This window comes from Bufo gargarizans, chromosome 4 (assembly GCF_014858855.1).
Source record: "Bufo gargarizans isolate SCDJY-AF-19 chromosome 4, ASM1485885v1, whole genome shotgun sequence".
Taxonomy (NCBI): Eukaryota; Metazoa; Chordata; class Amphibia; order Anura; family Bufonidae; genus Bufo; species Bufo gargarizans.
Window position 1 is genome coordinate 158,449,323 of NC_058083.1, and position 576,716 is coordinate 159,026,038.

The following is a 576,716-nucleotide window of genomic DNA, read 5'->3' on the forward strand; positions in this document are numbered from 1 at the left end:
TGGCTTCATGTCAGCAGAGAATCAGTCTTCATATCATAGCAGAGAATCAGGCTTCACTTCACCCACCACTGTAAGAGTCCATTTTCATAAATTTAGGCCCAGCACCCAGGCAGAGGAGAGAGGTCCCGTAACAGAGAATCTGTCTTCATGTCAGCAGAGAATCAGTCTGCATGTCATAGCAGAGAATCAGGCTTCACTTCACCCACCACTGTAAGAGTCCATTTTCATAAATTTAGGCCCAGCACCCAGGCAGAGGAGAGAGGTCCCGTAACAGAGAATCTGTCTTCATGTCAGCAGAGAATCAGTCTGCATGTCATAGCAGAGAATCAGGCTTCACGTCAGCCACCAATGCAACAGTCCATTGTCAGATATTTAGGCCCAGCACCCAGGCAGAGGAGAGAGGTCCCGTAACAGACAATCTGGCTTCATGTCAGCAGAGAATCAGTCTTCATATCATAGCAGAGAATCAGGCTTCACGTCAGCCACCAATGCAACAGTCCATTGTCAGATATTTAGGCCCAGCACCCAGGCAGAAGAGAGAGGTCCCGTAACAGACAATCAGGCTTCACGTCAGCCACCAGTGCAACAGTCCATTGGCATATATTTAGGCCCAGCACCCAGGCAGAGGAGAGAGGTCCCGTAACAGAGAATCTGGCTTCATGTCAGCAGAGAATCAGTCTGCATGTCATAGCAGAGAATCAGGCTTCACGTCAGCCACCACTGCAACAGTCCATTGTCATAAATTTAGGCCCAGCACCCAGGCAGAGGAGAGAGGTCCCGTAACAGACAATCTGGCTTCATGTCAGCAGAGAATCAGTCTTCATATCATAGCAGAGAATCAAGCTGCACGTCACCCACCACTGTAAGAGTCCATTTTCATAAATTTAGGCCCAGCACCCAGGCAGAGGAGAGAGGTCCCGTAACAGACAATCTGGCTTCATGTCAGCAGAGAATCAGTCTGCATGTCATAGCAGAGAAACAGGCTTCACGTCAGCCACCACTGCAACAGTCCATTGTCATAAATTTAGGCCCAGCACCCAGGCAGAGGAGAGAGGTCCCGTAACAGACAATCTGGCTTCATGTCAGCAGAGAATCAGTCTTCATATCATAGCAGAGAATCAGGCTTCACGTCACCCACCACTGTAAGAGTCCATTTTCATAAATTTAGGCCCAGCACCCAGGCAGAGGAGAGAGGTCCCGTAACAGACAATCTGGCTTCATGTCAGCAGAGAATCAGTCTGCATGTCATAGCAGAGAATCAGGCTTCACGTCAGCCACCACTGCAACAGTCCATTGTCATAAATTTAGGCCCAGCACCCAGGCAGAGGAGAGAGGTCCCGTAACAGACAATCTGGCTTCATGTCAGCAGAGAATCAGTCTTCATATCATAGCAGAGAATCAGGCTTCACGTCACCCACCACTGTAAGAGTCCATTTTCATAAAATTAGGCCCAGCACCCAGGCAGAGGAGAGAGGTCCCGTAACAGACAATCTGGCTTCATGTCAGCAGAGAATCAGTCTGCATGTCATAGCAGAGAATCAGGCTTCACGTCAGCCACCACTGCAACAGTCCATTGTCATAAATTTAGGCCCAGCACCCAGGCAGAGGAGAGAGGTCCCGTAACAGACAATCTGGCTTCATGTCAGCAGAGAATCAGTCTTCATATCATAGCAGAGAATCAGGCTTCACGTCACCCACCACTGTAAGAGTCCATTTTCATAAATTTAGGCCCAGCACCCAGGCAGAGGAGAGAGGTCCCGTAACAGACAATCTGGCTTCATGTCAGCAGAGAATCAGTCTGCATGTCATAGCAGAGAAACAGGCTTCACGTCAGCCACCACTGCAACAGTCCATTGTCATAAATTTAGGCCCAGCACCCAGGCAGAGGAGAGAGGTCCCGTAACAGACAATCTGGCTTCATGTCAGCAGAGAATCAGTCTTCATATCATAGCAGAGAATCAGGCTTCACGTCACCCACCACTGTAAGAGTCCATTTTCATAAATTTAGGCCCAGCACCCAGGCAGAGGAGAGAGGTCCTGTAACAGACAATCTGGCTTCATGTCAGCAGAGAATCAGTCTGCATGTCATAGCAGAGAATCAGGCTTCACGTCAGCCACCACTGCAACAGTCCATTGTCATAAATTTAGGCCCAGCACCCAGGCAGAGGAGAGAGGTCCCGTAACAGACAATCTGGCTTCATGTCAGCAGAGAATCAGTCTTCATATCATAGCAGAGAATCAGGCTTCACGTCACCCACCACTGTAAGAGTCCATTTTCATAAATTTAGGCCCAGAACCCAGGCAGAGGAGAGAGGTCCCGTAACAGACAATCTGGCTTCATGTCAGCAGAGAATCAGTCTGCATGTCATAGCAGAGAATCAGGCTTCACGTCAGCCACCACTGCAACAGTCCATTGTCATAAATTTAGGCCCAGCACCCAGGCAGAGGAGAGAGGTCCCGTAACAGACAATCTGGCTTCATGTCAGCAGAGAATCAGTCTTCATATCATAGCAGAGAATCAGGCTTCACGTCACCCACCACTGTAAGAGTCCATTTTCATAAATTTAGGCCCAGCACCCAGGCAGAGGAGAGTGGTCCCGTAACAGACAATCTGGCTTCATGTCAGCAGAGAATCAGTCTTCATGTCATAGCAGAGAATCAGGCTTCACGTCACCCACCACTGTAAGAGTCCATTTTCATAAATTTAGGCCCAGCACCCAGGCAGAGGAGAGAGGTCCCGTAACAGACAATCTGGCTTCATGTCAGCAGAGAATCAGTCTGCATGTCATAGCAGAGAAACAGGCTTCACGTCAGCCACCACTGCAACAGTCCATTGTCATAAATTTAGGCCCAGCACCCAGGCAGAGGAGAGAGGTCCCGTAACAGACAATCTGGCTTCATGTCAGCAGAGAATCAGTCTTCATATCATAGCAGAGAATCAGGCTTCACGTCACCCACCACTGTAAGAGTCCATTTTCATAAATTTAGGCCCAGCACCCAGGCAGAGGAGAGAGGTCCCGTAACAGACAATCTGGCTTCATGTCAGCAGAGAATCAGTCTGCATGTCATAGCAGAGAATCAGGCTTCACGTCAGCCACCACTGCAACAGTCCATTGTCATAAATTTAGGCCCAGCACCCAGGCAGAGGAGAGAGGTCCCGTAACAGACAATCTGGCTTCATGTCAGCAGAGAATCAGTCTTCATATCATAGCAGAGAATCAGGCTTCACGTCACCCACCACTGTAAGAGTCCATTTTCATAAATTTAGGCCCAGAACCCAGGCAGAGGAGAGAGGTCCCGTAACAGACAATCTGGCTTCATGTCAGCAGAGAATCAGTCTGCATGTCATAGCAGAGAATCAGGCTTCACGTCAGCCACCACTGCAACAGTCCATTGTCATAAATTTAGGCCCAGCACCCAGGCAGAGGAGAGAGGTCCCGTAACAGACAATCTGGCTTCATGTCAGCAGAGAATCAGTCTTCATATCATAGCAGAGAATCAGGCTTCACGTCACCCACCACTGTAAGAGTCCATTTTCATAAATTTAGGCCCAGCACCCAGGCAGAGGAGAGTGGTCCCGTAACAGACAATCTGGCTTCATGTCAGCAGAGAATCAGTCTTCATGTCATAGCAGAGAATCAGGCTTCACGTCACCCACCACTGTAAGAGTCCATTTTCATAAATTTAGGCCCAGCACCCAGGCAGAGGAGAGAGGTCCCGTAACAGACAATCTGGCTTCATGTCAGCAGAGAATCAGTCTTCATATCATAGCAGAGAATCAGGCTTCACATCAGCCACCAATGCAACAGTCCATTGTCAGATATTTAGGCCCAGCACCCAGGCAGAGGAGAGAGGTCCCGTAACAGACAATCAGGCTTCACGTCAGCCACCAGTGCAACAGTCCATTGGCATATATTTAGGCCCAGCACCCAGGCAGAGGAGAGAGGTCCCATAACAGAGAATCTGGCTTCATGTCAGCAGAGAATTAGTCTGCATGTCATAGCAGAGAATCAGGCTTCACATCACCCAACATTGGAACAGTCCATTGGCATATATTTAGGCCCCGGCACCCAGACAGAGGAGAAGTTCATTCAAATTTGGGTAGCCTCGCAATATAATGGTAAAATGAAAATAAAAATAGGATTGAATGAGGAAGTGCCCTGGAGTACAATAATATATGGTTAAGGGGAGGTAGTTAATGTCTAATCTGGACAAGGGACGGACAGGTCCTGTGGGATCCATGCCTGGTTCATTTTTATGAACGTCAGCTTGTCCACATTGGCTGTAGACAGGCGGCTGCGTTTGTCTGTAATGACACCCCCTGCCGTGCTGAATACACGTTCAGACAAAACGCTGGCCGCCGGGCAGGCCAGCACCTCCAAGGCATAAAAGGCTAGCTCTGGCCACATGGACAATTTAGAGACCCAGTAGTTGAATGGGGCCGAACCATCAGTCAGTACGTGGAGGGGTGTGCACACGTACTGTTCCACCATGTTAGTGAAATGTTGCCTCCTGCTAACACGTTGCGTATCAGGTGGTGGTGCAGTTAGCTGTGGCGTGTTGACAAAACTTTTCCACATCTCTGCCATGCTAACCCTGCCCTCAGAGGAGCTGGCCGTGACACAGCTGCCTTGGCGACCTCTTGCTCCTCCTCTGCCTTGGCCTTGGGCTTCCACTTGTTCCCCTGTGACATTTGGGAATTCTCTCAGTAGCGTGTCTACCAACGTGCGCTTGTACTCGCGCATCTTCCTATCACGCTCCAGTGCAGGAAGTAAGGTGGGCACATTGTCTTTGTAGCGTGGATCCAGCAGGGTGGCAACCCAGTAGTCCGCACACGTTAAAATGTGGGCAACTCTGCTGTCGTTGCGCAGGCACTGCAGCATGTAGTCGCTCATGTGTGCCAGGCTGCCCAAGGGTAAGGACAAGCTGTCCTCTGTGGGAGGCGTATCGTCATCGTCCTGCCTTTCCCCCCAGCCACGCACCAGTGATGGACCTGAGCTGCGTTGGGTGCCACCCCGCTGTGACCATGCTTCGTCCTCATCCTCCTCCACCTCCTCCTCATCCTCCAGTAGTGGGCCCTGGCTGGCCACATTTGTACCTGGCCTCTGCTGTTGCCAAAAACCTCCCTCTGAGTCACTTCGAAGAGACTGGCCTGAAAGTGCTAAAAATGACCCCTCTTCCTCCTCCTCCTCCTGGGCCACCTCCTCTTCCATCATCGCCCTAAGTGTTTTCTCAAGGAGACATAGAAGTGGTATTGTAACGCTGATAACGGCGTCATCGCCACTGGTCATGTTGGTGGAGTACTCGAAACAGCGCAACAGGGCACACAGGTCTCGCATGGAGGCCCAGTCATTGGTGGTGAAGTGGTGCTGTTCTGTAGTGCGACTGACCCGTGCGTGCTGCAGCTGAAACTCCACTATGGCCTGCTGCTGCTCGCACAGTCTGTCCAGCATGTGCAAGGTGGAGTTCCACCTGGTGGGCACGTCGCATATGAGGCGGTGAGCGGGAAGGCCGAAGTTACGCTGTAGCGCAGACAGGCGAGCAGCAGCAGGATGTGAACGCCGAAAGCGTGAACAGACGGCCCGCACTTTATGCAGCAGCTCTGACATGTCGGGGTAGTTGTGAATGAACTTCTGCACCACCAAATTCAGCACATGCGCCAAGCAAGGGATGTGCGTCAAACTGGCTAGTCCCAGAGCTGCAACGAGATTTCGCCCATTATCACACACCACCAGGCCGGGCTTGAGGCTCACCGGCAGCAACCACTCATCGGTCTGTTGTTCTATACCCCGCCACAACTACTGTGCGGTGTGGGGCCTGTCCCCCAAACATATGAGTTTCAGAATGGCCTGCTGACGTTTACCCCGGGCTGTGCTGAAGTTGGTGGTGAAGGTGTGTGGCTGACTAGATGAGCAGGTGGAAGAAGAGGAGGAGGAAGTCGAGTAGGAGGAGGTGGCAACAGGAGGCAAAGAATGTTGCCCTGCGATCCTTGGCGGCGGAAGGACGTGTGCCAAACAGCTCTCCGCCTGGGGCCCAGCTGCCACTACATTTACCCAGTGTGCAGTTAGGGAGATATAGCGTCCCTGGCCGTGCTTACTGGTCCACGTATCTGTGGTTAGGTGGACCTTGCCACAGATGGCGTTGCGCAGTGCACACTTGATTTTATCGGATACTTGGTTGTGCAGGGAAGGCACGGCTCTCTTGGAGAAGTAGTGCCGGCTGGGAACAACATACTGTGGGACAGCAAGCGACATGAGCTGTTTGAAGCTGTCTGTGTCCACCAGCCTAAATGACAGCATTTCATAGGCCAGTAGTTTAGAAATGCTGGCATTCAGGGCCAGGGATTGAGGGTGGTTAGGTGGGAATTTACGCTTTCTCTCAAATGTTTGTGAGATGGAGAGCTGAACGCTGCCGTGTGACATGGTTGAGATGCTTGGTGACGGAGGTGGTGGTGGTGTTGGTGGTACATCCCCTGTTTGCTGGGCGGCAGGTGCCAACGTTCCTCCAGAGGCGGAGGAAGAGGCCGAGGCGGCAGCAGCAGAAGAGGCCGAGGCGGCAGCAGCAGAAGAGGCCGAGGCGGCAGCAGCAGAAGAGGTAGCAGGGGGAGCCTGAGTGACTTCCTTGGTTTTAAGGTGTTTACTCCACTGCAGTTCATGCTTTGCATGCAGGTGCCTGGTCATGCAGGTTGTGCTAAGGTTCAGAACGTTAATGCCTCGCTTCAGGCTCTGATGGCACAGCGTGCAAACCACTCGGGTCTTGTCGTCAGCACATTGTTTGAAGAAGTGCCATGCCAGGGAACTCCTTGAAGCTGCCTTTGGGGTGCTCGGTCCAAGATGGCGGCGGTCAGTAGCAGGCGGAGTCTCTTGGCGACGGGTGTTCTGCTTTTGCCCACTGCTCCCTCTTTTGCTACGCTGTTGGCTCGGTCTCACCACTGCCTCTTCCTCCGAACTGTGAAAGTCAGTGGCACGACCTTCATTCCATGTGGGGTCTAGGACCTCATTGTCCCCTGCATCGTCTTCCACCCAGTCTTGATCCCTGACCTCCTGTTCAGTCTGCACACTGCAGAAAGACGCAGCAGTTGGCACCTGTGTTTCGTCATCATCAGAGACATGCTGAGGTGGTATTCCCATGTCCTCATCATCAGGAAACCTAAGTGGTTGTGCGTCAGTGCATTCTATGTCTTTCACCGCTGGGGAAGGGCTAGGTGGATGCCCTTGGGAAACCCTGCCAGCGGAGTCTTCAAACAGCATAAGAGACTGCTGCATAACTTGAGGCTCAGACAGTTTCCCTGGTATGCATGGGGGTGATGTGACAGACTGATGGGGTTGGTTTTCAGGCGCCATCTGTGTGCTTTCTGCAGAAGACTGGGTGGGAGATAATGTGAACGTGCTGGATCCACTGTCGGCCACCCAATTGACTAATGCCTGTACCTGCTCAGGCCTTACCATCCTTAGAACGGCATTGGGCCCCACCATATATCGCTGTAAATTCTGGCGGCTACTGGGACCTGAGGTAGTTGGTACACTAGGACGTGTGGATGTGGCAGAACGGCCACGTCCTCTCCCAGCACCAGAGGGTCCACTAACACCACCACGACCATGTTCACGTCCGCGTCCCTTACTAGATGTTTTCCTCATTGTTATCGTTCACCACAACAACAAAAATATTATTTGGCCCAATGTATTGTATTCAAATTCAGCTGAATATAAATTTGAGGCCTAGTATTTAGGCGCTGGGTGACCGGTATGGATTTACTGACAGAATTAGACTTGGAAATGCACAGTAGCGTGTGTGTGAAGTTATTCTGAATGACCCTATGTGCACCTTGAATATTATATACCCTTTTAGGGATAGATTTCAAATAGCTCTGATACAGCAGAAACCACTAAATTATGAAATTGCTAAATTGGGAATTGTATTTCAACCCAGAACAAAAAATGTGCTTTGACGGACACTAAATAACTTGCCCAGCCAGAACAGTACAGCGGTAACGACAGATTTAGCGGGATATAAATTTGAGGCCTAGTATTTAGGCGCTGGGTGACCGGTATGGATTTACTGACAGAATTAGACTGGGATATGGCCAAAAAATAACCACACTATTGCTGGTTAAATGCACTTGGTGTGACAGCTTGACCAACCACACTACTGAGGGTTAAATGCACTTGGTGACAGGCGCAGCTTGCCCCTGATGTAGTATATGGCCAAAAAATGAACAGACTATTGCTGGTTAAATGCACTTGGTGTGACAGCTTGACCAACCACACTACTGAGGGTTAAATGCACTTGGTGACGGGCGCAGCTTGCCCCTGATGTAGTATATGGCCAAAAAATAAACAGACTATTGCTGGTTAAATGCACTTGGTGTGACAGCTTCACCCTGATGTAGGCTTTAGCCAAAAAACAACCACACCATTGAGGGTTAAATGCACTTGGTCGCAGCTTGTGCTGGCGCACCACAAGACACAAAATGGCCGCCGATCACCCCAGAAAAAAGTGACTGACAAACGGTCTGGGCAGCCTAAAAACAGTGAGCAATTGAGTATCAGCAGCTCAATGACCCACAGCTGCAGATCGATCAATAATCAAGTCCTTTGGAGGAGTTAATCTGCCTAATCTCGCCCTACTGTCGCAGCCGCAACCTCTCCCTACGCTAATCAGAGCAGAGTGATGGGCGGCGCTATGTGACTCCAGCTTAAATAGAGGCTGGGTCACATGGTGCTCTGGCCAATCACAGCCATGCCAATAGTAGGCATGGCTGTGACGGCCTCTTGGGGCAAGTAGTATGACGCTTGTTGATTGGCTGCTTTGCAGACTTTCAAAAAGCGCCAAGAAAGCGTCACAAAAGCGCCAAGAAAGCGACGAACACCGAACCCGGACTTTTACGAAAATGTCCGGGTTCGGGTCCGTGTCACGGACACCCCAAAATTCGGTACGAACCCGAACTATACAGTTCGAGTTCGCTCATCCCTATTCATGGTACCTTGCACACGCTGAAGCTTTCCTTTACCTGTAGAAGCAAAACAGCCCCAAAGCATGATTGACCCCCCCACCATGCTTCACAGTAGGCAAGGTGTTCTTTTCTTCATAGGCCTTGTTCTTCCTCCTCCAAACATAGCGTTGATCCGTGGGCCCAAACAGTTCTAATTTTGTTTCATCAGTCCATAGAACACTATCCCAAAACTTTTGTGGTTTGTCCACATGACTTTTGGCATACTGCAGTCGACTCTTCTTATTCTTTGGAGACAGCAAGGGGGTGCGCCTGGGAGTTCTGGCATGGAGGCCTTCATTATGCAGTGTGCGCCTTATTGCCTGAGCTGAAACTTCAGTACCCACATCTGACAAATATTTTTTTCAGTTCCTCAGCAGTCACACAGGGACTTTTCACCACTTTTAGCTTCAGGTAGCGCACAGCAGTCGAAGTCAGCATCTTCTTTCTGCCACGACCAGGTAGCGTTTCAACAGTGCCCTTTGCCTTGAATTTGCGAATGATGCTTCCTATGGTGTCTCTTGGTATGTTTAACATCTTTGCAATCTTCTTATAGCCATTGCCCTTCCTGTGAAGAGAAATCACCTCTTCTCTTGTTTTCCTGGACCATTCTCTTGACTTCACCATGTTTGTAAACACACCAGTAAATGTCTAGAAGGAGCTGAGTATCACAGTCCTTTTAAATCTGCCTAATTGGTGCTTATTATGCTTGATTGCTGCTCCTTGACATCCACAGGTGTTTTCAATACCTGATCGAAAACACTTGAATGAACCTTTGTTCTTAAGAGTGGTAGTCTTTAAGGGGTTGAATAATTGTGTCAATGAAGAAATCACAAAAAAAACATTTAATACTGTATTACAAAAACAATTGATGTCATTTTAGTTGCATTTGGTTCTTTAAAAAGTCCTTGTAAGATTTCATTCTGAACACAATTACAAATGTACACTAAATTCCCTAAAACCCTTTACAGCATTGGGGGTTGAATAATTTTGAACACAACTGTAAGTAAATTGATAAAAGTCAATTTACTGTATTATTTTCCCTTATAACATGGTTATAAGGGAAATTAATAGCATTCCTAATACAGAATGCTTACTAAAATGTGGCTTTAAAAAGAAATAAAAAATTAACTCACCTCATCTTGTTCGGGCAGCCGGCATCATCTTTCTTCTTCTTTTAGGACCTGCAAAAGGACCTTTGATGACGTTATTATCATTCAGCAGGACCTGCGCTGACGTCACCACGCTCACCACGTGGTGAGCGCGGTGACGTCAGCGCAGGTCCTGCTGAATGAAGATAGAAGATTGTGGTGAGCACGATTACGTCATCAAAGGTCCTTTGGCAGATCCTGAAAGAAAAAGAAAGATGATGCCGGCTGCCCGAACAGGATGAGGTGAGTTCATTTTTAAAAAAATTTTAACCCCTAAAGCCACATTTTAGTAAGCATTCTGTATTAGGAATGCTATTAATTTCCCTTATAACCATGTTATAAGGGAAAATAATACAGTAAATTGACTTTTATCAATTTACTTACATCCTCTCCTAGCAACCATGCGTGAAAATCGTACCGCATCCACACTTGCTTGCGGATGCTTGCAATCTTCACGCAAACACATTCATTTCTATTTCTTTTCTCACATCCGTTTATTTATAAGTCATATAAAAAAAAATACACATAATTGATATCGCCGCGACCCTAACGAATTGATCTATAAAAGTATCATGTTACTAATCCTGCACGGTGAACGGCGTAAAAAATAATTTGAAATGACGGAATTGCTGTTTTTGTCCCCTACCTCCACAAAAAAAAATATGGCACCTGAAAACCATTCCAGTAAAATCTTCCCTCCATTAACAATATGGTGCTCCTTTCCCTCTGCCCCCTGTCGTGTGCCCATACAGCAAATTACGACCACATATCGGGTGTTTCTGTAAACTGTAGAATTAGGCCTCTTGCACACAACCGTATGGCTTTTTCAGTATTTTGCTGTCCGCCAAAAATGGATCCTCCAAAAATATGGATGATGTCCATGTGCATTCCGTTTTTTTATTTTTTAGGGATGTTAGAAGGCTTAGAAGTTCAGAAGCAAATATTAAAACATTTTAAAACATTTCAAAACCCAATTTTTTCAGGACCAGTTTAGTTAGGAAGTCACTTTCTGAGGCTTACATATTAGAAACCACCCATAAATGAAAATGGGAATACAATTTGAAAATTTTACTTTTTTTTTAGCAGATTTTAAATTTCTATTTAATTTTGCAACACATCAAAAGTTAACAGCCAAACAAAACCCCAAATCTATTACCCTGAATCTGGAGTTAACCGAAACGCTGTATGCTCAAAAACTGATGTATGGGCGCACAGCATGCTTCAGAGTGGAAGGAGCACCATATGGCTATTGGAGGGCGGATTTAACTGGAATGGTAATTGGGAGCTATGTCGGATATGAAGACACCCTGAGGTGGCCCTACAGTGAAAATCCCCAAAAAGTGACCCCATTTTGGAAACTACACCCCTCAAGGAATATTTCAAGATGTGTAGTGATAACTTTGTCCTCAGAGGGGATTCATGGAATTGGCTGTGAAAATGAAAAATGTAAATTTTTTCCAGACAAATTTACTTTAGGCCCAAATTTTTCACTTTCACAAGAGGGAACTGGAGAAAATGTACCTCCTAATTTATTTCCCATTTTCACCTGATTACAGTAATACTCCATATGTGCTTGCATACTGCTATATGGGCGTACCACAGGGGTCAGAAGGAAGGAAGCACCAAATGGCTTCTGGAAGGCAGATTTCACTGGAATAATTCACAGGAGCCATCTTGCAATTGAACACACCCTGAGGTACCCCTATAGTGGAAACCCCCAAAAAGTGACCCCTTTCCAGAAACTACACCCCTCAAGGAATATTTGACGGTGTGTAGTGAGCACTTAGACCCATCAGGCATTTCACAGAATTAGGAAACTCTTGGCTGTGAAAATGAAAAATTTTATTTTTTTTCCAAAATAAGTTTACACCCTTATTTTTCACTTTCACAAGGGGTAACAGGACAAAATGCACCCCACATTTTGTTCCCCAATTCCCCCCGAATATGCCTACACACCATATGTGCTAAAAAAAATTATGTATGGGCGCACAGCAGGCTTTAGAATGGAAGGAGCACCATATGGCGTTAGGAGAGAGGATTTAGCCGGAATGGTAATTGGAGCTATGTCGCATGTGAAGACACCCTGAGGTGGCCCTACAGTGGAAACCCCCCAAAAATGTGACCCTATTCCGGAAACAACACCCCTCAAGGAATATTTCAAGGTGTGTAGTGAGCACTTTGACCCATCAGGCGGTTCACAGAATTAGGAAACGCTTGGGTGTGAAAACAAAACATTTTCATTTTTTCCCGAAAAAGGTGCTTTACACCCACATTTTTCACTTTCCCCCCGAATACGCCAACACCCCATATGTGCTCAAAAAAAGATGTATGGGCGCACAGCAGGGCTCTAGAGTCAAACAGCTAAATAAGGATTTTGCCGGCCTGAATTGGCAGACATTTATTTTAGGTGCCAAGTCGCATTCAATAAATTCCTGAGGTCCCCAGAAATGAAAAACCCCAAGAAGTGACCCCATTTCGGAAAGAGCCACCCCCGTATGAACATTTTAAGTGTCAGAAAGGGTACTTTTCAGCAAACAGGTGACTCACAGAAGGCAGAAATACTAGCAAAAGCATTTCAAAGCACACATTTGTAAAAATGAAAAATTACTAGCAGACCACAATTTTTCACTTTCACAAGGGGTTAAAGGAGAAAATGCACCCCATTTTCTCCCCATTTTGCAAACACCCCATATGTGCTTGTAGCCAGTTTTATTGGCACACAGCAGGTCTCTAGAGGCAAAGTGCAAAAAAATATTTGTTGCAGGCCTGAAAAAACAGACGTATTTTAGGTGCCATGTCACATTAAATAAGGCTGCTTTCACACTAGCGTTCGGGTGTCCGCTCGTGAGCTCCGTTTGAAGGGGCTCACGAGCGGACCCGAACGCAGCCGTCCAGCCCTGATGCAGTCTGAATGGAGCGGATCCGCTCAGACTGCATCAGTCTGGCGGCGTTCAGCCTCCGCTCCGCTCGCCTCCGCACGGACAGGCGGACAGCTGAACGCTGCTTGCAGCGTTCGGGTGTCCGCCTGGCCGTGCGGATCCGTCCAGACTTACAGTGTAAGTCAATGGGGACGGATCCGTTTGAAGATGCCACAATGTGGCTCAATCTTCAAGCGGATCCGTCCCCCATTGACTTTACATTGAAAGTCTGGACGGATCCGTCCCAGGCTATTTTCACACTTAGCTTTTTTTTGCTAATATAATGCAGACGGATCCGTCTGCATTATTATGAGCGGATCCGTTCAGAACGGATCCGCCTGAACGCTAGTGTGAAAGTAGCCTAAATTTCCTGAGGTCCCCAGAAATGAAAACCCCCCAAAAGTGACCCCATTTCGGAAAGAGCACTTTTTAAGGGGTGGAAAGGGCACTTTTGACCTAACAGGCGGACTAAATTAGAGATATAAGGTGGTAAAACTACAGGGTACATCAAGGATGAAATTAAATTAATGCTCCATGGATGAATGGTAGATTCTGAAACAATCTTTGATGCAACAGGCCAGGTTTTTCTAGGCAGGTTTCGCAATGGTAAATGGTGTCTTTCCTTATCTCCCTTTTGGAACACACCCTGCACCTTTTTTGGGTCCTTCCCTTCCTCACTGTTTGGGGGACTTCACCAGGGAAATGTTGCCCTGATACAACTCGGGCACCGTAACTTGCAGAAGTACTGGGGCCCTCCATTGCTTGGTTTGGAAGATTTAGGGCTTTTATTACCACCTCCTGAAATGGAGGAATGTTCTTGTCTGGCCTCTAGATCTAAATAGTACGTATGCATTGTACAGCGCCATCTGTACGAGGTGCACTGCCAGCTTTTTGTACCACACTTTTGTTTTTCGTGTGGCATTGTAGGGCTTCAGAACTTGATCTGAAAGATCAACCCCACCCATCTGTCTGTTGTAGTCAAGAATGCAGTCTGGTTTGCGGACAGTCGAAGTGGTACCACGTACAGCTGCAGGGGAGCTGGTGTTACTGTGAATAGTGGTCAGTACAAGGACATCCCTCTTGTCCTTGTACTTAACCACCAACATGTTCTTATTGAGGAGAGCACGGCTGTCACCTTTTCTTAGTGGTTGCCCTACCAGGGATCTAGAGAGGCCTCTCTGATTTTGCGTACTGTGCCGCACGCCACAGTACCCTTGGAACTTAGTGACCGGAACAGTGGTAGCCTCGTGTAGTAATTATCCACGTATAGATGGTAATTCTTATCCAGCAGTGAGTGCAGTAAGTCCCACACTATCTTCCCACTAACTCCTAGGGGGGGGGGGGGGGGCATTCTGGGGGTTCAATCCGGGTGTCCCTCCCTTCATAAACCCGGAACTTGTTAGTGTACCCAGAGCTACTCTCACAGACTTTATACAGTTTTATGCCATACCTTGCCCGCTTGCTGGGGCTGTACTGGCGGAATCTTACCCTCCCTTTGAAAAGTAACAGGGATTTGTCTATGCAGACGGGGTTTGCACTTCTGAAAAACTTTGCGTAAATTGGAGTCTGGTACAAGACATCCGCACTCTAATACTGATTAATCTTAGTTTTTTTTACTACGCTCATATGCAGCAAGAGCCCCCAAAAGGTCATCATACCTGCTGCATTTACTGGGGTCCAACCTTGGGGTCTAGCATATGGTGATGTAGGGTGCTGGGAAATAAATTGCTGTGCGTTTACATTTGTTTGGTTTACCATCAAATTTATACAATCTTTAGAGAAAAAGATTTAAAAAAAATCTATTTCAGTGAAGCCCACACAGTCTATCTGAATTCCTGAGTTGCCCACAAACTAAAGGAATTGGGGGTTGATAATTCTGAGGGGGTGGGGTCCATGTGGGCTCACTCTGGGGGGCTGCCTCCTCTGCTACCCTGGGGCGCCTTCTAGAGGGTCCCTCATCAGTGGAAGATGATGATAATGAGAGGGTAGAGGAAAGTGGCATCTTCTTCTCCCTCGCAGACTCAGTATGGGAGGCAAGGATGGCGTATGCCTCTTCAGCTGAGTACACTCGTTGGGATGAATGGGGCATTTTTATTTTATTGGGGTATAACGTGTGAAATGTGTAAACCTTTATTTAGTGTGAGGGGTGTGTATGTAGTGTTTTCACACGTGAAAGGGCTTGTAATAAATTTGAAATTAAATTTAGAAGAAAAGTTGTAAAATAAAAAGTATTTTCTGCACAAAAAAGTCTTGTGCACAAAAAGTCTTTGCTGCACAAAAAAAAGTATTTTCTGCAACAACAAAAAAATTGCAGTGCAAACAGAGTAGACGTAATCAGTAAGGGACAGAGGGTGGTTTAGGGATCTGCAACAGCTGCAAATGAAAAAAGAAATCAGTCCAGCTATTCCAGATGTTCTTCTTTTGTTCTTTTCTTCTTTCAGCAGGAGCAGGAAAGGGTTAAATCGCAGTGGTGGTGCACCACAAGTCCCAGCAAGCCAACAGCAGCACAGACAGACACAGAACCTCTCTGCACGCAGTCACCAGCTAGAATGGCTGCATGCAGGGAAGTTCTGCCTCTTCCTGTGCAGCTATAGCGCTGCCATTGGCTGGAGCATTGTTCCAGCCAATAGCAGTGCTGGCAGGGGACCCAAAACACTGGTGTCCCCTGCCTGACCTAGGAAGACAGGTGCTGACTTGTTACCTCCACATGCAATGTGCATATCTGCGGAATCTAGCCATTAGCAGCGATCGGGGCTGCAGGGGGGCGGAAATACCTCCCTGTGCCCCTAGGAAACATGGCTACCTGTCATACAGAGAAGCCATCGTACGCCGGTCATCGAGCGATTTTGCTCAGGGACCGGGTGTACACAGCGCTGTAGCTCTACGGCGCTGGGATTTCAGACCCCGCTTCCAGCACCGTACATGTACGGCGCTGGTATCCTAAGGGTTAAGGTAGTCTATTATGGATTTTGAGGTTTGTTTGAGATCATTATCCTTTTGTAGAAGCCATCCTGTTTTCAACTTCAGCTTTTTGGTTTTATTACAGTTGGTGTTATGTTTGCTTCCAGAATTTGCTGGAATTTCATGAAATCCATTCTTTCCTCTACCTCTAACATTTTCTCAATGTGGCCCAAGAGTTCTATTTTAACCTCATCTGTCCACAGGACTTGTTTCCAAAATGCATCAGACTTGTTTAGATGTTTGTTTGCAAATTTATGACACTAAATTTTGTGGTGAGGACACAGCTGAACAGTAGAACAATGTACCACAACATAGTCTGCTAAATCTTCCCGAAGGTCTTTTGCAGACAAGCATGGCTTCTAATTTCCCTTTCCGGCAATCCTACGAGCAGCTGTCTCTGAAATTATTCTTAGCCTTCCATACGTTCTCTTTACCTCCACTGTTCCTGTTAACAGCCGTTTCTTAATTACATTTCAAAAATGGCAAATCCTTTGCTATGTTTTTATAGCCTTCTCCTGCTTTATGGGCCTCAACCATTTTCATTTTCAGAGTGTTAGGCAGCTGTTAGGAAGAATACATGGATGTTGTTTTTTGGGACAATGTTAGAGGAGTCTGGTTATTTCTAAAGCTTTGAAATTTGCATCAACTGGCCTTTCCTAACGATGATGGTGAACAAGCCTTAACCCTAACAGGCTATTTAAGGTCTGAGACCTCAGTAAACGGGTCTGAGTGTTCAAATCTTCTTGGGTTCCCCTACTTTTGCAAGGTACTCCTTTCCTTTTTTCCACTCTAAAATTGTACAAAACCAAAATAATAGACTCATAGGGGGTCATTTATCATTCTGAAAAACACCTAAATTAGGGGTATTTCAGGTGCAGATTGCAGTGCAACAGCTAGTTGCACCGCAATCAGCGACTTCTCCACTCTCACACCAGGTCTAAAATTGTGGGTGTGCTGTGGGCCCAGCCCGTCTCATTCACCATTTTCTAACCCTGTTTCAGGCGTAGAAAATTGTCTAAATGTGAGACTGCAAGGAAACTGTCTTACATTTAGAAATGGCGCTGGATGCACCAAAGTTATTGAGAGGCCTGTCCCTCTTCTTAACTTCAGAGGATCCACTGCTACCTTAGGGTTTTGTTAAGACCCCCATAGTGCCTAAAATGTTGAAAAATGTGTTTCATCTTTAACTTTGTATTTTGGAGATCATTTCATCTTCAACTTGCTTAACTAGTCACAGTAACAGTCATTTTAACCAGGTGTGCCTAAACTTTTGCACTGTTTAGGCCAATTACACATTCAGTTTAGGAAACGCACTCTGTGTGATGGCTCTATTTCCTAGACTGAACACTTCTCCTCTGACATGTATTCACAGTTTCATAATGCTTTATGATGCTGCGTGCTTCTGCCTGAAGTAGGTCTACTGAACTGTGCTGACATAATGCAGAGAGCATAGTTTAGTAGACCCATGATTATGAAATGAAATACGCATTTGTGTTTATCCTGTGACTGGTTAAAATACACTTCCTTTTGGCTGTGGATTCCTTCAAGCATAATTTACCCCTAGCAGCATTACTGCATCTCTTTATTAATGATGACCAGGACAACCTGGCCAGGCAAACTATACCAGGGTCAAGAAGCCTTTGCCCATAACACTAGGAAGCACTTTTGTCCCTAAGGGTCCATTCACATGTCCATAATTTGGGTCCGCATTTTGGGATCCACATCCGTTTTTTCGGGATCAGTTTTTTCGGAATCCGCAATTCTGTTCCTGAAAAAATAGAACATGTCCTATTCTTGTCCGCAATTGCGGACCAGAAAAGGCATTTTCTATTATAGTGTCTGATGTGCAGTACGCAAATAGCGGATCGCACATTGCAGGTGTCCGTGTTTTGCGGATCCGCAAAACACTTACTGACATGTGAATGGACCCTTAGGCCTCTTTCACACTACCTTTTTTTGTTTCCGTTTTGCAGGCCATTTTTTGCGTTCCGTATACGGTCCGTATACGGTCCGTATACGGAACCATTCATTTCAATGGGTCCGCAAAAAATGGAATGTACTCCGTATGCATTCCGTTTCCATATTTACGTTCCGTTGAAAGATAGAATATGTCCTATATTTGGCAGCAAATCACGTTCCGTGGCTCCATTAACCACCTCCCGACCGCCGTACGCGTATATGCATCCGGGAGGTGGTTGCTTTATTCCTCCTGGACGCATATACGCGTCTTCTCGCGAGACGCGAGATTTCCTGTGAACGCGCGCGCACAGGCGCGCGCGCTCACAGGAACAGAAGGTAAGTGAGTGGATCTCCAGCCTGCCAGCGGCGATCGTTCGCTGGCAGGCTGGAGATCCGAATTTTTTAACCCCTAACAGGTATATTAGACGCTGTTTTCATAACAGCGTCTAATATACCTCCTACCTGGTCCTCTGGTGGTCCCTTTTGTTAGGATCGACCACCAGAGGACTCAGGTAGGTCAGTACAGTCCCACCAAACACTACACTACACCCCCCCCCCCGTCACTTATTAACCCCTTATAAACCCCTGATGACCCCATATAAACTCCCTGATCACCGCCCTGTCATTGATCACCGCCCTGTCAGGCTCCGTTCAGACGTCCGCATGATTTTTACGGATCCGATCCATGTATCCATGGATCCGTAAAAATCATGCGGACGTCTGAATGGAGCCTTACAGGGGGGTGATCAATGACAGGCGGGTGATCACCCATATACACTCCCTGATCACCCCCTGTCATTGATCACCGCCCTGTCAGGCTCCATTCAGACGTCCGCATGATTTTTACGGATCCGATCCATGTATCCATGGATCCGTAAAAATCATGCGGACGTCTGAATGGAGCCTTACAGGGGGGTGATCGATGACAGGCGGGTGATCACCCATATACACTCCCTGATCACCCCCTGTCATTGATCACCGCCCTGTCAGGCTCCATTCAGACGTCCGCATGATTTTTACGGATCCGATCCATGTATCCATGGATCCGTAAAAATCATGCGGACGTCTGAATGGAGCCTTACAGGGGGGTGATCAATGACAGGCGGGTGATCACCCATATACACTCCCTGATCACCCCCTGTCATTGATCACCGCCCTGTCAGGCTCCATTCAGACGTCCGCATGATTTTTACGGATCCGATCCATGTATCCATGGATCCGTAAAAATCATGCGGACGTCTGAATGGAGCCTTACAGGGGGGTGATCAATGACAGGCGGGTGATCACCCATATACACTCCCTGATCACCCCCCTGTCATTGATCACCCCCCTGTCATTGATCACCCCCCTGTCAGGCTCCATTCAGACATCCGCATGATTTTTACGGATCCGATCCATGTATCCATGGATCCGTAAAAATCATGCGGACGTCTGAATGGAGCCTTACAGGGGGGGTGATCAGTGACAGGGGGGTGATCACCCTGATCACCCTCTGTCATTGATAACCCCCCTGTAAGGCTCCATTCAGACGTCCGCATGCGTTCTGTGGATCCGATCCATGTATCCATGGATCCGTAAAAAATCATGCGGATGTCTGAATGGAGGCTTACAGGGGGGGTGATCAGTGACAGGGGGGTGATCACCCTGATTACCCTGATCACCCCCTGTCATTGATAACCCCCCTGTAAGGCTCCATTCAGACGTCCGCATGCGTTCTGTGGATCCGATCCATGTATCCATGGATCCGTAAAAAATCATGCGGATGTCTGAATGGAGCCTTACAGGGGGGGTGATCAGTGACAGGGGGGTGATCACCCTGATTACCCTGATCACCCCCTGTCATTGATAACCCCCCTGTAAGGCTGAGTTCACACGAGCGTGACAGATTTGGTCCGGATGCGTTCAGGGTGCGTTCAGTTAAACTCGCACCATTTTGCAAGCAAGTTCAGTCAGTTTTGGCTGCAATTGCGTTTAGTTGTTCAGTTTTTTCCGCGCGGGTGCAATGCGTTTTGATGCGTTTTTCACGCGCGTGATAAAAAACTGAAGGTTTACAAACAACATCTCCTAGCAACCATCAGTGAAAAACGCATCGCACCCGCACTTGCTTGCAGATGCAATGCGTTATTCACGCAGCCCCATTCACTTCTATGGAGCCAGGGCTGCGTGAAAAACGCAGAATATAGAACATGCTGCGATTTTAAAGCATTGCAGAAGTGATGCATGAAAAAAAATGCTCATGTGCACAGCCCCATTGAAATGAATGGGTCAGGATTCAGTGCGGGTGCAATGTGTTCACCTACTGCATTGCACCCGCGCGGAAATCTCGCCCGTGTGAACTCAGCCTAAGGCTGGTTTCACACGGGCGTTGCGGAAAAATGTGCGGGTGCGTTGCGGAAACACCCGCGATTTTTCCGCGCGAGTGCAAAACATTGTAATGCGTTTTGCACTCGCGTGAGAAAAATCGCGCATGTTTGGTACCCAAACCCGAACTTCTTCACAGAAGTTCGGGCTTGGGATTGATGTTCTGAAGATTGTATTATTTTCCCTTATAACATGGTTATAAGGGAAAATAATAGCATTCTGAATACAGAATGCTTAGTATAATAGCGCTGGAAGGGTTAAAAAAAATAAAAAAGTTAACTCACCTTCTCCCCATGATCGTGTAGATCCCGGTCTGCTAGCTGTGTGCTTGGGCTGAATGACCTTTGGTGATGTCAGATCACATGCTCCAATCACATGGTCCATCACCATGGTGATGGAGCATGTGATCTGACATCACCACAGGTCCTTTAGCCACAGCTAAAGAACAGACCGACCGGGAACTAGGCGATCATGGGAATAAGGTGAGTTAACTTTTTTTATTTTTTTTAACCCTCCCAGCACTATTATACAAAGCATTCTGTAGTCAGAATGCTATTATTTTCCCTTATAACCATGTTATAAGGGAAAATAATACAGTGAATAGACTGTCACCTAGCAACCATGCGTGGAAATCGCACCGCATCCGCACTTGCTTGCGGATGCTTGCGATTTTCACGCAACCCCATTCATTTCTATGGGGCCTGCGTTACGTGAAAAACGCTGAATATAGAACATGCTGCGATTTTCACGCAACGCATAAGTGATGCGTGAAAATCACCGCTCATGTGAACAGCCCCATAGAAATGAATGGGTCAGGATTCAGTGCGGGTGCAATGCGTTCAACTCACGCATCGCACCCGCGCGGAAATCTCGCCCGTGTGAAAGGGGCCTAAGGCCTCTTTCACACGACAGTATGTCCATTTCAGTGTTTTGCGGTCCGTTTTTCACGGATCCGTTGTTCCGTTTTTTGCTTCCGTTGTGGTTCTGTTTCCGTTCCGTTGTTCCGTTCCGTTTTTCCGTATGGCAAATACAGTATACAGTAATTTCATATTAAAAATTGGGCTGGGCATAACATTTTCAATAGATGGTTCCGCAAAAAACGGAACGGATACGGAAGACATACGGATGCCTTTCCGTATGCATTCCGTTTTTTTGCGGACCCATAGACTTTAATGGAGCCACGGAACGTGATTTGCGGCCAAATATAGGACATGTTCTATCTTTAAGGCCTCTTTCACACGGGCGTCATTTTTTTGGCCCGGCTAAGAGCCGGGTGCGTTGCGGGAAAATGCGCGATTTTTTCTGCGCAAGTGCAAAACATTGTCATGCGTTGCACTCGCGTGAGAAAAATCGCGCATGTTTGGTACCCAAACCCGAACTTCTTCATAGAAGTTCGGGCTTGGGATTGATGTTCTGAAGATTGTATTATTTTCCCTTATAACATGGTTATAAGGGAAAATAATAGCATTCTGAATACAGAATGCATAGTAAACCAGCGCTAGAGGGGTTAAAATAAAATAAAAAATAATTTAACTCACCTTAGTCCACTTGTTCGCGAAGCCGGCATCTCCTTGTGTCTCCGCTGCTGATGAACAGGACCTGGGATGAGCTGCTCCATTAAATACCGGTTAAGGACCTTCGATGACGTCACTCCGGTCATCACATGGTACGTCACATGATCTTTTACCATGGTGATTCACCATGGTAAAAGATCATGTGATGACCGGAGTGACGTCATCGAAGGTCCTTAAGCTCTATTTAATGGAGCAGCTCATCCCAGGTCCTGTTCATCAGCAGCGGAGACACAAGGAGATGCCGGCTTCGCGAACAAGTGGACTAAGGTGAGTTAAATTATTTTTTATTTTATTTTAACCCCTCTAGCGCTGGTTTACTATGCATTCTGTATTCAGAATGCTATTATTTTCCCTTATAACCATGTTATAAGGGAAAATAATAATGATCGGGTCTCCATCCCGATGGTCTCCTAGCAACCATGCGTGCAAATCGCATGGCATCCGTACTTGCTTGCGGATGCCATCCGATTTTCACACACCCCATTCACTTCTATGGGGCCTGCGTCACGTCAAAATCGGACATTATAGAGCATGCTGCGATTTGCACTGAACGTACAAGTGATGCGTTAAAAACAACGCTCATGTGCACAGCCCCATAGAAATGAATGGGTCAGGATTCAGTGCGGGTGCCATACGTTCGCCGCACGGATCGCACCCGCACGGAAAAGTCGCCCGTGTGAAAGGGGCCTAAACGGAACGGAAAAACGGAAATACGGAAACGGAATGCACACGGAGTACATTCAGTTTTTTTTGCGGAACCATTGAAATGAATGGTTCCGTATACGGACCGTATACGGACCGCAAAAAACGGCCCGCAAAACGGAAAAAAAAACCGGTCGTGTGAAAGAGGCCTAAGGCTCCATTCAGACGTCCGCATGCGTTCTGTGGATCCGATCCATGTATCCATGGATCCGTAAAAAATCATGCGGACGTCTGAATGGAGCCTTACAGGGGGGGTGATCAATGACAGGGGGGTGATCAGGGAGTCTATATGGGTGATCACCCCCCTGTCATTGATCACCCCCCTGTCATTGATCACTCCCCCCCTGGTAAGGCTCCATTCAGCCATTTTTTTTGGCACAAGTTAGCGGACATTTTTTGTTTGTTTTTGTTTTTTCTTACAAAGTCTCATATTCCACTAACTTGTGTCAAAAAATAAAATCTCACATGGACGCACCATACCCCTCACGGAATCCAAATGCGTAAACATTTTTAGACATTTATATTCCAGACTTCTCACGCTTTAGGGCCCCTAAAAAGCCAGGGCAGTATAAATACCCCACATGTGACCCCATTTCGGAAAGAAGACACCCCAAGGTATTCCGTGAGGGGCATATTGAGTCCATGAAAGATTGAAATTTTTGTCCTAAGTTAGCGGAAAGTGAGACTTTGTGAGAAAAAAAACAAAAAAAATCAATATCCGCTAACTTATGCAAAAAAAAAAAAATTCTAGGAACTCGCCATGCCCCTCATTGAATACCTTGGGGTGTCTTCTTTCCAAAGTGGGGTCACATGTGGGGTATTTATACTGCCCTGGCTTTTTAGGGGCCCGAAAGTGTGAGAAGAAGTCTGGGATCCAAATGTCTAAAAATGCCCTCCTAAAAGGAATTTGGGCCCCTTTGCGCATCTAGGCTGCAAAAAAGTGTCACACATGTGGTATCGCCGTACTCAGGAGAAGTTGGGGAATGTGTTTTGGGGTGTCATTTTACATATACCCATGCTGGGTGAGAAAAATATCTTGGTCAAATGCCAACTTTGTATAAAAAAATGCGAAAAGTTGTCTTTTGCCAAGATATTTCTCTCACCCAGCATGGGTATATGTAAAATGACCCCCCAAAACACATTGCCCAACTTCTCCTGAGTACGGCGATACCAGATGTGTCACACTTTTTTGCAGCCAAGGTGGGCAAAGGGGCACCTTTCGGATTTCGCAGGCCATTTTTTACACATTTTGATTTCAAGGTACTTCTTACACATTTGGGCCCCTAAATTGCCAGGGCAGTATAACTACGCCACAAGTGACCCCATTTTGGAAAGAAGACACCCCAAGGTATTCCGTGGGGGGCACGGCGAGTTCCTAGAATTTTTTATTTTTTGTCACAATTTAGCGGAAAATGATGATTTTTCTTTTTTTTTCTTTTTTCCTTACAAAGTCTCATATTCCACTAACTTGCGACAAAAAAAAAAAAATTCTAGGAACTCGCCATGCCCCTCACGGAATACCTTGGGGTGTCTTCTTTCCAAAATGGGGTCACTTGTTGGGTAGTTATACTGCCCTGGCAATTTAGGGGCCCAAATGTGTGAGAAGAACTTTGCAATCAAAATGTGTAAAAAATGCCCTGCAAAATCCAAAAGGTGCACTTTGGAATATGTGCCCCTTTGCCCACCTTGGCAGCAAAAAAGTGTGACACATCTGGTATCGCCGTACTCAGGAGAAGTTGGGGAATGTGTTTTGGGGTGTCATTTTACATATACCCATGCTGGGTGAGAAAAATATCTTGGTCAAATGCCAACTTTGTATAAAAAAATGGGAAAAGTTGTCTTTTGCCAAGATATTTCTCTCACCCAGCATGGGTATATGTAAAATGACACCCCAAAACACATTCCCCAACTTCTCCTGAGTACGGCGATACCACATGTGTGACACTTTTTTGCTGCCAAGGTGGGCAAAGGGGCGCATATTCCAAAGTGCACCTTTTGGATTTCACCGGTCATTTCTTACACATTTTGATTGCAAAGTTCTTCTCACACATTTGGGCCCCTAAATTGCCAGGGCAGTATAACTACCCCACAAGTGACCCCATTTTGGAAAGAAGACACCCCAAGGTATTCTGTGAGGGGCATGGTGAGTTCCTAGAATTTTTTATTTTTTGTCGCAAGTTAGTGGAATATGAGACTTTGTAAGAAAAAAAATAAAAGAAAAAAATCATCATCATTTTCCGCTAACTTGTGACAAAAAATAAAAAGTTCTATGAACTCACTATGCCCATCAGCGAATACCTTAGGGTGTCTACTTTCCGAAATGGGGTCATTTGTGGGGTTTTTCTACTGTTTGGGCATTGTAGAACCTCAGGAAACATGACATGTGCTCAGAAAATCAGAGCCGTTTCAAAAAGCGGAAATTCACATTTTTGTACCATAGTTTGTAAATGCTATAACTTTTACCCAAACCATTTTATTTTTGCCCAAACATTTTTTTTTTATCGAAGACATGTAGAACTATAAATTTAGTGAAAAATTTATATATGGATGTCGGTTTTTTTGCAAAATTTCACAGCTGAAAGTGAAAAATGTCATTTTTTTGCAAAAAAATCGTTACATTTTGATTAATAACAAAAAAAGTAAAAATGTCAGCAGCAATAAAATACCACCAAATGAAAGCTCCATTAGTGAGAAGAAAAGGAGGTAAAATTCATTTGGGTGGTAAGTTGCATGACCGAGCGATAAACGGTGAAAGTAGTGTAGTGCCGAAGTGTAAAAAGTGGCCTGGTCATGAAGGGGGTTTCACCTAGCTGGGCTGAAGTGGTTAAAGTCAATGGGTCCGCAAAAAAACGGAATGCATCCGGAAATGCATCCGTATGTCTTCCGTATCCATTCAGTTTTTTGCGGAACCATCTATTGAAAATGTTATGCCCAGCCCAATTTGTTCTATGTAATTACTGTATACTGTATGTGCCATACAGAAAAACGGAACCGAAACAAAAAAAATAAAGAAACAACGGATCCGTGAAAAATGGACCCCAAAACACTGAAATAGCCATACGGTAGTGTGAAAGAGGCCTTATGGTGGATTAACTTGGAACTATTATTGGGTCTATTATCAGGAACAAACGAAGCCCATTCCCAATAATTGTCCCCATATAAGGTGTCCCCGATTATGAATGAGCAAACACTTCTAATAATCGTTGATGCAGCACATTAAATCATTATTTCTAGGCAGCAGATAGTACTGTGCTTCTGCTTCCCAGAAACCATGTATCGGTATGAGAAGGAGTGACAGCAGTGGCCATTCCTGGCCCCATAGACTGGATGTAAACGCAGCTGTTACCTTCACTGACAAACAGGCCATTATTGGGAAGCAATGGTTCCTTCCCGATCACTGCCTGCTCAGTCGGCTTCCCCGATTGTTCACTTGCTTGGTAATCAATGCATGGATCATATCTGAGGTTACAGTGTTTGGTTGCCAAATTTCAAAATGCCCCATCAGCTGAAGTATAGACAGAGCTATGCTATGCAGTTGATCCTAGAGAAACATGTAGAAACCTAATAACCCACTTGTGATAAAACACCAAAGTTTGTCATACATGTCCTGGAGTTTTTATTAGATGTCCATCATCCAATGTTTAAAATAGCAAAGTATAGAGTCTCCCTTTTTACAAGAAAACACCATAGAAGATATGGCAAACAGTTGAGCAGGTAAGCTTTAAATTGTTCTTCAAGACAAAGCAACTTATAGGTGACACCATTATTGTTGTACTACTACATCTTTACTACTGTTTCACAATGCTTGTCAGGACTCTTCCTGGATATACATTAGACAAATGGCTGTAAAAGTGAATACGTTCTTTATTCATATTCTGACCTCCACCCAAAAACAATGCCTTGAAGCCTCCTTAGAGGGTAACACTTTCCTTTAATACAGATAGTTGCTTGTTAAGAATGGAACAATGTTGGGTATAATATATACTTTCTGTGCGTTCATAAGTTACAGTCAATGGATACATTAGCTGCATGAGTCCATGTTAAAGTCTAGGACGTGGATATGGAGTCAAGGGGCAATCTTAATAATGTGTTCACATTTTTCTACTTAATTAAAATAAAATAGTTTGCCTGAAGTCCGTCTGTAAATAAGCAAATACCTTATTGTTCATCTGTTCTACTACTATTCCTGAACTTTACTACCATGACTGTTATGTTATCAGGACATCCTCTGTAGAAGGACTGTAACACAATGCTTTTGGCTCCAAAGTGAGGTTCATCCAGGCGTTCCTTAATGAAACGGACAGCTTCTTCATTGCTGAAGGCATCCCATAGCCCATCAGAGGCCAGGATCATGAATTCTGGCTGCAGCTTGTCGAGGTCAAAGCTCAAGATATCAGGGTCTGATATGATGACGTTCAGATTTTTCAAGGGATAATCTCCTAATGAACGGGACATTGCCAAAATTCCTTGAACTCTCCAAGACCCATTGAAACTGATGAAACCACCTGCAAAGCAAAAAGAATGGGACTGTTATTCACTAATAGCAAAACAATAGCAAGTCCATTCCAGTATGATTTACGTCACTCCTAATGTCGTATAGGTATGTGCTAGGAAGGCTTTCACCTGCATACAGTAATGAGCTAAAAGCTACATTCTGTGCTGGTTATTAGATTTATGTTCTAATATACTCACTAATGGAACAAAATATTGAAGGCATTCCTGCCATCACAATTACCTAACCTACCTAAGATGCTCTGTCACCCGGATCAACGCTACCCTACCAGGTATATACAGTCATGTGAAAAAATTAGGACACCCTTTGAAAGCATGTGGTTTTTTGTAACATTTTTAATAAAAGGTTATTTCATCTCCGTTTCAACAATACAGAGAGATTAAAGTAATCCAACTAAACAAAGAAAACTGAAGAAAAGTCTTTTCAAGATCTTCTGTAAATGTCATTCTACAAAAATGCCTATTCTAACTGAGGAAAAAGATAGGACACCCTCACATGTATTCCCTCTTAAATTGGCTCAGATCTCACACAGGTATATCACACCAGGTGCACATAATTAGTAGATCGTTACTCTGCATGTTGAATGAGGCTTGCCCTATTTAAACCTCAGACATTTAGTTTGGTGTGCTCCTGACTGTTGAAGTGAGAGTGAGCACCATGGTGAGAGCAAAAGAGCTGTCAGAGGACTTCAGAAAAAAGATTGTAGCAGCCTATGAGTCTGGGAAGGGATTTAAAAAGATCTCAAAAGATTTTGAAATCAGCCATTCCACTGTCCGGAAGATAGTCTACAAGTGGAGGGCTTTCAAAACAACTGCCAACATGCCCAGGACTGGTCGCCCCAGCAAGTTCACCCCAAGAGCAGACCGCAAGATGCTAAAAGAGGTCTCCAAAAACCCTAAAGTGTCATCTCGAGAACTACAGCAGGCTCTGGCTACTGTTGATGTAGAAGTACATGCCTCTACAATCAGAAAGAGACTGTACAAGTTTAACTTGCATGGGAGGTGTGCAAGGAGGAAACCTTTGCTTTCCAAGAGAAACATCGAGGCCAGACTGACATTTGCCAGAGATAAAGTTGACAAAGACCAGGACTTCTGGAATAATGTTCTTTGGACAGATGAGTCCAAAATTGAATTATTTGGACACAACAGCAGAGGACATGTTTGGCGTAAACCAAACACAGCATTCCAAGAAAAGAACCTCATACCAACTGTGAAGCATGGAGGTGGAAGTGTCATGGTTTGGGGCTGCTTTGCTGCAGCAGGACCTGGTCAGCTCACCATCATAGAATCCACGATGACTTCTACTGTGTATCAGAAGGTGCTTGAAGAACATGTGAGACCATCAGTTAGAAAATTAAAGCTGAAGCGGAACTGGACCATGCAACATGACAATGACCCAAAACATACTAGTAAATCAACCAAAGATTGGCTGAAAAAGAAGAAATGGAGAGTCCTGGAATGGCCAAGTCAAAGTCCAGATTTGAATCCCATTGAGATGCTGTGGGGTGACTTGAAAAGGGCTGTACGTGCAAGAAACCCCTCAAACATCTCACAGCTGAAAAAGTTCTGCATTGAGGAGTGGGGTAAAATTTCCTCAGACCGATGTCGAAGACTGGTAGATGGCTACAAGAACCGTCTCACTGCAGTTATTTCAGCCAAAGGAGGTAACACTCGCTATTAGGGGCAAGGGTGTCCTATCTTTTTCCTCAGTTAGAATAGGCATTTTTGTAGAATGACATTTACAGAAGATCTTGAAAAGACTTTTCTTCAGTTTTCTTTGTTTAGTCGGATTACTTTAATCTCTCTGTATTGTTGAAACGGAGATGAAATAACCTTTTATTAAAAATGTTACAAAAAACCACATGCTTTCAAAGGGTGTCCTAATTTTTTCACATGACTGTAGCCTGGTAGGGTTCAGGACGCTGGCAAAAACTATTCTTCTTTATGCTGTCAGTGGTGGAGAAAAATGAATTTTTAGAAATATGCAAATGAAGTATTCGAGCACCAGGAGACGGGCTTATGTGGTTCGAGAGCACTCCAGCAACGCCACTGGTGCTCCATAATGATGCCCCTCTGCTGTAGTGCACGCCCCCTGCCTTTAGATTGACAGCGCTAGATTCCGTGCCTGCGCATCTATGTGAAGATACATAGTGCGCACGCGCTTTCATGGAATGGGTGCGCAGGCGCGGGATCTCAAGGGGTCTATTGCTGTCATTTTAAAGGCAGTGGGCGTGGTCAACTGAAAAAAGGATTTATAGCCCAAAATGAGTATAATGCCCCGATAGGTGTCCCTAGCTTTTAAGACTAGGCCATTTAGGCTACTTTCACATCTACTCTTTTCCTTTCCGCTATTGAGATCCGTCAATAGTTTCGTCCCCATTCATTATCAATTGGACAAGACTGAACAGAAGGGAAAGGAGCGCACCAGAATGCATTCCATTCCGTTTCACTGCGTTCCCATGACGCACACAAAAGCGCAGATATAAAAGTAGCCTTATCTCCCCTTCCTCACAGGCACATTTTATTTTCGTTTTTGTCAGTATATGCAGCTTCAAAAATCCAACTTTTGTTTATTTAGATAATTTGTGTCTTTTTTCAGTGATACGTTTTTTTAATACCTGAGAAAATACCTTTCCCATTTTTAAAATCTTTTTAATAGCACAAAGTGCAACAAAAATATTTTTTTTTGTTTTCAAATTGTGTTGCCTTTCTGTTAGAGTTGTTTTGCTACAGGGATGTATAGTTTATGAAGGACAGTGGCGGTTTTCCTTTTTTAATTATTATTTTTCATCTTCTTTTGTGTTTATAAAGTCATACAAGACCTTTTGGGGGCATTTTAAAGAGGATCTGTCACCAAAAATGTGGAATCTGAAAGCACTATGTTGTAGAGCAGAAGCAGAGCAGATATATATATTTTTATTAGAAAAGATTCAGTAAAACTTGTCATTTTTACATTGAAATCAGCAGCCGTGTGAAGTGCTATTGGCACAAGGAGGCGGTGTTATCAGAGATTGACAGCTATTGCTCACACGTGCATGAGGCCTAAATGTCACACAGGCATTATGTGCCAGAAGTCCATTAGTAGGCGCAGATCTGGCAATATTCTCAAATAAACAACTATCAAAAAATACTTCTATGTCTATGAACTATGGATTATTTAACATGCCCTAAGGTCTGCTTAGCAGCTCCACAAAACAGACTGAGCTGTGGCTAAGTGTTATGCTGATCACAGCACATACCGGTAGAGAAATCTATGCGATGCTTCCTAATTCTCCGGGGAATAATCACGGAATAAATGAGAACATCACGCACACTTGACATCGTTGTGTGCAGGCTGCTTTTCTAAAAGTCGGTTTTCAAGTCATTACCAAATGCGTGTGAGGTTTGCAGAGTGAATCAGATATCAGGATTGTTTGCTCAGTTATTAGTTCTTTGAGCAATGAGTACATTTTATGTGCTTTCATTTATTGCAAGCCTCCAATAAAGCTGAATGCAGGACCCGAGGCCAATGAAGAGGCTGAGAATTATCTATAGAGTTGTATTCACATAGGAGTGACGTGTTATCTCTGTCTTTTCCTCTGAATTCGCTATTGTCTTTGTTCAGAATGCTCACATCTCTTCTTCAGTTACGGTATCATTTGTGCATTTTAACTTTTTTATCTTTATCAATCTATAATATTCATCTATCAATATCTATCTAGAACTCTCTCTCTAATATCTACTATTGCAGTACCTTCTGGGGGGGTGGCACCAGATACCAGGTCCCAACCCACCAGAGTCATCATCAATGCATCCAACTGTATCCTGTCCTACCATCACAGAGTTGCGTTTCTCAACATCTGGATGCTGCTCCCATTTTCAGCAGTGAAACCAATGACTGTAATTTCCAGTTAAATGGTGGCACGCTGTTAGGGGTGGTGTAATGAATGTGGCAGCATCCTGCGTGCTGGATTGGACTGCAGAGACACAGCTGATATGTGAAAGTAATGCAGTACTTATACAGGGAGTGCAGAATTATTAGGCAAGTTGTATTTTTGAGGATTAATTTTATTATTGAACAACAACCATGTTCTCAATGAACCCAAAAAACTAATTAATATCAAAGCTGAATATTTTTGGAAGTAGTTTTTAGTTTGTTTTTAGTTTTAGCTATTTTAGGGGGATATCTGTGTGTGCAGGTGACTATTACTGTGCATAATTATTAGGCAACTTAACAAAAACAAATATATACCCATTTCAATTATTTATTTTTACCAGTGAAACCAATATAACATCTCAACATTCACAAATATACATTTCTGACATTCAAAAACAAAACAAAAACAAATCAGTGACCAATATAGCCACCTTTCTTTGCAAGGACACTCAAAAGCCTGCCATCCATGGATTCTGTCAGTGTTTTGATCTGTTCACCATCAACATTGCGTGCCAGCAGCAACCACAGCCTCCCAGACACTGTTCAGAGACGTGTACTGTTTTCCCTCCTTGTAAATCTCACATTTGATGATGGACCACAGGTTCTCAATGGGGTTCAGATCAGGTGAACAAGGAGGCCAGGTCATTAGATTTTCTTCTTTTATACCCTTTCTTGCCAGCCACGCTGTGGAGTACTTGGACGCGTGTGATGGAGCATTGTCCTGCATGAAAATCATGTTTTTCTTGAAGGATGCAGACTTCTTCCTGTACCACTGCTTGAAGAAGGTGTCTTCCAGAAACTGGCAGTAGGACTGGGAGTTGAGCTTGACTCCATCCTCAACCCGAAAAGGCCCCACAAGCTCATCTTTGATGATACCAGCCCAAACCAGTACTCCACCTCCACCTTGCTGGCGTCTGAGTCGGACTGGAGCTCTCTGCCCTTTACCAATCCAGCCACGGGCCCATCCATCTGGCCCATCAAGACTCACTCTCATTTCATCAGTCCATAAAACCTTAGAAAAATCAGTCTTGAGATATTTCTTGGCCCAGTCTTGACGTTTCAGCTTGTGTGTCTTGTTCAGTGGTGGTCGTCTTTCAGCCTTTCTTACCTTGGCCATGTCTCTGAGTATTGCACACCTTGTGCTTTTGGGCACTCCAGTGATGTTGCAGCTCTGAAATATGGCCAAACTGGTGGCAAGTGGCATCTTGGCAGCTGCACGCTTGACTTTTCTCAGTTCATGGGCAGTTATTTTGCGCCTTGGTTTTTCCACACGCTTCTTGCGACCCTGTTGACTATTTTGAATGAAACGCTTGATTGTTCGATGATCACGCTTCAGAAGCTTTGCAATTTTAAGAGTGCTGCATCCCTCTGCAAGATATCTCACTATTTTTGACTTTTCTGAGCCTGTCAAGTCCTTCTTTTGACCCATTTTGCCAAAGGAAAGGAAGTTGCCTAATAATTATGCACACCTGATATAGGGTGTTGATGTCATTAGACCACACCCCTTCTCATTACAGAGATGCACATCACCTAATATGCTTAATTGGTAGTAGGCTTTCGAGCCTATACAGCTTGGAGTAAGACAACATGCATAAAGAGGATGATGTGGTCAAAATACTCATTTGCCTAATAATTCTGCACGTAGTGTACTGTCCTTGTTTTGATCTTCTCATGAGTCTTATGGCGGGTTTAGAAGGCCCGAGGAGTAGCCAAATATAGTGAAGGAAACGTTCCTTCCCGACAACTAGCTGCTTGTTCAGTGGGGTGAAGCACTGCATTTTCATGCCCTCATACAGCTGCATTGTTTTGGGGCAGAAGCTCACGGTTTAGACAGCACAATCTGCTGCCCAGAAACAATTTACTTGTCTGCACGAACGACTGTTTCACCCGATGAACAAGTCTTTCGCTCGTTCATCGGGTGATCGGCTGCTCCTTTAGATGGACATATTGTCGGGAACGAGCATTGGTAGGAACGTTCGCCCCCGATAATCTGTCTGACAGTCTGGCTGTGTAAACCCGCCATTAGATTTTATGTTGAAAAAGACCCCTCATGGGGGGTGCATATATAGTACATAGCTGATCTGTATACACTGTAGTGCCCTGTTTTATCTATAGCCCATTAGAAAAAATGCTCCCCTCTACTAACAACTTAATTGCTGTTACCCTCCTCCCCTTTATTAACCACTTAAGGACCACAGGTTTATACCCCCCTAGTGACCAGGCCCTTTTTTACAAATCGGCACTCCACAACTTTAGCGGTTTATTGCTCGGTCATGCAACTTACCACCCAAATGAATTTTACCTCCTTTTCTTCTCACTAATAGAGCTTTCATTTGGTGGTATTTCATTGCTGCTGACATTTTTACTTTTTTTGTTATTAATCGAAATTTAACGATTTTTTTGCAAAAAAATGAAATTTTTCACTTTCAGTTGTAAAATTTTGCAAAAAAAACAACATCCATATATCCATTTTTCACAAAATTTATTGTTCTACATGTCTTTGATAAAAAATAAATGTTTGGGTAAAAAAAAAAATGGTTTGGGTCAAAGTTATAGCGTTTACAAACTATGGTACAAAAATGTGAATTTCCGCTTTTTGAAGCAGCTCTGACTTTCTGAGCACCTGTCATGATTCCTGAGGTTCTACAATGCCCAAACAGTAGAAAAACCCCACAAATGACCCCATTTCGGAAAGTAGACACCCTAAGGTACTCGCTGATGGGCATAGTGAGTTCATAGAACTTTTTATTTTTTGTCACAAGTTAACAAAAAATTTATCATTTTATGCTAATTTTTTTTTTTCTTACTATGTCTCATATTCCACTAACTTGCGACAAAAAATAAAAAATTCTAGGAACTCGCCATGCCCCTCACGGAATACCTTGGGGTGTCTTATTTCCAAAATGGGGTCACTTGTGGGGTAGTTATACTGCCCTGGCAATTTAGGGGCCCAAATGTGTGAGAAGTACTTTGCAATCAAAAGCTGTAAAAAATGACCGGTGAAATCCGAAAGGTGCACTTTGGAATGTGGGTCCCTTTGCCCACCTAGGCTGCAAAAAAGTGTCACACATCTGGTATCGCCGTACTCAGGAGAAGTTGGGGAATGTGTTTTGGGGTGTCATTTTACATATACCCATGCTGGGTGAGAGAAATATCTTGGCAAAAGACAACTTTTCCCATTTTTCTATACAAAGTTGGCATTTGACCAAGATATTTCTCTCACCCAGCATGGGTATATGTAAAATGACACCCCAAAACACATTCCCCAACTTCTCCTGAGTACTGCGATACCAGATGTGTGACACTTTTTTGCAGCCAAGGTGGCCAAAGGGGCACATATTCCAAAGTGCATCTTTCGGATTTCACAGGCCATTTTTTACACATTTTGATTGCAAAGTTCTTCTCACACATTTGGGCCCCTAAATTGCCAGGGCAGTATAACTACGCCACAAGTGACCCCATTTTGGAAAGAAGACACCCCAAGGTATTCCGTGAGGGGCACGGCGAGTTCCTAGAATTTTTTATTTTTTGTCACAAGTTAGCGGAAAATGATGATTTTTTTTCTTTTTTTTTTTTTCTTTCAAAGTCTCATATTCCACTAACTTGCGACAAAAAATAAAACATTCTAGGAACTCACCATGCCCCTCACGGAATACCTTGGGGTGTCTTCTTTCCAAAATGGGGTCACTTGTGGCGTAGTTATACTGCCCTGGCAATTTAGGGGCCCAAATGTGTGAGAAGTACTTTGCAATCAAAATGTGTAAAAAATGGCCTGCGAAATCCGAAAGGTGCACTTTGGAATATGTGCCCCTTTGCCCACCTTGGCTGCAAAAAAGTGTCACACATCTGGTATCACCGTACTCAGGAGAAGTTGGGGAATGTGTTTTGGGGTGTCATTTTACATATAACCATGCTGGGTGAGAGAAATATCTTGGCAAAAGACAACTTTTCAATTTTTTTTATACAAAGTTGGCATTTGACCAAGATATTTCTCTCACCTAGCATGGGTATATGTAAAATGACACCCCAAAACACATTCCCCAACTTCCCCTGAGTACGGCAATACCAGATGTGTGACACTTTTTTGCAGCCAAGGTCGCGCGGTACCACAGCATTGAATTCCGACTATATGTAAGTGCCGAAAGAGGGCCACGCTTGAGTAAAAATTGTCCACGTATAAGTGGTACCCCTTGTGGAATAAGGGTGACACCAAGTCCCAGACAATCTTGCCACTGCTCCCCAGGTAGTCAGGACATCCGACCGGCTCCAGTTTTGAGTCTTTTCCCTCATAGACCCTAAAACGATATGTATAGCCTGTGGCCCTTTCACAGAGCTTATACAGTTTGACCCCATACCGGGCGCGCTTGCTGGGGATGTACTGTTTTATGCCAAGGCGCCCGGTAAAATGTACTAGGGACTCGTCTATGCAGATGTTTTGATTAGGGGTATACGCATCTGCAAATCTGGATGACAAATGGTCTATGAGGGGCCGAATTTTGTGGAGCCGGTCATAAGCAGGGTGGCCTCTTAGATGACAGGTGCTATTGTCCGCGAAATGCATAAAGCACATGATGACCTCAAAACGTGCCCTAGACATTGCAGCAGAGAACATGGGCATGAAATGTATTGGGTCTTTAGACCAATATGACCGCAATACATTTTTTTTTGTTAGACCCATGCTGAGGATAAGGCCCAAAAAAATTTTAAACTCGGAAACAGTGACTGGTTTCCACCGGAAAGGCTGGGCATAGTAGCTTTCCGGATTGGCGGTAATAAACTGTGTGGCGTAGCGGTTGGTTTCAGCCACAACTAGGTCATAGAGATCCGCGGTGAAGAACAGCTCAAAAAACTGAAGGGCCGATCCTAAATGAGCCGTCTCCACGCGAACTCCAGACTGGGCGGTGAAAGGGGGCAATACGGGTGCGGCGGAATCAGGGGATTGCCAATTAGGATTTGCCAGCACCTCTGGGAGACTAAGGGTTCTACGGACCTGTGAACGCGGTGGCTGTGACGGGGGAGTTATTGCACGTGCCACCGTACCAGCTGGAACTGCCCTTCTGGTGCTCGCCACTTCACCAGGGACTACGGCAGTGCTGGTAGAAGGTCCAGGCTGTGCTGCGCTGCTGGTGTATGCCGCACCATAAACAAGATCAGCGCTAGCACCACTCTGCTGCAAATGAGGATCATCATGCAGGGTAGGCAGAACCCTGACATGGGATCGGGTACGTCTGGCCGTAGCAGGGACCTCTACCTCGTCATCCTCACTAGCCGTTAGAGTGCCACTGCTGTCTACAGGTTCATATTCTGAACACCTGGATTCAGCGGATAAGGCGTCCCCATCGCTTTCATCCATCACGGTCAGAATCCTGTAGGCCTCTTCAGCGGAATACCCCTTGTTTGACATTTTGGGTTCACTAAATTTAGGGGGTATTCCTCTGAGACTACCCAGGAAAAAGAGCAAACCTGCTTAGTAAAAAGGAGTGCTTGCGAAGTAAAGCTGCGATCGCTAATAAAGATCCAAAAAGCTCAAAAGTGATCTTTTATAGCGGCGCAGCGATTTTACGGTTTTTGCAGTGATCAGAAAAAAATAAATTCTGTCACTGCGGTGGGGCGGACTGAACGCAAGTGTGCGCACAAGATCAGGCCTGATCGGGCGAACACTGCGTTTTTTGTAGAACTTAAGGTGACCCTAATGTACTTATATAGATCTGATTGTGATCAGTATTGATCACTTACAGATACTATATAGTACTAGTGCTGATTAGCGACAGCGATGACGCTAATCAGCGACTAATCGGTGACTGCGGTGCGGTGCGGAGGGCGCTAACTACCTAACAAGTAGCTAACTACCTGGCGGTGATAAGGGACCCTAACAGGGGGGGTGATCAATGACAGGGGGGTGGATAAGGGGGTGATCAGGGTGTCTAATATGGGTGATCAGGAGCTAAATAAGGGGTTAAATAAATGACAGGGTAATATCTAATGTGTAGTGTGGTGTTTGGTGCTACTTACTGAGCTGCCTGTATCCTCTGGTGGTCGATCCAAGCAAAAGGGACCACCAGAGAACCAGGCAGGAGTTATATCAGACGCTATTTTCAAAATAGCGTCTGACATAACCATTTCATTGGACGATTCAAAAATCTACAGCCTGCCAGCCAATGATCGCGGCCGGCAGGCTGCAGATGAACTTGTGAACTGCGCAATCCTGTGAGCGCGCGTTCACAGGAAATCTCGGCTCACGCGAGATGACGCCAATCGGCATTAGTGTGACCTGGGAGCGCCGCAGCATTGACGCCTTTCGGCGTTAGTGTGACGGGAGGAGGTTAACAACTTTTTTTTTTTTTTGCATTTTTGCATTACCATTCATAGAGCCATAACTTTTTTATTTTTCAGTTGATGTAGCCACATGGAAACTTGTTTTTGCAGGACGTGTTAACTGTATTCTGCGGGTTACACAATACTAGCACATTTCCTACAAAAAAATTGCTGTTAGGTTCCCACATACCAATAGCCATTACTGTTTTATTTTTCAGTGGACTTGTTTTCTGCAGAATGTGTCATATTTCTTAATAGAACCATTAGTGTTAGAGTGTTATTTAAAGGTTGGAAGTGGGGATATAGCTTAGTCATGAATAAGGACCCGGCTATAGAGGTCCAAAACGCATAGACACTGTATTGGGAGTATAGATTTTATCTGCGCATTCTTCATTTGAATAAAGAATATCACTTTTGGAGAAGCTGGACTTCACTATATATTTCTTTCCAACCATATTACAGTATATATAAATTATTGATTTACTTTTTTCTTGTGTGTGGGGGGGTGATAAAGCAATTCTGGTGTTCTTTTGCATGTTTTTTAATACTGTTCATCATGTGGTTTAACTAATGTGGCAACTTTATTACTTTATTATATGGATTGAATGTCACACGTCAATTTTTAAACACCTTTGCAATATAAAACCACTTTTTATGGAAACAATTTTTACTATATTGAAATACAGATATCTCTGCAACCAAACCAAATATTTTTTTATTTACAATTTCCTCCTTTTTACAGAAATACAAATGCATACGGCTCTTTTCATATCAGATTATCAGGCTATAATTGACACATGCCAGGGAAATAGGACTCTGTACACCGAATATGTAAACTGTACAGTATACTTTTTTCTGTTTTTGCAATGATGGACTGCACATAAAGCACAACAGACTACATTCCCCAATACAGTCAGATCTTCATGTCTTTTTTATGTTTACAGTAGAGAGTATCCAATGAAAGTAAACAGGAGCCTTAGGTATTGATGCTTAGGTACATTTATTGATGTTAGTTTTAGTTTCACATGCGACAATATGTATAACGTTTCAGCATACCAATGCCTTCGTCAGATACTATGCCGCAAGGTGAGGGAGCAGACAGATAGAAGGACGCTATGGAAAATAGCATGTGTATAACATGCTTAGGCTAGGGATGGCCCTCACGTGGTGACAGGCGCCTCTTTTAAATGTCTGGCCACCATTCACTCCCTCAGACGCCATCCCTAGCCTAAGCATAGGTAAGTGGCTATATAGCCTTTATCACATATGTGCATTTGCTCTGTTTTTGTGATGATCTTGTATTGATTTCCCTTAACGTTAAAATGACAGAATGTATTTCAATAGGCTCTATCCATGTAGCCTTAAAATGAGAGACCTCCTTGTTTATCTGGACCCGTTGCTTGGTTATATACGGCTTGCAGCACCGTATATATGAATTATTTAAACCTTTATTGTCTGTGGATGTTCTTGCAATGTCTGATGTACTTGCTATAATGAATTTGACTTTGTACAATTTTTTGTATGATCACTGGTCATGTATTATGTCTTTTATGTTTTCTTTTTCTTTTTTCTTTTGTTTAATATGACTTTCAATTCTCTTTCTATAGTATCTGACGAAGGCATTGGTATGCTGAAACGTTATACATATTGTCGCATGTGAAACTAAAACTAACATCAATAAATGTACCTAAGCATCAATACCTGCTGTTTACTTTCATTGGATCTATTGGGGTGGAACCCTACAGTCAGTCTCTATACAGAGTGCGCTGAATACAGATTCAAGATACAGTAGAGCGAAGTCTGTCTGATCTGTAGGTGTCTATGGACCCATTCAGTGTAAGAACCAAGACAGAACAAAACCAAAGACAGCATTCCTGATGGACTTGCAGGCCCCAGATACAGAACTGGAAGCCTTTACAGCCCTTCTAACCTCATTACAGGACTTTTCTCTCAAGGCTTATTTCATTTTAAATATACGTCTATTGATGTAAAAAAGCAGCATTGAGTGTAACACCACTTTACTAATTTATAAGATTGAATAACAAAACTAGAGGGACTGTACGAGGAATTGTATAGGATTAGAAAAAAAAGTTTGTTATGCAACCCCTATAATGCCCCCCAAAATATTCGGCACCTCATACAGTTCATACTTACCCCGCTCCCTGGCACCCGCGTTGCTCCTGATCCTTGCATGGCCGATGCTGGATCTCCCAGTCAGCTAATAGCAGGCCGTGACGGGGACGAGCCATCCTAGCATCGGGGGTGATGCCACCTTGGCGGCCGTGCAGGAATCAGGATTGATGCGGGTGCCGGTTAGCGGGGTAAGTATAACCTGTATGAGGTGCCTGGGCATTTTGAGTGGAATTATAGGGGTTGGATAACCCCTTTAACTCCATTTAAGTGAACAGAGCTGAACGGCAATATCACACACAAGCTGTGGTTAAAAGTCATTTTTTCTCCCAGTTTTTTAGCCATACTGATGTACTGTGAATTCAGAGTTTTGGAGTCGAAGTTGAAGCTACTTTTGGGGGGAGTCGGATTCGGTAGAAATGTACTAACTCCGACTCCAGCCTAAGACAAGTACTATCTGTACTTAATATTGTGTAATTAATGTATTAGCATTCAGATAAATTTAGAAATATAAATATATTTTAGGTCTATTAAAAAAGACAGCATTAAAGGTTTTGTCCAGGAATAAAGAGCCCACAGCTTGCCTCTGCTGTGGAAAGAATCAGACTTACCTACTCCCCACCACTCTGGCCAGCTCCTGTGTGTCTGACTTCTGGTGTGCAGCTTGTCAATTTGTCCCGAGAACGGGCATGATCATCCGCTCTGCTGCAGTAAATAACTGGCTTTAGCAGTGGTATCCAGTCATTGGCTGCAGCAGAGCAGATGATCATGTCCATGCTGTAGAGCAGTGGTGGCGAACTTATGGCACGGGTGCCATAGAAGGCATTTATAGCCCTCTCTGTGGGCACCCACGCCCTGCAAAAAGTCTAAGGCGTGCCAATATGCCTTAGACTTTTCCTGCCATTCATCAGCACCGGGCGCACTATGAACAGCACATTGACTGTAGGCAGGCTGGTATAGCTAAATGATAAAGTACATGGAAGATATAGTATACTGGACTGTAGTATTCAGGGTAAAGTGCTGTGTTGGCACTTTGCGATAAATAAGTGGGTTTTGGTTTGCAGTTTGGGCACTCGGTCTCTAAAAGGTTCGCCATCACTGCTGTAGAGGAAGTAAACAAGCTATGGACCGGAAGATAGACACATGGGACCTAGAACGCAAGACCAGAGCGACGGGGTGTAGATAGTATAATTCTTTCCATGGTGAAGGCAGGCTGCGGACACCTGCGAAAAGTTATTTATTCCTGGACAACCCTATTATGGCACGACTGAATAAAGTGCTGCACTTTTTACATGTTTTGTTTATTGCCATTTAGTAGTGGTAATTGTGATTTATCATTAGAACTGCATAAGGGTCATCTGACCCCGATATGTTATGGAGAGGTTCTGCATACTGGATAGATGAATTGGACCACAATATGCTGCAGAGAATGGAATCGAAGGTTCTTCAGGTTCCGGATACATGTTTTGATTGATCTCTTTCATTGAGTTGAGTAATCACCATGTGGAACGCACATGCGTTCCAGGGACCGGAACTGGAATCGTTTGAAATTCAGCTCGACAACGAGCAGTTGATACATTCTAAGAAACGGAACTGGCTTCCTTCAGACCGGAAACTGCTTCCTGGAATGCATGTGCGTTCCAGGGACCAGAACTGGAGATGCATATACACTGGCCGGAGGACCAACAGAACGATGCATTCCAGGATCCGGAACTGGCTCACTGTGGACCGAAAATTGTCTGCTGGAACGCAATTGCGTTCCAGCAACAGGAAGAGGGGCCGTTCTGGAAGTACTGTGAATCACCAATGAGGTCATTGGCGCCAATAGGTTACACTTTAAATACAACTGCATTAGGTTAGTAAATCGCCTACCAGGGGGAGCGGTGACTGAGGGGAGGCCTTCAGGACGTAAGTTGATTCTATGATAGCACCTGACTGATGTGGTGTAATTTTCTCTATGCAGTTGGGGTGACTCTGTTCCCTTAATTTTAGTATGGGTCTTATCAAGACTATTTTACAGCGAGAGAACAGGACCGCTGTTTGGTTGGGACATATCATATCTTCTAACTGTGAGTGTACATAGCACCATAATGAATTTAACACATAGTACTGCTGGACACTATACTGATCTGGGTACATGGTTGTTTTTTGTCCAACAGGATATGGAACACAACTTTCTCTGGCCTCCAAGACTTTGGACCATGGCATTATAGCCACATACGATATCAATTGTTGGTGACTAGCCTGGAACGGTGCCACATTTTATGTGGACTGATCTTAGAACGGCACCCCCCATATAAACTACATGTAGCGCGATGACCTATCTGACTATGTAACCTGGATATATGCCAGTACATATTATGTTACATCAGTAGTGTGTAGACTTTTAGTGTTTACTGTTATCATACCTCCTGATGATCCCATAGCACTGTCTAGGGGGAAACGCGTCAAGGTAATTCAGGTGTTTGACTACATGGTCAACCCTTACTATCTATATATATTTTATTTTTTACACTTTGTCTTCTTGCATCCTGTTAATTTTTGTACCATCGGTACTCTAGTATCCTCACCTCATACCTAGGGTAATCCAGAACATTTTCCCTTCTCATCCTTTTAGGGACGATATAGGGACAATAGTCTAGGAACGTGGACAGGGGGCCTCCACCACCAGGAGCCTTCCCTGGGCTGAGGTTTCAGGATAGGGGCAGACTTAGGGATAATTCATTCCCATACCCCAATTATTTCATCAAGACTCTGGATGCAATACATTAGTCACATATCCTGTATGTATTTTGTATCTTTTATTGAAGATTCATTTAGGATCTTTTTTAGCGTATACCATTAAAACTGTGCTTTTAGGGGTTATTTTTCTGCTGGAATTTAGATACATTTTGTTTAATACCCCACTATATTTATATTAATTGATTTTGCTGGAATTCAGCACTTTCTTTTATTGCCATTTAGACTTGCACATGATTCTCTGCACATGTAAGAAAAAGCCTGATGTCACCATTTTACTACAGTAAATTTGTTACTACAAAATTATTGTCCATTTATAAAGGAGTCAGAGTGCGATAAAATGTAGGAGTTGGAGTCAGAACTTAAAGGGAACCTGTCACTGGAATTTTGTGTATAGAGCTGAGGACATGGGTTGCTAGATGGCCGCTAGCACATCCGCAATACCCAGTCCTCATAGCTCTGTGTGCTTTTATTGTGTAAAAAAACTGATTAAATACATATGCAAATTAACCTGAGATGAGTCATGTATGTGAGATGAGTCAGGGACAGGACTCATCTCAGGTTAATTTGCATATGTATCAAATAGTTTTTTTTTTAACACAATAAAAGCACACAGAGCTATGGGGACTGGGTATTGCAGATGTGCTAGCAGCCATCTAGAAACCCATGTCCTCAGCTCTATACACAAAATACCCGTGACAGGTTCCCTTTAACGATTCCACAGCCCTGAACATAGGGCAAGTTTTTTTAAAAATTGGAACATACAGCAAGGACTGTCTGACATCTATTAGAGTGCTAAGATATTAGTGATATTAGTGATGAGGTATAGACTGTAGAGATAGCATGATTGGAGAGGAAAAGACGTAAGACAGGTTGGCGTTTTACCCGTCCCATCCGCCGTTTCCTCTGAGATAAGCTGCATCGTTCATTACATCCATTCTAATAATGGTCTGGATACTAAAAACCAAATCCAGATTCTACCTGTTGTGCACGGCACTGACTCTTGTGTGAGTGAATAGTACGGTTAAAGCTTGTAATGTGTATTCATGCAGGCAGGATCTTACCGGCTCTCTTAATCCTCTTTCTTTCCTTTAGCTGATATGGTTTGTGATCATGCGATAACGGAATAGCGTTTCCATCCTTGTCACACAAGACTCCGCGTGAGTCCCCAACATTTGCCACTGTGAGTTCTTTGTCAGATAACAAAGCAATTAAACATGTGGTACCTGCAAAGAGAAAACAGAGATGAGCTGGGTCTTTTGTAGTCAGAGACATAGGATCTTCCTGATAACATACACTGAGCTCTGCTGGCAGTTTAAATAATTCTCCTACTAGTAACTAAACAAGAGGCAGACAGCACGCGCTGATCAATTTACAAAGTCTTCTGCAGCCTTTTATTTCATTCCACTTTTCTGGATGACCCCTGCCTAATCTTACCCATGGTTGCCTCATGGTGACTTGGGCCACAGTACGACTGCAAAGTCTTGTGCAACATTGTGACTACTCAAGCCAATCCCTTTTTTTCATCTGCTGTGTGCCTACAATGTGGTGGTATAGTCACAGTTCACTTTAAACAATATAAACCATAGCCATATAAATTATTCAAACTAAAAGTGTCACAGAAACTAATCACATTAAAGATTTTACTTTTCAGCTTATTGTTAGATCTTTTTATGCATGAGATCCATTTTGTTTCATCAGAATACATTTGTAGTCTTTTCAGCATACATTAGGCGGTTTATTATGGTAATTACAGCGGAAGGGTCCCTGAGCTTTCACAAAGCGTTTGATATGTTAAAGTGACATATCAAAGGTTTTGATCAATGGGGGTCTGAGTGCTGAAACCCTCACCCATCACTAGAACTCACTCAAGAATTAAAACAGAAAGGTTCTTATACTTAGCAAATGGCTTGGTAAAAGTCAGTTTTCTGGTCCCAGGGGGGAGGGAGAATGCAGAACACACCTCAACATCGATCGGATCCCCAAATTGTGTTTTAAAAAAGTCCAAAATCCCTATTTTTTATCCCAATTCAGCAGAGGGTGGGGCTGAGAGTGGCCTCCCTCCCATTATTGGCCAAGCCTTCTGGGAAGGCATTCATTACACATACATACTCCACTTCTCTCACTCAGCTGGTAGACACGAATTATCATTACAGTACGTCTTCTCATCTGCTCTGACGGACATACGGGTGCCAACATGTTTTCATAATGAATGTTTCATCATACCGACCAAATATGACCGGTGTAAGGGGTCCCAGAATGTGAGAGCCTCATTAGGCGGAATCTATGAATATTGCTAAGGAAAATATTACACACAGGACATAGAAATCACTTGATATATTTATATGACAGATAATATATGCTACAGGAGCGGCCATGTGTTTACCACAGGGACATATTACATATTCCAAAATCACACAACAGATCATGTTTGCTACCAGAAAGGTCACCCATTATCACAAAAACCTGTTTTTATCAGCTCCACCTGCCACACTGTTCCCTCTGCAATAATGAAATCCATTACACCCCCCCCCCCCCCTCTTCCATTTTAGTTAGGTGGAAAACGTTTAATTACAAAACCCAGCAGGAAGGTGATGAAAACAGGAAGTTCTGCATGTAAACATCCTGCCAGGATGTTGCTGAGAACAGGGGAAAGAGTGCTGACATCATAAACTGGTATATAGGGGAAATATTTGCAGTGTTTGGGGTACTCTGGAGGAATAAAATAAAAAAATCATTAGGAACCTGAAGTATCCATTTAGCATGATATTATAAAATGATAAAGGGCTTTAAGTATCTAAGGTATGCAGGAAAAATAAAACTCTTTGTTCCTCTTGACAACTAGTGCACGGTCTACATTTTTCAAGTGCAGTTTAGAAAATGAAAGCTGGACTCTAATTGGTTGCACCACTTGGGTACATATGTCACAGGTTAAGGGGAAGGGAAAACACCAAATACACACCACAACGAATAGAGAACAATCTAGGCCTCAAAAGCTAAGGAAGAGGGATGGTGATCTCCTAGTAATCCCTAGGCCTTTCCCTAACTCCTGCCAGTATGAGCAGAGCCTGATGGTGGAAATAGTCATACACTGGATACCTAAAGCCCTGCTAAAACTGACGAGCCCTAGAATTGGTAGCAGGGGATGAGACAGCTGGTTCCTTCCAGAATGAAGGAACATGAGTCTCCCTGAGGCCTAGAAACAACACACACCAGATAATAAGAAACAGTGAAGGCAACAAGTACTTAGCGATGTATGGAGAAGCAGGAGATCCAAGACAAACCATCACTAGCAACTCCAAGCAGAAACTATCAACCGCATGGTCAGCAGTGTGAGGCGGATCTAAATAGAGCCTCATCACTGATAACGAGCGGCACCTGAGGAGAAGTGAGATCCTGCCAAACAACAACATACATAGAGGAAAATAGACCTGTCAGATAGCCTCACGTGCAGCAAGTCTATTCGATCTTCTCACCTCTCACACAGGAGGGACTGTGACAACATAGTTTCACCCTTCAGGACATGTAGAGTTCCATCAGCTGGAAAGATACTTCCCTGTTAGGCCTCATGGCAAAACACAGATGTATCTGGACATCTGGATGGTGTTTGGGTCCATCTGTTTTCAGTCCAGACCCATTCATATAAATGAGTTTCGGATGGAAATCAGACAAGAACACTGAGATTCTCTCTGCATTGACCAAAAATTGGATGTCTGAATTGCTTTAATGTGTCTATGTGCTGTCTAGGTGAAGTCAGTACAACATATGGACGTAAACTAGTGATATGTGAATTAGGCCTTAGGCTAGGTTTAAATCTGTGGCAAAGGTCCCAGCAAGAGTCTCTATCGCAGATACCAGCACAAAAGGACAAAATACCATTGCATGCAGAGAGATTCTTATCTGGCAAAATGCCAATATTCATGGCAGACACCTATCAGACCCCATTGTAGTGAATGTGATCCATCAGGCATTAGCAGTGTCATGCATATGCCGGATCCAGTGGTTCCAGTATTCTGTTCCTATGCTGTAAAAGAATACCGTAATCCCAGCTCTGAAGTGCACTTAGCCTTATCCTGAAATACAAAAACACTGAGAGATTACATAATTAAATGAAGTGGCTCACTGCTGATAGTGGGTGGTACGGTGCTACAAACTCAAATTTGAGGACGCCCCACCTCAATGCAATGGATAAATGTAAAAATGAGGAAGCGAGCACTCACTCTATGGCAAATACTCAGGTTTAATAATAAAATGTCAAAAATGTTCGAACATTTTTGACATTTTAATATTAAACCTGAGTATTTGCCATAGAGTGAGTGCTCGCTTCCTCATTTTTACACTGAGAGATTACAACCACGGTACACTACATTAACATTAAATGCCCCCCTATATATTAGTGTATTGTCGGCCAAAACTGCTGAGTACAGTGGGTTCAGCCGACAGTTTACTGTGTGTGGGGAGCTCACGACTCTCCACTAACAGATGATGTTGAGGAAAGAAGGATGGACCAGGAGATAAGCTACTGCCAGGGGTGTCAGACAGTAGCTTTCTCCTCTCTTCCCAATGTATACACATGCGTTTGTCTGAGGGTATCAGGAGAGATAGCAGCATCAGAAATATAATTCTACTAAATGTGTATGGCAGCCTTAATGGCGCATTTACAGCCCCTGACCCAGCAGGCAATTATCAGGGATAGTTCCTTCCCGATAACTGCCTGCTCATCAGTGGAAGAACGTTCCTCCACTGTATGGGGACAAGCTATGGCGACCACAACTGCCCATCTTCCCATCGGCCAGCAAATTGCTCCGTGTAAACCCACCATAACTTTCTAGAAAATTTATACACAGGCACTAATTTTTTTCATACTTACTACCAGTATTAAAGTTTTCTACCAGGATACTTTGTCACAACAGTTTTGAAAGTAAATAGCATATATGAAAAAATTTGACTTTTAAAAATACCTTTATTTATAATCAAGCGGGTATAGGTATGTATATACCAACAGTGGTGTACTACAATTACCAGGATTACTAGATGGGGGAGTAGTGGCCCCCAAAAAGAAAAACATTCATGGTGACGGGATAGACACTCAGGTTCAGGCGGAGGGATATAAGTCTAGCCCAAAAAAAAAAACTTACCCTAGAAGCCCTAAAGACTGCTAAGCCCAGGGCGACCCCCTAATGGTGGAGGTTCCCTGTCCCCGAACCTAATGCTATTCGGTCCCTAGTAAACCCTAATCAGGGAGAAAGATAATAACAATGGTAGGGTAGCGAGTGGCTGGTTGTCCTAAGAGGTGGACATCACTACCACTCTCTAAACCAAAACAAAGGCCCCGACGCGTTTCGCCTAACATTTGTCAAGCTCATCAGGGGGTAAATGAATCAGGATAGACACACAATGTGATGCAATTATGATACTTAGCTTAACAGCCAGATGTCAATCCACAGATTATTTTTATAGGTCACCAAGGGAGACAAGAGAGGAAAAAACTCTATCCCGCTACAGATGCAAGCGGGAAGATGGTGGATTTCCCACAAAAAACACCAGGTTGTTTGGGCCAAAAGCTGAGTTATTTTATACGTCTCAATGGTGAAGTGGTAGACACTTTATCGTATTCAGTATCTTATACTAGTAAACCTTAGCTCATAATGACCAGAGGAGTCTATCCATTTACTCTGTCCTGTGGGACATTACTGTTTATTTAAGGCCTTTTGCTGTAGTGAGTCTTTGGTGAACATCAATAGTTGTTGGTGCAGATAAGAGGTAAAGAGAAGATGCTTAGTGACTCAAAAGAAGCCCAAGGCTGTGGAGGACCTAAACGGTACAATGAAAATGAGAAGAAATAAGGCTTTTTAATGTAATAAAACACAAATGATTATATACTCCTGCTGGTTACAATACATAGATATATAACCCTGCAAAGTGCCAAAGGTAGCATGAAATGTGACTCCAAGACTATTAACCCTGTTTATTTTGGACATTAGGAGAACAAAGAGTCTCCTATGAATAATTTACACTCGGTCCCATTGTTGCGGTGGCCCAGCCTCTTGCAGCTGCTGATCCATATAATTTGGAAGCCATGCATTGTGTAACTAAATAATGCCCGCTGAGCATGGTCTTCTGGCAGCCCTAATCTCTGCCTTATGCTTTATTTAGCTTATAATCATCTATATAAAAGTGCCACATTTGTTGTTCAGCACCACACCATTTTTTGGGGACATTGTAAAGTTTTGCCCTCAAAAGAAAATCTGGCAACTACTCATATCAGAAGCATGAAAGAGGGCTTTTTAATTAGCCCCGGTAACATGTGGTACCTAATGAACGAACCATAGTCACCTGCAACCTGCTCCTCCGTTCCAGCTCCCTGGCTCTGTTCGCCAAGTCATGTGGGCACATCACTGAGCAGCAACGTGCTTGTTGGGGACACGTCACTGCTGAGGCCAGTCACTGGCTGCAGCAATTAATTCAGATGGCCCTGACCGTACCTCATACTGAAGTTAACAAGTTGGGGACTAAAACATCACTTAATGGAGTGAAAGCGGTGGGAAACAGGTTTGTATGATAGGTGGCGAGGGCGGGGAGGGGACTGGGCCACGTCCCCACTAAATTTATCTTCTTCTACGCCAGTTTATCTTCTATGCGCAGCACCTGTCATTTATCATAGCCTGCCGTGCTCTGCCGAGCTATGATAAATTTGCCCCTATGTGTAACGGAGCCAAACCATTTTGGTCACCTGATTAGATGATGTCTTAACAAAGAAGTGAGAGAAAGATAGCTGTTTCCTCCTGAGTCGAGAAACAAAACTACAGAACTTCCAATCTTGCTGATTTTTACTGGAATACCCCTGGACCTTTCATGTAATTTTATTTGTTTAATTAAGTACCTTTACTTGCAAGGTATGTTCCGCTGATGCTGCCATCATTGTTGTTTTTTTCAAATAGCCATCGCTTGTGCCGCTGTGCCACCCTCCAGTTTTCACGCCCAGTATATTAATTTAGAGTATTGGTAATGGGAGGAGGAGACGCCAGGGTTTCAAAGGAGGCATCTCCTTCTCCCTGGCTGTGCCGCGGTCCAATTGAAGCGGAGCACGTCATAGCTAGGGAGGATAGATCATCAGCTTCTGATCGTCGGGGGTCCGACACCTAGGACCCCCGCCGATCAGCTGTTTGAAAAGGCAGCGTCGCTCCAGCAGCCCAGTGACGTCACGACTAGTATCAACTAGCGTGGGCGGGGCTAAGCTCCATTCAAGTGAACAGAGCTTAGCCCCGCCCACGCTAGTTGATACTAGAAGTGATGTCACTGGGCCAGCGGTAAACAGTGAGAAGGCCGCGGCGCTGCTGGAGCGCCGCTGCCTTCTCAAACAGCTGATCGGCGGGGGTCCCGGGTGTCGGACCCCCGCCGATCAGAAGCTGATGATCTTTCCAGAGGATAGATCATCAGTTAAATGAAAGTGCAGAACCCCTTTAAGTAAGTAAAGTAAGGCCACTGCATGTTTGCATTTTTAACATGAGCACTCTCTTGATGTTTTGAAGGAACCTAAGGCCTCTTTCACACGAGCGAATGCTGTGCGAGTAATCCGCTGTGTGAAATAATGCCAAGCCACGCTCTGGACAGCAGAGACACGAAGCATTAACATGATTGATACTGCTCTTTGCCTCTCTGTGATCTTTTTACTACAAAATCATGGTGACAACTTTATCTCACAGTGATTTTGTAGTAAAAAGATCACAGAGAGGCACGGAGCATTATCATCCATGTTAATGCTCCGTGTCTCTGCTGTCCAGAGCGGGGGTTGGCACTCTTTCACGCAGCGGACTACCCGCACGGCATACACTCGTGTGAAAGAGACCTAACCCTCATTTTCACTCTAAATTTTTTTTCTAAAAACCTGACCCATGTTCCAGATAGGTGAAAATTCTGAAAATATATTGATTTGCGATACCATTTATACACAAAAACACGGGATGTTACCCCAGATGTAGCACCAGACAAGGTAACAGATTAGGGAAACACATTGGCAGAAATCAAGTTCACTATTCTATATTCTTCATATGGCATGAACTGCGCAAATTGTCATATTTTAAGCCACAAGCCTTTTCGGTAAGTCACGCCCCTTTGTCAGATGAGAGGAAAAAAGGCATCTAAACTACTATTGCGCCAGTTTTTTACACCAGAATTCTCATGCATTTGGGCTTCAATGCAAAGTTATTAACAGGACCCCAGCTTCCATACTTCATTTACAGTACTGGTCTTCACATGGGAAGAGAGACCTTATGGTACCCCTTAGGATACAAGGCGTCACTGTATATAACCTGTATCTATAAACTCCTTATCCCCCCCCCCCCCCCCCCCGATAAAAATACCAATGCACAGAAATATTGGCAAAGAAGCATAAAAATAAATAAAATATACTTTATGTGGAATAAAAGAAGTATCTGATTGGTTTCTATAATTGTCTTCCAACAGCTTTGAAACATAAAGCCCAACACCTCCCCATCCAAACCACAAGCTATGGTAATGAATACTGCCTTTAATACCGCTCAGTACTTATAATTACCACACTCATTCATATCAATTAGATCCTAGTTCACCACAGTTTCCACTGAAGAAAACACGTCAGCCACATTTTTTCTTAAGATCTCCACACCCTGACCTAGATTTGACATTTTTACTGTATAAAATGTATATACCCAATGGCAGGTTTGAGCAGATTATCATGGGTATTATGATGAGTAGAAATCATAGTATAGAAACAGCTGTGGCCCTTTAAACTAATTCTTCAAGCCGGTAATGTGCGCGCTGACCGTTAAGTGAACTATTAACGCCTGCTTGACCGGGAGGCATTCAGTGCAGCACCACTGAGCAAAAGTGTTTGCAATGTCAGAATATGGTGTCAACCTGCTTCTACTTGTCCACCAGAAGCTGATTATCCATTTGTGCCAGCCATTCTGAATTGTTGTCATAGGACCTCATTTATCAAAACAGGAAAACCAATCAAAGCTCACCTTTCATTTTTTCAGAGCACTTTGGGAAATGACAGGTGAGCTCTGATTGGCTTCTATGGACAACTAACACAGTTTTCCTGTTACACAGCTTTGATAAATGAGGCCCATAATGTCTCCTTTACGGTGACACACCTTCTTTATGGTGATAAATAGACCAGCGCTATAAAATATTGACAAGCTACTGGTAGAAGAGTGAGGCATGACCAATGCTCTTGGATGAAAAATAATGCATCTTCAGCCAAAACATTTTGGGGCAGGACAACCTAAAACAATAGTAAATTCTCCTGAGAACATCATGACTTGCCTATGTAACATTTCAGTACTGCCAAGATACCCCCAGCTATAGTGTATAGCAGAGTAAGCCCAGCTCATTGGAACATACATGGGTAGATGCAAACAGGAAAGTACATTATACAGTATATATACCGTAAAGACTGCGACTTCCAGACTGTATGATTGAGAACAAGCGTTCATAGGAACACTCCTTCCCAATAATTGGGCCATGTAATTGTGGAGCTGATCAGCCAATAAACAAGCTGCTCAAGGTGCTCAATTATCAGCATCACCTCGCCCTGTGTAATCAGGGATATGCTGCCGATAGAAGAAACTTCAGAGAACAAAAGAATCAGGCAGTGGAAGTTCACCTGCCTGCTCCTTATTTCCCCAACATCTTCCCACAGAGGGAGAGTCAGGAGGCCCCCATACACGTTAGAGGGTAGGTCGGTTCCCGCTAGAGGTGGTCTCTGCATTGAGCTGCTTCACAACCCCTCTCCTCTAAGTGATGGTTGTAGCTTCTGATGAGAAGATGACTACACCGGTCACTCAGAGCAGAGGGGGAGGTGTGGAGAAGCAGCGCAGATCACTTCAGAGTGAGGGACCATCTCTGGGGCTCTGGCAGGAGCAGTGTTTGGAGGCATAAACGTTACTATTCACCCTGCTGCTAATAAAAGCACCAATAAAAGTATGTTTACCTTATAATCATCTGAAGAAATAGGAAAAGGCAGCACTCACCATACTCGTGGAATCTACTTTTATTAATACAGGTAGGTCACATGCAAATGTGCAGCATAAAGGGCGGACTAGCGTACCTCACATCAGTGGACCATGGCGACGGCCGTTTCGCGCGAAACCGCACTTCCTCAGGCCACTGACGTCAGGACGCACATATGTCCTACCTTTATACTATCGACGCACTTCAAGAGCCACAAAACACTCAAAAAGTGAATCGAACATAAAATCATAAAGATACAAATATTAATGACACATATATAATACAGGAACCTTATAAAAACACGCTGAGGTAATTTTTTTCATTCAAGCCCAACGGGCCCAGAGCATCATAGCGCATGATACACTTAGCCTCTCTCCTTAATAAGGTGCGATGTCTATCGCCCCCTTGCAGTTGCCATGGGACTAACTCTAATCCCGCAAATCTCAACACTTTTGGATTCCCTGCATGTGCAGACCTAATATGTTCTATTAAAAGTATGTTTACCTTGCTCTCCATGGCCCCTGCCTAACACGGCCAACAGACTCCCTACCACTGTACAACTATATATGTTGATGGTAGGGTATTTAAAAATGGCGCCAGTGTGCTTGTTTTTTTACACAGCAAACACCCAGGGTCACCCATGGTTAATATCTCTGATCGGCAATAACCCTGATCGCAGATATTTAACCCTTCAGATGCCGTTATCAAATGTGACCACTGAATCTTAAAGGTAAGAAAAACCTGCAAGCGAGTGCTTCCCGTGCAAAAACACCTTCATCTCACTGAGATTTGGGAAGGCATTACTTAGTAGTAATAGATGAGAGCCTGTTCAATTCTAGACCTATTACAGGTATATTCCAATGCAGGCCTGCAGGTGGCAGCACTGCATTGGAATATACAGAATATTGTATTCCGTAATTAATAAAATTCCATTACTGAATAGAAATGGCAATATAATCACTGCATCTTGGAGTCCCCTTGGGGGCCTAAAAAAAAGTTAAAAAAAAGTTTTAAAAAAATCCCAAAATTAAAACAAAACAATAAAAAAAATTTCATCATAGGCCATCGCTGCATCCAAAATGGTCTGTACTGTTAAAATATAAAAATATTTGTGCCATTCGGTGAATGGCGTAACTTAAAAAATTTAAATGGCTGATTTGCCTTTTTTGTTGCTTTCACCTCCCCCAAATTTTATAAAAGGTTAGCAAAAGGTCATATACAACTCAAAATTGTATCAATAAAAACTACAGACCATCTTAAAAAAAAAATTGTCCTCACACAGCTCCAGAGATGTAATGATAAAAAAAGTTAACAAAGAAAAAAATATATAATTTATTTTTTCAGTTTTTTAATTTAGTTTTTTTTCAGTATTAAAACACAAGAAAACGGTATGAATGTGGTATCCCTGTAGTTGTACTGACTCGGACAATAAAGGTAACAGGTCAGTTTTACTGCATAGGGAATGCTGTAAAAACTGACCCATAAAATTGGGTCACATTTGGAATTTTCTTTTCAGCTTTCCACTACATCACATGCAATATTAGATGGTGCCACTACAAAGTACAACTTATCCTGCAAAAAACAAGCTACCATGTAGCTGTGAAAATGGAAAATTTAAAAAGTTATGGGTCAGGAAAGGCAGGGAGTGAAAAATGAAAATGCAAAAACAGAAAATCGCCAGGAAATGAAGTGGTTACAGTAAATTTGCATATACACTGGCGAAATCTCCCTACACATACTCAGACATGCCTATAGAGTTTAATGGGCAAACATGTATCAAAGGGGTCTCCTTTTGGCCAGAAAACATCAGGATCCCTAGTCTATGACCATACATATGCATACACCTAGCTATACAATTGAGACATTCCTACAGAACATAAAGCCCCAAAATGCTATGTGAATGTAGTCTTACTAACTTCTCAGACTTCTTTAGATTTGCTCTGAAGAACAGCTCTCCTTTTCCTGACAACCTATTTCAGTGAACTGCAGGGAATTTGCTCTGAAGTGAAATCCATTACGAGGCTTGTTGAGATGATAAAAGGTCTGTTTTTCCCACAAAACATTAACATACTTGTCCCTGGCCTGTGATTGGTATTGTAGCTCAGAGCCTAGGAAATAAATGTTATACAAGACAAAGCTGATACTAGAAAAAACAGCAGAGCCTATTTTTTTATCAAATACAACTCCTTTTTTTGTTAATTCTCCCACACATCTATGCAAAGTCATCTCGCTACATCTAGTGTGGCACCTGCTGATCCAAATTTTATTTCATTCCCAACTACTATTTTTGAACCACTAAGGAACACCATGGTTCCAAATCAAACAATATCTCAGTTATATGGAGTAGTTGTCTTAGGCCTCTTTCAGACGGGCATTGCGGAAAAATGTGAGGGTGCGTTGCGGGAACACGTTAGATTTTTCCGCGCGAGTGCAAAACATTGTAATGCGTTTTGCATTCGCGTGAGAAAAATCGCGCATGTTTGGTACCCAAACACGAACTTCTTCACAGAAGTTTGGGTCTGGGATCGGTGGTTATAGGGGAAAATAATAGCATTCTAAATACAGAATGCATAGTAAAATAGCGCTGGAGGGGTAAAAAAATAAATAAAAATTAGAATAATTTAACTCACCTTAGTCCACTTGATCGCAAAGCCGGCATCTCCTTCTGTCTTCATTTTAGCTGTGTGGAGGAACAGGACCTGTGGTGACGTGACTCCGGTCATCACATGATCCATCACCATGGTAAAAGATCATGTGACAGACCATGTGATGACCATGTGATGACCGAAGTGATGTCACCACGGGTCCTTTGACTGCAATCAGCAAAGAAAGAGACAGGAGAGATGTCGGCTACGCGAGCAAGTGGATTAAGGTGAGCTAAAATTATATATATTTTTTTTAACCCCTCCAGCGCTATTGTACTATGCATTCTGTATTCAGAATGCTATTATTTTTCCTTATAACCATGTTATAAGGGAAAATAATAATGATCGGGTCTCCGACTTGCTTGCGGATGCTTGCGATTTTCACGCAACCCCATTAATTTCTATGGGGCCTGCGTTACGTGAAAAACGCACAAAATAGAGCATGCTGCGATTTTCACGCAACGCATAAGTGATGCAGCCCCATAGAAATGAATGGGTCGGGATTCAGTGCGGGTGCAATGCAACGTTCAACTCACGCATCGCATCCGCGCGGAATACTCGCCCGTGTGAAAGGGGCCTTAAAGGGGTGTTCTGGGATTACTATGATTTTTAACATATATGCTCATGTACCTCATGAACATCTTCCCCATGTTTTTTTTATTTTTAGTTTGGACCTGTTAAATCGCTCTGGTTTGTTTCTATCCTGTATGTAGCAGTTCCTGTTGCTGTATCCAACCAAACCCATTTCTCTTATCTCTGCCACAGTTCCAGCACCGCCCCTAACAACACCCAGCTAAACTATAGCTCCTTCTACCCAGTTACATAGACACTCCCCTATCACCGCCCCTAACAACACCCAGCTAGACTATAGCTCCTCCCACCAGCTAGTTACATAGACATCCCCTATCACTGCCCCTAACAACACCCGTCGATACGGACGCGGTGATACCTAATATGTTTTTCCCTATTTAAAAAAAAAAAATTTTTACTTTTTTAACTTCTTTTTTCACTTTATTTTTTGTCCCACTGTGGGACTTCAACTTTTGGGGGTCTGATCCCCTTTACAATGCATTACAATACTTCTGTAATACACTTACAGCCTGCTTCCTGTGAGATCCTGGGGGCTGGATCTCACAGGCTGACATGGACGCAGCCATGATGCTTAAGGTAGGCATCGGGCTGCCTTCCCTGCCAGCGGGTTCCCATCACAGTTGCGCGGGGACCCGATGGCCAACTCGCACCAGCAGGATACTGCGCATGCCGTGGTAATTGCTGACCGCGGCAGTACAAGGGTAATGCGCCGGCGCATACAACAGGGGTCCGGCTATCTATGACTGCCGGACCCCTGCAGCTCAACGGGAGGGCTACGGTGCTGGGATCCTACAGGTAAAAAGGATGTTGATGCAAACCAGAAAACCCCTTTAAGACTGCCTGTACACAATGTGGTATGGCAATAGGATCCGCATGCGGTTCACCACTAATTGCTGGGCTGTGACTAATTGCTGGGCTGTGACTTTACATACTATTCAAAACAAATAGCTTGTAAGGGTGTGGATGGGAAATTAGCTGCGATCCGCAGGTGGATCCTGCTGCCAGATCGCATTGTGTACAGCGGCCCTAAAGGAAATGTGTCTTAAGAAAGTGACCTGCTGTTTAAAACACATTTTTATGTTTAACATTTTTTTCATGAATTTTTGTTATTTTACATTTTCCATGTCATTATCTACAATTAAACAAAAACTAAAATCCTGCAGTTGTCCACTGGTGACTAAGCCTAATAATAGGCAGTGGCGGAATATAATTAGGGCGTTCTGGTCTGTAGCCCCGAGCCTGGCATCACTTGGGGGCCCAACGCCGACCCAAACGCCCACAAACTACGGTGGGGCATGGAAGCGCATAGTTCCCTGCCCCCCGATCACCGCTATAGGCTTCAGGCCTAGTAGGCCTGAAGCCTATGCGGTAGTAAATTCCCGGCGCAGGTGGGCGTGATGACGTCATTGTGCGCCTGTGCCCGGAGGCAGCCTACTGACGTGTGTGCGCAGCGCGCCTGCCTACCGCCTACGAGTGAGCGCCGATTAGGACACAGGTAAGTATTAGTTTTTATTTTAATTTTATTTTTTTGTGCCAACTTTGGGGGACATTACTGGGGGGCACAGGAGAATATTACTGAAGGGACAATGGGGGGCAAACTACTACATCGGGGGCAAACTACTACGTGGGGGCAAATTACTATTATGGGGGAAATGAATACTGTGGGGGCAGTTGTGGGGGACAATTAATACTGTGGGGGCAGTGTGGGGAAAAATTACTACCATGGGGGGAATTGATACTGTGGGGGCAGTGTGGAGGATGTTGCTATTGGGTAGGAACTATAGGGGCATTTCTATTACAAGGCCATATTAGGGGACATTATTTTCCAGGGACACTATACAGGAATCTGATTAGTTGCTATGGGCAACTAAGCCAGTTGTACTTTACACCTATTAGATAAATTACCCCAATTATGAGAAATCTAACATGTCTGTGTAACAAACTCTGTAGAGACGAGATGCGGAGTAAAGAATTAGTCATGGTGTTCTGGGGCAAACGGAGGAGAAGAGGAAAGAGAAGATCTACATGACAGGAGATGTCATTGGAAGTAAGAGGTATGTGGTGCTGTATTCTATTATATGTAGAGCTGGCTCACTACTGTGAGCTGCGTCTCATCTTCTCCTCCAAGTCTTTTTTTTATTATAATTTACCGTATTTTTAAATTATAAGACACACTTTTTCTCAACAAAATGGGGAGGAGGAAGTCAGTGCGTCTTATAAAGCGAACTTCCCCAGAAATATGGCCGTCACATTGCAGGCCGTTATCTAGAGACGCACGTCCAATGTTAATAATGTGAGGCGATGCCCTCTAGTAGGAAGTGTGGGGCCGGCGGCGGTCATTGAAGCTAAATGCCGCCAGTGCACATGTTTAATAGGATGTAAGCTGTACAATTATTAGCCTAACGCTGGGTTCAGACCTGAGCGTTCGCGATGGAGCGCTCTGTATGCGCGATTATACGGGTGTTTTCAATCGCGCATACAGAGACAAGCGAACGCCCATAGTCGCGCGTTCCCGCTAAAGTCTATGTACAGGAACGCGCGATAAGACGCCCCAAGCTCACGTACTTCTTGGGGCATCGGGCGTTTTACAGCGCGATCGTACGTGCTGTAAAACGCTCAGGTGAGAACCATTCCCATAGGGAATCATTGGTTCTTGCCTGTTGAGCGTTTTACAGCGCGTAGGAACGCGCTGTAAAACGCTCAGGTCTGAACCCAGCCTCAGTGTTTGCATTAAATGTGACTATAACCCACCTCATTCATAGGAATACACCTATGTGCAGCAGTGCATGGGTGATTTTCTATGGATGAGGGGGGTTATAGTCACATTTGAAATTAACACTGTCCAGGGAATGTACTATAATTGACCTGTGTATATTAAATGTGACCATAAGCCCCCTCATCTATAGGAACACACCCATGTACTGCAGTACATGGGTGCATTCCTATGGATTAGGGGGGTTATGACACAGGTGAATTACGGTACACTGGACAGTGTTTATATTATATGACTATAACCCATTCATCCATAGGTATGCACCCATGTACTGCACATGTTTTAGCCCACCTTTTGGTTGAAAATATTTTTTTATTATTTTCCTCCTCTAAACCTGGGGTGCGTCTTACTTTCAGGTGCTTCTTATAAAGCGATAAAAACCTGTATGTATTTTAAATTTGGCAACCAAAAATTTTATTTGGCTCCTAAATTTTTCAGTTCAGTAGCCAATGGCTCCTGGGTATTTTTGCAGTCTTATGTAACACTACAGATAGCATAAAGTAAAAGGGTTCTCTGGGATTTAAATATTGATGGCCTATCCTCAGGATAGGTCATCAATAAGAGATTGGTGGGGGTCCGACTCCTGGCACCCTAGCCAATAAGCTGTTTGAGGAGACCGCGATGTTCTAGTAAGCGCCGCGGCCTCTTTGCTCAGCGCTGTCATTTGATAGCACTGTACTTAGTAATGCAGCTCAGCCCCAATCACTCAGATGGGACTGAGCTGCACCTAGGCCATTTAACGATGAATGTGATGTCATATGGCCTAGGAAGAGACTTTGGCGCTTACGAAGCACCACAGCCTCTTCATTTAGAAAAAAATAAATAAACTAAACTAAACTAAAATGGAGGGAGGGGCTCGAGTTGGGTAGACAGCCTTGGGCCCATCTGCCCCTAATAATAGGTGCCACTTGTGCAGATCACTTTACTGTAGTTACCTGCTTATCTGTCATTCCAATCCTGCCTGTAATGATATCACCTCTGTATAGATAAGACAGGATCCTCCATTCACAATAGGTGATTGTCAGAGCTTATCTATTCTTTCCTTGTAGAATGACCTCTGCACAGGTCACAGAGCATGCCTAGAAAACTCTCCCATAGTAGTCAATGAGGTCCGCTCCTGACCATTGTGTCTATGGCCCATGGGGCTGCCCTAAAGCAATTTTCTTAATGTTTTCTAAATGCTGTTAAGAACAGCTCAGGCAAGATGGCCGCCCCCAAAATCATGTTCAGGAAATAGAATAAAAACATTGGTGATACCTACTGCACATAAACGATATAGCGACTTTTGTGCACTTTTTTAATCTGCTTACCCGACGCTTTCAAGATTTTTTTATGACACTGGATTCTTTTCTTTTTTTGCTTTTCTAACTGATATGTGGTTTGATTTGGAAGCATGGTGTGTGGGCAGCCTTAGTCCATACAGAATCCAGTAGACCCACCTAGTCATCGTTCATAGCATACAAGTTCTTCTGACTCGTGCTACTTGCTCGCCGTTAAAAGATTCCCGTGAACAATTAAACTATGCTTCCAAGATCTGAAATCCTCACGGCTTTACACGTGAATAGAGCGCCTTTAAAAGCACTTAACTGGTTTTAACAATGTAAGCTATAAAGCCAATGAATTAAAAACAATACGAGTCACGGCAAAAAGAACGATTGTTGAAATGACGCAGAGATGACAAGGTTAAGTTACCGAATTCTGCGTCGGCAGAACTTCTCGATAATTATTTGTGAGGAACAAAGAAAGATGCTATAAAAATAAGGCAGCATAATCTGCGCCACAGATCATGACGAGACGGCGCTGTAAGTGTCTGCTAATTGCAAAGAGGGCAGGAATTTGTTTCAACTAATATGCAATGATGAACAGTTACATTCTGAGCCTATTTTAAGAAATCTCAGAAGACAAGTGGCTAACAATATCACGCTAATCAGTGGCATGAAAATGGAAATGACACTTCATTTAAAGACACCATTTTCCAACGTCTCGATGAGCTGCACATCTGTGATACTGAAGGACCAAACAGAATCTGGGCACAGCTCTACGTGTACAATTTCATAGAATTGCATCCAGTTATCACCAAATTCAGATTTAAAATAGGTTGGAAATGACACTAGATTTATGTATTTTAAGGGAAATTTATCATTGTAGCCGTGTTTGAGGCTAGACTGGAGTTGCTTTGCGCACCGGCCACAAATTTATGAAGATGACGCTCGGTTTTTATTAAATTTGGGGCAAATGTGATGTGGTTTCACCACAGTCCGTGAACGTATGCTAGCCGGTTACCTGGCATCGAGATACAAGTTTTTTTGTGACTTTGTGAACATCATAAAAGAGACATAAAAGTGCTCTAATCTGTAAACCCGGGCAACTTTTCACTCCATTTTTAAAAAGTGATGAAGCTTGTGAAAAGTCACCAAATTTCACAAATTTATACATTTGCAACATTTTTATGCCACGAAAATGGCATAGCAGATTTGATAACTGTTTCCCTTTACATTTTGGGCTTCTTACTGCAGAGCATATGGTGCCTCAGCAAGGTGCCATGTTATCCCCTAGAACCAATGATTTGTGAGCAGATACAACATGTAACTGATCATGCCGCAGTTTTTTGTCTCATATACTCATGGAATCAATGTGTACAGAAGTACAGTATAGGCTCAAATAATTTTATAAGCTCAGTATTCTGGACCCAAAGGGAACCTGTCACCGGGATTTTGGGTATAGAGCTGAGGACATGGGCTGCTAGATGGCTGCTAGCACATCCGCAATACCCAGTCCCTATAGCTCTGTGTGCTTTTATTGTGTAAAAAACCTGAATTGATACATATGCAAATTAACCTGAGAGGAGTCAGAGCTTGAAAATATGTCTCTTCTCTGGTCACAAAAGTAAGATATGACTCTTTTATGTTAATTTGCATAAAAGGTGGAAAGTACAAAAATGCATAATACTTATTGAATTCGCCTGCAATTGAAATTAAGTGTAATTTATATGTTTAGGGTAACACAATGATCATTTAGAAATGCTCAGTGAGGGTAGCATAGTAGAGGTGACAGGTTCCCTTTAAAGGGGTTGGCCAATTTCACTAGGATATGCCATCAATGTTGATGATGATGTGGGTCCCACCTCTGAGACCCGATAGAAATGAATGGAGAGTGAGCCTACTTGCACAGCCATCGTTAAGTTTGGGGGCCTCATTCTAGACAGATAAGTGCAGGTCCCAGAGGTTACCACACCTATCTAACATCGGTGGTATATCCTAGCTATATGCCACCAATGTGTGAGATGGACAAAGCCCTTTAAAAGGGTATTCCCATCTGGAACATTTATCACATATCGAAAAGACACTGTGCAAGTGTGTCTTTCTCCATTCACTGCAATGGGACTTCTAAAAAGAGCCAAGCACTGGCTCAGATATAATTGGAAGGGACACACCAATAAATAAAGCGAACATCTTACATGTGCAGCGTTCTCTCCATTGGATTTCTGAAAGTAACTGAGCGTGTAACTTTAGGTTTCTCATAGCATGAACATGTTTGGGGTGCTCTACATTCACAGTGCAGACACATTCTTGAGAGATGAGACCTGCACCTATTCTTGATAGGTAGTACCGGCACCTATGGGACACTTATGGCATATCCTATCGATATACCATAAATGTCCCAGATGGGAGAACCCCTCTAAGCATTCTATATATACAGTTGCAAGAAAAAGTATGTGAACCCTTTGGAATTATATGGATTTCTGCACAAATTGGTAATAAAATGTTATCTGATCTTCATCTAAGTAACAACAATAGACAATCACAGTCTGCTTAAACTAATAACACACAAAGAATTAAATGTTACCATGTTTTTATTGAACACACCATGTAAACATTCACAGTGCAGGTGGAAAAAGTATGTGAATCCTTGGATTTAATAACTGGTTGAACCTCCTTTGGCAGCAATAACTTCAACCAAACGTTTCCTGTAGTTGCAGATCAGACGTGCACAACGGTCAGGAGTAACTCTTGACCATTCCTCTTTACAGAACTGTTTCAGTTCTGCAATATTCTTGGGATGTCTGGTGTGAATCGCTTTCTTGAGGTCATGCCACAGCATCTCAATCGGGTTGAGGTCAGGACTCTGACTGGGCCACTCCAGAAGGTGTATTTTCTTCCGTTTAAGCCATACTGTTGTTAATTTACTTCTATGCCTTGGGTCGTTGTCCTGTTGCAACACCCATCTTCTGTTTAGCTTCAGCTGGTGGACAGATGGCCTTAAATTCTCCTGCAAAATGTCTTGATAAACTTGGGAATTCATTTTTCCTTCGATGATAGCAATCCGTCTTGGCCCTGACGCAGCAAAGGAGCCCCAAACCATGATGCCCCCACCACCATATTTTACAGTTGGGATGAGGTTTTGATGTTGGTGTGCTGTGCCTCTTTTTCTCCACACATAGTGTTGTGTGTTTCTTCCAAACAACTCAACTTTGGTTTCATCTGTCCACAGAATATTTTGCCAGTACTGCTGTGGAACATCCAGGTTCTCTTGTGCAAACTGTAAACATGTTTTTTTGGACAGCAGTGTCTTACTCGGTGGTATCTTCCCATGAAATCCATTCTTGTTTAGTGTTTTACGTATCGTAGATTCGCTAACAGGGATGTTAGCATATGCCAGAGACTTTTGTAAGTCTTTAGCTGACACTCTAGGATTCTTCTTCACCAAATTGAGCAGTCTGTGCTGTGCTCTTGCAGTCATCTTTACAGGACGGCAACTCGGAGGGAGAGTAGCAGCAGTGCTGAACTTTCTCCATTTGTAGACAATTTGTCTTACTGTGGACTGATGAACAGCAAGGCTTTTGGAGATACTTTTATAACCCTTTCCAGCTTTATGCAAGTCAACAATTCTTAATCGTAGGTCTTCTGAGAGCTCTTTTGTGTGAGGCATCATTTACATCAGGCAATGCTTCTTGTGAAAAGCAAACCCAGAACTGGTGTGTGTTTTTTATCGGGCAGGGCAGCTGTAACCAACACCTCCAATCTCATCTCATCGATTGGACTCCAGTTGGCTGACACCTCACTCCAATTAGCTCTTGGAGATGTCATTAGTCTAGAGGTTCACATACTTTTTCCACCTGCACTGTGAATGTTTACATGGTGTGTTCATTAAAAACATGGTAACATTTAATTCTTTGTGTGTTATTAGTTTAAGCAGACTGTGATTGTCTATTGTTGTGACTTAGATGAAGATCAGATCACATTTTATGACCAATTTGTGCAGAAATCCATATAATTCCAAAGGGTTCACATACTTTTTCTTGCAACTGTATACATAGAATAAAAAAAAATATATATATATATATATATATCACCTTGTCTGACTTCGACAGACAATAACAGGTGCACTGTGGATCTGGATACTGATCATTGTGTAATTAGATGGTGTTCAGTTTGCTAGGCTACCCTGGAAATAAATGCTGTTAATAGGTTTAAATATGATTGTACTGAACAACAATACATACAATAATTTAATAACCGTTTCATAAAAATTACATCTTAAATTGTAGCCACATTCTGTTTCTCTCTCCCTTTTCCTCCCTGGCCCTTTGAGTTGCCCATGTATTGCACGGCAATACACTAATACAATAATGTCTTTGGCCGTAACACAAAATAATTGCAGGGTATTTTAGTATTAGAAACAGGCATTGCTCCAGTTCTGCTTAAACAACATAATCCACAATTTTTTTTAATCAGTTTTAGGGCTCATGCACTCGACCATTCAGCTGTATAATCTGTACAACTTCTGAGTTGTGCATGAAGTAATACAGCGTCTACGGCAGACACTGTATACCTCTGAAATTAAGGAACACTAAACACAGAAAATGCACACAAAAATCCCAGCACTTCTTCAATTAACTGAATTATGATCAAAACCATGAAGTATATAAATAAATTGTCTGTGTCTGAGGGGCTCAGCTAAGTCCCTCCTGGAGCAGGAGCCTCCCTGCTGTGTCCTGTCTGCAGTAGGACTAAAAGATTAAGACCACACCCCTTTGCTAAGTCCCACCCCCGAGTCGATTCACAGATGAAGATGGAATACAGCAGCAGGAGGTTAACGCCTTTGTTCTCTGCAGGAATTTTACAAGTCCGTTTCAAGATCATGCAGAAAATGATGCAGACAATGAGGGTGATCATATACGTTGTTTAGTTTTATGATTCATTTATAGGTTTAGTGTTCCTTTAAGAACATTTAAACCCCTTTGGCAATGCTCAGAGATGTCTGTTACTATAAAGATGACATAATATTCTAAGTAAACAACCATTGAGCTGAACAGACCTTTGCTTTGAACGCTATATCAGCTTTCCAGACGTGTGACTACTAAGCTTTGCTCAGGGCGGGAATGTTTTAGAAAATCGTAGTTTAACAAGAACCATCATGGGATCTAAATATAAAAAATTAAATTTTAAAGGCTGGTCATCAGAGATCTCATACAGGGGTGTAACTCTGTGGTTACTGTGTGTTAATTATAGATTCAGATATCTATGCAGAGATGAGCTGCAGCCTCAGAGAACACCCTTTTAGCTTTTCTGACCTAAACTTCATCCGTCATGCAATTAACCTCGTGTATGCATTGGCAGACCTTCCCTTGAGGATAATTATAAAATCAATGTGGGTGAATCTTGGAATTCAGACCTAGATAATTAGTAACCCTCAACCTCAAGTAGCAGATCGACTGTTATCCTACACTATGCATTACAATCCACTGAAAAATCCACTGCCTGTCCCAAAAAAAAGGTCACACTCTAATATTTTGTTGGACTGCCTTTAGCTTTGATTACGGCACACTTTCACTGTGGCATTGTTTCGATAAGCTTCTGCAATGTCACAAGATTTATTTCTATCCAGTGTTGCATTAATTTTTCACCAAGATCTTGCATTGATGATGGTAGAGTCTGACTGCTGCGCAAAGCCTTCTCCAGCACATCCTAAAGATTCTCAATGCGGTTAAGGTCTGGACTCTGTGATGGCCAATCCATGTGTGAAAATGATGTCTCATGCTCCCTGAACAACACTTTCACAATTTGAGCCCGATGAATCCTACCATTGTCATCTTGGAATATGCCCGTGCCATCAGGGAATAACCTGGTCATTCAGTATGTTCAGGTAGTCAGCTGACCTCATTCTTGGAGAACATACTGTTGCTGAACCTAGAACAGACCAACTGCAGCAACCCCAGATCATAGCACTGCCCCCACAGGCTTGTACAGTAGGCACTAGGCATGATGGGCGCATTACTTCATCTGCCTCTCTTCTTACCCTGATGGTGCATCAGGGTAAGAAGAGAGGCAGATGAAGTAATGCGCCCATCATGCCTAGTGCCTACTGTACAAGCCTGTGGGGGCAGTGCTATGATCTGGGGTTGCTGCAGTTGGTCTGTTCTAGGTTCAGCAACAGTATGTTCTCCAAGAATGAGGTCAGCTGACTACCTGAACATACTGAATGACCAGGTTATTCCCTGATGGCACGGGCATATTCCAAGATGACAATGGTAGGATTCATCGGGCTCAAATTGTGAAAGTGTTGTTCAGGGAGCATGAGACATCATTTTCACACATGGATTGGCCATCACAGAGTCCAGAACTTAACCGCATTGAGAATCTTTAGGATGTGCTGGAGAAGGCTTTGCGCAGCAGTCAGACTCTACCATCATCAATGAAAGAACAGGGTAAATCTGGACTCATCAGACCACATGGCCTTCTTCCATTGCTCTAGAGTCCAATCTTTATACTCCCTAGCAAACTGAAGCCTTTTTTTCTGGTTTGCCTCAATGATTAGTGGTTTTCTTATGGCTACACAGCTGTTCAGTTCCAATCCCTTGAGTTCCTTTCGCATTTTGTGTGTGGAAATGCTCTTACTTTCACTATTAAACATAGCCCTGAGTTATACTGTTGTTTCTCTTTGATTTGATTTCACCAAACGTTTAAGTGATCAGTGAGGATTTTTTTCTCGCCACATTTCTTCCTCGAATATGATGGGTCTCCACTATCCTTCCAGTTTTTAATAATGCGTTGGACAGTTCTAACCTACTTTTAGTAATTTCTGCAATCTCCTTAGATGGTTTCTCTGCTTGATGATGCACCCTTCTCAAACAGACTAACATCTTTTCCATGACCACGAGATGTGTCTTTCCACATGGTTGTTTAAGAAATGAGAAGCAACTCACTGCACAAGTTGGGGTTAAATAACTTATTGCCAGCTGAAAGATCATCGCCCATGCAGCAATTATCCAATAGGCGGTTCATAACTATTTGCTTAGTTAAATCCAGGTGGCGACTTTTTTTTGGGGACAGGCAGAGTACATGAGACACGTAGTCTTAAAGGGGTTGTGCAGCCATTACATATTAATGACCTATCCCCAGGATAGGTCATCAATATCTGATCAGCAGGGGTCCGACTCCCGACAATCAGTTGTTTGAAGAAGCGGCGCTTAGGGGAACACTACTTCCTCGTCAAGATACACTGCGCGTTGAAGCGGCGGTGCAGTGTAATTACCAGTGCTTGTCCCATTCAAGTGAATGGAACAAGCACTTGCAATTACACTGCTCTGGTCGAGACTTCCCCAAACAACACGCAGTGTAACCTCGAAAAGGAAGTAGCGCTCATATGAGTGTCGCCTCCTTATTAAACAACTCATCGTTGGGGTGCTGGGAGTCAGACCCTGCCGATCAGATATTGATGACCTATCCTGAAGATAGGTCATCAATATGTAATTGTTGCACAACCCCTTTAAAGTTTCTATACACATGGGATTAACATTGGCTAAATCCACATATTTTAAAGAACCCACATATTTTAATCTAATGTGCATGGGGGTTGCCTGTCTCTTCCCTGGCAGCAGATTTTGAGGGAAAGAAGGATTGTGCGTGTTGGATTTCAACACAATGAACCCTCATTTTTTTCCAGAGATAAACTGCTGTCAAAGGTGCCCGTCAGTGGTTTATTACCTCTCCTTATTGAGCGCTAATGCACACTAAGGCTAAGGCTACTTTGAAACTAGGGTTTTTGCTGGATCTGGCAGGGTTCAGCAAAAACGCTTCTGTTACTGATAATAAAACCATCTGCATCCATTATGAATGGATCTGGTTGTATTATCTGTAACAAAATGATGGATCCGTCATGAACACCACTGAAAGTCAATGGGGGACGGATCAGTTTTCTGTTGTGTCAGATTGAGTCTGACTTGCATTGTGGGGCATGACGGATCCGTCTTGCTCCGCATCCCATGACGGAAAGAAAACCACAGCATGATGCGGTTTGCTCTCCAGTATGAGAATGCAACCAAACGCAATGGAATGTGATTTGGAGCGTTCTGTTTTGTTACGTTTTTTCCCCACTGACAATGATTGGGGACAAAACGGAAGCTTTTTTTTCTAGTATTGAGACCCTATGACGGATACTGTAAAATATCAACACTAGTGTGAAAGTGTGCATGTGTATAAGAGGGGAGGTGGGAATTGTTGTCGATCCATTGAGAATCTGTCTGACAGCTATTTAAAGTGTAAGACTTCAACTTTTCAGATTTCCTATATTTTGGCGGTTGCCTGTGTGCTGTTTATCTGTACTGGTTATCAACAATCTAATAGCAAATCTAAGATCAAAAAGTAGGAAGTACCGGTATTTTGTGGTAGTATTTAATACTTTTGTATATTGAGTGGAAAGGTTATATTTTATCCTATCAATGACACAATGACTCAATGACACTTCCACTTTTTTTTAGCAAGTAATTTCTGCTTATTCGTATCAGTAATGAGAAATCACAGTGGGCAGTACCTAAAACATAACTTTTAATTATCCATATATTACTAAAAACCTTTATTGGAGCCGCAATATAAAATATAAGTGCAACACCCTCTGACCGACAAAGTTATTTCAAAATATATAAAAAAGATAGGGCATCAGTGGAAACAGAACCAATATTAAGGGGGGAAAAAAAAGGACTGATAGGGAGAGGAAGGATACTGTCCCTAAAGCTTTCCCTTAAGTAACCTCAGCCCAGAGATGTGTCTTAGAGGTAGAGGCACTCTGTCCCCGTGCCTAATACTACTGTGCCCTTATCAAACCCTAATACGGATAGATAACAAGTAGTCTCAAGTCCCAGCGCGTTTCCCCTTCGAATATGCAGAAGGTTCATCAGGGGACTAAAACTGAAACAAAGAGATATTATGGATGTGGAGATCCCAATAATACATAAGCCCCCATGTGAGCTACAATGTCAGGCTTATAAAACACTCACCCAAAAGTCATCCCTTCTGTGAGGCCTCATATTAGAAATATATGTGGACAATGCCCAATGGGCTGAAGGGAGGAAGAAGACGACCCCCTACTAATCAGACCCAACAAACAAACTAGTCTCACAATATATAGACAGATAAAACAGGCAGCAAAGTCGTGATACCAGGCTAGATACACTCACGTATACCGCTCAGCAGGGGCTATAGCAACTCCAATGGTGGCGATGTCAGCAAGATTAGGAGGGAGATTCCTGGTTTAAATAAGAGAACCCCAATATGTCTATTGATTTCATTGGTTGTAGTTGCGGTATGAACCACCCATATCGCTTTTCATTGGTGCTCAATATCTAGTATGCACTCATCCCACGCGTTCGTCCAGCATGCGTTCCATAACTCAGTCAGAGGCAGTGCAGTGGGAGGCACTGTATATGCGCGCCAAACTAAATGGAAAGCAACTTCAGGTAATGTGATCAAATGCACTCCACCAGTGCGTTCCAGATCGGGAGCGGCTTCCGGTCTCATGAGTCATAGCCCGTGACCCGTGCATTCCACATTCGAGGTTAGTGGAGTTATGGCTACTGACACTGTGCATATTTATAAAGATATAACTCAATATATTTACAGTGGAGCCCTTTTCCAACCAGGTCCCCATTAGCCACAGTGAAGCCCAGGGGGTATGGGCATATATATGATATGGGACATGATGTCATCTAGTCCCTTACCTTTCTGATTAGTATCACAATATGTTGGAGCTAGTCTAAGTGTCACACTTCAATGTGGGAGGGATACACCACACTGAACATAGGAGGGAAGGAGGGAACATGGAATCAGGCTGAGAACTAGAGAAGGAAGATGAACACATCCTAGTGAAAACCCTAACCGATATCCTGACTGACTACCAGTATGAACAGACCCCAAAGGTAGGTGAGTTTATATGCAGGAATACGTAGAGTCCTATCTAGCCCCATGGGAGCCTGGTACTAATGGCAGGGATGAGACTACCTGTTCCCCCAAAAGGAAGGACGAACAGGAGTCTACTTCAGGCCTAATATAAACAATAGGGAAATATAAACCCAAACAAAATACAAAAGAGAAAAGGAAATACTTAACTTCGAAGAGGCTATGGAAGCACCAGGAACTCAGCTGAGATCCAACCACAAACAATCCACAGCAGCTATAAATAAGGAAGGTTAAATGACCATATAAACAACACCTAGAGGCAAGGGGTGTGGCCATTACCAGAAACAACACAGATGCCTATTGATCCACAAGGAAAACCTGTCAGATCAAACCATGTGTTGCCAGTCTCACAGATCTCCTGCCACTCACTGTCGCCGTGACAACCATATGTCTCAGTACATCTGTGATAGTACCCCCCCTTCTATGGGTGACCTCCAGGCACCCATGACCTACCTTATCCGGGTGAGACCTGTGAAAAGTTTTCACCAAACGACTGACATTTACGTCACATGCAAGTACTAATGGCAAGGACAAAAATAATGTCCGTGACACTAAGAGGGGTAACGGATACAATACCCCACTCCTATAATTACATATCACCAGTAAGGTTCATATTAAGACCCTTCCTTTATTGAGTTCCAATTGGCTAACCATGAAAACCAGGAATAACCCCCATAGTTTTTGCACCCTCATAGAAAGTTACCAATTGATGCAAATTTACTACACAAAGAAAAATGAGAAAAAATTTAGTAAAATTTAGACACTTTACACGTCGATATATGTATGGTTGGTCAAAAAAGGGGGAGGAACCAGCATATTAAAAGAAGAATTACGCCAGAGCTAAATGAAACATGGATTTCACTTACTGAGCTATTAAAATCACCACATCAGTCTCCACGATTTACATTAAAATATACTAGTATTACTGCCCTGTGTCTTGTAACTTGTCTATAAAATCGCTTTTATTAATATGCTAATTACCTCAATAAGGAGCCCAAGAGGCTGTCCCCCCGGCCGTTGGATCCCAGCCGTGGCCATTATCTTGGAGACCAGCACCACCCCACTGCTAATTTATTCACTTCTCATCGTCGACGGAATGTGTCATCATCGCCCGCGCCGTGTCCTGACATCGGCTTCACAGAACAAAGTGCGCATGCGCCAGCTTCGCTTGACCCGAAAATGCGCAAGATTTCGGGCGCCAAGATAATGGGCGCGATAATGGGGACAGCCCCTTGGGTTCCTTATTGAGGTAATTAGCATATTAATAAAAGCAATTTTATAGACAAATTACAAGACACAGGGCAGTAATACTAGTATATTTTAATGTAAATCGTGGAGACTGATGTGGTGATGTTAATAGCTCAGTAAGTGAAATCCAGGTGACAGTGTTCCTTTAAACCTCCAGGTAACTGGGAGTGAAATCGGTATATCCATTCGGACTCTTTTTGTAGAATCCGTCGATCCCAGTCACCTTTTCTGGGGGAAGGTCGAATCAATTCAAGTGCAGAAAACAACAATACATTTGGATCACCCCCATGATGATCAAGAACATGATTAGCCACAGGGGTATTATTTTTCTCTTTGATATCATTAATGTGCTCACCTACTCTCCGCCTTAGTTCCCTAGATGTTTTCCCAATATAATCAAGGGGAGAGGTACATTGGCAGAGGTAGACAACTCCTCTACTACAATTAATGAAGTCCCTGATGATATAACTTATTTTAGTTACAGAGCAGATATGTATCTTGGTATTTTTGACAAACTTACAGGCTATACATGCACCACATTTAAAAACACCTAAAAGGTTTGCAATCTAATGTGCCTAAGGGTCGTGGGCGGGAAAAGTGACTGTGTACTAACCGGTCTCCCAGACTCTTACCCCTCCTATATGTAATACTGGGATGGGGTTTGAGGATTTCTGGCATTTAAGAATCTATAAGAAGGATTGGCCAGTATTTTGTTAGGATATCCCTAATCCTCTTATTCTCCACATCATATGTGGAGAGGATTCTGATAATTTCCGTCCCACTTCCTTTCCTTGCTTTTGATACTAACAGATTACTTCTATAGCATGCTTCTGCCTGTTTGAACGCCTCCCTGAGGACATTTTGGGGATACTCTCTTGCTTTAAACCTCCCATAGAGCCATCTGGACTCAAGATAGAAACTCATTGTATCGGAGCTGTTTCTTTTCATCCTAAGATATTGGCCTTGGGGTATACCGTATTTTTTGCCCCATAAGACGCACTCCCCCCCCTCTAAAAGTGGGGGGAAAATGCCCCTGCGTCTTATGGGACGAATGCTGCCATTTTACATCGCAGACTGCAATGTATCAGCTGGACGGGGGAGGGAGGAGGGGCCGGTGTCATGCAAATGTGGCGGGGCCGGTGCGGTCACTGTACTCTAGCCCCGCCTCACTTCCATAATGCCTAAACCTTTTATAATAATAGCTTTCATTGAAGTTCCGATTCCCAGCCCCATCTGTACTACTTACTAAATGTCCTGTAGCAGGCAGAGCAGGGCGGGCGGCGTAACACACTGACATCACGTGCCTGCGCCGTCTACTTCATTCATAAAGTAGGCGGCGCAGGCAGGTGACATCAGTGAGTTTCGGCCACCCGCCCTGCTCTGCCTTCTACAGGACATTTAGTAAGTAGTACAGATGGGGCTGGGGATCGGAACTTCCATGAAAGCTATTATTATAAAATGTTTAGGCAATAAAGCAGTGAGTGAGCGGTGGGGCTGGAGTACAGTGACCGCACCGGCCCGCCGCATTTGCATGACACCGGCCCCCTCCCACAGGTTTCGCTATGGTATGTTCTGGCATCTATGGATGCCACTATTATGGGGTGGGGAATATGTGGATGGCACTGTTATTGGGGGGGGGGGGAGGTCTGTGGATGGCACCGTTATGGGGGGGTGATCTGTGGATGGCAATATTATGGGGAGGGGGGGTGATCTGTGGATGCCACTATTATGGGGTGGGGGATATGTGGATGGCACTGTTATGGGGTGGGGGATCTGTGGGTGACACATATATAGCAGTGCCATCCACAGATCCACCCCCCATAAAAGTGCCATCCACAGATCCCCCTCCATAACAGTGCCATCCACAGATCACCCCCCATAACAGTGCCATCCACAGATCACCCCCCCATAACAGTGCCATCCAGAGATCACCCCCCATAACAGTGCCATCCACAGATCACCCCCCATAACAGTGCCATCCACAAATCACCCCCCCATAACAGTGCCATCCACAGATCACCCACCATAACAGTGCCATCCACAGATCACCCACCATAACAGTGCCATCCACAGATCCCCTCATAACAGTGCCCCCCTCAGAGCCCCCCATAACAGTGCCATCCAAAGATCCCCCATAACAGTGCCATCCACAGATCCCCCATAACAGTGCCACCCACAGATCCCCCATAACAGTGCCACCCACAGATCCCCCCATAACAGTGCCATCCACAGATTTCCCCATAGTAGTGTCATGCACCGACCACCATTAGTTCAAAACCCACCAAAAGCACACCTTTTGGTTAAAAATATATTTTTTCTTATTTTCCTCCTCAAAAACCTAGGTGCGTCTTATGGGCTGGTGCCTCTTACAGGGGGCGAAAAATACGGTACCTCTTTTTAATGAAGTAGGATGGTAGCTCTCACAATGTAGATTTTCTGAAACTTGTTGTTACTAATTTGTCCCCCCGTTTCATGACTTTAACGTCTAAAAAAGTAAGTGTATCTGGATGGAGTTCAAATGTAAAAGATAGGCCAATATCATTGGTATTAAGTGTCTCCATAAAGACTTTAAATTCCTCCAAGGTACCATTCCAGATGAGAAAGACATCGTCAATAAAACATGTCTAGAAAATATTTTTATCCCCCCACCAAACCAATCAGGGTATACAATATTGTCCTCCCACCAGCCCAGGAGGAGATTAGCATACGTGGGGGGACAGGGGCTCCCCATTGCAGTCCCCCTGAGCTGGTGGAAGAACTGTGTGTCGAACAGAAAATACTTGTGTGTGAGCACAAATTGCAACAGGGCTAAAACAAATTGTGTTGTTTATAAAGGATGCCACGTGATCTAAGAAAATCTGCAACTAACCCATTTGAGTGAGGTATTAAACTATATAAAGATTTGACATCAATACTGGCAAGAAGACACGATGGTTCAATCGCCATGGTTTCGATTTTTCTAAGTAAATCCATCATGTCCCTTGAATATGATGGAAGAGCCAGGAAAAATTATCTTAGAACTTTGTCAATAGTGATGGACAAACATCGGCCGGGACCATTCGCGAACCCGCATTCGCGATCAAATGTTCGCGAACCACACGTTCACAGCGGGCCCCATTCACTTTAATGGCAGGCGAACCTGAAAAACCTTCAGGTCATATTTGCAGCCAGCAAACACTTACTAGAAGTACACAAATAGTCCCACAACATGGACAGTCATATACCAGAGGGGGATCATTGGCAAAAATTCCCACCCAAAAATATGTATTTTAATCATGGGCCATTTTTATGTGTCTTAAAGGGAAACTCTCAAAAATGTGCCCTGCTGCAACCTAGAAAAATTGTATTTCCTATCGGTTTGATGTATACAAATGTGCAGCACTCCACATTTTTGTATCCTGCAGAGTCCATAAAAAAAAAAGCATACGTTAACGTACATTTTTTTTCTACCATGGAACTGTATGGTGAATGGACGCCACCTTACGACATCAGTCTGAGGCATCTGTTAACGCATACATTTTTGGTATGCATTAAAAGGATGGCAAAAATAGGATGTGAACCGAGCCCTAGTGTCAGAATAAGCACCAATACACAGCGGAGCAGCGTGGCGGAGAGGGGAGGCCGCCATGTACTGACAGAGCGCTACCTGGTCCTGGGGGTCAGGGATGAGGAATGTGTTTCCCAAGGAACATTTTCTACTGGGAAATACAGGGCACAGTATAATACACTAGATTCTATATGATATAAAGGTATTAGCCCTACCCCCAAATAATAATACAATTAGGTGGTCATTTATTATATAGAAATAAGTCTATGTCAGGCGTATTTTTGACACCGATTGTAGCACAAAGTTCCTTAGCACTGCAATCTGCATATTTTTTTCCCGCTCATGCCAGGTCTAAAAAAGGATGATGTGGGCAGGAAAAGGGATACAGTTATGGCCATCCAGTTATTGGATACAACCTCCATACATTGACTGGATAACACCTCTGTACAGTGACCGGATAACACTGCCATTCCGTGACCGGATAAAAGTGTATAAGAGGGCACAGCACAGGGAATGACTAGGGGCACTGCACAGGGTGTGGTAAGAGGACACAATGCAGGGTATAGAGGGGCACAGTATGGGGTGGGGGACACAGTCACATGACCCTGTGACATTAGAAGGTCTTTATGGTGAATGCGGTTCATACGCCACCATAATGAGGGGCAGAGGAGTGAGACAAGGGCGTGATTATGTGGCTAGAGATAAAAAAATAAAGCACCAAATAAAAATTCGGATACCAATAACTGATGAAGTGAGGTATTAATTGCTAAATCACCATAATCGATACCAAGTAAACACAAACCTCCGTATAGAGATAATAAAATGTCTTTATTCAATATGACAAAAATACATAGAACGATGGTCAGCAAAATTAGCAGCAAATAGAACCCCCCCCCCAATAGAGAGGACAAAGAGGAAGCCACAGAGTTAGCGGGCCACACAGGCAGCAGCAAAAAACAAAATAAGGGAAATAACAGAGCATGCACCTGCCACTACCAGCACAGTGAGCATATCAAGGTAAAAAAAAAAAAAAAAAACTTTGAAAGTTAATCGCTGGAAAGGCAGGAGCAAGAGATAAGAAACAGAAAATTTGCTGTACTGCGGTGTGTGGCACGTCGACCCTGCAGCCTCCTCCACCCAACAGGCTTCTTCTGCTGCTAATTTTACTGACCATCGTTCTATGTATTTTTGTCAAATTGAATAAAGACATTTTATTATCTGTATAGGGAGGTTTGTGTTTACTTGGTATCGGTTATAGAGATAAAAAATGTATCTATTGGCCAGTACAGGCCCCAAAAATTAGCCAATAGGCATTCACCTGACAGCAAAGAACTTTGGATGCTGTGGCTGGAGGTACATTAGGTGGTCACAGGATAAATATGTAACTGTCGGCCAGTACAGGCCCCAAAAATTAGCCAATAGGCATTCATCTGACAGCAAACAACTTTGGATTCTGTGGCTGGAGGCACATTAGGTAGTCACAGGATAAATATGTAACTCTCGGCCAGAACAGGCCCCAAAACTTAGCCATTCACCTGACATAAAAGACCTTTTATGCCTCTGTATATACATAGGGCAAGGACCAGTCTTTGTTCTAGGTTGTGGCGGATATATGTGGGCTGGCATGAGGAAATTCAATTACACGTGGTCATCACAGGTGTTGAATTCCTCCGAGATCCATGCCTCATTAATTTTAAAAATGTGGGGTAGTCCACACTGTCGGGAGCTAGGCGAGTGTGCTTATCGTTTAAAGACACTTAACAAGATATCTATTGATAGGTTACACGTAGGAAATAGGTCAGAAGAAAATTGAGAATTGACGTGCTTAATTAAGAAACTTGATACCTTTATTAATAAGTGGGTATGAGCAAGAGTGGTCAATACACTCAGATGCTCTGATATAAAAAGGCAAACAACGAACCTCCTATTATAGATAGGTGGTACAATAATAAATCACTATAGGAGCGGGGATGATTGTGGGTAAGTCTGTGGGAAAAATTCTCTCCCTAGACGACCCTACGGAACTATGTCCTGAAGCACAGGGATGTCCCCTAATGGTGGAGACACCCTGCCCCCGTACCTAAGCCTAGATGTGGCCCTAGTGATGCCCTACTTAGCAAAGCTGGATCGGGAAATATTAATCCAGTGAAACAAAACAAAAATAATAAGTCTAATGTAAATGATAAAAAGACACAACTCCAACGCGTTTCGGCTGCATACAGCAGCTCATCAGGAGGTGATAACAGTGTAGTCAACGTAGGGAATAAAGTAAGCGGAAATTTTTTTTTTATAAAAAATTGTGCTTAGAAGGATGAGATGGTACTTAGCTCCTTAGCATACTTGATGGTGCTGTGTATACAGATATGTATCTCTTGTCCGTATGTATGATGAACTCTGAGGGTAAAAGAAGGGCTATATGTCAGACATTTATATACAGGTCCTTCTCAAAAAATTAGCATATTGTGATAAAGTTCTTTATTTTCTATAATATACTGATAAACATTAGACTTTCATATATTTTAGATTCATTACACACCAACTGAAGTAGTTCAAGCCTTTTATTGTTTTAATATTGATGATTTTGGCATACAGCTCATGAAAACCCAAAATTCCTATCTAAAAAAATTTGCATATCATGAAAAGGTTCTCTAAACGAGCTATTAACCTAATCATCTGAATCAACTAATTAACTCTAAACACCTGCAAAAGATTCCCGAGGCTTTTAAAAACTCCCAGCCTGGTTCATTACTCAAAACCGCAATCATGGGTAAGACTGCCGACCTGACTGCTGTCCAGAAGGCCATCATTGACACCCTCAAGCAAGAGGGTAAGACACAGAAAGAAATTTCTGAACGAATAGGCTGTTCCCAGAGTGCTGTATCAAGGCACCTCAGTGGGAAGTCTGTGGGAAGGAAAAAGTGTGGCAGAAAACGCTGCACAGCGAGAAGAGGTGACCGGACCCTGAGGAAGATTGTGGAGAAGGACCGATTCCAGACCTTGGGGGACCTGCGGAAGCAGAGGACTGAGCCTGGAGTAGAAACATCCAGAGCCACCGTGTACAGGCGTGTGCAGGAAATGGGCTACAGGTGCCGCATTCCCCAGGTCAAGCCACTTTTGAACCAGAAACAGCGGCAGAAGCGCCTGACCTGGGCTACAGAGAAGCAGCACTGGACTGTTGCTCAGTGGTCCAAAGTACTTTTTTCGGATGAAAGCAAATTTTGCATGTCATTCGGAAATCAAGGTGCCAGAGTCTGGAGGAAGACTGGGGAGAGGGAAATGCCAAAATGCCTGAAGTCCAGTGTCAAGTACCCACAGTCAGTGATTGTCTGGGGTGCCATGTCAGCTGCTGGTGTTGGTCCACTGTGTTTTATCAAGGGCTGGGTCAATGCAGCTAGCTATCAGGAGATTTTGGAGCACTTCATGCTTCCATCTGCTGAAAAGCTTTATGGAGATGAAGATTTCATTTTTCAGCACGACCTGGCACCTGCTCACAGTGCCAAAACCACTGGTAAATGGTTTACTGACCATGGTATTACTGTTCTCAATTGGCCTGCCAACTCTCCTGACCTGAACCCCATAGAGAATCTGTGGGATATTGGGAAGAGAAAGTTGAGAGACGCAAGACCCAACACTCTGGAAGAGCTTAAGGCCGCTATCGAAGCATCCTGGGCCTCCATAACACCTCAGCAGTGCCACAGGCTGATTGCCTCCATGCCACGCCGCATTGAAGCAGTCATTTCTGCAAAACGATTCCCGACCAAGTATTGAGTGCATAACTGAACATAATTATTTGAAGGTTGACTTTTTTTGTATTAAAAACACTTTTCTTTTATTGGTCGGATGAAATATGCAAATTTTTTTAGATAGGAAATTTGGGTTTTCATGAGCTGTATGCCAAAATCATCAATATTAAAACAATAAAAGGCTTGAACTACTTCAGTTGGTGTGTAATGAATCTAAAATATATGAAAGTCTAATGTTTATCAGTACATTACAGAAAATAATGAACTGTATCACAATATGCAAATTTTTTTAGAAGGACCTGTAGGTCTGAAGAACAAAGTACTCTGTATCTGACATTCATATGTGAGTCTGAAAGAATAAGGTACTTAGTATCAGGTATTCATATATTGCAATAGTATACTGATCAATAATCAAAGTATACTATATGCCAGTCAGTCATTAGCATAAAAGGGGACAAGTCAGTGGTGTAAACGATATAGTGTACTCACCAGACAGAGGGGGGCCCTGTAGAAAGCACAGCTGGTATGCTGGGAGGCTGGAGGGCTCATAACAGTGTATCAGCGCTTGCTATTTAAGCGCTGGTGCCGGCATGTGTTTCCGGACGCCGAAGAGAGGGCACTTCCGGTAGGTGGAACGCATCGTAGTGACGCGATGCGTCACTTCCGGTCTTTGGAACGCATATTGGAACGCATGAGCGGCCAATAATGCTGGAAGTTCCTGGTCTGTATGTGCTTCTCACTGACTGTTAATTTAACCACAGTAATTGGATCTAAATGGTTCTGTAGTCCCCTGCTCACATAAAATCAGTGATGGGAGGACTATATCCTATATTTTGAGCCCCAAAAATACCAGGTCTTAATCGGAGGGATTCTAATGGTAACACAATATAAAGCTCATCACGTGTTTATAGCAAAGATTACGGGGGCCATATAAACGTGAGAAGGAAGGATTGGAGTGACAATGATGTATGTAATTTTTCCTAAGATATGGTGCTTCACGCACCGGCATGGACAAAAGGGGGACGAGCAACTAGGGATATTGATATAGGATAGGACAGAGGAATAGTCTCTGATAAAGGAATTAAGGGGTTTGTGACGAAATATTTTAAATCAAATAAAACATGTATATGTGAGTCGCTCATTGAGACCGCTTGGTAACTGTGACCGGAATCGATAAATCCATTCGGATTCTTTTTGGAGTATCTTCCGGTCCCAGTCCCCCCCCCTCTTAGAGGTTTGGGAATAACCTCAAGTACTAAAAACTTAAGGGTGCTTAGGTCTCCCCCATGTTGATCGTTAATATGGTTGGCAACGGGGGTGTCTTTTTTCTTTGCTATGTCATTGATGTGTTCGCAGACTCTACGTCTAAATTCCCTGAAAGTCTTGCCGATGTAATCTTTCGGACAGGTACACTGACATATATAGACAACTCCCTGTGTTTTGCAGTTAGCGAAGGAGCCTAATGTTTGGACGATGTTGGTTGTGGAACGAGTGACCGTTTTAGAAATACGTATGTTTGCAAGCCTTACAGCTACCGCATCTGAATGTCCCTTTCGGTTGTCTGTCCAGCCATGTTCCCTCCTTTTTTATGCCGGTGTAGTGGCTATGCACGAGCCTGTCTCTGAGGCTCCTCCCCTTGCGATATGTTATTTGGGGGTAGTTAGAGATGGCTTTGGACAGATCTTTGTCCATCATTAGGATTGGCCAGTGGGTTTTTAAAATGGCAGTGACTTCGCTGTTAGCTGCGTCATATGTGGAAATTAGGCGAATGGTTGAGCTATCCTTGTTATCTTTTGTTTTTGGTATTAATAAATCGCCCCTATCCCTGTTCTCAGCTGCCTGAAAAGCTTTCCTTAAAGTGGACCTCGGGTACCCTTCTTTTACCCTCAGAGTTCATCATACATACGGACAAGAGATACATATCTGTATACACAGCACCATCAAGTATGCTAAGGAGCTAAGTACCATCTCATCCTTCTAAGCACAATTTTTTATAAAAAAAAAATTTCCGCTTACTTTATTCCCTACGTTGACTACACTGTTATCACCTCCTGATGAGCTGCTGTATGCAGCCGAAACGCGTTGGAGTTGTGTCTTTTTATCATTTACATTAGACTTATTATTTTTGTTTTGTTTCACTGGATTAATATTTCCCGATCCAGCTTTGCTAAGTAGGGCATCACTAGGGCCACATCTAGGCTTAGGTACGGGGGCAGGGTGTCTCCACCATTAGGGGACATCCCTGTGCTTCAGGACATAGTTCCGTAGGGTCGTCTAGGGAGAGAATTTTTCCCACAGACTTACCCACAATCATCCCCGCTATAGTGATTTATTATTGTACCACTTATCTATAATAGGAGGTTCGTTGTTTGCCTTTTTATATCAGAGCATCTGAGTGTATTGACCACTCTTGCTCATACCCACTTATTAATAAAGGTATCAAGTTTCTTAATTAAGCACGTCAATTCTCAATTTTCTTCTGAGTGTGCTTATCGGTCACGATCCCCCTGCTGCGCTGAACGTTCTTTTGGACAGGACACTTGACTAGGGGCAAGCCAAAAGTTCCATGGCAAGTTGTGCCAGCTCTGGCCACAGGTCAAGCCTGCATATCCAGTAGTCAAGGGGTTTCTCCCTTCTCAGAGCGTCCACATCGGCCATTAACCTGATGTAGTCGGACACCTGTCGGTCTAGGCGTTTGCATTAAATTGGAAGTGGTGGAGTTCCCTGGCTCCTGCTCATCGCCCAGGAGAATGTCATCCTCGGTCTCCTCCCCCCAGCCACGGACAACACCAGGGATCCCCGAAAAGTTTAAAGACTGCTCTTCTTGCTCCTCCTCCTCCCAGCCACCATCCTCCTCTGAATCCTCTTCAGACTCCTGCTGACTTGTCTCAGATGGAGTAGCCCCCCGTGGGAATTCATTCAACATTGTGACTTCCTCATCTTCCAGCTCCTGCTCCTGGACTGCTTGGTATTTGGCAAGGAATCGCTGCACGACTAAATTCAGGATGTGTGCCATGCACGACACGTGTGTCATTTTGCCCTGTTTCAGCGTGCTCATCAGATTGGCACCATTGTCTCACACCACTTTACCAACTGTCAAATTGAGCGGGGTTAGCCACTGATCGGCCTGTGACAGAGCTGAAAGTAGTGCAGGACGGGTGTGGCTTTTGGCTTGACGGCTGTTAGAAGTTTCACCCAATGGGCAGTAAAATTTATGTACCTTCCCTGCCCGTGTTTTCTAGACCACGTGTCTGTGGTCAGATGTATCTTGGCACCGACAATGTGTGCCAGAGATATATTAACTTGACGCTGAACATGGCTGTATAGTTCAGGGATGCCCTTCTGGGAGAAATATTTCCTTCCGGGGACCTTCCATTGCGGTGTGCCAATGGCCACAAATTTTCTAAAGGCCTCCGAGTTCACCAATTTATATGGCAGTAGTTGGCGGGCTAGCAGTTCCGACAAGCCAGCAGTCAGACGTTAAACAAGAGGATTATCCGGCGTCATCATTTTTTTACGCTCAAACATTTGGGGCATGGAAGCCTGCCTTGTGCCAGGTGAACGCGACAACGGCGCGGTGCAAGGTGGAGTGGAGGACAAATGGGAAGCGAGAGGAGAAGGAGAAGAGGCAGGACGTGGAGCGCCGTGAGTATGGCTTTCTGGGTTCTGACTGCGTTGCTCCTACTGGGTTCGGTCATGGAAGGCCAGATGCCTTCTTAAGGCTGTTGTCCCTAGGTGAGTGTTGGGCTTACCACGACTTATGCATTGACAGCATAGGCTGCAGATGGCAACACTATTGTCAGCAGCTGACACATTAAAAAAAGCCTACACTACAGAGCCATGTGCCAGCGTCTTGGGAGCATAAGATGTGACCGTGCATGGTGGATGGCTCGCTCCAGACACATTTGCTTTTTACCTCCTGTGCACTGCGAGTTCTGCCTGCTTCTCCTCCCTATCTGCTGCTCCGTCTCTCCCTCTGAACTCCCCTCCTCTTCCTCTTTTGTGGGCACCCACGTGACGTCCATCGACACGTCATCATCGTCACCTTCAACACCACTGACATTAGAGATCTCGGAGTAGGGAGCAACAGTGGGGACTACCCCACTTGGGCTGATCTGGGTACTATCGTCAAACCGCCTAGTGGCAGCCGTTGCTACATCCTCTTCCTCATCCAGTGCCAAGAATGGCAGCGCATCGGTAAGGTCTGGGAATGGATGGGAAAATAATATCTCTGACTCCAGTGGAGGGGCTATGGTGGTGGTGGTATCTTTAGGGGTGAACACAGCAGAGAGTGAGGAGGGTGCAGACACAGAGGATGAGGAGGGTGCAGAAGCTTAAGGCTGAGTGAGCCACTCAACCAACTCTGGTGCGTCCTTTGACATAAATCGCACGCACCTTCTCCAACTTTGCATTTAGGCTCCGGTCTGGTGCAGCTGCCTGACTTCTACCACCACTGCGGAACGGCCCGCCTCTTCCTATGCCTGTCATTTTTAAAATAACCCTTTGCCAAAGTCCCTAGAGAAGAGCAGTATATGTGGAAGCACATATATGGCAGGCCTCAATCAGTTGTTAGTTGAAGCTGGTATATCACCCTCAAGCAGTAATTTTGTGTCCGCAGGTATATGGAAAACCTCTATCACTATTTGGTGGAAGCTGATATATGGCAGGCCTCAATCAGTTGTTAGTAGAAGCAGGTATATCAAAACCCGCAATTTGTATTTTGTGGATGCAGATTTATGGAAAACCTCTATCACTATTCTGTGGAAGCTGCTTGTCACTGCTTGAGAAAGATCCCAGGAGGAGGATCGAAACGTTGCTGTCAGGTGAATAAAAGTTTTTCCTGATTTTACGCTTTGGATGTGCCGTGGAATTCTTCACACTAACTATTTGAAGGGGGATCGCCTTCACAGCTGCTGGCACTCCGCTGATACTGATTTACTGCAGTGCCGCCCCAACTGTCTTATTTTTGTCTATTCTGTGGAAGCTGATATATGGCAGGCCTCAATCAGTTGTTAGTTGAAGCTGGTATATCACTCTCAAGCAGTAATTTGGCATATGGAAAACCTCTATCACTATTTTGTGGAAGCTGATATATGGCAGGCCTCAATCAGTTGTTAGTAGAAGCAGGTATATAAAAACCTGCAATCTGTATTTTGTGGACGCAAGTATATAGAAAACCTCTATCACTATTTTGTGGAAACTGATATATGGCAGGACTCAATCAGTTGTTAGTTGAAGCTGGTATATCACCCTCAAGCTGTAATTTTGTGTACGCAGGTATATGGAAAACCTCTATCACTATTTTATGGAAGCTGATATATGGCAGGCCTTAATCAGTTGTTAGGTGAAGTTGGTATTTCGCCCTCAAGCAGTAATTTTGTGGTGGCAGGTATATGGAAAACGTCTATCACTATTTTGCGGAAGCTGATAGATGGAAGGCCTCAATCAGTTGTTAGTTGAAGCAGGTATCTCAAAACCTGCAATCTGTATTTTGTGAACGCAAGTATATAGAAAACCTCTATCACTATTTTGTGGAAGCTGATATATGGAAGGCCTCAATCAGTTGTTAGTTGAAGCTGGTATATCACCCTCAAGCAGTAATTTTGTGGACGCAGGTATATGGACCTCTATCACTATTTTGTGGAAGCAGATAGATCGCAGCCCTCAATCAGTATTTTCTGGAAGCATATAATATACTTTCTATGTTAGAAGGTAAATTATAAGTATATCACACCCCTCTGTGTATCACACCTATCGATAGCACAATGATTTCTGTGGCCCCATTAGCTAGCGTTTGGTGTCCCTAAGTTCCTAACAGCCTGTCCCTGCCCCAAAATGCAACCTCTCCCTACACTTGCAAAACACAAAATGTAAAATGGCTGCCAGATCGGGTTCTGTTATAGGGTTGGGGGTGTGTCCATGTGCTGAAACGTCTCAATTGGCTGTCCTGTCCCACCTAATGGATGTGTCATGGGTCAAAGTTCGGCACAATGCAAAAGTATATGGCGCGCGCGGACATCGCCATATATTTGCATGTTCGGCGCATCGCGAACGCGCAAAGTTCGCTGCAAACCGACCGCCGGGCGAACCGCGACGCCATTACTATTTGTCAATATAGATGCCTGAATTCTCTGTTATCGAGTTCACACCAGAAACAATAGGTCGACCCTTAAACTGAGACAATCCTTTATGGATTTCTGGTAACCCGTAAAAAGTTGCAATCTGTGGTGAATTCGGTTTAATAAAAGAAATACTCTGCTTTACTCAAAATACCCTCCTTCAAACCCCAATCAAGGTTAGATGTCAACTCTTTGAGGAAGGTATCAGTCGGGTCAGAGGATAAAATGCAATAGCAGTCATGGTCTTCCAGTAATTTCTCACATATTTGTCTATACTTATCCTGGCCCATAACAACCAGATTGCCTCCCTTATCAGATGGTTTTATGATTATTGAGGTATCTCTTTCAAGGGGTTTTAGAGCCTTCTCCAGGTTTCCAGGCACCCTCGTCCAACAGATCCATAAGTATTCTGAAATCAGCAAAATCACTCTCTATAATGCTCAACTGTTTGCACGTTTGTTTATACGTTCGTATCAGTAATGCCGGTTTCAATCTACTTTATATAAAATGTGAAAAAAAAACAACTGAAACTTGAAATTATGTGCCAGTGAATGGGATTTATACTAATGCATATGCATTATGGGTGAGCTAAGTTTCCTTGATGAACTGCAGTTTAAATGCCTTTGGTAGTACACCTATTTTAGCAGTAATGTCACTTGCTTTAGAAAGATCATTGTGCGAAGAGGAGTGAATAGAAATCATTATATCCTTTGTGTAAACCACTGAAAGACATAGCATGAAGAGCTTGAGTGGTAAAATGCCAAATTGAGTGTAATATACCTCTCTCTATGAAAGGAAATGAGATTACTTAAAGTTGAAATCAATGAAAAGGTTGTCTCCAGCAAAACAGCATTTCTGCCCAGCCAAATACCTGAAACTGTCATACAGAAAAGATGTACAATTTCTGCACTGCGTAAAGAGACAGACTAATTATAGGAGTAAGATTACTGAAGGACAGGTAGAAATATGGCATACAGGTCATGTAAGGCCTGATGACTCCAGTGATTGTAGAAATATCCATCAGGTAAAACAGTAACACCACCTGCCTATTGTGTAGGTTCTCCCTCAAAACTGCTCTGATCCTTTGAGGCATATACAGAAACTCTTGTTGTGAGGTGGGCCTCCATGGATCAAACTTGTTTTTATATCCCACAGATCCACGATCAGATTGAGATCTGGAGAAAATGGAGACCAAGTCAAAACCATGCATTGTCTTTTGAAAGAAGTCACTGCCATTAGAGAATACATTTACCATGAAGGGATGTTCTTAGTCTGCAAAAATATTTAGGTAGATAGTATATGTCAAAGGTACATGACGGTTAGGAACCAATGTTTCCCATCAGAGCACTGCATAAAGTATCATACTGCCTTTTTCTCATACTATATTCTGCTGCCATCTTTTCTCCAGGTAAGTGATGCACATGCACTCAGCCATCACACAAGTTGTAAACAAAAAAGAGATTCATCAGACTAGGCCACCAGGCTTTCACTGCTCCATGCCAATTGCAATCGTTATCTGTGGTGGAAGGGGTCAGCATGGTCACTCTGACTGGTCAGTGACTACACAGTGTACAAAGAGTCAGTTCATTGCATAGTGGGATCATGTTCCAGAGAGATAAGGATGGTGCAAGGAAAAAAGAAACTCTGCACTGGTAGTAGGCAAACAGACTTCTGAGGAAAAACTCCATTCTAGAATTTAACCAGTGAACTCATTAAAAACTTTGTTTGACTGAATCATATTAAAAGCAGCAACAGAGGCCTATGTCTTCTGAACCAACATGCTGGTTCTTAATCATAGTCAAAGCATGTAAATTTGGAATGCGTAAATATTGTCCTAAGATGTCTATAAGTTCCTTGGACGAGTGCTAGACTTATTTTTCTACAAAAACTTTTTAATCATAGCCAGCATTAACCTTTTCAGCAATTTGTGCTACAGTAGAACATCGATTCGCAGGTTGTCTTTTACTTTTGCTAGGTACTGTCACTGCATACAGGAACACCCCACAAGACCTACAGTTTTCTTAGATACTTTAACCAAGTCATCTAGCAACCACAATTTGGCCCTTGTTGGTCGAGCCTTATGGTTGCCCATTTTTCCTACAGATCAACTTACTGTTCATATGCTGCATAAAATATCCCACCCCTTTACAAATACCACTGTTCAAAAGTGTTAGGCAATTTTTTTATAATTGACAAAATATAAAGTGAATAAAGAGAAACCTAAACCCAATCAATATTTGAAGTGGCCAACCACCCTTTGACTTCAAAACAGCATCAGTTCTTCTACGTACACTTGCATATAATTCTTGAAGGAACCCAGCAGGAAGGTTGTTCAAAATATCTTGGAGAACTAACCACAAATCTTCTGTAGATGCAGGCTTGGTCAAATCCTTCTGTCTGTGCATGTAAACTCAGACAAACTTGATAATGTTGAGATCAGGGCACTGTGGGGCCATATCAAGTCCAGGACTCCTTGTTCTTCGTTATGCTGAAGATAGTTCTTAATGACCTATGAGTGTATGGTATCATTGTCCTACTGCAGAATAGATTTGGAGCCTAAGATGCCTCCCTGATAGTATTTCATGATAGATAAGTATCTGCCTGTATTTCTTTGCATTCAGGACACCATTAATCCTGACCAAATCACCAACTCCATTAGCTGAAATTCAGCCCAAAACTTGCCAGGAAACTCAACCTTGCTTCACTGTTGCCTGCAGGCACTCATTATTGAACTGTTCTCCATCCCTTTGGTGAACAAACCTCCTTATGTTACAGCCAAATATTTTTAATTTAGACTTATCAATCCAGAACACAAGCTACCATTTTTCTACACTTCAGTTTTCATACATAGTTGAGATGCCTGGCCTTGTTTTCAATCAACTATGCACAAAAACATAGGAACTTTCCAAAAACTGCAGGTATTTCATGTCAGTTAAGGTCAAATAAGAAAGACACTGAGTGAAAATGGCATGCATGGGAGAGTTGCTAGATGCAAACAACTACTCACCAAAAAGAACACAAAGGTTCATCTGGCATTTGCCAGAAAACATCTAGATCAGCCTCAAGACTTTTAGGATAATACTGTGTGAACTGATGAATCAAGGTTTACGTTTTGAAGACATGGGTCCTGTTACACTTTATCGAAAGCTAACACAGCATTCTACCATAGCAACATCATATCTAGACTAAAACATGGTAGTGCTTGTGTGATGGTCTTGGCTGCTTTGCTTCTGCAGGACTTGACAACTTGTCATAATTGATAGAGAGTAGAATTCTTGAGTCTATCTGAAAATCCTGAATAAGAATCTCTGCCTGTCAGGGAGTGATCTAAAGCTCAAGCGCAGTTGGGTTATGCAGCAAGACAATGACCTGAATCAAACAAGCAAGTTTACCTCTGTAGGGCTCAAAAGAAAAAGAAAATTAAGGTTTTGGAGTAGCCGGGTCAAAGTCCTAACTCTCACTGAGATGCTGTGGTAAGACCATAAACAGGAGTTCATGCTTGAAAACCCTGCACAGAGTGTTCCAATATTCCTTCCCAGTGATGTAACAGACTCATTGTACAATATTAGAAATCTTTAATTGCAGTTATTAAAGCCAAGGGTGGCATAACCAGTTCAAGAGGACCTTTGATCTGTTTTACCTATACAGTAGGAGCTAAATACCTGTAGTTGCGGGTTACCCCCTGCTGATGCTGCCACCCAGTTTTTGTTTTTTTAAACTTCGCCCCTAAACTGCACCCAACTGAAGTTCTCGAGCTCAGTATGCAAATACTGAGCATCGGAACAGGGAGGAGGAGAAACCAGGGTTTCTCAATGGGCGTTTCCTTCTCCCTGGCTGTGCCGCGATCCAATCACCTCCCTGGCTGTGACGCCCTCCGATGTGATTGGATCGCTGCACAGCCAGGGAGAAGGAGACACCCATTGAGAAACCCTGATATAACGGGGTGCTGAAGGCGCACTTGGTCTCCCATCAGCCGCAGACCTGCTGCTTAGCTTCGGGAGCGAGGATCTGTGTTTGACCTCGTTCCCAGGGCGGCTTTGCTAGCTGGGAGGCTCCCTGCATCTAGGTCTGCCTTGAGCGCCGAGCTGATCACTCGGTGCTCGACTGGTCTGTCATGTGACGCTGGCCATGTCACATGACCCTCACTCCCTACTATAAATACAGGCAGCCTGCTGGCCACAGGTTGCCTGTTAATTTAGGTTCCTGGCAGTTGTTGGATACCTGTGTACTTATCTGATCCTGTTCCCTGACGATCCTTTGCCTGCTCCTCCTGTACTGCGCATCCTTCCTGGTATTGGCTTCAACCTGACTATTCTTTGCGGACTCCTTTGGTACTTCTCGACTCTCCTGCGATTTATGACCCCGGCTTCTCTTGACCTTTCTTTGCTTATCCTCTTGGTTTTGACCCGGTCCGTTCACTATCCGTTATTTGTCTTGTCTGTCCTTCCTGCACGTATCCTAAGTTAGGGACTGCCGTCCAGTTTTCCCCTGTCATCAGGACTCGTGAGGCAAGTAGGCAGGGCCAGGGGTGAGGGTGGAGTGTAGTGGTCACTATCCTCCCCCCTGTGTGTGTGTGTACGTGACCGTTACACCTGACATCTCTTCCTCCCTGTTCCGATGCTAAGTATTAGCATACTGAGCGTGAAAACTTCAGAAGGGCGTAGCAGGAGGGTTGGGGTTAGGAACGATGTGTAAAAAAATAATAATGTGTGGCAGCATCAGCGTGGGGTACCCAAGTACAGGTATTTACCTCCTATAAGTAAAACAGATAAAAGGTCCTCTTCCATGAGTGATATAATGTATGAGTGATTTGAATAAATCTTTATAATTGTAATGATCATTTAAAAGCTATGCTTTGTGTTTATTGGTGTTATCTTTATGCTCTGTTAAACTTTGTTGAATAATTTGAAAGATTTATATGTGACAAATTAGAAAAAATAGAAGAAAATCAGGTGAGGGGCAAATACTTATAATAATAAAATAATACTATATAAAACTTGTTGGCACTACAAAAATAATGGTAAATATAAAAACTATATCATGACAATATAGCTTTATTTGTAGAACCCTTGTAGCAGAAACTGGTTTGAAACTTTGAAAAGGCATCATCATATTAATGTGAATAAGGGCTCATGCACACAAACGTATCTGTATTGAGGTCCAAACAACACAGAACCTCAAAATGTACACACCTTCCATGTGCATTCCCCAATTCTCTCACTCTCATCAATAGAACAGGTTATTCTTGTCAGCAACGTGGACTAGAACAGGACATGTTCTATAATTTGCTCTCCGTTTTATTTACATTCGTAAAGGCCCGTGTACTATCTGTATTTTTTAGGAATATATGGACGTGTGCATGAGCCCTTAACGTTTAGGGAATATAGTTCCACTTGTGACCCTGTTAGCAGGACAATATTAGGAGTGCTAGAATCTGTACAGAGCTCTGCGATAACCAGTACATTTCCCACTAGGAGAGCAATTAGGGAAACAGAATGAGTGAGTCCCACTACTTGGCAGGAGGTTTCCATTTTTCTAGAATTTAGGGATGCAGGGAGCTCAGAGAGTTCACAGAAGAAAAGGGGAAATATGTGACAAGCTACTTTCCAGCCTATTTCTTAGCAATTTAAGAAACTGTTTAGTTCAGTGCTATTAGGGCAATAAAGTGAGATGGTGTACAAGAAAGTAAGATGGGTGTGACTGGTGTTGCATCTATGTGCATTTTATGTTTACATTTTACATTATAATTATAAAAATATAGTTTATGATGCTTTATTGTTATCCAAAATCTTAAAATGTGACATCAACAAGATGCATCTTGAGAAGTAAACTTAGTTACTTGCAGTTGCACTCTTTATTTTATTAGTTTAACCTTGCACTGAGTTATAAAACATTTGTCTTTTGGTGGTTGCCAGTAATAGCACAGTGGAAAATGCACAATATAAAAAGAGCTAAATTGAGCACAAATGCTTTATTGGTCCCAAGACTCTGCTGGCTCAAGGAGAATGCCAAGAAATGTTAAGAGGAGTTCATGGGGAAATAGAAGGCCCTACTGATAACCAGGTGCTTCAAAAACAAATCACTGCCATAAATAAGGAGGCGTTGTAGACAAAGGGAAAGGGACAATGTTTCTTTTAGAGGACGTAGTGATAGCAGAAAGGAGAACTGTTCAGAGAAATGATCTCTCTCTTCTCCAGCACTGATAAAATCAAGTGTAAGATCTTTACAGTGTCATAATGATCCAGTATCACTACTGATCTGTAAAGTCACTGGGGAACATTTGTTAAGATTTTTTGTACACAGGTCTTATCTACCCCCATATGTCGACAGATGCGCCACAATTATTAGAGGCGCACGCCTCTTAATAGTCATAGAACATCTGTGCAGGTCCGTGCACCAAAACAGAAATCAATGCCAGCAAGGGAATAGGGGCCCGCACTGCCCAGTCCTCGCCCTGCTTGTATTTTGGAAAAGTGGTGTGTGAGGATCTAAGCACCCAAAAAGACACAACATTTTGCACAAGCATGGTGTGTGCTACACTTTTCAACTTTTTGACGCAAGTTTTCTGCCATACAGGGGTTGATAAATATCCCCCTTTCTGCATACTAAGCAGAATAAGCCGGAGGCGAAACCCAGGTGTGAAGGTTTGGTGTCCTATGTGTGAAGGTTTGGTATCATATGTGTTTTACTGACTCCCTTGAGAGCATATAGAATATACAGTATCTCACAAAAGTGAGTACACCCCTCGCATTTTTGTAAATATTTTTATTATTTGTATAACAGTGTAAATTTGGTGTGCCTTCAAAATAACTGAACACACAGCAATAATGTCTAAAATGCTGGCAACAAAAGTCAGTACACCCCTAAATGAAATTGGCCAAATTGTGCACAATTAGTCATTTTCCATCCCCGGTGTCACGTGACTTGTTAGTGTTACAAGGTCTCAGGTGTGAATTGGGGAACAGGTGTGTTAAACACTCTCTCATACTGGTAACTGGAAGTGCAACATGGAACCTCATGGCAAAGAACTCTCTGTGGATCATTAAAAAAAAGAATTGTTGCTGTACATAAAGATGGCCTAGGCTATAAGAACATTGCCAACGCCCTGAAACTGAGCTGCAGCACGGTGGCCAAGGCCATACAGCAGATTAACAAGACAGGTTCCACTCAGAACAGGCCTCGTCATGGTCGACCAAAGAAGTTGAGTACATATCCAGAGGTTGTCTTTTCAGAATAGACGTATAAGTGCTGCCAGCGTTGCTGCAGAGGTTAAAGGGGTGATACTGTCACGACTATGTTTATGGCCGTGACTCCTTGGGAGCCGCATACAGTTGCCCGCGGTTTGGGTTGTAGTGTCAATCGCATCTGGAGGCATATTGTTGTTAGCCTCAAGTGCGGTTACCGCGGACAACAGCTATGTGTGCGGTCCCCTTGGAGTTGTGTGTGTGTTTGTAAGCACTTTTGTATGTCTGTGTGCACTTTGTTTATGTTTGGTGTGCACTGACATCATCCCTTCAGTGTGGCTGTCAGTGGCAACGTTTGGTTGTATGGTGAACATGTGGTGGCAGTGTTCCGGCCTTCGGGCTGACTCCCAGGACACGGTTGCCACCCATGTCGTTGCCTGCGGCAACAGCCACAGTGTACTTTGTTGTTTGGACACTTCCCCTTTAAGTTGTGTTTTCCCTTCTGTGGTATTGGAAGGGTTAACTCCCTTTCTGTGTGTGTGAGTCACGGGGTGTGTCTGACTGTTGGGTGTGGCCTCTTGGCCCTATAAAGCCTCAGTTGTAGGCAGTAGCCAGTGAGGGTGCTTCAGCCATGCTCACTGGAGACATCCTCCTGGTTACTCACCAACTGCCAGTGGGGGCCATCCTTCTGGTCATAGCAAATATAATGTCGTTTGGTGTCTTGAAGATGTGTTTGGTTTTCTGCTTGTTTATTGCACCTATGGTCCTGGGTTCCCGTGTGATGTGTGTTATGTGCCGAGTCCTTGTGTTTGTAGATAGCAGTACTTCCACATGGGTTCCAGGCTTTGTGTCTGTGGCAGGTTAGTGTTATGTTTGTGGCAAGTACCTGCCATTGCCATAGGTTGTACTTCCTTGCAGCTTGGCCAGTGAGACTCCTGTTCCTCTGTATCCAGAAGGAACAGGTTGTCTTACCCTGACTCCTAGTCCAGGGAGCGGTCGGAGGGTGAGTTAGGGCTCCGAGGTTCCTGAGCATGGGTCCTCTACCTTAAAGGTCGGCCCATGCAGCTAGGAGTTAGAGTCAGGTTAGGGACGCGATAGGAGGTGACCTGCTCCCTAATCCTGTCGTCCTGGTCAAGCAGCGACCATCTTCCATCACCGCACGGCTGAGGGTTTTCCCCATCCTCAGCCGTGACAGATACTGTGGATCAATTTATCATTGCTGGATTGTTTTCACTAGGAAGTTTATGGGGGAGAGGAAGAGTTTATGACGGGAAAGATCTAAGGACACATTGATTCCAGCACAGATGGGGCAAGATCTATGTAAACAGAAGTATTCAGTCCAATAAGGGATGCTGACTAATAACCAAACTAAAACCATCAGAGCCATTCAAGAGCTTCAAAAATGAATTCTATTATGACTGTAGTAAGAAATGCACTTACTATGTACTGGAGGGAAGATGTGGCTGTCATATACAGAAAACAGCAATCAGACAGCCCTGGATGGGGAAAGGGCCTCTGCACTGAGCTCAGGAGACAGCCAGTGAAGAAAGAGACACCCACTTCCTTCAGACAGTTTATGCTACTAAGGACTGGATTCACCTTGTAAAAGTGAGTGGACAGCAAACTTTCTAGAAGGGAGACTCCTAGTGGCAGAGATTTCAGAAGTGTTTTTAGGGTGGATAACATGAACAGATTTGTTCAGGATCACTTAAAGAGATCTTTTAGAAGTTGTTTGAAACGTTAGTGCCCAGTTAAGGGCTCATGCAGACAATCATATATTTTTCAGTATGTTATGCTTTTGTTTTCATGGATAGCACACAGACACACTCCCTTCTAAGGGGCCATACCTTATTTGCAGATCCATGTGTCGGATCCACAAATTTCAGTGCAGGGCCTATTCTTGTCCATATTTGTGGAGAATAGCCCTTTCTATTGATTGGAGTGAGAAGAAGAAAATGAAATGGAAGCTATCTGTATTTTACGGATGCATTTTTTGTATACAGATATGGCTGTTTGCATGAGGTCTATTTTTTTAGGATGTTATGAAGGCAAATATTGCAAATACAGGAAAAGTATAATATACACACTGCTTTCCTCTAGAGATTGAGAATATTTACTGCTCTGAATAGCAACTGTCATGATAGTTGGTCTATGATGTTCTGTTTATCTTAGAGCTCTGACTAAAGCTAATTTCACACTCGCCTTTTGGCTTTCCGTTTGTGAGATCCGTCATGGGCTCTCGCAAGCATCCAAAACCGATCAGTTTTGCCCTAATGCATTCTGAATGGAAAAGGATTCGCTCAGAATGCATCAGTTTGCCTCTGATCAGTCACCATTCTGCTCTGGAGGCGGACACCAAAATGCTGCCTGCAGCGTTTTGCTGTCCGCTTGACGAAACTGAGCCAAACAGATCCGTCCTGGCGCACAATGTAAGTAAATGGGGACGGATCTGTTTTCTCTGACACAATCTGGCACAATAGAAAACGGATCCGTCTCTCATTCACTTTCAATGGAATTCATGACGGATCCGTCTTGGCTATGTTACAGATAATACAAACGAATCCTTTCATGGCGAATGCATGCGGTTGTATTATTGTAACGGATCTGTTTTTGCAAATCCATGACGGATCTGCCCAAAATACGAGTGTGAAAGTAGCCTAAGCTTTTTCCATACCTGACATTCTGTATACTGTAGGTGTACAAGTCGTTAGATAAGTGTATTGGAGTGTGTAAAGTAGAGTTTGTGTAACTATGTAAACTAGTATGTAGGTAACTAAGTATACAGGTGAAACTCGAAAAATTAGAATATCGTGCAAAGTTCATTTATTTCCGTAATGCCACTTAAAATGTGACACTAACATATGAGACAGACTCATTACATGTAAAGCGAGATATGTCAATCCTTTATTTGGTATAATTTGGATGATTATGGCTTACAGCTTATGAAAACCCAAAGTCACAATTTTGAGGTGCCCTTTGCTCAGGGGGTATGGGTTAATTAGCTGACTAGACTGTGACACTTTGAGTCTAGAATATTGAACCTTTTCACGAAATTCTAATTTTAAGCTGCATTAGTGCAATTCCTTTTAATTTGCATCACTGAAATAAATAAACTTTTGCACGATATTCTAATTTTTTCAAGTTTCACCTGTATATTATTATACTCACTGTGGCAAACTATTTAATAAATTAGAAGCTGTTGTGGGGGTAAACTTTCCATATAGCCCAGGGCCTATGGCCTACTTTTAATCTGCATCTGCTTCCAAGCTGGAATTTTCCTTTAAAAATTCCTCTTTTTTTTACAGACAGCTCATATTCAGCTCAGCCTCACGCACTTGAGTGGGATTCTGTTGATGACAGCTGCAGTACTAGGCACAGGAGCTGGAAAATACATGGCAGGGTTAAATAATGACAGAGCTCACTTCAAAGCGCTGTCATTCAGTCAGTTGATTGGTGTTGGTGATGGGAGTCGGACCCCACAATCTAATAAAGATTCATTATCAAGGTCCTAAAAACACATTTAAAGTGCAAGGGGTTGTCTAAGTTAAAAAAAAATTATTTGAAAAGGACAGTGAAGCTACTACAATAATATAAAAATGTATACTCTCCGTTAAACACCCTCTTTTCCACCGCCATCGCTCCTATCCTCCTTGTCGCTGCAGCTATGATGTCATGGTTTTGGCTGCAGCGATGACATATTGCATGTGACAGCTGCCGTCAATCACTGGCATCAACGATAAGCAGCACGAGATGGCTGAGGCAGTCATTTGCAATACACAGGATTGTCAATGCCGCATCCAGGAAAACGGAGTGGCGGTGCTGCAGCAAACAGGCTTGGGGATGGTGAGAAGACGTTTTTCTTTTAAAATTATTATTATATAAGTTTCCCTGCTGTTTTTTTTTTATAATAATATTAATAACTTGGACAACCAAGAGGTTAATTTACATTTTAATTCCAGAATTGGTAAATGTTACAAATGTTAATTTGTCTTATAGGCATAGACTGGCTCGGACTGGCCCACAGGGGTACAGGTGAATCCCCTGGTTGGCCCCTAGTCTCCCACCCCCTGCACAAGTGGCACATAACACAGTAGACTTACTGCACTACATACATACATTCAATGTACAGCACCTCAACCAGCCTATGTTCATATAAAAAAACTTGCTAAAATATTTATTATATTTGAATGTATCCGTATGGTGGGCCCCCAAAATAAATGTTACTGGTGGGCCCTAGGTACCCCAGTCCGACAATGGGCATAGATATTCAGTTCTGGTACTGTACATATGAGCATATTATTTGTATGCGCCTATCTTGAATTAATCTACAGTATACTGGGTGTAATCTTGTAAAATATGGCAACATGTCATCTCTAAAGGATAATGATTAGATGATATTGCTGCCTCAGTAGCTCTACACCAGGAATCAATGAACCATCTTCTCTTCTACGTCTAACTTTCCTGTTCTGCAGTTTCTTTTTAATGCTACACAGCATCTGTAATAGACCCGTATGATTCTCTGCTGCACATTACTATCTAAGTTTGATACTGAATTCATTGAAAAGCTGAAAGGGGAAAAGTGGAAAACAGGCCAGAGCTCAAATTAATGAAACGGATATGTCCCATAAGTCCTGAACGGAGAAATGCTACAAGACTATTAGGTGCGAAGCAATGGTTTATAGCCGCTATAAGAATTGCATTAGGGAAGTGCATTATGGGCATTTCCCCTAAAATAATTATATTTGCAACTTAATTACTCCTTTGCAAACAGGAGAGCTTCCAATAATAAGCCAAATGTCTTATGGTTGTATTACAACTGCATATAGCTTTATTCTGCAGAAACATAATGGTGCACCCATAGACTTCAGTGGGGCCCCACTGTTCCTCTGTATTCCTCCAAATTTGTTCAACAAAAATAAAAGGTCGAGGCATACTTAGGCTATGCTTACATTTGGGTTGCTGTTTCGGTCTAATACAGAAACCATAATGCTCTGCCCGATCTGTCATTGGATTGATACCATTGGCAAAGACAGATCCCAGTGGTAGTGGCGGCCAATGATGCATTGTCCTTCACGTTGATGGGGAAAACAATTTGCATGCAGCGAGGTTGTACAGGGCTGTAGAACCTTACTGAAAAGCTGATGTATGCTAAGAACCAGCAGCTCATGCAGACTGCTGGCGATCACATGACCACTGGGACCAGAGCAGTAAGCAGCATTGCCACTTCCTGAAGTCTATACACAGAGCTCGTTCAGTGCTTTGCACAGACTGATGGAGAAGGCAGGAACCGTAAAAAATCTGTCCCTGCCTTTTCTATGGGGAGCCCCTGCCCCCCGCCTCCCGCAGCTGCACGATTAGCACTCAGATGTGATCTCTAAAAGAGCGACCGCCTGGATGTATGTAATTGTCCGATAACTCCCGACTATAGTAGAGGAGGAAAGTAAAGTTTATGCAAGCAAAGGTCCATAAGCCGTTGTTTGAAACTTTGGCCTAGGTCTCACATCTCCTACATTGGCCAAGAAACAAACCCCCTCAGCTCTGGCCATACGGTCCAGCACATACACAATCGTTTATTGCCTTTTCTCCAGATATAAACCATTTACATTTAATATATTGTTGGTGACAGTGCCAGATTGGGCCATTGGCAACTTACCTACCGGATGTGTGTGTTTCATAGTAGTAAATACAGTTAAACAGGAAAAGAGGTACACATCCAGTTGGGACCCGGGTAGAAGAGCCCGCAGCCTGGGACACAAGCATCAGCAAAATGAGGGACGGCTGGGTTCACACCTGAGCGTTCTGAAAGGAGCGCTCTGTATGCGCGATTGTACCGGTGTAAAACGCCCAGGTGAGAACTATTCACATAGGGAAGCATTGGTTTCTGCTTGTTGAGCGTTTTACAGCGCGTAGGAACGCGCTGTAAAACGCTCAGGTGTGAACCCAGCGTGAGTATTAACCTATAAATGAAATTTTATCCATAGGTTAGAAGAAAAGACCGGAGAACTCCTTTAATCCAGAGGTTTAGAAAGCACGAATAAAGAATTTCTTACAAGAAAAGCCAGTAGTAAGGACGCTATAAGGGCTGTCATAATATTGTGGAGGCCTCTTTAAGACTGCTGACTTTGATTACCATCCAGTAATCCCTCCTCGGAGGCCAATAAATCAAGGTCATTTTAGAATCTATTTGGGGTGCTTTCCTTGTTATGATCAATAGAGCTGAAAATTAATAGTCTTAGCTTACAACCAGAGAGCGCCCCTGCCTGCTCTTTACATAAATAATTATGTGTATTAGCTGTACAGCACAGGGACTTTCCAAACAAAGTTGCCTGAAGGCTTTCAAAATGAAAAATGAATAGGTGTCCTAGTAGAAAAGTTGGCACAACTGTAATTGGTTCTAAAGCTTCGAATCCTAGCAATGCAATTAACCATGCTCAATGACTAATGCCAGCAAACAAATAATTAAACATTTCAGTAAGACCAGGGGAACATAAGTGAAACGCTTCTGATTATTTTCTCTGAAGCTCAGCAGGTTTTCTCGCTTTCGTATCAGGAGTGACTGTACGACATGAATGGATTATTTATTTATTTTCCCTTCCAAGCACAAAAGAACTGTCAGCACCAAAATCCCAGTGATGAGTGCAGCGTACACGGTCCGAATATTATCCAGTCGGGCGCAGGGGGCAAGGCATCCTTTCCATTTTAATGGCACCAAAAGGTCATTTAGAGTAGCACACTTACTCCAGAACTTCAAAAGTCAGACGTAACCAGCATAAGAACAACGTCGGGCTTCGTTCCTGACTCTTTCGTCTTTACAGACAGTCGTCACACTCATAAAGAGTACGGTAATATAATAAGCAGCTGAAAGCTTGATATTACATGAACTCTATGGGTGGGAAGCCAAAAATAAATGTGAGCGCCCAGGTGACCATACGATTTCAGGGCTTACAAAAACCCACACGATTACAATTTATATGCCACCAAAAAGGACTGTATATAGTCTGCCTCTAATAAATGAAATCATATGGAAAACTGCTCGGCGCAGACATGCTGCGCCTCCTACAGCTAATCTGGAGTTCGAAAAATAATGGTTCTGTGAACAAAACCAAATGACAGGGTTCATACCGATTGTGGTTTATTATCATGGCTTTTCACTTAGGGGGTTTTAAAAAGCTTAACACTGTTCTAGTCATATTCAACTCCCACAGAAATGTCCCCATTCAAACAGGTGATCCTGCCGAGTGCATTACTCACAATAAATATCCCTTCTGGTAACCTCACTTTAAAGGAGAAATACCGATATTAGACTGACAAGGTTTACGTGAATAATCATTAGAACTGCGCTCCTTATTTTTTTGCGTTCCGTATACGGTTTGTATACAGAACCATTAATTTCAATGGTTCCACAAAAAAAACGGAATGTACTCCATATGCATTTCGTTTCCGTATTTCCGTTCCTTTGAAAGATGTTCTATTATTGCCCGCAAATCACGTTCCGTGGCTCCATTCAAGTCAATAGGTCCGCAAAAAAAACTGAACACATACGGAATGTACTCCGTATGTCTTCCGTATCCGTTCCGTTTCTGCGGAACCATCTATTGAAAATAGCGTATATTCAAGACAACAATGTCATACATTCAAAAACATAGGGCCCATTGGGAACAATGTAGATGCATATGCCAAACTAGCGGCACCAATAAAGAACGCACTCTACATATATAATTAAAAAAATTAAGAAGATACTTTATTATGATGCATGATAAAAAATTGAATATAAGGTACTGACATACACCACAGATGAGGCACCAAATACGCGGTCAAAAATGACACAGCAATAAGAGGGCGACCTCATTTTTAACCTAATGAGGCACCAATGCAGACTATTGGGAATGCGGCCGGATTAAGTTGGTAACTATATTCAGTAGTTACCCCATGGGATCATCTTGAGCGTCTATCTCGGGGAGCGCAAGTACCACTGACATTTTAATAGGGTGTAATATCATTTATGCCCCACATTTCCCTAAGGCCTATGTGAACCTTATTCACTAACATGGATGTGGAGAGGCGCATCAGGGCCCATATGTTGGACTAGATATATGGTTTATTGTTATAATTGTTTGCTGAAAATGACAAATTCTTATCATTGCCAACAGTGAGACTTAATCTACATCTATACATGATGCCTATTGGGACACTGTATTAGGTGTCTCCTGAGGAGCCCAAATTATTGTTGTCGGCGAAACGCGTTGGCATTTAGGGGCCTAAAGCGTGGTGTTGCCAACTGTAATGGCTTAGGTACCCATATTATTGAATCTAAACTGGTGAACAGTGTACTTGGCATCCACTGGATGATAGTTTTATTTTCTATCGCACACTTCAATATTGTATTAATTAGTAGAATGATATTATGTACTCAGCATTTATTTAATATCTATAATGATAACCGTGTGTTACTGAGCATCATTATTTTTGTATCTAGAAGAACGACATTGTGTATTCAGCATTTATTTAATATCTATTATAACAACCGGGTGTACTGAGCATTTATTTATTTTTTTGTACCTAGAATAGGCCACATCATATAAATATTGGGCATACCGAATGGTTCTGCCTGTGTCACCTGTCTTCAGGGCCATCCTAGGGCATACAGGAGGTTCCTGAATACGGGATCGCCATTCCGTTCTTTAGGCAGGGATTATCAAGAAAAGGGTAAGCACTAGGGACAGGTCCCAAATCGAATACCATAACCCTACCTAAAGAACAGTCCCCTCCAGCACCTTGGAGGACTCAGGACCACCGTGTCCATAACGTATTTATTGCTATTTGTCCAAGCGCACTTGTTCTTTTTTTCTTTTTGTGAAGTTGTTTTTATATATAATACAATAAAGGCTACGTTTTAGAATAGGTGGTACTCTGCGAAAAACAATGACAGCAGCAAGATATAATCAAGTAAAGCAGGACATACATCTAAACTGATATACAAAACCGCACACACAAGTAATACAGACCCAGTATGTCGCCTCAAAACAACACGTGATTTGCGTTGTGCTTCCTCTATTCCCTTGTTTTGAGGCGCCATACTGGGTCTGTATTACTTGTGTGTGCAGTTTGTTTGGATGTATGTCCTGCTTTACTTGATTATATCTTGCTGCTATTATTGTGTCATTTTTGACTACGTATTTGGTGGTGTGTGTCGGTACCTTATATTCATTTTTTAATAGTGCATCATAATAAAGTATCTTAATTTGTAGAGTGCGTTCTTTATCAGTGTCGCTAATGTCATACATTCGTATAAACATAGTACATAACATAGTAACATAGTACATAAGGCCGAAAAAAGACATTTGTCCATCCAGTTCGGCCTGTTATCTCATGCAAGTTGATCCAGAGGAAGACCCCTCTCTAGTAGCTATAGCCTGTAATATTACACTCCAGAAATACATCCAGGCCCCTCTTGAATTATTTTATTGTACTCACCATCACCTCCTCAGGCAGAGAGTTCCATAGTCTCACTGCTCTTACCGTAAAGAATCCTTTTCTATGTTTGTGTACAAACCTTCTTTCCTCCAGACGCAGAGGATGTCCCCTCGTCACAGTCACAGTCCTGGGGATAAATAGCTGATGGAATAGATCTCTGTACTGACCCCTGATATATTTATACATATTAATTAGATCTCCCCTCAGTCGTCTTTTTTCTAAAGTGAATAACCCTAATTTTGATAATCTTTCAGGGTACTGTAGTTGCCCCATTCCAGTTATTACTTTAGATGCCCTCCTCTGGACCTTCTCCAGCTCTGCTATGTCTGCCTTGTTTACAGGAGCCCAGAACTGTACACAGTACTCCATGTGTGGTCTGACTAGCGATTTGTAAAGTGGTAGGACTATGTTCTTATCACGGGAATCTATGCCCCTTCTGATGCAACCCATTATCTTGTTGGCCTTGGCAGCAGCTGCCTGACACTGGTTTTTGCAGCTTAGTTTGCTGTTTATTAAAATTCCTAGATCCTTTTCCATGTCAGTGTTACCGAGTGTTTTACCATTTACTATGTACGGTTGACTTGCATTTTTCCTTCCCATGTGCATAACTTTACATTTATCAGTGTTAAACCCCATCTGCCACTTATCTGCCCAAGCCTCCAGTCTATCCAGATCCCTCTGTAGTAGTATACTGTCCTAGCAAAATACTTCCTTATGCAAGTGTTAGAGTTATGGAAGCCCACACGACACACACTTCAGCTACAAAAAGAACATGAAAGATTCCACAAAAAACAAAGCATAACCCCTCTAACCCCCAAGTTGTTTTTGGGGTGTGTCCCTGCACAGTCCGACAGTGTCCAATCAGTGCTGCCATTGGCAAACACCCCCAACTGGTAAGACCAGCGGCGGACTGGCCATACAGAGAAATTTACCCGTGGGCTGCCAAGCCCTCCTCATGGCCACCAGCTGGATACATAATGCTCTCACACTCTCAGTGGTAAGTAATGCTGGAAGCATCAGGTACTTATGCACTTGGCCGGCAGCCGCAGGTGCTCTCCTGAATTCAGCTGTATCGCTGACCTCAGGACTGTGATACAGTTGAATATTGAATACTGCAGCGGGGGGGGGGGGGGGGGTGTTGAGAGTATTTTGTGCTGTATTGTGTTATTGCTGGTCCCATCTACTTGTGTTGCCCTGCTGTCTATCAATTTGGACCTGTCAATAGCATGGGGGCCTCTTTTAGGTTTCTTCTAGGGCCACTTTAAGTTCTCGGTCCACCCCTTGGTAACACCCAGCTGTACCTATAATCATAAACTTCCAGCAGGAATAAATAGAGGAATGAACAACATATAGTCATATGAAAAGATGCTCCAGGAGAGAGTTTTCCTATGGAATACAATTATTTACTAAAAACAGACAAGAATAGTAACAGATCCTCTTTAAAATGGTATTCCCATTCAGTAATTCACAGCTGAGATTGGAACATCTGTCTTGTGTGGCAGCCAGGGTAGGCTGAGCTATGGAAACAGACAAGTGTGCTGCTTCTGTAGTTCCCATAGAAGCAATTGTGCGCTACGGAAACAGCATAGTACAGGGAGATAATATCCTGGCTACCTGCAGCAACCACTAGAGGGAGCTCACTATAATAAAACTCAGCAATAACACATCATGCAGCCTGCTGATCAGTTCCCACTAGTGGTGTCTAGGATTATGCAGGGGATTTGGAGCGCTTTATAAAAAAAAGTGCTCTGGCTACTATGAAGCTATATAAAAACAAGTATTCAGCGCAGACTTAAAATGACATTAAAATCGAACAAGCAAAACACAGCTAAAGTATAAAAAAATTTTTGTCTCCATTGTGTTATCTGGGACAGGCAAAACAGCATATAAAAAAGTTTTCATGAAATGACAATGACATCCCTACATACCTGCTGAAAGGTAGAAATAAATCAGGCAGAAACAATACCTAGAAATAGTAGAAGACGGTGGGGCGCAGGAAAGAAACGCTTCCATCTGCCCAATTCATCAAAGCCTGACAATAAGTGTGCAGGTGACTGGCATTGTTGTAATTTTCTCACTTCTGAAAAGTAATAATCCACAAAAGCCGACAGTGCTTGTGACATCCTCTGTGACATTTGAATGCATACACTTCCCATGTGTTCATTACTACCCTATCTCCATCCTCACCTTCTGAGGAATCTTGATCTTCTGTAAAGACGTTTCTTTTGGGCAATGGGTTTTCGCAACATCTTTTTTTTTCTTTCAAAGAACAAAGTTAATTACAAAAGATCATGAACCCCATTATTTTTGCTTCCCATAAACTGACAGTATTCTCCTTCTGTTCTCTCGGTTTAATATAACTCCAAGGACCTACAGATGCTGTGAATGCGCACAGACATTTATCAGCGGGTCTTCCACCACCTCAGTACTGGTGACATGTTTGTACAGTATCAGAAGGTCAAAAACTATTCATTAGTTCCGTGATAATTCCCTTGAACACATGAGTTCTCTTATCGGTCAAGATAAATCACATTACATAGCACTGACCTACTATTTAATGAATTAGAATTAGCTTCAACTGGATAAGGGTACTTTCACACTAGCGTTTTTGTTTCCGGTATCGAGTTCCTTCACAGGAGCTCAATACCAGAAAACACTGATCAGTTTTATCCTAATGCATTCTGAATGGAGAGCATTCCGTTCAGTATGCATCAGGATGCATCAGTTCAGTCCCTCTTACGTTTTTGGATGGAGAAAATACCGCAGCATGCTGCAGTTTTCTCTCCGGGCAAAAATCCTGAACACTTGCCGGAATGCCGGCATTATTTTCCATTGAAATGCATTAATGCCGGATCCGGCCCCAAGTGCATGCGCATACCTCTAAAAATGTGAAAAAGATAAATACCGGATCCGTTTTTCCGGAGGACAACCGGAAAGATGGATCCGGTATTGCAATGCATTTGTCGGACGGATCCGTCTGTCAAATGCATCCGCTTGCGTCCAGATTGCCGGATGGAGCTGCCTGCCGGAAACCTCTGCCGTAAGTGTGAAAGTACCCTAACTCAGGGAAAGGACTATGTCCTCTAGTCGCTAAACAAAATGAATTCAGAAAAAATACAATATATATGCTTTTCCTCTGTGAATCTAGTCCTCTCTTTTGATCCTATAATTGAGAGATTAATGAAAACATTGTTTGTATTTATTCCAGGAGATTAGCCATATTCCCCTTCTCACTATCCTATCTCTGGCTGTAAGACACCTGGCTGGAGAAGGGGCCTTCCTGTTCTCTATGGGATTCCTACAAGATAGTTTGCTTTGGAAACATGTAGAATATCCTGCAGAATAACAAACAATATGAGAAAGTTTATCTCCTGGTTACTTTTATCATTCATTTGTCTTTAATATTGAATATGTGCAAGCAAAGCTTTAGGTACCTGCACCTGACAGATCTCTGGTTTCCTGTAGTCGTGGACTGTCATGCACCTGTCAGCCTCCTGGGCGGAAAAGTAATACACCATTTGTGTGTACAAGAGAACACACATCAATGTCACTGCCAATGAAGCCCAACCAAAAAAACATTTTCAAGGCAAAGACATGTTTTATGTAGTTTCTGGCGCCTTTGGGTTGGCGGATTGATATTTCATTTGGCAGATGAAAAACCCTTTAAAGAGTTCTGAAACACCCCTCAAACTACAGTAAGAGTAACTAGAGTAAGCAGTGTATAGTGTAAGTGTAATTTTTATCTTCATACTCTGTGCTGCCAGAAACCAGCAGTAAAATGCATTGTGAGGACTCCTCTTTGAGTCCTCTCCATTATGTCCGTGAGCGCAGGAGTCCTCTCGGTGCGTTTTACTGCTGGTTTCTTGGAGCACAGCATCAGAATGCAAGTGAGTATGAAGATATAAATGACATAACCGGCCTCTGCACCACTTATGGGGCGGTGTTTCGGAGATGACAGATTCTCAACAAAAAAAACTCACATTGGCTTTTTTTATTATAAAAATGGAGTCCAAAATAATGTGGGTACTGCTGTTTTCCTCCCTAAGTCCATCTGCATTGCAAGGACCATTGGTGCCACGCCACCTGATCATCTCGATAAATATACTGAACACACGCAGTATATACGGTAAGTGTGAGTCTTCTTTGCTTTTTTCATAGAAGCAGAACAATCCTTGCTATGGCTCTGAAATTAAACAGATGAAAGACTGCCAGGAAAATGTGTCTAGGTGACATTTCACTGCCTCCATTCTACGATCTTCCATATGTCAATTTCAAATGCTGGGCAAAGCTGAGCTCATATAAGAGAGCAGGAAAGAAGTGCCGACTGTGTGCCAAGGATTGCTATTGCTCTAAATGATAAAAGCTGTGTAAAACCTTGAGAAAAATCTATTGCACATAAACTGCTTTTATGTTCCATCAATATTCACATAATTATACTGAGCTTTTTTTGATCCGCAATCCATTCTAATGGAGATTTGTGCGAAAAACAAATACTTCCCTGCACTTCTCTGCGTAGAACCGAGACTGGTACAAAAATAATTAGTGAAATGAATGACTCCACCGTAGTTGCTACTCTTCAGAACAAGTTCTTAACTTCAATTTTACTTACAAGCGGACACACTCCTTTAAAAATTCTAGTGGAGTAGGCTTCAAGGATCGTTTTATGACCACCAGTTCGCCAACACTATTCAGGCTGTTTATGTCTTCAATTGCTATTTATCGCAAAAAAACCTAAGACCGGTTAACAGCAGAAATATACAATAATATGCTGTTGACTGGTTTACTATATATAGATATATATATATATATATACACACACACACACTGTATATACACACACACACATATACTGTGTATATACAGTATATATATATATATATATGTATTGAATTACAGAAATCTTAGTTAATAGTTGGGGGTGTCTGAATGACATTGTTTTCATGGTACCTGTGTATTACTTCATTTTACCTGCGGTGGCGCTGCAGGAGAGCTAAATGCTTGCTGCTGGATTTTTCCCACATATTGCATCTGATCACCAGGAGTCCCAGATAGAGATGAGCGAATCGAAGTTGACAAAGAGGAATTTGATCCGAATTTTAGGAAAAATTCGATTTACACCAAATCCGAATTTCCTGACGCTTCATGGTAACAAATCGCATTTTTTCCTAAAATGGCTGCTGCATATGTTAGGACATGGAGCAAAGAACTCTGGGAATGAGGGATCACCCACAATGCCATGCATGCAGCCAATCAGCAGCCAGCCAGCCAGCCCCTGTGATGTCACAGCCCTATAAATAACCTCAGCCATCTTGGATTCAGCCATTTTCCAGTGTACTTAGTGCAGGGAGAGACGTTAACAGGAAAGACTTGAAAACTTTTATTTTGCTGAACAGAAGTTTAGGGAAAGATCATTAGAAGTGTAGGGAAAGGATAGGAAGGAATTATTCAACAGTATTGAAGCAAAACAGGATTCAGTAGGGGAGTTTACAGCCTGGGTAATAGAAACAATCCTATTACACCTTGTTGCACTGACTGCGGATCCAAATTGCCATTATACTGCTGCTCATTTCAGGTTTGCAATAGATGATACCTCTGTAATTCCAGTAAACTTAACAGTGTGTATTACTAGGAAATATTTATATGTCTTATTAGCCCTTGTGCGGTGCAGTTCTAAATCCTTTTTTGGCGTGTATATGTGGAAAAAAATAAGGGCTTATTTACAGTTCAGCGGTGCAGTTATATGTTCTATAGCCTTTTTTGGCGTGTATTAGTGCAAAAAAAATAGGGCTTATAAGCTTTTATGTGGTGAAGCGAGAAAATTACAGAATTTTTTGGGGTGTATTAGTAGATAAAAAAAAAAGAGTATTATTGGCCGTTCAGCGGTGCAGTTATATGCTCTAAAGCCTTTTTTGAGGTGTATTAGTGGAAAAGAAAAAAGTTTTTTTTTGCCGTTCAGCAGTGCAGTTATATGTTCTAAAGCCTTTTTTGGCATGTATAAGTGGTATAAAATAACAGATTATTTGCCGTTCAGCAGTGCAGTTATATGTTCTAAAACCTTTTTGGGGTGTATTAGAGGGGGGGAAAAGGGGCTTATTAGCCATTGTGGCGAAGTGAGAAAATTACAGCCTTTTTGGAGGGTGTATTAATTTCCTTTTTATTTATTTATTTATTTGATCTAACAGTATGTCAGACAGAGAAGTGCCAGGCCTTGCACAGGGGAGGGGCAGAGGCCTAAATTATTCTGGCGCAGGCACAGGTCACAGCAGAGTAAGGGGGCGTGGCAGCAGGGTTCACTTTGAGAGGCCTGAACTCCCGGTGTCATCTAGCGGTCTCATCGACCAGCAACCCAGTGGTTCTTGAATTGTTGACTCGGTCATCCACTTAGTCCCAAGTGACATCAGACATCCCCAGCCAAGAGTCAGTGGGTTCGTCAGACACAACCCTTAGGTGGCATGGCCTGGGAGCACGCCCTGTGCCCTCACCTGTCCTCAACCTGCCTCTGTTCTATTCTGTTCCCTCAGCCAGACAAGTATTATATGCTGTGGGCTCAGCTCCACTATACAGCGAGGACGAGCTACTAGATGACAGTCAGCAGCTACTGGCCAGCCAAGATGTGGAGGAGACATCCGCCGCTTCCTCCACTAGGCGGGCAAGTAGTTATGAGGAGAGTGGCATGGGAGCTGGTTTCGCGAGCGGTCAGGCTCCCGACCCAGAGACCATTGAGGAGGACATCAGTGACGTGCAGACAGTACTCAATGATGATGTAGCTGATCGCACTTGGGAGCCGGGTGAATTAGGGGCTTCACCATCATCGGGAGAAGAGGGTGGCAGCTTGCGATGAGGCAGCGGCCGAGATAGCAAGTCGGTAGCATGGCCGGGAGTCAGCAGGGTGGCAGCAGTGGGAGGTCAGGAGCCAAACGCACCTAGTGTAGAGCAACCACTTCACAGGAGCCTACCTGACCGGAAAGTAGCGGTGCATGGGTTCACAGAGGCAGCAGCGGTAGCAGTCAGTCAGTGCAGAGTGTTGGGGGTAAAATCTCCTACTTAGCTGTGTGGCAGTTTTGTGTTAAGCAGCTGGGGGAGGTGAACATGGCCATTTGAAGAATCTGTGGGCAGAAGGTGAAGTGTGGCCAGGGTGCCAATATTGGCACCATGGCCCTCGGTCAACATATGCAGTGTCACCATAAAGTGGCCTGGGAGAACCCTGGCTCCAATGTGGTGGTCCAGCCTGCTGCAGCAACCGCTGCATCACCTAGTGGCACGCACCCGATTTCATGCTGTCAAGGCTCCATCGCCTCAACTGAAGGGAGCTGTCTGTCCTTTCCATCATCTCCCGGTCCTGATGCTCCTGCTCCTCGCCCTCCTACTCCTCGTCAGTAATTCTGTCAGCAATCGATCACTGAATCGATTTCCAAGAGACAACAGTATGCGTGCACTCATCCAACAGCGCAGAAGCTGAATGTGCTCCTGGCCAAGTTGCTGGTGCTGCACCTTTCAGAGAACTGATGGCTTGTGCAGAGCCGAGGTGGAGAGTCCCAAGCCGTCATTTCTTTGCCAAAAAGGCAGTACCAGCCCTGCACAAATATGTACAGTAGAACAGAAAGTGGGCCAGTCCTTGAGCCTGTCAGTGTCTGCCAAAGTGCACGGCAGCGCCGACTCATGGAGCTGTAACTACAGTCAAGGACAATATGTCCTTTATGGCCCACTGGGTAAATATGATTCCTGCCCAGCCAAACCAGCAACTTGGCCAGGTGATGCTGCTTCCGCCTCCACGTTCTCACACCGTTGGTCCTGTAACAATGTCCGCCTCTGCCTCCTCATCCTCCACCGTGTCCTCAGCTTCCACTGCAGGGACAATTCACAGTGCCCCACCTGCATACCACATGTGCAGGGCATGGCAGTGGAACAGCTCAGAGTCCTTCATAAAGAAATCGAATCCTGGCTTTCTCCATGACAACTCAAAATCAGAACCATGGTGACCGACAACGGGAAGAACATGGTGTCGGCACTGCGTCAAGGAGGGATGAGCCATGCGCCCTGCATGGCACACGTGTTCAATCTGGTTGTGAAGCGTTTCCTGAAGTCTTCCACCCATCTGCAAGACATCCTAAAAATGGCCAGGAAACTTTACATGCACTTCAGCCACTCGTACACCGCAAAGCACACACTCCGTGAGCTGCAGCAGCAGAACGGCATAACCCAACATAGGCCGATATGCGAAGTTTCCACCCGTTGGAATTCCACCCTCCATATGTTAGACCGACTATACAAACAGAGAAATGCCATAAACGATTTCTTGACGATCCAAGTAGACAGGAGAACTCCCCTGTGTAACTTCGGTGTCTGTCAGTGGCAGCTCATGCGTGACACCTACCGCTTGCACAGGCCCTTTGAGGATGCCACGTTATTTGTCAGTCGCCAGGACTACGGGATGAACAACGTCATTCCACTGCTTTATATCCTGGAACAGATGCTGGTACATCTGGCTGGTCAGGGGATTGGAGACATGGCGCCTACATCTCACAGCTACATGATTGCTATGGGAGCTGAACTGGAGGAGGACATTGGAGCACAAGCAATGTGAAGCGAAATGGGTGGTTTTTCTACACAGGTGACAGGAGAGGAGGATCAGGAGCAGCCAGAGGAGCAAGAGGGAGATGAGAAAGACGAGGCAGATGACCCAGGCACACAGTGGCAGTATGCAGTGGAGATGGAGGCAGAGAGTCCCTCCCAGTCACTTGCACAAATGGCCCGCTGCATGTTCACTTAATTGGGTAGTGACAGCTAAATTGTCACCATTCGACATAGGGATGACTTCTGGCTCTTCACCTTGTTGGACCCTCGCTACCGGTCCAAAATGGGGGCCTTTTTCTTTACAACCGCTGAGAGGGAGGACAATCTGAACTACTATAGAGACATCCTATGTAGTCAGTTGGCCGCTGCCTATCTGCGCCATTGTCCATCCTCTCGCAGGTCTGACCGGGGGGCTCTGCGCTCTCGTTTCACTGCCACTGGGGTGGGGGTAGGAGCAGTACCACCTCCATCAGCAGCAGCTTGAGTCTAGAGTCGATGATGAGCAGCTTTCTTAACCCACCTGGAGCAGAACCTGAACCAGCAGGTGGTGGCATACTTGGACAGCATCCTGTCTAGAACATATAAAATACAATCAAATACGATAAAATTGTTAAAATATAAATACTAAAATATAGTCATCAATACAAATTAAATGTAAGTAAATGGATTCGGCTACGGCCGCAAATTTCCTTATATGATGGTAGCTTCAATACATGTCTTTGAAGATTACAATTCAATCCTATGATTAATTCCGATGCTGTTCAAAAAGTCACTTATATCTGTGTGTTTTAGCACTGAGTTGTGGCAATGCCGCAGAAAAAACGCTGCCCAGAAACAAGACTTCTACCGGAGTGGTTTTACTCACTATTTTAGATGATGCCGGTTTCCTTATCACTCGTGGCGTCCCACGTACAGTGAGAGTCTCTTATAGGCTGCGGCAGAAAAAGATGAAGTGTAGACTTGCGGGATCCTCGGTGATTGTAAATTGGCTGTATCGTCTCACAGGTCGCCTGGAAGTATATGCCCTCTGCGTTGTTTGTTCACAGTGTGCAGGGTTAACTTTCACCAGGAAATAAAGGACTCAGCATAAAGACGGATGTTCATTTTTTCTTTTCCATAAAGTACAACTTCACCGATCCCTTCTTTAAAGCGCTTGTTAGTCTTCAAATCTGTATATCATGGGATTCATTACCATACGCGTTTCGGAGGCTAAGGCTCCTTCTTCAGAAGGAGCCTTAGCCTCCGAAACGCGTATGGTAATGAATCCCATGATATACAGATTTGAAGACTAACAAGCGCTTTAAAGAAGGGATCGGTGAAGTTGTACTTTATGGAAAAGAAAAAATGAACATCCGTCTTTATGCTGAGTCCTTTATTTCCTGGTGAAAGTTAACCCTGCACACTGTGAACAAACAACGCAGAGGGCATATACTTCCAGGCGACCTGTGAGACGATACAGCCAATTTACAATCACCGAGGATCCCGCAAGTCTACACTTCATCTTTTTCTGCCGCAGCCTATAAGAGACTCTCACTGTACGTGGGACGCCACGAGTGATAAGGAAACCGGCATCATCTAAAATAGTGAGTAAAACCACTCCGGTAGAAGTCTTGTTTCTGGGCAGCGTTTTTTCTGCGGCATTGCCACAACTCAGTGCTAAAACACACAGATATAAGTGACTTTTTAAACAGCATCGGAATTAATCATAGGATTGAATTGTAATCTTCAAAGACATGTATTGAAGCTACCATCATATAAGGAAATTTGCGGCCGTAGCCGAATCCATTTACTTACATTTAATTTGTATTGATGACTATATTTTAGTATTTATATTTTAACAATTTTATCGTATTTGATTGTATTTTATATGTTCTAGACAGTATAAGTTATAATAAATATCCGTGTGACATCAAGTGGTGGTGTGCCCTACTATCTTTACCTCTTTTTGAAATTTTTCTAAAGGATTGGGTGAATCCTTTTTGTAGGTGCACCCTTTCATTGCCTGAGCAGTAGGTGAGCCCTCTCTAAGTACTTGAATTGGACAGCATCCTGCCACCCCACATCGAAGATCCGCTGGACTACTGGGCAGCCAAACTGAATTTGTGGCCGCAACTGGCCTAGTTTGCCCTGGAAAAGCTGTCCTGCCCTGCCAGTAGTGTGGCATCAGAGCGGGTGTTTAGTGCGGAGGGGGCGAGAGACTGACCTCTGTCAAGATGAATCAGGTGTGGATCAGCCAGGATTTACACCCACCAATGCCTGATGCATCATGTTAGATCATCCATGCTGCCTCACCCAAACCTTGACAAAAGAGACCGGTTTCTTCTGGCTACCTGCCTCAGCTACTATTCTGATGCTGCCATCTGCATGATGCCACATATCTGATGCCAAGTGCTCCTTCTTACACCCACCAACATCAGTGGGTACTGTTATTGCCACCCACATCCCCACTATGTCACGGGTCACTCTGTGGTCTCCTGATGCTGCTGCCAGCTCCACACTATGGCCCTCTGTGGCGTCCTCATGCTGCTGCCACCTCCACACTATGTCATCTTGCCAGTCTTTGGCCTCCTCATGCTGCTGCCACCTCCACACTGTTATTGTGCCACTCTTTGGTCTCTTCATGCTGCTGCCACCTCCACACTATGTCACCTTGCCACTCTGTGGTCTCCTCATGCTGCTGCTAACAAAACACTATGTCACTGGGTCACTCTTGGGACGTCTCATGCTGCTAACTTAACACTATGTCATTGGGCCACTCTGTGGTCTCCTTATGCTGCTGCTGCTGTGACCTCCCCACTATGTCACTGGGCCACTCTGTGGCCTCCTCATGCTGCTGCTAACTCAACACTATGTCACTGGGCCACTCTTGGGACGTCTCATGCTGCTAACTTAACACTGTCATTGGGCCACTCTGTGGTCTCCTCATGCTGCTTCTACCTCCATTGGGCCACTTTGTGGACTTCTTAAGCTGTTTTCCCACCCTCCCCACTCCATGAGTGGGCCACTATTTTGTCTTTTTGCCCTGGTTGACATAATCATTTATTTGACCCTTCTTCTGATCTGTCAGAAGGAAGGAAAAATGAGACACACAAAGGAGTCTGTGTAGCAGTTGTAAGGCCTGTATGGTCCCATCAGAATTGGCTTATGATTTGGTAGCCAAAAGCAGGAGTGGGTAGAAAACACAGAAGACATGCAAATATAGTTTTTTTTTTGGGCTTTAGCAATACTGATGGATTACTGACCAAATGCTGACCGAGTGAAGGCGGATGCTCAACAGACAGGATCCATTTTTTGGGAGGTTATTGTTCTGACGGATCAGGGGAAGGGCAAAAAAATCAGGGATATCAACACAAATTTACTGCTGACACCCTCTCCACTCTGTCAGGGGGTGCTCTACTTGTATAAGCGTTTTTCATAGAACAGGTTCTGTAGACATCTATGTGGAATCAGCTGACGACAGTGTAAAAGGAGTGCGCTCTTTCACCCTACAGTAGGATCTTGGGCCTCTGCATGGTTCTTTATACCTGGTGCTAACATCGACCTGTAAGGCTGAGTTGACACTTGAGTAACTTGGTCAATTTTAGCCCCATAACTGCCCAAATTAATGAAGGGTGCGGTGATTCTAAGAGCGATGCCTGTAATGTGCGTGTCATACTGACTCACAGTATTGTTTCACTACCACAGCAGACTCCCTATGATTGTTACTGCAAGGTAGTGTTCTACACCACTATACAGGCTCTCTGCAGCCAGGAAATATTTTTCTTTTAACGCGATTCTCCGCAAATAAATTTGGATCGAATGGAATCTTTTCTGAAAATACGGCGAACTGGCTGAATCAAATTTTTTCAAAATCCGCTCATCTCTAGTCCCAGCACAAGGTTTACATAAACTACACCCATTTTCATGCCAGGACAAGCCAACATTGCCAGGACTGTCTCTGAAAATTTGGAATAACCCTGGCAAATTCGGGGCTGTCAGCAACGATGAAAAAAGGTTGTTATGATGATGGCCATTCTTACTGCTTTTGTTCCCCCGAAAGACGGTAAACACCTATTTTCCATTTGTTTTCATGGGCGAATTTACAGTAGACACACTAGGCCTGTGCCTATAGGCATCCCGGGAGTGAGGGGCACATTATAAACAAAAAACTTTAATATAAATACACTGAACCAGGTAGTCATATGTAAACTGGGAGGAGCATTTACTGAGGTCTTTATGCCACAATAATGGCGTAAAAAGACACAAATTATGGCACATATACATAGGTAGACAGATGGCAAGAAAAGGAGTGGGGCTTAGTCGGAGGGGCAGGGCTTAGCACAGTCCACCAGATTCACTATGACTTACCATGTGTACCAGTTTTTCTCCGACTAAACCAGTGCCTCATGTCGGAAACCGGAAAGATTCCATTATAGTCAATGAGGTCTGTTGGTGCATGCCAGTATGCGGCTAAGCTGGATGCGGTGAAATCCGTCAGACTGTTCCTTTGCCGGAACAGCCTGTCGAATAGCCTAAGAGCAGGTGTGGAACTATCATAAAATGTGCAATATTTATTAAGAAGTGCATTTTAGCTATAATTTGTTATTTTTTTGGTGTAAATTATATAATAAATCTGTTAGGCTGGTGTCCCCACCCTCTTTTATGAAACTACACCCACTTGTGGGGCGTGTGCAGCATGAAATAAAAAGTCACAATTTTATGAACAAGTCAGACATTGGCCAAAATTGGCGATTTTTCTCACCACAAATAATTGAGGCCCCAAACCTGCATCGCCTGCAGAAGGATACATACATACCTGCTCCCGAGCCCTGTGCGCTGGCTCCTGTTCCTCCATCTTCAGGCTTATTTTTTTCCGGTCAGGTATGCACATGGTCTTGGGTGTGACTGGCTTCAACGGAGATGTGACCCCAAGTGACATACAACCACTGCAGCCAGTCATTGGCTGTGGCATGTAAGGGCAGAAGTTGACAGACGGGGTCCAGAAGTAGGAAGAAGATAGCCTGGGGCCACAGAGCCAGAAAAGAGCATCAGGGAGAAGGTAAGTATACATCTCTTCATACGGGTGAAACTAAAAAAATTAGAATCTCATGCAAAAGTCCATTTATTTCAGTAATGCAAATTAAAAACACTTGCATTAATGCAGCCTAAAATTTGAATTTTGTGAAAAGGTTAAATATTCTAGGCTCAAAGTGTCACACTCTAGTCAGCTAATCAATACCATACCCCCTGAGCAAAGGGTACCTCAAAATTGTGACTTTGGGGTTTCATAAGTTATGAGCCATAATCATCCAAATTATACCAAATAAAGGCTTGAAATATCTTGCTTTGCATGTAATGAGTCTATCTCATATGTCAGTTTCACCTTTTAAGTTGCATTACTGAAATAAATTAACTTTGCACAATATTCTAATTTTTAGAGTTTCACCTGTAGATACCACTGGGGGAGGGTTAAAAAAAATCCTGGGGTACCCTTTTAATGTTGATGCAGAAACTCAGTTCAGACATGAGAAGTCAGTGTGACATCTGGCATCTGAAATGATGTGTAAAGGGATGAATTTTCCCTAATAATCAGACATGGATAAGGAAAAAGCGATGGAATATTTACTGCTATTGATAGAGTTGGTCCCATTAGCCAGAGGAGGACATCTCAGAACAAAACAATAGAAGAAAGAGAAAGTAGGAGAGGCAAATGGAGAAGGGATGGGACGGTGCTAGTTTTGCCCGAAGAAAAGGATAAAACAAGAATGGGATGGAGAGAAGGAGTAGGTATATTTATGTCAAGCGGCTCAGACTTGAAGGACAAAGGGTCTGGTTAAAGAATAAATATGATATGGAGAAGAGTAGATGTTCCAGAATTGTTATTACATAGGGAGTGCATGTAGTTACTAAAACAGACATGTCAGGAGAGGAGACGGGTTCCTTTTAAGCAGTGACCCAAACATATTTGGGCCACTGCTATCAAAGAGCACAGGTCCGGTATCAGTGATGAAGCAGTTTTCTCTGTGAATAAGACAGATCCAAGTCTTCACCCTAATTTATATCCTACAAGATCAGAAGTTGAAAAGAAGGTGTTGTGTAGTCCAGTAGAGACTACAGTATGGAGGAACATATCTTATCATATTTATACAGTGGACAGGGTGGGTCCCCTAAGTGGCTTTCATCTGGATAAAGTAGGACAGCACAACAGATGTGTGTGAAGAGGCAGCTTAAGCCAGGCAAAAAATTACTTTAAAAAAAAAACTAATTTTTATATGTTCCTTTGCCTATGTGAACAATGTAATACTTTTCATCTCTACCAGTATGTAGTTAGCTGAGCTCCACAGTCATTTCGGTTCTGCCTTTAGAATTTCTACATTCTTTTAGAACGAGGGTGGCTACATCTCTGAAGAGGACCAGAAGCAGACATCACAGTAATCCTATCTCCATTCATCTAGCAAGTCTGTTCATCCCAGAACGCATAACTTACTAGTGTCTATCTATTTTATGTTGCTCTTGATTTCTATTAATCTCATTTGTCTGTTGTGACTCTGTACGTTTGTTGAATGTGGTATAGCATGCCTATGGGGATGTCTTCAATCTCCGAGCACTCGGCTACACTCTGCATCCAGACATTAAAAATGCAATATTCTTAAAATAAGAAAATCCAGAATAAAGCGGAGATTGTTGTTACGTGTTGATGCCTCTGTGGAATGGAACTTCACGAGTGAACTGCTGCCTCTAACTTCACTGGTTGCCATATAGTAACATTCAGTTCTTCGGCTAATGAGAAGCAACTTTCTGAAAATGGAAAACTGAAATCATATGTTTGCCCCATTTAAAGAACCACTCAAGTGCCAGTGGTTTTCTTTCTTTTCTTAACCAGCTTTGGTCGGACAAAATCAAGAAATAGCGTAAAGTTACTGAAACTTCTGCTCAAAAAATATTGTACCAATTATCAATAATTATAAACCCATACTCTAGAGGCCTTTTCACATTGGTCAATTATCGGGAACAAACGTTCATACAAACACTTATTCCTGATAACTGTCCAGTCTAAATGTGCAATTGATCATTACCAAGTGAAAGGGTCATTATGTGGTACCCAAAATATTAATTTCTGGGCAGCAGATCGTCCTGTGTAAACAGGGATCTTCTGCTCAAAACAATAAATCTCTATTGGGACAAGTGATCATGGTAGCGATTGCTCATCCTGATACGATGGGGATGATTGCTACATGTAAATGCAGCTCTCACCTCTGCTCACCAACAGGCAATTATTGCTAACGAATGGTTTGGCCTGGTCTGTCAGCCTGTGTAAAGGGACCTTAACCAACTGTAATGCTGACTATAATTGGTCAGACACTGCTAGTGGTTGTGCAGCATGCTGTTGGGTCATGTATGTACTCATGAACACTTAAAAACAGACAGGGGGTGTCAACAATTAGGGCTGTTTCACAGGAGAGGATGCCGTGCAGGTAATCCGCTGCGTGAAAGACAGCCAAGCCCCGTTCAGGATAGCAGAGACACGGAGCAGTAACATGATTGGTAATGCTCTTTGCCTCTCTGTGACCTTTTTACTACAAAATCACAGTGACAACTTTATCTCCCTGTGATTTTGTAGTAAAAAGATCACAGAGAGGCACGGAGCATTATCAATCATGTTAATGCTCCGTGTCTCTGCTGTCCTGAACGGGGCTAGGCTCTCTTTCACGCAGCGGATTACCTGTACGGCATCCGCTCGTGTATAAGAGCCCTTATTTTACAAATGTATTTAAGAAATGATACATATAAGGGTCCATTTACACGTCCGCAAGTGTTTTGCAGTCCGCAAATTGCGGATCCGCAAAACACGAACACCGGCGGACCGCACATACCAGGCACTTTAATAGAAATGTCTTTTCTTGTCCGTGTCTGCGGATAAGAATAGTACATGTTCTATTTTTGAACGGAAGTGCGGATGCGGAATGGAAGTGCGGATGCGGACAGCAAATTTGCGGAACAGATGCAGACCCATTCTTGCGGACGTGTGAATGGAGCCTTAGGTGTATTTCCAGTGATCCACCTCCATGTTTAAATTCAAGATTTTTTTCACTGCTTTACGATGTTTATTAGCTTCAATAACTTGAAGCCCTTTACTTCCTCCCTGCTGATGTTGAACTGTCTTCAAGTCTGTATCCCATGATGACTAACGTAAAAAATGAAAATCAGACATCATATAGTGCATGACAATCTCTTTCTAACAAAGCCTGAACCAGCCTGTACCTCACATGGATCCAGAGATCTCCCCATTCATTGCTCTGCTAGATTTATATCAAGCTGACATCTCATGGGGAGTGTCTTTTCTGCTGCAGCTAAGGGGGCGTGTCCATGCTCTCCCTATCACAGCACAGGAAGCAGTTGGGATGGAACTGAGCATGTGCGGTCATCTCCGGACAAAGAAGGGGAAAAAAAAAAAAACAGCAGGTGGCACTAAACAGATACATTTTATTGAATAACTCAGTGGCTATGATACATTTTTAATTACAAGCAATTATAAAAGTATTCAGATTCAGGTGCTGGTTTGAAAACTAGAATATTTTTCATGGGACAACTCCTTTAATAAAGTCCAGTGATTACAATAGTTTTGAGTGGGCCTTTTCTGCTGGTCAGGAGGTCTTCTGCGGGTTCTAATCATTGGAATGTACTAAAGGGGTTTGAGGAGAAAGAGGAATGGGAGAAGTAATATGTACTAGCAGTGACCAGTGACAGGGATACAGTTCCACTTTATCCGTGGCAGACGATTATAACAACTTCCGGTTAGTGAACGAGTGCAAACTCTGAACTTTGTAGGTAAAGGCTTCACAAATGTTCTGTACATAAGGATCTAGGAACACTGTGAAGTTAAAATGTTTCACTCTCATTTTCAGTGGTTTATTACTATGCAGTGAGATCTTCATGCTTATGCTTAGGCTACTTTCACACTAGCGTTCGGGCGGATCCGTTCTGAACGGATCCGCTCATAATAATGCAGACGGAGGCTCCGTTCAGAACGGATCCGTCTGCATTAAAATGGCAAAAAAAAAGCTAAGTGTGAAAATAGCCTCGGACGGATCCGTCCAGACTTTCAATGTAAAGTCAATGGGGGACGGATCCGCTTGAAGATTGAGCCACATTGTGGCATCTTCAAACGGATCCGTCCCCATTGACTTACATTGTAAGTCTGGACGGATCCGCACGCCTCCGCACGGCCAGGCGGACACCCGAACGCTGCAAGCAGCGTTCAGCTGTCCGCCTGTCCGTGCGGAGGCGAGCGGAGCGGAGGCTGAACGCCGCCAGACTGATGCAGTCTGAGCGGATCCGCTCCATTCAGACTGCATCAGGGCTGGACGGCTGCGTTCGGGTCCGCTCGTGAGCCCCTTCAAACGGAGCTCACGAGCGGACCGACGAACGCTAGTGTGAAAGTAGCCTTACTGTGGTATTGGGCAAATGATGTATAGCCACTGTTTTCCTATTGACATCACACTCAAGAATACTACCATAAAAAGAGTACTTCTTTATTTTGATGTAATTCACTTTTTATATACCATTACATAATGTATAATATCCGATGACAGCCTGTTCTACCAAAATCTACCGTATATGCAACTGTCAATAGTAGATGCAGCCACAGCCCCCAAGATCAGTGTTCTGGGGAAAAAACACGCTAAAGTATAATGGTGTTTGATGGTGGACATCTATTATAGTGATTAGAATGTAGTTGACAGCATTGGCAAAATTTTATTCAGCATACCAGTATCTGTACTGTATGTATGATGTGTGAAGACAACCGACTCTGCCACTTCAGGAGATGAACGGACATGCAGGGAACACCAGGATAGCGTTATTACAGAAGAGTCCAGCATCCATAAAAGAATATAGACTTTATTCAAAAGAATAAAAATCTATGACAGCATCAGGAGATACTGCTTATGCGTTTCAACCTTATACGGGTCTTAATCATAGCATCAACGCCAATTAAAAAGAGTGGACGCTCCAATCAGAAACATGGCTTCTTGCCATGTCATGTTTCATTGCATGTGTCACGATACTAAAATTTTGATTCGATTTCGATACCATAAAAAAGTATTGCGATACTCGACACCATTCAATACCACGCGGAAAAAATAAACCACCAAAAAAGCCATGCGCATTCCTCATTTTATGGAATGTCTGGCCCATAACAGTCCTATCCTATTTCTTGGTGGGAACAAGGTGACATAAATTGGCGAATTGCGCGGTTTTGATTTATTTTCTGTTACGGCGTTCATCACATAGGAAATGTTTTTTTTTTTATATATATATTAAGTTCACACTTTTTCAGGTGTGGCGATATGTAATATGTTTATATTTTTTTTGTTTATAAATTTTAAATGTAAGATTTGGAAAGGGGGTAATTTAAACTTTTAGTATATTGGTGTATTCTTTTTTTTACTTTTTTATTTACTACCTATTAGCACCCTTAGGGGCTAATAACCCTTGTCCTATTTACCCTAATAGATCTCTTCACACTATCCCTGCTGCCCTGTGCTTTGTGCACACAGCAGAAGGGAGCTTACCATGGCAGCCAGAGCTCCAGTAGCGTCCTAGCTGCCATGGTAACCGATCAGAGCCATGCGATTACATTGCTGGGGCTCCGATCGGAACTGCCAGTGCCACCAATGAAGAGGAGGGGAGGGGACCTGTGGCCACTGTGGCCAATTAATATAACAATAGTGGGGGGGTGGGCGCCTGTGGCCACTGAGCCACCAATGACTCTAATACTGGGGGGGTTGGGGCGCCACCAATGGTTATATTTATAATACTGGGGTGGGGGGGGAACTGTGCCACCAATGAATATGATTAACACATTAATTCAAGTGTAGGATACGCGTGCCGATGGCGGTATCACATACCCGGCCTCAATAACAGGGCATGCGATCTGCCGAACTGCAGCCATTAACCCCTCAGGTGCGACACTTGAATTAATGTGTTAATTACATTCATTGGTGGCGCAGTGGCCACAGTTCCCCCCCTCCTTCCCAGTGCTATCTCTTCATTGGTGGCAGCGGCAGCCGCGTCACAGTGGGGAGGGAGGCACAGACTACCTCCTTCTCCACTGTGCTGCTGAGAAGAACATGGCGCTGAGAGCGGTGCGTGCCATGTTCTCTAACTGATACTAGGCTATGATAGAGAACTGTATAAGGTTGAAACACGTAAGCAGTATCTCCTGTTCCAGTCATGGATTTTTATTATTTTGAATAAAGGCTTTTATGGACACTGGACTCTTCTTGCATTCACACTATATCTCTGTGACCTCCACTATTCTGTTGCTTTCTATATATATTTTATTTCGGTTATTACATACAAGTCATGTACAGATATGTCCTTCCTTACCATTCTTCTTGACTGCCCTGATATGTGTGTCATAAAATGGCCAGCTTTTCAAAACAACATGGTTACGTGATATTGTGTCACAAGATGCCTATCCTATATGTTTGGCCACCAAGTGGTTGTGTAGCACGTTGCTGGCTGTCAGGGGTTTTGCTAGCATGTTATGATATTGTATTGAAATTGTTTAATGAGAAATTGGAATTTTAACCACATTAGAGCTAATGTACGGGTGGACACATCTGCATACTTTATTATGCAAAATAGTTCTTCCATTATGTGACTGTCATTAACCCTCACCTAATGTATTGGTCCAAAAATGTACCTATCAGATTTATTAGATGTTTTAGAGACCAGTGGAAATAGTTCGGGAAGAATAGCACATACCTGCTTCATCGTAGGACCCTGAAAGCTTCTCCAGCAGTACACGGTCGATTGCTAGAATTTGCTGCTCCAAAATTGTCTGGTAGGAAAGTACGCTGTTCTCTTTATCCCTTTCAAAGTCCTGCAGATGTTGCTTTAGCACCTCGGGCAGATGAGTTTTCACATATTCCGCTGCTGACTGCACAACAAATAAACAAAGCAATCATTTGTCTAATCCGAGAACTCTTTAGCTTTTCCAAATGTGTTTTTCAAAACATTTTCAAAAAAGCCTCTAGCAAGAAGAACACCAAAATCTCATCACTCTGGGTAAATAACAAAGTTTTCATCAAGAAACTAGGGAATCATCACTTTATTATGATGCACAATGCAAAATGTATTAAACATACCTATGTCCTTTGAGGATCCAGCTATGCTGCATATGAACAACCTTCTGATCCAGAAATAATTGTTTTTAAAACCTTCCTCCACTATTATAGTCTATGGTGTCTTGTGACAGACATTACAAATTTATATATTCATAATTGCAGTACACACATATCACCAGGCATATCCCAATTCTCTAGTAACTGCTAAATGGATGATTTAAATAAAAAAATAAAAAAATATGTGACATCATAAACTCACAGGACATCATTAGATGCTTTACTTGACTATGCACCTGGAAAACAGATGGCACTGTATTGTAGGGAGCCGATAGCTGCATATAATCTTTCATAACGCCCTTATCTCACCTTAGCCATCACTCGTCAGATACTTAACTTTATGCTTCTCTTTGTACAGAGGCAAGATCATCATTCACTTGTAGGCTCATTTCTGCCAAGTGTGCATGTGTTTGGAATGGGGAGAAAGCAGTAAATCACTTATCTCCACAAAAACAAATGGATTAGGTACTCTTAAGTCCAACCTTTATGTCCCCAGAGTCAGTAAGTCACCCTACATATTAGATGGTCAGCCAGTCCCGTCAAAATTGGAAGGTGCAGTTGATGCTACTCTAATGTGCAGGACCAGTTTAGGGTACTTTCACACTAGCGACAAGGAACTCCGGCAGGCTGTTCCGGCGGGTGAACAGCCTGTCGGATCCGTGCTGCTGCTAGTGAATGCGTGCCCCCAGACCACCGCTTCGGCCCCATTGACTATAATGGGGGCGGGCTGGAGTTCCGGCCGCCTCTTGGCATGTTTGCCATGCTGCCGCCGGAACTCCGGCCTGCCCCATTATAGTCAATAAAGCCAGAGCGGTAGTCCAGGGGCAAGCAAGCACTAGCGGCAGCACGGATCCGACAGGCTGTTCACCCGCCAGAACAGCCTGCCGGAGTTCCTTGCCACTAGTGTGAAACTAGCCTTAAAGGGGTATTCCCATCTTCACTTTTTATACTTACCCTTGTTGAGCGCAACGTTCACTTCCTGGATTCTTCTCCCGGCCGGGACGCGCTTGCGCAGAAGACTTTCTCCTGGCCGGGCCGTGCAATGTCCTGAACGCATACGTCGCCGCCCATGCGCCATGGTGACTTGTTCCTGGCCTGTATAGTACAGAGCTGGCATGCAAGTTCGCGGTTCTGTACTATACTGGCCAGGAAGGAGTCATCATGGCGCATGCGCGGCGTTGTGCGCGTTCAGGACATTGCGCGGACCGGCCGGGAGAAAATCTTCAGTCTTCTGCTCAAGCGTGGCCCGGCGGGATTCGACAGGAGAGGTGGCCGTAACCATGGGAGACGAAAGACAGGTAAGGTAAGGAGGAGACTTATTTTCTCAAAAAGGGTGGGAATTATCCCTCCTTATCTGTTTTGTGAGCTCCAAGCTAAAAACAAAACACAGTGGGAAGTAAGGGAAAGGACGTCATAGCAGTACAGTACTGGCAGAAGAGAGATGCCCTGCTTCTGAATGAAATGCATCTAGCTGTGCAACTGAAACAGGGAATAATATGGTTGAAAAAAACATTAGGCAAGCCCAAACATAACTGCTGCTTCACATTTACATTAATATAGTTTGTAAGGCTGAAAAATGACATACGTCCATCCAGTTCAGCCTGTTATCCTGCAAGTTGATCAACAGGAAGGCAAAAACCCAGTGAGGTAGAAGCCAATTTTCCTAATTTTAGGGGGGAAAATAATTTCCAACTCCAATCAGGCAATCAGAATAACTGCCTGGATCAACAATCCATCTTTAGTAACTATTCCCTGTAATATTATTACACTCTAGAGTCCAGAAATACATCCAGGCCCTCTTGAACTCTTAGTGAATTCACCATCACCACCTCCTCAGGCAGAGAGTTCCATAGTTTCACTGCTCTTACCATAAAGAATCCTCTTCTATGTTTGTGCAGAAACCTACTTTCCTCCAGACGCAGAGGATGTCCCCTCGTCACAGTCATAGTCCTGGAGATAAATAGATGATGGGAGAGATCTCTGTACTGACCCCTCATATATGTATACATAGGTATTAGATCTCCCCTCAGTCGTCTTTTTTGTAAACTGAATGTCCCTAATTTTCAACTTCTTTCTGGGATCTGTAGTCCACCCATTCCAGTTATTACTTTAGTTACCCTCCTCTGAACCCTCTCCAGCTCTGTTATGTCTGCCTTGTTTACAGGAGCCCAGAACTGTACACAGTACTCCATGTGTGGAAACAATAGACAAATTTTCAGACTCCAGCACTCACTTTTTCTTGAAGTTTCAAGTTCTCCGGCTTTATTATCAAACGTGCACAGATAATACAAGGTTCGATTCTCATAGGTGTAGGCTGTTGACGCGTTTCGAAAGTTCTTATTCGTAACAGTAGAGGTACTCCATGTGTGGTCTGACTAGTGATCTGTAAAGTGGCAGGACTATGTTCTCATCACGGGCATCTATGCCCCTTTTGATGCAACCCATTTTCTTACCGGCCTTGGCAGCAGCTGCCTGAAACTGGTTTCTACAGCTTAGTTTACTGTCCACTAAAATTTCTAAGTCCTTTTCAATGTCAGTGTTACCCCGTGTTTTACCATTTAGTATGTACTGGTGACTTGCATTATTCCTTCCCATGTGCATAACCTTACATTTGTCAATGTTAAACCTCATCTGCCACTTCTCTGCCCAAGCCTCAAATTTATCCAGATCCATTTGTAGCAGTATTAGCAGTATACTATTCTTTTTTGTGCTGATTACGTTACATAGTTTAGTGTCATCTGCGAAAATTTATATTTTACTATGCAAGCCTTCTACAAGATCATTAATAAATATATTGAAGAGAATATTATCAGTTATCATTGTACAAAAAAGCACAGCAATTATGTAAACTTTTTTTGAAACTCAGGTACGCTTTAAGGCCAATCAGAGCCTTTACTCTAATTTATCTCCTAAAGGTTAGAAGTTTGGAGCTATACGGTTCAGCAAAGACATCAGTAAGAGAGGACATAGCCATTAACATATCCTAATTCCTAAAAGTTTCAATAGAAATCAACTCCATGAAAAGTAAGTTTAGACATGGGATGTTTAGCTGACATACATACTCTGAACATTGTTTTGTGCCTCTAGAGTAATCAAACATAAGTTTGCTGTTTCAATTCTAGTTTATTCCAACATACAGTTCATAACTGGTTTCATCCTATGTTGCAATTGAATAAAACATGCTACGTCTGTCCACTTGGGATCCATCAGTGGCTCCTCCAGCAAACTTAATGACCCATGGTGCACTGGCTGCATTATCTCTTCCGATCTGTGAAATCTCTTTATGGCATTAGCTACCCCTATAAGTATGCTAAGGAAATGCTATGTATAATCTCTTAAGAGGATGTAAGTAGTGCTCTCAAGATGTAGTGATCTATTTAGCCATTCATAGTGGAAAGGACTTTGGCGCCTTTGGCAAAGCCTGGTGCAGGTAGTAGAATAAAAAGTCAATAGTCTATGTCTGGGCCCAGGACATCCTAAGGTGACAATCTAATTTCTTACTTAGTAATTTATACTTCTCCCTCTTTACATCAATTTCCTTGCTATAATTCCAATTTGGGTCTAGCTCTAGAGAGGCTGAACAATGCACTTGTATTAATATCTGCACACAAACACTGAGCTTGTATAAATATGTCAGGAATGAAGAAATAGGGCAGATCATTCCCATCACTCATCCATGTCTGCAAACACCTGGATACCGTTTACTAGTATAGTACGTGCACACCATGATCTTCAAAGCAATTTGTTTATTTTAAATTTAAATTAAATAGACAGATTCAGGAGATAACATCTATTTTTTTTAATGAAATAAGATATATTTGAAGGTCTAAATGTCCCCTATTGTCATTGTAAGCATAGAAATCCTTACTGGGCTGTCTGTACAAACAGTGTGGGCCGCCAACTGAGCCCCCTAGTAGTAGCGCTGTTTTCAGCTGTGTTTGCATCCTCCGGATGCCGACACAGTTAAAAAGGGTAAGCAGCAGTCTCGTCTGAAGCAATGGGGAGAAAAGACTTGTCACTGGCCAGTTGACCACTTCTCACTGTTGGCACTGGAGAGAACAGCTGGCGAGTGGAGAACACTGATGGGAGAGGGCACCAATTCTCCCAGAACTGGATGGTGGAAAAAGAAGGGGACCAGACAGGAGAGAAGAGGAGAATAATGGTCAGAGCGTAGATGAGAAGACATGGATTGGGACAACATGTGAAAAAGGCAGTGGCAAAAGAGGCAGAGATTGAAGGAGATGAAAGTCATGAAGCCAAGCAGGCAAAGAACCAGGCTGCACAGAGAAGCCGGCAGAAAGAGGCTCCTGAGTACATAGTCGACCGGGGCACAAGGTAGAAGGAAAGATTCTCCTCTGTCATAGAATCCAGGTATCAGACAGGGTTCCCCAGATGATCTTTGAGATTGCCAGCTCAGAGGGGTCTCGCTGCAGAGGAAGAGCACTGCAGACTGCAAACTGCCAGACTTTGCTTGGTTCACCACCTACGGACTGAGCGGTGTATAGCGCATACCCTATACCTAGGAGCCATACCCCCAATGCAGATTCTCTCTGCTGAATAAAATATCCATTACTATAGTTCACACTAGGGACAATGAGAGGCACAGAGTTATCAAAGGAGGGCATTCTTACTGTGTGAAGCACTATACAGGCACCATTTACACACTATTACTGTACGGGGCACTAATTATGTCTGGCACACAATTTGGGGCATAATCATTGTCAAGGGCATTATATATTTGCTATTATTTTTGGGGTTCTTTGTGTCTGCAGTATAATTCCGTGAGAAAGATACGCAAAGCACTTGTTGGAGGGTGAGGTCAAGAAGCTGCGGCAGGAACTACATATGGACAATTCAGGTCAGTATATATCATTTATATATTCATTTTTTAAGCATAAGACTGTTTTTGTGAGATTAAGTACATATATTAGCTGTAATGTGGTGCTTCTCATAGCTTTGTCCACTTTGGCTTAAAGGGAGTCTGTCAGCAGATTTACCCCTTTTTAACAGTTGCCATACCGCTGTAGCCGCAAAACAGATGATTAACACAGTACCTTTATATGCTTTGGTGGACTTTTAAATATGCCAAAAACGAACTTTGATGAGGGCTCGCAAGTGCCCAGGGCGGAGTCCACCGGGTTGGAGCCCAGGCAGCTCTGCCTCTTCGGCTCTTATCCCCGCCCAGCCTCCTCCTCTGCCAGCCTATCTGTTGTCTCTCCCCCTCAGCGAGATCCCGCGCCGACGCGATGACTTCCTTGGTCGGGGCATGCGCATAAGCTACTGCGATGCCGTGTCAGCAATGGGCATGGCAGTGCGCATGCCCCGGCCAAGGAAGTTATCGCATCGGCGCGGGATCTCGCTGAGGGGGAGAGACAACAGATAGGCTGGCAGAGGAGGAGGCTGGGCGGGGATAAGAGCCGAAGAGGTAGAGCTGCCTGGGCTCCAACCCGGTGGACTCTGCCCTGGGCACTTGCGAGCCCTCATCAAAGTTCGTTTTTGGCATATTTAAAAGTCCACCAAAGCATATAATGGTACTGTGTTAATCATCTGTTTTGCGGCTACAGCGGTATGGCAACTGTTAAAAAGGGGTAAATCTGCTGACAGACTCCTTTTAAATATGGAACACCTGTTATTGCCTGCTGCATCTCTCCACCACTTATTATAGGTGCTATATTTTTAAATGTCCTTTGTGCGATGTGTATTTGTGGGGCTGGTACAGCCAGTGCTTTTAATATATTTTTCTAATTACATGTACCACGGTTGGCGTAATATATTGGGCGGAAGGCCCATGTAACCAGATATATATCGGTATGACATGGAGACAACTAAGGAGGCGGATTATGGAGCATGTCCTGTCCATTGAGGCAGCAAGGGATGCTGAGGATCTTCACAACTGCAAACTTTGGCGAGACCCTTCAGGGAGAGACATGGCTCCGAGGGATCCCTCCTGCGCTTCAGGGGGATAGATCAAGTCCTTGTCTCTTCCAGAGAAGGAAACTGGAAAAGGATACTTGGTCAAAAGGAGACGAAGTGGATTTTCACCCTCAATACAGTCACACCGTTTGGCCTCAACGAGGGCAATAGCTTTGCCCCATTCCTTTAGGCATCCAACTGTGCATGTGTATATTTTGAGGTGATCCTCTGACCTGGGTTGGAACCTGCGACTGGTATGTTTTAACAGTAGTATTGTTCGTGTTTATATATTATTTTTTAACAGTTACTGAAAGGTTGTGAGCCTCTATCTAACCATCTTGGTGTGTTTCAGATACCCATCTCTAGTCTGTCTCTGGGTGCCTCTGGCTTTGGATTATGATTATGGGTCATAGGCATTCTGACACTGAAGTTTCTCTTCCGTTCTCTCCTTGAAAAAAATCGGACATGTGCCAGTAATTAATGAGAAAAATCTGGACTAGTGTGAACACTGGGGCCACGGCCCTTATAAAAAACTGACATGGGGCATGACTATCCCATTGGTTGTTCTGCAATCTAGTTCTGATATATCACTTTTGGCACTTTGCACTGAGCAATTTTGTGTGTTTTCACAGTGTCTTGCTTTTTGTATTTTTGATTATTACGTTCATTTAATGTAATCCTTTCCCCTTTTTATATTTATAATAATCACATTATTTAGTTATAAGAAAATCATGCTAAGCATCCATTGTTAAGTAGTTTTTAATTGGAGTTATTCTCACTATAATAATTATGCATATTTATTTGTAATGGCACTATCAATCATGCTCACTGAAGTATATAAACCAATTGGTATGTTTTATGCTCTTATATAGTAAACTGATGGGATTATTTATAAAACATTTCCCCATATTTTAAATGTGTAATATGAGATGGGGTTAGTATGATCATGAACGAATAGATATTCTTTTATTATGTTGAGCCCCAAGTCATTAGGTTCATTTTACCTGGATCCCTCATTGGAATCAGATTGAGGGCAGGTTGCCCCCCCCTTTCCTAGATGGCGCCCTGGGTTTCTTGAGGTGACAGTTTTAGGCCATGGCTAGCGCACCTCATGTGACCGAGTGGTCATGTGACCGATACACACAGTTAAAATATTGCGATCTTTTAGATACGGCCGTGAGCCATGATGCGGAGGATCATGTGACCAGCTGGATCACGTGGGAGCCCTTCATCGCGAGACCCGGCAGAACGACGTGTGTAGACGGGATGAGGCAGCATTGCCTCACCTGCGGTTGTCTCAGATGTGACGGATTACCTGCAGGTGTAGCAAATTTAGACTCATGTGATGGGGTATAAATAGGAGGTGGAGAGGATGGTTGGTCACGCCCCCAGGAGGAAGAGTCAGCGAAACGCGCGTTTGGGTTCAGTGGTCTCTCCAAGTTCTCGGTCTGTATAGGAAACTCCTCTCAATGATCTGGTGCTATTTTCATGGCATTTTATCACATATGTAGCAGTAGCCCGGTGCCCAAGTGGGGTGTATTATGGTAATTTTTTTGCCTTAAATATTTGGGCTGCTTTCTGAATGTGTGTCCTAATGCCTTGTGGAGGATCAGGGTGGAGTATGTAAGTGTGGTACACTACCGATTATAGTGGTCACTATACATTGACTTTTGTCTATACTTGTGTGAGTTATAGTTAACATGTGACCATAACCTTGGGGAGAGTATCTTTGTCATGGCATCTCATGTATTGCTGCTATATGTGTTATAATGTCATTCATTGAGTTTTGTATTAAATTGCATCAATAAATTATCGTTATACATTATATGTATGTGTTTGAATATTTGGTGATTTTAGGTACAGTGTCGCACATATTGCACCAATTATGGTTTTGTAATATTGGAGATTCTAATATATTTTTCTATTCAATAAATATATTATTTCTTACAATTGAGCGGTGGTGTTTATGATTGGGTAATTTTTTCGGCTGAAGTATAATTTGGGGGGTCAATATCTGTGTGGCACTGTTATGTATTGGTAAAGTACAGTATTTGGGGACACTGTGCAATACAGCAGATATAGCAATGGGGCAGCAATTGGCACACTACTGAGGGTAGCAGTAGAATAGGAAGTTTCTGCCACATGTGGAGAATTAGTGGCAAGAGGGCTGGAAAACCAAGGAGCAAATATTTCTGGGTGACAAACTACAGAAACTAGTCATAACTGGAAGAAATAGTCATGGTGGTCTGGGTCGGATGTGGAAGAAATGGGAAATTAATAAATTTCAATCAGAGAAGACATCTTGACGGATAATGAGGGTGGCATACAAAAAACCCTTGCAATGGCATCACCAATGTGTTAAAATGGCCCTTTACGCAGTAAATCCTGGACAAATCTTCTGCCACTTGTGGTTAAAAACTCCAAATCTTTATTTCAAGTGCATGAAAACATCATCATGCAATGCTAAAAAAACATAAAAAAAGCTACGCGTTTTGGATGAAACACTTCATCCTTCCTCGTGAGTTTGGCTCTTTTTACACGTTCTCGCCATTTTTTCCAACAGGGGGCAGGAAAGGGGCATGGCCAACAGCTGAGGAAAATTTATATTAATTTAAACCAGTTATCTTCATTTACGCTGAGCTGTCATAGATTACTGTTTAGGTGCACAGACTGCCGGAGGATGTGCCTAATTTATGATGAGGTCTGCGCCTCATCATACTGTAAATGTGGTGCATCCTCCTGCAGTGCAGGGGGTATTAAAGTGCAGAAAGCGCCAGGCTTGATAAATCTCCCCCTTATCGCTTAACATTGATGCAACTGGGAGCAGACAAAGGTACTGTTTGACAGAGGTACTAAAGATATTGGGAGGTAGACAGAGGTATTGTACTGTATGGCCCAATAGATTTCTGTGGACGCTGAATATTATATTCATAAAAAAAAGAGCCGCATGGATGAAGATGGACGTCATTGAAAGGAATGGGTCTGCTTGCATATCAGATGCGGACTCAAAATATGGTCTTGTGCACGAGAAATTATCAACCCATGCTTAAGTATTTTAAACTATGCACTGATTTAGCTTTTATTAATACCCAGCACAAAGGATTTTCCAAAGATACAATACAATAATGCAAAAAAAGAAAGTGGAAATATATGAGTCTAATGCAAAAAAGTAGGGTCGAATGCCGCTTTTGTCATGTTTATGCAAGATGAGTATCTTTACCGCTCAATTAGACCTTTCTGGCCTCTACAAGAGTGCCATTTACTAGCGCACCATCTACACATTACTTGTTCCTTCCTCTAAATCTTAGAAACATTTATCAAAGCCCTAGTCCGAACACAGAACAACACTTTATCAAAGTCCTGACCTTATGGAAGAGAAATTTCAATTTGCCTTCTGTTCTGATAGCGTTGCCTTGGTCTACACCAAATGACGACTAGCTTCTTGAAATTGCTCACTAAAATATTAACAATGGAAGGAACTGGATTCCTCTTAACATGTTTACCAAGGACTTCACACTGTTTATAAACGCTTGACTTGAGATATTTTCTACTTACTTTTTTTTTACTTTTATTATCTGTCTATGGCCAGCTTGAGATTCTTCCTATATTCTTGTATCAGATTACAGTAGAATTCCTAGCATAAACATTACACTTCCCAGAATCCAAGTCATCAGATCAAACCCTGTGATGACACTGAACCAGCAAGGGGTGCTAAGATATTTTAGCTCAGAAGCCTGCAGAGCTGTAGAGATCTAGGCTACAATACAAACTGTAAGTTAGGATCAGTACTAGAAAAGTAAAGCAATGTACTTAGAAAGTGACCCAACTCTTTCTGTTACTTTTACTGGGAAAGGAGCAGCAGTCATCCACCAACACAATTTCTACACAGAACACAGCGTGCCCACTCTTGTCTTGCTATATATACCAATCTATCTCTACTTTAGATAAACTTGTGAACTGAGAGTCCCTCATATTTATATACAGAGAAAAACACAATGGAAAGAGATAATGTAAGGATAGAGTCACGGCACTCCACTAGCTTTTCTATTATCAAACTCTCAATTATATCTTCCTATGGTCCATGGTCAAGAGGCAACACTTCACAAATCTGAATGAGAGACCATGTCTATGGCACTTACGACTGGCTCTTGACAAATCAGCTTTTATTTCAACGAGTCATTATGTAAAACACAACTGAGAAGAATGTTTTATCTTATTTGTAAAGAGAATATTTTATAAGCATTTCCACACAAAGCTCTCCAGTTCAGACCCGACATCAATAGCCTTGTCTGTGCTGCATATGCTTTTATGAGTTGTACAAATGTGTGATCTTCCCAAGATCAATAAAAAAATTCAGAAGGAAATTCAGAATGTTGAGTATGTCTGGGGATTTATATTACGGCAGGGCAGACGTTTTATAGGCCCTGATCCATATTGTGTCTGTCACTTACAAAAAGAACAGAATCTAAATACTGTGCCATTTTTAAAGTTCTTCAAGAGATACTGGCCACAGCTGTCACACTGCTTTTCTTTGTCTATTTTTATATTAAAAAAAGGTCAATAATTGATAGCAGCCATGATATACTACATAAACTACAGTTCACTTGGCAGAATTTGCCGTTGGAATTTTGAAGCTAAATTCCACTAAAATTCTGCCAGCGGCTGAAGGGACATGTCCCTTCCTTGTGCAGTGTCCAGACATACGATGCTTGAAGCTGTTGTTTAGCTCCTTTCATTGGGGCTAATTGATGAGGGAGCCTGTGGCATTCAAAGTAAAAAAACACAGGAGCTCCTGTCGTGGAACACAGTGGTTTTTGACAGCGTGGCCATAGCCGCCATACACAATAGAAGTTTGGCAAAAAAGGTTGATCATCTATTGTGCATGGGGGCAAGAAGATCCTCAGAAGATCCTTTTGTTTTGATGAGCATACATGTGTATGGGGGAGAGGGCTGTCAGCCAAACAAGAGTTCTTCCAACCGTTATCTCATGTGCATGGCCAGCTTAAAGTAACCCTTACACATTACTGTTGCCAGCCAAACCCTCCGAGAACAGTTTAATGTGTAGGGGGAGCTGCCGACCCTCCCCGACAAATAATGTTGGGGGAGAGAAGGATTGGGCAAAATGAATATTTTCGCCCGATCCTTTTGTTCTCCTGAGCTTTCTCCGATCTCCCCATTAAATACACATTCTTCCGAGCTGAACGTGTATGTGTAAGAGGGCACTGTGAGGGAGTTGTGAGACATAGCTGCCTACTAAATGTATAAGGTGAGTCAAGGCTGTCCATGCACTAGAGACAGCTATTGCCTGATATCTATGTTCTCCGAACCCCCCATAATAAGGCATGCATGTTATTTCAGTAGAGACAGTGCCTGGACACTACTGGTTTTGTTTATCTCCTGGAAAAACAAGGGATCAGCCAGGTTTAAATCAAACATGCTCTTGATTCCTCCAATGAAGTCCTCCAATAAGGGCATCATACCAACAGTCAAACATGGAGGTGTAGGTCTATCTCTAAATCGTTCAAAAGAAACAAAATTACGATTTAGGAGTAGTCTAATCAAGGTCCTGAAACCCTCTGAAATGCCATGGTTGGGCCTTAAATTGTTCATGCTTGAATGTCATATAACATGACTGGTTTAATCAATTCTGCAATTAAACAGCGACGTGGAAGACAATCTCCTGTGAATATCAGAGTTTTATTGCAGATATTGCCACTCCTATTTAGTGACCACCCGTACGTGTTTTTACTGACGTAAACAAAGGGGGTTTTAGCTAAACGGCTGGCTTTAATCAATCATTACATGTACTTAAAATGAAGCATTAAAAACTGTAACTTGTCCTGCAAAAAATAAGACCTCATACAAGTACATTTTTGAAAAACCCAAAAAGTTCTAGCTCTTGGAATGCAATTTTAAAAAAAATGTGCTTGGTCACTAAGGGGTTAATATGTAGTTTCCATTCACTTGAATGGAAGCTGAGCTGCAGTAGCTCAGCTTGACAACTATAACAGGTGGACGGAGACTCCCGCTTCCGACTCCTTCTACTGTATAGCCTATAGTCTGAATCAGCTGATTACTGGTCTGATTTACCGCTCTAATAGTGATAATCCTGAGGACAGGGCATATCTAAGTACCAGAAAACCGCTTTAAAGAGAACCTATCATTTGCAGGAACAAAATAAATTAATTTATTCTTTAGGTTCTTCAGCTCCATTTCTTCAATACAAATCTCCAAAATCCACTGCTCCCCCTGCACAGTAGCTGCTACATAGAGAATACTGAAGATGGATTCACACTGCTTGAACTCAACGGGAGCCTTATGAATATCCTTTACCAAAAGAATAGCTCATCAGAAAATTTCCCTCTGTACAAAATAAATAAACACAAAATAAACGCTCATACTGTTTCTAAAGCTTGATCCACATGTCCGAATTAGAGCTCAATGCAGGAGTATTTAGTGCCACGGACAGAATCTGAAGTACGGTCCCATGCATTAGCCTGATGGTAAGTAACAGTGACATGCTTAAAGGGGTTCTTCAGTAATAATTCCATTTTAGGCCAGCAGTCGCCCTACTAAGCTAAGTATTCATATTTACCTGATCCACTGAGCTGCCTCAGGTATCTCCCTCTTCCGGTCCCTGCACTGCTTTCTTCCGCCGCAACATGGTCATGGTCACTTGTTCCACTGCAGCCAATGAGTGACTGCAGCGGTGACGTGTCCACAAGCAGTACATCACCGCAGAAGCAGTCATTGGCTGCAGCAGGTCATGTGACCATGCTCAGGCAGGGCCTGAAGAAAACAGACTAAGGACCAGAAGATGGAGACACCAGAGGTAGAGTGGAGGACTGGAGTGGTGGGAAACAGGTAGGTAGGAATGTTTAGCTTAGTTGGGCGCTGGCACTTTGTAAAATGACATTATTACTGGAGACCCCTTTAAAGGAAAATGCACTTCAAACATCTTACTCCCTTCCCACCGTACCCCTTGGCTCCGGTCCCCTCCTCTAATATTTGCTATCACAGGGTTTATGCCAGCACGGATGTTTATTTCACTATTCAAGCGCCAATCTAATGGTCTAGTGATAACTGCCATCCATACTGTAAGGCTAGCGACACTGGGTGAGCTGTTCTGCCTCTGTCTCTCAACGACTCTTATAAATGGCCGTAAATATGAAAGAAAGCATTTATCTGAACAGTCACATTTGTCATGGAGAGGAAACGTTGTTACTTTTAAATACAATTTTAAGGTATTAAGCCTCCCAAATGTTTGAGTTGATGGATTTAACTCATTTGGAAATAAAAAATACATAGGATAAGACGCAGAATAATCCTTCTGTGTGTTTGCGGAACGAAGAAAGGTTTTAATGCGCTTAGATTACTTTCTAATCTCAATGAGAGATTTCCTGTAGACAAATAGAAATGACAGCATGTTCCCTGCATACTCCAAAGCCACGCTCGGGTTTATATTTAGATTTATTAGGTCAGTGACTGATTAAATTACAATATTTTAATATCACCATAACTCTGTTCAAGAAAGCTAAATATCCAGCAGACATGGGAGGACTGCTCATAGAAACCTCTGGATATTGCTGATCCTTGCAGGGCATCTCCACGGGTAATATAGGCAATCGGTAAATCAGACCAGGCAGCAGATGCATTCACCACATGGCACTGTACAACATGGACCCACTCCTCACATACACAAACTATCGCTTCTTCAAACTATCGCTTCCGTCTGCGGCAGACTACTTGTCGTAGACGGCTCCTGGGCGGGAGAGCCGATTAGGCTCATCAACGTGTACGCCTCCCCTGACAAGGGTGAGCGACAGGAGCTCTTCCAGGCCCTCCGACTGCAACTTGCCACCACTAGGACCGTAGTGATGGCCGGGGATTTCAACTGCCCGATCGAGGAGGACGGACGCAGCTCCGGGACGTCAAGCAAGCTTGATGTCACTTCCAAACTGCTTATTGAGATGGTGACCGAGGCGCGTCTGCAGGACGTTGTGGGATCCATGGGGAAAGGCTCCATTAATTACACGTGGAGCCGACCCAATGGCTCACTTCGTTCTCGGATCGACTTTGTGTTTACCTCTCGGGCAGTCAGGCAGTGTGGACACTCTATGGTCCCTTGCTTCTTCTCCGATCACAGGGCCATTCGGGTCCAGTGCACCCTGGGCACGGGGTTCCCCCCCGGCCGAGGGTCCTGGAAACTGAACTGCGCCCTGCTGAATCGCGAGGATGTGCTTGCGGAACTTAGAGAGGTCTACATAGCCTGGCGGAGTGTCAAACGCTTGTTCAAACAGACTAGTGACTGGTGGGAGTATGTTAAAGTCCAGTTTCGTTGTTTCTTTCAGGACAAGCAACAACACCAGGCGTGTGAGAAGAAGAGGGCCTTCAGAGCGCTGCAGCGTGAGCTGCGGTCCCTGCAAGACCTTCACCGGTGCGGCTGGAGCGTTAGAGAGGAGCTGGAGGGGGCCAAAAAGAACCTGAAAAGGCACTTTGAGGAGGAATCCAAGCTAATCGTCTTCCGTTCCAAAGTAGAAAACCTGGATAAGGATGAGAAGTGCAACTCGTTCTTTTTCAGGAAACTCCACGCCGGCCACACGCCCCTGAACGAACTTCGAGACAAAGACGGCAACATGCGTTCGGGGAAGGAGGAAGTAATGGGAGTCGTCACAGACTACTACAGCGACCTCTACTCCCTGAGGAACACTGACCAGAAGGCCGCCGATAAATTCCTGTCAGGTATCACTAACCATCTTGATCCGGCAGGTGCGGAGGCCATGGATGACCCTCTGACGGTGGGTGAGGTGCTCTCTGCCGCTAGATCCTTTAGGTCCGGCAGGACCCCGGGCAGTGACGGCCTCCCAGCGGAGCTCTATGTAGCGCTGGGGGACCTGATTTGTCCGGACCTGTTGGAACTCTATGAGGAGATGGTGGTGGAGGGTACAATGCCCCCATCCTTGAGGGAAGGAATGATCACGATCCTGTATAAGCGGAAGGGGGAGAGATGTGACCTGAAAAACTGGCGTCCCATCTCTCTCCTGAACGTGGACTACAAGATCCTCGCCAAGGTACTTGCCAACCGGCTGAAGGTCGTCATCGGCGGAATCGTCCACCCGGACCAGACCTGCGGCATCCCCGGCCGCAGGATCGCAGACAGCCTCGCTCTTGTGAGAGACACGGTGCACTACATCCAGGACCGCCGTGTTCATGCCGCCCTGGTCAGCCTGGACCAGGAGAAGGCATTCGACCGGGTCTCTCATGAGTTTATGGGCAAGGCGCTGCGCAGGCTAGGTCTAGGCAGGAGGTTCTGTTCTTTTGTTGACCTGATGTATTTTGACATTTGCAGCACGGTGCTGGTGAACGGCTGGAAGACTGACCCCTTCTCGGTTCGCTCCGGGGTCAGACAAGGCTGCCCTCTCTCACTGTCATGGAACCACGAACCAGACGTACAACAAGAGATAAGTGGAAAATAAGAAGGTTTTATTGAAGAGCAAGCCGTAGCAAAGTCCGAACGGATGGCTAAACCGAAGCAGGGTTTTGCGGAGACAGAGGTCAGGAACCAGAAGGGTAGTCAGACGAAGCCAGGAACAGGAACCAACGGGGTAGTCAGACGAAGCCGGAATCAGGAACCAACGGGGTAGTCAGACGAAGCCGGAATCAGGAACCAACGGGGTAGTCAGACGAGGCCAGGATCAGGAACCAGAAGCAGCAGCAGTCTTGGAAGCATGTGAACACAGGAGGACCAAGCAAGGAACTGAAGCCACAGACCTCCTATATATATGAGCTAGGCATCCAGCTCCTCCCAGTGGGAAGGAGGAGCCGCAGGGTGGGAGGCTACAAGAAAACCCAGAAACCAAGATGGCCGCCAGCACATGTCAAACGAAGGGAACAGCAAGGAGGTAAGACCATGACAGTACCTCCCCCTCAAGGGCCCCTCCTCCGCGGAGTAAGGAACGGTTTCTGAGGGAAGCGTGCGTGGAAGGCTCGGAGCAAGACAGGAGCATGGACATCTGCGGAGGGAACCCAGGAACGCTCCTCTGGACCATAACCACGCCAATGGACCAAAAACTGCACCCGGCCGCGGACCAGGCGTGAGTCCAGGATATTGCTCACCTCATACTCCTCACGATTGCCCACTTGGACCGGACGAGGCCGAGGAATCGAGGAAGTGAAACGATTACACACCAGTGGCTTCAACAGGGAGACATGAAACACGTTGGAGATCCGCATGCCAGGAGGAAGCGCAAGGGCATAGGCTACCGGGTTTACCCTGCGAAGCACTCGGAAGGGACCAACAAAGCGAGGCGCCAGCTTGGGAGTGGGCACTCGAAGGTTGAGGTTGCGGGTGGACAACCATACGCGGTCTCCGACCTGGTAGGAAGGAGCGGGCGCTCGTCTGCGATCAGCCTGGAGTTTCTGGCGCTGCGCAGAGACCTCAAGGGACCTCTGGATCTGTACCCAAGAAGCATGTAGGACGGAAAGGTGATCCTCCACAGTCGGAATATCCTGGGGAGAGAATACCTCCGGTAACACGGCAGGTTGGAACCCATAATTGGCCATGAAGGGAGACGTCCCAGAGGAAGAGTTCACCGCCGTGTTCCTGGCAAACTCAGCCCAAGGCAGGAGGTCAACCCAATTGTCTTGGTGATCGGAGACATAGCAACGAAGGAATTGCTCCAAGGCCTGATTGGATCGTTCTGCGGCCCCATTGGACTGAGGGTGGTAGGCCGAGGAGAAAGAGAGATGAATCCCCAACTGGGAGCAAAAGGCGCGCCAGAACCTGGACACAAACTGACTCCCCCGATCCGACACAATCTCCTTGGGCAAACCGTGCAACCGGAAGACCTCCCTGGCAAAAATCGAGGCCAACTCTTGTGCAGAGGGTAACTTCTTGAGAGGAACACAGTGGCACATTTTGGAAAACCGATCCACAATCATGAGAATGACCGTATGGCCTCGGGATGCAGGGAGGTCCACAATGAAATCCATCCCCAGGTGTGACCATGGACGCTCCCCGGTGGCTATGGGTTGCAAAAGGCCCAACGGAAGGTGCCGAGGGGACTTACTCTGGGCACAAACGGAGCATGCCGCTACATATGCGGCGATGTCGGAACGTAGAGAAGGCCACCAGAACAGACGTGAAACCGCCCAGGACAGCTGATTCTTTCCAGGGTGCCCCGCGGCCTTGGAGTTATGGTAGGTTCGCAACAACCGAGTGCGCAACTCCTCAGGCACAAAACATCTGCCGTTGGGTCTCCCAGAGGGAGCACCAGATTGAGCCGCCAAAATCTGCTCACCCAGAGGAGAAGTCAGGCTGGTGCGAATAGCGGCCAGGATCTGATTCGGGGGTATGACCGTAGTCGGAATCGACTCCTCCCCGGACAGCTCGGAGTACTGCCGTGATAAGGCATCCGCTCTGATGTTCTTGGAGCCGGGTAGGTAGGAGACCACGTAATTAAAACGTGACAAGAACAGAGCCCATCTGGCCTGACGTGGTGTCAATCTCTTGGCCTCAGAGAGGTAGGTCAGATTCTTGTGGTCCGTCAGGATGAGAACCGGAACCACCGAGCCCTCGAGCAAGTGCCTCCATTCTTTAAGGGCCTGCACGATGGCCAATAACTCCCTGTCACCAATCTGATAGTTGCACTCCGCGGAAGACAGTTTCCGGGAGTAAAACCCACAAGGAAGCAGAGGACCCTCTGGTGTTCTACGCTGAGACAGGAGGGCGCCTACTCCCGTCTCAGACGCGTCCACCTCGAGGACAAAAGGCAACCCAGGGTTGGGATGCGACAGAATCGGAGCCGACACAAAGGCGGACTTTAGAGCCTCAAAAGCTCGGATGGCCTCGAGCGGCCAGACCTGAGGATTACTGCCCTTCCTGGTCAGATCCGTGAGAGGCTTGGCTAGCATGGAAAAGTCCCTGATGAACTTCCGATAATAATTGGCGAAGCCCAAAAAGCGCTGCAGGGCACGAAGCCCACTGGGCTGGGGCCACTGTAAGACAGCCGAAACCTTCTCAGGATCCATGGAGAACCCCTCAGCGGAAATGATGTAACCTAAGAAGGTTACCTGGGATCGGTGAAATTCGCATTTCTCAAGCTTACCGAACAGCTTGTTCTCTCGTAAGCGTTGCAACACTCGTCTGACATCCAGAATGTGGGCCTCCATGGATGCAGAATATACCAAGATGTCATCCAAATAGACCACCACACACTGCTGCAACAGGTCACGGAAAACATCGTTGATGAATTCCTGGAAGACTGCGGGCGCATTGCACAACCCAAAGGGCATAACCAAGGATTCATAATGACCGGTCCTGGTGTTAAACGCGGTCTTCCACTCATCGCCCGCCTTGATCCTTACCAGGTTATATGCCGCCCTCAGGTCGAGTTTGGTAAAGACCGTGGCCCCTTTGAGGCGATCGAACAGCTCGGAAATCAAGGGTATCGGGTAAGCGTTCTTGATCGTGATGCGATTGAGACCCCTGTAATCGATGCAAGGCCTCAACTCGCCGCCCTTCTTTTTCACAAAGAAAAATCCAGCCCCTGCCGGGGACGAGGATTTGCGAATGTGTCCGCGTGAAAGCGCCTCCCTCACGTACTCCTCCATGGCCTCATTCTCCGCTACCGACAGTGGATAGACTTTGCCACGAGGAGGAACGGCACCGGATTGTAACTCTATGGCACAATCGTATGGGCGGTGCGGAGGTAGGGCAACCGCGCGCACCTTATCGAATACATCCCGGTACTCTTCGTATTCAGGAGGCAACAGAGAGTCCGAGGAAGTACACAGCAACTTGACAGGCCCATGGATGCAACTAGCCCCACACTGCGGTGACCACGAGAGGATCTCGACCGATCTCCAATCGAAAGTCGGATTATGCTTCTGGAGCCAGGGGTACCCCAAGACCACCGAGTAGTGTGGAGACGAAATAACCTGGAGACAGACCGACTCTCTGTGAACGGCACCAATGGCCATCCCCACTGGAAGGGTCTCATGAGTCACGTGTGGCGGCAGAAGGGGTCTGCCGTCTATCGCCTCAAGAGCCAGTGGGGAACCTCGAGGCTGCAGAGGAATGGAATTGGCGGCAACGAACACTCTATCAATGAACAAACCACCAGCACCAGAGTCCACCAACGCCTGGGTCGTCACCGAGCCCCCGACCCAGGAGAGGACAACCGTGATCAGTGGTTTGTCAACACGGGAAACCGGGGACGAGGAGACTCCACCCAAGATCTGCCCCCGACAGGACCTCAGGTGCGAGCGTTCTCCCGGACGGTTCGGACATGCCAACCGAAAATGCCCACCGAGACCACAGTACATGCATCGGCCCTCGCGTCTCCGGAGTACCCTCTCCCCCTCAGACAGGCGAGCAAACCCCCGCTGCATGGGTTCACCCCCAGACAAGTCATCCCCAGGAGGCGTGGGAGGAGAGGGAGGCACGGGTGGGACAGCAAACGTAGGCGCCAATCTGTTAGGAGACCTCCGCAGGCTCTCCTTAAAGGAAGGTCTCTCCCTGAGTCTGGTGTCAATCAAAATCAGGAAAGAAATAAGAGACTCGAGCTCCACTGGTAGGTCCTTAGCTGCAACCTCATCCTTCAAGGCATCCGAGAGACCATGAGAGAAAGCAGCGACCAGAGCCTCATTATTCCAGCCCACCTCTGCTGCCAGGGTACGAAACTCAATGGCGTATTCAGCTACGGATCGTGAACCCTGTCTGATGGACATAAGGAGCTTCGCAGCAGAGGCAGCACGAGCCGGCACATCGAATACCTTCCGAAGAGAAGCAACAAAACCGGAAAACTCGGCAACCACCGGATTGTTGTTCTCCCATAAAGGGCTGGCCCAGGCCAAGGCCTTGTCCGAGAGCAGCGAGATCAAGAAGCCCACCCTTGATCTCTCAGTAGGAAAGGCATGTGGCAGCAACTCGAAGTAAATGCCCACCTGGTTAAGGAAACCTCGGCACTGAGTTGGCTCTCCCCCAAAGCGCTGTGGAAGGGGGGCAGAACCGGTCATACCCTGAAACACCACAGGCGCAGCAACAGGTGTCAGGGTAGACTCTGGCGCAACAACCGGAGCGGCAGTAGGAGCGGCCCCAGGAGCGACAACCGACCCATCGGCAACGGAAGCTAAATGAGCCGTGCGTTCAAGCAGGGTTTGCAACGCCACAGCGAACCGACCCAACAGGTGATCCTGCTGATCAAGTCTGGCAACCAGCGTAGGTAGCGAGGGTGGCCCTGTACCGTCAGAATTCATGGCTTGGTCCTAATGTCATGGAACCACGAACCAGACGTACAACAAGAGATAAGTGGAAAATAAGAAGGTTTTATTGAAGAGCAAGCCGTAGCAAAGTCCGAACGGATGGCTAAACCGAAGCAGGGTTTTGCGGAGACAGAGGTCAGGAACCAGAAGGGTAGTCAGACGAAGCCAGGAACAGGAACCAACGGGGTAGTCAGACGAAGCCGGAATCAGGAACCAACGGGGTAGTCAGACGAAGCCGGAATCAGGAACCAACGGGGTAGTCAGACGAGGCCAGGATCAGGAACCAGAAGCAGCAGCAGTCTTGGAAGCATGTGAACACAGGAGGACCAAGCAAGGAACTGAAGCCACAGACCTCCTATATATATGAGCTAGGCATCCAGCTCCTCCCAGTGGGAAGGAGGAGCCGCAGGGTGGGAGGCTACAAGAAAACCCAGAAACCAAGATGGCCGCCAGCACATGTCAAACGAAGGGAACAGCAAGGAGGTAAGACCATGACACTCACCTCTCCTTTTTGTTTGTGTTATAGAATCCTTCGCGGAGTCTATCCGGCAGAATGGAGAGATCAGAGGGATCACCGCACCAGGACCTGGACACTACGAGGTCAAGTGCTCGCTGTACATGGATGATGTGACCGTCTTCTGCGCTGACCGGCGTTCGGTGACTGCACTCGTCCAGACCTGCGAGGAGTTCGGACAAGCTTCAGGGGCCAAAGTCAACTGCGGCAAGTCAGAAGCCATGCTCTTCGGGGACTGGCAACTGGCCTCTTCTGCCCCCTTCCCATTTACCATCAAACCAAACTTCATCAAAATCCTTGGAGTCTGGTTCGGGAAGGAAGGCGCAGCCCTCAAGTCTTGGGATGAACGCTTGGCCAAAGTCAACCAAAGAATCGGACTGTGGAGCCTTAGACAACTCACGATTGAAGGGAAAGCACTCGTCCTGCGCAGCGAAGTTTTGCCTGTGCTCCAGTACACCGCACAGGCATGGCCCCCTCTTGCCACCGTTTCCAGGGCCATCACCAGGACAGTCTTTCGCTTCATCTGGGGATCTAAGATGGACAGAGTGAAACGAGCCATCATGTACAAAGAGCCCCGCAAGGGCGGAAAGGGCATACCGGACCTGCCCACTTTACTGCGGATCGCCTTTGTTTGTGACAGCGTTCGTCGGACTCTGAGAACAGCTAACGGCTCTGCGGGCAAGGCTATGTCCCGTTTTTTCCTCCTGCCTCTCTGGAGGGGCATGGGCTGGGACAAGTGGGACAGCTCCATCCCTTACAACTGGCACGCTCCCTGGTTCTACGGGGACGTCGTCAGGTTTGTGAGGGAACACCAACTGGAGGGCCTCAAACCCGACTTGTGGAAGCCAAAAACTATCCACAAGCTCATCAGAGCAAAGGACGTGGTGGAGTCAATTCCAGGGATCCAGGACGACACCGTAGAGACAGTTTGGACTAATGTGTCGTCAAACAGGTTGACCAACGGGCATAAGGACTTGTCATGGATGGCCATTCAGGGCGGACTGCCCATCCGGTCATTCATGCATGCCCGCAATCTGTGCAAAACTGGGTACTGCCCCAGGTGCCCTTTCGTGGAGGAAACATCTTACCACCTGTTTTGGGAGTGCCCCTTTGCACAGCGCCTGTTGGACGCCCTGGAACATGAACTCAAAGACTCTGTGCCCAGGAACAGCCTGCAATGCACTTCGGTGCTGTATGGACTATTTCCTGGGATTCATACTGTTGGAGCCATCCAGGAGGCCTGGCGCCTTATGAACTGTTTTAAGGACGCTATTTGGTTTGCTAGGAACCGGCTCATCCTCAGGAGGGAGAACAAGTCCGTCCTGGACTGCCGCAGACTTATCCATAGTCTGTTGCGGGACTACAACATCTCGGACGTTGACGAAGAAGAAGAGGACTAAACCCCTCTCCTTCTCCCCTCTCCCCCCCGTTTGTATTTGTCCTCTCAATAAAGCCTTGGGCATGTGATTCCCCCTCCCTACCCCCTCCTTCCCACTTCCTCTCCCCTCATCACTGTCTAAATGCTTCTGTTGGGAGGTTTTGTGATTGAATAGGTATGCTAGTGTAGCATTCATTGCGATGTATAGTATAGGGTAGCCTGTGCTTTACATAACAATGCCATGCTCGCAAAGACGAATACGTGTAATTTATTATGTACTGACTCGTGGCCTGTGCTGCGACACAGTACTAATGTATGTATGTATAACGACTGATTGTAATAAAGACGTTTCAATCAAAAAAACTATCGCTTCTTGGCCTTTTGGCTAAGATCAGGTGTAGTATCTGTTCTTATCAGTCCAGTCGAGCCTGACTCCTGGACTGTAAACTCCATCCGTACAGGGCATACCTGAGGGCTTGCAGTATGGTATGGAGGAGAGCAGTGAACCACACAGCATCCCTAGCGTGTACGGCTTGGGTTTCAAGGTACCCTTGGCTAGGTGACGAAGGGCTCTGCTGGATCGAAGCCAGGGGGCTGAGTTGTTTGGAAGCCCGAAGCGCAACAGTGCCCCAGGAGTAGTGACCCTGGGGTGCCGAAACTCACTGGGGGTGGGATCCCTCCGAGTGATGGCACATTTGCACGCACTTCCCTTTCACACATTTTAGCACACTCACTCTTCTTGGCTCGGCTTCGGCCTTGACAAGAGAGAAATTTTTATATTTCCGACCGAATGTCCGGGCCTTAACGGCACTCTTATTTATTTTTATGTTCACTGTGTGCACTTTTACACGTTTGTGTGTTTTGGGATTTTCAGGGTTGCGGCGCCCTTATGGGTACCCCCTCCTTGAGGTCTGGGGGGGGCGGTGTGGCCATATTGGTTCCTCACCCCCCCTGCCAAACCCCTTGGGCTCTCCCTCCAGGGAGAGTCCAGACCTTTGTTGAGCTCCTGGCTGACGCCCTGGGTGGCAGCCTAGGCGAAATCCGGGAGCATAGATGGGCGTACCGTTGGCTTTGGCTGAGGGTTGCCACTTGTCTCAGTCCCTTGCAGGAGCTTAACGGCCCCGGAGGGATTGGGAATGGTTTGTGGGGGGCTCTTCTCTTCGGAGAGGGCCTGCGATAGACCGCGACCTGGGCACGATTTTTGTGTGGCACGCTGCACGATTTTGTTGCACGGGTGTAGAAAGCACGCTCTTTAGGCTTCAAAAAAAAAAACTTCCTCGAAGGAGCTGACCAGGATGTTGATATTGTTGTCCCATCCCCGGAATACCTGACACCCTGTACTTTTGCTGATCAGCTATTTAGTTGCAGTTCTGGTGTCAAATCTATACAGCTCCTCACACAGTATAGTGAACAGAGCTGGCAGCTTCATGGACGTTCCCAGCTATGTCCACTACACAATGGACGGAGCTGCGACATTCTGGTGCCGACTTCTGGTGCCAGAGTTACAAGAAGGCAGCTCATCGGCAGGGGTACGGGATGTTGGAACTCTGCAGAACTATTTATGAGGATAGGCCATCAACATCCTGTAAATCTCTTCAAAGATGATAAAGTCTAAGCAAGCAACATCATTAATGTATCTATTTGTACCCATAGGAAAATGCAACTTTTTTTATGTATTTTTTTTTTTTAAAGAAGACCTGTCACCTCTTCTATCCTTTTTAGCAAATAATGATATGACCATTCCAGGGCATCTATTATTATGACCCCATGTTGTGTTATTATTAACATAGTAACATAGTTTATAAGGCCTAAAAAAGACATTTGTCCATCCAGTTCAGCCTGTTATCTGCAAGTTCATCCAGAGTTACGGAAAAAACTCTCTAGAGGTAGAAGCCACTTTTACTTATTTTAGGGGAACAATTCCTTCCCGACTCCAATCAGGCAATCAGAATAACTCCCTGGATCAATGACCCCTCTCTAGTAGCTATAGCCTGTAATATTATTACGCTCCAGAAATACATCCAGGCCCCTCTTGAATTCCTTTATTGTACTCACCATCACCACCTCCTCAGGCAGAGAGTTCCATAGTCTCACTGCTCTTACCGTAAAGAATCCTCTTCTAAGTGTAGAAGCCTTTTTTCCTGTAGACGTAGAGCAGGCATCCTCAAACTGCGGCCCTCCAGCTGTTGCAAAAATACAACTCCCAGCATGCCCGAATAGCCTACAGGTATCAGCCTACAGCAGGGCATTGTGGGAGTTGTAGTTTTACAACAGCTGGAGGGCCGCAGTTTGAGGATGCTTGACGTAGAGGATTCCTACTAGATGGCTATGTATTAACTGCCTATTGGGTGTTACCAGTTGGGGGGGTCCCTGCACAGTCTGACACTGTGCAATCAGTGCTATCAGTAGCCGACTATGCAGGGAGACACCCCAAACTGGTAACAACCATTTGACAATTCATGAAAAAACTTCTAGTAGGAGTAAGGAGTACTTAGGAGTAACAGAGGAATGACACAACATAGAATCATAAGAACAGAGGCTGCAGAATTGTCATTGTACGGGGAATGGACATAGTTACTAAAACAGACAAAATAAATATTTTACTGTCATTTTTATTTTAAAAATCGCAGTTGAAACCTTGATAAAGAGGGCACTTGTGAATATAGTCTTAGGGTACACTTACATGGAGCAGAATCAGCAGAGAGTCTCAATATTAGCACAACATGGGGGAAAAAGCATGTCATTAAATGTGGTTTTACTGCAGTAATGGCTTTTTCGATCCATGACTGCAATCACTGTAACATTGCAGAAAACTGCATCGGATGAGCCGGGCCCAGTAGTGGCGCAGGTCTTTGCCGCATTAGGTCAGTACACCATGAATCAATGTCAATATTGTAATTGTTCCCATTATATCCCTCCTGCTGGTCAGTCCCTTATGACTGGGGGTCTGGGCCAACAGGGAAAGAACCAAAGTGGTTTAAAGTGACAATTTCGTTATTAAGCTAATTGATCATTGATGTGACCACACTGGTAGAAATCTACTGTATGAATAGTGACGTACAGCCCAGCGTGCTGAACAGTCAAGTAGATTGCTGGGGCACATACAGCTTTTGCAACTAGGTGTCAAATCTTCAAAGTACACATTCCCGTTATAGCTATTACTACAGTACACGAGGCTCAGTATTGGCAGTGTCTACCGTGATTCAGTCACACTGCGCCAAAATCTGACAATTCTCTGTAATGATTATGAAATTAGAAATCTGTTTATTTTCAGTCCCTAAATTATACCCCCCTTAATTCCTGACATTTCATAACCTAATTTTGTATCTTCCCCTTTAATGACAGAACACAGGTCTCTGTGAGACATCAGTTTAGGGTACGGCCACACGGTCAGGTTTCTGCATTCAGTTTTGGAAGCCAAATTCAGGAGTGGATGGTAAAAGGAGAGAAAGAATAAAGAACAGATGTGACGTCGCCTCTTTTTTGAATTTGCTCCTGGTTTTGGCTTCCAAAATGCATATAGAAACCCGAGTGCGTGGTCGTACCCTAAAATTTCTACCTTTGCAAGGTGTAAAAGGGAATGTGTCATCAGAAAATGACCTATGGTTAAAATAATGTTTTTATGTTATACATGTTTTTTAAGACTTTTTGGTGATGTTCTTAACAGCATTAAGGCCCCTTTCACACGGGCGGGAATTTCGCGCGGGTGCAATGCGTGAAGTGAACGCATTGCACCCGCACTGAATCGGACCCATTCACTTCAATGGGGCTGTGCACATGAGCGGTGATTTTCACGCATCACTTGTGCGTTGCGTGAAAATCGCTGCATGTTCTATATTCTGCATTTTTTACGCAACGCAGGCACCATAGAAGTGAATAGGGATGCGTGAAAATCGCATAGCATCCGCAAGGAAGTTTTTCACGCATAGTTGCTAGGAGATCATGTTAGTAAATTGATAAAAGTCAACTTACTTATTATTTTCTATTATAACATGGTAATAAGGGAAAATAATAGCATTCTTAATACAGAATGCTAATTAAAATGTTGCTTGAGGGGTTAAAAAAAAAATATATGAACTCACCTCATCCACTTGTTCGCGCAGCTGGCATCGTCTTCTTTCTTCATCTTTCAGGACCTGCAAAAGGACCTTTGATGACGTAATCGCGCTCACGTGACGTCAGCGCAGGTCCTGCTGAATGAAGATAGAAGATCCGGATCCGGAGCAAATCCGGGACGCCCGTGTGAAAGATCCGGAGCAAATCCGGGACGCCCGTGTAAAAGAGGCCTAAGAGATCATAAAATAATATTGCTTTACTACAGCCCCATGGGCCATAGACACAATGGTCAGGAGGAGACCTCATTGACTTCTATGGGAGATTTCTAGGCGTGCTCTGTGACCTGTGTACAAGGAAAGAAAAGATAAGCTTTGACAATCACCTATTGTGAATGGAGGATCCTGTCTTATCTATACACAGAGGTGATATCATTACAGGTAGGATTAGAATGAGTTAACTGCAGTAAAATGATCTGTATAAACCAAGAGGTGGCGCTAATTATTAGACATAGTGGCCAGGGCGAAAACTGCAGGATTTTTGGTTTTAGTTTAAATATATGGAATACATGGAAAATTAAAAATAATATCATCAAAAATTATTTAAAAATATGCAGGTCATTTTCTGATGACACATTCCCTTTAAATAAAAAACATAAAATACAGCAGTTTTCCCACTGGCCTAATAATAGGTGCCACAGTCTGTACAGATCACTTTACTGCAGTTATCTGGTTAACATTGGAGTCTCCCTACATTACTTATGTGTACAGACAACACAGGGTCCACCATTCACAATGGGTGATATTACAGCTTGTCAGCTCCCTCCTGACCTCTGCCCAGGTCACAGAGCATGCCAAGAAAACTCTCCTATAGAAGTCAATGGGGTCCCCTCCTGTCCATTGTGGCTGCCGTAAAGCAATTTTTTTAATGCTCTCTAAATGCTGTTAAGAACAGTTCAGGCAAGATGGCCGGCCTCATAATCATATTCGGGAAATAGGATAAAAAAATCTGTAATCAGAAAATTAAAATAAATGATAAAAAAAAGGGATGTGCGTTACTACATGGTTTTAGCTGCCAGATAAAATTTTCACTGACACTTTGCCTTTAAAGGGGTATTCCCATCTCAGACAATGGGGGCATATCGACAGGATATGCCCCCATTGTCTGATAGGTGCGGGTCCCAGCACTATAACAAGAACAGAGCAGGGAGAGCTGTGGCTGGGGGACCCCAGATTTCCCAGGGTCTGTCCACCACCAAGCGCTACTCCCATGGCCCAGGCTCCCTTTCATTTCTACGGGGCCGACGGAAAAAGCCAAGCCAGCTTGGCTATTTTCGGCGGCCCCATAGAAATTAACGGAGGGCAGCTGCGCATGCGCAGTGCGCCCTCCTTCACTTGTGGGGCCCCGTTCTCCATATAGGTGTGGAGAACGCACCTATCAGACAATGGGGTGGGACACGCACCTATCAGACAATGGGGGCATATCCTAGCAATATGCCCTCATTGTCTGAGATGGGACAACCTCTTTAAGTAAAGTTTTAGATCTTTGAACTTTTACTGGGATTTTCCTCTCCATACACAAGAACAAGGCTTTAACACGTTGAAGAGAAATACAGGTGGCACCTTTTGGGTTTCTTTTTGATGTTGCTCAAACTAATAAAAATTTCACTCCCAGAAGTCTTTAGCTTTTGGCTAGAGATTGACTTTTAGGGCTATTTACACCTATGCGATTTTTTTGCTGCAAAGGAAAATAATAATGCAATGTTATTAGTCTTGTTTAAAAACAACTTACATATGTTTACAGTTCCAATCGATGTGTCTCCATGGTAACAGACTACAGTCCAGGTCAATGTAGTCTGAACAGGTAATAATCTCTTCCATCAGTTTGACCAGTAGTAGAGTACAGATGGAAGGAAGTATGACTGCAGGATCAGAGGCAGTATTAGAATGCCAGATGATCGTTCATAGGAACACTCGTTAGCGATCATCTGCCAGAAAAACCCTTTAGATAGGCTGTCTAGCCCTGCACCAGATTTATTAGGCTGGATGATAAATGTGTTGGAGGGACAGACACTTTTCACTTACTGCATACCAACTATTGGTTGGCCTATTTTTGGACAGATTATGACAGCAGAATTGCGCTGACATTTTAGTGAAAATGGCATATCTTAGGCCCCACCCCAGCTCAGTAAAAGCCTCACCCAATTTCCACTTTGCCCCACACTTTTTTTGAGCATGTCAGGAAAAAGTTTACAAAAGATAGATGCGCCAGATTGCACCACTTTTTTTAGACAGATGTTTGGCACGGATACATTAGCAAATCTGGTCCGTAGTCTGTAAAGATAATACTCCCATAAGCCAAATCGACATAGCCCAAAACTCCTGCTTCTAAGGCCACTTTCACACTAGCGTTTTTAATTCCGCTATTGAGATCCGTCATAGGATCTCAATAGCGGATGAAAACGCTTCAGTTTTGTCCCCAATGGGGACAAAACTGAACTGAAGGAAATGGAATGCACCAAAATGCATTCCGTTCAGTTTGGTTGCGCTCCCATCGAGGACTGCATTTCTCTGTCTGCAATGTGGTGTGGAGCAAGACGGATCCGTCCTAACACACAATGTAAGTCAATGGGGATGGATCCGTTTTCTCTGACACAATAGAAAACGGATCCGTCCTCCATTGACTTTCAATGGTGTTCAAGACGGATCCGTCATGGCTATAGAAGACATAATACAACCGGATCCGTTCATGACGGATGCATGCGGTTGTATTATTGTAACGGAAGCATTTTTGAAGATCCATGACAGATCCACAAAAGACGCTAGTGTGAGAGTAGCCTTATACACATTAGATTTATGGAGGCTTTACCCCCTATTTAACTAGAACAAGAAATGGTGGTGCCACACATTTGACAGGTGAAGCTGATGTTATCCCCAGGTTGTAAATGCCATGTTGTGCTGAGATCAGGAAGCAGCCTGTTATATTAATGAATGTATTAAAATGAACTGTAATGAAAAATGACTCATTCTGCACAATACACTGCGTCTAAACACCGGAGGCCAACACAACCAGGAATAGCGGCAAACAAGAGGCACATTCCTTTATTCCAGCAGTTATGTGGTATAATGCTGCTTGTTTAGGAGGCATAAAGGTTGACAGCTTACTATCATACATAGAAGCACGGCTCTAGCAGCTCAGTGTCAGCTAGTCATCTGATATTCACCCAATGGAGACAAGTAAGATCTAAACCAGATATTGCCTGCTAATGCTGAGGAACTGGTCTGCCATTCTGGCAATGTGGAAATTACTAACAACCACATCAGACTTTTAAAAGCTCTGGACACCTTTGGGGGCCTACAAATTTTGGGCTGAAAAATATAATAATTTTTTTCAATAGGTCTTTTTTTTAAATTTTCGGAGGTTTTTCTTCTACAGCTTTCACTTTTAGTACATATTCAGACTACTCTAAATGCGGCAGAGAACTGCTCTGACGACTCGATCTTTAGTCCTTATCTCTTTACTCCTGAAAGCTCCTAAACACTCATATAAGCTCAATTGTTATCAATTAGCTATAAAGAGTGTTTATGAGCGTTCAGGAGTAAAGTGATAAGGACTACAGCTCTAGCCGACAGAGAGATTTCTGTTCCCATTAACTTGAATAGGAAGGAGCAGCTGTAATTCCACTTTACTGTCTATAAAGGAGATGACGTGTAGGTAATTCTGAAGAGGAAGAAGCTCTCACACGAGTACTCTGCACTGTCAAACAGATGTCGGTGGTGGTGTCAGAAGTTGGACCCCTGCCGATCTGATATTGATGACCACTGCACAACCCCTTTAAAGGGACACTGACAGGTCGTTAGAGCATATAAAGTGACATATATTCTTCTACTGGCCTAAGGCTACTTTCACACTAGCGTTCGATCGGATCCGATCATAATAATGCAGACAGAGGCTCCGTTCAGAACGGATCCGTCTGCATTATATTAGCATATAAAAGCTAAGTGTGAAAATAGCCTCGTACGGATCCGTCCAGACTTTCAATGTAAAGTCAATGGGGGACGGATCCGCTTGAAGATTGAGCCATATTGTGGCATCTTCAAACGGATCCGTCCCCATTGACTTACATTGTAAGTCTGGACGGATCCGCACGCCTCCGCACGGCCAGGCGGACACCCGAACGCTGCAAGCAGCGTTCAGCTGTCCGCCTGTCCGTGCGGAGGCGAGCGGAGCGGAGGCTGAACGCCGCCAGACTGATGCAGTCTGAGCGGATCCGCATCCATTCAGACTGCATCAGGGCTGGACGGAAGCGTTCGGGTCCGCTCGTGAGCCCCTTCAAACGGAGCTCACGAGCGGACCGACGAACGCTAGTGTGAAAGTAGCCTTAATATGCTTAATTAAACTATACCATTATCACCCCTCGCTGGCTTTCCGTTACTTATAAAAAGTGTTTTTATCAATATGCAAATTACCTTACTTTGTGCCCAAGGGGCTGTCGCTCATTCAGTTCTGTGCCTAGCCGCGCCCCAACTGCCGTCTCCTAGTGCCGCCCAGCTCATTAGTATTCACTGCACTGGGCGACTTTCTTTTCCCCTGATGCAGTGAAATCCCGCGCATGCCCAGTACTATCTTCTACTGGAGCTGGAGGGTGCCGGGGACCTTATCCGGCGCAGGCACAGAGAGACAAGATGAAGCTGATGCCAGGAAGATAGTACTGGGCATGTGCGGGATTTCGCTGCGTCGGGAGAAAAAAAAAGCCACCCAGTGCAGTGAATATTAATGAGCTGGGCGGCACTAGGAGACGGCAGTTGGGGCGCGGCTGGGCACAGAACTGAATGAGGGACAGCCCCTTGGGCACAAATTATTGGAAGAAATTTATCAAACTGGTGTAAAAGCAGAACTGGCTTAGTTGGCCATAGCAAACAATCAGATTCCACTTTTCATTTTTCAAAGGAGCTGTGATAAATGAAAGGTTGTTTGTATTTAAATAGACAACGAAACAGCCTGTATACTGTATAATTAATGGCAAATAAAATTGAGAGAAGTTGACAGAAGAGTACAGTTCAATTTCTTAGATCTCAAGCACAACACAACAGTGCCCAGAGCCTATATGGCAGCACACAGTGTAACTGCCACTGTAGACACTCTATGTGTTGCCAAAACTGGTGTGAAGTAAAACTGGCTTAGTTGCCCATAGAAACCAATCAGATTCCGCCTTTCATTTTTCACACCTCCTTTGGAAAATGAAAGGTGGAATCTCATTAGTTGCTATTGGAGACTAAGCCAGTTCTATTTTACACCAGTTTTGATAAATCTTACCTATAATGTCTTTGCACAGCAGGGATGAGCTGGGAACTTAAAATGGCCTTGGAAAAAAAAATTATGTGGCAAAACAAGTAGGCAGGGCAAAGACAAGTAGGCAGGGCCAAGACAAGTAGACTAGAACAACAGAAATAGGTTGGGCCAACTAGAGTTGTTGCGATACCAAATTTGTGATTCGGTTTCGATACCATGAAAAAGTATTGCGATACTTGATACCATGCGGAAAAACCTAAAAAGCCACGTGCATTCCGCATTTAAAAATGGCGAATCGCGCAGATTTTATTTATTTTTTCTGTTTCGGTGTTCACCGCATAGATTTTTTTTATATTTTATTAGTTTGGACTTTTCTGAAGTGGCGATATGTAATATGTTTATTTATTATTTATACATTTTATATGTGAAATTGGGAAAGGGGGTGATTCATACTTAATATTTTGGTGTTGTTTTTTTTTTACACTTTTTATTTAATAACTATTTCCCCCCTTATGGGGCTAGAAACTGGTATTTTTTTCATCCCTTGTCCTATTCACCCTGATAGATCTCTATCAGGGTGAATAGGACTTCACACTGTCCCTGCTGCTCTGTGCACACAGCATCAGGGATGTTACCATGGCAGCCAGGGCTTCGGTAGCGTCCTGGCTGCCATGGTAACCGATCAGAGCCCCAGGCTTACACTGCTGGGGCTCCGATCAGAAGCTGCCACTGCCACCAATGAGGGGGAGGGGAGAGGACCATGTGGCCACTGCCACCAATGATTTTAATACTGGGGGGGTTGAGAGGGGCCGGTGCACTGTGCCATCAATGATTTTAATGGGGGGGGGAGTTTGAGGGGGGGACGTTGGCCTTGGAAAAGCTGTGAGAAGGCCGCTACTGCGATCAGCAGGGGGCCCCGGTATCAGACCCCCACCGATCAGATACTAATGACCTAGTCTCGGAAACCCCTTTAAATTTCACATGATTTCTGTGCACTAACTCTCTTAAATGAAACGAATAGACTGTCGGACCAAACTTAAAATCCACAAGAGAAATCCGGGCTCAGATACATGTTGGATTTGGCAATGAGTATTTTGTCATGTGACAACAACAAACGGATACCAATATCCTCCATTAGCTACACAAGATCATGTCGTATATTAGATAAAAGAACATTCTTTGAAAGTAAAAAGCGTCGCCTAGCGATGTCCCAGCACTTACCATTATTACTGGGCGCCGCTCCATTCACCCGATGTGCCCCATTACTGTCTCCTCTCCTGCTCCATATGCTAATTACTATCGGCGCAATGGGGAGGAGACATCAGCTTCTCTAGTGGGCGTTCCTTCTCCCTGGCTGTAGCGCTGACCAATCGCAGTGCAGGGAGAAGGAACGCCCACTAGAGAAGCTGATGTCTCCTCCCCATTGCTCCGATAGTAATTGGCATATGGAGCAGGAGAGGAGACAGTAATGCTGGCACAGCAGGCGAACGGCGCGGCGCCCAGGAATAATGATAAGTGCTGAGGCATCGCTGGGCGCCACTCTGTGTAGGAAAAGTGCTATCATTGGTGGCGCAGTCGCCCGCCACTCCTCCGCCCCTCTCTCCGTTCATTGGTGGCAGCGGCAGCACAGGGGGAAGGCAGAGACTGCGCCCCTCTCCCCTGTGCTGCTGAGGGAACATGAGCGCGGTCACAGCAGCGCACTCATGTTCAGAGATACTAGACTGCGCAGCAGTGCAGCCCAGTATCGAAAAAATTGAAATCCCGGTATTGTATCGATACCGGGACAAAAATATCGATCGGGTATCGAAATTTCGATACCCGCAACAACCCTAGGGCCAACAGTAGCACAAAATACAGCCCCAAAATACCAAAGTGCATGCAGCACAACATACTGCCGCCCCAGCATTCAACAGTATCACTATCCTCAGGACAACAATACAGTTGAATTCAGGAGGACCAGGTGCATAAATACCTGATGCTCCTAATGCTGAGAGCATCAGATTGATGTAAACCTGGCCGGTGGTCACCGGGAGGGCTCTTGCAGCTCCCTGGGCATTGGCACAGTAAGAAATTTTCCTTTATGGTCTATAGCCAGTCCTCCCCAGTTGTACAGCATAATATTATGGAGGTATTCTTTCTGGAAGCAATGTTTTTAGTGCATAATTCCTCCATTATATGGCATCCAGTACAGAATCTCTCTACTTTTAGAGCTCCACAGCCTGCTACGGGTAATACAGTATATTATAGGTCAGTGCAGCTCAGAATTTGTAAGAAGTCATACAATACACCTATATGCATGGACTATGTATGTTCACATTTACTTAAAGGGGAGACTAATACTGATGACCTATCCTCTGGATAGGTCATCAGTATCTGATCGTTGGGGGTCCGACACCTGGGACCTCTGCCGATCAGATGTTTGAGAAGGCACAGGTGGTCATGTGAGCACCACGGCCTTCTCGCAGACAGTGCTGTACATTGTATAGCGACTGTGCTTTGTATGGTGCTCAGCCCCATTCACTTCTATGGATCAGAACTATGTATAGAAACATAGAATGTGTCGGCAGATAAGAACCATTTGGCCCATCTAGTCTGCCCAACGTACTGAATACTATGAATAGCCCCTGGCCCTATCTTATATGAAGGATGGCCTTATGCCTATCCCATGTATGCTTAAACTCCTTCACTGTATTTGCAGCTACCACTTCTGCAGGAAGGCTATTCCATGCATCCACTACTCTCTCAGTAAAGTAATACTTTCTGATATATGTATGTTCATATTGAATTCACTTCTATGGGGCTGAGCTGCGCCTCGGCCGCGTGACCAATGAACTCATTGTCAATGGCCTTGGAAAAGCTGTGAGAAGGCCGCTACTGCGAGCGCCACTGCCTTTTTTCGAACAGTTGATCAGCAGGGGGCCCAGGTGTCACACCCCCACCGATCAGATACTAATGACCTAGCCTCCTATTAAAGTCTCGGAAACCCCTTTAAAGGGAACCTGTCACCGGGATTTTGGGTATAGAGCTGAGGACATGGGCTGCTAGATGGCCGCTAGCACATCCGCAATACCCAGTCCCCATAGCTCTGTGTGCTTTTATTGTGTAAAAAAAACTATTTGATACATATGCAAATTAACCTGAGATGAGTCCTGTCCCTGACTCATCTCACGTACAGGACTCATCTCAGGTTAATTTGCATATGTATCAAATAGTTTTTTTTTACACAATAAAAGCACACAGAGCTATGGGGACTGGGTATTGCGGATGTGCTAGCGGCCATCTAGCAACCTATGTCCTCAGCTCTATACACAAAATCCCGGTGACAGGTTCCCTTTAAATTTCACATGATTTCTGTGCACTAACTCTCTTAAATGAAACGAATAGACTGTTGGACCAAACTTAAAATCCATAAGAGAAATCCGGGGTCAGATAAATGTTGGATTTGGCAATGAGTATTTTGTCATGTGACAACAACAAACGGATACCAATATCCTCCATTAGCTACACAAGATCATGTCGTATATTAGATGAGAGAACATTCTTTGAAAGTAAAAAGCGTATGCCTTTGTCGCAGAACCATCACAGGCTCCAGTTTGCAGAGTGTGACCGAGAAAACCTCCTCGGCTTTCATATCAGTGATACACAGCACTGGCTGCCTGCAGTCTGCACAGGTAATCAGACGGGACACTTCGAGCTCTGCTTGACCAAACCTGGAGATGTGTTTAGCAAGGACAAATCTATATTGAACATTCCATTGTCGCAAGATTTAATGCTGTCATCCATGTGTACCGCTAAAGCAAGCTAAATTTCCACCGAGGTGTATTTGTCAAGATAGGTATGGCGGTACAAACATCAAAAATCATTTACATTCAGTTACGTCCATCCATCTATGGCTTGTGTGAGTTATGGTCACCACAGTCACCCAATGATGCCTATAATCCATAAATCTTGATCTCAGGGTTTTGTCCTAGATGGTCACAATATTATCTTCCACAGGTTCAAGCACTATCAACCAGCTACACTCAGTAATCTCCTCAGACATAGAGAGTCAAGTCAATTGTGCCCGAGACTGTGTAGGAAGGTGAAGAAGGCAGGACCTTGATGAAGGACATTGGAGAACTCAGTAGATACTGGATAAGACTACTTTCACACTGGCGTTTCTGGGTCCGCTTGTGAGATCAGTTTCAAGGCTCTCACAAGCGGCCCAAAATGGATCAGTTCAGCCCCAATGCATTCTGAATGGATAAGGATCTGTTCAGAATGCATCAATTTTGCTGCGTTTGGTCTCCGTTCCGCTTTTGAGGCGGACATTAAAACGCAGCTTGCAGCGTTTTGGTGTCCGCCTGATGATGCAGAGCCAAACGGACCCATCCTGACTTACATCCGTTTTCTCTGACACTACCTGACACAATAGAAAACGGATCCATCCTCCATTGACTTTTAATGGAGTTCATGACAGATCCGTCTTGGCAATGTTAAAGATAATACAACCGGATCCGTTCATAACGGATGCAGACGGTTTTATTATCAGTAACGGAGGTGTTTTTGCTGGACCCTGCCGAATCCAGCAAAAACGCTAGTGTGAAAGTAGCCTTAATGAGCATTTCCTTGCAGATAACATCTTCCTCCCACAGCAGGAGTAAACTGACAATGGATTACCTATCTATATAGGAGGTCTTATCAATTCTGTTGGCTGCTCCAAAAGGACAAAATAAAAATAATAATAATATTTTGTATTTCATTTTCAACTGCATATTATTGCTGAAATGAAAAAGAAAAAAAATGTTTTCTATGAATTCTGAGTTTAAGAAATCCCCTTTCTGATGACAGTATCCCTTTAAGGACTTGGTTATACCTTGGTTATTGAACGTGAACACTAATTTACAGTTTTGATGCAAAACAAGTATTAATATTCATCTTAAGTTCACAGAAACTGAGCTGAGCACAGAGTTGAGCATAATGCAACAAATATGTTTGCCTCTCTATTTGCCTTTCATGTCACTGGCATAATTAATTAACGTAATTATACTGCTAGCAATTATTTCTATAGCCAAGAAATTTTCCACTTGGGAAACATTTCACCTAACTGTCCCTCCCCCCATGCAAATCTGAAGTAAAGGGTCATTTTTTTATACTCTGCTATTCTTTCCATCAAAACGGACAACACTGCCTGCAATGGACCTGACAGACACCACTGTAAACCAATATAGTACTGCAGTCCCTGCCAGTGTCCACTGTGTAGCAGATCTGGCACTGTATTGGGATTTACATTATGTATACAATGAACATGTGAACAGAGTCTAGCTGTTATGGCCGGCAGTCTGTACCCTGCTGGCCGCCACCCTGTCCACCTGCTCCATAGTTCCGTCTGCGTTTGTCGCTCCCTGTCGGGTGATCCCAACTGCCAGAGTACCAATGTTCTCTCCGCGCAGGCTGTGGCCTGCTTCCTGCCAGCAATGCTTCTGTCAGTAGGGCGCATGCACTCTCTGGCACTTAACGTGCCAGCGCACGCATCCTAATCTTTTCCAGTTGGTGGTGGCTGGTTACCTTGAGGTATTTTACGCACCTTCCCCTGTGGGAGGGTGCCTGAGCAATAGGTTTAGTAGTTTCCTGCTAAAGTGTGCCTACTAGTTCACTTGCCTGTTTCATGTACCAACTTTTGCCTGACCCTTTGCCTCCCGACCTCTGACTGATCTCCATTCTGACCCTGAGCTGCCTGTCCTGACCTTGGAATATTTATTAGATTGCATGTACTCTACCTGCCCTGACCTCTCCCTGACTATGGTTTTGCCTGATCCCTTGGTGTTCTGCATCAGTGTCAGCATTTACTTGAACAGAGACTACACCAAGAGGCAAGTAGCCAAGTGGTTCCCCTGTTAAAGGCTGAAGCCCAGGGGGCACTTAGATAATGTTCTTGCGAGTAGCCCCAAGTCAAATTTGTTCAAGTGACACAAGTACTTTAAGAGATAATTCATTAATGAGTCCAGTGGATCTCCTCTCGAATTTGTATGGTTTGGTTTGTACGGTATGGAATAGTTTGTATGGTATTTCTAGGAATATTGTATAAAACATCATGGTGAATCCATACGGCTTCATTAACACTCAAACAAAAATGACTCTGCTCTGCATATAATTTTTTTTGCAGGTGCTAACATTTACCAAAAAAAGTATATGTTAAACGAATGTCTCAGACGGATGTCATATAGTGGCATCCGTCACCAAAGAGTTCCTTTGAAAAAAAAGTATACATGAACGAACGGGACTCTGTGGGATAAAAGAAAGCCTAGTGTACTGCACTTTTGCGTATACGGTAAACTTAGGACAAAAGCGTGACGTGAACCCAGCCTAAACAATAAATGCATTTTTTAATAGAGATGAATGATATTATCCAGTCCCTGGTGTCTGTCTCTAGCTCAGCCCACGCATCTCATCATATCCTGTGTAATCAGTTAAAATAACAGATCACTTACAAATCGCTCTTGATTTGCATTACAGAATCAGAGTATAAGGAGAGTCGAGACTCTGACTGGTAATTAAAAATGATTCATTCCACACATTAGTGGTGTGAACATACACACTCTTCTGTGACAACTGAGCCTTCTACCACAGCAAAAAAAAAGTCTGCCCTTATGTAATAATATAAGAAGAAACCAATAGTAAGGCTACTTCTCAACATATGACAAACTATTACTGTAAGAATAGGTTGGACCCCCAGCGATCAGCCTATGGACCGGCGATAACTTAGAAACAACTCCTTCAAAGACTGGCCTTCCAGCAAGACCACCGGGAATCAATACTTTCCGGCACCTTGAGGAGCATTGCTTTTCCACAAATGTTACGCCTCTGGCAGACTACAAAGCTGACCTTAGACAAGGGCTGTTGAGTTTTCCAGATCTTTATACAGTAGATATGCTAAAATGTCCAAAAGCGGCTTGCAGCCCCAACATCTCAGGTCTGCAGGAATACAGGTGAGTCAGTTTGCAATCTTTCTATCCGATTCCATTTCTGTGAAGATATGTGGTGCTAGATATGGCTACCAGCTCTGACCCTATAAAATACACAATAATCCACACATACAGTATAAAGGTTTGTTGCTCCAACAATCGATCGACACAGTTCCTTTATTCCAAACGTCTAAAGGGGCATTTAGCTTTACAGCGGCATATGGTGGCCCTCTCTATAGGAAAGCATAGCATGCTGCACTTTCCTGTACTGTTACCGCCCTGGTAATGGCTAAAAGAACACTCCTTTGGCCTCTGTCGGGTGAATGGAGGCATATGGTATGTTTAAAAGAGTTTTCCTAAAGTTTTTTTTACTTGTGACCTATCCTTTGGATGTCTCCCATTGTAACAAGGCTACATGCAGTGCGGTATATCAATGGCATGAGATTGCAGTAGAATATGTATATACAGAGGGCAGTATACTGTACACAGATGAGCGCACCACCAGTTTATGGTGGACACCAGGCTATGGAAAGTCTTGGTACTTAGTTTGGTTGGCATAATACAAATCAGTCAGCATTTAGTGTGCATGGGAGCATTAGGGTAAGTTCACACATTTTGGAATAGCCTATAGCATGTATTCTTCAAACATTTTGTGTCAGAATTCAAAGGGTGAGATACAATATGGCTGTGCCAGCAGATCCATATACGGATTAGCCCTACTGTGATCAGTGCCAAATCTGCACAAATGAGCATTCTCCAGATTTTTTATATCTGCAGAATGGGCATTATGATGCAATGATTTCTTTTTCTGTAATAGAAAATGCAATATCCAGAGATTCTGCCCCTCGATCCTCATCAAACTGAAGAAGTGAAGCTGTGAACAACACTAAGGAGGGCACTTATCGCTTGCAGTGCTTCTGGTGTCAGTTTCAAGTAAGTCTTTGCTTTGTGAGGTTGCGCCAAATTTATAAAATGGCACACAATAATAAGATATTTGGAGCAAATGCAATGTGGTGTACACTTATGTCTGAAAAAGTGCACCAGGGGTTACCTGGCGGGAGATGCAACTTTTTAAAATGTCACACATCATAAATGAGACTTAAAAGGGGTTATCCAAGACTATAAAATGCCCCTCCGCATGCCAGGCCCCTCACAATGGATATACTGCTCCCGGCGCTGCTGCTTTTCCCTGTGCACGGATGCAGCCAATAGCAGGCGGGGAGGGGCAAGACTCACCAAATGTCGCAGAATATGCCCCAAACGTTGCACTTGGACATGACTTTCTTACTCCCCATAGCTGGGGTAGCAGATGTGATAAATGATCACCCAAGTGTTGATGAATTTGAATATACTGATTATATTCAGGGCTTAAATATTGTGCATAGTAAGTACACTATTACTTTTGGAAGTTGGATTGAAAACAGATGCTGCATGCTCATATTTTTTTCCTGTACCATAAATTATATTTTTATTAATTAAATACATGTCTCATAATACAGTCAAATCAGCAAATTTAAATAAAAAAAAAACTAATAGCACCAGATTGTCTCCTTTGAGGTTTTTTTTTCCTGCTTTTTTAATAGAATCTGTGATGGAGACCCCTAAAACAGTCTCCAACGCAGACAAGAATGAAGCCTTACTATGTGCTACAAAATAACATGGCTTCCATTCGCCAAATTTCTATGCTTCCATCTAACAATGGGACCCATTACACATACTACTTTGGTGGGAAAATTGTATGAGTTATCGATGATTCCGGGAAGCGGGCTGGGGATGTGCCATGTATCATGCTATGGAGGAGTCAAATAGATCCTTCAGGAGTGATTTGGAAAGCTGCCAGAAAGCACATCACTGGAAAGGCCCACCAGAAAACACCACTTATGGTGCACCAGGGGACCTAAGTCTAGTAGGGTATGTGGATGCCCTCTTTCTGTAGTTGTACCGCAGTGTGGTTCTTGTTTTTTGCATTGTTAATTATGAAGGAAAGCATGATCTGGAAATATGGTAATTATGACATTTAAGCGAAAAGGCTATCTTACCTTAGGGTGACACTGAATAGCTGTCGGCTTAATTTTTACATTAACAAGCATGTACAGCTTGGCTAAATGTGCATATTATTTAACTAAAGCTGGGGGAAAGTGGCTATTAGGGCTGCACGATAAATCGAAAAAATAATCGAATCGCGATAATCGGCAAATGCGATATGGCGATTTGGCCGACCTGAAAATGCCGCGATTATATATATAAAGGGGCCCCGCGCACATAACTGCCTTTGCATGTAAAGTATTTTACTAGTGTGTGAAACAATCTCTCTCCTATTGATAACAGGTCCGGCCTCTGTACTCACTGTCACGATGAATGCAATGCACTGCAGCGAGCTGGCCGGCCGGCGCGTGACTGACGTCACTTAGTAACGCTCCTGCTTCCTGAAGTGGGAGGAGCGTTACTAAGTGACGTCAGTCACGCGCCGGCCGGCCAGCTCGCTGCAGTGCATTGCATTCATATTGACAGTGAGTACAGAGGCCGGACCTGTTATCAATAGGAGAGAGATTGTTTCACACACACACTAGCAAAATACTTTACACGCAAAGGCAGTTATGTGCGCAGTTTAGGACACATGAGGGGACACATAGGGCCATGAGGGGGACCAGCATAAGATGCTATATGTCTTATGCTGGCCCCCCTCATGGCCCTATGTGTCATAGCACACATCCCCTATAACAGTGCCATCCACAGGTCCCCCATAAGTGTCCTCCACAGATCCCCCATAACACTGTCCTCCACAGATCACCCATAACAGCGTCCTCCACAGATCCCCCATAACAGCGTCCTCCACAGATCCCCATAACAGCGTCCTCCACAGATCCCCCATAACAGCGTCCTCCACAGATCCCCCATAACAGCGTCCTCCACAGATCCCCCATATAACAGCATCCTCCACAGATCCCCCATAACACTGTCCTCCACAGATCCCCCATAACACTGTCCTCCACAGATTCCCCATAACAGCGTCCTCCACAGATCCCCCATAACAGCGTCCTCCACAGATCCCCCATAACAGCGTCCTCCACAGATCCCCCATAACAGCGTCCTCCACAGATCCCCCATATAACAGCATCCTCCACAGATCCCCCATAACACTGTCCTCCACAGATCCCCCATAACACTGTCCTCCACAGATTCCCCATAACACTGTCCTCCACAGATTCCCCATAACAGCGTCCTCCACAGATTCCCCATAACAGCGTCCTCCACAGATCCCCCATATAACAGCGTCCTCCACAGATCCCCCATATAACAGCGTCCTCCACAGATCCCCCACAACACAGCGTCCTCCACAGATCCCCCACAACACAGCGCCCTCCACAGATCCCTCACAACACAGCGCCCTCCACAGATCCCCCACAACACAGCGCCCTCCACAGATCCCCCACAACACAGCGCCCTCCACAGATCCCCCACAACACAGCGCCCTCCACAGATCCCCCACAACACAGCGCCCTCCACAGATCCCCCACAACACAGCGCCCTCCACAGATCCCCCACAACACAGCGCCCTCCACAGATCCCCCACAACACAGCGCCCTCCACAGATCCCCCACAACACAGTGTCCTCCACAGATCCCCCACAACACAGCGTCCTCTACAGATCCCCCACAACACAGCGCCCTCCACAGATCCCCCACAACACAGCGCCCTCCACAGATCCCCCACAACACAGCGCCATCCACAGATCCCCCACAACACAGCGCCATCCACAGATCCCCTACAACACAGCGCCATCCACAGATCCCCTACAACACAGCGCCATCCACAGATCCCCCACAACACAGCGCCCTGTTCAGAGGGGGTCCCCTGGCAGTGTAACCCATTTCAACTGCATCTACATCAAGACACAGATACAGTTGAAAACAATGGTAAAGCAGGGAGCTGTCAACTACCTGTCTCGCCACGCATCCTGTGATTGGTAGGGTGATGCTGGCAGGTGCAATGAATTGACGTTATTGTCAGAGGCAGATTAGCCATATATCTTACAGGGAAATTTCCTGGTAGGAAGATGCCCAGGGGGCCACTTGAGCCCTCCTCGCGGCCGACCAGCGGAAGTTTTTGGGGATGTATTTTGTGCTGTTTGCAGCAGTATTTTGTGATTTGGCTCCGTTGGGGTGGTATAATGTGCCCCAATATGGTATTGCTGGCCCTGCCTTCCATAAATTTGGACCTGACTACAAAGCGGGGCCACTTTTATTATTTTTTCTATGGCCACTTTAAGTTCCCAGTCCACCCCTGGTTATTTTACCTGCTGTGTCTAGCCGCCATACAGACCAAAGCACATCTGCAGTGAGAGATCTCCTCCAATCTTTGAGAGAAAGTGGGCTAGGTGAGTATTCACCCACTGACGTGGTACCATACTTTGTTGGGGACACATAAAGGGTCACCATAATAGGGGAATTATTCTATGTTAGAGGGCACATAAGAGACACCATATTGTGGGCATTATTCTGTGTTGGGGCACATAAGAGGCACAATGTTGTGTTGGGGGCACATAAGGGTGCATTATACTATTGGGAACACAGAAGTGGGCATAATACTGTGTGGGGGATACTTAAGAGGTCACCATATTAGGTTAGTGGAGTTACAGGGGCCCCACATATGGCACCTGATGATAATACACAGGCAAGGACTAACGTACACGTAAACTAGCTAAACAATCATTTTTACATGGGCTAAGCTTTTCAGTAATATCAATCATGTAAAAATGTGGAATAATGTGATTTTAGTGTTTTCCATCCTAATGTGTCCCACGAGAAAAGTGTGATTTAACATACATTCATAAAGCACTTTGTCTACTACTGAGGAGCTCCATATGTATGGAAGGTGAACTAAACATGTCTGCTTCACTCTTGCAATAGGATGGCACTAAAAAGTAAGAGTCCTTTTACATGGGCAAATTCTTTGCCCCAAACGAGCATCGGTCGGCAATACAGCATGTCGATTGGAGGTTGTTTAGCTACACTGTCGCCATCACATCCCTGTTTAGACCAGGCAATGTGCTGCTGATACATAAAATATGCAACTACCCAACACTTTAGTTTTTGCTTTGTTATGTGATCAGTGGTTATTCAACATATGGATGGAGCAGTGTATGACATCAGTCATAAAAGCCATTGAAAAAAGTCAATTCAAAGTTTATTGTCATTGTTTACTTAGCTTAACGAGCTTGTTAGCATTTATCTGGTGGTGTAAATGTACAGCCGATTACCCAATTAACGAGGGACACGACAATCCGATTGTTTGTGCGTACACAAAATTTGTCATTTGCTGGCAGCAGATCGTGCTGTGTAAACAAGATCTGCTGTCGGCAAACAACGATTCAGTATGGGGAAGAGCGATGGCATTGTCGGGAAGGAACGCTTCCATCCCGATCATCTGCTGCTCTGTTTTCCCATGTAGAGGGACCTTATGAATCAAGGTTTCATTCACTATGACCTCACTAAGGGCTCATCCACATGCCTCCAACATCATACCATCCAGAAGAGAAAATCTCTGTAATATAGAGGCAAAATACTGTGGCATGTGTCTATGGCTCTGTGGTACATGCACCAATATATATGCTCCATGCACATGAGGACTAATATCTATCTATCCTGTTTTTACTAAAATAAAGAGTCAAGAACTTAGACCAATTTATGATGATTACACATGACTCTAGACAGAGGTAATTTCCTATACACACTAATAAATAGTACTTTAACAATAGGTTATCAATGGTTGAATGAAAAAGAAAAAACTGTTCCGCTCAAGGTGGGCGCAGTCCATAGGGAAATCTTATATCTACTTCCATTTGTATTTTCTTTCCTTTTTTCCCTAAATATATTAGAATCTGTCTTTACAATGCAGGTTTAGACATTTGTTTCAATATTCTACAATGTCCTTTTTGCTGATTTAAAAATCCCAGCATGACAAGTATATAAAGCACAGTAAGCACATCATAAAGCGAAGAATAGGCTTTTCACAGAAAATGACATATTATAATAAACAGACCTTTAAGCCTTTAATTGTTCGTCTGGAGGTTTCAGAGAAAACGCTTTTAGCTTTAGGATCACATAATTAATATGTTGTTACTTTGCAGTAGTCATTGAAACACCAGTAGTTCACTGGTCGGCTACTGGAGATATGTTCCTGCTGTCGCTAGGAATTGAAATTTTTCAAGAACTATTAATAGTTAGGCCTGGACATCTGAGATTTTAAATGGCTTCCTGTTCAATAAAACATGATATGACCAGTTAGGTAAAGGACTTTTCGGCAAACAATGTATCACTACTGCGGAAGTCTTTTAGACTCCATGTTTGCAGAGCAGCCGGGACTACGCATGTTACACCCAGATTGTGCTGTGGTTTCACACTGGATTTACCCCTACACATTGATGGAGAGAAATCCATAAGTGAAAATCTATACACACACCTTTTTCTGATTCATGTGGATGGGATTTTGGAAACCCTCCTCTACACATACTGTAATTTGCTGAAAGATCTGCAAATTCACAGCAGCTTTACAGCATCTTAATCCGAACTTACTACTTAGTAACAGAGGTCACAACAGACGGGTGACACCACTGTAACTCGCCGATCCAGCCTGTCACTCACTAGACAACAGGAGGGTTAGTATCGAAACATCACCGAGACCATTCTTCTCTTTCTGTTAGCTGGAAATTAGTCCTTTATCATAGATTTTTCAAAATCTATTTTTGTGACTATTTGAAAAAACTTCTTGTACTGCCACTTTAAGGAAAGTTTGCGTACTGGCATGTATCGAAACGCGTTGTGCCATTTTCTTTACCAATCAATACTTTCCTGTGGAAGGAGATTCTGTTAAGTTGTATTCTCTGTCCTCCCATCCAGCTGTGCCCGGCATCAGCCAGGAGCACCTTTTTCCACTATATGCTTCAAACTTCAACCTCCGAGACAAAAATTGAAAAGCTACATGGACTGCGTTAGCTACTTGTGACATAAGCTTCCTGCCCTTTCTGTGGCTAGCTAGAGGCAACTAAGTCCTGGGGTCAGCTGAGTACCTTGACTGCAACTGAAGTATACCATATGTGAAATTGTGCTATCCTGTTGGTTCTTTACCCGGGCATTACAGGATTTAGACTTTTACATCTACTTGTTTTTGTTCTGTTGTGACTGGCAATTGTATTTGGGACTGCCCCCATTTTATAGCAGGGGTCAGTTACCATTAGTACCAGTTTGGTTTGTTATGTTTACTGGCACATGATTAATGGAGAAAATGAATGATCTTCTTAATTAACTAATAAACACACAAAAACCAAACCATTGGTCTCTCCTTAAATTAATGAATTAAAAAGAAATCAAATAATCATAAAAAATTTAAGACACTCTACAGGGACCTGTAAAGTCTGAATTAGCATGCACACAGAGCAGACGGAGATATATTAAACCATAATTACAATAATCCACAGCTGCTTTAGTGCTAGAAAATAATAAATTGCCCAGCGAGATCTGTTGTCGATATGAAATATACAGGAGAAGACATCTGTTGTGCGCTGAGGTGTGACACCAGTCTTGTCTATTTTATTTTTTATAAAACTACATTCAATATTGGGTCTGTTTTTAAAGCCCAACGTCTATAATGAATTGATGAGGAAACTGTGACTTTCCAAACTAATTTAAATCCTAACTATACTTGATAAACTATTTTTCTGGAACCTATTAACAAAAATCTATATGCAAATCCAGATGGAAAAGCTGCCGAATATTCACTGCGTGGGACTGCGCCAGAATTCTTCATCAGTTTGTGAAAAAAATAAAAATAAATGTCATACCTGTCTTAAGGCCTCATGCCATTGTTGACCTGTGCCCGTGCTGCATCTGCATCCGATGGTCCACACTGCAAAAAAGTAGTCCATGCACTACTTTTTTGCTGTGTGAAGGCACGGACAGAAAACCCACGGAAACACTCCCTAGTGCTTCAATGGGGTTCCGTGCCTCCGTTCCACACTGCACCTTCTGGATTGCAGACTCATTCTAGTGCACAAACAGCCGGTGCCCATATATTCCGGACCCACTGTTTGCGGGCCGCAATGTGGGCAACGCCCAACAACGGCCGTGTGCATGAGGCCTTGGAAACTTTTTGCAAATTGGCAGACAAGGAGGATGACTTAGAAGACAGAGGTGTGCTCTGACAACAAGGGCAGGGCTTCAGTGCATCAAATTCTGTCAAATGTGTCTGCAAAAATAGAATAAAGTAAGCCAACCAAGATGTGGCATAAAGTTAGAGAAAAATGTCTAAAGATACGTAGATCTTATCTAGTTCTGACTTGTCTGGATCTAAATGTAGATCTAATCTAGTTCTGACTAGGTCTGCCACATCATCTGTGGTCACCAATACTGGGCATTCTTTTTATTATTCAAAAACAAATCATTAGGTAGGCTCAATCACTCATTCAAAGGGGGGGTCCTAGATAATGGAACAGTAGTGAGTGTGTTGGTTTACTGAATGGGATCACGGGGGGACCCAGAGGTCGGACCCCCTGCAACTCAATATTTATTACCTATCCTCTGTATGGGTGATACATAATTTTCATGGGATAGCCCTTTTACAGAAATGTGATCTACTGAGGACAAGTAAGAGATCTACAAGAAGATTCTAATGTACAAGTTGCCTAAATAGGACTTATACATTATATAATCTATGGATTGAATGTAATCCTTAGTGCGTCAGGAATGGATCAATCTAAGAAGACAGGGGGTCTTTGAAATAATTGCTGGCTTGTCATCCAGACTTGCTTACAGTGAATGGGTCCACAATGGGTCACTTGAATGGGTCCGCAATTCCGGAGATGTGGAACGGAGTCACGAAATGGAACACCAGAAGCACTACAGAGTGCTTCCTTGGTGTTTCTTTCCATTGTTCCGCACCGCAAATAAATATGACATGTCATATTTTTGCGGTGCAGACAGACCACGGATCCATTCAAGTTGAATGGGTCCGGCACGCTGCACGAATGGTGGTCCCCAATGCACGGAACGGCCGCACAACAGCCGTGTGCATGCAGCCTAATTCAGATAACTTTCCACTATATGAATGGAGCTTAGCCGCGCCCAGGCCAGTTGATACTAGTCGTGATGTCACTGGGCCAGCGGTAAACAGTGAGAAGGCCGTGGTGCTGCTGGAGCGCCGCTGCCTTCTCAAACAGCTGATCAGCGAGGGTCCCGGGTGTCGGACCCCCGCCAATCAGAGGCTGATGATCTAACCAGAGGATAGATCATCAGTTTAAATAAACTGCAGAACCCCTTTAAATCTTCATTTTCTCTTATCTTGGATGACATTTTGGGGCTTTGGAACCGATTACTTAAGTTACAATGGTTTCAACATACAATAGTCACCCTGGAACCAATTAATATTGTAACTTGAGGGTCCATACTTATACCAATGTTTAGGTTGGTAAAATCGGGGCATCCAAAACCTCCCGACTTCGCCTGTAAACACCTACACCCATAGCTACGCCCATTTTCGGCCTGGGACAGCCTGAATTTTCCAGAACTGTCCCAGCAAATTCTGAACAGTTGGCATATAGAACCATATACTGTATATATTCAGGTTTTTAAAAGCAACTACACAGTCCTTATCTCTTCATTTATGTCTGGATGCAGGGGCTGTGACTCTCCAATGAACAGAGCGAAAACACAGCCAAGCAACATGGTTTCCTGTCACAGCATGCCGTGCAGCGTCTGCGGTCTTAGATGAAACAACTCCATCCTTATTAAAATTTACACTGTCACATATTTTAACATAAATCTTTAAAATGCCACATGTCACCCCGAGCAGACCTGAAGCACATAAATTAAACCAAAATAACATATAATTAACAATAGGGGAGATTCACGGAAAAGGGCAGCAGTTACATATACCGTAGCACCCAATTAAGACCCAACTCTCATTTTCCAGAGTTTCCTTGGTAAATAAAAGCAACAGCCTAAGGCCTAATGCACAAGAACGTGGATCCAGACCCAACTTGAATGGGTCTGTGATCCGTCCGCACACCAAAAAAATGTAGAACACGGCACTGGGAAAAACCCTATGGAAGCAATTCGTAGTGTTTCCGTGGGGTTCCATGCCTCCACTCTGCATCGCTCCTTCTGGATTGCGGACCTATTCATGTGAATGGGTCCGCATCTGTGGCACGGCGTGCACATGGCTGATGCTCATATATTGCGAACCCACTGTTTGTGGGCCGCAATACGGGCACGGCAGGGAAATGGCCTTGTGCATGAGGCCTAAAGGACAAGAATGCTCTAGACCAGCGGTCAGCAACCACCAACACTCCAGCTGTTGTGAAACTACAACTCCCAGAATGTTCCACTCATGTCTATAAGTGGTCTGAGAACAGCCGAGCAAGTGTGAATACTGGAATTTTTAGTATCACAGGGAGTGCCGGAGGAGGATTACCCCTGCTGTGGACTCTTTGTCCACTGTTTAAATATTGCTTTTTACATAGTACATGATATTTCAGCTAGGACTCCTTCACAAATGTTTTTTGTTCTAAGACGGCCAGCACCTCTACATAACCGTCTAAAGCGCCGGTCTTAATAAATGATCCTCAATAGTCTGAAGCTGCTTTACAATATTCATTAGAGACCAGTCAAAATAACAACTCCCCAGCACAATTTAGTAATTTCATACACTCTCGACAGTCATAGGGTTGTTCTAACAGGCAGGGCTACCAGAATGGCAACAAACATTATAGACAGTATGTTTTAGTAAGACAAGCTACAATAACATCACAACTAGTTACAGCCAGGTTAGCTTAGGGACGGGCAATAATTTAGCAATTGAAGGGGTTCTCCAGTCGCATAATACATTTTCTGCCCAGAGTACCCTAAACACTGCATATTTTTTCCCCGCATACCTGTTTTTCATGCTGCCACTTTTCTTCTCCTGTTGTCAGCATCACTGCATCCTGGCAGGATGTTTACATTCAGAACTTCCTGTTTTCATCAGCTTCCTGCTGGGTTTACAAACCAAACTCAGAATGCTTTGTTCTTTAACCCCTTAAGGACCATGCCATTTTTCACCTTAAGGACCAGGACACCCCCGTATGAACATTTTAAGGGGTGGAAAGGGTACTTTTGACCTAACAGTTGTCTCACAGAAAAAAATATGTATTGGTTGTTGGAAAGTGGATATGCAAGCGAGGTGGACTAAATCAGAGATATAAAGTGGAAATATTACAGGGAGCATAAAGGATGAAATTAAATTAATACTTCATGGATGTGTGGCAGATTCTAAAACACTCCTGCATGCACAGGCCAGGTTTTTCAGAGCAGGTTTCACAGTGGTAAATGGTGTCTTTCCTTATCCTCTTTTGGAACACCCCCTGCTTCCTTGCTGTCTGGGGGACTTGACCTGAAAAATGTTGCCCTGGTACAACACGGGCACCATAACTTTCAGAAGTACTGGTACCCTCCCTAGCCTGGGTTTGAAAAATTAGGGCCTTGATTACCACCTCTTGGAACTGAAGGAAAGGTCCTCTATGGCCAGCAGAATGAAATGGCAATGTGCAATGCGTACGCGCTATCTGTACAATGTGTACGGCCATCTTTTTGTACCACATTTTTGTTTTTCGTGTGGCACTGTAGGGCTTCATAAGTTGATCTGCAAGATCCACCTGTCCCATGTGCCTGTTGTAGCCCAGGATACAAACTGGTTTGGAGACTGTGGTAGTGGTACCACGTAAAGGGGAAGGGGAGCTGGCATTAGTGTGAATGGTGGTCAGTACAAGGACGTCCCTCTTTTCCTTGTACTTAAAGAGGACCTTTCACTAGAATAAAAAATCTAAAACTATACAGACATGGAGAGCGGCGCCCATAGATCTCCCTGCACTTACTGTTATACCTAGGAGCCGCGCCGTTCTCCCGGTATAGGCTCCGGTATCTTCATATGTTAGGCTCCACCCAGTTGAACCTGCTGGCATCTCATTCTCCCATGCTGTAGCACTGGCCAATCGCAGCGCTCAGCTCATAGCCTGAGAGGGAAAAAAAGCCTCTCAGGCTATGAGCTGAGCGCTGCGATTTGCCAGCGCTACAGCATGGGAGAAGGAGACGCCGGCAGGTTCCACTGGGTGGAGCCTAACATATGAAGATACCGGAGCCTATACCGGGAGAACGAAGCGGCGCCCAGGTATAACAGTAAGTGCAGGGAGATCCCTGGGCGCCGCTCTCCATGTCTGTATAGTTAGTTTAGATTTTTTATTCTAGTGAAAGGTCCTCTTTAACCACCAGCATGTTATCATTGAGGAGAGCCCTACTTTCACCCATTCTCAGTGGTTGCCCTACCAGGGATCTAGGGAGGCCTCTCAGATTTTTGCACACTGTGCCGCAAGCCACAGTACTTCTGGCAGTTAGGGACATGAATAGGGGTATGCTGGTATAATAGTTATCCACGTAGAGGTGGTAACCCTTATCCAGCAGTGGGTGCAGTAAGTCCTATATAAACAAATAAACTGAAAAAATGGAGTGGTGTTAAACAGGTAGGAAGTACTCAAAACCATATGCAGTCGCGCATGTATATACAGGGGAGCAAATCCTGCACTTGCGGCCCATTGCTAATGGCAATCCCCAGCAAAAATGCATACAGTGGAGGATGCCCGCAGCGAACCACAAGTACCAGTACCACAATAGACATCCTACACAAGATAGAAATTATATGCCATATGCCATCAGTTTTCATGCGTTTTGATGGATACGACAGGCAGGAACTGCCTGCCAGAATCCTCTGCCGCAAGTGTGAAAATACCCTAACTACCACTAACTGCAGGTCTTTTTTCACACCCCAAAAAATGTAACCCCCCCCCCCCCCCAAAAAAAAAAAAAAATAAATTCAGATGCTACTGAGCACACTGCTAATCAGTGCTCTGCAGCATGCACGCACGCAGATGGTGAGTTTGTGCAAAAACCTAAACTCACACTAACTGAAATTTACATATATATATATATATATATATGTAAAACTTACTACCACTAATCTTTTTTTTCACACCCAAAAAATTCAAAAAATACACCCAAAACCTCAAAAATGTGGAGATGCTACTGAGCACACTACACAATCTGTGTGCGTGCAAAAACTGCTGTATAAAAATTCACAGGCGGTCACAGCTCCCACTCAGAAAAAGTGGGGCTGAGCTCGAAAACGCCCCCAAAAAATAAAAAGACCAAAAAAAGTGCACGGACCAAATGGCATCAATAAAAAAAGACGGGGGAATGGGGGGGAGAGACACGGATCTGGGGGGGAGGGAGGGGGGGATGGGAAAGGACAGGGACGGATGGTGGTTTAGGGATCTGGAACAGCTGCAAATGAAAAAAAATATCCAGATGTTGTTCTTCTTTCTTCTTCTTTTCAGCAGGAAATAGGTAAAATCGCAGTGGTGTGCACCACAAGTCCCAGCAAGCCACAAGCAGCACAGAAAGGCACAGAACCTCTCTGCACGCAGTCACCAGCTAGAATGGCTGCATGCAGGGAAGTTCTGCCTCTTACTGTGCAGCTATAGCGCTGCCATTGGCTGGAGCGTTGTTCCAGCCAATAGCAGCGCTGGCAGGGGACCCAAAACACTGGTGTCCCCTGCCTCACCTCGGAGGTGACCGGTGCTGACTTGTTCAGCACCTGCTACCTCCACCTGACCTCCCGACCCTCACCGATGCCTCAGACAGCTTTCTGCGCTGCCTGGCGGTTAGAGCAGGCATGGTGCCCAACTTCCTCCCGATCGTTCCCCAGAGCCCCACGGACCTTGCGCCGTACATGTACGGTGATGGTCCTTAAGTCACGTCCTGTTGCACCGTACATGTATGACACGGGTCCTTAAGGGGTTAATGTTTCATAGGGCTTGCTTCACCTCACATAAAGAGTACAGGTGTAGGGGTGTGAGGGAACAGTTTGGAAGGCGGAGCAAGCACTGATAAACGTTACAAAGCATGCGGGATTTGGTTAGTAAACCCAGCAGGAAGCTGATGAAAACAGGAAGTTCTGCATGTAAACATCCTGCCAGGTTGCAGTGATGCTAAGAACAGGGGAAGGAAAGTGATGTCATGATAAAAAAATTATAGATGAGGCTAAAAAAACTGTTCTTTGGGCAAATAGAAAAAAATATTATAGTACCGGATAACCCATTTAAGGAGCCCATATACTGGACTTGCATAAGAGCTCCCTGTTCTTGGTGTCTGTGACATAGGCTTGTGATACTTGCATGGGCACCACAGTTAAAGTTCCCCTCAGCTCCATAAATTATTACATTTCTCACAATAACATTAGATCAGGAAAAGTTATAGCAGAATTTAAATAAGAACATATTCTTCAAAGTATCTCTAGAGCTTGAATGTCAGTTTATATAAGATATTACTAAATCACATTACTACTCAGTGACATTACTACTAAAGACAGATGACAATGCCTCATTCACTCATGTAAAACAGATTTTTATGTCACCATTAATAAACGAACAAGCTATTACTGTAGCATAAAGAATAAGGGTCTCATAAAAGTCTGACCAAAATGTAAAACTGCTGCAGTAATCCTCTCATGTCTGAATACTTGGGGAAGGAAACGGGAGACATTATGGATCATGTTCATTGTACATAGAGATGGTATACTATACTATTTATGATACACAGACCTAGCATCACTCCATTGTACAATCTTGAGCCATATGTGCAATGTAGGGTCATAGGTTGAGTTTTATCAACACCAGCCCTGACGGGCTTATGCGGTTTGAGCACCGCTGCGCTCCATTCTCTTTATGGGCAGGGTACTGTGGAAACTTGCACTCCTGGTGCTCCAAACACATCCCCTTCCCCTTAGATTGTCAGAGCCTGACTTCCATATCCAGTGCTGAGTTCTACCGGCTGCGCAATCGTTCGTAAACATGGCGCATGCACACTCTGTCTTCTGCTGCTTGCCAAGCGGCAAAGACGATTAGTGCACACGGGCTGTTGACTTCATTAGACAAAGGTGTCTAGCCATGCACCAAATTTATCATCCAACCTGAGCCACTGTGATAAATGTGGCGCATCTTTAGACAGTTTACATCTTAGACAGCATTAGTAAATCTGCACCATGATGTTTTTCATACATGCTGTACAGATTCTATGTTATCACATGTCCACCTCTGGCAGTTATACGCCTCTTACTGGTGTGTCACTGTGTCAGCCATGACATGTCAGGAGGCAGGGTGGATTGGAGTAGGACTACAGGGCTACTCACCTTACATTGCAGTCCAGAAGAAGCTAGTGTGGTAGTAGGAGACATGCAAGTCCTATGAAGTGAGGGGGAAAAAAACACACAGCGCTTCTTTACCATCTGCGTTCTTTGTTACCGAGGGTTCACGCTATAAGGCCAGCCCTACTGTGTAAATATGTTGCTCTGATTTATTGGTTTTCAGCTTAGTACTGACCTTTTCAGAGTTGACAATGAGATGCTTTGCCGAGATGATGCCAACTACACAACATACCTGCCTCTGCTGCATGTAATGGTGGATTGAGATTCATGGACTTTGGAGAAGATTTCAAGTTAATTCACCGTGAATCTATAAACAGGGTGTCAGACACCGCAAAGGTTATCCTAGAAAATGGCGGCAGAACATCTCCCTGGTATTTAGAAGAAAAACCCTTGCTTCTTGTAATTAAAAAAGTGCAACCTCATCCAGCAAATAATGGAACCGTGGCATTTTACCTGGGTGGGATATTAATGGCTGTACTTATTCACAGAACTTCTTTTCAAGCTTAATTACAGCTTCTTCAATGATACTCATTCTTCATTCCAGCTTGCTGCAAATGTGTGAGGACTAGAGGAGGGTGAGGGAGCAACATAACAACGTCAACTGCATGGAGAAAGGACTAGGACATGCCAACTGCCTCCTGACTTCAGAATATACGGATCTACTAATAAATCAGGTGACAATTCTCTGAACATTATGGTAGCCCTGCTGTAATTCATGCCACTGTATAGAGCATTTCCACCTAAGGACTCATCCACACCAGTACATTTCAGCTCGATACAAATTGGAGTTTGTAGTAGTCACCACCTATAGAAAAGTCTATGGGGCCATACTGTTTCTCTGCATGACACTCAATTGGATGACATATTAGGCGGTTTGCTGGCATTTTTCTGCACTATTGCATTTTTAGTGGCGTTATTTGCACCTGCTTTTGTGGTGCATTTTTAACAGTACAAACACCATCTCCAGGAAAAAAAAATGCACTGACATTTGTGTTCATTAGGTGTTTTTTTTTTTACATTCTGGCTTCTTTTGAAAAACTCCCTATCAGTACATCTTGCGGAAGGAAACAAGAGGAAACTCGGGCAAACACGGGGAGAACATACAAACTCCATACAGATGTTGTCCTTGGTTAGATTCAAAATCAGAATCATAATTTTGCTGCATTTTTTCTGTAATATATATACCTGTATATATATATTTAAAGTTATGTTGTCTTTGTTTAGTTTTTCCTATAATTTCCCTTATAAACGGTGAGGGTATTTTTCAGTGACCCTTCAGTCAGTGTAGTCTAAGTGCAGACACGATGCTGTCATGATTGCGTATTTGTGCATTTCACATTCATCTGAGAAGACACAAAGGTCTGGTTGGCCATGCTCTGTGGAATGTGAGATCGTGGGCCATGAGAAAGGGCACACTTTTTTCCCCAGTGACTGTTTCCACAGTCCAAACTAAAACAACTTAATGTCAACTCTTGATATCGCCACATTTGATCTGTGAGAACATTTCTATTATTACAGCGCTATTTCAATGCTGTCATCATGCCGGGATTACATTTAGGAGGTCCATGGCTGCTGTACTAAGTGGAAGTATCACATGTCAAGCTTGTTATCGCCCTGCTTCTGATGTCTGCAGGACATTTCTCTGTACTCTGGGTTAATATGTTCTGCTATGGGTCATCCGGGGCGTAATGTTAATGGCAGTGTGAGTAGTCATCAGAGGTGGCCTTCCTTAAAATTACAGAAATCACCAACAAATCTAAGCCCTTGGGCTTTCTCATATCACCCATGCATAACTAACCAGAGGGTCAGTTCAGGGGTCTAGAAAAGCTGGATAAGATCCACTTTCCAGAAGTAAAAGCCAGTTACATAGAATATTAAGGGGCATCTGTCAGCAGAGTTGTACCTATGAATCTGGCTGACCTGTTACATGTGCACTTGGCAGCTGAAGACGTCCGTTTTGGTCCCATGTTTAGAAAAATGATGTTTTAATATATGCAAATGAGCATCTAGGAGCAACAAGGGCATTGCCGTTACTTCTAGTGGCTCAGCTCTCTCTGCAGCTGCTGCGCCCTCTGCACTTTGATTGACAGGACCAGGCAGGCATGATCACATATACACTGCCTGGCTGTCACACCGGTGACAGGTTTTAGAAGGTCTGAAAGATTATCTGCACATTAGTGATCTGACAGCCTCTTTTGGTTTTGGTTTCACTTTGTCTGTGTGTTGCTGGTATGTCCACACCTCCTGTTCAGGTGTGGATCATGTGACCTTTACCTCCCCCTATTTAGTCTGAATTTACCCATCACTCCTTGCTCTGGATAGCTTCATTTGGTTTTTGGAAGAGCTGGAGTGTGGTTCTAGTTGAAGTCCTGTTTATCCATCATCCATCAGCCTCAGAAGTTAAGTGTTCCATTTGTTGCATTTTGTATTCCCCCCCACCTTTGTTGTTTACTAGGCCTCAGTGAGACGCTGGTTCCTTCACCAGGGAAGGAGCGGGTAGTCTCTGCCCTGTCATTATCATTAGGGCATCCGAGGGCCACCAGGGTTTTCTAGGTTCCTGTGTATGGGCATCTTTACCATCGAGAGGTGCCCATACGGATAGGAGTTAGGGCCAGGAACATGGTTTTATAGGTGGTGACCCTTTTCCTTCCCTAGCGGGGAGGCCTAGTGTCTTTTCCCTTACTTCTTGTTGTCTTTTGGTGTTCTCCCCTAATACATCCGTGACACTGGCCCCGTTAATGAAAGTGCAGAGGCCTTGGCAGTTGCAAAGAGAGCTGAGCCACAAGCAGTAAAAGCAATGCCCCCTCATTTACATATGTTAAAAGATAATTTCTCTCAGCAATGCGGGCACTTATGTATCTGGGATCAACACAAGTGTCTTCAGCTGCCAAGTGCACAGGTAACAGGTCAGCCAGTGTCATAGGTACAAATCTGCTGACAGATGTCCTTTAAAATGAGTTGGTCTAAAGTCACTAAAATGTCATCACAAAATAAAAATAGAAGATTAAAGACATAAAACTAAAATAACTATAAGAAGCTCTATATCACCTTCAATGTAGGCAACATGAGCATCTTCCTGTATATTACACACATCTAGTACCAGAAGAAAAAAAACATCCTCTTCTGGTGTCCAAAGGAGCAGCCAGGAACAGTCCTGACACAGGAAAGTACAGTACAGAGCATGTAGTACCACACTCTACAGTAGGAGTGCCCAACATGCGGCCCTCGATACCATTCTGTGCAGCCCACAACTGTCTGGTAAAAGACAGGTATGTCCATGTTTTGTCTATGCTCATCTGTATTCTCCCATTAGATGAGAGTCCTGGAAATGTAACTAGACACTTATGATATGTACTGTATGTTCAGTATGCCATAAATATAGTATTTCAATTAGTAATATCCCTTTAAGTTTTATTTTTGGCCCTTGGGATTGGTTTAGTCTGATAATGTGGCCCCCAACCAGAAAAGGCTGTGCACCCCTGCTCTACAGTATAGAGACGCTACAGGACAGCCAATCGGTGCAGTTAGTAATACAGCATTTCACCAGTATGATGATTGGCAGGATCTTACAGTCAATGACATTTACGATACTGCATGTCAGGACTCTGCGGTATTTTAAAGGGGGTTGTATCTGGTAAAACTGTATAATTGTAAACAAGCAAATACAGTAAAATATGCGGATCCGTCTTGTATCTGCACAGACGGATCCGTACCGATAATGCAAACGGTTGTATCCGTTCAGAACGGATCCGTTTGCATTATTCTTAAAAAAAAAGTCTAAGTCAAAACGGATCCATCCTGACTTACATTAAAAGTCAATGGGGGACGGATCCGTTTTCAATTGTCCCCATTGACTTACATTGTGTGTCAGGACGGATCAGTTTGGCTCTGCATCGTCAGGCGGACATCAAAACGCTGCAAGCAGCGTTTTGGTGTCAGCCTCCAGAGCGGAATGGAGGCGCAATGGAGCCAAACTGATGCATTTTGAACGGATCCTTATCCATTCAGAATGCATTGGGGCTGAACTTATCCGTTTTTGGCCGCTCGTGAGAGCCCTGAAACGGATCTCACAAATGGAAACCAAAACGCCAGTGTGAAAGTAGCCTTACCTGCCAAGAAACAATGAATCTGTATGAGGACGAGTGATCACAGTGGCAATTGCCTGTTCCCATACTGAGATGATTGCTGCATGTAAACACAGCTCTCAAGATCAGGCAATTATTGGGAACAAACAGGTCATTCCCAATAACTGCTTGTAATATTGTAACTTGAGGCTATGTAATCAGAAGGATTACTGTATACTGTTATCAATGCAGCCACTGGTAACTGGAAGGGTTAATAAAGCAGTGCAGATGAGGACATTTCCCATTCCCAGCAGACGTCCTGAGATCTCCTCAACGTGCAACAGAGCAAACTATATTTACTTCAGACTAAATTAAATCATAACTCCTGCTTTAGAAGCCGAGATGTGGACAATGATGCAGATAAAGCTTTAAATCATTACAGCATAGAGCCAGCGCTCGGGACAGGGAGTGTTGTCACTGCGATGCTGAGGACCTGATTTCTCTAAGTTAAAGAGGTTGTGTCACTTCAGCAAATAGCATTTATTATATAGAGGAAGTTCATACAAGGCAGTTACTAATGTGTTGTTGCTATCCATATTGCTACCTTTGCTGGCTTGATTCATTTTTCCACCACATAATATGCTGCTCGTTTCCATGGCTACGACTACCCTGCAATCCATCAGAGGTGGCCGTTCTTGCATACTATAAAAAAAAAAAATCACTATGTCTATGTGCGTTCCCAGGGTACCGGTCACCGGAGAGGCTGGCATTTTTTCCTATAGTGTGCACGTACGAGCACCACTGATGGATTACAGGGTGGTCGTAACCATGGAAACAAGCAGTTTATAATTTGATGGAAAAATTGATCCAGTCATACATTAGTAACTGCCTTGTAGTAACTTTCTCCACATGATAAATGCCACTTGCTGAAGGGAGACAACCCCTTTAGTGAAATATATGTTTCACATCTTCTTTACTCTACCTCTGATAGCTCCTCTTACAGATTGACAGTTCCTTGGACACCTAGAATGGTTTCCATTCTGATTCTTTCAACTAGTTCCCAAACATCTAGAATATCCAACAGTGTTGGACTGGAGAGCCTAGGGCCCATCAGTAAAATTCATTATTTGGGCCCACTGTATATCTACATGGAAACACTACTGCCCAGATAGCGGCAGGCAGCAATAGGATGTTCAAGATGACTGATTACGGGGGTCCCTGCCACATCTTTGGGAAGGCAGGGTCCAGAGAAGAGGATACAGCCCGGCCTGCCTCAATACCTAGAAGCCATCTCAGTCACCAGATGCATGTGTAATAATAAATTTGTTAGTTTGCTAAAGGGGTTTTCCAAGACTCTTATTCTCTGGATTGGTCATCAGTATCTGATTGGTGGAGGTCCAACACCCAGGACCCCCCCCCCCCCCCCCCCCCCCCTGCTGATCGGCAGGGGTCCCAGGTGTCGAAAATCTTGAAAAACCCTTTTAAAAAATCTACCCATTTTTTATATGGATATATGCTGAGTTGTTGTGCTGTGGTCCCACCTTTCTCAGGGGCCTACCAGGGGATTCACCTCTTCCCCTGTAGGCCAGTTTGAACTGAATGCCCAATTTCATCCATATTCAAATACTGAAAGAAATAAGATGATAATTTTAGATAAAACAACTTAAAGGGGTTTTCCGAGACTTTACCTGTCCCCAGCATAGTCATCAGTCTCTGATCGGTAGCGCAGCAGCCTTCTCTCAGCTTTCCCTAGGTCAGTGACATCATGTTCATCGGTCACGTGGACTGCAATGTACGGCGATGTGCTTGGTGAGCGCTGAAAAGGCCACAGGAGTGTCACTGCCTTCTCAAACTGCTGATCGATGGGTGTCCCAGGTGTCGGATCCCCACCGATCAGATACTGATGACCTATCCTGAGCATAGTCTTAGAAAACCCTTTTAACTTTGTGTATTCTGTGCTTTATATCTGACCCCTAATGTTGTGTGTGTGTGTGTGTGTATATGGGAATGTGTATCTCTTATATTATACTGACTGCATGACAAGCGGGTCATTGGTGGTAAGACATTCTTATTTCTCAATATATAGGGCTTTCTGGATCTTTACTGCCATCCAGGCAACTTTAGCTTGTGTCTGCTAAATACACAAACACTGTCAGTGACCAACACAAAAGACTACAAATCAAAAGCACGCCTGTTATCTCTGCTCAGCAGAAGCTCTTTTAGACGACTTCTAAAGGAAAGGCAGAATAATTTGCAGTCGTTGCTTTGAAGTTTACTGCGCAATGTTATGGACATTTAATGCATCCAGCCAGTCTTTAAAACAGTCCAAATGCAGAGCTGCCCGGAGACAACAACACAAAAGCTTATTTGAACTTTAAGTCAAACCACTTGTCTGATTCCCCGTGCCTGGCAATGAAATTAGAATTAATGGAGCCTTCCCGTTGGTTAATCCAATTCTAGTAGCTGTTGTTCTGTGCGACAATAATGGGTGGTAAGTTCATGCCACTTGCAATAACATAGTGAATAAATTATACCAATCCCGGGTTTTATAAGGTGTATGTGTTTATGGATTTGTGCTATGGGGACAATGTCTTATTAGTTTTTAGCAGTTTACTCTGTCGTGCCTTGACCTCACTGTGCCTGGCTGAATACATTCTGGCAAATCGCCAAGGACTTTTGAAACCTGCTATACTCATTTTTAAGTTTTTGCATCTGGAATCTGGAAGTACAGCTTTCAACGTAATGGACGCACTCACTGCAAATATTTTTGGGGAATAAAAATGCATGCATTGCCAATGCATGCTATTAACTGAATGTATTAACCCCTTCACTACCGAGCCACTTTTCACCTTAAATCCCAGGACGATTATTGCAAATCTGACATGTGTCACTTTATGTGGCAATAACTTTAAAACGCTTTTACTTATCCAGGCTATTTTCTCGTCACAAATTGTACTTCATGACAGTGGTAAAATTGTTATAACGGAAAGCCATAACGGAATCCCTAACGCTAGTGTCAACCCACCCTTCCCCAAAATTTGGAAAACTTAGCAATTTCTCTACTTTTATAATAGATAGTAATAACTCCAAATATAGTTATTACTTTACATTCCCCATATGTCTACTTCATGTTTGGATCATTTTGAAAATGACATTTTATTTTTTGGGGACGTTAGAAGGCTTAGAGGTTTAGAAGCAAATCTTAAAAAATTTTAAGAACATTTCAAAACACAATTTTTTTCAGGACCAGTTCAGTTATGAAGTAACTTTCTGGGGCTTACATATTAGGAACCACCTATAAATCACCCCATTTTAGAAACTACACCCCTCAAGCTATTCAAAACTGATTTTACAAACTTTGTTAACCCTTTAGGTGCCCCACAAGAATCATCAAACAGGTGACTCACAGAAGGCAGAAATACTAGAAAAAACATTTCAAAGCACACATTTGTAAAAATCAAAAATTACTAGCAGACCCCAATATTTCATTTTCACAAGGGGTTAAAGGAGAAAATGCACCCCAGTACATGTTACCCATTTTCTCCCCTTTTTGCAAACACCCCATATGTGCTTGTAGCCTGTTGTATTGGCGCACAGCAGGTCTCTAGAGGCGAAATGCAAAAAAATTTTTGCAGGTCTGAATTAACAGACATGTATTTTAGGGTACTTTCACACTAGCGGCAGGACAGATCCGACAGGCTGTTCACCCTGTCGGATCCGTCCTGCCGCTATTTCGCCGGACTGCTGCTTCGTCCCCTTTGACTATAATGGGGACGGGGGAGGAGCTCCGGTGCAGCACGGCAGTGCATGGCGAAAGGCCGCCGGACTAAAAGTACTGCATGCCGGTAGTGTGAAAGTAGCCTAAGGTGCCATTTCACATTAAATAAATTTCCTGAGGTCCCCAGAAATTAAAAACCCCAAGAAGTGACCCCATTTTGGAAAGAGCACCCCCATACGAACATTTGAAGGGGTTTAAAGGGCACTTTTGACCAAACGGGTGTATTTCAGAAATTGATATGTAGTGGTTGGTCAAAAGTGGATATGTAAGCTCTGTGGACAAAATCAGTTATAGGCCTCATGCACACGAAAGGTGTTTGTTTCAGTGTCCGTTCAGTTTTTTTTTCACACGACTGTATGTGTTTTGCGGTCCGCAAAAATAAACGTATGACATACGTTTGCCATCCATTTTATTTTGAGTATCCATTGTAACAATGCCTAAAACGGACAAGAATAGGACATGTTCTATTTTATTTTGCAGGGCTACGGAACAGACATACTGATGCGGACAGCACACGATGTGCTATCCGCATTTTGTGCGGACCCATTGAAATGAATTGGTCCGCATCCTATCCGCAAAAAAATAAAAACGGGATGGACACGGAAACAAACAACGTTCGTGTGCATGTAGCTATAATGTGGTAAAATTACAGGGTACATCAAGGATAAAATTATTCCATTGATGAGTGATAGATTCTGAAACAATCCTTGATGCACAGGCCAGGTTTTTCCGGGCAGGTTTCGCAATGGTGAATGGTGTCTTTCCTTATCCCCCTTTTGGAACACAACATGCATCTTTTTTGGGTCCTTCCTTTTATCGCTGTTTGGGGAACTTCATCAGGAAAATGTTGGGGCCCTTGATTGCTTGGTTAGAATAAATTAGGGCTTTTATCACCACCTCTTGAAACTGTAGGAATGTTCTTGGATGGCCTCTAGATTTAAAAAGCACAAACGCATTGTGCCGCGCCATCTGTACAAGGTGTACGGCCAGCTTTTTGTACCACACTTTTGTTTTTCGTGTGGCATTGTAGGGCTTCAGAACTGGATCTAAAAGATCAACCCCCCCCCCATGTGTTTATTGTAGTCCAGGATTCAGTCTGGATTGGGGACAGTGGTTGTGGTACCTCATACAGTGGCAGGGGAGCTGGTGTTAGTGTGAATGGTGGTCAGTAAAAGGACATCCCTCTTGTCCTTGTACTTAACCACCAGCATGTTCTCATTGAGGAGAGCACGGCTTTCTCCTTTTCTTAGTGGTTGCCATTCCAGGGATCTAGGGAGGCCTCTCTGATTTTTGCATACTGTGCAGCACGCCACAGTACCTCTGGAAGCTAGAGACTGAAACAGTGGTAGACTCATGTAAAAATAATCCACGTACAGATGGTAACGCGTATCCAGCAGTGGGTGCAGTAAGTCCCCCACTATTTTCTCACTAACTCCTAGGACGGGGAGCATTCTGGGGGTTCAATTCGGGTGTCACTCCCTTTGTAAATCCGTAACTTGTAAGTGTACCCAGAGCTACTCTCACAGATTTTATAAATTTTTATGCCAAACCTTGCCCGCTTGCTGAGCAGGTACTGGCAGAATCTTATCCTCCCTTTGAAAAGTAACAGGGATTCGTCTGCGCAGACATTTTTTTTTCTGGGGTGTACACTTCTGAAAACTTTGCGTTGAAGTGGTCAAGGATGGGCCTAATTTTGTACAGACGGCCAAATGCGGGGTCATTCTGGGGTGGGCACTGTGCATCATCGTTGTAATGCATAAATTTCAGGATTGCTTGGAATCGATTACGGGCCATGGCGCTACTCTCAATTGGAGTGTGGTACAAGACATCCACACTCCAATACTGAGTAATACTAAGGTTTTTTAACAACGCCCATATGCAGCAAGAGCCCCCAAAAGGTCATCATCTCTGCTGCATTTACTGGGGTCCAAACTAGGGGTCTAGCATAGGGCGATGTGGGGTTCTGGGAAATAAATTGCTGGGCGTATAAATTTGTTTGGGTTACCATCAAATTTATTAAATCTTCAGGGTAAAAGATTTAAAAAAAATTAAATTACAGTGAAGCCCGCACAATCTATCTGAATTCCTGAGCTGCCTACAAACTCAGGAATTTGGGCTGATAATCGTCAGGGGGTGGGGTCCATATGGGGTCATTCTGAGGGGCTGTCTCCGCTGCTACCCTGGGCGCCTTCTAGAGGGTCCCTCATCACCTGATGAGGATGATGAGGGGGTAGAGGAGTAGAGGAAAGTGGCATCCTCTTTCTCCCTCACTGGCCGACTCAGTATCAGAAGCAAGATAAGCGTATGCCTCTTCAGCTGAGTAAACTTGTTTGGACGCACGGGCCATTTTTATTTTATTGAGGTGTGATGTGTGAAATGTGTAAAACTTTAGTGTGGGGTGTGTATGAGGGTCTTTTTACACATGAAGGGGCTTGTAATAAATTGGAAAATTTAGGAGAAAAAAAAAAGGAGAACAAAAATTATTTTAAAAAAATGTATGATTTTTTTGCACACAAGTCTCTTCTACACAAAAAAAAAAATGAAAGCGGTGAAACTGAGCAGATGCGATCAGTAATGGACACTACTGATCGGTGCTCAGTGGTTGCAAAATGCACATACGCGGATGGTGCATTTGTGCAAAATCCTAAACTGACAATAACTGAAATTGATATATATATATTGTGACACAGTGAGGTGAATGGTCTGGGAAAACAGGTACCGTATTTTTCACCCTATAAGACGCACCGGCCCATAAGACGCACCTAGGTTTTTGGGGAGGAAAATAAGAAAAAAAAATGTTTTAACCAAAAGGTGTGCTTTTGGTGGGTTTGGAACTAATGGTGGCCTGTGGATGACGGGCACTGTTATGGGGGGATCTGTGGATGACGGACACTGTTATGGGGGGATCTGTGGATGACGGACACTGTTATGGGGGGATCTGTGGATGACGGACACTGTTATGGGGGATCTGTGGATGACGGACACTGTTATGGGGGGATCTGTGGACGACTGACACTGTTATGGGGGGATCTGTGGACGACGGACACTGTTATGGGGGGATCTGTGGATGACGGACACTTATGGGGGATCTGTGGATAACGGACACTTATGGGGGGATCTGTGGACGACGGACACCTTTGGGGGGGATCTGTGGATGACGGACACTGTTACAGGGGGGGAATCTGTGGATGACGGACACTGTTACAGGGGGGGAATCTGTGGCTGGCACTGTTATATGTGTGCCATCCACAGACCCCCCCACCCCATAACAGTGCCATCCACAGACCCCCCTCCCAGCCCATAACAGTGCCATCCACAGACCCCCACCCATTAACTGTGCCATCCACAGATTCCGTGTGTGTGTGTCCCCCCTCCGCCGCCGCCCCCCCCCCAGTATAAAAATATAAAATGTATTATTCAATTAAAAGTTATTAAACATGCCCCCCTCACTCCTAATAGTACCGTATATCCTAATTGCTTCTGTATAATGCCGGCAGGCGGGCCGGGCGGCCGGCGCGTCACTCACTGACGTCACTTGCCTGCGCCGACTACTTCATTCATAAAGTAGGCGGCACAGACACGTGACATCAGGGAGTTACGCTGCCGCCCGCCCGGCCTGCCTGCATTATACAGAAGCAATTAGGATATACGGTACTATTAGGAGTGAGGGGGGCATGTTTAATAACTTTTAATTAAATAATACATTTTATATTTGTGCAGCACTGGAGCGGCGGGGCTATAGTACAGTGACTTCACCGCCCCGCCGCAATTGCCGGCCCCCAGCTCCTCCTCCCAGTCCCTCCTCCACTCGCACATCGCAGCATTTTTGGGGAGGAAAAAGTGCGTCTTTTGGGGCGAAAAATACAGTATTTTCCTACCAGCGTGTGCTGCTGGGCAAATTTGCAGCCAATTGGGGTCAAATACCAGACTGTATTTTGGAGGGCTGAGACCCATGGGCCGAGGAAACAGGCCCCCTAAAGCCTGCCGTGGACTGCTGGAGGAAGAAGAACTGACATCAAGGTGACTTGTCTTATATGAACTTACCAATTTTTGTGAAGTAACACCAAGATGTACTTTCCATTGTGTGTGAAGTAAACACCAAGACTGCAAAGTAACGCATTGTTTTGTGGATTTGCCTCAAGTGTGAATAAACACTGAAGTTTTGAGTTAAGAACTTATCTTTTGCCTCTGTACTGCGTCCACTTACCCTATCTACCAGAGTGAAAAGTGCGTCTTTTGGGGCGAAAAATACTGTATTTTCCTACCAGCGTGTGCTGCTGGGCAAATTTGCAGCCAATTGGGGTCAAATACCAGACTGTATTTTGGAGGGCTGAGACCCATGGGCCGAGGAAACAGGCCCCCTAAAGCCTGCCGTGGACTGCTGGAGGAAGAAGAACTGACATCAAGGTGACTTGTCTTATATGAACTTACCAATTTTTGTGAAGTAACACCAAGATGTACTTTCCATTGTGTGTGAAGTAAACACCAAGACTGCAAAGTAACGCATTGTTTTGTGGATTTGCCTCAAGTGTGAATAAACACTGAAGTTTTGAGTTAAGAACTTATCTTTTGCCTCTGTACTGCGTCCACTTACCCTATCTACCAGAGTGAAACCCCACAATATATATAGAACTAACTACCTACCACTAACTGCAACTCTTTCCCCCCCACCAAAAAAAAAAAAAAAAAAAAAAAAAAAATGTGCACATGTAAATGAGCACACTAGTTATCAGTGTTCTGCAGCACGCACACAGATCGTGCATGCGTGCAAAAACTGTAGTATAAAAATTCACTACAGTGGTTAAAAAGTGAACACTGGCTAAAAATGTAACATATATATATATATATATATATAGCTCTATATATATTTATATAAACTACAGTTTCTTCTTTTTGACCAAAAAAATAGAAAAATTGGCAAAAAATTAACACAGATGTGGGGAAAAAAAAGTGCAATAATTAATCCCCAGGTGCTCTTCAGGCCGGTATGCACTGAACAGCACTTGGCAGTCACAGCTCGCACGCAGAAAAAGTTGTGCAGTGCTGAAAAATTGTAAAAATAAAAAAAAACACACGGACCAAATGGCGTCTGTAAAAAAAATAAAAGGCCGGGGAGGAGGGGGGACGGGAAGGGACAGGGACAGAGGGTGGTTTAGGAATCTAGAACTGCTGCAAATGGGGGGGGGGGGGGGGATCACTGCAGCAGTTCCAGATGTTGTTCTTTTCTTCTTTACAGGAACAGTTGAAGTCGCAGTGGTGGTGCACCGCAAGCCAACCAGCAGCACAGAGGGGCACAGAAACTCTCTGGCCGGTCTGCAGAAATCGGCTAATCGCAGCGATCGATGTTGCAGGGGGGTGCAAAAACCTCCCTGTACCCCTAGGGAAGATGGCTGCCTGCCATCCTGAGCAGCCATCGTCACCTGGTCACCAAGCGATTTCGCTCAGGGACCGGGTGAACACCGCGCCGTAGCTGTACTGTTATTTTGTACCTAGTTGGCAGCGCCATACAGCTATGGTGCTCTTAGCAAACAGGTTAATCTACAGCAAAAGATGTATAGAACAATACTTGATTGTGACGAAAAGCAATGTGCAGCGAAATGCCATTAATCTGGTGCCCAATAGTCCTGAAAGCCTACTAATCCAAAATGCTATTCAAATAGTCACATCCCAGGTTAGAGGGAGTCTATTAGATTAGATGTCAGCAGTGATAAAACATGAATAGCGGTTATGTGGCTTGTGGCGTTTCAGCGGCAGTGACGGTGTAGGAACAGTACCAGGGCACACAGGGCCTGAGATGGTGATAACAGGAGTCCTTTTCTCTTTGAAAGCCCTGTTTTGTTCAAAGAGCGATTTTGGGAATAGATTATCACTAGGCACCGAAGTTTTAGTTTTTCTGAGGACATAATTTTTCTAAGGAAATAAATCTGATTATTCAAGAAATAAGAATATAGTATAGAGTATAGGGTCCCTAAATTGGTCAAGTTTGTTTGGCTATCTGTGATTTTTGCAGAGTTTTTTTGTGGTGTTTATTTCGGGTGTTTTTAGCAAACAGTGGCCCATACTTACTAAACTTTTGGATGGCGTAAACTTAGACAGGGTGTCTAGACCTACAACAAATTTATCTCTGGCTGGATGATAAATTTGGTGCAGGGATAGACATTTTGGTCTGACTCTATATCCACTATTGGTTGACCTACTTTGAGACAGAATTTTATGTCAGAATTAGGCCTCATGCACACGACCGTTGTGTGCATCCGTGGCCGTTGTGCCGTTTTCCGTTTTTTTTCACGGACCCATTGACTTTCAATGGGTCCGTGGAAAAATCGGAAAATGCACCGTTTGGCAGCCGCATCCGTGATCCGTGTTTCCTGGCCGTGAAAAAAATATGACCTGTCCTATTTTTTTCACGGACCCATTCAAGTCAATGGGTCCGTGAAAAAACACGGATGCACACAAGATTGGCATCCGTGTCCGTGATCCGTATCCGTTTTTTCCTATCATTTCAATGGCAAACTTGACTTAGATTTTTTTTTCATTTTACATGTCCGTGGATCCTCCAAAAAACAAGGAAGACCCACGGACGAAAAAACGGTCACGGATCACGGACCTACGGACCCGGTTTTTGCGGACCTTAAAAAAAACCGGTCGTGTGCATGAGGCCTTAAGGTGCAAATTTGGTGCAAAACGGTGCATTGTAGGCCATGCCCTTTCCAATAAGCTGCATCCCTTCTTGCGGCGACAACCCCTCTTTCAGCAAGTTGGAATAAAGTGTAGAAACCGTAGATGCACCAAATTGAGCAGATTGTAGCAGCAGAACATTAATAAATCTGGGCCAGAGTGTCTGACCACTGGCATTTTCTTTATGGCATTCTTCCCCTATAGAGAAGGTGTTAGGAAAATGCCTAAAAAAACACCAAGAGCTACAGCACGCTACATTTTTATTAAGAAACCAGAAAGACAAAAAAAAGCCAACATCAAAAAAACGGCAGTAGCAAAAAAACGCTTGTGTGTCCAGTGTTTCATATTTTCCATAGACCTCCTACTAACATCTGGAGCTGGCGTTTTTAACTGCAAAAAATGACCAAAAACAGACAAAATAAATAACACCAGCGAAATCCTACGTGACCTTCTGTCATTGTGCTCCATTCCAGTCTCCAGAAATGCAGTCAGCATTATAAAGAATAGACAAGTTCTTTCTCGAGCCCTGGCTTCGCTCAGATATTTACATCTCTACTGGATATGTACTTGTCTCTAGAGGTAGCCCGGGCCTCTGCATTGCTACATCCCCATGCAGACTTGCCATTCAGGAGTCTGAGAAAGGGCCTCTAATACCAGCCATTTCACTTCCCAACAAAGCAGGCCATCCATCGGAATGGCTGGGTGACTTTGGCTACTTTCACACTAGCGTTTTGGCTTTCCGTTTGTGAGATCCATTAGTGTGAAGGTAGCCTAAGGTGTATCCACTGTCTCGAGGATCTGAATGCGTTCAGGAGGTCATTTTTAATCATGTTTTAATCATTTTAGTGGAAGTGGATGCTCTTAACAATTTTGATTTCTTTTTGGGGGGTGACGAGACTGATTAAATAAGTATATGATTTTTGTAACGATCATATCACATGACCTTTTTGCTCCTTCTGCGGCTGGTGGAGAAGCTGTTAGAATCCCCTGGTGAGTATATCATCAATCAATATGCGTTGCTGATATACCGCCTGTGACTGACATTACATCATGGCGATAATATCTCTACACTGCCTTGCACTTGTAATTTCAGTTATTCGGGGTAAAATATCATTTGGAGTTGGCACCATAACCCGCGGCACACTCTGGGTTTCAGTCTTCAGAGACAGATGAAGACTTACATAGTACTGCAGCTGCTTGTAGGCGATATAAACAGTTTAGCTTTATTATCTTATATAATGCATCATTGTGGTGGCTTCTGGCAGAAGACAAAAATGAGATTGTCATGAATGATACAAGTGGAAAGCTTTAAAGGAAGGTTTATGTTACATCAAACAAAAAAGATCCATTCTCCCTGCTGTGATATGCCTTGCATTAATACCATATAGGGTGTTTTGTGCTAGCGGTACATGCAACCAGAGATCAGTCTATGTCAGGGGTACTCAAGTACTTTTTGTAAAGGTCCACATACCTATCTGCTGTAGGATGAAGGTCAAACAAAACAAGGAGGGACAATACCATTGGCGTGTAGCGCTGCATTATTCTTATATATATATATATTTTTTTTTACAATAATCCACACCTCCAAACCCACCTAATCTCCTTTCTGCTGACCAAACAGTAAGAATGTTCTTTCAGTGCCCCCTAACAATATTGATGCCCCTTGAATGCCCCTCAGACAGTATGATACCCCTAAGTGCACCCTCACAGCAGGGTGATCCCACACATTATGATACTCCTTAGTGCCCCTGACACATTGCGATGCCTCCCTAGTTCCTCCCCACAGCGTATGAATACCCAAAGGGCCCCCTCCCAGTAGTAATGTCCTATCTGTGCCTTTTCATAGTACTTATGCCCTATCTGTGCCCACTTCCAGTTGTAATTCCCTCTTTGCGCCCCCTTTACAGTAATAATCCCTATTGTGCCCCCTTCACAGTAATAATCACCTTTGTGCCCCCTTTATAGTAATAATCCCCATTGTGCCTCCTTCACAGTAATAATGCCCCTAAATAGTAGTAATGCCCATTGTACCCCCTTCATAGTAATAATGCCCATTGTGCCCGCTTAATAGTAGTAATGCCCTCTGTGCCCCCTGCATACTAGAAATGCCCATTGTGCCCCCTTAATAGTAGTAATGCCCATTGTGCCCCCTTAATAGTAGTAATGCCCATTGTGCCCCCTTCACAGTAATAATGTCCTCTGTGCCCCCTTAATGGTAGTAATGCCCTCTGTGCACTGTGCCCCCTCCATAGTAGAAATGCCCATTGTGCCTCCTTCACATTAGCAATACCCATTGTGCCCCCTCCAGGATAGAAATGCCCATTGTTCCCCCTCTGTGTTAAAAAACCCCCACAGTAACTACACACCTTGTCCCGCTCCTGAAGCTCACAGTCCTCTCTCCCCCGCAGGCACAGATTGCGCTGCAGCACTGTATGGGCGGAGCTAATGCAGATTTCTGGGCTGCAGGCTCTGCCCACACAGGCTAGTAGTGCGATCACCATTCACAGCGCCGCCGGCCTGAAGGAGGGGAGGAGTGCGGGGAGCTGAGTGGTGAGTGACAGGACCCAGCTCCCTGCGCTCCTGTAATGAGCACTTCCATCTGTATTGATGGAAGCGCTCATTGCTTCTGGACTCTGGCACCCCCTGAGAACAGCACCCAGGGCGGACAGCCCCCCCACTTAGCACGCCACTGCACAGCGGTCTGCCAGTTGAGTACCCCGGTCTATGTCATGACTGTTCTTGAGTCATGTGAATTGTCCAGATGTCCAGCCTGCCGGATCTCAGAGCCTAAGGGCGTGTTCACATCTGCACTGACTTTTCTGTTATTGTGATCTGACAGAGGAACAAAAAAAAAAAAAAAGATAATTTAGAGGGACTGAACACCTTCCATTTCTATCCATCATCCATTGACTATAATGCAAAAAAAATAAAAAATAAATCCATTAAGGGTACTTTCACACTTGCGGCAGAGGATTCCGGCAGGCAGTTCCGGCAATCTGGACGCAAACGGATGCCATTTGCCAGTGAAATACCGGATCAGTCTCTCCGGTGTCATCTGGAAAAAAAAGGATCCAGTATTTATTTTTATCACAGATTTAAAGGTCTGTGCATGCGCGGACCGGAAGGACGGATCCGTCAATGTGGCAATTTTACAGCCGCATCCGGCACTAATACATTTCAATGATCCGGCATTCCAGCAAGTGTTCGGGATTTTTGGCCGGAGAGAAAACTGCAGCATGCTGCGGTATTTCTCCGGCCAAAAAACGTAAGAGGGACTGAACTGATGCATCCTGAACGGATTGCTCTCCATTCAGAATGCATTAGGATAAAATTGATCAGTTTTTTTCCGGTATAGAGCCCCTAGGACGGAACTCTATGCCGGAAAAGAATAACTCTAGTGTGAAAGTGCCCTACATCATGTATCCATTATGTCTAGAAGAAAGCAGGGTCATGAAGACAGAACATTTTCTTCCACAAAAAATAGTGGCAATCTAGCGAAGCAGATGCCAACTGAGCATAACTGATGCTGAAAAGCACTCACTGAGGCTATGTGCACAAGAACGTTGTTTGTTTCCGTGTCCGTTCCGTTTTTTTTGCGGATAGGATGCAGACCTATTCATTTCAATGGGTCCACACAAAATCCGTATGTCCGTTCCGTAGCCTCGCCCAAAAATATATAGCATGTCCTATTCTTGTCCGTTTTAGGCATTGTTACAATGGATCCACAAAAAAAACAAAAAAACAGATGGCATACGGATTTCATCTGTAGTTTTTTTTTTGCGGATCAGCAATTTGCGGACCGCAAAACACATACTATCGTCTGCATGTAACCTGAAACAAACTGGGATTAAAAAGGGACAGAATAACCGAAAAGTCAACGCAGATGTAAGGCTACTTTCACATTAGCATTTTTGCTGGATCGGGCAGGGTTTAGCAAAAACGCTTCCGTTACTGATTATAAAACCATCTGCATCCGTTATGAACGGATCCGGTTGTATTATCTTTAACATAGCAATGATGGATCCGTTATGAACTCCATTGAAAGTCCGTTTTCAATTGTGTCAGTGTCAGAGTTAAACGGATTGCTCTGCATTCGTGGACGGAAAGAAAACCACAGCATGCTGCGGTTTGCTCTCTGGTATGAGAACGCAACCAAACGGAACGGAATGCATTTTGGAGCATACTGTTCTGTTCAGTTACAGTTTGTCCCCATTGACGATGAATGGGGACAAAACGGAAGCCTTTTTTCCGGTATTGAGATCTGTCATAGGTTCTCAATACCGGAAAATAGAAACGCTAGTGTGAAAGTAGCCTTAACAAGACCTTGTTGGTATTTTTACTTTACCTTAAGAATATGCTTAGGAAGAGTATTCTTCATAAAAAAGACAGTTTAAAGAGGTTTTCCCATCTCAGACAATGGGGGCATATCGCTAGGATATGCCCCCATTGTCTGATAGGTGCAGGTCCCACCGCTGGGACCTGCACCTACAATGAGGACGGAGCCAGGAAATGAAAGGAGGGCGAACTGCGCATGCGCACCCGCCCTCCATTCATTTCTATGGGGCTGTCGAAAATAGCCGAGCGCTGGCTCGGCTATTGCCGTCTGCCCCATAGAAATGAATGGGAGCATGGGCCGCGCGCTCTCATTCACTTCTATGAGAGCAGCGCTTGGTGGTGGACGGACCGCGGGAAATCCAGGGTCCGCCAGCCACAGCGCTCCCTGCTTCGTTCTCGTTGTAGGTGGGACCTGCCCCTATCAGCCAATGGGGGCATACCTTAGCAATATGCCCCCATTGTCTGAGATGGGAATACCCCTTTAAGGGCAAATTTTTTTTATTTATTTTTTCTATATAGTTACAATGTGTTACTAAGCTACTGCCATACTGATATGTAATGAACAGATGTAGCTATTGAAACAAAACTGAAATCCGTATGATTTTGTCATAAAATATGCTATATACATATCAGCACAAAGAGCCTACTACCAGTTGCCCACACACGACAACGGAAACTATTTTCTATCACAATACAGCCATTCACAGGGACAAAGAAAATGGATTTTTGATGGAAATTTCCAATACGTGGTAAGCATTGCAGAACAGAAATGAGAGGAGGCAAGCATTATTCCCTACCCACAGCCTGCTATGGTACCATATTGTACCTTGTATGGCGTCTGACTGTAAACCTGTTATGTCACAGAGATATACACAGAAGTACCAGGTGACAACGCTACGGGCTCATGCACACGACAGCCCGTGTGACATCCGTATTGTATCTGTTTTCTTTTGCGGATCCATTGTAACAATGCCTATCCTTGCTCGCAAAACGGACAAGGACATGTTATTTTGCGGACCCGTTGAACTGAATGGTTCAGCATACGGGCTGCAAAAAAACTAGACTGGACACGGAGAAAAAAAAATCGTCTGCATGAGCCCCTAATCTGGAAACTGCCCGATTTAATATATAGTGGGGCACATTTTAAACGCCAGACTTAGTAAAAAGTCAACCAGAGTAAGATGCGGCAAACTGAATAAGGCCTCATGCACATGATTGTCATTTTGGTCCACGTCTGATACGCAATTTTTGCGGACCTCACGTGAACCTATTCATTTGTATGAGTCCGCACACAAATGTCATCCATGTGGCCGTTCGACAAAATATGTCCTACCATTTTGCCGCATCTCCTGTTCGTAGATTTCTGGAGTAAATTACTGTAAGCATCCATTCAGACGTCCATAAGGGTTTTGCGGTCAGCAAAACATGGATAATGGGCGCGTGTGTTGCGCATTTTGCAGACTGCACTTGGCCGGTGCTATATAGAAAATGCCTATTCTTGTCCGCGGACAAGAATAGGACATGCTCTATATTTTCCGCGGGGCCGCGGACCGGAACAACGGATGCGGACAGCACATGGTGTAATCAATGGGTCCGCACCCATTGCAGAACGAATGTGGACCCAGAATTACGGTCGTGTGAATGCACCCTAAATGTGGGGGGCTGGGGTGGCCCTTCCCCTTGTACTAAGCCCCGCCCACTCCATAAAACAAGTGGAGAAAGTGCTGGAGAATTGTAAATAAAGCTGAATAGTTATGTGCAAAGATTTGCAACCTCTGTACACCAGAAAACTGGCACACAACTTCTGTGAATGAGCCCCAATGTAATAATAAAGGGTACATATGTACTCTCCATTTTCTTAAAAATATGACTGGAAGAATTACATACAGGACGGAAACAAACCAAAGCGATTTGTTTACATGGGGAGAACGAGTCCAAATTGGAAAGAAAAGCATGGGGGAAAGATGTACATGAAGTAAGAAACTACATGAGCATATCTGTTAAAGACAGGCCTCATGCACTTTCTACAGTATAATACTTGTGTCTTCTCATGTGGCACAAGGGTCTTTGGGCCCCCTCAGGCTCCTGGTCCCAGTAGAGACTGCTACCTCTGCACCCCCTATATCTACGCCCCTCGTTAAAGACCATAGTAATCCTGGAAAAGCTATTTAAAGGGGTTTTCCAACACTAAACATTTAACAGACCTCTGCAGAGTGGCTGGAGCAGTGGTGGGGTTCATACCTGGTCCCCTCTGTTGGATTCTGGCTGCATCGCTCCACGGTAAGCAACATCCTGTGCCACATGACCTCTACAGCCAATCACTGGCCACAGTGGTGACTCGTCACCCATCCAGTAGGTCATTTGTCGCATGAGTGAGGGGCACGGCTGCAGCCAGTGATTGGCTGCAGAGGTCATGTGTCGACTGTCAACAGGATGTGGATTACCGTGGGGTGATGCAGCCAGAATCCAGCAGCAGAGACCAGGTAGGTATGAACCTCACTGCTGGTCCAGCCACTCTGAACAGTGTGTTAAAAAACTTTAGTGTTGGAAAACCCCTTCAAGCAAACAGTTCTAAACCGGGTTTAAATGTAAGTGAGCTTACAGGTACATCAGCTGGAGCAGTCATAAGGTTTCACGTGAAAAGGTGGCATTGTTGTGGCATCTGCCAGACATGACCATGTATCCGCCCGCTTTACCTGATGCATCCCGGTGCCATGGACAATGTTTTCACACTGTTTATGCCAGAGAAGAACTAGGACACGGTGTTACTTTCCAAGTGACAGCTGTCTGGAATAATTGACTCTCAATCCTATTTGGCCTAAGCCTGCGGCAGGTATACCGGGCACAGTCTTTCCAATCTTAATTATGCCAACATGCCTGTGTGAGGAATGTGGAGACGCGTTTAGTATAATGAAAGTGTGAAGACTGCTGGATGCGCTCTCCTTCTGCGGGTTTATCTTCATGATGTATTACGTGCTCGACAGCGCACTACTTACAAGCTTCAGAACAAGACTATATAACTTTTATTGCTGCAGTAACATCACTTATCAGATGGACTCAGGCTGGCATCACTGTGCAATTATACCGGTAACCAGGGAAGGCTAGGCCCTTTTCTAAATTCTCTATTAAGGCATTCTGAGGGAAAGAAGCACTCGTTTCGGCAAAAAAGAAAAAAAATAGTTATTTTGTGTATAATTTTTAATACCATGTTCATACAAAATGGCCTTGTCTGCCGCTGTGATTCAGTGGTGACCTTCAATGAAAATCTGTCCGGGTCACATAAAGGCTTGATATGAAATGCAGATCTGACATCTATATATCTATCGAGTGTGTCCATCACCTGGAGGGTCCTATTGAATGACTGCAAGCAGAGATTTTGAAAGTATATTGGAACCTTGAATAATTTTGCTTACATAGAAAAACTTTTATATAGTAAGGCTACTCTCACACTAGCGATTTTTGCGGATCTGTCATGGATCTGTAAAAACGCTTCCGTTACAATAATACAACCACATGCATCTGTCATTGCTAGTAGGGTTGACATAGTAGTCAAATGCCTATACTGCGGTATTGCGATTTACCCTTTAGATCTGCCCATTAATAGAGTGGCTGTATTAGTCCCATATTCTTCCTTTAAGATCTCTATTCGAGTCACTATTTTCAATGTCATCCTTTCTTTTCATCGTACCGCCTTTGTAGGTCTGTAACATCATTAAGGATATCATACTGATCCACGTAGGACCTCTACGCCAGATTGTACTAAGATGTTAGATTGCGACCCGTCTATAGCGGTCCATTCCACCCGGCCTTGAACGGTCTCCTTCCGTTCTGCCACTTCCCACCTCCTTAATAAATATAACAAGGACACCGTATCTATCTATTCACGTAGAGCTGCACTTGCCAGATGGAACTGTGAGGCTAGATTGTGGCGCACTTCTACGGCGGTTCATTCTGCCAGGGAGCGCGATACAACACTGAAGGCATAAAGTAAAGATAATGTTTCCACCGCCTCCATCAGATTTATCTTTATAGTTACTGTGTAGCGATGGTCTTACACAAAGGGACAGGTATACCAATAAGAATGTAACAAGCTGTCATACCATCGTCATTACTAGAGTTTTGAACTATACACTATCAGGCTGCAAGGTATTAAAAGGTACCTGATGTGTATATGGATTCCATAAATACCCATTGACAGTAATAAAACTGAGATTCTTAAGGTTACTCATCCTATACTACATGTAATATAATACGAATGCCGCTTGTTATGCAGAACACGCCTATGACCGCCCCCTCCCACTCCTCCGCTAGCGTGCCAAAAAGTGATTTTAGACTGCTGTCTGTGTATGTTATGTTTTATTGCCCTGATGAAGGGGGCGCTCCGCATTTGAAGCGCGTTGACCATGTATTTAAAAAAAAAAAAGAATTCTGAACACATCTACTGTCCCCCTTAAAATCTGTCACAGTTTTGGCTCAATTTGGGTAAGGTTTCTACACCTTTTTCCAACGTGCTTGAAAAGGGCATGGGGCTTAGCGGGAAGAGGATATGCCCCCATTGTCTTATAGGTGCAGGTCCCACAAATATGGAGAACGGTGGAGAGTGCACTGCGGTACGCTCCCATTCACTTATATGAGCAGTGCACTTGGTGGTGGCCGGACCCGGGGAAACCAGGGGTCCTTCAGCCACCACCTTGCAGGGCTCTATTCCTGATATAGGTGCGGGTCCCAGCGGGGCATAGCTAGACAGCCTGTCCAAACTTATTCCATCTTTAGGATTGGTAAATCTGGGCCAGATTCTCTTTGGAGCTGCTCCCGGCTATGCCTTATAGATGAGAGTCCCAGATAAGGGATTTCTATCTAAAAATGATTTTTCTAAACTCTTTTGAAGGGCCATTTCCCACATAAGGAAGTCATGTGTTGTGAGCTGACTTAGTGGGTATATAAGATAGACACCTGTCAGAGGTGCAAAAGGGTTTGTAGTGAAAGTGTATCGTGACTGGACAAATGGCAGCATTGTGAATAAGCGATGTGGGAACTGCGGAGCACCACATGCTATTGATGTGAGGTGAACGTCAGGTGTGTGAGGCCAGACTGACATGATACAGTGGAGCAGCTCACCATCCATGAACCAGGAGACTACCAGTAAGGACTTACCTCTGCATCGCCGGGCTTGGGAATAAAGATGGCAGATCGCATGTGTTCGTCGGCAAACACTGCGAACTGGCCATCACTGACTAGGCACACCTTTCCTCCTTACACTACCTTATTGCTGGTGTACTTCTATTCCAATGTATTGAATAAAAAAATTGACATGTGTTGCAACTTGTGGCCATACAGTATGCCACTTACTAAAACTGCTGTATTGGTTACAGGATATTACAATTTAGTGCATAAATTTAGCGCAAGAAACTTGTTTTTTCTGTTGCCTACTCTATAGCTTTTCTTCTGCTGGTCCTTTCAATGACACCAACCACTCTATCTGAGACTATTCAGCTAAAGGCAGAAGTTATACAGCACCTTTCTCTTCTACCCTGCTGCTGAATGAGTTATTTGGTTGTAAAAATTTAAGATAGGTGGAGCACCCCTTTAAATGATGCGGTTCATGAAAAAAAGTACGATTTACTAAGGTAATGCCATTTCTGACATATTGATCTGTTTCCAGGATGGTTTGCAATGTGAACACGGACAAGAGTTATTAAAGTTCTGTAAGCCTTAGATTAGAGGATATATGTGATAAATGGTGGGGCGGCCGCCGGCCGTCCAGTTAGTCCGGGGCACAATGTACTATGTGACTGAAATCTGATGGGATAAAACTGTGGCCTCTCATTCACTAGAAGGCTTCTGGACGCTTTCCAGGTCTATTCTGTGAATGCAGGGTTGAAGGGCCTCTGAGAGCGCTTAAAAAACCATTTCTAATTACTTGCAATTACAATATGAATGATTACTTTATACTGCAGAGCACAATGCACTTTTATTTTTTATATAATACAATATTACACTTGGTGTTTGTGGTGAAATATTCATCTGCATCAGCACTTAATACGTATGTGCTAGGTCAAAGGGAAGATCAGACCAAGACACCAGATTCATTAATCAACACTTATCCATCATCCACAGGATACAAGATAGCTGTACGATCGCTGCGAGCCCGGACTCCTCTGTTTACACGTCCCATGGCCCCCATTTGTATGGAGCAGTAGTCACGCATGCACCCCGCTCTTCCATCCAAACTCTGTGTGACAGGCCATCTCTGTCAGTCCCATAGGCTGTGAATAAAGCATATCAACCATTTAAAGGGATTTTCTAGGTGTTTAATACTGATAATGTGTCCTCAGTATAGGTCATCAGTATCTGATTATTGGGGGGGGGGGGGGGGTGAAGGCGACTTCCGGCATCCCCAGGATCAGCTGTTTGAAGGGCCATTGTGCTCTGAATGGGACAGAGCCGTGCCTAGGCCATGTGATAGATGAACTTGGCCTAGGAAAAGGCAGTGGTGCCCCAGTTCTTCAGACAGCCGATCGAGGGTGCCGAGAGAGACAGACCCCCACCAATCAGATACCAATGATCTATCCTAGGCCAGGCCATTAGTATTAAACACTAGGAGAATCCCTTTAAATTGAGGCCACATGACCCCGGTTCTCATGACAGGTGAGGGTCTCAGCTGTAGGACCCCCATTAATCATTTATCACCTGTTGGGTTTTTTATGTGACAACTCATAAGTGAAATGGAACATTTCCTTCCTCCCTTTTGTCATAATCTGACCCTCATTTCATCTAAAAGAACATTGATGATGTGCAGGGAGCCTGTTCCACCGCCCGGGGTTGTGTGCCAGTTCAAGGTCGGCAGGTAGGCTCCTCAGATGTTCTATCCTCTAGCTATAGGAAGGTAAAAGGCGCGGCTGTGCTGCACTTAAGATGTGGCTGCCTTGTGTTCAAGTACAGTGGGATGCGAAAGTTTGGGCAACCTTGTTAATCGTCATGATTTTCCTGTATAAATCGTTGGTTGTTACGATAAAAAAATGTCAGTTAAATGTATCATATAGGAGACACACACAGTGATATTTGAGAAGTGAAATGAAGTTTATTGGATTTACAGAAAGTGTGCTATAATTGTTTAAACAAAATTAGGCAGGTGCATAAATTTGGGCACTGTTGTCATTTTATTGATTCCAAAACCTTTAGAACTAATTATTGGAACTCAAATTGGCTTGGTAAGCTCAGTGACCCCTGACCTACATACACAGGTGAATCCAATTATGAGAAAGAGTATTTAAGGGGGTCAATTGTAAGTTTCCCTCCTCTTAATTTTCTCTGAAGAGTAGCAACATGGGGGTCTCAAAACAACTCTCAAATGACCTGAAGACAAAGATTGTTCACCATCATGGTTTAGGGGAAGGATACAGAAAGCTGTCTCAGAGATGTCAGCTGTCTGTTTCCACAGTTAGTGACATATTGAGGAAATGGAAGACCACAGGCTCAGTTCAAGTTAAGGCTCGAAGTGGCAGACCAAGAAAAATCTCAGATAGACAGAAGCGACGAATGGTGAGAACAGTCAGAGTCAACCCACAGACCAGCACCAAAGACCTACAACATCATCTTGCTGCAGATGGAGTCACTGTGCATCGTTTCAACCATTCGGGGCACTTTACACAAGGATTTGCTGTATGCGAGAGTGATGCAGAGGAGCCTTTTCTCCGCCCACAGCACAAAAAGTGCCGCTTGAGGTTTGCTAAAGCACATTGGGACAAGCCAGCTTCATTTTGGAATAAGGTGCTGTGGACTGATGAAATTAAAATTGAGTTATTTGGCCATAACAAGGAGCATTATGCATGGAGGAAAAAGAACACAGCATTCCAAGAAAAACACCTGCTACCTACAGTAAAATATGGTGGTGGTTCCATCATGCTGTGGGGCTGTGTGGCCAGTGCAGGGACTGGGAATCTTGTCAAAGTTGAGGGACGCATGAATTCCACTCAGTATCAGCAGATTCTGGAGACCAATGTCCAGGAATCAGTGACAAAGCTGAGCTGCGCCGGGGCTGGATCTTTCAACAGGACAACGACCCTAAACACTGCTCAAAATCCACTAAGGCATTTATGCAGAGGAACAAGTACAACGTTCTGGAATGGCCATCTCAGTCCCCAGACCTGAATATAATTTAAATTGTCCATGCTCGGAAGCCATCAAACCTGAATGAACTAAAGATGTTTTGTAAAGAGAAATAGTCCAAAATACCTTCAACCAGAATCCAGACTCTCATTGGAACCTACAGGAAGCATTTAGAGGCTATAATTTCTGCAAAAGGAGGATCTACTAAATCTTGATTTCATTTCTTTTTTGTGATGCCCAAATTTATGCACCTGCCTAATTTTGTTTAAACGATTATAGCACACTTTCTGTAAATCCAATAAACTTCATTTCACTTCTCAAATATCACTGTGTGTCTCCTATATGATATATTTAACTGACATTTTTTATCGTAAGAACCAATGATTTATACAGGAAAATCATGACGATTAACAAGGTTGCCCAAACTTTTGCATCCCACTGTACCTAAAAGCTGACTAAAATTCTGTCTAAGGGTACGGTCACATGTGGAGGAGGAAAAAAAGAGAAAAAAAATCTCAACCACAGGCTGCGGAGAGTCCACACCAGAATCCACACATAACTAGAACCACAGGGGAGATGTGTAAAGTAGCACTGGCTTAGTTGCCCATAGCCACCAATCAGATTCCACCTTTCATTTTTGACTGCTCCTATGGCAAATGAAAGGTGGAATCTGATTGGTTGCTATGGACAACTAAGCCAGTGCTACTTTAAACCCGTTTGATAAATGACCCTAATAGTACACACAGATATGTCTGTAATGTGCGTCCAATCTTCTGTGGGGCAGCGCTGTTAGTTATATTGGTCATGAGGTGACAGACTCCCCTTAAATGAGTTGGGTCACAGAGGTCCCGCCCAGGCCGCCTCCTCTAACTTTTTGCGGAACGGACATAGAAATGGATTATCTGTGTGCTTTCCGCATCCTTATATCAGTTCTGTGAAAGATAGAACATGTCCTATACTAACACAATCTTGCGGCAAAGTATGATGGGGACATTTGCAGGACAGATATATGGATGCGGAAAGAACACAAATCATCCATGTGCTTTCCGCATTTGTATGTCCCATACTTGGCCGCAAAATATGGTTCATGCACGGACTCATGGACGTCAAAGGGTCCACACAAAAAAACAGGCAACACAGAGGTCACATGGTCATCACCTGTTTTATGCAGAACGGCAAAATACATAACGGTCATGTGAATGCACCCTTACACGTGTCCTCCATCCATCATCTGGTCCTAGCTTAGGGTTCAAAAACGACATAAGAGGAAACTGAACGTGGAAACTCAGCTTTGATGTCAAGGGTTTTAGCTGTAATAAGGGGAACTGCTCCTATTCCAGCACTTCCAACTGGTAATAATCAGACCACGTACTGGAAAACTAGACCAGAGCAAAGGGACCTTTGTTAAACAAAGGCCAGACCTGTACAGGGCCGACTAATGCACATCCGACACTGGACCATCGTGCTCTCTAATGCTGAAGTTTTACTGTCAAAGAGCTTTTAGGAGCCTTCCCAACCTCCAAGACACTGAAATGTCTCCGCGCCTCCTGCTCCAGGCCATCTGTCAGGACTGACATTAGAGCACTAGAGGGAACGCTCGTCATTGCTGGGAAAGTTTGTTGATGCTGGAAGAAGATCCTTTCTCCTACCTCTGTAATTAAAAGGTAATGGATTTGTCACAGAAGAGCTGCTGCCAAGTGATGTATATTACTTATGACAGTGGTAAACAGAAAGCATCTGCAGCATCTTTACTACAAAGTCAGGAGGATCACCGTGTCTGGGGCGCGCTTCTCTGCTCGGATAAGACGGATATTAAGTGCCGCTGACCCAGTTGTCTTTGCCAAGCATGCCCGATGATAAAAGAAAATCCATACTTCAGCTTTTCAGATGTCATGTGCGGTAGAGGAAGGCAGGTGCGTGCACTTATTCTATGTGCAAAGAACAAAAAAGGAAAGAAGCAACAATACCTAGTCAGTATGCCGCCATCATTCTCAGCCTATTTTATATAGTACCGATCGGTTCGTTAATAACGGTAGTGGCTATGAAGGCTCGCAGGATACGAGTCAGTTATAACTGTGCAAATAATGCTTCTAACTAAAGCGGACATCTAAGCTTTCAGTTCAAATCATTCACATCCGAGGCCTGACCAGTGAGGGGAAAATGGTGAGAAATGATTTTTGGCAGCCTTCTAAACACGCAGGCTTAAAGGGCTTGCCCCACAAAAAAAAAATTCTACAAATTCAAACCAGCACCTGGATCTGAATACTTTGTAATTGCATGTAATTAAAGGCTATCAGGCAGTGCCCATGGATACAGCAACTGAGGGGTCAGACAATCCCATTGTCATGGACATGATGGGACCAGTTAGTGGACGCTCTTTGGCTAACTGGATTTCAACCTGCTCCCTTTACCATTGAGCTAGTATCTTATAATAGTAATAGTGTTGAAACCCTTGGGAATGTATAATTAATAATAATCAAGTTTTTACATTAAACAGATTTTTAAAGAATTCCTACATTACGCTTATTACACTAGGCCGCTACAGTTGTCTCACCGGCCACTAAGCCTATTCTGTACAGATCACTTCTCAGCAGTCGTCTCATTATCATCAGGCAGGATTACAATGACAGGCAGCACTTATGTATACATAACACAGAATCACATCATTCACAATAGATGATGATCACAGGTTATCTACTCACAGAGCATATCAAGTACATTCTCCTGTAAAAGTCAGAGTCACATCCTCTCCATTATGCCTACTGTCAATGTGGCTGCTGTAAAGCATATCTGTAAATCATGCAGCTCAGGCAAGATGGCCGTCTTCATCATCGTGTACAGAAAATAGAATAAAAACTTCTAAAACAGATTAGAAAAAATGAACATGTTTCACTTTCTGGTTTCAATTAGTAATAAAAATAAAGGTGGTACATTCCCTTTAACATGACAAGATGAACAAAGTTGTAATCCAATGACATCATACTAGGTGTACATCAATTACTGCTCTATAGTATATTAACAGAAGTATATTTTTGCAACTTTTTTTTAAATGAATTCTCCATGAATAATTTAAAATGGCAGCCGGCAACCTGTGCTAGATTGTGAACAGGGCTGGTTGCCTCCACTTGCAGAGCTGCCTAAGGGGGTGAAGGGACCTCACTATACACTACACTGCTCTATAATACTGTAGATGGTAATGATGTTTTCCTGCCTACCATCACGGCTGAGCAGCCTGACAGGAACCCTCACCAATATGTAGTACATGCAAGTGCCAGAGCGTAGCGTGTAGGCAACCCTGCAAGTGGAGGCAGCCAGTACTGCTCACAGTCTAGGGCAGGTTGCTGGCAGCCATTTTAAATCATTCTAAGAGAACTCCTTTAAGAAAGAACAGAAAACAATGTAATTTGCATTGCAGAAGTTCCCTCTTGTATCACCTGCTTCATTGTGAAAGCATGCCACATATTGTATATATCAAAGATTCAGAAGGCGAACTATACTTCAAAGAAGCCATTTACGACAGCGTTAATGAGGTATGACTCTGCCACATGTCCACCAGCTGTGCATAAAGCCGAGACTTCCACGTCGTGAACGTAGCCTCACAATATAGGAAGACATTTTCAGGATAGGATGTGAGAGAATATTCCAGTCATTTCAGCAAATGTAACGTAGCACACTGGAAAGCTGGGCCCACCCTCACATATACCCCAGGCTTTGGCCTCACGTCATTCTGGACCTGAGGTTGGTAACAAATCCAGAACTGGCAGGGCTGAAATGTTTCTGTTATTACGTTAGGCCGTCAGCTGTGAAGGCAATCGAGCCCTGAGACCAGTTCCAGCTCTATTTTAAGTGAATGTTTTTTGCATTAGGAAACCTCCATGCTACCATGTTTATTTCCTTATTAATGATAGAGTGATATATTTAGTCAATTAGACAGACATGTTCAGCCTCTCCATCACATCGACAGGCTGTTGGGTTTGGGTGACCTCATAGCAAACCAACCAGGTGATGAAACAAAATAATGGAGTTACCGGTCCCTGGATGATGGAGTGATGCGTTTCGCCACTGTGCTAGAGGCGCAGAGCACATTAAGCAGAGAAATGTGCCATTACAACACAACACGTTCACAACCAGCCTCATTTATCTTCAGCCACATCTACGCACCTATCTCTGTGTTGGAGGGCTTGCCTCCATTTTTCTTTAAAGTGACATTGCGGAAGAAAAACAGCGTACTGTGAATGTTGCCCCACAGATGCGCTCCATTGACAGAATATATTCCCTGCTGACCGCATCAAGCAATCCGGCTGGTGAATATGGGTAAATTATGGAATTTCAATATTTGCAATTTCCTAATATGTAACTGATGTTGGTGAGTCAGTGAAGCACAATTCTCTCCCACTTGCAGTATATTTCCCCATTTGCAGCATATCTCTCCTTTGTAACACATCCCCCTGCGGGCTCGGACTGGCCCACAGGGGTACAGGTGAATCCCCTGGTTGGCCCCTAGTCTCCCACCCCCTGCACAAGTGGCACATAACACAGTAGACTTACTGCACTACATACATATATTCAATGTGCAGCACCTCAACCAGCCTATGTTCATATAAAACACTTGTAGATTATTAAAGACACTACTCAGTTTATTATTATAGACACGATCAGAGCTGAGATGACTTCTAGGTATAGAGGAAAGCTACTAGTGTCCTCTTCTCCCAAGGACCTACTTTCTCAAAGCTGCTACAGGGACCCTCATATTCAATCATCTGGTAGCATCAGGTAATATTTGAATGTATGCATACGGTGGCACCCCAAAATAGATTTTACTGGTGGGCCTTGGCACCCCAGTCCGACACTGTCCCCCTGTAACGGTCATCTAGCCTTTCTAGCAAAAGCGCTACCACAAATGGATTTTGCGCTACCTACTTTGGTTTGTAAGAATCTAAATGACATGTCTTTGGCCTTTAAAACACATCAAAAAGCAAAAAAAAAAAAATCTACACACACTTATTCTGATGGTTTTAGGGATAAAAAATGATCTGAGCCAAATTCAAGTGCGTAAGGCCCCTTTAAAAGCTGTTTTGCTCCTTATGTCTAATGTGACATCTGTTTCTAAAATGCAGCATACTCCTTGTGTGGCACCTCAATACTAATACTAACTGCATCCAAAGCTGCTTTTGAGACGTGATGCAGTTTTTGGAATAGTTTTTGGTACATCTTTCCTAGCATGTGTGAAGGAGGCCATATTCCTCACCATACGGTATATACTTAAAGGGAACCTGTCATGGAGATATCTAATTTTTAGTTAATATAGTTAAAGGGGTTATCCTATGACTAATGTAAAAAAAAAAAAAAAATTAGGCATCATATAGGACATGACAATCTATTTCTACCAGTGAGGACCAGCCCTGTAACTCACATGGATCCAGAGATCTTCCCATTCACTGCTCTGCTATATCAAGCTGGCAGCTCAAGGGGAGTGTCTTCTCTGCTAAAGCTAAGGGGGCGTGTCCATGCTCTCCCTATCACAGCTCAGGAGGCAGTCGAATGTGCGACCTTGTCAGTGAGCAGGACAAATAAAAAAAGAACAAACAGCAGGTGGCGCTATAAAGATATATTTTATTGAATAACTCAGTGGCTATGCTAAATTATTAATTACATACAATTACAAAAGAATTCAGATGCAGGTCCTGGTTTGAAAACTGTAGAATATTTTTTACATATTTTTTATGGGACAACCATTTTAAGGTTAGAATCATGTAGCCCCCCCCCCCACCCCTCCCCACCCCTCCCCCCGTCAAGGGGGCGGGCATTGAGAAATCTCATTCTGTTCTTGCGCAGACACAATCGGATTCCTCTAGTGCACCTGCGCTTGGGAGCTTAGTGTCCTCCAGCTGATGTCATCGCTGGAATGACATGTGCACAACAAACAAGAGTGTGTGCGTTTCGCCTGGTTGTGCGCATCCCCACACTCTTGTTTGTTGTGAGCATGTCCATCCCAGCGATGACGTCAGCTGGAGGACACAAAGCTCCCAAGCTCAGGCACACTCCACTAAAGCCTGGCATAGATGGGCTATATCAGGCTTTAGCAGAGTAGGCACAGGCAGGAACGCAATGTCTTATGTGACCTCCGCTCTGCTAATGGCCTGTACTAATGTACACTTTATAGGGTGTTGGGCCACCTGGGACATTGATGGCATATCGCTAGCGATATGCCATCAATTTCAACACAGGTGCAGGTCCCATCTCTGGCACCCACTCCTATCTAGAGAATGGGGCCCCCAAAGTAAGGGGAGCACACAGTTCATGCACGGTGTGACAACATGGTGAAGAGTTATATGCGTATTGGTGTTGGGTGAAATTATGTTATGTTGTGTGACCTGGTTATGAAAAGACTATCAGCACCCCTCTCCTTCCCCTCCCCCCTCTCGTTATCTCACATTGTACTCTGATGGAGCTCAGAACAATACCATTATGGCCAGGCTCTTCTGCTGGGAAGGAAACTGCCAGTTAGGTGGCCTCGCAGAGAGTCTCCAGGGTCACTGATTGTTGTAGGCAAAGGCCTGTAGAGCTTTGCCCTGATGACAACTCTTCATTTGGGGATAGTAGTTTCTCGGCATCGGCCTGCGGTTGGGGAGAGGGGCTGCCTGTCCTGGCTCCCTGGAATTACAGAGGTGCATTTGGTGCTGGGCAGGGGTCAGCAGTACCCTGCCCTGATGCCAGCTCTTCAGCTGGGACTAGTAGTTCCATGACATCTGTGGTTGCTGGGGCATGCTGTTGAGCAGTGTCGAACAGTCTTTGGTATGCCTGTTCTAGCTCCCAATCCTGTGTAACTAAAAAGTCCAACTCAGTCCTCAATCCGAGCTCACTGGGGAGTTCCAACTCCATAGAATCACGTATGTCCTCCCTTCTCCACTCCTGTGCACTCCCAAATTGTGGATCCTCCTGGAGTGCCTTAAATATAAGTCCCAAGCCACCGAAGTCATAGCCCTCTGTGGGATCATTGTTCTCCAGCCATGGACACAATTGGGTGACATACCACTGCAGTGCCTGATACCCATCATCCAGCATCAGTTCCATTTGGAGCAGCCCATCCATCTCCGACAGCCATTCCTCCCGGGGCTGCTCTCCCAGGAAAGGAACACGCAAGTCCCATTGTTGCCAGTATCGTTCCTTAGATGTAGGGAGGACCTTGCCACAATAGTGCTGCTGCAATTGAAGAGTCTCCCTCCAGATCTCCCGGAGCAAAGCGTCTCTCCTTCTCAGCATGCCCTGGGCAGAATCAGGATTCTGGAGCTGGGCCAGCGCTTCTATGGCCGTAGGCAACTGTGGCTCTTCTCCTATGTCAGCAGAAAACTTGGTCCCGGTGGTGGTTTGAATGTCTCCCTAGGCAAGGAAGAGTATCCCACTGCTGCCACCAATATGACAGACCCCCAGTACTCAGAAAGAGTATGTCTACCTCTGTATTCTTCCTCACTCAGGAGATATTGCAAACCGCTGATCCGTAGCTCCCAGTTTCCCCAGTCACTGGTTGAGACTCAGTGTAGGTGAAACAAAACATACCAGTGTAGGTGCACAAAACTGAGCAACTGCACAAACTTATATACAGAAATTGAGACCAGATAAAACTAAAATCCCATCACATCCCTCTTGCCATCCCCAGACATTGTGTCGGCACCACACCACAGGGGTCCACCTGCTAATAGCTCCAGACAGCCCTAGCAAAAGCCTGGCCATAATGGCATTGCTCTGAGCTCCTTCAGAGTACAATGGGAGATAACGTTGGGGTGGGGGTGGGGGGAGGGTGCTCATAGTCTTTTCATAACCAGATCACACAACATAACATAATTACACCCAACACCAGTACACATATAACTCTTCACTATGTCATCACACGTGGTATGCTCTCTATTCATTGCTATGGGAGTTCTGAAAATAGTCGAGCCAACATGCTCAGTTATTTTCCAGAAGTGGAGAGTGCACTGTGCAAGTGTTGTAACCTCTCCATTCATCACTATGGGGCTGCCATAAATAGCCGTGCCAGCGCTCGATGGAGGGTGGCCGCTCACGTGTAGCTTCTATATGTTCATTTCGGGGGTTCGGTTCTACAGATAGGAGCAGGTGCCAGATGTGGGACTTGCACCTATCTGACATTGATGGCATATTGATAGATGTCCCAGATGGGATCCCTTTAAAATGCTCTGATCATCTTACTCTATATTCTCATCTTGGTTCTCCCCCTTTACCCCATCCAAAACCACCTGCTCCCGTGCAGCTTGAATAATCCTCTCAGCACAATCCAATAACCTGGATTAGATCGCCTGAAAGAAAGTGAGCGGAGGTCAAAGCAGACATCAACGCTCTCCCGAGTCAGAGAGAAGGATGAGTGGAGGTGCGAAGCTGATTACTAGACAGCTCTGTGATGGTGTCTCCAGGGCGCTCTTACACAGCAGAGATAGTAACACCAGCACAGCTCTGTATATGATTCCTCACTCCTAAACATAGATGGCTATGCTGGGCCAAATTCATCTGGGCATGTTACTGAAAAAAATGCTTATTACTTAGCCAGGATTCACAGTAGGAAATTTTTTCCAGTTTTTGGCAGAGAGAAAAGACAGAAATATCAAAACCTGGAGGAGTCATTTACAAAAATAATACTGCAGAATGAAATAGCAGAACACCGCCTGGTAACTCATTTCCACTCATGACTCATTTAAAAAGGTTTATCCAGTCAATTTTTTTTTTTTTAACCAAAATCTATAAAATAACAAATTGAAACCTTACTGATCCCCTCTGTTGCCATGCAGCACATTTCCTTATCCCCCGTAGGCCTCAGAATCCTGTCTTCCAGTAATGACATTTTTGCCTCTTGCACATGACTGTATTTTTGGTTCGCATCCGATCCGCTTTTTTTCCAGTTCAGACGTGGACCCGCACATTTCTATGGGATCACAAGTAAAATGGACAGCAAGCGGACAAGAACAGGCATTTCTACTACTGAGCCTGCAAGAAATGCAGCAAGCACATGGCCAGTATCCGTATTTTACAGATCACAGAATACATATGGTCATGGGCAAGAAGCCTTAAATATGGACATATGAACATCATTGAGGTCACCACTGCAGCCAGTAATTGACTAAAGTGGCCACTTGTCAGTGTCAAACATCATTGCTGGAGACCAGTAGGGGACAAGGAAAGCAGCGGCAGGGGCGATCGGTAAGGTATGTAGTACTCAGTTTATTTTACAGTTCTACAAAGACAACCCCATTAATGGAGGCAGCAAAAAAGAAGGCAATTTATCTATCTATCTGTGTCTATTATCTAGCTATCTATTATCTGTCTATCTCATATCTATGTATATATCTCATGCTTCGGCGAGGAAGGGAAACCCACACCGAACATAGGAAGATAGGGGGGGGGGGGGGAGGCCTGGAAACTAGGGAAAGGAGCAGGTCACCTCCTAGAGAAACCCTAATCAAAGTTCTGACTAACTACCTGTATGAACAGACCCCAGAGGTAGGTAAGTTCATACACAGGAATACCTAAAGTCCTAACTCACCCTGTAGGACCCTGGTACTAATGTCAGGACGAGACAACCTGTTCCTTCAAACGGTAGGACGAACAGGAGTTTCCCTCAGGCCTAAACACAAATGACAGGGAAAAGAGCAACTCAAGAAAACCCAAACAATAAACAAAAGGGGAAGAAAACACTTTTTCAGCACTAGGAACTCCGCTGAGATCCAAACACCAGCAATCCACAACAAGACTAAAGCTATAAACCACACAGCATGGTGGGAGAAGCCACAATAAATAGGGAAGGTCACATGACCACATAAGCAACACCTGAGGCAAGGGGTGTGGCCATTACCAGAAACAACACAGACACAAATTGATTCACAAGGAACCGGTCAGATCAAACCACGTGTTGCCAGTGTCACTGATCTCCTGGTACGTGCCACAGGAACATCCGTGACAATATATTATCTATCTGTCTATTATAGTAACATAGTATACAACATAGTAAAATAGTATATAAGGCAGAAAAAAGACATCTGTTCATCCAGTTCGGCCTGTTATCCTGAAAGTTGATCCAGAGAAAAGCAAAAAAAAAAAAACTGAGGTAGAAGCCAATTTTCCCCACTTTAGGGAAATAAAAAATTCCTTTCCAACTCCAATCAGGCCATCAGAATAACTCCCTGGATCAACGACCCCTCTCTAGTAGCTATAGCCTGTAATATTACACTCCAGAAATACATCCAGGCCCCTCTTGAATTCCTTTAATTGTACTCGCCATCACCACCTCCTCAGGCAGAGAGTTCCATAGTCTCACTGCTCTTACCGTAAAGAATCCTCTTCTATGTTTGTGTACAAACCTTCTTTCCTCCAGACGCAGAGGATGTCCCCTCGTCACAGTCCTGGGGATAAATAGATGATGGGATAGTTCTCTGTACTGACCCCTGATACATTTATACAAAGTTATTAGATCTCCCCTCAGTCGTCTTTATTCTAAAGTCAATAACCCTAATTTTGATCATCTTTCAGGGTACTGTAGTTGCCCCATTCCAGTTATTACTTTAGTTGCCCTCCTCTGGACCCTCTCCAGCCTGCTATGTCTGCCTTGTTCACAGAAGCCCAGAACTGTACACAGTACTCCATGTGTGGTCTGACTAGCTATCTATTATCTGTCTATCTCATATCTATCTATCGATCTATGTATATATTATCTATCTATCTCATATCTATGTAAATCTATTTAACATATATATATAAAAAATATGAACATATAATTTTTTCTTATATGACAAATTGTGGAAAGGCACTTGGCTTCATGCTGACTTGCATCTGAGTTTCCTTTGATTCAGAGATATGCCAATAATTACTGGTTTTCACAGTTCTGTTTGTTTCACAGCTATGCATTTTTTTCTTTTATTTTAAGTATAGGGCTTTCATTTTTTGCTCTTTATTTGGAAAATACAGCTTTTCATTTGCTCACATTGTTTTATGCCATTGTGTTGTTTTGAAAGGACATAAATGCATTTTTATTACAGCTTTCAGTCACTGCAATAATGGGGGGGGGGGGGGGGGGGAATAAACTGATAAGTAAAGCTTTTACCATCAAGAGATATATGGAATTAGCATACAGTACAGCAACCTCAAACTAAAGGGTATTTTCACCTTATAACACTAGCTTAGAATTATTGTACACCCAAGGTGGGGGGCCTTCTAAATACATGGCATTACTCGCCTTGTACCATCCGGAAGGTATGTCAATTTATTCCAGGCTGATGCTGCATGTGGACATCTGCCGGGACAATATCTGCAATGGTTTTGTTCTGACGATTTACATTCTGGGGAGTACGGACGGTAGTGTGATGAAGAAAAACCAACCAGCTTGCTGACAGTTTCCAGTAACCACCATTAATATTATTTTTCCTAATTACTAATGGACTTTCGGCAGACTTTCACTTTAGTTACCATAATGTGGATTGTGTAACTGTAGATGCAGGTTGCTTACATACTCTTGTTATGGCACACACCAGATTTACATCCACCTATCTATTTAAAGGAGTTGTCCAACCCTTTACAAGTGATGGCCATCCTCGGGAAAGGCCATAAATAACTCTTGCCGAGTTCTGGTCCCTGAGATACTGCAGAATTGCTGATTAGCGGGGGTGCAGGGTGCTCTGCAGTAGCTCCGGTGCTGGAAGTACAGTTCCATCCACTGTGTAGTCCCTGCAGCACAGCAAGCAATGCGGTGGGGGAGTGTGAAGTCAGGCGCCCGCCGGTCAGATAGTAATGGCCTATCCTGAGGCTAAGCCATCATTTGTAAAGGGCTAGACAACCCCTTTAACAAAGGAGACTCATGGCTGCCATTGTGTCAAATTTAAACAGCCTTTCTGTAGATTAGCAGCCAGTGCCAGGTAGATAAATATCATGTGCACTGATATATGTGCAGCAAACATTATTACTAGCCTCCGTATACAGTGTCCTTTTACAAGACATAACGGCGCAGCATAAAAACTATTCCCCTATCCTAAACTATCTTTGGAACAATAAATGGCCCTGGATTGTCCGGCCAGGAGAGCTGAACGATTGTATGGGCTGCATGTTATTTATTAAGGCTCCCATTACTAACTGGCTTCTCTTTATAGACGGCCTAAAATAAAAAGGGTCTGCCGGGAGCCAGGTGCCCCTTAGAGGTATCAATACACTGTTTCAAATGGTATCCACTAGGGATGAGCGAATTTCATATTTTGAAATTTGTTTTCGGTTTGTGTTGTGGTATTTACTGAACTGCGTTATGGATTCCGTTACCACGGACCATAACGCAATTCCTTTAGAGGCATTCCGTTATTCATTCCGTCATAATAGAAGTCTACGGATCCGTCTTGTTTACATTATGCTGGAGTCCTCTCCTGCATAATGGAAATGGGACGGACACATTATGCAGGCCACAGACTTCTATTATAATGGAATGCTTCTAAAGGCATACCGTTATGCATTCCGTCATAGAATTGCGTTATGGTCTGTGGTAACGGAATCCATAACACAAGTCAATAAATACCACAACACGAACCACAAACGAATTTTAAAATATGAAATTCGCTCATCCCTAGTATCCACCAATGTGAACCAGTAGTTTATGTTTCCAATTCCAACTATTCCTTTTATAATTCCTCTGTTTTAAGGTCTGTGTTTCAGAATGTATCTGTTATCAGCAGTACAATTTTTCAAGGGTCGTTGAATCAAAGCACTCCGCTGGTCTGCAATACAAAGCACAAATCTGGATGCTATCACCATTCTTCAATGCTTCAATGAACCTGCAAAACATATTGAAGGCACTGAGTGATGCATTGTGTGCGTACTGTAATATCCCTTTTGGCTCCCATGGAAGATAGAAGAGTTCCATCAATCTAAGTTCAATTTCTCAAACACCTTGTGACCTCATATTTTAATAGTCCTGCACGAGAAACCGAATACAACACGGTACGGGGTTCCCTTTTCTGGGACCCAGTATGCAGCTGGTGTCTGTAGGGTTTATCTTATGCAGACATGAGTATCTCCAGCCAAAAATATCATTTACATGGTCTAGCTACTTCTTCACCAGACTGCAGAAATCTCTCTAAAAAAGATATTCTTAACTCAACATTTATAGAAAAATAAATAAAAAATTTTGGGCTGTTTTTCGTTATCATTGCGGCTGTACTATTATCATTGAAAATGATGGTAAATACAAAATATTGTCCTTCTGTAGCAATCAGCACAGAAAAATCAAACTCCTATATAGATTGGTAACCTACTATCAGTTTACTGCTGCTGTGGATGGAAGATGCTATCTGCTACTATAATAGTATATGTAAAACCAGGAAAATAGACAGAGCTCTATTGTTGTCTTGATAGGCTTAGTTAAAGATGTCTACAGAAGAACATTTCACTTATCAGTGTAATGTGTGATGCTTTAAATGATCTCTCACCCCCTTCCCTCTCTGGCTGCAGTGAAAAGTCTGTCTTGAGGCCCTTTTACACGGGAAGATTATTGTTAAGATGATCGCTCAAGTTAGTGATCATCTGGCAGTAATACTGCCGCCCGATTACCCGATGAACGAGCAAATGCGTCCCAATTGACTATAATGGGGTGGGGGGGGGGGGGGCAGAGTTCAGGCGGCGGCACGGCGAGAGACAGCCGGACAAAAAGTCCAGCTGCCTCTCGCCGTGCGATGCCGTGCCGCCGCAACTCCGCCCCCTTCCCCAATTATAGTCAATTGGGCCGGAGCGGCAGTCCGGTGGCACACGTGAACTAGCAGCAGGACGGATTCGACAGGCTGTTCACCCGCCAGACTCCCCCGCCGCTAGTGTGAAACTAGCCTTAGAAATTTGCTAATTACACCATTCTCTATTAAATGAAACTATGTGAAAGTGCAGTGACTCTTTAAAAGTTGATTATGACAGAATCTGGAGAAATTAATATTTGGGTCCCAACATCCGCTGTTTTTTAACTACTTTTTGCGGGGGTTTTGTATGCTGAGAATATTAGTCCTGCCACAACTAGAGAACCGCAGGCTGCCTAAGGGCTCATTCACACGACCGTGGTTTGGTGTGGACCCATTCACTTCAATGGGGCTGCAAAAGATGCGGACAGCACTCTGTATGCTGTCCACATTTGTAGTTCCGTTTCGTGGCCCCGCAAAAATGATAAATCATGTCCTATTCTTCTCCGTTTTGCGGACAAGAATAGGCATTTCTACAATGGGCCAACCATTCCGTTCCGCAAATTGAGGAAGGCACATGGGCGGCATCCGTGTTTTGCGTATTCGCAATTTGCACGGCACAGCACGGTCGTGTGAATGAGCCCTAAGCATGATTTATAGTGCATGGCTTAATGGAATAGCAATCGTAGAGTGACTGCACAGCTTCTCAGCAAGTCCATTTGTATTTAAAACTTTACTTTAAAAATGAAAAATGAACCAAAAAGGAAAGGAAAAGTCATATGAAAGATTCAAAGTCCAAAAATCGATTAACATGCTAAAGAGTGTTGCAGCTGAGGTTAGGAAAGGGCATGAGAATATGCAAAATGTCCTCTGGCAAAGATTTATCACAAACCAGTAAAATGATGCAGCATGGAATTTGTGTTTTTATGGCATGCATCATATTTAAAACAGCAGGAACAAATCCATTTATTTGTAAATCATGGAGCAGTGAGAACGAGCCATTGTTAAAACTCCATTTTATGTCCCTTCCAAGGTGAAATAAGCACTTAAACCTCTGAAAAGAGGCCCGGTGCTTTGCAGTGCTTGCCATTATGTAAAGCAAGCATATTTATGTGCTCCAGGATTATCGGAAAATCAGAGCGGGGATTGTGCTTCTCCACATAAACCGCTATAGGGAAGGACCTTGCAAAGCAGTTTCAGAATGGCGGCAATTGGCAATTAATGGGGTTATACTATAAATTGTGTTACATCGCTAGAGGAAAGTCTGTAAGAAACACACAGCAAGGCTAGAATCTGTGATCACTCTTTGAAGGGAACCTGTCACCAGTTTTATGGTGTCCTAACTAAGGGCAACATAAATAAGTGACTGATTCTCTTAGCAAAATGCTGTCTCACTTTATTTAATTGACCCAGTCAATCTGCCAACATCTTGTATTGAAAAGCTCCAGCTGATAATGATGAGTCCTTAATATATTCATGAGCTCCTGACTCTTCCCGCCTACCTGCTGCTGAATGACAGTTTCCATATGAATCAGCAGCAGGTGGGCAGGGGAGTGGCTATAGCTCTGAATTAAATATACGCTGGACTCAATGACATCACGCTGGACTCGAATCAGCTCATTAGCATGCGGCATCTTTGTGTGTATATTATGAGGTAACCATCTGTCACACCAGTAAGTGAATACATCTAAGGTACTTTTTAGTAGTTAATGATTGTATATAATTAGTTAGATTATAATCAAATATCCACATGACAGGTTCCCTGTAAGTTTCCCATTGCAGCTCCATACCCTGAATACTACTCCAGGAGAGGCCTATATGAGTCCCTACCAGAGGTATAAGTTCCAATGCAAAATCTGCAAAAGGACTCCTTCTAGAGATTAGTGAACCAATTTGTCTCCTCAAGCAGCTGCGACGGGGTGTCCCCAAAACTGAGATGCTCCCCTCTTCGCTTGATTGAGAGGACCTTACATCTTGACCTGACACTCTCAAGCCTGCATCAATGCTCTGATTAGCGGGGCAGGTCATAGGCTCTCCTTCCACTACTGGTGCATCAACTGTGCACATGACACTTCCGGCTAGTGGCGCATGAACAGTTTCTGCCCTTGAAGCGGAAGCAGAGCCTCTGCACCTGTGCCACGGGTGACGCTAGGCAGGCTTGTCCCTGTACCCACCTGCCATTGGCTGCTCCCCCTTTCCCCCAACACTGAATATTTTCATCCGCGCATGGGTACCAGAAGCAGGGAGCAGAGTAAGTAAATTCCCTGCAAGGGGCCCGGCGTATAAGGGAAGGGGGGGCAGTTTTTAGTATTGGATAACCCCTTTAAAGTTATTTTAACTTTTTTTTCACATTTCTGGTAAAGATGAGGCTTTATTACACTATTTTTATGTAATAAAACCAATCGTAAGAGAGTGAGGAGTCAGCATGCCATGCAACCAGGCATTTATCCAAGTACATAAAGAAGGCACAGGGTATAATTATTGGAGTAACAGACTAATGCTAACATACATGGGGTAGAGGAAATGCTTGTGTATTGATGTGTATACTGGTTAGATAACTGGGTTACCAGAGCTTTCATTGCCTTGAAAATAATTGATTATAGTCCCAAATTCCTGGCTGATATAGGAAGATCCCTTCTCTACACATGCACATTCAACATGGAAAGAATAGCCGATGGCCGAAATCACCCCGATTTTGGACCATTACTGTAAAACATCAGTAGTAATGCAGATATGGAGCCTTGCTCACTACAGTATTTTTTATTTTCCAACTGCCCCAGAGCTGCAATGAAATACACTGTCAGGACTGTTCCTCTGCATTATGTTAGCATAGCACAGCAGTCCAGTATTTTAGTGCAGCTTCGAGTGCTGAAAGCGAGGGAACAGGGGGCAGTAGGAAAATAGAAAATACATCGGCAGTACTATACCTCAGGGAAAGTATTCACATTCACTTTGCAATTTTCAACTAGCTCTGTAGCAATGAAATTATCTGTTTATCATCCATCTTACTACTAATCATGAACCTATATTACAGTTCACAGGGGCAGACGCTACAGAGGACTCATCACATTCACGCTGCTTAAAGGGAACCTGTCATCAACTTTATGCTGATCTCACTGAGGGCAGTATGAAGTAGTGACAGAAATGCTGATGTCAGCGGTGTGTCACTCATCAGCTAAAAGTAAGTGGTCGCCGAGAACCAGCATCACAATCATTGTAGCCCAGGCCTGGAAAAGAGTAAAATCTACCTGAGAAGAGTCCTGGTTATTATAATCTCCTGCTCTCTCACCGATCTGCTGATGATTGGCAGTTCTCTCCTAGAGACAAAGGGAGAAAACTAGGTAGAAGTCAGGCATCAGTAGGTGGGCAGGGATTCATGAATAACCAGGACTCTTCTCAGGTGGCTGGGACTCTTTTCCAGGCCCAGTCTGCAATGATTGTGATGTTGGTTCTCGGCAACCACTTACTTTTAACTTATAAATGACAGACCGCTGAAATCAACTCACCTGTCTCTACTTTATTTTGCCGTTAGTATGGGCAGCATAAAGGTGATGACAGGTTCACTTTAATTACTGCTTATATTATCTGCACCTTTGGAGCTTCTACTTCTCCCGTGGATAGCAGCCCTAGTCAAAGATTAGTCTGCACTATGTTTTTAAGGGCAAATAACTGAGCACCTATACAAGTCTTATGTTGTCCATCTTTCTCCAGAACAGGCACACTGACCAATAGCTTGCAAACCTTTCATTTAGGCTTTCCCTGGCTGTACCTGTGAATCTTCTTTAAAAAGATGCCTTTGTTCCTTGGATCTCCTCTGGATTCCATAAGGGAAAATGTCAGTGATGGCAAAATGAAAAAAAGGCAAAATGATGGAAAACGATAGTTAACTACACTCGTCCCTCACCAAACATGACAATCACTGGATCGAAAGCAAGTCCAAATAGGTAATGTGTGCACCAGATACGGCTGATGAAAAAATAAGAAAGAACGCTGAAAAATGTATCTGGCAGTGCCTCAGACCCTTCTGTATATGTGATTATGTAAAGAAAAGAAAATTGGGGGTCAGTCAGCACATCCCAGGGCGCAGGTGCACGTTCCCATGGCTGAAAGCACAAAAGCAAAAAACAAGCAATGCAACAGCACTCTGCAAACATGCATAACAAGGTAAATACGTACAACAGTGCCATACTCACTATAGAAAATGTAAAATGCTAATACTGGGTTATAAATGTGAGATTCTTGGCAAATACATTTTGTACAAAATTATTTGTGCCCATCGGCATGCATGCCGAGCCCACACTATGTTGTACCTACCATGGTGCGTATGTGATTATGGATCTGATCACAATAGAAGCATTGCCTCACAAAAAATATTCTACATTTTTCAAACCAGCAACTGGATCGGAATACTTTTGTAATTGCACATTGTATTTTTTGCTTTATAAGATGCACCTTTTTCCCCCAAAAGTGGCGGAAAAGTCAGTGTGTCCTATATAGTGAATCCTAGTGAGCGCTTCAATTATGGAAGCACTCACTAGTATGCAGGAGGTGCGTGAGTGAAGCACTGCGTGGCTGTACTCCGCGCTCCCTGGTCTTCCTGGCGCTGCGCTGCACTGTCCTGACAGCGTACAGCACAAGTCTGGAGAAGACCAGACCGGCAAAGTGATGGTGGACCCAAACAGGTAAGTTAATTTACTTATTTTAAGATCTGAGGTCATCAGGATAACGACTACCGTCACACGCAAACAGGGATACTGCTGCCCTAAAACTGCCCAGACACACTATCCCTACCTACTTGCACGGTCACCCTAGGCAGTGACCTCATTACTGGACAACAGCCCCTATACGGCAATACGTAAAGGAACAACATACAAACAGGGACAAATAAATGGACAAGCGCTAAGAGAGTCGGCGCACGGAAAAAGACATGCCCCCATAGAAATGACCCACCCCCCTGAGAAAGGGCATGTCCCCAAACTGCCAGCTTCAAATAAATCTAGCAGAGCAATTGGAGCAGTCAATGGGGGGTCATCTCTGGGCCCACGTGAGGTACAGGGCTGTTCTAGCTTTGTTTGAATGACATCTACTATATGATGTTTGATTCTCATTTTTTACATTAATCGTGGCATAACGAGTGTCAAACATTACCTTGACCATAAAGAAATGTTGGATTGTATCCATACACGGTTTCTTTGTGCTATTTTTAAAGCTAATTGTTTGGTATGCTGGGAGGGTTGCTTCTTGTTTTGTATTCTGAATATGACTGCATGGAAAATGTGTAATTAAAATACAATAAAATTGTGTTGTGATCATGCCCAGCAATCATGTCATGCTGGGTGTTCATAACCTGCATAGAATTAAGTTCTACAGGCAATGTGACCATTGAGTCTAAGCTTAAATGTACATAATTCTTTTTCGTTTTTCAAGTTAATTAGTGTAGTTACAATTCTAAAAACGGAATGCTCTGCTATACCGTCTACACGAAAACATTTAGGGGAGACTTTATCATGTGGGGAATATCTGAAGTCAGTTTAGCAGCAGTCTGCATTGGCTGCTGGGTGTAGAAATTTTACTCTAGTTTATTTTACCCCCACCCCCTACTGGAGTTTGCAAATTTTTAACTTCTTAAGGACCTGGCCCATTTTCATTTTTTCATTCTTGATTTTTACTCCCCACATTCCAAGAGCCATAACATTTTCAATTTTCCATTCACATAGCCATGAGGGCTTATTTTTTGCAGGACAAGATGTATTTTTAATGACACTATTTAATTTGCTATGTCTTGCATTGGAAAACGGGAAAAAAAAAATTTGTGGGGTAAGACGGAAAAAAAAAAAAACTATTTCACCAAGGTTTTTTGGGTTTGGATATTACGACATTCCCTGTATCACGACTGGGATGCCGACCACATACGTGACGCAAAGGGAGGGAAAAGGAAGGCCCTGTCCAAGGGAGAGGGAAAGATGGTGACCCCTAACTCACCTAGAGGCTGGCACCTGACTGCCCTGACGTCCCTAGACGGGATTCTCACCCATAAGCCGATCACGTTCCTAAAACCCTGGCTTTCCCTAAAATGAGCCCTACGTAGTGAATAGGGCGGTGGGAAGACTAGTCCGCACCACTAACACTAAAGGGAAACACTAGGGAGAAGACAGACAATACTGACAAAACATATAATCCCAGGTGGACGACAAAAAACAACCAACAGGGATCCGGAGGGTAACGCTCTGGAACAACAACCAGGGATAACAGCAACTCAGCTCCAGTGGGTCAGTATAGAAGTCCAGGCAGGAAGCTCTATATCTGGCAACCAGAGAAGTGGGAGAGGGGAATATAAGGAGGTTGGGAGTGACAGACCAGAAACAGCTGAGGAGAAGAAGCTACGGATCCCTGAGTGAGACTAAAAGGATTACAAGGCAAACCCAAAAAGCTACCATTAAGAAACAGCACTATTTTTAGACATAGAGCGTGCAGCCACCCGCTGCGACTTCCTGACCCTGGGTATAACGGAGTCAGACATGGCTCTTGACACACTCGTGACACCCTGTGTGCGAAGAATGCAAAGACGTCCTTATTCAGTGGGTCAATACGATTATGGCAAATTTGTATAGTTTTTTATTTTGTCTTATTACCATATTCTTCGCTTTATAAGACACACTTTTTTCCCCCAAAAGAGGGGGGAAATGTCAGTGCATCTTATAAAGCAAATACTAGTGAGCGCTTCTATTATGGTATGCATTAGGTGAGAGGGGAATAGAGCACTGTCGGAACTCAACCCTCCTCCCTGGTCTTCTTCCCTGGGGCTGCGATGCACTGTCCTGACCTTGTATAGCGCATGCAGTCAGGTGCCAGTGCAGCATGGCCAGAGAAGACAAGGGAGCACAACTGGAGGAGTGATCACTGGACCTGTAGAGGAGCGGCAGAGCAGGAAAGGTAAGTAAAGTTATATATTTTATCTCTGGTCTGAGGTCTGACATGGAAAGCTCTACAGACCTGTGCGAGGGCTTGTTTTTTTTTGCGGGATAAACTATCGTTTCTATTTGAACCATTTTTGTGGTATGTACAACTTTTTGATCACTGACTTATCATGTTTTTTTATTTATTTTTTCCGTTACGGCATACACTGCGCAGCTCAGACATTTCTGGATGCGGAGATACCTGTTTATGTTTATTTTTTATTGTCTATTTTTTTTTTTATATATGTAAAACTGGGAAAAGGGGTGATTTGAATTTTTTATATTAAAAAAAATAATAATATTTTTTATTTATTTATTTACTTGTTACTCAATAACTTTTAGTCCCCCTATGGGGCCATAACTCGTGATCTTCTGATCTCTTGTTCCATAGACCATAACAGAGAACTATTATAGTCTATGACATTTTCATTGCCTTTCGAAGCTGTGCCTTTGCACATATCAAGCTGGCAGCTCAAGTGGAGTGTTTTGCTGGAGCTCAGGATGGCATGTCCTTTCTGCTGCAGCTCTCTCCCTATTACAGCAGGTGGCGCAATACAAAAACATTTTATTGAAAAACTTAGTGGCTTTGCTAAATGTTTTATTGTCATTTTTTATTACATGCAATTACAAAAGTATTCAGACCCACGTGCTGGTTTGAATTAAATTGTGGAAAAATGTATGTGAATATTTTTAGCGGGACAAACCCTTTAACCTTCAAAAAGAGAAATGAAATGAAAATGGCTTTTGAGATATAAGTTGTCAGAAGAGAAACAACATGAATAAAAGGGAACAGAGAAGATGCTTTACTTATTCAAGTTTACATATTATTGTATTGCCGAGAAAGATGGCGTGTTGACAAGCATGTACCAGCGCGTGTGCTTTTACCTTAACCTTCTAATAGTAAAGGAGCTCTTTTCTGGTATCAGGATGATGCAAATAAGTGTAAAAGATAAAGATCTATTGCTTCCAGTGAAGTAACATATCTTCTCTTGAAATGCATTCTACAGTCATTGACCTTGATGACTGTGACTATAAGAAGACCGTGGCTGCTCATAGAGGTTTACCTATGAATACTAATTTCTTCATGCTAAGACATATACGTATGTCCCCTTCAGCTCACAACAATATATTTTATGATAGAGATGGCTGGCCAGGCCACCCAAGGACCCGAGGCAGATTTCCCTTACTGTTACCGGCTTCACTTGTGTCTCTGTGCTAGAACTGGCAGCTCTGTACAGACTACACATGCATGGCTGGCCAGGAGACAAGCAGGGTAGGCAGTTGCCTGTGGACAACTAGGACCAAGAAGGATTTTTTTTTTTATATATATATATATAATTGTAAAATTTAAACTAACAAGTATTTGGTGGAGTAGTTTGAGAAATAATTGAAATAACAAGAAATAAAACCGATTAAATGCTCTCTTTGGATCTATAAAAACATCAGTACACAACTTTGTACATTCGGTCCCTTATACAGCACTTACCTAACAATCATGAGTTCATATTGTCATCGAACCATCACAATCACTCACGGAAATATGCCTTGGTCCATCAAGCAGTGCCTGAACTGACCGCTTGTTCCATTGTGATAGAGTCCCTTTAAAAGGGTTGTCAAAATTAGAAAAAAAAATAAAAAAATAAAAAAATTATATATATATATATATATATATATATATATATATATATATATATATACACACACACTGAATCCTATTTTCCTATAGAACATTCATTATAGCCAGGTTTTTCTACAACAGAGGAGACACCTTGTGATCAGCTTATTGTCAACGGACCCTTCTAACAAAATGGGATTGTCTAAAGTGGGAATCCCCTTTAAGTATACATACGCCATCGCACTTTTTGTGTAGGAATGAATGCACACCATTTGTAAGGATGGTCCTCTCAGGCCTAGTTCACACTTCAGTGGTTTCCATCAGTGATTTTTAAACCAGAACCAGGAATGGAGCCTCCATTGATAAGGCAGAATGGAAAGATCTGCACTTGTTCTGTGGTTTGAACCCACACCTTGTTTTGGATGGAAATCACTGACCAAACACTGAAGTGTGAACTAGGCCTCAGCTAAACTCAATTCACTTTGTACTGAAAAGGCTGGCTCAAGGTGATCTGCAGTTCTAGATGGGTTCTGCACAGTGGGAAACTAAACTCAATTATAAGGTGATGCTCTTGCCCCAGCAATACCATTAAACATTGGCCCACATTTACCACTGTGAATCTGCAATTAAACTTGCAACTTATTTTAGACATATTTATGAAGTAAGTAAATAAGCCAAAAAGAATAATTCACTGTGCTTCACCCGCAAACGGGGCTTGCCTTTGCAGGAAAGGGGCACGCCTTAAGAAAGTAAGTAGTACAGTAAGGCTACTTTCACACTCGTGGTCGGTGCGGATCCGTTCAGATAATACAACCGCCTGAATCCGTTCAGAACGGATCAGTTTGTATTATTTTTAACATAGCCAAGACGGATCTGTCTTGAACACACAATTGAAAGTCAATGGAGGACGGATCTGTTTTTTATTGTGCCAGATTGTGTCATAGAAAACGGATCCGTCCCCATTGAATTACATTGTGTGTCAGGACGGATCCGTTTGGCTCAGTTTGCTTCCAAAGCAGACAGAACGGAGGCAAACTGATGCATTCTGAGCGGATCCTTTTCCATTCGGAATGCATTAGAATCTGTTTTGGACCGCTTGTGAGAGCCCTGAACGGATCTCACAGACAGAACGCCAAAACGTCAGTGTGAAAGTCAAAAGTGTCTACCTGTGCCCCAAATAGGAAAAAAAAAACAATGTTATCTAATCTAAATAGGTATGTAGATATATTTCTGTTCTAATTTTTATGTCCTCTGATTCCCTTCACAGCCATAAAGATATGATAAAGATCTAAGAAGTTTAATTTTTATGTTAATGGGAGTTTTATCAACTTCTCTTTAGTAAGCCAGGCCGCCAGAGTTTTAGGCCCCAAAATAATGCCTCATTCACACCTCAGTGTTCGGTCAGTGATTTCCATCAGTGATTTTGAGCCAAAACCAGGTGCAGCTCTAAACACGGAACAGGTGCAGATACCTGACCTCTGTGGAGGCTTCACTCCCCATTTTGGCTCCCAATCACTGATGGAAATCACTGACCAAAACACTGACGTGTAAATAAGGCATAATACATGATTAACTCCTCTCTGACCACATACAGTAAATATACAGTAAATGTCAGGTCTTTAAATATCGTGCCCACTCACGAGCGCAGTGGGGGTCAAAGCAGCAGACCCCAAGGGCTAATATCTGCAATTGGCGATAACACAGATTGCAGACTTTTAAACCCTCTAGTGCAAGGAAATCGGGAAAGTCGTTCATTCTCTGTAATAGCCTAGGGCTAGGCCTCTATGAAAGAACCCAGGCTATTACAGCTGTAGTTCACATGTGTTCTTTCAGTGTAGCAGAAATGTTTTGTACCCTTCTCCAGATCTGTGCCTCCACACAATCTTCTCGGAACTCTGCAGGCATTTCTTTCATCCTCATAGCTTGGTTTTTGTTCTCATATGCAGTCAGCTGTGAGTCCTTATAAAGACAGGGCTATGTCTTTCCAAATCATGTAATTTACTACAAGTGGAGTCCAATTAAGGTGTAGAAACAGAAAGATGGTCAAGAGAAATGTTAGTCGTAGTAAAAGGCTGTAAATACTTATGTCCTTGCCAAATTTTTTCTTTTCCTTTTTAATAGATTTGCAAAACTTAGTAAAATTCGGTTTTCACTTTCTCATTATGGAATACTGAGTGCAGATTGATGAACAAACTTGTTATTTTTTAAATTTTTAGCTCAAGGACACAACAGAACAAAACATGACAAAAGAAATAGGGTCTGAAGACTTTCTGAAAGACTTGTGGATGATCCAAAATTGTTATTTCACAGGGAATGCAAGTGGTTACTAAAACAGAAATATCTGTGTGACAGGTCCTCTGTAAGCACTTAGCCCCAGATTTATCACAAATCGGTGTGTGATGGGCCCTGTCCTAATGAAGAAGGCATTTCATTTGTGATGAGATGCAGGCTGTGCATGGAACTGCTGCAACCAGGAAGATAACGTCACTAAAAGCGGCAGGGGACAAAAGAGGTATAATTTTTTTGCTATTTTATCACATTTACTGCTGCCGCCCCAGTTTTTATTTATCTCCGACAACTCATTTAAGGCTACTTTCACACTTGCGCTTGATCGGATCCGTTCTGAACGGATCCGATCATATTAATGCAGACAGAGGCTCCGTTCAGTACGGATCCGTCTGCATTAATAACTTAGAAAATTTTCTAAGTGCGCAAGATTCCTGAGCTGATCCGTTCAGACTTTCAATGTAAAGTCAATGGGGGACGGATCCGCTTGAAGATTGAGCCATATGGTGACCTCTTCAAGTGGATTCGTTCCCATTGACTTACATTGTAAGTCTGAACGGATCCGCTCGCCTCCGCACGGCCAGGCGGACAGCTGAACGCTGCAAGCAGCGTTCAGCTGTCCGCCTGTCCGTGCGGAGGCGAGCGGAGCGGAGGCTGAACGCCGCCAGACTGATGCAGTCTGAGCGTATCCGCATCCATTCAGACTGCATCAGGGCTGGACGGAGGCGTTCGGGTCCGCTCGTGAGCTCCTTCAAACGGAGCTCACGAACGGACCCATGAACGCTAATGTGAAAGTAGCCTAAGTCAAAGCCTCCTTGCAGGTGTCCCTGGTGAAAACTGGGAGGATCCCTTAAAGAGGGTTTTCTGAGAATACCATGGAGTTTAACAGATATGCTCAGTTACTTGCTTAGCTCATGTACACGCCATTAAAAAAAATAAAAAAAATTGGACTCTCCTGTCTCGTTTTCACCATATAAACAAATCACTCTGGTTTATTACATGAGGTATGTAGCACTTCCTGTTCCTGTATGCAGCCGATCCCACAATGTGCTTCTCCTTTCTCTGCCACACCCCCAACCCCGCCCCTAACACTCAGCTAGCCTATAGCTCCTCACACCAGCTAGTTACATAGACACTCCCCTATCACTGCCCCTAACAACACCCAGCTAGTTTATAGCTCCTCCCACCTTAGGTAGTTACATAGACACTCCCCTATCACTGCCCCGCCCTTGGACACAGCATCACAGGAAATAAGAAAGAGCTGCATGGACATGGTCATGTGACCACAGTCCAGAAACGGAAAATAGGAGCAATAAAGGTAAAAGAAATACATTACAAAATAACAGCGACTTTCCTAAATGATTATTTTAAAGGATGTGGATGCAAACTGGAAGACCCCTGTAAGCTCCAATCCTCAGTTGCACTCCACTGTTCCACCCAGTCCATCTGCCTAATGAAAAAAAATTGTGTCGAGGACATAAAGATAAACTTTCTGTACTTTTTTCTCTGTGATTTGTTTTTTAACCAGAATTTTGTCACATTATGTTTCTATATTTCTGATTGTCAATGGTTTCTATAATCTTACATGTTTATTGAACTGTATCTATATGTGTGTTCTGCCTTCAATTGTCAGGAAAATAAACATATCATTATAGTAGCAGTGCTTTACACTGTGGCCTCATCCGGCCCACAGACCCCAGAGATGCCATCTCATCTCCTTCTTAACCAAACTAATCAAGGCTTATCTAGACGCCCGCTCTTGGAACTGTTATTTAAAAACCTGGAAGCACAACACGCAGCGTCACTGGGATTAAAACCTTTCTTCTCAGCACGCTAAACTGCTGTCCCACAGTATACTGCAAATTAGCAGCAGTATCTGTATAGCCATGGGAAGGGCACAATCAGCGGCTGTAAGATGAATAATAACGTGCAAACAGTTTCAATAATTTTTCCTTTTATGTTGTGTGATTTTGATGAAATGTTCTTCTGTACAGTTATGTGGGATAGAGATTAATGGAATTAGACAAAATTAGTGATGGAGGAAGAGATCAGAAGAGTATAGATCAAAGAGTTCCTAGGGGTTTTCAAATGGATTACCATAGTAACTTTGCATCTCATACATACAATAAGTCCTGCTCCATGGCTGAGACCTTGTTGGAAAGAGAACATAAAGTACAGTAATGTCGTTTGTCATACTTCATGCACTGTAACACAGTGGAACAGATACAGAACACGAAGTGTCAATCAAAAATCATAGATGTTTTTTAAATTTATGCCATAAATATAATACATATTTATATACAGTGGCGATCAAAATTAGAGAACAACACACAATTTCCAAAATGTCAAGGTCATAGTGTAGCCCTATGTGAATATATCCTAACATGAGTAAAATAGCAGTATTTTAAGATTATTTCATAAATTGTCTTTATTCTAAAGCACAGAATAAAAATGTAAATGAGATCATTGAAAAAGAACACTGATCAAAATTAGAGAACACTTTCAGAAACCTGCAAGTTATCTGCCAACTGGTGCTAATTTCCATAATGATCTGACAAACCCTATATAACTAGCAGCCTAACTTTCCAGTTTTCACTGATTTTGCCAAAATGGTGTGCTGTTCCAAAGTGACTGAAACCCTCCGGCAGCAGGTTGTCCAGATGAAGGCCATAGGGGTGACCTTATCAGCCATAGCAAGAGAAGTTGGTCGTTCCAAGTCTGTGATTTCTAGAATATTGCATCTTTACAACATCACAAATTCATTCAAGTCCCCCAAGAAGGCTGGTCGCCCTCGAAAGACAAATACAAGAGAGGACAGGATAATGCGGAGAACCTCCATGGGTAATCGTTGGAATTGCTCGCTAGTTCAGCACTGAACAGGGTAAGGATCTGTCTCATCATACAGAGTCTCGACGTTTAGGAGCATTTGGACTTAAAGCCCACTCTGCAGTGACCAAACCTCTCATTAGCAGAAAGAATGAAAAGGCTAGACTCACCTTTGCTGAGGAGCATGTTGTGTGGACAGAGGAGAAGAGGTCCAGAGTTCATTTTAGTGATGAAAGCAAGTTTCATTTATTTGGGTCTGATGGGAAACATTATGTTCAATGTCAAATTGGGGAAAGACTGAACCCAAAGTGTGTAAAGAAGTCAGTGAAAGGTGGAGGAGGAAGTGTCATGGTTTGGGGAATGTTTTCTGCAGCAGGAGTTGGACCTCTCATACAACTACATGGCAGAGTGAGTGCAAGTGTGGATCAGAACCTTCTTCAACAACACATGGTTCTTTCCTTGCGTTCATCACTCAATCAGCCAGAAATTTTTATGCAGGACAATGCCCCGTCACACAGCAAAAGTTCTTTGAAACTGAAAACATTGAAACAATGAAATGGCCGGCCCAGAGTCCTGGTCTAAACCCAATAGAAAACCTCTGCAAAATCCTTGGTGACAAAGTTATGGTCAAGAAACCCACAACAGTCACAGAACTGTTGAAGAGACTGGAAAAAGAGTGGACCAAAATCCCACCAGAGCCGTGCGAGAGACTAGTGATTTCCTGTGGCCGCAGATGTGCTGAAGTCATTCAAAGCAAGGGCCTGTACACTTCTACTGATTGGTGACTGGTGTGACCGCCAGAAAATTTAGTTTAAATTTATCTGTGCTATAGTCATTGCTCTTCTCTAAAGATCATCAGGTTTTTTTGAAAAATAAAGGTTTTATGTTGAAATACTTTGGAAAACACTGTTCTAATGGCATGGTGTACCCCTACAAAAAATCCTAATTGTGCTCTAATTTTGATCGTCACTATAAAATTATATATATATATATATCTCCCTGCAATCCAGCTATAGAAAAAAAAACACCGGCCTCTCTGGTGGCAGGGTCTGCGCAGAGACAGTCGATTTCTCCTATAGCATGCAAGCACGTCCACCTCTGCTAGATTACAGGGTGGTCATAACCATGGACATGAGCAGTGTATAATGTGATGGAAAAATGAATCCAGCCAGCAAAGGAGGCAATATGGACAATCACAATACATTAGTAAGGGCCTTGTATTAACTTTATCTACATAATAAATGCCATTTGCTGAAGTTATACAACAACTTTATTAGGAGTTTTCATCTTAGGATGGAAAGAGCTGTGTCCTCTCCATGTACTGAACTCATCCTCCTCTCCCGCTTGCACTGATCACACAGATTGGTGTGGGACAGGGAGAGAGAGAAGTGTGCAGACGCATATCTCTCACTAATCGGGCTGAGCGCTGTATGAGTATTCTGCTGGATCATTAAGGAAACAGTCAAGAGTCTGGCATCACTGCCTAAAAGATGCAGACACTTTCTAGCAAGATTTTTTCTTGCTAAAAAGTGCGTTTAATAGTCCAAAATTATGGTAATTTAGCATAAAAAAAAGCTTATGCTCATTGCCCTGAACCGTCTCAGTTCCAGCACTGCCACTTGGATCATACCCACTGCTTCAGACTTGACTTCAAGTTTTTGGGCTTGGGCAATGATTCTCCCGTATACCACACGAGACAGCGGCAGGCAATCTCTGGCCTTAGCAGTATATGGCACAACAGCTCTGAGGTCAATGATTGGCTGTTTCGGTCACATGGGTTATACTGCTTGTCACTGCTGCAGTCAGGAAAAGAAAGCCAACAGAGAGGAATGGAGCGGCCGCACTTTTTATCACCCTGATACCTTCCCTGCCTTTTTTTGCGCAGACACATAGCTGTGGTTCACCTGATTAAAAAGCAGTTTTTCTTTTGTTGATCAGAAGCTCTGTTCCTTAAGGGGGCATAAGGCGAATCAATAATCATCCTAAAAATCATAATATCTTTTGCTATACACCGATTTTCGTAGTGTGTAATAGACACTAGCGATCGTGAAACCGTTCAATTCTCGTTCAACCACAACTTTCAATTTGTCAAAAAATTATTGTCTGTCGACATGAGATCTCAGCGTGTAATAAGTAGTTACCTTGGATCACAGTGGAACCTGATGCATTTACGAACGATTCTCAACTTTAAAACGATCGCATTAAGGCCTCTTTCATTTCTGCGCGGCTGCAATGCGTGACGTGAACGCATTGCACCCGCACTGAATCCGGACCCATTCATTTCTATGGGACTGTGCACATGAGCGGTGATTTTCACGCATCACTTGTGCATTGTGTGAAAATCACAGCATGTTCTATATTCTGCGTTTTTCAAGCAACGCAGGCCCCGAATGGGGCTGTGTGAAAATCGCAAGCATGATGTGTGGATGCGGTGCGATTTTCACGCATGGTTGCTAGGAGACGATCATTTTCCCTTATAACATGGTTATAAGGGAAAATAATAGCATTCCTATTACAGAATGCATAGTACAATAGGGCTGGAGGGGTTAAAAAAAAATAAAAAATAATATAACTCGCCTTAATCCACTTGATCGCGCAGCCCGGCTTCTCTTCTGTCTTCTTCTTTGCTGTGCACAGGAAAAGGACCTTTGATGACGTCACTTGTCTCATCACATGGTCCGTTACATGATCCATCACCATGGTAAAAGATCATGTGATGACCCATGTGATGAGCGCAGTGACGTCATCAAAGGTCCTATTCCTTGACAGAAGACAGAAGAGATGCCGGGCTGCGCGATCAAGTGGATTAAGGTGAGTAATTTTTTATTTTTTTTTAACCCCTCCAGCCCTATTGTACTATGCATTCTGTATTAAGAATGCTATTATTTTCCCTTATAACCATGTTATAAGGGAAAATAATAAAATCTACACAACACCTAAGGCTCCTTTCACACCTGCGTTCAGGTGTCCGCTCGTGAGCTTCGTTTGAAGGGGCTCACAAGCGGCCCTGAACGCAGCCGTCTGGCCCCAATGCATTCTCAGTGGAGGCGGATCCACTGAGAATGCATCCGTCTGCCAGCGCTCAGCCTCCGCTCCGCTCAGTGAGCGAACACCTGAACGCTGCAAGCAGCGTTCGGGTGTCCGCCTGGCCGTGCAGAGGCGAGCGGATCCGTTCCGACTTATAATGGAAGTCAATGGGGACGGATCCGCTTGAAGATGACACCATATGGCTCAATCTTCAAACGGATCCGTCCCCCATTGACTTTCAATGTAAAGTCTGAACGGATCCGCTCAGGCTACTTTCACACTTAGAACATTTTTCTAAGTTATAATGCAGACGTCTGCATTAATATGAGCGGATCCGTTCAGAACGGATCCGCTCGAACGCTAGTGTGAAAGTAGCCTAACCCAAACCTGAACTTCTGTGAAGAATTCCGGGTTCGGGTCTGGTTACCAAACATGACGATTTTTCTCACGCGAGCGGAAAAAACGCAAACATGGAACGTAATCGCAGTGAAAACTGACTTGTTTTACTGTCAAAATCGCTCCATTTTCCCTGAACGCATCCGGCCCCAATCCGCAACGCCCGTGTGAAAGGGGCCTAATCATTATTTCTATGATTATTGTCTTGTGTAATAATGACCAGCTACAAATAACAACACGTTAACGATCCGTCATCGGTACCAAATCTACCTGTCTATTACACCCTTTAAAGTTGTTCTTAATATGCAAATTAGGCATTTTGTGCAGTGATGGTGTCACTGCTTTTGTTGCACACAACCTCTACTCCTTTCTGTGGCCAGCCCTTCCCTTACGGCTTCGCCACCGATCATTAAAAGCAGGCAGAGAGGGGCTGGCTGAGAAAGGACTGAAGCTGAGGTGCAACTACAGCAATGGTGATGTACTCAGTCCACCAGATTCCCTTTAAGGCTACTTTCACATTAACGTTTTCAATTCTTCTATTAAGATCCGTCAATAACGGAAGAAAACGCTTCAGTTTTGTCCTCATTCATTGTCAATGGGGACAAAACTGAACTAAACAAAACAGAATGCACCAAAATGCATTCCGTTCCGTTTGGTTGCGCTCCCATTGTGCACAGAATAACGCTGCAAGCAGCGTTTTTCTGTCCGCGATGTGGTGCGGAACAAGAGGGATGCGTTTTCTCTGACACAATAGAAAACTGATCCGTCCCCCATTGACTTTCAATGGTGTTCAAGAGTTCAAGACGGATCCGTCATGGCTATATAAGACTTAATACAACCGGATCCGTTCATGACAGATGCATGCGGTTGTATTATATTACGGAACAGATTTTGCAGATCCATGACGGATCCGCAAAAAACCGCTAGTGTGAAAGCAGCCTAAGGCCCCTTTTCCTACGGGCGAGAATTCTGTGCGGGTGCAATGCGTGAGGTGAATGCATTGCACCCGCACTGAATCCGGACCCATTCACTCCAATGGGGCTGTGCACATGAGCAGTGATTTTCACGCATCACTGGTGCATTGCATGAAAATCGCAGCAAGCTCTATATTGTGTGTTTTTCCCCATAGAAGTGAATGTGGCTGCGTGAAAATCGCAAGCATCCGCAAGCAAGTGCGGATGCGGTGCGATTTTCACGCATGGTTGCTAGGAGACGATCAGGATGGGGACCCGAACTTTATTATTTTCCCTGTGATGAGTGCAGGGAAAGGTCCTTTTCCTCCCAGGTCCTCAAAGAAGAAGAAAGAAGACAAGCCGAGCTGCGCGAACAGATGGATGAGGTGAGTTAAATTTAAATTTTTTAACCCCTCCATCCCTAATTTACTTAGCATTCTGTATTAAGAATGCTATTATTTCCCCCTTATAACCATGTTATAAGTGAATAAAATCTACACAACACCTATCCCAAACCCGAACTTTGCACTCGTGCGGAAAAATCGCACATTTTCCCGCAACGCCCGTGTGAAAGTCAGGCAAACTCTTTAAAAAAAATAAAGGCCTAATACTGAATTCGAAATGCTATAAAATATCTTGCACAGCTAAATAGAGAGAAAAAAGATAAATTTGAGACCATTAGAGTAAATACAGTAAAAATGTAAAATACAGCGAAAATGTTCATAGTAGATTTTGTGGCGAATCCTCGACAGAAATCTCATGAATTACACGTGGTTTTAGAGGTGGAAATGGCTGAGAATCTCCCCCTCTCCATCCACGTTGCTGGCACTGCAAAACGCTGTGTATTCGCAGCATGTAAATCTGTGATGGCATATTGACGGCGTATCTGCCAAGTGTGAATGCGCCCTCATAAAGCTAAATCTAATTATGTGATTAAAATGAGTATCCTTAAATACGTGCTTCCTACAACGGACTTGTCACCAAATGTGCGCAAATGCTTTTTCTTATAAATCATTTGTAATGAAAAATTCTACTTGTGAATTCTAACCATCATGATTATAATGTTCCAGTCCTAACGAACGAACACCCGCCATATAACTCTGTATGCGCCTACTTGTGCTGCTTTCTTTTTCGCTCTGTCCGAGAACATCACACAGATATTTGGATCACTGACCCGAAACTAGAATGTTACCTCAAGAGGACTGGATGGATATAGCACCTAGTCCAAGTAAGGAGCCAATTACTATAATCAATTATCCTCCCGCTGCTAAATTTTCTGGTTTCAGATGGTTTTCAAATTTTAGCATCTGTGTTACGGCTGTAATACTGGGACCTCCTGCAATTCTACTGAACATCATTTATGGAGATCCAAGTTCAATTCAGTAGAGGGACAGCCTCCAATGAACAGTATATATGGTTGTTCTTTCCTAACTGGTTTTATAATACCAGACTCCGGGTCTCAAATATAATAGGATATTAAAACTATTTTTATTTTTACTTATTTTATTCATCAGTTCTGATGTTATTGCCTTCCTTTGGTGGACTGCATTCCGTCATCTACCACATCTACTTGCATTATTTGGTTCCTCTCTCAATATCATGGGCTCCATTTCCAAAATAGCGACTGCCAAAACACATGAATGTGTCGCCCGTGCTCGTTCTGTGGACCGCAAATTGCAGTCCGCAATGCACGGGCACCATCCGTGCGCACTTTAATGGGTCCGCGATTTGCAAGTGATGGTGCACACCACAAATAAATAGGACATGTTCTACTTTTTTTTGTGGTGCAGGGGCACAAAGCAAAATCCCACTGAAGCGCTCTGCAGTGCTACCGAGGGCATCCGATCTGAGCCTCCGCTCCATCTCTTGCGGATTGTGGACCCATTCATGATACGGAGTGCACAGGGCTGGTGGCCATATATTGTGGACCTGCACACTGATTATGTGCATGAGCCCTTACCCTGGGTACACACCTGAGCGTTCGCAATGGAGCGCTCAGTATGCGCGATTGTACCGGCGTTTGCAATCGCGCATACAGAGACAAGCGAACGCCCATTGTTGCGCGTTCCCGAAAGTCTATGTATGGGAACGCGCAACAAGACGCCCCAAAGAAGCTCATGTACTTCTTGGGGCGTCGGGCGTTTTACAGCGCGATCGTACGCGCTGTAAAACACCCAGGTGAGAACCATTCCCATAGGGAATCATTGGTTTCTCCTTGTTGAGTGTTTTACAGCGCGTAGGAACACGCTGTAAAATGCTCAGGTGTGAACCCAGAGTTAAAGGGTTTCTACCACTTCGGTTTCACATATTTAGCTGTCAGACACTAGCGATCCGCTAGTGTCTGCTCTGCCCAACCATCCTAATATAATTGCTTTTGGGGCAGCCGCTTTGCTAAAAAAAGAACTTTTATTAATATGCTAATGAGCCTCTAGGTGCTATGGGGGCGTCATTAGCACCTAGAGGCTCCGTCTACCTTCAGAAACTGCCGCCGCCCAGCGCGTCCCTCCAGCCCGCCCATCTCCTCCTGAATGCGATCCTCCTTGTGAGCGCCTGTATTCGGCGCATGCGCAGTGAATGTCTGACAGCTTCCCTGCTCAGACATCTCCACTGCGCCTGTTCCTCGGAGCACTATGGCGTCATCGCGCAGGCGCAGTGGAGATGTCTGAGCAAGGAAGCGGTCAGACATTCACTGTGCATGTGCAGAATACATACGCTCACAAGGAGGATCGCATTCAGGAGGAGATGGGCGGGCTGGAGGGACGTGCTGGGCGGCGGCAGTTTCTGAAGGTAGACGGAGCCTCTAGGTGCTAATGACGCCCCCATAGCACCTAGAGGCTCATTAGCATATTAATAAAAGTTCTTTTTTTAGCAAAGCGGCTGCCCCAAAAGCAATTATATTAGGATGGTTGGGCAGAGCAGACACTAGCGGATCGCTAGTGTCTGACAGCTAAATATGTGAAACCGAAGTGGTAGAAACCCTTTAAGGTCTGTTCACACTGAGGTTTTAACAGATGAATTTGGAGCAGATTGCATGCTAAAAAAACACCAGGTGGGAGAGTGGAAAACAGTTCCCAATGTCCCATTGTTTACAATGGGAGGCCATAGTTTACGACTGTGCCCGTGCCAAGAAAGGGCATGTCCTCTTTTAGTGCAATAGTGGCAACAAACTGTGGCAATATGAACGCCAGCGCAGCCACAAAACCACATGAACAGCAGGGCAACCTCACACTGGTTTCTGATCAACTGCATGGCGTTTTTTGGTGTGGAATCCACGCCAAATTTAGCTGTAAAAAACCTCTGTATGAACAGCCCCCCTAGGATACGTACACAAAAATGTTTACCATGCAGTTGGAGTTGCCACCTCTGCTCCACCCAACGCACAGTAAACTTCCAGAACTGGTAACCAGTATTTGCGCGCCGTTTTTTGCGTTCCGTATACGGTCCATATATGGAACCATTCATTTCAATGGGTCCGCAAAAAAACCAAAACGGAATGTACTCCGTATGCATTCCGTTTCTGTGTTTCGGTATCTCCGTTCCGTGCAAAGATAGAACATGTCCTATATTTGACCGCAAATCACGTTCCGTGGCCCCATTAAAGTCAACTGGTCCGCAAAAAAAAAATGGAATGCATATGGAAATGCTTCCGTATGTCTTCCGTTTCTGTTCCGTTTTTTGCGGAACCATCTATTGAAAATGTTATGCCCCGCCCAATTTGTTCTATGCAATTACTGTATACTGTATATGCCATACGGAAAAACGTAACGCAAAAACGGAACAACGAATCTGTGAAAAACGGAAAACACTGAAATAGCCATATGGTAGTGTGAAAGAGGCCTTAAAAGCAAGTGTGCATGTAGTTAAAATGTCACTGATAACAGATGTAACAAGCATTTATAGGCTAACAACAATGAAAGAATTTGATATTAGAGATTTTTTTTTTTATTACACTTGCAAAATTACTTACCATAACATAATGACATCTTGTAATTCTGGTACATTCAAATGTATTGACTTGCTTCTTTTAGACGGCACAAAGCGAGAAAAATACTTAAAATTAATGTTCCCTGCGCTGGGGCTGCAGTTCAATTTACAATGACATAAAGAGGGTGATTAAAGGGAAAAGATCTCTACTTGGATGCAAGCTGATAATTGCTGCCCATAGAGGTAATTTCACATAATTGTGCTGGTTGGAGAAGAAAATGGAAGCAGTTACATTGTGTAATATGTTGATGCGAGCTGCTGTGTTACATGTCCAGTTTAGACATTCTTCATTCCTAAACAGAATGTGTCATCAGAAAATGACCTATTGTTTAAAGGGAATCTGTCACTAGTGATTTACCTATTTTTTTCCCCATGAATCCATGTTTAACAGAGTACCTGTTTTCCATCTGTGTTGTTCTTTTGATTGTGAGTCTTGTCATTTCTTCAAAAAAGCGATTCTTCTGATATGTAAATGACGCTGTAAGGAGCCCAGAGGGGCGTTATTCTTTCTCTACGTTGCCCAGGAACGCCCCTCTGAAGTGCAGTGCCCGCCTAAGTTTGAAAACTAATAACGCCTCCCAGTTCATCTAAATCGCCTCCCAGAGGCAAGGCTAAGTGCTCAACACCCGCCCCACCCCCCCCCCCCAGCGCCGCGCTCTGCAGCAAACACCCCGATCCTCCTCTCGCCGGCATCCCAAATCCCGCGCAGGCGCAGTGCCGGCGATTGCCTGCGCTATGATAAGATGACTGACGGCGCAGGATTTGGGATGCCGGCGCGAGGAGGATCAGGGTGTTATTAGTTTTCAAACTTAGGCGGGCACGGCACTTCAGAGGGGTGTTCCTGGGCAACGTGGAGAAAGAATAACGCCCCTCTGGGCTCCTTACAGCGTCATTTACATATCAGAAGAATCGCTTTTTGAAGAAATGACAAGACTCACAATCAAAAGAAGAACACAGATGAAAAACAGGTACTCTGTTAAACATGGATTCATGGGGAAAAAAAAAATCGAAAAAAAAAATCGGTAAATCGCTAGTGACAGATTCCCTTTAAAGCATATTTTTATGTTTAATTTTCCATGTCAATATCTATATTTAAACAAAAAAATCCTGCTATTTTCACACTGGCTAGTAAGCCTAATACTAGGTGCCACCTCGTGGTCTGGATAGATCACTTTACTGCAGTTATCTGCTTATCTGTCATTCTAATCCTGCCTGTAATGATATCACCTCTATGTATAGATAAGACAGGATCCATCATTCACAATCAATTAATGTCAAAGCTTATCTATTCTTTCCTTGTACAATGGTCACAGAACATGTCTACAAAACTCTCCTATACAAGTCAATGAGGTCTCCTCCAGAACATTGTGTCTATGGCCCATGTGGCTGCCATAAAGCAATTTTCTTAATGCTTTCTAAATGCTGTTAAGAAAAGCTCAGGCAAGATGGATACCCCCATAATCATGTTCGGGAAAATAGAAGAAAAAAATCTGCAATCAGAAAAAAAAAAACATTTGAAAAAAGAATTTGTGTTGCTGTATACCTGTATTTAAAGGGGTATTCCCATCTTGCTACTTCATTCTGAATTGCTGCCAGCTAGCTGGTAACTTCCTGCTTTTCTGCAGATAAGGCTGGGCGGGCTTAGGCAGCTAGAGTGAAGGCGGCCACGCCTCCTTATGACATCACACTGAGAGCTGAGTCCTGCGTGCTAGTTCATGTGAAGAGTATGACTCATCAGTCTGCAGTGTCTCAGGGGAATGGTCACTCAGAGAGCCATGTGAAGTGAGCTCAGTGCACAGTTTTACACATAAAATATCTGTCTGATCTTTTACAAACCCATTCTGTGCATTAAAAACTATAATTCCATATTATACATTAGCCCAAAAGCTTGACCAACCCCCACCCACCAGCACTGATGCAGATTTGTTTCCATTACAGCTGCGCTCCAGTTGTGTATAAACCTCACACTATGTATCTTTATAGATGCATATACAGCTCAGCTACATGTGTCTTCTCCAGTGTCTGAAAAGCTTCATATACAGCTCTGCTACATCTGTCTGTTTATCTCTTCAACCAGCACTGTATCAGAACAGCCGCATATTCAGCTCTGCTACATCTGTTTCTCTCTTCAAACAGCACTGTATCAGAACAGCCGCATATTCAGCTCTACTACATCTGTTTCTCTCTTCAAACAGCACTGTATCAGAACAGCCGCATATTCAGCTCTACTACATCTGTTTCTCTTTCACCAGCATTGATGCTGACCTGCCACATATACAGCTCTGCTACATCTGTTTTTCTATTCAACCAGCACTGCGTCAGAACAGCCGCATATTCAGCTCTACTACATCTGTTTCTCTCTTCAAACAGCACTGTGTCAGAACAGCCGCATATTCAGCTCTGCTACATCTGTTTCTCTTTCACCAGCATTGATGCTGACCTGCGACATATACAGCTCTGCTTCATCTGTGTCTCTTTCACCAGCATTGATTCTAAACCGCCACATACACATCTCTGCTAATTCCGTCTATTTCCTTCACCATTAGTACTGTGGCTGAACAGCCGCTCATTCAGCTCTGCTACATCTGAATCTATCTTTCACATGCATTGATTCTAAACCGCCACATACACATCTCTGCTAATTCTGTCCATTTCCTTCACCATTAGTACTGTGGCTGAACAGCAGCTCATTCAGCTCTGCTACATCTGATTCTATCTTTCACATGCATTGATTCTAAACCGCCACATACACATCTCTGCTAATTCCGTCCATTTCCTTCACCATTAGTACTGTGGCTGAACAGCAGCTTATTGTTGCCGCAGTTTTTGTTCACATTTTTTTTATACTTTTCTTTTAGTCATTTTATTCCAGTAGGAAAGTTTATGGGAAAAGGCTTGAAAAAAATGGCATGGACTCAAAAAAACGCACCAAGAGTTATAAAAATGCCTCCCCCCCAACCCAAATAAAAAATAAAAAAAAACTGTTTCTGAGTAGTTGCCTCATAGAACATTATTATCAGAGTGGCCCCTTTACACGCAGGAATAATACCAGCACAGAACCGGGTGGCATCATTGTGCCCTTCACCGTCTAGCGAGTGCTGTTTAGGGCAGCCTGTATTCTGTAAATGGCCGGCAGGACGGCTCTGCCAGCTGCTCTGCTATTACTCCTCCACCCTTATTATACAAGGAAATTGCTTAGAATGCAATCCCCTAATCTGTAGTTGGATCCCATGGCAAGGATCCTGCGGCCTCCCCTATACACAGCGTTCAGCCTATAGCCGCACTGTTTGGCCCGATTAATTATTACTGGTTCTAGTCTTCCCTGGCGTGTGGGTGGTTAAAGGGTTTCTACCACCTCATTTGGACCTATGTCTGCTCTACCTAACCATGCTATTCTAAGACCTTTGTGTGCAGCCGTTACACAAAAAAAACAACTTTTATTGCTATGCAATTGAGCCTCTGGGTGCTATGGGGGCGTCTTTTCAGCACCTAGAGGCTCTGTCTACTCACCCTGTATTCCGCCCCGCTCGTCCGTCAAGCCGCCCATCTCCTTTAGATTGCCAGCCTCCATCTCATTCATTCGCCGAATTCTCGCGCCTGCGCCGTGTGCGTCTGTATTCAGCGCAGGCGCAGTGACTGTCTGAATGCTCCCTGCGCCGGCATCTCCACTGCGTCTGCGCCGTCTGTTCCTCTGAGCACTCGGACGTAATCGGCGCAGTGGAGATGTCGGCGCAGGGAGCGTTCAGACAGTCACTGCACCCGCGCTGAATACAGACGCAGGCGCGAGAATTCGGCGAATGAATGAGATGGAGGCTGGCAATCTAAAGGAGATGGACGGGCTTGACTGATGAGCGGGGCGGAATACAGAGGTCTTAGAATAGCATGGTTAGGTAGAGCAGACACTAGCAGGTCCAAATGAGGTGGTAGAAACCCTTTAAGGGGTTAAACTGCACTTTTATAATCCTTATGGGGGGGGGGGGGGTTTCTTGCTGCATTGACTGAGCTCGCTATCTGTACGGAGGTCTTATAAATATAAACAGTCCATTACTCACAGCCTCTCCTGCCCATTATCATGATTGTTTGTCACTGACACCTGTGTTTCGGGGTCAAAATCCTGGACTGTGGCAGCAGTGGCAGCAGCAGGACTTCTCTCCCCGGGATCTCCTCTCTGCACTACCCTCCCCCGCCTCTCCGGCTCAGCTGCCAGCTGCCCTCACCCGATACAAAGTTCCTAGTTATAAACAGGAGCGCACCTCCGATCTCTTCACTGCTCACAGAGGACATCAGGGCTGCGCTGGGAGCTGCCAATAGATCACAAAGCCCCTGCTCCTCCGCTAATTTTCTTCAATTCTCTCCCCTGAAGAAATATGGGGAGCGCATGCGTGGCTCTGTAGCAGACGTGCGCGCTCTCGTGGGAATGATCGGCTGCCTGGGTGAAAAGTAAGTGCGGTCTGCGCAAGCGCGGCACATAGATGCGGCCCTGGAGCGGTGGCCGTATCTATGGGTTGCCAAGTGTAAACAATGGATAGGTGGGAAGGCAATTTAGCTAAATGGGTGCATTAAAAATAATAGAAGCAATTTAGAAAAATGAAGTATGGGATCAGTGTAAACATTTGAAACCTGATCATGAAGATGGGAATACCCCTTTAACTGGCATCTGGTGACACATTTCCATTAAAGGGACTGGTCACTAAAACGAAGCCGCTCTAACTGCTGGCAGCATGAACTAGAGACAGGTCCCACAATCAGAATAAGTGATGTTTAAGGCTTTTTCTAACATTTTAGAGAAAACTGGGCAGCGGTGGCTGGAGAAGAGGTGTGCGCTGGTCTTTCCTGATTATAGCCATTAGAGCAGCATTATCTTGGTGACAGGCTCCTTACAGGTACTTAGCTGACCTGCTCGCCAAAGACATGGAAAGCAATACTGTTCTGTTTTGAATCGGGAATCTAAAAGTTTTATATATTTATGAGAGATTTTTCATATGTATGAGTGATCAGCTTTATCTGTATTATTTTGTAGATCATTTTTGATCTTTGCACATTTTGACCGTTGAGGATCATTTAGTATAGATATGGCAGTTACCTCTGTTTTTATCACTTGCATTTTTAACTTTTATATTTAGTTAGGTACTCAAGCTTATAAAAACCAATTGGGTATGTGGAAATGCCTATGGAACACCCAATACTGCAGAGTGTGAATGGGGGTCCAGCATCCGTAAAACAGACCCATCACAGACACAGGATCATACCACCACTGGCTCTTAGTCATGACTTTTTTATAGTCCTATTCTATCTTTACTGTAATAGAATTTGCTGCTCTGTGCATTGACTTCCCGGTGAGACTGTAGTGAGCTGATTTATACAAAGCATACAGTATGGGGAAGGACAGCGCTGCACCCGGAACCTCTGATACGGCGATCAGCATGTTAGAAATAGTGTTGAGCGAATCAAAGTGAAACGAATTGACTTCGATACGAATTTCAGAAAAAATTCAATTCTCCACAAAGCCGAGTTTCCTGCCGCTTTGTGGTAACAAATCAATTTTTCCTGAAATGGCAGGAAAACACTCAAATGAAAAACATACTCGCCTTATCCATTTGCTCGCGGAGAGGCCGTCGAAGCTATCTTGATTGAAGAAAACACGTCAAATCTCCCAGCCAGCATGATGACATGGTCATCACGTCAGAACACGCAAGATTTGGTGCGCTTCTTCAATCAAGATGGCCGCAATGGCCTCTTTGCGAGGAAATGGATGAAGTATGTATATTTTTGTTTTTAACCCCTGATAGGCCTCAATTCTACTGTCAGATGCCGCAATCAACGTTGAACGCAGCATCTGAGGGGTTCAATGACAGGGTGCGGCATGATTGCAGTTTCCCGTCATTGCACCCGCTACATACAATGGAATGTGATTCGTGATTAAGTGATTCCTAACAAATCACTTTTTTTTTTTTCGAACTTCGGCGAAGCAGCCAAATAGAATTTTTGATAATTTCACTCATCTCTAGTTAGGCTCCATTCACATGTCCGCAAGTGTTGTCCGCACCCGTTCCGCAATTGTGCGGAATGGGTGCAGCCCTGTTCATTCTCTATGAAGGACTGAATGGATGCGGAGAGCACACTATGTGTTCTCCACATCCGCATTTCTGGAGCGTGGCCCCGATATTCTGGTCCGCGGCTCCGGAAAAAAATAGAGCATGTCCTATTCTTGTCAGCAATTGCGGACAAGAATAGGCATTTCTATGGGGGTGCCGGCCGGGTGTATTGCGGATCCGCAATGAACTATGGACGTGTGAATGGACCCTTAAAAAGAAGAGGCCACATGCTTTCTTCTTTCACTACTCCAGTTAGTAAATCGAAGGATACTCCTAGGTGTTCACAAGAGCCCGTTGCTATGAACCCAGGTTATGCCTTGGGAGTACGGCGGCAGAAAACAGATGTGTGCTCACAGTTAGCCAATGGCAGGAGATTAGAACAAGCCAAAGTCAAAGCCAAAAGAGTCAGCAGAAGTCAAAACAGTGGACAAGGAGTTAGACCAGAAACAAACCAAGGTCAAGACTTAGGAAGGTCCAACAGTAATGCAGCAATGTTTTGAGCACAAAGAACAAACTAGATCTAAGTATTAAACACTCACAGGCACTGACAAGCAGTAAGTGCCTGAAATACATCTCTCCTCTAGCTCTGGGCCTGGGCACTGAGTCAGGGACCTTATCGGCCCGGTGTCCAGACTCAATGAAAGACCAACTAGCCAAACTTCGACTGGTTGGCATTGCAACTCTCTTGGAACAGATGTGCACTGAAACATAGCTGGGTAAGTTCTCAACACCCTTATTTTGGGATAGGGATTTTTTTTTTTAGGCAAAAATGTTTGTATCCTACAGCAAAATCAGTGTGTGAAACCCTCTCTATAGAACTCCCATTGTGTGATGGTATAGAGACGATTTTACCATTTTACTGATTTTTGAATAAATCGGAACAGAAAAGCTGCAGTTTATATTATGCATCACAATGATCTATGAATTATCTCGACAGAATGCAGGGTTATATATCTGAGAAGAAAAAGTATTTCTAGGTCTGTTCACATTTGTGCCTGCTAAATATAGGAAGCCTACAATTGCACAACATGTCAATCACAAAAGGTCGGTAAAATCAAGAGAACACTGACTCGTTACTGAATATGAACGTCTTCGCTAACAAGATATGTGTCTCATGAGATCAAATGTAAGATCGTTAATCAAGCAACCTCATTAACCAATCTGATTACGTAATAATTAAGCCGAAAAATGTTTTACTGCTTCAATATTTATTTCCCACATCTAAGTCTGACATTTTCATCATACTTCTAGGTGTCGAATACCTAATAAGAGAGATTACACATTGATAAAGTGGTATTCCTAACTTTCCAGATTTGGACCTATGAAACGGGCTGACCTCTGGTAGGTGCGCTTGGCAGCTGAAGACCTCTGTGTTGATCCCATGCCAGGGCCAAGCAGTGTAAAAGTGATCACGTTTATACTGCCTAGCGGAGCCTCTAGGTGTAACGGTAACGCCCCCATTGCTCCTAGAGGCTCATTTGCATATATTAAAACATAATTTTAAATGTATTAATGCCTGGTCCGGTACCAAGTGCTCCGGAAAACAGCAGACCTTTAAAAATGCAAAAATAAATAAATACCGGATCCGTTTTTCCAGATGACAACAGATAGACGGATCAGGAATTTCAATGCATTTGTCAGACGGATCCGCATCAGATCTGTCTACAAATGATATCCGTTTGCATACGGATTTCTGGATCCGGCAAGCAGTTCCATTAACGCAAGTGTGAAAGTACCATAATATTGATGACATATCCTCAGTATAGGTCATCAATATCAGATCGGTGGGGGTCCGACACCCTGCACCCCCACCAATCAGCTGTATGACATAGCGGCAGCAAGCAGGGAGAGGGCACGTGATCACTGCACGCGTCTTCCCTTCATACAGCTGATTGGTGGGGGTGTCCGGAGGATAGGTCATCAATATTACAAGCTTTTAGACCTCATGCACACGACTGTATCCGTTTTACAGTCCACAAAACATAGATCTACAAAAAACTGATGATATCCATGTGACGTCCGTATTTCATCCGTAGGTTTTTTTTTTTACCCATTGACTTCAATAGGTCCATGGACTGCATTTTGTGGCCAAGAATAGGACATTTCCACATCTTTTGTGGAACGGACATACAGATGCGGAAAGCACATAGATCATCTGTGTTCTTTCCATATGCAAAAAGATAGAATACATCTGCAAAATGTGCACTCATTGAAGTCAATGGGTGCAGAAAAATAAAAGAACAGCGCAAATATCGTATCCGTATTTTGCAGATTCACAATTTGCAGACCAAAAAACGGAAACTGTTGTGTGTATGAGGCCTTAACTGCATCCTATTATTTTACACTGTAAACTGAAAAAATGCAGGGCTATTAGGTGTACACTTCACACGGGAATCTCCACCCAAAACCATTATAATAATACCATAACCAACCATTACTCACTTCCTCCGCACCCTCCCATATAACCCATACTAGGTCTGTAGCTGAGCACGTATATAAAATGACTAATGGACTAAATAAACTAAAACTGCTATCTGACACTGCACAGTGCAAAGTCAGTGACTGGCCTAATGCAATTTCATCTTTTGGCTAATGAAATGAATACGTTTGACAATTGTAAGATGCTGTCTAGGTTTTGTGATGCTGTTAAAGGTCCTCAATCTTATTATGCCTTGTATACAGCGAGATCTCCTGGGCATACAGGTCTCTTCCAGCAGGCACTTACCATACAGAGATACCTAAAGGGAGTAGCCGCCTTGATACATGTTGGCCATAATGACTATTTTTTTACTTTTTTTTTGACCAGACGACTTTGTACTAGAGATTGTTCACAATGATAAATATGTTCTAAACAAGAAGAGGGACACGTTGGATATTCCATATCTATAGTTTGCTTCTACTGTGCATTAGTGCAACATTTTCTTTGCTTTTTCTTAGCCATTTGTCGTCTGTAATCACCGTATATTTGTTGTTGTGGCTCTAACATAAATTATGGTCCGTTCCGTGGTAGTGAAATCCATAACAGAATTCTTAGATAACCCTAACCCGAAACGTTAGCTCATCCCTAATTACCAGCTATCCATAGCCTGCTATATAACATGTATGGGTTGTTTAATACTAGCCTGACCATAGCTGTTGATCCTTTTATAAACTGTCTATTCATATGTGGGGGCGGGTGGATCACTGTTGGATTTTTGGTGCTGGTGATGTTTTTTTTGTCTTTTTTTAATTCTCATTGTATCCCATTATGACCCTGTACTATCCAGATGCAGGACCATCAAGAGGGAAACACAGACTGCTGTGAACATACTACCAGTAGGGTAGACATACTGCACACCTACAACATTTTATCTGATTCAGTGCAAGGCATTTGGAAGGAATACTTGTCTTAGGCCTCTTTCACACTTGCGTTGTCCGGATCCGGCCTGTACTCCACTTGCCGGAATTACACGCCGGATCCGGAAAAACGCAAGTGAACTGAAAGCATTTGAAGACGGATCCGTCTTCAAAATGCTTTCAGTGTTACTATGGCAGCCAGGACGCTATTAAAGTCCTGGTTGCCATAGTAGGAGCGGGGAGCGGGGGGGCGGTATACTTACCGTCCATGCGGCTCCTGGGGGCGCTCCAGAATGACGTCAGAGCGCACCATGCGCATGGATGACATGCCATGCGATCACGTCATTTTCTCCGGCCAAAAAAACGTTCCAGTCCGGAACTGAAGACATCCTGATGCATCCTGAACGGATTTCACTCCATTCAGAATGCATTAGGATAATCCTGATCAGGATTCTTCCGGCATAGAGCCCCGACGACGGAACTCTATGCCGGAAGAAAAGAACGCAAGTGTGAAAGAGCCCTTAGTACATCAGTAAAACTGCTTAAATTTTAATGTTCAACCAGAAAAAAAAAAAAAAAAAACGTACACCGATAAGGTAGAAAGAATGCCTTTCAGATCAGGTTTTAGATGTACAACATAAATTGTACATAACTTATTCATTTTAGGAGTGAGCAGATATAAATTCCAATAGTTTTCCAAGTCAACAGAATTCTAAGGAAATACACACACACATATATATATATATATATATATATATATATATATATATATATATATATATATATATTAGCAGAAGGACCCGGCTTCGCACGGGTATATTTCATCTATTTCATTCAATGTTTGTGTGTATAGTTAAAAGATATCGACAGTATCCCCCATAACAGTAATATCTACAGCACCCTGACCCCTTAACAGGGACCTCCACAGCCCCCACCCCTTAAAGGGGTTGTCTCACTTCAGTAAGAGGCATTTATCATGTAGAGAAAGTTAATACAAGACACTCAATAATGTATTGGGATTCTCCATATTGCCTCCTTTGCTAGCTGGATACATTTCTCCATCACATTATACACTGCTCATTTCCATGGTTACAGACCACCCTGTAATCCATTATGACCCTGTACTATCCAGATGCAGGACCATCAAGAGGGAAACACCGATTGCTGTGAACATACTACCACCCTGCAATCCATCAGTGGTGGTCGTGCATGCACAATATAGGAAAAAGCACCAGCCTATGTAAGTTCCCATGGTCCCAGCCACCAGAGAGGCTGACGCTTTTGCCTATAGTGTGCAAGCACGGATGGATTGCAGGGTGGTCTGTAACCATGGAAACGAGCAGCGTATTGTGTGATAGAAAAATGAATCCAGCCAGCAAAGGAAGCAATATCGACAATCACAATACATTAGTAAGTGCCTTGTAATAACTTTCTCTACATGAAAAATGCTATTTGCTGAAGTGAGACAACCCCTTTAACACTAACCCTCCCCACACTGCCCCACCTCATTCAAATGTGACCTCCACAGCAGCTCACCCCCTTAACTTTAAAGAGGACCTTTCATTGATCCTGACATTGTGAACTAAGTATACAGACATATAGAGCGGCGCCCAGGGATCTCACTGCACTTACTATTATCCCTGGGCGCCGCTCCGTTCTCCCGTTATGCCCTCCGGTATCTTTGGTCACTAAGTTATAGTAGGCGGAGTCTGCCCTTGTCCTGCTGTAGCTCTGGCCAATCGCATCGCAGAGCTCACAGCCTGGGAGAAAATAACCACCCAGGCTGTGAGCTCTGCGCTGCGATTGGCCAGCGCTAGAGCAGAACAAGGGCAGATCTCAATAGCGCATGAAAACGCTTCAGTTTTGTCCCCATTCATTGTCAATGGGGACAAAACTGAACTGAACGAAACTGAATTCACCAAAATGTATTCTGTTCCATTTGGTTGCATCCTCATCGCGGACAGAATAACGCTGCAAGCAGCATTTCTCTGTCCTTGATGTGGTGCGGAGCAAGACGGAGCCGTCCTGACACACAATGTAAGTCAATGGGGACAGATCCGTTTTCTCTGACACAATAGAGAAAACTATGGCTATAGAAGACATAATACAACCGGATCCGGATGCATGCGGTTGTATTATTGTAACGGAAGCGTTTTTGCAGATCCATAACGGATCCACAAAAAACGCTAGTGTGAAAGAAGCCTTAATTAAATGTGACGTCATGTGCTACTGCTTGACAGAAATCCACCCCAGAGTATCCGACATATTCACATGACTGTGAATTGCTGTCTGCAAACCATGGACAAAACCCAAAACCATGGACAAAACCCAAATACCTGCCATGTGCAAGACTCATCACGGTGCAGACATACTGACTTCAACGGGTCCGTGGTCTGCATTTTGCAGCGAAGGATAGCACATCCTATCTTTTGTGGAGCAGCCACACATGTGCAGAAGCACACAGAAGCCCTTCCATGTGCTTCCACAGTCCACACCGCAAAATACAGGACATGCCCTATACTTCACAACATGCAGACCATGGACCCATTGAAAGGGTTTCTACCACCAGAAATACTGCTATGTAGCTGACTGACATTAGCGATGCGCTAATGTCAGCACTACATAACAGTATGTTTCTAACAGTAGTTCCTGCAGCCGTTTTTTGTTAAAAACGTACTGTTATCGATATGCTAATGAGCCTCTAGGTGCTATGTGGGCGTCATTAGCACCTAGAGGGCTCCGTTCACTAACCATTTCAGCCGCCCATCGCGTCCCTCCAGCCCACCCCGTTCCTGTTGATTGATGTGAAACTTCTCAGTATCGAGTACCAATTCCCGGGCCTGCGCCGTACGCTTCTGTATTCTCCCGGTGCCGGCTTCCTCACTGCGCCTGCGCCAACTACGTTACAATGAGGAAGCCGGCACCAGGAGCGCGGCATTCATTCACTGCGCCTGCACCAAATACAGAAGCGAACGGCGCAGGCGCGGGAATTGGTACTCGATACTGAGAAGTTTCACATGAATCAACAGGAGCGGGGCGAGCTGGAGGGACGCGATGGGCGGCTGAAATGGTTAGTGGACGGAGCCCTCTAGGTGCTAATGACGCCCACATAGCACCTAGAGGCTCATTAGCATATCTATAACAGTACGTTTTTAACAAAAACGGCTGCAGGAACTACTGTTAGAAACATACTGTTATGTAGTGCTGACATTAGCGCATCGCTAATGTCAGTCAGCTACATAGCAGTATTTCTGGTGGTAGAAACCCTTTGAAGTCAATCGGTCCCTGATGTGGTGTGCACATGGCCGGCATCCATGTTTTGCGGAATGTAAAATACTTGAGGTGACGTGAATGCATTGTTATTGTTAATGCTTTCCCTATAGTTCGAAATTCGCTCATTCCAGACAATACAACACATTTAGAGAATGGGATGTCAAGTGCAATGTAACAGTGAATGGGATGTCAAGTGCAATGTAACAGTGAATGGGATGTCAAGTGCAATGTAACAGTGAATGGGATGGCACGTGCAATGTAACAGTGAATGGGATGTCAAGTGCAATGTGACAGTGAATGGGATGTCAAGTGCAATGTGACAGTGAATGGGATGTCAAGTGCAATGTGACAGTGAATGGGATGTCAAGTGCAATGTGACAGTGAATGAGATGTCAAGTGCAATGTACCAGTGAATGGGATGTCAAGTGCAATGTACCAGTGAATGGGATGTCAAGTGCAATGTACCAGTGAATGGGATGTCAAGTGCAATGTACCAGTGAATGGGATGTCAAGTGCAATGTACCAGTGAATGGGATGTCAAGTGCAATGTACCAGTGAATGGGATGTCAAGTGCAATGTGACAGTGAATGGGATGTCGTGCAATGTGGTGCCAATCATTTAAGACCTTTTTTATAAACAATCTCAGGCAGGAAGATACTGGAGAGATTTACTAAGGCCTCTTTCACACGGGCGTCATGTTTTTTGCCCGGATAAGAGGCGGGTGCGTTGCGGGAAAATGCACGATTTTTCCGCGCGAGTGCAAAACATTGTCATGCGTTTTGCACTCGCGTGAGAAAAGTCGCGCATGTTTGGTACCCAGACCCGAACTTCTTCACAGAAGTTCGGGCTTGGGATTGATGTTCTGTAGATTGTATTATTTTCCCTTATAACATGGTTATAAGGGAAAATAATAGCATTCTGACTACAGAATGCATAGTATAATAGTGCTGGAAGGGTTAAAAATAATAAAAAAGTTAACTCACCTTCTCCTCTTGTTAGCGTAGATCCCGGTCTGTTCTTTAGCTGTGGACTGAATGACCTGAGGTGACGTCAGATCACATGCTCCAATCACATGGTCCATCACCGTGGTGATGGAGCATGTGATCTGACGTCATCAAAGGTCCTTTAGCCACAGCTAAAGAACAGACCGGCATCTACGCTAACAAGAGGAGAAGGTGAGTTAACTTTTTTATTATTTTTAACCCTTCCAGCACTATTATACTATGCATTCTGTAGTCAGAATGCTATTATTTTCCCTTATAACCATGTTATAAGGGAAAATAATACAGTGAATAGACTGTCACCTAGAACCCATGCGTGAAAATCGCACCGCATCCGCACTTGCTTGCGGATGCATGCGATTTTCACGCAACCCCATTCATTTCTATAGGGCCTGCGTTACGTGAAAAACGCACAAAGAGGAGCATGCTGCGATTTTCACGCAACGCACAAGTGATGCGTGAAAATCACCGCTCGTGTGCACTGTCCCATAGAAATGAATGGGTCAGGATTCAGTGCGGGTGCAGTGCGTTCACCGCACGCATCGCACCCGCACGGAAAACTCGCCTGTGTGAAAGGGGCCTAAGACTGGTGTTGGAGTGAGATGCGACTTGTAGAGATGCCTCTTACCCTAAGTTCACACCTGAGCGTTTTACAGCGCGTTCTTACGCGCTGTAAAACGCTCAACAAGGAGAAACCAATGCTTCCCTATGGGAATGGTTTTCACCTGGGCGTTTTACAGCGCATACGATCGCGCTGTAAAACGCCCGACGCTCAAACAAGTTCTTGAGCTTTTTTGGGGCGTTTTGTCATAGATATTCGGGAACGCGCGACAATGTGTGTTCGCCTGTCTCTGTATGCGCGATTGTAAACGCATCCTTTCGGAACGCTCAGGTCTGAACCCAGGGTTAGGGTACTTTCACACTAGCGTTTTTCTTTTCCAGCACTAAGTTACGTCCTAGGGGCTCTATATCGGAACAGAACTGGTCAGTTTTATCCCCATGCATTCTGAATGGAGAGTAATCCGTTCAGGATGCATCAGGATGTCTTCAGTTCAGTCTTTTTGACTGATCAGGCAAAAGATAAAACCGCAGCATGCTACAGTTTTATCTCTGGCCCAAAAAACGGAAGACTTACCTGAATGCCGGATCCGGCATTTTTTTCCATAGGAATGTATTAGTGCCAGATCCGGCATTCAACATACCATAAAGCCAGATCCGTCCTCAGCGCAGATCGAAAAAAAGGTAAAAAAAATAAAGGCCGGGTCCATTTTCCCAGATGACACTGGAATAACAGACCTGGCATTTCAATGCATATTTCTGACTGATCAGGCATTTTTCAGACTGATCTGGTTCCTGATCAGTCTTACATATGCCATCAGTTGCCGGATCACTCTGGAACTGCTGACAAAAGGAACTGCTTGCCGGATCACTCTGCCGCAAGTGTGAAAATAGCCTTAGTACATAAGGCTTATCTCAATGACTGACCTCAGCAGTAACGTGTCCCCAAGCAGGCCATTCACTGGCTGTACACGAACCAAAGATAAACTGAGACTAAAACAGGTTTTTGTAACAAAATATAAATATACTTTATTGAATAATTGTCATAAAATATTAGCTGAATCCAAGTGGCGGGAAGCAGGCAAGGTTACGTTCCTATCACAGTTTCGGAGATCCGGCTGCCTCATCCAGCGCAAATGTTGGCTCTTGGCCAGACCAAAAACCATTGCATGCAACAGTTTTTGTCTGGCCAAAACCCGGCATTTATGCCAGAAAACGCCCGGTTCACCTCCGGACCTCGCTGCAATCCATGGCGATTCAGCGGGGAAGATCTGGGGCGCTGCTCTGTGCTGGAACAGCCTGCCGCATCTCAGAACGGAGATGTGAACGAAGCCTAGGTATGTCTTCCTTCCGTTTCTGGCGCACAGGGATTCAGAGGAGGAGGTGGCATTTAAAAAAAAAAAAAAAAAAAAAGCCAATTGTGGACGATTCCTTTAAGGAGTGCTATGCACTAAAATGATACACCGGCATGCTGCAATAATAACTGTTCAGATTTTTTTTCTATGCACAAGGTAATAATTTCCTTTCATATTTAATTTTCACCCAACCTTCAATTCCCAAAGCTTTGCTCCAGCTTTTCTCCTGGCACCCACCACTTGCATACATGTGATACTGGCTCACAATACATGAATATGAAGCAGAATGAGACTATGAGGCCGCTTCACCTCCAACAATGGAAACACATTCATGCGGAAAAGCAATGCAGTATTCATAGCGGTAGTTAAAGCAGACAGCTATAACTTATTCAGTCAACACTAATCTGAAAATCCTACCGGCTGGGTCATTTCAAATATTTATAACTTTACTCTTAAGGTAGATTTATGTAATCCTTGGCTGTAATTTGGCATTAGTCTTGGGTAAAAAAAATGCACATTGTCCTTTGCCTTTATAAAATATGAAAATAGCAAAAGTGATTTGGGCTCCGGTTGAAGTAAGATTGTCTACTTGGGGATAGGACTGCTGTGCATAATGTAATAAGAGAACGATGGGCTCCGTGACCTACCAGCTAAACCAATACCTAGTACCCCTCCCTCACCCTAAGGCCTCATGCACAGGCCCGTATGAATTTTGCGGTCCGCAAAAAACAGATCCGCAAAACATACGGATGACGTCCCTGGGCATTCCATATTTGGTGGAACGGAACAGCTGGCCCCTAATAGAACAGTCCTATCCTTGTCCATTATGTGGACAATAATAGGACAAATTTTTTTGCAGAACGGAAATACGGAAACGGAATGCACACGGAAATGAATTGTTCCGTATAAGGTCCTGAACATGGGCCACGTTAGTATGTGCTTACTTCCTAGCTGACAAGTACAGACAAACGGTGCCCTGTCATAGGCTTCAGAGGAAAATATGTAGGCCATTTTTTATATTTCAGTACATCCCAATGCAGCCTTTTATTTTTTACTGTGTAATGCAGGGATGCTCAACCTGCGGCCCTCCAGCTGTTGTAAAACTACCACTCCCACAATGCCCTGCTGTAGGCTGATACCTGTAGGCTGTTCAGGTATGCTGGGAGTTATAGTTTTGCAACAGCTGGAGGGCCGCAGTTTGAGGATGCCTGGTGTAATGGGTTTCATGTTTTTTTAGTTCTTTATTTCTATACACTTTAGCCATACACATTTAGGGCCTATGCACACGAACGTATTATCTTTCCGTGTCCGTTATGTTTTTTGTTTCTTTTTGCGAACCATATGCGGAACCATTCATTTCAATGGGTCTACAAAAAAAAAAAACAGAAGTTACTCCATGTGCATTCCATTTCTGTATGTCCGTAAAAAAAAATAGAACATGTCATTTTATTGTGCGCACTACGGACAAGTATAGTACTGTTCTATGAGGGGGCAGCTGTTCTGCTCCGCAAAATACAGAATGCACACGGACATCATCTGTATTTTTTGCAGATCGCATCATACATACGGTCGTGTGCATGAGCCCTTACAAGCAACCTTTCTGAAACATGTAAATGGCAATATAACTACACACCTACAGTTGTGTTCAAAATAATAGCAGTGTGTTTAAAAAAAGTGAATAAAGCTCAAAATCCTTCTAATAGCGTTTATTTCCATACACACAAATGCATTGGGAACACTACACATTCTATTCCAAATCAAAACATGAAGAAAAATATAATTCAAATGTGTTGTTCCTCTAAGAAATTTTAAGAAAAGTGAATATTAGACTGTTAAAAAAAATAGCAGTGTTTGTATTCTTCGTTTACAAACTCAAACATTCACTAACTGAAAAATGTTTGAAGATTTTGCTTTCCTTTGAATCACATAACTAATGTTTAGTTGTATAACCACTGATTCTGAGAACTGCTGGACATCTGTGTTGCATGGAGTCAACCAACTTCTGGCACCTGTGAGCAGGTATTCCAGCCCAGGATGATTGGACTACATTCCATAGTTCTTCTCTATTTTTTATGTCACCCCACAAGTTTTCTATTGGATTAAGATCCGGGGATTGGGCTGGCCACTCCATAACGTCAATCTTGTTGGTCTGGAACCAAGATGTTGCACGTCAACTGGTGTGTTTAGGGTCGTTGTCTTGTTGGAACACCCATTTCAAGGGCATTTCCTCTTCAGCATAAGGCAGCATGACCTCTTCAAGCATTCTGATGTATTCAAACCGATCCATGATCCCTGGTATGCGATAAATAGGCCCAACGTCCTAGTATGAGAAACATCCCCATATCATGATGCTTGCGCCACCATACTCCACTGTCTTCACAGTGTACTGTGGCTTGAATTCATCTGACAAGCTGTCCCCGGCCACTAGACCCAAAAAGAACAATCTTACTTTCATCAGTGCAAAATGTCTCTTTAGGCCAGTCAATGTGCTCTTTGGCAAATTGTATCCTCTTCAGCACATGTCTTTTTTTCAACAGTGGGACTTTGCGGGGGCTTCTTGCAGATAGCTTGGCTTCACATAGGTGTCTTCTAGTTGTAACAATACTCACAGGTAACTTTAGACCTTCTTTGATCTTCCTGGAGCTGATTGACCAATTTACGGGATGTCAGCAGAAGCAGAGAAATACAACTCGGAAGGCAGGTCACCTGCACATGAAACCTGCAATAGCAGAAGTAAATACTTAAGGGGAAATTCTACAGCTTAAGGGTCTATTCACACGTCTGCAAAATGGGTCCGCAATTTTGCGGAACAGGTGCGGACCCATTAAGTTTCAATGGGGCCGGAATGTGCTTTCCGCATCCGCATTTGCTGCCCGTTCAGCAAAAAAAATCGAACATGCCCTATTTTTGTCCGCAATTGCGGACTAGAAAAGGCATTTTCTATGAGAGTGTCGGTGATGTGTGGTCCACAAAATGCGGAACGCACATTGCCGGTGTCCATGTTTTGCAGATGCGCAAAACACATGCGGACGTGTGAATGGACCCTTAAGGGAATCTATCACCAGAGACCTCCCTCTGCATAGACACATAGCTGTGGTTCATCTGATTAAAATGCTGTCTTTCTTTTGCTGATCTGAGGCTCCGCTCTCGAGTTATGACACTTTTTCTTAATATGCAAATTAGGTCTTTGGTGCAATGAGGGTGTCACCATTGCTCTAGTTGCACCCAAGCTCCACTCCTTTTTGTGGCCAGCCCCTCTGGCTGCTTTGACGCTGCCTGGCCTGGTCAATCAAAGCAGTGAGGGAGGAGCTGGACACAGAAATGAGTGGACTCTGGGTGCAGCAAGAGCAATGGTGATGCCTTCATTGCACCAAAGGCCTAAGTTGCGTATTAAGAAAAAGTGTCATAACTCGAGAACAGAGCCTCAGATCAACAAGAGAAAAACAGCATTTTAATCCAGTGAACCACAGCTATGTGTCTATGCAGACAGGTGGATAGGGGGGTCTCTGGTGACAGATTCCCTTTAATATTCTATCTTCCAGGCAATTCCAGGAACTCCTATTCATATGTGGTCTGCCAGGCGTAGCTGGATCCAAGAAACAAAGTCAAACATTCACTTTGCACATGCTTTAGAACAAATCGCGCTTCATAGGACCTTGCCAAGTAAAACATTTCACCCTGTCTAGATCTGCACTATTGACTGATCACTAAGTAGATTTTCTACGTTGTGTATAGCAGTGAGATCCAATGTCTTGGGCTATTTTAAGAGTCCATTTGCAGGGGCAGATACATTGCCCATAAGAAGCACATGACAGTGTCAGTGGATCCATTACTTGTATCGTTTATGTAACAATAATCATAGTTTTTTTAATGCATTATGTACGATTGTTCGTGCGATCATTAATTCCCGCTCCAACAGTGTGGCAGGCAGACGCTTGTTTACACGAGAGGGTATGCTACTGACCAGCGATTTTAGGTCAGCATGCAGCTGGGTTTCCATGTTCAGGTTTTCGGATGCAGTCTTTGAAGCCAAAACCAGGAGTGGACCATAAAGGAACATCTAAGGGTACTTTCATACTTGCTCTCGTAGCCGGCATCTCCTGTCTTCATCTGAGCTCTGTGTAGCAACAAGGAACTTTGGTGACGTCACAGTCATCACATGATCTTTTACCATGGTGATGGATCATGTGATGACCGGAGTGACGTCACCACAGGTCCTGTTGCTACACAAAGCTAAGATGAAGACAGGAGATGCCGGTTATGCAAGCAAGTGGATTAAGGTGAGTTAAATTATTGTTATTATAATTTTTTTAACCCCTCCAGCGCTATTTTGCTATGCATTCTGTATTCAGAATGCTATTATTTTCCTTTATAACCATGTTATAAGGGAAAAAATTACAATCTACAGAACACCGATCACACCGGGTACCAGAACACCGGGTACCAAACATGCGCGATTTTTCTCACGCGCATGCAAAACGCATGACAATGTTTTGCACTCGCGCTGAAAAATCGCGGGTGTTCCCGCTACGCACCCGCACATGTTTCCGCAACGGCCGTGTGAAAGAGGCCTAAGGCTATTTTCACGCTTGCAATCCAGCAGAGGATCTCAATACCAGAAAAAAAAAAACGTTTCCATTTAGTCTTCATGCATTCTGAATGGAAGGAGATCAGTTCACCACGCATCACAATGTCTTCCGTTCTGTCAGCATTCCATTTTGTGACCGGGCACAAAAACCGCTGCAAGCTGTGGTTTTGTGTCTGGTCATAAAAACCTGAAATAACTGAAAACAATGTAAGTCAATGGTGACGGATCAGTTTTTTTTGGAGCCTTAAAAAAACGGTCCGTCACCCATTGACTTTCAATGTATTTTGTGACGTATCCGATTTTTTTCCCGTTTTGATTTCACACAACCGCCTCCTAACGGAACGGATGCATCCTAATGTGTAAAATCAAAACTGATCCATTTAATTCCGGGATTGAGATCTTCTGCCGGATCTCATTACTGGAATTAACAACGCAAGTGTGAAAGTAGCCTAATACCTCACATTAAATGCAGAAACCTTCCAGCTATGTGCTTCTCCACAGCGATAGTAACTGGAAAGGAGCTACAGAGTAAAAAGAGCACTTCCACCATGTGACACTACGCGAGTAGCCAGGAGGCAGCACGTTAGCTCCTAATTAATGGCTCCTCTCTTGATACACTTTCAGCTTGAGAAAACACATTCTTCAACTAAGAATAACACAAACACATTGGTTTTCTGATGCATGATTTCACATAATTAAACCACGCCGGCTGTAACAAGCTCAAACAAAGGCAGAAATAGAAAGTGTGCGGCGACATTCTGACAATTAATTCCCGTCTTTGTTTAACACAGCCGAAGATGCGTTTTTCTTCTTATAAAAGAGAATAATTATGATTAAATAAATAATGAGGCCAGCGTGCTCACAATAAAGAACACGCTCTATTCATATCGCATACAAGTAGAAATATTGGATAAGGGTACTTTCACACTAGCGGCACGGAGCTCCAACAGGTGAACAGCCGGTTGGATCCATCCTGCCGCTAGTGAACGCGTGCCCCTGGACATGTCGTACTTTTATTCCGGCGGCCTCTCGGCATGCGCTACCGTGCTGCCGCCGGAACTCAGCCCTGCCCCCAGTCAATGGGGCCTGAGTGGTAGTCTGGGGGCATGTGTTCACTAGCGGCAGGACGGATCCGACTGGCTGTTCACCCGCCGGAGGTCCGTGCCGCTAGTGTGAAACTAGCCTAACCCATTGTTTATACCAAGGCGGTAGAGTGAGCACATCAGTGGTGGCACTACTATATGTTCACAATAGCAATCTGTCTGCTCAAAGAAGAGACTCGGGCGCCATACTATCTGCGATATTATAGATCCATGTTGTAGAGGTGAATCTGCTGATACTACAAGAAAAAACTGAAAACCTAGAGAGATGTTTCCTCATGGATAAAGGGATCATTACATACTGTATTAGGCAGGTATTCTTACTAAGAGGCACTAAACAGTGGCAAACAGAGTGCCTACAGGTACGTGGTGAGGTTTTCTACAGACTATGGGCTCATGCACACGACCGTCTGGCTTTTTCAGTGTTTTGCGTCTGTTTTTTACGGATCCGTTGTTCCGTTTTTTGTTTCGGTTTCCTTTCCGTTTTTCCGTATGCCATATACAGTATACAGTAATTACATAATAAAAAATTGGGCTGGGCATGACATTTTCAATAGATGCATTTCCGAATGTGTTCCATTTTTTGTGTGGACCCATTGACTTGATTGGAGCCAAGCACCGTGATTTGCGGACAAGAATAGGACATGTTCTATCTTTTCACGGTACGGAAATACTGAAACGGAATGCACACAGAGACACTTCAGTTTTTTTTTGCTGAACCATTGAAATGAATAGTTCAGTATATGTACCGCATACTGAACAAAAAAAAACGGCCAGTATACTAGCAAAATACTGTCGTGTGCATGAGCCCTATGGGGGAGATTTATCAAAACTGATGCAAAGAAGAACTGGCTTAGTTGCCCATAGCAACCTATCAGATTCCACTTTTCATTTTTGACTTCTCCTTCGGAAAATGAAAGGTGAAACTGTAAAAGGCTTGTAGAAGGCTTGCACAGTACAATATCAATTTTTGCAGATGACACTAAACTGTGTAAAGTAATTGACACGGAAGAGGACAGTATACTGCTACCGAGCGATCTGGATAGATTGGAGGCATGGGCAGAGAAGTGGCAGATGAGGTTAAACACTGACAAATGTAAAGTTATGCACATGGGAAGGATTAATGCAAGTCACCAGTACATACTAAATGGTAAAACACTGGGTAAGGCCTCATGCACACGACCATTGTTTTATTCCGTGTCCGTTGCGCCGTTTTTCGTGATTTTCTGCGGACCCATTGATTTTCAATGGGTCCGTTGAAAACTCGGCTAATGCACTGTTTGCCATCCGCATCCGTGATCCGTGGTTCCAGTCCGTCAAAAAAATATAACCTGTCCTATTATTTTCGTGGAAAACGGTTCGCGGACCCATTCAAGTCATTGGGACCGCTAAAAAACGCAGAGGCACACAAGATTGTCATGCGCGCCCGTTTTTTCCTACCATTTGCATGGCAAACCTGTCTTAGACTTTTTTTTTATATTCTTTATGTCTGGTGGTCGTCCAAAAATAAAAGAAGACACACGGAAACAAAAACGGAAATGGATCACGGAATAACGGAACCCCATTATGCGGAATGGAACACAACAACGGTCGTATGCATGAGGCCTAAGGCTACATGCACACGACCATTGTGTGTTTTACAGTCCACAGAACGGAGCAACGGATGCGGACAGCACATGGAGTGCTGTCCACATCTTTTGCGGCCCAATTAAAGTGAATGGGTCCGCCACCAAGCCGCAAAAACTGCAGCTCGGATGAGGACCAAAACAACGGCCGTGTGCATGAGGCCTAACACTGACATGGAAAAGGACCTAGGAATTTTAATAAACAGCAAACTAAGCTGCAAAAAACAGTGTCAGGCAGCTGCTGCCAAGGCCAATAAGATAATGGCTTGCATCAAAAGGGGCATAGATGCCCGTGATGAGAACATAGTCCTACCAACTTTACAAATCGCTAGTCAAACCACACATGGAGTACTGTGTACAGTCTGGGCTCCTGTGAACAAAGCAGACATAGGAGAGCTGGAGAGGGTCCAGAGGAGGGCAACTAGAGTAATAACTGAATGGGGGGACTACAGAACCATGAAAGAGTATCAAAATTAGGGTTATTCACTTTAGAAAAAAGACGACTGAGGGGAGATCTAATTACTATGTATAAATATATCAGGGGTCAGTACAGAGAACTATCCCATCATCTATTTATCCCCAGGACTGTGACTGTGACGAGGGGACATCCCCTGCGTCTGGAGGAAAGAAGGTTTGTACAGAAACATAGAAAAGGATTCTTTATGGTAAGAGCAGTGAGACTATGGAACTCTCTGCCTGAGGAGGTGGTGATGGTGAGTACAATAAAGGAATTCAAGAGGGGCCTGGATATATTTCTGGAGTGTAATATTACAGGCTATAGCTACTAGAGAGGGGTCGTTGATCCAGGGAGTTATTCTGATTGCCTGATTGGAGTCGGGAAGATATGTTTCCCCCCTTAAGGCCTCATGCACACGACCGTTGTTGTGTTCCGTTCCGCAAAATGGGGTTCCGTTGTTCCATGATCCGTTTCCGTTTTTGTTTTCGTGTGTCTTCCTTTATTTTTGGAGGATCTCCAGACATGAAGGAAAGTAAAAAAAAGCCTAAGTCAAGTTTACCATGCAAATGATAGGAAAAAAACGGATGTGGACGCGGATGACGATCTTGTGTGCCTCCGCGTTTTTTCACGGACCCATTAACTTGAATGGGTCCGCGAACCGTTTTCCTTGAAAAAAATAGGACAGGTTATATTTTTTTGACGGACTGGAACCACGGATCATGGACGCGGATGACAAACGGTGCATTAGCCGAGTTTTCAACGGACCCATTAAAAGTCAATGGGTCCACAGAAAATCACGAAAAACGGAACAACGGACACGGAATAAAACAACGGTCGTGTGCATGAGGCCTAAGTGGGGAAAATTGGCTTCTACATGACAGTTTTTTTTTTGCCTTCCTCTGCATCAACTTGCAGGATAAAAGGCCGAACTGGATGGACAAATGTCTTTTTTTAGCCTTATATACTATGTTAGTATGAAATCTGATTGGTTGCTATGGGCAACTAAGCCTGTACTACTTTACACCAGTTTAAAACATCTCCTCCTATGTGTGACACCATACATGGCCCATGCATGTGGCAATACCATATAATGTACATGGAGCTTTAGGCCGGACATAGATATTAAAGGTAACCTACCATCCGGATTTTGCTGCTCAAACTACAGGCAGCATAAAATCCCAACCATAGGGGTAGATCTATCAAAGACCAGCGTTTTTTGACACTGGTCTTAGAAATCTTCTACGCTGCATGATGATGCGCCTTATTTAAGATGAAGCCCAGGGTTCGTCATAGCAGGCCGGAATGAGCTTGATGCCAGCTTGGAGCTGCCGTAGATTTCTGAAGATAAATGTATTGGATCCACTGTCCATTCCCCACCCTCACTACACCCCTTTTCAGAAAGTGGCGAGGTGATGCAGAAATGGCACTTGCCAAATTTTGTGGGAAGTGGTGTTTAAAAAGCCGCAAACTTTTTTACCTCACAAAAAGTGGCACAGGGAGAGGATAAATCTCCCCCAAAACAAAACAAGCCAGGAACGGGGAGATTCGTCAGTCTTGCTCAGCTTGATTGGCAGGAAGGAGACTTCACTTGCCCCTCAAGCCAAGCAATGCAGGTATAAGCTGTAATGGTTCTCCTTGTGCCCGGATTCTCTGGGCACAAGTCATGTGCAGGAGCGCCTCACAGTAAGGAACTACAGTTATTTTCTTCAGTGTGCTATCTGTTTTTAAAACGCATAGCATGGTGACCCATACATTTCAGTGGGGCCAGAGCCAGTTCTTTCTTGTAACCTTCATGTAAATTTAGGAAAATACACAGGGTTGGACTGGCCCACCAAAGTAGCAGAGGATCCTCCGGTGGGCCTAGGCTCTGATACCACAGATCCATGAGGGAAAAAAAACTGTTGACTGCCTTTGTAGCCAACCCTTTGTCATTAGGTCCCCTTTGATTAAAAACCTAATAGACTTTATTAGTGACATGAGGTTTGGGCCTTGAGAATAATTTCCTCTGGTGGGTCCAGCACTGAAAATACACAGGTCCTTGACCGACTGCACCCTGTGTGGCGCATCATGAAAGACCTCCACTACATCTGTAGAGCAAGGACAGGATGCAATGGCTGTAGTGCACCTCAATCTGAAAATCCATAGTCATGGGTGAGATACCCAATGCAATGGACGTTTTTCAGAAGCTGCGCCCATTCCCAATGTTGAAGCGGTGACGCTGCAGGCAATAAACTCACGCAGATACAGTGCTGCAGTGTTTGGCTGTAAATTGCTATAAAATATGTCATTAGCAATTAAGCGTCAGTATGGTCACTGCTAATGGCCTACTAGTGTCTTAACTGATTACAGACGAGTCCTTCACACTCCACAATATTGCTAGACCTGAGCAGCTTGACGCTAATGAAAAAGATCATTTAGGCAACGTAGGAGTCATACACATTACACGGTATACACATCAGCGCAGCTGGGCCAGCGCAAGCATGGGCAATCACTCATTAATTTATCATTTTTACACCAATCAAAGGAGAATCTTGATGTTGTTGATGAAATGGTTGAAGTAGAGCGACTATTAAGTATTTCTTTAATAATGAGATACTGGAAGAGTGAAAGCATGTACCAATGTCAGCAATAGACGCAAAGGTCCGGCAGGAAAACATAATCATTATAATGCTGTGAGTTCGTATCACAGGAGCAGTGTTCAGTCCGGGAAATGCTGTCACACACAGCGTATCTCTCAGAATGAATATGCTCGTGTAAAATTGCACACTGGAGTCGATTTATCAAGAATGGTGTTTCCTATGCCAATCCTGATCCCCTGTGCGCTGGAGTGAGATGCATCAAATTTATCACGAGGCCATGGACACCTACCTACTTGTTAATAAACTAGGCACATTTCTGGCCCTCTGTGCACCAGAAAGTCAGCTAGGGGCTGGCATATACTTGCGCTATAATTTCTGGCATAAATTATATAAAATGTCACCTCTTTTGAACCCCACACCCTTTCTCTGCACTGTAGAAAAGTGTTGAGAAATTTGTTTCGCTTGGGAGACACATGGGGGCAATGACACCATTTTCTTTTTTTTTTGTATATTGGTATGGCTTTGCTTCTCTCCCCACCCCTTTTTTGTTTTTTCCTGCTCTTTTATTCCAGATTTACCTCAAGTTAAAGTGATGTTCCAGTAACAGCTGGTTTTGACCGGTTTTACCTGAGAGTTGTATGTCAGCCAAGAATCATCGCTGATTGGTGCATGGTGTTATTGGGGGAGATTTCCGGGCCTCTGATTGGTTGTTATGTCAGCGGCGGGGGGGGGGAATGTTGGTCCTTAAATTCCCCCTTTTTATTTTGCTTTTATGTCGCTTTGCTTTATTAGAGGGGCTGTATCACTCAGCTATTGCTGAGTGGATTTCGGCAATTATTTGAGTTTCTAATGTTTAAAGTATGAAGCTATTTTAAGGTTGCCCTTAAAAAAGCATTGCGGCCATTTTATTCCAAAGTAAGGTGTTATGTCGTTATTTATTAGATGTTATGGGCTACATATTTTGAAGGGGTGTCATTTGCCTCCATGACTATATCATGGTGTCTGATGCAACAATTTGTCATAGTCATACTGATCCGTTCATGAAACTGGAGTCACAGTAGTAGAATAGAAGTGAGTGTTGTATTGCAGCTACAGTACACAGTAGGGCCCATTCACATGACCATATATTTCTGCCCACAATTTTTTTGGATCGGATGCGGACCCATTCATTTCAAGTAGACAGGCATGTCACTGCTACAACCAAGTAAATAGAGAGTGGTCGGAAGCACCGCAGCAACAGTATGGGTACAGCTTGGGATTTAACAGGTGAGAGAAAATGGTTCTTTTGTTATTTTACGGGACATCCCCACCCCCCCATGGCAATTTTTTTTTCATTAACGTAGAAAAACCCTTTAAGGCTTATTGAGATAAACAATATAAAAATCATCTGTGTTCCAGACGGCAAACAAAGATGAGTTCTTATTCTGACCGCAAATGGACGGTGTTCTGTGCTGTCTGTCTTTCTCACAGACCCATACATGTGAGTGAGTAAATTCTCTCGTCACTGATGGTCTGTGAAAAAAATTGCCCATGTGAATTGCTCTATTTAATGGGTCAGACATCCGTGTGGGACAGGGGCATAGCATGGGTGCAGAGGGGTGGGTGCCCTGGGTGCCAAACTGCAGGGGGCTTCCCACCATCACCATTCAGTGAGTCATTCACGCTGTTAGGATGAGTGCAGTGCTGACACCGCACTAGTTCAGGCCTGTGGCCTACCAAATCGCCGGGCAAGCGCACAATGATAAGTCACAGCACAGCACGCATACCTAGCTTTCTCGTAGGCCGCGTTGCCCCTTCCTTCTAGACCTTGAAAACAAGGCCGTACACCTCTCCAGTGTGTGGTAAGAAGAGCAGCGAGCTGAGGCTGAGCCATCAGGAATAATCTCACTTGCCAGTGAGCAGTAAGCAGAGCGGAGTGCACTAGTGCAGATAGGCAAGCCTGGCGTCCCGGCAGCGCTTCCCACAGGGAATGTTACTGAGGGAAGTGGGAGGCTCCAGCCAGTGCCCAAGCCAGGCCTCAGTCATGGCAATTTTATATGAAGTAACTATTAGTGGGGCATAAATAGGGACTGGCTTAATAATAGAGGGGGCCTAAGTGGAGTTTGCACAGCAAGAAGTACTAGTAAAATTCCCATAAGCCTGCTGTGCAGACTCCACTTAGGCCCCCTACAGTAATAATCCTCCACATTAAGCCATTCCCAATCCCAATTTAGGTCCCATGTGGCCCTCGGCCTGGTAGTCTACTTTGACTCTCAGTGGGGCTGGCTGGGGCCACAAAAGGGATTGGGAATGAATTAAAGGACTTCTGCCAAGTTTTGAATGTATCCTCTATCCAGGGGATAGGGGACAACTAACTGGTCAATGGGGGTCTAACTGCTAGGACCCCCACTGATCCTGAGAATGGGAGTCCCATTCTTCCGATCTGATGAAGTTGCAGATTGGGCAAGCAGCCAGTCATTCTTTATGGGACCACCAGAAATAGCTGGCCAAAGAATGAATGGAGTGTCCGCTCAATCAGATTGCAGTGTCTGGATTGCTGCCTACTCCGCTAGAAAAGTGCAAGATCAGACGTTTTCTACTTTATCCTGTAAAATGCATCATGCAGATTGCATTACTGTCACTGTTGCACTGTAAGCACTCACACAGAAGGTATAGGCGAGGAAGACAACAGTCTATACCAGTGTTGGCGAACCCATGGCATGGGTGCCAGATGCGGCACTCAGAGCCCTCTCTGTTTGCCCCCGGAACCTGGAAAAAGGTGTACCAAATATACCTTAGACTTCTCCTACCATTCATCAGCCAGGGCACACTATGTGCAGCATAGCAAGCGCACTAAATGCAGGCAGGATATTATAGCTAAATGATAAAGTACATGGAAGGTATACTATACTGGACCTTAGTATTCAGGGTAAATTGCTGTGTTGGCACTTTGAGATAAATAAGTGGGTTTTGGGTTGCGGTTTGGGCACTTGGTCTCTAAAAGGTTCACCATCACTGGTCTATACAATGCATAGCTGCCTCCAGTCATATGCACTCGGAATATGTACTATTACACTAGGAAACAATGGTTCTTTTCAAATCAAACATCAGCTCTATCACATGGAGAAAAGCTAACACGAGGCTCAACATCAGCAACCCCACAGCATTTCTCCGAGGTAATCCACAACGAAATTCAGGAAAATATTCTCGTCTCTGTTGGTTCATGTTGAACAGTGATGGTCAGTTCGCAGTGTTCGCCAGCCAACAACAAATGTGGGCTGCCATCTTTAGTAAGGTAGACTCACCCGTCTGGGGATGCACAGGTAAGCCCTTACCTGTGCCTGTGCCAGGAGACGGTCTGAAATCAAATGCAGTCACCGGGAGCAGGCAGTTCTGAGAACAGCCGCCGGGGGCCTTCATCGTGCTGTTCTCAGAACTGCCTGCTCCCGGTGACTGCATTTGATTTCAGACCAGCTCCCGACACAGGTAAGGGCTTACCTGTGCATCGTTGGACGGGTGAGTCTACCTTACTAAAGATGGCAGCCTGCATGTGCTGGCGAACACTGTGAACTAACCATCACTGATGTTGAACAAATAAATCTACAGACGATTGACTTAGGGCTCATTCAGGCGGCCGTATGCTGTCCGTAAAAATGCGGATTTGTTTTTTTGCGGATTAGATGCTGTCCCATTAACTTCTATGGGGCCCTTTTTTTTATCATTGCACGGCTCAGCAAAAAAATTAAACATGTCCTATACTTGTCCGTGAAAATCAGGACATGGCCCTATTAAAGTCTAGGGATCAGCAAAAAAAAACTGAATGCAATCATTTTTTTTGCGGACATGCTGAATTGTCCGCAAAAAAACTGATCCGCATTTTTGCGGACAGCATACGGCCGTCTGAATGAGCCTTTATTAGGATGTAAGATTCTTATGGCTACCTATAGTATGACCCCTTAACTACCCAGCCCAATAATACTCAGACTCCGTACATCTTGGTGAAGGGCCGTAGCAGCCAATTTATTAATAAATAAATTACAACAATATAAACCTCTTTAATTATAAAGCTTCAACACACATAATAAAATGCAATAACATTTGAATCCAACATAAGCCGACCTACCCATCCTTATAACCTCCCCAATCTTGAAGGATCCTAGAAGGAAACCCAAGCCAACTGAATACATAAATCATCACCTCCACTTGTATTGCAACCTTACCCTTGGCCGCACTCACCGACCCAAGGTCACCGAATCCTCCTATATATAAACATATATACCCATGTGAGCTTTTTAGCCAAAACTTACCAAAACTGATGAGATGCACGCTCCAACGTGTCGTGCACCTGTTAACCCTTGTTTTGCCTCCCAGGATCCCCCATTTACCAGCACCGCTACGACTACTAAAATTGCAACTCACAGGGCGGGACAACTATCCAGGTACCCACTGCACTGAATAGACACACCCCTGCCCACTAGTTTATATATAGCCCGCCAAACCCCGCAACTGACCCACCCCCCGTACAACAAATCAGACCCTGAACCTTAGCCTAAACATATTAACCCTTTTGTGCCTTCTAACTTCCCCCTAAGTCAAGCCGCACTTTGCTACGGCTGCGCCCGGCTCCATTGCTCTTCTTATAAGCAAAAATGAATGATCTGTTCACATAAGAGCACCAGGTGAAACCCCACATATAATCGGTGAAATGAAGAGTTAGGCCTCTTTCACACAAGTGAGTTTTCCGTCAGGGTGCGATGCGTGAAGTGAACGCGTAGCATCCAGACTAAATCCTGACCCTTTCATTTCAATGGGTCTGTTCACGCATCATTTCTGCGTTTAGTAAAAATCGCTGCATGTTCTATATTCTGCACTTTTCATGCAGCTCTGGTTCCATAGAAGTGAACGTGATGCAATCCGGATGCAATGCGTTTTTTAACTGAGGGTTGCTAAGAGATGTAGATTGTTATTCTTCCGAGTTTTTTCCATGTATGTGAAAAACACAAAAAACTGATTGCACCCCACATGGAAAAAACTGAACGCAAACGCAGACAAAAATGACTGAACTTGTTCGCAAAATCATAATTTTTTTCATAAACAGACCCTGAAGAATCCGTAACGCTCATGTGAAAGAGGCCTTAGGCTACTTTCACACTAGCGTTGTTTGAATCCGGCATGCAATTCTGTCGCCGGAACTGCCTGCCGGATCCGGAAAAACATGTGAAAAAACGGATTACATTTGAATCCTGATCAGGATTTTGATCACAATGAAAAAATGCATTGGAAAAAACTGATCCGCCATTTATGGACTTTTTTTCACATTTTTCGGGTTTAACATGCAAAAGCCGGAACACACGGCGCCGGATCTGGCATTAATGCAAGTCAATGGGAAAAAGGCCGGATCCGGCGTTCAAAAGGTACGCCTTTGAACTGAAGACATCCTGATGCATCCTGAACGGATTGCTCTCCATTCAGAATACATGGGGATAAAACTGATCAGTTCTTTTCCGGATTTGAGCCCCTAGGACGGAACTCAGTACCCTAAGGCTAGTTCCATATGAGTGTATTCAGTGTGGGAGCAGTATTTTTGGGTACACATAACTTTCTGATTAAGGGCTCATGCACACGACCGTATGTATTTTGCTGTCCGCAAAAAACGGATCCGCAAAAAATACAGATGACGTCCATGTGCATTCCGTATTTTGCGGAACGGAACAGCTGGCCTCTAATAGAACAGTACTATCCTTGTCCGTAATGCGGACAAAAATAGGACATGTTCTCTTTCTGGGAGGGAGATGGGAAAAACAGCAATACTGCCACTGCGTTTTTACGTTATACTGTATATTTTACGGCGTTATTTTTCGGTATAAATAACATAATATCTTTATTCTCTGGGTCAGTATGATTACAGTGATATGAAATACATATATTTTTTATTTTTTTTATGTTTCACAACTTTTTTGCAATAAAACACCCTTTTCTAAAGAAAAAAATGTTTTTGCAAGTGAAAACTCAGCTCTGAAAAAGCTTTTATGCAGACGGATCTTCGGATCCGTCTGTATGAAAGTAACCTACGGCCACGGATCACGGACACGGATGCCAATCTTGTGTGCATCCATGTTCTTTCACGGACCCATTGACTTGAATGGGTCCGTGAACCGTTGTCCGTCAAAAAAATAGGACAGGTCATTTTTTTTGACAGACAGGATACACGGATCACGGTCTCGGCTGCAAAACAGTGCATTTTACAATTTTTCCACAGACCCATTGAAAGTCAATGGGTCCGTGAAAAAAACCGGAAAACGGCACAACGGCCACGGATGCACACAACGGTCGTGTGCATGAGGCCTTAGAAATGGGAATGCTCTCCCATTCTTGTCTAATATAGGCCTCTAACTGTTCAATCGTCTTGGGCCTTCTTTGTTGCACCTTCCTCTTTATGATGCGCCAAAGGTTCTCTATAGGTGAAAGATCTGGACTGCAGACTGGCCATTTCAGTACCCGGATCCTTCTCCTACGCAGCCATGATGTTGTGATTGATGCAGAATGTGGTCTGGCATTATCTTGTTGAAAAATGCAGGGTCTTCCCTGAAAGAGATGACGTCTGGATGGGAGCATATGTTGTTCTAGAACCTGAATATATTTTTCTGCATTGATGGTGCCTTTCCAGACATGCAAGCTGCCCATGCCACACGCACTCATGCAACCCCATACCATCAGAGATGCAGGCTTCTGAACTGAGCGTTGATAACAACTTGGGTTGTCCTTGTCCTCTTTGGTCCGGATGACATAGCGTCCCAGATTTCCAAAAAGAACTTCGAATCGTGACTCGTCTGACAACAGAACAGTCTTCCATTTTGCCACACTCCATTTTAAATGATCCCTGGCCCAGTGAAAACGCCTGAGCTTGTGGATCTTGCTTAGAAATGGCTTCTTCTTTGCACTGTAGAGTTTCAGCTGGCAACTGGCGGATGGCACGGTGGATTGTAGTTCACTGACAATGGTTTCTGGAAGTATTCCTGAGCCCATTCTGTGATTTCCTTTACAGTAGCATTCCTGTTTGTGGTGCAGTGTCGTTTAAGGGCCCGGAGATCACGGGCATCCAGTATGGTTTTACGGCCTTGACCCTTACGCACAGAGATTGTTCCAGATTCTCTGAATCTTCGGATGATGTTATGCACAGTTGATGATGATAGATGCAAAGTCTTTGCAATTTTTCGCTGGGTAACACCTTTCTGATATTGCTCCACTATCTTTCTGCGCAACATTGTGGGAATTGGTGATCCTCTACCCATCTTGGCTTCTGAGAGACACTGCCACTCTGAGAAGCTCTTTTTATACCCAATCATGTTGCCCATTGACCTAATTAGTGTTAATTGGTCTTCCAGCTCTTCGTTATGCTCAAATTTACTTTTTCCAGCCTCTTATTGCTACTTGTCCCAACTTTTTGGGGATTTGTTGACACCGTGAAATTTTGAATCAACGTATTTTTCCTTTAAAATGATACATTTACTCGGATTAAACGTTTGATCTGTCATCTACGTTCTATTACAAATACAATATTGACATTTGCCATCTCCACATCATTGCATTCACTTTTTATTCACAATTTGTTTAGTGTCCCAACTTTTTTGGAATCCGGTTTGTATAACATAATAAAGTATTTAAATTTGGTATCGTCGTAACTGTACCGATCCGCAGGTTAAGGCTGCCATGTCAATTGTAACAAACGGTAAACCCCAAAAAGCCATAACGGAATTGCATTATTTTTCGAAGGTTACCTAAAGAAAAAATAATGTCTCCTTTTTTCTTAAGGGGTTGAACAAAAAAAAAGACAACTTGCCTCTCCTTTCCACTGACAATACACAGCTGAAGCTCTGGCGGTCCTCCCGGCCTACGTTTCCAAGCATAAATAAGTGACTGCAGGTGTCGTACTTTACTGGCATCAGTGTGAAGTGCTGCACTATGATGGCAACAGTACCACATACTATTTTTAACACACATATGATAGGGGGTGTGCCTGTAACCCCCACCAATCACTAGAAGAATGGGGGTCCCAGTTCTATTATATACTTAATCTGCCACTATGACTGCTAGAGGTTTTGGTGGGGGTGAGTCAGTATGCCAGACTGCATTGGCCAGGGTATTTTGATACGGGTCTAGGGTACTGACCTGAATCCTTGTCCTGGTTGATAAAAAGCTTAAAAAGTAGATATAACTAAGGGTCCATTCACACATCAGCAATATGGGTCCGCATCCGATCCACAATTTTGTGGAACAGGTGCGGACCCATTCATTTTCAATGGGGCCGGAATGTGCTGTCCGCATCCGCTTTTGCGGATCCGCACTTCGGTTCTGCAAAAAAATAGAACATGTCCTATTTTTGTCCGCAATTGCGGACAAGAAAAGGCATTTTCTATGACATTGCCGATGTCCGTCCGGATGTGTGAATGGACCCTAAGAGTGGACATTTGAGAATTCAATTACTAATATTTACTGCAGAATTTTTTTGGGGGTAATTTTAAATGGAAATGCTCTTTAGTAAACCTGAGTACTCAGATAAATCTTCCTTATTAGTTAACATTAACACATGGTCGCACATGTGAAAAAAAGATTCCATATTGCTTACGGTCTGCTAAAATGACGAAAGGTCATAACAATATATAACCTTTGTCCAAAGAAATCCTGGAGCAAGCAGTTCCTGGGAGCTTTTAAAGTATTTTATGCCCTGATTAACTATTAATATGGAAAAAAGGAAAGGAAATATGGAGCCATTTTACTGGTAAGTCAATATTACACTTTCCAATAATTTCCACACCGTGTGCTCTGAAATGCACAGTGCGGCGAATCTTACTTCTTGGAAGGATCTGAATTAAGAAACTGTCATTAGAATTTATTATTGCAGTCATTTTTACTCTATAATCGGTTTACCTATCACTGTAAGTTATCTTGTCTGTCCATAAGAACAAATCAATCACAGAAATAACCTGGGTTGCCTCTGGTGTGATCAATATGTGTGTGTATATAAATATATATATATATATATACACACGGATGTAGCAGGGTTAATACACATGCTTTATGAGACATGTTATCTAAACTAAATGCAACTAAATGCCTTAAGCAATTGCTTTTCAATGGCTTTTGTTTCAAGATAACGTGATGAGTTAAGAAATTTGAGTTAAAAGTGTGTGTGTTACCCCTGCTACATCTGTATATATACAGTGCCTTGCAAAAGTATTCACCCCTTGACATTTTTTCGTGTTTTGTTACATTACAGCCTTAAGTTCAGTGTTTTGTTAATCTGAATTTTATGTGATGGATCAGAACACAATAGTCTAAGTTGGTGAAGTGAAATGAGAAAAATATATAAATAAAACTTTTAAAATAAATTTTTTAGAAATAGAAAACAGAAAATTGGCATGTGCATATGTATTCACCCCCTTTGTTAGGAAGCCCATAAAAAGCTCTGGTGCAACCAATTACCTTCAGAAGTCACATAATTTGTAAAATGATGTCCACCTGTGTGCAATCTAAGTGTCACATGATCTGTCATTACATATACACACCTTTTTTGAAAGGCCCCAGAGGCTGCAACACCTAAGCAAGAGGCATCACTAACCAAACACTGCCATGAAGACCGAGGAACTCTCCAAACAAGTAAGGGACAATGTTGTTGAGAAGTACAAGTCAGGGTTAGGTTATAAAAAAATATCCAAATCTTTGATGATCCCCAGGAGCACCATCAAATCTATCATAACCAAATGGAAAGAACATGGCACAACAGCAAACCTGCCAAGAGACGGCCACCCACCAAAACTCACAGACTGGGCAAGGAGGGCATTAATCAGAGAGGCAGCACAGAGACCTAAGGTAACCCTGGAGGAGCTGCAGAGTTCCACAGCAGAGACTGGAGTATCTGTACATAGGACGACAATAAGCCGTACGCTCCATAGAGTTGGGCTTTATGGCAGAGTAGCCAGAAGAAAGACATTACTTTCAGCTAAAAACAAAAAGGCACGTTGCGAGGTTGCGGAAAGGCATTTGGGAGACTCCCAAAATGTATGGAGGAAGGTGCTCTGGTCTGATGAGACTAAATTTGAACTTTTCGCCCATCAAAGAAAACGCTATGTCTGGCGCAAACCCAACACATCATCCAAAGAACGCCATCCCAACAGTGAAACATGGTGGTGGCAGCATCATGCTGTGGGGATGTTTTTCAGCAGCCGGGACTGGGAAACTGGTCAGAGTTGAGGCAAAGATGGATGGTGCTAAATACAGGGATATTCTTGAGCAAAACCTATACTACTCTTTGTGTGATTTAAGGCTAGGACGGAGGTTCACCTTCCAGCAGGACAATGACCCCAAACACACTGCTAAAGCAACACTTGAGTGGTTTAAGGGGAAACATGTAAATGTGTGAGAATTGCCTAGTCAAAGCCCAGATCTCAATCCAATAGAAAATCTGTGGTCAGACTTAAAGATTGCTGTTCACAAGCGCAAACCATCCAACTTGAAGGAGCTGGAGCAGTCTTGCAAGGAGGAATGGGCAAAAATCCCAGTGGTAAGATGTGGCAAGCTCATAGAGACTTATCCAAAGCGACTTTGAGCTGTGATTGCCGCAAAAGGTGGTTCTACAAAGTATTGACTTTAGGGGGTGAATAGTTATGCACATTTACTTTTTCTGTTATTTTGTCCTATTTGTTGTTTGCTTCACAATAAATAAAAAAAATCAAAGTTGTGGGCATGTTCTGTAAATTAAATGATGAAAATCCTCAAACAATCCATGATAATTCCAAGTTGCGAGGCAACAAAATATGAAAAAGATCAAGGGGGGGGTTAATACATTTGCACGTTTAGGGGTGGATAAAGCAGGTCCACCACCCTTTCAACCTACCTTGGATTGCTGCCTCAGTCTTCTACTCTCACTCTCTCTTTCTTTATATATATATATATATATATATATATATATATATATATATATATACATACATATATATATATACATATACATATACACACACACAAAAACAAAATTAACACAATACTAAAAAGTACCACAACGTCATCATCAAGAGCTCATACACACGGACATTGCCCGGCCATGCCCGTATTGCGTCCAGCAAACAGCGGGCCCACAATATGCGGGCACCAGTCGTGTGCACCCCGCATCACAGATGTGGACCCATTTACTTGAAAGGGTCCGCAATCCGGAAGATCTGGTGCGTAGTGCGTAGTGCTTCCTTAGGGTTTCTCTCGGTGCCTCCACATCGCAAAAAAATAGAACATGTTTCATTTTTTGGGGGTTTCTCTCCGTGCCTCCACACTGCAAAAAAATAGAACATAGAACTATAGAATAGAACTATTTTTTTGCGGTGCGGACGGATCAAGAACCCATTCAAGTTGAATGGGTCTGGATCCGTCTTCAGAATCCACGCCGCAAATTGCGTTTGCCAATGCACGGAACAGCCGACCAACGTGCATTAGCCCTAAGTCTGTCACTCACCAAGCATATCCAGCCTTTCCTCCTGTGTGCATGCCACCCTCTTTGGCAAAGATATTACACTATGGGGCGGATTTATTAAGAATGGCGTTTTATACAAGAGAAAAGTTGGAGTAAATGAGACCAAATTTATTAAAAGGGTATTCTGGTTTCATTATCCTGATGACCTATCCTCAGGCTAGGTCATGAATTTTGGATTGGTGGAGGTCCAACTATTGCCACTCCCGTCAATCTCTGCTGTGCTCAGACGGGCTGTAGGATCTTCCGCTCTGGTCCTGACCAGATGAGTTCCTGAGTCTTCCTGTTCAGCTGCATCTACAGTATACCAACACATCTGGTCGGACCTGAGCAGAAGAGCCTACAGGAAGTTGCAGCAGAGACAGCGGCAGTGGAAGAGCCTGTATTCAGTCACTGGAGGTTTGGACATGAGCGGTAGAACCATACCCACAGTCAGTCTGAGCGAAGTGGAGATGACGGAAGGGTAAGTGGTCTTTCATCCACAAGTAAGAAATCTCTTGGAGAATTCCTTTATAATTTACAGTCTTTCCCCCTGCCACTCTATAGAAGCCAATAAACAAGATAACATTATGTAAAACCGATACCTCCCAGCCATCAATTATTCCTTTCCTGATAATTAGTGAATTGGCAATGTATGCCAGAAAACAAATGATTCCAATTCATGATCAGACTGAAAAGCCAAGTGGAAACAGACTAGAACGAACAATTACTGAGCAAGTGATATAAATTTATTAACTGACAAGGTGAAAATTGCTACAGTCGTTTTGCCTGGATCACATAATCAACTTAATTCAGCTGTCTTTGGCAATGAATTACATTTTCTCCCTAATTTGAATGACCCTTGTTGTACGTATTTCTCCATTTAATTGCAAATCCCATTTTGCCCTTGGCTGAGGCAGACCACATAAAAATCTATAATGGGGTCTGTAGTTATCACAGGGAACACTCGGCGGCCTGAAGCTCTTTTCTAACTTGCCGGGTAAAAAGTAAAGAAATTCATTAATCGGGAAAGTTTATTGGAGGAAACTACTTATCCGACACAATTTAGCTATATGAATTTATTCAAATTAAAAGGCTTAGGCTCTGGGGGGGTTTCTTTTTTTTTTTTTTTTGATGATTTGCTCCAATTCCGATGACTTACACCTTGCAAGGAAAAGGCAACATATCTCCATTCTACGTGCAAAAGCAAATACTGTAAAGCCCTCCAGAGGAGCGTTAAGGTTTGCCAGCGGACTGTTGTAAGGATAATTGCGACGAGGTTTAGCAGGGAAGACACGTACTTTGATTGTCTGGTTGGAGATGTCAGCTGCTCACACAGCTGTGAAGCAGACAAGGTCGGAGATGATGGCAGCGATTCTTCAGCAACATCATCAATTGCTACCTTCTGCCATGTGATTGGGCCTCAATGTTACCATACTGCGGTGAAGACAATATGCTTTCTGCATAAACATACATTCTACAGCTCAACTTTTTGAGGCAATTCAGATACTGCATACTTTAAAAAGCCATTCTGATTGAAACTATCCTTTCAAATATAGGTCCTCATTGTGTAATGCCCTTAAATATATGGACAAATGTATTGCGACACCCACACATTACACCTACAGGAGCTTTTATCACATCCCATTCTAGAGCCATACACAGTAATATGGAGTTGGTCCCAGAAGAGCATTGATGCTGGATGAGAGCGCTTGGCTCACAATCTCTGTTGTAGTTCATCCCAAAGCTGTTGGATAGAGTTGAGGTTAGGTCTCTGTGGGGGACAGTCAAGTTCTTCCACCCCAAACTCACCCAACCATGTCTTTATGGACCCTTGTTTTGTGCAATGGGGCACAGTCATCCTCGAACAGTAAAAGGTCTTCCCCAAACAGTTCCCACAAAGTTGGAATCATACAATTGTCCAAAATGTCTTAATATGCTGAAGCATTCAAATTTCCCTTTACTGGGAACCAAGGGGTCTAGGACAAACCCTGAAAAACAAACCCATAGCATTATCCATCCTTCACCCAATGTTACAGTTGGCACAATGCAGTAGGGCAGGTAATGTTATCCTGGCATTTGCCAAACCCAGACTTATCCACCAGATGGAGAAGAGTGATTCATCACTCTACAGAAGACGTTTCCACTGCTCCAGAGTCCAGTGGTAGCATGCTTTACACTGCTCCATCTGACATCTGGTATTGTAGGTGGCATCCTATTACAGTGCCATGCTCGAATTCAGTGAGCTCTTTAGAATGAGCCATTTTTTCACAAATGTTTATAAAAGTGGAAATGGGACGGAATGAAACATCTGAATTAAATGATTTCATGATTGTGTTCTCATACTTTTGTCCATATAGTGCAATTTGATCAAGCTATATAAACCCACTTGTCAACTTCACCGCGACCTACAAGTTTATGATACCAGGTGCGACACTGGATGGCGAGTAATACCACTACAGCACAGCACTAGCGAAGGGAGCGACCCAGTAGCCCCTCTGCCAAGCTAAGCCCCTTTGGCTTTGAACCATACCACCCCACAGGCACAGCATTACAGCCGCCATGCAGCACAGAAGCTCAGCTCCCTTTCCATATAAGAATGCATTCACCAAACTCACAACGCACCGCGCCAGTATGGATGGTTTCACTTTTTCTGTTTTGCTGTTCTGGATTTGGCTCTCCGGAGATGCCCTTATATTCTTAGAACCTGGCATCAATGTATAGCTGCTGGCTGTGAAAATGCTGAAAGCACCGTGTGGTAAAGTATATTGCAATGCTCATCAAGTCACAACCCGCTCACCTAAAATCTGAGTTTTATAATTAAGCCCTCTGGTTACGAGGCACAGCTAAAATGTAGGCAACAGCGAATGTCTCCAGCAACCTGCAGGCATGAAAAGAAACTCAAGCCAAGGTGTACCTCTGTATTGGTGTGGTTGCCATCTATCATCTCCTGTTGGGCATCGTGCTCTCTGGAATTGTAACAAAGGATTGATTTTTGAGGCGTGAGTGAAAAAAGCGTGTGAAGCAAAGTAAGAACTTGTCCTTTAATGGTAAGATTGGGGATTTAGCTGCTCTGTCACGAGGTGTGGAAAATGAGGTTAAACAAAACACCAGTGTGATAAATCCAAACCATTTCTGACATTGTTTTAACCCCTTTCTACCCAGTACATTGCAGAAAGTGGATCATTCCTGCGAGACGCCATACTATCATGATGTACTGATGGTGCAGACACAGGTATTGAATACCTCTCTAAGGGCTCATGCACACGACAGTATTTTGCGTTCAGTATACTGGCCGTTTTTTTTAGTTCAGTATGCGGTATATATACTGAACTATTCATTTCAATGGTTCAGCAAAAAAAAAATGAAGTGTCTCCGTGTGCATTCCGTTTCAGTATTTCCATACCGTGAAAAGATAGAACATGTCCTATTCTTGTCCGCAAATCACGGTGCTTGGCTCCATTGAAGTCAATGGGTCCGCAAAAAAATGAAACACATAGGGAAACGCATCTGTATGTCTTCCGTATCCGTTCCGTGTTTGCTGAACCATCTATTGAAAATGTTATGCCCAGCCCAATTATTTCTATGTAATTACTGTATACTGTATATTAGGGATCGACCGATATTGATTTTTTAGGGCCGATACCGATACCGATAATTTGTGAACTTTCAGGCCGATAGCCGATAATTTATACCGATATTCTGGGAATTTTCATTTTTGAAAAAAAAATTAAAATTCCCACAAATCTGCTGAAAATGTATGTTTATTGTTAATGTGTATTTTTATTTTTTTGTAAATCTTTCTTTTTCATTTATATTTAATATATTGGTGTTTTTATTACTTTTTTTTTTTTTAACTAACTTTTAGCCCCCTTAGGGACTAGAACCCTTGTCCTATTCACCCTGATAGAGATCTATCAGGGTGAATAGGAGCTCACACTGTCCCTGCTGCTGTGTGCTTTGTGCACACAGCAGCATGGAGCTTATCATGGCAGCCAGGGCTTCAATAGCGTCCTGGCTGCCATGGTAACCGATCGGAGCCCCAGCATTACACTGCTGGGGCTCCGATCGGAGGAGCAGGGGAGAGTGAATCCTGTGGGGGGCGCACTGCGACTGGGTTGAGGGGGGGGGGGGGGCGCACCACTGCTTAATACTGGGGGGGGGGGGGGCGCACTGCGCCACCAATGCTTAATACTGGGGGGGCTTGGGGGGGTGGGGCGCACTGCGCCACCAATGCCTAATATTGGGGGGGAGGGGGGGGCGCACTGCGCCACCAATGTCTGATACTGGGGGGCTTGGGGGGGCGCACTGCGCCACCAATGAATCTTAATTTAATATACAGGAGGCGGGAGCTGGCTGCAGGATCACATAGCCGGCTCCCGACCTCTATGAGCAGTAGCTGCGATCCGCGGCACCTGAGGAGTTAACTACCGCAGATCGCAGCTACAGCTCATAGAGGCCGGGAGCCGGCCATGTGATCCTGCAGCTCCCGCCTCCTGTATATGAATTAATGTGAGATTAAGCTTCATTGGTGGCGCAGTGGCCATAGCTCCTCCCCTCCTCTTGTCCCCTGTCCTCCCATTGGCTGGAGCGGCAGCAGCACAGGGGGAGGAGACACTGCTCCTTCTCCCCTGTGCTGCTGCTGAGGGAACACGGAGAGCGCTGTCAGCAGCGCGATCTGTGTTCCCAGGACGTTATCGGAATATCGGCAAAATAAATGCCGATACCGATAACGTTCAAAATCCTGAATATCGGCCGATAATATCGGTAAATCCGATAATCGGTCGATCCCTACTGTATATGGCATACGGAAAAACGGAAAGGAAACACAACGGAAACAAAAAACGGAACAACGGATCCCAAAAAAATGGACCGCAAAACACTGAAAAAGCCATACTGTCATGTGCATGAGCCCTAACAACCGGGATCAGAAATAATCTGATCACCAACAAATACCGTAACTGCTTAGATTCCAAGATGAACAGCGACCGTGGAACCTAAGTGACTTTAGAGAAGGAAGGGGTTCCCTTTATAAACCCACTGCAGTCCCTGCAAGGAGATTAAGGCCTCTTTCACACGGGTGTCATGTTTTTTGCCCGGATAAGAGGCGGGTGCGTTGCGGGATTGTAATGCGTTTTGCACTCGCGTGAGAAAAATCGGCATGTTTGGTACCAGTACCATATTTGAGTTAGGTGCTGGGTAGATTGTATTATTTTCCCTTATAACATGGTTATAAGGGAAAATAATAGCATTCCTAATACAGAATGCATAGTACAATACCGCTGGAGGGGTTAAAATAAATAAATACATTTAACTCACCTTAATCCACTTGCTCGCGCAGCCCGGCTTCTCTTCTGTCTTCTTTTTTGCTGTGTGCAGGAAAAAGACCTGTGGTGACGTCACTCCGGTCATCATATGATCCATCACCATTGTAATGACCGGAGTGACGTCACCACAGGTCCTTTTCCTGCACACAGCAAAAAAGAAGACAGAAGGAGATGCCGGCTGCCCGATAAAGTGGATTAAGGCGAGTTAAATTATTATTTTTATTTTTTTAACCCCTCCAGCACTATTGTACTATGCATTCTGTATTAAGAATGCTATTATTTTCCCTTATAACCATGTTATAAGGGAAAATAATAATGATCGGGTCTCCATCCCGATCATCTCCTAGCAACCGTGCGTGAAAATCGCACCGCATCCGCAATTGCTTGCGGATGCTTGCGATTTTCACGCAGCCCCATTCACTTCTATGGGGCCTGTGTTGCGGGAAAAACGCACAATATAGAGCATGCTGCGATTTTCACGCAACGCATAAGTGATGCGTGAAAATCACCGCTCATGTGAACAGCCCCATAGAAATGAATGGGTCCGGATTCAGTGCGGGTGCAATGCGTTCACCTCACGCATTGCACCTGCGCGGAAAACTCATGCGTGTGAAAGGGGCCTAACAAAAAAGTCCAAGGTCTGTGGAATTCCAGCTATTGTCCTCTGTTTCCTGCAGCACCACACAGCAGAGTCTATACTGGAGGTTAATAGAGCGTGGTTAAAGCTACCTGTGAAGTTTCCTCAAGCATGCGTGTAAACCCCTTCACCAAACTTAAATAACACAATCAATTAAGACATAAACAATCCATAAAATCAGATTATAATTTCAAAGGGATAAAAATGGTAGTAACAAAATATATTAATACTTACAGAATATACTAAGCATAAAACCATATATTTATACATACACAGTATGTATATATATATATATATATATATATATATATATAATCTTTATATTAAATGCTGTAGTTACAACGCTGCACAAAATAAATAAGACAGGGGTCCCTAAACTCGGCCCTGATCTTCAAAAGCTACTTTCACACTTGCATTGTTAGTTCCGGTATTGAGATCCGGCAGAGGATCCCTGCAGGATGACAGGCTGAACTGGATGGACAGATGTCTTTTTTCGGCCTTATGTACTATGTTACTATGTTACTAATATCGGAATTAAACAGGTCCGTTTTGATTTCACACATCAGGATGCATCCGTTCCGTAAGAGAAATACATTGAAAGTCAATCCGTCACCACTGACTTACATTGTTTTCAGTGCCGGATCCGCTTTTCTCCGTTATTATGCCGGGACACAAAACCGCAGAAGACATAACGGATCTCTTTCCTTTCAGAATGCATGAGGACTAAATAGTAAAGTTTTTTTGGGGGGGGTATTGAGATCCTATGTCAGATCTCAATACCGGAAAACAACAACGCAAGTGTGAAAGTAGCCTAAAGAGACTAAAGAAAAACACTAAAGCTGCAAAGTTAATTTCATTCATCGGGGCTTTCAGTAACTAATAATACAATCCAGTAAGTCTCTGAAGTCCTTTTTTTTTTTATTTGATGTACATTGGATGCCTCCATTTCCTCCAAAGCACACCATCTCAAATTTTAGACCTTATGTCCTAATATAATCAAGACATTTTTGGAAGAGGAACTACCACTATATTGACATCAATTTCCTTAAAGGGGTTGGCTGCCATTCTCCGATCACTGCTATGGAAGTGCCAAAAATGGAAGTTCCAAAAATGACCGTGAATGAACGATGGCGGTGCTTGCGTGGTGGCATTGTTGGCATATCCTAGCAGTATGTCTTCAATCTCTCAGTTGGGACAACCCCTTTAATTTATCTGAGTGTATCAGGGGCCATTATACAACCAATACTAGCCGCACATACATCACTCATCGTCTGATTCTGGATACTTTATACACAGCTGAAGCACAGGAGAGTCAAAGGGCATATTGGGGGAGATTTTCATCAGTGGCCTTAAAAAGCCGCAAGTTGTGTATTTGCCAGTGCCTTCTTTTTATACAACCTTCGGCACTTTCTTAAAAAGGGGCATGACAAGGTCGGGGAAGGGGTATGGCCAACAACAGAGACAAATGTATCTTTATTTATGCCAGTTTTCTGGTGCAAGCGAAGCCAGTAATATACAGCAGCTCCGAGCTGTTGTAGATTTCTGTTTAGGCGCGCGGACTGCCGGAGGATGCGCCTAATTTATGATGAGGCTTTTAACTCATCATAAATATTGGTGCATCCTATGTCAGTGCAGGGGATACCAAGACCGGTGTAGAAAGTGCCCTGTCTTGCTAAATCTCCCCCATAGTCTCCATACAGTTCCTGAAAGGAGCATAATGGTCTCTGTCAAGACGCCTTAAGGATGGAGGGGTATGTTGGAGACTAAGTCTGTGCCATGTACCATGGGCCTCATGTGATGGCATCGGGATTGCAAAATCCATTTGTAAGCAGTAAAATCAAGTCTGCAAAGATTTGGGGATGAAAGCAATCCAGTGCGTCCTCCGATATCTTTCATGAACCTGCCTCTGCTCCGCTCACCTCAGAATGCCCCCCCATGAGCCCTGTTTTTGGCAGGCGTCGTGCAGCTGGATTAAGAAGCTAAATCTTAAAGCAGTTTAATCAAGGGCAACAATTCTGGAGTTTATCTCGCAATCTGTCATTTACCATAGCAGTCCCACAGATCGCATCCCAATAGGCTTTCAGAGTCACGCATTTCCATGACACTTACTCCGCACTGTTCTTCTCAACCATCTTGTTTTAAATGAGAGAAACAGCCGCTAAATCCTACTCACAAGTAAAACCCCATAATGCCATCTGCACTCCTCCGAACACATCCCTCGCTGTTTGCATGCCTTCTGTGCGCTCGGGAACGTATGATCAATTGCCAGTTTACAAAGATGGAATCCATTTTTCTCGACCTGCCAGGCCCGACTCTTTTAGATGAGAAAGTCGAGCATTTCAAATGTAGGTTTCAAAAAGGTTTATAAAAATACATAGAAAAAAAAACATCTGAATGAAAATTGCTTGGACTTCTCAAGAACGAGAAGGGACTTTTTTTTCTATACACAAGGAATAGAGTGGGCGGCAATTAACATGATGTCTTTTGTGAATTTTGCTTCACTGGAGATTGCAAAATGGCTAAAATAATCATCAGTTTCAAGCTCGGCGGTAGAGTTGCTTTGAGAAGATGGCCTTCCATAGTCTCACGCAGTTATTTAGGATGACTAAGCCGTTTACAGCTGCTAAATAGCTTGTCAACAATGCAGAAGCCAGTAAATGACATCAATTCAAGCCAGTTGCCACCGATACCCAGCTGTCCCTACAGCCACCAAACACCATTAGTGAGAGAGCAGAACAGCAGCAGGAGTTGTAAAGGCCCAGGGGCCACATCACTTTGTAAAGTAGGCAGTATATGCTATAAATGGTACAATCCCATTTGCTATCTACTTGACAATTGTCGTCTGTTTAACCACTTACCGCTAAGCTAACGCCGAAAGGCGTCATCTCTGCGGCGCTCCCAGGCTACGCTAACGCCGATTGGCGTCATCTCGCGTGAGCCGAGATTTCCTGTGAACACGCGCACACAGGAGCGCGCGTTCACAGGAACGCATAGTGCACAAGTTCATCTGCAGCCTGCCGGCCGCGATCATTGGCTGGCAGGCTGTAGATTTTTTAATCGTCCAATGAAATGGTTATGTCAGACGCTATTTTGAAAATAGCGTCTGATATAACTGCTGCCTGGTCCTCTGGTGGTCCCTTTCGCTTGGATCGACCACCAAAGGACACAGGCAGCTCAGTAAGTAGCACCAAACACCACACTACACATTAGATATTACCCTGTCATTTATTAACCCCTTATTTAGCACCTGATCACCCATATTAGACTCCCTGATCACCCCCTTGTCCACCCCCCTGTCATTGATCACCCCCCCTGTAAGGGTCCCTCATCCCTGCCAGGTAGTTAGCTACTTGCTAGGTAGTTTAGCGCCCACCGCACCGCAGTCACTGATTAGTCGCTGATTAGCGTCATCGCTGTCGCTAATCAGCACTAGTACTATATAGTATCTGTAAGTGATCAATACTGATCGCAATCAGATCTATATAAGTACATTAGGGTCACCTTAGGTTCTACAAAAAACGCAGTGTTCGCCCAATCAGGCCTGATCTTGTGCGCACACTTGCGTTCAGTCCGCCCCGCCACAGTGACAGAATTTTTTTTTTTCTGATCACTGCAAAAACACCGTAAAATCGCTGCGGCGCTATAAAGATCACTTTTGAGCTTTTTGGATCTTTATTAGCGATCGCAGCTTTACTTCGCAAGCACTCCCTTTTACTAGGCAGGTTTGCACTTTTTCCCGGGTAGTCTCAGAGGAATACCCCCTAAATTTAGTGAACCCAAAATGTCAAACAAGGGGTATTCCGCTGAAGAGGCCTACAGGATTCTGGCCGTGATGGATGAAAGCGATGGGGACGCCTCATCCGCTGAATCCAGTGGTTCAGAATATGAACCTGTAGACAGCAGTGGCACTCTAACCGCTAGTGAGGATGACGAGGTAGAGGTCCCTGCTACGGCCAGACGTACCCGATCCCATGTAAGAGTTCTGCCTACCCTGCATGATGATCCTCATTTGCAGCAGAGTGGTGCTAGCGCTGATCTTGTTTATGGTGCGGCATACACCAGCAGCGCAGCACAGCCTGGACCTTCTACCAGCACTGCCGTATTCCCTGGTGAAGTGGCGAGCACCAGAAGGGCAGTTCCAGCTGGTACGGTGGCATGTGCAATAACTCCCCTGTCGCAGCCACCGCGTTCACAGGCCCGTAGAACCCTTAGTCTCCCAGAGGTGCTGGCAAATCCTAATTGGCAATCCCCTGATTCCGCCGCACCCGTATTGCCCCCTTTCACCGCCCAGTCTGGAGTTCGCGTGGAGACGGCTCATTTAGGATCGGCCCTTCAGTTTTTTGAGCTGTTCTTCACCGCGGATCTCTATGACCTAGTTGTGGCAGAAACCAACCGCTACGCCACACAGTTTATTACCGCCAATCCGGAAAGCTTCTATGCCCAGCCTTTCCGGTGGAAACCAGTCACCGTTTCCGAGTTTATATTTTTTTTTGGGTCTTCTCCTCAGCATGGGTCTAACTAAAAAAAATGTATTGCGGTCATATTGGTCTAAAGACCCAATACATTTCATGCCCATGTTCTCTGCTGCAATGTCTAGGGCACGTTTTGAGGCCATCATGTGCTTTATGCATTTTACGGACAATAGCACCTGTCATCCAAGAGGCCACCCTGCTTATGACCGGCTCCATAAAATTCGGCCCCTCATAGACCATTTGTCATCCAGATTTGCAGATGCGTATACCCCTAATCAAAACATCTGCATAGACGAGTCCCTAGTACATTTTACCGGGCGCCTTGGCATAAAACAGTACATCCCCAGCAAGCGCGCCCGGTATGGGGTCAAACTGTATAAGCTCTGTGAAAGGGCCACAGGCTATACATATCGTTTTAGGGTCTATGAGGGAAAAGACTCAAAACTGGAGCCGGTCGGATGTCCTGACTACCTAGGGAGCAGTGGCAAGATTGTCTGGGACTTGGTGTCACCCTTACTCCACAAGGGGTACCACTTATACGTGGACAATTTTTACTCAAGCGTGGCCCTCTTTCGGCACTTACATCTAGTCGGAATTCAACGGCTCGTTAGTACCCGACTTGCACGGGGGGAGAGGACTGCCTTGTGTGACCAAGAACTGCTCGCGGTGAAGTGGAGGGACAAGAGGGACGTTTACCTTCTGTCCACCATTCACGCAGACACGACTGTCCAAATTGAACGGGCAACTGGAGTCATTGTGAAACCCCTCTCTGTCCACGACTATAACCTTCACATGGGAGGGGTGGACTTCAATGACCAGATGTTGGCTCCCTATTTAGTTTCCCGCAGAACCAGACGCTGGTATAAGAAGGTGTCTGTTTATTTGATCCAATTGGCGATGTACAATAGTTTTGTTCTCTACAGTAAGGCTGGGAGAACAGGATTCTTCCTAAAATTCCAGGAAGAGATCATTTCGGAAATCCTGTATCCAGGAGGGTCCGTGCCCCAAGGCCCTGATGTAGTGAGCCGGCTACATGGCAGACACTTCCCGTCTGTCTATCCTGGTACCCCAACTCAACGTTCCCCAAGAAAAAGATGTCGTGTCTGTAGCAGGGGTGGAATAAGGCGTGACACCACCTTTTTTTGTCCTGACTGTCCTGACCAGCCTGCCCTATGCATAGGGGAGTGTTTCCGCAAGTTCCACACTCAAGTACACTATTAGCATAGGGATTGCGTACACAGGACAGGCACACAGGGGTCTTAGGGCCCTTTCACACAGAGCTGCCACAAACCTCTCCTTTCACCTGGGATCTCTGGGCGATTTGCGCTTTGCACATTGTCCCATGGGGAAGGAGAGGTTTGTTCAATAAAGGTAAAAAAAAAAAAGGTAAGCAAAAAAGTTATTGTTCTGTTTCAAAAGGTTTATAAAAGTTAATGTTAATAAATTTATTGCGTTGCGGCCTGTTTTTTTTGTTTTTTTTTTACCTTCTAGGTGGACCAAGCGATCAAGCGATCAAGCGATCAAGCAGCTGCAGCACTGATGTGCATTCTGACAGAAGCATGACGAGATTTCTCCTCTGCAGTAACAGATACGTTTGCCAAGGCATACGAGCTGAGGAGGAGGCGGCGTTCCTATGCTTTGGCAAACACTTTGTATATATAAAAAAAATATAGAAAAATCCCGGCAATGATTTATTCATCCACATCGATTGATGTGAATGGAGAAATCGGGTTTGCCAGGGCATACGAGCTAAGTGGGTATAGATGTTGGGCGGAGCTCCTATGTCCTGGCAGACGCCTTTCCCCTCCTTTTTTTTGGGGGCAGAGATTTTTTCATCCACATTGATCGATGCGAATGAAGAAATCTGTGCCGTTCATTTTTTTCTTTCAGCCCAGAGGCTGAACGGAAAAAAAAAATCTCATTACCTGTATGCTCAATATAAGGAGAATAGCAGAAACTCCTAATGCTGGCCATACATGTAATGATTGCGGAAACCCTCAAATGCCAGGGCAGTACAAACACCCCACAACTGACCCCATTTTGGAAAGAAGACACCCCAAGGTATTCGCTGAGGGGCATATTGAGTCCATGAAAGTTTTAAATTTTTGACCCAAGTTAGCGGAAATTGAGACTTTGTGAGAAAAAACTTAAAAAAAAATCAATTTCCGCTAACTTATGCCAAAAATGTTTTTTTCTATGAACTCGCCATGCCCCTCATGGAATACCTTGGGGTGTCTTCTTTCCAAAATGGGGTCACTTGTGGGGTAGTTATACTGCCCTGGCAATTTAGGGGCCCATATGCGTGAGAAGTAGTTTGAAATCAAAATCTGTAAAAAAAGGACCTGTGAAATCCTAAAGGTGCTCTTTGGAATGTGTGCCCCTTTGCCCACCTAGGCTGCCAAAAAGTGTCACACATCTGGTATCGCCGTACTCAGAAGAAGTTGGGGAATGTGTTTTGGGGTGTCATTTTACATATACCCATGCTGGGTGAGAGAAATATCTTGGCAAAAGACAACATTTCCCATTTTTTTATACAAAGTTGGCATTTGACCAAGATATTTATCTCACCCAGCATGGGTATATGTAAAATGACACCCCAAAACACATTGCCCAACTTCTCCTGAGTACGGCGATACCAGATGTGTGACACTTTTTTGCAGCCTAGGTGGGCAAAGGGGCACACATTCCAAAGAGCACCTTTAGGATTTCACCAGCCATTTTTTACAGATTTTGATTTCAAACTACTTCTCACGCATATGGTCCCCTAAATTGCCAGGGCAGTATAACTACCCCACAAGTGACCCCATTTTGGAAAGAAGACACCCCAAGGTATTTCGTGAGGGGCATGGCGAGTTCATAGAATTTTTTATTTTTTGTCACAAGTTAGTGGAATATGAGACTTTGTAAGAAAAAAATTATATAAAAAATAAATCATCATTTTCCGCTAACTTGTGACAAAAAATAAAAACTTCTATGAGCTCACTATGCCCATCAGCGAATACCTTAGGGTGTCTACTTTCCGAAATGGGGTCATTTGTGGGGTTTTTCTATTGTCTGGGCATTGTAGAACCTCAGGAAACATGACAGGTGCTTAGAAAGTCAGAGCTGTTTCAAAAAGCGGAAATTCACATTTTTTGTACCATAGTTTGTAAACGCTATAACTTTTACCCAAACCATTTTTTTTTTTTTACCCAAACATGTTTTTTTTATCAAAGACATGTAGAGCAATAACTTTAGCGAAAAATTTATATAAAAATGAAAGTGAAAAATTTCATTTTTTTGCAAAAAAATCGTTAAATTTCGATTAATAACAAAAAAAGTAAAAATGTCAGCAGCAATGAAATACCACCAAATGAAAGCTCTATTAGTGAGAAGAAAAGGAGGTAAAATTCATTTGGGTGGTAAGTTGCATGACTGAGCAATAAACTGCTAAAGTAGTGGAGTGCCGATTTGTAAAAAAGGGCCTGGTCACTAGGGGGGTATAAACCTGTGGTCCTTAAGTGGTTAAAAAGCCAAGCAATTGTCTAAAATAAACAGAGGTTTTACCGAAGTGCGTACATCTTGTGCTGAAGGTTACAGAATAAGGCTCTCCAGAAGCTCTCCTTCCTGAGATGAGTGTTTTAATGCATCAATAGAATGAATGGCAAACATTACTATTATGAACGATGAGAATGAAGTGCTAAATGAGCAGGAAACCATCAGTATTATCATACCATACTAATTGTATGTAGGGTTGTTTCGATACCAAATTTTGATTCGGTTTCGATACCATAAAAAAGTATTGCGATACTCGATACCACGGAAAAAAAAACGTCAAAAAAAGCTGCGTGCATTCCACATTTAATGGAACGTCCGGCCCATAATCGAACAGTCCTATCCTATTTTTTGGGGGGACAAGGTGACAAAAAAAAATGCCAAATCGCGCGGTTTTTATTTTTTATTTTACGGCATTCACAGCATAGAAGATTTTTTAAATTTTTTCATAGTTTGGCCTTTTGGACGTGGCGATATGTAATATGTTTTTTTATTTATTGTTTATATATTTTATATGTAAAATTGGGAAAGGGACTGATTTATACTTTATATTTTGGTGTTTGTTAGTTTTTTTTTTACTTTTTTAAAACATTTTATTTAATAACTATTTCCCCCTTAGGGGCTAGAACTTGTCCTATTCACCCTAATAGATCTCTATTGTGGTGAATAGGATCTCACAATCTCGCATAATGCACACAGCAGCAGGGAGCTTACCATGGCAGCCAGGGCTTCAGTAGGGTCCTGGCCCTGGCTGCCATGGTAACCGATCGGAGCCCCAGGATTACACTACTGGGGCTCCGATCAGAAGCTGCCACTGCTACCAATGAGGAGGAGTTGAGGGGACCCTGTGGGGAGGGGGAGGCCGCACTGTGCCACCAATGATAATTAACGTTTAATACAAATACAGCTGGTGGCAGAAACACATTGCCGGCACCCAACCTCTGACAGGGTGCGGCACCTTAGGGGTTAATTGCCGCGGATCCCACCGCCCTGTCAGAGGTCGGGTGCCGACAATGTGTTTCTGCTGCTTGTATTTGTAATGTATTAAACGTTAGCTATCATTGGCGGCGCAGTGCGCCCTCCCCTCCTCTGCGTTCCCATTGGTGGCAGCAGCACAGGGGGAGGGAGAGACGGCTTCCTTCTCCCCGTGCTGCTGAGGGAACATGGCCACGCTGTGAGCAGCGAGATCCATGTTCTCTGCTACTGGGCTGTGCAGTAGAACAGCGTAGTATCGATAAAAGACAAATCCTGTTATCGTATCGATACGGGGCTAAAAGTATCGATTGGGTATCGAAAATTCAATACCCAAAACAACCATATTCGAAAGTAAGGCTAAAGTTGCACTCAAGTGTTGATGTCACTGTATTCTGTGCACTGTAGGCTGTAAATATGGAGAGAGTAGGGGATCCTATTGTGGCACCACCCATTTCTCTCTAGGAGGCGGTAATTCAGTCCAGTGTAAGCTGTGGATGTGTATTCGGCAAAAAACACAGCTTAACAGCAAAGCTTCCTTCTCCTGTGGATTACAAAAGCGACCAGTGACAGCCCTTGAGGAAAAGAGTTACTGAATGCAGCAAAAAGTTTCGTGGCCATACAAGGAAGAATTCCTGTGCATTTGTCATAGAAAGATAACACACCTACATTGTGGTTACAGACTTCTCTGCATACTGGTGGGAGTATAAGCTACACGTTCCCCATCATAACAAAAGGATATAGGGGTCCTCTGTTCAGAGAGACTGCATTCCGCTGAGGGTACTGGGAAATATATACAGTATATGGAGAGATTGTACAGCCTGACTAAACAGACAGACAGACTATTCTCCCATATACAGACTTGGAAAATTGCATATACTAACTGCATTGAATGTGAACCATGTATGAATGAACCATCTATTGCACTGCCTCAGCGAAGCACATTGAAATTGTTGCATAAAACCTATCATTGTGTGCACCCAAACCTGCATTGTTGTCACATCATTCAGGTACCCTGCTTTGAACCTCAAAGCTTATCTGTACCAAGGACACCCCACCTAACATCAGGCAGGAACCCCAAATCAGGGTGTGTCTCAAAGGGAGGAAAATCTGTGCACTTCCTATCACTGCACAGCCTGGGGAGCAACATAACGTGGACTGCCACCAGGAGAACAGCCCCTACCATTCTCTCACTCACCTACCGATCACTGAACAGTGGCAATGCCATATGAATTTACTCATCTCATTTTATAACAATGCACAAGTTTTCATGTACAGTATACACAGCTAGGTAAAATGGGGTATGGGATAGGATAAATGGGTGGAGTGAACACTGAACTGGATGAAGGCGTATCAAGCCATAGTAAATGGTTAAAACTAATTTTATCATAAAACATATACTAAATTAACCCTCTTTGTAATGTAAACATAAATTAGTATATATGGAGTGTCCATACAGATAAGGTGGTCATACACATCAGATAGAAGCAGACTAATTAGGTGAATTATCATTTTGCCAATGCAGCAATACACATCTTAGTCCACATGGACTTTTACAATTTTTCCAACCAACATGTTCAGTGGCATGACTGACAAGTGAGAAGACTTGCTAAGAACGTTCTGGGACATACTTTCAAAAAAAGCTTGCCTGAGGATAAAAGATCTTTCATCCACCTATCTGACGAAAAATTTCAAACATAGCCGCCTTCTTGAAGATGGTATGTCATCGACTGAATGAAACTATTGATCACTGTTAAATTTCACCCATGGAAGTTGAGTTTAAATTGTTCATTTAGTCTATTGTGCATGGGTACCTTTAGGCATGAAAGGGGTTGTCCGAGATAATAAAAAACTCAGACAACAACCTAAAAGTCCGACAACAACCTGAAATAACAAATACCCGCCAATGACAGGAGGACCTCAGACCAGTGCCACAGAGAGCGGCACTGGAGAAATGGGTAAGTATAACGTGTTATTTTGGCTATTGGGTGGGTTTTCTAAGATTTGTGGTTATCTGAGATAATCCCTTTAAATGGTCACTAACTTTTCACGCAACTTTGCATAAATCAATAGTATAAGTCCATGTAGAAAATTGTAATATATCTTACAGAGAAAAATGCCTTGTTCTAGAGTTATCAGCTGTTTCGCTCTCTCTCCTCCTTCTCTAAAAAAACTTTGTCTAAATTTATGAGAAATCAGCATTGCTAAGACCAGAATGGCTGCTTACTGAAGGATCAGATTACATCATCCCATACAAGTCAGTGGAGAGGTGAGAGCAGTGAGCAAGAACTGAGCTGAGAGACACCAAAGACACTGCTGCAGCTAAATAGGAAGTTCCTATTTTGGCCAAAGTGCTTTATTCACATCCATACAGGTCAGTACTTTTCTGAAATGTCCTCTATGCTACTAGGGGTGCTCCTGAGTGAGTGTGAGAAAGTTAGGAAGCAGTTGCTCCTCTATTTTCTGAGTGTAGTAGATGGGGGCTAATAGCTATCCACCATCTCTGAGAGAACTGAAAACTAAAGATCTAGCATACAGAAAAGACCTCTGCCAGATACAAGTCATATAATGGCCAGAAGTAGTGTTATTCCTCATGTAGGCACACTGTACTGTTGACTAATGCAAAGTTTGTTGAAATGTTAGGTACGCTTTAAATTACTTATATCAGATATCTGCTTAAATTTGGGCTTAAAGCATTGCAGTCTTTTCAGTACTTTTGACCACGCAAATAGTCCTGTCTGCAATGTTATTTTTACCTAGTCAACTGTGGTGGAACCCCAACAGACCCCTGTAAAGTCAATAGGCACTACGAATTAGGCAGTGCCCACAAGAAAATGCATCCGGCACAAATCTAAAATGCTTATTAACAATGCAGTAAGCAATAATAGGTAACAGTTAAATGTTATAGGAAAAGCCTAAAACGGTTGATACTGATGTGCAACGTTCTTTATCTTCTATTTAACAGGATACTTTCACAAGAGCGTCTTCCACTCTTTGCTGGAATGGCGTGTCAGTTTCGCATTAATTGGGTCGGCGGAGAACAAGACATATACATCTGTTGGAGTGAAAGCTCTATTACATTACCACGTCATGCAGATAAAACCAAATCAAATGGATGGAGACAAATGTCGTCTTTGATATCGTGTAAATCGCTGTGATCTAGGCTGAATTACAAGACTTGTCCAATGACCAATAAAATCTAGCTGCATCTTTTGTTGAAATCCAGAAGAAATAAACAAGAAATCAGAAGAAACTGAAAAAGAAATTGCAATGTCTGCCGGTTACCTGACAACACAACCAAATTATTCCTCCAAGACTAAAGTAGGAATTTATAAAGTGCCTGTATCAGACAAAAGAACAGTGTTTTATGAACTTAAGTAGACCAAGGGAGAGGCCAGAATATACAAAAAGGAACCGGTAGGCTTGGCTGTAAGTAGAGGGATCCCAAAGCAGGTACAATGCCTGGTAGGACTTGCTCACCAAAATGCATAAGAACCTTTTATTCTTTGATCCATCACATCACCGTTTCTTCTTTCCGTTCTCCGGCTCCGTTGAGGAGCAGAACAGCGAGGACGGATTCTGCAGATAACTGAGACCTAACAGAGCGTAACGGAGCCTAAAGACCCCATAGACTATAATGGGGTCCGTTTGGTGTCCACTCAGAACATGATTTTTGAGCGGAGACAAAAGTCCTGCATGCAGTTAGGCCTCAGTTATCTGCAGAAACCGTCCTTTCTGTTCTCCTGCTCCTCAACGGAGCCGGAGAACGGAAAAGAGAAACGGTGATGTGAACAAGGCCTTAAGTAAATAAACTGCTACCATCTGATTCTTAAGAGATCAAGCAATACTCAAAAACACACCAATGTATTATATCAATGCAAGCAACTATGGCTAGTTTCACACTACACTAGCGCTTATAATTGTTCATACATAGTGGAACCAGAAATCTGTCTAAAAAAGTGGCAAATCTAGTCTCTACACTTTTTCCCTGACATACCTAAAAGGTGTGCAGGGCTTCACATGAAAGGGATGGGACCTGAGACGTGCCTTTTGGTGAAATTCTGGTGTAAAAATCTGTCTCACAGTGAGTTATCCAATAGTTGGTACAGAGTCAGAGAACACCGTCTGTCCCTGCCCCAGATTTATTATCCAGCCTGAGACAGGCCTGACAAAGCTTACACCATCTTTTGATACATTTTGTAAATCTGGGCCACTGTGTATCACCATTGTAACAAGGGTATTGAAATGCATCGGATGTCACTGGATGTCCAAGTCACTCCATAGCTCAGAGTGGAGGTGACACGATCATTCAAAAATAGGACGAAAGAGCAAGCCATGCTGGGAATTTAAGAACCTGAGAAAGTCACCAAGAAGCCTACGAAAACTCTGACAAAGAAATCGCCAAGGAAGTTTTGCAACTCCCAGCTTCAGTCCATTTTTTGGAAGTGACGTTTTTGTGCCTTCATCCTTGTGCGCAACTGTATAACTTTCAGACAGGGTTTCAGGAGTCCTTCAATGTATGGACTTGCACCTACTACCTCCCAATTCATATTAAAATCTGCTCCATACACTGGAATAGTATTGTTTCTGCAGCATGTGCAGGGTTTTTTAGAAACCCCTTCCAACTCTATAGAACAATTTCTAAAATTTCGGTTACATGTGAATATACCCTTACTGCTATTACGGCAAGTAGGGATAATGAGAGAATTGACTATAGTCTCAGTTCAGGACTGGACTTACATGCCATCAACACAGAATTATCATCTTAACTGTTATAATACCTTTTATAACTTTTTATTACAAAGTCAGGAGGCATTTTCCTAGAACTCACAGAATGGAAACCCTATCATAATAAAAATATAAAATGACCCGTTATAATTAGTTCAAGGTGGTGGGGAAAATAGATTGGATTATTGTTTGTGCAGATGCTTCGGATAGCTCCAATCACAGCTCCAGGAAGGCGTCCCGCCTGATCTCACACAGCAGCTGAAGGAAATTTAGAGCACTAATGTCAAAGTACAACAGCAAAATATAAATCAATGAGGAGCTCTGCAGCTTTCTCCTTGATAAGTAATTTCCAAAGAGAAATCATTTGAAGCACTAAAATGTTTCTAATGTCAGAAGAGGCACACCGGTATAAGCAATCACAACGTCCCCGTGCCTCTCAAACAAAGCCTACAATGAGGGTCGTCAGCTGCCGCGGGCCTCATGATTACACTGTATATGTCGGTATGATACCTGAACAGTAAGGATCACACAGGTAACTGCATGTAAAAATGGTGCCTAAACACTCAGCGGATGCAAGGCAAGCTATTTTGAATCCCGGAGTTTCACTGTTTCATTTGTTCACTCTTGTTTGTTACTCCTGCATATCAGATCTTTTACATTGATTTTCAATAGCTTTTTAGACATATTAAAATAACAGATCTCTGCAATGTCTGAAAATGTGTCACAAATACTTTTCCACTCTACGATATAGTCTAGTCCAGTGTTTCCCAACCAGTGTGCCTCCAGCTATGGCAAAACTACAACTCCCAGCATGCCTGGACAACCTTTGGCTGTGCGGGCATGCTGGGAGTTGTAGTTTTGCAACAGCTGGAGGCACACTGGTTGGGAAATACTGGTATAGTCCACCCTACCCTACAATATCTTCTAGTCCACCCTAGGGTTGGACGATATCAAAAATATTCAGACGATAACGATATTAAAAAAGTTATCGCGATAACGATATATATCGCGATAAATGCCCATTTAAAAGAAAAAAAAACACAAGGCGTTATACTGTATGGGGACAGCCACAGGGAGACGTTACACTGTATGGGGGCAGCCACAAGGAGACGTTACACTGTATGGGGGCAGCCACAAGGAGACGTTACACTGTATGGGGGCAGCCACAAGGAGACGTTACACTGTATGGGGGCAGCCACAGGGAGACGTTACACTGTATGGGGGCAGCCACAGGGAGACGTTACACTGTATGGGGCAGCCACAGGGAGACGTTATACTGTATGGGGGCAGCCACAGGGAGACGTTACTGCACTGTATGGGGGCAGCCACAGGGAGACGTTACACTGTATGGGGGCAGCCACAGGGAGACGTTGTTACACTGTATGGGGGCAGCCACAGGGAGACGTCGTTACACTGTATGGGGGCAGCCACAGGGAGATGTCGTTACACTGTATGGGGGGCCACAAGGAGGTGTTACACTGTATGGGGGGCCACAAGGAGGCGTTACACTGTATGGGGGGCCACAAGGAGGCGTTACACTGTATGGGGGGCCACAAGGAGGCGTTACACTGTATGGGGGGCCACAAAGAGGCGTTACACTGTATGGGGGGCCACAAGGAGGCGTTACACTGTATGGGGGGCCACAAGGAGGCGTTACACTGTATGGGGGGCCACAAGGAGGCGTTACACTGTATGGGGGGGCCACAAGGAGGCGTTACACTGTATGGGGGGCCACAAGGAGGCGTTACACTGTATGGGGGGCCACAAGGAGGCGTTACACTGTATGGGGGGCCACAAGGAGGCGTTACACTGTATGGGGGGCCACAAGGAGGCGTTACACTGTATGGGGGGCCACAAGGAGCGTTATAATAAGGTCTTATGGGAGCGAGGAGGAGGGAGAGTCAGGGCGGCCGCTGCAGGAAGTAGTAGGTTTATAATTTCGTCATCAGACAGAGCACACACTAGTGAGACAGCCGCAGAAAAAGTCTCTCCAGAGACACCAGTACTCACACAGGGGATCGCCAGTTCGCCACACACAGAGCCGGCACTGGTGGATGACGACGTCAGATGGTGGGTGGAGACTTGACTAAGGGAGGCGGAGCAAGAAGGAGGCAGGCCAGGAGCGAGAGGAAGTAATTACCCAGCGCTATGCAAGGTGCAGGGGCGGGCGGACGCACGTTTAGAAGAGGTCAGCGCACAATGTGCGCTGACCGCTTTGATGATGTCAGAAAATACCGCGGTATTTAGGAAACGGCGATATCGCCATATCGCCGTTTTTTTAATACCGCGGTATATCGTGATACCGGTATATCGCCCAACCCTAGTCCACCCTACCCTACAATATCTTCTAGTCCACCCTACCCTACAATATCTTCTAGTCCACCCTACCCTACAATATCATCTAGTCCAGTGTTTCCCAACCAGTGTGCCTCCAGCTGTTGCAAAACTACAACTCCCAGCATGCCCGCACAGCCAAAGGCTGTCCAGGCATGCTGGGAGTTGTAGTTTTGCAACAGCTGGAGGCACACTGGTTGGGAAACACTGATCTAGTCCACCCTACCCTAAAATATCTTCTAGTTCACCCTACCCTACAATATCTTCTAGTCCACCCTACCTTACAATATCATCTAGTCCACCCTACCCTACAATATCTTGTAGTCCACCCTACCCTACAATATCTTCTAGTCCACCCTACCCTAAAATATCTTCTAGTCCACCATACCCTAAAATATCTTCTAGTCCACCCTACCCTACAATATCTTCTAGTTCACACTACCCTACAATATTTTCTATTCCACACTACCCTACAATATCTTCTAGTCCACCCTACCCTACATAATCTTCTAATCCACCCTAGAATATCTTTAGTCCACCGTACAATATATTCTAGTCCCCCGTACAATATCTTCTAGTCCGCCCTACCCTACAATATCTTCTAGTCCACACTACCCTACAATATTTTCTAGTCCACACTACCCTACAATATTTTCTAGTCCACACTACCCTACAATGTCTTCTAGTCCACCCTACCCTACATAATCTTCTGGTCCACCCTAGAATATCTTTAGAATATCTTTAATATCTACAATATCTTCTAGTCCACCGTACAATATTTTCTAGTCCACCTTACCCTACAATATCATCTAGTCCACCCTATCCTACAATATCTTCTGACCTGGGATTAGTAGAACACAGGGGAGGAACAATGAGGGTTGAGGCCCAACCACACAAAGCAAAAATCAGGATACTGAAGGATAAGGGTAATTTCACACTTGCGGAAGAGGATTCTGGCAGGCAAGCAATCCGGACGCAAACGGGTGCATTTGTGAGACGATCCGGATGTGGATCCGTCTCACAAATGCATTGCAATACCGGATCCGTCTTTCCAGTTGTCATCCAGAAAAACGGGTCCGGTATTTAAAAAAAAAAATCATTTTTAAAGATCTGCGCATGCGCACACCGCAAAACCGGATCCGTTTTTCTGGAACACTTGGGGCCGGATCCGGCATTAATGCATTTCAATGTAAATTAATTGCCGGATCCGTCATTACGGCAAGTGTTCGGGATGTTTGGCCGGAGAGAAAACTTTTTTAGTATTTTCTCTGTCCAAAAAACTTAAGAGGGACTGAACTGATGCATCCTGAACGGAATGCTCTCCATTCAGAATGCATTAGGATAAAACTGATCAGTTCTTTTCTGGTATTGAGCCCCTAGGACGGAACTCAATACCGGAAAATAATAACGCTAGTGTGAAAGTACCCTAAAAAACAAAAACATTTCTGCTCAAAATGTTTAAAAACTAATGAAGGTCATGCAAGGTCACATGACTGTGGTGGGCAACCAAAGCTCACTAGAGTCACTCTGGCCACATTTCAACAGGATTTCAGGCAATATTATTATGTCATTGAACTTAGCAGAGTTCTGTGTGAGGTCCATAACTCCCAATCATTTCCATAGAGAAAGATATTTTTCTTCTACATTGTAAAACTTCATCTGCATCCACAAGATATGCCGTAAATGCACAACATATGTGTCCTAAGTCCCCTATCTCAAGAACGGGACCACTGCAGTGAATGGACCTGCAGTAAAGTGACCATTTACTGCTCAGGGACTTTCAAGCATAGCTGAGCATGCTACATTCAAAAGTTCCACAGCAGTGGATGTAGACAGCTGCATGTGAGCGGCCACATCTCCATTCAGTGAGGCACACAATTGTCCCCTGTTCTTGAGACAGGTGCAGGTATCCTGTGGATATGCTAGACATGTTCAGATGGGACAAACTCTTTAAATTAATACTGTATAAATGTATAGATGTGTATAGAGGGATGAAAGAAAGAACCTAGGGATAAATGAGCCTATGGTTGCACCATGACATGCTCCCTTTTTTCCCAATGCTGTTTAGCCCCAGACAATAACCTCAAGCAAATGACACACAACTCAATCTCAACATATATGTTTCAAGGAACGTTACAGAAAAAAACAACAGCTCATTGCTAGCCTTATATTCCACAACTGTATGTATACTGTATGTATACTCGAAACCTGACAACTCATCAGCACCACCGTGTCTGATCAGATGGACCTCTTATGCATCTACAGAGCTTTCCTTCTAGTTGTAGTGGCTCAGTGTTCCACAGGGATGAGTCTATAGCCTTGGTGAACAACTGTGCATTGTAAATGCCACCCCGGGCTCCTGAACGTCAGATCTAGTCACTGGTCTCCCCGGCAGTACCACTGTAATACGCTCAGAGAACAATATGTAGTGTATTTTCTTAGTAAGATTTTAGTAGTTTGGAGGAATCTTTCATAATGTGTTTTCAGAAAGTGTTTATATAAGAATGCGAAGTTGTGACAATCCTATAAATTTTATAATTCTTCTTTGAGGGTCTGAATTTATAATCCTTTACATATCATGCTTTGTTACCGGATGTGTGAATAAAGCTGGCCACACACCAGATTAAACTAGCAAGAACAATCATTTGCAATGGTTGAGAACAGATTTTGGTCTGCCGAAAACAAAATGGGCCATGTTGGAAATTGTATCTGCTGTCGGGAGAAACTACATGTCTGAATTGTGCTGATCGTTTAACATAGTGTTCAAGGACCAGGGAGTCAATTTCAATAAAATGCAGACTCTTTGGTTGCCCAGCTTAGTCTAAATTGCTGCTGTGGGATCGTTCTTATGAGTGATCCCATGAATGAATGATCACTTTATTTGTATGTCCTTCTCACAGACCATATGACCAATATGTCCAGATCATCTCTAAGATCTGACTGTAGAGATTATATCCTAGGTATGCCTCTGAATGATGCCATTTGATGATATTTGTGATGATCCTTCTATGATCCAGCAGAATGAAATGTTCTGTATTTACATTTATAGAGAATGAGCTACATCCCACAGAACATACTAATGCTCTGACTATAGTGTCCACCCAATGACATTAACATTGTCAAGGGTGAGAAGAAGCAGAACGCACCTGGGGAAACCTCTGTATCTCAGGGGGCTTTGAAATGTAAGCAGACACATGACTATGTATTGAAACACACATCTCCACTTCACTAACAAGAACTTGGATGCATTTCCCATTGGCATACTCAAAGCGGACAAATGCAGTAACATCAGAGGACAATTCTCCTCTACACTTTGTGAATAGTTGGAATAAGAATCTCATAAAGATTTCCCCTAAACGTACCACCAGAGCTCCCACCGATCACCATAGATGGAAGAGGGGTTGTGTGCCTATACAAGCTCAGTTCTGCAATAGGTCTAGGTAGTGGATTCCTCTAAATGTGGTCCATGTTATGGAAGCTTCTCTTGGGTGGTGGGACGAGGACACATCTACCTGTCATTATTGAAGTATAACCTGATGAAATACCATTACCTGTGACTAAACACATCCCTTTCAGACCACAATGAGGAAAGCCATAGAATTGGTACTTAGTCTATATGGAGCACTAATATCTTTGGTGTGCTGGATGCCATTATGGAGTGTGGCACGTTGGACATGGACGGCATAAAACTAGACAAGGCAGGCAGAAATTGTGCCCAACTGATCACAGTGGCACATGCTGTATCAATAGGCAACCTTTTGCTAAAGGTGGTAGACACTTTTCCTGAGGACACCTCTTGGTTCACTTTACAGCAAGTTTGTGCCAAAATAATGGTGCACACTTATGGTAAATCTGACACATTTCATGACCCAACTTGTGCGGTGGTGGCACATGCATGGCAGTTATTTGGCACAACCAATGCAGAATACCAGCCCATTATGTCATATAAGTGTGTGGTGGTCTGATGTATCCTTCCAGTGCCCACAGTGCAGCTTCACTTATGCCCACCACCAGGCTGGACCCACCTGGACCCTCTGCCCCCAGTCTCATGCAGGACATCCCTCTTTGTTCTACCTACCTCTCCTCCATGGCCATCAAAGATGCCGAAGATGGACGGGTGGCTCTTGTTGAGCAGGTCGGTGATGATCTCGAAGCGGTCCTCCATGTGGTCCCTCCGGCCCTGGATGGAGTACACGGCCACATTGTTACTCTTGAACTCCCAGGTCTTGGAGAACTCTGCCTCCAGGACATCGAGACCCCCGAGCCGGTCATTCTGCATGATCTCGGCCACCTTGCCCTTCACCATCTGCACGGCGTCCCGGCTGGACTTGACGATGGTCTTCACTTCGTCCGTGTGGAAGAAGTAGCTCCAGAGAGCCAGGCTGATGCATAGGAGGAAGAGGGTCTCCGGTCGGAGCAAGAAGTAGCGCATGATCCTGCCCAGCAGAGACAGCAGAGTCATGGTATCCTCTATCATTTATGTCCTGGGGATGGCGGGGAGGGAGGAGGGCAATCAGTGCATGGCAGTCTGACCCCTGCCCGAACTCCTCCCCGGGAGGGGGGCACAGGTCTGCAGCACCTAGGACAAAGAAGGGGGCACCGTCACTGGCAGCATGGGCAGGCGGGCGGGCACAGGCAGAGGCTTCAGCTCAGGCTCCGCTCCGGTACAGGACGTCAGGGTCTGCTCCCGTCCGGACCCTCCGGCTTCTGTCCGTTCAGCACCTTGCGGAGCTGTCATAAGGCGCAGACCGGCTGTTCCGTGTGTCTCCCCCACACAAGACTTCTACAAGGGCCGCAAGGAGGGGGGGGGGCGCCTGACCGCAGACCTGTTCCTTCCCCCTGTGAGAGATGTGAACTCCACACGCGGGGCACTAGGCTGTACCTTTACTATACGGCGCTGCTCCTTCTGTTCTAAGCATCCAATACCCTAATAAGGAAGGCCGGCAAATCTCCTCAACAAAGAGCTCTCCCCGCACTGCAGCGAGCAGATGGTACAGTCCACCACGCGCAGGAACACTGCAAGCGAGGAGGGACAGAAATAGTCAAATGTGCGAGAAGCTGCGGCCGCTGACTCGCGTCTGGTCCCCTGTCACACAGCTGCGGCTGGAAGCTGTGGCCCTGTGGAGTATATGGCCATGGCAGATGGAGGCCGGGGCTGACCTGGACCATATACATAGGGGAGGCGTGCTTGTAATGATGCGGCGCTCATAGCCAGTGTCGCACAATACAGGTCCAAAAAGTTCTCTTTTAGTTCCGAGGCGCCCCCTGTGGCTAGGGTGACCACATCTCCTAACTGCCGTTCAGGGACACTTACTTTCACAAGTGCATTTCATCAAACATACTAGAGACTGGGCCGGTTCTAGGTGAAATGGGGCCCTGGGGCGAAAAACAATAAGGGCACCCCCCCCCCCCCCCCCCATGACACTTGATGACTTTTACAGAAGAAACTGTATATTGTGGGGCACAGTGTAGCGGTATATTGTGGGGCACGGTGTAGCGGTATACTGTATATTGTGGGCACAGTGTAGGCCAGTGATGGCGAACCTATGGCACGGGTGCCAGAGGCGGCATTCAGGGCCCTCTCTGTGGGCACCCGCGCCTTGGAAAAAGTCTATGGCGTACCAATATGCCTTAGACTTTTCCTGCCATTCATCAGCACAGGACGCACTATGAACAGCACAGGCAGCGCACTGAATGTAGGCTATTAAGCTATTATAGCTAAATGATAAAGTACATGGAAGATATACTATATTGGTATTCAGGTTAAATTGCCGTGTTGGCACTTTGCAATAAATAAGTGGGTATTTGGTTGCAGTTTGGGCACTCGGTCTCTAAGAGGTTCACCATCACTGGTGTAGGCTATATGTGTATAACAAACATATTTCATATGAAAACTTACAGTTACTTGGCCGGGGGCTCGGCGGAGCCGATGTTCTGTTTTATCCTAATGAGAAAGATTTCATAATAAGAAGTTGGAGAATGGGCAGAGGAATCGCAAAGCAGGGAGAGGCTGGTGCTGCTACTAGGGGGTCATACCATGGGGGAGTAATAAAGCCCACCATAATGCCCCCCCCCCCAGTAGAAATAAATCTCCTTATAATGTGACAGTGCAAAAAAATACCCCTTTGTAATGCCCCCAGTTGAGCCAATGCCCCTATAGTGCTCTCATAATGTGCCAGTATAAAATACACCAATATAGTGCCCCCATAGCGCTTCTCTCTCCTCTCCCTCCTAGTGCCCCCCATAATGTACGAGTATAAAATTCCCTAATATATATATATATATATATATATATATATAGTGCCTCAGTAGATGCCCTCAGTGTCCCCCATAATTTGTAAGTATACAATACCCCTTCTCAGTGCCCTGTAGATCAGTGTTTCCCAACCAGTGTGCCTCCAGCTGTTGCAAAACTACAACTCCCAGCATGCCTGCACTGCCAAAGGCTGTCCAGGCATGCTGGGAGTTGTAGTTTTGCAACAGCTGGAGGCACGCTGGTTGGGAAACACTGCTGTAGATGACCCCATAGTACTCCTCTCCCACCTTCTTCATAGTACCCACCATAATGTGTCCCAGTATAAAATATGCCAGTAAGAAGTGTCCCCATTGTGCCAGTAATAAGTGCCCCATAGATGTCCTCCAATAATGGGCCAGTAGCCAGAGCCCCCCTATATAATGTGCCAGTAGCCAGAGCCCCCCTATATAATGTGCCAGTAGCCAGAGCCCCCCCCCCCCTATATCATGTGGCAGTAGCCAGAGCCCATCCTATATAATGTGCCAGTAGCCAGAGCCCCCCTATCATGTGCCAGTAGCCTGAGCCCCCCCCATCAACATGTGCCAGTAGCCATAGGCCCCCCTATAATGTGCCAGTAGCCAGAGCCCCCCTTACCATGTGCCAGTAGCCATAGGCCCCCCCTATCATGTCCCAGTAGCCATAGGGCCCCCCCATCATGTGCCAGTAGCCACCAGTATTGACAAAAAACAAATACAAATAACACTTATACTTACCTCCTTGGCAGCGATGTGATGCAGGCCTCTTCCGGCCTGTGTCCCGCACTGTACGGCTCAGGCGGCGCAATGACATCATCGCGGCGCCTGCGTCGGCCTCTGATAGGCTGCAGGCCTAGTGCCTCTCCCTCCCCTGCTCTACTGCACAGCCATCTGTATTGCTGTCCTGAGGACTGCAATACAGATGACTGGAGATGAGCGCTTCCACAATAGAAGCGCTCATCTCCGGCCCCTTGCATCTATGGAAGCGGCGGTCGGCGGCTCAGGTTATTCCGGGACACTGCATTGTCCCGGAATGAGGGTGACCAGGAACCGGGACAGACTCTCCAAATGCGGGACTGTCCGGGGCGATCCGGGACACGTGGTCACCCTACCTGTGGCCGATAACGTGTAATACAGGAGCTGCCTCCCGAGGGCAATGATTGCACAATGCACAGCTTGTCAACTTAAAGGGGGGGGGGGTTCCGGTAATAATAGTTCCCCACCCTCTAGTTCCCCACCTCCGGCATATGGCACAGTAGAGTGACTGCTCTACCTATAGATAGGCAGCATACATCATCTCATCCAGCCTATGTCCATATAAAACCTGGGTAGATTATTTAAAGGGGCATATCCTCTTCTTCTCCCACTCATTTCTTGCTCCGATGCTCTCTCCGTGCTTTTTATTAGATCAGGTGACTGGCACTAATGGGCGGGCTGTAGCGCTGCCCTAGCCTGTAAAATGGCTGCCTAGCAGGGCAAGGGAGAGCACTGGAGCATAAAATGCTCCAATGCTAATATCAGGGAACTACCTGGGTGAAAATGGACAACTCCTTTAATAGCTTATTATTATGAATGCATTGGGTGGCTGAGATGACTTGTAGACACAGCAACATGCCAGCCAGTATCTGGCTTCATGAAGTCGCTGCCGGGACCCCTATAATTAATCACCTTGTAGGGTCTGGCTGCTGGCTGCCACTGTGTGAACGGGTAATATTTGCAGGTATCTGTAGTGAAACCCCAGAATAAATTTTACTAGTGGGCCCTAGACACCCCAGTACGACACTGATTATTGTCCTCTCTGCTTATACCCCCTCCCTGAAATATCCTCTGATATCCCATAATACCTTCCTGGACATGCTGGGAGTTATAATCCTCTCCTCTTATGCCCGTTGCTGAAATGCCCTCCAATATCCTATAATAAAGACCTGGGCATGCTGGGATTTATAGTCCTCTACCTCATTCTTGTAATATTCTCTGATATCATAATATGGTGTCCTCTTTTTGGGGGGTTATGAAAGTGGTCAGCCTAACCTATTATATAATGAATGAACTACATGTAAAGTTGCCACATTATTCCAGATTACCCCTCCCTGTAATACCAGCTACCCCAGTGGTTTACCAGGCAGGTGGCAACCCTAGTGGAGACCTGCCACCCCAATTATTTCATCCGTGCGGGTGTCCCTGAGAGTGCAGAGGGAGCCCAGCAGTCATGTATGATGTCTGTCCTCTGTTACGTGTCTTCTTGTGTAAAAGGGCCCAGCACCAATCAGTGATGTGGCTCACGATAAGGCCGAATGCACACGGCCGTGAGCAGTCCGTGGAACCATGGGCTGGATTGCTGCTGAGAGCAGGAGCGCACGGCGTCATTGGTTGCTATGACGCCGTGCGCTCCCTGCTGCCGCCACAATACATTAATACACTGGTATGATCTATACAAGTGCTCTCAGCAGGAATCCAGCCCGTGGTTCCACGGACTGCTCACGGCCATGAAAAACGGCCATGCGCATTCAGCCTTAGTCAGATGTCTAGGCTCAGTCAAGCAGAGTAGATAGCAAGAGGCAGGGGAAGATGACAGTTGGGAGGAGGGAAGAGACTGTTTAATGGCCTCCATTGCATGGCCATGACGAGAGCCCTGATTCACATGCCCTGCCACATCTTGTTAGGGTGCAACCGACATTTGTAACTATAGGGCCGTATGCCTCAGGGAAAGACTGACACCATCAAGCTTTTTACCTGATAGACTGTTCAGTTGCCAAGCTTATAATAACAATGTAACCATCAGGCTTAGTGCCCAGTGGTTACTGTAACCGTTAAGCACTACGCCTCCTGCTTGAGTAAAGCCCAGATGCAAGTGTCTATTTCACGGCTGCGCCTTCCTCAAGTGGGGTTTTTAGTTTAGGATCGCGGGTCACGTATAAAACTGACTGGACCATGCTGTTAGTCTGTTCATTTACATGGTGCGGTCTTTAAGGGGTTAAGTAAGAGCCACTGGTCTGTGTACTTGGTCCAATGGCTGTCTGTAACAAAACAAACCTGCTCCTCCCTAAGCAGTAAACACTAATCGTCTGGGGACCATAAACCATAAATATATATGGTGGTTAAAGAGCGGTCAGGAAGGGGTTAAAGGCCTCTGCAGTAAGGCACATTGACTGTCACTAAAGGGTTGACCCTTCAGAACACTGCCATGAACATTAGTCAGACACCTGTGACCTCACAAGCGTGTGTGTGTCATAAGGGAAGAACCCTTGTAAAAAGTAGGCGAGCAGCCATATTTGATGCCATACTTGATGGTCTGAGGACCTTGACCTTGAGCCACTGCACTTTCATTAAATTTGGAGGTTCTAGCAGGAAGCCCATCACTCAACGGGAGGAAAGAGACATCTGCCTAGCCAATCAGATCAGCCACATAGCCACATAGTGGTATTACCCTCTAAGTCCAGGGGAAGGGCAGCCCTCCAGCCATGGTTCCCTAGAGGTTTCCTCCACAGGGGGTTTTCCTCTCCTGAGTGCTGGAGGGTGACTCTCGTGAGTCGGGGGTTTACCTTTTTTAATATCTTAAATAAACTATTTGGCCATTTATTCCCCAATTAATGTGTTCTGTGTCTTTATTCTGTGCCTTTATTTTGTGTTCTTTGGTTCCAGGGGTGTATGCATGACGTTAAATGGGTATTCCCATCTGGGACATATATGGTATACTGTATATTGATAGCATGTGCCATAAATGTCCGATAGGTTCCGGTGCCACCTTTGGGACCTGCTCATATTTACAGAACAGGGGTCCGAAGTAAAAGGATAGCACATTGCGCATGCGCTCTGTCCTCTCCATTCATTGCTATGGGAGTTCTAAAAATAGCGAGCACACTCGGAAGTCCCAAAGCAGCGAATGGAGAAAAAGCAGCACAAGCGCGACCACCTCTCCATTCACCAATATGGGATTCCTGAAATTAGCCAAACTAGCGCTCAGCTATTTTCTAGGGCTAGTTCCATAGAGGTGAATGAAGGGTGGCCGCGCATGAGAGGGTCAGTGACTCTTTAGGTGAACGCTGTGGGGTGAATGGATCAATCTTCTACACCAGTTTTATGGCGTTGGAAAGTTACAAATTTAGCCGCATGTCTCATTTTGTGTCGAAATTGGAATAATGCCTGGTCTAAATATATAAATGTGTATTATATATGCAATATTAGGGTATTACATGGAATAAATAATAACATAGGTGCACCTTCCCATGGAGGAATGGGTTCCCATTTATCAAAGCCATCTACAAGGAAGACTGTCTTCATTGCCCATAGCAACCAATTAGAAAGCAGCTTTCATTTTCCCAGAGCAGTTAAAGAAATGATACCTGAGCCCTGAGTGGTTGCTAGGGGCAACAGAAAGAAATGAGGCCTAAGATGTATGTTGGAACAGATGTTTCACATGTCTGTATCATCACAGTACAGCAATAACACCACAAATCACAGTCCCAGTGCCCTAATTGTGCACCTTTACCATAAGTGCCATACTGAGCCCTCAGACATTTACTCAAGTGTTAGGGATTGCCCTCATAACTGCCAACCATAGTTAGTTCCAGCCACGCCACTCCTACAGATCTTACAATTGTGGGCCCCTTGTGCCATGCACAGTGTCAGCATTAGGCCTCATGCACACGACCGTTTTTTTTAAGGTCCGCAAAAACGGGGTCCGTAGGTCCGTGATCTGTGACCGTTTTTTCGTCCGTGGGTCTTCCTTGTTTTTTGGAGGATCCACGGACATGAAAAATGGAAACAGAATCTAAGTCAAGTTTGCCATTGAAATGATAGGAAAAAACGGACACGGATCACAATCTTGTGTGCATCCGTGATTTTTCACGGACCCATTGACTTGAATGGGTCCGTGAACCGTTGGCCGTAAAAAAAAAAATAGGACAGGTCTTATTTTTTTCACGGCCAGGAAACACGGATCACGGATGCGGCTGCCAAACGGTGCATTTTCCGACTTTTCCACGGACCCATTGAAAGTCAATGGGTCCGTGAAAAAAACCGGAAAACGGCACAACGGCCACGGATGCACACAACGGTCGTGTGCATGAGGCCTTAGAGGTAGTGAGTGACAACACCATATAAGTGCCAACCAATGTCCCCATAAGTTTAATCTGTTGTCTCCGTAACTTGCAGCCATAGTTCCCCAAGAAATCCTAGCAATACTGACCCCCACAAGTGTTACCCACAGTAATGCCAGGGGTGATGCCAGGGAGGTGCGTTTCTATTGCGGTTTTCTTGCGTTTTTTTTTCTATTATAGTGTATAAACCGTTTCTGCACTCCTCTTTATGGTTAGTGTTCCCCCTCTTTCCAGCATAGATAGATAGAGTACAACATCTCAACCAGCCTAAGGCTACTTTCACACTTGCGTTTTCTTTTCCGGCATAGAGTTCCGTCCTAGGGGCTCTATACCGGAAAAGAACTGATCAGTTTTATCCCCATGCATTCTGAATGGAGAGTAATCCGTTCAGGATGCATCAGGATGTCTTCAGTTCAGTCATTTTGACTGATCAGCCAAAAGAGAAAACCGCAGCATGCTACGGCTTTATCTCCGGCCAGATCCGTCATTTTTTCCCATAGGGATGTATTAGTGCCGGATCCGGCGTTCAGAATACCGGAATTCCGGATCCGTCGTTCCGTTATGCGCATGCGCAGACTGAAAAAAAAGGTGAAAAAAATAAATGCCCGATCCGTTTTGCCGGATGACACTGGAATGACGGATCCGGCATTTTTAAGACTGATCTGGATCCTGATCATTCTTTCTAATGCCATCAGTTAGCATACGTTTTGCCTGATCCGGCAGGCAGTTCCGGTGACGGAACTGCTTGCCGGATCTCTCTGCCGCAAGTGTGAAAGTAGCCTTAACGTCCATATAAAAGAACTGGATAGATTATTATTTAATAGCTTATTATTATAGATGCATTGGGTGGCTGAGATGACGTGTAGACACAGCGACAAGCCAGTCAGTATCCTCGTTTCCTAGGCACCCGCATTTTTGAAGTAGCTGCAGGGACCCCTATAATCAATCATCTTATAACATCTTGCTGCTGTCTGCTATTGTGGAAACCGGTAAGGCTACTTTCACACTAGCATTTTTTGCAGATCCGTCATGGATCTGCAAAAACTCTACCGTTACAATAATACAACAGCATGCGTCCGTCATGAACGGATTCGGTTGTATTATGTCATTGAAAGTCAATGGGGGACGGATCCATTTTCTATTGTGAAAGAGTAGGTTCTCGTTCAAAGAGGCAACCTTGTAGCAGTGAGTGGACCTAGGCTTTTTGATCAAATTGTATACTAATGCCTCATGTACAGCATGCAGCATGGGGGTAGGTATACGATAAATTATGCTGAGAAGCAGTTATTAGATAAAAGCATAGCATTGCGGATGTGGAATAGTGGAATTGAAAACGCTAATGTGAAGGTAGCCTAATATTTGCAGGTATATAAGCAGTGGGTCTCCAGAATGAATTTTACTGGTGGGCCCTAGGCACCGCAGTCCGAAACAGGGGCAAAATAAGTAGCAAATCTGCAGCAAAACCCATGACAAATCCGTTTTTTACTTGGATTGGCCGTTAAGTCTGTGGAATAATCCACATGAGTTCTTAAATTCACCCCCAGCTCTATTGCTGCACAGTTTTTGTTTACTTCTTATTCGATTCGCTGCTATTGAATGCTGCAATTTTTCTGTACACAATTCCATAGTGGAAAATCTGCAGCATATATGCCCCACGTGGAAGTGTCCTTAACCCTTTCCCTACATGTGACGCAATAGTTTGACACATGGCCGGTCTTTAACCCCTTAGGGACCTGGCTCATTTGGACCAGGCCATTTGTTTGCAAATCTGACCAGTGTCAGTTTATGTGGTGATAACTTTAAAATGCTTTGACTTATCCAGGCCATTCTGAGACAGTTTTTTCGTCACATATTGTACTTCATGACACTGGTAAAATGGGGTCAAAAAAAATCTTTTTTACATATAAAAAAAATACCAAATTTGCCAAAATTGTGAAAAAATTAGCAAATTTCCAAGTTTCAATTTCTCTACTTCTATAATACATAGTAATACCTACACAAATAGTTATTACTTTACATTCCCCATATGTCTACTTCATGTTTGGATCATTTTGGAAATGACATTTTATTTTTTGGGGATGTTACAAGACTTAGAAGTTTAGAAGCAAATCTTGAAATTTTTCCGACATTTTCAAAAAAACACTTTTTAAGGACCAGTTCAGGTCTGAAGTCACTTTGTGAGGCTTATATAATACAGGTACTTCTAAAAAAAATTGCATATTGTGATAAAGTTGAATTAACTGAATTAGTTCAAGCCTATTATTGTTTTAACTATTGATGATTTTGGCATACAGCACATGAAAACCCAAATTTCCTATCTCAAAAAATTTGCATATTTCATCCGACCAATAAAAGAAAAGTGTTTTTAATACAAAAAAAGTCAACCTTCAAATAATTATGTTCAGTTATGCACTCAATACTTGGTCGGGAATCCTTTTGCAGAAATGACTGCTTCAATGCGGCGTGGCATGGAGGCAATCAGCCTGTGGCACTGCTGAGGTGTTATGGAGGCCCAGGATGCTTCGATAGCGGCCTTAAGCTCATCCAGAGTGTTGCGTCTTGCGTCTCGCAACTTTCTCTTCCCAATATCCCACAGATTCTCTATGGGGTTCAGGTCAGGAGAGTTGGCAGACCAATTGAGCACAGTAATACCATGGTCAGTAAACCATTTACCAGTGGTTTTGGCACTGTGAGCAGGTGCCAGGTCGTGCTGAAAAATTAAATCTTCATCTCCATAAAGCTTTTCAGCAGATGGAAGCATGAAGTGCTCCAAAATCTCCTGATAGCTAGCTGCATTGACCCTGCCCTTGATAAAACACAGTGGACCAACACCAGCAGCTGACATGGCACCCCAGACCATCACTGACTGTGGGTACTTGACACTGGACTTCAGGCATTTTGGCATTTCCCTCTCCCCAGTCTTCCTCCAGACTCTGGCACCTTGATTTCCGAATGACATGCAAAATTTGCTTTCATTTGAAAAAAGTACTTTGGACCACTGAGTGCTGCTTCTCCGTAGCCCAGGTCAGGTGCTTCTGGTTCAAAAGTGGCTTGACCTGGGGAATGCGGCACCTGTAGCCCATTTCCTGCACATGCCTGTACACGGTGGCTCTGGATGTTTCTACTCCAGACTCAGTCCACTGCTTCCGCAGGTCCCCCAAGGTCTGGAATCGGTCCTTCTCCACAATCTTCCTCAGGGTCCGGTCACCTCTTCTCGTTGTGCAGAGTTTTCTGCCACACTTTTTCCTTCCCACAGACTTCCCACTGAGGTGCCTTGATACAGCACTCTGGGAACAGCCTATTCGTTCAGAGATTTCTTTCTGTGTCTTACCCTCTTGCTTGAGGGTGTCAATGATGGCCTTCTGGACAGCAGTCAGGTCGGCAGTCTTACCCATGATTGCGGTTTTGAGTAATGAACCAGGCTGGGAGTTTTTAAAAGCCTTAGGAATCTTTTGCAGGTGTTTAGAGTTAATTAGTTGATTCAGATGATTAGGTTAATAGCTCGTTTAGAGAACCTTTTCATGATATGCAAATTTTTTTAGATAGGAATTTTGGGTTTTCATGAGCTGTATGCCAAAATCATCAATATTAAAACAATAAAAGGCTTGAACTACTTCAGTTGTGTGTAATGAATCTAAAATATATGAAAGTCTAATGTTTATCAGTACATTACAGAAGATAATGAACTTTATCACAATATGCTAATTTTTTTAGAAGGACCTGTATAAACCACCCAACAATGACCCCATTCTAGAAACTACACCCCTCAAGGTATTCACTTTTTTGGCAGATTTTCCATTTTAATATTTGTTTTCCAGTTACAAAGCAAGGGTTAACAGCCAAACAAAACTCAATATTTATGGCTCTGATTCTGTAGTTTACAGAAACACCCCATATGTGGTCGTAAGCTGCTGTACAGGCACACGGCAGGGCGCAGAAGGAAAGGAATGCCATACGGTTTTTGGAAGGCAGATTTTTCTAGACTAGTTTTTTGACACCATGTCCCATTTGAAGCCCCCATGATGCACCCTTAGGGCTGTTTCACACGAGCGGATGCCGTGCGGCACGGAGCATTATTAGTCATGTTAATGCTCCGTGCCTCTGCAGTCTGCATCGGGTCTTGGCACTCTTTCACGGAGCGGATGTCACGCACGGCACCCGCTCGTGTGAAACAGCCCTTAGAGTAGAAACTCCAAAAAAGTGACCCCATTTTAGAAGCTACGGGATAGGGTGGCAGTTTTGTTGGTACTAGTTTAGGGTACATATGATTTTTGGTTGCTCTATATTACACTTTTTGTGAGGCAAGGTAACAAGAAATAGCTGTTTTGGCAGCGTTTTTATTTTTTGTTATTTACAACATTCATCTGACAGGTTAGATCATGTGGTATTTTTATAGACCAGGTTGTCACGGATGCGGCGATACCTAATATGTATACAATTTTCTTTATTTATGTAAGTTTTACACAATGATTTCATTTTTGAAACAAAAAAAAAATCATGTTTTAGTGTCTCCATGGTCCGAGAGCCATAGTTTTTTCAGTTTTTTAGCGATCATCTTGGGTAGGGTATGATTTTTGTGGGATGAGATGACGGTTTGATTGGCACTATTTTGTGGTGAGTATGACTTTTTGATCACTTGCTATTACACTTTGGCCTCATGCACACGGACGTTTTTTTTCACGGTCCGCAAAACGGGGTTCCGTTGGTCGGTGATCCGTGACCGTTTTTCCGTCCGTGGGTCTTCCTTGATTTTTGGAGGATCCACGGACATGAAAAAAAAGTCATTTTGGTGTCCGCCTGGCCGTGCGGAGCCAAACGGATCCGTCCTGAATTACAATGCAAGTCAATGGGGACGGATCCGTTTGATGTTGACACAATATGGTGCCATTTCAAACGGATCCGTCCCCATTGACTTTCAATGTAAAGTCTGGAGTTCTGTTATACCATCGGATTGGAGTTTTCTCCAATCCGATGGTATATTTTAACTTGTAGCGTCCCCATCACCATGGGAACGCCTCTATGTTAGAATATACTGTCGGATATGAGCTACATCGTGAAACTCATTTCCGACAGTATATTCTAACACAGAGGCGTTCCCATGGTGATGGAGACGCTTCAGGTTAGAATATACAAAAAAACTGTGTACATGACTGTCCCCTGCTGCCTGGCAGGTGCTGCCAGGCAGCAGGGGGCAGACCCCCCCCTTGTTTTTAACTCATTGGTGGCCAGTGGGCCCCCCCTCCCCTGTTGTTAACTCGTTGGTGGCCAGTGTGCGCACCCCCCTCCCTCCCTCCCTCTATTGTAATAATAGCATTGGGGCCAGTGTGCGCGCCCCCCCAACCCCCCCCCCCCCCTCCCTCCCTCTATTGTAATAATAGCATTGGGGCCAGTGTGCGCGCCCCCCCAACCCCCCCCCTCCCTCCCTCTATTGTAATAATAGCATTGGGGCCAGTGTGCCCCCCCCCCCCCCCCCCCCCCGATCATCGGTGGCAGCGGAGTAGAAGATTCATACTTACCTGGCTGCTGGCTGCTGCGATCTCTGTGTCCGGCCGGGAGCTCCTCCTACTGGTAAGTGACAGGTCTGTGCGGCGCATTGCTGTCACTTACCAGTAGGAGGAGCTCCCAGCCGGACGCAGACATCGCAGCAGCCAGCAGCCAGGTAAGTATGAAAATCTTCTACTCCGCTGCCACCGATGATCGGGGGGGGGGGGTCTGCGCACACTGGCCCCAATGCTATTATTACAATAGAGGGAGGGGGGGGGGTTGGGGGGGTGCGCACACTGGCCCCAATGTATTAAAACAATAGAGGGAGGGAGGGGGGGTTGGGGGGGCGCGCGCACACTGGCCCCAATGTATTAAAACAATAGAGGGAGGGAGGGAGGGGGGTGCGCACACTGGCCACCAACGAGTTAACAACAGGGGAGGGGGGGGCCGCACAATGATATTCAAACTGGGGAGGGGGGGGGGGATCTGCCCCCTGCTGCCTGGCAGCCCTGATCTCTTACAGGGGGATATGATAGTACAATTAACCCCTTCAGGTGCCGCACCTGATGGGGTTAATTGTACTATCATATCCCCCTGTAAGAGATCGGGTGCTGCCAGGCAGCAGGGGGCAGTCTTGTACACAGTTTGTAGTGTATTCTAACTAGAAGCGTCCCATCACCATGGGAACGCCTCTGTGTTAGAATATACTGTCGGATCTGAGTTTTCACGAAGTGAAAACTCAGCTCTGAAAAAGCTTTTATGCAGACGGATCTTCGGATCCGTCTGTATGAAACTAAAACCTACGGCCACGGATCACGGACACGGATGCCAATCTTGTGTGCATCCGTGTTCTTTCACGGACCCATTGACTTGAATGGGCCCGTGAACCGTTGGCCGTGAAAAAAATAGGACAGGTCATATTTTTTTCACGGCCAGGAAACACGGCTCACGGATGCGGCTGCCAAACGGTGCATTTTCCGATTTTTCCACGGACCCATTGAAAGTCAATGGGTCCGTGAAAAAAAACGGAAAACGGCACAACGGCCACGGATGCACACAACGGTCGTGTGCATGAGGCCTAACCCAATTCTTTTTTACTTTATATGGGGAAAATGACATTTTTGCCTTCCATGCCATCGGGTCCCCCTTACAGTCACAAAGGGAGCCGATGGCACCGCCGACCGCCCACCGCAACTCCCCTAAAAGCCGCAAACCGCAGGTCTGAATTGACCTTCAGTTTTCCGGCGATCACCGACACGGAGGGGTCACGGGACGCCCACGCGCATTGTCCCAGGGTGCCTGCTTAATATTTTGAGCAGGCATCTTGTTCCGATCACCCTCCGCCAGGTGGCGGTGATCGGAACTGCACATGACGTAACAGTACGTCATGTGTCCTTAAGTACCGGGACATCATGCCGTACCGATACGTCATGTGTCCCCAACAGGTTAAAGAGGACCTTTCACCACTCCTGACATGTCTGTTTTAATAGCTTCATGTATTCCCCATGTAATAACAGTTCTGGGGCCTCTATTCTTATGGCTCTATGTTGTGCCATTCCTCTATTATTTCTACTAGAAGTTATGAATAATTGCTATTAGCCTTCAGTAAGGGTACAGAGGGGAGGTAACCAGTTGGGGGGGGGGGGTGTACCTGCAGAGCCTGAAAATGGCAGCACTGATAGGATACAGTGAGTCTGTGCGGGTACACCCCCCCCCCCCCCCCCCAACTTGTTACCTCCCCTCTGTACCCTTACTGCAGACTACTAGCAATTCATTCATAACTTCTAGTAGAGATAACAGAGGAATGGCACAACATACAGACATAAGACTAGATGCTCCAGAATTGTTATTACATGGGAAATGCATGAAGCTATTAAAACAGACCTGTCAGGAGCAGTGAAAGGTCTTCTTTAAAGATGTTTCATACAGGAGGCACCTGCAGCTAATATCCAGCGATCGCGGACACCTTTCAGATGAAGTGGTCAAACCTGACCATGGCACCTGAGAGTCTGTATTACCAGAAGCGTGTGTGAGCTTGTAAGTGGCAGCCCCTATCATAGATAATGACAGGAGCCTGTTGCAGTGTTTCCTATGGAGCCCCTTCATGTAGCAGGGCTCTATAGGAAACTATTTTCTCATAGACTCCAATGCTAGCAATCTAATGATTACTTGTTATTGTTACTTGTTATTTTTTAAATACGTATAAAATTTTTAATCACCAACCTTTCCCCAAAATGAAAATAAAAAAAGTTAAAAAAATACACATCATGAGTATTGCCCAATGCGAAAACGCCGGTACTATCAAAATATAAGTATTTTTCCCAGACGGCAAAACGAAAAAAGAGTGAAAATGGCTGATTCTGTCGCTTCTCCCACAAAATAGTAAATGAAAAGTGATCAAAAAGTTGTACACACACCAGAATGGTATCAATAAAAATTACAGATCGCACCGCAAAAATTGAGCCCTAATACAGCTCCGCACACATATCTACAAAAACGTTATAAGCGGTCAGAAAAAAAATATTTTTTCACGTTTTATATATTTTTTTCAGTTTTAAAACGAAAGAAAAACTATACATATGTGGTATCGCCAGATTCATACTGACCTGGAGAATGAAGATCATAAGTCAGTTTTATCACATAGTGAAGAACGTAATAAAAAAAAATCCTGTAAGGCCTCATGCACACGACCGTTGTTGTGGTCCGCATCTGAGCTGCATTTTTCGCAGCTCGGGTGCGGACCTATTCACTTCAATCGGGCTGCAAAAGATGCGGACAGCACTCCGTGTGCTGTCCGCATCCGTTGCACCGTTACGTGGCCCTGCAAAAAAAATTAAGCAAGTCCTATTCTTGTCCGTTTTGGGGACAAGAATAGGCATTTCTACAATGGTCCGTCCGCCCATTCCATTCCGCAAATTGCGGAAGGCACACGGGCGGCTTCTGTTTTTTGCGGATCTGCGGTTTGCGGACTGCAAAAAACAGCACAGTCGTGTGCATGAGGCCTAAGACTGTGGCAAAATTGCATTTTTTTTCCAATTCCACCCCATTTGGAATTTTTTTCACACTACACCCTTTGCAATATTAAATGGTGGCTCTGGAAAGTACAACGCGAATGGAAAAATAAAAACGTTATGGCTCAGAGAAGGCAGGGAGCACAAAACGAAAACGCAAAGGCAAAAAAACCTCCGTGGTAGAAAGGGTTAAATGGGTTTGCTGGTTTCTTATATTGGTGACCTATTCTCAGGATAGGTCATCGGTATCAGATCGGTGGGGGTCCGGGGTTTGAAGAGAATGCAGAGCTTGTACGAGCGCCGGATTCTCTTCCCTGTTTACCTGCTCACGGTTGACATTGCAGCGGCGAGCAATCTAATTACAGCTCCTTCGTCCCATTCACTTCAGTGAGAAGGAGCCCCCAAGTGGCGAGGGCTGCATTAAAAATGCCTGTGTGACAAAATAAGGGGTCATGGCTTCTTTACGCCAAAAACTGGCCCCATTGTCTTTCCCACATGATATCATAAAATCATACTCTCAGATTTAATATACATCTCTCAGGACCATGTAATTAAGAGTAACATGCCCCCTCCCGAGTCTGATATAATGACATGCAGTAATTATTGGTTATCTATTTACAGTGATATGAAGCTGTGCTTTGTTCATTCCAGGTGTCTCTCATTCATATAAATCACCTTAATCTGATCTTCAAGGTATATACAGTATGTGCAAGCTGCTACCTGTGGGATAAACCTGGTGTTGTCTTCACTGCTGGCTGTCTTTTAGCGTTGCTTCATCAGAGCAGACTTGGGATCTGTGACTCCAGCCTCTGTACAGTGCTTACAGGGAAGGTGAGGTAGTCTGAGATCCATCATTGGCCCAGGACAGCGCTCTGCTCAGACCTCCTATAGCTCTGCTTCAGCTGTGAACTGTGCAGGAACCTGGAAGCAAATGTGTCAAATGTGTGACCTATTGTTTAAGTCAGGTTTTTATATTTCGAAATAATTTTTGGTAATGTTATTTTTATTTTCTATGTCACTGTCTATATTTAAAAAAAAAAATCTAGAATCCAGTCAGTTTTCGGTGCCGGGAAGCAGGACAGTGGCAGATCAGGCAAATCTCACGAGATCAGCAGGTCTTCAGCATTACTCGGAGACCTTCCGCAATGATTGGACAGTGTCAGAACTATGCAGGGGAGGAAAGATGTGGTCCCCACCTCTTAGGACCTTGACTGTCTATTAGCATATCTGCAGTAGAAGGAGCGGCACAGGAAGGCAGATGGAGCTGATTAATGTTCTTTATTATTGACTCTTACAGATGTGACGCATTTCGGGACCGGACTGACCCCCTTCTTCAGATTGAAGAGCAGCCTAGAAACCGAAAAATGACATCACTGGAATCTGCCGTAAGGCTACTTTCACACTAGCGTTCGGCTGTCCGCTTGTGAGCTCCGTTTGAAGGGGCTCACAAGCGGACCCGAACGCTTCTGTCCAGCCCTAATGCATTCTGAGTGGACGCGGATCCGCTCAGAATGCATCAGTCTGGCAGCGTTCAGCCTCCGTTCCGCTCACCAGTTCGGGTGTCCGCCTGGCCGTGCGGAGGCGTGCGGATCCGTCCAGACTTACAATGTAAGTCAATGGGAACGGATCCGCTTGAAGATGACACAATATGGCTCAATCTTCAAACGGATCCGTCCCCCATTGACTTTACATTGAAAGTCTGGACAGATCCGTCTGAGGCTACTTTCACACTTAGAAATATTTTAACAATATAATGCAGACGGATCCGCTCTGAACGGAGCCACCGTCTGCATTATATGAGCGGATCCGTTATATTATTTTTACTGTTTATCACATTCACACATTTGCTATCCTGTGTAGGATGTCCATTGTGGTACTTGTGGTCCGCTGCGGGCATCCTCCATTGTATGCATTTTTGCTGGGGATTGCCATTAGCAGCGGACCACAAGTGCAGGATCTGCCCCCCCCCCCCCAGTATAGATGCACCACTGCATATTGGGTTTTTAATACCACGCCAATCTGTAGGATGTATGTGTTTAAAAAAACATGACTGGTCCTCTTTAATCTATTTATGAGGGGGATAGACAAGAAAAATGGAGTATGGCAATTTATGGGGTTTTGTTTTTTGAGGTTAGTTTTTATGACGTTCAGTGTATAGTATAAATGGCATAGTAACTTTATTGTAAGATGGAGTTTTACACAATAAGGCCTCATGCACACGACCGCTCTTTTTTTCTGTGTCCATTGCGCCGTTTTTCGTGATTTTTTGTGGACCCAATGATTTTTAATGGGTCCGTTGAAAACTCGCCTAATGCACTGTTTGCCATCCGCGTCCGTGATCCGTGGTTCCAGTCCGTCAAAAAAATATAACCTGTCCTATTATTTACGCGGAAAACGGTTTGCGGACCCATTCAAGTCAATGGGACCGCTAAAAAACACTGAGGCACACAAGATTGTAATCCGCGTCCGTGCCTGTTTTATTCCTATCATTTGCAGGCAAACCTGTCTTAGACTTTTTTTTACCTTCTGGTCGTCCACCAAAAATAAAGGAAGACACACGGAAGACGGAAACGGATCACGGAACAACGGAACCACATTTTGCGGAACAGAACACAACAACGGTCGTGTGCATGAGGCCTTAAACACATTTAAAAATAAATCGGTAATTTCATTTTATGTCACCATATTCTGAATGCCACATGTTCAGACAGGGCTGTGTCAGACAGGGCTTGCTTTTTGCGAGGTGAGCTGTAATTTTATTAGCACTGTTTCGGGGAAAAATACTACATTTTAATAATTTTCCTTCCATATTTTGGGAGGCAAGTTATTTTTTTTACTATGCAGGTCAAATATTATGGTAGCTTTATAGTTCAATACCAATTATATATACTTTTTCTTAATTTTTTCACATAACGCATTGTACAAGAATAAGGCTAAATTCACTCGACTAAGCCCTCACTCTATTGATAAAGTCTGAGACAATAGGTCAATACATTTTGATCAAAACACATCTGTGCCCACCTACCAAGCAACAAGGTGGTCTCAGTTCAGGCGGGTCCCATGCTAAACCGGCCTATTCCGTTATGCATTTATGTTATAATGTGTTGCTCCTATAATGTGTGGACCACACACACCTATATGTACCACCTTATTCAAGGTCGCCTATTAGATAGGTGGGGCAAAGGTGCACATGAATACTACTCCCAAGATAGGAGCGTATTCACAAATGAAGGTGCCATGTATGGGGTCTGCGCTCCTGAACATAAATGCATAACGGAATAGGCAGGTTTAGCGTAGGACCCGTCTGAACTGAGACCACCTTGTCGCTTGGTAGGTGGGCACAGATGTGTTTTGATCAAAATGTATTGACCTATTGTCTCAGATTTTATCAATAGAGTGAGGGCTTAGTCCATATGTTATGCTTGCATCTATTATCATAGTGCATTATTTCCTGTGACTGTATAAATGTAGCCATGTACATTCGCAACATACATTATCATGTCGTGCAGGATGTTTTATATATTTTTTTCCGTGATTTGTTTAACTTGTCTTGAAGGAGTGGCCCCTTCATCTGTGAATACGCTCCTATCTTGGGAGCAGTATTCATGTGCACTTTTGCCCCACTTATCTAATAGGCGACCTCGATTAAGGTGGTACATATAGGTGTGTGCTCCTCCTTCCACCGGTTGCTGCTGCACATGGAGGTTCACACCACTATGCATCCACGTGTGCATCGATATTCTGGCCGCCTGGCTGTTTTGGATCCATTTTTAAGGACTGTCCATCTATAACGTCTGTCGGTTTGTAACAACCGTTATAAAAAAAAGCTATTCAATGGATAAGATTAATTGGCTTTTTTTTTTAACATCCTAACCCTAGCAGTGCCCTTAGTATACATAATGCCTGACAATTAGTGTCCCCAGTACTGATAATGATCCTATTAGTGCCACCCCAGTATAAAGAATGTCCCCATTAGTGCCTCCCCAGGATTATTAATGCCCCCATTAGTGGCCACCAGTATAACAAATGCCCCCATTAGTGGCTCCCAGTACTAATAATGCCAGCGTTAGTGCCCCCTAGTTATACTTGTGTTAAAAAACAAAAAATCTGCTTCATCAACTTGCACGCACATGGACAGTTGCTCCTCACTTGATACAGAAGGACCTGCGCTCCCAGCGTGATGATGTCACCATGTTGGGAGCGCAGATCCTTCTGCATCGTGAGGAGTGATTGTTTCTGTGCGTGCAAGAGTATGAGGTAGTCTACTAATGTGCTTTTTTTAACGGCCGTTAGATGGGTGCACTACTGTCTAAACAGCCATTAAAAATGGCCCCATTGATTTCAATGGGGTCTGTCTTGCTCTAAAAACAGACAAAAATAGGACATTTTCTATTTATTGATTGCCGCTATTCACTGGCCGTTAAAAAAGGGTTCATGTGAATATCCCCATTGAGTTCGATTGGTTCTGAAAACGGCTGTGTGGCAGGAGTTAAAAAACTGGCCGTCACACTGCTGTTTTTTTTCACTGCTGTTTTTTTTCACTGCTGTTTGAATGTAGCCTAAGGGAATTGAGGAGGCTGCTGCTGATCGGTGGGGGCAAGGAGTGTCAGACTCTCACTCATCAGATATTCATGACCTGAGGATAGGTTATCAATATCAGGAGCCTGGAAAACCCCTTTAAATGGCCAAAATCAAAGTTAGTTCCAATGCTGACCATTGCAGCAAGGAGACAGTTGTACTTACAGCTGACACTGGCTACTAATGGCGTGGGCTTAGCTCCTAAATCCGCACCATCCCTGTGCTGTATATTTAGTACCATTAGGAGCCAGCCATCAGATCTGTAAATATGTTTATGTATGGTTTTTGTATATATATTTTGTTAATCAGACAACCTATTTAAGCCACACTGTACTTACACATTAGATCAAAGCCGGGTGAGTCTGACAATGGTGATCTAATGTGTACAGGAGCCTCCCAGCTGTTTTGGGTTTCAATGTCTGATCCTTTGTTGCCATGGGGGTGCTTGTCAGTTGCCTATTCCTCTCACCCCCTGAAATAAACTCTCAGTAATAAACTCTTGGACATGTAGTAAAGGTGCGCTGCAGTATTTGAAGCTGAAGAAATTATTGTATGAGCCATGGATTTACCATCATACCAGGAAACTTTTGGAGAGATTTATTTTGCTTGTCTGTTATTCAGAACTAAAGCATGATGTAGGATTGCAAGAAGTGAAATGTGCAAAGCACAAGAAGAATTGTCACAGGTGACATGGAGGAACAGGAGTGGGCAGGGGTAATGTCATGTTCAGGTGTGGGAGGGAAACAACACACCAAACATAGGAGGGAAAGGGGTGAGGGAATAAGGCCTGGAAACTAGGGAAAGGAGATGGTTGCCTCCTAGTAAAACCCTAATCAAAGTCCTGACTAGCTACCAGTATGAACAGACCCCAGAGGTAGGTGAGTTCATACACCAGAATACCTAGTCTCCTAACTCACCCTATAGGACCCTGGTGCTAATGTCAGGACTGAGACAACCTGTTCCTCCAAAAGGAAGGATGAACAGGAGTCTGCCTCAGGTCTTAATACAAATGATAGGGAAATGCAACACAAAATAAAAACAAAATACAAAAGGGAAAGAAAACACTTAACTTCAATTGGGTATGGCAGCACCAGGAACTCAGCCGAGATCCACACACCAGCTATCCACAACTCCAACAGAAGTTATAAACCGCATAGCATAGTGGGAGAAACAATAAATAGAGAAGGTTAAATGACCATAATAGCCACACCTGAGGATAGAAGGTGTGGCAAGCACCAGACACAACACAGATGTCATTTGATCCAAACAGAAAACATGTCAGATCAAACCACGTGTTGTCAGTCTCACCGATCTCCTTCCACCTGTCGCGGGAACGTCTGTGACAGGTGGAGATATATTATGTGCAACCTGTGCAGTAAAGACCTGAAATAATTGAATTGCTCTTAATTACTGGTGAATTATTAGAAATACATAAAGGGGTGTTCAATGATGAGCTGTGTAAAGGTGTTGTTAAGTTTTTTTCCACATTTTTTAAATGTCAATAGCAGCCTGTTGTAACTGTTAAATCATACTGATCTCTGCTCATTTCACGATTCCTGGCTCCTCTGCTCCATTCCAGATTCCTGGCTCCTCTCTGCTCCATTCCAGATTCCTGGCTCCTCTCTGCTCCATTCCAGATTCCTGGCTCCTCTCTGCTTCATTCCAGATACCTGGCTCGTCTATGCTCCATTCCAGATTCCTGGCTCGTCTATGCTCCATTCCCGATCCCTGGCTCCTCTGCTCCATTCCCGATCCCTGGCTCCTCTCTGCTCCATTCCCGATACCTGGCTCCTCTCTGCTCCATTCCAGATCCTTAGCGCCTCTCTGCTCCATTCCAGATCCTTGGCTCCTCTCTGCTCCATTCCAGATCCTTGACTCCTCTCTGCTCCATTCCCAATCTCTGGCTCATCTCTGCTCCATTCACGTTCCCTGGCTCCTCTCTGCTCCATTCCAGATCCTAAGCGCCTCTCTGCTCCATTCCAGATCCCTGGCTCCTCTCTGCTCCATTCCAGATCCCTGGCTCCTCTCTGCTCCATTCCAGATCCCTGGCTCCTCTGCTCCATTCCAGATCCTTAGCTCCTCTGCTCCATTCCAGATCCTTAGCTCCTCTCTGCTCCATTCACAATCCCTGGCTCCTCTGCTCCATTCCAGATTCCCAGCTCCTCTCTGCTCCATTCCAGATTTCTGTCTCCTCTCTTCTCCATTCCAGATTCCTGGCTCCTCTGCTTCATTCTAGACCCTTAGCTCCTCTCTGCTCCATTCCAGATCCCTGGCTCCTCTGCTCCATTCCAGATCCTTAGCTCCTCTGCTCCATTCCAGATCCTTAGCTCCTCTCTGCTCCATTCACAATCCCTGGCTCCTCTGCTCCATTCCAGATTCCCAGCTCCTCTCTGCTCCATTCCAGATTTCTGTCTCCTCTCTGCTCCATTCCAGATTCCTGGCTCCTCTGCTTCATTCTAGACCCTTAGCTCCTCTCTGCTCCATTCCAGATTCCTGGCTCCTCTGCTTCATTCCAGATCCTTAGCTCCTCTCTGCTCCATTCCAGTGCCCATCCTATAAATGTCCGAATTGATGTGGTTCAGTGTGTTGCTTTAGCCAATGACTGGACTTCGTGGTGACATGTCCCCAAGAAGCATGTCACTGTTAGATCACATTCTGCTTTGGGACACGTTACCTGTGTCTGTTTAACATTCATGGAAAATCTGTCTGTGTTTCTTCCGTGAAGATTTCCGTGTATCATCTATATTCCAAGGACACTGACAATTAAATTCCAAAGCAACTCCTACCAATGGTTTGTGAATCTCTGACTGAACATGGATGCCATTCGTGTTGTGCCGCTGGTTTTTCAGGGACCCATAGACTTCAATGGGCTTGTTTGGTCCGCATCACAGACCAAAGAAGTGCATGCCTCCCATGGTCAGCAGAAAACCACTGATGTGCAACCAAACACACTAAAATCAATGGGTATGTGTGCTGTACTTGGAAAATGCGGATAGCACATGTCTGTGAAAAACTGAAATGTTAATGAAGCTCAAAAGGGATTGCCACACTTTATCAATTGGCATTTATCATGTAGAGGAAGTTAATACAAGGCAGTTATTAATGTACTGTGATTGTCCATATTGCCTTTACTGGCTTCATTCATTTTTCCATCGCATAATACACTGCTAGTATCCTGTGGTTAGGGCCACCGCTGCAGAGCAGATACAAGGCGGCTAAGATGGGAGCTGCTGTATATGTGTGCCTATGTGCACTCCCATGGTCCCAGCCACCAGAGAGGCCGGTGCATTTTCCTATACAGGGAGTGCAGAATTATTAGGCAAGTTGTATTTTTGAGGATTCATTTTATTATTGAACAACAACCATGTTCTCAATGAACCCAAAAAAACTCATTAATATCAAAGCTGAATATTTTTGGAAGTAGTTTTTAGTTTTAGCTATTTTAGGGGGATATCTGTGTGTGCAGGTGACTAGTACTGTGCATAATTATTAGGCACCTTAACAAAAAACAAATATATACCCATTTCAATTATTTATTTTTACCAGTGAAACCAATATAACATCTCAACATTCACAAATATATATTTCTGACATTCAAAAACAAAAACAAATCAGTGACCAATATAGCCACCTTTCTTTGCAAGGACACTCAAAAGCCTGCCATCCATGGATTCTGTCAGTGTTTTGATCTGTTCACCATCAACATTGTGTGCAGCAGCAACCACAGCCTCCCAGACACTGTTCAGAGAGGTGTACTGTTTTCCCTCCTTGTAAATCTCACATTTGATGATGGACCACAGGTTCTCAATGGGGTTCAGATCAGGTGAACAAGGAGGCCATGTCATTAGATTTTCTTCTTTTATACCCTTTCTTGCCAGCCACGCTGTGGAGTACTTGGACGCGTGTGATGGAGCATTGTCCTGCATGAAAATCATGTTTTTCTTGAAGGATGCAGACTTCTTCCTGTACCACTGCTTGAAGAAGGTGTCTTCCAGAAACTGGCAGTAGGACTGGGAGTTGAGCTTGACTCCATCCTCAACCCGAAAAGGCCCCACAAGCTCATCTTTGATGATACCAGCCCAAACCAGTACTCCACCTCCACCTTGCTGGCGTCTGAGTCGGACTGGAGCTCTCTGCCCTTTACCAATCCAGTCACGGGCCCATCCATCTGGCCCATCAAGACTCACTCTCATTTCATCAGTCCATAAAACCTTTGAAAAATCAGTCTTGAGATATTTCTTGGCCCAGTCTTGACGTTTCAGCTTGTGTGTCTTGTTCAGTGGTGGTCGTCTTTCAGCCTTTCTTACCTTGGCCATGTCTCTGAGTATTGCACATCTCGTGCTTTTGGGCACTCCAGTGATGTTGCAGCTCTGAAATATGGCCAAACTGGTGGCAAGTGGCAGCTTTTCTCAGTTCATGGGCAGTTATTTTGCGCCTTGGTTTTTCCACACACTTCTTGCGACCCTGTTGACTATTTTTAATGAAACGCTTGATTGTTCGATGATCACGCTTCAGAAGCTTTGCAATTTTAAGAGTGCTGCATCCCTCTGCAAGATATCTCACTATTTTTGACTTTTCTGAGCCTGTCAAGTCCTTCTTTTGACCCATTTTGCCAAAGGAAAGGAAGTTGCCTAATAATTATGCACACCTGATGTAGGGTGTTGATGTTATTAGACCACACCCCTTCTCATTACAGAGATGCACATCACCTAATATGCTTAATTGGTAGTAGGCTTTCGAGCCTATACAGCTTGGAGTAAGACAACATGCATAAAGAGGATGATGTGGTCAAAATACTCATTTGCCTAATAATTCTGCACTCCCTGTAGTGCAAGCATGTCAAACTCAAAGGCTAACATGTGCCAAATAAACAAAATTTAAGTTTATGTGGGCTGCATCAAAAAAAAAAAAAATTTTTTTTTTACAATATAATGCAGACGGATCCGTTCTGAACGGATCCACCGTCTGCATTATATGAGCGGATCCGTCTCAGACTCTGAACGCAAGTGTGAAAGTAGCCTTAGGGGCGAAAACCTGGGATCTTTCATCCCTTGTCCTATTCAGCTCTATCAGGGTGAATAGGACTTCACACTGTCCCTGCTGCTCTGTGCCTTGTGCACACAGCATCAGGGATGCCACCATGGCAACCAGGGCTTCTGTAGCGTCCTGGCTGCCATGGTAACTGATCGGAGCCCCAGGCTTACACAGCTGGGGCTCCGATCAGAAGCTGCCACTGCACCACCAATGAGGGGGAGGGGAGAGGTCCCTGTGGCCACTGCCACCAATGATTTTAATACTGGGGGGGGGGGGTGAGAGGGGCTGTCGCACTGTGCCACCAATGATTTTAATGGGATGGGGGGTTGAGGCACACTGCACCACCAATGATAAATTACCCCTTTATACAGGAGGCTGGTACTGGCAGATCAGCAGTTAACCCCTCAGGTGCGGCACCTAAGGGGTTAACTGCCTCTGATCGCAGCTCCCTGTCAGCAGCAGGGTGCCGGCAATGCGATTCTGCTGCCGGCACCCGCCTCCTGTATTGTGTTAAAGACTGACTTTCACTTTCACTATCAGACCACACAGAGAGGCGACCAGCGATGCCCCAGCACTCACCATTAGTCCGTTTGCCTGCAGTGCTCCATTACTGTCTCCTCTCCTGCTCCACATGCTGCTGATTACTATCGGAGTGATGGGAGGAGACATCAGCTTCACTAGTGGGCGTTCCTTCTTCCTGGCTGTAGCGCTGTCCAATCGCAGCGCAGGGAGAAGGAACTCCCACTAGTGAAGCTGATGTCTCCTCCCATCGCTCCGATAGTAATCAGCAGCATGTGGAGCAGGAGAGGAGACAGTAATGGGGCACTGCGGGCGAACGGAGCGGCGCCCAGGACTAATGGTGAGTGCTGAGACATCGCTGGGCGCCACTCTGTGTGGGAAATGGGAATAGTGTTATCATTGGTGGCTCAGTGCGCCCGCCCCTCCTCCGCCCCTCTCTCCTCATTGGTGGCGCAGTGCGCCCGCCCCTCCTCCCCCTCTCTCGTCTCATTGGTGGCAGCGGCAGCAGCACAGGGGAAGGGAGGACAGCTTCCTTCTCCTTGTGCTGCTGAGAGAACATGAGCGCCGATAGCAGCGCGCTCATGTTCAGAGATACTAGACTGCCGGGCCGCAAAGATATTCATTGCGGGCCGCATGCTTGACACCCATGCTGTAGTGTGTAAGCATGTCCACCTCTGCAAGATTGCAGGGTGGTCATAACTACCGAATACGAGCAGTGTGTACTATTATCGAAAAATAAATGAAGCCAGCAAAGGAGGCAATATGGACAATCACAATACATTAGTAAGTGCCTTGTATTAACTTTCTCAACATGATAAATACCATTTGCTGAAGTGAGACAACCCCTTAAAGGGCAAGGGGCCTTCAGCTGTCTCCTACCTCCTGGCCAAGAGACTTTTCAAAGTGCTAGGAAAGAGTGCAGTAAACCTAAGGCAGGTTAGACTGGGTGCCCAGATCACAAAATTCATTAGCATCAGATACATTTATTATAAGGTTTGCAACACTTCAGAAAATATGCTTCAGACATTGCTCAAATGAATGACATTTTTTACACATTGCTAAAAGCCATCCCTGTGACAGTATTAACAAAGTTGGATTGAAGAAGGATTTGACATATCTTCTGCTGCCTGTGCTGCATGTGGTAAAACTAATGCAGTATATGTTTAGAATATTCTGTGTATATTGTATGTGAGACCATCCTTCATACCTGGGAACCCCAGACAATGGGCTCCTTTATGTGTTGTTTTAATGGCACTTATTATCTTTTCTATCAGCATGAAGAAATAAATCAGTTTTATATTTGTCACCAAGGATCTAGAGTAAGACAATGTTCTGTCCGGAAGCATGGCAGAGTATGCATTTCATTATAACCCTGACTGCACATGACTTGATCCTTTCTTGCTTATTATTTCATAGGAAGATTTATAGGCCACGTCCTTCTGGTTCTCTGTCTGTAACCCAGCTATTGTTGTCCTGGGTTTTATCCTAGACACCGGCTTTAAGAGAGGCTTTAAAAGGCTAGTCCAATCCTTTAGACCTTTTGCACTTAACATTTCCGTTTTGTGGTTCGCAAATTGCGGCTCAGCAAAATAAAGATCCGGTCCATGTGCACTTTTTGCAGGCCCCATTATAGAAATGCCTGTTCTTATCTGCAAAACGGATAAGATTAAGACATGTTCTATAATTTGTGGCTTGGATGCGGACAGCACATGGATGACATCTGTGTGCAGTCCTCATTCTATCCACAAAAAAATGCGGATCGGAAAAGGACTGAAAATACAGTCGTGTGCATGTGGCCTTACTATTTTTACTTTTATTCAGGATAATCCATCAAGACGTGATTGGTGGGGGGCCCAAAATCCCACACACCCTCAACCGTCTGCTGTTTCACAGTTGTTCATGGCTGCATTCATTGTGCAGTGGACGTTGCTGGTTACTGCAGTCCTGCTCCCACTGAAGTGAATGGGAGCAGCTCTGCAGTAACCAGCCCCATCTACTACACGGTGGTGTACGTATGTGTAAGATCCTCACCTGCTTTGCACTCCAGGGGAACCAAGAGGGGTCCTCGTGGAGTTGCGGGACAGGTTATGCGTGTCTCTGATGCACCAGCGCTGACCCCTTTGCGAGCCAGTGCGGAGATGCGTTCGCGTGGACATCGGAGGGGAGGACCGTCGGAGTCCCAGGGACAGAGTGGCCAGGCGAGTGACAAGACGCCGCAGCCAGGGTTGTCTCCGGTGTCTCCTGCGACTTCCGTTTCCGCATCTGGGTCCACGCGCTCGCATACTCGCGCTGAGTCAATCATGCGTCCGTGCGTACGCATGAGGGCAGGTTCGCAAAGGGATACACGGTCGCGAGTACGCGCTTCTTATGCACTTCGTCGACCAGTGGCGCATATTATACTGACTCACAAGAGCAAAGTGGATTAGGGAGCCAGCCATGGGTTAATCAACTTGTGATTGCCTTAGGCCTTGTACTCAGGTGCAGGGCAATTTGTTCACCTATGGTAGTGGACACTTGGCACCCTGGGATTGGTCAGCAGGCATTTAAAAGGAGGTCTCTCAGGGTGATCAGTGCCCACTGTTATTTTCCCTCAACCAGGTATAGGTCACAACTCCTAGTGACTGAAGACTGCCAGGAACTTTGTCCTACAGCGGACCCAAGATCTGGAGTGACTCGACTGCCAAGTGCACAGCATCATTCAGCACTGGTTGGGACTATTCCTGGAATCTCCTTGCCTGGTTTTTTGTTATTATTCCTTGTTACCAGCAAGTGTCCTGGACGTTTATGTTTCTGGTGAATAAAGACCTTTTTGCTTTCATCACTGATCTGTTTGTTGGTGCCTTGCATTACAGTATGGTATGGGAGCTACTCTTGAATAGGCAATCGGATATTGATGGCCTGTCCTGAGGATAAGCATCAATATAAAAGGAATGGACAGCACATTTAAAGGCTATGTACACTTTCGGGGGTCATTTTTTTTATGACTGCATTTTACATCAATTTGTCTTTATTAAAAATATTGAGCCATTCTGTCACAAAGGGTTGATGGGGTTTTCTGAGATTTTTATACTGATGACCAATCCTTATAAAAGGTAATCAATATCTGATTGGTGGGGGTCCAACACCCGAGACCCTCACCAATCAGCTGTTTGGTAAGGCACCGATGCTCACAGTAGCTGTTCCTAGGCCTAGTGGCGACAGGTTCATGTGTCACATGGCCTGGGTGCAGCTCAGCCCCTTAGAAGTGGTGTGCTTGGTGTGCTGATTGGCAGGGGTCTCGGGTGTTGGACCTCCACCGATCAGATACTGATGACCAATCCAGAGGATAGGTCATCAGTTAAAAGATCCCGGAAAACCCTTTTAACTATTTTTCTAGCTGTGTGAATCATACTTTTTAACTTTCCTTTGTGCCGTCATCTAATTAACCTTATCTCAAAATTACTAAGAGGTCCTAAACACTTATTTAAGCCACATTCTAATCAGTAAGATTACAACTGAGCTATAATGAGTGTTTATAAGGTCAGAGATAATGAGCCCATCATTTACCTGCCTGACGGAATAGAGAAAAAATTCTGATCCCTGCCACTAAAGAAACTCAGCCCTGTACAGAGAAAAGAGCTCCAATTTTGTATTAAAGATCAATGATTTTTAGCTTAAAATGAGCACAATGCAATCATAATAAAAAAGAAATCACCCCCAAAGATGTACATGGCCTTTAAGCTGTGCATCCACAGTCCACCGAATGACAATAAGGTCCCCTGACTTATTTAAAAACATGCTCACTTATACTACTGGTATGGAAGCAGTGTCATTTTCACTTATGAGCCTGTTGTGGCTATTATTGATATGGCAGCACAACTGCTGATGTGGCACTGTGACTAATTGTTTTATGTATATTCTGTCTTTAAGATTGACACCTTACATGACTAGTTATAAAGATATTTTATTTTCATATTGAGCTCCAAATCTGGAGAGAACAGATATTCCTATAAATAAAAAATCTTCTGTGACAGGAACCAGAGCAGGAAAATACCTCTTTGGGATGAGTCCGAGAGATGTGTCTTGTGATAAGCCATGCCTGCAGCAGCTTCTTTAAGACAGAGTGAAAATATTGTAAAATATTCTTCCTAAGCTGCACAAATTGCTACTGTCAATTACTGTGCTAGGAAGATTAAAAACTTAGGACATACTTTCCTTCAGGCTTCATCGTGTCTGTTTATGTGCTTAATAACTAATTGAAATTTGATGATCATGAAGACTGATATTGCCGCTCCAACTCCCATCTTGAGCCTCAGGTGTATATCTCACCAGATATTTGTATGACCTTCTCACTGGTTGATGGCCCCCCAGGCATTTAGGGCGATATGCTTATTTCTGCCTCAAATACAATGAGCTTACATGCTCTTGAGTAATTCATTGCTTTTTTAATATGATTGCTGAACGTGCAAAGTCATCATAATTGAAGCCAAACTCAAAACCTTAAAATTAAGTTGTGACTGCAGGTTAGGCTACTTTCACACTTGCGTTTTGGCGGATCCGTAATGGTTCTGCAAAAACGGATCTGTTACAATAATACAACCGCATACATCCGTCATAAACGGATCAGTTTGTATTATCTGTAACATAGCCATGACGGATCCGTCATGAACTCTATTGAAAGTCAATGGGAGACGGATTTTTCTATTGTGCCAGATTATGTCAGAGAAAACCCTGTCCCCATTGACTTACATTGTGCGCCAGGACGGATCCGTTTGGCTCAGTTTCCTCAAGTGGACAGCAAAACGCTGCAGGTAGGGTATGACATTACAAAGCATATACAGGTCCTTCTAAAAAAATTAGCATATTGTGATAAAGTTCATTATTTTCTGTAATGTACTGATAAACATTAGACTTTCATATATTTTAGATTCATTACACACCAACTGAAGCAGTTCAAGCCTTTTATTGTTTTAATATTGAGGATTTTGGCATACAGCTCATGAAAACCCAAAATTCCTATCTAAAAAAATTTGCATATCATGAAATGGTTCTCTAAACGAGCTATTAACCTAATCATCTGAATCAACTAATTAACTCTAAACACCTGCAAAAGATTCCTGAGGCTTTTAAAAACTCCCAGCCTGGTTCATTACTCAAAACCGCAATCATGGGTAAGACTGCCGACCTGACTGCTGTCCAGAAGGCCATCATTGACACCCTCAAGCAGGAGGGTAAGACACAGAAAGACATTTCTGAACGAATAGGCTGTTCCCAGAGTGCTGTATCAAGGCACCTCAGTGGGAAGTCTGTGGGAAGGAAAAAGTGTGGCAGAAAACGCTGCACAACGAGAAGAGGTGACCGGACCCTGAGGAAGATTGTGGAGAAGGACCGATTCCAGACCTTGGGGGACCTGCGGAAGCAGTGGACTGAGTCTGGAGTAGAAACATCCAGAGCCCCCGTGTACAGGCGTGTGCAGGAAATGGGCATTCCTCAGGTCAAGCCACTTTTGAACCAGAAACAGCGGCAGAAGTGCCTGACCTGGGCTACAGAGAAGCAGCACTGGACTGTTGCTCAGTGGCCCAAAGTACTTTTTTAGGATGAAAGCAAATTTTGCATGTCATTCGGAAATCAAGGTGCCAGAGTCTGGAGGAAGACTGGAGAGAGGTAAATGCCAAAATGCCTGAAGTCCAGTGTCAAGTACCCACAGTCAGTGATGGTCTGGGGTGCCATGTCAGCTGCTGGTGTTGGTCCACTGTGTTTTATCAAGGGCAGGGTCAATGCAGCTAGCTATCAGGAGATTTTGGAGCACTTCATGCTTCCATCTGCTGAAAAGCTTTATGGTGATGAAAATTTCATTTTTCAGCACAACCTGGCACCTGCTCACAGTGCCAAAACCACTGGTAAATGGTTTACTGACCATGGTATTACTGTGCTCAATTGGCCTGCCAACTCTCCTGACCTGAACCCCATAGAGAATCTGTGGGATATTGGGAAGAGAAAGTTGAGAGACGCAAGACCCAACACTCTGGATGAGCTTAAGGCCGCTATCGAAGCCTCCTGGGCCTCCATAACACCTCAGCAGTGCCACAGGCTGATTGCCTCCATGCCACGCCGCATTGAAGCAGTCATTTCTGCAAAAGGATTCCCAACCAAGTATTGAGTGCATAACTGAACATAATTATTTGAAGGTTGACTTTTTTTGTATTAAAAACACTTTTCTTTTATTGGTCGGATGAAATATGCTAATTTTTTTAGATAGGAAATTTGGGTTTTCATGAGCTGTATGCCAAAATCATCAATATTAAAACAATAAAGGGCTTGAACTACTTCAGTTGTGTGTAATGCATCTAAAATATATGAAAGTCTAATGTTTATCAGTACATTACAGAAAATAATAAACTTTATCACAATATGCTAATTTTCAAAACCATAAGCTTATACAGATTTTACAGGACCGTATGTTGGAAGCAAAAGAAGGTCCTTTACAAGCACCCAGATGATGGCACCGACTGTAACATCACCAAAGTAATAAAGTCAACCTTATGCATGTTATCACTGGCACACTTTCACTAAGTGGCCAGCCACCTGTTGCCAGTAAACAGCATGCATTTCAAATTTCATGGCACAGTTAAAGGCTAAAAGTATAAGGCTAGTTGCCCATTAGTGTTAAAATCTTCAAGTTTATTGTATCCGGCACAGCAAGAAAGGACTGGAGCACCGCCAGGCCCTATTGACTATAATGGGACTGGGCTGGGATCAGGCCTGTTTCTGGCATTAGTGCCAGTATTCAGCCAGACAAAAACCACTGCAAACTAATCCCGGAGTCAGGCCGGATCCCTACCAGGTCCCATTATAGTAAATAGGCTGTGGCAGCAAAAGGCAGTATCCAGCTATGCTGAAGAACCCCTCTGCTAGAACAGCCTGCGGGAAGATTTTAAAACTAGCATGCAACTAGCCTAACTCTTACCCTTGGAAATGCCATCTAGTAGTAGGCAGCTCCCACCGTAACCAGTGGAGGTGCGTCCCTCTCCCTAACTATAAAGGATACATGAAAACTAGGCATAACCAGTCTTGATATTCCTACGACCACTCTGCCACCGTAATGGGATGTTGTTATGCAAATTTAAGTAAAGTTTAACTGATCACACTCAAGTGTTGTGTATTTTTAATGGCTGTTATTATATACAGTATGTGTATATATATATATATATATATATATATATGTATTGTGGAGGTTAGCTGTACAAATGGTAGGCAGTCGGCAGGATTGGATGCAACATAAGGGTTTTATTGGAAAAAACACAACTCAAATTTGTTCCAACAGGATGGCTTGGCTTCAGCCCATCAAAGTTCAGTCACATAAAGCACTTATCTTCAGCCCTCATGTGTCATATAACAGTTAAAATTTTACACAGGCAAAAATACAGGAGTCACCTTTCTGCAGAATCTTGTCTTTTCCCTTCTCAGGAACACTGTGGAGATGAATGCTCCTAAGTCCTCTGCAGACCAACACCAGCAGCACATCTCAACCTTCCTTTTGCCATTTCAAGTCATCATTTCAAGACCTTTAGCACTCATTCACCTGTTTACTTCTTTCCACTCTCTAAACCGGCCATACCCCACCCTCTAATGATGGGGCGTGCATCCCACCGACACTGATCCCAATAAGAGGTGATCAGTCTTTTAGGCCCCTTTCACACGAGTATTCCACGCGGGTGCAATGCGTGATGCGAACGCATTGTGCCCGCACGGAATCTGGACCCATTCATTTCAATGGGGCTGTGTACATGAGCGTTGGTTTTCACGCCTCACTTGTGCGTTGCGTGAAAATTGCAGCATGTTCTATATTCTGCTATTTTCACACAACGCCGGCCCCATAGAAGTGAATGGAGCTGTGTCTAAAATCGCATCTGCAAGCAAGTGCGGGTGCGATGCGTTTTTCACGGATGGTTGCTAAGAGATGTTTGTATGCCTTATCACGTGTGTGAAAAACGCATGAAAACGCATTGCACTCGCGCGATAAAAACTGAACAACTGAAAGTAATCGCAGACAAAACTGAATGACTTTGTTTGCGAAATCGCACATTTTTCACTGAACGCATCCGCAACGCATCTGGACCTAATTCATATCACTCGTCTGCAAGGAGCCTAAGGCCCCTTTCACACGGGCGAGTTTTCCGTGCGGGTGCGATGCGTGCGGTGAACGCATTGCACCTGCACTGAATCCTGACCCATTCATTTCTATGGGGCTGTGCACACGAGCAGTGATTTTCACGCATCACTTGTGCGTTGCGTGAAAATCGCAGCATGCTCCTCTTTGTGCGTTTTTCACGTAACGCAGGCCCCATAGAAATGAATGGGGTTGCGTGAAAATCGCATGCATCCGCAAGCAAGTGCGGATGCGGTGCGATTTTCACGCATGGGTTCTAGGTGACAGTCTATTCACTGTATTATTTTCCCTTATAACATGGTTATAAGGGAAAATAATAGCATTCTGAATACAGAAGTTCGGGCTTGGGATTGATGTTCTGAAGATTGTATTATTTTCCCTTATAACATGGTTATAAGGGAAAATAATAGCCTTCTGAATACAGAATGCTTAGTATAATAGTGCTGGAAGGGTTAAAAAAAATAAAAAAGTTAACTCACCTTATCCTCTTGATCGCGTAGTTCCCGGTCGGTCTCTTCTTTAGCTGTGGGCTAAATGACTTGTGGTGATGTCAGATCACATGCTCCAATTACATGGTCCATCACCATGGTGATGGAGCATGTGATCTGACATCACCACAGGTCCTTTAGCCCACAGCTAAAGAAGAGGCCGACCGGGAACTACGCGATCAAGAGGATAAGGTGAGTTAACTTTTTAATTTTTTTTAACCCTTCCAGCACTATTATACTAAGCATTCTGTATTCAGAATGCTATTATTTTCCCTTATAACCATGTTATAAGGGAAAATAATACAATCTTCAGAACATCTGTCCCAAGCCCGAACTTCTGTAAAGAAGTTCGGGTTTGGGTACCAAACATGCGCGATTTTTCTCACGCGAGTGCAAAACGCATTACAATGTTTTGCACTCGCGCTGAAAAATCGCGCATTTTCCCACAACACACCCGCCTCTTATCCGGGCAAAAAACATGACGCCCGTGTGAAAGAGGCCTTAGAGTTCCAGATTACACAGAAGCCACTGGCTTCACTGACCATGCCCATATACACTCAGAAGCTCCTAGTTCCTTTCTTTGACTTCACAGGCAATCTAAAACTCACAATCGTAAGTTGGGAAATCTACTATCAGGTCTTATATGCCAATCAACATACATGGGCATGCACAGCCTATTGCATTAGGGTGTGCACCCTAAAGCCAAATGTTTAACGGCCGTGAGCGGTCCGTGGTAACACGGCCTGGATTCCTGCTGAGAGCAGGAGCGCACGGCGTCATTGGTTGCTATGACGCCGTGCGCTTCATGCCGCTTCTGCACTACAGGAATAAACTCATATAGATCATACGTCTGCATTCGGCTTAAAGCACAAACACACACACCACACGCTTGTGTGTGTGTGTATGTATATATATATATATATATATACACAGTACAGACCAAAAGTTTGGACACACCTTCTCATTCAAAGAGTTTTCTTTATTTTCATGACTATGACAATTGTAGATTCACACTGAAGGCATCAAAACTATGAATTAACACATGTGGAATTATATACATAACAAATAAATGTGAAACAACTGAAAATATGTCATATTCTAGGTTCTTCAAAGTAGCCACCTTTTGCTTCGATTACTGCTTTGCACACTCTTGGCATTCTCTTGATGAGCTTCAAGAGGTATTCACCTGAAATGGTCTTCACTTCACAGGTGTGCCCTGTCAGGTTTAATAAGTGGGATTTCTTGCCTTATAAATGGGGTTGGGACCATCAGTTGCATTGTGGAGAAGTCAGGTGGATACACAGCTGATAGTCCTACTGAGTAGACTATTAGAATTTGTATTATGGCAAGAAAAAAGCAGCTAAGTAAAGAAAAACGAGTGGCCATCATTACTTTAAGAAATGAAGGTCAGTCAGTCCGAAAAATTGGGAAAACTTTGAAAGTGTCCCCAAGTGCAGTCACAAAAACCATCAAGCGCTACAAAGAAACTGGCTCACATGCGGACCGCCCCAGGAAAGGAAGACCAAGAGTCACCTCTGCTGCGGAGGATAAGTTCATCCGAGTCACTAGCCTCAGAAATCGCAGGTTAACAGCAGCTCAGATTAGAGACCAGGTCAATGCCACACAGAGTTCTAGCAGCAGACACATCTCTAGAACAACTGTTAAGAGGAGACTGTGTGAATCAGGCCTTCATGGTAGAATATCTGCTAGAAAACCACTGCTAAGGACAGGCAACAAGCAGAAGAGACTTGTTTGGACTAAAGAACACAAGGAATGGACATTAGGCCAGTGGAAATCTGTGGTTTGGTCTGATGAGTCCAAATTTGAGATCTTTGGTTCCAACCACAGTGTCTTTGTGCGACGCAGAAAAGGTGAACGGATGGACTCTACATGCCTGGTTCCCACCGTGAAGCATGGAGGAGGAGGTGTGATGGTGTGGGGGTGCTTTGCTGGTGACACTATTGGGGATTTATTCAAAATTGAAGGCTTACTGAACCAGCATGGCTACCACAGCATCTTGCAGCGGCATGCTATTCCATCCGGTTTGCGTTTAGTTGGACCATCATTTATTTTTCAACAGGACAATGACCCCAAACACACCTCCAGGCTGTGTAAGGGCTATTTGACCATGAAGGAGAATGATGGGGTGCTGCGCCAGATGACCTGGCCTCCATAGTCACCGGACTTGAACCCAATCGAGATGGTTTGGGGTGAGATGGACCGCAGAGTGAAGGCAAAAGGGCCAACAAGTGCTAAGCATCTCTGGGAACTCCTTCAAGACTGTTGGAAGACCATTTCAGGTGACTACCTCTTGAAGCTCATCAAGAGAATGCCAAGAGTGTGCAAAGCCGTAATCAAAGCAAAAGGTGGCTACTTTGAAGAACCTAGAATATGACATATTTTCAGTTGTTTCACACTTTTTTGTTATGTATATAATTTCACATGTGTTAATTCATAGATTTGATGCCTTCAGTGTGAATCTACAATTTTCATAGTCATGAAAATAAAGAAAACTCTTTGAATGAGAAGGTGTGTCCAAACTTTTGGTCTGTACTGTATATATAGCCTTTACACCATTAGCCCCCATTATCAGCCCTTATGCCTCATTAGCCCCATTATGCCTCTCATTAGCCCCCATTATGCCTCATTAGCCCCCATTATACCTCATTAGCCCCCATTATGCCTCTCATTAGCCCCCATTATGCCTCATTAGCCCACATTATGCCACTCATTAGCCCCCATATGCCATTTATTAGCCCCCATTATCAGCCCTTAAGTCTCATTAGCCCCCATTATCAGCCATTATGCCTCTCATTAGCCCCCATTATGCCTCTCATTAGCCCCTATTATGCCTCATTAGCCCCCATTATGTCTCTCATTAGCCCCCATTATGCCTCATTAGCCCCCATTATGCCTCATTAGCCCCATATGCCTCATTAGCCCCCATATGCCTCATTAGCCCCCATTATGCCTCTTATTAACCTCCATTATGCCCCCAGCAGCATCTCTGCTCCTGGACGCCGCCGCTCCTCGCTGCCCGCGATCCTCTTCCTCCTGCTGTCGGCTGTGCTTTGAACTGGCGTGCACAGCGTGACGTCCCAAAGCGCCTCACGATGTGCGAAGCCCTGCACAGCCAACAGCCGAGGACCAGGGAGCGGTAAGTACATAGCGTTCACCACTTCCTGGTCCTCCGGTACTAATGAGCGTTTCCAAAATGGAAGTGCTTCATTAGTATTCGCCGGCCAGCTGTCATGACCATGTTTATGGCCGTGACTCCTTGGGAGCCGCATACAGTTGCCCGCGGTTTGGTTTGTTGTGTCAACCGCAGCTGGGGGCACTTTGCTGTTTGCCTCAAGTGCGGTTGCCGCGGACAACAGGTATGTGTGCGGTTGCCTTTGGTTTGTGTGGGTGTTTGTATGCACTCTGAATGTCTGGTGTGCACTGTGTTTTATGTTATGTGCACTCTGACATTTTCCCTTCCCCTGTGGCTGCCCGTGGCAACGTTTGGTCTTTGTACATGTGGTGGTGTTCTGGTTCTGGCCAAGCTGCCAGTTCGATTTGATGTACTGCTCCAAATTAATTAAGATACGTGCACGGAGAGATCAGACAGACAACTCACTACATGGAGTTAATCAGTATCTCTGGTTTATTTCTGAAAACAACATGGGTTTCACGAGAGGAAGGAGTGGGAGGGGGGTGAAAGATAAAGTATATCTTTTCTATTGGCTATGAACTCTCTACTTTTCTGTAACCTTGACGGCCAGAGGAAATTCCTTCTCCCTCCCCCCTTGCTCCTGGGTGAAACCGTTACTACTTTCTTTGTAGCTGCTTGCTTGAGCTGAACGGAAACCACAAAGAAACACATGATAAAAATACAAAGTAAGATTCTAGTTTATAGGTGTAGGCTGAATGCCTGGCCGCCATCTTAGCTCAACAAGCAAGTATCCATTTTGTATCAATAGTCCATAACAGTGGCAGTGTCTCGGCCTTTTGGCCGGCTCCCTGGACACATTTGCCACACATGTCGTTGTCGACGGTAACAGCTGCAGTGAGTGTTTGTGTGTATTCCCCTCTATGTGGTTTCACTACACTCCCTGGTTAAGGAAGGGTTAACTCCCTCAGTGTGTGTGCACTGGGTGTGTCTGACTGTGGGTGTGGCTACATGGCCCTATAAAGCCTCAGTGGAAGGCAGTAGTCAGAGAGGGTGCTTCAGCCATGCTTGCTGGAGACATCCTCCTGGTTATTTACCATCTGCCAGTGAGGGCCACCCTGGTGGTCATAAACGTTATGTCTGGTGTTAGTTTATGGTTTATCTGTTATTGCAGCATATGGTTTACTGGGTTCCCGTGTGATGTCTGTTGTGTGCTGTGTCCGTGGTGTTGGTTGTGGATAGCAGCACTTGCACGTGGGTTCCAGGTTGTGTGTCTGTGGCAGATAAGTGTGGTACTAGTCTCACTTACCTGTCATTGCCATATGTCTGTTTATGTTTCCCCTTTCTATGTAGCTTGGCCAGTGAGACTCCTGTTCCTCCGTGTCTAGGAGGAACGGGTCGTCTTACCCTGCTCCTAGTCCAGGGCCACCCTGAGGGCGAGCAGGAATATCAGGTTCCGGAGTATGAGCCCTCCTACCTTCAGGGTTGGCTCATACGGATAGGAGACAGGGTCAGATTAGGGACGCAATAGGAGGTGACCTGCTCCCTAATTCTTTGTCCTGGCCTTGCAGTGACTCCATCTTCTGGTTTTCCCCATCCTCAGCCGTGACACCAGCAGGCTTGATTAGGGTGTGCCCAGGCATACCCGGCACACCCCATGCGCACGTCTATGCCAACATATCTTTAATCCATTCAAGAGTCTTGTGATATAAAATGGGTTTATGGATTTAGTTTGCTATCACCTACATCTGCACTCCTCACACATCCCTAACATAGTGTACGTTGACCTTAAAGGGTTTGTCCTCAGGATAAGTCATCAATATCAGATCAGCAGGGGTCTGACTCCCGGGACCCCTTCCGATCAGCTATTTAAAGAAAAGGTACATGCAATGCCAACGCTGCCTCCTCTTCATTGTTTACCTGCTCGCCGTTGCAACAGCAGCAGTGAGCAGGTGTAATTACAAGAAGCCGTCTCATTCATTTCAATGGGATGGCTCGTTCCTATACAAGTGTATTCTACAGAGCCCATTGAAGTGAATGGGACGGCTTCCTGTAATTTCACCTGCTCAATACTGCTTTTGCGACAGAGAGCAGGTAAACAATGAAGAGGAGGCAGCACTGGCACGGCGTGCATTTTCTCTTCAAACAGCTGATCTAGGAGTCGGACCCTGCCCCCCATCTGACATTGAAGACCTATCCTGAGTATAGGCCATCAATAAAAATAACTTGGACAACCCCTTTAACTCAACTTCACACACAATTCATAATCCACATACAATTACCTTTACACACACACACTACTGCGGTCTCACTATTGCTGAATGCATACACCTTGACTGGCCTAGATTTATTTTCTTGAACACATTTATATAACACATTCATATAACTTTGCATAAATCCATAGCACCAGCAACCACAAGAAACCCTGTAGTCCCATCAGCTAAAATATCCTTGTTCAACTCTCCCCCTTACTAATTACTTGTCCAACATAGAAACAGCTCCATAGGAGGATTACATTTCCCATACCAATGCAGGTCTATGGAGAAGGGAAGAAGTGAGCAGGTGTAACGCCTGTAGGTAGGGACAGACAGTAAGCTCTGACTTAGAACCCAACTCACTTCCCCTACCTACTTGCAGTACAAGCCCACATATAACCTTTGCCCATACAGGCACTGACATACATACACACAGCAGCATCATAGCATGTAATGACATGTAGCCATTACACATATAGGCATAGACACACATACACACAGCTTACACACTCACATGTACACAGCATAACAGACAAGGGTTCATCAGTTGTCTGCGACCGTCCCTCTGAACAGTTATTGGAATCCCGGACGAGCCCCCAAAAACTCTGGTAAAAGTTTGTATGATTCCTAAACAAGGGATCTAACCATGTTTTCTGCAAAGCTCCAGATCTTAAAATTTAGTCTAGGGGTAAAATAATGGGAAGACATGCCTTATGGTGGTATTTGAGTCTTTTTCCACCTCTTCAACTGAAAAACGTGTTTTAGCAAAGTGATGTATAAATCCTCATAGTATACATCTAGACGCAATTAAGATACTCCAGAGCAGGAAAACAGAGGAATTCCTTTGTCCAGATACATGGCATCCCCTCTGTAGCCATCTAGCTTTTGTACCAAATATTTCTACCTAGGTATATCCAAGATTTAATTATGTTTACAAGAATCCTACCATATCATAATCATCTAGCATGATTCTCTGCCTGCCGCTCCTCAGGATGGATAGGTGCTCTGAAGTTGTTCATGTTTTGATGCTTCTGGGTATTAGGCATCAATACTTCTGGTGATGTCCTCAGCTCTGGATTTCCTAGGAATTATGTTACAAGACACTGTTGTCTTCTAATGCAGCTTTTTCTGCTGGTGGGAAAGTCCCAAGCTGAGGCTCCAAGAAGGTTGGTCTTGTCTTTTTATTGGCTTATCATGTAAGGTTCACCAGACACTTTCACAACATCTTCTTTAGGCTCAAGCATATTTAATTCTTCATTTGGTGTCAGCATTCCCAAAGTTGTGGAAGTTCCCAATTATGTTGTTTTTCTCCCTGTGACTTGTTTGGTGGTGTGATAAGACCCTGATTATGTGCAGATATCTGATTAGCAGTATGACCCTCACTATCCACAGCCATGAATGTGGTATCAAAATAATCTCCTATGTACCGGTATGTTGATATCTTCCCTCCCGTCTCCTTGAATATAACAATATTATATAAATGCTGACCTGAAGAAGCTCTTCACATTTGTTATGATGGTTGATTTCTTGGTCAGACACATTTTTCAACACTTTTTATTGAATTTTTTGAATGGGGTCAATAAATGGGAACCAGATGGGGAATGAAGAGACCAGTAGGCGCTGTTCACAATGGGATTTCCTGTGATATTCCATAATAGCTTTTATTCCTGTAGGTTGGCGCATCAAGCTACAGGTAGAAGACATTCTCTCGATAGAGCAGCAACTACATCAGTGAGGTGACATCTCTCTATGTATGGTTGCTAGTTGAGACAACCACTATTTGTGTCCACAACCAGTCATGCATTGATCTTGTCAGTATAGACTGATCCTATAGATGCTGAATATATACACTGAGCAAAAATAGGAACACAACACTTTCATTTTTGCTCCCATTTTGCATGAGCTGAACTCAAAGATCTGAAACATTTTCTACATACACAAAAGACCCATTACTCTCAAATATTGTTCACAAATCTATCTAAATCTGTGTTAGTGAGCACTTCTCCTTTTGCCGAGATAATCCATCCCACCTCACAGGTGTGGCATATCAAGGTGCTGATTAGACAGCATGAATATCGCAGAGGTGTGCCTTAGACTGCACACAATAAAAGACCACTCTGAAATGTGCAGTTTGATCACACAGCACTATGCCACAGATGTCGCAACGTTTGAGGGAGTGTGCAATTAGCATTCTGACTGCAGAAATGTCTACCAGAGCTGCTGCCCATGCAATGAATGTTCATTTCTCTACCATAAGCCGTCTCCAAAGGCGTTTCAGAGAATTTGGCAGTACATCCAACCGGCCTCACAACCGCAGACCACGTGTAACCACACCAGCTCATGACCTCCACATCCAGCATGTTCACCAAATTTTTGCACAAACTGTCAGAAACTCATCTCAGGGAAACTCATCTGCATGCTCGTTGTCCTCATCGGGGTCTGGACCTGACTGCAGTTCGTCGTCGTAACCGACTTGTTGGGCAAATGCTCACATTCTATGGTGTCTGGTACGTTGGAGAGGCGTTCTGTTCACGGATGAGTCCCAGTTTTTACTGTTCAGGGCAGATGGCAGACAGCGTGTGTGGCATTATGTGGGTGAGCGGTTTGCTGACATCAGTGTAGTGGATCGAGTAGCCCATGGTGGCGGTGGGGTTATGGTATGGGCAAGCGTATGTTATGGACAACGAACACAGGTGAATTTTATTGATGGCATTTTGAATGCACAGAGATACCGTGATTAGATCCTGAGGCCCATTGTTGTGCCATTCATCCACGACCATCACCTCATGTTGCAGCATGATAATGCACGGCCCCATATTGCAAGAATCTGTACACCAGTTCTTGCATGGCCAGCATACTCACTGGACATGTCACCCATTGAGCATGTTTGGGACACTCTGGATCGGCGTATATGACAGCGTGTTCCAGTTCCTGCCAATATTCTGCAACTTCGCACAGCTATTGAAGAGGAGTGGACCAACATTTCACAGGCCACAATCAACAACTTGATCAACTCTATGCGACGGAGATGTGCTGCACTGCAAATGGTTGCCACACCAGATACTGACCGTAAGGCAAAACTGTGCACATTTCAGAGAAGCCTTTTATTGTGGGAAGTCTAAGGCACACCTGTGCAATATTCATGCTGTCTAATCAGCACCTTGATATGCCATACCTGTGAGGTGGGATGGATTATCTTGGCAAAGGAGAAGTGCTCACTAACACAGATTTAGACAGATTTGTGAACAATCTGTGAGAGTAATGGGTCTTTTGTGTATGTAGAAAATGTTTCAGATCTTTGAGTTCAGCTCATGCAATGGGAGCAAAACTGAAAGTGTTGCGTTTATATTTTTGCTCAGTGTACTTAAAGGGGTTGTCCAAGATTCTGATATCAATGACGTATTTGTAAGATCGGTTATTAATATCAGATCGGTGGGGGGTGCGACTCTTGACAACCCCCCCATCAGCTGTTTGAAGAGACCTCTTCCGAAGCCAGTGACATCATATTCATTGGGCACATGGCCCGGGTGCAACTCAGTCCCAGTCAAGTGAATGGGGCTGAATTGCAATACCAAGCACAGCTGATATCCAATGAACGATGCTGTGCTTGGTAAGCTGCAAGAAGACAACAACCTTCTCAAACAGCGGACCGGCGGAGTCTCCCCCATCGTTCTGATCTTGTTGACCTATCCTGAGGATAGGTCATCAGAATTTCAGAAACACCTTTTAAGGCTGGAATCAGATGTACAGATTTTGTGACAGCTTCTGATGCGTTTTTTTTTTTTTTTTGTTACTGGATTTTACTCTGTTTTATTCTATATGGTTTAATGCCTTATCTGATGTCTAAATACCCTGGCCCAGACAAATTGGTTTGTTGAACCCACCCAGGAACATGTCCAATTACTTTCCCTAGCTATAATATTTTAACATTGTGTTGTGTATATAATGTTTGGCTGTGTGAGCTTTGTGGGTGTGTGATACACGATATATATGTATATATCTATATATATATATTCATTCTGTGAATGCTGTTTTTGTATTGTATATACTTATGCTGTATGAATATTGTGTTAAATTGGTATATTATGTGGGTGCTGTATATACAGGTGAAACTCGAAAAATTTGGATATTGTGCAAAGTTCATTTATTTCCGTAATGCAACTTAAAAGGTGAAACTAACATATGAGAGAGGCTCATTACATGCAAAGCGAGATATTTCAAGCCTTTATTTGGTATAATTTGGATGATTATGGGTTACAGCTTATGAAAACCCAAAGTCACAATTTTGAGGTGCCATTTGCTCAGGGGGTATGGTATTGATTAGCTGACTAGACTGTGACACTTTGAGTCTAGAATATTGAACCTTTTCACAAAATTCAAATTTTAAGCTGCATTAAAGGGGTTGTCCGGGTTCAGAGCTGAACCCGGACATACCCTTATTTTCACCCCGGCAGCCCTCCTGAGCCTGGCATCGGAGCATCTCATGCTCCGATGCGCTCCCGTGCCCTGCGCTAGATCGCGCAGGGCACAGGCTCTTGTGTTTACAATAACACACTGCCGGGCGGTAACTTCCGCCCAGCAGTGTGTTCGGTGACGTCACCGGCTCTGAGGGGCGGGCTTTAGCTCTGCCCTAGCCGTTTTACTGGCTAGGGCAGAGCCAAATCCCGCCCATCAGTGCCGGTGACGTCACCGGGCTTCCTGTCAGCCCCATAGAGAGCCCCGGTACGTCACCGGAACTCAGAAAATGCCTTTGCCCTGCGCGATTTAGCGCAGGGCAAAGGAGAGCATCGGAGCATGAACTGCTCCGATGCTCATGTCAGGGGGGCTGCCAGGGGGAAAATGGAGGGCTGTCCAGGTTCAGCTCTGAACCTGGACAACCCCTTTAATGCAATTCCTTTAAATTTGCATTACTGAAATAAATGAACTTTTGCACGATATTCTGATTTTTCACCTTTCACCTGTATACTGTATATGTACTCTATATGAGTGTTGTATGGTATCGTTTACATGTAATATTGGCGCTATATGTGTACTGTATAGATATTGTACTGTATGTACACTGTATGATATGTAAGGGTTTGTGCGGGTGCTCTAGGAGTATTATGTGGCTGTTTTAGATTGTATGGGTGGGTTTTCTTCAGACGCTCTATGTGTATTGAACAAATGGCATCTGGGTTGTGTCCGTGTTTTTCAAAGACCCATAGACTACAATCTGCATGAGGGATCAGTAATTACACACAAAAAAGGGGAATGCTTCCGTGGTGTCACAATGGACCCATGGTCCATGGAAAACAATGAATACGTGAGCGGTCTGTGGAGACCACAGACAGCACATGTACATGATTCACTGACATGTGAATGAGGCTTAAGTGATGGTGATGTCACTGGCAACATGATGCAATAGCAAAAGTGGGGAACTCACCAAATACCTCTTCCTAGGCAGAGACATGATCACATACTCTGTCAGTTATATGACTGTGGATTACATCTTCTTTCCTACTGATTTGCATGTAAGAGGATTAGAAATCAGCTTTATACGTCTTGCAAAGAAAATCGTATCCTTTGCAGTAACTGTTACTATGACTTACTATTTTGCCCTGTTGGGATGGCAATACCACCTAGTTTAACTGTTGTACTGTGTTGTGACTGTTGCTAGAAAATGCCAGCGTGGCTATCATGTTATGCTTATGTGTTGCTCTAATCTATAGGGCACCGCATATGTTTATATTGGTTTCATGTATTCCATATGTATGAATTACACATTTTTCCAGAATTGTTGTTTTCTGATTGTTATCAGGTAAAGATTATTTGCTAGCCAGCACCTATCATGGATATAATGTAATACTATGAATTATGAAAATCATGTAAACCTGTAATGCTATGAATTATACAAATAATGTGAACCTGATTTTTACATAATTGAATAACTATGCATTTATTTGTCATTTACTTTTTTACACTAGCCTGATGTAGGGCTACTTATAGCCCGAAACGTTGCCTGAAACTACTGTTAGAAATATCATGTCCGACTGAATAAAAGTCACTGATTATCGCAATACCTGTCTATGGGGTGCTGTCTAATGATATGCACATATTGAAATGAATGTTCCTGAGGTGGAGCTAGGAACGAAAACTAAAAGCAATAAAAAGGGGGGATTTTGAACCCTTTGTAGCAGTGCTGTAAACAGGAGACTACGTGCCAGGTAATATTATTAAAAGAAAGATGAACTTTTATTCTATGGCGTATACGCTATTATTGTCCTGATGAAGAGGGCTGTACGTCCTCGAAACGCGCTGACCATAGAATAAAAGTTAATCTCTCTTTTAATAATATTACCTGGCAAGTAGTCTCCTGTTTACAGCGCCGCTACAAAAGGTTTCAAATCCCCCCTTTTTATTGCTTTACGTTTATCTGTGGCAGAGAAAAGGACCTTGGCAGCAGTACAGGATCCCGCACGCTGGTCGGGCAAATACCAGCAATCTACAGTCGTTGTGGCTCATCACAACAGCAAATAGTAAGCACTTCTTATATATAGTGCTATTTAACTGTTATACAGACACACACACGAGGCGCGGCCTTCTGTCTCCTATTTTCTTTTATAGGAATGAGACTAGGCGTACACACAATTGAAAACCAGTGAATGGATGAGTGCTGTGATTACCTGAAGTGAACCAACATGTTATGCTTACTCATGTTATTCTATATACTAGCGTTTGACCAAGTATAATATGTGATTTACCATGTACTGTACATTTAAGCCACTATAAGTCACTAGCGAGGGAATGGTAAATGTATTTGCATTACTGTGGGTGAGATGCCTTCTAAGTATTGAGACCATAGTGGGAATATATAGGGAGGACTTCATGGGCAGAGTACTGATACTCTGGGAGAGTCATATACCTTGGGTGGGACGTAATAGACATTGCAGAGATCACATTGAAGACAATCTTCACACCCCGTGAAGATATATAATATATTGCACTGGTATTACGTAATTGTGAGCTGAAGATGAATACATTGAAAGCATGTGTTATACTGCCATCTATTGAGTGATTGTATCATCTCGGGTGGATAATACAAGGGTGATGCAATACCTTTCTGATCATTTTAAAGCGGTTGTCCGTCTTGTTTATATTGATGACCTATCCTCAGGATAGATCATTAATATCTGATTGACAGTTGCCTGACTCCCGACACCCTTCTCTTCATTGTTTACCTGCTTGCCATCGCAACCGCAGCGGTGAGCAGGTGTAATTACACCTAAGCCGTCCCTTTCTCTTCTATGGGACGGCTCCTTCCCATTCAAGTGTATAGGAAGGAGCCGTCCCATTGAAGTAAATTGGACAGCGCAGATATATATTTTTTTCATCTGACCCTTTTTTTTTCTTTTTTTTTTTAAGAAGTACAGGTGAAACTCGAAAAATTAGAATATTGTGCAAAAGTCCATTTATTTCAGTAATGCAAATTAAAAGGAATTGCATTAACGCAGCTTAAAATTAGAATTTTGTGAAATGGTTCAATATTCTAGGCTCAAAGTGTCACAGTCTAGTCAGCTAATGAATCCATACCCCTGAGCAAAGGGCACCTCAAAATTGTGACTTTGGGGTCTCATAAGTTATAAGCCATAATCATCCGAATTATAACAAATAAAGGCTTGAAATATCTCGCTTTGCATGTAATAAGTCTATCTCATACAGTATTTTGGTTTCACCTTTTAAGTTGGATTACTGAAATAAATGAACTGTAATTGTTAGAATTATATATATATGTAAATTTTTAGCTAGTGTTCTTTTTTTTGTATCTGCAGTAAATTTTTGTACTGCAGTATCTGCACGAACGCACCAAACTTCCGCTTGCATGCGTTCTGATCGCTTTTGTGCTCAGTTTTTTTATTTTTTTTGGTGTAAAAAGTACTTTTAGTGTTAGATAGAAATCAATTTTAGTTAGGTAGTGTTAGTGTAGATTTTTGCACACACATAATATCTGTGTGCGTGCGTGCGTCCTGCACCTGCTGAGCGCTGATCAGAAACATCAATTTTTATGATCGGTCTGCTCAGTTTACTGTGCATTTATTTTTTCAAGTAGTTAGTTATATATATATATATATATATATATATATATATATATATATATATATCTCCATATACATATATATAGGAATTAATTTTAGTTAGGTAGTATTAGTGTAAGTTTGTGAGTGCATCCAGCAATTTTATTTTATTTTTTCTACTCTTTTCTCTATATTTCAAATTTATAACAAGCCCCTTCACGTGTGAAAACACTACATACACACCCCAAACTAAATAAAGTTTTACACATTTCACACAAAACCCCAAGAAGTCGCCCCAGGGTAGCAGCGGAGGCAGCCCCCCAGAGTGACCCCATATGGACCCCACCCCCTAAAGATTATCAGCCCCAAATTCCGGATTTTGTGGGCAACTCCGGAATACAGATAGACAATGCGGGTTTCACAGAACAAGATTTTTTCAAAATCCTCTTCTCTGAAGATTTTGTAAATTGAATAGTGGCCCAAAACAATTTGTACGCCCAATAATTTATAGCTCAGAACCCTACCTCACCATATGCTACACCTCTAGCATGGACAACAGTAAGTGCAGCAGAGATCATGACGTTTTGGGGACTCGTGCTGCATATGGGCGTAGTAAAGAAGCCAAACGTCAGACAATATTGGAGTTCAGACATTTTCTACCAGACTCCAATTTACAGTAAGACCATGACCCGGAAGCTTTTTGAGTCAATTCGGAAATTCCTACACTACAGCGACAATGCACAGTGCCCACCCCAAAACCTTTGTTCAAGGTTAGGCCCGTCCTTGACCACTTTAACACCAAGTTTGCTGAGGTGTACACCCATGATAAAAATATATGTGTACATGAGTCCCTGTTACTTTTCAAAGGGAGGGTTAGATTCTGCCAGTACCTGCCTAGCAAATGGGCAAGGTATGGCATAAAAATTTACAAACTTTGTGAGAGTAGCTCCGGGTACACCCACAAGTTCCTCGTTTATGAAGGGAAAGATTTCCGCATAGAACCCCCAGAATGCCCCCCATCCTAGGAGTTAGTGAAAAATTATGTGGGACTTGCTGCACCCACTGCTGGATAAGGGTTACCACCTCTATGTGGATAACTATTATATCAGCATACTCCTATTCAGGTCCCTAACTGCCAGAAGTACTGTGGCTTGCGGCACTGCGCAAAAATCAGAGATGCCTCCATAGATCCCTGGTAGGGCAACCACTGAGAATGGGTGAAAGCAGGGCTCTCCTTCATGAGAACATGCTGGCAGTTAAGTACAAGGACAAGAGGGATGTCCTTTTACTGACCACCATTCACACAAATACCAGCTCCCCTGCTCATGTGCAAGGTACCACTTCCACTGTCCCCAAACCAGTTTGCATCCTGGACTACAATAAGCACATGGGAGGGGTTGATCTTTCAGATCAAGTTCTGAAGCCCTACAGTGCCCCATAAAAAACGAAAGTGTGGTACAAAAAGCTGGCCGTACACATTGTACAGGTGGCAATGTACAATGCATACGTGCTATTTCAATCTGCTGGCCACACAGGAACTTTCCTCCAGTTCCAAGAGGTGGTTATCAAGACCTTAATTTCAAAGCCAGGCCGGGGAGGGTCCCAGTACTTCAGGGAGTCATGGTGCCCGTGTTGTACCAGTGCAACATTTTCCAGGTCAAGTCCCCAAGACAGCAAGGAAGGAAAGGACCCCAAAAAGATGCAGGGTGTGTTCCAAAAGGGGGATAAGGAAAGACACCATTTACCACTGCAAAACTTGCCCTGAAAAACCTGGCCTGTGCATGCAGGAGTGTTTTAGAATCTACCACACATCCATGGAGTATTAATTTCATCCTTGAAACTCTGATTTAGTCCGCATAGCTTACATATCCACTTTTCACCAACCACTACACATTCATTTCTGTGAAACGCCTGTTAGATCAAAAGTGCCCTTTACACCCCTTAAAATGTTCGTACGGGGGTCCACTTTCCAAAATGGGGACACTAATTTGTGGGGACCTTATGAATTTATTAAACGCGACATGACACCTAAAATTCATGTCTGTTTATTCAGGCCTGCAAAATCCATATTTTTGCAGTTTGCCTCTAGAGCCCTGCTGTGCACCCATACAGCAGGTTACAAGCACATATGGGGTGTTTCCTGATTGGGGAGAAAATGGGGAACACATACTGCGGTGCATTTTCTCCTTTAACCCCTTGTAAAAGTGAAAAATTAGGGTCTGCTAGTAATTTTTCATTTTTACAAATGTGTGCTATGAAATCCTTTCTCTAGTATTTCTGCCTTCTGTGAGACACCTGTTTGCTGAAAAGTACCCTTTCCACCATTTAAAATGTTCGTACGGGGAGCTTTTTACAAAATGGGGTCACTTCTTGGGATTTTTCATTTCTGGGGACTTCAGGAATTTATTTAATGCAAGCGACATGGCACCTAAAATCCATGTCTGCCAATTCAGGCCTGTAAAAAAAAAATTGCGGTCTGCTAGTAATTATTTATTTTTTTCACAAATACAGGTCCTTCTCAAAAAATTAGCATATTGTGATAAAGTTCATTATTTTCTGTAATGTACTGATAAACATTAGACTTTCATATATTTTAGATTCATTACACACCAACTGAAGTAGTTCAAGCCTTTTATTGTTTTAATATTGATGATTTTGGCATACAGCTCATGAAAACCCAAATTTCCTATCTCAAAAAATTAGCATATTTCATCCGACCAATAAAAGAAAAGTGTTTTTAATACAAAAAAAGTCAACCTTCAAATAATTATGTTCAGTTATGCACTCAATACTTGGTCAGGAATCCTTTTGCAGAAATGACTGCTTCAATGCGGCGTGGCATGGAGGCAATCAGCCTGTGGCACTGCTGAGGTGTTATGGAGGCCCAGGATGCTTCGATAGCGGCCTTAAGCTCATCCAGAGTGTTGGGTCTTGCGTCTCTCAACTTTCTCTTCCCAATATCCCACAGATTCTCTATGGGGTTCAGGTCAGGAGAGTTGGCAGGCCAATTGAGCCCAGTAATACCATGGTCAGTAAACCATTTACCAGTGGTTTTGGCACTGTGAGCAGGTGCCAGGTCGTGCTGAAAAATGAAATCTTCATCTCCATAAAGCTTTTCAGCAGATGGAAGCATGAAGTGCTCCAAAATCTCCTGATAGCTAGCTGCATTGACCCTGCCCTTGATAAAACACAGTGGACCAACACCAGCAGCTGACATGGCACCCCAGACCATCACTGACTGTGGGTACTTGACACTGGACTTCAGGCATTTTGGCATTTCCCTCTCCCCAGTCTTCCTCCAGACTCTGGCACCTTGATTTCCGAATGACATGCAAAATTTGCTTTCATCCGAAAAAAGTACTTTGGACCACTGAGCAACAGTCCAGTGCTGCTTCTCTGTAGCCCAGGTCAGGCGCTTCTGCCGCTGTTTCTGGTTCAAAAGTGGCTTGACCTGGGGAATGCGGCACCTGTGGCTCTGGATGTTTCTACTCCAGACTCAGTCCACTGCTTCCGCAGGTCCCCCAAGGTCTGGAATCGGTCCTTCTCCACAATCTTCCTCAGGGTCCGGTCACCTCTTCTCGTTGTGCAGCGTTTTCTGCCACACTTTTTCCTTCCCACAGACTTCCCACTGAGGTGCCTTGATACAGCACTCTGGGAACAGCCTATTCGTTCAGAAATTTCTTTCTGTGTCTTACCCTCTTGCTTGAGGGTGTCAATGATGGCCTTCTGGACAGCAGTCAGGTCGGCAGTCTTACCCATGATTGCGGTTTGGAGTAATGAACCAGGCTGGGAGTTTTTTTAAAGCCTCAGGAATCTTTTGCAGGTGTTTAGAGTTAATTAGTTGATTCAGATGATTAGGTTAATAGCTTGTTTAGAGAACCTTTTCATGATATGCTAATTTTTTGAGATAGGAAATTTGGGTTTTCATGAGCTGTATGCCAAAATCATCAATATTAAAACAATAAAAGGCTTGAACTACTTCAGTTGTGTGTAATGAATCTAAAATATATGAAAGTCTAATGTTTATCAGTACATTACAGAAAATAATGAACTTTATCACAATATGCTAATTTTTTTAGAAGGACCTGTATGTGCTTTCAAATGCTTTCCAAGTATTTCTGTATTCTGTGAGACACCTGTTTGCTGAAAAGTACTCTTTCTACTACTTAAAATGTTCGTATGGGGGTGCTCTTTCCAAAATGGGGTCACTTCTTAGGGGTTTTCATTTCTGGGGACCTCAGGAATTTATTTAATGCGACTTGGCACCTAAAATCCATGTCTGCCAATTCAGGTCAGCAAAATCTATATTTAGCTGTTTGACTCTAGAGTCCTGCCATGCGCCCATACATCATTTTTTGAGCACATATGGGGTGTTGGCATATTCGGGGGAAATGTGGGGAGCATTTTGTCCTGTTACCCCTTGTGAAAGTGAAAAATGTGGGTGTAAAGCAACTTTTTCTGGAAAAAAAAATAATTTTTAATTTTCACAGCCAAGCGTTTCCTAATTCTGTGAAACGCATGATGGGTCTAAGTGCTCACTACACACGTCAAAATATTCCTTGAGGGGTGTAGTTTCTGGAATGGGGTCACTTTTTGGGGGTTTCCACTGTAGGGTCTTCACACACGACATAGCTCCCAATTACTATTCCAGCTAAATCCGCTCTCCTAACGCCATATGGTGCTCCTTCCACTCTGAAGCCTGTTGTGCAGCCATACATCATTTTTTGAGAACATCTTGGGTGTTGGTATATTCAGGGGGGAAATGGGGAACAAAATGTGAGGTGCATTTTGTCCTGTTACCCCTTGTGAAAGTGAAAAATGTGGGTGTAAAGCAACTTTTTCTGGAAAAAATTGACATTTTTCATTTTCACAGCCATGCGTTTCCTAATTCTGTGAAACGCCTGATGGGTCAAAGTGCTCACTACACACCTTGAAATATTCCTTGAGGGGTGTAATTTCTGGAATGGGGTCACTTTTTGGAGGTTTCCACTCTAGGGGTACCTCAGGGTGTGTTCAATTGCAAGATGGCACCTGTCAATTATTCAGGTGAAATCTGCCTTCCAGAAGCCATTTGGTGCTCCTTTCCTTCTGACCCCTGTGGTACGCCCATATAGCAGTATACAAGCACATATGGGGTATTGCTGTAATCAGAATCAGGAGAAAATGGGCAATAAATTAGGGGTACATTTTCTCCATTTCCCCCTTTTTAAAGTGAAGAATTTGGGCCTAAATCCATTTTTCTGGAAAAATCTGTATTTTTTTTTATTTTTACAGCCAATTTCATGAATAACCCTTTTGAGGAAAAAGTTCTTACTACACATCTTGAAATATTACTTGAGGGGTGTAGTTTCCAGAATGGGGTCACTTTTTGGGGTTTACACTCTAGAGGTACCTCAGGGTGTCTTTATATGCGACATAGCTCCCAAAAGCCACTCCTGCAAAATCTGTCCTTCAAAAGCCCTATGGCACTACTTGCCTTTTGAACCCTGCCATGCATCCATACATAATTTTTTTTAGCACATATGGGGTGTTGGTGTATTCGGGGGGAAATGGGGAACAAAATGTGGGGTGCATTTTGTCCTGTTTCCCCTTGTGAAAGTGAAAAATGTGGGTGTAAAAATTTTTTATTTTTCATTTTCACAGCCAATTGTTTCCTAATTCTGTGAAACGCCTGATGGGTTAAAGTGCTTACTACACACTTTAAAATATTCCTTGAGGGCTGTAACTTCTGGAATGGGGTCACTTTTTGGGGATTTCCACTGTAGAGGCACCTCAGGGTGTCTTCATGTGCGACATAGCTCCCAATTACCATTCCAGCTTAATCCACTCTCCATAAGCCATATGGTGCTCCTTCCACTCTGAACCAGCTGTGCGCCCATACATCGGTTTTTGAGCACACAAGGGGTGTTTGGCTGTTAACCCTTGATTTGTTGCAGAAAAAATAGATTAAAATGAAAAATCTGCTAAAAAAAGTGATGTTTTGAATTTTTATTCCCATTTTCATTTAATTCTCGTGGGGCACCTAAAGGGTTAACCAAGGTTGTAAAATCAGTTTTGCATACCTTTAGGGGTGTAGTTTCTAAAATGGGGTGCTAAAATGGGTGGTTTTAATATGTAAGCGCCAGAAAGTGACTTCATAACTGAACTGGTCTTGAAAAAATTGGGGTTTGGAAATGGTCTTAAAAATTTTAGGATTTGCTTCTAAACTTTTAAGCCTTCTAACATCCCCAAAAAATAAAATGTAATTTTTAATATGAAGTAGACATATGGGAAATGTAAAGTAATAACTTTTTCGGGCGTTATTACGATCTATTATAAAAGTAGAGAAATTGAAATTTGCTAATTTTTCAAACTTTTTGGTAAATTTGGTATTTTTTTATAAATAAAAATGAAATTTTTTTACTCAATTTTACCACTGTCATGAAGTACAATATGTGACGAGAAAACAATCTCAGAATGGCCTGGATAAGTAAAAGTGTTTTAAAGTTATTACCACAAAGTGACACTGGTCAGATTTGCAAAAAATGGCCTGTCCTTAAAGGGGTAGTCCGGGTTCCGAGTTTTCACCCAGGCAGCCGCCCTGACATGAGCATTGGAGCAGTTCATGCACCGATGCTCTCCTTTGCCCTGCTAAATCGCGCAGGGCAAAGGCATTTTTTGGAGATCCGTGGCTGTATATGGGGCTGCTAGGAAGCCCGGTGACGTCACCGGCACTGATGGGCAGGATTTAGCATCCAAGAAAAGAGTAAGCTCCTTCTCATACAAAGGCAGACATAAAAATGATCTCAGTCTCATAACAACAGTATATAAAGAGACCTGAGACCACACCCAGCTCCACCTTGCTCACACCTTAACCCAGTGCACACCAGAAAGGAAGGGCAACAGCCTTAAAGGGAAAGCACACACGCATGCAATACAACACGTTAACCCAGGCAACCAGCATGTGCGGCGAAAGCGTCACGGCAAACTACCTCCAAGCCGTGACACTATTACACCTGATTTTTGGGCAGATGATCGCTACCTTGCATTGGTATCAACGCTCGTTCATTGGGCAATCCAAATCTTTTGACATGTTAAAAAATCATTGTGGTGTCTAATAACGATCTGCCACCGGCACACCACTATACAGCATGTGGACGAGCAATGACATAGTAAATACTCCTCCCCATGCTGCGGAGGAGATTGCTGCATGTAATAGCGGCGGGCTCCCTCCCAACAATCGTCTGCGACATCGGGCTGTGTAATACAGCCTTAGGGCTCATGCACATGGTCAGACTTTCTTACCATGTCTGTTCCAGTTTTTTTGCAGCCCGTATGCGGAACCATTCACTTCAATGGAAATGACTCTGTGTGCATTCCGTTTCTGTGTATCTGCAACAAAAATAGAACATGTCCTATTATTGTCCATTTTGCGGACAAGGACAGGCATTGTTACAATGGATTCACACAAAAAAACGGATGCAAGCGGACATCATCTTTTTTTTGAGGATCCGTGTTTTGAGAACTGCAAAATACATACGGTCGTGGGCATGAGCCATTAAGTGAACCCTTGAATTTAATAACCTGTAGATCTTCCTAGCAGTATTTGCCTCCACCAAACGATTTGAAAAATATTGAGGGAGAACTTTGGACATGTAAACAAATGTGTTTTAGCTCATCAATATCTCTGGGATGCCTGTTTTTCTTTACTTGCTTTGTGTTTTTTGGTCCATGGCGATTTTTGAAAATTGCAGTGTGCTCTGGCTATGGTTTTTGGCTCATTTTCTGGCCTGGACTGAGGAGGGTAAGTATACAGGCTGCTATGTGTTGGATTAACTCCTTAAAGACACAGCCTTATTTCACCTTCAGGACCAGGCCATTTTTTTCAAATCTGACCAGTGTCACTTTGAGGCTGGGTTCACACCCGAGCGGTTTACAGCGCGTTCCTACGCGCTGTAAACCGCTCAACAGGCAAGAACCAATGATTCCCTAGGGGAATGGTTCTCACCTGGGCGTTTTACAGCGCGTACGATCGCGCTGTAAAACACCTGACGCCCCAAGAAGTACATAAGCTTCTTTGGGGCGTCTTGTCGCGCGTTCCCGTACATAGACTTAGCGGGAACGCGCGACAATAGGCGTTCGCTTGTTCCGGAGCCGCGTATGTCAGACGCCCGTCGAATCGCGCGTACAGAGCGCGACATCCCGAACGCTCAGGTGTGAACCCTGCGTAAGTGCTGATAACTTTAAAACGCTTTGACTTATCCAGGCCATTCTGAGATAGTTTTTTCGTCAACTATTGTACTTCAGAGCAGTGGTAAAATGAAGTAAAAAAAATAATCATTTTTATTTATAAATAAATACCAAATTTACAAGAAATTTGTAAAAAATTGCAAATTTCCAAGTTCCAATTTCTCTACTTCTATAATACATAGTAATACCTACAAAAATAGTTATTACTTTACATTCCCTATATGTCTACTTTATGTTTGGATCAATTTGGGAATGATATTTTATTTTTGGGGGATGTTACCAGGCTTAGAAGTTTAGAAGCAAATTTTCAAAAACCCACTTTTTAGGGACCAGTTCAGGTCTGAAGTCACTTTGTGAGGCTTACATAATAGAAACCACCCAAAAATGACCCCATTCTAGAGACTACACCCCTAAAGGTATTCAAAACTGATTTTACAAACGTCGTTAACCCTTTAGGTGTTCTACAAGAGTTAATGGCAAATGGTGATAAAACCTCAGAATTTAGATTTTTGGGCAAATTTTCCATTTTAATCTATTTTTTCCAGTAACAAAGCAAGGGTTAACGGCCAAACAAAATGCTATATTTATTGCCCTGATTCAGTAGTTTGCAGAAACACCCCATATGTGGTCGTAAACTACTGTACGAGCACACAGTAGGGCGTAGAAGGAAAGGTGCGCCGTATGGTTTTTGGAAGGCAGATTTTGCTGGACAGTTTTTTTGACACCATGTCCCATTTGAAGCTTCCCTGATGCACCCCAGAGTAGAAACTCCATAAAAGTGACCCATCTAAGAAATTACACCCCTCAAGGTATTCAAAACTGATTTTTCAAACTTTGTTAACCCTTTAGGTGTTGCACAAAAGTTATTGGCAAATGGAGATTAAATTTAAGAATTAAAAAATTTTGCCAAATTTTCCATTCTAATCAATTTTTTCCAGTAACAAAGCAAGGGTTAACAGCCAAACAAAATGCTATATTTATTGCCCCGAAACTCCATAAAATTGACCCCATCTAAGAAACTACACACCTCAAGGTATTCAAAACTGATTTTACAAACTTTGTTAACCCTTTAGGTGTTCCACAAGATTTAATGGAAAATAGAGATACAATTTCAAAATTTCACTTTTTTGGCAGATTTTCCATTTTAATATTTTTTTTCCAGTTACAAAGCAAGGGTTAACAGCCAAACAAAACTCAATATTTATGGCTCTGATTCTGTAGTTTACAGAAACACCCCATATGTGGTTGTAAACCGCTGTACAGGCACACGGCAGAGTGCAGAAGAAAAGGAATGCCTATACGGTTTTAGAAGGCAGATTTTGCTGGACCTGTTTTTTTGAAGCCCCCCTAGAGTAGAAACTCCAAAAAAGTGACCCTATTTTAGAAACTATGGGATAGGGTAGCAGTATTGTTGGTACTAGTTTAGGGTACATATGATTTTTGGTTGCTCTATATTACACTTTTTGTGAGGCAACGTAACAAGAAATAGCGGTTTTGGCACCGTTTTTTTATTTTTTTGATATTTTCAACATTCATCTGACAGGTTAGATCATGTAATATTTTTATAGAGCAGGTTGTCACGGACGCAAAAAAAAAATCATGTTTTAGTGTCTCCATAGTCTGAGAGCCATAGTTTTTTCAGTTTTTGGGCAAATATCTTGGGTAGGGTATGATTTTTGCGGGATGAGATGATGGTTTGATTGGCACTATTTTGGGGGTGCGTATGACTTTTTGATCGCTTGCTATTACACTTTTTGTGATGTAAGGTGACAAAAAATTGTTTTTTTACACAATTTTTTTTTACGGTGTTCACCTGAGGGGTTAGATCATGTAATGTTTTTATAGAGCAGGTTGTCACGGACGCGGCGATACCTAATATGTATACTTTTTTTTATTTATGTAAGTTTTACACAATGATTTCATTTTTGAAACAAAAAAAATCATGTTTTAGTGTCTCCATAGTCTGAGAGCCATATTTTTTTCAGTTTTTGGGCAAATATCTTGGGTAGGGTATAATTTTTGCGGGATGAGATGACTGTTTGAGTGGCACTATTTTGGGGTGCGTATGACTTTTTGATCGCTTGCTATTACACTTTTTGTGATGTACGGTGACAAAAATAGCTTTTTTTACACCTTTTTTTTTACGGTATTTACCTGAGGGGTTAGGTCATGTGATATTTTTATAGAGCAGGTTATTACGGACGCGGCGATACCTAATATGTATACTATTTTACTTTACACAATTATTTCATTTTTGAAACAAAAACAAAGAAAATCTAGTTTTAGTGTCTCCATATTCTGAGAGGCATAGTTTTTTCAGTTTTTGGGCGATTATCTTAGGTAGGGTCTAATTTTTTTGCGGGATGAGGTGATGGTTTGATTGGTACTATTTTGGCATACATACGACTTTTTTTTAGCACTTTTATTACCTTTTTTGGGAAGTAAGGTGGGCAAAATTTCTATTTCATCATAGTTTTTTATTTTTATGGAGTTAACCGTTCGGGTAAAGTAACATGACCGTTTTATAGATCAGATCGTTACGGACGCGGTGATATCAAACATGTGTTGGGAATTTTTTTTTTATCAGTGATAAATGTGTTTTTTGATTTTTAGTTTTTTTTTCACATTTTTTTTACCCAGACCCACTTGGTTCTTGAAGATCCAGTGGGTCTGATGTCTGTATAATACAGTACAGTACACTATATAGTGTATTGTTCTGTATTTTACTTACACTTGTCTGAACAGATCTATGCCTTTAGCACAGATCTGTTCAGCACCATGGACAGCAGGATGCCTGGGAAGGCGTCCTGTTGCCATGGGAACCTTCCCTGTCTGCCACAACTGAGCAGATGGGGAAGGAGGGGAGCTCCCTCCCTCTGTCACCTCATCCTGTCTGGGGGCTGCAAAGGCACAGCAGCCCCCCGATGGGAGAGGGAGGGAGCTCCCTGACTGTTAACCCTTTCCATACCGCGGTATGGAAAGGGTTAAACGGCTGACATCGCAGCACAGATGTCAGCCGTTTATACCAGAGTGTCAGCAATGTGCTGACACTCTGGTATAACCACTGGACACCAATGAATATTCAAGAGGAGGCGGGCGGGGGATCGCGATCCCGCCTGCCACACTGCCTGCAACACCCCCCCTGCACCATCCGCCTTATAATAATCATTCAGGGGTGCAGGGGGGTGAAAAATTTATATTTTCAGCATTTTAAAGTTTCTGATTCCCGCAGTCAGGGACCGCGGGGATTAGAAACTGCAGAAAGCGCAGCAAACCGCAGGTCTGGATTGACCTGCGGTTTGCTGCGATCGCCGACATAGGGCGGTCACAGGACCCCCCGGCGCATCTAGCCAAAGTGTCTACTCAATGATTTGAGCATGGCACCAGGTTCCGATCACCGTACCGGTACGTCACGTGTCCTAGAGAGGTTAAGTGGTAATAACTGTAAAACGCTTTGACTTATCCAGGCCATTCTGAGATTGTTTTTTTGTCACATATTGTACTTCATGACACTGGTAAAATGAAGTTAAAAAATAAAAAATACAATTATTTATAAAAAAAATACCAAATTTACCCAAATTTTTTTTTACATTGCTAATTTCCAAGTTTAAATTTCTCTACTTCTATAATATATAGTAATACCTACAAAAATAGTTATTACTTTACATTCCCCATATGTCTACTTCATGTTTGGATCATTTTGGTAATGATATTTTATTTTTGGGGGATGTTACAAGGCTTAGAAGTTTAGAAGCAAATCTTGAAATGTTTCTGACATTTTCAAAAAAACTATTTTTAGGGACCAGTTCAGGTCTGAAGTCACTTTGTGAGGCTTATATAATAGAAACCACTCATTCTAGAAACTACACCCCTCAAGCTATTCAAAACTGATCTTACAAATGTCGTTAACCCTTTAGGTGTTCCACAAGAGTTAATGGCAAATGGAGATAAAATTTCAGAATTTAGATTTTTGGGCAAATTTTCCATTTTAATCTATTTTTTCCAGTAACAAAGCAAGGGTTAACAGCCAAACAAAACTCAATATTTATTGCCCCGATTCTGTAGTTTGAGGGGCAGTGGCTGCTACAACAGGGGCACTGTATTATGGGGTACATATGGGATACTGACTAATGATATGAGGGGTAGTGGCTGCTACAACAGGGGCACTGTGTTATGGGGTACAAATGGGATACTGACTAATGATATGAGGGGCAGTGGCTGCTACAACAGGGGCACTGTGTTATGGGGTACATATGGGATACTGTGACTAATGATATGAGGGGTAGTGGCTGCTACAACAGGGGCACTGTGTTATGGGGTACATATGGGATACTGTGTCTAATGATATGAGGGGCAGTGGCTGCTACAACAGGGGCACTGAGTTATGGGGTACACATGGGATACTGTGACTAATGATATGAGGGGCAGTGGCTGCTACAACAGGGGCACTGAGTTATGGGGTACATATGGGATACTGTGACTAATGATATGAGGGGCAGTGGCTGCTACAACAAGGGGCACTGTGTTATGGGGTACACATGGGATACTAATGATATGAGGGGCAGTGGCTGCTACAACAGGGGCACTGTGTTATGGGGTACACATGGGATACTGTGACTAATGATATGAGGGGCAGTGGCTCCTACAACAGGGGCACTGAGTTATGGGGTACACATGGGATACTGTGACTAATGATATGAGTGGCAGTGGCAGTGGCTGCTACAACAGGGGCACTAAGTTATGGAGTACACATGGGATACTGTGGTGGAGTGGTTGCTTCTTTTATGGGCACTGTGGCCGTCGCATAGACTGCAGTAAGTACGAGTGTGCCAGCAGGTAACCCCTTCAGTTCCCCAGCAGTAGGTCAGGCCGCCCTGGCAGTCACACAGAGAGAACAGGCAGCGGTAAGGACACCCGGAACTAGGGACCTTCGGGCGGTGACGTCATGCGGAAGTCCCTCTCCTGCCACATGGTGCTGAGCTCCGGGCCCGGACCTTCACGTTGCTGGTGGCTGTAGCCGGTTCATCAAGGAGGACGGAGACAGCGGTCAGTATGTACTACCTTGCAGTGTCATATACTATTCTATACTATGCTGAGGTCTTCAGGTTATCGCGGGGCTCATTTCTGCTGCATTAGTCATACTTGTCAGGTGAAGAAATCTGCTGCATCCCTTTACAACCACTGACCTGTCAGGATTGCAGATGTGAACGCAGCCCTATGATGTAGTTAAATCCGCTGTTCCTTATCAGCAAGGGAAAACGTCAGTGGTCCTGAGTGCAGAGATCGGCAACCTTCAGCTGTTCTGGAACTACAACTCCCAGAATCCTCCTTTTTACGTCTCTGGGAGTTCAACGGATGGCAGACCTCAAAACGCATACGGTCGTGTGCATGTAGCCTTAGTCTGCATGCTGGGGGTTGTAGTTCCACAGCAGCTGCTGATGCAGTGGATGGTTAGTGGTGGTACTGTGGTTGTGTGACAGAGATCAGGACCAATCCGTGAAATCAGCTCAGCAGTCCGCCGGTCTGCTGGTTAGAGGTTCAGGTTTTTACGGTTGTAACATAAAAAAAAATAGTGATTTTAGTAAAATATTTGGGTATTTTAAAACACATCCCATAAATAGATGTTGAGAAACTGTATGGGCGGCTTTAGTACTGCTGCATGTGATCGTATGTATTTTGCGGTCTTCAAAAAATGGATCCGCAGAATACGGATGCCACATTTACCTAATACAACTGCCTACCGTCCGCAGAATGCACACGATTAGTGGGATATGTTCTATAATTTGCGGAATGGCCTCATAGATGATATCTGTGTGCTGTCGCCCCATAGAAACGAATGCAAACTGTAGCGATATGTGGCCGTCACATCGTCACTGCAGGGCGCTCAGCGTTAGGAAGGCGCCATCTGTAGTAAAAGGGTTTCAGGGATTTCTGCTGGTGCCTTTCAGAAAAAAAAATTGCGGATGCCTATTCTTGTCTGCAAAATAGGACCATGCACTTTTTTTTTGCGGGCAATGGAACGGACATACTCATGCGGACAGCACACGTTGTGCTGTCCGTGTTTTTTGCGGACTCATTGAATTGAATGGGTCCACATCCTATCCTCAAAAAAACGGAATGGACACAGAAACCTGTCCTCTGGGCCTGACATTTTTGACAGGTCACATATTATTTAAAGGGGTTGTCCAGTTTCACACTAGCGGCAGGGGAGTCCGCTAAGCTGTCTCGGCGGTTAAACAGCCTGTCGGATCCGTCCTGCCGCTAGTTCACGTGTGCCCCTGGACTGCCACTCCGTCCCTATTGACTATAATGGGGGCGGGGGTGGAGTTCCGGCGGCAGCACGGCGATAACCCAATACCGGAAAACCTAAACGCTAGTGTGAAAGTCCCCTAAGGCTACTTTCACACTAACGTTTTTACTAGATCCGGCAGGGTTCAGTAAAAACGCTTCCGTTACTGATAATACAACCATCTGCATCCGTTATGAACGTATCCGGTTGTGTTATCTTTAACATTGCCAAGATGGATCCATTGACAGTCATTGTGGGACGGATCCGTTTTCTATTGTGTCAGAGAAAACGGATCCGTCCCCATTGACTTGCATTGGGGGGTAATGCTGGATTGAGTGCTGTCCGTCTCTTTTGCAGCCCCATTGAAGTGAATGGGTCCGCACCCTAGCCGCAAAAACTGTGGCTCGGATGCGGACCAACAGTCGTGTGCATGAGGCCTAAGGGCTCTTGCCCATGACCGTATGCCCTCCGAGACATACGGTCTGTGAGCGGGCCATATGTCCCGATGTGCACGTCGTGCCCCCCGTGGGACTGTTGTCCCGTACCCATATGATCTTATGAGTGCAGGACAATAGCCCCGCGGGCGGCCCGACGTGCACAACATCATTGTAATCTATGATGCTGTGTGCTCCCGTGCGCACGATCGATGCCGCTTCGGGACATATGACCCGCTCATGGACCGTATATCTCGGAGCGCATACAGTCGTGTGCATGAGCCCTAACAAGTAGGGATTTTCCAAAGCAAACAAACCCTGCATTTAAGAAGTTTTATCGGAGCCTGAGAAAAATTGCAGACGTGCTAAGAGGGACAATATAAGGCTTTCAGCTCCTAGCAGCATTTATTGGTTAGAAAATACCTTTAAACCGGTGTGTAGAGGATTAGAAAAGCATTGCTGTTTTCTTCCTTCAACAGCGCCACACTTGTCTATAGGCTGTATATAGTATTGCAGCTGAGCCCCAGTCACTTCAATGAAGCTAAGCTGCAATACCGGACACGACCCAAGGACCAGTGTGGCGCTGCTTGTGGAAGAAAGCAGCCATCATTTCTTAGTTACTATTTTTGAAAGGGCTACAGAACCATTTTAAACCAGGTTTCTTAGTTATTGGTGGAAAAACCTTTGTCACCCGGTGAATTTAGCTTTCTGATGAAGGGCACATCCAACACAATGTAACGTGTATATGAAGTATTTGTAACCATCCATCACCACCTTCTACAAGCTGTAAATAGCTGACCGTTTCCTTGTTTTCCAGATTGATCAGGATGGAGTACATGACAGGACCAGTCACCAGCAGCCAGGGGAACATGTACGTAGTTATACCGGAGTGCCTGAAATCTTTGGCTATGCTGCTCTCGATATCCCTAGCTGCTGGAGAATGCACATATGATGGTGCAGTCCGTGCACCTGAATGAATGAATAGCCTCAGTGATCCAGTGCTTTTCTTCAGGCATTTTTCCTATAGGTTGTTCTATAGGGAGAGAAATGCATGGAAAAAAACGTGACCAAAATACACAGCCAAAAACCTGCCGCACAAAATTGGTGTGAAGGAGGCCTTCGTTATAATTCTCACAGACACTTTAACATGACCCATCCCGCATGCCGCCATCTCCTCCCTTAACGGCTCGTTGTACACTTTCCTTTGAGATATTCGGGCATACTGTATATTTCCAGTGGGAGTCTCTGACCTATGCTACTCTATGTGGGATATTTTTCTATTCACAACCATCAGCCCCACCTCGTCTGGGTTAGAAAATCACAATATCTGTGTAAATATAGGGGTAGTTAGAGGGATTTACAAACACGTGGGCAGGGAATGAATCCACTGCTCAGAGCTCGGGCTCTTCCCGCTCTACTCAGTTTACTTACTGAATAGATCTAATCACGTAGCCGCTGCAGCCAGTCGCTGGCCTCAGCATCGATGCCAACATGGATGGCGCGTCTCCTCTGAGACCAGTGATTGGCTGCAGCTGTTACACGAATGACGCGCAGCACGTGATCCCTGCAGCAAGTAAGTTGGCACTGGAGGGAAACGTTGGAACAGCTGCAGTGCTTGACTGGAATGGAATTAGTGGATGAATATTGAGTATAGAGTTCCCAAGTCTTGGCAATTTTTTTTTTTCTAAATCCTGAAAAACCTCTTTAATTTCTAGTTCACTTACGCTGATGTTCGGATGCTGTGTTTATGTAAATTCAGGAAGCGGCTCAAGCCTAAAAGAACATGGGGTATGCGGCACCTCTCTTATAATTTAGTTATCTGCGTGGTTGTTTTTTCAGCCTCTGTTGCCAGTGTGGTGTTCCAGTCCCTCCAAACCCTGCAAATATGTGTGTGGCCTGTTTACGGACACAAGTGGACATCAGTGAAGGCATCCCCAAGCAAGTGTCTGTACATTTCTGCAAACAGTGTGAACGGTAGGTATCAAACTTCTACTTGCTAAAGAATTGACTATTGCATGTCCTACAGAACTCTGTTTGGTCCCTGCATCTAATGATCTTATGGTCTAACGCTTTGGGACCACTTAACACACATTTTTCACTTATTAAGGCTACATGCACACGAAAGTTGTTTGTTTCCGTGTCCGTTTTTTTTTTTTTTTTTGCGGATAGGATGCGGACCCATTCATTTCAATGGGTCCGCAAAAAATGTGGGCTGTCCGCGCATCAGTATGTCCGTTCCGTAGCCCCGCAAAAAAAATAGAACATGTCCTATTCTTGTCCGTTTTAGGCATTGTTACAATGGATCCGCAAAATAAAATGGATGGCATATGCGGACCGCAAAACACATACGGTCGTGTGCATGTAGCCTAAAACATGTATTTCCCTGCTCAAGAGGCCTCATAGAATTGAAAGAGTGTGTGTCTGCTGCAGGAATACAGGCCCCTGTTCTCGTGATCACTGGGGACACCAGTGGCTAAACCTCCACAGGTCAGACACTTATCCCCTGTCCTGTGGTGGGACAATAAAATAATTAGCCATTACATTTTTTTTTTTTTACATTTTATGGCATTCACGACACGGCTTAGGCTGCTTTAACACTCGCGTTTTGGCTTTCCATTTGTGAGATCCATCATGGGCTCTCACAAGTTGTCCAAAACGGATCAGTTTTGCCCTAATGCATTCTGAATGGATAAGGATCTGCTCGGAATGCATCAGTTTGCCTCCGATCAGTCTCTATTCCGCTCTGGAGGCGGACACCAAAGCGCTGCCTGCAGCATTTTACTGTCCGCTTGACGAAACTGAGCCAAACAGAAACACAATGTAAGTCAATGGGGACGGATCCGTTTTCTTTGACACAATCTGTGCTCTCTGCATCCATTCCGTCCCCATAGAGAATGAATGGGTCCGCACCTGTTCCGCAATTTGCGGAACGAATGCGGACCCGTTATTATGGATATGTGAATAGAGCCTAATACAACGGAATCCGTTCATGACAGATGCATGCAGTTGTATTATTGTGACGGATCCGTCCAAAACGCGAGTGTGAAAGTAGCCTCAAATAACGTGTTACCGTACTTTTATTCTCTGGGTCCATACCATTGCAGATACCAAATTTTTTGGTTATTTGTATTTTTGTTTCCTTTTTCCATTAATGGAAATGTGAGAGGGAATTTTTTTTTGTGGAACAGGTTGTAGTTTTTATTGGTACCAATTTGAAGTTTTGATAATTTTTTGATCACTTTTTATTCGGCTTTTGGGAGGTAGGATAAGCAAAAATAGCAATTCTGCCCTTGACACATTTTTAAGGTTTTTACGATACTTGGTTGAATAATGGGATAATGTCATAATTTGGGTCATCATGGTTGTGGTGGTAAAAGTTATGAGTGGGAATTTTTTTAAATATAATAATACATAATAATGCATTTTTTATTGTGAAAATTGCATCTGTATTACCGTATATTATGCATGTTAAGAAACACTGGCAGGCATTCTATTAGGCCCTTTCTCTGGCAGTGCCTAATAGTACCAGGATAGCAGCCATGGAGGTCCTTATTAGACCTCCCTGGCTGCCATAGTAAGCATCCGCATTGAACCTCTTAGATGCAGTGATCTTAATCTCCAATGGCATCTAAGAGGTTAAACAGCCGGGATCGGCGTTGCCTCCAGTCTCAGCCACTGAAGCCGGATCTCATATGTGTATTGCAACTGGATCTCACTGTGGAAGATGCGGGAACTCATTGTGTCCCCATGGATGTAACTGCACATCCATTGGCGCGATTGGTTCACAAAAGTACCCATACAGTTGCATTCATTTGTGGCAAGGTGTTAAAGGAGAGCTACAGAAACAGTGTAGCATAGCCAGCTTGGATTCTTCCATAATCCTGCCACCTTTGGCGCTTTATGGAATGTGTATTCTGATCTCGGCAATGAATGGTTGAGTTGGGAAATACCCCTTTTAAATGAATGTTCATCTGCAAGGCTCTATTAGTATGTAATAATACTGTGTAAGTGACTGTTCTATCTTTGTTCTTATTGTTTAGTTATCTACAACCTCCAGGAACATGGATCCAATGTGCTCTGGAGTCAAGAGAGCTGCTCACCTTGTGTCTCAAAAAACTGAAGGCTTCCTTGAGCAAAGGTATGACTGGAGGATGCTGGGTGTTCTTCTGACACGTGCAATTCTCTGCTTACTGGATAGACGCAGCAACATAAAGGCTATGTACACCCTTGGGGACAATTTTTTAAATTATTGCATTGTACTTATTTTGAGATATAAATCATTTTTATTAAAAATATGGTTCCTTTTTTCTGTACAGAGCTTAGATGCTCTAGTAGCAGCCTGAGGATTTTCTCTCTTTAACATCAGTTGGGGAGCTGACGGGCTCCTTATTTTCACCATCTGACATTATAAACACTCATTATAGCTCAGAACTTATCTTACTGACAAGAATGTGGCTTAAATAAGTGTTTATGACCTTTAGTAGTATAGAGAAAAGGTTTATTAGTGAAAGTACCCGTCACACAGCTAGTAAGACAGATAACCCTTTGTGACAGAATGGGTCATTATTTTTAATAAAGGCTAATTGACTATATGATTTTTAGCCAAAAAGGAGTAAAATGCAATAATAAACAAAAATTGCTTCCGAAGGTGTATGTAGCCTTTTAAAAGATTACTAACCTTTTATATAACTTTATTTGAAACTATTCTAAATGCCCTCAAACTATTTAAAATTTTTATATTGTAATTTACTTGATTTTACTGTTTTACTGCCAAAATAGGCCCTGAAGTTCAAGGTGTCTGTAACGCTTTTCACTATTTGGGATCAGTACCCCACTGACATGTATGAGGTGTAGGGATTCTGCAGGATTGGGGCTGTAGTGAGCTCTCTACTGGCAGGAGCACAGATAGCTGCTCCTGCCTGTGCCCGCTCAGCTAAACTCTCTGCAGAACACATTGGTACAGGAGACCCTACAGCAGTTTTTAGCTGAGCAGAGCGGGCACAGGCAGGCACCCTGAAATTCAGGTTCCCATTTTGGCACTAAAACAGTTGCAGTTAATGAGGCTGTGAATTCCCATCTCACCGCGGGTCTACTGAACTGTAGTCATGACATTATGTGACTCGCCTTAGAGGTCCATTCACATGTCCGTATTTTGTAATCCGCATCTGTTCCGCAAATTTGTGGAACGTAATGTGGACCCATTTATTTCAAAGGTCCCGCAAAAAATACGGACAGCACTCAGTGTGCTGTCCGCATCCCTTGTTCCATTCCGTTATGCGGATGCGCAAAAATAAAATAGAGCTTATCCTACTATTGTCCGCAAAATGCGGTCCGTGGTCCCATTGTAGTCAATGGGTCTGCAAAAATGCGGATGACATGCGGAATGCATCAATATGTCATCCGCAATTGTGGATCTGTTTCCAGGAAATAGAAATACATTTTATTTTAGTACTCCTTTCAGTTTTTTTTGTTTTTTTGCGGAAAAACTGAACGGATGCGGATGTACAATTGGTAAAAACTGAAGGTTTTTGCGGAAACACGGATCTGCAAAAAATGGAACGAAAATCTGGAAAACAAAAATACTGACGTCAATAGACCCTAAGGAATAAATTGTACAGCATCATAACTTAGTATGATGCTGTGAGTTCTCCACGAAAAACTGTTGCCGCATGGAGCATACTTCCTGCGCTGAATACGCTTGTCTGTAAAGTACGTTACAAAAAAGTTTTACAGAAGTTAGAATGGTTCTGAACAAGTAAAAAAAGTTTTTTTTTTTTTTAGTGCTTCTCTAAAGACTTTATAGTTGTCCGACCACTGATCACAGCACTGGGCCCTAAGAATTAAACGTTTAGCTAGAAATTTGTGTACGGTAGTTGTTTTTTTTTAAACCAGTGGCTAAACTTTTCTAACTGTGTGTGTATTGCTGTGGTGCAGGTTATTGTATTGTAAGATGTGGCTGGTGTGTTTTATCCCAGTTGGATGGACTCCAGTAGACAAACCTCTTCCTTTTGTTTCTCCGGGCCCCTGGGGTAATTCAGCTTTCCAGATGTCTGCAAGGAGTCTACCAGACTATGCTGCAATGTCTCTCCATGAATGGCTTGTGTTACGTATATAGACCAGCATATTCCTCTGAGCGTTGCTTCTATTTTTCCAGTTGGCAACCTCCACTGTTTGTGTTGCTGGAGGGAAAGCATCTCAGTTGGGCAGATCACTTCCCCCTTGTAAAACCCAGACAGATTAGGGATCGGCATGGCTGATTCTGGAACCCGCTATGGTCATTCTTGTGTCTCATCCAGAAAATCCTCCTTGTGTTTTACTTGTCTTTATGTACATTTACAGTTTGCAGGATTTTGGTGGGTGAAGGGCTTTTCTCGTGTATTAGGTTCTGCAAACAGGATAACGGATCATTTAAACCTTTCACTGCCAGGACAATTCTCACACCTTTGACATACAGAAATAAAACTAAAGACAAACATTTAAAATCCCCGTACTCCTATATTTTCTATAGTACACACCCGGCCTATTATTAAAATGGCGTCCAGCATTTTACACTCATAGGCGCCTTCATACAATTTTGCAATGTTTTTTAAGAAATACCTAAAAATTCATGTTTGCGGCTAAACAGAGCCTAAAATAAAGCTGTAGGATGTACAGAGATCATACATGTCGGTGATGCCTATGTCTACATAGCTTCACATAGTCATCAGAACTCAATAGAACAAAAATGTCTGCAATCCAGATGGCAGTAAACATTTGAGCCATGCGGCCCCCAGATATTCTGGTTTACTGGTAGGGTGTGTAGAAGTCAAACTACTCATCATTTCACCCCTTATATTTTTTTTAAAAAGACACTCAAAGGCACATCTCCTCTTTTGTTGGTAAGGGGGTAATATCATCATATGTAGCACCGTTCCTATATCCTCATGGTGTCGCTGGAGGCCGTAACAAGCTATGATCTTTCCTCTTGTGTCACACGGAGCAACCCCCTTATAGGGAATGTATGCTCCTAAGGGCTTGTTCACACGACTGTGCCGTTTTTTTGCTGTCCGCAAATTGCGGATCCGCAAAAAACGGATGCTGCCCGTATGCCTTCCGCAATTTGCGGAACGGAAAGGGAGGCCCATTATAGAGATGCCTTTTCTTGTCCGCAAAACGGACAAGAATAGGACAGGACTCATAATTTTTGCGGGGCCACGGAACATAGCAACGGATGCGGACAGCACACAGAGTGCTGTCCGCATCTTTTGCGGACCCATTAAAATGAATGGAACGCATAAAACGGTCCGTATACGGAACGCAAAATACGTTCGTGTGAACAATCCCTAAGTATGATGTCCCAATATTTATTCTGTGTAAACTTGCTACCGATCACCCAAAAAGCAAGAAAAACGCTTGTTTTCAAGATACTTATCATTTATGCAGCACATAAGGTCATTGTTTTTCGTCAGCACATCACTATGCTGCTGACAAACAATGACTCTCTATGGGGATGAACGAGCGTAGTAGTGATCACTCATCCCATTACACAGGGAATGATTGCTGCATGTAAATTTAGCTTAACAAGCGGGAGATCTGTATTGATCCAGATCATTGCGGGGTGTGCCGGCCTTTATATTCACACATACAACCAGAAAGCAAAAATTTCTTTCTGCACCCCAAATATTGTTGTTTTTGTCTTAAAGGAGTTGTCTCACTTCAGCAAATGGAATTCATCATTTAGACACAGTTAATACAAGGCATTTACTAATGTATTGTGATTTTACATATTGCCTCCTTTGCTGGCGGTATTCATTTTTCTATGACATTATACACTGCTCGTTTCCATGGTTACGACCACCCTGCAATCCAGCAGAGGTGGTCGTGCTTGCACACTATAGGAAAAAGCATCAGCCTCTCTGGTGGCTGGGACTGTGGGAGTGCACATAGGCTGATGCTTTTTCCTGGCGTGTGCAAGCACGACCACCTCTGCTGGATAGCAGGGTGGTCGTAACCATGGATACAAGAAGTGTATAATGTGATAGAAAAATAAATCCATCCAGCAAAGGAGGCAATATGGACAATCACAATACATTAGTAAGTGCCTTGTATTAACTCTATCTACATGATAAATGTTATTTGCTCAAGTGAGACAACCCCTTGAAGTACTATATTAAGACACTGATTATATTGGTATCGTTCTAATGCAGGTACGTCTTATCGATGCTGGCTTTATATGGACTGAACCCCATTCAAAGAGGCTGAAAGTAAAATTAACAATCCAGAAGGAGGTAGGTAAACCAGAAATGTGAGCCTGGAAAGAGACCTTTCTCGCCTCTCTCTAGATTCTTGGAAGTGACAGCAGCCATTTGGAGTGTTCTTCAGAATGGCATCTGTAATTGGAGAAGGTCTGCACGTCTGCAGAAATTTAATAGACGGCTCACACTGTTCGTTTTCCAACAGGTGATGAATGGCGCAATCCTTCAGCAAGTCTTTGTAGTGGACTATGTGGTAATGTCACAGATGTGTGATGACTGCCATAGAGTGGAAGCAAAGGATTTCTGGAAAGCTGTGGTCCAGGTCCGCCAGAAAGTAAGAAACGCTACTGTTTTCTCTAAAAACACAGGGGGAGATGTTTTAAAGGTGGCGCAAAGGAAAAATGGAGTAGGTGACCATGACCACCAATCAAAGGGTTGATTTCCTCCTCCAAAGGAGCTCTGAAAAATGAGGTATTGAATCTAATGCGTTGTACTGGCAATTACTCCACTTTTCCTTTGCGCCAGATTTGATACATATGCCCTATGGTCTGTACTCACAGCCTTATGATTGTTCGGGTTAAGACTTTATGGGGGTCACAACTTTATAAATATGTATAATATAAAATAAAGGTTGCCAGTAAGAGAAATGAATGCGGCGGCACTGCCTTCACTGATTTGCAGCCCAAGGTTGCAGGGAGCCGGTGCTGTGGTGTAAATGTACTTCCTTAGTGGTGCTCAGCGTAATAGAGTAAAGACCAACAATGTGCGATACATGGAGAAGAAGGAACAAAGTTCGCGGCACTCACCGAAGTAGTTATAATGTTGCGACTTTATATCAGGCCTTCATAAGAAGGCGATGCACAAATCGGATCCAGGGGCGGACACACTATGGCAAATAGTAGCGGCTACGGCTGTAGCCGCTACCATTTGCCATAGTGTGCTGCCCCTGGATCCGATTTGTGCATCACCTTCTTATGAAGGCCTGAAATAAAGTCGCAACATTATAACTACTTCGGTGAGTACCGCAAACTTTGTTCCTTCTTCTCCATGTATCGCATAATATAAAATAAAGACAGAATAAAAAAAAGTTTATGAAAGAATAGTAATGACAACTGCCACCATACCCGCAGCTTCTAGCCTAGCCCCCAGTGACCATAGCGCATACATCCCATATATTAAAGCGACTTTTATGAAAAGGGGACAAAATAGAAAAAATAATTTAGTTGTACGTTGTGCTATTGCTGAAAAATAAAATTTAAAAAGTGAAGATTCCACCCCCTTTTTTTGTTTACATTGTTATGAAAATAAAAGCAAACAAAAAATAAAAATGACATAAAGCACCACATCTCACTGAAGGCACAAAGTATTTACATAACCAAACGCACCACGTTGCGTTGGGTGAATAGAGGGTCATCACTGGAGTGCTGCCTGTATCTTACTGGATTCTCTAAGGACTGCTGAACCTGGGTCTTAGCAAGGCTTACACTATGTAGCAGTCTTTATTCTGTGCTGATGGTTTCCATATTATCTCTGTGAAATAACAGTGCTGGAGCATCATCTCTAGAACTATGTGTTGTGCTGTTCCTCATTTAATCCTTCTTAAAAATGATAAATAAATTGACCACTGGGTGTTAACGCTTGGAGGTGTGACTCTAAACACTGTGACACGGCCTGTTCAGTAATTCCACTATCGGATTGCAACAGGAGAAATGCTAATGCCCAGTTATTAGTTCATTCATTAGTTTCCAGGAAGAATAAGAGAGGAGTTATGCACCGTTATGAGAAAAGTTACTCCAGTGTTATCTCATAAGGTATTGACAATGACAGCCATGTTAAAAGTGATAACAGGTTCTCATTAAATATTTCTGTGACTTTTTACATTAGTACCATTTTTTTTTCCTGCTGAATGTTCCAGATAAAGTTTCATCATTTTGATTTATTCCATTTTAAACTGGAAAGTCAGATGTGAAATCAAAGAGTTGTATGGAGTAAAATCGGGATGAGGGCCTACGTAGTTACTAATCCCGTTACCCATTTCTCCTTGAGCAGGGTAGAATGGGGAATAATTCTGTAAATCTTATTTTATTATAGTTTTATATAATAATGATGTCCTTTTGCAGGTTCTTCATAAGAAGACATTCTACTACTTGGAGCAAATTATTCTAAAACACAGACTTCACCAAAACACTCTTCGTGTAAAAGAAATCCACGGTAAGGAATACTTTTGTACTCTTTGTAACCGGTGACTTATCTCTGTATAGGTCATCAACATCTGATTGGTGGCGATAAAACATCTGTTTGAGAAGGCAGCAGCGCTCACAGACTTCTCCAACTTTTCCTAGCTCAGCCCCATTCACTTGGAGGTCCCGGATTTTGTACTCCCACGATCAGATACTGATGACCTATCCAGGGGATAGATCATCAATTACAAAGAGTTGGATAACCCCTTTAAAACCATGCTATGAAAGTATTTAATGTAGTTTTGCCTGTTGAGTTGGAATAGATATTCCTAGTGTTCTGACAAAGTTTTTGCTAGTCGCCAATCGGCATGTTTTAGAGCAGGAAAAGCTGAGCAGATTGTTATATAGCTTTGTTGGAGAGATTTGTTAAAACATGCAGTTCATTCATTTGAAACCTCGGCTCTTTATTTGCTGAGGAGTCACGTATGTGGTCCTGTCCGTGATTTACAGCCTTGCCTGTATGCGTAGTCGTGCAGAGTTAGCTATAGGTTACTGAGTGCAGGACCATTACTCGTATAGAGGTAAATAAATGGTATTGTGGTGTAAACCACAACCTTGTAGACTCAGGCTGGATTTCTATACCGTACAGCGAGCGGCGTGGGGGGCTGCCTGGGTCTTTTTGATCTGGCTCTGCAGGTGATCGCTGGCTGTCTTTGAAGTGGAAAGCAAAGCAGAAAACAACAAGACCTCTGTGCCTGATGAAGGGGACTATTCGCCCTTGAAACACGTAGCTTGGATAAAATATATTTATTCTTACCTTATCTGGATTCTACTTTTTGTGGAGAGCGCCACAGAGGTCTTGATGTTTTCTTCTTTGCTTTCTACTGAGTAGGACGTCACACATGATTCCTAAGCACAAAAAGAACAGAGGCTTAAATGAATAAATAACACGTTTTAGGGCTCATGCACAGGACTGTAATTATTTTGCCGTCCACAAAACGGATTCACAAAAAATACATTGTGCGTTCCGTATTTTACGGATCGGCTGGCCCCTAATAGAACAGTCCTATCCTTGTCTGTTATACAGACAATAATATGACATGTTCTATTTTTTGCGGAACGGGCATGCGGACATACGGAATGCACACAAAGTGACTTTGTTGTTTTTTTTTTGTTTTTTTGGTGGACCATTGAAATGAATGGTTTCGCATACGGTCTGCAAATAAAAATGGAACGGACACAGAAAGAAAATACGTTTGTGTGCATGAGCCCTTACTGAATCTTTTCCCATAAAACTATCCATCAATCTGCTCAGCTCCTCCTGCTCTTTAACCTGCTGCTGCAGATTGCATTTCATGGCAACAGGTTCCCTTTAAGTGAAATTCCTATTCTGGTTTTCCACTGTCTCAGTTGCGATGTTTGCTAACAACCTATTTCTGCTAGTGTTTAGCCTCTGTGGCTGCAGCTGGTGGGTCACATTGTCACTTACACTGTTCATGCCATTATTGGTTCTTTCCCTACCATAAGGGGAAGCACGTGAGATTTGTGCCGGTCTGTGGAATTCTCCCGATACTGCATTGCTGCAGGCTTCTTTACATTGACTTCTGATACATTATTTATCCACTCTTTCATAGATGGACTGGACTTTTACTATGCTTCCAAGCAAAACGCACTGAAGATGGTTGAGTTTCTCCAGTGCACAGTGCCATGCAGGTATGTTTCATCCTGTATTAAAGCGTACCATTATGGAGCAGGTCTTTGCTCTATATATATATATATATATATATATATATATATAGTACAAAGAGAGCGCAGCAGCACTACTTATGGATGAAGTCGGGTGCAAGATCCTCTGGCCTTAGGCTGTTCGGTCAATAGTTGTAGATATCTCAAAGAAGAGGCAGCACTCCAGGATAAAATGAAACAGTGGCCCGCTTTATTTCCCCTGTGCAAAAATAAAGCGGGCCACTGTTTCATTTTATCCTGGAGTGCTGCCTCTTCTTTGAGATAGATAGATATATATATATATATATATATATATATATATATATATATATATATATATATATATATATATATATATATATATATATATATATATAATGAAGAAAATCCGCAGCACTCCTTGAAGTGTAGAAAAAATGTGTAGTTTTATTCACACATGTCAAATAAGACAACGTTTCGGTTCTCTCACAGAACCTTTTTCAAGTCAAGTATATATATATATATATATATATATATACACATACATACAGTCAGGTCCATAAATATTGGGACACCGACACAATTCTAACATTTCTGGCTCTATACACCACCACAATGGATTTGAAATAAAACTAACTAGTTGTGATTTAACTGCAGACTGTCAGCTTTAATTTGATTGTATTTACATCCAAATCAGGTGAACGGTGTAGGAATTACAACAGTTTGCATATGTGCCTCCCACTGGTTACGGGGCCAAAAGTAATGGGACATAATAATAATCATAAATCAAACTTTCACTTTTTAATACTTGGTTGCAAATCCTTTGCAGTCAATTACAGCCTGAAGTCTGGAACACATAGACATTACCAGACGCTGGGTTTCATCCCTGGTGATGCTCTGCCAGGCCTCTACTGCAACTGTCTTCAGTTCCTGCTTGTTCTTGGGGCATTTTCCCTTCAGTTTTGTCTTCAGCAAGTGAAATGCATGCTCAATCGGGTTCAGGTCAGGTGATTGACTTGGCCATTGCATAATATTCCACTTCTTTCCTTTAAAAAACTCTTTCGTTTCTTTTGCAGTATGCTTTGGATCATTGTCCATCTGCGCTGTGAAGCGCTGTCCAATGAGTTCTGAAACATTTTGCTGAATATGAGCAGATAATATTGCCCGAAACACTTCAGAATTCATCCTGCTGCTTTTGTCAGCAGTCACATCATCAATAAATACAAGAGAACCAGTTCCATTGGCAGCCATACATGCCCACGCCATAACACTACCACCACCATGCTTCACTGATGAGGTGGTATACTTAGGATTATGAGCAGTTCCTTTCCTTCTCCATACTCTTCTCTTCCCATCACTCTGGTACAAGTTGATCTTGGTCTCATCTGTCCATAGGATGTTGTTCCAGAACTGTGAAGGCTTTTTTCAATGTCATTTGGCAAACTCTAATCTGGCCTTCCTGTTTTTGAGGCTCACCAATGGTTTACATCTTGTGGTGAACCCTCTGTATTCACTCTGGTGAAGTCTTCTCTTGATTGTTGACTTTGACACACATACACCTACCTCCTGGAGAGTGTTCTTGATCTGGCCAACTGTTGTGAAGGGTGTTTTCTTCACCAGGGAAAGAATTCTTCGTTCATCCACCACAGTTGTTTTCCCTGGTCTTCCGAGTCTATTGGTGTTGCTGAGCTCAGCAACACCAAAAGATCGCTATCTCTCTGATGGTATTGTTTTATTTTTTTTTTTGTTTTTTTTTTCAGCCTAATGATGGCTTGCTTCACTGATAGTGACATCTTGATAGTTGACAGCAACAGATTCCAAATGCAAATAGCACACTTGAAATGAACTCTGGACCTTTTATCATGAGGGAATAACACACACCTGGCCATGGAACAGCTGAGAAGCCTGTTGTCCCATTACTTTTGGTCCCTTAACAAGTGGAAGGCACATATGCAAACTGTTGTAATTCCTACACCGTTCACCTGATTTGGATGTAAATACCCTCAAATTAAAGCTGACAGTCTGCAGTTAAAGCACATCTTGTTCATTTCAAATCTCTTGTGGCGTATAGAGCCAGAATTGTGTCAATGTCCTAATATTTATGGATATGACTGTATATATGTACAAGCCAAAGCTGCCATCTTCACCATAGGGAGCCGAAATACTGGCACCCCACACCAAAAATGGTGGCCTGAGCAGGACACTGTCTAGTGAAGTGCAGACCTCGGCAGGTACATGTCCTGCACTTTAATAGTTTTTCTTGTAAAACTAGAGGTACACTTTGAAAGCTTACCATACACATTAGTCTTTTGTGTACCCACCCAGAACAGAAGGTTCAGTCAACACAGTAATGTTTGTGGGAAGGTCCCGCCTTTTCCCCAACAGATGATGTCGGGGTAGACAAGTACAGGACGAAATGAATATTTTCGCCAGATGCTTATGTTCTCTGGGGGGATAAGCCAGTGGCTGTCTCTGTTCTAACCATAGAATACGCGTTCTGCTGAGCTGAACGTGCCGGGAGAACGATCATTCAGCTGACCTCTATTAAATGTTTATGGGCAGCTTAATGCTGGCTGCCATGCGGTGTAACATATAGATTGGTTTGAATATATATATATATATATATATATATATATAGTGTTAATATTCTCTTAAGAGGACTTCTTAAAACGAGTAGCAAAATACCCATTCTGATACTCTGTTATATTAGGATAGCATCTCTTGAAAAGCATTAATCCCTTTACCCACAGTGTTTAAACTTACAAGACTATAGTTTCCAACTGACTTTTTGACCCTTTTCTGGTAATACTTGCACCACATTTGCTAGTGAGTTTTTTTTAGAATGCAAAATAAGGGAAGCTATAGCAATGGTGCAGCATAGCAACTCCTAATTCAATAGAAATGTATTGGTCCTCATGGGTCTCAAGTGACCTTATTGACCACAGCAACCAGTTTTTCATTGCTGTTTAGAAGAGGAAATCTGTGAACTCATGACACTTTTCTATGAGCCAGAAAGCCACTTTATCTTTCAGACAGAGGAGAGAAGCCGAGACCTTGAGAGCAAAGCCACAGCAGAAAAGCCAGTGACAGATCTGTAGCAGAATCATCAGCCACCATATAACAGTTTATTTGTAGTAGAAACACTGCTCCAACACTTCAGATACCCTACTCATCAATGTATTGTGCAGCTTTCCAATTTACTTCACCCCCAAGTCTGCTTGAAAGAAGAAACTTCACTTCTTGAGCGTTTTTAAATCAGTTGCCAGAAAAAATAAATTTGACAATTTTTTACATGGTTGAAGGCTATAGGAAGCCGTTGACTACTTTCTGATTGTGCATTGCTCAGGAAAATATTTGTTTTCTGCTTCTAAATCAGTGGCAGGTTTCGCCAATGTGAACATAGCCTTAAAGAACTGTCAGGGTAGGAAGAATTTGTTTCAGAAAATCTGCTTTGGATTTTGGTGCAGATCAGTTCTGGAGTCTCATTCACTTTGCTGCTCCTGTAAACACAGCAGAGTTTTTGCACCCCCATGTGTGGCCGCACCCTTAGGCCCCTTTCACACGGGCGAGTTTTCCGCGCGGGTGCAATGCGTGAGGGGAACGCATTGCAACCCGCACTGAATCCGGGCCCATTCATTTCTATCGGGCTGTGCACATGAGCGGTGATTTTCACGCATCACTTGTGCGTTGCGTGAAAATGGCAGCAAGCTCTATTTTGTGCGTTTTTCACGCAATGCAGGCCCCATAGAAGTGAATGGGACTGCGTGAAAATCGCAAGCAAGTGCGGATGCGGTTCGATTTTCACGCACGGTTGCTAGGAGACGATCGGGATCGGGACCTGATCATTATTATTTTCTCTTATAAAATGGTTATAAGGGAAAATAGTATTCTGAATACAGAATGCATAGTACAATAGGGCTGGAGGGGTTAAAAAAATAAATAATTTTAACTCACCTTAATCCACTTGTTCGCGCAGCCGGCATCTCTTCTGTCTTCATCTGTGAGGAAAAGGACCTTTGATGACGTCACTACGCTCATCACATGGTCCAGCGTAGTGATGTCATCAAATATCCTTTTCCTCACAGATGAAGACAGAAGAGATGCCGGCTGCGCGAACAAGTGGCTTACGGCGAGTTAAATTTATATATTTTTTTTAACCCCTCCAGCCCTATTGTACTATGCATTGTGTATTCAGAATGCTATTATTTTCCATTACAACCATGTTATAAGGGAAAATAATACAATCTACACTAAACCTGAACTAAAACCTGAACTTCTGTGAAGAAGTTCGGGTCTGGGTACCACAGTCAGATTTTTCTCGTACATTCCATTGGGGGACACAGACCATGGGTATAGCCGCCCCTACCTTACTTCTTGGGCAAAGAGCTCGCCAGCTACGGTCATTAGGGGTCCCTCCGAGCATTTTCCCACAAATTTAACCCCCACATTGCACTCTGCATCGGGGGACTTTTTGCCTAAAGCAGCCGCTCCTGCCTTACACCTGGACAGGCGCTGGGTTATTAGCTAAGTCGGACCCCCCCTCTTCATTAGGCTCCTTAACCCCCGCTATGCCGCGTTCAGCACCGGGGGCAATTTTTATAGAGCGCGCAAGCTCTATTTCGTGCTTTAATGACGCGTCATGGGGGTGGAGCCTCAGCGCTCTGCTCTGCCGACTCCTCCTTCCTGCTGGAAGCTCTCGCAGCGTGCCTGCGCGTCCTATGAGGATTTTTCATATTGCTGCTGGCCGGGAGAAGCGATTAACCCTTGCACAGCTGGTAGGAAACTTTTTCTTTGTCTGTAAGACCCTCCCTGCCTTGGACGGCTCCTCTCTGCAGGATGCCGTGGACAGGCGCCTGGATTATCTGTCCAACTAGCTGACAGACATGTCCCTGCAGCCTGCCTTTGCCTCGGCTTGGGTTGCCAGAGCTCTCGGTGTGGTTACAGCACCACCAAGACCTGGCGGAATAAGATGCGTCCGCTGACGCACTGGCCTTGGTTCTTCAAATGTCCTAGGCTAAGATGGGTTCCCTGGTGGCCAGGTTAACCAAAAACACGGTCCTCCCTGTTTTTAGATGTTGCCTCTCTGAGGACGCAGTGGACAGGCACCTGGATTCTCTCTCCAGATCCATTTTCTCACGGGCGGGCACGTCCCTGCGACCTGCCTTTGTCTTGGCACAGGTTGCAGAGCCTTCTCGGTGTGAACGCTGATGCCTCCACCAGGACCTGGCAGAACAAAAGACATCTGCGGACATGTTGGATTTGATTTTCCAAATGTTCCAGGCTTCCAAGTTCCTTGCGAGGCCTCCAGGGACAATGGTTCCTCTGTGCCCGCATTCTAGCCCTCTCGATCATCAGCGCAGAAGGGTCTGGCAGAAAAGTGGGGCGCTGACACTGATTCTAAGCGTTCGCTTGCGAACCTTCCCCTTGAGGGTTCCTGCCCCCCTGGCGCCCGAGGGCACAGGCGGTCTGCCCTGCTGCTCCTAAGCAGGCTTCCGCAGGATAGGACGCCTCACCCCTCGTGGTGGGGGGGTCCGTCTGCTCTCCACTCTTCAAGTTTGGAGGGCCCATGTTCGGGACGCTTGGACTCTAGATATATTAACTTCCAGTTACTAGTTAGAGTTTGCGTCCAGACCGCCGGAACATTTTTCTCTTCACGCGTTCCGAGGGATCCGGACAGAGCCTTGGACCTCTTGATGGTCCCTTCTAGGCCAGGGTGTTATTACCCCAGTTTCTTCAGAGGAACAGGGCACAGGTTTCTACTCGATCCTGCTCGTATTCCCAAAATGGGAGGGGTCGGTGCGTCCGATCCTAGACTTGGAGCTGCTCAGCGGGTTTCTGCGAGTATGGAGGTTCCGAATGGGTCCCTCCGCTCCTTTGTTCCTACTCTTCTGCCAGGGTAGCTCCTTGCATCTGTGGTACATAAGGGACGCCTAGCTGCATGTCCCTATTGCGGAATCTCACCGATGATTCCTGCCCCTCACCATTGGTGGCCGTCACTACCAGCTTGTCGTCCTGCCTTTTGGGTTAGCGACCGCCCCTCGGGTCTTTACCAAGATCCTTACACCGTCCCTGGCGCTTCTGCGCATCGTTTTATTTTTCTTTGCTGCCCTACCTGGACGACATCCGGATCCTAGGGGTATTTTCCAGACTCCCCTTCCGGATCTAGGGGGCAGTGTCGCACCTGCTGCGCTCCCCGTATCTCAACAGCCGGGACTGCATGCAGATCCTGGGTCTAATGGTGGCCTCCTCCGAGGCCGTGCCATATGCCCAATTTCACACCTGTTCGCCGCAACAAGAGAAGACAGCTTTCATAGCTGTGTGGGTGAATGCCTTGCCTCTGATGTGTAAAGGTCGTGAGTTCGAATCCCAGGACAAACTTTTCCTTCCCTCGGAGACATGACCTCTCGGGGTTCGGATGCTCGCATCCGCCCGTCCCGGCAGGTTCAGACATCTCTTCCTTGGTGGCTGTCTCTTCCGAATCGGACGTCGGGGAGGTCTTTTCTCCCGGTCTCTTGGATGACCATTCTCATCGCCCTGGATTGGCCTCGTCGCGCATGATTCTCGGGTGTCGCTCGGATTCTGGCAGACGCCCCATGGCCTCTTCACGACAGGGAAGATCTCCTGTCTCAAGGACCGCTCTTCCACCGGAATTTACGGTCGCTTTGTTTAAGGGCGTGGCTGTTGAAACCTCAGTCCTGAAAAAGAGGGGGTTCTCGGATTCTGTAGTTAGAACCTGATCAGGACAAGGAAGCCGGCTTCCTCCAGGATTTACTACCGTACCTGGAAGGCCTTCCTGCTTTTTTGTGAGAACTCAGGGTTCCCTCCCCTTCGTTTTTTTCCATTCCGGTGATTCTTTCTTTACTTCAGTCTGGCCTGGAGCTGGGGATGTCCCGGAGTTCCCTGAAGGGCCAAGTTTCGGCCTTAGCAGTCGTCTTTCAAAGATCTCTCGCTCTCCTGGGTCCTGTGCAGACCTTCCTGCAGGGGATGGCACGTTCGGCTCATCCGTACGTCCCCCCTTTGCCTCCGTGGGATCTCAATTTGGTCCTCCGCGCTCTTCAGTCAGCTCCCTTTGAGCCTTTGAGGGAGGTCTCCCTGACTCATCTTACCTGGAAGGTGGTCTTCTTTGTGGCTATTAGGCGAGTTTTGGAGCTGGCCGCTCTTTCCTACCAGGAGCCTTTTCTGGGTTTTCATCACCTTAATGAGGATCTTGGTCTGCCCTCCTTTTCCCCTTCTCCGGCAATCTCCAAGGAGCACGCTTTACATCCCCTGGAGGCGGTCCGGGCCCTGAAGGTGTATCTGAAGGATACTGCCTCCTTTCGCCGTTCGGACTCCCTCTTTGTGATTCCAGAGGGGCCTTGTTAAGGGCCTGGCGGCCTCTAAGGTCTCTGTGACAAGATAGATCCGCTCCTCTATCGCTGCGGCTTATCACGCTTGTGGCAGGGTTCCCCCGTCGCGGATTACTGCTCTCTCCACTAGGGCGGTGGGAGCTTCCTGGGCACGGCGCAATCGTGATTCTGCGTCTCAGTTGTGTAAGGCGGCTACCTGGTCGTCCTTACAAATCTTTTCTAAGTTTTACCAGTTACATTCGCTGGCCTCAGCTGATGCTGTCTTGGGCCGCAAGGTTTTGCAGGCTGTGGTTCCTGTTTGACGGTTGGACGTTTTCTCCTGGCGGTGTTGATGTTTTTTCCCACCCCATGGACTGCTTTAGGGCGTCCCATGGTCTGTATCCCCCAATGGAATGTACGAGAAAAGGAGATTTTTTGTGAAACTCACCTGTAAAATCTTTTTCTCGTTGTTTCCATTGGGGGACACAGCTCCCGCCCATTCTGCTTGTTGCAGGAGGGGTTCTGTTCTGTTTGTGATTAGGCCTCTTGGCCTTGGTTTGGTGGTTCCCTTTATTGGATTCTTTCTCCTTCTCCTACTGCTTTTGCAACGCCTGAGTTTCTCCTGCTGGAGCCTGGGGGTATAGCCCAAGGAGGAGGAGCTCTTTCATTTGCATAGTGTCCCTCCTACTGATACCTCAAGCTATACCCATGGTCTGTGTCCCCAAAGGAAACAACGAGAAAAAGATTTTACAGGTGAGTTTCACAAAAAAATCTCCTTTTTATCACGTGCATGCAAAACACATTGCACCCGCGCAATAAAAACTGAACGGAACGTAATCGCAGTCAAAACTGACTGCAATTGGGTACCTACTTGTGCGGGTTTGCCGCAACACATCCGGACCTTATCCGGACACACTCGTGTGAAAGAGGCCTTAGGGCTGGACATGATATTTGTGAGTTGTAACCATCCATGAGGATGGGAGGCAGTTGTGTTGCTTATGATGACCTTGGTTCTCATTGTAAAGCCCAACTGTAGGTATAACCATAATGAATCCATGTATCATCAGGTCTTTTTTCTAAATCAGTCTGTTCCAACCAGATGTTTTAAAAAGGTATCAACATTTGTTTTGCTAAAAAAATGTCCCTGCCTATTGCTTATTGAGCGTAGGTAGGTCATATTATATGTGCGTTATAAATATAAAATTGTAGTGTAAAACTAAATATTTTTTTTATATATAAAAATTGATGCTTTTTGATCATGGTTTAGTGGTAAATTAAAGCACATGGTTAGAAATTAGGCCCCTTTTCTATATCTGTTACATATCTATCCTGCGTTCTGTATGGTGTATATTAAACATCAAAGCTCCATTATAAGGGGACCCACTGTAAATCAGCGCAATACTACTTACATCATGACACGTGGTGGAGCCCATATGTGGAGAATTAAGGTTTTACCTTTGCTCTGAACTGTCTGGTTCAGTCTTGTGTTAATATGGGGATTAGGCATCACTGCTGTGTTTACTTTTATTGAATTAAAAAAATCCATATATTCATACTCCATATGTTATGCCTCCGTGACGTACAAGTGTGTACTTTCTTAAACTTAAAAAAGAAAAGAAAACACATATATAGTATCCCTGCCATCGTCATGAACCAATAGCAAAAAAGGAAAAGCGGAAGAGCTTTTTATTCCATTTCTTCCCCCCCCCCCCCCCAAGACTTACTAATTTTTTTTTAATCAGTAAGTCTGATGTGCCCCATAAGAAAACCACATCTTGCCCTGCAAAAAACAAGTCTACATACAGTATATGGCTACATCAATGGTAAAAATGAAAAGGTGATGGAGTGTAGCACCTTAAAATAAATATATATTTTTTTTAAGGCCTTTATGCACACGGTTGTGGCCATATTGCGGCCCGTAAAAAGCAGATCCGCATATGTGGGCCGCGTTGTCCCAGCATCACAAATGCGGACCCATTCACTTGCTGCGGTGCGGAACAGAGGCACGGAAGCACTACAGAGTGCTTCCGTGGTGTTTCTGTCAGTGCCTCCGCACCGCAAAAAAATAGAACATGTTCTATTTTTTTTTGCAGTGCAGATGGATCACAGATCCATTCAAGTTGAATGGGTCTTGATCCGTCCTGGCTGCCGCAGGGACGTTGCCCGTCAATTGGGGACTGCAAATTGCACGGAACGGCCGCACAACAGTGCATGAGGCCTAATTGAGACCTGTCATTGGTGTCAGACGTATCTAGCATTGCCATAATCATGTAGACCCTTAGCATGAAAAAAACAGACAGAAGATGCAAAGTAAATGGCAGAATTTCTGTTTCTCTTTTGGTCCCCTGGAAAATCTGTCAGCCCCCCCCCCCCTCTTTCCCTAACAATGGGAACATAAACTGGCATCTGGTGATACCCTTAGCAAAATGGGTAGATGGAATTGAGATGGCCTCAGACTTTCTGTTGAGCTTGTCTCTTGCAGTGAGGAGAGAGCGCACGTGGTATGTGAGTGCTTCTCTCTCCTCGTTCTAGCCATCGGTTGGAGTCTCGGCACTTAGACCCCCACCAATCAAAATCTTTGATTTGTCACTATGACGTGCCAAATGTTTTTTAGAAGTCCAGTACGCTTTAAGGTAAGGTAGTAAAATATTCTCCAATGGTTACCCATCTGTCTTGAGCCCGCCTGAACATGACTTACAGAATTAAAAAACTGATGTCTGAAAGCCCCCCAAACAAAAGGCAACTCAAGATGGCTTCCGTAAAGGTCGGGAAAAACTCAGCATTTGGTGATGCCCATGTGTCCCAGGCCTCAGGTGACTGCACAGGTTTTGCATCCCAGTATTAGAAATATATCTTATTTATAATTGTTAGTTTACTATGTTTGAGCCTGTAAAAATGGAGGGACTTTGTAAAAATGGCTGTAAATCCTGACCAGATAATGCAGTGTTTGGCCTCCTTATTAGGCCTCAGTGTACCCTGCAGTCATATCTTGATGGCTTTGTTTCATATCCCTGTGGTGGTGTCCAGTGACCAAATAATGAAAATGTAGTTATGGCGGCCACATGAAAACTAAAAATGGTTGTCTTTGCTTGCAGGTCAAAAGCTTCCCAGCGGCTCATTTCTCATGATATCCATTCAAACTCCTACAATTACAAGAGCACCTTTTCTGTGGAAATTGTTCCAATATGCAAGGTTAGTGTGAAGAACTGCCATATCTTTTTCCATTACATCTTGCAGTGTGCTTTTCATCCAGCTGGCATGGTGATAGTAGGTCTTTTGTTAATTGATGCAAAGCATTTCTGATGGTCATAAGGAGTGCCCTATATGGCCCATTTATCAGCTAGAACATTGGATTGGTAAGAGAACTTGGGCCAGATAAAGTACTGCCATCACGTGCAAGAACCAAAGATGCATTCATTAAAGCGTCTTACCAATATAAAATCATTACCCATAGTGAGCGCATAACGTGCTAACACTCACAAAGGTGCCTGTACACTTAAGGCAAATGGTGGCCATGAAATGTTTAGGGGGATGTCCTGACTCTTCCCCCAACAGCAGAGTTTGGGGGAAGGAGTGTTTGGGCAGGTTGGGGATAACATACTGCTGAAGGTGTCCAGCACCGTTTTATCCCCCAACATATGTGAGAACACGTGTGAGCTTGGGTGGGTCCAGAGTGCATGTGTATTGGGTGTCAGAGGGAATATCTGTGGGACAAAAGGGGAATCGGACGGATTATTTCCGGGACTTGAATAATGAACTTTCCTGTGAGTAGTTCCCTGACACCACATTGGAAATTAATGAAATAAATGGGCTGTCCACATAACAGATGGGGGAACCCTGATATGTGACCCAGAGTGGAGAATCCAGCTTGACCATGCATTATCTCAGAGGTCCTTAATGGGACATTAGAAAATAAGTTATCTCAACCAGACAACCTCTTTTTATGAAATGTTGGGACAAAACAACAGTAAATTAGAATTTTTTTTTTGCAATGACCTAGAACAGCTCCTTTAGATGTGTACAGAGCTAAGGGAGGTCTAGTAGGAGATATTGGTGGAATGAACTAATTTCCTTGGGATTTTGCCTTCTAAGATTATGGTTAAAGTGTTTTTGCCCATCTGGACATCTATGACATAGGATCATAGGATATGCCATAAATGTCTGATAGGTGCTGGTCCCACCTCTGAGTGTGCTCTGCTATTTTCAGTGATTGGAGAGGACACCGCTCACGTACAGTCACCCCTCCATTCAACACTATGGGAATTCATAAACATTCAGCTATTTTAGGATGTTCCATAACAATGATTGGAAAATTCACACATGTGTAGCTTGTTCTCCATTTATAATGAGCCCCGTTCTTGGGTTAGGAATGGGTCCCAGAGATGTGATCCACACCTATCAGACATTTATGGCTTACTCTCTTGATATGCGGTAAATGTCCAGATGGGAATACCCCTTTAAGGTATCTTGTATGTAAGTGGTATCTATTTTGATAATGGAAAATCATTTGTGATCCCTTCACATTCTTGGTTTTCATACCATTGTTAGATAATTTATATAATAATCTTGGTTTAATGTTTTTCATGGTGGTTATATTTTTACACAGGACAATGTGGTGTGTCTGTCTCCGAAGCTGGCTCAAAGCCTGGGGAACATGAGTCAGATCTGTGTGTGTGTTCGGGTAACAAGCGCTATTCATCTCATCGACCCAAATACCCTGCAAAGTAAGTCTGAAGGGTGTCAGGTCTTGTTGGAAAAGGTGACTGTTCGCTGGAGATCTCTGTATGGGTAAAGTGAACAGTGGCCCCATAAAATGGCATACATAACCGGTTGCCCTTATGGCTATTGGACCTGCACGTGAAGAACCATAGATGTTGATTGTACAGTGTTAAAGAGCAAATTGGTAGGCGATAGAAGGATGATTACTGGTGACTTGGGGTTGACACGTTTTTCACTTTTTTAATTTTTTCCTTTGCTCTTTTTCATCTACACCATAAAGCAGAACACATGTGGTTCACAACACGTGGCTTCTATTTCTCGCCCAGTTTCCTTGGGGGACACAGAAGACCTTGGGTATAGCTCATCTCCCTAGGAGGCATGACACTAAGAAAAAACTGTTAAGCCCCTCCTCCACAGCTATACCCTCAGCCTGGAGAGAGAGGCTGCCAGTTTTAGCTTAGTGTCCAAGGAGGCAAGACACTCCCTGCTACTGCAGGGCTGTTTTCTCCTTGTTTAAATTTTGATTTTTACTTTTTTCTTTTCTTTTTGTTCCAGATCATCAGGGACAACAGAGACGCACTAGACCTCTCTGTTTCTCCCGGGGTTGAGCTGCGCCAGTGCCGGTCATCCGCACTGCTGCCTCCCCCACAGAAGACAAGGTGGATCAGGGCAGCCCAGCTCCCCTACATCCCGCCAGCGCAAGGGTCGCCCGCACGCCAAGTCCCTCTTCCAGCGTCCTGCCACTACGGTGCCAGTAGCTGAAGGGGCGACCCTGCTGGAATGGACCGAGGGTGAAGACGACTATGGTGAGAGAGTGGCTTCTCCAGCCCTACGTCCCCCACCCCCCACCCTGGTCTCCTGCGTGCCTGACCCCCCATACTGGGCCTCTGGACCCTTCGGTCACTGCTGGACCTAGGCTGGCCCCTGGGGTGCTGCGGGGCGACATTCTACTCCTGCTCCCTCTCCTCCCTTCTGGCCCTCATGGGACGTTTTAGCAGCAGAATGCTGAGAATAGGCATTCACTTATCAGCGTCCCTCCTGGGAACGCTGTGCTCGCATCCTCACGGGCACCCAGTCTCAGGGTCCCCCCATCCCCTCACCGATGCGCTGCTCTGGACCGGGGGCTTTTTCCTGACGGCAGTGCTGCTTGGGTTTTTTACTTCCCGGCCTGCTCGGCCGCACCTCCGGCGCTTCTTCCCGGCCTGCTGGGCCGCACCTCCGAGCTGGGCCGCACTCCGGCACTCCTTCCCGGCCCCCGACTGTTCTGGCCTGCGGGGTAGACTCCCGCGGCCGGCATCTGGCTGAGCACGATGCTCCAACGATTCCGGCCGGCCGTCGGCGACTTCCGGTCGGCCGGGCGCCGCAAATTTTGGCCCAGGCTTCGGGCCTACTGGGCCGCATTCCGGCGCTCCACCCGGGCCCCTGACTTCCGGTCCGCGGGGTGGGCTTCCGCGGCCGGTTTGTCCGGGCAGTCCGCTCCGGTTTCCTGTGCGGCCCCGGTCAGCCGGGTGCCGCAGAAAATTTAGGCCCCGGCTTCACGGCCTGCTAGGCCGCAATCTTCCGGCCTCTGTTGAGGGGGCGGGAACTTCTCCGGGCGCGAATCCTTCCCGCCTGGAGGTTCCCCGCCCCCAGGGGATCACGGCGCCGCCTCCTCCTCCCTTCCAGGTTGGTTGGCTGTTAACCCTTCGGGTACCGGCGGCTCCCGATGGGCCTATATGGCTGGCGCCCCTCCCCCCTCTACTTCTATGCTGGGCACCTGTATGGTGGCACTTCTTTCTGCCTCAGTGAGGCTATTTTTTATTTAGAAATGCATAAAATGGTTAACTAATGGATATCTTGTGCGCTGCGCAGGACGCTGCAGCCTTATCTCGGTAGCGCCGCCTGTATGCGTGCTCCTTCCATGAGCGGCATTGTGTCGCACTCCCCGGCTGGTGCATGTTTCCCTTCTAAGTGGTTCTTGCCCTCTCCGGGATACAGCGCTGGCTAAGTGCATGCGCTCTCTTTTTTTTCTGTAGGCAGAGTTCGTCACCCTCCAGCTATGGTGCCTGCCATGTGCAGACAACCCCTTCCTAGGCGGGATACTGCACTCTCTCGGGTTGCAGGCTTGCCTGGTGCATGACCCCCCACTTAGGTGGAATAGTGCACTCTCACCGAATACGGTGTTGGCCATGTGCACGAGAACTCTGCACTCATTGGATTCGCTGCAGGCCATGTGCACAACCCCCTTCCATAGGCGGAATGCTGCACTCATTGGATTCGTTGCCGGTCTTGTGCATGTCCTCCTTCCATAGGTGGAATCTGCACTCTCACCAGATACGGTGTTAGTCTGGTGCACGACCCCCTTCCATAGGGGAACGCTGCACTTTCACTGGATTCACTGCCGGCCATGTGCGTGATTCCTTTCCATAGGCGAAACGCTGCACTCACTGGATTTGATACCGGCCATGTGCATGACCCCCTTCCATAGGCGGAATGCTGCACTCACTGGATTCGCTGCCGGTCTTGTGCATGACCCCCTTCCATAGGCGGAATGCTGCACTCACTGGATTGCTGCCGGTCTTGTGCATGACCCCCTTCCAGGGGGGGAATGCTGCACTCACTGGATTCGCTGCCGGTCTTGTGCATGACCCCCTTCCTTAGGCGGAATACTGCACTTCATTGGTTATGGTGCTGGGCAGCCGGCCATGTGCATAACCCCCTTCCATAGGCGGTATGCTGCATTCTCATTGGATTCGCTGCCGGCCTTGGGCATGCCTTCGTCCCTCAAGCGCCATGCATACGCCCTCACTGACTGGGGTCGTTCTCTCGCTGGTAAGTTGCTGGCCGCGTGCATGACCCCCTTCCATGGTGGGATGCTTGCAACTCACTAAATCCACTGCCGGCCATATACATGTTCCCCCTTCCGTGGGCGGTGTACGGCACTCTTACTGGATTCGCTGCCGGCCATGGGCATGTCTCCTTTCCTCAGGCAACATACACACACTCTCACTGACTGTATTTGTTCTCTCGCCAGTGTGCTGCTGGCCAGGTGCCTGACCCCCATCCATGGCGGGGTGCTCGCATTCTCCCTGGTTGCAATACTGGCCATGGGCATGGCTCCCCCTTCTGGGCAGCATACTGCACTCTCACCAGATACGTTACTGGCCTCTAAGATGGGTGGAATGCTTGCACTCCCATTGGATACGGTGCTGGCCTTGTGCGTGACCACCCCTCATTCCATGGGTGGACTTTTTGTGCGCTCACAGGACTCACAACTGTCCTTGTATATGCTGTGCTGGACTTGTACTTGTCCCCATTCATTGGCGGAGTAGTTGTACTCTCACAAAATTCGGTGTTTGGTGGATTATTGCACACTCACTTAATGCTAGGATTACCCTGTGCATGTCCACTTTTCACTAGGTGGACGTCCTGCTGGATGCGGTGTGGCCATGTGCATGGCCCTCTTCTGGGCGGAATATGGTATGTCTTACTTCTCTGAAGTAGGTGCTGGTCTTGGGCATCACCCCCTTGTGGGGCGGGCTTTGCACGCTTGCTGCCCGCAATGTTTGCCAAGTACATTGCCCTCTCTTCTGGGCGGACTGCTTGCGTTCCGTCGCATGCCATACTAGTCCTTTGTGTATGTCCCCCCTTCCGGTTGCACTTTGCACTTCCGTGGATTCTGTGGGACTCTGTGGCTGGCCCTTCTTGCTGTTTGACTATTTCGCAGTGGGCGGACGCTCTTGGGCACTCTGTGCGTTGTTGGGCCGTGTATGCCTTCTCCTTCCGTAGGTGGGTTGGCTTTCTCACTGCTTATGGGGCTGCTTGTACGTATGCCTCCATTCTTCCTGCGACTTGACGTTTTTCTCTTGGGATACGGTGATTGCCGCCGGCCTGGCATTCTTCTCTGAAGAGATCTTTCTGTTCACCTGGCCTGGACGGGCTCTATTGCTCTCTACTGCAGCGAGCTGGGTGGTATCCATTCTCTGTTCAGAGGGTATATTTGGTGTTTCCGTTGTGACGGTATCCACCATATTCGTTGGCCCTTCCGCCTGGGGAGTGTTTGTGGTTCCTAGATGTGTACCCATTAGTTAACCTGTGGCATTGCTTCCCAGCGCAAGCGGTCACATGGTCGAGAGTGCTGTCTCCAGCGTCCCTCGCAGTCTACGTTGGCTCTGGCGGGATTACGGTTCCCTCGCCTGTTGCCTTTCCTCCTCTTGGATGCGTTTTGGTTTGAGTCCTTCCTGTTGGCACCCTCCGTGCTTCAGTTTGTTTTGCTACCAGGTTCTAGCCGCTCTTTTCGAGCAGGTCGCCCAACTTCTCTTGGTTGCTCGATTACCCAGGTCTCAGGGACCTCCACTTTCGATTCGTTCGGGTATTCGCCTTCTGCGAATTGGTGAGCCGGACATCTCGGAGTAGCGGAGTTCTGCTTTTGAGCGGTCCTGTGGCTTCCCTGTTGCCCGCTCCTCCTTGCGGTTGGAGGCTGTCATCCGTCTTCTCGGCTATTTTTCTCTCGACGGCTCTGTTTTGGCTTCTCCGGGGTCAGTTTTACTCCGATGTGGCTTCTGCCCCGGCCAGGCTTCAGGGGCTGTTCCTTCACTGCCCTCCCCCCTGGGGAGACCATGGTTGTTCATATGGATGGTCCCGGTGTTCCTTATGACCTCGTACTGTCTCCATGGTTCACACTGGCTGTACTAGCTGTGTGCCTATTACCGGGTTTGCCGCATTCTGTCCTCCCGCTGGGTGCAGATTACTTTTACCATTCTGGGCGATGGTCCTACTTGGACTTTACCTTCTCGGTAACCTGGCGGGCCTACTTTCTTCTGTCAAGATTACCCTTCAGGCCCCCACACCGGGACTGTAGAACACCACCTTCTTGTGGTGGCTACAACGACAAGGACTTTAGCCTGACTTGTCCTGGAGTCTGTTGGATACTGGCCGGGTCCCTTTCGGTTCCTTCCGTTTGTCCATCTGCTCACCCACTCCGCGTGGATTCGGGACGGCGTTGCTCGGGGGCCGACGGGACCAGTTTTCCCGACCTTTTTGCCCGTGTCACTGATTTGCGCTTACTCGCATTGGGTTTCCTCCCGTCTGCCCAGACGAGTCCAGCGAGCACACTAGTGTTAGCTCCCGGCCGTGCTTCGTCCAGGTTCTGTTGTCTGACTTAGGGTCTTCCCTGGGGTTCTTTAGGAAGCTGGTCATTCACCCAATTCTGCCTTTCTCTTCCCATGATTCGGTCTTCTCCAGTCTGGCCTGGACCTGCGACTGGGACTCTGTTACTTGAAGTGTCTGCGGTTTTTTGTTTGGACGTCTACGACTCTTGTCGACGCTCGGTCTCTTGTTTCCAGGAGGTCCGCGCCAAGGTTAACGGCTCCTGGGTGCTTTCCTCCGCTTTAACCAAATGGCTATTGCTGTGGTTACTGCTCAAGGGCAGGGTTCTGTTTTTTTGGTGTCACCGTTCATTTCACCAGAGCGGTTGGTGCCTCCGGGGCCGGAGGCCTTGGGCTTCAGCCATGTCATTGTGCAGGGTGGCCACGGTCTTCCTTGCACTCTTTACCAGGTTCTCCTGAGTGCGTACTCTGGCTTCGGCGGCGGCTGCTGCCTTGGGCCGCCTGGTTTTTGCAGGCGGCATTTCCTTGCTGCCTTCGGGTGCTTCGCCTTGGTGCTGTGGTCCCTCCCCTCTTGGACTGCTTTTGAACGTCCCAAGGTCTTCTGTGTCCCCCAAGGAAACTGGGCGAGAAAACGAGATTTTTGTATTACTTACCAGTAAAATCTCTTTCTCGCTCTTTCCTTGGGGGACACAGCACCCACCCATTCTTTGGTTTTCTCTGCACGGTTTCCGAGTTGTTTTACCCGTTGGGTAGTTGGCTTGTTGGTTCCACTTTTGGACTTTGCCTTTTTTCACTACTTGGACACGCAACTGGCAGCCTCTCTCTCCAGGCTGAGGGTATAGCTGTGGAGGAGGGGCTTAACAGTTTTTTCTTAGTGTCACGCCTCCTAGGGAGATGAGCTATACCCAAGGTCTTCTGTGTCCCCCAAGGAAAGAGCGAGAAAGAGATTTTACTGGTAAGTAATACAAAAATCTCGTTATTTCACCATTACAGGGTTCAGCTTTCTTCATTCGGTTATGTTTGTCATCAATCTGCCTCTTCCCACCTGCTAGCAGATATATTTTTTAGATGTCAGCAAGGCACCTGTGACCACTTTAGGGTTCATTTTCCATAACCCACATATAAATGAAATCTGTTACTTATTTATGATGAAAGATTTTATTTCTTATCTCCCCCCCAACAGTTGCTGAAGTCGATGGGAACACATACTGGCGACTTCCTTTTCACAGCTTGTTTCATCCTAAGCAGCTGGAGGAGTTCATTGTGATAGACATAGACGTTGTTAGAGACCGGAAACTAGGAGCAGGAGCTGGAATAAGATCAAACAAGGTATGGATCAGATTTTCATATTCAGTTGAGGTTTCTCACTAGAGAACTAGTCTTTAGAAACGTAAAATAGTGAGGAATCTACTCATAACCCTTCTGATATCCACTTATATCAGCTTGTATGGAAAGCCCATGGAGGTGAGCAGAATATATATTTTTTTTTTTCCGTCTTATACTATGCTATTACACAGTTAAAGGGTTTGTTCCACAAAAAGTATTGCTGTGCAATGAATAGGGCAATTAAAATGAAGTATTATTGCAATACACCTGCAATAAAAGGATTATAAAGTTTTTTTCTGTATATTACGTTCTCTTCACTGAAAGCACCCCCCGCTGTTTATTGTTCTGGCCAACCTTCTCCTGCATTCAGAGCAGGACTAACATGCTCAGTAGCTTTTCTGTGCCAGTGTCGTAATTTCATAGTGAAGCGGCCCAGACACCTATTAATTCATTCATCCATACTTCTAAATTTGTAGAAGTATATACCGTATTTATTTTATTTTTTTAATGAAAGGCCGCAGTTTTTAGCCAGAAAAAAATCCAGTAGTGCCAGACCCCCTGACTGCTTCCATAATGACTCGTGCTCACATACACCTAAACTGAAGCCTAAGGGTACTTTCACATTAGCGGCAGGGAAGTCCGGCAGGCTGTCCCGGCGGGTTAGCAGCCTTTCGGATCCGTCCTGCCGCTAGTTAACTGCTGCTCCGTCCCCATTGACTATAATGGGGGCGGAGTTCCGGCAGCGCACGGTGAGATGCAGCCGGACCAAAACTACGATATGCAGTACGCTTTGTCCAGCTGCCTCTCGCCGTGCTGCTGCCTGAACTCTGCCCCCGCCCCCATTATAGTCAATGGGGACGGAGCGGCAGTCCAGGGACACACGTGAACTAGCGGCAGGACGGATCCGACAGGCTGTTCACCCGCCGGAACAGCCTGCCGGACTCCCCTGCCACTAGTGTGAAACTAGCCTAAATCAATGTGCTCGTTCTGCCTACTGCTTCTTTCCCATACCACCTGAACTAAAGCCTGTTTTAATGCCCCTGCCTACCTGGCTGAGAGTTCTTCCCCATGGGGTGGATATGCTGGATGGTCTCTGACATCCTGAAGTCTGAGCAGGTTTGGGGTCACAGTCCTCAGGAGACTCTTAGATCGTGATCACAGAGCTGCCGCAGCCAGTGGCAGGCTCCGCAAGTGAGGTTGATTGAGTGATGGCTGACATCGCCACCAATCCAACACGTCTCATCTTCCAGAGCTTGCCATAGGCTGGGGGAGCTCTGTGATTGCAATCTAAGCATCTTCTGAGGACTGTGCCCCCAAGCCTGCCCTGACTTCAGGATGCCAGAGACCATCCAGCATCGCCACCCCCGGTCTAGAACTCTTATCCAGGTAGGCGGTGAAAGCTGAATAAGCTTATGACATTTTTAGTGAATAGTACATTTTACAAAAAAAATACCCAACATATGTATTAGGGCTGCACGATAAACCGAAAAAATAATCGAATCGCGAAAATCGGCAAATGCGATATGGCGATTTGGCTGACCCGAAAATGCCACGATTATATATGAAGGGGCCCCGCGCACATAACTGGCTTTGTGTGTAAAGTATTTTACTACTGTGTAAAACAAGCTCTCTCCTATTGATAACATGGCCAGCCTCTGTACTCACTCACTTTCACGATGAATGCACTGCAGCGAACGGCAACGAGCGGGCCGGCGCGTGACTGACGTCACTTAGTAACGCTCCTGCTTCCTGAAGTGGGAGGAGCGTTACTAAGTGACGTCAGTCACGCGCCGGTCAGCTCGCTGCAGTGCATTCATAGTGACAGTGAGTACAGAGGCTGGCCATTTTATCAATAGGAGAGAGCTTGTTTTACACAGTAGTAAAATACTTTACACACAAGGCCAGTTATGTGCGCAGTTTAGGACAAATGAGGGGGACCAGCATAAGATGCTATATGTCTTATGCTGGCCCCCCTCATGGTCCTATGTGTCATAGCACACCCATAACAGTGCCCTCCACAGATCCACCCCATAACAGTGCCCTCCACAGATCCACCCCATAACAGTGCCCTCCACAGAACCACCCCATAACAGTGCCCTCCACAGATCCACCCCACAACAGTGCCCTCCACAGATCCACCCCACAACAGTGCCCTCCACAGATCCACCCCACAACAGTGCCCTTACAGCATTAGCAATGCGCTGCACAGACAGAAGAAGGAGCGACCGGCGGCCACAGCGCACGTGAGTATAATGCGCTGCTCTCTGCTCACTAACATACCATGGCAGCCAGGACTTCAGTAGCGTGACTCCTGGCTGCCATGGTAACCGATCGGAGCCCCAGCATTACACTGCTGGGGCTCCGATCGGAACTGCAAACTGCCACCAATGATGGGGGGGGGGGGAGGGGGACCCTGTGGGATATGGATGGCACATTCATTGGTGGCGCAGTGGCCACAGTCCCTCCCCTCCTACTCTGTCCTCATTGGTGTTCAGCGGCAGCCGCGCACAGTGGGTAGGGGGGAGACTCCCTCCTCCTCCCTCCGCTGTGCCGGCCGGCTCAGTCCTGCCTCTCTGGCCTCCGGAGGACACGTTTCAGCCCTAATCGGCGTATAACACGCATACATCATTTGCCCCCTATTTTCAGGGGGGGAAAAGTGCGTGTTATAAGCCGATAAATACGGTAATTTGCAAACATGAAGACAATTTTCTCAGCAGTGCGGGCACATATGAACATGGGACCAACACAGATGTTTTCAGCTGCCAAGCGCACATGTAACAGATCAGCCAGTGTCATAGGTACAAGTCTGCTGACAGATGTCCTTTTAAAATTCTCTGTTAGGGTTTATGGATGATGCCATTGAATGTGGTTGTACCTCTGAGTCAGACAAGTGAGCTGCTGCGAAGAGAGATTCCTGCTCTGGTGGACTTTATGAAATTGCATGGAACCTGCCCAAGAGACAGCTCTTTGAGTAGACCACTCCTTTATTCAGACCAAATTTTCATCATATTTTATCCATGCTGTCCATGTTCTATGAGAAGACCACCCTCTAAAATGCAATTCAATTTTGGATGGTCATCAGGTTTTACTGTATTTATTACATAACCGACCTTCCATTTAATGCTGCATTTCAGCGAGAGGCTGCACATAGCTACTCCCCTGATTACAGCTGATTCCTGGGGGCTACAGATCACCCATGGAGATGAGGGGACTGCTGGTTTGGTTCCATTCTGAGAATGGATTGTCCAGGTGCAATTTTAAAGAGAATCTGTTGCCAAAAATGCTATTTAAGTTGTTTGCCTCTGACTGGATTCAGTGGATCTTCGTATTTTCATGCATTCTGGTTCCTGTGAAGCCAATGTTACGTTGTCTGTATCAACCTTTCTCAATTTTGTTTCCTACACAGCACACCCTCGCGGAAGTTTGGGTTCAGAAAACATCAGAGATGAACAAAAACCAGCAGTACCACTGCCGCACCCATCTGGGGCATCTGCTGAATCCAGGAGACCTGGTGCAGGGGTAAGTTGTTAACAAAAAGCAGCATCTGTATTCACTACCAGACATTTCTGCTACCACCTGAGCTGCAAAACTATCGAGCAAGTGAGTGCGTAATAGCATTATAAAGTAAATGTTGATATGAAATATCATAATAGCGTTATAAGGTAGATGATATGTAATAAGTCCTAATGCATATAAAGTATTATAGTGGGCTGGCTCACTCGTCTCAATTTCTGGACTTAGGTGCATTGTTCTGGGCATACCCTGTGCCACTTAATCCAAATGAATAGTAATAATATAACAGGCACTCTGTCATCTGGAATTGTATAAAAAAATCTTACCAATCTGATATATCAATACTTTAAAAACATTTATCTACAATACACAAGTGCCCCCAACATTAGGATTACACTTTTAAAAGAATATACACAAAAAATAAAAAAATATATAAAAAAATTGGATACATATATTAATTCTACTGTGAATAACAATCATTGGGACTAAAAATTACCATTAACTATTTTTAAACCATATATGAACTGAGACTATTAATAAGGAGGATGTACACATAACCCATTATTAATTATTATTGATCATCCATCAATTTTTTTATATCTTTTTTTTTTATATTTGCCTGAATTGGCAGACATGGATTTTAGGTGTCATGTCGCATAAAAAAAAATTCCTGAGGTCCCCAGAAATTAAAAACCCCCCAAGAAGTGACCCCATTTTGGAACCCCGTACGAACACTTTAAGTGGTGGAAAGGGCACTTTTGACCTAACAGGTGTTTCACAGAAATGACTATGTAGTGGTTGGTGAAAAGTGGATCTGTAAGTTATGCGGACTAAATCAGAGGTATAAGGTGGTAAAACTACAGGGTACATCATGGATGAAATTAAATTAATACTCTATGGATGAGTGGTAGATTTTAAAACACTCCTGCATGCACAGGCCAGGTTTTTCAGGGCAGAAACACGGGCACCATGACTCCTTGAAGTACTGGGACCCTCCCCGGCCTGGCTTTGAAAAATTAAGGCCTTGATAACCACCTCTTGGAACTGGAGGAAAGTTCCTGTGTGGCCAGCAGATTGAAATAGCACGTATGCATTGTACATTGCCACCTGTACAATGTGTACGGCCAGCTTTTTGTACCACACTTTCGTTTTTCGTGTGGCACTGTAGGGCTTCAGAACTTGATCTGAAAGATCAACCCCTCCCATGCGTTTATTGTAGTCCAGGATGCAAACTGGTTTGGGGACAGTGGTAGTGGTACCTCGCACATGAGCAGGGGAGCTGGTATTTGTGTGAATGGTGGTCAGTAAAATGACGTCCCTCTTGTCCTTGTACTTAACCGCCGGCATGTTCTCATGGAGGAGAGCCCTGCTTTCACCCCATTCTCAGTGGTTGCCCTACCAGGGATCTATGGAGGCCTCTGAGATTTTTGCGCACTGTGCCGCAAGCCACAGTATCTCTGGCAGTTAGGGTCATGAATAGGGGTATGCTGGTATAATAGTTATCCACATAGAGGTGGTAACCCTTATCCAGCAGTGGGTGCAGCAAGTCCCACACGATCTTCCCACTGACTCCTAGGATGGGGGGCATTCTGGTGGTTCTATCCTGGAATCTTTTTCTTTGCAAATGCAGAACTTGTCGTTGTACCCTCACAAAGTTTGTACATTTTTATGCCATACCTTGCCCGTTTGCTAGGCAGGTACTGGCAGAATCTAATCCTCTCTTTGAAAAGTAACAGGGACTCATCTACACAGACATTTTTATCAGGGGTGTACACCTCAGCAAACTTGGTGGTAAAGTGGTCAATGACAAGGCCTAACCTTGAACAGACAGTCAAATATCGGGTCATTTTGGGGTGGGCACTGTGTATTGTCGTTGTAGTGTAGGAATTTCTGAATTGACTCAAATCGCTTCCGGTTCATGGGCTTACTGTAAATTGGAGTCTGGTAGAAAATGTCCGAACTCCGATATTGTCTGACGTTTGGCTTCTTTACTACGTCCATATGCAGCACGAGTCCCCAAAACCTCATAATCCCTGCTCCACTTACCGGGGATCAACCTAGGGGTCTAGCGTATGCCGATGTAGGGTTCTGATCAATGAATTGTTGGGTGTACAAATTGGATTGGGCCACCATTAAATTAACATAATCATCAGGGAAGAAGATTTTGAAAAAATCTAGTTCAATGAAGCCCACACAGTCTATCTGTATTCCCGAGCTGCCCTCAAAATCCGGAATTTTCGATTGTTTACCTACAGTAGCTCCACATCGCTTACCCGCTATGCCCCGTCGTGCGTCCTGTCACTACCGTTCCTGAGCAGTCTGATATTTGGAGTGCAGGGGAGTCTCGGGTCCCTTTGGAGAGTGTGTAGGAGTACTGCTAAATTACACACCCCTCCCAGGCATCCCAGCTCTGCTTCTCCCTAATGATCTGCCTTGTTCTGCTACTTGTGAATACTGCTGAGTTAAAGAGACACCAATAGCCAAGAAACTGGGGCTATTGGTGTATGGAAAGGTCTCATTGCTTATGTCTCTCTTTTTATTTTTTTCAGATTTGATTTGGCAAACTGTAATTTGAATGATGAATTTATTAACAAGATGAACGCTCACCATGTCCCTGACGTGGTAAGTCTGATCGTTGCCACTAGATGGCACTCTTGGGTTAATAACAGAAGCTGCTGCGTGAGCTGGTCATCTGCAGTATAAATAATAAATCCTCTTTTCGCAGGATTATGGCTATTATAGATGTATTTTCAACTGCCTTGTCATTTCCAATGTCTCTACTTGCTGACAGGATACTGTTAAATGTAGAAAATTGCAGGATAATGTAGTATGGGAGCATTCTGTGGGGCGACAGAGGTTTCTGGTCACTTTCGCATTGCCGTGCTGACCAAGCACAGGAGCCTAAATACTGAATGTTGTTTGTCTGTTGGGGTATTGAGGGAAGCCTGGACCGAATGAATAAGGACTCTTTTAAATGGGGTGAGGATTGGGTCAGTTATCGGGAAGAACGTTCTTACACAAGCTCATTCCTGATAATTGCTCTGTGTTCACCCAACTAACGAGCCATGTGAAAGGCATGTCATAGAGGCACCATTTGACTTGCAGATCATTATTGGCCCAACATAAAGGTCCCTTTACATAGGATTATTATTGGGCTCATTAATGGGAACGCTCATTTTCTATAATCGGCCCATACAAAGGTACAATCACCTGATGAATATGCGTCTTTGATGCTGACACCTAAATTATCATTTCTGGGTATTAGATCACTACACACCTCGATCTGCTGCCCAGAAACGATAACAATGGACCAACGATTATAGTGGCGATCACTCACCGATACCTACCAAATGTTGTACATGTATGGCGCTTGGTGTCGGACTATAATCCAGGGCGACATGTATGGTGCCGGATAAAAGCTCTTGAACTCCCTATCTACCAGGAGTAGGTCAAGTCCGTGGCTCTCAGTGACTGCCAAGGTGAAGACAGAAGCAGTTTACTACCGCTACTGCCTTCTCCTTTCCATAGTACATGGTACAATGAGGCTCAGCGCTGGGCAGTGAACACCAGAGTCAGCCATGCTGCTTCCTCTATAGGATGATTTCCAGGTGTCAAAAAAGTGTTTGTGTGGAATAAAACAAAATAGAAATTAGAGGGAAAAAAAAAAAAACAGCAGCGCCAACTGAAAACATCGTAATAATTGTGTTCACGAGAAACAATGCCTATTATATATCAAACTGGCTGACATATAATAGGGAACCTATTTTATAATAATGATTTTTGAAAAGAAAAAAAATATCTATTTTAAATTTTTATTATTCATATTTTTTTTTTTTACGTTTTTCACTGTGAACGTAGCTGTGTAGCTCCGATGCTAGCTTCCAGTGCCAGAGCTGCTCTGAATCAGCTGGTTGCCTGGGGTGTTTGACCCCCAACTGGCCTATACTGAGGAAAGGCTATCATGCAATACCCCATTTAAGACCTGGTCATTGCGGGGTTAAGTAAGAATGCTTACCATTGAGGTTTGCTGCAGAAAACCATAAACTGCAGTATACACTCGGATGGCAGCATTGTGGGTGTAAGGGTATGACCACATGGGGATGTATTTCACAGTGGATTTTGCCCTATATGTTGCAGGTCCATTTACGCTGCAGATTATTTTTTGCAGCAGATTTCTTACAATCTCATCCACTTTGCTGCTACGGTAAAATGCTGTGGATTTGCTGCACACAAGTCTGCGCAGCATGTGCTTCCTGTGTGGGCGCACTCTAATAGTTTATCAGAATGGTGTTTCAAGTAAGGGCTCTTTCACACCTGCGTTCTTGTCTTCCGGCATAGAGTTCCGTTGTCGGGGCTCTATGCCGGAAGAATCCTGATCAGTTTTATCCTAATGCATTCTGAATGGAGTGAAATCCGTTCAGGATGCATCAGGATGTCTTCAGTTCCGGAACGGAACGTTTTTTGGCCAGAGAAAATACCGCAGCATGCTGCGCTTTTTGCTCCGGCCAAAAATCCTGAAGACTTGCCGCAAGGCCGGATCCGGAATTAATGCCCATTGAAAGGCATTGATCCGGATCCGGCCTTAAGCTAAACGTCGTTTTGGCGCATTGCCGTCTTTAAATGCTTTCAGTACACTTGCGTTTTTCCGGATCCGGCGTGTAATTCCGGCAAGCGGAGTACACGCCGGATCCGGACAACGCAAGTGTGAAAGAGGCCTAAATACCTTAGAGACTGTTAACAGCTTTTTACAAGATTTTAGTTGATTGCAGGATTTGCGCTATGTTTACTGCTAAGTCATGGGAAGCTGAGAATTGGGGGGAAAGCAATATCTGCTAATACGATAGCTCGTCGGCAGCGAGTCACACCCCACCAATCTAATATTTGTAAGAAGCACAACTTACAAAACGAGAGCCAGTCACCAAAAATGTATTAATCTTTACTGAGAACATACATTTTTAGGTTAAAACTGAGTTGCACAAAAGATGCAGACAACATCCCGGGATGAGCACCATTTGGGAGGAAATATCACCTAGTAAAGGCCAGCAGCAGACCACCCCATCCCGTACGTCATAAATATGTAAAGTGCACATTGTGATGTCTATAAACTACTGGAGCTAACAACATGTAATAAAGCCGTCAATCCATTACCCGTTATGCCATCCAAACCGGGATGGCGCCAACCCAGAGTTGCGTTTCGATGCTACCTTCATCAGCGTCTTTTCGAACTCCCAGATAGCCCTTTTAATTGCTGCAGGGGAGTGATTGTAGATTGCATTTGATGTATTTTTCTTGTGATCTTTTATCTAGGTTCTAATCAAGAAGAGTTATGACCGTTCCAGACGTCAGCGGCGGAGAAACTGGAAGCTGAAAGAGCTAGAAAGAGAAAAGGAAGGCACGGACACAGATGATGAAAGGTCTGTGTGTAATAACCCTCCATTCAAGCCGCATACTTTTCAGATCAATGGGTCCATTTGTGTACATTTGGCAGATGAACGTTATATAACAGCGCTGCAATTCTGTGCTGTTTACGTCATAAAACGACGTACCCATGCCTTATTATTAACAATTCAGTGAAAGAGAAGTGCTCTTCATTTTTTTGTCAGACTCCTGAGATCTCCTCCTGTGGTTGAACACACGATTGCACATTGTACAGTCACTTGTTTTGTAAAATACAGTGGTGGATGGCACGAGACTGCTGCAGCCACACATCACTAGCAGCAGCCTGAGGAAGGTGACAAAGCGGTGGAGGCAGGAAGGGAAGTTTTATATATATATATATATATATATATATATATATATATATATATATATATATATATATAAAAAAAATTTGGGCTCCAGTAAAAATAAAAAAAAGCTTTAACAACCCCTTTAAGAGCGTACCTCTCCAAAAGTACTGAATAGAACATCTGTGCTTTGTTTCAACTAAACTTGCATCACCGGTGTAAGAAGTATACAGTGCATGCCCTGATGGGACACATTTATTAAAGGGGTATCCTGAGACTTTATAACTGACGACCTATCCTCTGGATTGGTCATTAGTATATGATTGGTGGGGTTTTGACACCCAGAACCCCCGCCGATCAGCTGTTTGAGAAGGGACCAACGCTTCTGTGAGTGCTGCGGCCTTCTCACAGCTTTCCCTAGGCCAGTTCATCGGTCACGTGGCCTAGGCGCAGAATAGGCCTGAAGTGCAATGCCAAACACAGCCACTATACAATGTACGGTGCTGTGCTTGGTAAGCTGCGAGAAGGCCTTGGCACTTACAGGAGCACAGGTGCCTTCTCAAACAGCTGATCGGCGGGGGTCCCGGGGGTCGGACCCCCACTGATCAGATACTGATGACCTATCCTGAGGGTAGATCATCAGTTAAAATCTCTCAGAAAACCCCTTTGAACACTTGGACAACCCCTTTAAGACTGGTATATCATTGTATATGTATTTTATAATGCAAATACACCAGAAAACTGGCATCATTGTATTAGTAAATCTCTCCCAATTCAGCCTACTGGCTGCACTTATGGAGAGAGCCGAAGGCTGGCCATCCCATTGTTGGTTCGCGAAAATGGGGAACCTGATATGGTGTGTTGGAATAGCCCAGCCTTCCAGCAAACATTGTATGGTGTCCATACACCTTCTATTGCTGTTGGCTGGACTCTTGCTCTATTGACACCCTCATACACATACAGGCTCGACTTGTGTGTGTGTGTGTGTGTGTGTGTGTGGGGGGGGGGTTGGTTGATATTCATTGCATCTGATTCGTCACTTCCCAAGGATCATCCGTTGGGGGAGTTTCCCCTACACATTCAGGTGAAAGTAGTCCAATATGTATGGGGGCCTTTAGTTTTGCCCAGATTAAGTTGTGTGGGAAGTGACAGAACCTGACTGGGTGAAGATGTTTAGTTATGTCCTATCCTTTCTAGGTATCTGTATTATTTCATCATTTGTTGTGAAAACTGATTTTTCTTTCTGATTTTTAGGTTTAAGTGTCTGCTAGTGGAACATTTACATGTGTAGTTATTTGTCTGATTATGTGTTTCTTTTTTATATTAGGCAATATCAAGATTTCCTTGAAGATCTAGAGGAAGATGAAGTTTTGCGGAAAAATGTCAACATTTATAAAAGTAAAGGCATTTACAGTACCCAGGACTGCATTCTGATCAGTACTAAAGCTAGCCATACACATTCAGTAGCTGTTGGTCTAATGATAGTTCGACTAACAGATATATTTCCCAATCCCCCATACACAAACATGTATGTGTATTCTATGGGGAGAGTGGAGAAAGCTGCTGCCAGAAACTTCCAGTTGCAGCTTATCTCCTGAGCGAACAGAAGGATTGGGGGAAAAAATTCATTACACTCGCTCCTCTCCCCCGACATGGGAGTCGGGAGCTCCCCACACACATTGTTGGCTAACAATCTCAGCTCCCATTCAAGTGAAGGTAACATAGCGCACCCTGTACACCGTGGGCAGAGCCTTCTGCTTCCTCCTGAAGACAGCTGGTTAGTGGGAGTGCTGGGTGTTGGACACCTACCAATCCGATATTGATGACCTGTCTTGTAGGTAGGTCACCAATATCTACAGGCTGGTAAGATAATTTTTTATGGAAGGTCTCGGGGCAGAACTGTACTTTTTATCAGTTATCTCATTGACGAACACTACAGTCAGCCTCTCGCCAGATGGAAATGCCTGCGTATAGAGAAGAGAGGCTTTGTTTTCCTTGAAGTTGCCACCAGTTAGGCCTGATATGAACTTAAGAGTTGATGTATGTAGACTAGCCAACCAGCGGTAAACTGGGGTCTGCACCTTGTACAAGCATCGTCGTTTTATCTGTATGGCAGTTCGCTGGGACTTCACACAACCTTGTTATCTATAGGAGTTGCAGCCCCACGGTTTGCTGAGTTCTGGGTACATCTAGCCCCATTACAGGGTGCCTTCATAGCCCTGTCTGCACTAGTATACATATGCATCTTATCACTAGACCACCCAGGCATTAACAGGCATTGATTATGAATTGTTTGCACTTATTTCATCTGCTTCTGCACTTCAGCACTTCTGTCTGAGAACTATAGAGAGCCATAAAAGTACTTAACAGTCTGCGTTATGTGCTTTCCCTGGCACTTTTTGGTCTGCTCTGCTTTCGACCTCATGCTGACTTTTTTCCTTTTCAGATGCTAACATCCCAGTAGAGAGTGACACTGATGAGGAAGGAGCTCCCAGAATCAGCCTGGCAGAGATGTTAGAAGATCTTCACATTTCTCCTGATGCCACCGGTGGGGAAGGGGCAGAAATGCTGACAGAATAGACTTGCTTCAAAGCATCCCGCTGGTGCGTTTCATAGGAGAGGATTTAAAATGTGTCCAATTTAATTTTTTCACAATCTAAAACGTGCTCTCAACCATATTTCTCTCTGAACTTGGATTACTGTACACTAAGCTCTTGTGTTTTCCCTTCCAGCTGCCAAATATTAAAATAACGTGTTTAAGCTGTTTGCATTTTTCTGTGCTGACATCTTATAAAGAGCTGAGGAGCACAATTCATATTGCAGGTGTTTGCTGGCAGATTACTACAAAAATATATACGGTAAGAGAACCTCACATGACATCTGAAGGTTCATAGGATACATTTGACATTTTTGGCAACCAGAGACATTTCATTACGTTGGAAAAGGTGGATTCTACTTGAGTTTCCCTTTTCATTGTGATGGAAGTATTAACCTAATACTGACCATGACCTGTACATGTATGCCAGAAGTTTAACGTTTCGGCAGTATACCTAGAGCTTCTCCAGTTCCCAGAGGAGAAGAAAGAAATGGTTTCCCCTCAATGGACCCCGCTACTACGAGGGCTCCAGTGCCCTCAGCAGCACTCTTGGGGTTGGTTAAAGAAAAGGGTCTCCTAAACCGAGGACCTGCTCCAGGGACCTGTCCACCATGACGGGAGCCTGGGTCAGGACCCCATGAATGAGCCTCCGCGCTCGATTGAATGAGTCTGGAGGTCAGTGGGAAAAAAATTTGATCCCCCAGGCCGATGACCACATATGGACTCTTGTACCAAAACTGTCCAAAGACAGCTGTGAATTCATGTCTGTGCTTGCACCTGTTAGGACGAAGCGTTGTTGCATTCATTTCAATGTAAGCAGCTCAGGTGTGTTACTACCCCTTCTCTACTGCTCCTTTTCAGTGCTAGAACCGTCAGAATTTTAGGACACTGTCCATGGAATTGCGAGGACTTGTTAGGCTGAGCAACCATACATAGTACTTTATCACTTCTAACATGACTAATGTATTTTTTTATTGCTATCCTAAAAAAAAATTCAAATTGGAAGTTTTTTCTTAAAAAATCGTAAATCACACAATCCACTCCTAAAGTAAAATTGAATGAAATATTATGCAGCCAGGATTTTATATATTATTGCAATGCAATTTTATTGTTTTATGCTACGGAAAATCTCTTAAAAGGTGATATTACATAATAATGTAATTCTGCAGTAAAGTCTCTTGCAAAATAACATTGCATATGTACGCATGAAGCCATTTTGGAATTGTAACCTTGGGGTGCCCCTACATGGTGCACCCCTTGCTGTGGTATCCATATGTAGATTATTGATAATGGCCAGGCTGCATCACTACTTGCTGTATGAAACACTTGGCGTTAATCCTGCTGTTGGGATTACCTCTTATGGGCACCCTAAGGCTACACCGCAACATTTTTTGTGATGATAGTCAATGGTGTTGCACTGCAACATATTCATGAATGAGGACCTAACCAGAGAGGTCCGACACGTGTAGACAATGTCTTTTTGGATTATGGATTTTATCTGCACCATGTGATATTTAATAAAGATTGTCACTTTTTGGAGAAGCTGGACCTATTCACTATTTTTATTTTTCATTTTACCGCTGTGGAGCTGCCATTTCCAGTTCCTAAGTGGCGTCCTTTCAGGTGAGCGCAGCCACTACTGCTTTGTTTTTGCATGTCCGATTTTTATATCGGATCCTATTACTTAGCCCCACCATAAGGGTGTAGGCTGAGGTGTAGTCAAATGATTGGGACTGTAAACTAACTGTTCACGTGGACTCTCCAGAAATAGAAATGTTATTTGTAGGAGATATTCTTACTGTAAGTGGTTCTTTTCTACTCACCAGGAAACCAGGTTTATAGTTGCTGTGTCAGATAGATCTCGCCATACGCTTACATACTATCTCTAAAGCAATTTTCTTTTCTGTTATTGAGGGGCTCAATTTACTCCTCAGTCTGATATATAAGAGGTTCTGGTTCAGCTTGAGACAACTGACTGTTTAACCTTTAATCACATCTGCCAATTGCAAAGCTGGTTATAGATCTATCAATAGATGATGAACTTGGGGTTTCGTGACCCACATCACTGATTTCTGGCCCTTAAATCTTCCCTGACCGTCAATGTGCTCAGAAGTATGAACATCAGCGCCTGTCATGTAATGCAGCCACTAGATGGCAGTCATGGTCAGGATTTCCTACATAAAAATATATCTTTTTCTTTGGCATCCCTTTTAATAATAACCCGCGCTCTGTTCTGCCACCTTCAACTTAGTAGAGTCCCAAATGCTTTGCGAATTGTAATAAATGTCCTGATCGGTTGTTGAGTTAGTCGCCACATATGCCTTAGCACAAGTCTTCTCCACACTAGTGAGAGAATTGCTCTGTGCCTAATTAGAACATGAACCACCGAGCCGTCAAGTAAGGTAAACTATGAAAAATTACACCTGGCTTCTGCACAAATCATGTCATCTTATCTGGCAGCAGAAATGACGGCATTAGGGGAAAGCGGTGATATTTGGCACTGGACAGTTAATAAGTGGAGCCTTCAAGCTCCAAGATGTAATTTTAACTGTCAGTAAATGTTTCCTCCAATCCCACCGGGTTCCTTGAGCTGCATGTGAACTGTAGGGTTATATGTTGTTTGTGTCAGCAACCTGTAATTACTTACTGTAAATGGGAAAGGTCTGGGTGCAGCTAAATTGCAATTCACAATCTGTTACACTATCCAGAATGACTTGTGATATGACAGCACAACATGTGGTGGTTGGGTGATCCCAGCAGATGACGCCAACACCATATTCAAGACTTGCCTTCATTATTGCTGTCTATTTCACATTGGGTTTGCCTGATTTCTTACCCCTCCAGCATAAAGTGGATAATCTGCAATCTTCATTTCAATGTATTTGAATAGTTTAGGGTCAGGGACAGTGCTATACTTATATAGGAACTGCTACAGGTTTAATGGGGCTTCCCCCACAATTTGGGATGAGCGAATCGACTTTGGATGAAACATCCGAAGTTGATTCGCATAAAACTTCGTTCCAATACTGTACGGAGCAGTTATTGCTTTGCGAAGTTTCGCAAGACTTTGCATAATAACGTCGTAAATTAATTTGTACTGTAAAAAAAACATTTCCCAAACTTGGGTTCGTTTCCAAGGTAACAATTTATGAAGTTATTACGCAAAGTCTTACAAGACTTCACGAAGCAATAACTTTGGCTCATCTGAGCCAATACATTCTAATACTGTACGGAGCTCCTGCTCCTTATAGTATTAGAATTTAGTTTCATGTAAATCAACTTGCGAATGTTTCATCCAAAGTCGATGCGCTCATCTCTACCCACAGTGAACATTTATCAGCTAGCCACAGGACAGGGGATACATGCCTGATTGCTGAGACTGCACCACCGGGACTCCCATTGATCATTAGAGTAGGGGTCCTGAGTCCTGGTTCCTCCACAATACCCGACTGCAGAAAGTAGAACTTGGCTCAATTTAGTGTCTGTAGAGCTGAAACAACACTGCTACCTCCCTTAGGCTACATTCACATGACCGTAGTGTTTTGTGGATCCGCAAAACGCGGATACCGGCCCATGTGGGTTCCGCAACTTGCGGACCGCGCATGCCGCTGCTATCATAGAAATCATAGTTTGGAACAACCGTTCTAGTGACCATGGGGGTCCTAGTGATGGAACCCCAAGCAATTATATACTTATTACCTATCCTATGGTACATGTCCATTGTGGGAAAGCCCCTTTCGGTTACCTAAACACATTTTTTTTTTCCACACTGAAAAACCACATGATACTGTTTTTCCGGATTTTTTTTTTTTTTATAATTCTCCAAAAAAAGGGTTAGGGCTTATTATTGGGGTAGGGCTTATTTTGGCTCCATGAACATATTTTATATAGACACATGGACAGTGTTTATATTAAATATGACTATAACCCCCTCATCCATAGGAATGCACCCATTTACTGCAGTACATGGGTGCATTCCTTATGGATGAAGGGGTTATAGTCATATTTGCCACACATTTTTAATTCTAGTACCGTATAATGCCCCTCAGCTGTCCTTACAGAGAAGCCGCCAGCCCGCCCAACGTGAAAATGAAGGGAAGTGCAGGCTGCCGGCATTATTTAGGATTTAGTGAAGCCGCCAGCCTGCCTGTCAGGTGCTGCTTAGTGTCGCGATGTATGCGGATTCACTGAAGCCTGCGCTGCCCGGCCCGCCCACAGTTTCATGGCACCTCAGAAGCAATTGGTAAGCGCTCCTGAGCTGCTGCAGCCCACACATTTCCCCATCTTCCCTTTATATAAAATAAAATACGGCTGTATCTAGGGCTTATTTCTCGCCCAGTTTCCTTGGGGGACACAGAAGACCTTGGGTATAGCTCATCTCCCTAGGAGGCGTGACACTAAGAAAAAACTGTTAAGCCCCTCCTCCACAGCTATACCCTCAGCCTGGAGAGAGAGGCTGCCAGTTTTAGCTTAGTGTCCAAGGAGGCAAGACACTCCCTGCTACTGCAGGGCTGTTTTCTCCTTGTTTAAATTTTGATTTTTACTTTTTTCTTTTCTTTTTGTTCCAGATCATCAGGGACAACAGAGACGCACTAGACCTCTCTGTTTCTCCCGGGGTTGAGCTGCGCCAGTGCCGGTCATCCGCACTGCTGCCTCCCCCACAGAAGACAAGGTGGATCAGGGCAGCCCAGCTCCCCTACATCCCGCCAGCGCAAGGGTCGCCCGCACGCCAAGTCCCTCTTCCAGCGTCCTGCCACTACGGTGCCAGTAGCTGAAGGGGCGACCCTGCTGGAATGGACCGAGGGTGAAGACGACTATGGTGAGAGAGTGGCTTCTCCAGCCCTACGTCCCCCACCCCCCACCCTGGTCTCCTGCGTGCCTGACCCCCCATACTGGGCCTCTGGACCCTTCGGTCACTGCTGGACCTAGGCTGGCCCCTGGGGTGCTGCGGGGCGACATTCTACTCCTGCTCCCTCTCCTCCCTTCTGGCCCTCATGGGACGTTTTAGCAGCAGAATGCTGAGAATAGGCATTCACTTATCAGCGTCCCTCCTGGGAACGCTGTGCTCGCATCCTCACGGGCACCCAGTCTCAGGGTCCCCCCATCCCCTCACCGATGCGCTGCTCTGGACCGGGGGCTTTTTCCTGACGGCAGTGCTGCTTGGGTTTTTTACTTCCCGGCCTGCTCGGCCGCACCTCCGGCGCTTCTTCCCGGCCTGCTGGGCCGCACCTCCTAGCTGGGCCGCACTCCGGCACTCCTTCCCGGCCCCCGACTGTTCTGGCCTGCGGGGTAGACTCCCGCGGCCGGCATCTGGCTGAGCACGATGCTCCAACGATTCCGGCCGGCCGTCGGCGACTTCCGGTCGGCCGGGCGCCGCAAATTTTGGCCCAGGCTTCGGGCCTACTGGGCCGCATTCCGGCGCTCCACCCGGGCCCCTGACTTCCGGTCCGCGGGGTGGGCTTCCGCGGCCGGTTTGTCCGGGCAGTCCGCTCCGGTTTCCTGTGCGGCCCCGGTCAGAAAATTTAGGCCCCGGCCTCTGTTGAGGGGGCGGGAACTTCTCCGGGCGCGAATCCTTCCCGCCTGGAGGTTCCCCGCCCCCAGGGGATCACGGCGCCGCCTCCTCCTCCCTTCCAGGTTGGTTGGCTGTTAACCCTTCGGGTACCGGCGGCTCCCGATGGGCCTATATGGCTGGCGCCCCTCCCCCCTCTACTTCTATGCTGGGCACCTGTATGGTGGCACTTCTTTCTGCCTCAGTGAGGCTATTTTTTATTTAGAAATGCATAAAATGGTTAACTAATGGATATCTTGTGCGCTGCGCAGGACGCTGCAGCCTTATCTCGGTAGCGCCGCCTGTATGCGTGCTCCTTCCATGAGCAGCATTGTGTCGCACTCCCCGGCTGGTGCATGTTTCCCTTCTAAGTGGTTCTTGCCCTCTCCGGGATACAGCGCTGGCCAAGTGCATGCGCTCTCTTTTTTTCTGTAGGCAGAGTTCGTCACCCTCCAGCTATGGTGCCTGCCATGTGCAGACAACCCCTTCCTAGGCGGGATACTGCACTCTCTCGGGTTGCAGGCTTGCCTGGTGCATGACCCCCCGCTTAGGTGGAATACTGCACTCTCACCGAATACGGTGTTGGCCATGTGCACGAGAACTCTGCACTCATTGGATTCGCTGCAGGCCATGTGCACAACCCCCTTCCATAGGCGGAATGCTGCACTCATTGGATTCGTTGCCGGTCTTGTGCATGTCCTCCTTCCATAGGTGGAATCTGCACTCTCACCAGATACGGTGTTAGTCTGGTGCACGACCCCCTTCCATAGGGGAACGCTGCACTTTCACTGGATTCACTGCCGGCCATGTGCGTGATTCCTTTCCATAGGCGAAACGCTGCACTCACTGGATTTGATACCGGCCATGTGCATGACCCCCTTCCGTAGGCGGAATGCTGCACTCACTGGATTCGCTGACGGTCTTGTGCATGACCCCCTTCCATAGGCGGAATGCTGCACTCACTGGATTCGCTGCCGGTCTTGTGCATGACCCCCTTCCATAGGCGGAATGCTGCACTCACTGGATTCGCTGCCGGTCTTGTGCATGACCCCCTTCCATAGGCGGAATGCTGCACTCACTGGATTGCTGCCGGTCTTGTGCATGACCCCCTTCCAGGGGGGGAGTGCTGCACTCACTGGATTCGCTGCCGGTCTTGTGCATGACCCCCTTCCTTAGGCGGAATACTGCACTTCATTGGTTATGGTGCTGGGCAGCCGGCCATGTGCATAACCCCCTTCCATAGGCGGTATGCTGCATTCTCATTGGATTCGCTGCCGGCCTTGGGCATGCCTTCGTCCCTCAAGCGCCATGCATACGCCCTCACTGACTGGGGTCGTTCTCTCGCTGGTAAGTTGCTGGCCGCGTGCATGACCCCCTTCCATGGTGGGATGCTTGCAACTCACTAAATCCACTGCCGGCCATATACATGTTCCCCCTTCCGTGGGCGGTGTACGGCACTCTTACTGGATTCGCTGCCGGCCATGGGCATGTCTCCTTTCCTCAGGCAACATACACACACTCTCACTGACTGTATTTGTTCTCTCGCCAGTGTGCTGCTGGCCAGGTGCCTGACCCCCATCCATGGCGGGGTGCTCGCATTCTCCCTGGTTGCATTACTGGCCATGGGCATGGCTCCCCCTTCTGGGCAGCATACTGCACTCTCACCAGATACTTTGCTGGCCTCTAAGATGGGTGGAATGCTTGCACTCCCATTGGATGCGGTGCTGGCCTTGTGCGTGACCACCCCTCATTCCATGGGTGGACTTTTTGTGCGCTCACAGGACTCACAACTGTCCTTGTATATGCTGTGCTGGACTTGTACTTGTCCCCATTCATTGGCGGAGTAGTTGTACTCTCACAAAATTCGGTGTTTGGTGGATTATTGCACACTCACTTAATGCTAGGATTACCCTGTGCATGTCCACTTTTCACTAGGTGGACGTCCTGCTGGATGCGGTGTGGCCATGTGCATGGCCCTCTTCTGGGCGGAATATGGTATGTCTTACTTCTCTGAAGTAGGTGCTGGTCTTGGGCATCACCCCCTTGTGGGGCGGGCTTTGCACGCTTGCTGCCCGCAATGTTTGCCAAGTACATTGCCCTCTCTTCTGGGCGGACTGCTTGCGTTCCGTCGCATGCCATACTAGTCCTTTGTGTATGTCCCCCCTTCCGGTTGCACTTTGCACTTCCGTGGATTCTGTGGGACTCTGTGGCTGGCCCTTCTTGCTGTTTGACTATTTCGCAGTGGGCGGACGCTCTTGGGCACTCTGTGCGTTGTTGGGCCGTGTATGCCTTCTCCTTCCGTAGGTGGGTTGGCTTTCTCACTGCTTATGGGGCTGCTTGTACGTATGCCTCCATTCTTCCTGCGACTTGACGTTTTTCTCTTGGGATACGGTGATTGCCGCCGGCCTGGCATTCTTCTCTGAAGAGATCTTTCTGTTCACCTGGCCTGGACGGGCTCTATTGCTCTCTACTGCAGCGAGCTGGGTGGTATCCATTCTCTGTTCAGAGGGTATATTTGGTGTTTCCGTTGTGACGGTATCCACCATATTCGTTGGCCCTTCCGCCTGGGGAGTGTTTGTGGTTCCTAGATGTGTACCCATTAGTTAACCTGTGGCATTGCTTCCCAGCGCAAGCGGTCACATGGTCGAGAGTGCTGTCTCCAGCGTCCCTCGCAGTCTACGTTGGCTCTGGCGGGATTACGGTTCCCTCGCCTGTTGCCTTTCCTCCTCTTGGATGCGTTTTGGTTTGAGTCCTTCCTGTTGGCACCCTCCGTGCTTCAGTTTGTTTTGCTACCAGGTTCTAGCCGCTCTTTTCGAGCAGGTCGCCCAACTTCTCTTGGTTGCTCGATTACCCAGGTCTCAGGGACCTCCACTTTCGATTCGTTAGGGTATTCGCCTTCTGCGAATTGGTGAGCCGGACATCTCGGAGTAGCGGAGTTCTGCTTTTGAGCGGTCCTGTGGCTTCCCTGTTGCCCGCTCCTCCTTGCGGTTGGAGGCTGTCATCCGTCTTCTCGGCTATTTTTCTCTCGACGGCTCTGTTTTGGCTTCTCCGGGGTCAGTTTTACTCCGATGTGGCTTCTGCCCCGGCCAGGCTTCAGGGGCTGTTCCTTCACTGCCCTCCCCCCTGGGGAGACCATGGTTGTTCATATGGATGGTCCCGGTGTTCCTTATGACCTCGTACTGTCTCCATGGTTCACACTGGCTGTACTAGCTGTGTGCCTATTACCGGGTTTGCCGCATTCTGTCCTCCCGCTGGGTGCAGATTACTTTTACCATTCTGGGCGATGGTTCTACTTGGACTTTACCTTCTCGGTAACCTGGCGGGCCTACTTTCTTCTGTCAAGATTACCCTTCAGGCCCCCACTCCGGGACTGTAGAACACCACCTTCTTGTGGTGGCTACAACGACAAGGACTTTAGCCTGACTTGTCCTGGAGTCTGTTGGATACTGGCCGGGTCCCTTTCGGTTCCTTCCGTTTGTCCATCTGCTCCCCCACTCCGCGTGGATTCGGGACGGCGTTGCTCGGGGGCCGACGGGACCAGTTTTCCCGACCTTTTTGCCCGTGTCACTGATTTGCGCTTACTCGCATTGGGTTTCCTCCCGTCTGCCCAGACGAGTCCAGCGAGCACACTAGTGTTAGCTCCCGGCCGTGCTTCGTCCAGGTTCTGTTGTCTGACTTAGGGTCTTCCCTGGGGTTCTTTGGGAAGCTGGTCATTCACCCAATTCTGCCTTTCTCTTCCCATGATTCGGTCTTCTCCAGTCTGGCCTGGACCTGCGACTGGGACTCTGTTACTTGAAGTGTCTGCGGTTTTTTGTTTGGACGTCTCCGACTCTTGTCGACGCTCGGTCTCTTGTTTCCAGGAGGTCCGCGCCAAGGTTAACGGCTCCTGGGTGCTTTCCTCCGCTTTAACCAAATGGCTATTGCTGTGGTTACTGCTCAAGGGCAGGGTTCTGTTTTTTTGGTGTCACCGTTCATTTCACCAGAGCGGTTGGTGCCTCCGGGGCCGGAGGCCTTGGGCTTCAGCCATGTCATTGTGCAGGGTGGCCACGGTCTTCCTTGCACTCTTTACCAGGTTCTCCTGAGTGCGTACTCTGGCTTCGGCGGCGGCTGCTGCCTTGGGCCGCCTGGTTTTTGCAGGCGGCATTTCCTTGCTGCCTTCGGGTGCTTCGCCTTGGTGCTGTGGTCCCTCCCCTCTTGGACTGCTTTTGAACGTCCCAAGGTCTTCTGTGTCCCCCAAGGAAACTGGGCGAGAAAACGAGATTTTTGTATTACTTACCAGTAAAATCTCTTTCTCGCTCTTTCCTTGGGGGACACAGCACCCACCCATTCTTTGGTTTTCTCTGCACGGTTTCCGAGTTGTTTTACCCGTTGGGTAGTTGGCTTGTTGGTTCCACTTTTGGACTTTGCCTTTTTTCACTACTTGGACACGCAACTGGCAGCCTCTCTCTCCAGGCTGAGGGTATAGCTGTGGAGGAGGGGCTTAACAGTTTTTTCTTAGTGTCACGCCTCCTAGGGAGATGAGCTATACCCAAGGTCTTCTGTGTCCCCCAAGGAAAGAGCGAGAAAGAGATTTTACTGATAAGTAATACAAAAATCTCGTTTTTTGGAGTAGGGCTTATATTTTAGGCCTACTCCAAAAACCCAGCAAAATAGCGCTAGGGGCTTATCGGGGTAGGGCTTATTTTCTTGAAACCACGGTAATACAGTACCAGAAAAGTGATGGAGATTTGACAAATCTCATGCACACTTTGCTTTTTTTCTTCCGTGCGCAAACTGACCTGCTTTACGGATTTTGACATCTGAGAATTGATTGTAATCACAGTGGCTCCACCGACCGCGAACTATGGTATTGGTGCTCGCTCCTTGACACACCCACCGTTGATTGAATAGTTACATTTGGAATTAAGTGGGGGGCACTCGGTTATCTGGTGTTGTACATAAACATGCTCTTGAAATTTAATCAAACTTGATTTTATTACTGGACGGTTGTAACTGAGGACATATAGCTGATTACATATAAATAAAAACTTATATACTAAAAATATATACTTAAACTTGTAATAAGCAAAAATTCATAAAAAACTGTGAAGAAGCTAGATGCTCCGAAACGCGTCTGGTGTAACCTTGGAAAGCAGTGAATATAGGATTGGTCGATAAGGGACTGCAGTCCTATGTTACCGGAATCGCATGTTCAACAGAACAAATTAATGCCGCAATTTGCCTGGAGCACCTACTACATGCCGAATGGCCTGCTGTAATAAAGAAACTTCTGCCTAGTCAGTCACGTGTTAACCTTCTCGCGGCAGATCAAAAGACCAGCTCCCGATCATGTGGGACGCTGTTCGGGCATACTGAACTACGCTTGTTGGTACTGGCACTGCAACTACCTCCCAAATAAGGAGACCCCTTGTGACTAGACAGAGCGGTAACGGAACCATAAGCTTGGTATATCTATGCAATTTTATGAACGCCAATATAAGTCTGTTAAGAGGACATTCATTTTATATACCGCATTATAATTCGAAGACTGTTTACAAGGAGTAACATTCAAATAATACGGGACACCAAGTTGCCAATCTGCTACTACTATATCAGTGACAACTAACCACTAACTATAACTATAATACAATGAGTGTCAATCTGTTACTATTATATCAGTGACTTATGCTTTGCTACAACTAACTACTAAACAGGAGTCCATTTCTTAAGTTTGGGATTCATTTTATGGTTTCCATACAAGAGTAAATCATGCATTGCTACAACTAACTACTACAATACATGATATACGACTTTATATATTATAAGCAGGTCAATCTCTGATCATTTGCAAATGCAGTGTCCTAATAATAGATAAGTAGGATATATTAGTGGTGCAATTTACATCCTGATCTGGTGCCTCACTTTTTCTACAGTGCGGTTTCGGATCACTTATGTTTATGACCTCCTTATTTTGCTTGGGGGGGGGAGGGGGGGTTAGGAATTTTTGCTTATTACAAGTTTTTAAGTATTTTTTTTTTAGAAGTTTTTATGTCTATGTAATCAGATATAAGTACTCAGTTACAACTGTCCAGTAATAATATCAAGTTTGATTAAATTTCAAGAGCATGTTTATGTACAACACCAGGTAACCGAGTGCCCTCCACTTAATTCCGGATTTTGACATCTTCAGTATTTTATTTGTTTGTGGATTTTGATGCAGATTTCACTAACCGCAAATCTGCGACAAAATCGGCAAGTAACACATGCGCATTTGGTGCAGAAATGCAGAAAAATCTGAATTTCAGTTTTCCATATTGATGACCTTTCTTGTACTTTCCCCCGCTGATGAGCTGTTTGAAGAAACTGCAGATCTCTTTACCGTTTACCTGCACGCTGTTGCCATTGTAGCAGCTGTGCAGTGTAGCTACAACTGCTCCTGAGGATAGGTCATGATAATATCATTAATAATAACAATAAGACCTATAAAAACTGTATTAAATGTAATCAAACCCGTATTTAAACGTGTACTTTCTAATATAGGGGTAAATTTATCAACACCCTGCATCTTGCGTTTGGCATAAAAATACACAAAACCCTGCTTACTAACTTTCTAAAAACACCATTATGGCTAAATTTTGTTGCAGCTGGCGTTTATACGCCATCCTCACCAGCTTCCAAAAGGGGTGCATGGAGCCTGCACCTCGTCATAAATGAAATTCATCATCCGGCGGTGCACCACACAGTATACGTTTTTTCAAGTGGAGTGAGTGGATGACATTTGAATGTTTATGGCATACTGTTATATGCTCGCTACATACACTGCTGTGTGAACAAAGCCTGGAGTAATGGACTAGGAGTGTTAAGGAGGACAGAGATTCAGATGGACAATAGTTATACCTGACATCCATCTTCATTACTGCACAGAAAACCTTCATTTTCGTTCATATCTATTCCCCTGTCAAACAAGGGACCAGGGGGCATGAGACAATTTAGCATTTGGGTTCAATTGACTGCAGTGACATGCTTTTCTAACGTATATTTATGACCAGTTTGCTTGAAGCCAATCTATAAAAGTCCTGCTGGTCAATGGGGAATTTCATATTAGACAGTTAACTTCAAATATTTCATTTTCTCAACATGGACACACTACTGCTAGGTTACACTGGTGATTTTCAGTCTGGCGTCTACACTACTGGGATCACACGTGACCAATGGTGCTTCCTAGAGACAGATGCAATCTATTAAGTCCCCCATATTTGGTAGTTAAGTTCCATTTTACAGCATATCTCCAGTTATCAAAGGGAATCTGTCACCAGTTTTATGATGTCCTAACTAAGAGCAAAATGCTGGGTCGCTTTGTTTAGTTGACCCAGCCATTTTGCCAAAATTTTGTACTGAACAATACTAGCGCATGCTGATGAGTCTCCATATTCCCCATAGTGAAACGGACCACCATTAGAGCACACTGGTAAGCTTGGGAGCTCAAAAATGCCAGGACGTCCACGGAAGACAACAGTGGTGGATGATTGCAGAATGGTTTCCATTGTGAAGAAAAAAAACTTCACATCATCCACCCCAATGAAGAATACTCTCCAGGAAGTCGGTGTATTAGTGTCTAAGTCTACCATAAAGAGAAGACTTCATGAGAGCAAATACAGAGGGTTCACCACAAGATGCAAACCATTATTCCCTTACGTCCTACCAGCAGCACAGATGGGGTTAACTGCCCCTGTGGACTGGTAGGACCAGCGGAATTTTTAATGAGCCCAAGAACCAATAAGCGATCTTCAGCTCCCAGAAAGGGAGGAGATCGCCCACCGTTTTTTTTCTGTCCTTTGGACAGGTGGACTGGTGTGAGGCTCCCCTTTCTGGGTGCTGAAGTGTTTTTGAAGGGGGCTCTCTTGTTCTAGGAGATTGCCCCTTTCTGCTTTCTGCCTTTACTGGCTTGCCTTTGTTTGCTTTCTAAGAAGCTTATTGTGGCTCTATATTTACAGGTGTACCTCAGGGGGGTGTGACCTCCCTCCCCTCTTCTTCCGACCCGGTTTTCGGAGGCTCAGCGGTACTCCGGTTGCCAGACCCCGTGCCGGCATTGGCGCCGTGGGCACGGCCATCTTCCGGAAGTGACGCGCAGGTGCGCAACGTCACTTCCAGTTTTCTCATATCTCGGAGCGGTGTTTTTTTTTTCTTCTCACCGCTCGGTCTTTTTTTAACCAGGGATCCTGCTATGTCAAGAGCAGATAAGGGAGATACGTTATATATAGCTGTCTATAATAAAGGCTCCATTAGAGATCTGGGTTTACCTCTGTGGAGACCCCGCCCGGGGGCGGAGCTCCCCCTTTTTAAACGCCCAGAGCCTGTCATTCAGTCTCTGGTTGCGTTGCTTTGCACAAGCTAGCTCCAGAGTTCCCTGTGCTTGGCATATATTCTTGCTATTGGATATTTTCTTCCAGCTCTATTTTCTTCAAGTGCTGGTGGGCGTCCCAGATGTTTTTTTTCACCTCACTATGTGTTTGTTAGGTGTTATGACCTGTCTCTTTTTCTGTTACAGTTATGGCTTCCCCTAGGGATTCTGATGAATAGCGGAAGTCCGGGGCCAAAAGAAAGCACTTGGCCTGTTACGATTGTAACACTCCATTGGATGACAACTGTCCTTATTCAAGGTGCGAGAGTTGTCACACAGGCAACCACGGAACCCACGATGCAGGAGATGTTCCAGTGGACGAAAACATACGTGGATGATTCCATAAAGGGAGTTGTGCGCCTTCTTAATGAGAGGCTACCAGGATCCTCCCAGACTCCTATGGAAGTGGCTGCACCAGTCGAGAGACCCACTCCCTGTTCCGTGGGGTCATCTTCTGAGGAAGAACTAACTTCTTGGTTTTTTTCCTCCAGAGAAAACACAGAAGTTGCTGAAGTCCATCAGGTCGGGGGACCATGATGTTGACATGGGGGAGTCCTCCGATCCTGCCGGACGGACACAGCGTGTCTTTAGGGCGGATGAGACCCTTCTCTCTGTGATGCGCACAGAGTGGAGAAAGCCTGAAAAAGGTCCAGTCCTCACCAGGAAGTTCAAGCTTATGTACCCGATGGCTAAACCCTTGGTGGAATCGTGGGGTTCCGTTCCCAAGGTGGATATGGCGATAGCCAAGTTATCCAGGCGCACTCTGGTCCCTGCAGACGATGGGTCTAGTCTGCAGGACCCTCTAGATCGGAGGGCAGAGTGCACCCTTAGAAGGGGTTACGCGGTGGCTGCTGCCTCCGCATCGACATCTATTGCGGCCACTGAAGTAGCCTCCTTACGCTCCAGGCTGAATCAAATCCAGACAGACATGGATCAGAGCGTTTCTAGAGATGACATCTTGACCGCCTTCAAGTCAGTCAATCTGGCTATGGATTTTTTGTGTGATTCCACCCAAATGCAGTTAAAACTGGCAGCCAAAACGATGGCTCTGGTCTCAGCTGCCCGTAGACCTCTATGGCTGAAGCCATTGAATGCGGACAACGTGTCTAAATTTAATTTATGTGGGCTCCCCTTCGAGCCGGATAGGCTGTTCGGGTCCGAATTGGATAAAATTATGGAGGGACTCTCCGACAAGAAGGGGAAGAGTCTCCCCCAGCAGCCCTTTCGGGGACGCCCCAGACAGGATCAAAGAGGCGGAGGCCGTTCAGGGCAGCAGGCTAGGCGCAGAGATTGGGGGGGGGGGGCGTCTCGTAGATCCTCGAGACGCCCCCGCAAACCCACCAAGGAGGCGAAACCCTCCTGACTATGGGCCTCTCCGAGGCTCTTGGCTAAGCCCTGCTGCCCCTGCCGTATCGCCGCTAGATTTTCCCGTACCCCTCCCCCAGATTCCCGTGGGGGGCCGTCTCTCCCACTTCAGACACATTTGGGCCCAGCAGATTGCAGACCCCTGGGTTCAGGGTATAGTTTCTGCCGGGTAGATCTCCCCCCCCCCAGAGAGATTCATAGCCACGCGAAACTTTGTGTCTGCCAAACAAAAGATCCTAGAGTCCTACATTCAGGACTACATCTCCAAGGGAGCTCTGGAGGAGGTGCCGGCAGGGGAGAGAGGCCTAGGGATTTATTCTCCAGTTTTCCTGGTTCCCAAGAAGACTGGAGATCTCCGGATGATCATCGACTTGAGATTCCTCAATCGATTTGTAAGGAAAACCAGGTTTTGGATGGAAACCATAAGGTCAGTCAGCCACATCCTCAACCCTGGGGACATCATGGCTACTCTGGACCTCAGGGATGCTTACCTCCACATCCCGATCCATTCCGCCTCCCGGAAGTTCCTCAGGATCGCGGTCCAGATCTCAGGGGTTCGCAGGCATTTTCAGTTCACCGCTCTTCCCTTCGGAATCTCTTCTGCCCCTCTCATCTTCACCAAGGTGGTGGTGTCGGTGGTGGCAGCTTTGAGACTTCAAGGACTGACTATTATTCCTTATCTGGACGATTGGCTTTTCATAGCCTCTTCAGTTCCGATCCTTACCCACCATCTTCAGATCGCAATCTCCTTTCTCCTCCGCCTGGGCTGGATTATCAACTGGCAGAAGTCGAATGTGAACCCATCGACTTCAATCCATTATTTAGGATTCGTGGTCGACTCTGTGGAGATGTCCCTCCAGTTGACTCTAGAAAGGAGAGTGCGGATTCAGGACCTGGCAAGGGTCCTTTACGTCCCTCGTCGAGTCACCATCCGAACTCTCATGAAGATGCTGGGGCTCATGTCAGCGGCTGCGGACGCAGTCCCTTGGGCGCTATGGCACCTCCGTCCCCTTCAGTCGGAGGTCTTACACTTATGGAACGGCAGCCCTGCGGGGCTAGATTCCCTGTGCTCCCTGTCCGGTCAAACCCGGAATTCCCTCAGATGGTGGTTCCAGCTGCCAGCAGGGAAGTCTATGACCCAACCAGTTTGGCTCATATTGACTACAGACGCGACCCTTGTAGGCTGGGGTGCTCACCTGGACGGATCCCCAGTACAGGGATCTTGGTCTCCTCTGGAGTGGCGTCTCTCTTCCAATCTTCGCGAGATGCGAGCTATCCGGCTAGCCCTCCTTCACTTTGCCCCTCCAGTGAAAGTCCAGTCAGACAATATGACTGCGGTTCTCTACATAAACAAGCAGGGAGGCACAAGATCATTGCCCCTTCTGTCAGAGATCGGGGTAATTCTTCGGTGGGCAGAGACGAACCTTTCCCATCTATCTGCCACTCATATTCGAGGCTCCCTCAATATGATAGCGGACCGCTTAAGTCGAGGATTACCGACCATGGAGTGGTCTCTGCATCCGGAGATCTTCAGGCAGTTAGTTCACAGATGGGGTATGCCAGAGGTGGATCTCATGGCGACCAGGTTCAACGCCAAGGTGCTGAGGTTCTGTTCCCTGTACAGGGAAGACAGCCCCCTGGCGATAGATGCTCTGACGATACCGTGGAGGTTCAGGCTGGCTTACATCTTCCCTCCGTTTTCCATGATACCGAGGGTATTGACGAAAATCCGTCAGGATCAGGCCTCGGTAATAGCCATCATACCGTTTTGGCCCAGGAGATCCTGGTTTACCCAGCTCATTCAGATGAGTCAGGGACAATACTGGAGACTCCCCCCGGAGCAGACCCTGGTGTCGTGGGACACTCACCTCTGCCCAGATCTGCACAGGTTCAACCTGACAGCCTGGAGGTTGATCAGTCCCTTCCCAACATAGAAGGGCTTTCCGAGTCGGTCCTGAGAACTTTGTCACATTCCAGAGCAGAGTCTACGAAGAAGGTCTACTCCAGTATCATGAGAATCTTCGTGTCATGGTGTGATTCCAAACAGGTGACGTCTGCAGATCCGACCCTTCCTGCGATATTGCAATTCCTTCAAGATGGATTAGATAAAGGTCTTTCTCCAGCTACCTTTGAGAGTACAGATTTGTGCCATCTCGGCCTGTCTTAACAGGCCACATTCTCGGGACCCACTCATCAAACACTTCCTGAAGGGAGCTGAAAGACTAAAGCCTACTATACTGAGACCTATTCCCCAGTGGGATCTTTCAGTAGTGCGCAGGGGGTTAGCATCTCCCCCCTTTGAGCCATTGGAGGAGGTAGAATTAAGATTTTTGACCTTAAAACTGTTTTTTCTTCTGGCTGTAGCTTCAGCCAAGAGGATTTCTGAACTACAAGCTTTTTCTGCAATCCATCCTTACATCATTTTCTTGCAGGACAGAGTACTCCTGAAGTTTTTACCTTACTTCAGACCGAAGGTTCCAACCTTCCAAAATATTAACCAGGTAATCTCTTTACCAGTTTTGTTTTCAGCCTCCTCCTCTGATACTCCAGCCAGACATCCGCTGGATATTTTGAGGTGCCTCCAGGTCTATGTGGATAGATCCAGAGAGTTCAGGATAGATGAGAATCTCCTCATCCTGTTTGCCGGTAAGTCTAAAGGCCGTAAAGCGTCTAAAGCTACCATTGGTCGCTGGATCAAGGAAGCCATCAGTGAGTCTTTTGTCTCCCAATCTCTATATCCTCCGGAGTTTGTGAGGGCCCATTCTACTAGGGCTGTCTCCACCTCTGTTGCAGAGAGAAGCCTTCTCCCCTTAGAGTTGATCTGTAAGGCGGCTTCCTGGAGCTCTGAGTCAACCTTCATCTCCCATTATAGGATAGATGCTAGGGTGGCAGAGTTTTCGGCCTTCGGGCAGACAGTTCTTAGTTCTGCCAGGCATGAGGACCCTCCCTAGGGGATTCTGTTTGCTATCTCCCCATCTGTGCTGCTGGTAGGACGTAAGGGAATCGTTAATTTCTAACGATAATTTGTTTTCCCTTAGTCCTAACAGCAGCACACAAATATCCCACCCTAGGTACATGATGCTTGTTAAAGACACGGTGGGCTGGGGGGCGATCTCCTCCCTTTCTGGGAGCTGAAGATCGCTTATTGGTTCTTGGGCTCATTAAAAATTCCGCCGGTCCTACCAGTCCACAGGGGCAGTTAACCCCATCTGTGCTGCTGTTAGGACTAAGGGAAAACAAATTATCGTTAGAAATTAACGATTACCCCTCAAAAATAGAAAGGCCAAAAAACATCTAAAGAAGCCAGCCCAGTTCTGGAACAACATTCTTTGGACAGATGAAACTAAGATCAACCTGTACCAGAAAGATGGGAAGAAGAAAGTATGGAGAAGGCTTGGAATGGCTTGTGATCCTAAGCACTCCACATTGTCTGTGGACTGGGAACTTAAAGTAGCCCTGGAAAAAAAATGCTAAAAGTGGCTCCATGTTGTAGGAGTCCAAATTGACAGAAGGCAAAGCAACATAAATAGGCTTGGTCAGCAGTACCATAGTTAAAAATACCATCCTATCAGAACAATATACCAGAGAACATGCACAATATATTGCCCCAAAAGCTGTCCCTCTGTGATGGCCATCAATACAGTAGATGCTATTTTCTGTCCTCTCTCTCACACAGAGCAGGGGGCTTAAGAGGTAAGATGTGGGCCAGAGCAGTTGATTTCAGGACTGCATGTGTGGTCGCTGGCTCATTGTGGATTACACCAGGAATATAGGACAAAGAAAGTGGTACTGTGCAGTGTGCATACATTCAATATAAAAGCAGATATTGAGAATTACACTCGGCATACAGAAGAGAAATGGTACTGTGCAGTGTCCGTATATATATATATATATATATATATATATATATAAAAAAGAAAATTACACCCAATATACAGGACTAGATAATGCTAGTGTACTGTATCTATATATACAGATATAGTGGCACATTTATTAAGACCATTGTTTTAGACGCTGGTCTTGATAAACCCCTAAGGCTACTTTCACACTAGCGTTCGATCGGATCCGTTCTGAACGGATCCGATCATAATAATGCAGACGGAGGCTCCGTTCAGAACGGATCCGTCTGCATTATTTTAGCATATAACAGCTAAGTGTGAAAATAGCCTCGTACGGATCCGTCCAGACTTTCAATGTAAAGTCAATGGGGGACGGATCCGCCTGAAGATTGAGCCATATTGTGGCATCTTCAAACGGATCCGTCCCCATTGACTTACATTGTAAGTCTGGACGGATCCGCACGGCCAGGCGGACACCCGAACGCTGCAAGCAGCGTTCAGCTGTCCGCCTGTCCGTGCGGAGGCGAGCGGAGCGGAGGCTGAACGCCGCCAGACTGATGCAGTCTGAGCGGATCCGCTCCATTCAGACTGCATCAGGGCTGGACGGCTGCGTTCGGGTCCGCTCGTGAGCCCCTTCAAACGGAGCTCACGAGCGGACCGACGAACGCTAGTGTGAAAGTAGCCTAAACTGGCGGTGGAATTATGTAATACAGCTACCTTGCTGGCTTACATTTAGAACCTTTCTCTACGCCTAAAACAGGCGTAGAAAATGGTAAATGAGATGGGCCGGTTCCCTGCCCATGCTGGGCCACGTAAAATGATCCCTAAGGTTCCCTACACCTGATAATGAGCAAGAGAAGTAGTACTGTGTAGTGCCCATACATACATAATTAGAGTAGAGACTGAGAATTACACTGGGCATACAGGGCAGGAGAAGTGGTACTGTGCAATGTCCTTATATACAGTAATAGAGCATGTACTGAGAATGACACCAGGCATACTTGACAAGAGAAGTGGTACTTTTCAGTGTCCATATATACAGAATAAGACCAAATACTGACAATCACACCCATCATACAACAAGTACATCGTCTTTAAAGCCCACACCCATACCTTGGCAGATACACAGCTTATCTGCAGTCAGTGTGATGCAAACAGCTCCACCCTATTCTCTAGGCACTTTCTTGTTTGTATGTTATGCGTTTTTATGTTTGTTATACCTCATTCACACGTCAGTGATTTCCATCAGTGATTGTGAGCCAAAACCAGGCGTGAAGCCTCCACACAGATCAGGTATAAGGGCTCATTCACACGACTGTGGTTTGGTTCCGCATCCGAGCCGCATTTTTTGTGTTTCATTTACTTCAATGGGGCCGCAAAAGATGCGGATAGCACTCCGTGCGCTGTCCGCATCCGTTGCTCCGTTCCGTGGACCAGCAAAAATTTGAAATCATGTCCTATTCTTGTCTGTTTTGCTGACAAGAATAGGCATTTCTATAAAAGGCCGTCCGTTCTGCAAATTTCGAAAAGGCACACCAGCGGTATCCATGTTTTGCGGATCCGCAATTTGTGGACCGCAAAACATGGCACGGTCGTGTAAACAAGCCCTAAGAGAAAGATCTGCTCCTGTTCTGTGTTTAGAGCAGTGGTCAGCAACCTTCGGCACTACAGCTGATGTGAAACTACAACTCCCAGTATGCACACTTGCTTGGCATTTTTTTTTTTACTCCCATAGATGGGAAAGGATCTTGCTGGGAGTTGTAGTTTCAGAACAGCTGCAGTGCCAGAGGTTGCTAACCCCTGGTTTAGAGCCACACCTGATGGAAAATCACTAACCAAACACTGATGTTTGAATGAGGCATTAATCACACATCAGTGACACGCTACTATTAAATATGGGCTTCAGTAGTTTTTTTTATTTTTTATTATAAAGGGTGTGTGTAGGCTTATAAGAGGACCAAGTTTGGTCAATTAAATTGCAGATGTATTACTAGATAAAACTTGATTCGTGAAACAGGACCTATCACAAACAATAATGGCACGCCGGTGCTGTCCAATATGGTTCCATATTAAATACGACCTGTCACCACTCCTGACATGTCTGATTTAGTAACTACTTGCATTCCTTGTGTAATAACAATTCTGGGGCATCTATTCTTACGACTGTCTGTTGTGCCATTCCTCTGTTATTCCTAGTAGAAGTTATGAATGAATTATCAGCAGCTTGTAGAAAAGGTATAAATGGGTGTTACCAGTTGGGTATGTATCCTTGCATTGTCTGACATGGTGTTGAGCGAATCGAAGCTGATGGAGTGGAATTCTATCCGAATTTCAGGAAAAATTTAATTCGCCACAAAGCCGAATTTCCTCGTGCTTTGTCATAGCGAATCCATTTTCCCTGAGTTGATGGTAAAAAAACAAAAAATCATACCTCATATGAGCGTGAAGAGGTGCAGTGACCGGGTTTGGGGTGGCGCCAACGCTACTCTGGGTCCCCCAGACACCGTTGAGGTGTCACCAAGTGTTGCTGCTCTCCGTAAGGAATGGTAAGGCTTGGTGCACCCCAATGGGAAAAAAGTCCAGAGAGTCAGGGTCTGCAGTAAGACAGTGTACTTCTTTACTGGAGGAATTCAGGTGCAAAACAATACAGGCAAGGCATAGGACTGGCTTCTCCAGTATCCTCCCTGGCAGAAGGGTTTGATGCAGAGGAAAAGCCTAAGCTTGCTGTTCCTCTCTGTCTCAGAAGGCTGGTACCCTGGTCAAAGGCCCATGGTCTGTAGCTCAGTAGTCTGCATGGCTCCTTGGTCACAGGGCTGGTGGCCTATGGTCTGTGGCCCAGCGTCCATATCTCAGTGTCTTCTTCCGGTCACTCATGCAGACTGGCATGAGTCTCCCCTCCAAACACTGGTCCCTAACTGCAGGACACTAGGGGCTCTGACTGCTCTCCTTATATACTATTTCTAGCTAGACTGGAACCTTCTAGTGGGAGGGGTGGAGTGGAGAAGCTCAGTACAAACATACATTGTTACAACTCCCTTCTGTTATAGACTTAGGCTCTTTCCACACTTCGCCACAAAGCCACACTTGTGGTAGCCTTTTCCAGCAGGCTGTTCCGGTGGGGAAACAGCCTGCCAGATCCGTGCTACCACAAGTCGACCGTGCTGGCAAACATGCCGAGAGGCGGCCGGACAAAAAACGCAGTGTGCTGTAGTTTTTGTCTGGCCGCCTCTCGGCATGTTTGCCGTGCTGTGGCAGCATTCACCTGAGCGGGCATATAATGTGATATTTTTAAAGAGCAAGTTGTTACGGACGTGCCAATATCTAATATGTCTATAATTTTTTGTTTTTTGTTTTACACAGTGAAAGCCTTTTTAAACAGAATAAAATCTTATTTTTGTGTTGCCATTTTCTAAGAGCCATAGTTTTCTTTATTTTTTGGCCGATTGTCTTAGGTAGGGGCTAATTTTTTGCGGGATGAGATGACGGTTTGATTGGTACAATTTTGTGCTAAATACGCCTTTTGATCGCTTGGAATTATACTTTTTGTGAGGCAAGGTGACCATAAAATGGCTGTTTTGGCAGTTTTTTTACGGCATTCATCTGATTGGGTGGATCATTTGATATTTTTATAGAGTCAATCGATACGGATGCGGCAATATCTAATGTCTACTTTTCTGTTTTTTCCCTATTTATTTTTTAAAAATGTTACTTTATTTTGGAAAAAGGATGCTTTTTTTTTTACTTGAAACTTAAATTTTTTTATTTTGGAAAACTTTTTTTTTCACTTTATTTTTTTGTCCCACTCTGGGACTTCAACTTTTGGGGGTCTGATTCCCTTTACAATGCATTACAATACATCTGTATTGCAATGCATTGGATATAATACACTTACAGCCTGCTTCCTGTGATATTCAGGGGGCTGGATCTCATAGGCTCAAAGGGATGGCAGCCACAATGCCTAAGGAAGGCATTGGGCTACCGTCTCCAAGCCTTCAGGTTCTCGTCACAGCAGCGCGGGGACCCAATGGACATCGGGACCTCTCAGGATACTGCACGTGCCGCGGCAGTGCGAGCGTTAATGCGCCGACATAAGTGTTTTCACCGATGCCGGCGCATACAGCAGGGGTCTGGCTATCAGTGACTGCCGGACCCCAGCAGCTGATCGGGTGGGTGCAGCTCCTGCACCTGCCTGATCAGAGCGCCATACCTGTATGGCGCTGGGATTTCAGATCCATTTACATGTACGGCGCTGGTATCCTACGGGTTAAACTCTATGGCAGCTGTGCAAAATGACCAGCTTTTCATTCAAAGACCTAACAGTCTCTTAATGTACATTAACTCTTTCCACAGAGCTTTGAAAATACAGTGCAAATGAACAGGATATATATCATAGCATATACACTACGTGCAGAATTATTAGGCAAATGAGTATTTTGACCACATCATCCTCTTTATGCATGTTGTCTTACTCCAAGCTGTATAGGCTTGAAAGCCTACTACCAATTAAGCATATTAGGTGATGTGCATCTCTAATGAGAAGGGGTGTGGTCTAATGACATCAACACCCTATATCAGGTGTGCATAATTATTAGGCAACTTCCTTTCCTTTGGCAAAATGGGTCAAAAGAAGGACTTGACAGGCTCAGAAAAGTCAAAAATAGTGAGATATCTTGCAGAGGGATGCAGCACTCTTAAAATTGCAAAGCTTCTGAAGCGTGATCATCGAACAATCAAGCGTTTCATTCAAAATAGTCAACAGGGTCGCAAGAAGCGTGTGGAAAAACCAAGGCGCAAAATAACTGCCCATGAACTGAGAAAAGTAAAGCGTGCAGCTGCCAAGATGCCACTTGCCACCACTTTGCCCATATTTCAGAGCTGCAACATCACTGGAGTGCCCAAAAGCACAAGGTGTGCAATACTCAGAGACATGGCCAAGGTAAAAAAAGGCTGAAAGACGACCACCACTGAACAAGACACACAAGCTGAAACGTCAAGACTGGGCCAAGAAATATCTCAAGACTGATTTTTCTAAGGTTTTATGGACTGATGAAATGAGAGTGAGTCTTGATGGGCCAGATGGCTGGATTGGTAAAGGGCAGAGAGCTCCAGTCCGACTCAGACGCCAGCAAGGTGGAGGTGGAGTACTGGTTTGGGCTGGTATCATCAAAGATGAGCTTGTGGGGCCTTTTTGGGTTGAGGATGAAGTCAAGCTGAACTCCCAGTCCTACTGCCAGTTTCTGGAAGACACCTTCTTCAAGCAGTGGTACAGGAAGAAGTCTGCAAGGTAAGAAAAACATGATTTTCATGCAGGACAATGCTCCATCACACGCATCCAAGTACTCCACCACGTGGCTGGCAAGAAAGGGTATAAAAGAAGAAAATCTAATGACATGGCCTCCTTGTTCACCTGATCTGAACCCCATTGAGAACCTGTGGTCCATCATCAAATGTGAGATTTACAAGGAGGGAAAACAGTACATCTCTCTGAACAGTGTCTGGGAGGCTGTGGTTGCTGCTGCACGCAATGTTGATGGTGAACAGATCAAAACACTGACAGAATCCATGGATGGCAGGCTTTTGAGTGTCCTTGCAAAGAAAGGTGGCTATATTGGTCACTGATTTGTTTTTGTTTTGTTTTTGAATGTCAGAAATGTATATTTGTGAATGTTGAGATGTTATATTGGTTTCACTGGTAAAAATAAATAATTGAAATGGGTATATATTTGTTTTTTGTTAAGTTGCCTAATAATTATGCACAGTAATAGTCACCTGCACACACAGATATCCCCCTAAAATAGCTAAAACTAAAAACAAACTAAAAACTACTTCCAAAAATATTCAGCTTTGATATTAATGAGTTTTTTGGGTTCATTGAGAACATGGTTGTTGTTCAATAATAAAATTAATCCTCAAAAATACAACTTGCCTAATAATTCTGCACTCCCTGTATATAAAATTCAGTAACACAGTAATAAACAGTAGTTAAGCTTTTCAAGAGAAATAAATTAAGAAGTTTTAGCTTTGCATAGGGGAAATCGGCAAATGTCCAAACGTCAAAGAGCCACTCCAGGGCACTACAGAGGCCGCCGTGGCCATCTTGCTTGAAGATCCAGCGCAAAATCACGTGCACAGTGATGTGTGACACCACCGCAACGGCTGATGTGATGACCTTATCGTGCGCCACGCGAGATTTCGCACTATATCTTCAAGCAAGATGGCCATGGCGCCCTCTTCGTGATCAATAGTAAGTACAATTTATTTTTTGTTAAGTAACCCGTAAAATGATTTAATATTCATCCCAGATGCTGTGATCAGTGATGAATGCTGCATCTGAGGGGTTTAATGACAGGGGTGGCGTTATCGCTGTTTGCGGTCATTGTACCCGCTATTTGCAAAGAAATACTCTTTGTGACACAGTAATTCACACATGAATTAATGTAATTAACACATTTGTATACATGTGACCTAAACTACAAAACTACTCTATTGTCTGTAAGGTAAACGGGTTGTCCATCTTATCAGGACACCTAATTTTATTCTAAACGTGGCCCTGCTATCAGCTGGTTTCTGCAGGCCCAGCTTCAGAAATTGGATAAGCTGTTATTGCCAGGGGACGTTCCAGCTAAAATCTATCTAAAAGGTGGTGCGAATTGGCACAAATTTGGGGCAACTATTGTTTTTAAGCATTGTTTCCAACTTGATGAAAAAGGGATGTTGGTTAGCGGGAAGGGGTGGAGCTTTGGGGGAAAGGGGGAGTAGCCTAAGATGCAGTATTTTATGTGACTATTTTGGTCTAAAATTGTCTCAAAGTAAGCCAACCAATGGTTGGTACAGAGTGCAAAAATGGAAAATCCAGTACAGCTCACCCGTCTCAGTGAAGACACATGACAAATGCTGAGCTCAAGGGCATGCAGAGAAGAAATAAAAAGTACTGCTTTCTTCTAAAATGAATCCCTCTATTTTGAGGCATATAAAATGCAATTTGATCCATAGAAAGACATATGTCGACAAAGCACACTGTGTGTGATGCGTTTCGACCTGATATAGTCTTTGCTTCATAACCACAGTGCTTTTGATAAAATAGAAAGTCTGCCAATCGGGAAACAATGTGCGGTCACATGATTTCGTACAGGTGAATGAGCTAAAAGTTAATTAGTATATTCGTGAAGCCTTTCATAGGGAGCAATATTGTATCCTTGTTGAATATGTTAGTTACGTAATTAGGCGGATTTGCCATAAACCGTAAAGGAAAATTTCCCTGTGGGCTGATGCCTAGGAGGGTCACCCAAGCCTTTCTCAAGGCCACCAGCTGAGTAAATAATGATCTGCTTCTCTCCTATGCACCTGGCCAGCAGCCGCAAGTGCCCTACTAAATTCAACTGTATCTATAATCTATATCTTCAGGACGGCGATACAGTTGATACTGTGGCGCAGGTGGCAGCATTTTGTGCTGCACTGTGATATTTGGTTCAGCTGGGCTGGTATATTGCTCTGCAGTATGGTACTGCTGGTCCTGCCTTCTTCTGTTTGCCCTGCCTGTTGCCCCGATACTTTTACATTTTTCTCCAGGGTCACTTTTAGTTCCCAATCCGCCCCTGGGTCCTGCTTTGTATTTAGACTGTTGTAGCTTTGTATTTAGACTGTGTGGGGTATGAGTATCAAACATGAAAAGCCAAAAGGCTTCCGGTTAAGTAAGGCCTCTTTCACACGGGCGAGTTTCACCGAATCCAGACCCATTCATTTCTATGGGGCTGTGCACATGAGCAGTGGTTTTCACGCATCACTTCTGCGTTGCGTGAAAATCGCAGCATGCTCTATATTGTGCGTTTTTCACGAAACGCAGGCCTCATAGAAGTGATTGGGGCTGCTCGAAAATCGCAAGCAAGTGCAGATGCGGTGCGATTTTCACGCATGGTTGCTCGGAGATGATCGGGATAGGGGACGTGATCATTATTATTTTCCCTTATAACATGGTTATAAGGGAAAATAATAGCATTCTTAATACAGAATGCTTAGTAAAATAGAGATGGAGGGGTTAAAAAAATTAAATAAAAAATTAAACTTGCCTCATCCACTTGTTCGCGCAGCCCGGCTTCTCTTCTGTCTTATTCTTTGATGACCTGGGAGGAAAAGGACCTTTGGAGATGTCACTACGCTCATCACATGACCCATCACTATAGTGATGGATCATGTGATGAGCGCAGTGACATCACCAAAGGTGCTTTTCCTCCCAGGTCATCAAAGAAGAAGAAAGAAGACAGAAGACTAGCCGGGCAGCGCGAACAAGTGGATGAGGTGAGTTTAATATTTTTTTTTTAACCCCTCCATCTCTATTTTACTAAGCATTCTGTATTAAGAATGCTATTATTTTCCCTTATAACCATGTTATAAGGGAAAATAATAAAATCTACACAACACCTAACCCAAACCCGAACTTCTGTGAAGAAGTCCGGGTTCGGGTCTGGGTACCAAACATGCCAATTTTTCTCACGAGCGTGCAAAACGCATTAAAACGCTTTGCACTCGCGTAGAAAAATCGTGCATTTTCCCGCGACGCATCTGCATCCTATCCGGCCCTCACACGCAAGGCCCGTGTGAAAGTGGCCTAACTTGCGCTTGAAATCACCTCAACGTATAGATGGATTAACTCTTTCAATGCCTGCAAATGTTTCCCCAGCATGTTTTGTTGCAAAATGTAACCATGTCTCCTGATCCTATCTTGGACCTCTTGTACAGCCGACTTACTGCCCTCGGTTTTGTGTACATTAGACATATTTCAGTTCATGTGCTAATGGATGGGATAGGTGTTATTATTGGAAAAAGAAGTAAACTCCTTCATAGTCATATTTCTTATGTCCTTGGTGATGCAACCAAGAAGTCATGTGTAAATGCTTACTTACAAATAAGCTGGGGGAGAGCATGGATCCCAATGTAGGGGTCTTTTTAGCCACACATCTGTAGCTTCAACTACCTAGTTAGCATATCCGGTATCTTAATATAAAACAGGAATGTATTTGTGAATAATATCAATTACTTTGCTTTTTTCTGCATAAAATGCAACAGAAATAAAGATTGGCTGTATTTTATTGTTTTTCTTAACTTATTGAAAAGATTTACTTAATAGCTGCTGCATACTGATATTAGTTATAGTTGCATCCCTTCATCAAATGTATCATCCAGCCTGGGCCGCTGTGATAAATCTGTTTCAGGTCTAGACAGCTTGTCTAAGTTAACACGATCTATTGCAGGAATCGCCAACCTCCAGCACTCCAGCTACTGTGAAACTACAACTCCCAGTATGCACACTTACTCAGCTGTTTTTGTAACTCCTATAGAAGTGAAAGAAGGATTCTGGGAGTTGTAGTTTCAGTACAGCTGGAGTGTTGGAGGTTGCTGATCCCTGATCTATAGGATTAGTAAATCTGGGTCAATATGTGTAATTATGTGGCAGTCTTTGCCTGTAAGGCTACTTTCACACCAGCGACTGTGAGATCCGTTTTAAGGCTCTCACAAGCGGCCCCAATGCATTCTGAATGAATGCGGATCCGTTCAGAATGCATCAGTTTGGCTCTGTTCCGCCTCCATTCCGCTCTGGAGGCGGACACCAAAACGAAGCAGCGTTTTGGTGTCTGCCTGGCCGTGCGGAGCCAAACGGATACATCCTGACTTACAATGTAAGTCAATGGGGACGGATCCGTTTGACGTTGACACAATATGGTGCAATTGCAAACGGATCCGTCCCCCATTGACTTTCAATGTAAAGTCAGGACGGATCCGTCTGACTAACAATTAGACTTAGACTTTTTTTTACATAGAATGCAGACGGATCCGTTCTAAACGGATACCATCATTTGCATTTATAGGTACGGATCAGTCTGTGCAGATACCAGACGGATCCGCACCTAACGCAGGTGTGAAAGTAGCCTAAGAAAGGTGGCTTTCTGAATAACATGCTGATTAGAAGTGACATATGCCCCCTAAAAAAAAAATGGAAAGTCAGAGTTTCTTTACAGCCCAGAGAAGTGGCACTTTCCTCTGCCTGAGTTGTGGGAATTGTAGTGCTATAATTAAAGGTGACACTGTAGTGCATCTCAGGTAAAAAAAAAACACACGTCTGCATGTTTGAAAGACCGTCAGTGCTGGGTTAAGCAGAGCTCCTGGGGTGGACTTGCATTTGCTACTGGTGGCTGAAGTGTGAGATGGGAAAACAGCTCTCCTTGTCTGAACACTGTTTGTGTAGATTAAATTAAATGATCTGGACTGACATTCTGCTGTTTGGCCACAAGATGCCGCTGTTTCCTAAACACAGCTACAGACTGCTTATATTTACATATTCATGAGAGGTGGAGTTACACATAGCCTGGCGAGAAAGAGAAAGGAAGCAGCCATCTTAGAGGGAGCTGAGACTAAAGAACTGTGTCAGTAGAAATCCAATGGCATTCAGGTGTGAGAGCATCCCTCAGTGACCAGAGCGGCAGCTAAGTGAAGCTGATTGTGTCCAAGACCCTGATCCTGTCCAGAGGAACAAGGATTGCTTTCAGGAACGCTAATGAGAGCTGAGGAGCAAAGCGACACATACTGCAAGAGAGGCATTTGTTCTGTTCACAGTCACCAGCAGAGGCAGAGCAGACCTGGGTCGGTAAGATCGTGCACATGCCTCATTACAGTGTTGGCGCCTAGAGACTGAGACCATGTCTGTAGTTAGTTAGATAGGGTCTCTGTTTATGTCAGGCCTCAAGTGTTGCTATGGTTCATTGCAAGGACTCCATAATGTAAAGTGACATTTCACACTGGAGAGCTGATAAACTTCCCACAAACTCAAGCCAGACTGGCGATTTGCTCCGGAGGAATACTCAGGCACGTGCTACAAGACCAGTTATGGAAGGGGGAATACTGTAAAGCTTTGTAAGTTTGTAAGCTGTTGTACTGTACCACCGGCTAGCCCCTACCACACATCCATACAGTTATTCTTCTTTTTTTTAGGGTAATAACAGGTAAGGTGTAGCAGTTTAGTTGTGCCCGCCAGTGAGTAAATTACCATGCTTTCCTCCTGCATCCATTGGAGGGCGCCACGCTGTGCAGCACAAGGGTCTCAGCCTTCGGGCTGGGTGTATGTAAATGTATTGTATGTTCCAAGAATTTGTGGTTGCGTTCATTACCATGTTTAAGTAAAATTCTGTTTTGGCAAAAGCTGGTGGTGGAGTTGTTTTCCTAGTTCGTAACTTTGCTGTATCCTGGAGAGTCCACCCGGGTACACAGCTTACATGTTGGCGTAGTCTTCAGGATACAGAGACTGTTTTGGACAGGAACTCAGTGGGAGACCTTCCCCCCGCACCAATGGCACCGATCCAGGACCCAGCTCAGGGTGAGCCAGTGCAAGGCCTACTTGCCCCAACACTGCTGATATAGCTTGCCCCCACCATGCCCGTCCCAGTAGGGTACATCACTGTGGGGGAGCTGTTGTGTCATCTGTTAAAATTTGCCGTTAAAAACATGACGTTGCAGGACTGGACTGAAAGGGTGCAAAGTGCTGTTAGAATGTGTAACCTGACCCCTGAGCTGCAGGCAGAGATTGCATTGGGGTCTCTAGAGGGTGATGGTAAGGCCCGAATCCAAGAGAGACACCTTAGGGAAAATATTCTCTCTGCTGGAGAGAGCCCGGAGGGGTACCAAAGTAGTGCAGTTGCGGAGCCACTTCTTCAACCAACCACAGCGAGAGTTCAAGACCCTGATACAGTACTCCAATGCCTTACAGGAGACATTAAATAAAATACAGCGGTGAGACCCAGAGGCCATGGGAGCCTTCCGGGAGGTGGACCGGCTACTACGAGACCAGTTCATAGTGGGGCTCTCCAACAAGTTCTTACAGGACAAATTGGAAGAGATGACCCGGACGACGCACAACATGACATTCTACAGCATCTACCTAGTTGCCATGGAGAGAGAGGAAGAGCACATGCCTGTGGTGGCGAGAGCAGTAAGTAGCATCCATGCTACATGTCAGTCTGCATCTGAAGACTCAAAGTCCTTAAAGGATGTGGTCCAGGCCCTGTGGACAGAATTGAGAGAACTTCGATTGGAAGTGTCCCAGATATAGGTAGGACCACCCCGTCCTCCGAAAATGACCCCAGTGCCCTGCGCCACTCCAACCAGGATAACTAATGTGCTGGGCATGTCAATAGTACGGCCATATGGCCAGAGAGTGCCCAGAACAGATGAAGTCTGAGCCAATGTTAAACTTCTGACTGCCTCAGTAGCTAGGTGTCCTGCGTGGGTACACCAGAAGATAAGCCTTATGCCTGGGGAACACAACCTGTATGCCAGAAGCCCCATTATGGAAGCCGAGTTGGAAGGCCAGAAGGTACGCTGCCTAGTTGGTACAGGGTTGGAGTGCACCCTTGACTCTGGAGTTCTTTGAAACACACTTTGGACATATGATGGAGCCGGCGAAAAAAAATAAAGCTCATAAGCATCCATTTATGAAGAATAATATTTTATTGTTACAAAATCAAGAATATATAAATTACCATTAAAAAAGGGTGAGAAAGGAGCAGGAACACCATCCTGGCAGTACAGATCAATAATTACAGGTGTATGCGTGTCGAAAACCATACATATATATTCCTTAAATATGTAAAGAGTGAGTCCTAATGAATACGTCCCAAGGATACTAAACAATGCAGCTGCTGAATTACAAAAGGTGCTCACAGAGGATATCATGTAGTGTAACGCGGCAAGAAGCTGCGGTATATACCCTCAGGAACACATTGTATATGACAAGTCAGAATAACATGGACTCACCCGAAAAATCGAGACCTGAGTGCCTGGGATGGCGTTACCCCAACGCATGTTTCGGCGTACCTTCGTCAGGGTACATATTTAAGGATTATGTATGTATGGTTTTCGACACGCATACACCTGTAATTATTGATCTGTACTGCCGGGATGGTGTTCTGCTCCTTTCCCCCCCCCCCTTTGGTAATTTATATATTCTTGATTTTGTAACAATAAAATATTATTATTCTTCATAAATGGATGCTTATGAGCTTTAGTTTTTTTCACTGACTTTTTTCTTGTATTGAGAAGCTCGTCCGGTTACACGGAACCGGACGCAGCGTCATCAGGCGGACAGCTGCCAATAACAGAGCGATGCACATCCGAGGGATAATCTGGATGCGGGTCCGACTGTTTGGGCAAGCTGTCGGCAAGAAAGGGGTCGTGCTGGTGGACCATTCGTCCCGGAGAGGGATGGACATGATGCTAGGTATGAATGTGCTGAGAGACCTAGACCATCAACTCTATGCCAAAGAAGGGCAAAAGTATTAGCAATGTGCCTACCACACACCAGCTGACCCAGAAGGTTCTGCAGTAGATGGTGAGGCATGTGAAGGTGCCGCGGAGGACCCCGGTGAAGATCCCACCTCGACAAGAACAAATATTGACAGTGGGGGCTGGATGACAACTGAATGGACTGGAAATACTGATCGAGCCTTCTTACCAAGAAGAAATGCAGACTCGCCCACTGGTAGCCAGGGCCATTGGTATTGTGAAGGATGGATGTGTGCCTGTCTGCTGCCTCAATGTTGAAAACTGCGAGTTAACCATTCCTGGGAATATCTTGCTGGCCAAAGTTTATGTGTCTGAAGGGGATATCCTTCGACGAAGGAGCGTCACGCTACAGCCAGATAGGAGATCAGCCTGGACCTATGCTATAGAGGTCCATCAAAGAGAGACTCCCAACAGCATAGTGGAATGGTCAAGTGATCATGGCCTGGATGGGGGTGGACTGCAAGACCCTGACTCCAGGATAACAGAAGTTGCTGGAAGACACACTTTGGGAATTTCAGGAGGCATTCTCGAGACATGATGAGGACTTTGGTTGTGCTTCCGCCATCGAACACGAAGTCCCCACCGGCGATGCTTCACCGATCAGGGAACGTTATCGGCAAATCCCACCTAAAATATACCAGCAAGGTGGAGGCCATCCAGAAGATCATTAATATCAGACCGGCAGGGGTTCCCGGGAGATAAGCTGTTTGAAGAGGGGGCAGTGCTGATATGAGAGCTGCTTTCTCTGTTGTGAGCTAGGTAAACAGAGCAGGGAAGGCAGCGCTTGTACGAAAAATAAAGTGGACAACCCCTTTAAAGAAATACTTGGAAAACATCACATACAGTGCTACAGAACATACAGGGTAATACAACCCCACATATGTACCTCTTCCATCCAGTGATGTTTCCTCTGATGTAGATATTCTCTTTCCTCATCTTCTTCTTCAGACCAGACTGCCATGGTGACTTATTTCAGCTGCGTCTCGTCTCTGCAGAGTTTAACAGACATCTTACTTTCCTACTTTTCCATTATCCTCCTCACCTTTTCAACACCCCATTCTGCCCCCCAATACCCAATACTATACTGTAGAAACAGTCCCCCTGAAAATACTGGTACCACACAGATAGTGTGCCAGTACAAAAAAATACCCCTTACCTTTCAGATCAGACCCCCATATCAAACCCCAGATAAAACCCCCATATCTCAGAACAGACCCCCTTTAGACCTCTGTCAGACCCCATATCAGACTCCCATTAGACCTCAATGTCAGACCTCGCCCCAATATTAGTCCTCAGATAAGACCCCCATTAGACATCCAGACCCCCATATAAGACCCTCATTAGACCTTCAGACTCCCATTAGACCTCCGGACAGACCTCCAGAACCCCATTTGACCTCCAAACTCCCATATCTGACCCCTATTAGACCTTTAGACCCCCAATCAGACCCAAATTAGATTTCCAGACCCCCATTTAGACCCCCATTAGACCTCCAGACACCCAATCGGACCCCCATTAGACCTCCAGACTCCCATTAGACTTCTCTAAACCCCAGTCAGGCCCTTCAGACCCCCAATCAGACCATTCAGACCCCCAATAAGACCCTTTAGGCTCCTAATCAGACACTTCAGATCCCTAATCAGACCCTTTAGACCGACAATCAGATACTTCAGAACCCTAATCAGACCTCCAATCAGACCCCCATATCAGACCTCAGATCAGACTATAAAATAAATACACAAACTTACCTCTCCTGCTGTACCGCTCCTCTTCTGGTCAGGCTGCCTACTGGGCTCTAATCTTTTCTCAGGTCCCGCTCTGCAGTCACCTGACCTCCAGCAGCATCAGGTCAGAGTGCGCTATGTATGTCCTAACACTGCAGGCAGCCAGGACACAGCAGCACCGGCCCCGGGAAGAGCGAGCAGGAGGAGGGGTAAGTACTGTACACTAGTGCAGACTAGTGAGAGCTTTCGTTATGGAAGCGCTCAATAGTATTCCCTTTATAAGATGCAGTGCATCTTATAAAGGGAAATATACAGCATCACTGGCAAGGGGGCACCTCTGGGCCCCACTGCCTTAGGGGCCCGGTTGCAACTGCGACCTCTGCGACCCTTATAGTTATGCCAGTGGCTGAAGGCCACACAGCCACTACATCTAAAGCAACCTTCAGGTTTATGAAGAAGAACGTTCCTAAGACTACTGCCTCTTCTGAATGTAATCTGTGGATATTAATGGATAATATCCCTAATATCGGGATCCATGAGAAGAATGGGTCAGTGTCTATTAAGGACCCCGCTGGCTTGGTCTGCAGCCCCGTCAAAGCTGGCAATCAGTTGGATCTTTTGATCGGTATCGGTCTTCTTTTTAGGTACCAATAATTCAGTGCGGGCTGTAGCTAAGGCTGAAGACTATTCTTAGTACAGTATCTGGTAATCCTCTAGATAGAAACCTAGTCCTCAAATCGTCTGTTTACAGCGATGCCGGCGGATTAACCCCTTCTATGCCGTGGTGCACACTGACCGTGACATAGAAGTGGTTTGCGGCAGGTGAGTAATTGCATCGAGTCTCACCAGAGGCTGCCCAATCCCCTGCACGGCATCAGGAACTGCCTTCTACGGGAGCCGAGGAGATCCAGCCTCAGGCTGGGTCTCCTAGGTAACCTGTTAGTGTATGACTCAGTGTCATACACTAACAGGCAATGCATTACAATACAGATGTATTGTAATGCATTGCAGAGGGGATTAGACCCCCAAAAGAGTGGGACAGAAATAAAGTTTAAAAAAAAAAAGAAAAAAAATGTGTTTTGAATAAAAAAATAACGTTTCAAGTAAAAAAAAAAAAACACGCCCAATTCCCCTGATTTTCTAATAAAAAAAAAATAGTAAAAACTGCACATATTAGGTATCGCCGCATCCGTATTGAATGGCTCTATAAATATATCACATGATCCACCCCATCCGATAGACACCATAAAAAATTAAAACTGAAGAAAAAAAGCTATTTTTGTCAACTTACATCACTAAATGTGCAACACCAAGCGATAAAAAAGGCACATGCCCCCAAAAATAGTACCAATGTAACTGTCACCTCATCCTACAATGAGCCCAAAAAATGTAAAAACGATAGCTCTCAGAATATGGAGACACTAAAACATGATTTATTTTGGTTTGATAAATGAAATCATTGTGTAAAACTTACATAAATAAAAAAAGTATATATATTGGGTATCGCCGCGTCCGTATTAAACTGCTCTATAAAAATATCACATGACCTAACCTGAGCTGAATACCGTAAAAAAAAGCAATTTTTTGTCACCTTACATCACAAAAAGTGTAATAGCAAGCGATTAAAAAGTCATACAAGCCTTGTAATGTCCCTAAAAAATAAAATGTCATTCCCAAAATGATCCAAACATAAAGTAGACATATGGGGGATGTAAAGTAATAACTTTTTTTGCCGGTATTACTATGTATTATAGAAGTAGAGAAATTGAAACTTGGAAATTTGCAAATTTTTCCCAATTTTGGGTAAAATTTGTATTTTTTTTATAAATAAAAAAATTATAATTTTTTACTCCATTTTACCAATGTCATGAAGTACAATATGTTACGAAAAAACAATCTCAGAATGGCCTGGATAAGTAAAAGCGTTTTAAAGTTATTCACACATAAAGTGACACTGGTCAGATTTGCAAAAAATGGCCTAGTCCTTAAGGTGAAAATGAGCCCGATCCTTAAGGGGTTAACAAACTCTATTTTTTTCAGAGCAATTTCGACGTAGACTAAATATTGTCCACATGAAATGCCTCTCTTGAGAGGGGTAGGGTGACTACTGTTCCAATAAAGGACAGAATTGGTTGAGGATGGTTTTCTATACAAACCGGATTCCAAAAAAGTTGGGACACTATACAAATCGTGAATAAAAACTGAATGCAATGATGTGGAGGTGCCAACTTCTAATATTTTATTCAGAATAGAACATAAATCACGGAACAAAAGTTTAAACTGAGAAAATGTACCATTTTAAGGGAAAAATATGTTGAATCATGGTGTCAAAAAATCCCCAAAAAGTTGGGACAAGGCCATTTTCACCACTGTGTGGCATCTCCCCTTCTTCTTACAACACTCAACAGACGTCTGGGGACCGAGGAGACCAGTTTCTCAAGTTTAGAAATAGGAATGCTCTTCCATTCTTGTCTAATATAGGCCCCTAACTGTTCAATCGTCTCGGGCCTTCTTTGTTGCACCTTCCTCTTTATGATGCGCCAAATGTTCTCTATAGGTGAAAGATCTGGACGGCAGACTGGCCATTTCAGTACCCGGATCCTTCTCCTACGCAGCCATGATGTTGTGATTGATGCAGAATGTGGTCTGGCATTATCTTGTTGAAAAATGCAGGGTCTTCCCTGAAAGAGATGACGTCTGGATGGGAGCATATGTTGTTCTAGAACCTGAATATATTTTTCTGCATTGATGGTGCCTTTCCAGACATGCAAGCTGCCCATGCCACATGCACTCATGCAACCCCATACCATCAGAGATGCAGGCTTCTGAACTGAGCGTTCATAACAACTTGGGTTGTCCTTGTCCTCTTTGGTCCGGATGACATGGCGTCCCAGATTTCCAAAAAGAACTTTGAATCGTGACTCGTCTGACCACAGAACAGTCTTCCATTTTGCCACACTCCATTTTAAATGATCCCTGGCCCATTGAAAATGCCTGAGCTTGTGGATCTTGCTTAGAAATGGCTTCTTCTTTGCACTGTAGAGTTTCAGCTGGCAACGGCGAATGGCACGGTGGATTGTGTTCGCTGACAATGGTTTCTGGAAGTATTCCTGAGCCCATTTACAGTAGCATTCCTGTTTGTGGTGCAGTGTCGTTTAAGGGCCCGGAGATCACGGGCATCCAGTATGGTTTTACGGCCTTGACCCTTACGCACAGAGATTGTTCCAGATTCTCTGAATCTTCGGATGATGTTATACACAGTTGATGATGATAGATGCAAGTCTTTGCAATTTTTCGCTGGGTAACACCTTTCTGATATTGCTCCACTATCTTTCTGCGCAACATTGTGGGAATTGGTGATCCTCTACCCATCTTGGCTTCTGAGAGACACTGCCACTCTGAGAAGCTCTTTTTATACCCAATCATGTTACCAATTGACCTAATTAGTGTTAATTGGTCTTCCAGCTCTTCGTTATGCTCAAATTTACTTTTTCCAGCCTCTTATTGCTACTTGTCCTAACTTTTTGGGGATTTGTTGACACCGTGAAAATTTGAATCAATTTTTCCTTTAAAATGATACATTTACTCGGATTAAACGTTTGATCTGTCATCTACGTTATATTACAAATAAAATATTGACATTTGCCATCTCCACATCATTGCATTCAGTTTTTATTCACAATTTGTTTAGTGTCCCAACTTTTTGGGAATCTGGTTTGTAGATGCAGTGGCAAAACTACCGGGGAAGCAGGGGAAGCGGCTGCTTTTGGGCCCGGGCTGACAAGGGGCCCGGCACCCGGCAGCATGCCCTGTCTATCCCTGCAGAGCTCAATATTCACAGACAACATATGAGGGTCCCTCAGCTCCGCAACCCCCCCTCCCAGTATACCAGACATAGGGACTACGTGGCCGTGCCCTGCCTGCTCAGTGTAGATGCTAGATCCTTCTAAGCTACAGGACCTTGTGACCAGTCATGTGGGTGGGAGGAGCCAGGCTGTGCGCTGGTAGCGCCTTTATGATCCTCATCCGCTCCTTACTTTGGCTTGAACATATGAGGTTAGCACGCTAGGATGCTGGGTTGATGAGGTTAATGCTGGGTTGTGTAGAGGACATTATGGCCTCATTCACACATTTCAGATTTAGTCAAATGTACAATGTACAGCGTATAGCATAGCTGTGTGTGTCTGCCTTCCCAGAGCAGCTGTGTGTGGGGTGCATGCAGCAGAGCTGAGAATGCTTCATGTGTATAATGCAGCAAAGATAGGTGTATAGTGTGAATCCAGCACAGTAGTGTGTGTGGTGTATGTAGCAGAGCTGTATGCGACAGAGGAATGTATAATGTGCACAGCACAGCTGTGTATGTAAAATGTGCAACACAGTGATATATAATGTGCCACGAGCTGTGTGTGTAGCAGAGCTGTGTATGTAAAATGTGCAACACAGTGATATATAATGTGCCACGAGCTGTGTGTGTAGCAGAGCTGTGTATGTAAAATGTGCAACACAGTGATATATAATGTGCCACTCAGAGCTGTGTGTGTAGCAAAGCTGTGTATGTAAAATGTGCAACACAGTGATATATAATGTGTCACCTAGAGTGGTGTATGTAAAATGTGCAACACAGTGATATATAATGTGTCACCCAGAACGGTGTATGTAAAATGTGCAACACAGTGATATATAATGTGCCACTCAGAGCTGTGTGTGTAGCAGAGCTGTGTATGTAAAATGTGCAACACAGTGATATATAATGTGTCACCCAGAGTGGTGTATGTAAAATGTGCAACACAGTGATATATAATGTGTCACCCAGAACGGTGTATGTAAAATGTGCAACACAGTGATATATAATGTGCCACCCAAAGCTGTGTGTGTGTGTGCGCATGTAGCAGAGTTGTGTATGTAATATATGTAAAAACCCTGATGCTCTCAAAAAGAGCAAGAAATATAAAACATTGTAGTTTGATACCTTTTACCCCTTAAAGACCGGGCCCATTTTCATTTTTACATTAGCCATATCCTTTTTATTTTTCTATTCACATATGAGAGCTTATTTTGTGTGGCACAAGATGCATTTTTTAAATGTCGCCACTTAATTTACCATGTCTTGTATCAGAAAGCAGGAAAATAATAATTATTTTGTGGGTTAAAAAAAATAAAATAAAAAACACACAATTCCGCCAAGGTTTTTGAGGCTTTGACATCACTGCGTTCACTAAAAATGTTTTTATTCTGCGACTCAATATGATACAAAACGTGTATAGTTTTTATTTGGTTTAATTACTTTAAAAAATTACTTTTCTATATTTCGGTCTATGTGAGGGCTTGTTTTTGTGTAACGATCAGTAGTTTTCTTGGTGGGGGGAGGGGGCCTCATACAAAAATTTGCTGTGGGGCCCAGTCACCTCTAGTTATGCCCCTGTATAGATGGTAGTGGATAATTCCTCTAATCCGTTTCTGGAAATGCAAATGTCCAAGGAATAGAGGGTTTCTGTACTCGACTCATATTTGTATCTCAAACCAATGTCATTCTTGTTTAGATTCTATGTAAAGTCTGAAAAAGCAGATTTGGTATCATTCCAAATGATAAAGATATCATCAATGTACCAGCCCCATATTGAAATGGCCCTGGCACATGTTGAAAGTGCATCCCCAAAAACTATAGTGGACTCCCACCAGCCCAGGAGCAAGTTTGCATAAGATGCAACCCATTACTGTGCCCCTGAGCTGGTTGTAAATCTTCCCATCAAAGATGAAGAAATTGTGAGTAAGTATTGGAGAAGTTTCAGAACAAAGTTGTTATGCTCATTAAACTGTCGTCCCATCATACTCAAATAATGCTTTCCGGCATGAGGTCCTACCTCATGAAGGATGGAATAGTAAAGGGCTTCCACATCGATGCTAAATAAGATGCAATGCTTATCGATGGTGATCCCATCAAGCATCTTGAGGAGGTCCATGGTGTCTCTCGTATATGACGGTAGAGACACCACGAAAGGCTTAAGGATGTGGTCTATATATATCCCCAGATTCTGGCCTATGCTACCCACCCCAGAGACAATTGGCCTCCCTTTCAGGGAACTAGTGCCTTTGTGGATTTTTGGCAAACTGTAGAATGTCGCAGTTACTGGGAATTTCGGATAGAGAAATTCATATTCTTCCTTGGAAATGAGTCTCCTGATTTTAGCTTCTGAAAGAACGTCCCTGAACATAATCAGATATGAGTCAGTTGGGTTAGAGGTAAGTATGTAATAATTCCCCCCGTCACACAATATCTGTTGGCACATTATTTTATAATCATCTGAATTCATAATTACAGTGTTTCCTCCCTTGTCAGAAGGTTTGATAGTTATTGAGGAGTCGTTTCTCAAGGAGGTAATTCCTCTCTCGTACAGTTTCAGGCCGATGTAACTGAAGATAATTTGGATAAATCTGCCGATGCCACTTGAAGGAAGACATCAAGACATGATATATCTCTTGAGGAGGCATTTTCTTACTCTTGTTTTTTAAGGAAGTGAATGGACCCTCCCTCTCACAATAATTTCCTCCTTCCGCCAAACTATGTAGCACTTTGACATCACATAGTAAGTCTAAAGGGATTCCTAGGTCCTGACACTGACGCTTATCAATATTCTTAAAGAATTTGTGCCATCTAAGCTTGCCGACAAAGAGATGTAGGTCCTTAATCAAAGTAAAGGCATCAAAGCAGCGTGTCGGGACAAAGGAAAGACCTTTCCTCAAAACAGCGATTTCTACTGGATGTAAGGGTCTGTGATAGATTGATTATTTCTGGGCCTGTCGTTCCCGTGTATTTGATCGATTTCTCAGGGGATAAATTATCCCTTGGTCTAAAAAATTTGAAAAGGAGCCTTAAGATTGTCCTCTACCTCTGCCTCCCCGCCCCTTGCCTCTCCTATATGGGTTTCTGATTTTATTTTTGTTAGATAGTCTGTATTATTCACATTCACTACCAGAGAGATCTGTCTCGGTAGTAGATAAATCAGAGACTGTTTCTCTGATAGGTAATTTATCTTTCAAAATAGAATAAGCCTTGTTTTCTTTGAACTCGGTTGAGTCTCTATTGAACTGTCTGTGCTTGCGTTCTCTCAGATAGTATTGATATTTTTAAATAGAGGTCTGTAATTGCTTCTCTTTGTTAGTAAAATCGGGGTCTTGAGAAAATGACTTGGTGACATCAATTTGTGCTTTTAGCTTGCCACTTAACGTCCTCCAAGTTAGTTTTCTACTCCTCCACTAATAATGTCAGCTAGTTGTTCCCACCGACTATTAAACCCCAAACTTCTTTGTTTATAAACAAGGATTAGTGAGATCCTTAGACCTCTGGGGACGATCCCGTGTTTGATATAGTTGTCTAGGCGCTGGACCTCCCACCAACTAGATAAATGTTCTCTATATTATTTATTGAGTTCCTTAAATGCTGTTTTGAAAGATGGGGTGAACGTCTTTTGGATGTATGTTTTGTCAGAAAAGACTTCCTTGGCTACATCAGCAATTGTGGCAGAAAAGTGAGAGGCGCTCATAGGGTAATAGTTTCAAGGTAGATGGTTGACAGACAAAATATGATCAGTTATGCTCACTTTTTCGTGTTGTGCATGCATAGGCACAACACTAGTGTAGGCGTGTGGTTAAAAGGTGGTCGGTGCTGCCAGTTCTGTTCGCTTCTCGTTTAAAGGGTTGCCAGTCCTCTGGAGGAGCGATGGAGAGACAATGTAGGGGTGTGGAGTGGTTATGGTCCACTATTTTCTGGTACTTCTTGGTGCAAAGACACGACCTCAGGAGGGTATTAATAAATCCTTTATTGTTCGTATGTAGAGGTGACAACGCGTTTCGGAGTTGAATACACTCCTTTTTCAAGTCTAAGAGGTAGTTAAGTTCCATAGAAAATAGAATAAAATAAAGTGCATGGGTGGGTAAAAGAGTGGAAATATATATGGCGGGCCAGGGATAGTATACAATATATAGTATGCAAACAAATAAATAAATAGAATAAATAAATAAAAATATATATAAATAAATATAAATAACCTTATATGTATATACATACACATTAATTGCGATAAAATTCATATTAATATTTGGTAATATAATAAGTAAAATATAATGTGATTGGGTAAAATGTATTTGGTGGTGTCGAGAAGTATATCAATGAAAAAAAACAATAAAGGAAAATTATGTTTGTAAATTATTTATGTTGTCATCTGGTTTGTTTGGGATGGAGGTAATTTGTTATGCATACACTCACATATATATAGTAGTACTAGCTGAAGGTCCCGGCTTCACTTGGGTATATTTAATCCATTTCATTTAATGTTTGTGTGTGTCTTCAAAAGATATCAACACTATCCACTATAACAGTGACATCTATAGCACCCCGTCCTGAAAACAGTGACCTCCACAGCCCCCACCCCTTAACACTGACCCCCCCACAGTGCCCCGTCCCTTAAAATTGGAAATCCACAGCAGCTCACCTCCTTAACTTTGACCTTAACAGCAGCTTTCCTCTTTAACAGTGACACAGCATACCACCCCCTTGATAGTGACTTCCACATGGGCCCGCCCCCTTAACAGTGGCCTTTACTGGATTGGGGGCATGTCCTTTTGAACAACAGTCCTTTTAAGACAGCAGCACTGTGCGGTCTGAGCGTGAGCTGCAGAGAGAAATTCACCGTCCCTCCCACTTCTGCAGCTGACAGAAGTTGATTTTTACCTTCATTTTTTCAATCCCTGTCGGCTGCGGAGTGGGAGGGGCGTGGCCTAACCAGATCGAGGGCATGGCTTAGCGGGACCTAGAAGTTGATTTTTAACTTCATTTTTTCAATCCCTGTCGCCTGAATGGGAGGGGGCATGGCCTAACAGTATCACGGCGTGTCCATTTGAACAGCTCACTCTAAGACAGCAGCACTGTGCTGTGTGAGTGTGAGCTGCAGGGAGAAAGTCACCGTCCCTCCCACCTCTGCAGCTGACAGAAGTTCATTTTTAACTTCATTTTTTCAATCCCTGACGGCTGAGGAGTGGGAGGGGCATGGCCTAACCGACTCAGGGGCGTGACTTAGCGGGACCTGGGGGCGTTTTTTTTTTGTTAGTCTTTTGAGGGTGGACACATTGTGACATAGGGCGTGTCTGGGCTCCTTTTTGCAAGACTGACACCCCTCTGGGCACCTTACTGGCAAACAAGGTAGAAAAACTGAGTGCCAGCGGCTGCAGAAGCGATCCAACATCCAGATAAATATTAAAATAATCTGGTGTAATAAACACACTTCTTATGCCGTAGATTTTTTAATTTTTATCATAGTATCAGGGGCGTAACTAGAAGTGACTGGGCCCCACAGCAAATATTTGTAAGGGCCCCCCTCAGCGCGCTTCGCACCTCCCTCCTCCTGTGTAAACCCCACTCCTTTGGCACAGTGTAGCGGTATACTGTATATTGTGTGGCACAGTATAGAGGTATACTGTATATTGTGTGGCACAGTGTAGCGGTATACTGTATATTGTGTGGCACAGTGTAGAGGTATATTGTGAGGCACAGTGTAGCGGTATACTGTATATTGTGTGGCACAGTGTTGAGGTATATTGTGAGGCACAGTATAGAGGTATACTGTATATTGTGTGGCACAGTGTAGCGGTATACTGTATATTGTGGGGCACAGTGTAGGCTATATGTGCATAACATAAACATACTCCACATGAACACTTACAGTTACATGGCTTGGCCCTTGGGTATCTCGGACGCCACTTCCACACTTTGGCCGGGGGCTTGGCGGAGCTGATGTTGTGTTTTATCCTAATGAGAAAGATTTTATAATGAGGATTTGGAGAAGGGGCAGAGGGATAGCAGAGCAGGGAGAGGCCGGTGCTGCTACTAGGGGGTCATACCATGGGGCAGTAATAAAACCCACCATAATGCCCCCCCCCCCAGTAGTAATAATTCTCCTTATAATGTGACAGTGCAAAAAATACCCCCTTGTAATGCCCCCAGTTGAGCTAATGTCCCCATAGTGCCCCCATAATGTGCCAGTATAAAATACCCCTATATAGTGCCCCCAGTAAATTCCCCCATAGTGCTCCTCTCCCCCCTTCCTGCTAGTGCCCCCCAAAATGTACCAGTATAAAATGCCCCATATATAGTGCCCCAGTAGATGCCGCTCAGTGTCCGGCCTCTGATAGGCTGCCGGCCTAGTGTCCCCCATAATGCCCCCCAATAATGTGCCAGTAAGTGCCCCCCATCATGTGCCAGTATCAAGTGCCTCTCCCCCCCCCACATGTCCCAGTATCATAGTGCCATCTCCCCCCATGTGCCAGTATCAAGTGCCTCTCTCCTTCCCACCCCCCATGTGCCAGTATCAAGTGCCTCTCTCTTCCCCCCATGTGCCAGTATCATAGTGCCATCTCCCCCGCAAAAAAGTGCCAGTATTAAGTGCCTCTCCCCCCCATGTGCCAGTATCATAGTGCCAACCCCCCCCCCCACATGCCAGTATCAAGTGCCTCTCTCCTCCCCATGTCCCAGTATCATAGTGCCATCTCCCCCCCCCCACTAAAAAGTGCCAATATCAAGTGCCTCTCTCCCTCCCCCCTCCCCATGTGCCAGTATCAGGTGCCTCCCCCCCCCCATGTGCCAGTATCAAGTGCCAACCCCCCCTCTCCCCTCCAGGTGCCAGTATCAGGTGCCTCCCCCCCCCTATGTCCCAGTATCATAGTGCCATCTCCCCCCCACCACCACAAAAAAAGTGCCAGTATCAAGTGCCTCTCTCCCTCCCCCCCCCAGACTAGTATCAGGTACCTCTTCCCCCCCCCATGTGCCAGTATCAGGTGCCAACCCCCCTCCCCCCCCCCAGGTGCCAGTATCAGGTGCCAACCCCCCTCCCCCCATGTGCCAGTATCAGGTGCCTTCCGCTCCCCCATGGCAGTAACAGTCGGGTATTAAAAAAATAATAATAAACACTTCTACTTACCTCCATGTCAGCGATGCGATGCAGCCTCTTCCTGTGTCCCGCCTTGTATGTCCTTATATGGACTCAGTGCTTGTATTTCAGAAAAGAGTCTGCTGGGATTCGAACCCACGACCTTCTGCTTCAGAGGCAGAGCAGCTAACCACTAGACCATACAAGCTGCCTTGAGGCTGAGTGAAAAAATATGAGACTTCTACTGTTATAGCTGGCTAAGTGTACATCTATACACATGGCAGCTGTTCATATATAGAGATGTAGCAGAGCTGAATGTGCTGAGACAGCTGTCATATACAGATATAGCAGTATCTCAGATATATCTCTATATGACAGCTGTTCCAGCTCAGCTCTGCTATATCTCTATATATGATAGCTGCCCCAGCAAACCCAGCTCTGCTACATCTATGCATATGACAGCTGCCCAAACACACCCAGCACTGCTATATCTCTATATGACAGCTGTCCCAGCACACTCAGCCCTGCTATATCTCTATATATGATAGCTGCTCCAGCACAACCAGCCCTGCTACATCTATATATCTCTAAGTATTGCTATACAGTAGATAGATATATAGAGATATAGCAGAGCTGAGTGTGCTGGGGCAGCTGTCATGTGTATAGATGTAGCAGTGCTGGCTGTGTTTCGGCAGCTGTCATGTGTATAGATGTAGTAGAGCTGGGTTTGCTGGGGCAGTTGTCATATATAGAGATATAGTAGAGCTGAGTGTGCTGGTGCAGCTGTCATGTGTATAGATGTAGCAGAGCTGGGTGTGTTTGGGCATCTGTCATGTATAGATGTAGTAGAGCTGGGTTTGCTGGGGCAGCTGTCATATATAGAGATATAGCAGAGCTGAGTGTGCTGGTGCAGCTGTCATGTGTATAGATGTAGCAGAGCTGGGTGTGTTTAGGCATCTGTCATGTGTATAGATGTAGTAGAGCTGGGTTTGCTGGGGCAGCTGTCATATATAGAGATATAGCAGAGCTGAGTGTGCTGGTGCAGCTGTCATGTGTATAGATGTAGCAGAGCTGGGTGTGTTTAGGCATCTGTCATGTGTATAGATGTAGTAGAGCTGGGTTTGCTGGGGCAGCTGTCATATATAGAGATATAGCAGAGCTGAGTGTGCTGGGACAGCTGTCATATAGATATATAGCAGTGCTGGTGTGTTGGGGGCAGCTGTCATGTGTAATGATGTAGCAGAGCTGGCTGTGTTTCGGCAGCTGTCATGTGTATAGATGTAGTAGAGCTGGGTTTGCTGGGGCAGCTGTCATATATAGAGATATAGCAGAGCTGAGTGTGCTGGGACAGCTGTCATATAGAGATATAGCAGTGCCTGGTGTGTTGGGGGCAGCTGTCATGTGTATAGATGTAGCAGAGCTGGCTGTGTTTTGGCAGCTGTCATGTGTATAGATGTAGCAGAGCTGGCTGTGTTTTGGCAGCTGTCATGTGTATAGATGTAGCAGAGCTGGCTGTGTTTTGGCAGCTGTCATGTGTATAGATGAAGTAGAGCTGGGTTTGCTGGGGCAGCTGTCATATATAGAGATATAGCAGAGCTGAGTGTGCAGGGACAGCTGTCATATACAGATATAGCAGTGCTAGGTGTGTTTGGGCAGCTGTCATGTGTATAGATGTATTTTTTTTTTTTTTTTTACAGTCAGTTGTAATGCAGCCTTTATGGCTGTGAGGGTAAATGCTTTGCCACTGATTCACTGATAGATTGGAGGTTGTGGGTTCAAATCCCAGACCAGGAGACTTTAGCAGACAGTAAAATTAGATCACACTAGTGGCTGTGAAGGGGCCCTGAACACGATATTTAACTAACTTGAAAATAAACTGTCACACACGCTGCTGGGGCGCCGGGCCCCCTTGGCAGCCCGGGCCCCGAAGCAGGTAGTTACGCCACTGCGTAGTATTAATAGTGATGAGTTAATGTTCGGTAGTAAATGGGATGGAGTATAATAGAATAAAATGTGTATCATGGTAATATCAATAATAATAATAAAATCATGGCTAGTGTATATATATGTATATAAAATTGGCTACATCAAGCCATGTATCAGTATTTAGGCCACCAGCCAGGAAACCAGCCATGCCAGAGGAAATTAAATAGAAAATAAAAAAGGGGGGATAATTGTGCAGCAGATCACCAAAATTTTGAAGGAATATATACTGGATGGTGATCCAAAATTCTCTGAATATATAGAAAACCAACCTCAACCAATTTGGTCCTTCATTGGAGCAGTGGTTACCCTACCCCTCTCAAGAGAGGCATTCCATGTGGACAATATTTACGTTTATGTTGAAATTGTAGCCCGCACTGAATTATCGGTACCTTATAAAAAGACAGATACCGATCAAAAGATCCGTCTGATTGCTAGCTTTGACAGGGCTGCAGACCAAGCCAAGGGGGTCCTTAATAGACACTGGCCCATTCTTCTCATGCATCTCGATATTAGGGATATTATCCATCAATATCAACAGATTACATTCAGAAGATGCAGTAGTCTTAGGGACCTTCTTGTTCACAGCCACTACAGCCCCATTCCCAGAAGTGGAACTTGGTTGGATCGTAAACCTGAGGGTTGCTTTAGATGTAGTGGCTGTGTGGCCTGTAGCACAATACAGACTGGCAAATCTTTTTTCAGTACCAATTTACAACGTTCTTTCCCCATTAGGGACTTCATTAACTGTCGTACTCGGGGGGTAATTTACTAAATCATCTGCGACTATCAAAAAGAATACATAGGTATAACCAGATGTCATGGAAGGTGTACAGGAAACAAGACAATGCAAAATGAATATATGACTCACTCGATCCAAAACTAAGGAACAAAAAGGGAGACCCCTGCATCAGACCTGGCTCTCTCCCTTACTGCTCAGCCTATGTGATAATCCCAATGGTGGATGATCGCATATCCTCGTACCTCGACTATATAACACCTGAACACCCTACAATAGTGAAGGGACACGACCACCGGCTCCCTACACTAGACACGGAGGGAGTCAGGGTCACCTGGGATCCAGCAAACAGAAAATCACAAATGAATGTACAACACTTAACTTGTAGAAGACTGTGAAATAGGATCAGCATGCACACACACTCCAGGAAGCTGTATAAACCGCACACTAATGCATTATGGGGAGGAATTTAAAGGGATGCAATCAGTCCAACTACATGACAGCTGAGAGAGGCTAACGAGATGAGGAACTGAAAACCAAAAACAAAGAAAACTCAAGGAGGAGGTTCTGAAAGGCTTCTGTCAGAGCTTCTCAGCTGTCTGGTTGTGACACCAGAGAATTGCGCAGACGCATAGGGGAACACCTGTGGGGACATTGAGAATATGAGGGACACGGTTGTGTCCAGACATGTCCATGAACACCATCAGGGTAACCCTAAAAGCATTAAAATCATGGGCATAAAAGCAGTCTGACCCCCAACTCGAGGAGGTGATTGGGACCGCACACTGTTACAACATGAAGTCCGTTGGTCCTTCATCTTGCGTAGGTCTCCGCCTTGGTTTAAATGAACACCTTAATTTTAGCTGTTTTATCTGATTTAATTATTTTGTACATTTATCTGTGGTCTGATAAGGTTGGTGGGTGTGTTCCCTCCAACCATCTTAAGATGTTTCCTCTCTCTATATTATAATTTTTTCCCTCCTTCTTTAATTGTCATTCGACTGTACTAAAGTTTTTTGTGCATCAATTCAATGTACCATATTCAGTGTTTTTGGGCTACCATATCCAGGTCTCCTAAATCATTGACACGCAACAAATGCCAACCTCTATACTGTGCAGACCCAAAACTGGGACCGTGTTCTTGACAGGAGCTGAGAACCTTGTCAACTTGGACCGCGTATACCTCAGCGCGGCCCGACATGGTGACGTCATCCTAGGTCACCTGCGTCACCACGCCGGGTGCGCTCACGATGCCCGACAATTCAGCTAGAGGCGACGCGAACGGGGAAAGGTTCCCGACCAGGCCAACCTTGTCAGGACGAGTGCTCTGTCTTAAGGATATCAGGGCTAGCATAGCACCCTGTAACGGCATACATGGGAATGCTCCAAACTCCCAACAGAACCTCATGAATAGCTGCTAGCAGACGAATAGGAAACGCACCCAAGCGGCTTACACTCTTAGCAATCAGTCTCTAACAGCATACAGTGAATTCCCCCAAGAACGAGACGAGGCTCTGTGTTGAGGGTCAAGCAGTGGACAGCTAGAGCTGTGTGTTTATTGTTCTTATATAACATTGTTACACACTAGTACCACCCACAGGCTTTTGTAAAAACAACCAATAAACACGTACAATACAGTAAAACACTCCCACACAAAATCCTCCTCTCTGCCTGTGATACAATTACCTTACACAATGGGTTGATGTAATTATCACAGGCAGGAGAATACACAATGTCTTATGTCCTGGAGACAACCGAGGAGTATTTCAATTATCTCTCAGGACAAAGGGAAATCGCCAATACATACGTGGATACAATAGGACAGACATCACTACTCAAATATACAATGTCCTAACCATTACAGTAAACATAGACATTTAACATATCCCCAGATGGCTTGGATCTGAGCACTCAATATATCCAAACAGTGCTCAGATTCCACAAACACAGTCAAATCGCCATGGGGTTTAAGTTTAGCATGGGCTGATGAGAGGGCCCATAATCCTGGGGCAAGAGGCTGGCAACCAGGCTTCTCCATCACCCAGTGGCGAGGTTGGTTTCGCCACACCCCCCTACTATAGGGCATCATCACGGACATATAGTCGCAGTCCCCATTTTTTCTGAAACCATTCCCTTCCTCCTCCGCTGGGATATCTGCACCTTGTCTGCTTGGAGAATTGAGGCATTCTGAAATGTTACAACTGAGTGGTAGGACAAATGGTTTTTCATTTTTGAAGTGCCGCCGTGCACTACTATCCCTACTACTTGGGAGGCTTCTTGTCTTTACTTGTGGATAGATTTTGTGACGATTAATTTTGACAAAAGTTTTTGGGTCTCTGTTTTCATTAGTTTATTTGTATTAGTTATCATGAGGGCCATCTATTTTAAAAGATAATATGATTAAAGGTTATGTTTTATATATTTATCCAGTGAATTTAGGATCACCGTCCAGTATAAACTTCCCACAAACTCAAGCCAGGCTGGCATTTGCTCAGGAGGAATACTCAGGCACGTGCTACAGGACCAGTTATGGGAGGGGGAATACTGTAGAGCTTTGTAAGTTTGTAAGCTGTTGTGCTGCACCGCCGGCTAGCCCCTACCACACACTCATACAGTTATTCTTGTTTTTTTAGGGTACTAACAGGTAAGGTGTGGCAGTTTAGTTGTGCCCGCCAGTAGGTAAATTACCACGCTTTCCTCCTGCAGCCATTGGAGGGCGTTGCGCTGTACAGCACAAGAATCTGAGCCTTCAGGCTGGGTGTATGTAAATTTATTGTATGTTCCCAGCATTTGTGGTTGTGTTCATTACCATGTTTAAATAAAATTCTGTTTTGGCAAAAGCTGGTGGTGAAGTGGTTTTCCTTGTTCGTGACTTCGCTGTATCCTGGGGAGCCCATCCCGGTACACAGCTTACAGAATGTGCTACCGTACATATTATACAATAATTATGTGGCAGATCATACTGGTAAAATAGGTTCAGTTGCATAGTGTATATTGTTTGACCCCATCAAATAATGCAGTATATTTTTAGGTTTACTAACTTTTGATATATCATAAATTTAGACATATCAAAAATTTAGATCGGTGGGGGTCTGAGCGCTGAGATCCCTACTGATCTCTAGAACACAGGGAGAGAAGCACGCACATATCCTGCTCTCTCTCCTCTCAGGACAGGATGGGCTCCATAGAAGTCTCAGTTCCTTCCTCAGTAGTGAGGAGAGAGAGCACACTATGCACACGTTTCTCACCCCTTGTTCTACAGATCGGCAAGGGTTTTAGGGCTCAGACCACCACTGATCCAAACTTTTGATATTATTCTATGAACAGGCAAAATAATAGTACAGAGGGAACATGCAAAGGAAAAGGCAGAGGTCAGGGCAGGTAGAATATGTACAATCTAATAAACAATCCAAGGTCCTGGCGGGCAGCTCAGGTGCAGTATGTAGATCAGGCAGCGGTCAGGTCAGGCATCAAAGGGTCAAATCTTGGAAACAGGCAAAAATAGGTACATAGGTAATAGGTACAATAGGTACAGATGAATAAAGGCAGATGAATAAAGAAACAGCACACCTTTGCATAACACTAGTGTACTAGAACTAGTTCGCTATTCACTTCAAGTTGCAGGTCCATCAGTTTCCTACAGACTGGTCCAAGATAGCATGGGCTATCCGCAGTTATGTACAGTTTTGACATTTACATTGTTGTGCAAATGTTTACCTTTGGTGAAAAGTTAAAAAGTTTGCTAACTTATAGAGGCATATCAAAAGTTTAGATCTGTGGGGGTCTGAGTGCTGAGACCCCCACCGATCTCTAGAACATAGTAACATAGTACATAAGGCCGAAAAAAGACATTTTTCCATTCAGTACGGCCTGTGATCCTTCAAGTTGATCCAGAAGAAGGCAAAAAAAAAACCTGTGTGGTAGAAGCCAATTTTCCCCACTTTAGGGGAATAAAAAATTCCTTCCCGACTCCAATCGGGTAATCAGAATAACTCGCTGGATCAACGACCCCTCTCTAGTAGCTATAGCCTGTAATATTATTACACTCCAGAAATACATCCAGGCCCCTCTTGAATTCCTTTATTGTACTCACCATCACCACCTCCTCAGGCAGAGCGTTCCATAGTCTCACTGCTCTTACCGTAAAGAATCCTCTTTTATGTTTGTGTACAAACCTTCTTTCCTCCAGACGCAGAGGATGTCCCCTCGTCACAGTCCTGGGAATGAATAGATGATGGGATAGATCCCTGTACTGTCCCCTGATATATTTATACATAGTAATTAGATCTCCCCTCAGTCGTCTTTTTTCTAAAGCGAATAACCCTAATTTTGATAATCTTTCAGGGTACTGTAGTTGCCCCATTCCAGTTATTACTTTAGTTGCCCTCCTCTGGACCCTCTCCAGCTCTGCTATGTAGAGAGAAGCTGCACCAGACAGGCTATGGATCTCAGTTGCTTCCTCAGCAGCAAGGAGAGAGAGCACATTATGTACATGCTTCTCTCCCCTGGTTCTAGAGATTGTGGGAGTCTTAGCGCTTAGCGGTTTTTTTTTTTTTATGTTAGTGACCCTTTAACTTTTCACTGGACATATTCTTTCCTGACACCAATGTAGATGCCAAAACTGTAAATAACCATGGATATTTATAACCTAGGATGGATGTTACAGTATGTCACACCCATTTTTTTACTACACTTTTTATAAGGTAAATGAGTTGCCTGCGGATCACTACTGCTTATCACTTCTTGGAAAGTTTATTTAAGAAGCTGTAGGTTTACCTGTATATACTGTAGGTTTTATAGATTTCTTGTACTTTACACTAGAATAGTAAGCAAAGAAATGGTGCCACTCATATTACTCAGCACTGCTTACAGTAAGAGCTTAGAAGAACCCAAAAGCTTTTCAGCATAGCATTAGGAACCTCTATTAGAGACACAGACTACTGATAACCAGAGGGATAGCTGGTTGCTCCACTAGTGCATGGCATATAGTTTGCAATGATGGCTATGCTATAAATCTCACTTGCTGTACAAGGACCTCTCCCCACACAGCAGTTTTATTGAACCATAACAAACCGCTTAAAATAACAATAATTGTCATGGCCAGACAACATGAAAAAAAAAAAAAAGTTGATTTGGGTTAGAATAAATATTCTACTTATTTTCAGGAAATAGTGAATAGGCTGTAGAACCCATCTTAGACAGATGTGGATCTGATAGATGCGGGTCCCACCTGTAGGACCCCTACTTATTCCCAGATTAGAAGGTTCCCAGACTCCAGCTGCCATGTCCAACCAAAGAGTGAACAGAGCATGGCTGTACTCCAGCTATTCCCCTCAATGAGTCATGAAAATAAATATGTACACTTGCTCTCTGTTTCCGTAACTCCCCTAGAAATGAATGGAGAGAGTCTCGCACATCTGAAGTGGTCCCTGTTCAAGTGACTGTTGACCCACAGGGTTCAAGAGACACCGGAGTGGAGTAAAGAGGAAGCAGGCAAAGGGATAGGACGAGGTCAGGGCAGGCAGACTACATACAATTCAATAAAGAAACCGCAGTCAGGGTGGGCAGCTCAGGGTCAGTATGGAGATCAGGCAGAGGTCAGGCGAAGGGTAAAATCCCGGAAACAGGCAGAAGTTGGTACCCAGATAGATAAATGAAGAAACCGCACACATTTGGACTAGAACCAGTGTGCTATTTACTTGCTGGTCCATCATTTTTCTACAGACTGGTCCAAGGCAGCATTCCTAGTTTCCCTCATATGCAGAAGTATTAGCCTGGGCCACTCTCCTCTGTGAATGAAGTGACCCACTAACCTATAATCTTCTTGACTTTGTCCTTATATTCCACAAGGTATTTGAAGATCCCAGATGCACAGCTTGTGCAGCATCTTTACGTCTGCGCCTCCACCAGGGTAACCTCACTATGGGACAATATGCCATACAATGCGTGGAACAACATGGCTCTGGTTTCTGCTTTCTGGGATGATCTGTCAGAGCGCCTTAAGAATAAGCTGGAAGGTCGCTATGTACCCCCTCCTGGCAAGAAACTCAAGTATCTAGGGTCTATTGGGGAGATGACCCTGGGCAAAGTAAAGTACTCTCAGAAACTGACACTTCCTGTGTCCCTGTCACACAGTGAGATCTGGTTTACTATAAAGACCTTCCTGGATTCAAGGTCAGCAGGGAACTTCTGCATTGGGCCTCGGTAACCTGATCCCATATCTGTACCAAGCAGTTTGGAGAAGTCCTTTTAGGGGGTATTCACATGGTCATGGCCGTTTTGCAGACCACAAACCGCAGATCCACATATCATCGACATTAGCTGTGTGGAGGCATTGACTTCAATGGGTCTGTGAGCCATATGTTGTGGGCAAAGATAGAACATGTCCTATCTTTTGCGGCTCGGCTGCACAAATCCGGAAGCACACGGAAGCCCTTCTGTGTCCTTCCGGGTCCGTGTTGCCACACCCCAAAAGATAGGTCATGTTCTATCTTTGCCTGCAACATGCAGATCATGGAACCATTGAAGTCAATGGGTTTGTACCGCGATGCTGGGTGCAAACAGTGTTTCCTGATTTGTGGATCCATGTTCTGCAGTCGGCAAAATGGACAAAAAAAGGACTTTTCCAAACCGATTGATAGAGATACGGTTTCGTGTTACCAAGGCCTAATGCACAAAGTTCCCTGCTGATTTAGAGTCCAGGAAGGACTGAATAGTAAACTGGATCTGACTGCATAACAGGGACACAGAAAGCATCAGCTTCAGAGAGTTCTTCGCCCAGGGTCGTCTCTCCAATCGACACTAGACGCTGGAGTTCCCATCATCTCGACTTGCCAGCTCATCCAAAAAATAATCTCCTGCCATGGATCCCTGTTCTTTTTGTTAGGCTTTGTGAAGCCAGAATCTTCACAAAGTTGGATCTCCGCAGGGCCTATAATTTGATCTGGATTGGAGAGGGCAACGAGTAGAAAATTGCTTTCAACACTTGTGATGGCCACTGTGAATATTTAGCCATGTCCCTTGGCCTCTGTAATGCTCCTACAGTGTTGCAGGAGTTTGTCAGTAAAGTTTTCTGGGACTTCTTCCATGTCTGTGTTGTGGTCTATTTAGATTATATCCTTGTGTTTTCTCTTGATCTGACATTACACCGCAGAAATATCCGCACTGTCCCCTACCATCAACTTTGACTATATGCCATATTTAAAATGTCTCCTTTCTTCATTGTGTATGGATGGCATTTATGGTTTCTCTTCTGCTGTCTAGTCTGGAGTTCCAGCTGCCAAATCCACTGTCAATAATTATTTCCAGATCTGGCAAGACAATAAGGCTTCTCTTTTGCAGGCTTCTGCTCGCATGAAGATATCCACTAATATTAGGCACAGGACTTCACCTCAGTTTTCTCCTTAGGAAAAATTGTGGCTATCCGCATTTAATTTAGCATCCCGTTATATTGGTCATTTTGCTGATTATCTTCTTAATGGGGCTGTCTGACATACATTTGACATAACGCGATCACTATCCCCTTACAGATAAAAGGTTTCAGGACAGTAGATCACTCTACACAGGACATCCTGCTGCCCAGAAATGGTGATTTTCATGTCTGCCTCAACAATGCTTTCACACAGGAAAATTATTGGGAACAAACCTTTCTAGGATTGCTTTTTACAGGTTAATTGCCCCAATCACTGGCCCATGTATAGGTGCCTTAAGTCCCACAATAAATGCAACAGTCCATCCATACCATCCCACAGTTCGCACCTGTTGCTAGAGGGGCCATTAAGAAGCCAAAGGAGGTTAGCATATCTACCAAACAATCTTTTCAGGCATGAAGACCTACAAATATTGGCAATGTTTCACTTTCAGTTGAAGCTTTTCTCAAGCTTGAGAAAGACTTTAGCTGAAAGACACCACTTTTATGCCTGAATAAAATTTTTTGGGGAAGATATGCTGACCGTCTCTGGCTTTTTGATGGACCTTCCTTACTAAAGTGAGGTTTCACTATTGAGCACTAAAGGCTGTATTACACATATTTCGGCCAATAATCGGTAATGAGCGTTTACATGAACGCTCATCTTGCAGTATAATACTGCCTCCAGTTGTCCGATAAATGAGCAAATGCTTGTTTTTCGGGCAATTCAGATTTTTGAGCATGCTTAAAAATCACCACTTACCGGCAGGAGATCATGTTGTTTAATAGGAATCTGCAGCTGCCAAACCACTAGACAGTATGGGGACGAGCGATGGCATAACGCATGCATGTAATATTCAGTATATATTCGGTTTCTTCACATGGTCTAAAACATATGGATAGCTTAAGTAAGTGTTTGTAAAGTGCTCTGTAATATATTATTATATGCACTTTTATAGCGTTGACATATTCCGCAGTGCTTTTTTTTTTTTTGGGGTGTTTCAGGCATGTGGAGTCGGGAATGGGAAGAATAGAGAGAACTGTTGCCACTTTCCTTACATCATTATCTATCCTTCTCTGATAAATGTTGTTAGGTATATCTGTCTATTCTAGTCTTAGATCTAGTATGATGCCAAGTTTCTTAGCTTTTCACCCATGATAGAACCAGGTAGACTATGTGTCCAGCTGTACCGGGTTCAAGGGTACATTTTAGTCTATAGTCCATATTATATAAAGAGCGATGCCGCCTTATTTTCCAACTCTTTCAGTGCTATCATGTTCCCGACCTTAATACAATAGTCTCATGAGTTGCTTGAATCTTACTTTTATTAGTGTTCTCCTGTTTTATTTTATGCAAATGCTGTTGCACATTAAAACATGTATTACTAATATGCACTCATGAAAATGCCAAAGGGATCAATCAAACAGTATAAATTCACGTGCAGTAGTCTCTCCTCCAGGCCTTGAGAGGTTAGTCACTGATATAGGTAGCATGACAGTTTTATAGCCTGAGCTGTCAAACTTTACAAGCCTCTTCTAAATTCACAGCCATGTCTGTACACAGTCTTCCATCTCGAAGAAAGTTTTCTCATAGAGGGGAAAGCAAATTAAGAGAAGCGGTGAAAATTAAAATGTCTGTATGAATTAGCACCTCACACTTTGGATGGGTCCTTCAGTGATTTTCACCAGGGAAAACTGTCCAGAGGTATAATGCAGCAACTGACAGACATAGATAATTATGACTTTTAGGCCATAACAGAACGGTGCTTTTATTGTGCAGAAAGAGTGTATATTTCTTAAGTCATCAGCTGCGGAACAGTTGGGCAGATTTATCAGTATATATGGCCAGATAAAGCTGGCGGGCTGGCACTTCTCATTGAATGTATTAAAATCTTTTTTTATTATTATTATTATTATTAATGTTCTGGGCTGTGTTTGCGTTCGGTATAACCAGTCTCTACGTGGAAAGAGTATGACATAGATATTCTGGTTAATATAAAGAAAGAACTTTACTTTTGGTTTCTTAACTCGATATACTCGCTAGACTATGAAACAGTTTGCTTGGATAATTACCCAAATGACATCTAATTATATGAAATCATGTTTAATTACAAATTATAGATCCAGTTCCCTGAAGTAGAGGAAACCAAGCAGCTTCCATGTTAGAGCTCATTCAATCAGCCGGCAGCCAAGCTTTCCTGATGCTGTTCATAATTTAGTCTCTAGGTATGAGAACCATGGAGATTAATAGTTCAGTTGGAGGCCCATTTTTTGGTTCTCCAAAAGAAAGAAATAATACTTTTGAGATCTCTCTTAACATATGTAGGACAGGCAATTATTCTAATCAGGAGTGTTTTCATGCAGTTAGTGAAAAGCTCATACAATTCGTAGATCATGTTTATAGAGAATGTCTAAACATCAGGGCCAACATTTTATTGAGGCCTTTACAGCAAAGTAGAACTGGGCCATAAATACCTAAGCAACTCTCCCACAAACCAATTGCTGTGGACAAGTTGGACAAGTCTTATCTGTTCAACAGGTGTGACGTTAAAACAGACAAAAATATTATAGCAGTGATTACTTTATTGGCTTACAAAAAAAACTGTTTGTCTGTTTACAAGCTCTTGGAGCACAGAGGCTCCTTCATCAGGCAGTATAGAAAGCTTTCAAGCAGATAAAAAAAAAAATTGTTATCCCATAAAAGTATCACTGTTATAATACGTTTGTCTTTTTTAATGCAAAAATATTTAACATCACATAGATTTTTCTGGCTAACACAGTACCTGTGGATGACTCCTCCTGTTCTTCTATTGGAGACCAACCTGTGCACTTTGTCTCGGCACCCATAAGCTCAGTGGCCTCTGGCACGGCATCACCTCATACCTCAGTTGCCAGTCTCTCCCACATTAAAGATATGCTGCAAAAAGAACTTGCCAAGGTCTTCATAGATATCACCACTCTAACCTTAACAGAGAAATCTGCGAGATTGGACAACGCACGTCAGCACTACCACAGTACAGGGGTCACATGAAACAGAAATTGTACAACTTACCAGGAAAGATTAAAGGACCTTAACATGTATAGCTTGGAAGAAAGACGAGACAGAGGGGATATGATAGAAACTTTTAAATACATAAAGGGAATCAACAAGGTAAAAGAGGAGAGAATATTTAAAAGAAGAGAAACTGCTACAAGAGGACATAGTTTTAAATTAGAGGGGCAAAGGTTTAAAAGTAATATCAGGAAGTATTACTTTACTGAGAGAGTAGTGGATGCATGGAATAGCCTTCCTGCAGAAGTGGTAGCTGCAAATACAGTGGAGGAGTTTAAGCATGCATGGGATAGGCATAAGGCCATCCTTCATTTAAGATAGGGCCAGGGGCTATTCATAGTATTCAGTATATTGGGCAGACTAGATGGGCCAAATGGTTCTTATCTGCCGACACATTCTATGTTTCTATGTAACTCCAAGATGACATCCAACTCCTCCACAACAAATTAGAGGTTATCGAAAACAGAGCCCATAGAGATAAACCTCTGAATCATTGGTCTACCTGAGTCCATCACCGATCTCCAATCTATAGCTCTCTTTCTGGAACTTTGTCCAAATATTCCACTTGAACTTTTGGAAATGGACAGAGTACATAGAGCTCTAAGGGCTGTTTCACACGAGTGAGTCCATTGCAGGAATCACGCTCCATGTGTGAGCGTGATCCTCCATTCTGAACTTGCAAGAGCACACAGCATTATCATGATTTATAATGCTGTGTGCTTCTGCTTGAGCTTACTTCTACAGGATCATACTGACAGCTTTATGTCACTATGATCCTGTAGTAAAAAGGTCAAGCAGAGGCACACTCCATAACGTCAATCTTGTTGGTCTGGAACCAAGATGTTGCACGTTTGCTGGTGTGTTTTGGGTCGTTGTCTTGTTAAAAACACCCATTTCAGGGGCATTTTCTCTTCAGCATAAGGCAGCATGACCTCTTCAAGCATTCTGATGTATTCAAACTGATCCATGATCCCTGGTATGCGATAAATAGGCCCAACGTCTTAGTATGAGAAACATCCCCATATCATGATGCTTGCCCACCATGCTTCACTGTCTTCACAGTGTACTGTGGCTTGAATTCAGCGTTTGGGGGTCATCTGACAAACTGTCTCCGGCCACTAGACCCAAAAAGAAAAATCTTACTTTCATCAGTCCACAGAATGTTGCGCCATTTTTCTTTAGGCCAGTCAATGTGCTCTTTGGCAAATTGTATCCTCTTCAGCACATGTCTTTTTTTCAACAGTGGTACTTTGCGGGGGCTTCTTGCAGATAGCTTGGCTTCACATAGGTGTCTTTTAGTTGTAACAGTACTCACAGGTAACTTTAGACCTTCTTTGATCTTCCTGGAGCTGATTGTTGGCTGAGGCCTTGCCATTTTGGCTATTCTTCTATCCATTTCGAATGGTAGTTTTTCGCTTTCTTCCACATCTTTCAGGTTTTGGCTGTTGCAATCTTAAAGCATTTGCAATGATTTTAGCTGAGCAGCCTATCATTTTCTGCACTTCTTTATATGTTTTCCCCCTCTCCAATCAATTTTTTAATCAAGGTACGCTGTTCTTCTGAACAATGTCTGGAACAACCCATTTTCCTCAGAATTTCAGCGAGAAATGCACTATAACTAGCATGTACAACATTTGCTGCCTTCCTTCCTTAAATAAGGGCACTATTTGCCACCTGTTTTTCAAAGAATGAATGACCTCACTAATTCAACTCTACACTGCTATTATTTTGAACATGCCCCTTTTAATAAGTGATTGAATTACAGAGAATCAGCCGCATGCATGTCATGACTGTTGGGTCTGTTGAATTTCTATTACTCTACTACACCTGCTAGTAAATTTCTACCAAAAACAGTGATTGATCAGGTTAGTGATGTCTGACTGCTATTATTTTGAACAGAACTGTATAGACACTTCCTTTTCTGAGATGGTGGAGTCTCTCCTTCTGGTGGTGTCCAGCCACTAACAATACTGTTGCTGTTTTTCAGATTGCACAATTATATATCTTGTATTTCTTGTTTGATTATATATCCTGTATATTAGATTGTATTTTGCTATATGCTCGGGACCTCTCCTGGGTCATACCCTATTAGGTTCTCTATTTCTTTTTCCTTTACTCTCTCTTGCTACTAATTTATTTTATTCCCTTCATTGCTACCTAAGAATCCTACTGAGCATCAATGCCTTAAAACTGACCTATTTGTTAGCTGCTGCAAACCATGACCATGCGGTTTTCGTTCTCTATTTCTCTACATGAGTTGATGCTTGCATGTTTTCTGTGTTTCCCACCCTTCCACTCCCCCCCTCTTGCGGGATGGCAGATTTTATTAGCATAGCAGTGATAATTCTCTCCTACATACGCTGGGGCTATGAAAATAGTATCACATAATGTACAGGGTTTTAATTTGCCCTACAAGAGATCCAAAGCTTTTCGATATTACAGAAGCATTCACACTGATTTACTTTGTCTTCAAGAAAAACACTTTTCCCAAACTTCAGCTCCTTGCTATCTGCCAAATTCAGCTCCTTGCTAAGTATCTGTCTCTATACTTTCCAAGCCTTTATACGGCGAATGCCCCCACAAAAATGAAAGGACTCGCTATCAGTCGCTAATCAGTCCTGTTTACCTATTCCCTCACTATTGCTGACCCCAAGGGTCACTATTTAATTGTTACTGGCTCAAACCAGGATGTACCAGAGACCTTAGTCTTCTACTGTACTAATATTCACCAGACCTGCTTTTTAACTGAATTATTACAATTGTCCTCTGTGGGCAGAGGCGGTTTTAGACAAAAATTGGCCCTGGGCAAGATCAAAAGTGGGGCCCCAAATCATCCAGCATCCAACACCTGACACCCCGCAGATCAGCTTTGAGCAGACAATGCGTGCTGTTCACTGCTGCTGTCCCATAGACAAACAGCTAATTGGCAGTGGTGCCGGGTGCCCCTACAGTACCCTAGTAGTAATAATATAACCATAATGCTCCCAGTGGCTCTAATGTCCCCCTTTAGTGCTCCACACTAGCTCCAATATATAATGCTCCCCCCCGCACCGTAGTGCCAGTATATAATGCTCCTCCATTCCTCCACAGTAGTGCAAGGTACAGTACAGACCAAAAGTTTGGACACACCTCATTCAAAGAGTTTTCTTTATTTTCATGACTATGAAAATTGTAGATTCACACTGAAGGCATCAAAACTATGAATTAACACATGTGGAATTATATACATAGCAAAAAAGTGTGAAACAACTGAAAATATGTCATATTCTAGGTTCTTCAAAGTAGCCACCTTTTGCTTTGATTACTGCTTTGCACACTCTTGGCATTCTCTTGATGAGCTTCAAGAGGTAGTCACCTGAAATGGTCTTCCAACAGTCTTGAAGCAGTTCCCAGAGATGCTTAGCACTTGTTGGCCCTTTTGCCATCACTCTGCTCGATTGGGTTCAGGTCCGGTGACTGTGGAGGCCAGGTCATCTGGTGCAGCACCCCATCACTCTCCTTCATGGCCAAATAGCCCTTACACAGCCTGGAGGTGTGTTTGGGGTCATTGTCCTGTTGAAAAATAAATGATGGTCCAACTAAACGCAAACCGGATGGAATAGAATGCCGCTGCAAGATGCTGTGGTAGCCATGCTGGTTCAGTATGCCTTAAATTTTGAATAAATCCCCAACAGTGTCACCAGCAAAGCACCCCCACACCATCACACCTCCTCCTCCATGCTTCACGGTGGGAACCAGGCATGTAGAGTCCATCCGTTCACCTTTTCTGTGTCGCACAAAGACACGGTGGTTGGAACCAAAGATCTCAAATTTGGACTCATCAGACCAAAGCACAGATTTCCACTGGTCTAATGTCCATTCCTTTTGTCGTTTAGCCCAAACAAGTCTCTTCTGCTTGTTGCCTGTCCTTAGCAGTGGTTTCCTAGCAGATATTCTACCATGAAGGCCTGATTCACACAGTCTCCTCTTAACAGTTGTTCTAGAGATGTGTCTGCTGCTATAACTCTGTGTGGCATTGACCTGGTCTCTAATCTGAGCTGCTGTTAACCTGCGATTTCTGAGGCTGGTGACTCGGATGAACTTATCCTCCGCAGCAGAGGTGACTCTTGTTCTTCCTTTCCTGGGGCGGTCCGCATGTGAGCCAGTTTCTTTGTAGCGCTTGATGGTTTTTGTGACTGCACTTTGGGACACTTTCAAAGTTTTCCCAATTTTTGGGACTGACTGACCTTCATTCTTAAAGTAATGATGGCCACTCGTTTTTCTTAGCTGCTTTTTTCTTGCCATAATACACATTCTAACAGTCTATTAAGTAGGACTATCAGCTGTGTATCCAGCTGACTTCTCCACAATGCAACTGATGGTCCCAATCCCATTTATAAGGCAAGAAATCCCACTTATTAAACCTGACAGGGCACACCTGTGAAGTGAAATCCATTTCAGGTGACTACCTCTAGAAGCTCATCAAGAGAATGCCAAGAGTGTGCAAAGCAGTAATCAAAGCAAAAGGTGGCTACTTTGAAGAACCTAGAATATGACATATTTTCAGTTGTTTCACACTTTTTTGTTATGTATATAATTCCACATGTATTAATTCATAGTTTTGATGCCTTCAGTGTGAATCTACAAATTTCATAGTCATGAAAATAAAGAAAACTCTTTAAATGAGAAGGTGTGTCCAAACCTTTGGTCTGTACTGTATATAAAATGATCTCCTTCCCCTCCCCTTCCCTGGTGCCCCCAGCAGTGTGGACATTTATTATTCAAAAACAACAACGTGTGGCTGGTGTTGCTGAGTCCCAATTATATCACCAGTCCTGCTCCGGGTCTCACGTGATGACGTCATCATGCGAGACCCTGCGCAGGAGGTCGCATTGGTGTCATTGGGGCTTCTTGCGCTGTTCAAATGCCTCACAGGCTTGAGGCTTAGCGGACTGGGACTTGTGAATTTGGACCGCAATGAGTGCGCACCCTATTTATGGGTAGAGAAGTGGTGTCCTAGGCAGATGACTACCCTCCCTTATCCATCGTCCCGGTCCTAATCCAGAGCACATTACCGCAGGAGGTATAACAGGATAGGACTATAACTCAGCATGTCTAAGGGTACTTTCACACTAGCGTTATTCTTTTCCAGTATTGAAATCCGGTAAAGGGTCTCAATACCGAAAAAAAAAAAAATGCATCAGTTTTGTCCCAAAGCATTCTGAAAGGAAAGCAATCTGTTCAGTATGCATCAGGATGTCTTCCGTTCCGTCCGTTGTACGGTATTTGACAGGAAAAAATACCGCAGCATACAGATGCCTGTATGGCATCTTTCGGAGGCATCCGTTCAACGTACAGTCAGGTCCATAAATATTGGGACATTGACACAATTCTAACATTTTTGGCTCTATACACCACCACAATGGATTTGAAATGAAATGAACAAGATGTGCTTTAACTGCAGACTGTCAGCTTTACATCCAAATCAGGTGAACTGTGTAGGAAATACAACAGTTTGCATATGTGCCTCCCACTTATTAAAGGACCGAAAGTAATGGGACATAATAATTTTATTTATTTTTTTTTAATTTTCAAAATACTTTATTGTTGTAATACAAAACTTTATATCCATATTACTTTGCAATATTATAAAATTCATAAGCCCATCAATTCTATTGAGTGACATTAATTTCACTTCACCAACCCCCCACCCAACCCCACTTTGCAGGAAGGAAGAAAAAAAAAAAAAAAAAAAAAAGATCCTTCATAAAGCCTAGGGGGGAAAAAGGTTCTGATTAATTAACCCTATTCCAATCTTTCCAGAGTTTTTCCCACTTCAAGTAAGAGCCTCTTTGTTTGTACAGAATCTTTTCATAGGTTTTCACTTTCTTGACCAGGCCCAACCAGTTGTTATACTCTGGAGCGGAAGGGGAAAACCATAATCTAGTGATCAGGAGCCTAGCCAAAAACATAACCTTGATCAACAGTTGGCGTTTTATAGGCTGGCAATTAAGCTCCGATAAGTCCCCCAGGACCCATATCCTGGGTGACAAAGGGATGGAGATGTTAAGTTTATGAGCCAGCTTGTTTTGGACCAGGCTCCAGTATCTGCTCACCGTGGGGCAGTCCCAGAACAGGTGTAAATGATCTGCCCCGGGATCGCCGCAGCGTGGGCAATCGGAAGAGGCCCTAAGGCCTCTTTTGTATAACCATGTGGGTGTCACATAAATTTTGTGCAAAATATTAAATTGTACAACAATGTGATTAAAATTGTGTGAAACCAACTTTAAACTATCCCCCATGTTCTCCCAATTTGGAGAACCCACCTCTGAAAGTAGAGAAGACCAGGCTCTCTGTCCTGGAGAGAGAACATCCGAAAAAAAGTTATTCATTAAGTGTTTATAGCAATGTGATATTTTAATTCTCGTGACAATTTTCTTACAAATTAAATCGTGTAGAAATAAAGGGGTATCAATAAAAAATTGGCTATCCGGTGTGCAAGATAGTGCTGACCTCAGTTGGAAATATGGAAACCAAACCACCTCACCTAAATTTGCCCTTTGCTTTAGTTCCATGAGGGGCAATATTTGTCCCTCACTGACCACTTGGTGTAGATACTGAACATTTTTGTTCCTCCAATACTGGCAGCAGTTTAAGTGATTTCAATTAAGGAGCTTAGAGTTGTGCCACAATGGGGTGCAAATAAGTGACGCCTTAACTCCACACCATCTCCTTATGGCCAACCAAGTCCTCATAGCCATTTTGCAGAACAGTGTGTATCCACTCAGTGTGTTTACTAGATAATCAGACTCCAATACAGTGAAGAAATCCGAGAATCCTGAGTCTTTCACCACTCTACTGCAGAAAGGGCTATTTTCCCAGTCATTAAAAAGACATAATTGGGAGGCCATAAAGTAACCCCTAAAATAGGGGAGGTTGAGACCTCCCCGCTCATAGGGCATAGAAAAATAGAGTGCCTTTAGTCTCACACGCTTCCTCCCCCATATTAAATCATTGAGCATCCGGTCTATCAATCTAAAGTAGTTATCTGCAATCCATACAGGCGAGTTGCGCAAAATATAAAGAACCTGGGGCAGTACTACCATTTTTATTAATGAGATTCTGTCCGCTCTAGAAAGCAGGATTTTTTGCCATACCTTAATTTTAGCCCTCACCTTCATCAACAGCGGAATCAGATTTAATTGTAGATATTCATGCGGTTTGGCAGAAACTGTTATCCCCAGGTATTTTATTGACTCAGAGATCGTCAACTGATTATCCCATTCGCCACGCAGCTCGTCTATAGGAAGGAGGACGGTCTTATCCCAATTGATCTCCAGACCGGATGAATCAGAGAAGAGACCAATCAGCTCCATTATACGAGGGAGAGTAGTGTCTGTTTGATGCATAAAAACCAGGATGTCATCTGCATAGAGTGAAACACGATCATACTCCCCATTTATGCCGAAGCCGGCCACCTTTGAGTCCTGCCTTATACTAGTTGCTAAAGGTTCGATGTAAATATTAAATAGCAGGGGGGAGAGGGGACAGCCTTGACGGGTACCTCTTCCCAGGATGAAACTCTCTGTCACTGTCCCATTAATCCTGATCCTAGCAACTGGGGAATTGTATAACAGCTGAATCATTGCCATAAATTTTGGTCCAAAACGCATTTTCTTCATTACCTCCCAGAGAAAAGTCCACTCCACCCTGTCGAAGGCTTTGGTAGCGTCCAACGACAGGATGGAGCGGGCACCACCTCCCGGGGACTGAATATTCGTAAATAATCTATGCAAGTTATGCTGAGTACCCCTTTTTGGCATAAAGCCATTTTGATCTGGGTGGATAATGGTGGATATGACCCGCGACAGCCTTCTAGCCAGAGCTTTGGATAGTATCTTAGCATCCGTGTTTAATAAGGAGATTGGTCTATAAGAGCTCAATTCTGCCGGGTCCTTATCCTTTTTTAAGATTAAGACAATGAGAGCCTCCATCATGGAGTTTGGTAGTCCCCCTCCCTGTGTTGCTTGGGAGAAAACCTCGAGCAGCTGAGGAAGAATCACATCCCTATACTTACGGTAAACCTCATATGGCAGGCCATCCAAGCCTGGCGATGAGTTCCCCGAGATAGACCCAAGGGCCTCCTGCAGCTCTGAGAGAGACAATTCCTCTTCCAGATATTTTATTTGAGCATCATTTAAGGTGCAGAGTGGAATTTTCTCCAAGAACCGCATCGCCAGTTCAGATGTCAAGCCAGAGGAGGGTTTATATATCTGAGCAAAGTAATGCAAAAAAGTATTCCTAATTCCTTCTGAATCTATTATAATTTCCCCCTCTGTATTCCGGATCAAGGTAATCGATTGATTTTTCTTATCTTGTTGTGAGATTATTCTAGCTAGAAGCTTACCCGGTCGTCCAGACTCGGAAAAATAATTTAACCCCTTAAAAAATACCCTATGGTTTGCCTTCTCTGTTACACAACTCTCCAGGAGACAGCTGGCCTTCTGCATCTCTTCCCTGTTGTGCTCAGTGGATTGCCTGATGAATCGCTCAGTTGTAGATGCCGCAGTCTTAGCCAATTCCTCCTCCTTCCTTTTAAATGTTCTCTTTAGTGCAGCAATCTCACTTATAAAGGTCCCCCTCAAGTATGCTTTCAAGGCATCCCATACCATATTGATGTTTGCAGAGGGTAGATTCACCTCCCAAAAGGAAGAAATCAGCAGTTTAATCACCTGATGATTATCCATAATAGTGAGCCAATATGGATTCAGCTTAAATCCCAGCCCCCTAATATCCTTGTTCTCCCCAGTGCAAACCTCAATCAAAACGGGCGAATGGTCTGAAATTGTTCTTACTCCATATCGCATCTTGCGGATATTACTCAAGTTACACTCATTAGTAAGTGCTAAATCGATCCTAGACATTGCTCTACCGCCCCTACTGACACAGGAATACACTCTCTTTCCTCCGCCAAGATGTTCCCATATATCCACCAGCCCTACTTCCAAACAAAACTGGGACAGCGGGGAGTTACAAGAATTCCTCCGCCTTTCTGTATCTGATGAAAATCTATCTCTGTTAGGGTCCATGACCGCGTTAAAGTCTCCCATCAGGATCAACCGAGATTCTGGTCTCCTTTCAGAAAAGAGCATCAGCTGGGTCAGTGGATACATTGAAAATGGCGGGGGTATATAAAAAAAAGCGAGGATATAGCTGCATCCAGACAGCTCGCCATGAAGGAAGATGAATCTACCCTGATCATCTATATGGGATTTTATAAGGGTGAAATCTATAGAATTATGGATAAGAACTGAAACCCCCCTGGCAGAGCTGCTGAAAGTGGAATGATAAGATTGGGAATACCATCCCGTTGTCAGGCGAGAAACGGTTTCTTTAGTTAGATGGGTTTCTACTATGCAGATGATTGCTGGGAGATATCTTTTTACTGCATCCATAATAGCCTGTCTTTTTACCTTTTCCCCAAGCCCTCTGACATTCCAGGATACCATTCTAATAGACATCAATTACAACCAAAAAATTAAAAAAAAATAAAAAATTAAAAAAAAATAAAACCCTGCCTGCAAAGTGGGTAATCATCCCCCCCTTCCCTCCCCCCCCTTCTCCGTTGATTCGCCCGGTCTATTCAGCGAACCTCTAACCTCCGGCCGTTCTCCCCCATTCTAGCCCCGCCCCCCTCCCAACCCTCCGGTAATGAAAGTACACAATATCAGATGCCCTTTTGATCCATCCACTCTAGCACTTGTTGCGGTGTCTCAAAGAAAAGGGGAGTCCCATTGTGAATCACTCTCAGTTTCGCTGGGTACTGTAAAGAGTATTTAATCTCCTTGGATGCCAGGCGTTTCTTTATCTCTGTGAAATTTCTTCTTTTTTCTTGAGTTTGCCGAGCAAAATCAGGAAAGAAGAGCAGCCTAGTGCCCTGATATTCAATGGGTGTCAATTCTCTTGCTCTTCTCAGTATCATATCTCTGTCAGAGGATAATAATAATTTCATTAAAATTGCACGCGGGGGCCTCCCTGGAATAGGTTTCCCTCCTGGGATTCGATGAGCTCTTTCAATTTGAAATCCCGATGAGAAGTTATCGCTACCTAGGCTATGCAGAACCGCGTCTTTAAGTTGTTCCTCTAAGTATCGACCTTCCACTCCTTCTGGGAAGCCAATTATTCGGACATTATTTCGCCTTGACCTATTTTCAAGGTCCTCTAACTTATTTTGAAGTGCTTGATTTTCTGAGGCGAGAAGAATGGTTTTAGATTTTAGCATGTCCGTGTCAGTTTGCAAAGAGGCAACTGTTTTTTCCATATGCAGAACTCGATCACGGATCTTTGCTAGGTCATCTCTTATTAAGGATATGTCGATCTGCATTGACCCCAATTGAGCGGACATCCCTTGTACTAAGCTGCCGTTGTTTTCCACGGCGCCAAGGATTTTGTCCAAGAGAGATGGATCGTATTCAGTTTGTGTTTGTACAAGGAGGCCTTCCTCCCCCGTCTCCTGGTCTGCGCCCTCTAATCCGTCCTCAGACTGATCAACTTTTTGGGGAATTTTAGCGAATTTTCTCAAATTAGCAGAGGGATTCGTTTTTACTGAGTTCTTTTCGAATGGGAGAGGTGATTTCAGAAATTTATCAATTCTGTTTTCTGGAGTTTTAGACCCCACCTTGATTACAGAGGAATCGACTGAACGTCGCTTTGGGGCCATTCTTTCATAAGAAGAAAATTTATTCTCTTTTTTTTTTTTTTCCTTCTCTCCTTTTTTCCCTCTTTTTCTTCCCCCTTTATCCTTGTCCTCTTTTTCTCTTTTTTTCCTTTTTTCCTTTTTTTTCTCTTTTCCTTATTCCTTTTCTTTATTGCCTCTCCCCCTTTTCTTTCGCCTTTTTAACCTCTTTCGGCCTTTTCTCTATCTTCTCTTTCTCTTTTCTTATCCTTTTATTTATTTATTTTCTTTCTCTTTCCCCCCCCTTTTTGTCTTTCACCCCTACCTCTTCCTTCCCTTATTCCCTTCCTCTCCCCCTTACGCTCCCCCCCCTCACCGGGGACGAAAAAAGGAAGGAGACAATGGGGAAAAAAAGAAAAACAGTTCCAATCAGAGAGAAGGGGACTATCTCCTCCGTGTGGCAATCTGAGGGAAAGAAAAAAAAAAAAACCTGCACACCAGGGATGGAAAAGCTCAGAAAAACTTAGAAGAGTCAAAAGTAGGCTATATATTTTTTTTCTTTTTTTCTCACGTGTCCGGAGGAGGAAGTCCTACTCGTAGGGCACTCCACAGCTGTGTCCAAATATCGAGGGCAGACGAGAGGGATGGCAACAGTTCAAAGTAGAAGGCACCAACAAAATGGGGATCAAGGTGGCAGACAGTCCGCAGCAAGCAAATCAGCAGGTGGAGAGACGACCCAGCAGCACACAATCCGGACGATCAACCAGCTGAAGCCCGCCTCCGGAGAGAGCCAGACGGCGAAAGCCGATGGCAATGCAGAGCAGAGCAAGCTGCAGGGAAAGGAGCGGAGGATCCCACCGCACATCGGCTGACAAGCGATGAAAAGCGACACACCGGGCGGCCGGACCCAGAGGGCAGGAGGTAAAAGCCTACAGCGGAGAGAGGAGATAACGCCGGGTCGCAGCACTATCCATCAGCTGTTCAGCATCAGCTGCTCGGATAGACGCGAGAGCCTGGGAGGGGGAGGCCGGTGGAGGGGGAGAACGAGACGCGACGTATTCACGTCATCACGCCGTCCCGGTGGGACATAATATTATGGGACATAATAATAATCATAAATCAAACTTTCACTTTTTAATACTTGGTTGCAAATCCTTTGCAGTAAATTACAGCCTGAAGTCTGGAACGCATAGACATCACCAGACACTGGGTTTCATCCCTGGTGATGCTCTGCCAGGCCTCTACTGCAACTGTCTTCAGTTCCTGCTTGTTCTTGGGGCATTTTCCCTTCAGTTTTGTCTTCAGCAAGTGAAATGCATGCTCAATCGGATTCAGGATCAGGTGATTGACTTGGCCATCGCATAACATTCCACTTCTTTCCCTTAAAAAACTATTTGGTTGCTTTTGCAGTATGCTTTGGGTCATTGTCCATCTGCACTGTGAATCACCGTCCAATGAGTTCTGAAGCATTTGGCTGAATATGAGCAGATAATATTGCCTGAAACACTTCAGAATTCATACTGCTGCTTTTGTCAGCAGTCACATCATCAAAAAATACAAGAGAACCAGTTCCATTGGCAGCCATACATGCCCATTACATGACACTACCACCACCATGCTTCACTGATGAGGTGGTATGCTTAGGATCATGAGCAGTTCCTTTCCTTCTACATACTCTTCTCTTCCTATCACTCTGGTACAAGTTGATCTTGGTCTCATCTGTCCATAGGTGTAATGACCGGTGTCACGCACAGGGAGGAAAACAGGGAAAGCCCTGCCTAAGGGAGAGGGAAAGGTGGTGACCCCTAACTCACCTTGCGGCTGGCACCTGACTGCCCTGACGTCCCTAGACGGGTTCCTCACCCGTGCGGCGATCACGTGCCTAAACCCTGGCTTTCCCTGAAATGAGCCCTAGATAGTGAACGGGCCGGTGGGATCGCTAGTCCTCACCACTGCACTAAGAGGGAAACACCAGGGAGAGGACAGACAAACACAGACAAACACAAACACCCAGGTGGACGACAACAACTGTCCACAAAGGTCCAACAGGGATCCGGAGGGTAGCGTTCTGAATCAACAGTCAGAGAACGCAGCAACACAGCTCCAGTGGGTCAGGATAGATGTCCAGGCAGGAAGCTCTATCTCTGGCAACCAGAGAAGTGTGAGAGAGGAATATAAGGAGGTTTGGGAGTGCTGGACAAGGAACAGCTGAGGAGAAGGAGCTACGGATCCCTGAGTGAGCCAAAAGGGTTTGCAAAGCAAACCCAGAAAGCTACCATAAGGAAAACAGCCCTATCTTAAATAGAGCGTGCAGCCAACCGCTGCGACTTCCTGACCCCGGGTATAACGGAGTCAGGCGTGGTTCTCGATACCCTCGTGACAGTACCCCCCTCTCTACGAGGGGCCTCCGGACACTCAGGACCAGGTCTCTCAGGATGAGAGGCATGAAAAACCCGAACTAACCTGTCGGCGTTTACCTCAGACGCAGGAACCCACATTCTTTCCTCGGGACCGTAACCTCTCCAATGCACCAGATATTGAAGAGAGCGGCGGACCCGACGAGAATTAACAATTTTGGATATCTGAAATTCTAGATTACCATCCACGACAACAGGAGGGGGTGGCAGCGGTGATGGTTCTAGAGGTGGAAGATATTTTTTGAGTAACGACTTATGAAAAACATTATGAATTTTAAAAGTCTGAGGTAACTCCAGGCGAAAAGCCACGGGGTTGATGATGGCTACAATTTTGTAAGGGCCAATAAACCTAGGACCCAGTTTCCAAGAGGGAACCTTCAATTTAATATTCCTAGTAGACAACCACACATAGTCATTCACTCCTAGGTCCGGACCTGGCGACCGTCTCTTATCAGCCATGCATTTGTATTTACCTCCCATATTTTTCAAGTTAGCTTGCACCTTCTGCCATACCGATGAAAGAGATGACGAAAAACGTTCCTCTTCGGGAACCCCAGAAGACCCCCCCTCTTTGAAAGTACAGAATTGGGGATGAAAACCATATGCACCAAGAAATGGTGACTTGCCAGTGGATTCCTGGCGACGATTATTTATGGCAAACTCAGCTAACGGTAAATATGATGACCACAACTCTTGGTTTTCAGACACAAAACATCTTAGATATGTCTCAAGGTTTTGGTTGGTTCGCTCAGTCTGTCCATTCGACTGAGGATGGAAAGCTGAGGAAAAGGACAAGTGTACCCCCAAACGGGAACAAAAAGCTTTCCAAAATTTAGAAATAAACTGGGTACCCCGATCCGAAACAACATCGGAGGGGACCCCGTGAAGCTTCACGATTTCACTGACGAATACCTGAGCAAGAGTCTTAGCATTAGGTAGTGCGGGTAACGCAATGAAGTGTACCATTTTGCTAAACCTGTCCACTACTACCAAAATCACAGTTTTACCCGCAGACAAAGGTAAGTCAGTGATAAAATCCATTGACAGATGTGTCCACGGTCTATTGGGAATGACGAGTGGTAATAGAGACCCTGCAGGACGTGTATGTGAAACTTTTGCGCGCGCACAGGTAGAACAAGAAGACACAAAATCCAATACATCCTGACGCAACCTTGGCCACCAAAAACGACGAGACAATAGCTCCAAGGTTGCTTTACTACCCGGGTGCCCAGCAAGTGCCGAATTATGATGTTCCTTTAATAATTCGAAACGTAGGTTCAACGGTACAAACAATTTCTCTGAGGGGCAAGAGACTGGGGCGTCCCCCTGGGCCTCTAACACCTTCCCCTCCAAAACAGAGTGTACCGCAGAGACAACCACTCCTCTTTGTAGAATGGGCACCGGATCACTCACATTACCCCCTCCAGGGAAACAACGAGATAGTGCATCAGCCTTGGTGTTCTTTGCCCCAGGACGATAGGTAATAACAAAGTTAAACCTGGTAAAAAATAGCGACCACCTAGCCTGTCTAGGGGTGAGACGCTTAGCTGATTCGAGGTACAGGAGATTTTTGTGGTCCGTAATCACAGTGACGGGGTGGACTGCCCCCTCTAAGAAGTGGCGCCACTCCTCAAACGCAAGTTTAATAGCTAATAGTTCCCTATTGCCAATATCGTAGTTCTTTTCTGCTGCAGATAGTTTTTTCGAAAAGAAAGCACAAGGACGCCATTTGCCAGGAGACGGACCCTGAGACAGCACCGCCCCCACTCCCACCTCTGACGCATCGACTTCAACAATAAAAGGCTGAGAGACATCAGGTTGGACTAGTACAGGTGCTGAGGTAAACCTCTCTTTTAGAGAGGAAAAAGCAACTTTAGCGGCGTCAGACCATTTAGAAAAATCAGTCCCCTTCCTAGTCATGTCAGTAAGCGGTTTTACAATAAGTGAATAATTTTTAATGAATTTCCTATAGAAATTCGCGAAGCCCAAGAACCGTTGTAGTGCTTTGAGGTTCTCAGGAAGATCCCAATCTAAAATTGCCTGGACCTTCCTAGGATCCATACGGAAACCTGAAGCAGATAAAAAATAACCCAGGAATTGTATTTCCTGAACGGCGAAGACACATTTTTCAATCTTAGCATATAATTCATTCGTCCGTAGGACCTGCAGTACTTGTCTGACATGCTCCTCATGTGTTCTCAGATCAGACGAATAAATTAAAATATCATCTAGGTATATTACCACAAACCTGCCGATTAGATGACTAAAAATGTCGTTAACGAAATGTTGAAAGACGGCAGGAGCATTGGTCAGACCGAAAGGCATAACTAGATTTTCATAATACCCCTCAGGGGTGTTAAACGCTGTCTTCCACTCATCCCCCTCCTTAATACGAATCAGATTGTAGGCCCCCCTAAGATCAAGTTTGGAGAACCACCTAGCACCCGCAATCTGATTAAACAGGTCAGGAATGAGAGGAAGAGGGTATGGGTCTCGGATGGTTATCCGATTTAATTCGCGAAAATCTAAGCAAGGACGCAGGCCCCCATCTTTCTTTTTAACGAAGAAAAACCCTGCAGCCACGGGTGAAGAAGAGGGCCTGATGTGTCCCTTAGCCAAGCTCTCGGAGATATAATCTTTCATGGCTTGTCTCTCTGGACCCGAAAGATTATATAACCTGGTCTTGGGTAATTTTGCGCCGGGAATAAGGTTAACCGGGCAATCATAAGGACGATGAGGTGGTAACTTCTGACAACCCTTTTCAGAAAAAACATCCTCAAAATCCGAAATAAATGTAGGTAGGGTAGTTATGGAGGCGACTAAGCAATTGCTATTTAAGCAATTTTCTCTGCACTGCTCACTCCACTCCAATATCTCCCTGGCCTGCCAATCCACTACTGGATTGTGCGCTACCAACCAGGGAAGACCCAGCACCACCGGAGTGGGAAGCCCCTCCAGAACATAACCTGAAAGCATCTCGCTATGGTGGTCCCCTACCCGAAGGTGTATATTATGAACAATGTGGGTGAGGTTTCTCTGAGACAGGGGAGCAGAATCAATAGCGAATATGGGAATGGGTCTCTGTAACGTACAGAGAGACAAACCCAAAGTGCGGGCAAAATGGGCATCTATCAAATTTACCCCTGCTCCACTGTCTAAAAAGAAAGAAATAGTCTCCGTCTTATCACCAAAAACAATAACCGCTGGCAACACAAATTGCGATGTACGTATGGAGGAGACGTATACCCCCCGGCTGACATCCTCCACACAGCCTGGGGTTAGTAGTTTTTCCAACGGTCTTTTGTTTCTGAGGAAAGAAGGACAGACATTAATGAAATGACCCCTCCCCCCACAAAAAAAACAAACCCCACGCCTACGGCGAGCCTCAGGAGGACGGACCTGACGAGTAGTTCCTCCTAGCTGCATAGGCTCGTCTAAGTCCGTACAGACTAACTGCTGCTTGAGAGGAGTTACCAATTTCTCCGGTTCTTTCAACCAGTCCCTAAGGCGTCTCTCTATACGGATAGAAAGGGACATAACCGCATCAAGGGAAAAGGGGGTCTTATATAATGCAAGCGCATCCTTAACCCTTTCGGATAACCCAGAGCAGAACTGACTCCTGAGAGCCGGGTCGTTCCATTGGGTATCCGTAGCCCACCTACGGAATTCAGAGCAATACTCCTCTACCGGCCGTTCTCCTTGTAAGAGTCTCCGTAATCTTGATTCAGCCAGTGCTACTCGGTCAGGGTCGTCATATATGAGACCCAAGGCCCCGAAAAACTCATCCACTGACCGAAGAGCCTGGGAATCAGTAGGTAAAGAGAACGCCCAGGACTGCGGGTCCTCCTGCAGCAGGGAAATAACAACCCCCACCCGCTGATCTTCATTACCAGAGGAGTGAGGGCGCAGTTTAAAATATAACTTACAGGCCTCACGGAATGCCAAAAACTTGTCCCTTCCCCCAGAAAATCTGTCAGGGAGAGGGACCTTGGGTTCCGCAACAACCTGGTTACCAGTAGCAACCGCTGGGCTTGCGGTCAGTTGTAATTGCTGCTGTTGCTGGAGGACCGACGCCTTCAATCCTACCACCTCCAAAGACAGGCCATGAAATTGTTTGGACAGAGCAGCAATTTGATCCATACTGGATTCTAAGTAGGTAAAAAAAAAATATATATAAATATAGATATTTTTTATTTTTTTTTACCTACACAAAATAAGGGCCAGAGATAATGTAATGACCGGTGTCACGCACAGGGAGGAAAACAGGGAAAGACCTGCCTAAGGGAGAGGGAAAGGTGGTGACCCCTAACTCACCTTGCGGCTGGCACCTGACTGCCCTGACGTCCCTAGACGGGTTCCTCACCCGTGCGGCGATCACGTGCCTAAACCCTGGCTTTCCCTGAAATGAGCCCTAGATAGTGAACGGGCCGGTGGGATCGCTAGTCCTCACCACTGCACTAAGAGGGAAACACCAGGGAGAGGACAGACAAACACAGACAAACACAAACACCCAGGTGGACGACAACAACTGTCCACAAAGGTCCAACAGGGATCCGGAGGGTAGCGTTCTGAATCAACAGTCAGAGAACGCAGCAACACAGCTCCAGTGGGTCAGGATAGATGTCCAGGCAGGAAGCTCTATCTCTGGCAACCAGAGAAGTGTGAGAGAGGAATATAAGGAGGTTTGGGAGTGCTGGACAAGGAACAGCTGAGGAGAAGGAGCTACGGATCCCTGAGTGAGCCAAAAGGGTTTGCAAAGCAAACCCAGAAAGCTACCATAAGGAAAACAGCCCTATCTTAAATAGAGCGTGCAGCCAACCGCTGCGACTTCCTGACCCCGGGTATAACGGAGTCAGGCGTGGTTCTCGATACCCTCGTGACAATAGGATGTTGTTCCAGAACTGTGAAGGCTTTTTAAGATGTCGTTTGGCAAACTGTAATCTGGCCTTCCTGTTTTTGAGGCTCACCAATGGTTTACATCTTGTGGTGAACCCTTTGTATTCACTCTGCTGAAATCTTCTCTTGATTGTTGACTTTGACACACATACACCTACCTCCTGGAGAGTGTTCTTGATCTGGCCAACTGTTGTGAAGGGTGTTTTCTTCACCAGGGAAAGAATTCTTCGATCATCCACCACAGTTGTTTCCTGTGGTCTTCCGGGTCTTTTGGTGTTGCCGAGCTCACCAGTGCGTTCCTTCTATTTACGAATGTTGCAAACATTTGTTTTGGCCAACTTGTCCCATTACTTTTGGTCCCTTAACCTCTTTAGGACACAGGGCGTACAGGCTTTTCTTTATCCTGTTTCCCAAAAAAGTGAAACAAAGTGATCAAAAAGTTGTTTTACCCCAAAATAGAAAAAATTATAATGGAAACTCGCAAAAAAATAAATCCTCACACAACTACGTTGAGAAAAAAAAAAAGAAATGTATGGTTTTAAGAAAATAACTGTACAGCTAACTCAGAGGCTTTTCAATAATAACATGGCACCTGTAAACCAATCCATCAAAAATCTGTGCTGCAAAAGCCAAAAGGTGGTCTTTCCTTTCTGAACCCTGCAGCTTACCAAAACAGCAATTTATGCACTCTGTAAATGTGTTGTAGCGACTAAAAACCATTCCAGCAAAATATGTGTTCCACTCTATCCCATAATACCTTTACGTGCTGGGTTTCCAAAATAGTTTCACTTCTCAGGGGTTCTAGTTACTATTTAACCCAACAGCCTCTACAGTTGTCCGTAGTGATGAGCGGCAGGGGCTATATTCGAATTTGCGATATTTCACGAATATTTGGGCGAATATTCGTCATATATTCGCAAATTCACAAATTCTTGATTGCGAAAAATCATCAATATAATATTCACTTAATGCACGCAAAATACAGGCGTGGATCACTTTTGTTACATTTTCCAAGCTGCTAGAAGTTTCCTGAGACTGGGGAAAATGGTTGGCACAGTAGAACATTAAAAATGGCTTTATATGCAGTTAGAGCGCTCCAATATATTTGCAATTGCGCTAATCGGCACTAATGATGCGAATATTTTGGCGCAATATGTGAAACTTCCCATTTTAGCAGATCTGCATGTATGTATGGATAGCAGAACCTATAACAGTACCTAACACACTGCAATAGCTACACTATATCAGGATATAACCTACACTGACTATCTCCCACTGACCATCTGTATTATATATATAAGCTATCTAACTATCTAATGTAATGTGACACAGCAAAGCACAGAGCACAGCAATGACACTGCTGTCTCTCTCAGAACTTCAAAAAACTGCAGAAAATGGCTGCTGAGGAGGTTCTTATATAGTAAGGGGTAGGCAACTTTCCTATTGGTTGCTAGGGATGTTGCTAAGCTCAGAGAAAGACATTGCAGACTTCTCATTGACCCACAAGCAAGAAGGGAGGTTATTGATGAAAAAAAAAAAATCTAGAATATTCAAAATAATATCACTTATTCTTAATATTCTCGAATTCTCGAAGTGCCGATATTCGCGATTCGAATATTCACGCCCAACACTAGTTGTCAGCGCAAGATGCATAAATCACTACATTGGGCCCCAAATGTGCATGGTACTCTTTTACCCTGAGCCCTGTTGTATGTCCAGACAAATGATTAGGGCCACATGTACGGTGTTTATAAAACCAGGAAGCACTATAATAATAATAGGACTAGCTTTTCACACTGGCATACGAGTGGCACAACATATTGGACAATTAAATGGCATATCTATGTTAAAATTGCCGTTTTCACTTTGCACCAATTTTATGCAAACCACCTGTGAGGAATATGGATTAATATTTACTGTCAGCCATGTCCTCACACCCCCAGTTGCTGACAGATAGCGGAGGTAGTGAACTCCACAGGAGGGCCCTGCTTCAAAGACCCCAGCCCTGATTGTCATTTGATGCACCTCTTGGCATGTTCAGTGTACATGCAAACTAAGTTTCCACCCCCCCAGCCATCTGAGTGTCAGTTGGCAAGGAAGAAAGCCCCCAGGGGGTCCAGGCTTCAAGGAGAAGGTCACACCTCAGTCCACCAGTTTGGAGCCAAGCTGGATCCTGCAGGACAACCCCCAGCATGGGGTATCCGCCCTTGCCCAGGATCAATGAGACCTTTCATAAGGAATTATGAATCGCCTGGCCATCGCAGGCGCAAACCGGATACATATTTGTGTCCCGGTTGCCACGAGGTACGTTCCCATGGTCTTTGTTTAATGGGACGAGGTCAGGGTAGGGAGATATCCATATCTCCCCATAGAAACCACATAACGGTACCAGATTTGGGCTCTACTTCTAGCCGGAACCCAGGCAGGTCCATTGGTCCCAGAACCATCTCCCTGTGACTCTCTGGTCTGGAGCTATGAACCCTAAAGGGTTTTGTGGGTCATTTGCTGCCAGCCCAGATGAGGGGGAGTGGACCCCTCCCTGAGGCCGGGAGGGGTGGGGCTGGCTACAGGTTAAAAGTCTGGTGCCAGCAAGTAGGCGGGTCTTTCTCTGAAGAGGGGTCACATCTTACAAATGTGTTTAGAGAGACCCAGGAAATAACTGGGATCACGGCTCTTCATGTGAACTCCAGCAAAGAACATCTCAAAGGAACTTTCATCTTGCCCGGTAACTGACTTTTACACTGCTTAACCCTGTTGTAACCATATAACCTGTAATCTGTAACCTCAGACCACTGTATATATTGTCTGTGTATATTGTGTTAAATCTAGTGTGTTCTAACAGCGATTAAATCTATAATTTAATCTTGTGCTATCTTGTATCTCGATCACGAATCCCCACGTACGTGTTTTGGCCTAGTTATAAGCTACTGCGGGTTGGTTTCTGACCCTATATAATCCCGTTAGCGGACCGGGCTTATATCAAACGAGAACTGGTGGCAGATACCCGGGCTGAGGAGGCACTGTTTCACTGCGGCAGTGAAAAGGCTCTCTCAGCTTGTTGCCTCTCTGTGCCCACGTGGACAGGAGGTGTATGTGTAAACTATACCAACCTGACCTTACGTGCTCCACTGGAGGGCGTAACTTCACGTTTTTGGTAAACTCGTGATCATACCAGGTCTCGTGAGCTCGACGTGGTTGACGTCAAGTGGGCACGTGGTGTGGTATACTCACTACACTCCTTGCTAAATTCTGTGAAGGGGGTGGTCTCCAAAATAGGCTGACTTCTTGGGGGTTTAAATTTTTTTATTTAACCTTAGAGCCTCTGCGATTGTCGACCAATGCTGTATAAATCACTAAATTAGGCCTCAAATGCACATGATGCTGTGTCTCTTCTCACCCCTGCAGTGTGCCCAAACAGCAGTTTACAACCACATATGGGGTGTTAGCGTATTTAAGAGAAAATGGGTAACTAATCGGTCCTTTTTCTTCTGTTACCCCTTGTAAAAATGTAAAATCTGTGGCTAAAGCAGCATTTTATTGAAATGTTTTTTTTTTTGTAAAATGTATTTTTATTTTTTTCTAAATTCTATATAACACCTGGGTCACTACATCCATTAATAAATTCCTTGAAGGGTGTAGTTTCCAAAATGAGGCCACTTTTTTGCAGGTTTCCACTGTAGGGGTCTCTTTAAATGATACGTGGTGCCCGAAAACCATTCTAACAAATTCTGCCCTCCAAAAGTCATATGATGCTTTTTCCCTTCTGTTTTGTGCCTGTACAGCAGCTTTCAACTACATATTGTGTGTTGCCGATTCAGGAAAACTGTATTACAAATTGTGGCATGCTTTTTTTCCTGTAACACCTTGTGAAAATGAAAAATCTGGGTCTAAAGCAACATTTTATTTAAAAAAATTTTTTTTTAATTTTCACAACCAAGTGTTTCTAAATTCTTTGAAACACCTATGAAGTCAAAGCATTCCTTACATTCCTTAGTAAATTCATTGAGCGGTGTAGTTTACAAAATGTTGTTACTTTTTGGGGCTTTCCACTGTAGGGCTACCTCAGGGTCACTTCAAAACCAACATGGCACCTGAAAAACATTGCAGCATAAGTCCTGCAGTCCTGGCCTATACAGCAGTTTACGACCACATATGGGGTGTTGCTATATTCAAGAGAAAATGGATAACAAATTTTGGTCTGCTGTTTCTCATTTTACCAATGTAACAATTTATTGGGAGAAATTCTAATTTGAAGTAAGTGACTTCATAACTGGATTGGTCCTTAAAGTGGGTTTTGGAAATTTTCTTGAAAATTTGAAAAATTGCTTCTAAAATTCTAAGCCTTCTAACTTCCTTAAAAAGAAAATTAGGTATATGGTAGACATAGAAACATAGAAACATAGAATGTGTCGGCAGATAAGAACCATTTGGCCCATCTAGTCTGCCCAATATACTGAATACTATGAATAGCCCCTGGCCCTATCTTATATGAAGGATGGCCTTATGCCTATCCCATGCATGCTTAAACTCCTTCACTGTCTTTGCAGCTACCACTTCTGCAGGAAGGCTATTCCATGCATCCACTACTCTCTCAGTAAAGTAATACTTCCTGACATTACTTTTAAACCTTTGCCCCTCTAATTTAAAACTATGTCCTCTTGTAGCAGTTTTTCTTCTTTTAAATATTCTCTCCTCTTTTACCTTGTTGATTCCCTATATGGTGAATGTTAATTAATAACTACTTTATCACTATCACTATCTGCCTTCAAATTTAGAAAATAGCAATTGTTAAACATTTTTATTTTAAATTTAGGGATTTTTTTAAAACTAAATAAAGGTAACTACAGTTAAAATATATCTCCTCAAATGTACCACTAACATGAAGTACAATGTGTCATGAGAAAATAGTCTCAGAATCAGTTGGATAAGTAAAACCATTCCAAAGTTATTGCCACATAAAGTGATACATGTCAGATTTGCAAAATTAGGCAGGGTCAGGAAGGTAAAAATGGCAGGGTCTATCCTAGTTACTTGATGGCAGTGCATCAGGCTGTGCACTTCTCCTGCACTCAAAATAACAAGCTCTTACCTAACTTTGCCACTTTTTGTCTAAGGGGGCTTCTAGGGGAGAATGTCATGTGCTTGGCAGATGGAATGTCCTGCCCCATCAGATGAACTAGAAGTCAGAAAAAGGAGTTGGAGGCCAAACTGATAACACTTTATTATTAGTAAGTGATAACAGCCATTATGGGTTAAACTATGTATGGCTGTGATCAATTGGTCATTCACAAGATGATCGTTTGCTCAGTGGTTGTCTAATTTGCATGGCCACCTTAAAGGGTTTTTCTTTAGGCTCAGGATAGGTGATCAATATCAGTTCAGTGGGGGTCTGAGACCCGACACCGCTGTTTCTGGGTCCCAGAAACTAATGATATATGGAGCAGAAGGCTCCTTACACTTTATAGTTTCAGTGGCATCACTTGAATGGGAGCTGAGCTGCCACTACTCAATGTATGGAACTGTCAGCCTCCAGATCCGTACATCACACAGATACATGATCGGACTGGCCCACAGAGGTACAGGTGAATCCACCGGTGGGCCCCTGAGCATGGTGGCCCCTAGTCTCCCACCCCCTGCACAAGTAGCACATAACACAGTAGACTTACTGCACTAAATACATAAATTCAATGTACAGCATCTCAACCAGCCTATGTTCATATAAAAAAAGTCATAGATTTTTAAAGAAACTTCCCAGTTTATTATTATAGACACAATCAGAGCTGAGATGACTTCTAGGTATAGAGGAAAGCTACCAGTGTCCTCTTCTCCAAAGGACCTACCTTCTCAAAGCTGCTGCAGGGACCCCCATATTCAATCATCTGTTTTAGTAGGTAATATTTGAATGTATCTGTACGGTGGGCCCCCAAAATAAATTTTACTGGTGGACGCTAGGCACCCCAGTCCGACACTGCACAGACACCATTGCTGCTGCAGCCCAAAATAACTGATCTGTGGTGGTGCCGGGTCTCAGATCTGCACCTGTCTGGAAGATAGGGCATCATAGCCCGGAGAACCTTTTTAAGTAACAGTGTTCTCACTATCACAGAAACTGTAAAATTAAAAGATCACCAATAGAAAATGGCAATGTCAACCTTGTAGCCTGTAATTAGGCTTGATTTGCTGTGTGGATTTACTAGTCATGGCTGACAACATAATACTAGAAACTAAGGGAAAGATGTGTTCACATGCTGTGTTGCTGACCTGTGGCACCCTGGTGTTCTTGGATATTTGACTTGTTAGGTCAGCGGCCTTTGCCCGCCACTACCCTACCATTTACCATGACACCTGGTGCCCTCTGCAAGCTGCTGTCTCCATTGCTATAGACTCTGTTCCTTTAGGATGCACTCACCTGTGACCTCTTAAAATTCCAGTGCATGCATCTGCAAATTCCTCCCTAGCCAATGGCTGGGGTTCCCTTGGTATTTAAGGTTAGGGTGCCTGAGCTTTGTGTATTCCAATGTCTAGTTACCAGTGAAGGTCTAATCTCTGAATACCTGTGTGCCATACCTTGCCTCCTGCCCCAACCTGGAATACGCCTGTCCTCAGCCTGTCCTGACCTTGGACTGTGTTCAGACTATACCTTGCTATATTCCTTGGTGCTTCTGCTATTCTTTTGCATCTTACCTGCAATACCTCTGCATTATACCCCACCTGTGTTTGCTTGTTCTCCGGTGTTTACCAGCTCCACCAGTGTGTTCCAGTACCTCTAGTTTTCAGTGTCAAGTTCTATTCACCTAGTTCATCTGTATTGTCCCTGCTCCCACCCAGTATCCAGCCTGTTTGCCTTGCCTGAGTCTGCTCACCTCACTGCTTGCAAGCTTCTCCCTGTGTCTTCATGTTTCTCTACAGCCAGGACTCCCAAGTTACCAAAGGCCTAAGTTCCTGTTCACACATTCCGGCAGTTTTGGTGCGTTTTCGGCATCCTGAGCTCCTGGTGCTTGCACCAGAGACCCCAACCACAGTGGGTCAACTGCCAACCAGACTAGGACTTTCCCAGGGGTTAGCAGCCTGGTTGTTGCTCCACATATCCCTGTACAAAGGTGAAAGGGTGAATACTGGGGAAGTACTGTAATAATGCCCTTAGGGTTATTTTGCCCAGTGGGTCCACAATCACTGATCCGTAACAGTATTGTATCTCATATAATACATAAAATATAACATTTCTTCTTTGAAGGGGTTGGCCACTTTCTGGCTACTTTTGGACAATGTGTAGATAAGATGACTATACAACAATTACTAAGGTAGACTTTGTTGATTTTCTGTGCCGTTTGCTTTATTTTATCATGCCCCCTTGTTGGGCAAATATTCTGTGCTGTCCACACAGGAGACCATCTATAAGATGGCTGCTGATGGAGGGTCATGTGACCAAGCAAATATAACTTCAGACCCATCACTCAGCTTTCTCCACATCTCCCATCTAAACTTGTTCTGTTGGGAGTTTAGTCCAGGTGTACAGTGTTTTAGGACATGGTCAGATATCACAGTAAAGTATCACAATAATGCCAGTGTGACACCTGACTCTGACACCTGAGTTTGACTTATCGTCTTCATAGGTCAGGGTAAAAGTGAGAATGAGTTATAGATATTTGTATACTAAATCACACAACCAAAGAAAGTCTATAGCTGAGTTTATAGCTTTGTTTCTGAACTGCTATAAGCTGACATATCACATATCACTGAAGCTATAGCTCAGTGATTTAGACATTTGCCTCTCATGCAGTGTTCTTGGGTTCAAAACCATTATCAGTCTTTAAAAAAAAAATTACATTTTATTGAGCCCTAGAAAAGAGACATATTCCAGTGATGTGTGACCCTGATGTTTGACTTTTCTCTTCTCACTAGTCAGTTTTGCAATGACTTTTAGGTTCATTGTACTTTTAATACGCTCAATCACATAGATGAAGAAAATCCATCAGTTTGCTGTCTGAAGCTATAGCTCGGTGGCTTAGATACTTGCCTCACATGCAGTGTTCTTGGGTACAAGACCCCTATGAGTCTTTAAAAAAAAAAATCCATTTTATTTTATATAAGTACATTTTTTAAAAGCACACTGAACCTAAAAGTCATTGCGACGCTGACTAGTGAGAAGAGTCAGACATCAGGGTCACACATCACTAGAATATATCTCTTTTCTTGGGCTCAATAAAATTGAATTTATTTTAAAGACTGACAGGGGTTTTGAACCCAAGAACACTGCATGTGAGGCAAGCGTCTAACACACTGAGCTATAGCTTCAGACAGCAACCTGTATAGTTTAGTTCATCTATGTAAATTTGCATATTAAAAGTACAATGAACCTAAACGTCATTGCTATGCTGTCTAGTCAGAATATCAAAGTCAGGGTCAGGGTCAAGTGTCAGGTGTCAGGGTCATGTGTCAGAGCCAGGTATCAGAGGCAGGTGTCAGGGTCAGGTGTCAGTGTCAGGTGTCAAAGTCAGGTGTCACACTGGTATTATTCTGATACTTGACTATGATATCTGACCATGTCCTAAAATGAACACTGTACATGTAGTACACATATGTGTGTTTGAATGGAGGAGGCCAACTAATTTGTCTCGTCACATGACCCTCCGTCAGTGGACATCTTATGGACAGGACCTCTGTGTGGTCAGCACAAAACACTTGGCCAACAAGCAAAAATACCTTATGAAATATAAAAAAATTGTACAAAATAGCAAAAATGGCTATTTTAGTAAGTGCCATATTGTCATCTAACAAACACATTGATCAATATTAGCTGGAAAGTGGCCAACCCCTTCCCGACATCTGCCGGCAGAGATTGGGGAAAGTGCCCTGTTCTAATAATGAGCCGGAGCCTGTTCTAGGCCTACAGGCTTATTATTAGTATATACCCCAGTTCAGGCCAGCAGGTGGCAGCACTGAACTGGGATATAGCAATTTCTGTACAGAATAGTGGAGCAAATTTTAATGCTTGACATTAGTGTTCCATTTGGGGACCTAACAAAACGTTTTAAAAAAAAATAAAAAAGTTTTTAAAAATATAAAAGAATATAACAATTCAAATGACCCCCAAAATAAAAATAAATAAACAATCTAAAAAAACAACATAATGGGCAACGCTGCATACAAAAATGCACATACACAAAAAAATAGAAATTTGCCACATCAGGAAAGGGTTAAGCAATACTATTAGGACTCGGCTTATGTGCGGCCGTTTCCGTGCATTGGGGACTGCAATTTGCGATCCCCAATTCACGGGCAACGTCTGTTCGGCGGCCGGGAGGGATCAAGACCCATTCAACTTGAATGTGTCTGTGATCCGTCCGCACCGCCAAAAAAATGTAACACAGCTCCGGATTGTTTGCACGGCCGTGTGCATGAGGCCTTACACTGTTTAAAACAGCTTATTGAAAGATTACTCTCTAGGCTCAGAATAGGTCCCCTCAGAGTCCGTTATTTTAGGCATAGTTTTTGTCTTTAGCCAATCCCCTCTTGTTACTTGTTACTAATACATATTTGTCAGAAGAAAAGCATTTTATAGATGTGGCTGTTGGTTTCGACAGAGGTAGATGCTCAGAGGAGGATCATTAAGGTTGAAGTCTTTGCCATCTCAAGGTCTTTCCCCTCATTTTTCTTCCTACAAATTCCTATTAATTCTACAATATAACGTGTAAATGCTGAAAAATAGAGAGTAAATATATGTTCCAGAGGCAAGTGACATGAAATATTGCATCGATTCATTCTATGGGATATTTTGAGGTTTGCCTCCACACCTAAGCACAATATTGGACAATGCTGACATTTACACAGGTGAATAGTAGTTTCTAGAAGCGACATTATTATGTATTACCAATGGATTTTCAAGGAATACTTGCATTTATCTAATAAGGGTTCCTGTCTGGTAGTTTGTAATTGAAATTGATCCCATGTGTTAAAAATTTCTGTTGTCTGACATGCTAAATTGTGGTGTTCACCATGTGTAACTAGGAGTCCACATCAGTCACCTGCTTAGGAATAAATGGCCTTCCAGTAAGAGATTGGGATCAGTCATAGAGAATGCTATGGTAGGGGATGTTCCAGTGTGACGTAAATGCCACAGACGTGTGTGCAAATCCGCAGCATTGTACAGTAGCACTACACAGTATACAATTATTGAAAAATACATATCTTTATTAATACATCATCCATAATATTAAAAAGTTCATAACAGCAGCATGCATATACTATAAAAGGAGGCAAACTGGGCGGTGTAATCCAATTAAGCTACCCCTCAGTCGAACCAGGCACGAACAAATTACGCGTTTCCCTCTTAATACATCATCTTCCCATTGCTCCCAAAGTAAAGTGCAAAGTGCCAATCATAAGAGGGGTTAAAATAGGGAGTTACGTAATCAACTCCACGTCGGGGTTGGAGTCATCCTGGTCAGTAATTACTTATTTATTCCCTGGTGGACTGTCCCTGTATGAATTATTTACTATGTCATCATTACTTAAATATGGAGGCCAATTTCTTTATTGAACACCGATGTAAAGCTTTTTTCAAGGATTCTTGCTACAAGGTTATTACATCAATTATACATTCGGATCAGAATGGTTTAATTCTTAATAAGGGTACGCATTATAATTTACAGCTATTTGCGAATATACAGTCTTCAGGGGGGGGTTAGATGGTGTCTCTCGCTCCATCATGTCCCTTAATGCCTCTAAGTCCTTTGATAGGGTGGAGTGGAGATTCCTCTGGAAGGTTTTAGAAAAATTTTGAAAAATGGGATTTGGAGCTAGGTTTATAAACATGATTAAGCTTTTGTATAAGTCCCCCAAGGCCAGATTGAATATTAATGGGGGCTTGACAGATAGCATTGTATTGAATAGAGGCAACTCGTCAAGAATGCCCACTTTCCCCATTACTATTCGATATACAGTACAGACCAAAAGTTTGGACACACCTTCTCATTCAAAGAGTTTTCTTTATTTTCATGACTATGAAAATTGTAGATTCACACTGAAGGCATCAAAACTATGAATTAACACTTGTGGAATTATATAGATAACAAAAAAGTGTGAAACAACTGAAAATATGTCATATTCTAGGTTCTTCAAAGTAGTCACCTTTTTGCTTTGATTACTGATTTGCACACTCTTGGCATTCTCTTGATGAGCTTCAAGAGGTAGTCACCTGAAATGGTCTTCCAACAGTCTTGAAGGAGTTCCCAGAGATGCTTAGCACTTGTTGGCCCTTTTGCCTTCACTCTGCGGTCCAGCTCACCCCAAACCATCTCGATTGGGTTCAGGTCTGGTGACTGTGGAGGCCAGGTCATCTGGCGCAGCACCCCATCACTCTCCTTCATGGTCAAATAGCCCTTACACAGCCTGGAGGTGTGTTTGGGGTCATTGTCCTGTTGAAAAATAAATGATGGTCCAACTAAACGCAAACCGGATGGAATAGCATGCCGCTGCAAGATGCTGTGGTAGCCATGCTGGTTCAGTAAGCCTTCAATTTTGAATAAATCCCCAACAGTGTCACCAGCAAAGCACCCCCACACCATCACACTTCCTCCTCCATGCTTCACGGTGGGAACCAGGCATGTAGAGTCCATCCGTTCACCTTTTCTGCACACAAAGACACGGTGGTTGGAACCAAAGATCTCAAATTTGGACTCATCAGACCAAAGCACAGATTTCCATTGGTCTAATGTCCATTCCTTGTGTTCTTTAGCCCAAAAAAGTCTCTTCTGCTTGTTGCCTGTCCTTAGCAGTGGTTTCCTAGCAGATATTCTACCATGAAGGCCTGATTCACACAGTCTCCTCTTAACAGTTGTTCTAGAGATGTGTCTGCTGCTATAACTCTGTGTGGCATTGACCTGGTCTCTAATCTGAGCTGCTGTTAACCTGCGATTTCTGAGGCTGGTGACTCGGATGAACTTATCCTCCGCAGCAGAGGTGACACTTGGTCTTCCATTCCTGGGGCGGTCCGGATGTGAGCCAGTTTCTTTGTAGCGCTTGATGATTTTTGTGACTGCACTTGCGGACACTTTCAAAGTTTTCCCAATTTTTCGGACCGACTGACCTTCATTTCTTAAAGTAATGATGGCCACTCGTTTTTCTTTACTTAGCTGCTTTTTTCTTGCCATAATACAAATTCTAACAGTCTATTCAGTAGGACTATCAGCTGTGTATCCACCTGACTTCTCCACAACGCAACTGATGGTCCCAACCCCATTTATAAGGCAAGAAATCCCACTTATTAAACCTGACAGGGCACACCTACAAACTCTTGAATTTTTTCTAATGTCTCACTTTTGTGCTTCATTAGATGCGTTATTGTGTACCTAGAATAATCATTGATAAAAGTCAGTAAATATCTGTTCTCGCCGGATGTGGTGGTTTTCATTGGTCTACACACATCACTGTGTATCAGTTCCATGGGTTTAGTGGGTTTTCTCTGACTGGTCTGTGGAAGAGAGGTTTGGGTGGCCTTTGCTTTGATGCAACACGTGCACTTGCTGAGTGTGTGGCAAGGCAATATTTTCATGTCTTCTGATAGACCTCGTTTGCAAAGTCCTTTAAGCTTCTGGGTTTCGATGCCCCAATCTTCTATGCTACAGGTGGATGCACTTGTCATGTGGGGTATGAGTTGCCACTTTAGCCTTCTCACTTTCAGTGATGAGTTTGTACAGATGTTCATTTAACCTTCCTCTTGCTAGAATTTGCTTTCCATTTTGAATTGTGCATTCATTACCTCTTAACTGGACAGTGAGTCTATTACTTACAAGGGTTTTAACTGATAGGGGCTTCCTTCTAGACTTGGAACATACAGAACATTCTTTACAAGGATGCTCTACTTGCCCCCTGATGGCGTTTGGCAGTTCGGAAACCACTGACCATTACCTTCCGCTGTAATACTTTTCCCATTTGCTAGAAAGACTTTTTCTTTTACACTAAAATCAATTTCTGTGAAGAATGTCTCATCACTTGTCACGTGACTTGTTGCCCCTGAATCAATGTACCATCCGAGTGAGGTACTATTCTGAGTCACTTTAAAAGTACCACTCCATGATGCACTTTCATTTTCTTTCATGACCGCTTTAGCTCTTTCTCTTGTGGGTAGATCCTGCTTTCGCGGCTCAGCTTTCCAGATTGAACAGTTCTTTTTCAGGCGTACCGGCCTTTTTGCAGCGAAAACATACCCTGGTTTCTTTGCTTTGTCCTATGCCTTCACACACCTTTGGCGCTGTCTCTGATCTCTCGTTCTCTTCACTATGCAGATTTTTCTTTCTTCTGCTGTTTTCATCAATACATTTTCCCTTAACATATTCTAGCGTCAGTTCAGTTTCCGGTCTAGTTTTTAGAGCATTTATAAGGGCACTGTATGATTCTGGAAGGCTGCATAGCAGTAATGCTACTACATGATTGTCTTTCATTTCTTCACCTATTGCACCCAGCTGGTCCACAATCTCTAGCATAGCCTTTATATGTTCACCCATTTCCTACCCTTTTTCCAGCCTCATCTTATACAGTTTGCATAGCAGATATAGTTTACTGTGTAGGCTAGCACGTTCATGCAGTTTTTGTAATGCATTCCACATACCTTTAGCTTTGTTTTCTTTCCTTATATGAACATCCTCCACTAACAGGCTTATGACTGCTTTTGCTTGCCTGTTTTTTCTGTCCCATTCTTCTGGGTAGTCATTGGGTCTGTGTGTATCTAGGACCTGCCACAAGTCATCTTTGGATAACAACATTTCAAGCTTAAACTTCCATAGCTGGTAGTTGGTTTTGTTGAGCTTTGCTATTGTAAGCTTCATATCTGAAGCACTTTCCATCTTTCAGTGAATTGGCTGCAGCTCTTGTTTCCTCACACAGGATTTGGTAGGATCGTAGATGCAGCACTTGCTTGTAGTTTTCCTTTTTCTAGTGTCTAGAGCTTGGCCCATAACCTGTTGGTTGTGGGTTAGAGAAGACACTAGTAGCTTGTGATGAGGCAGAACTTGGTTTACTTGTGTGGATTAAGTTCCAAACATAGAAGACATTTCAGCAAACTGTAACAGCAGCCATCTTGGTATAAAGAGAGAAAGAGAGAACCAACAAGTTTTACAGATATACACAACTGGTAACCTTAACATACAGTGCCATCTACAGGTCAAGTGATATTAATACACAATACTGTATATGGTACATGCTGTTGCATCCGCAACAATAACCACAGTGGAGCATGGTGTGTGATAGAATTGATGCAACCTGATACGAAATCTATTTCTTGGCTTAGTATTTGTTGACCAGTATTCTGCACTTTTCCAAAAACATAGCCACGACCCCTTTACTTGGAGCTGTTGAAAAGTGTTTAGTGAGGTGCACAGACTGTCTAAAACAAGTAACAAATCTGGTGTATGGTGTGTACGCCACTTTTCTGTAACTTGCATCTCTACATGAATGGCTTATTTTAGAGCAGTATTTTGCGCCTTTCCAAAAATGTAACCAAGTCCCCTTTTCCTAGAAACTTTTGAAAAGTGTCCAGTGAGGCACAAAAGTGTCAATTTTTTTTTAAATCTGCCACATGGGATATACTCTTATTTTTTGGGCACAGTTCAGTACAAGAGATCTGTGATCAGTTATGAACTGACTGCATCATAACACACTATGACACAGTCAGTTCAGGGGAGCAGTGGTCGGACTGGAAGATCCGGCAGATACAAGGACAGCGTTTCGATGGCCGATCATTGTCAAGTGCATGAGCCCTAAATCTGCCAATTGTTCCCACAAAATATAATATATATACTGTAAAATAGGCATACTGGACCTCACAACAAGGCATTTGGTTCTGACCACCAATTCATGGTGGCAGGAGAAAATATATCCCACTGACCATTATAAGAAAGCTTCATGTGTACCACTGTCAGATAACTGCTAGAAGAAAATATACGATATGTTTCAAGACGCTAACTCTGTTAAATAAACCGAAACTCCTGACTTTTTGAAAGTTGCTACAGTGTTTCCCTCAAGCTAAAATCTCCAACATCAGAGTTCATACGTATAAGCAAGGAGGCCCGTATATATATATATATATATATATATATCAGCTACTGTAGACTTTAACATGTACAGCAGGTGCATAAACTGCTGTATAGATGTATTGTACATGTAAAAAACATAGTGTATATATATATATATATATATATATATATACATAGTACATAGTGTCAGAAATGCCACAACCCATGCTGAATGGTTGGGGTCCCTGAAGTCAGACCCCCACTGATCAAACATTCATGGCCCTTAGTAGGGTTTAAAGTTAAAAGCTTTAGTTTTGTTGTAAGCACAAGAACCACAAACATGATAGAAGTGATTATAGAACATTGCAAGTTATGCTTCCATATTTGTGTATCTTTTTTTTTACCTTAGGTTACAGTGTAGCACGTGCTTTGCTATGTGATGTGATCACACAGTTCCATTTTTATCCTGTTGTGACCCATAATCTGCTCAAAATTGGAACAAAGTGGGCCATTGTAATGTCAACAATTAGATATACAATGTCACACACAGTTCGAATCTGCGAAGTGTGTGATTGGCAGGAAAAACCAGGTGATGCCAGCACCATTTTATTTTTCTAGAACAGAACCCTGAAGAAGCCCCTGTCCTCTACATAAAAAGTAATTTTCAGCTTCTGGTTAGCAGATCGCTGATCGCAAGTGATTTCATGTGTTGCATGATTTCACCCGATGAATAAGTATCTTGCTTGTTCATCACGTGATCGGAAGCACATTTACATTTTATTTTTCTAGAGCAGAACCCTGAAGAAGCCCCTGTCCTCTACATTTACAGCTTGCAGCAGTCATTTCTGACTTTAATGTGTAAAGGAGTGAGCAGGCAATTATTGGAAAGGAGCTGTTTCTCCCAGATAACTGCCTGCTCGTCAGTGGAGGTAAAGGACAGCATTTACGAGCAGTGATCACCTCCATTGTATAGAGTTGAATGATGGCTACGGCAATCGCTCATCCTCATTCAGATTTACTGTTTCTAAAACGGAGTAGCGACGGGACTGCGAACAGATGAGTCTTTTTTTTATGTTCAGGGGCACAGGTCCGTAGCATAGAGTTTGTCGGCTCCATAGTAAGGCAACCCTTTTAAAGCTCTCAGAATAAGATAATGCTAAAATGAAAAAACAAAACAAAAAAAACCACTGCATTTTGAAGGCCATAGTAGACCAAAGCTTTTTGTGGTTAAATATTTTTCACAGTCTCTTTCCTGTTTTTTCACAACTTTTACTCTATAAACTTTGCTACAGAGTCTCTTAAGCTTAGGCTACTTTCACACTAGCGTTGGAAGAATCCGGTAGGCAGTTCTGGAAATCCGGAAATCCGTATGCAAACGGATGCCATTTGATTCCGGATCCGAATCCATCTGACAAATGCATTGAAAAACCGGATCTGTCTCTCCTGTGTCATCCAGAAAAACGGATCCGGTATTTATTTTTTCACATTTTTAAAGGTCTGCACATGCGCAGACCGGAAAGCCGGATCCGTCAATGCAGCAAATTCCTGAACACTTGATAGCGGCATTAATACGTTTCAATGTAAATTAATGCCGGATCTGGGATTCCGGCAAGTGTTGCAGGATTTTGGCAGGAGAAATACAGTAAAAGGGATGGAACTGAAGACATCCTGATGCATACTGAACGGAATGCTTTCCATACAAAATGCATTAGGATAAAACGAAAGCGTTTTATTCCGGTATTGAGCCCCTATGACGGAACTCAATACCAGGAAAACTTTAACACTAGTGTGAAAGTACCCTTACAGAATTTAAATGAGTGTCCTGCCTATTTACCTCCTGAGGATGATTATTTATGAGAGAACATATTCGCTTTCTTTTGGGTTCGACCTTCAGTTGATGTGAAGCCAAAAATAAATGATATATATCAGTTCTCAGCTAACATTAAACATACGGGTAACCATATCTCTGGGATCATTGTTTTATCAGGAGGCGTCCAGACAACAGATCCCCACCCAGAATGGAGAATAGCCTGGATTTCTGATAAATGAAGGTGGATACACACCCACAAAGCTAAGTAGAGCACAGGCACTGCTTGCTGTAGACATCACATAGGAATGCAGAAAAGGCCTGTTACTGAAATGTTGAAAATCTTATTATAACATAGATGCAATGCATTTACATGCTTTTACATACACTGACATTTCTACAAGACATGCAGAACATACAATCACGTATTCTTATCTTCTTACTAGTGTAACTAACAGCAGACTGGCAGGAAATTAAAAGGATGTGATTAAAGGGACACTTCAATCAGAAAGTCATTTTTAAGTCAATATTCTTAGACCTCTTTCACATGGGCTTCCCGGATTTGCTCCGGATGCATCGTATGTGCATTGTGGGAAACCCACGCGAGTGCGCACGCAATTTCAGGCAGTTTTGACTCATCCACTTGATCGCGCAGCCGACATCGTCTTCTTTCTTCTTCTTTCAGGACCTGCAAAAGGACCTTTGATGACGTAATGGCGCTCACCACGTGGTGAGCGCGGTGATATAAGCGCAGGTCCTGCTGAATGAAGATATAAGATAGAAGTGAATGGGTCCGGATTCAGTGCGGGTGCAATGCGTTTACCTCATGCATTGCACCCGCACATAATTATCACCCGTGTCAAAGGGGCATTAGGCTACATTCACACCAGCTATTTTTTAAAACTTTTGTCACACTTTTACGGCCAGACAGACCCCATTGAAATCAATAGGACCATTTTTAATGACTATTAGACAGGAGTGCACTCGTCTAATGGCCGTTAAAAATGGGTACACTATTGCAATATCGCCTTTTAGAGGTTAAAAAAATTACTCATCTCATCCACGCCAGAGGCAGTTGCTCCTCTTGATTATGACGGACCTGCTAAAGGACCTGCACTAAAGCGTGACGACGCTTGAGTGCAGGTCCTTTGGCAGGACGTCAGAATAAAGAGGATCAGCTGCCTCTAAGTGTGCAAGTGGATAAGGCAAATATATATATTTTTTTAAGCTAAACACTATTGGGGACATTGGGGACCACTATGGAGGACATTATGGGCCACTATAGGGGACATTATTACCATGGAGGCCACTATGAGGGAAATTATTACAGCTGAGGAACACTATGGGGGACATTATTACCCTGAAGGAGACTATGAGGGACATAATTGAAGCTGAGGACAACTATGGGGGACATTGTAGGCCACTATGGGAGCCATTATAAGCGCTAGAGGCCACTATGGAGGACATTATTGCAAGCTGGAGACCACTATGAGGGACATTATTACTGTTGCAAGTTACTATGGGGGTTATTATTACCTCTGTGGGCCAATATGGAGCACATTATTACTGTTGCAGGGCACTATCTCAATGGGATTTAGGTCTGGACTTTGACTGGGCCATTCTAACACATGAACATACTTTGATCTAAACCATTCCATTGAGGCTCTGGCTGTATGTTTAGGGTTGTTGTCATGCTGGAAGGAGAACCTCCACCCCAGTCCAAAGTCTTTTGCAGCCTCTACCAGGCATTCCTCCAGGATTGCCCTGTATTTAGCTACATTCATCTTCCCAACAACCCTGACCAGCTTCCCCTGTCCCTGCTGAAGAAAAGCATCCCCACAGCATGATGCTGCCACCACCATGTTTCACGATGGGGTTGGTGTGTTCCGCGTGATGTGCAGTGTTAGTTTGCTACCACACATAGCGTTTTGAATTTGAAAAGTTCAACTTTGGTCTCATCTGACCAGAGCACCTACTTCCACATGTTTGCTGTGTACCCTATGTGGCTTGTGGCAAACTGCAAACAGGACTTCTTATGCAGTGGTCAATTCCTGGGAAAAAAAGTGTGGGAACTCACCCAAGATCCACTGCCAGCCCGACTCCCCCCTCCAAAAAAAATAAAAATAACAAAATATATATATTTTGCAGAAAATTCATAGCAACATTTAATGTAAAGTGCCAGTTTACACAAACAACTGCAAAATTCACATGCAATAAACAAATATATATAGAACAGTTAGAGCTCCCCTTATAAATAATTTACTTACAGTTCTGAAGACTCAGGGGTGCTGGCTGGCTTAGCCTCAGAGGTGCTGGCAGGCTTGGCCTCAGGGGGGCTGGCAGGCTTGGCCTCAGGGGTGCTGGCTGGCTTGGCCTCAGGGGTGCTGGCTGGCTTGGCCAGGCAGAAGGATTGTGGGAGACTGTGGGGCCTTTTTTCTCCAAGCTGCTCTGGAAAAAAATTTAATGAATTACACCTCAGGTCAGACCACCAATCAGACCCCAATGTTAATCAGACCTCAGCTAACAGCCCCAATAATATCCCCAATGTTAATAAGACCCCAATAAGACCTCAGATCACACCTCAGCTCAGACCCCAATATGAATGACCCCCAATCAGACCTCAGATAAGAGCCCCATGCCTCATAGCAGCCCTCAGTAGCCTCATAGCAGCCCCATTAGCATTATAGCAGCCCCCAGTAGCCTTATAGCAGCCCCCAGGAGCCATATATAAGCCCCCAGTAGCTAGCAGCCCCCAGTAGCCTCTCCATCAGCCCCCAGTGCCTCTCCATCAGCCCCCAGTGCCTCTCACCAGCCCCCAGTGCCACTCCATCAGACCCCAGTGCCTCTCCATCAGCCCCAGTGCCTCTCACCAGCCCCCAGTGCCTCTCACCAGTCCTTAGTGCCTCTCCATTAGCCCCCAGTGCCTCTCCATCAGCCCCCAGTGCCTCTCCATCAGCCCCCAGTGCCTCTCCATCAGCCCCCAGTGCCTCTCACCAGCGGCCCCCCAGTGCCTCTCCATCAGCCCTCAGGCCCCCCAGTCAGTGCCTCTCCATCAGCCCCCAGGCCCCCCAGTCAGTGCCTCTCCATCAGCCCCCAGGCCCCCCAGTCAGTGCCTCTCCATCACCCTCATAAAATAAAAAAAACACTCACCCTCTCCTGCTCCTGGACGCCTCCGCTCCTCTTCTCCTACATGATAAACCTGCTGTCGGCTGTGCTGTGAAGGCTGTGCACAGCGTGACGTCACAGAGCAGAGCGCCTCAGCCCTCATGCCTGTGCGAACTTGAAGCCCTGCACAGCCGACAGCCAAGGACCAGGAAGCGGTGAGTACAAAACCTTCACCGCTTCCTGGTCCTTTTGCCCGGCGTTCCCTGAAAGGGAACAGCGTTTCTGCTATGAAAAAAGTGCAGGAACGCCATTCCCACACGTTCCTGCAGGACTCGAGCCCTGTTCTTATGGCTTGCTTTCAAAAATGGCTTTATTCTTGCCACTTTTCAACAAATGCCAGATTTGTGGAGTACATGACTAATAGTTGTCCTGTGGACATATTCTCCCAGCTAAGCTGTGGATCTCTGCAACTCCTCCAGAGTGATCATGGGCCTCTTAGCTGCTTCTCTAATTAGTGCTCTCCTTGCCTGAGCTGCCAGTTAAGGTAGATGGCCATGTCTTGGTAGATTTTCATTTGTGCCATACTCCTGCCATTTTTGGAGGATGGATTGAACAGTGCTCCATGACATGTTCAGAGCCCAAACCTAATTCTTCTTTACATTTCTCCACAACTGTGTCCCTGACCTATCTTATGTGTCCCTTGGTTTTCATCAGGGCCAGAGTCCCTGGAGTATGAAGCAGTCCATTCATTGGGGGCCCCCTAACTAACCCGAAGTCCATCTCCAACACATACTGTAGGAAATTTAGTAAGACTAATACACTGATTTGGAGTAAACTAGGAGGTACTTTCAGTGCACATACAAATGTTAACAAGTTGGTTTGGAAAAGTGTAGTCAATTGTTTCCCATTTTTGAACATGCCCATTTTCAGGAGACTCCACCCCTTCTATGCATGTCCCCACCCCTTTTATGATGTGTCCTCCATGCCGTGTGCAGGGGATTTATCAACCCATCTGGGAGTTCAGGCGGTCTCCTCCTTTTTGGATGTTCCAGGAGAGTTGAAAAGTTTGTACTATAGATATAATGACTTCTACATACATACCCACTCACAAAAACTCCCTACTTTACATGTATAACTTAATTATAAGCCAATATATGCATCATATGCATGGATGGTGCACTCACTATGCACTGAGAGAAGGGGAAAGATGTACAGAGCGCACATCACTATTCTTACACCCCCTACATACAGGTATTACTGTTCAGCTGCTATTAGACTGGCCAATAGTCGACCGGATCATCATTAAGGAGCCCATAAATCAAGTACAGCACCAGAACAAAGTTCACTGCATAAACACTGCACCAGAACCAAACCCATAATATATCATCAGAACTAGGTTCACTACATAAATGCAGCAGCCAGAACCATGTGCAGTACATATATGCATCACCAAATTTAAAAAATTCAATACAGATGCCCAGGGGCGGACAGCGAACTTTATGTGGCCCTGGAAAAAATGCTAAAAGTGGCCCCAAATTGTAGTTGCGTCCAAATTGATGGAAGGCAAGGCCATTAATACCATACTGTGGCCCATTATACCACGTCAACAGAGCCAAATACCACAGTCCATCACAAAATACTGCCAGCAGCACAAAATACACCCCCAAAAAATTCCACTGGCCGGTCATGAGGAGGGCCCAGGTGGCCCCCTGGGAATCAACCCACCGGGAAATTTCCCTGTAAGGTCTATGCCCAATCCGCCCCTGCAGATACCATTTGAGTAGTCAGGTCATCCCTTGTCATATAGGCTCGTACTGTGTGAAACTACAGTTCTCATTATGAACTGAACAGGTGCAAAAGTATGTTGGGAGTGGTTTCATAAAACCGCATGCTGCCACCCATCATCAGCTGTAGCAGCTACGAGGTTAGTGGCAGAATATACACTTGCATTTAGTGACATACAGGTGACGTCCTCTCCAGAGTTCTTCTCCATCCAGACTACAATGATGACATCTTCCGGCCACCATTCCTGTTCCTCTGAATGTAGTGCCATACACTCTGTGCCCTCTGTATATAACGCAACACTATCTGTGCCCCCTGTATATAGTGCAACACACAGTGCTACTAATGGTAGTTCCACATGCTCTGTGTCCCCTGTATATAGTGCTACACGCTCTGTGCCCCCTGTATATAGCCCCATATGTTCATACATGCAATGTCTCAAACCTGGATCCAAATAATCAAGGCCACTTCTCTAGTAAAATACCTGTATTAGTTGCTAATTAGCAGCTAGTCCTGGATGTTATATATATAAGGACTTGTCTTATTTGTCTTAGTTATCTGCTTATTTTTCTAAAATCTTTATTTTCTCTTATATACAGCACTGTATTGATATGTTAGGTACGAGGTATAATAGATGCAGCGGGTACTGATATATAGTATCTACAGCAGTCTACTGATATGTGAGGTACGAGGTATAATAGATGCACCGGGTACTGATATATAATATATACAGCAGTGTACTGATATGTTAGGTACGAGGTATAATAGATGCGAAAAGAGGTTGAAAGAAATCCAGCTCCACTTGGTGTCATGAGGAAGGGCTGGAATTGTCTCTGGTAGCCCGAAAAGCTTAGACAAGACTGCTATTTTTGTAATTCATGGATGAGTTTTTACCGCAAGCAAAATAAATCTACATTCCTTTATTCAAGTGGAGCTGGATTTCTTTCAACCTCTTTTCGCATTTGCTGCCCGTTACCTGACACGGGCCTTCCGTGCTCACAGCTGAAGGAGGGGCAGGTGAGAGCTGCTGAATTTCCTTTTTTCTTCGAGGTATAATAGATGCACCGGGTACTGATATATAATATATACAGCAGTGTGCTGATATGTTAGGTACAAGGTATAATAGATGCACCGGGTACTGATATATAGTATATACAGCAGTGTACTGATATGTTAGGTACGAGGTATAATAGATGCAGCGGGTACTAATATATAGTATATACAGCAGTCTACTGATTTGCGAGGTATGAGGTATAATAGATGCACTGGGTACAGATATACAATATATACAGAAGTGTACTGATATGTAAGGTACAAGGTATAATAAATGCAGTGTGTACAGATATATAGTATATACAGCAGTGTACTGACATGTGAGGTACAACATATAAATTATACACTATTATACACTATCAGTACACTGCTGAATACACTGTATATCTGTACCCACTGTTATACCACATATTTGACATATGGCATATACAGCAGTGTACTGATACATCAGGTAAGTATTAGGGTCAGGGTCAGTATTAGGGTTAGGATTAGAATTAGAATTAAAGGTCAGTAATAACATTAGGGTCAGTGTTAGGTATAGAAGCCAGTATTAGAGTTAGAGTCAGTATAAGGGTTGGAATTAGGGTACATTCACACAAACATAAGCCTTTCTTGCCTGTGCTGTGGACAGCAAATTGCACTGCTCAGTGCACAGGCACCAGCCGTGTGAATCCCATATGGCGTCAGTGCGTCACAGACCCATTCACTTGAAGAGGTGTAATATATGGCAAAAGATAGGACATGTCCTTTCTTTTGCGGTGCAGAGGCACGGACCATAAAGCCCATGGAAGTGCTTCCGAATGCCTCTGCTCCGCACTGCCCCATATCCAGTGGACACAGATACAATTGAACACGGGCTCCAGAAACTAGGTGAAGTCACCTGGTGCCTTGAGTCCCCTAGTAGTGGTGCACTGCGGGGCCTGAAGCAGCTGCTCCACATGCACCATGGTTAATCCGGCCCTGGTTTTCGTGATGCTGCTTGATCACCGATGTTCTGTAACAAACCTCTGAGGCCTTCACAGAACAGCTGTAGTTATACCGAGAATAAATTACACACAGGTAGACTTCATTTTCTAAGTGACTTCTGAAGGCAATCGTTATGTAGGGGTATCAAAGTACAGGGGTCTGAATACAAATGCATGCAACTCTTTTCAGATTTTTATTTATTAAAAATTTTGAAAACCTCGTATAATTTTCTTTTCACTTCACACATACGTGCTACTTTATGTTGGTCTAATCATAAAATCCCAATAAAATACATTTAAGTTTGTGGGTGTACCGTGAAAAATATGGATAATTACAAGGGGTATGAATATGTTTTCAAGACACTGTATATGTGAACACATCAAGTTCACACATGGTTGTCTTAATAACTTGTTACAAAACACAATTTTGCTCCAGAGTTTAGCGAGATGACCTCTGTCCCTCTGTTCCTTAAGTCATTCTGCAGTGAGGTTTCCAGGGAAATCTCTCCCTGCCGAAGCAAGGAACAGAATTAACTGAGCTTCGGCTGTGTCTGCCATATTCAGCAGGGCCACATAAGTCTGTCACCTCTAACAGCAGGTGACGTCTACAAATTCATGTTTTGTACTCATTCTTCAAAAGACCATCTGACAACCTCGCTGTTCAAGTAACCATAGATGAGTGATTTCTATCTTTCATGATCAATAAGTACAGCTCGGTAATTTCCTTTGACGCAATGAGGAGCCGTAATATTGATTAACACTTGCTGTCAGTGTAGACAGTTCCCCAATCAACCCAGGCGAAGGGAAGACAAGTGGAGCCCAATGGTCCATGTCCTTAATAAAATACCAGCATCTGAAAACTATTCAAAAACCATCTCGGTTTCCATCCCTGCCTGAGGATTTGCGCTTTTAACCACCTCATCATTACAGTATTTCATAAAGGAAGTTCACAAACTCTTATCAATAAAAATAATACACTGTCACATTATGTATAGTTAGGCTTCTGAGGATACAGTTACAAAACTATTACATGCATCTTTAGTCACAAAAACCCCTTCTGCCACTTGATATTAGATTGAATGCATTTATGGCTCTATCTTTTGATAGATGTCATTAGTCATTTCATGGTTTACTATGGTATTAAAAGCAGGAGAGCAATTCTTTATTCGCGATTGAGCATGTGATTGAAAACTAAAGTCATAGGGAGAGATCTGTGGAAGATATTCTTTAACAAAGCTTTAGATGGGCACATTGTATCTGTCTGTTGCTAATATTTATGATTACATTTTGCCAGACTGGTTTAAAGCAGGCAGAAACTGACTTTTTATCCAGTACTTGAAGGGGGCCACTCGAACATAAATGGTATAACTAGCTCAGAAACCACCTTCACTGGTAAGACAATGCATCTCCTTTTATGATTCCCCTGCTGTCATCTATGCAACAGCAATGCCACCGGGGCAACAGATGTCCCCATTTACTGTTCAGCACCACTGAATACCGAACAGACCAAAAATATTTGCTGATAGCTTATTCCCATCTGAGATATTGGGGGCATCTCGCTAGTATATGCACTCAATAGGTGCGGGTTCCACTTCTCTGACCCACACCTATGCTTAAAACGGAGTTCTCAAAGTCCAGTAGGGCACTCTGCCCTCCAATCATTCCTGTGGGAGCAACGGAAATAGTCGAGCTGCACTCTTGGCTATTTTTAAAAGTCCCATGGAAATAAATGAGAGATACAAATCGCAAGTGCTGCCATCGCTCCATTCATTTCTATGGGGATGACAAAAATAGACGAGCCAGCACATGGCTATTTTAGCTGTTCTCATAGGAATGAATAGTGGGCGGCCACGTATGCACGGCATGCCCCCTGGGACTTTGCCAGCTCCGTTCTAAGAATAGGTGTGGCTCCCACAGGTTTTGACCTGCACCTATCAGAAATTGGGGCTTATCCTAGCAATGTCTGAGATAGGGATAACCCTTTAAAAAGGATATGCCATCATATTTCACACTGCCAACTGCATACATTATTAAATATGTCATTTAGACCTGATGAGGCTGGTGTACTTACTTAAAAGATCCATGTCAGAATGGCTGTATAATTCTTTTTGACAGTGTTTCCAGCTGTCCATTTCGAGAGAGATAGAACTTATAAGTCCAATGTAAAATCAATCTCTGTCAATCTAGAGCAGTGATGATGAACCTTTTAGAGACCGAGTGCCCAAACTGCAACCCAAAACCCAGTTATTTATCGCAAAGTGCCAACATGTCAATTTAACCTGAATGCTACAGTCCAGTATAGTATACCTTCCATGTACTTTATCTTTTAGCTATAATAGCCTGCCTAGATTCAATATGATGCATTTGCCATTCAAAGTGTGCCCTGGGCTGATGAATAGCAGGAAAGGTCTAAGGCATATTGGCATGCCTTAGACTTTTTCCAGGATGTGGGCGCACCCGTGCCATAGGTTTGCCACCACTGATCAAGCTTTTTTCAGTGTACCTCCTCCCCTGCTGCAGTAATTTCACACTGCTCAGTATAAGCTATGGAGTGAAAGAAGAGCCTGACTTGCAGTTTCAGGAGATCATAAGAAACCTAACTGGACCTACAGAGTGAAAAAATAAGATTTTTTAGAGTCGCTATTTTTGGGAGTTAAAGATCAGTGAGAAATCAGCCACAAAGATGGCTAAACTATCTATATAACTATAACTTTCCATATGTCAGCCTCCCAGACCTTACTAATTATAACTTAGGGGAAAAGAGTTACAGATGGCTAAAGACGCTTTCTAGTGGGGTTTGCCACTGTAATGATTTAGGATTCATTGATAGAATAGATCAATAAAAATGTATCAATAGGGTCTGATTACTGATTCCAAGAATCTGCAGTCTCGTCCAATTAATGGGAATCTGTCACCACCACACCGCATAACTACATATAAATCTAACTGACGTTGTAGAATAGCAAAGACTGCTAAAGTGAAGCAAATTTTTTATGCTGTGCTAATTCAGGCCCTGGAAACATAGGCTTCATGTCCAAAAATGATATAATTGCATTTGGCTGACAGAGGCTAATTAATAGTGCCATGCTGCCTGAGGCTTACTGCCACCTCCTCATACTACTAGCTAGCCCACTCTCACAGACCCCCGAGATAAAACATACTGTACCATGGACAACATGTACCATGTTGTCCCACAGACCTATACTCTACATGTCTATCTGTACGTGCTCTAAATTTAAAAAAACATTTCTGCAAGAAGAGATATCTACATAACAATTCCTGTAGGCCTACTCCCATTTATCATAGTGCAAGGCTGAGGTATGTGAAGACAAATAGGAAATTCTGGGTTTGTCTCATATGAATCATACTAAGTAATTGATTTTAAGATCATTTCTGAGGCCACTGTCTGGCACTAAGCAATATTCTAGTAAGTGTTTAGTGTACTTGGGTGTGACTGAAGAGATAGCACAGCAAAAACCATATGTCACTAGAGGCTTCTATTTGATCATTGGCACATTCAGATTGAATACAAGCTCAGCCTCTAGTGCTCTATGTTGTTCAGAAGGCAAGGTATTCAGTCTTTGCAGGTACACACACTGAAGGCAATGTTCCCATTACAAGCAGAAGACCTCTTTATTGATTGGAGGATTATCTCAATATCATGTTAGAAAAGTCTTGGGTCTGTTTTTATTTTTCTCCCCAAAGTGATGTCTTCACAGAAGAATCTTTAAAAGGTTTGCTGGTTTATCCTCAGGATAGGTCATCATTATTGGTAGGGTCCGACACCCATGGAGCCAAAAGCAGAAGGTTCTATAACTGGCTAGCGGCTGTGCTTCGCTAAGCTAAGAGTCCTGCATATAGCCTCTTTGCTCAGCTAATCCTGGCATAGCATATTGTTACAGGGTACCTATGTGCTATGCCAGCATTTAGCCAACCTCGGGGAGCACAGGCAGGAATAGCTATGTGTGCTCCTGCCTGTACTCCGTTCCCTACTCCGTAAACCGCTGACAAGTCAGTGATGTGCCAGAGTGAATTTAAAGCGTGCTGGAACTCTAGGCTTTAGAGGGAAATATCTTTAGTAAAAAGTCAAAATCGATATATAATGTATATTAGAAAAATTATTTTATGGGCATTTGGGGGACATCCTAAAACATTTAATGTGAAAATGGCTTAATGTAGCTTAATGTACCATAATGTGCCTAAAACTCAATCAATTGCCTTGAAACTTTTGGCTACCCACAAGGCAAATGAGTGACATTAAGCTTGTTTTTTGGGGAGCTTTATGTGGCTTAGCGTACATAAAACAACTTAGATGTTAACCAATTTCCCTCAAACTTCTCATAATATAAGACTCTTATCTATTCAAAGTCTTGTAGTATAGAAAGTTTGGGGGAAATTGGTTAACATCTAAGTACGTTATGCCACATTAAGCTCTCCAAAAAACAAGCTTAATGTCACTCATTTTCCTTGTGGGTAACCAAAATCCATGAAACTTCCAGGATAGGTTTGGGAAGCTGAGATCTTAGGTTGTGTAAAGTTTCAAGGCAATTGAATAAAGTTTAGGCACATTATGGTACATTAAGCTCTTTTTTACATTAAGCTAAATGTTTTCGAAATGGAATAAAATAGTTTAATGTGAATAACTTTTGGTATGTTTTCTCAAATGACCCAAAATCTTCAGAATATGTTGGCATAGAGAGAGTCTAGTAGGATGGGAAGTTTGGGGGAAATCGGTAAACATGTGAGTTGTTTTTTGTACGTTAAGCCACATTAAGCTCCCCAAAAAACAAGCTTAATGTCACTCATTTGCCTTGTGGGTAGCCAAAATCCATGAAACTTCCAGGATAGGTTTGGGAAGCTTGGGACTTAGGTTGTGCAAATTGATTTAGGTTTATGCACATTATGGTACATTAAGCTACATTAAGCCATTTTTGAGTTAAATGTTTTAGGATGTCCGGCATTTGGGACATTTTAAGAATAAACTTCATTAAACGTTTCGTTGCTCTTTATTTGTGCTTTGTTCTGGTTGCCAGTCAGTTTTTTTTTTACAGTTTTATAGTCCCCACAAATCTGCAAAGTTATGTTGGCCATGGCTTGTGACTGCAGCAATAACATGACGTTCATATTGACAATGACAGAAAAGGCTGCTGCAGTTATACGTGAGGTAGGGCACATCATCAGTTCAGCCCAACTTATAAAGACTGGCACATGCAAACAGTGAAGAGGAAACCAGTCTTATTTACAACAGGAGATGAAAACTTTGTAGTTGTGCCAAGGAATAGTGTGCAGAGGTGGAACGAACCAGCAGAGTTGGATTTAGTTTTTCTCTGCTGAGCTCCTTCTTCTCTATACTGAAAAAAGGTTAAATAGTACTTTGAAATATACTATTCAAGTATTATATTCTATGCCGAAAGTTGGAGCGTGACCTCTTTATTATCTCTTAAAGTTCATTGACATACCAAACCTTTATCTATAGGTCAGTGCTTCCAATCTTTCCAAAAACCAGGTACTGTGAGATTAAAGCAGTTATATGGTGTACAAGAGAATGTGAAGAATTACTCTAGCAATGAAGTAAAATCTTAAATCATAAAAATAACCTTTTAAAGGCAAATATAGTAGCATACTATTGTAGTGACTATCTATCTTTCCTTATCGTCCCTCAGGCAGCACACACAAAGGGTTAATGTCTTGCTCCTCCCATAAATCAAACTAATTAACCCCCTCCTATAAAGGAGTGCACACCCACTAGGCAGACATGTTTTTATTCTTCCGTCTATCTAGGACAATGAAGCTCATACATTGGCGCCTGCTGCTGTGAAAGCCAGTATGGTGGCTAGCCTGATGTTATATAGCTGGAAGTGGTTTCCTGGGTATCATGTATCATATCATATCAGTAGAAGTATACAGGTGCAGCTGAGCTAAACTTGATGGGTAACATGTTAAGTAAGAAATGGCACAAGAGGTTAACTAACTCTTTCAATGTATTTCAATAGTTTGTCCCAAAATGGTATGAGATAACTCTGTGCCATGTGTTTTCAGGGTTGTTTTTAGCTCAGCTCCATCTATGGCTCAGCGCAGTGCGAGATCTTACTGCAGCAGTGGAATCACAGCAGCTTTAAGGATCCCGTGTCCTGGAATGGCTCATATGTAGCTTGTATGTATGTGGGAGCGAATTAATATGTTACAATTACAGAACTCTACAAAGAATGCTATAAAGCTAATGTTAGTATGTGCACCAACAGTGGACAATGTAGGAGATGCCTCCCAGCTGAAGGACTCTACTGCTGACATGGTGCAGAGTTTGTGGAATGGTTTACTTCTCTGCGGTCAGAAGCTTTCACTCTGGTCCTTACTGCTCATTTTTCTATAAGACTTCGCTTATCTACAACTCCTCTTACCTTATCTCCTGCCTCATCTCATCTGGTTGTGGTTTCTGTGATCAGGGGGATTCTGAAGATCTATGTTTCATGATGGCATACCTTCATTTACCTTCATTATTAAAAGCTGTGCTAGCTCACCTTGAAATAGTTGCATCTAGAGGGGATAAGCCGAAAATGGGAAGAAAAAGAAATCCAACTCTAGGGTATTTCCAGATGATCCTATATTGAAGGTATGTATGGCAGGAGTGTGGTCCCAGCCAGAAAGGTAACATTATGTGGGAGCTGGATTACAGCAGGGTGTTAGAGATCCTGCAATCTCAGCTTGGCAGGGAAACCCCCCTAAGGTAGTATCCCAGGGGCCAATCTGGCTAGGAAGACTTTTTTTCTGGCAGTCGGTTATTCCCTGTCAGGGAACTTCTAGTGAGAAAGATTGTTTCCCTGCTGAAACATAGTAATTCCTTGTCTATGGTAGAGTGCAAAGCATCTTTGGCTTCAGTTTCCTAGTGACATAGGGATAGCTACACCATGAAGTCTCGCTTAGTCACTAAGATTGGGGGTCCATTCACAGAACTATACCCGATTTTGCGGACCACAAGTTGCGGATCCATAGGACACGGAAGCCGCCGTGTGCATTCTGCATTTGCAGTTCAGAACATCCTGCCCTATGATGGTAATGCTCATTCTTATCCACAATATAGACAAAAGTGGAACATTTTCTATGTCTTTTCAGGGCCGTGGAATGGATGTGCGGATGTGGACAGCACACTGTGCTGTCCGTGTCTCTCAGTCCTTTGTAATAACGTGTTCACATGAGATCTGAAAATTGCGGGATGTTTCGGAAAGAAAAAATACTTTTGTGTGAATGGGCCCTGAATGTGCGTCTGAGTTCATGTGATCCCCATAGACACTATGTACAGAGGGAATTTCTGTTAGCGCCATTGTGTTCCTCACTAAATTAATTTTATTTAGAATCAACTGTTGTTACAGAGGGGGTCTCCTTTCCACAATATACCTTTAGGTCTAGTTTCATTCTTGTCATTTGCATTCCAAAGATCACCTAAGAGGGGCTCAGAAGGGTCAGTTAGAGATAAGTAAGTTCTAAGTGTTCAGGCTCCCCAAGCACTAGAAAGTAGAAATTTGGAACAGGGAGACATCAAATTTAGGACACTAGGCTTCTGGTGGGAGCAAGATTACAAAACCTTTTCTCAAATTGTGCAAATATTACATCAGACACCTGGATAGAATCAGGTTAAAGAAATTTCACCCAAGGCAAATAAGTGAACCCTTCACAAAGCCTCATATGGTCGTTGCTTCAGGACTTCACAGGGAAATCTTGACCTCTTTCCTAGGAAATTTCTGGGGTCTTTTCAAGAGTGGATGTAGTACCAAAGCCACAGGTAACATGGAGGCCAGATCTGACATGTTTAAACTAATAAATTATCGGAACAATTTCATGATGATGTGAGTTTCTGTTTTGTTATCAACATTCACCAGCAGGACGATTTTATGGCCATCACTCACCAGGGTTTCTCATCTTCTCATCTGTGAGATCTAAGGTCCCATCACCAAGTGCCAGTCTTAAGGTCTCCCTCAGCAAGTCTCGCTTTGGTCGGTCGGTCCGATATTATGCTGCTGCCAGCCTTGATGGCGGTTTCTGTCGTGCATCCTTCCCTTCTTAATTGGTCATGGCTGACTTTTTAGTAAGCTCCTTCAATGTCAAAGGTTTGAATGTGCCTTGGAAATGCTCTAAGGTATTGTTGCTATTACGCAAGGATCAACCCATAATTGCACTTTTTCAGGAGACTCATTTTACATCTCGCCGCATACCTGCGCTCTCCCACCATTATTTTGATAGATGGTACCACAATTGTTATTGTCCCCATGCTTCCAGAAGGGTCAGTATTGGCCTAAAGAGAGGGTTTCCTTTTTCTCTCCGCTCTGTCCAAACAGATGGTGATGGAAGGTTTATATTCTTAAAGGGCTATGTAGGTAACACAGTGCTTTCCATAGCAACTTTATGTGCATCCAATTCTGGTCAGGTTAGTTGGCTGGTGGCAACATTACGCACATTTCAGGTGTTCGGTGAAGGAGCCCTGATTGTGGGGGCTGGACTAAACCTAAGATCCCCTTCAGGACTTCTCCACTTCGCGCTCGGCGATTTCCTTTCACCACCCACCTTAGACAGCTGAAATTTCTATTGGCCACAATGCATTTGATAAATGCATGGAGGATAATGCACCCAAGTGATAGGGACTACACATTCTACTCCCGAGTCCACAATAGCCATCAGAGACTTTACTATTTACTGGTCTCTCAAACCCTCTTACCCTTGATCTCTAGGGCTGATATAGGGAATATCACTGTTTCAGACCATGCACCAGTGACACTGAGATGTAACTTGCTGGATTTGGGGATGAAGGGGTATGTTTAGAGACCAAATGAGACCCTGCTGGGCAGTGAGGAGATACTCACAAAGCTTTTGTCCTAAACTGACATTCTTCTTTCAAACTAACGATACTGGGGCGGTTCCTTTTCCTACGGTTTGGGAAACCCACAAGGCATATATCCGTGGAGAATTCATAGCTCTGGGGTCCTGACTTAAAAAACATAGAAATAAGCAATTAGATGCACTACTAGCCCAGAGCTCTCTTTCATCAGGATGATCAAAGGGATCTTCGCTCGCAGTTGAAGTTATTACTCAATGCCCATACTGCTAAAAACCTGATGTATGCGAAACAGAAAGTTTATGTCCATTGGGATAGAGGGAGCAGGTACATGGCAGCACTGGTTAAATCTGCTAAATCCTCCACTACCATAGATGCCATACGCTCGGAGACCGGTGTCTCCCTCACCAAGACAGAGCAGATAGCTGAGCAGTTCAGAACTTTTGACAGTACCCTTTACAACCTCACAACCGAAGAAACAACTTCAGATAGACAAACCCGATTGTTGAGTATCCAATCTTTCCTTAACTCACTCTCCCTAAGCACGGTTGACGCCACCAAGTTTTCATCCTGACAACACCGGAGATTCGAGTGGCTCTTCAGTGAACCCCATCAGGAAAAAGCACAGGCCCGGATAGCCTTCCTGTTGCTTATTTTAAAAAATTATTTTCTGTGCTGCCTCCAAAAGTTATGTCGCTGTCTACAAACTGGCTCTTCATTGCCTCCACAGGCACTTGAAGCACATGTCTCGGTCTTGGCGAAGGAGGGGAAAGATAGTACTCTCTGCAGCAGTTACCAACCCATCTCATTGCTAAATTGTGACGTGAAGCTCTGGGCAAAGATTTTAGCTAATCGGGTCCAATCACTGCTCCCCTCCCTGATCAATACCGAACAAGCTTGCTTTGTACCTTCTAGAGAAGGCAAACACAATTCCACTAAGGTCATCAATGCCATTTATTATGCAAAATGTCACAATATACAGCTGATTCTCCTCAGTACCGATGCTGAAAAAGCATCTGTTAGAATTGACTGGTTGTACATGGAGGGAGTATTACATAGATTTCACTCTCCCCCTCAATTCATTTAATCTATTTTTTCTTTATATTCTCACCTCTCTGCTGCAGTTAAAGTAAATGGCTCATTATCACAACCCTTCCCTATATCTAACGGCACACAACAGGGATTCCCCCTCTCACCTAGTTTATTTGTTCTTCGTATGAAACCCCTGATTCAAGCTATTCGTCAGCATGAGCATATTCGGGGAGTCTCCACTCCTCACAGAACACATACCGCAGCCGCATAGGCAGATGATCTGCTCCTTTTCATTACTAACCCTACTGAAGCATTTCCTCATATTCTTTCCCTTTTGCAACAATTTGGAATATACTCCAATTTCAAGATCAACTATGCTAAGTCTACGGTGCTAAATGTATCCTTATCATCTTTGGAGACCCTAGCCCCCTTTGCCTGGCTCCCACACATCACATATTTAGGAGTTTTCCTCTCTAGTGATCTCTCCACGATCTATTCCCTTTATTATCAACCCCTTTTGACATCAGTCTCCGCCCAACTTCAGAACATTAAAGCCTCCTATGTTTCATGGCTAGGTAGAAAAGCGATTCTCACCACCTTTATCATGCCGAAGTTTTTATCTCATGCAATTCACCTCCCCCCCTCCTTTTTTACCACTGTAAGGCCTCATGCACACAGCGTTGTTTTGGTCCGCATCCGAGCCGCCAAAACTGCACTTAAATGGGGCCACAAAAGATGCGGACAGCACTCCGTGTGCTGTCTGCATCCGTTGCTCCGTTCTGTGGCCCTGCAAAAAAAAAATATAACATGTCCTATTCTTGTCCGCGATTTGCTGACAAGAATAGGCAGTTAAATTAAAGGCTGTCTGTGCCGTTCCGCGATTTGCGGACCACAAAACACACAACGGTCGTCTGCATATAGCCTAAAACAAATTTTCTCTCGCTTTCCCTGGGGAAAGGTTCTCAGCCCAGGATATTCTACAGATATCTTGCTGTCCTCAAGGGGCTGGGAGGTACTATACAGCTATCCAGATGTGTAGATGGTCAGAGTTTGTTCAAACAAAAACCCACTTACTCTCAACAGACCTGGAGAGATACCTTCTAGATACCTCCCTGTATCATTTGCTGTGAGTTACTACACATCTTCATTGCCTACAAAATATCTCTAACCTTCTCACTAGAGAAATGCAAGCTGTTTGGCAGAAGCAATGCGGATCCCCAGTGCTTGCTCCCTCCCCTTCGCCTTTTACCCCGGCCAGGTACTCACCATATCTGCTCCCTATCTCTGCTATCTGCTATCTATCTCTGCTGGAGATGTGGAAAGGCCCCTCAGACCATTTCTCACATTTGGTGGAGGTTCGCTGGGATCCAAACCATCTGAAAGGAGGTTGGAGACGTTATACACCAGGTTTGCGATGAGCCGATCACTTTATGTGGGGAGACGATTCTCTTATGGCTAGATTCTCCTTCACTTAAGCGTTACAGGAGATCCCACCCGACTCATCTCATTACAGCAGCTAAATTACTAATTTCAACAAAATGGCTGAGCTCAGAGCCACCAACAAGTCATCAGTGGATTGACAAAGTAGACGAGATATTCCAATTGGAAGAGATCACCGCATGGATCGATGGCACCCATGACTGCTTTGAGCACATGTGGCACCCCTGGCTACGCTTCAAAATATCCCTGCAGTGATTCTACCCCACCTTCCCCCTACCTCCCCTCATGCTTAACGATAACGCTCTCCTCTGATCAGGTCTAGAAATGGCGTGCAATCTCCTCCTTCATAGAACAGGGCTGCTCAATCAACCAATGTGATCTTTAATACTGGCATTATTACGCAACCACCCCTCATCATGTATACCCCTCCATCTATATACTGTTTGATCTGTATCAAGCTATTATCTACTAAAGACTTTTGTTTGTCATATGCAAGCTGATGGACTGATGGATTGGCCTGGCTAGCTCTGTACACATTTACCATTTTCTTGTTATTTGTAAATGTTTATAATTTTAAATCTATAAACAAATATTTGACTAAAAACACTTGATTTTTACCCCTTCAGTACTGGGCCACTTTTTACCTTAAATCCCAGGCCGAATTCTCCAAAACTGACGTGTCACTTTATGTGGTAATAACTTTGGAACGCTATTACTTATCCAAGCCATTCTGAAATTGTTTTCTCAAGACACATTGTAGTTCATGACAGTCATAAATTTGAGTCAATATATTTCACCTTTCTCTATGAAAACATCTAAAATTTCCCAAAAATTATACAAAATTTGCTATTTTCAAAATTTCAATTTCTCTGCTTTTAGAAAAGAATGATACCTCATAAAATATTTATCAATTAACTTTCCCCATATGTCTACTTTATGTTGGCATCATATGTATATGTCATTTTATTTTTTTAGGACGTTAGAAGGCTTAGAAGTTTAAAAGCAATTTTCAAATTTTCAACAATTTCCAAAACCATTTTTTTGAGCACCAATTCAGTTATAAAGTGATTTTGAGGGGCTTACGTAATGAAAACCACCCATAAATGACCCCATTTTAAAAACTACACCCCTCAAATTATTCAAATCTGATGTTACAAACTTTGTTAACCCTTGAGGTGTTCCACAAGAATTAAAGAAAATAATGGAGGTGAAATTTCTAAATTTCACTTTTATTGGTATATTTTTTGTTAATAATTTTTTTTTCGCAACACAGCAAGGGTTAACAGCAAAATAAACCTCAATATATATTACTCGGATTCTGCAGTTTACAGAAATACTCCATATGTGGCGGTAAACTGCTCTATGGGCACGTGGGAGTGGTCAGAAGGAAAGGAGCGCCATATGGATTTTGGAGGCAGATTTCGCTAGAATGGTTTTTAGGCACCATTTTGTATTTGAAGAGACCCTGACATATCCCTACAGTGGAAACCCTTAAAAAAGCGACCTCATTTTGGAAACTACACCTCTTAAAGAATATATTAAGGGGGTACTGAGCACTTTGACCCCCTAAGCGTTTTACGGAATTTGGAAACACTTTGCTGTAAAAATTAAGTTTTGTTTTGTTTCTTCCAATAAAATGTTGCTTTAGCCACAAATTGTTCATTTTCACGAGGGGTAACAGGAGAAAAAGCACCCCATATTTTGTTGCCCATTTTCTCCTGAATACGGCAACACCCCATATGTGGTGGTAAACTGCTGTGGGAGCACATGGCAGGACTCAGAACGGAAGGAGCTCTATATGGCTTTTGCAGTGCAGATTTTGATGGATAGGTTTATTGGTGCCATCGGTTTTTATTTTTTAAGTGATTGTCTTATGTGGGGGCTCATTTTTTGGCGGGATGAGGTGACAGTTTCATTGGTACCATTTTGGGGTACATATAACTTTTTGATTGCTTGGTATTAAACTTTTTGTGAGGCAAGGTGAAAAAAAATGGCTGTTGGGTTGGCATAGTTTTTTGTCTTTTTTTTTTTTTACAGCATTCACCTGAGGGGGCATTTAATGAGATATTTTTATAGAGAAGGTTGTTACAGACGCAGCGATACCTAATGTGTCTGTCATTTTTATTTTTGTTAAGTTTTACACAGTGAAATAATTTTTAAACAGAATGAAATCTTGTTTTTGTGTTGCCATTTTCTGAGAGCCCCATTTTTATTTTATTTTTTTCTGCGATTTGCCGGGTGAGATGACTGTTTGTTTGGCACTATTTTGGGTTGCATATGATTTTTTATTTCAATTGCTATTACACTTTTTGTGATGTAAGGTGACAAAAAATAGCTTTTTTTTACACCTTTTTTCCCCTGGCAAATTTGCAGCAAATTTATTAACCCTTTCAGGGCAGGGCCAATTTCTGTTTTAACTCCCTACCTTCCTAGAGCCTTAAAGGGGTTGTCTCACTTCAGCAAATGGCATTTATCATGTAGGTAGAGTTAATACAAGCCAGTTACTAATGTGTTGTGATTGTCCATACTGCTTCCTTTGCTGGCTGGATTCACTTTTCCATCACCTTATTATACACTACTCCTATCCAGTGGTTACGACCACCCTGTAATCCAGCAGCGATGGTCGTACTTGCACACTATAAAAAAAAAAAGAGCTGTGTTATGCGCACTCCCACGGTCCTGACCACCAGAGAGGCCGGAGCTTTTTCCTACAGTGTGCAATCATGACCACCGCCACTCAATTACAACTTGGTTGTAACCATGGAAATGAGCAATGTATATTGTGATGGAAATTAATCAAGTCAGCAAAGGAGGCAATATGGACAATCGCAACACATTAGTAAGTGCCTAGTATTAACTTTCTCTACATGATAAATGCCACTTGCTGAAGTGAGACAACCTCTTTAACTTTTTTTATTTCTTCCATTCACAGAGTCATATGAGGGCTTGTTTTTTTTGGGACGAATTGTACTTTCTAATGGCACCATTGAATATTGCATACAAAATAGTGGGAAGCTGGAAAAAAATTCAGAATGGGATGGAACTGGAAAAAACACGCAATTCCGCCACAGTTTTATGGGTTTTGTTTTTATGGCGTTCCCAATGTGGTAAAACAGACCTATTACCTTAATTTTCCTGGTCAGTACAATTACAACGATATAACAATACTAAAAAAAATACTTTAAAAAAAGTTTTTCTTCATCTCCTTATTGTGCCCCCCTCGTAACTTTAGAGTTCCGTCTAGAGCTGCATGGGGGCTCATATTTTGTGGGAATATCTGTAGTCTTTATTGATTTGTGTATGAAAGGTATATGACTTTTTGATCACTTTTCTTATTAAATTTTTTGGGGGACGTGAAGCAATGAAAAAATGGGGAATCTGCCAATTAGATTTTTTTTCTGTTATGCTGTTTGCGGTGTGGTATAAATATTTTTATATTTTAATAGTATGGATGTGGCGACGCCTAGGATGTTTATTATTTATTTATTTATTTGTATTTTAATTTAAGTCAAATTGGAGTGATTTGAATTCCAATTTTTTTTTTAACCCTAGTATACCTGCAGTAATCATATTGCCTTTTCCAAGCTCTAATGTGATTTACTAAATTTTCCTATACTTAATGTATTAAATCACATTAGCATAGGAAAATTTAGTAAATTCCAATGCAGTGCTGCCACTTGCAGGCCTGCATTGGAAAATATCTGTAATAGGCCTGGTAGCCTTGTACAGGCGCAGCCCAATTACCACCAAGGAACACCTTCCCTGATCTCAGCGAGGGGAAGACATTCCGGCCCTAGACAGTGCAGCACTCCCGGTTTTCTGCTCTCATGTCATGATCATATTTGACTATGGATTCTTGCAGCAAGCCCTTAAGGAGCCAGAGTTGAGGATGGGAGCAGTGGTAACTCTGACTATAGGGTGTGTCATTGTGGTTTCTCTCAGACCATTGCTCCCTAGGGGTGCTGCAGTTAGAGGAGGGTGTACACTTTCCTTCCTGTAATTGAGGCTCCTACCTGATGGTAGATTGGGGTGCCCTTAGTGTTAATGGTTGTATGGGTGCCTGGCAGAGGTGTAGTAGTGTAATGGCCAGTATAGGGTGTGGTAGGAGTCAGGAAACCAGGCCAGAGGTAGAATAATTGTTTCTTTTAACTTGAGTGCAAAATAGGAGTTGTGGTTCCTACAACAATATTCTGTACACAGTGTAAATTCTTCTCCCAAGTGACGAGGTATAGAGGCTGGCACTGTGACAAATAATGGCACTCTTGGTATCTTGCTGAAGTCTCACTCTCTAGAATCTCTGACTGGTAACTGTAATTTAGCAACTATGGCTATAGTGTCCACTGTGGGATACAAGTGTGTTGGTTGTCTTAACTGTAGTCCTTTACAAGCAGCAAAGTCTGGTTAGCTGTAGTTGCAGGTTACCTTGCTGACTCCTGTGCTTTAGCCATGCATGCAGATTCTGAGTTTTTTTCTTATTGCTCTCTCTCTCTTTATTTCTCTCTTTCTTGCTGTAGCATAAGCAGTAAATCTCAGAGATCTGTTAGTCTCTAGGTTCTAAGACCAAAGAAGGAGCACATGCATTGCTTCCTCCCTTCTAACTCACTAGACTACACTCCCTCTCTGGACAGGAAGTAGGACCAGTCCACTCCTACCAAGAAGGGAGGAACACAGTGGTTAACCATGTCCCTGCCAAGCATACCAGGTCATGCCAACCATACCGGATACAAATACGTATGGTTAGTATAGGAGCATTACATTACAGTCTGAGGAATTAAATGTCTGCCATCAGCATTATCATCAAGTGCAGACATTAGCCCTGTGTGCCTGCTGTTATGGTCCGCACTGCACTCAGCAACAGGCATTTTTAAACCCTGCACTTCTGCCATACATGTACAGTGGTTGTGCTGAAGGGGCTAAATGGCTTTTAATAAATTTGGTACATCTTTGCCTGTTCGCCAGAAATTGAAATCTACACCTGCTATACTGTAATTGTAAATTATAGTAAATCTGTTGCTTGGTGGCCATAGTCCTTCTACCTAACCGCAGCCTCTTTTTATATTTTTTATCACAAATTTATAGCAAATATCTGCATGCCAAAATGTGCAACTTGATGTGCTGACACTTTGTAGCATATACTCAATCCAAAGGGCGTTATTTACTGTAAGTAGTCCCTCTGGTATTCACCCTAACCCTTAACAATGACAAATGTAAGGTTATGCACATGGGAAGGAATAATTCAAGTCACCCTACATACTAAATGGTAAAACACTGGGTAACACTGACATTGAAAAAGATCTAGGAATTTTAATGAACAGCAAGCTAAACTGTAGAAACCAGTGTCAGACAGCTACAGCTAAGGCCAATAAAATAATGGGTTGCATAAAAAGGGGCATAGATGCCCGTGATGAGAACATAGTCCTATCACTTTACAAATCATTAGTCAGACCACACATGGAGTACTGTGTACAGTTCTGGGCTCCTGTGAACAAGGCAGACATAGCAGAGCTGGAGAGGGTCCAGAGGAGGGCAACTAAAGTAATAACTGGAATGAGGGGACTACGGTGCCATGAAAGATTATAAAAATTAGGGTTATTCACTTTAAAAAAAAAAGATGACTAAGGGGAGATCTAAAAATTATGTATAAATATATCAGGGGTCAGTACAGAGATCTCTCCCATCATCTATTTACCCCCAGGACTGTGACTGTGACGAGGGGATATCCTCTGCATCTGGAGGAGTTATTCTGATTGCCTGATTGGAGTCAGGAAGGATTTATTTTCCCTAAAGTGAGGAAAATTGGCTTCTACCTCACAGGATGCCCATTATAGTAAACGAGACAGGACAGAGTCTTACAAACATCCAGCAATGCCGGAGTGCGCAGAAGTCCAGCAGGTAACAGTCTACCAGATCTCGGAAGGTAGGCTGCAACTAGCCTTACAGAGGCCGAGGAACAGATGGTTATTGGGAAGGAAGCGTTCTTTCCCAAAAACTGGCTGCTCGTTCAGTTGGGTTGAAGAGCTGCGTTTACATGTCCTCATACAGCTGCATTTTTTCGGGGCAGCAGATCACTGTTTAGACAGCACAATCTGCTGGCCAGAAACAATGATTTACTTACCTGCACGAACGACAGTTTCACCTGCTGAATGAGCGTTTCACTCATTCATCGGGTGATCGGCTACTCTTTTAGGTGGGCAGATTGTCAGGAACAAGCATTCCCATGAACAGTTTTGTGAACAAAATCTTTATGTGAACAGCACAAAAAGACTTTGTAAACAAGGATGCATACCTTATGAAATATAGAAAATCATGCAGTATTTTAACAAAGGTTATATTAGTAAGTGCCATATAATCATCCCACAAACAGATTGGTCAGCAGTAACCAGAAAGTGGCCAACAGCCCCTTATAAGAAAAGAACCATTCTTACCAAGGTATAAATCCCAAACCCCCAAACCAGAGGACAGCTATAGCTGCATTAGCTCCAACTAGGAATGACTGCCAAAAACTGCACACATTGGGGGAGATTTATCAAACTGGTGTAAAGGAATACTGGCGAAGTTGCCCATAGCAATGAGATTTAGCCTTTCAATTTCGAAAGGAGCTCTAGTTTTGAAATGGAGATGGAGTGGAGAGGCTGCAAAGAGTGCCCCTGCTCTGCATGATTGCGTATTACATGGTTGGCCATTGATTTGAGATCCGAAACGCATCGATTTTGCATCTGTTTTGTTTTGTATGTATTTTACCGCATCGAATGAAGGATATCGTTTTATCAGAAGCTGGACCCCTCTACTTTTTATACTCATACCTCCCAACCGTCCTGGCCCCGGCGGGACAGTCCCGGATTTCAGTGCCTGTGCCACAGTCTCGGATTGGCTGAGGTACTGGATGTCCCGCTCTCAGCTGTTTCTGCATCCATAGGACGCAGAAACAGTTGCTTGTAATGGTGAAGCAGGGAGTCATCAGGCTGGGAATCAACCTGTGCCCCTCCTACACAGTCCAGCAGTGCGGTGTGACAGAATCCTGCCTACTGCTGCTGGGGGCGCAGGCTGAGCTGTGGTGATCATCAGAGGAATTAGTATTTACAGGTTTTTTTTTCTTCTTCTTGTAAAGTGGACACATATCTGGTCATGACTTCTGTGAATGGGTCACATATCTGGACATAACTACTGTGAAAGGGGCACATATCTGGGCATAACTACTATGAAAGGGCACATATCTGGGCATAACTACTATGAAAGGGCACATATTTTGGCATAACTACTGTGAAGGAGCACATATCTGGTCATAACTACTGTGAGGGGGTCAGGGGCGGGCTGGGCCGGGGGGCAGGGAGGCAATTGCCCCCCAGGCCGCCCTAAATAAACGGCCGCTGGGCCGCCTGTCTAAAAAAAAAAAAAAAATTTCTTTTTTATTCTTTAGGGCCGCACCGCCGATCACCACAGGCGGCGCGGCCCTGGATGTAATTGCGGCCGTGCTGTGGGGCAGGGGAGGGAGAGGCGTGTCCCTCCCCTGTTCTTCTGATAGGCTGCAGGCACTAATGCCTGCAGCCTATCAGAGGCCGGCTCAGGCAGCGCGGTGACGTCATTATCATCGCGACGCCTGAGCCGGCAGCACACACACACAGCAGGGAAACAGGCCGGCATCGCTGCTGATGGAGGTAAGTATTATATTTTTTTTCTTCTTTGCGGGGGGCTGGCACTATGGGGGGGAGATATGGCACTATGAGGGGGCGATATGGCACTATGAGGGGGAGATATGGCACTATGAGGGGGAGATATGGCACTATGAGGGGGAGATATGGCACTATGGGGGGCATTATAGGGGGAGCTGGCACTATGGGGGGCATTATAGGGGGAGCTGGCACTATGGGTGGCATTATAGGGGAAGCTGGCACTATGGGGGGCATTATAGGGGGAGCTGGCACTATGGGGGGCATTATAGGGGGAGCTGGCACTATGGGGGGCATTATAGGGGGAGCTGGCACTATGGGGGGCACTATAGGGGGAGCTGGCACTATGGGGGCACTATGGGGGGAGCTGGCACTATGGGGGCACTATAGGGGGAGCTGGCACTATGGGGGCACTATAGGGGGAGCTGGCACTATGGGGGGGACTATAGGGGGAGCTGGCACTATGGGGGGGGACTATAGGGAGAGCTGGCACTATGGGGGGGACTATAGGGGGAGCTGGCACTATGGGGGGGACTATAGGGGGAGCTGGCACTATGGGGGGGACTATAGGGAGAGCTGGCACTATGGGGGGGACTATAGGGGGAGCTGGCACTATGGGGGGGACTATAGGGGGAGCTGGCACTATGGGGGGGACTATAGGGGGAGCTGGCACTATGGGGGGGGACTATAGGGGAGCTGGCACTATGGGGGGGGACTATAGGGGGGGACTATAGGGGGAGCTGGCACTATTGGGAGAGCTGACACTATGGGGGGAGGGCTGGCACTATGGGGGGAGGGCTGGCACTATTGGGGAGGGCTGGCACTATTGGAGGAGCTGGCACTGGGGGCATTTCTTACTGGCACATTATGGGGGGGCACCATGGGGGAGAGGAGCACTATGGGGGTAACTGGGGGCTCTAAAGGGGCTTTTTTTTTATTATTGGCACATTCTGGGGGGCACTATAGGGGAGAGCAGCACTATGGGGCATCTGGTGCTACTATAGGGGCATTATTTGGGGGCACTATGGGGAAGTGGGGGCTCTAAAGGGGCCTTTTGTATTGGAACATTATGGGGGGCACTATGGCATTTGGTGGCACTAAGGGGGCATTTTTTACTGGCACATTATGGAAGGCACTATAGGGGAGAGCGGCACTATGGGGGAGTGGAGCACTATTGGGGCATATGGTGGCACTAAGAAGGGGCATTTTATACTGGTACATTGTGGGGGAGAGGAGCACTATAGGGGCATCTGCTGGGGGCACTAAGGGGCATTTTTTTACTGGCATATTATGGGGACACTATGGGGAAGGGGGAGAGGAGCAGTATGAGGGCGTTTACTGGGGCACTATATAGGGGTATTTTATACTGGCATACATCATGGGGACATTAGCTCAACTGCGGGCACTAAGCGGGGGTATTTCATGTACTGTCATATTATAGGGAAAATTAGTACTACTAGGGGGTATTATGGGGAGCTTTACTACTACTAGGGGCTATGAAGAACATGATTACTAGGGCACTATAGGGGCATTATTACTACTAAGTGTGCTCTGGCAGAGAATTATTTCTATTGGTGGGATTTTGGGGAGCACTGTTACTTTGGGGGCACCCTGGCATAGTATCAGCTTAGCACAATTATTTTTGGGGGACATTATCTTTATACTATTAGTGTCTGGGCGCAGTTATTTTTTAGAGCACTGTGTGCCAATAATTGTTTAAGGGGGCACTATCTGTGTGGTAGTAGTATTTCCAGGCGGACTGTTTCTGCAGTATAGTATTGGGGGCATAGCGGGTACAGTATTGGGGGCACTATCTGTGTGGTAGTAGTATTTCCAGGGGGACTGTTTCTGCAGTATAGTATTGGGGGCATAGCGGGTACAGTATTGGGGGCACTATCTGTGTGGTAGTAGTATTTCCAGGGGGACTGTTTCTGCAGTATAGTATTGGGGGCATAGCGGGTACAGTATTGGGGGCACTATCTGTGTGGTGGTAGTATTTCCAGGGGGACTGTTTCTGCAGTATAGTATTGGGGGCATAGCGGGTACAGTATTGGGGGCACTATCTGTGTGGTAGTAGTATTTCCAGGGGGACTGTTTCTGCAGTATAGTATTGGGGGCATAGCGGGTACAGTATTGGGGGCACTATCTGTGTGGTAGTAGTATTTCCAGGGGGACTGTTTCTGCAGTATAGTATTGGGGGCATAGCGGGTACAGTATTGGGGGCACTATCTGTGTGGTAGTAGTATTTCCAGGGGGACTGTTTCTGCAGTATAGTATTGGGGGTGGCAGGAAACTAATGTCTGTTTCTCAATCTCTGCAGAGACGGGAGATGGCAGAAAAATCATCATGGTGGTCTGGTCTGAATGGAGAAGATGAGGAAAGAGAACGTCTACAACAAAGGTGACATCACTGGATGTAAGAGGTATGTGGCGCTATGTAGGAGAAGAGATGCTCCGGCTCCTCCACCTGACATCTGCAGAAGGAGGATTCAGAACTGGGTGAGGATGACTAAAGGGGGCAGCAGGCCACGGGCGGGTGGCAGATGGTGGGGGGAACCACAGGCCTTGAGCAGGATCAGGGTAGGGAGGAGAGTGGAGGAGCTTCCTGGCTGTAGCTTGTTATATAAGCAGGCAGTGCAGCCAGGACGGCCTCCCCTCTCCGTATGATGTGTAGAGACAGGCCGCAACTATAGAATGTCAGCTGTAAAGTGTGTGTTGGGAGTGGCCTATTATATGTAGGAGGGGCTTTTAATGATGGGCGGGGCTAAAAATTGGCCACTTGACTAGATTTGCCCCCCAGGACTAAGGCTGCCAGTCCTCCCCTGGAGGGGGTACATGTGAGCATAACTATTATGGCAGGGCACATGTGAGCAAAACTACTGTAAAGGGGGCACATGTGGGCATAACTACTGTGAAGGGGGTACGTCTTGGCATGGCTACTGTAAGGGACACATTACAGCGAGCACCTGAGGCTAAGGTCCGCGACCGGCGGTAATGCTGATTGCGGACATTTAACCTCTCAGATGCCGTGATTAAACCTGACCATGGCATCTGAGCTTGTGAAATCCTTGAAGCGAGTCCTTCTGGGTATGTTCCGACTCCCCCGTGTGGCGATTGGAGGGGCCGGGGCATGTACGCGCAGCCCCTGTTATTGAGAATGACAGTAGGCTGCTGCATAGAAGTTTCTATGGAGCCCCTGCCTGTAGCAGGGCTCCATAGAAACACAATAATGCATTTGAGTCTATGAGAATAGCAATCCAATGATTGCTTGTTATAGTTCCCTATGGGAACTATAAAAAAAAGTCTAAAAAAAAACCCTAAAATTAAAAAAATATAAAAATTAAAATCCCCCTCATTCCCTAAAATTAAAAAACAAACAAAAGAAAAACCACATCACGGGTATCGCCATGTGAGAAAACGCCTAAACTATAAAAATATAAAAATACTTAGGCCATAGGGAAAAAGACAAAACAAAGTGTCAAATTGGCTGATTCACAGTTTTTTGGTCACTTCTCCGCCCACAAAAAATTAAATAAAAAGTGATCAAAAAGTTATACACACCCGGGAACTGGGTACTACTGACAAGTACAGATTGCCCCGCAAAAAATGAGCCCTCACACAGCTCTGCACACCTAACTACAAAGAAGTTGTAGGGGTCAGAAAATGACAATGAAGAAAAAAGATTTTTTTCAAGTTAATTTTTGTCCAGTATCAAAATGCAAGAAAAACGGTACATATGTGGTATTACCAGAATCGTACTGACCTGGAGAATGAATAGCATGATTCAATTTTACTGCATAGTGAATGCAGTAAAAAAATAAAACATAGAACTGTGGCAAGAATTGCAGTTTTTTATTCCAATTTCAGCCCATTTGGAATTTCTTTCCCACTTCCCACAAAATCCCATGCAATGCTAAATGGAGGCATTAGATAGTACAACTTAATATGGAGGTATCTGGGAAATAGCTCACCCTCTCACAATCACGGAAAGGTGCTCAAGTCTAAGTTGACTCACCCTTCAAAATACAAATAATATCTAATACCAAAAGACTGGCACACTCAACATATGGAGTAAAATGGCTAGGTTCAAACAGCAGAATTTATTACACATACAAATAAAATAAACAGATAAATTCTTACTATGTTGATAAAAAAAAAGATAAAAGAATATGTTCGATATAATATAATGAACATTCAATAGTTCTCTAAAACTTCAATAAATTCGCATAATATATCATCGATGGTTATAACATATAATTGAATACACCTTTAAAGATTCATGGAGTGCCTTATATCAAAGGTCATCTATATCTATTCACAAAAGAGTTCCTCGATGGTAAGTAATATAGGAATCGCTTCATTAGTTTTGTCTCTTATAGAAAAAGGTGCGGGGAGATTGTTGTCCACCGCTGCACTGATATCAGTGGTGTTGGAAAGATGAAAATGATCATTTTCATCTTTCCAACACCACTGATATCAGTGCAGCGGTGGACAACAATCTCCCCGCACCTTTTTCTATAAGGGACAAAACTAATGAAGTGATTCCTATATTACTTACCATTGAGGAACTCTTTTGTGAATAGATATAGATGACCTTTGATATAAGGCACTCCATGAATCTTTAAAGGTGTATTCAATTATATGTTATAACCATCGATGATATATTATGCAAATTTATTGAAGTTTTAGAGAACTATTGAATGTTCATTATATTATATCGAACATATTCTTTTATCTTTTTTTTATCAACATAGTAAGATTTTATCTGTTTATTTGTATGTGTAATAAATTCTGCTGTTTGAACCTAGCCATTTTACTCCATATGTTGAGTGTGCCAGTCTTTTGGTATTAGATAGTACAACTTGTCCCGCAAAAAACAAGCCCTCATATGGCTATGTGAACGGAAAACTAAAAAAATGATGGCTCTGGGAAGACAGGGAGCAAAAAATGAAAACGCAGGAATGGGTTAGGGAGACTGCTGGGTGGCATTGTGTGCGTGTATAGGTATGTTTTGGGTGGCGTCAGAGGCATGGCCTAGTATGAAAAAATTGGCTGTGTCACACCACATGTGCCGCATATATTGTCCCTCTTTGTGCTTTTCAATACGTGGAGGTATGCATACTACAGTCGTGGCCAAAAGTTTTAAGAATGACACAAATATTAGTTTTCACAAAGTTTGCTGCTAAATAGCTTTTAGATCTTTGTTTCAGTTGTTTCTGTGATGTAGTGAAATATAATTACATGCACTTCATACGTTTCAAAGGCTTTTATCGACAATTACATGACATTTATGCAAAGAGTCAGTATTTGCAGTGTTGGTCCTTTTTTTTCAGGACCTCTGCAATTCGACCGGGCATGCTCTCAATCAACTTCTGGGCCAATTCCTGACTGATAGCAACCCATTCTTTCATAATCACTTCTTGGAGTTTGTCAAAATTAGTGGGTTTTTGTTTGTCCACCCGCCTCTTGAGGATTGACCACAAGTTCTTAACGGGATTAAGATCTGGGGAGTTTCCAGGCCATGGACCCAAAATGTCGGGCCGCTTAGTTATCACTTTTGCCTTATGGCACGGTGCTCCATCGTGCTGGAAAATGCATTGTTCTTAACCAAACTGTTGTTGGATTGTTGGAAGAAGTTGCTGTTGGAGGGTGTTTTGGTACCATTCTTTATTCATGGCTGTGTTTTTGGGCAAAATTGTGAGTGAGCCCACTCCCTTGGATGAGAAGCAACCCCACACATAAATGGTCTCAGGATGCTTTACTGTTGGCATGACACAGGACTGATGGTAGTGCTCACCTTTTCTTCTCTGGACAAGCCTTTTTCCTGATGCCCCAAACAATCGGAAAGAGGCTTCATCGGAGAATATGACTTTGCCCCAGTCCTCAGCAGTCCATTCACCATATTTTCTGCAGAAGATCAATCTGTCCCTGATGTTTTTTTGGGAGAGAAGTGGCTTTTTTTGCTGCCCTTCTTGACACCAGGCCATCTTCCAAAAGTCTTCGCCTCACTGTGCGTGCAGATGCGCTCACACCTGCCTGCTGCCATTCCTGAGCAAGCTCTGCACTGGTGGCACTCCGACCCCGCAGCTGAATCCTCTTTAGGAGACGATCCTGGAGCTTGCTGGACTTTCTTGGACGCCCTGAAGCCTTCTTAACAAGAATTGAACCTCTTTCCTTGAAGTTCTTGATGATCCTATAAATTGTTGATTGAGGTGCAATCTTAGTAGCCACAATATCCTTGCCTGTGAAGCCATTTTTATGCAACGCAATGATGGCTGCACGCGTTTCTTTGCAGGTCACCATGGTTAACAATGGAAGAACAATGATTTCAAGCATCACCCTCCTTTTAACAGGTCAAGTCTGCCATTTTAACCCAATCAGCCTGACATAATGATCTCCAGCCTTGTGCTCGTCAACATTCTCACCTGAGTTAACAAGACGATTACTGAAATGATCTCAGCAGGTCCTTCAATGACAGCAATGAAATGCAGTGGAAAGGTTTTTTGGGGATTAAGTTAATTTTCATGGCAAAGAAGGACTATGCCATTCATCTGATCACTCTTCATAACATTCTGGAGTATATGCAAATTGCTATTATAAAAACTTAAGCAGCAACTTTTCCCATTTCCAATATTTATGTAATTCTCAAAACTTTTGGCCACGACTGTACATTCCCCCTGCAATGGCCAGAATGCACAGAATTATTGAAGGTGAATCAGATCATACGCTCTGCCACATTCTTAAAATGATCAGCCACAAGCTAAAGTTATGTGTATGGTAGATATTTCCAAATCTTGGAAACAACTAGGAAGATTTCTACGCTGAGAAGATGAACAAAATTAGCATGTGTTAATGAGGGGTGTCATAATTATGCATAACAATATTATAAGCTTAGGCCTAAATTGATTGAACCGAATGTAAAAGCAAATAGTTGGTAGAAAAAGACGCAAGACAACCCCACTTAATATGTTCACTTGTCATAACCATTAGCTGATCTCTATTATCCTTTAATTACAAGGCGTGTGCATTACATTTTGTTCAGTGGACGTGCAGTGTACATGACATTGGGAATTCAATAAACTAGTGTAGTATATATTATTGCCACTATATCAATCCTGGGAGCTCTCACAATCTTTAATGCCTCATTCACACGTCTTTGCAGATCCATTGTAATAATGCCTATCCTTGTCCGCAAACTAGAAAAAAATAGGACATGCACTATTTTTTTTCCGAGGCATCGGAACGGACATACTGATGAGGACAGCACACGGCGTGCTTTCCGTGTTTTTTGTGGACCCATTGAAATGAATAGATCCGCATCCTATCCGCAAAAAAAACGGAACGGACAAGGAAACAAACAACGTTCGTGTGCATGTAGCCTTATTATTCATCTTTTATATCATGAGAAAAATAAAGAGGCATTTAGCCCATACGGATGTAGCAGGGTTAACACACATGCTTTATGAGACATGTTATCTAAACTAAATGCGTTAAGCAATTGCTTTTCAATGGCTTTTGTTTCAAGATAAAGCAAGTTAAGAAATTTGAGTTGAGCTTGTGTGTTACCCCTGCTACATCTGTAGCTACCCCCCCCCAAGGTAATAGAAACAAACTAGACATTAACCCCTTAACGCCTGACGACTTACATGTACGTCACCTCTGGAAGTGACTTAAAACCCACAGAAGAACATGTATGTCATGGTGATCGGGCAGGTGCAGGATCAGCATCAGGGGTTCGGCAATCACCGATGCTAGCCCATTAACCCCTACACGGCCGCGGTCAGCGCTGACCGCGGCACATGAGGGCTTCAGACATGTGGGGTGTGGCCATCGGGTCCCCGCGCTGCTGCGACGAGGACCCGATGGCAGGAAACGCAGCCCAATACCTTTCTTAGGGCTCATGCACACGACCGTATGCCCCCCGAGACCATATATCCCAGAGCGGCATACATTGTGCACAGGGGAGCACACAGCATCATAGGTTACTATGATGCTGTGCGCATCAGGCCGCCCGCAGGAATATTGTCCCGCACTCATATAATATTATGAGTGCGGGACAATAGCCCCACGGGCGGCCCGATGCGCACAGCATCATAGTAACATACGCACGATCAATGCTGCTCCGGGACATATGGCCTGCTCACGGACCGTATGTCTCGGAGGGCATACAGTCGTGTGCATGAGCCCTTAGGCATCATGGCTGCCTTCCAAGAGATCCAGCCCCCTGGATGTCACAGGCAAGCAGGCTGTAAGTGAATGCATTGTAAAGGGGATCAGACCCCCAAAAGTTGAAGTCCCAGAGTGGCACAAAAAATACAGTTAATAAAAAAAAAATATATATAGGGAAAAAAAGAAAAGTACACATATTAGGTATTGCTGCATCCGTATCAACCGGCTCTATAAAAATATCATATGACCTAACACTTCAGATGAAAACCGTCAAAAAAATTCAATAAAAACTGTGCTAAGTAAACCATTTTTTTGTCACCTTAAATCACTAAAAGTGACAATCGCCTAAAAAATAGAAAAAAAACTATGGCTCTCAGACTATGGAGACACTAAAACATGATTTTTTTGTTTTAAAAATGCTGGTATTGAGTTAAACTTTAATAAATAAAAAAAAGTATACATATTAGGTATCACTGCGTCCGTAAAATCCTTCTCTATAAAAATACCACATGGCCTAACCTCTCAGGTGAACACCATAAAAAACAAAAAACAAAAACTGTGTCAAATCCATTAAAAGTGTAATAACAAGCGATAAAAAAGGTCATACGCACCCCAAAATCATACCAATCAAACCGTCATCTCATCCCGAAAAATAAGCCCGTACATAAGACAGTCGCCCAAAATTTAAAAAATGTTGGATTTTAGAATATGGAGACACTAAAATATTTTTTTTTTTTTAAATGCTTTCTTATATAAAACTGAAACAAACAACCAAAGTATTCATATTTGGTATTGTCGCATCCGTACCAACCTGCTCTATAAAAATACCACATGATCTAACCTGTCAGATGAACACTGTAAATAGCAAAAAATAAAAACGGTGCCAAAACAGCTACAGTCAGGTCCATAAATATTGGGACATCGACACAAAAAATTCTAAATTTTTGGGCTCTATACACCACGACAATGGATTTGAAATGAAACAAACAATATGTGCTTTAACTACAGACTGTCAGCTTTAATTTGTGGGTATTTACATCCAAATCAGGTGAACGGTGTAGGAATTACAACAGTTTGCATATGTGCCTCCCACTTGTTAAGGAACCAAAAGTAATGGGACAGAATAATAATCATAAATCAAAATTTCACTTTTTAATACTTGGTTGCAAATCCTTTGCAGTCAATTACAGCCTGAAGTCTGGAACGCATAGACATCACCAGACACTGGGTTTTATCCCTGGTGATGCTCTGCCAGGCCTCTACTGCAACTGTCTTCAGTTCCTGCTTGTTCTTGGGTGTCATTTTCCCTTCAGTTTTGTCTTCAGCAAGTGAAATGCATGCTCAATCGGATTCAGGTAAGGCCATTGACTTGGCCATTGCATAACATTCCACTTCTTTCCCTTCAAAAACTCTTTAGTTGCTTTTGCAGTATGCTTTAGGTCATTGTCCATCTGCATTGTGAAGCGCCGTCCAATGAATTCTGAAGCATTTGGCTGAATATGAGCAAATAATATTGCCAGAAACACTTCAGAATTCATTCCTGCTGCTTTTGTCAGCAGTCACATCATTAATAAATACAAGAGAACCGGTTCCATTGGCAGCCATACATGCCCATGCCATGACACTAACACTACCATGCTTCACTGATGAGGTGGTATGCTTAGGATCATGAGCAGTTCCTTTCCTTCTCCATACTCTTCTCTTCCCATCACTCTGGTACAAGTTGATCTTGGTCTCATCTGTCCATAGGATATTGTTCCAGAACTGTGAAGGCTTTTTTAGATGTCGTTTGGCAAACTCTAATCTGGCCTTCCTGTTTATGAGGCTCACCAATGGTTTACACCTTGTGGTGAACCCTCTGTATTCACTCTGGTGAAGTTTTCTCTTGATTGTGGACTTTGACACACATACACCTACCTCCTGGAGAGTGTTCTTGATCTGGCCAACTGTTGTGAAGAGTGTTTTCTTCACCAGGGAAATAATTCTTCGGTCATCTACCACAGTTGTTTTCCGTACTCTTCCGGGTCTTTTTGTGTTGCTGAGCTCACCGGTGCGTTCCTTCTTTTTCCAAACAGTTGTTTTTGGCCACGCCTAATGTTTTTGCTATCTCTCTGATGGGTTTGTTTTGTTTTTTCAGCCTAATGATGGCTTGCTTCACTGATAGTGACAGCTCTTTGGATCTTATGTTGAGAGTTGACAGCAACAGATTCCAAATGCAAATAGCACACCTGAAATGAACTCTGGACCTTTTATCTGCTCATTGTAATTGGGATAATGAGGGAATAACACCCCTGGCCATGAAACAGCTGAGAACCCAATTGTTCCATTACTTTTGGTTCCTTAACAAGTGGGAGGCACATATGCAAACTGTTGTAATTCCTACACCGTTCATCTGATTTGGATGTAAATACCCTCAAATTAAAGCTGACAGTCTGCAGTTAAAGCACATCTTGTTCGTTTCATTTCAAATCCATTCAAAAATGTTAGAATTGTGTTGATGTCCCAATATTTACAGACCCGACTGTATGTTTTTTTACCTTGCCTCACAAAAAGTGTAATATAGAGCAACCAAAAATCATATGTACCCTACAATAGTACCAACAAAACTGCCACCTTATCCTATAGTTTCCAAAATGGGGTCATTTTTTTGGGAGTTTCTACTTTAGGGGTGCATCAGGGGGTCTTCAAATGTGACATGGCAGCTTAAAATTATCCCAGTGAAATCTGCCTTCCAAAAACCATATGGCGTTTCTTTTCTTCTGCGCCCTGCCGTGTGCCTGTACAGCAGTTTACAACCACATATGAGGTGTTTCTGTAAACTACAGAATCAGGGCAATAAATATTAAGTTTTGTTTGGCTGTTAACCCTTGCTTTGTTAGCGGAAAAAAATTGATTAAAATAGAAAATCTGCCAAAAAAGTGAAATTCTGAAATTTCATCTCCATTTTCCATTAATTCTTGTGGACCACCTAAAGGGTTAACAAAGTTTATAAAATCAGTTTTAAATACCTTGAGGGGTGTAGTTTCTAAAATGGGATCATTTTTGGGTGGTTTCTATTACACCGCATAACAATGATTTTGCTACTAAGAGAAAAACATCTGATTTAGGCCTCATGCACACGACAGTTGTTTTTCTCGGCCTCCGTTCAGTTATTTTTTGTGGATAGGATGGGGACCCATTCATTTCAATGGGTCAGCAAAAAAATGCTGATAGTTCATCCGTTTGTGTTCCGCGTCGTTGTCCGTGTTTCCCTTCAGCAAAAAAAATAGTGCATGTCCTACTTTTTTCACATTTGCGGACAAGGATAGGCATTTATTACAAAGGATCTGTGGAAAAAAACGGATCCTCCAAAAAAACGAATGCCGCATCCGGTTTCTTTTGCCGAGCGCACAATTTGCAGGACGGAAAAAACAACTGTCATGTGCATGAGGCCTTATACTAAAATGAACACGCTGATTCCAAATATTAGATTTTAAGTACATACAAAGCCTATTCGGTTAGGCCTCTTGCACATGAACGTGTGCGCCCCGTGGCCGTGCTGCGGCCTGAAAATTGCAGGCCGTAATGCACGCACAGCCACTGTGGGGCAGACGCAGCGGATCGCGGACCCTTTCACTTTAATTGGTCCGCGATCTTCTGCAAAAAAATAGGACATGTTCTACCTTTTTGCTGAATGAAAGTACTGGACGAAACCCCACGGAAGCACTCCATAGTGCTTCCGTTCCGCAACATTCCACATCTCTGGATTTGCGGACCCATTGAAGTGAAAAAGCTCCTCTGCACAGTGCCTCACCACAATGCTGCTTTAAATTGCCTCAAAGCATCTAAAATAGAAAATTAAAAACGTTTGTAAGTAGTAGTCTGGTCATTTCGTCATGTGTCACTTCCTTACATTCCTTCCAATAGTTATTCAACTAGGAGAGGAATAGAATTAGTATTTGAAACTGTAATATACAGGGGCGAAGCTATAGGGGGTGGGTGCAGAGGTAGCAGTTGCTACCGGGCCCAGGAGCCTGAGGGGGCCCAAAGACCCTTGTGCCACATAAGACACTGGCATTATAGAAAGTGCATGCTGGTCAATTTACACCTCTGGCTGGAGGGAAGAGGTTAGGTCAAGAATTTGGCATGAGGGGGTGCCCTTTCAATGTTTGCTTCAGGCAGCAGGAAAGTTATGCGCTCCCCTACCCCTTGCCAATAAGCACTGAGGGAAGGGGGCCCAAGCTGAACTCTTGCACCAGGGCCCATGAGACTTTAGCTACGCCCCTTGGTAATATACTATTATGGTCTGCTTTTTCAAGATCTTCGTTTGATGTCAGTGAAAGGAAAACTTGCAAGTTATGCCTTGTCCGTGTATTACAAACACATGACAATTTGTGTGGCAAGAGGTGTGCCAGTTAGTTCATACCAGCCAAACCAAAGCTTTGGCTGATATGATCCAATTTGTATACTCTTTCCCATAGACTATTGCCTGAAATATAAGACTCTATCTATACAGCACTAAGGGGTTCATTTACTAACCAGAAATACGTGTATGCCTATATGAGGTGTATTTGTGGCGCAGATTGTGGAAAAGAGGGCGTGGTGTGGACGGTGAGGGGTCTGTCTCACTTACCATTTTCTACGCCTGTTTTCTGTGTAGAAAATGGTCTAACTATAAGACAGCTAGGAAGCTGGTGGTGGATCCGCCAAAGTTATGTAGAGGCCAGTGCCTCTACATAACTCCGACGGACCACTGCCAGCTATAGGAGATATGAAGACCAGAGTCTAAAACGCCGGTCTTAATAAATGACCCCCTAAGTCTTTTCAGTGAGGAACAGTGTTCCCTTTAAGAGGTCAAAGCTTGGAACTCAGGAAAGGAGACAGTTTGGTGCTACTGCAGAGGTTAGCATGGGCTGATACATTGTAGCAAACCCTCAGCTGTGTAAGAAGGACTAGGACAACACATTTGATGACCTATGAAGAATGTTTCCATTCACTTACATACAGTATATTTGTTAAAATACATGTGTAAGTGTTCTTCAATATTTATCAATTGGGTCCGTCTACGTCTTCTTGATGTAAAAGGGGTTGTCCTGGACTGTCATCAGTATCAGATAGTTGGGGTCGGACTCCTGGCATCCCCCCTGTTCTTACTAGCTGCGGCACCGAGTCTACACAGCACCGCGTAGTGGCCGTGACTGATTACTGCAGCACTGCTTAGTTCTGGTGCCACAGCTTAGGGAAAACAGCTGATTGGTTGTAGTGCCAGGATTCGGCCCCTGCCAATCTGATATTGCAGAATTATCCGTCATCAATAAGTGAGTTCTGGAAAACGCATTAAAGTGCTCTTTTACCTGTGCCATGACCTGAACTAAGCTACAGTATATAAAATAGATGACGTGCAACCTGTTGTGAGCAAATCTAGTCTTGCGAAGTACAGAATGTGCGGGAAAGCACTGCAGTGACCTATGTTCTGGTATGGCAAGCATGTGAATCTCTGTGGCATCACGCTATTTCTAAATGATAGTTAGAACTGAGATTTCTTGGCAGTGTCTATTGATTTGATTTTAGATGTATACATTTACCAGGTGAAAGCTTTCAAGTTGGTTAACTATAGCGTGAGAGATTACAATGATGAGATATGATCCTCCTATAATCCAATTATAAAAGCATTTTCATGCTCAATATGATTTCTAGAAAAGATTCAAAGTCCATGGCAGGTGAATCTCTGTAAATGACTGCAATTTATATATAATTGTGTCTCCTTACAAAACCCTCACTAGCAATGTGAGGCAATGTGACGGGATACTGCTTTTATGAAAAAAAAAAAAGTATGGTTATATATGCCACTGTTCTTTTCTTGTGTTCACTTTGAAATGGTTCTCCGGGCTTTTATATTGATGAGCTATCCTTAGGATAGATCATCAATATCAGATAGGTGGGGGTCCGACACACGGCATATGTCTATGGCAGGGATGCCCAACCCGTGGCCCTCCAGCTGTTGCAAAACTGAAACTCCCAGTATGCCTGGGCAGCCTACAGCTATTAGGGCATGCTGGGAATTGTAGTTTTGCAACAGCTGGAGGGCCGCAGGTTGAGCATCCCTGGTTTTTGGCAAAGCAGCAGCGAGCAAGAAGAGAGAACAGCAGATGCACACTGCACGCCTTCCCTTTATACAGCTGATCAGCTGGGGTGGCACATGTCAGAACCCCATTGATCTGATATTAATTACCTATCCAGAGGATACAGTAGGTCATTAATATTAAAAGCCCTGAAGACTCCTTTAAACACTTAGATTTATACTGATTAGTAGCCTACAGAAATGGCAGAGCCATCACTTAAAGGGGTTTTCCCATCACAACATTTGTGATATATCACTAGGATATACAACAAATGTCAGATAGGTGTAGGTCCTACCTCTGGGACCTGTTCCTATCCCCAAAATGGTGTCCTCGAAGTGAAGGAGAGCACACTGCACATGAGCGCCATCCTATCCATTCACTACAATGAGACTTCTGAAAATAGCCAAGCAGTAAATGGAGAGCAAGCCATGCTAGGGCAGGCATTTTTCCATTTACCGCTATAGGACTGCCCTAAAAAGCCAAGCCAGCACTCTTGTATATTCTAAACTCCCGTAGCTGTGGATGGAGAGTCTGCACCCATGTATAATTGCTCTCCTTTCACTTTGGGGGACCCATTCTTGAGACAGGAATAGGTCCCAGAGGTGGGACCTGCACCTGACATTTGTGGCATATCCTAGAGATATGACACAAATGTTGACATGGGAATACCCCTTTAGGCTAAATGTACACTTTCAGGATTTATGTGCTGACAATCCGCACTGAAATCCGCAGGTGTTCTCAAGGAAATCCATGCGGTCAATCTGCATCAATTGGTGCAGATTTGGTGTGAATTATCGGCATGCAAATTTTGCTCTCCCCATTGAAGTGAATAGAGAAAATACGGTCAGGAAATATAAAATTGATTGAATTGCTGTGGATTTTAAAATGCGCACCGTAGGTCAAAATCCGCATCTTGTGAATGAGAATTTCAAATTCTCATAGAATACAATATACAGTGGGATGCGAAAGTTTGGGCAACCTTGTTAATCGTCATGATTTTCCTGTATAAATCGTTGGTTGTTACGATAACAAATGTCAGTTAACTATATCATATAGGAGACACACACAGTGATATTTGAGAAGTGAAATGAAGTTTATTGGATTTACAGAAAGTGTGCTATAATTGTTTAAACAAAATTAGGCAGGCGCATAAATTTGGGCACTGTTGTCATTTTATTGATTCCAAAACCTTTAGAACTAATTATTGGAACTCAAATTGGCTTGGTAAGCTCAAGTGACCCCTGACCTACATACACAGGTGAATCCAATTATGAGAAAGAGTATTTAAGGGGGTCAATTGTAAGTTTGCCTCCTCTTTTAATTTTCTCTGAAGAGTAGCAACATGGGGGTCTCAAAACAACTCTCAAAGACCTGAAGACAAAGATTGTTCACCATCATGGTTTAGGGGAAGGATACAGAAAGCTGTCTCAGAGATTTCAGCTGTCTGTTTCCACAGTTAGGAACATATTGAGGAAATGGAAGACCACAGGCTCAGTTCCAGTTAAGGCTCGAAGTGGCAGACCAAGAAAAATCTCGGATAGACAGAAGCGACGAATGGTGAAAACAGTCAGAGTCAACCCACAGACCAGCACCAAAGACCTACAACATCATCTTGCTGCAGATGGAGTCACTGTGCATAGTTCAACCATTCGGCGCACTTTACACAAGGAGATGCTGTATGCGAGAGGGATGCAGAGGAAGCCTTTTCTCCGCCCACAGCACAAAAAGTGCCGCTTGAGGTGGGCTAAAGCACATTTGGACAAGCCAGCTTCATTTTGGAATAAGGTGCTGTGGACCGATGAAACTAAAAATGAGTTATTTGGCCATAACAAGGGGCGTTATGCATGGAGGAAAAAGAACACAGCATTCCAAGAAAAACACCTGCTACCTACTGTAAAATATGGTGGTGGTTCCATCATGCTGTGGGGCTGTGTGGCCAGTGCAGGGTCTGGGAATCTTGTCAAAGTTGAGGGACGCATGGATTCCACTCAGTATCAGCAGATTCTGGAGACCAATGTCCAGGAATCAGTGACAAAGCTGAAGCTGGGCTGGATCTTTCAACAAGACAACGACCCTAAACACTGCTCAAAATCCACTAAGGCATTTATGCAGAGGAACAAGTACAACGTTCTGGAATGGCCATCTCAGTCCCTAGACCTGAATATAATTGAAAATCTGTGGTGTGACTTAAAGAGAGCTGTCCATGCTCGGAAGCCATCAAACCTGAATGAACTAAAGATGCTTTGTAAAGAGGAATGGTCCAAAATACCTTCAACCAGAATCCAGACTCTCATTGGAACCTACAGGAAGCGTTTAGAGGCTGTAATTTCTGCAAAAGGAGGATCTACTAAATATTGATTTCATTTATTTATGCACCTGCCTAATTTTGTTTAAACAATTATAGCACACTTTCTGTAAATCCAATAAACTTCATTTCACTTCTCAAATATCACTGTGTGTGTCTCCTATATGATATATTTAACTGACATTTTTTATCGTAACAACCAACGATTTATACAGGAAAATCGTGACGATTAACAAGGTTGCCCAAACTTTCGCATCCCACTGTACATGACCTACGGTGCAGAAAATCCGCACGCAATCCTGTTAGTGTACATTTAGCCTAAAAGGTAATGTCTAATCCTAACATTACCTATTGTGTATAGTGTTTTTACAGAAAATATATTTTCAGGGACACGACAGGGGAAGGCTTTTGAGTTTGGACAGGAACTGTTGCTACTGTGTAGGAGGAGAGTCTGCACATGCCCTGAGCAGAAAGATGGCAGCCACAGAGGTGTCTGCAGGGGGTTGAAGCTGGCCACCAAGCAGTCAGGGAGCATGAGATGTATGCCAGCATCAGAAACGAGGACAGCATGATTTCAGCCCAAGCACCAGATTACAGCACAGTGTGGCCCCAAAGTATAAAGGGCACCTCGTGGAAGAACTGTTCCCTAAAGAGAAGTGGGTTGCATCACTGTATCTTTGCCCCTGACAACAGGATAGTGTTTGCCTCAGAACTATAAGAAATCCATAAAAAAAAAACATGTGAGGGCCATTGGCCATAGTGACGCAGACGATGAGCGGAGCTTCCTCCTGATCGCAGCATTATGCTAGGGTGATATTGTGTAAGTAATTATATTCATTCACCTAAAGTTAGTCAGTTACTCAGTTTGTTCTGGACACTGCATAAGCAGTCCCGGGTATTTACCTGTTACTGAGGTATATTGTATAGTGTGAACCCTGAGAGACTACGTGTGAGAGAGAGGGAGAGAGAGAGAGAGAGAGAGAGAGAGAGGGAGACTCCCCTCACACAGGTGTGCGGCTAAAGACAGGGTTTATCCAAGATTGTTTACTACATTTTATTTTCTTCTGGTCTACGTTTTATTCATTGTCCACTTCTGAAGGCTGAACTGGCCCTAAGCACATTAGAAGGAAAAGCGAGGAAAACAGTGTTACTGCACCCTGTAGGACAGAGACAAACATTCAAATAGATTTTATGGGTCCTGGAAGATGTGTATGGTGATACCACATCTGTAGCTATGGTGAGGAAGAGGTTGTTTGGCCAGTACCAAAAAGAAAATGAATCTGCCCTAGCTTGCAAACAGTCTGCAGAAATTAATGACCATCCTAAAAAGGAAGCTCTGAGTGCCATGTCATTCATTACTGCAGAGTTTGTGCTGAGAGATCAATTTATATTAGGGCTCAGAAATCAGCCATTGTGGAGGACCCTACGTGAGAGGCTCAGACTGGAACCTAACCTAACCCCACACCAGGTGCTGAAGGAAGCCATTATTTTACAGAAAAAGGGAACAGTTAAGACGGTTCTGATGGTTCAGTAAACAGAGGTGGTACCAGCCTAGAAGCCCAGTTGACATCTCTAGAAGAGACTAAGATGGAGCTAAAGGAAGTGCTGGCAAGCAGATGGAAAGGAGTTGCGCAACACCTGGGGCAGACAGGCTGAAAGAAGGAGCCGACTAAGAAGAAAATGCTGGTAGTGTGGCTGTGAGGGACATTTTGCTTGTGATTGCCCCTTCTGGTCCTCGGCCTGCCAACCAGAGAAATTTAAAGAGGCACAGGGTTATCATAGCCTGGGAAGTGCAAGACAAACAAATAGCTACTGTGAGAAGGTGGCTTCCAAATGGGTATCAGCCCAATTACAGAGACAAGGAGAAGTTAAGAACCTTTGGGAGGTGGCTGCTACAACAATGAGATTGGTTGGTTTTCCAACAAGGCTGGTTGTATCAATGAGTTACCGTAAGTTATCCACTCAGGCTGGCTTCACCTTCCAGATTGTACTTCCAGAAAGTGAAGTGAGAGGTGTACCTGAATGGATACACGAGAAGAAGGGAAACTTCGGGCCACCAAGGACTTTTGCTTGGGCAGAAAGATTCTATTACCTTCCCAATTTACAGGAAGCAGCAATGGAAGTCTGCAGAAGTTGTCACAGTTGCAGCTTGGGCCAGGCTGGGAAATGGCAGGCCCTGAGAAGCAACAGCCAAATCATTTATCTATTGCAATGAGAAATGATGCCAGCTTGCGGTGAATGTGAAGAGTGGACATCACAGACCTGGGATGAAGGCCGTGACTAGGCTAGGCCTCCGCATCTGTGTGTCTAATGGGAAGCTGATGAAGCTGCCTTTACAAGCTATGCCCAAAGTCATTGTGAGCAATAGAGTTACAAGCCGGAAAGTTACAGGAGAGGTGGAAGCCTATTCCTTGCGAAAGGATGCAGTGGCAAAATCCTTGGTTACCAGTGTTCAAGGTGAGACCTGAAGGTACTGAGGGGCCAATACGGACTGTGTGCCGACATATGCAGTGATTTGTGCACCTTTGTCAGTAGGCCCTCAGAGGCAGCTACAATCAGTTCTGCTACACCTTAGGTGGCAGTTGTGGATATAGACGAGTGATCACCACCCCTGGAGAGAAGGTGAAACTTTGACAAGTTGCCCTACAAATGTGGAGTCTATGTGACGTATGCCCAGGTTGCTGGGACAGCAACCCAAAATTCAGGGTATGAAGGTGCAACACCCAGAGAAGCCTTCCTTCACCTGCATGCAAACCTTGCCAAAGTATGTAAGGGCAGTGTGTCAGCAAGAAGGAGGTGGAACCAAAGTTCAGGGACACAACAGGGGAAGGCTTTTGAGCTTGGATGGGAACTGTTGCTACTGTGTGAAAGGAGGAGAGTCTGCTCTAAGCAGAAAGATGGCAGACAGAGGGAGAAGCTGGGCCCAAGCATGAGCTGCTGAAGTCAGAGAGCCAGGGCTGTGTAAAAATCTGCAAGTCACAGCAGAGGCAGAGCATGAGATGTATGCCAGCACCAGAACCCAGGACAGCATGATTTTAGCACAAGCACCAGATTATAGCACAGCATTGCTGTATTTTTTCCCCTAACAACAGAATAGTGTTTGTCTCGATTAATAAGAAATTCATAAAGAACCATGTGTGGGCTATAGTGACGCAGGCGGTGAGCGGAGCTTCTTCCTGGGGTGGGAAGTGAACGCAGCATTGTGCTAGGATGACATTGTGTAAGTAATTAAGCATAATTTTCATCCACCTAAAGTTAGCTAGTTACTTAGTTTGTTATGGATATTTCATAAGCAGCCCCGGGTATTATCCCTGAGAGACTACGTGTGAGAGAGAGGTAGACTCCCCTCAAACGGGCGTGAGGCTCAAGACAGGATTAATTGAGGGTTGTTTGCTGAATTTTATTTTCTTCTGTTCTAAATTTTATTCATTGTTCACTGCCGATTTATTGGTAAAGTTTTATCTTAAAGCAATATCTGCTCTGATTCTTCTGCATGTGTTCTGCGTGTTACATTGACACATTCCTTTTACAGGGACACTAAACCTCAAAACATATAAAACAAAAATATTTAAATACATGTATAAAAATGTCCCTCTTAGATGAGCATGCAAGACTGTCAACCAGCGACAAAAGTAAGCAGTTTTGCAGAAATCTTGCAGGCAGAGAAGAGCCTTTTTCTTCCTGTCTCTACCAGCTTCAGTTGGAGACTGGTTGCATCAGCATGACATGACAAAACTGGACATTCAGCGGAAAGACGGCAGAGCTTAGTTCTCACTGACTATAACGGAGTCCATGACCTGTGTAATGCTGACGGAGCTACAGCAGGGTACCAGAGAAGCTCCATGGCAAAAATTACAACAGGAATAAGTGAGTTATATGTGTTTCCTTTTTTGTATTTACAACATACTTTATGGTCAGAGCTCTCAGCATTGTGGTGTAAAAATTAAATACAATTTTTTAATAAAAACCTGCGGTGAATTTGCTGAGAAAATGTCACTAGTTGGGATCTAGAATGGAGATTTATTTAGGTACATTTAGTATTCAGCAGCCCCAGCTTTACATGATTACACAGCTCTTCCGGGACCATGAAAGGAAATTTTGGGACACTATCATACAAGTTGGGAGTGAGGATGAGGACTTAGGCTACTTTCACACTAGCGTTCGGGTGTCCGCTTGTGAGCTCCGTTTGAAGGGGCTCACAAGCGGCCCCAAACGCATCCGTCCAGCACTAATGCATTCTGAGTGAACGCGGATCCGCTCAGAATGCATCAGTCTGGCATCGTTCAGCCTCCGCTCCGCTTGCAGCGTTCAGGTGTCCGCCTGGCCGTGCGGAGGCAAGCGGATCCGTCCAGACTTACAATGTAAGTCAATGGGGACGGATCCGTTTGAATATGACACACTGTGGCTCAATTTTCAAACGGATCTGTCCCCCATTGACTTTCAATGTAAAGTCTGGACAGATCCGTCTGAGGCTACTTTCACACTTAGAAATTTTTTAACAATATAATGCAGACGGATCCGTTCTGAACTAAGCCACCGTCTGCATTATATGAGCGGATCCGTCTCAGACGGATCCGCTCTGAACACAAGTGTGAAAGTAGCCTAAGATATATTTAGAATTTAGCGGTCCCTATTACAACTCCACATTATATATTACCCAGCTTTCCTAGACCCTGAAAGCAATTATGGCAAGCTATGGAAAAGATCTTTGGAGGGAGAATTGGGTTTTATTTAGGTACAGTGGTGCATGAAAGTTTGTTAACGCCATCATTTTCTATATTTGTGCATAGATTTGACCTAAACCTGCATCAGATTTTCACAAGTCCTAAAAGCAGCTAAAGATACCCAAATGAGTCAAAAATATTAGACTTGTTGATTTATTTATTGAGGAAAATGATCCAACATCACATGACAGTGAATCTTTAGGGTACGACCAAACAGCAAGGATGCTATCTGGCCATGCTCTGGTCAAGTACTGCTGCAGTTGTGAAGGTGAATTTATAGTCAGGAGTTTTTAATCCATGGGATGAGAATCAGGCATGAGTTGACAGCCTGTTCTATTTCAAGAACAGGGATCCATGAAAGCCTGATCTTCATAACACATTTCAGGACATTTTTCATGACATGAACAAAAGAGATTTCTGAGGACATTAGAAGAAGAGTTGCTGATGCTCCTCAGGCTGGAAATGTTTACAAAGCAATCTCTAAAGAGTTTGGACTCTACTTATCCACAGGTAGACAGATTAAGTACTGGTTAACCAACAAAGATCACACCAAGAGCAAAACATGTAATAGTCTGAGCTCACAAAAAGCCTTTCTCACATTAGCTAATATTAATGTTTATGAGTCCACCATCAGGAGGACACTGAACAACAGTGGCAGGACTGCAAGGAGAAGGCCGCTGCTCTCCAAAAAGAACATTGCTCCCCATCTGTATTTTGCAAAAAATCACCTGGAGAAGGCAAAAGGCTATTGGAACACTGGTTTGTGGATGGGTGAGACCAATATAGAACTTTTGGGTTTAACTGAGAAAAAGGAAAACACTGCATCACAGCACAAAAACCGCATTGCATCAATGTAGCACGGTGGCGGCAGTATCATGGTGTGAGCCTGTTTTGGCACATCATGGACAGGATGGCTTGCCATCATTGATGGAAAAATGAATTCTAAATTATACCAGCAAATTCTAAAGGAAAATTTCAGAACATCTGCCCGTGAGCTGAATCTCAAAAGATAGTGTGTCATGCAGCTAGACCAGGACCTTAAGAACATAAGTTGTTCTCACAAAGAATGGTTAAAGAAGAATAAAGTTTTGAAATGGCCAAGTCAAAATCCTGACCTTAATACAATAGAAATGTTGTGGCGGGACCTAGAAACAAGAAGTTTATGGGCGGAAACCCACCAACGTATGTTGAAGCTATTTTGTATGAAGGAATTGGCTAAAATTCCTCCAAATCGATGTGTAGGACTAATCAACAATTACTGAAAATGTTTAGGTGGAGTTATTGCTCCACAAGGGGAGTCACACCAGATACTTACGGTAAATCAAACATTCACATATATTTGCCTGTCATAGACATGTGTTATTAGATCATTTTCTGCAATAAATAAATCACCAAATCTAATATTTGTAAGTAATTTTTTTGATTTGGTTATCTTTATCTACTTTTAGGACTTTAGTGTGAAGATCTGATGTAGCTTTAGGTCAAATTTATGCAGTAATATAGGAGATTCTGAAGGGTTCACAAACTTTTAGGCACCACTGTAGCTTTTATATTTAGTAGTCCCTACATGGTATGTTACCCAGCTTTCCCAGGACCCTGAAAGGCAAATATAGAAAGCAGTGGCACAATGTTGCAATCTATCATATTGTATATCAGGACAACATACTCAGCTTGTGGTCAGCAATGCTCATGTTTTCCTAGTACCTCTAACAGATGTTGGCCTTTATGGCTGTTTTATCACTAAATAAATAGGCACATTAGGAATCCAATAGTCTGGGAAAGCTGGGTAACAATTCTAATAGAGGCCACACTTAGTACATGCATTCTGTACATCAGTAGTAGGTACAAAATGATCCACTATTTAGTAAGAATACATATAATATTGGGGCAATAATAAATATGATTCATGCTCCAGCATCCCAATTTGTTGTTATACAGATATATGAAGAGCCTGAAAGGCCAAGGTGCCTAATTACACATCAATATAGGAAGAGGGAACTATAATGGTATAATGAGGCAGATTTGCCTTTCGGGAGCAATGGAGGTGTCCTGATTGCTGTCCTGATACTATATGTGTGTGAACAAAGGTCTACATTATGCTTATTGTTTTTGTTCTGGTATAAGCACCTTGCACACAACTGTCCGGTGTTACTATGTGCACTACTAATGGTACTATTGGTACTGTTTTTATTTTATACTATAGGTAACTAAAAGATTCCTTCCAACAAAATAGCCACATTCACTGTGTAGATAAAGTATGAAGTCTAAACCCAGCTTGGCCTTCTAAACTTCCTGGCTCACGTGTACTAGCATCAGAGGGGTAGAAGACATGGCTGCAGCCTGAAAGAATACACTGCTTTTCTATTTAATTTTTTATTGTCTACAATTGTGATATTGCACAGAAGAGGACCAAGAAAATTAAGGAGATTGTTGTTGTTGGTGTTTTTTATTTAGTTATTTGGATTCTCATTTAGTGTCCTTTTAAATGCTCCTTTTACATAGAATGTGTAAAACCATAGGAATTGTCAGTTATGACAGCATTAGCCAATTTTTAGCTGCAGAATAGCCCTGTGCTTACCCAACAGACTCCAAAACATTGACGGAAGCAATTTCCCCTTCCCAGTCTGCTGATGGACTGGCGGGAAATTTGACATTGTATGCAGCCCTGCAGTTTATGAAATCTTACATGATTAATATATTCAGTAATAACTGTTAATCACTTTCCCTATTGAATTTATTACTTGCTGTCAGAAAACCAGTGCATGCAATTTATATAGCGCCAACATATGCCGCAGAGCTTTACAGTTCAGGGGTTCAGTCCGGATGTGATAGGTCACCCTAAGGGTCCATTCACACGTCCGCTGTTTCTTTCCGGATCTGTTCTGTTTTTTGCGGAACGGATGCGGACCAGTTGCGTACCCATTCATTTTCAATGGGTCCTGAAAAAAGACGGACAGCACAATGTGTGCTGTCCGTTTCCGTTGTTCCGTTCTGCATGTCTGATAAAATATAAAACTTGTCCTATTATTATCCGCTGAAATCTGTTCCTGGTACAATACGAAGTCAATGGATCCGCAAAAAATGGATGACATACGGAAACATTTTCAGAAACAACGGATCGGCAAAAAAACTGACCAAAATTCGGGATATAGAAAAATACTGACGTGTGAATGGACCATAAAAATGTGTTTTTAGGGAGTGCCTAAAACTGTGTTATTGTAATTTAATCTAATGTCTTGAGGTAGGGCATTCCAGAGAACTCATGCAGCTCAGGAGAAGTCTTGGAGCCAGGAGTGAGAGGTTCAGACTATGGTGGAAGTAAGTCGTAAATCATTTACAGAGTGAAGAGCATGGTAAAGGTGGTAGACAGAGATGAGGGAAGAGATGTACCGGTGTGCAGTACTGTGGAGAGCTTTGTGGGTGAGAATGAGCATTTTAAATTGGATTATTTTCTATATGGGCAAGCAGTGCAATGACTGGCACAGAGTGGAGGCATCGGAGTAGCGGTTAGACAGATATGTGACCCTGGCTGCTGAATTAGGGATAGATTGGAGAGGGGAAAGTACGGTACACAGGAGGCCAATTGATAGTGAGTAATCAAGGTGGGAATGGATCAGTGCGAAAATGAGAGTTTTTGTTGTTTCCATAGGTATAAATTATAGCTCAAATCTACAGCAGCTGACAGTTGACATAACTTTGTCGTTCTGGCACATGGACTCACAGATGATACACTTTACTCCAACAGATTTAAGATTAGGATTGGTGTAAAAAAAAGCCAGTCTTAGTAAATCTTCCCTTTTCATTTCCCTGAAACTCCACAGTAAAACATTGTTCAATGTAGTTTGTTGCTTCTTCATTCTGCCTGTGGTTAGGGTAGCATGGACCTCCTGTCAGGTTCCCTTTAAGCACATTGTGAGCATTACATACAGTCAGGTCATAAATATTGGGACATTGTCACAATTCTAACTTTTTTTGGCTCTATACACAACCACAATGGATTTGAAATGAAACAAACAGACTGTCAGCTTTAATTTGAGGGTATTCACATCCAAATCAGGTCAACGGTGTAGGAATTACAACAGTTTGCATATGTTCCTTCCCCTTGTTAAGGGACCAAAGGTAATGGGACAATTGGCTTTTCAGCTGTACCATGGCCTGGTGTGTATTATTACCTCATTATCCCAATTACAATGAGCAGATAAAGGGTCCAGAGTTCATTTCAGGTGTGCTATTTGTATTTGGAATCTGTTGCTGTCAACTCTCAAGATGAGATCCAAAAAACTGTCACTATCAGTGAAGCAAGCCATCATTAGGCTGAAAAAACAAAACAAGCCCATCAGAGAGATAGCAAAAACATTAGGCATGGCCAAAACAACTGTTTGGAACATTGTTAAAAAGAAGGAACGTACCGGTGAGCTCAGCAACACCAAAAGACCCGGAAGACCACAAAAAACAACTGTGGTGGATGACCGAAGAATTATTTTCCTGGTGAAGAAAACACCCTTCACAATAGTTGGCCAGATCAAGAACACTCTCCAGGAGGTAGATGTATGTGTGTCAAAGTCAAGAGAAGACTTCACCAGAGCGAATACAGAAGGTTCACCACAAAATGTAAACCATTGGTGAGCCTCAAAAACAGGAAGGCAGGATTAGAGTTTGACAAACAACATCTAAGAAAGCCTTCACAGTTCTGGAACAACATCCTATGGACAGATGAGACCAAGATCAACTTGTACCAGAGTGATGGGAAGAGAAGAGTATGGTGAAGGAAAGGAACTGCTCATGATCCTAAGCATACCACCTCATCAGTGAAGCATGGTGGTGGTAGTGTCATGGCATGGGCATGTATGGCTGCCAATGGAACTGGTTGTCTTATATTTATTGATGATGTGACTGCTGACAAAAGCAGCAGGATGAATTCTGAAGTGTTTCGGGCAATATTATCTGCTCATATTCAGCAAAATGCTTCAGAACTCATTGGACGGCACTTCACAGTGCAGATGGACAATGACCCAAAGCATACTGCAAAAGCAACCAAAGAGTTTTTAATGGAAAAAAGTGGAATGTTATGCAATGGCCAAGTCAATCCCCTGACCTGAATCCGATTGAGCATGCATTTCACTTGCTGAAGAAAAAACTGAAGGGAAAATGCCCCAAGAACAAGCAGGAACTGAAGACAGTTGCAGTAGAGGCCTGGCAGAGCATCATAAAACACCAAAAACAACGTATCATAAATATCTCGCATGGAGTTATTCGTATTATCACCTATACAGCTCAAAAAGCATCCACACACAGAATAGTTCTAATTAATTAATTCCTTTATTGGATATCCAGACAACTGGCATATCATTATTAAAACATATACAAAAGACAGTACATTATGGGAACACTACGGTGTTACAATTACTTGTATAAAAACAGAGTAAACTCCAGATCAATAAGGGACTAGTATCCCCCCATCCACAGATAAAGCAGTATCGGCCTAGTGGGGCGCATTTAGCGACAATAACACCCAGGCCAAACATAGAAAAACACTACAACCACTTAAGGGAATGTATACCTGGGTGCAACCCTCACAAGGCAGAGACTGCAAAGGAAAGAAAAAAGACACAGTTTAAAGTGCAAGTGCAAAATTTCACTACTGACCCTGGTCTGGAGCAGCCGCCCGACGATCGTTTCGCTTAACGCTTCCTCTTGGGGCATACTGAACTCCTCAATACTGACCTCCTATATACACACAACATCTAGGCTCAGCCAATCAGTACACACCTACCCAGCTATTCACAATTAAAATGGATCAGCTGTTCCTGGCGTGGGATGGAGAGTGCCCCGTCAATAATCCAATCAGATCTCATTTAATCACGGTCACGTCATCAGTCACATGATCTAAACACATTAACACCGCCCACCTCCATCTACATAACATAGTACCACTCAAATCCCTACTAACATCATCCTCATCTGTTTATATTCTACCTATACCTCCATGTCAGACCTTGCAGTTGTATATCGAAGCAAGGATTGGCCTCCGGATGGTTACATACCGCTCCTGTCATCGTCATGTGATCCGCATCACGATGCAGCCGCTCTGGCCAGCGGCGCCAGGGAGTGACGTCACCACCTCAGGTCACGCCCTACACCCATCGCGTCATTGTCTCCCAGCAACCGCATTACGCAGCGGATCACATGATCGAACCGGCGGCATCCTAGGTCCTCAATCTCGTTCTTATATGCCGTCTGTGGAGAATTTGGATCCAACACTAGTCACTTATATCACGGTCTCTACTGTTTATAAGTGGTTCGATATTCTATATACCCCCTATTAACAATAGGGTATATATATCTCCCAATCTGAAAAAGTGCCCTGTGCATATAATTAAGTGAAACTAATTGAATTATATAGACTAAAGTTTTATATATAAAAAATATATATGTTACTGCGTACTTCACACCCCGCAGAGTGTGGACACAGATACAGAAAAAAAAAAAATCCTAAAATGGTGTGGTGTTACATACATCATAATACTAAAAAACTATATAGTGCATATATACATACCTAAAATCATAAATATTAACTATTAAAATCATTATTCATAGCAGTTCATTCTTATCTGTAACATACCATACCTGTATCTACAATTGGGTCTGAGTATGTTCTGATACCACCAGTTACTAAAGTGCAAGTGAAAAGTGTAAAAGAAAAGGGGGAGAGAGTGAAAGAAAAAAGTGAAGATGAAGTGCCAAGTGCCAGTGCTACGTGAAGGGTAGTTGAATTGATGGCATCAGAACCCAACTCGCCCTTTCATACTTAATCGCCATAATCATTTTTTTTTTTTAAACCGAGAATATACCTAACTATCGTATGGGATATTCCAAGACCCATAATATTATCTCTCACTCATATCTATAACCTCAGGAGCATTATGCAGTACATCTATATATATATATTCCGTGAATGGGACATCCCCAGACCAACTTAGTCCTCTCCACTATATCTCTCTTTTTTCTTGTTTTTTCTTTTTTCTTTATTTTCTTTCCTTTTTCTCTCTCACTCTTTTTCAACTCCTAATACCATGTGTGTTTGATGTCGCCAATTTTTACTCATATCAGTCCCTCGGCCAATGACTCCATATTCCAAGGTACGTGTTATCCAGATATGCAAGACGGGCTGAAAAAAACCAAGGAAGAATATATATAGGAAATCAATATCTATGTTAAAAACATATAACAGAACCACCGCGTGGCTGCGCTAATACAGGCAGCCCACCACCGGTGTCAAAAAGGGGAAAAAACATGAACAAACCACTGCTAAAAAAGAAATACATTATTTAATCAGCAAATGACAATTAACAAACAATAATTAAAAAGAACCCATCTTACCTGGTGGTTCTGTGATGATCCGGGCTTCGAAGTACGGAAACGGGTAATCTATAGAAATGGAGCATAGCTATTATAGTCATTCAATCCCACAGGGGCCATCGTTTTCAGAGTATATATCCAACGTGTCTCTCGTTGGGCCAGTAATTTCTTCCAATTCCCACCTCTTTGGGAGATCATCACATGATCAATCCCTCGGAAGCGTAGAGCTGATCCGTTGCATGCATGTTCTGCTTTGAAGTGTCTTGGTATAGTTGTTAATACTTGTATATCAGTTATCTCCTGTGCAGCTTCAATCGCTAGCACATGCTCACGGTCGCGAGGTCATCCCCACATAGATTTTTTCGCAGGGACGTGGCCCAGTAAATCACCCCCACTGTTGTGCAGTCAATAGAGTGGGTAATTTTATATTCTTTTTTATGGGTCATGTCCCAGAAGATGTCACTTCTGTCCATGTTTGTACACGCAACACATTTCCCACAAGGTTTATTTCCCCAACGGGGGCCTTTAGAGCCAAATGGGTTTGGGGGGCGCACTACATAGTGACTCTTCACTAGATGGTCCCTCAGGTTTTTTCCCCTTCTGAAGGTGATACTCGGATGTTCTTTTAGTTTGTCTTTCAGGCATGGGTCGAGTTTTAAAATCTCTCAGTGTCTAGTTAGTATATTAGTGATCTCCTTGCTCTTATTGTTGAACGTTGTTATAAATCTGACCTCCTCTCTATTCCCCCCTGGTCTCTTACCTTGCAACAGATTTGAGCGTTTCGATAAACTTGCTCGTTTATATGCCCTTTCAACTGATCTTTCTGTATAGTTGCGTGCCTGAAATCTGTGACGTAAGTCTATTGCTTGTAAGATAATTGCAGATAATCTGAGGAACATATCCGTCTAGCCCTCAGAAAAGCATCACCAGGGATGAAACCCAGCGTTAGAATTGTGTCGATGTCCCAATATTTATGGACCTGACTGTATGTGTGACCACCCAGAGGTCATGAATAGTGTTGAGCGAACCCGAACTGTAAATTTCGGGTCCGTACCGAACTTTACGATTTTTGGGACCCAGACCAGAACCCGAACCCAGAACACGAACTTTGCCTGGAAAATTTCGGGTTTGAGTTCGGTGTTTGGGCATTTAATAAAGCTTGTTGAAAGGCTGCAGGGCAGCCAATCAATAAGCTTTTAAGCTGTGTGCCTTTAGTGGCATGGCTGTGATTGGCCAGTGCATCATGTGACCCAGCCTCTATATAAACTGGATCACCTGTAGCACTGCCCATCAACTCTCAGTAGTGAAGGGACAGAAAGCAGACAGCTGACGTGAGGTATTTTTTGTGGGTGCAATACACCATCTTTACACCCCTGACACAGAAAGATAATCATAAATCTGTCTGTTAATTCTGTGGGTGAGCTACAGCGATTTTTTTTGTGGGTGCAATGAAACATTGTACTTTGTACCCCTGACACACAAATATAATAGTTAATCCGTCTGTTAGTTAGGTGCACTTCATATACCCATTTATTGCGTGAAGTACAACTGCACTGCATATGTGACAGGGAAATTGATATACACTGAACAAAAATATAAATGCAACAAAAGTGTTGCGTTTATATTTTTGTTCAGTGTAGTTAATCTGTCTGTTAGTTCAGTGGGTGACCTCAAAGAATCAGGAGAGCCTCAAAAAGGGGCATGGCCCTGGTGGTGGTGCTGCTGGGGTTGGTGGAGCTCCTGTTGCAGGTAGAGGACGTGGTTGATCTGTGCCAGCTACACACCCAAATGAAACACCTTCCTCAGGTGCAGGTAGGCCCAAGTCATGAAGCAGTCTCTTATGCTTTTTAAAGACTCTGCTGGCTGGGTTTCCGAGGGCCGTCCACATAGTCCTGCCCCAGAAGTGGAAGAGATTGAGTGTACTGATGCCCAACCACTTATGTTTCAGGATGTGAACATGGGAGGACCACCGCAGCACATCTCTGATGATAACGAAACACAGCTGCCAACTGCGGTGGCTTTCTGCAGTGTGCAGACTGGCAAGGAGGGCAGGGGTGAAGAGTGGGTGGAAGATGATGTGGGGAATGATGAGGTCCTAGACCCCACATGGAATCAAGGTCATGCGAGTGACTTGTGCAGTTCGGAGGAAGAGGTGGTGATAAATATTCTAAACCTGAGCATCATCTGCATGACCTAAATGCAAAGCACGAGCTGCAGTGGAGTAGACACCTGAAAAATAAAGAAAGGTCTCTGGCTCCTCCTGCTTCCTCTTCTGCTGCAGTCTTGGCCTCTTTATCCACCTCTGGAGTGACAGTAGCACCTGCCAGCCCGCAAAGGATGAGGCAGCAACACCACAACGTTCGTCACATCACCAAGCATCTCCACAATGTCCCATGGAAGTGTTTAGCCGTCCATCTCCCAAACACTAGAGAGAAAGATGAAGTACCCCCTACCCACCCGCGGTCCCTGGCCCTGAATGCCAGCATTTAAAAATTCCTGGCCTTTGAAATGTTGTCATTTGGTCTGGTGGAGGCACTTTTACAAAACTTATGGTGGTGGCTGTCCCGCAGTACGTGGTTCCTAGCCACCCAGCCATTTCTGCCCTGCACAACCAAGTGGCGGATAAAATCAGGTGTGCACTGTGCAACGTTATCTGTGACAAGGTCCACATAACCACCGATACATGGAACAGTAAGCACAGGCAGGGACGTTATATCTCTCTAACTGCACACAGGGTAAATACAGTGGCGGCTGGGCCTGAGGTGGACAGCAGTTTGGAGCATGTCCTTCTGCCACCGAGGATTGCAGGACGTTTCTCTTTGCCTCCTGTTGCCTCCTCCTCTTACTGCGCTTCCTCCTCTACGTCTCCTTATCTGGTCAGTGTTTCACCTTCACCACAAACTTTAGCACAGCCAGGGAGAAATGACAGCAGGCTGTTTTGAAACTCATCTGTTTGGGGGAAAAACTTCACACCGCGCAGGAGCTGTGGACGGGCATGGAACAACAGACCGATGAGACCAATTATGAGAAATAAAGTTTTAATTTTATGCAAATTAGTCCATAGGTGCAATGAGAGGGCATCACTGTTGCACCTTTTTGAACCAAGGCTCCGCTCATTTACTTTGACTGACAGGGCCCGGGAGTGTGGACAAAATGGGGCATGACATTGCTGGGCAGATGGACTTTGCACTGCACATCTGCCCGGCGATCTCCAGGTGTGGAGTGGAGCCTTGGGTGCAACTACGCCTCCCTCATTGTACCTAGGGGATAATTTGCATACAATTAACTAGCTTATTTCTCAGAATTGAGGGCATGGAGGAGGATGGGAACCTGCTGCTTCATATAGCATTTTTATCGTCAGCAAATGTGGAGATCCTTATCTCTGGCTACATGAAAACCAACCATCTCTATGTGAACTCTCCTCACATGCTGTGTTATGTTGTACTGATCTATGGTATTTTCTATTTATTTGAGATTGGAATCTTCTAAGTAAAGCAAACAACATATTGGAATGCTTATGCATGTTCTTACCCATGGAGTTCATCTTTTAAAGTGGTTTTGTGAAAGTTTAATATTTACGGCCTATCCTCAGGATTGTTCATCTATATCTGATCGGTGGGGGTCCAGGCATCTTGGCCAATCAGCTGTGTGAAGAAGCCTGGATCACTACAGCCTCTTACTAGGCCAGTGAGGTCATGTTCCTGTGACCTAGAGGCAGCATAGTCCCATACAAGTGAGTGGGCCTGGGCTGCAATACCAAGGCACGGCTGGGGGAAAAAATAGCAGTGCGTCCTATAAAGCAAATACTAATGAGTGCTTTTATTATGGAATTATTATGCAGGAAGTGCAGGGAATGGTGAATGTAACACTGCTGGTGCTGGCTGAACTCAGTGCTCCCTGGTCTTCTTCAGGGCACCTCGCTGTACTGTGTCCTGACTGTGCATAGTGTTAGAACTGTAGGCCACAGTGCAGCATTGGGCCGGGAGAAGACCAGGGAGCAATGAGTGCAGGAAGAGCGCGCTGGATCTGCAGAGTGTCAGCACCGTCCAGGGCAGGAGAGGTAAGTTGTTTATTTTACTGTTTGATCTGAGGTCTTATGAAGTATGGCGGTCTGATCTAAATCTAAGAAAGATTGGAGGGTCTGATCTGTGGTCTGATAAAGTATGGGGGTTCAATTGGGTGGTCTGATACAGATTGGAGGTCTGACCTGAGGTCTGATAAACATTGGGGGTCTGATGAAGATTAGGGGTCTGATCTAAGGTCTGTTGAAAAATATTCTTTTTTGCACTTTCCTCCTCTAAAACCTAGGCATGTCTTATAATCAGGTGCGTCGTATAGAGTGAAAAATATGGTAGATTGCTTTTGCTCTAAAATATAGAATCAAATGATAGAAAACTATGTATACCTGAGTTCTGCACCTCTATCATGACCTGACAGATCAACTTTGAATTTTGTATGTTATTGTAGGACTACAGACTGCTATTTTGTTGTGTAAAGTTGTCAACTGTACCCCGCATTGGTCCTTTATTACATTTCTTCTAGATGTGTGCAAAATAAAATGTCTAAATCCAATTCCATTTTCTTTGTGGATTGGATAATATGTTTTATTAAAATAAATATAATTAAAATCATAATTATATGTTATAGCATGGATGACCAGTAAGTAGCATTTATGTGTGGTGCTTCGACTATTTCAGTGTGTTTATCACTGAAAAAGTTTATCTATGGGCCCATTATGGAAAGGGTTGTATATGCTGTATCCATAAACTGCCATTTCTCTAGTGACAGGGACTGTTATATTATACACCTGTAAGAAAAAAACGTTTTGCTTCAAGTAACCTTGACCACTGCTGAGAGAAAGGGACTTGTAAGCTATATGACTGTAGTATTGGATTGCCTACTGCTTTTAATTGAAACCTCTTACTGTGTCTTTTGTGCCATTGCTACTGAGCAGTGGGTTAAGGGAGGTTGTAATTACAAGAAACAGTAGATTAACCACCTGATTTTTGCGACTTTTGTACAAACTATTTCCTGTACTGGCTATTAAAGACTGGGTATGAACAATGGGATTATTCATTCACTATGAATGACCGCTCTGTCTTCTGAACTTCCATCTGTATCAGTAGCCATTTGGATTGTGAGGGCAGTCTCTTGTTCATCAGATAGACATACTCTGATACCTGTTTAGCTTCTCTTCTTTTTGAAATTCACTTAACTCTATTATTTAAAATGGTGATATTTTATTTTATCGGCTACCTAGAAGGTAACTGCAAGGTCATTTTTTTATCTTTTTTTATCTATCTCCCATCTTCCAAGAATCTTTAGTTGTTTTACTTTTTCGTTCACATATCCCTATGTGGGCTTAATAACTTTATTCTGTGGGTCAGTGTGATTAAAGCGATATCAAATCCATATCGTTTTTATTACATTTTGCTACTTTAATTGCAATTTTTGAGCACTTTTTGGTAATTTTTTCAGGGGTCAAGGTGACCAAAAAGGATTATTGGATTTATTCCATTCATTTTTTTCTAATTGTTAACAGGGCATAACAGGCAGTCAGGGGCGTACATAAAAATCATTAGGCCCCATAGCAAGAATCAGAATTGGGCCCCCCTAACTCCGCCCATTACCCACCCCTGGCCCTGGCTCCACCCATTTGCTAATAAATAAAGAAATGAATCTTTTTTTTTTTTAGAGGGAACCGCATTCCTTTGCCTTCACTCATAGGTGCCACGATCAGCATTGATCGTGGCACCTGAGGGGTTAAATGATGGGGCAGTTCACTGTCCTGAGTCCTCTATATATTAATAAGCCTTATAGAACTGTGGTCCCCTGGGCCCCAATCCTGCAGGAACTCTGTTGCCCTCTTCCCCCCCAATTACCATTCCCCTACCACCCCCATGAACTTTTTTTAAACATGTCTGTCACTCACTGCTGTGGGTGTACAACTCGCTTTGTCCGTGGTGGCAGCACCGTGGCACAAACAGTCCAGGCTCCAGGGGCAAGCCAGCAATACTGAGCCTGGGGGCTCGTTGGAGTCAGGACTTCGTTGAACCAGACAGTGGCAGTGGCTAAATGAAGCAGCAGGTGGTGGCACTGGCAGCCGCAGTGTGTGAGTGTGGTATATACAAGAAGCCAAATTCCTGCCACATTACAGAGCAACAATCAGACGTCCTTTCCTGCAAAGCTCCAGGTACATGATAGAGCAGAAGATATATTATTGCCACACATTGCCAATACCTGCTGGGACCAAAGACTAATGCTGTAGCTTGCTTGGATGAAAGCTACAACCGGTAAAGACAAGTTTGAACTTTACCCAAGGTCTGGATCTCAATTACTGCTGCAAATCCCTATATTACTCATACTAGCACCACACTCAATTTATTGCAAGTGAGCCAGGATCCAGGAGTCCAGCCGTACCCAGGTAGGAGACGCCGTTGACACTATTACCACTACCATTACACCACTCTGGCATTCCTAACCTGGTATTTCAGTTACAACACCTTAAAGGGCCCTGTGACTGTACCCTGCGCATGCTGCAATTGGCGTCACAAACAAAACTATAGACTATTATACTCATATCCTGACCCACTGCATAATTTGGCGTCTGTGTAACCGTACCACGGTCCTGCTCACTGCACTTACCTGGCTCCCTGGCACCCGCATCGCTTCTGACGCCTGCACAGCTGCCGCTGTATCTCCCCATTGTGCGGATGGAGGCATCCAGCAACACAGGGGAATGGGGGAAGGGGGAAGGGAGGCCATTAGCAGGCCACAACTGGAACAAGCCACCCTAGTGTCATCTGTGATGCTAGGGAGGCTCGTTCCTGTTTGGGGAGAAGCAGCAACGGCTGTGTGGGCATCAGAAGCGACACGGGTGCTGGGGAGCCAGGTCCCCGCCTGCCATTGGCTGCTCCCCCCCGACATCGGATGTTTTTATCCACGCACTGAGAGAAGCAGCAGCGGCGGTGCGGGGACCAGGAGCAGCGCAGGGAGCCAGGTAAGTATATTCAGTGTGGTGGGCCTGGTATATTGGGGGGCTTTTTATAGGATTGGATAACCCCTTTAACTGCATGTATCACAAAAACTGCTGAACAGGAGTCCTCTCCATTATGTTAATGTGGCACAGCAGTCCGGACTGTGTATTTCAGCTCAGCTTTGAGCGCTAACTGTGGGGAATGGGGGCCAGTCGGAAAATAAAAAATGTCAATCTAGACCTCTTATCTGCAGCACTGCTGAAGAATTTCTTGAGATAACTGTCCAAGATTCTGGGGACAGATTCTATGTAAAACCATGGAATGGACACCTATGTGTTTTTTTATTATATTCAAATCCGCTGAAGAAATTCAAAGCTGATCTTTGGATTTCTGCTGTGAATTTAGAGTTTGTCATACCACAGATGTGACCACAGATTAAGGTTATTCGTTGAGGCTACTCGGTGTGCAGATATGTGATCATATGAACAGCAATGTAGAATCCTGTTAGAGGCAAAGGGCATGCGGCTTTGACACTATTTTTCACATGGATATCGTCATGGAATTCACACCAAAATACAATTTGCATTTAAGGGTTGATTCAAATGTCCGTATGTGTTTTGCGGATCGGCAAAACACGGACACCGGCAATGTGCGTTCCGTATTTTGCGGACCACCTACGCCGGCACTCTCATAGAAAATGCCTTTAAGAATAGGACATGTTCTATTTTTTTGCGGAACGGAAGTGCGGATCTGCAAATGTGGATGCGGACATCACATTCCGGCCCTATTGAAAATGAATCGGTCCACACCTGTCCCAAAAAATTGCGGAACGGATGCTGACCCATTTTGCGGACTTGTGAATGGACCCAAAACTGTGTGAACATACCCTAATGCCCCTTTCACACGAGCAAGTTTTCCGCGCGGGTGCAATGCGTGACGTAAACGTATAGCACCCGCACTAAATCCTGACCTATTCATTTTAATGGGTCTGTGTACATAAGCATGTTTTTTTTCACGCATCAGTTCTGTGTTGCTTGAAAAACGCAGCGTGTTCTATATTCCGCGTTTATCACGCAGCCCTGGCCCCATAGACATGAATAGGGCTTCAGTGAAAAACGCATTGCATCCGGAAGCAAGTGCTGATGCAATACGTTTTTCACTAATGGTTGCTAAGAGATTTTGTTTGTAAACCTTCCGTTTTTTATCACGCACATGAAAAACGCATTAAAAGGCATTGCACTCGCGCGATAAAAACGGAACAACTGAACGCTATAGCAGACAAAACTGAATAAAATTGCTTGCGAAATCGCGCATTTTTCACTGGACGCATCCGCAACTCATCCGGACCTAATCCGCTCACGCTAGTCTGCAAGGGGCCTAATTTCATGAATTTACATTTTTGGTGATTTTGCTAAAACGCATAGCAGGATAAAAGGAGAGAAATATGAATACAAATAGAAGTGTGTATGGGTAATATGAAACTAGTAATACAATTGCTTAGTTCCTATCAAATGACTCATCAGGTTTTCAAGATCAGCTGCAGATATGCTTGTTATTTGCAATCTGAATGTTATTTACTTAACATAATAGCCCAGTGGGTTTTATGTGGGAGCAACTAAGCCAGACAACACAGCAGTAAAAAGGAGTCTACTATTTGGATGGCTATGAGTAAAGGCAGACCTTTTACTGGATCTGTCATCAAGGTTCATGAATATTATATATTTTATTGACATTTAAAGAACAAACTACTTCTTTCCAAATCAAATAGATTTCTTCTCCTTCTCTTCTTTTATCACATAACTAGGGTGGAGGCTGAGAACAAGCCTAGTGCTGGAGTAGATCTATTTCTAGTATACTATAGCTTCTGACGGTCTTAAAGGGATTTTAAGATTTATTTTCTTTACTGGACTTAAAGGGGTTGTCTCACTTCAGCAAGTGGCATTAATCATGTAGAGAAAGTTAATACAAACCACTTACTAATGTATTGTGATTGTTCATATTGCTTCCTTTGCTGGCTGGATTCATTTTTCCATCACATTATACACTGCTTATTTCCATGGTTACAGACCACCCTGCATTCCAGCAGTGGTGGCGGTGCCTGCACACTATAGGAAAAAGCGTCAGCCTCTCTGGTGGCCGGGACCATGGGAGTGCACATAAGCTAGTGCTTTTTCCTATAGTGTGCATGCACGACCACCACTGATGGATTGCATGGTGGTCTGTAACCATGGAAACGAGCAGTGCATAATGTGTTAGAAAAATGAATCCAGCCAGCAAAGGAAGCAATATGGATAATAACAGTACAAACGTACTCTGCTCAGAAGTCCCAGGTAGATGGGCGTGTTCAGTCCAAAAGAGGTGCTACCCATTTAATATATTGCAAGAAAATTTAGACTAGACCCTTCAGAATCACAGGTGCATATCCATGATGCAAACATAATTACAGAAAACAAAATGGCTGCACACCGTTAAATATACAAACAATAGATAGTACGTTTGTAGCTGGTTCCTGCTCTGCCCTGAATATTGTAGGCTTAAGTAAGTCCAAAGTGAGGCAGTATATTTAGTGATAGGGACCCATCTGCGGAAGCCACCTTGACGCCTGGTAGATGGGCCCGACACATATGTGCGCTAAGAGCTTCCATTATTCATTTATAATTGGTATTGTACCACTTTTATCTAGAATGACCCCCATTTCTTAGCTCTATTGCTTGTATATATAACAGTGTGCAGCCATTTTGTTTTTTGTTTTTTAAACACATGAAGGGTCATGAGTGATTACCGTACAGGGGTGGACTGGCCATAGACCCTACAAAGAAATTTACCAATGCCCAGGGGACTGCCTAAACCTTCCTCACTGTCAGCGAATGCTCAATACCCCCACACCTTTATTGGTCAGCTGCTCTAGGCAGTAGCTCTAGGGCTGGAATTAGACCGCTCCATCTACTTTGTACTGGACTGAGCTCATCACTGCAGTGATGCGCCCATTGGAGTCAAGCTTTGGAAGGTTTATGGACACCCTAATATCATATAAGGTTGCTTATAACGTAGTCTGTCAGCAGTTTTCATCTGGTAAAACTGCTGACAGCATTAGGTATGGGCTTTGAAAGCAGGGCAAACATGCCTTTATATATGTATTTATTATTACCAGCAGTGTGCTTAGGAATCATTGTTTCACAAGGCGCTGTTCTCGAAAGTGTGATCCTTCACTCTAAAGTGCTCACTGCATTGATTTGCTTAACAACACCTCATGTTCTGCAGGACAACTGTATTGTTCAAAAAGGATATCCCCACAGCTGTCACCCAGAGGAGAAGAGAGAAGCCATGAAGTAGCTAACTGCAGAGGGCACTTCAGAGTGAGGGACTGAGGCACCTTAGGGAGCGGCATCCTGGCAGAACAAAACTTCATATTCACACTGCTGCTGCTAACAAAATCTCTGATAAGGCTACCTAGCGCAATCAGCAGGAACAAAACTGACAGACTCGCTGTAAATTATAACCCAAAAAAGATTGTTTTATACTCCTAAAGGAGATTATGCTCCTGTTAGAATAAGGCCTCTCCAGTAATCAGCTTAATGCCATGGACCTGATTACTCTAAGCTCAGTCATCAGCTTTTATCTTGGTGGAAAACTCTATGTTGCCACTCATCTGAAGTTGAATTATATGGTGCCCATTCAAATAAATGCTATTAGACCTTTTCATATGAGAAGGTTTGTCCAAATGGTTTTGCAGAGCATATATTCCTCATATGAAACGAAAGCATCTTCAAATGTAGGCAACATGTTAACTTACCCTCCCAAAAAAGAAAAGAGTATGGATCTGGTCATTGGCTCGAAATATGCAATTCCGTGGAAGCACATGTTTTATCACCTTAAAATGAGATGTTTATGTTTGTAATTGGAATATGTGCTGGAAAATACTTTCATATTGTACCATGTACCAGGTGACCAGCACAGGGAGAACACAGTGGAGTTCTAGGGCTGATCTTTTCACTCTTTTTTTTGTTATAGTAGAAGCCGTAGAAGCAATTTTCTGTGCATTTTCAAAAATCGAGAAAAAAAACCCCAGTTTGAATAAAGTGGTAAAATTTTTAGAGCAGTGACTACATCTGTGAAGCTTCTGTTACGACCCTTGGTCCCAAGACGGTTCTAAAAAGCCATTATAACAAATCTAATGGTGCAGCATTTTCCAACCAAATTATGCAGCAGTTCATAAAAAATTAACACTTTCTATTTTTAGGAAGCATTTACATATAAAATGTCTGCAGGACTAGTAAATAAATGAAACACACACAATGATGTGTGACAGGGAAGGTATACTTTGTGTTTTAGTCTATTGATTTCAGTTGTATTTCAGCCTGCAAAGGTTAATGCAAAGATTTTCCTAAAACAACAATAATGAATCCAAAAAAGTGCAAAGAACTGCAAGTCCCATTGGCATTTGAAGAGTTTATAAATTCAGATGCCGGTCTTAATAACGATGTGATGGTGCTTGATGCTCCTGCCTCAACATAGGCACTGGCCGTGCAGCTTGCTTAAATCTAGGCCAGCTCCCTTGCTGGTGTAGATTTAAGTAATTTTCTATGCCAAAAAGAGGCATAGAAAATGATAAATGAGATGCGCCAGATGGCCCACTCCCATCCACGCCCATGCCATGCCCCCTTGTTTCCAGGGGTTGGATTAAAAATGTTAATAACAGGTTTCCTACTCATGTGGTGTCACTACACATGTTTACATATACATACACCATATATATGCAACATAGATACACATAAATACACCATATACATGGTACACATACATAAATACACCATATATACACTACACAAACATACCACCTGTCACGGAAGGTGTACAGGTAACAAGACAACACAAAATGAAAATACCACTCACTGGATCCAAAACTGAGGAACAAAAGGGGAGACCCCTGCATCAGACCTGGCACTCACCCTGACTGCTCAGCCTATGCGAAAATCCCAATGGTAGATGATCGCATATCCTCGTACCTCGACTGTATAACACCTGAACACCCTATAATAGTGAGGGGACATGACCACCGGCTCCATACACTAGATACGGAGGGAGTCAGGGTCACCTGGGATCCAGCAAACAGAAAAACACAAATTAATGCACAACACTTATCTTGTAGAAGACTGGGAAGTAGGCTCAGCATGCACACACACTCCAGGAAGTAATATAAACCGCAAACTGATGCACTATGGGGAGGAATTTAAAGGGATGCAATCAGTACAACTACATGACAGCTGAGAGAGGCTAACGAGATGAGGAACTGAAAGCAAAACAAAGGAAGCTCAACGAGGAGGTTCTGAAAGGCATCTGTCAGAGCTTCTCAGATGTCTGGTGGTGACACCACCTAAGTAAGGAACTAAACTATCAGTGGCGTGCAAAGCAATGGAAGCAAATATCTTTAGCTGCCCTGTTCCTGCCAGAGCACCAAATCGGGATTCAGCTGGTAAAACGGTTCCCCGATCCATTTTAAAAAACGGATCTGGAGAACTGGAGGGAACTGGCTAAATCTCATGCCTGATTTTTGTCCTCTGAGAGGTAATACACCACTTTAGGGTGGAGGAAGGAAACAAGCGGGCGCAGATGTAACAGGAACAATGGCTTTTACTGATCTCACTTGCGACAACAAGCGTGGTGGTTACAAAAGTAACTGGCTCAGTGGTTAAAATCTCACATGGGGCAACAAGATTATGGTTACAATTCTCATTGAGGACACAGGTGTAACAATAGTACTGTCTATTTAAGAGGCGACCACTTACTCTCGGCATATTAAAAATAGTGACAGGGGCACAGATGCTCCTGTTTGCCGCATGTGTAGTGTATGGGAGACATCATAGCAACTAGTCTCCACCTACCAGCTCAACAGAGAATTAGAGATAGAGCCTGCAGAGGGGAAAGCAGGTGATAAATGCAGAGTACAAATTATATAATGGCACAAGATATATATGGTATTCCTCATATGACACACACAACAGCTTATTATGGTGCTATATATAAGTAAGTTAATGAATAAAATATGAAAGTGTTGGTATTCTTTATGGTGTTAAATAAACATTTGCAGCAAATTTTAACTAGGCTTTTTCAATTGATTTTCTTATGTTAAAAGTGTGGTATGTAACTGTGTATTTAATGCACAGTGGATTTTACCTGTCAGCAATCTTTCACTCAGTTTTCTGTTGCTTCATTCTAGGGGAAAAATACCCTTAATACATATGCAAATTAGCTGTTTAGTGCACAGAGGGTGGGCCCAAGCCACTCTGTGCACCCTTGCCCTTCTTGCTTCCTCTGCCAGCCCCTCCCTCTCCTTCTAGAGTAAACAAAACAATAGCTGATCTACTTATAGCTGGTCTCCCCAAGAGGAGCTATTATTTTGTTTGAGTAGTCACCTAGGCATTGCTCTTGGTTAGACAGAATCCTACAACATTCTGATGAGAGGCAACACCCCGAAACAGCTGCCTGTGGATGGATAACTGACTTAGGTTTTACCTTGTCACATCATTAAGGCTGGTAACAGAGCTGGATCTTGACACAGGGGCCACTTAATATGGTGGATTTGGTAATCTAAAATATGGGCACACCCCTTTGCTTGGTTTTCCTTCCCTGGAGGAATATCTGGCTCACTGTATTGAAGACCCATAACTGGGACTCCACAGTTACTTTGCATCTCCTTTTAGATTGACAGAGCCATATATGCCATATATCTCTCTTGCATAGGGAGTATCAACTTGGCACCATGCCGCACATATCAGATTCGATTATGTATAACTTTCTGTGCCAGACACAACACATCAACTATGTTATTTGCCTTTAGCTTTACCATCATCATTGACATCACTATATGGAAAAGACTGCAGTGTGTCGCAACACACTAAACATGTTCCAGAAATTACACAACAAAAATATGATATAATAAGCAGCATTCAAGAATATTTCCACGGCACTCACCCCCAACGATATAATAATGCTAATAGCAAGAATAACACTGTTGAGCTTTTACCTGGCTTCTAAGTAGGGGAAAAAGACAACCAACTGCTGGAACAGTAAGGCCTCTTTCACACGGGCGTCATGTTTTTGGACCGGATAAGATGTGGGTGCGTCGCGGGAAAATGCGTTATTTTTCCTCGCGAGTGAAAAACATTGTAATGCGTTTTGCACGCGCATGAGAAAAATCGGCATGTTTGGTACCCAAACCCGAACTTCTTCACAGAAGTTCGGGTTTGGGATCGGTGTTGTGTGTGTAGATTGTATTATTTTCCCTTATAACATGGTTATAAGGGAAAATAATAGCATTCTTAATACAGAATGCATAGTACAAAATAGGGCTGGAGGGTTTAAAAAAATAAAAAATAATTTAACTCACGTTAATCTACTTGTTTGCGCAGCCCGGCTTCTCTTCTTTCTTGAGGACCTGGGTAAAGGACCTTTGATGACATCACCGCACTCATCACATGGTCCATCACATGATCTATCACCATGGTGATGAATCATGTGATGGAACATGTGATGAGCGCAGTGACGTCACCACAGGTCCTTTTCCTACTGCACAGCAAAGATGAAGACAGAAGAAAAGCTGGGCTGCACGAACAAGTGGATTAAGGTGAGTTAAATTATTATTATTATTTTTTTAACCCCTCCAGCCCTGTACTATGCATTCTGTATTAAGAATGCTATTATTTTCCCTTATAACCATGTAGTAAGGGGAAAATAATAATGATCGGGTCCCCATCGTCTCCTAGCAACTGTGCGTGAAAATCGCACCGCATCCTTGCGGATGCTTGCGGATGCTTGCGATTTTCACACAGCCTCATTCACTTATATGGTGCTTGCGTTACGTGAAAAACGCACAAGGAGGAGCATGCTGCCATTTTAACGCAACGCACAAGAGATGTGTGAAAATCACCGCTCATGTGAACAGCCCCATAGAAATGAATGGGTCTGGATTCAGTGCGGGTGCAATCAATTCACCTCACGCATCGCACCCGCACGGAAATCTCGCCCATCTGAAAGAGGCCTAAGTGCTTGGTGGTGAAGGCTAGACAGGTTGTAACAACTCTTCCTCTTGTCTGGAACGAGAAATATATTGTGCTCTATTTAAGTCTTCTGGGATAAAGGAAAGCTCCATGGCTTACTGCTGCAAAAAAATGCATGTTTAGATATGACTTATAAAGCTCAGCGGACAATTCATCATGCCCTTACTACAATCCTATATTCTAATTGCTCCATTTTGTACCTGGCTGGCTCCATCTCATTTAATAATACATTCTACTGCTATATTAATTTAAAAAAAATTATAGTTTTTTTTATGGCTGCTTTCTCACGTATCTGACACAATTATATGTTAAAAGATAAAGTGGAAATCCCTTAAAAATGCTGCACCCTCAGCTTAAAGGGAATATGTCACCAGCAACATCCCTGTCAAACTGTTTGCATAGCTGTGGTTCACCTGATTAAAACGCTGTTTTTCTTTTGTTAATCTGATGCTCCGTTCCAGACTTAGGCCTCATGCACATGACTGTTGTGTGTTTTGCGGTCCGCAAATTGCGGGATCCGCAAATTGCGGGATCCGCAAAACACGGATGGCGCCCGTGTCCGTTCCGCCATTTGCGGAACGGCATGGACAGCCATTGATAAAACCTCCTATTCTTGTCCACTAAACGGTCAAGAATAGGACAGGTTATATTTTTGTTTGTGGGGCCATGGAACGGAGCAACGGATGCGGACAGCACACAGAGTGCTGTTCGCATCTTTTGCGGCCCCATTGAAGTGAATGGGTCCGCATCCAAGCCGCAAAAACTGCGGCTCAGATCCGGACCAAAACAACGGTCGCGTGCATTATTCTTTATGATGCAAATTAGGCTTTTCTGCAATGACGGTGTCACCATTGCTCCTGTTGCACACAAGCTCCACTGTTTTCTGTCACCAGACCCTTCCTGGCTGCTTTGATTGACTAGATCAGGCAGTGGTAAAGCAGCTAGAGAAAGGCTGAAAGCAGAAAGGAGTGAATTTTTGGTACAACAAGAGCAAGGGATCAACAAGAGAAAAACTGCATTTTAATTAGGGGAACCACAGCGATATGTCTATTTAAACTCTTTGATAGTGAGGTCACTGGCGACTCCTTCCTTTTAAGGCCTCCTGCACAAGAACGTGTGGGCGCCCGTTGCCATGCTGCGGCCCGCAAATTGCTAGCCGCAATGCACGAACACAGACCGTGGGGCAGCGGATTGCAGACCCATTCACATTAATGTGTTTGTGATCTGCCCGTTCCGCAAAAAGATAGGACATGTTCTATCTTTTAGCGGAATGGAAGTACGGGATAAAACCCCATGGGAGCACTCTGTAGTGCTTCCATGGGTTTCCGTTCCGTGCTTCTGTTCCGCACCATTCCCCATCTCCGGATTTGCGGACCCACTGCATTGGAATATACTGTATTTCATATTGAATAATGGATCAATCACCATTACTAAATAGAAATGGCAATCTAATCATTGCTTGTTATACTAACCTAGGGTCACTTAAAAAAATAAAAATAAAAAAAAAATGTAAATCACCCATAAAAATATTGATCCCATATGGCGAACAGCATAACAGAAATAAAAATGGCTGATTCACCATTTTTTCATTGCTTCACCTCAAAAAGCACCATACATATGCCAAAAGGGTATAAATAATAACTACAGATTCAGATCATCCAACAGAAATGAGTCCTCATATAGCTCCACAGACCTAACTATAAAAAAAGATATTGTGGTCAGAATATGTTGTCAAAAACTTTTTTTCTCAAAGTTTATATTTTTTCAATATTAAAACACAAGAAAAACTATATAAATTGATATCATTGTAATAGTACGGATCTGGTGAATGAAGGGAACAGGTCAGTTTTGCCACATATGTAATGCCATAAAAGCAAACCCTGTAAAACTGTGGTCGATTTTCTTATTTTTTTCCAATTTCACACAATTTGGAATTTTATTCTAGCTTCCCACTACATTGTAGGATATACCACCAATATCAGATAGATGCTTGTCCCAGAGATGGGACATGTACCTATCTCTAAAATGGTGGGCCCAAAGTGAACGAGAGCACTCCACACAAAAGCCACCATCCATTCACTTTTATGGGAGTCCAGAAAATAGCCAATAGAATGGCTATTTTCCGAAGTCCCATAGAAGTGAATGGAGAGAACCCCACATATACCGTAAGCGGTGCTCTCTCACTCAGTTATTGGGCCAGAGGTGGGAACGTCACCTGTCTGAGATTGATGGCAGATCCTAGCGATAAGCAACCAATGTCTCAGATGACACAACCCCTATAAAGTAATAAAAATGTAATGGTGATCTGTGGGACCTCCAATTAAAGGGGGTTCCAGGACACTTGTTCAAAGCCATATGCATGCTCAGCCTGCCTTCTCCTTCTTTAACATTTCTCTGTGTTTTCTGTCCATTCTGCTCTTTAAAGGGAGTCTGTCACCAACCAGGATGTCTGTATAGTTCTCTTAATGTTATTTCGGGATATGCCTTTATGTGCTTATCAATCTTATCTAGCCCACAAAAAACACCTTTTTATAATTATGGAAATGAGTTGAAAAGAGCCCAGCCGTGCCCATCCAAACAGACCCCCACTCCTCTAATCATCTTGTTGTTTTCACCTCGCTGCCTCAGCGACGTCATCAAATGGCCACTCAAAATCTTTATCTTAATTATTGAAGCCACTGCCAACAACAGGTAACAGATGGCGCAGGCGGACACAAAAAGGAGATGTGCGCCTGTCTGAGAGTTGGCTTCATGATGACATCACCAAGGTAGGGAGGTGGAGAGAACAAGAGGGTGGGAGGAGCGGGGCTCCAACACAGATAAATACAGCCCCTTAGGCTATTGTCAACTTATTTGCATAATTTTTTTCAGGGGCTAGAAAAGATTGATAAGCACATAAAAAGCGGTAAAGGCAGGACAATGGTAAAACTCTATATGAAGCGGAAATAATTAGAATTATATATTTTTAAGAACCAGCATTATGAATTTTATGAAGAAGTAAGTAATGGGAGTGTCCAGGAAGGATTTAGGCAGAGCTGGCCAAGAGTACTATTTACTTGGCATTGTATTCTGTGGAATATTCTGACAAATTACCTTTCAGTACACGTTTTACATGTTCACACAATGCAACTTTGTCTTCACTTTAAATAAACACTGAATTCTATCCAAATGCACACAAACCAATGACAATTAGGCTGGTTGTCGCCAATGCCCGTAAAATGATACTGCACATGTCCTGTACAAGTATAATCTGTTTGATCATGAAGAATTTTGCATATAGATGATTAAAACATCTCATAATCATCAATGTAGGATATGCAAAAAAGTTCAGTTGAAAAGCATCCTGAGTCATCTGCTGGCGCTAGTATTACATTTTATGCATGTTACAGTCAGGTCCATAAATATTGGGACATTAACACAATTCTAACATTTTGGGCTCTATACACCACCACAATGGATTTGAAATGAAACTAACGAGATGTGCTTTAACTGTCAGCTTTAATCTGAGGGTATTTACATCCAAATCAGGTGAACGGTGTAGGAATTACAACAGTTTGCATATGTGCCTCCCACTTGTTAAGGAACCAAAAGTAATGGGACAATTGGCTTCTCAGCTGTTCCATGGCCAGGTGTGTGTTATTCCCTCATTATCCCAATTACAATCAGCAGATAAAAGGTCCAGAGTTCATTTCAAGTGTGCTATTTGCATTTGGAATTTGTTGCTGTCAACTCTCAAGATGAGATCCAAAGAGCTGTCACTATCAGTGAAGCAAGCCATCATTAGGCAGAAAAAACAAACCCATCGGAGAGATAGCAAAAACATTAGGCGAGGCCAAAGCAACTGTTTGGTACATTCTTAAAAAGAAGGAACGCACTGGTGAGCTCAGCAACACCAAAGACCCGGAAGACCATGGAAAACAACAGTGGTGGATGACCGAAGAATTTTTTTTCCTGGTGAAGAAAACACCCTTCACAACAGTTGGCCAGATCAAGAACACTCTCCAGGAGGTAGATGTATGTGTTTCAAAGTCAACAATCAAGAGAAGACTTCGTCAGAGTGAATACAGAGGGTTGACCACAAGATGTAAACCATTGGTGAGCCTCAAAAACAGGAAGGTCAGATTAGAGTTTGCCAAACGACATATAAAAAAGCCTTCACAGTTCTGGAACAACATCCTATGGACAAATGAGACCAAGATCAACTTGTACCAGAGTGATAGGAAGAGAAGAGTATGGAGAAGAAAAGGAACTGCTCATGATCCTAAGCATACCACCTCATCAATGAAGCATGGTGGTGGTAGTGTCATGGCGTGGGCATGTATGGCTGCCAATGGAACTGGTTCTCTTGTATTTATTGATGATGTGACTGCTGACAAAAGCAGCAGGATGAATTCTGAAGTGTTTCGGGCAATACTATCTGCTCATATTCAGCCAAATGCTTCAGAACTCATTGGACAGCGCTTAACAGTGCAGATGGACAATGTCCCAAAGCATATTTCAAAAGCAACCAAAGAGGTTTTGTAAGGGAAATAAGTGGAATGTTATGCAATGGCCAAGTCAATCACCTGACCTGAATCCGATTGAGCATGCATTTCACTTGCTGAAGACAAAACTGAAGGGAAAATGCCCCAAGAACAAGCAGGAACTTAAGACAGTTGCAGTAGAGGCCTGGCAGAGCATCACTAAGGATGAAACCCAGCGTCTGGTGATGTCTATGCGTTCCAGACTTCAGGTTGTAATTGACTGCAAAGGATTTGCAACCAAGTATTAAAAAGTGAAAGTTTTATTTATGATTATTATTCTGTCCCATTACTTTTAGTCCCTTAACAAGTGGGAGGCACATATGCAAACTGTATTCCTACACCGTTCACCTGATTTTGATGTAAATACCCTCAAATTAAGGCTACTTTCACACTTGCGGCAGGACGTATCCGGCAGGCTGGTCTCCCTGTCGGATCCGTCCTTCCGCTGTTTCGCCATATCGCCGGACCGCCGCTCCGTCCCCACTGACTATAATGGGGACGGGGGCGGTGCTCCGGCGCAGTACGGCAGTGCACAGCGAAAGGCCGCCGGACTAAAAGTCCTGCATGTCCGACTTTTTAGTCCGGCGGTCTCTGACCGCGAACTGCCGTATTGCGCCGGAGCGCCGCCCCTGTCCCCATTATAGTCAATGGGGACGGGGCGGCGGTCCGGCGATACGGAGAAACAGCGGAAGGACTGATTCGACAGGGAGACCAGCCTGCGGGATCTGTCCTGCCGTAAGTGTGAAAGTAGCCTAAAGCTGACAGTCTGCAGTTAAAGCACATAAAGCACATCTTGTTAGTTTCATTTCAAATCTATTGTGGTAGTGTATAGAGTCAAACATGTTAGAATTGTGTTGATGTCCCAATATTTATGGACCTGACTGTATGTATAAGAGAACATGACGACAGACACTGCAGTTCAACAATAAATGGGACAAGTACATGATCAGTGAAATGTTAAAGGGCTTGTAGCAAAACATATTCTGCAGTTTTCAAACTGGTCCTTAGATCTTAATACTTTTGTAATGCCATGTAATTAAAATTTTTGTATAGCCACTGAGTTATTTAATAAAATGTATCTGTATAGCTGTCTACCTCACTGGGGTTGATGCACATGTTCAATTCCACCCTACAACTGCCTCCTGAGATGTGATAGGGAGAGAGTTGAATCAGAAAAGACACTCCCCTTGAGCTACAACAGAAAGGACATGCCTCCTGAGCTGCCAGCTTGATATAAATCTAGCGGGGTAATCGGAACAATGAATGTCGAGATCTCTGGATCCATAATAAGAGGTACAAGGCTGTCATGTACCATAGTCATGTACTACAGTATATGACGTCTGATTTTCATCTTTTACATTAAACTTGGGATAACCTGTTTAACTGTAATTTCATCCTCAGACAAATACATAAGTGTCTTGCTTTTCATGAAAGGTATGTGCATTTATACAATTTAAGGTCCACATATTATTACATTTTTTTAAATCATAATAGGTCCAAATATGTTGAATTTTACAATCTACAATCTGGCTGCTCATGGCCACCACTAGCGGGGGCTCATGGCATATGGATATAAGTAACTCCAATGTGTTTCTATAATAAATCAGTCTTCGGGAAGCTCATGAGCTCGTGGTGGAACCAGGCAAGTGCAATTGTATTATTTAACTGAATTTCTGTATGAAGGGAAGCAGGGGATTTTGAGCTCAAGACAAACAACCTCCATACATTTATATCAGGAAACAATTTAACACCACACACTTCATCAGCACGTTCATGTATGACCCTCACTGTCGAGCATCATTTGGTGGCTGTGTTGGTCAGAAAATACAACAGTATTAGTACAGCAATACTGGTTAAAAGTAGGCAAATGAATATGCCCTATAAAGAAAATGGGATGATCGCAATGTATACCTGTATACACCACTAGAAGATATCATAAGGGCAATATGTTCAAATTGTCAAAAGGATAGCCTGACGCTCCAGGTGTAGGTTAAAGGCTATACATGCACAAAATCATGAAACAATGGCAATACATATTCCATGGAAGAACTCAAACCCAAAGCTGAAAATATTGTTCATATGAAGTATGGCTTTATAATTATGGTGACCACAGTATTAATTAAGATTTTCCTAACTAGTAGAAAAATGTCCATGATAAAGAACCAAGACCATAGTGATTACTGCCAACATTGGCTGTTTAAAATGGGTTGTCAGAGGTATTTAAACATCCAGGAATTATGAAAAAATAATTAAAGAAGGTATTACTCACCTTATTTCATTCCCTAATATTGCAGTTCTGGTACTCCCAACTAGACTATGTTGACATAGCTGCAGCTGTATACCCCATGTGACTGCTGCAGCCAATCACTTACATCTGATCTGTGCTCTCACTCCCTACACAACTGAGGCTAGCCCTGGCTGCAGTGATTACATGGGGTTTACAGGCGCATCGCATGGGCTATACAGAACAGTAGACAGTATGTAGGTCCGGAACAGGGGTGCTAAAATAGAAGGGGGTAAAATAGGAGAGCATATATTTTTTCATTAGTTTATCACCAATTCTGCCTTTGGGTAGCTTTATGAATAACTTGGACAACCCTGTAAAGAGGATCTCCATCAATTGTCAAGATGAAAGGGATCTATAAAACTATCAAATCCCTTATCCTTTGCTCATTAAAAGTCTCACACAATAGAAATAATGGCAAGTTGCTTACAATGCTGTGTCAGATTCTTTTGAACACCCTACAGAGCGCTTTCGTTTCAATATCAGACTTCACAAATCTTTT

General features: G+C 44.1%; 2 protein-coding genes and 1 pseudogene across 3 annotated transcripts; 2 read left to right on the top strand and 1 right to left on the bottom strand.

Annotated features, from left to right (window-relative positions):
- Positions 1 to 26,381: 26,381 nt before the first annotated feature.
- Positions 26,382 to 302,293, bottom strand: PPM1L (protein phosphatase, Mg2+/Mn2+ dependent 1L). The gene is made up of 4 exons (XM_044289619.1): positions 301,405 to 302,293; positions 121,107 to 121,281; positions 43,292 to 43,453; positions 26,382 to 27,120 (listed from the first exon to the last, which is right to left on the bottom strand). Exons 1-4 carry the CDS (start codon positions 301,801 to 301,803, stop codon positions 26,774 to 26,776), a joined length of 1,083 nt encoding a protein of 360 aa, XP_044145554.1. The 5' UTR covers positions 301,804 to 302,293; the 3' UTR covers positions 26,382 to 26,773.
- LOC122937348 lies at positions 143,961 to 144,048 on the top strand (annotated as a pseudogene).
- Positions 302,294 to 362,558: 60,265 nt separating the features above from the next.
- Positions 362,559 to 406,945, top strand: NMD3 (NMD3 ribosome export adaptor). Of its 2 annotated transcripts, none has more exons than XM_044291057.1 (16): positions 362,559 to 362,690; positions 365,185 to 365,238; positions 366,207 to 366,341; positions 368,408 to 368,505; positions 372,555 to 372,634; positions 372,807 to 372,935; positions 374,722 to 374,812; positions 376,416 to 376,494; positions 386,906 to 387,002; positions 388,417 to 388,534; positions 394,800 to 394,945; positions 398,349 to 398,461; positions 401,005 to 401,077; positions 403,763 to 403,869; positions 405,509 to 405,579; positions 406,628 to 406,945. In XM_044291057.1, exons 2-16 carry the CDS (start codon positions 365,195 to 365,197, stop codon positions 406,759 to 406,761), a joined length of 1,515 nt encoding a protein of 504 aa, XP_044146992.1. In that variant the 5' UTR covers positions 362,559 to 362,690; positions 365,185 to 365,194; the 3' UTR covers positions 406,762 to 406,945. The 2 variants fall into 2 exon arrangements, with proteins under 2 accessions (XP_044146992.1, XP_044146991.1); XM_044291056.1 differs by having other exon boundaries at positions 368,408 to 368,502; positions 372,552 to 372,634.
- The last annotated feature ends 169,771 nt before the right edge of the window (positions 406,946 to 576,716 follow it).

Bases quoted from the DNA above. Each gene is read 5' to 3' on its own strand.
- PPM1L (XM_044289619.1), bottom strand. From the start codon at position 301,803: ATGATAGAGGATACCATGACTCTGCTGTCTCTGCTGGGCAGGATCATG. The intron at 121,282-301,404 runs GTAGGTAGAACA...TTTGTTGTGCAG, and splicing joins TTGATGGCCATGGAGGAGAG to TCAGCAGCGGAATATGTGAA. The intron at 27,121-43,291 runs GTAAGATCCTGC...TTTGCTTTGCAG, and splicing joins AAAGAGGATTAAGAGAGCCG to GTGGTTTCATCAGTTTCAAT.
- NMD3 (XM_044291057.1), top strand. From the start codon at position 365,195: ATGGAGTACATGACAGGACCAGTCACCAGCAGCCAGGGGAACAT. The intron at 376,495-386,905 runs GTATGTTTCATC...CTTTGCTTGCAG, and splicing joins CAGTGCACAGTGCCATGCAG to GTCAAAAGCTTCCCAGCGGC. The intron at 394,946-398,348 runs GTATGGATCAGA...TTTCCTACACAG, and splicing joins CTGGAATAAGATCAAACAAG to CACACCCTCGCGGAAGTTTG.